General features: G+C 41.4%; 3 protein-coding genes, 1 non-coding gene and 2 pseudogenes across 11 annotated transcripts; 4 read left to right on the forward strand and 2 right to left on the reverse strand.

Moving 5' to 3' along the window:
* Window positions 1–19,040: 19,040 nt before the first annotated feature.
* P2RY2 (purinergic receptor P2Y2) lies at window positions 19,041–37,248 on the reverse strand. 3 transcript variants are annotated; one of them, XM_047691594.1, is made up of 4 exons: window positions 36,933–37,248; window positions 27,641–27,806; window positions 23,910–23,978; window positions 19,041–23,613 (listed from the first exon to the last, which is right to left on the reverse strand). In XM_047691594.1, exon 4 carries the CDS (start codon window positions 23,607–23,609, stop codon window positions 22,476–22,478), a length of 1,134 nt encoding a protein of 377 aa, XP_047547550.1. In that variant the 5' UTR covers window positions 23,610–23,613; window positions 23,910–23,978; window positions 27,641–27,806; window positions 36,933–37,248; the 3' UTR covers window positions 19,041–22,475. The 3 variants fall into 3 exon arrangements, with proteins under 3 accessions (XP_047547550.1, XP_047547549.1, XP_047547551.1); XM_047691593.1 differs by having other exon boundaries at window positions 27,630–27,806; XM_047691595.1 differs by lacking the exon at window positions 27,641–27,806.
* A 33,089-nt stretch (window positions 37,249–70,337) lies between these two features.
* On the forward strand, window positions 70,338–76,452 carry LOC125079712 (uncharacterized; annotated as a pseudogene).
* A 33,912-nt stretch (window positions 76,453–110,364) lies between these two features.
* FCHSD2 (FCH and double SH3 domains 2) lies at window positions 110,365–407,820 on the forward strand. The gene is made up of 20 exons (XM_047690735.1): window positions 110,365–110,519; window positions 112,235–112,332; window positions 156,321–156,366; window positions 253,256–253,332; window positions 265,658–265,802; window positions 275,557–275,690; window positions 279,217–279,271; window positions 280,543–280,671; window positions 339,940–340,062; window positions 349,927–350,022; window positions 360,992–361,108; window positions 369,949–370,053; window positions 382,635–382,796; window positions 395,511–395,645; window positions 401,528–401,611; window positions 401,732–401,909; window positions 402,210–402,430; window positions 403,456–403,585; window positions 403,726–403,808; window positions 406,430–407,820. The coding sequence occupies exons 1-20, from the start codon at window positions 110,499–110,501 to the stop codon at window positions 406,511–406,513; spliced, it is 2,223 nt and encodes a 740-aa protein (XP_047546691.1). The 5' UTR covers window positions 110,365–110,498; the 3' UTR covers window positions 406,514–407,820.
* LOC125078547 (FAU ubiquitin-like and ribosomal protein S30) lies at window positions 299,375–301,598 on the forward strand (annotated as a pseudogene).
* On the forward strand, window positions 354,997–355,103 carry LOC125080211 (U6 spliceosomal RNA). Its single transcript, XR_007121247.1, has one exon. It is a non-coding gene; the product is annotated as a U6 spliceosomal RNA (small nuclear RNA).
* A 5,774-nt stretch (window positions 407,821–413,594) lies between the features above and the next one.
* ATG16L2 (autophagy related 16 like 2) lies at window positions 413,595–428,785 on the reverse strand. Of its 6 annotated transcripts, XM_047690870.1 has the most exons (19): window positions 428,156–428,233; window positions 427,862–427,959; window positions 426,167–426,266; window positions 425,236–425,338; window positions 421,696–421,769; window positions 421,214–421,465; window positions 421,018–421,083; window positions 420,605–420,718; window positions 419,490–419,552; window positions 418,792–418,900; window positions 418,400–418,505; window positions 417,599–417,732; window positions 417,300–417,482; window positions 417,061–417,181; window positions 416,626–416,731; window positions 415,835–415,984; window positions 415,554–415,601; window positions 415,309–415,410; window positions 413,595–414,970 (listed from the first exon to the last, which is right to left on the reverse strand). In XM_047690870.1, the coding sequence occupies exons 5-19, from the start codon at window positions 421,767–421,769 to the stop codon at window positions 414,883–414,885; spliced, it is 1,716 nt and encodes a 571-aa protein (XP_047546826.1). In that variant the 5' UTR covers window positions 425,236–425,338; window positions 426,167–426,266; window positions 427,862–427,959; window positions 428,156–428,233; the 3' UTR covers window positions 413,595–414,882. The 6 variants fall into 6 exon arrangements, with proteins under 6 accessions (XP_047546826.1, XP_047546821.1, XP_047546825.1 ...); XM_047690865.1 differs by lacking the exon at window positions 427,862–427,959 and having other exon boundaries at window positions 428,156–428,785; XM_047690869.1 differs by lacking the exon at window positions 427,862–427,959 and having other exon boundaries at window positions 426,167–426,288; window positions 428,156–428,278.
* Between the last annotated feature and the right edge of the window lie 19,961 nt (window positions 428,786–448,746).

Consider the following 448,746-nt stretch of genomic DNA (forward strand, 5'->3'; position numbering starts at 1 on the left):
TTTAAATGTTTTAGAACTTTCCTCAATGGGGGAAACGTCCCATATCTGCCATTCACTGGGTAACCTCTAGTCCCATGTGGCTATTGAGCTCTTGAGATGTGTCTAGTGCAACAGAGAACCTGAATTTGTATCTTTCAATTAATTTACATTTAAATTTAAATAGCCTTGTGGGGCTAGCAGATACTGTACTGGACAGCATGGCTTTATACTGGGCCAAAGTCTTTGCTGATTATTAATACCTTTAAAGAATTTTAGTGCTATTGGGGGGAAAACAGTTGAAGTTTTTAGGTGAGCTGGGAACCTATTGTTTTTCCCAGCTAAAATTCTGCACTATGAGCTTTCACTATTCATGAATTTGCTGTTAGGAATGGACTATGTCTTGATAATAAGGGATGGCCGTAGAGTCATATAATGGAGTTCTCTACAGCAGAGAAACTTAGGGAACCAGAGCAACACATAGCAACAAAGCTATGTCTCACAAGCATAACATGACTGAGAAACATACACAGGAGGGAGCACATGGAATGACACCGTAAACACCAAGTTTAATAACGTGAGATAATGTCAAAGTCATGTAAAAGTGCATGAAGATATGAGTGGGAATGACCAACAGGGTAGAGGTCACCTTGGAGGGGAAGGAGGAGGTGGAACTATAAGGGACACACTGATGGGCTCTGTTTCTTTCCTGACTCCCTGCACGGTCTGCCAAGACCAAGGGTGAGCAAGGCCCCATGGAGAAGAGGCACCTCTTGTCAGTAGCTTTCTCTGCCTTCCTCCCCACCGGACAGGGCCCAGTGCTGCTCTCGGCTGCCAGGCCCCAGGATTGGCCTCTGATATACCCAATCATTTCTGCCTAATGTTGTCTCTCTCCACGTCTCTCCCCTCCCGGCAGAGAAGTCTCTCAGGGCAGGACCATGTCTGGTGTTCACCAGCCCCATGTTCCCCCACACTTGGCACTGGGCTTTGCAACTATCTAAATGAGGGAATGAATATAGATTTTTTTTTTTTTTTGAGGATTTAGAGTCATCCTTATCATGTGTTTATTCTCTGAACCTTCCTATGTTCCCAGGCATGTGCAGGACCATGGATCCAAAGATGAATTGTTTGTGGCTAGTGCCTTCGAGAAGTGTTCAGTGTGGCGAGAGGATAAAGCAGGACGTGGTGGGCATTGGGACACGGAGACTTGCACTGAGGCAGGGGCACAGGGTGGTAGAGTGCAAGCGTGTCCTAGGCTGAGTGTTCGAGAACAAGTTGAATTGTCTGGGTAAAATGTGGGGAGGTGGCAGCATGCAGATGAGGATGAGAATATTGTGAATTCTGGGGACCTTGTGAATCGCAGTCCTACTGTAGCGAGGAGGAGTAGACAGGACAAGGCTGAAGAAGGGGCGGGGACCAAGTCTTGCAGGGACTCAAATGCCATGCTGGGAATCTTGGTTTATCCTGAGGGCGATGGGAGCCATGGAAGGGCTTAAGCAGGGAAGGAATATAATGAGAGAGCTGTCTTAGAATGATTGCTTGTCCTGGCTGCTGTACCGGGCAGAAGAGGAGGCAGGGGACCAGTGGGAAAGCTGGACCAGTTGTCCAGGCAGTGGCGATGGAGGAGGGATGATAAGTGAGGAGCTGATTAGAAGATGGGTTGGGGTGCCTGGGTGGCTTAGTTGGTTAAGTGACTGCCTTCAGCTCAGGTCATGATCCTGGAGTCCCAGGATCGATTCCCACTTCGGGTTCCCTGCTCAGATGGGATTCAGCTTCTCCCTCTGACCCTCTCCCCTCTCCTGCTCTCTCTCTCACTCTCTTTCTCTCAAATAAACAAAATCTTAAAAGAAGAAGAAAAAGAAGATGGTAAGTTGTGGGGCTTTTAGGAGGTAGAATCAGCAGGACCTAGGCAGATTGGATATGAATATGAGGGAGACTGGGGGGTATCTTGGTTTGGGTTCCCCTGGAACTGATCCTGAGTTGAGGATTTAAGTGCAAGTACTTAATTTCTGAGGTGATCCGGGGAAGCGTGAGTAGGGTCTGGGGAAGTGTGACAAAGAGAAGGAAACGAATTCAGGGTGGTCAGTGAGCAGGTCATCAATGGGGGTCAATCTCATTGGGAACCACTAGGAGGCAGCACAGAACAGGTCTTGGAGAGGTCTCACCTGAGGGAGGGACTCTGGAGCAAATTTACCTACCAACTCCAGCTGTCGTTGGTTAAAGGCTGGTCTCCAAACTGTCTGGCACTTGTGGCCAAGGGTTTTCCAAACAACCAGAGAAAGCCCCTGGGTAGAGTCCCAGGCACCTTCAATGAGAAGCGGCAGGGGTGTGAGGAATAGTGGGTACTGAGGGTCATGGGCTGGGCGAGAGGAATCCCATTTACTCCCAATAGGTTGAGCCCTGGTTCTCCAAGGTGGGCAGAGGAGGGAAATCCGTGTCAGAGTTGGGAGAGTGGGGGCTGGGTTGGTGGCCCTGACTGTTCCCCAGCATCCTTCCCTCAGGCCTCAGCCTCCCTTGCCTTGTCCACCCACTGTCCCTAGGGCCTCCTGAGTATGCAAAGCCTTGCCCGATTTCAGTGGAGACTGCTCCAGTTGCTGGAAATGCCTCTTCTGATTAACTTAGCTAAGTGATTTGATCCCTGCCCCCATATCAAGGCAGAGAAACTTGGTGACTCTTTAATAAAATCAAGTCCTGTCACCCAAGGTTAGCAGTGGATGGGAGACACCAATTTGGGGCTTAACATATGTTCTCTAGGCCAGAGGGTGGGTGAGATTGCTTAAGGGGAGAGAGAAGAACAGAAAAAAACGTTTAGGATAGAGCCATCGGTTAAAGGAGGATGAGGAGACACCCAGGGATGAGACTGAGACTGAGGAGGAGCAGCCAGAGCAGTGAGTTGAGCAGGAGACCAATGTGGTTTCACCGAGGCCAAGGGAAGACAGGCTTGGGAGAAGGCGGAAGAGGGCTGCAGGCTCAGAGTTGGCCCAGGAGCCAGACACCATCCCCTGCTGGCCCCAGGAGAGGTTAAGAACCTTTCATTAAACTGCGTCTGGCAGCAAACTTACCTCCTCCTTTTCCTCTCCCTTCTCCTCCCCCTCTTAGCCTTGGCCCATGACCTCAAAAGCTGACAGCTGGCAGGCGTCCAGTGAGAATTGGAGCTGGAGGAGCTAGGTCTGGCATTTCCAGTGACTCCCGAGACTACCCTGCACTAGTCAGCCCCCAGACTTGATGTGCCTGCAGCCTCCTCTTGAGGCCAGCTCCGCTCTTTCAGCCCTAGCCATGGCCCAGGTCTCCCCAATCCCTTTCCTGAGGTCCAGGAGCCATTTGTTGCTCCTATTTGCTTTGTCAGTCCGGAAGCCATGACCAGCCCACGGTGGTACCCTGTTTCCTATCCCCACACTATTCCAGCTGCCAGTCTGAGTGACCCAGGAATTTCTGCCATGGAAGCTTTTTCTCGGGACTCTGGATCCCTCTCCTGCCTCCCCATGTAGGGCGATGGTGGATGCGAGTGAATCATTGCCCTTTTCTGGGTCTCGGTCTCCCCAGTGATGCAAAATTGGGTTAGCAGTCCCTGCCCTGCCTCCCTCCCACAGCTGGCTCGGAGGGTTCATACTTTGTAAATTCTGCTATTTATACATGCTTCTCCCCCTCTTGGAATGTTATTCCTTTCCTTATCTTCTCAGTGGGTCTTATTTATCCCGCCAAGCTCTACTAATAAAACATGCTACTATTTATTTTGTGTGTGCCCTGAGCCAGTATTACGCCAAATGTTTTACATTCATCATCATGCTTCATTTGTAAGTGGAGTCTGAGTAGCCACTCTGATCATTCCCATTTTACAGTTGAGGAAACTGAGGCTCAGAGGAACTACTTATATGACTTGTGTTAGGTTACACATCTAGGAAGTATTGCTCAGAACTGGAACTCAAGACTTCAGAGGTGAGACTTAGGTGTTTCTCCATTCAGCTCAGCTCCTTCCCACCAGCTTCATGCCCATCAAAGCTGCTCCTGATTCAGAAGTTAACATGCTCTGAAAGCAGAGGTGCCCTTTCAGTCTCAGGGTTGTAAGTTCGAACCCCACGCTGGGTGTGGAGGTTACTTAAAAATTAAATCTTAAAAAAGTAATAATGTAATAGTAATAATAATGAATAAAAGGAATATAATACCTTTGACAAAAGAGGTGACATTCCGGAGAGGTCTGCAGCTCAACTGCCCCTACGGCCTCACTGAGCTCCATAACACTGATGCTGCTGCGGGGCACAGGGGTGACGAAATCAACACATGGAGCCAGGAGTCAAATAACATGAGAGTTGAACCTTGAGATCAGGAGGCAAATCTCTCACTTGGTGCCAAAAGATTTCCGTCCCTCTTAAATCAGACTTGTTGAATCTGAGATACGCCCAGACGTGATTGTTTGATTCCATAATTTAAACGTCACCATGAAGAAAGAATTGATATTTGCATTCATTTCAGGTCCTGAAGAAATCAACAAATCGATATCCAAAGCCTGGAAATGACCTAAATATCTATTCACAGGGAACTGGTTAGATAAATCATGGTGGGACTCGATCCCGGGACCCTGGGATCAGGACCTGAGCAGAAGGCAGACCCTTAACCAACTCAGCCACCCAGGTGTCCCAGGGATTTACCATTTTCTAATTAGTTTGCATAAATGCACACATTAATTTTCTTAGGCCTTATATAGAACACATGATTACTCCCATTTTTTCAGAGGAAGAAAGGGAGAGACCCATGGTGTTGTCCAAGGTCACCCAATCTCTAAGGAAAGGAACTGGAGCCGGGGGTCCTGCTAACAGGAACAACAAAAAAGGCAGAACAAAACCTTCACCTGCACCTCTCAGAGAGCCAGTCCCTCATAAAAAGGGGGATAATAATTCTGTCCTCCTGTGTGGTTTGAAGCAATGTAAGTAAAACTCTTAGCACTGTGCCTAACCTGGAGTAAATAATCAAATCCTCTCTTTAACTATTGGAGTGCTTTATTTAAGTAATAGAACAAGATATTCCAATTAAACTGATACTTCTTGATATTTCAAATTGATATTCAATTTGATATTTCTTGGCATATAAATTAAGAAAGGGAGAAGCAAGCACTGAGGAAATGAAGGAAGTATAGGAAACCACTTTAGTCCTAATGATGACTGTGTTTTTTTTTTTTTTAAGATTTTATTTATCTATTTGACAGAGATCACAAGTAGGCAGAGAGGCAGGCAGAGAGAGAGGAGGAAGCAGGCTCCCCGCTGAGCAGAGAGCCAGATGCAGGGCTTGATCCCAGGATGCTGGGCTTTAACCCACTGAGCCACCCAGGTGCTCTGATGACTGTGGTTTTATCAGTGAGACAAAGTTAGGTAGACCCACATACCTAAACTTATAGGCTGACAGTTTGTTATTGTCGGTGTTCAGCTGATTTTTCCATGCTGAACCTCATTGTAAAATTAAGAAGCAGATGAATTATTTATATGATTTTTTAAAAAGATTTTTTTTTGTTATTTATTTGAGAGAGAGAGAGAGCATGAACAGGGGGAGAGGCAGAGGGAGAAGCAGACTCCCTGCTGTGTAGGGAGCCTGACCTGGGGCTTGATCCCAGAACCCTGGGATCACAGCCTGAGCTGAAGGCAGACGCTTAACTGACTGAGGCGCCCAAGTGCCCCTACAATTATTTTTAAGTATTATTTAAGTAATCTCTACACCCAGCATGGGGCTCAAACTCACAACCCTGATCAAGAGTCCATGCTCTGCCAGCTGAGCCAGCCAGGCATCCCTGTTTACACAAATTTACGTTCAGTGGTTTTAAATGACAAAACTCGCCGCAAGAGCTACATTTTTTTAAGAATATTTGATGCCATTTTAGATAATATTGTGCAACTTTCATACCACCAACCACCCTCCCCCCTGAGTTCTTGGATACGTAACTAGTCCTTTAATCACCCTGGATTAGGGCTGTTTGGGGCATTAATGGTGTCAAAATGTGGCGTGGTCATAGGTTCTCTTTATCATGTAATGTTTTATTGTATCGACATACATGATGCTCACTTTGTTTTCTGGCAACTTGCAGATCAGAAAAATACTAACAGAGTATTGCTGTCTTGCAGTGAAAATCATCAGATAAGAAATCGAGGTGCCTGGGTGGCTCAGTAGGGTTGAGGGCCCAACTCTTGCTTTCTGCTCAGGTCATGATCTCATGGGTCGTGAGATGGAGCCCTGTGTTGGGCTCTGTACTCAGCGGGGAGGCTGCTTGAAGATTCTCTCCCTCTGCCCCTTACTTTAAAAATTAAGAAAAAAATTTTTTTTATGAATTTTGTTTATTTGAGATGGAGAGACAGAGTGAGAGCAAGAGAGAGAGAGGATGAGCCAGGAGGAGCGGCAGAGGGAGAAGCAGACTCCCCACTGAGCAGGGAGACTGATGTGGAGCTTGATTCCAGGACCCAGAGATCATGACCTGAGCCAAAGGCAGATGCTTAAGTGAATGAGGCACCCAGGTGCCCCACCTCTGCCCCTCTCCCCTGCACGCATGCATTCTCTCTCAAGTCTTTTTTTTTTTTTTAAGATTTTATTTATTTACTTGACAGAGCGAGACACAGCGAGAGAAGGAACACAAGCAGGGGGAGTGGGAGAGGGAGAAGCAGGCCTCCCGCTGAGCAGGGAGCCCAATGCGGGCAGATGCTTAACTACTGAGCCACCCAGGCGCCCCCAAATAAGCCTTAAAAACAAGAAAATAGGGGCGCCTGGGTGGCTCAGTGGGTTAGGCCGCTGCCTTGGGCTCAGGTCATGATCCCAGGTCCTGGGTTCGAGCCCCGCATCGGGCTCTCTGCTCAGCAGGGAGCCTGCTTCCTCCTCTCTCTCTGCCTGCCTCTCTGCCTACTTGTGATTTCTCTCTGTCAAATAAATAAATAAAATCTTTAAAAAAAAAAAAAGAAAAAAAAAAACCAAGAAAATTATCAGATAAGAAGCAACATAATTGTTCTTTACAGTTTATTTTTTGTCTCCAAAGTTTGAGAATAAGGGGATGTGATTCACATCTCAAAGGAAAAAGCCCTGACTTCCTTCTCTTTTGTGGAGGGGGGGTCCCAAAGGTCCTTACTCACCAGGGAGCATGGTTTTATGTGGAAATAACCTCCACCTGCGACCTCTTGAAGATATGGCTGGCAGAAGCTCCTAGATGTCGCCACTCTTACAAGTAGACAAGAAAGGCTGGAATAACAAAGCAAGGGTGGCTAGGAATAATAAACCAAGATCTAGACAGTTTGGGTCCACTCTGAGCTGTTTACACAGGTTGAAAGAGAAGCATTTCTTTGGAATCCTGCTGCCTCTTCCAGTAACAGAACTGACAAGAAAGAGAGCCCTTTCCAGAATATTTGGCACTTCTGGGTTTAGGTAAGCCAGTTGCAGTGTTCAACTTTTCTCCAGGTCACTATGGACTCATAGTATATGTGCAGAATAGGGGAAAGAGCAGGAGACAAAGGGGTGCCAAAGAGAAGGGACAAGTGTGTAATGTATAAGCAGCCACACTTGGTCAAACCTGTCTACACAGTGTGTAGATGAGAACGCAAAGAACAAGTCAAGATTACCTATGACGGAAGTGATGAAGAGTCTATTTTAAGAAAGAACCAAACATTTCTCCATATGTAGAATGAACTTAGGAACAAAAGCCACCATGAGAAAATACCAATGAAATAAAAATTTAGATCCCCTTACATTATCACTCCTTTCCTGGATTTTTAACCAGGATTTTCCATTTTTCCCCTTGGGCTTTACAGAGGGGCTTCAGCATGGGCCCACATTGGAATAGAAACTACACCAGTTCGTAGACCCTGATTCATAGACCCCGGAGAAGAGTGTGTAAGACACACAAATGTCGCTCACCCAAAGAAAAGAGAAGGGGCACTGGTGTGAGAACAGTAGGTGCCGAAGAGTTTTGATTTGCCTTGAGCAGATTAAGTGAAAACGAAAGCAGCGAAGACTGGGTCCTGGATATCAGTGCCCACCGCAGCGAAAACAATCTCATTGACACAGGCGCTGGTGCAAGCTGTTTGGAGGACCAGGAAGTTATCATCTAGATAATGGTTGGTGCCATTCCCATTACCTAAGGTTGGCCTAAGCATATGCCCTATGTGCAGTGGCTTCAACAAATCCCATACCTCCCTCCCCGCCCCCTCGCGCATACACACGTACACACCTAATAAGATGGGCTGGCCTTATAACAATGATGGATTACAGACAGCCACAGAGCAATTAAAGGCCATTAAGGTCACCGCATGGTATTTGGAAATAACAATAAAGAGTAGGAAAATCAGCTGAGTCACGCAACTGGTAGAAGAGGTGATGTTCTTTGCTACAAAGATCATCAACATTTTGGGGGTGAAAACAGAAGTCCATGAAGCCCTGGTTGAAGTGGGAGGTGAACAGGAGAATTTGGGCTGAATAGAGTGCTTTGGACCAGGGCTCTCACCATGGTGACAACTTGTCAACACAGAAAGGCGAAACTCAGGCCCTGGAAAATAGTTTCCACCAGGTGTTCCCCTCTGGGGAGATATGGGCAAAGAAAACCAGCCCCCCCCCGCCCCATAACAGATGGGAAGATTCTCATGAGCGCCGGCCCCACTGACAGTGGGATGGGTTCGTCTGCTGGGGCTGCCATAACAAGGACTCCAGTCTGGGGGCTTAAACAACAGAAATTTTTTTTCCCCCCTCACAGTTTTAGAGGCCAGAAGTCCAAAATCACAGTGACGGCAGGATCAGTTCCTTCTGGGGGCTGTGAGAGATAGATCTTGGATTTCCTCGGCCTGTAGATGGCTGTTTTCTCCATGTCTTCCCATCCTCACATTCTGAGGTACAGGGTGTCAGGACTTTCCCATATGAATTTGAGGGGGAAACACAGTGCAGCTTATAACAGGGGAGAAAACCCAAATGTTGTACAGCCTTTGCGCTCTTTCAGATTTCCTCCCCGTTTCCCTTCAGGATAAATGGCTTCTGAACATTTAGGAAGTTGGGGACTTCTACTTTGTAGCCGTGAGGAGAGAAGGGACACTGGCTTTGACTTCCATGTCTGTGTCTACTCCTCCGCCATTTTCCTCCCTATATTTCTGAGAAACTGGATCATTTTTCCTGTAAAAGTGTTCAGATTGTGAATCTAGCCAATTGTCCACATTGTCATTTAGCACATTCGTATGTACCCTGCATCTCCTGAAAAGTGGTAGTTAAATCCAGACATCTGATCTGACTCAGGCTCCATTTTTTTGTCAAAAATTCACAGGTGGGGGGCGCCTGGGTGGCTCAGTGGTTAAAGCCTCTGCCTTCAGCTCAGGTCATGATCTCAGGGTCCTGGGATCGAGTCCCGCATCGAGCTCTCTGCTCAGCAGGGAGCCTGCCTCCTTCTCCTGTCTCTCTCTGCCTGCCTCTCTGCCTACTCATGATATGTCTGTCAAATAAATTAAAAAAAAAAATCTTAAAAAAAAAATTCACAGGTGGGGGACGCCTGAGTGACTCAGTGGGTTAAGCCTCTGCCTTCAGCTCAGGTCATGATCCTAGGGTCCTGGGATGGAGTCCCGCATCGGACTCCTGGCTCGGCGGGGAGCCTGCTTCTCTCTCTGCCTCTGCCTGCCTCTCTGCCTCCTTGTGCACTATCTCTCTGACAAATAAATAAAATCTTAAAAAAAAAAAAGAAAGAAATGCAGAATCTTGGCTCAGTCGTTAAGTGTATCCTATGGTTCAGGTCGTGATCTCAGGATGGCTTGGGTTGTGATCCCAGGGTCTTGGGATCGAGCCCCGCATCGGGCTCCCTGCTCAGTGAGGGGTCTCCTTCTCCCTCTGCCCCTTTCCCCACTTGTTCTCTCTCTCTCATTCTCACATCGCATGCACACAAATAAATAAATAAAAATCTTAAAAAAAAATTCACAGGTGTGGTGTGTACTTCTTTTTGCACCACATCTAGTTCTCTTTTTTGTGATGTTCTATTGGTCAGTGCGTCCAGGTCCTAGGGACTGCTCCATCCGTTGGCAGTCATTGACAATCACTGCCTAGATTTAGACAGAAATACAATGCAAGCTATAGGTGTAATTTCAAATATAGGTGTAATTTCAAATATGTAATTTCAAATTTCAAATAGATTTAGACAGAAATACAATGCAAGCTATAGGTGTAATTTCAAATATGCATTAGAAAATAATCAGAAATGAAATTATTTTAGTAATATATTTTATTTAAGTCATTATATCCAAAATGTTACATTTCAATATGCAAGCAATATAAAAAATTAGTCTTTTACCATCCCTTTTTTTTGGACCCAAGTCTTTGAAACCCATTGTGTACTTTATACCTGCAGCACTACTCAATTCAGAAGGATCATATTTCTAGCGCTCAATGGCCACTTATGATTATAAATACTGTTTAAGGTTTCCTTGTAATTGTCTTTGTCCTTAGCATATGTCCCTCCTAAGGGTATACAGTGAGACAATTATTAATTCTAGGAAAAACAAAAAAAGTTCCGCAAGAAAGAAAATGTAATCATAGAATGCTATGTTACTGCAAACAATACTTGCAAGGTCATAAAAATGTTAAGCACTGAATATTGTTTTACCCAGAAATTGCAGTGGGAGGATGAGGGAAGAAAACTATAACTTCATCTTTCACATGACAAATCAGTGGACAATGTCTAACATGGAAGGAACCAGTGTTTTTTTTTAATTTGTTTATTTTTGTTTGTTTTTAACAGTCTGAATGAGTTACTGGCAGGAAATGGTTTTCTTTTTCTCCAGGCAAGTGTACGTTTCCATCTCATTCCCACGACATGAATTTTGAAATGGCGAATTGCACACTTAATTTTTTAAAGTTTTTATTCAAATTCCAGTTAGTTACAGTGTACTATGAGTTTCAGTTGTATAGTGATTCAACACTTCCACACCCGGTGCTCATTATGACAAGTGCCCTCCTTAATCCCCATCACCTGTTTCACCAGTTCCTCCTCCTCTGGGAACCATCAGTTTGTTCTCTAGAGTTAACAGTCTGTTTCTTTGGTTTGTCTTTCTTTTGTAAAAGAAATTGCTTCTTGGGGCGCCTGGGTGGCTCAGTGGGTTAAGCCTCTGCCTTCGGCTCAGGTCATGATCTCAGGGTCCTGGGATGGAGTCCCGCATCGGCCTCTCTGCTTGGCAGGGAGCCTGCTTTCTCCTCTCTCTCTCTGCCTGCCTGTCTGCCTACTTGTGCTCTCTCTCTGTCAAATAAATAAATAAAATCTTAAAAAAAAAAAAGAAATTGCTTCTTAAATGCCACAGATGAGTGAAATCTTTCTCGGACTGACTTATTTAGCATGATACTCTCTAGCTCCATCCATGTTGTTTCAAATAGCAAGATTTCTTTTTACGGTTGAGTAATATTCCATTGTATGTATATACTACATCTTTATCCACTCATCAGCTGATGGACATTGGGGCTCTTTCCATAATTTGGCTATTGTAGATAATTATGCTGCTGTAAACATCAGGATGCACGTATCCCTTTCAATTAGTGTTGTATTCTTTGGGTAAATATCCAGCAGTGTGATTGCTGGATCGTAGGGTAGTGCTATTTTTAACTTTTTGAGGAACCTCCATACTGTCTTCCAGAGTGGCTGCACCAACAGTGCAAGAGAGCTCTCCTTTCCTCACACATGATACGAATTTGACACTTAACTTCTCTCCTCCCCTCCCTGCCTGCACCACCCCTCACCCCTTCTTCGGAGTCCAGCTGCTCTGTGGGGGGAAATTGGGGGAAATGGAAAAGTGGTTTTTACTGACTTTTGTGATATAAATGCTTTTTGGGTGTCCTTCTTCCCTAAAAACCCCCACTTAGACCATGTCCTCTGTTATGAGGTAGGCTCTTGGTTGAGGGATTTTTCATCCTACCTGTGAGAGTTCTCTGCCCAGGGAGGTGAGGCCAGGGGCAGGGACGGTGATCAGCAAGCCTTCCTGAGGAGGGGATTTTGAAGGGAGTCTTGGAGGAGGAGGAGACCCTTAGCCGGTAAGCCAGGCAGGGACAAGGACAAAGACAAGATGCCTGGTGTGGGCTCTGCCCTGAACCAGAAGCCTGTGATTACTTCTCAGGGAAGCCACACATCTGCTCTGAATTTTCCAGAACCCAAAACATGGCATCATTTTCTAATCTATTTAATAATAGGCAAATACCCTGGCATCTGCTCAGCTTATCGTCTTGGAACAAAGGGACCCAATTAAAAGGCCATCATTGGGGAATTCACAGGAACAGGAAAAAGCCATTGATCAAATCAATGCCCTGGTGCCCTGGGCTGGTCTGTGACCTCCTGCAACAGAAGAACCCTTCCTCCCATCCTGCCCGTTCCTCCCCCCAGACACTGCCCCACACCTGGGGACTTTCCTGCTATCCCGAGCGCCATTCTCTACCCACTCAGGGACCTCTGGGTGTGTCCCAGCCCACCAGACCTCCTCTGGACCACAGTTTCACTGGTGGCCAAACCTTGCAGGAAAAACTATCAGGAATCCTACTGGTTGCTCCTTCCAAATACATCTGGCATTGGTCCATTTCTCACCACCTCCATTGCTACCACCTGGTCCCAATCCCAGATCTCTCTCCCGGCTTCCTGCATTAGCTCCTTCCTGCTCTTGCTGCTTGATTCCTACCCCACTCTGGTTTATGCACAACATGGCAGCCAGATCCTTCTTTTTCTTCTTCTTTTATTTTTCTTAAAAGATTTTTATTTATTTATTTGACAGACAGAGATCACAAGTAGGCAGAGAGGCAGGCAGAGAGGGACGGAGGCGGCAGGCTCCCTGCCGAGCAGAGAGCCCGATGCGGGGCTCGATCCCAGGACCCTGACATCACGACCTGAGCCAAAGGCAGAGGCTTCAACCCACTGAGCCACTCAGGCATCCTTCTTCTTTTTAAAAAATTTTTTAGAGAGAGAAAGAGGGAGCAAGTGGGAGCAGGGATGGGGCAGAGGGACAGGGAGAATCTCAAGCAGGCTCCATGTTGAGTGTTGGAGCCCAACATGGGGCTCCGTCCCACAACCCTGAGATCATGACCTGAGCCAAAATCAAGAGTCGGCTGCTTAACTAATTGAGCCAGCCTGGTGCCCCTAGCCAGATCCTTCTAAAATGCAAGCTGGATTGTCGTGATTTTCTGCCTCTTTCCAAGTCCTACGAGATTTCCCCCCATCTCTGGCCTCCACTCCTCCTGCCTGCACCCCAGTCACTGCCTCCTTACCCAGGCAGTGGGAGCCCCTTGGTTAACTCCCACTCCTCCTTCAAGTCTGCTCAAATGCCCTCTTTTGGGCACCGCCTGAGGCTTCACCTGACCATTCTCTTTAAAATCCAACCCCCACCCCTTACCCTCTACCTGCCCACCCTCCCAATCCCTCTTTCTGCTCCGCTATTCACCTTCTAGCATACCATGGAATTTACATTTAATTAAGACTGGTGCTTTTTGTCTCTCTCATCCCCCAAGAACGTGAACTCCACAAGGGAAAGCTCTTTGTTCTTTTAATCACTAATGGTTTCCAACAATCTACAACAATACTTGGGATATAGGAGTAGGCTCTGTGTAAATATTTGTTGAACAAGTGGATGAATGAATTGGTAATGTTTTTGCCTCAAAGAGCCATTGTGAAACTTACATGAAATAATTAATTTGACCTGTTTTGCAAAGGAAAGGCATTAATGTCTAATGAGTATTCACTGGTACTAGATAGTCTACAAAACAGTTTATAGAGGTTATCTCATTCTTCCTCACTAGGAATCGCTCTGTATTCATTCATTCATTCATTCATTCATTCATTCAACAAGTAATTGTTGTGTACCTACCATCTGCCAGGCAACTGTTCTGGGCACTGGGGATAAATTAGTGACCAACATAGACAACAACCCCTGTCCTCTGGGAGCTTCCACCCTAGTAGAAAAAGATAGTACCAACAAAATGTAAATTTTATGATGAGGAAACTGAAATGCCCATTAATCATCTGATTAATTAGTGGCAGAGTCAAGATTTAATTGGAAACAGCCCAAGGTTTCTGCGCTTTCTAAGTGTCGTGAATGAAGGCACCTGGATTCAGGTGGAGGAAAAGCTTGTGGGTGAGGGCTGCAGGTGTAGAGCGAAGATGTGAGGGTGGGGCTTGGAGGGCTGGCTCACCTTTGTACTTCCCACTCCCCGCTTCCACATGCCTGGGAGTCGGATACATTTTACGTACTGATGTACTGTTGGGATCCAAATTACATACAACACTTTTGCAGTGGCTGGACCCTGACTTCTGATGGCGCTAGGAGGACCAGCAGAGCTTGGTCACATCTCCCAGAAGGTGGAGTCCAGTCTTAGAGGCTACCCTGTGAGGAGGCAAGGACTTCTAGGGGCATCCAGAAGTCAGGGGCTCTGGTGGGGGTGGAGGCACTGGAATGGGGCAGGGCTGGGGGCAGAGGCCTGAGAAAGCCCCTTAGGAGGGCCTCTCACCCCTCTCCCAAACACTCAGCTGTGTTCTCCAAACCAGAGCTTGGGTGCCTTCCTGACAGCCAGTGAAGGTGGGGAACCCCGTCTGGGGCACTGAAGGTAAGCAGAAGGTCAAAGCGACACACATGGCCAGAGGACATCATGGCACCATCCTCAGGGACACCCCTGCCCCTGCTCCTGGAAGAACCAGAGAGGGTCAAGGGAGCACCTTTGAAACCTCAGACTGGGGAGGCTGGTGGGGGCAATGCTGGGAGGATGGAGCAGTGGGGTCTGCCCCTCAGTCTTGTCTTGACAAAGCCAACATCTGGAAATGGTGTGCTTCCTCTGAAGGAAGAAAACAACCAGTGTCGCACTTTGTCCTGGCGCCAGAGTGTACTGCGATGGGTCAGCTAGGGGCTGGAGGGCTCTACATGGGGCAGTCCCTGAGAGCCCCTGGGGGTGGGTAGGCTGGAATAGAGAGCTGAAATATCACCTGCTCTCACTCCTTCTGCAGGAACCTCTTGTCATTGTGGGCAGCTCCACCATGAACACACCTGCAGCCAACAAATCTGGGCTTCTTATTTGATGGAGCAAATATTTTCACAGTGGATCCCTGGGGTGTCTCCAAAGTGGGGAGTCAGAAGGGTGCTGATAGGATCATGGGGAGTTGGAGTTAGTCAAAGGATGATCTTTGTCAGAGATTGGTCAGAATTTGAGGAGCAGGGAGTTGCTGTAACTCCTATGTTGAGAACATGGGAGTCCTCCAGGAGTCTTACTATTAGATCCGCTTGTTTGCAGTCTTCTCTTGGAATCTGCGAGTCTAAGTACATTACGTGTGCACTTAGATAGTCTGAGATGGACAGCATGGCTTGATCAAGTATTATTACCTGTTTTGCAAGTCAGTGTATGTTTTGCAAACTGTGTTCCCTGTTTCAATTTTCAGTCCCACCCTCACCTCGCTCTCTCCAACAACTTGGCTGCCAGCAGGATCCTTTTCCTCTCATCACTCCACAGGGGAAGGTCTGGACCGCAGCCCTGGGGCCTTCATCTGCAGCCACTTTGGCCACCAGGGGGCAGCAGGGCAGCGTCCGCGAACTGGGGACCTACAGTGGCTCAAGCAGAGGCCATGGAGGGAGGAAAGCCAGCGCTCAAGAATGAATAGGTCTGATGCTCTGAAGTGGCCCGTTTGCTTCCCTTTGTTACAGGGAGCCAAAAAGAGGAGGAAAATGGGGAGTGTGGAGGGATGGGAGCTGGGGAAAAGGAGGAAGAGTGGGGAATGAGGGGGAGCAGAAAGGGATCCCCAGAGCTGGCAGCTGGGGATTTAGTGGTAAATTAAGAATAGAGACCTTAAGAGGGCCATGAAGCACACACAAACACGAGGTCCTCTCCAGACTCCCCAAATCCTCCTGCCACCTCCAAGCCCATCTCCTTCCAATAGTTTGACCTCCTGGCAGACCCCCTTCCCTCTGCTTTCTCCAGGGTGGCCACCCACCCGAAGCCCTTCTGTCTCCAAGTATCTACTTGGTGTCTGTGGGGGCTGCCCTTCCCCCCAGCACTCTCCCTAGAACACAGATATGACAACTCAACACAGGCATAAACACACACAAGCACTAGCACAGGCTACGTGGTGACCCACGCAGTAGGCTTTGAATTTCCTCCTCCGCATTTTGCAGTTGCTTTGGTCACAAAGGCTGGTCTAACAGTTTAATCCCACAATGAGGTGGGACTTTTCATGTGGCTGCTGATTTGGCATTTGGCTCCAGGACATAAATCTGAAGATACATAGTGGGTAAAATACCCTACTTTCAACAGAAACCCGAAAACAAACAAATGGGGTCAGACACCTTCTCTGAGTTTATTACCCCAGCCCTCTACCACCCTCCATGCTGATTCCACAGGCTGAACACTGGGCTCAGTGACCTTGAAAACATCCCTGCTGTTGTGAGCTGTCAACCAAGCCAGGTGAGGGGAGCGCTAGAAAAGTCACTCAGGAGACTGGGGCGTAGAAGCCAAGAGTCTCAGCAAGATGGGGCACACTCAGACTACGTAAATGAAGAGATTCTTTACAATGGTGTGGGCTGGCTTTTGGAGGGCTCCACGCAGAGAGGCACTGATGGTCATGTGGTCATAGCCAGAGAAGCAAGGACAGCAAGAAAGGGCTGTGGCAGTCCTGGGGAAGACACACTGGTCCCCCTCCTCCTCCCCACCTTGCCCAACACCCAGAGGAGAGAGGGACCCAAAGGAGGGGTGAGGAGGCACCCCCTAGCACTGGGGAAGAGGAGGGGTGGGCATTAAATTAAGTAGGGATTGGAACCTTCAGCTGGAGTGAACTTTGTTACAAGTGACTAAACTATTTGGAGTTTACCATATAAACAGTGTATGGATGGGAAAGGGAAATTAGACATTGGGTAGGCAGGACTGATAGGAAAATAAAATAGCTGTGTTTGTGCCTGCCTGCATTCTCACTGTTCAGCAAACTGGAAAAAGAAGTATTAACAGTTCCATTTTACAGACAAAGAAATCGAATTTGTGCTCAAAGAGCTGGTGATAGCCGAGCTGGGACAGAACACTGCTCCTCCTACCTTGACTTCCCTGGGTCCAACTCCTCCTTTCCCCAGAGCCACACTTGGTAAGCCTGGATTCAGTGCAAGCTAAAGCCACACTTGGTAAAAACAGGACTGAATCAGGGGCTCCAGGTTCTCAAGATACACCCCCTTCCACCCACGTCCCCCAGGCCTCTTTTCAGTGAGCCCACCTGTGCTCCTCCAAGGTAAGCTCTCAGAAGGCACAGCCCGGGGCTGATGAGGGCAGCATCTAGTCTCCATGCTGACTGCTGTGTGGTCTTGGGCAAAGAACAGCTCTCTCTGGGCCTCTTGTCCCTCTAAGCAGCCAAACCATCCCTGGGGTCCCTGCCAGGAGGGAAAACGGATTCCAACCAGTCCTGTCTTCCAGGGGCCTCATGTGCCGCTTCACAACAGCCTTTGGGAGCTAACAGGGAAGCCATGTTGAGGTGGGGACACCCAGGGAGTAGGGGCAGGGAAGATATTTTGGGGCAGGCGGATCTCTTGGTCACTGCTGGACAATGGTCCAGGGCAGCCATTGTGCTGGGAGTGGAAAATCCTTTTCTGACTCCATCTCCAACAGCTGAAAATAGTCCAGGGTAAGCCCTTGGGGACTGAGTCTGGGGCCATGACTGACTGGCTCAGCCCTGCCCATTGTTCCTGGCTGGGACAGGGCTGAGACTGGACACCTGGCTGAACGGGAGCCAAGATGGAGGTAAGCTCAGGAAGCCTGTACTAGAGGAAGAGCAGCTGGGCAGAGCCAAGCTGCATGGCAGATGGGGAAACTGAGGCCCAGAGAGAAGGGATTCCCTAAGACATCTGGTGCACAGGGGAGAGGAGAGCCCACTTGCACATACCACTTGGCAAGGCAAACACCTCTCTCACCCTCCATCTGCAAGGGGCAGGGCCATTAAACAGTGGACCAGCTCTGCTCCAAGTTCCCATGGGCTGCCCATGGAGTTGATTTTCCTGTCACTTGATGCCAGGGGAGAATTGCTGCTGACTCTAGTCCTCAGAACTGAGAGCCCAGGGGGTTGGGAGAATGCCTGGGAGAGCAACTGTTAGTTGTGCCTTTGATGAAGAGCAAGGTGGCTGATGCCCTGAGGCAGGAGAACTGGGACTTGGGAGGCATGGGATCCAAGCTCCAGAGAGTGGCCCAGAGAGGGCAGGCAGCTAGCCTCCGGCCACACAGCAAAGTTGCCCATTTGTTGCTTGCTCTGGCCCAGCTCCCAGCTGGTCTGGGTCTCCGGGGTCTTGGTTGAACCAAGTAGTTGTTACAGCACCCCATAATGGCAACCATCACTTAGGAAGAAATGGCTAAGCCTGTTGCCATGGCGAGTGGGACCACTCTGGACCACAGAGACCAGAATTTGGTATCAACGCCCTCCCTCCCCCTCCCCCCTTGCCTCTGCATGCTGCCCTCTCACAGCCTGGCAACAAGGTTCTACACACACACACACAGGCCCATGGACCTGAGGGCCACCTAGTGCCAAGCAGGACAGAGGGAGTTCCCACACCTTACCCCAGGGTAAACCTGCTTTCCTCCTGCTCCATCCTGGGAAGCCTTGGTCACGGGAGGCCCACTGTGGCTCACTGGCTGGACATTCCTCTCCTCCAATAATACATCCTAGCATGGTTATACACTGTTATGTCAACTCCACAAGGGCAAGGTCCAGCCGCTTTGCCTGGCCTCACCTTGACACTGTGCCAGCCGTGGAAATGCTTACCCAGTGCCTGGGACTGTTCGAAATGTTTCATGCATTATCAATCCAATGTCCAGCATGAGAGGGAGTATGTCCTTTCAGAAATGAGAAAACGGAGGCCCAGCAAGATTCAGTAACTTGCCTGAGGCGCCACAGCCGCAAGACGCAGAGACCCCACTCAGGCAGCAGTGGTAAGGGCTCCCCACCCCCACTACAACGCCCCTTCCAGCTCGAATCCCAGGGAGGGCTGCGTGCACATCCTCCTGCCCAGCAGGGGCTGCAAGCAGCCTGGGATGCCCGAAAGGGAACTAATCTATCTGATGGACCCGGATTCCATCCTGACTCACCCCTGGCTGCCTGTATAACCTGGAGCAAGTCCTCACATCTCACGGCCTGTCTCCTCCTCCGCTAAATGGGGAGGATAATGTCTATTTCACACAGTCATGGGGAAGAATAAATTAGAGCGACGAGAGGTGCCTGGGTCGTGAGTTAATACAGGAGTATCCTTCCTCATGAGCTTGACTCGGAATAGAAGAGCTCAAGTCTGCTGTGACAGAGTGGTGACAGAGGGGTAGCTCTGGGGGCCTGACCTCACTCCTGAGCCCTGGGATAGCTGCCCAACCCCCGCCTGGGGCAGAGACCCCTCACGTGCCAGGGCCCCTGTCTTGGATGCACCAAGCTCACCGAGACTAGCCGCTGCAGGGAGGACAGCAGACCTTTACCTCCCCACCCAGTGCTCCCCTTCTCTTCTATGACCCAGGCTTCAGAGCTCAGTGCCACAGCTCCACCCACCAGCTCCATGTGGTGGGGGGAGGGGAGGATGCTAAGGCAGCAGGGGTGATGACAGGAATCCCACTAAGGCATGGACCTGAACTAAAGGCTGCAGAGCAGCAACGGCAGCCTGAGCTGCTGGCACATATCCAGGCTCCATGCTGACCGACTGAGTGACCTTGGGCCAGGCCCCACCCGTCTCAAGTCTACAGCTGGGCTGGACAATCCCCAGGGTCCCCATCAGGTGACTATGCCCTTTCACAGTGGCCTTCAAGAGTCAACAGCCCCAGGAAGTGATGTCAGGGCAAGGAGGTGAGGTGGTTGGGAGGGAGCAGGGAGGCCCAGTGAGTAAGAGGAGATATTTTAAGAGCAGGCAGGTCCTCCCACGTCACTACTGGACAATGGTCAGGGGCTGGGAGTGGAAAATCCTGCTCTCACTCCAGCTGAAAATAACACAAGGCAGGGGTCAGAACCTCACCCACTAGGTGGATGGTCTAGGCCCTGAGCAGCAAGGACAGACGTCCACATCGAGGGGTCAGAGAGTCTTACTGGTGTCTAGGAGTGGAACCTTGAGCCTAACCCTGGCTCCCTTAGAGTCTCTCTGCCCCCCGCCCCACCCCTCCAGTGTCTGACACTGGATTAGATGGTGAGTAAGGCCCTCCTTTCCCAGGTCCTTTGTGCTGAGAATGTGCTGGTTCAAGGAAGACCTCCTGGGGCTAGGTCATAGTGTTGGCTCCATGTGCTGTAGGGCCCTGGGTTCTCAGGGTCTCCAGGACAGCCACTTGAGGAGTAGATAGGCAGAACATGAAAGGAATGGGGACTAAGGGTACTTGGGCCTGTGGTGACCACAGCCCTACCCCCAACCACAGATGCACACTCAGGAGCCCCCAGAATCATAGTGTACAACCTCCTGCCTCTGGGTCTAAGCAGGACTGAGGGAATCAGAGCCCAGCATTTACACTCTTAGGTGTAATCTTACCTGGGTATGGGGTTCCTATAACTAGGATGGGGTTCAGCCTGAGCAGCAGCTAGTAGGAAAGAGACAGGCTTGGGCCTGCAGGAAAGGCTCAAGGACAGTCTGCAAAAAATAGTCACAAAAAAGCTCACAGGGACTCCGGTCACATTAACAGAAGTATAGGACCTAGAATGTGGTAGGTGAGCATTTCACACTACTTTGAGCACATCACCACCATTGCAATCCAGAATAATTTTTTCTGGATCCTGGCTTTTGATGGGTCCCTGCTGCATCAGGGAGCTGTGGAACTAGACTCAAACTCTTGAGGAAAGGGTGCTCTGTTCTGACAAAGTAGAGTGGGAAGGGTGAAGAAGTCATAAGAGGGAGGCAGAATTTGGGTGAGAAAAGAATCTTCTCTCAGGCAGAGTGGGCTGATAGGGCAAGGGGTGTCCCCGAGGGAGGGAGTGAGTCTTTACATTTGAGATTAAGAGTGAGGCCTATCAGCTTTGCCCTACCCCCGTCCTAAAGCTGAGCTGGGCCCTGTTCATCTGAGTTCTACAAATCTCCACAGTCATGCCGGGTGGACCCAGAATCTGTCACAGGTGAGAAAGATCTCCTTCAACCTAAGCCCTGACCCAGGCTAAGCACGAACTATTATGCCACATAGCTGGATTTTCCCAAGAGACAGAGGAATGGACAGGAAGAGAAATGAATCTCTCCCAAACTTAGCGCCTGTGTGAAGGAAACCTCGGGGAAAGGCAAGGAGGGAGCCCTGTCTTGCTATCCTCGTGATCCAACCCCAGCCTCATTCCTGCCGTGAGCCTGGGCACCGGCTGCCTGGCCTGCTTCCAGTTCCTGCATACCCTGGTTTCCTGTCCCCATGTCTTTGCCCAAGATGCACCCTGCACCTGGATGTTCTTCTCTGATGAACTGCTTTTCTCAGAAGCTACAGCCCAGGAGTGTCCCCCACTCCAGGCAGCCTCTCTGACCCAGTGGTCCACAGCCCCAACCACGCAGCGTTATTGGTGGCGTGCTGGAGCCTCTTGGCTCTGCTTGCAAGAGCCAAGTGTTACATTCTCAGGAACTGTGAAAGGAGGTTGATGTCACATTAGTAGTCTGAAACTGGCCAAGGCAGGAGTATCTGCACCACTGCTGTTGGCAAGGCTACAAATAAGGGGTTCCCCTCACCCCCTGGAGAACCAGTTAGATGGTTTAGCATTTACCAGCACATGACTGGTCATAGCCATTGAGCCCTAAAGTGGGGGGATCCCAAGGACAGGACCCCACCTGACTCCTGCCTGCTGAGGCAGCTAATGGGAGGACAGGTGGCAGAGGAGTACAGGCTGGAGAAAGGACCCCAATGTGGCTGGTGAGAGCTTCTTAGGCTGTACCGTCGTCCTCAAACCACACAACAGGGCACAGCACAGTAGGTAACAACCACATCAGTACAAGTTACAGCCTCAAACTGGCTCCCAGCCCAGGGGAGCCTCCAGCTGTGTTTCTGACATCAGTTCCCTGATGTTTCGTTCATCACTCAGGATGGGGCTCCTCCTCAGAGGAAAGAACCATCCAGACCTGCCCTAGACCCCTCTGCAGGAAGCTCCGGCTCAGTGCTGGCGCCTTACCAGGGTCCTTTGGTCAGCCTGTAACCCCGCCCCTCCCAGGGGCTCAGGCCCAGACTGTGACCTTGGTAAGTCGCTTTCCCTTCTGGGCCCGGTTCTCCATTTGACTTGATCAGGCTTTGATCAAGCCTTGACCTGACCTGGCAGGCGTGGCTGGCTATCGTGTGCGAGCCAGGCCAGGGGCCTTACCCTTGCCTCTCTTGAAGCCTTATTCCCCAACTCACACACACAAATTGTGACAGGCGTCCTAGGGACTGTTGAGATCTCTGGGCCACAGACAGCATGCTGAGCCCCTGCCAAATGACAGAGCACTGAGGTCATGGTTCCCTTGACCATCAGGCATGAGTCACTAATGGGGCCCTATCTAGGGAGAATATCCCATCTGCAGAAGTCCTAGTCCCTATAGCCCCAGCCCCCATATGAACTTGCACAGGCCTGAGGGGCTCAGGTCCTACAGCCGGATGTCCTTAGTGTTCTCACCACCAGCTGGTGTCGACTCTGTCCGCCTAGAGTCCTCACTGCTGGTCGATACCTCTCTGGTCCTCTTGATGTCAGTCCTGTCCGACCTGCGCAGGCCCACTCTGCGGCGAGCCGGGGCCACTGGAGTGGGGTCGGTGGGCGGCTTGGCATCTCGGGCAAAGCGCACGAGCCTCTGCCCGGCCAGGAAGTAGAGCACAGGGTCCAGGCAGCTGTTGGCACTGGCAAGCGGCCGCGTGATCTTGTAGGCCATGTTGACCGCATTGAGGGTGTGGCAGCTGAGGTCCAGCGAGCGGAAGGAGTAGTAGAGAGTGCGCGTGACGTGGAAGGGCAGGAAGCAGAGCGCGAAGACGGCCAGCACCACCGCGATGGTGCGCACCGACTTGCGCTTGGCCCGCGGCAGGCCTCCCGACGTCCCGTAGGCCGGCTTCAGCAGCCGCCGAGCCATGAGCACGTAGCACACCAGGATGGTGGCGAAGGGCACGGCGAAGAGCAGCCCCAGCATCACGGAGCTGTAGGCCACGAACTGGCCGAAGAGCTCTGGCGCGGACGTGTCGTGGCAGGTGATGCGGCCACCGCGCGCGCTGGTGGTGACGAAGTAGAGCACGGGGGACTGGCAGGCCAGCACTAGCACCCACACGGCGGCCGCCACCCGGCGGGCGTAGCGCGCGTGGCCCCAGCGCAGCGAGCGCAGCGGCCGCAGGACCCCCAGGCAGCGGTGCAGGCTGATGCACGTGAGGAAGAGGATGCTGCAGTACAGGTTGGTGTAGAAGAGGAAGCGCACGAGCTTGCAGAGCACCGTGCTGAAGGGCCAGTGGTCGCCGCGCGCGTAGTAGTAGACCAGCAGCGGCAGGGAGGCGGCGTAGAGCGCATCGCACACGGCCAGGTGGAACATGTACGTGGTGGACGCGTTCCAGGTCTTGAGGCGGCACAGGAAGATGTAGAGCGCCGCGGCGTTCAGACACAGCCCCAGCACGCACACCACGCCATAGGACACGGGCAGCAGCACGTACTTGAAGTCCTCATTGAAACGGCACTTGTAGCCCAGCTTGTCCCCTTCCCAGGAGTTATTGGCCGTGCCGTTCCAGCGTCCCAGGGCTGTGGCCATCGCCCTGAGAGGGAGGGGGATGGCAGGGGTTGGGGGGTGGGGGGAGAAAAGCCGTCAGTGTCACGACTGGGGCTGGGGGGGGGGAGCCTGACACACCCACTGGATGGGGGTCATGAAGGACCCCGCGCACCCACAGAGCCCTTTGGTTCACATCTGCCCAACCAGGTTCCAGGCCTTTGTAGCCATCTGACCTGACTCTCTCCCCGACCCAGAGGGCCCAGAACCGTGGAACCCTAGAACTTCGAGAATGCGTGAGCACTTCGAGAATGCGTGAGCTCCATGAGTATCAGGGCCACATACCTCTAAAACTTCAGGACAGGGATAGGCAAACTACATCCAGAGGGCCAGAGGCAGCTTACCAGTCTGTTTCTGAAAACAAAACAAAACAAAACAACTTGACTGGAACACAGTCATACCCATCTATTTATGAAGAGTTGAATGGTTGTGACAAAGATTGTATATTTCTGAAAGCCTAAAATAACTACCACCTGGCCTTAAAAAAAAAAAAAAAGTTTGGCCACCCCACTCTAGAACCTCAGGAGCACAGAGTTCTAAATCGAGGACCCTGAGCTCTAGAATCTGAGAAGCTGGGGAGTCCCACTGCAGTGTCATCTCAGATTCACAGAAAGGGGTCTCTAAGGATGGCTGGCTCGGCCCACACCCAGCGCCCACTGCCTGCTGAGGCGTTTCTGGCCAGTGGGCAGTCCCTACTTTCCTGGAAGCATTAGAAAGTTCTTTCCTTTAGGGGGGGCGCCTGGGTGGCTTAGTCAGTTAAGCCTCTGCCTTCGACTCAGGTCATGATCCCAGGGTCCTGGGATCAAGCTCCACATCAAGCAGCTCCCTGCTCATCAGGGAGTCTGCTTCTCCCTCTAACCCTCCCCCCTGCTTATGAACTCTAATACATAAAATCTTAAAAAAAAGAATCCACAGACAGTTTCTTACTATAAAATAAAAGAGTCTAAAATACAGATCAGGGGCGCCTGGGTGGCTCAGTGGGTTAAGCCGCTGCCTTCGGCTCAGGTCATGATCTCAGGGTCCTGGGATGGAGTCCCGCATCGGGCTCTCTGCTCAGCAGGGAGCCTGCTTCCCTCTCTCTCTCTCTGCCTGCCTCTCTGTCTACTTGTGATCTCTCTCTGTTAAAATAATAAATAAAATCTTAAAAAAAAATACAGATCATTAAAATAAATTGGCCAAGGTCACATAGCTAGGGATGCCTGCATTTCCTATCCAGGTCCACCCCACAATGGAAGGGGTCATAGGAAGGAGGCAGTGAACTCCCTGTTTGGGGGTAAGAGGCTCTTCTAGCAGAGTCTGCGGAAAGGCTTGTGTCCTGTGTGTGGGTGTGTCTGGGAGGACAGAGAGGGGAGAGGACATGTGAGTTCTCCCTATCTTAGGAATCTGGGGCTGTATAATTCCCTTCTTTTTGGAACCTGAGGTCCTGAGAGGCTGGGACTTGAGGATTCTGTAGGGCCGGTAACACCCACTCTCTTAGGCCATGAGCTTCCTGCCCAGCCTAGAAACAATAGTTCAGGCCCCCTGAGGTTGAGATTAGGGGGCTGAAAGACACATAGGTCCCTCAGTTTCCCTTCTCTGCCCATGCCCCATACCCCCCATCCCAGAATCTTATGTGTCTCCTGTTGTCAGCAAATGTGCAAACAGGAAGAAGGGAGTGTGTACCTCCCAGAGACGCAGGTTCCTTCTTGAGGAGGCAGGGATGACCCAGGGTGAAGGAGACGGGGAGGTTATGTGGTGCCAAACTGAGTGGGGGCAGCACCCCCCCCAGCCCTGGCTAGGGCTGGCCTGCTGGGACCCCTCTGGCCCAGAGCCAGGACTCAGGACCTGGCATCAAAGCATTTCCTGTATCCCACCCCTGCTCCACACTGCCCATGCTGCCTTCACCCTCCCTGCCTCTCTAGCCTCAGTTCCCCCCAATCCAGAGGAGTCTTTGTAAAGACAAAGTCATTCCTTTGCTTGAAACCCTCTGTGGCTCCTGCCTATTCTCAGGAGAGAACCCTGCTCCTCGCTCTGGTACAGTGGCCTTCTCCTCAATCTTCAGGAAGCTCTCTCAGGTCACCAGCAGAGGAGAGACAGGTCTTCACTGAAGGCTGTGCAACAGGGGGGTGTGGTCGGCGAGGGGAGTGATGTTAAGCCCAGGCTGGGGGCAGGCCTGGGGACGCTGAGAGGGGAGAAACTATCCCAGAGGGAGTTTGGGGAGGGTAGGGGCGGGAGAGGGAGGCTGGTGGGATGCCTGGCTCAGGGGTGGGGAGGAGGAGCAGGTATGGGGAGAGAGGCACTCCTTGTCAGATATGACCATGCTGAGGTTTGGTCAGTCTCTCCTCTGGGTCAGGGCCCTCTACCCCACCCACCCCAAGCTACAGTATCTCTACACAAAAGTTTTCTGGCTAATCACTAAAGGTGGAATTTCTGATGCTAGTGAGATGGGTGGGGACTTCCCCAAGTCTCTCATGAACCAAGGAAACTGCCCTTTCCACCTGTTTTAAGATATCCTGGCCTCCACCCACTCAGGCCAGCTGGGGACTCCATTGCCATGGCCTTCATCCAGAATGAACCTGCCTGCCCTGTCCCTCCACTGGCTGGCCCCCCAGCTCCTGCTTATGAAGATAACCAAATCCCCAGCCCTCTCCCTTGGCCCTCCGCTCTGCCTCTCCTTACCCTCAATGCCCTCAGGGTCTCACCCCCAGCTCCCACCTAACTTTGTCCAACACCACTTGCCAGCCCCTCTGTGCCCGGTTCTGGCTGGTCCTGCCTTGTCAGTGCCCTGCCAGGCTTCCCTACCTTTGCTTACGCTGTTCTTTCTGCCTGGAAAGCCCTCCCAGAACCCACTTGCACTGTACCCCATCCTGCTTACCCCTCCAGGCTCTTCTCAAATGTCACCTCGTCTCTGAAGCTCTGCCCCTCCACCACCCCGACGTTCCTCACACCCTGTTGGCAATCTGTCCTTCCACCCTCTACCCCCCAACACATTCCAGGTGCTCCTAGAGGGCTGCGTCCATCTGATTCTTTTCTCTGTCCCAATCACCCAGGAAGAGGCCTGATCCAGAGCAGGTATGACACGAATGAGAGAACGAGAGAATGAATGAATGAAGCAAGCACAAAAGGATACAGGGGTCCAGGGGATGCTGAGCTTTATTTTTTTTTTTTTAAGATTTTATTTATTTATTTGACAGACAGAAATCACAAGTAGGCAGAGAGGCAGGCAGAGAGAGAGGAGGAAGCAGGCCCCCCGCTGAGCAGAGAGCCTGATGTGGGGCTCAATCCCAGGACCCTAGGATCATGACCTGAGCTGAAGGCAGAGGCTTTAACCCACTGAGCCACCCAGGCACCCCGAGGCTTAGCTTTATGACAGTGGCTCTTCTTTCCCTTATCCCTCTGAGGGCCTCCCAGAGTGGCCCTGACACAGATTTCTCAGTTGCCTACCCTAGCTGGCCTCCTGGGGAACACTCCTGGGGACTGGTCCACCCGAGGCCTATTCCTCCTCCTGCCCTAGGCAGGCACCTGGACTGCCTCTCAATTTCAAGAGGCCTGCCATTCTCCGGCCAGGCCAGGGAAATGCCAGGGGGAGGGGAATTGGACCCAGGCATCCTGGAAGTGCGTCAGCTGTCTGAGCCAAACACATTCTTTCATCTTGCTCATCCCTGGTTCAGGTCATGGGGTCAGCCTGGATCAGGAGTTCCCGGTCCTGGTGCCCCCTTACCCGCAACCCCTCATTTTATAGGGGCCGAGCCTGGGCTGAACAGCTTCCATGCAGCATCGTCATTTCACCCCCCCCCCCCACTTACTCCTCAGCAGATACTGCCACAGAGGTTGAGCTACTCGTTCAAGGTCACACTGCTAGGAATGGGAGAAAATGGGCTTCATACCAGGGCTCTCTGGCTCTGAAACCTGAACTCATCACAGCCTGGGATGAGGGAGCAGGGTAGGGATCCCCCTCAACTGAACCCTGCTCAGCATATACACACGCACGAGTGAAGCTGCACGGGCCTCCCAGCACGCCCATACCTGACCAGCACCTGCTCTCCATCGGGATGCTCAGTGCCTGCTCAGGTTCCTCACTCATGAATGCGCAAGCCTGGACCAGGACGCAGGGGATTCTTCGGGAAACAGGAAAAACAGGTCCCAAGGCCTGGGACTGCACCCAGCTTCTAGCATTTCTCAGGGCAGGCCATGCTGTGGGCTCTGTGGAAGTGGAGACAGCAGGTGTTCTTGGGTTGCTGGTTGCAGGAAGTCACCTGGGCAGAGCCCTCCCAGGCCCACTTCTGATGCTCTAACCTCAGTCCAGAAGAGACAGGCTCTGGTGTACTTGTCCCAGTAGGAGTGCCCGCTGCCCACCCACACCCCTAGCCATCTACCCTTGGCTCACGTGGTGCAGAGATGGTTGCTCCCAGCCTCGCCCCCCCCCGCCCCACCCCGCAGCCCCTTTCACAGGAGTATGGCTCTGCTGGGGAAAGTCTTCCTTTCACAACCTGCAGGGCTGAGCACCATCTCCAATGCACTGCCCCCCCCCCATCCTGGTCTGTGTTTCAGTCCCTACAGTTGCCTGGTATACACTCGACAGTACTCATGCCAACACAGATTTGTTCAAGCTAGGCCTCTTCTGGAATCCTCCTCCTCCCTGCCCCACCTGTAATCATTCCTCCATAGGTGTTATAAACACACATGAACACACATGGACATAGCCAGATACCCAGAGACTTACACAGTCACATTCAGATGTCTACACAGCACGAGCACACATATGCATGCGTGCCCACATGGTGTCCTAGACAGGGCCTGGAAGAGCCTTTAGAAATCACCTGCACCAGGGTCGCCTGGGGGCTCAGTGGGTTAAGCCTCTGCCTTCAGCTCAGCTCATGATCTCAGGGTCGTGGGATCGAGCCCCGTGCCTGCTTCCCCCTCTCCCTCTCTCTTCCTGTCTCTCTGCCTACTTGTGATCTCTCTGTCAAATAAACAAATAAAATCTTAAAAAAAAAAAAAAAAAAGAAATCACCTGCACCAAACTCCCATTTGACAGAGGAGGAAACTGAGGCCCTGACACCAGACCTCACCATACTCCAGGGACAGAGCCAAGACTGGAGCACAGGCCTCCCAGATTCTGGCCCTCGTTCTTATCTCTTGTCTTGTCTGCAAGGCCCTCGCACACAACAGGCACAAGGTTTCATTGATGGGGTGGCTGGTTCCCTGGGGGAGGGACCCCTCTGGATGTGCAAGTCCCAGCATCCGCCAGAACCTCAGGCTCATCAGCGGAGAGAAGGACATCTCCTTCATTCTTCCATCTGCTCCATTTCCCTACAATGGGGGGCAGGGTGTGCTGGTCTGAGACAGCTAAAGCCAGGTCTCCAGGCTGGAAGCAAAGTGCAAGGGGGGCGGGTGGCGCCACCGTGGGAAGAAGAGAGGAGGAGACAGCCGGTGCAGGAACAGGGCAGGAGGGGTGGTGCGGAGAAACGTCCTAGTGATCTGCCAACCCGCTGAGGAGTCCGGTGACCAAGGAAAGAGCTTCATCTTTCCCCCCACTCCCCCCACCCTACTCATCTCCTCAGGAGATGCCTTCACTTAACAGACAAGATGGAGCAGAGCACTTTCTCGAAGCCTTTCCTCCCATTTCAGAGAAGGATCTCTCCCACCCGTCCTTCCACGCTGTAAAACTCTAATATATCCTCCACACTGTAGCTCTTTCCCACCCGCGTGTCACCCCCACTCACCAGGCCCTGTCAGTTCAACCAGTGCAACGGCTCAGACAGACCCCTCTTGTCTAGCCCACGGCCTCAGGCTTGTGTTTCTTCTCCAGGCCACTGCATCAGCCCACACGCTTGCTCTCGTCCTCGCCCCCACCCTGCCCCCTACAGTCCCTCTTTTACACCGCAGTCACTGGCTCTTCCAAAAACACAAATCTGACCCTATACTGTTGAACTCAAAACCCTTCCATGGCTCCCTATTGCCCTCAGGCTAATGACCAAGTTCCTGAGACTGGCATTCAAGGTTCTCTGGCTGAGCAGACCCGGGTCACCCCGCTGGACAACTCTGTCTCTCTGCCTTCAGCCTCATCTTCCCATCAAAAGCACAGCAGTCCCACGGTCCTATCTTCTAACATTTATGTCATAACAAGAGTGGAGTGCTTTCTCTGTAACCAATTCATATTAGGTAGACCGCCTCTCATTTAATCCAGAGAAGCTCAGAGAGGCTAACAAAGCTAGCCAATTGCAGCCTTGATCTGACTTTAGGAACTGTGCCCCTGATCACTACCTCCTACCCTCTACAACCCAGATCCTCTGCTCCAGGAAGCTCCCCGACCAGCCCTCTTTGAGCCCCATGACTGCCTCTCAGGTCAGTTCTCTGCCAGAGGGAACACCCTAGTGTTCTAGAACTCCAGGTACTAGAATCTACTACTCTTCCTGGTATTTCCTCAGAGTGAAACACCTCTGATGGTTACCATACCCATTTCGCAATTCCAAACACCACCACTAACAACAAACCAAGGCCAGAAAGGGTAGCCCACGATCTCATCCAAAGTCACCAATGAGTGAGGGGCAGACTAACTGCCCCCTTCTACCTGCCTCCACCTCTATCCCACATGGGCTTCTCCTTATAGCCCCAGGCTACTTAACTCAAAGCCATAAGGAGGGGCTGAGGCAGTTTCCAGACTGGCTACAGAATTTCCAAAGTGGTTGAACAACATTCCCACTTCTCCACTAGGGCAGCTGCAGAATGAATGGACCGCCCACTCACCCGCCTACCTGGCTGGCCCTGTCCAGCCTGGCAGGGAAGTGTGACATCACCATTCTGGAAACCCCTGCACCCTGCCCCTGCTGGGCGTGAGGTGCTATGCGGGCAAACAGAGGACCTGGACCCAGACTACCACTGAGGGGCAGGGGTGGAAAATGGGCAGGCGGGAAATCCCAGTTCTGCCCCAGCTCGGGTACCTGGACAAGTGTCAGCTCCACGACCAGAGTCCCAATCTTACAATCTAAGAAGAGCACCCATGGCATAAGGTTATTGAGATAGTTAAAGGAGATGATTTAGATTCATTTTATGAAATAATTTAAAAAGATACAACTTCAGCAGGTGGGGAAGGCAGGGAGGATGGGAACATCCCAGGAAGACAAGACGGGCAGGAAACCCAGAGAAATCAGGGCAGAGTAGCAAGGTCACAGCCATACTGGCTATAGATCAAGTTTCCCACCTGAAGGCCATCCTCAGAAGGGAGGGCAGTTCAGGGGACCCCCCACCCTGGCAGGAAGTAGACCCCATAATTACTCCTTAATTCACTCACCCTTTACAAAGATTGCCATATCTATGCCTGTCCCCATGCAGGACACTTGGGGAATCCAAGGTGGGTCAGACCCTTCTGTGATCTCAAGGAGCTCACTGTCAAGGTGGAAAGTGGAGGGAGGGTGGCAGGAGACCCAGAAACACTAACTGACAACCCAGGGTGATCAGGGCTGAAGGAAGCAGAGGCACTAGGGCTGAAGTTGCCAAGAGGGCCTCTAATGGGAAGTGGGGGAGGGGTGGTCACAGAAGGCTTTCTAGAAGAGAGGACATCTGACCCGCATTTCAGAAGATGGAGAGCAGTCAGGTGAGTGGAAAGAGAAGAGGAGCAGAATGAGCAAAAATCAGAGCAAGAGATCACACAGCGTGTCTCCGGAACTGACAGTCATCCCTGTGGCTTGAGGGACTCCGAGAAGGCAAGGCTGGCCAGGAGGACATGAAGGATCTTGGAAGTTATTCTGCACCCCTTCCCAAGTGTCCGCCACATGGTGGAGGACCAATAAGCTCCCAGCTTTGCTTGGTGTGCTCCCTGCAACACAAGCACTGGGGCTGGTCTGGGGCAATGGCTGGGTGGGTGAGCTCAGATGTTATCTGCAGGTGCTGTTGCAGTGTGAAGCCTGTGCAGCCTCCTCCAGGAGACCCTGGGGTTTGGCAGCCCCTTTTGGAGGGCTCTCTCCTTCTTGGAAGCCCCTAGAATTCTGGCCATGGGAACCACACACTGAGAGAACATCTGAGTGTGGGTGTCAGACCAACCAGGCTGGCCTCCCATGTTTCAGATCAGGAGACTGAGAATCCTTAAGAAGAAGGGCCGTCCTCAAGGTCTGGTATTCTAATTATATTCAGGGTGGGTTGAGCACCCTCTGCCCCAGCCCTGAGCAGGGCTCCAAACTACCTGTCCTTCCTCTGACTCAGCTTGGCCTGGCCCAGCCCAGCGTGCTAGAGACACACAGCTGAACCTAAGCCCGTCCAGAACCACACCCTGGACCCCACCCTGACTTTTCACACTCAGATGCCTTCAGCCAGGGTCAAGGAGAGCGAGCCCTGGACTCCACCCTGGCCTCTCACACTGAAATGCCTTCAGCCAGGGTCAAGAGGAAAGAACCATGGGTTCAGGCTCCAGTTTAGAACCACCCATGCTGTGCAATCTTGGTCAAGTCAATTCCCCTCTCTGAGCCTCCAGTTTTTCATTGATCAGGTGGGGAGAATCCCCACTCTACCAGATGGCTCCGGGGGAATGAATAAGACAAGGGAGCCAGTGATGTTCCATGCAGGTAGCAAATCATGCTCTGTCCTGATGTGGGTGGGGGCTGTGTCTATCTAGCAAAGAGACACAGGAACCCTTCTCAGCAGGGGCCCCTCCTGGGTAACCAACCACTCAGAGGGGCAGAAGTCACAGTCGAAGTAGGCAGGGAAGGCTCTGGTAAGGGTCATCAGGTCTGGAGAGAAGCAGGAAGAATCCAGCTTGGGAGGAAAAGGGAGAACTGGAAAAGCCAACATAGAAAAAAAGGACACAAGTACAGAGCAGGGTACAAGTAAGCCTGTGATTCTGGGAGTGTCTCACTCTGGGTGCTTTCAGAATTCTTTCATTGGTTCTGACGGTCCAATTCCAAGAGTCTCTGGCTCTAAGTGTTTCTTCAAGTCTGTTACTCAGTGCTTCTGATAGCTTTCCACAGGAGGCTGGGCTCTCAGAGCAATGTAATCACAGATCACTGTCCCTGGAGCCACAGAGTCTCAGCAAACACTTGCCAGTGTCCCCATGTGCCCAACCACAGAGAGACCCTGCAGACTCAGACTCAGATCAGACTTGGTGAGGAGCTCCAGTCTGGATGGGGAGAAAGACACAGATGTGGACTAAGTCTACTTGGGTGACTAAGCCATGACCGAGGGAAGCCCAGGAGCCATGAAGCTAACCAGCCTGTGGGGGCTGCCCAGCGGAGGGGTCATTTGAGCGGGGACCCAACAGAAGATGAGTTTGACAAGTGTACAACAAAAGGAAGAGGACACTGAAGGCCAAAGGAAGAGCCTGCGTGTAGACTCAGGGGTGTGCTAGCGCGGACAAGAGGTCGTGTGAGGCCGGAATGGTGGGGTGGATGGCACAGCATGTGCGTGGGCCCGGGGGACTCACATGAAAAGGCTTGAATACCAGGTTGAGGAGCTGGGCCTTGATCCTGAGAACAATGGAGAGCCATGGCAGGGCTTAAGTAGGGAAGGACACAGAGTGACCTTGAGAGGAGAGGAGTAGGAGGGGCCTACACATGTAACAGTCTAGTGAGAGACACAGGTTTCTTGGCCCTGGATTCTCTGAGAGATGGGGGGCATCCTTGGTGGCCCACAGCACAGCCAGAGCAAGACTCTTCCTCCCACAGCTGGGGCTGGGGAAACTGGGCACTCACCAGGAAACCAGAGCAACACCAGGAGCCTTCCTCCAAGGGAGGGAGAGTATAGAGGGTCATGTGGGCCCCAAGAAGCTTGAAAGAGGTCCTTCTCCCATGCTCCAGGGCCCAAGCAGTATCGCTGTCACTGTCAACACAGTGCCAGGGTGACACGGTAGAGGGCCAAGGAGGAAGCAGCAGCCCAGGAGGGCCCAGGCTGCCCACCCTCCCATCAGGGACTCTAGCTACTCACCCCGGACTGGAAATACTCAGGCCTAGGAGATGCCATAACAGGGGAGTAGAGGAAGTCCTCTGCTCAAGCGCCCACTGTAGCTCTCCATGGAGCAAGGTCCTCGTCTCCCCTCCGTACTCTCACTTCCACATGGCCCTTCATCTCCCAAGCACTCCTCGGCATCTGCTCTGTGCCCAGCCTGTGCTGCGTGATGCGGACAGAGAGACATCAGGCTGGCCTCGTCCTGCAGCTGATCTCGGGGGTTAGCAGATGTCAGGGAAGGCCCCACAGCCAGCCTCGCCCCACCAGGACCTGATGGCTGGGAAAGGCCAGGACTGAGGACCCAAAGGCAGCCAAGAGGTAGGTGCGGACAAAAGAGTACAGCAGCCGGGCCCACAGAAGACAGTTCAGGGAGAGGATTTCACCAGGAGAGCCTCCACCTTTTCTCACCAGATCAGCTGGGCTTCCCTAGTCCTGTGACCGGCATGGTCCATGAGGCTACAAGCAAGACCTCAAGTCATGTGTTCAGGGCAAGATTCAAACTTCCTTCAGACTGAAACCCAGAGGAGCAGGCCTTCCTGCTCCAGGAGCTCCAGAACCTTTTGTCTTGAACGGGGAGAGTAAGTTAGGTCAGGGAGCCAGAAGCCCTAGCTTCACCTTGGCTCTGTGATCTTGGGGAGGAAACTCTGAATCTCTCTTTGCTCGTCTGCAAAATGGGGGTAATAATTCCTCCCTCATAGGGTTGGTAGAGGGTAAAACGAGGAACTTTTATAAATATTTCCTAGTAAGCTGTTTCTGCAGAGGGGGGCACAGGGGGAGGAAGGCAGTCAGTAGTTGAAATTCTGGTAATGGGGCGCCCGGGTGGCTCAGTGGGTTAAAGCCTCTGCCTTCAGCTTGGGTCATGGTCTCAGGGTCCTGGGATTGAGCCTGGCATTGGGCTCTCTGCTCAGCAGGGAGCCTGCTTCCTCCTCTCTCTCTGCCTGCCTCTCTGCCGACTTGTGATCTCTCTCTGTCAAATAAACAAATAAAATCTTAAAAAAAATAATAAAAATGTAAAAAAATTCTGATAACTAGCACAATCCCTTGTTACTGTACCCACGTTCTAGTAACTTCAAAATGCACTTAAGTCTCTGAGTATCACACTTCTCCCTGTGCACTGCCTTCCACCGCTTACAACACCCTTTCCTGACCACTGTCTGAAGAACGGTCATAGCAACCTTGCATTTGAGGCAAGGATTTACAGATGGCAAAACTGACACCTAGAGGGGCACCATGGCCTAAGGGCCACAGCCAGGAAAGAAGCCAAATCAAAGCACTCACCCGTGACACCTTGGTGATTTCTTGTATTCTTTTAAATGGTCCTTAGAGGCTCCAGGAGCCTCAGAGCCCTGTGCATCCCCGAGAAGAAGAGCAGAGGGAGGGAGGAATCGTACCCTCACTCTGCAGCCCAAGCCCGCCAAACATTTATGAGGGTCGCCCACTGTGATCTTCCAACTTCTCTGGCCGGACCCCAGGACAGCCCAAGGCCGGAAGAAGAGGAAGCTTACAATTCTGGCCCCTGGTCTTCCTGAGCACATGCTCTTGATAGGACCTTACCCGTGCTGGCCCCCTTTAAAAGGCTGGCAGGGAAGGAACTACCCAAGGTCAGCCAGCAAGTTGGGGGAAGAGCTGGAATGGGATCAGTTGCAGGTCCCACTGGGGGAGGGAGAGTCCTAAGTATCCCCAAATTCCTCAGCAGGAGCATCTAAGGCCTGAGGGAAGTGTTTGGCTGAGGGGTCAAGGGCTCAGAGCATAAATAATGCCTGGGTGGTTCTGATGTTTCCATCTGACCTCCTTGTATAGCACTACTCAATCCTTTCTTCACCCTGCAGCTGGAAAGATCTCTCTGAAATCCTGCTTTGACCATGAATCTTCCCTGTCCACAAACTTTTTATGGCTCCCTATGGCCTTCAAGATGAAATTGAAGTTTTCAGCTTGCACACTCTGGGTCCTGTAGTGTCCCAGAACACACTGTTCTGACAACCCACGCCACCTACCTCCATGAATGGATTCTAGGTCCCTCTTCTTTGTGATGACCCGGAGCTCCACTGCAGGCATGCCTTCACTGGGAAAGCTGCAGGCAGGGGGGGGGAGATGGGGGGTGGGGGGGTGGCAGGGGTGGCAGGGGGGTGGCAGGGGACAGGGGACAGGGGCGGAGACTGCTCTGGCAGTTCAGCCCAGCACTGTGCAGGGCGCTGGCAGAAAAGAAATGCCTTCCAGGGGGCCCCAGACCTCTGGGGAGGAAAGGAGGAGCCAGAGACTGTAACAGCCCAAGGTGGAACCAGGGCTGTCAGCACCGGGACTGGCAATAGTCAGAAAAGGCTCCAACCCAACTGTGGGATCAAGGAAAGAAAGCTTTCCCAGTGAGGGGACATCTGAGCTGGGTCCCAAGGCTGGGTAATTCTCCAACCTAGGAAGATGAGGTTAGGAGGGCATTTCAGGCAGTGCTACACGCAATCACTAGAGCATGATGGGTCAGGCAGGAGAAGAGGCTGGAGAGGTTGGCAAGGAGCAGTTCTTGGAGGCCTTGAGTCCCAGCTTAAGGGGTTCAGGCTGGGTCTTGTTAGCCCAGGAAAGAGAATAGTGGAGATAAGGGTTTCAGGAAGTTCACTCCAGGGACTGACCCCACTTAGATCCCCAAGCAGTGAGCCTACCCAGGATGACACCGCTACCTCAACATGACCCACACACCAGCAACTCAATGGCCCTCAAGTTCCATAGTATTATTAATCCCCTTTCACAGATGAGGCCACTGAGGCTCAGAAAAGGTCACAGGGCGGCCAAGCAGGACTGGAATATAGGTCTGAATCTCCAGAGAGCTTTTGTGGGCCCTGTCTGCTTCCCACACACTGATAACAGACTTCACCAGGGCCTCACCCTAGCCCTCAAAAGCTCCCCATTATTCCAGCCTAGAGCCCCAAACAAACCAGGCACCTCAGGCTGCAGGCCCTGGGTAGCCGAGGACGCCATGCATAAAGGAACAGTAGCCCCCACCCCCACGGACCCCTAACTGGCAGTTTTAATCCACAGCTGGGCCTGGCCCTTGGGTCTGGCTCCTGGGGAAAGGGGGGCGGGCGGCAACCTGCCACCGACAATTGGGGAGAGAAGCTAGGGCACTGCCTTTCTTCAATCTGACCCTTCCGGATTAGAAGTCCCCTGAGAGCGGCTTAACTGTCCTTCCAGGCCACTGTCCCAGCCCCCATGCCCACCCCCACCCCCAGTTTTACAAGGCCCCAGCGGGATGGGGTCCCACAGTGGCCCCGGGGTTGAGGGGGCGCAACGGGCCTCCAGGGGCTCGCGGGTGTCGCCCGCGCCTCGGGGCGCTCACACCAGAACACACACACAAACAAGTCCCACAGGTTCAGCTACTCGACCCGCCGGGGCGCACGCACTCACCCGCTGATACTCAGACGTTCCCAAAGACGCCGATACACTCTCGCCGGGGATTCGGATCATACTCCGGGAGGTGCACGCGCGGGTGGAGACAGAGTCCGACTGCGGCCCCACCGGAGCCCTCGCACCGTGCGGAGCCCAGCGCCCCTCGGACCGCCATGCGCAGCGCCCAGGGGCGCAGCCGCCGCGTCCCGGGCGCGCCTGCCGGCCTCTCCCTGCCTCCGATCCCTCCAGGAGGCCCGGCCGGCAGCTCCGCGGGGGCGCTCGGCAGCCCGCAGCGCTCCGGACGCAGCTCCCGTGCCCGCGCTCGGGTCCCGCCGCAGCCACCGGGCCCCACGTGCCTCGAGCCCCGCGGGCCCCGCCCAGCTCCCTGCCCAGGCCCGCTCAGGCCGGGGCGGGGCAGACTCTGGACGGACCCTGGCACCGCCCCTCCCGCCGGGACCCACACCAAGGCGCCAACGCTCGCGGGGACGCCGGGCTGATAGGCGTGCAGCGGGCAGGGGTCTGTGGCGACCGACCTAGAGCCCGGCGGGACGGAGGCCCCCCGCCTTCCTCACGCAAGATGTGGGCAGGTGTTCAGAGACATGAAATTTGCGAAGTTTGTCGGGCACCTGTGTGGCTCCTGTCCCGCTGTCCACCGGGAGACCTTTCAGCGAACCCGCGCCCTCTCCAGCCAGGTACCTGCTCCCAGCACCACGCTGAGAACCCGCCTCCCTTGCTTGTGACTCGGAGGCGGGGGAGGGTGTCCTCATTGCCTAGAGAGGACATACGTTCGGGGTCTTGGGTCTCTCCAGTTCCAGAGAGAAAGGGGCTACTGGGACAGTCTCACCTATGCTCCCTTTACTGAGCCTGATAGACACTAGAAATTTCCTGAACATCTGGCTTTTTCATCTCTCCTCTTGAGCTGCTTCCTTTGAGCTGCCTTCTTAGACTCCACACAGCACTCCCTTCTCTGCTTTCAACCCCACTCTGATGGCCTTCTTTGGTCAGGGACCCTATGTCTGTGCCTTTTCTAGACTGTGAGTGCCAGGAGGAGGAAGGCTTACAGCTGGAGCCAGCATTCCCAGGAGTGGCTTAATACTTGTCTAACATTGAATAGATGAATGAATGAGTGAATGCCCCCTTCTCTCATTCTGGTCTAGATGTCAGGAGTATTGGTTTAGCACTGAACTCAGGGAGATCTTGACCCCTAGTTCCAGTCCCTCCCCAGGCCTCTTTTCTTGTGACATAGAGGCAATCACAACGTTCATCCATTTGGGGCTTTGGATAGTGGGTGTCTGAAAAGTGCAGAATGGAGGAGGCCTCTTTCTGTGGCCAAGAAGCTTGCCCAGGGCCTCCTTGGGTCCTTCTGGGCTCCACATCATCTGATTGAGGCCTGGCTGCTGGCCCCAGGAGGGGCCCTGAATGGGTCCAAGAAGGATACTGGCTGCAGTCTTGCCAGGAGCGGGAGCAGAGCAGACACACAGCCCTGTGTAGCGGAGCCGCCTCTTCAGTCCCCCGGGGACCTCCGCCTGGAAGACACAAAGGCCTCTTGTCTAGCTTCCTCTACCTATTGTCCAAGTTGGTCCATGCAGCTTCTAGGGGCTGGGAATCCTATGCCTCCCACTTACGGAGTCCAGGCCTTGGGGTCCCAATGTGGGTTAGTTCCCTGGTCACTGGAGGCTCCAGTCAACACGCTCCTCCTCTCTCTCCCAAGCCTTCAGACCTCTACTACTACTAAGCTCAAGAGAAAAAATTCCTTTGATACCAAGAAGAGGACCCAGAGCTTTGCCTCAGTCTCCAGAGTGGGCAGCCCAGAGTCCTGCTCCTGCTCTAGTCCAACTCCCTCACTTGACAAAGAAATTGCATTCCTGAGACACTCAGAGGCAGAGCTCCCACAAGTGACTTAGAAACGCCTGAGAAACAGAAGAAAGGGACATGTCCTTGAACCCTACACCCTTGGAGTCTTGCCTCACCTCTCCTATGACTCTGAGCTTCACTTTCTTCTTCTGCAAAATGGTAATAGTCACTTTCTCACTGGCCTGAAGGGTTTTTTTTTGTTTTGTTTTTGTTTTTTTAGGGTTTTGCCCATCCTCCTGAGCTGCCCCTATTTGAGGGGTTAGTATCCCCTCTAAGGAGGGGCTGGAAATCTGGGTCTCTTAACATGTTCCCCTCCCATTCTCATCACTGGGCTTGAGAGATCAAGTCCAGCAGGTTCCAGATCCCTCAGCTGAGTCCTCCCTCTGCTTGGTTTGGCTTAGGAACACCCCCCCCCCCCGCCCCATCCACTGCCACCTAAGTGCCTTTATTTTTATCTTCGTACTTATTTACATTTCCTGGCAATCATTTGTCGAGAAAATATGGAAGTTTCTGTGGCTGAAAGATTTTAGACCCTTTGACCGAGCCAGGAAATTGAGGCTCAATGAGTCCCACAACAAGCCCCACACAAGGCCCTCTCTGGATGGTCGGAGGGGCCTCCACGGAGCCTCCCTAGAACCAAGCAGCCCAGGCAGACTGGTGGTGAAGACCCAGGCATGTAATGGTCCCCAAGAGGATGGTTAATGGAGCCTAGGGAGGGAGACGGTTGCGGGGTTCCATTAGCAGCAGCAGGTCAGGATGGGGAAGGGTGAGCCCGAGAGCATTTCTCCCCGTGCAATAGGAGTCTTCCTGTCTCTCCGACCCTGAGGAGGCTCTTGGCGTTCTGATGCCTTCTCATCTTTCGTCTAGTTCTCTCGTCTCCCCCGAGAAAACTTTCTGCTCTGAGAATGGGTGCTGGGAATGAAGGCCCCCGGCCTTGCACAGCGGGGATACGTCTTCCAAGCCCTCTTTCCCAGGCCCAGGCGGGGCATCTGTCGCCCCTCCCAGCCGTCTGTGGCTCCACCACCTTCTGGAGAAAGCCCGCCTCTGCACCCTGCCAGCAAGGCCCTCCTGGTACCTCCCTTTGTCACACCGGTTACCACTCCGTCATGTCCCCCCACCAGTGGGCATCTCTTTGAAGGCAGAGCCGGGGTCTTCCTGTTCATGGTTAAATGCCCAACACCTAGCACTGTCTCTGTCACTGGCCACTCTTCGTGAATATTTGTTATATGAGGGAGTAGGCACTTGATGTAGTGATCACCTTTGTGCTGGTCCTCATATTCAAGATTCTCCTTTAATCTTCCCCAGAGGGGCACCTGGGTGGCTCAGTGGGTTCACGCCTCTGCCTTTGGCTCGGGTTGTGATCCCAGGGTTCTGGGATCGAGCCCCGCGTCAGGCTCTCTGCTCTGCGGGGAGTCTGCTTCCTCCTCTCTCTCTCTCTCTCTGCGTGCCTCTCTGCCTACTTGTGATCTCTGTCTGTCAAATAAATAAATAAAATCTTAAAAAAAAAATCTTCCCCAGAGCCCTGTGAGGTAGGTGTTATCATGGCTATTTTACAAACAGGGAAACTGAGAATCAGAAAGGGGAAGTGAATGTCCAAAGTCACAGTGAGTCCGAGGTGGGTCCCCCGACCCTGTAACTACCAGGGAAGGAAGGTCCTGCTGAATTGCTGGAGTGATGGTTGAGCTGTGGGGTTAGTACCCACACGGTGGCTCTGGTTACATAGGGCTGGGGCTGAACCGCTGCATCAGCCCGACCATCCCTGCCTCCCTCCCCCCTTCCCTCGCCAGCGGGCTGGGAACCTTGCTCCTCAGGTTTCCCAGGCAGGGCTCAGATCCCTGACGCCAAATGCAAACTAGAAGCTCTGGCTCTTGGCATGCCAGGATGCAGGCACCCAGGGGAGGCAGCCCAGGAGGCAGGAAGCCTCGTCCAGACCTGGGCAAGCCTCCCCATAGTCTCCCCGCAAGTAGGACCAGCTACATAATTTGTGGGACCCAGGAAAAAAGAAGATGCCCTTGTACAAAAACTAGGTAAGAATTTCAAGATGGGACAGCAAAGCGGTAAATCAGTGCGGGGTCCTTCAAAGCACAGGGCCCTGTGTAACCATCCAGGTCACAAACTTCTGAAGTCAGCCCTGTCCTCAGGCCTTGGTGTCTTTGTTTGTCAAGTGGGAGGATGACAGCCACCTGCCCAGGCAGTAGACAGGGTGAGGTTGGAGGTATAAGTAGGAGGTTCAGAGAAGAGCATGGACATTGGGCAGGGTCCCCATGGCCATCATTTGTGGCTTAGGTCTCGGCATTGGGGAGCAGATCAGTTCTTGCCAGGAGTTTGATTCCTCACACAGCGTCTTTTCAGGGAATCAAAAGTAAGGCTCAGAGGAAGAAGACACTTGCTCAAGGTCATATAGAGGTTCAATGGCAGAAGCTAAGATTAGAGCCCTCTCGATCTTTCTGCAAAACTGGTGCTTTCTGTGACACAGGAGAGAGAGAGGGGGAAAGAGAAGGGCAGGAGGGAGGTGGTGGTGGGGGCCACCCAGGACAAAGAGGGCCACTGTGCAGACACAAAGGCCTGACCACAGAGGCCCCTGTGTGGGCTGGGCCAAAGGGGTGGGTAGAAAAGCCCCACAGTGACTGAGGGAGGTGCCAGGAGCTGTCTCCTAGACCCTCCCTGGTTGTGATGGGGGTGGGGGTGGCACACAGGAGCCAGGAAATGGATGGAGGAAGAGAAACAAATAGGGCTGAGCCCTTCTCCCCAGCCCCTGCCTCCAGGGCTAGAACTGCACACCCTACCTCTCCCTGGCTCCCCTCTAGGCGAGCCTAGAGTCCCCTCTCATCTACCCACTGCCCCATTTTCCCCCACCTCAATGAGGGTGGGGCTCAGGCAGCTAGACACCTGACAGTCCCAACTTCACAGTCTTGCTCAGAAACTACTGGCTAATTTCCATCACCCACAGGAGGTCCAGGCATAACCTCCTCGCTGTATCATTCAAGGCCCTTTGTGACCTGTCCCAATGACCTTTTCACACTCCCCAGTCCCTACTCCCCATTAGGCCTCCACAGCCCAGTCATGTGGCAAGTCCCAGATTTCTTCAAAGCACTTGGTGCTTTCACACTGCTTTCTCACACACACACACACACACACACACACACACACACCTCTCTGCGTTTGTTCATGCTTTTCCTTCTTCCTGGAGTGTTTTTTTCCCTAACCTTTGCTGGCTGATCCCTTTCTTCCTCATGAACCAGCTCAAATACCCCCTCAACTAGGCAGCTTTCCTCACCCCCCACAGAGGAACTTAACCTTCAATCTGCCAAGAATGTTGGATTTACCCATTCCCTTGCTTATCCCTCTCTGGCTTGAGCCATAGTTTAATCCCACAAAGCCTGGAAGAGGGAGCCTTTGAGCTGGGCCTTGAAGGGCCCGTGGACATTGCTAGCGGATGGCAGTAGTGGGCAAGGAACGAGAGCTCAGGGAACCAGGGATACCAGCCCTCTCTCAAAGATTTTAGCGGTATCAATCTATTTGGTTCCTGAGTTCAGATAGCAAGGGGTCCATAGTTCAGAATCAGAGGAATCAAGTGCCCAAGACTGAGGGAGGAGAGATTGTCAAGGGGCTGATAGATGATGGCAAATACCAATCAGTGCAGGTCCTATATTTTTTAAATGCACTTGAATTTATTTCTTAGTTTATAGTAGTTTACTAAGTAATTCGTTTCTGTCTTTATTATTTTCTTTCTCTTAATAAAAAGTAGCTTTTCCATTGGGGTAGTTTTTCTGTTCTTTTTCTACAATTTTATTAAAACAAATACTTATTTTGGGTATTGTCATTCTTTCCAAATAACATAAGCATCGAAGGCTATGATTTCCCACTGACCTCTGCTTTAGCTCTATTACTTGTGTTTTTAAATGTAAAGTTTTCTTTTTCACTATTTAAAAAATAATGGTATTTTTAATTTTTCTTTGACTTCAATCGTCTTTTCAGGGGACTATTTAGGTTTTGTTGTTGTTTCTTGTAATTATTTAAACTTCTGTTATGAATTTCTAGTTTTATTTGCCCGTGTATGGGGGACATTGAAGGCAAAGCGTAAAGACCCCCTGCAACCCTCCCACCCCCACTCCCAGGTGGAACCTGTGTGACATTCTTCCAAAAATCTCCCAACTATCTTAATGTTAATACCTTGCTAGAGGGGAAAACAACCTCAGCTTGACAATGGCCAGACGTCTGGTATCTTGTAGGTGTGTGTCCGTGCTATTTAGTATATGAACGGTTTTTTGAAACTTCCCTTTTCTTACTTCCTCAACTGTGGAGTATAATCACCACTCCTCAAGCCCCAAGCCCCAAGCCCCAAGGCCACCACCACCCACACCCCCCCCACCAGCTCTTTCTGCCAATGGGTCCTGTCCACTTGTGCCTTACTAAACCACCATTTTGCACCAAAACTTCTCAAGAATTCTTTCTTGGTTGTCGGCTCCAGACCTCACCCCACCCAACCTCATATTCCAAGACCCCATCAGTTGGTTTAATGAAGTGTGGAGTTTGTGTATATTTTATTTTTTGGAATTTCATTTTATGAGTTCTGTGGATTTTTAAAAAGGAGATATGTGTTCTCTTTTTATAGGATCCATCTTTCGATGTTTTATTAGTCTACTTGTACTATATACACACACATATATTTTCAAATAAAGTATATCCATACTTATTTTTAACCTATATAACCTATTAGGCTGATGATGATCTCTCTCTTACTCCTTTTTTGTTTGTTTACATCAACCTGTCCTTCTTTTGTATTTTATCTGTTTCGATGCCCTGTTAGTCAATAATGTATAGAAAGTTTCTGGGGCACCTGGTTGGCTCAGTCATTGGAGTGTGCAACTCTTGATCTCGGAGTTGTAGGTTCAAGACCCACATTGGGTGCAGAGATTACTTTAAAAGTAAGAAATCCTGGGGTGCCTGTATGGCTCAGTCAGTTAAGCATCTAACTCTTGATCTCAGCTTGGGTCTTGATCTCAGGGTCGTGAGTTCAAGCCCATGTTGGGTGTAGACATTATTCAAAAATAAATTTTAAAATTTAAAAAAAGGGGTGCCTGGTTGGCTCAGTTGGTTAAGTGTCTGCCTTCAGCTCAGGTCATGGTCCTGGGGTCCTGAGATCGAGCCCCATGTCAGGCTCCCTGCTTCTCCCTCTCCCTCTGCTGCTCCCCCTGCTTCTGCTCTCTCTGTCAAATAAATAAATAAAATCTTTAAAAAATATATGAGAATGTGAGAAAATATACCTTCAAAAGCATAGCTTTATTTATTTATATCTATTTCATAAATGATGTAGTCTCATATTATTTCTTTATTTTTGTGCTTCCTTATTGTTTTGCTATACCTTCTAGGCTTTTTTTTTTTAAGATTTTTATTTATTTATTTGACAGAGAGAGAGAGAGATCACAAGTAGACAGAGAGGCAGGCAGAGAGAGAGAGGAGAAGCAGGCTCCCTGCGGAGCAGAGAGCCCGAAGTGAAGCGGGATGCGGGTCTCCTTCCCAGGACCCTGAGATCATGATATGAGCGGAAGCCAGAGGCTTAACCCACTGAGCCCCCCAGGCACCCCCTTCTAGGCTGTTCTTGTTTTTATCTTCAATAATGCTTTAGAAAGTAAAACTCTAATTTGTTAATTGTATAAACCTTTAGCTTAGTCAAGCACAGATATTGAAATTCATATGTATCTGATTACCAAGTCCATAAATATCTTACTGAGCATGTGCTAGCCACTGTCCTGGCTGTTTTCCACGTCTGTGCTATTGTCTGCGTTTTACAGATGAGGAAACAAAGCTCATGGTACCAAGTAGCTTGCCCACGGTCACCCAATATTATTCCACGATCTTTTCTTGAGGACGAGAACTTTAGCAAGCTTCAGCCAGCCAGGGTCATCCCCGGAGCTGGAGAGGAGGAAATCTCAGTTAAATAACTGAAATATTCAGCTAAATAGCTGAAAGGGAGGGAGGCATTGACTTCTTTGAAGTAAAATCCCCACAAGGATTTAAAATGGATTTCACAAGGGCCTCACAATCCTGCAATATTAAAGTCTTGGACTTGGGGGCGCCTGGGTGGCTCAGTCAATTGGGTGATTGGGCGTCTGACTCTTGGTATTGGCTCAGGTCAAGATCTCAGGGTCCTGGGATCCAGCCCCAAGTTGGGCTCCAGGCTCAGCGCAGAGGCTGCCTTTCCCTCTCCCTCTGTTCCTGCCCCTGCTTCTCTCCCCTGGCTCCTCCCCTTGGTCACAGTCGTGCATGCTCTCACTCTCTCCTTCTCTAAAATATAAATAAATAAAGACACATAAATAAATAAATAAAATCTTGGGGGGGGTACAAAAACAAAGTCTTGGATTTCCCCCAATTTGATAGGTGAAAACTCATGTCTTGTTATAATTTTGGTTTGCATTTCTCTTAGGAGTGAGAGAAGCATCTTTTCCTTCTTGAGAGCCATTTGCTTTGCCATTTCTATGAACTGCCTATTCACATCCTTTGCCCACTTGGGAGGCACCCAGCAAATAACCACTATCTCAAAGCCTCCTGGGGTGGGTGTTTGTTTTGAGACTACCAAACAGATGACTTTCAGAGCTTTATTCTGTTTCTTATAGAAAATCATTTCAAAGATAATAAGTTCGGGGCACCTGTGTGGCTCAGTGGGTTAAAGCTTCTGCCTTCGGCTCAGGTCATGATCCCAGCGTCCTGGGATCAAGCCCCACATGGGGCTCTCCAATCTGCAGGGAGCCTGCTTCCTCCTCTCTCTCTGCCTGCCTCTCTGCTTACTTGTGATCTCTGTCTGTCAAGTAAATAAATAAAATCTTTAAAAAAAAAAAAAAAGATAATAAGTTCTTCATGTGAATCTTCAGAACAGTTTTCTGCCTCCTTGTGTGTAAGAACTTTTCATAGGTTCCTTACTGATTGTTTTTGTTCCCTCTCTTGACCAGGCAGAAATAAAGCCAGGCCAGGGACCACCTCCTCACCCTCTCAACTTTATGTGGCATTGTGTCATAACGATTGAAGTCTCAGTACCACTATAAGGCAGACAGTGTAGACACAGGAAGAGAAAAGCTGATGGGGTGGATTAAGGATATGTCATCACCTCATCATTAATATTCACTGGCATTTAAGCAGCAATGCCAAATACATATGTATATAGCATTATATAGATATTTATATATAGAAAATATACAATATATCTAATAGATACAGTATATACAGGATAGTATATAGGATACATGTAAATTTACATATAAGTATGTGTGCATATATATGCTGAATATATATAGATATACACTAAATTTACACACAGACGTAAATTTAGTTTTGACAACAACCCTCTAAGATTGGTACTATTACTATACTCGTTTTATAGATGATAAAGGTGAGGCACAGAGAGGTTATATTACTTGCCTAAGCTCACAAAGCTGATAACTGGTGGAGTCAGGACTCTAACTAGGTTTTCTGGTCCCAGAATCTGGGTCCTCAACCACTCTGACTGGCTTAGAACATATCCTGTGTTGTCGGAGTATGACCAAAAGTCCATCTGGTCAGTGGGTCCCTGACAGAAGAGGAGACAGTGGGTTGGGGCGCCTGGGGGGCCCAGTCAGTTAAGCATTCTACTCAATTTTGGCTCAGGTCGTAATCTCAGGGTCATGAGATCAAGCCCCACATCGGGCTCTGTGCTGGGCATGGAGCCTGCTTAAGATTCTTTCTCTCCCTCTTCCTCTGCCCCTCCTCCCCCACTTAAAAAAAAATACACAGTGAGGGTTGGTTTGTTTTATTGACTTTGGAAGCCATTGGTTCTTCATTCACTAATTCATTAATCCTCTGATTCATTCATTCAACAAATATTTACTGAGTGCCTACTATGGGCCAACTGCTGAGCTAGGTGCCAGAGACACCAGGATAAATTAGATATGGTCCTTGTCTTTAAGGAGCTTGCAGTAAAGAAAGGAGAGGGACATGGTCAGTTAATGACACCATGTGACACAGACTGTGGTGTTTCAGAGGGAGGAGCAGGTGATGTTGTCATCCAAGAATGTGTTTCTCAATCTGTCCCCATTTGTCATCTAGTTAATATAATTTCTCCTTTGTACTTTGCCTTGTGATCTTCTCTTATCTTTAATGTGTAAAGTAATCACTGCAAGTTTTGTATTTTTGCTTATCTTCCTGATCATTTTCACAGGGAGTAGAGAAAGGGCTGATTGGTGACATCTGCTATCCCTTTTTCATCCCCGAAATGTGGCCTTGTTCCTGTGAGGAATGGGGAGCCAGGAAGCGTTCTGAGTAGAGCAGATGGGCAATTTATGAGCACTCTGGCTGTATAGTGTGGCAAATAAATTAGATGGGAGAGGTGATGAGGTAGAGAGGGCAATGAGCAGGCTGTTCAGTAGTTTGGTGAAGGATGAGATCTGGGAAAAGGCTGTGGCTGGGGGAGAGGAGGAGAGTATGGATCCAAGGAATATGAAGGAAATGGGATTAAAGGGATTTACTGAGGGGCGCCTGGGTGGCTCAGTGGGTTAAAGCCTCTGCCTTCGGCTCAGGTCGTGATCTCAGGGTCCTGGGATCGAGCCCCGCGTTGGGCTCTCTGCTCAGCGGGAAGCCTGCTTCCCTTCCTCTCTCTCTGCCTGCCTCTCTGCCTACTTGTGATCTCTGTCTGTCAAATGAATAAATAAAGTCTTAAAAAAAAAAAAGGATTTACTGATTCATTCAGCACTGTTTAATGAACATCTGTTAAGTGCCAGGCACTGTGCCAGGTGCCAGGAATATGGCAGGAAACAAGATAAACACAGTCACTGCCTTCACTGAGTCTAGAAGGGAAAGATGGACTCTGGGAGCTTTTTCAAGATGATAAATAATGTGACAGGAGAAGTACAGGGCACTACAGGGAAATAGAAGGGGCATGTGAAGGGGTATGAGCGAGGAGTCCAGGCTGATGCCCAGATTTCTGCCATGGCTTTAGGGATAGATGCTGTTAGCTGAGCTGGGGAACCCAGAAGGGCAGAGCCCCATGGATATCTCATTGAGTCTTGCAAGCCTGAGACAGGCAGGAGCAGGGGAGGTGGTGAGCAGCTGATGGCTGAATGGAAAAATACACGAATGTGGGCCTGTGGCTACTTCCCAGCCCCCAGCTTGACCCTGAAAGAGGAAGTGGGGAGTGAAAGAAACGAAGTTTCAGGAAGCCCAGCACTTACTCAACGCCCGTAAACCACTAGCCTCTCCTCATTTGCCCAATGGGCTTCATGAGACAGCCATGACTCTCTCCTAATGTCCAGGGACCAGAGCTGGGCTGCCAGGATGAAGTGTATTTGAGGCTCGGGCCCCAGGCCAACTCAGCATCATCCTGGTCATTCTGAGGTCACCAGCATGGGTCCCACAGGTTTTTGGAGGCCTTCCTGGAGCTGGAGGGAGAAAAGCACCAGCCCTCAGTACATGTCCCCAGAGGTAAGGGTCCTTCCTCTGCATCCTCTGTGTGCCCTTCTGCCTTAACATTGAGCCCCCAGCTCTGGGTCTGTCGGCCTCCATCCAAGCACGGGAACTGGGTGATCACCGTCTGTGTCCCCAGCACTCAGCCCAGATAACCCTTCTCCCTAGCACATGATAGAAAATGTTTGTCAAGTTAGTTCAGAGACAAATGTACCTTGACCTCCAGGGGCTGGTCTTTCTCACCTTCAGGAGAAGTCCTACCAACAGCCATACCAACTCCAGTGCCGTTCTTGGCATGTGCCAGTGGTGCCCGTGGTTTTAATCCTGGGTAGAAGGCACCAACCACTGCCTGGCCACAGCCCCCTCCCCCCTAAATATTTCAGAGTCTTGGAAGTGTAGAACCTTGGAATGTGAAGAGATAGAAAGGCCTTCTGCCCTCATGTCTTCCAACTCCCCTATTAAGGAGTCCCACTGTCCAGTGCAGGCTCTGATCACAGTGCCCTTAGCTGTAGGAACATCCCAACTTGGGACCTGAGACCTGAGACCTGAGACCTGCCTTATGTGACTTCAACAGGATTCCCCCATGCCCCCAGGGTCCAGAACAGCCCGCCAGAGCCAAGGTGGGGGTGAGGGTCTCTGCACCTGTCACTCGCAGTACTCTGCCATCCTTGAGAGAGGAGGAAGTGAGCCGGCGGTCTTTCCTCCAAGACCACAGTTAAAGCGTCCTCACGTGCAGTAACCAAACCATCAGTGGAGCCCCATCAAGGCCAAGAAGGACAAGACACAAGCCACCAAGCAGTAAGCTGAAGGCTTATAGAGTCTCTTGGGGCAGTGTGCAACCATAGTTTCCCACGTGCCTGCTTGGGAACGGGGCCCTGTGGAGGCGATCCCACGGGACCAGGAGAGCCACCGAGAGTGGGGACAGGGAGGTGAAGGGTCGCCCAGCCAGCACAGGGCAGAGCAGGAAGAGGCCAGGTGAGAACTGTGGGCGCCATTCCACCCACATGTACCCCAGTTAAATTCATTCTCAAGCATTAAATTGTTTTATTTTCCCTGACTATAGAAATTATTACAGAACATACAAAAAGTATAGAAAAGTGCAAAACACAAAATAAACAATTCTGACAGTCCTGATCCAGATAACGGATGTTAAGATTTTGGTGTGTTTTGGGGCTGAGAAAGTACTACGTGGGGAATATAGTCGATAATATTGCAATAACATTACAGGGTGCTGGGTGGTGAGTACACTATGGTGAACATTGCATAATGTGTAGAATTATCAAATCACTGTGTTATACACCTGAAACTAATGTAACAGTGTATGTCAGCTACAGTTCAATAATTAAAAAAAAAAAAAAGATTTTGGTGTGTTTTATACCAGAATTTTTAATGCATTTTAACCTCGTCATAATGTATCCATAATTGTAACCTCTGGTGGTGTTTTTTTTTTTTTTTTCAGTCACCATAACAACAGAAGCTTTTTTCTGGGTTTTTATCACCTAACCGGTTAAATCCTGCCCTGTGGATTTCAGCCCCTCATTTGAACAAAGCCCTTAATTTGTGTGGGATTTAGCTGCTTCTCCCCAGGATAGAATGGCTGGGGATACCGGCCTGAAGGAAAAGGGGGAGGGAGGAGGAGGAGGGGAAGAGAGGTAGAAGGGAAGGAGGAGAGAAAAGAGAAGGAGGAGACAAAACCCAAGGCCTCAAGATATATTCTCCCTGCTCCTCTCTCTGGCTGAGTCCGTTTCTTAGAATTGAAAAACCCCAGGGCAATTGCCTGAGCTCACCTGATGCCCTTCTCAATCTGTCCCCTGCTCATTCTACACACCCAACCCTAGAAGGAAGGGAGCTCACTAGCTGGTAGGAAAGAAACCTTCCTCCTTGACAGCCTTGACAGCCAGCCCTGCAGACCCCAGGCCACAAAGACCCTGTTCCAGCTATCCTGCCTACACTTGAGACCTCTGGCCACCAGTTGCATGACCTGGTTCCCGGGTCTCTGTAGTCTGGTCACTTTCTTCTGATCTAGAGCATACCCGAGCACGTCAGAATGGCTTCAGAGCCCAAGTGGGTCCGGCAGACTGTGGAGTGGAGCAGGGCAGTCTTCTGAGTTCCAGACCCTTTGCCCCTGTTAGTGCAGCCCATGCCTTGGCTCCTTTGAGCTTCTGGTCAGCTCAAACTCTGAGCTCCTGTTTTCTTTTTTTAGAGGGAAAGAGAGAACGAGAGAGAGAGTTGGGGTGGGGGGGGGATGGGCAGAGGGAGAGAAAAAGATTTTAAGCAGGCTCCATGCCCTGTGCAGAGTCTGACACAGGGCTCGATCTCACAACCCTGAGGTCATGACCTGAGCTGAAATCAGGAGTCAGACACTTAACCAACAGAGCCACACAGGCACCTTCCAAGCCCCCTTTTGCATCACTATTCTCCCACATTCTGTGCTTGGATGATCACTTGAAGAAACCTAATGTAGGCTTTGCATTGTGAATGCATTGTGAATTTTAGCTCTCCCTCTTGGCTCCTTGTTGGGGGTGAGTTTGACACATGTGTGCTGTGTTTATGCAACTTACTGATAAGATGATAACCTGAACCAGGCCCAAGACAGAAATCTCCACCTCACAGGCCCTGGTCCTTAACCAGAGCCTCTGTATGAGTTTGCTTAGCATCCTAAAAACCTGTGAAGAAGTATTACCTTCTTTACAAATCTAGTCATGCATAGGTATACACCCAAATGAATCGAAAAACAGGTACTAAAAACAAATACTTACACATGAATGCTCCTAGCAGCCCTTTTCACAATAGCTAAAGGGTAGAAACACTTCAGATGTCCATCAATGGATGAATGGATAAACAGAATGTGGTCTAGCCCTACAAAGGAATATTACCCAGCCATAAAAAGGAATGAAGTTCTGATACATGCTCCAATGCAGATGAACCTTGAAAACGTTATTCTACATGAAAGGAACCAGACACAGAACGTCACATGTTCCATGATTCCATTTGTACAAAATAACCAAAAGAGAGGCAGGGGCTGAGGGGAGAGGGGAATGGGGGTGATGACAACATTTCAGAACGAGATAGAGGGGCTGGTTGCACAACACTGTAAAAGCCATTGAACTGTATGCTTTTAAAATGGTTACTTTTATGTTAAGTGAATTACAGCTCAAATTTCAAAAAATGCATCCACAAAAGAAAAAGATACCCAGTGCATTCAGCAGAGAGCCTTCTGCCAAGTATGGGAACATAGGGGCGCCTGGGTGGCTCAGTGGGTTAAAGTCTCTGCCTTTGGCTCTGGTCATGATTCCGGGGTCCTGGGATCGAGTCCCGCGTCGGGCTCTCTGCTTAGCAAGGAGCCTGCTTCCTCCTCTCTCTCTCTGCCTGCCTCTCCACCTACTTGTGATATCTCTCTCTGTCAAATAAATAAATAAAATCTTAAAAAAAAAAAGTATGGGAACATAGAGATGAATGAGACCTGCCCCCTCCTAGAGCTGGTAGAACCCAAAGCCTTTGAAGCTGAAGGAGGGGAGGGACCCTCTGAAATTCACCTTTCGCACTGCAGATTCTCCAACTGGTTCTTATTATCACCACCATGCAGAATTTCAGGGGTGTTGCCCCTCCCACCTTAGTGATTGGGGTTGGCTTGACACAGAAGGCCTCTGAGAAACTTCGCAGCAGAGAAACCTGACAGATAGAACCCTAACCATAGCCACGTCATCAAGGTTAACAACCATGGTGCTAAGTCATGTTGGTAATAGATACCCTTGACCTGATGTGATGAGACTGGTGCTCTACCCGCGTGATCTTTCTCCCAAGAACTTGTAACTCCAGTTTAACCATGAGAAGATCATCAGAAACACTCAAACGGAGCAGCGCCCCGCTGACTCAGTGGGAAGAGCGTGCTACTCTTGAGAGCATCAATTCAGGGTTGTAAGTTTGAGCCGACATTGGGTATAGACATTCCTAACACAAATAAATAAACTTTACCCCAAAAAAGGAAAGAAACTCAAATCGGAAGTCCACAAGATATCTGGCCAGTACTCTGTGAAACTGTCAAGATCATCAAAAACAAGCTAAGCCCGAGCAACAGTCCCAGACCAGAAAGAGGGCAGAAGCAAAGAGGCACCGTGATGTGGTATTCTGGACATGAAAAGGACATTAGGTAAGAGCTAAGGAAATTCTAAGAAAATATGGACTTCCTTTAGTTAATAATAATGAATCCATGTCCGTTCATTCGTTGTCATGAATACAGACAGTCCCCAACTTACGATGGTTCCATTCAAGATTTTTTGACTGGAGGATGGCAAAAAAGTGATACGCATTCAGTAGTAAATTGTACTTCAGGTTTTGGGGTTTGATCTTTTCCTGGCTCTCTGGTGATGCTGGGCGCTGGCAGACGGTGCAGCTCCTGGACAGCTGGGCAATCTTGGGGGTAAACAACCAATATGCTTATAACTGCTCTCTACTATACAAGCATTCTGCTTGTCACGTTCAGTACAGTATTCAGTAAATTCCACGAGATAGTCAACAATTTGTTATAAAATAGGATAGCCTTCGGTTAGGTGATTTTGTAGGGTCGTAAGCTATTGAAGAGAGACTAAGCTGTGATGCTCAGTAGGTTAGGTATATTCATGCATTTTTTACTTAATGCTATTTTCAATTTATGATGGATTTCTTGGGACATAAGCCCATTGTAAGCCGAGGAAGATCTGTATCTTACAATAGAGGAAACCGGGTGGGGGTTAAAATCCTTTCAAGGACTGGAACAGAGATGACAATGGGGAAATGAAGGGAGTAGAGCGTGAAGTACTCCCCGGTCTGTAGGTGTCACTACTGAACAATTGTAGCAGGTGTCACTTGTTCTCCAGGTGCTAACTGACCCCAGAGAGAGAGCTAAGTTCTTGCCTAATTGTGACCCTGCTTTCCAAGTCCCTGACTGCCTCTTCCTGACTTGGCAGAATGTTTGTAGACACTAATACCTTTAAAAATACAAACTAAGAGGGCGCCTGGGTGGCTCAGTGGGTTAAGCCGCTGCCTTCGGCTCAGGTCATGATCTCAGGGTCCTGGGATCGAGTCCCACATCGGGCTCTCTGCTCAGCAGGGAGCCTGCTTCCCTCTCTCTCTCTGCCTGCCTCTCTGTCTACTTGTGATCTCTGTCTGTCAAATAAATAAATAAAATATTAAAAAAAAATACAAACTAAGAGAGCCATGGTCTCTCTTCAATAGCCTAGGACCGTATTCTTCCCAGGCACTGGACACACCTTCTCCAGGGGACTTAAACACACCAGGAAGAACTTTAGATGAGACATCTCACTGTCTTCCCATGAGGTGTGGTCTTAGGGCTAATGGTTATGTTCTGAGTCAACAGTAGGCCAATATCTTAATCCAGCACAATATTCACAAACACTCCTGCCCATTAACCAGGCATCATCTTCTTCTCTATTGAGCAAACATTCCTCCATTTGGTACATGAAGATATCACGGAGGCCTTAGACCAAGGCGTTTCTTAACTACACGTGCAGGGCAGGGAGGTAGAGAATGGTTTGGTGGGGGGTGCCTGGGCGGCTCAGTGGTTTAAAGCTTCTGCCTTCAGCTCGGGTCATGATCTCAGGGTCCTGGGATTGAGCCCCGAATCAGGCTCTCTGCTCAGCAGGGAGCCTGCTTCCCCGCCCCCCCCGCCCCCACCTGCCTCTCTGCCTCCTTGTGATCTCTCTCTTTGTCAAATAAATAAATAAAATCTTAAAAAAAAAAAAAAAAGAGGAATGGTTTGGAATACATAGCCCTAGATTTAAATCCTGATTCCATCACTTATTAAATTCCTTAAACCCCATGACCCCAGTTTCCACAACTATAAACTGAGGATAATGATAATATCTGTTCTACAGAATTATTGGAGAATGAGATGAAATTATTCATATAATGGGCTTAACACAGCACCTGGTATACAAGGTCTCAGACTCCTGTCGAGGTTCTTGGATAAAGCAGATGAGTAGCCCAGAGTTTCCAGGGGATTCACACCTGCCACGAAGGCCACAAGGCCATTAGTGAGAAGCCAGAACAGAAAGAGGGCCGGCTGGATCCTGGAGCCAGTGGGTACAGAGGAAGGAATAGCAAAGGATGAACCCATAGACAAACTTGACTGTGGGTCGCTGGGGAGGGTAAGTGGGGAGGAGACCATTGCAGAATGGCTCTCAAGTTCTCGTGCATGTCTGTATCCAATAGTACTCTATATTCTCCAGGCCTTCATCAGATGAATCATCGTGAACACTGCCCCTTTTCCACTCCAGTGAGAACTTGTGCTGCCAGTCACACACCTGGAGAGGCGAGGGAAGTCCAGGAGATCCAAGACGTGGGTTGGTATGGTCTGAGCCCCTGGAGGAGCCCTGGTATGCCGAACATGGGCCCTTTAGTGAAAGGACTGTAAGGAGGCCCAGGCTGTACACTCAGGGGCAGACATGGAGTCTCAGCGCATATCAGTCCCCCGTTTTACCCTGGTGCCCAGCACTGTGCGTGGCACATAGTAGCTGCTTATTGAGCATGCAGATGGGGGAATGAAAGGCCTCTGTCCTCAAGGCCTCCATGGTCTAGCAGGGAAGACTTGGCACACAGCAAACTCACAAAGAATCTTGCCCAGCAGTAAGCCTGGATCGAGGCGAATGAACACTTAGGGCAGTGTTTGGGGTGTGTGTGAAGCACTTGTCGGGTAATGGGTGGGAGGACGTTGGAGCCCGTGTGGCAGAGGAGGAATGCTGTGTGCGTGCACAGGACCCAGCTGTCCCAAGAGTGCCAGGGAGCCGCATGACTCAGGGGAGGGCAGGGCTGCAGGCTGGAGGAAGGGTGCGGTACCCCGGGGAAAGGGCCAAATGAACCCCAGGAGGAGCTCATCCCTTCCTGCTTTCTTCCATCCTTCCATAGTTTACTGCTTCTGGGCAAAAGACACTGCAGAAGTCCACAGACAAGCAACAGCATTGTCCGCATCTGCGGCAGAAATAGCAAAGATAAAAAATGGGATAAACCACCAAAATAAAGTACCACCTCGAAGAGGACTTAAAAAATAAGGGCAGCTTCATGTCACAGGAGTCTGAGCCTCCATGTTGGACAAGCCAGGTTAAAATCCCCGCTTACCCTGTCTTCAGCTCAGGTTCCGGAATTGAGCCCTGCATCGGGCTCTCTGCTCGGTGGGGAGCCTGCTTCCCCCTCTCTCTGTCTCTGCCTGCCTCTCTGCCTGCTTGTGATCTCTCTCTCTCTCTCTCTCTCTGTGTCAAGTAAATAAATAAAATCTTTAAAAAAAATTTTAAAAAAGAAATCCCCGCTTAGCCTAAACTCCTAAACTCCCGGCACCTCAACTCCCTGAGCCTCAGCGTCTCCTTTAATCTGGGTGCAGGAGATGGTGTCTGTAGGGAGCCTGGCTCATTCATCCTGTCGTGGACTTGGCGACAAGTAGGAAGACTTCACCAGTCGCTGTCCTGGACCCTGGTGGTAAAGTGTCCCGGGGGGCAAACAGATACTAAAAGCCGCAGGGGCCTTCATGTAAGGCCAGAAACCCAGTCACCTTCCTGATACTGTTGAGTGACTGTGATCACTGACTAAAATTGTCCCAGCACCATCCAGTGTCCAAGGGGAAAGAATGGGGCTGGGTGACTGGTCCTCTCGGCCAGCCCTCGGCTTTCTAGCAACCTATCTTCCAAGCTGGCTTCTGGGCCCAATCCTGGAGGACACAGAAGAGGAAGGCCCCGCCCCTGCCCTTTGGAAATGTAGAACGTGGGAGGACGAGCCACTGTCTGATCAATGGCACGGAGTGTCAGGCGTCCCCAGGTCACTTGTCCTGTGCACTAGCAGGACCCTCCCGGCTCACCGACTGGCATGGGGACCTCCCTTCCCTGCTGGCCCTCCTCGTCCTCCCTCTACGCCAGCCACACCTGCACCCTGCGCCTTCACTGCTCACACCAGGCCCTCGCTGTGCTCTTCCCTCCACCCGGAAAGCCCTTCTTCCAACAATGTTGGGGAAGGTTCCCAGAGGCCCTCCCTTTTCTCTCCTCCCTCAGAACTTGTATTTCTTCCACTAATACTGACGGAAGCCTGCTCCGGGGTAGGGCCTCCGTGAAGCAGAACGTGGGCCCCACCTGCACAAAACCTCATCAGGTCCCATGAAAGGGCAATTATCTCTCCCTTCTGAGGTGGCTGGTGTGTCTGTCTCCCCGCTTGGACTGTGCGCCCCATGGGGGCAGGGGCTGGGTTTGTCCCGCAGGACTCTGAGGAGTCAGTCCTGAGGCTAAGGAACCACCAGGGGAGGGTCCCTGCAGTGGGTAGAGTGTGTAGAGGCCTGAAGGGGGGCAGGCATAGAGCAGGGGTGTGGAGGAAGGCAGGAGTCGGGCGGTGCAGGAACCCGTGGAGAGACCAGCCTGCCTTGTTGGGGGGTGGGGCAGTGAGGTGAGATGGTGCACGGGGCACAAGGAGTTCAGGTGCCGCCTCCTGGGGCCCTGAGCCTCTCTCCACAGCTCTCAGTTTCCCCAACGACTGGTTCTCCCTTCCTCACCCACTACTGTCCAGCAAGGTATCCTAGAAGTCCATGGATAAGGGACTCGGGGAGCAACTAGGTAGGGGGCCAGAACTCTGGTTATCTGAGAGGCTAGGACCCTCCTGCGGTTAAGTCCTGGCTCCAACCACCTTTTCTACCTGGAACTGCCAGATAAAATACAAGAGACCCCCTGAAATTTGCATATCAGAAACACAACAAAGAATTCTTCAGCACAAATAATATTTGAGTGACGCTTATGCTAACAAAAGTATTCCTTGCTTTTCTGAAATTCAAATTTTTAGTTGCCAAACCTGGCAAACCTTTGCCCACTCCCTATTCCAGAATCTGCCACTCACCCCTACAAGGAGGCTCCGGGAAACCATCAGAGAGGTCCTGGGCCTCTTGCAACACACTCAACAAAACAGGAATTTGGAGCTGGAAGGAACGTGGAAGGTTATTTCGCTCCATCCTTTCCCCTATATGTGGACAAGGAGACCGAGGCCCTGGCAAGCCCTTGGGCCCCTCACACCCCCTTGGCAGCAATTTGGGCCTACAGGAGAGCAGAAGGACCCCAGAGGCCAGGCCCTTTCCAGGTAAGGCAAGGCAAGAGTCTTCAGTTCCTGCTCTGCCCCCCACCCCCATGCCTACCCCCCAGGCAGTTTCCCGGATCCTGACACCCCCAGGTGAGTCACCTCCACCTGTCAGAACAGATCAGGAACAATGCCAAGGCCCTGGGCTCCTCAGCTCCTGCTGGGCTCCTTGCCCAGACGAGTGAAGTTGGCCCTTGGCCCGGAGAAGGGGTCTTAGTCGGTGCAGGAATGGGTGGGTGGGGCTCCACTTTGTGGGAGAGGCTGGTCTACCAGAAGGCTCACTGCCTAGCCATCCGACTCAGGCCCTTCTAACAGCCAGCCAAAAGGGCCCTCAGAGATGACTCAGCTCAATTCCCAGTGCAGTGGGGTGCGGGGGCAGGGTCTTGACCAAAGTCACCCAGCCAGTCGGGTCCACAATCAGCTTCTTTCTCTCAAATGAGTACTCCATGCTCCCTGCTAAAACTGGCCACCCCCCAATCCTGTTCTGTTTCTTCATCTCGCTTTGTCCTTCTTGACATTATATCATGTATTCATTTGGTTTTTGTCAGTCTCCAGTTAAAACATAAATCGTGCTCAATGTCTCAAGATCCTAGGACAGTGCCTGGCACTAAGTAGGGGCTGGATAAGCATTTGTTGCCCCTCTTCCCTCTCGCCTTGTGTGGGACATGCTCCATGATGGTGTAGTTGCCGCATCCCCCAACACGCAGTTTCTACCAGGAGCACGGCTCTGTGCGGGGCTGTGAGTCTCCAGGTCCCAGAATGTGGTTCCCGTCTGTCTTGGCCCAGCCTCAGTCCAGGAATGAGACAGCAGTAGCACAGTGCTGAGATGTATTGACAGTAGGTTTTGGGGTGTCACCTGTCTGCCCCCACACACCCTGCTAAGCCAGACAAGACTACAACACTGGGACATGGCCAGGAAGCTCAATCCCAGAGTCCCACCTAGAGGACCACTTCCACACAGTGTGGCCCAGGGGACAGCATGGAGCCAGGAGCTGCCAGCCCGTCTGCCTCACTGTGTTACCTGGCCCATTCCCACCCCTCACCAGGCCTCTTTCTGCCTGTTTCTACAAGGATAGCTTCAGGCTGGCTGGTCTGTAAGGCCTGCCAGCTCATCCCACCTTTGGCCTCTTTCTCCTTTCTCTCCATCCCAGACCCTGCATCAGTCACTCCTACCCTACCTCCAGGGGTGTCCCACACTCTCCCCTCCATTCTGTCAGACCTTTTGCCAATCCTGTCCTCATCCTTCGCGGCAGCCCAAGTCCAAGTCCTGTGGGTCATAGACACTGTAGGTGGTTGGGGCTCCTAGGACTACCCTGGGGCAACGTGGGACACTTCCAAGTCATTCAGAGGTTGTTACTCAGATTGCCTCACCCAAGCCCTCTGACCAGTCTAGATATTCCCATTTCTAGTCAGACCATCTCTCTGATGTGTCCAAAGCTGATCTTTGCATCTTTCCCCAGACCTGCTCAGCTCTCAACCACACCAAGGGCACTTCTAGCCAGCTGGTCACCTGGGCCTGGAATCACAGAGCCTGTTCTCCCTCCCTCCTTGCCCTCATCTGATCTGTCACTTGGTCTTGGCCATCCTTCTGTGATATCCTCTGGTATCGTCCCCTTCTCAACTTCTTCAGCCTCACCTATGTTCGTATTCCATCTTCTCTCACCTGACTCTGAAAGCCGAGGGTTCCTCAGCTCCCCTCCCTCTGCCTTTAATCCACACTGGGTGCTCAGTTGATTGGGCACTGCCTTCGGCTCAGGTCATGATCTCAGAGTCCTGGGCCCACATGGGGCTCTCTGCTCAGCAGGGAGCCTGCTTCCCCCGCCCCGCCCCCTGCCTCTCTGTCTACATGTGATCTCTCTCTCTCTGTCAAATAAATAAATAAAATATTTTTAGAAAAATCTATTTGACAGAGAGAGAGAGAGAGAGAGAGATAATGCACAAGCAGGGGGAGCAGCAGGCAGAGGGAGAGAGAGAAACGGGCTCCTGGCTGAGCAAGGAGCCTGATACGGGACTCAATCCCAGGACTCTGGGATCATGACCTGAGCCAAAGGCAGCTGCCTAACCAACTGAGCCACCCAGGCGTCCCTATAAATAAATAAAATCTTAAAAAAAAAATCCACACTCCATGCAGGAGCCAGAGAAGAAATACCAGTGGTAGCAAATCCAATTTTGTCATTCTCCCACTCAAAACCCTCCCATGACTCCCCACTTCCCTCAGGAGAAAGTCTGCTCCTTGGCCTGGCATTCTGGGCTGTTCATGATTTGCCAGTCTCACCAGCTCCTCTCACACTGCTGTTCTGCAGACTACTGAGCATTCAGCTCCCAGCTTTGGCTCAAGACATCCCTTCCACCTGGAAGGACTCCCTCCTTCCTAACCCAGAGAATCCTCCACCTTCAATCATCTGGAGAGTCCACAGTGGGAATCAACTTGTTATCCAGGGAGGATGGATAAACAAGACTTTTCTCAGGGTGCATGTGTGTGTTTTAGAGTCAGTCAACGTTTATCTATTTATTCATGTGCACACAACCTTGTTTCAGAAAGGATTGGAGGTGGGCCATTAAATATTTGTTGAGTGCCAGCCCTGTGCAACGGAGTTCCATACGAACACGCAATCATCCATACTCCCACTTGCCAACCCAACCAGGGAACCCTGAGGGTCGGGGCAGAGGGCTCCAGGGTGAGAGATCTTAGGAAGAGACAGGAGAGTTAGGGAGGTGGGAGGGTGGTTGGAATGAATGAACAGGACAAGGGCATGAGAAAAGGCTGGAACAGAGGGAACAGAAGGAGCAAAGGCTGCGGGTAGAGGAAGAGAGAACCACAGCTTCCTTCTGTGACCCCGGCTTGCATTTCCTTTCCCTCTTGCCCAGGTCAGCTTCAAGACTTGTTTCCTGTTCCTCTTGCAACATCACTGGGTGAGAGATGATGTGGATGGAGACAACGGGGGTGAAGACTGTGGAAACTACTCGGGTTCTGGTTCCCCATGGGAAGGAGCCTGTGTCCCCAGCCAGCTGGCAGCCCAGTGGGCACCTCACACTCCTGAGTTCCCAGTGCTCTTCCCATCCTCCATTCATCGCCCTCTGTCCCAACCAGTCTGTGAATATGTATAAACATATACCATGTCAACAGGGAGGAAACAAAGGACCAAAATGTTGGTGAGAGAGAAGGACTCCAACCCTGTGGGGCTAAAACCCTTCCTCTACTAACTGTTCCAGGTGCCATCAATTCCTGAATCCTAGAGAGCTGGGCATGGCAAGGGGGCTTAAGAAGTATGTGTTGGGTTGGCATCAGAGGTGTCCCCTCTCTGCATCTTCCAGGAAGGGAGGTACCAAGGCCCAGGATTGACCTTCATGGGCTACTTCAAATGCTGGACCCATCTATACCCGCACCCGGCCTTGGGGCTTCAGCCCCAGCTTTGCCCTCACTTGTAGTGTGACTCTGGTCCAGGCCTCAGCCCCTTGCCCTTTCCCTTCTGCAGGCAAGGTACTGAGCTAGAGGGTCTTCAAGTCCTGAGTTCTCTGATCTCTGTGGCTTCAGGATTTGGTTTGTTTGCCTAGGAAGTGTTGTTAGACTGAGAGTAGGACCAGCTCCTGTCCCACCGTGCTGGTCAGTACTGAGGGGAGCTCTCCAGGCCACGGGGATGGTGGCCCAGGGGTCAGGAGTCTAATTTTATGTGTTGTAGTCAAAGCTGGGGCTGGCCTGGCCCACTCCCCATCTGACCCCAAGTGACCCTAATGCTGAGCAGGGAACTGACCCAGGTTGAGCTGAGGCAGCTGTCAAGACAGCCCTAAAATTAGCCGCAACAGGGATAGGGAGGGGCACTGGCCCAGGCCTCAGGCTCCAACAGCCCCAAGGGACCCAGCCCTCACCTTACTCAAGGAGGGAGAGGTCGGCCAGAGTTCTGGCCATGACCCCACCGTGATGCTGGGTGGGAGAGTCACAAACAAATATGGACACATTTCAGGAGAGGGACTGAAGAGCAGCCATCCTCTGCCAGTTGCTGGGGCCCTGACGCGCTTCCCAGCCCCCAGCCTGTCAGAGCCCTAGGAAGGACCAGGCGACGGACCTGGCTATTTACACTCTTTTCAAACAGGGTGGAGGGACCCAAACTACCTTCCCAAGGCTGAGTTGGATAACCTCCCACAGTAGCACCAACTGCCAAAGACAGGAGAGGAGGCGGGAGGTTTCAGCCTGCTGATGGGGCACAGGTTGGAGACACCAGGGTCAGACCCAAAGCCAGCCCACTCTCGCTCAGGGATAATTGCTCACTTCCCTCCTCTCTGCCCTGATATTCCAAGGATCTTGTTAAATTGCAGATTCTGATTTAGAAACTCTGAAGTGGGTTATGAGAAAGGTCCCGGCTTGGTCTGCAGACCACACTTGGATCATGAAATTTTACTTTGCAGCCAGACCCCAAGGCCAGGCTCCCTGCCTTCTGTTTCACAGGTATCCCTACCCATACCTCAGTAGTCTGGCTCATGTGGTCTATCAGTGCACCCCCACCCCCACTTGGCGTATGGGATTTGGGGAGCATGGGAGCCCCTGGTTGGGCAGGGGTGTGTGCAGGAGTGAAGTAGCGGTCGGTGAGGTAGGTGTCTTGCACAGCAGTTCAGAGTGTGTGTAGAAAGCAGGTGGGGAGAAGGAAAGAGACACAGGCGTGAGTCAGACCAGCCTGGTCTTGAGTGAGCCTCGTGCTGCTGGGCTGACTTTGACTTCCTCCTCTGTGAAATGAGTGTGTAATGGTTGCCTTATGAGGCTGCTGCTGTGAGAAAGAAATGTGATAACAGATACAAAGTGACAGGCACAGGGAAAGGCTCACACGCACAGTGGGTGCTTGGTGTACGTGAGCGGGCCCTTCCTCCCCCTGGTGACTGGGATGCCTGGCCATTTGGGGAGTGGTTTCTGGCCACCAGCTCACTGGATTATGAGGGGGCATTGGGGGAAGGACAAGGACAGGGAGAGGCAAGGCCAGGAGGGGTGTGTTGGGATCCCAGCTGGGAGACTTCCCCAGGGAGATACAGACATCCAGTCAGAGTTCAGAGCCTGGCCCAGGGTCCCCTTTGTTGCCTGAGGCAGGAGGGGCTAGAGGGCTGGAGACACTCCAACTTTGGAGAAGCCCTCTTAGGAAAACAAACACCTTGTCCCTTGACTCAGCCCTCAGCTATGCCAGGCACATCACGGTCCTCCACAGACCATGCCCTTCCCCTGAGGCCTGCATATCCTCTGGGCTGGGCCAGAGGGACTTTAGAAGTCCCTGGTGACTCATTTTTCCTTCCACCAACCACGGCCCTAATGTTGCTTCAGGACGTGGAGTGTCTCAGCAAATCTGCGGCCTCTTGTGGGCCTCTAAAAAGCGGGAAGTTGCCCTGGTAGGCATTAGTCTCTCCTGGGACCCAGAGTGGAGCGGCATGCACAAGGATCCCCTGGACCACCCAGAAGCAGGTGCTGGGGAACGGACCCCAAGGACACATTGCTGCTGAGAGTTGGCTAAAGCTGGGTCCAGATGGCTCATTGAATTCACCTCCTTCGTTTCCTGTGTGAGAATCCTAAGAACAAGAGATGGCCATCACCAGGCCAGGGTCACCAGGAGAAGGCGCACAGAGTTCACTCACCCAAGCCACCCACCCACGTTGCTGATGGACGATTTCAGAGGTTGTGAAAGACTCTGGCGCCCCTGTGTGGCAAAAGGGAAGAAAGACAGGGCTTGCAGAGGTTTGGGAAATTGGCTCCTTAGTAGGAAGGACCGTGGTGTGTGGAGGGGCTCCTCCTGGGTAATAGGCTGAGGGCTCCCTCCAGTTACACAGCCCCTGCCCCTACTGGTCACTTCAATCCAGTATCTGCCTCCATCATCAGACTGGGAGCCCCCCAGGAGTCGGGCGGTGTCTGATTCGTCAAATCACATGGGTATGCTGGAAGGGCATTATGAGGGAGTGGTGGGGACTGAATTGAATTCAGTATAAATGGAAGGAAACAGTGTGGACTCTGAACAAAGATTTATGCACAAGAATGTTCATAAATCCATGTCTGTAAAAACAGCACTTGTGTGACAATTGTTGAAGTGGGTGATGGGTACGGGGGTTCATTATACTATTCAATTCATTTTTGTGTTTGAAATGTTGTGAAACAAAGGAATTAATAGAAAACATAAAGTTCCAACAATAGGAATCTAAATAAATTATGATGCAGCTGTACAAAGGAATAACATCTAAACACATTAAAAGTGCTGCCATAGAGTTCTTTTGTTTTTAATTATAACAGATTTATTGAGGGGCGCCTGGCTGGCTCAGTCTGTAGAGCATGCAACCGTTGATCTCAGGATCATGAGTTCGAGCCCCACATTGGTGTAGAGATTATTTTAAAATAAATTTAAAAAATAAAATAAAAATAACAGACTTATTGATATAGATCACATAACATAAAATGTGCCCACTTAAACTGTACAGTTCAATGATTTTCAGTATATTCACAAAGTTTGGCAACCATCACCACAATCAATTTCAGAACATTTTCATTACTCCATAACAAATCCCCATACCCATTAGTAGTCACTGCTCATTTGCTCCCAAACCTCCCCTCCCCCAAACCAGCCCACAGGTAACACTTTCTGTCTCTATGGATTTGCCTTTCCTGGACATTTAATGGAAATGGAATCATATAATATGTGGTCTTCTGTGTCTGACTTTTTACACATCGCAGAATGTTTTCAAGATTTATCCATGTTTTAGCATATATCAGTACTTCATTCATTTTAAAACTTTTTTTAAAGTTTTATTAGTTTGAGTAATCTCTCAAACTCATGACCCCGAGATCAAGAGTTGCAAGCTCCTTCAACTGAGTCAGCCAGGTGCCCCGTCCCTCCATTCTTTTTTATGGCTGAAAAATATTCCATTGTATGGATATACCATATTGTATTTATCTACTCATTAGTTGGGGGATACTTGGGTTGTTTCAATTTTTCAGCTATTATGAAAAATGACAGTAACACTCATGTACAATTTTTTGCTTCTAAATATTTATTTATTTATTTGGTGGCATAGCCGAGGGAGAAGGAGAGAAAGTCTTAAGCGGACGCCTGAGTGTGGAACCCCATGCGGGGCTCAGTCTCACCATCCTGAGATCATGATTGGAGCCAAAACCAAGAGTTAGATGCTTAATCGACTGCTCCACCCAGATGCCTCTCATGTACAATTTTTGTACAGATACATGTTTTCATTTCTCTTTTTTAAAAAGATTTTATTTATTTATTTGGCAGACAGCGATCACAAGTAGGCAGAAAGAGAGAGAGGAGGAAGTAGGCTCCCCACTGAGCAGAGAGCCCGAGGTGGGGCTCGATCCCAGGACCCTGGCATCATGACCTGAGCTGAAGGCAGAGGCTTTAACCCACTGAGCCACCCAGGCGCCCCTCATTTCTCTTGAATATATACCTATGAGTGAAGTTGTTGGATCATCTGCTAACTCAATGCTTAACTATTTGAGGAACCATCAAGCTATTTTCCAAAGGGACTGCACCATTTTGCATTCCCACTGGCAGTGTATGAGGGCTCAAATTGGTTCACATCCGTGCTCCCTCTTTTATTATCTTTTTTATATTCTAGCCATCTTAATGGGTATGACCCATGTAACTTTTAGTGACATGGAAAATATTCCTTGGTATAATGTCAATATTTTTATTAAATGTTTTAATTTATTTGACCGAGAGAGCGAGAGAGGGAACACAAGCAGGGGGAGCGAGAGAGGAGCAACAAGCAGAGCAGGCAGGGGGAGAAGCAGGCTCCCCACTGAGCAATAGCCCTATGTGGGACTCGATCCCAGGAGGCTGGGATCATGACCTGAGCCAAAGGCAGCCACCTATGACTGAGCCACCCATGCATCCCTCAGTTTTTGCTGCTGTTGTTGTTTTTTTTAAAGCAGGCTTTGGAACTGTTTATACAGTGTGGTCTTAACTCCTAAAATATATGTGACCACAGAAATCAGACCAAAAAATAATCTATGAAAATGTTAATATGGTAATCTATGGAACATTTGGAATGATTTTTCTTCTTTCTTAAATTTTTGATAGTGTGAGCATGTATTTTTTTTTAAAGATTTTTATTTATTTGAGAGAGAGAGCACACATATGAGTGGTGGGGGGCAGAGGGAGAGAAACAGACTCCCTACTGAGCAGGGAGCCTGATCCTGACAATCCCAGGACCCTGAGGTCATGACCTGAGCTGAAAGCACCCCGTGAACATGTATTGATAAGAGAAAATATATTATACAAGAAGGTAAAAGAAAATCAATAAGGGGCACCTGGGTGACTCAGTCGGTTAAGTGTCTGCTTTTGGCTCAGGTCATGATCTCAGGCCCCTGGGATTGAGCCCCACATCAGGTTCCCTGCTCAGGAGGAGCCTGCTTCTTCTCCCCCCTGCTCGTGCTCTCTCTCTGAAATAAACAAACAAACAAACAAACAAATAAACAATTTTTTAAAAAGAGAAAATCAATAAATATTAGAGATAATGCAAACAAATTTAAATAAAATTTAAAATGTATTGAATGAAGCTGATTACATGCCCAGCGTATAGGCTCTTGCACAGTTGGAAGGAGGATCTGAGTGGGGATGGGAGAGACAGAAGAATCAGGCCACTGATTCTAGAGTGTGAGAGTGTCCAGAAAAGGAAGATCACTCTCAGTGAGAATCAGGGAGAGCTTCGTGGAGGAGGCAACCCTGAAGCTGTCTGGACTCTAAAGCAAGAAGCAGATTTAGATTCACAGACACAGGGGGATAGGGTGCGGATCTCAGATAGGTCAGCATAGACCTGACCTCTCTGCACATAGGGCACTGAGGTTGCAGATAAGGGCTCCGATGTCTTGACAGGCAGAGATAGTGGCCTGCACATGCCTGGCTTTGCCCTAACTTGGAGTGACTGACCTTGCCCAGTGTGCTCAGGGTGAGTTTCCTAGTCTGAAATGGCTATGATAACCTCCCTTAAGGGTAATTGTTAGCACGAAGTGAGATAAGAGTGTGGAGTAGCCTCCAGCACAAGCCTGGCCCAGGACAGGTGAATGAATGATTGGTTGCAAGTAAAGAGGGAAAGGCAAGGTGATTCTAAGAATAGGATGTGATGGTTGGAGGGGGGGAGGGGAATGTTCCAGGCAAAAGCAGCACGGATCCTGAGGCCAGTCTGGGGTGGGGTGTTGGAGGGAGGGGCCTCAAGCCCTTTCACGGTCGAGGAGTTACCCTAGTAAAGACACAAATAGCCTCCTGGGAGGGCGGCTAAGCCGCGTGTCCTCTAAGTTTACCGAAATCACACGCCCACAGAGGGCAGAACCGGCTCAGGGTCTCATTGGGAAATCCTGGCCTCCCAGCTGAGAGCTCTTCAGCAGGAAGTGGCCCCAGGAAGGGGGTGCTACAGTGGGAATCAGGGATTTGCACCTGAGCCCTGTCCATCCTCACCAGTGACCTCTCAGGCAAGTGGCCCCCTGTGATCTTGGAGTTGGAATAAAGCCAGAGGGCAGTTTTCTTCTTTTACTCCTCTATTTCTTCCCAGCTCTCCACACTGGGTATGTGCTACCTTTGTCACTGTAGTCAGTGACACATGTTACTGTTGCTGCTTTTTAAAGCACATTTCCAGGACAGCTTGCTTAGACTTTGGGAAAAGTCAGTGTTACAAAATTCTGCAACTTATTGTCAAATGTCTCTGGAAGGAAGAAAGTATCCAGGGAAATAAAGCAAATGTGGCAAATTATTAACAACGGATGCACTGTCAGCAAAGAGTATGTGGGCGTTCGTGGTCCTACTCCTTTAACTTTTCCATAGACTTGAAATTTTTAAGAAAGGTTTTGGGAAAAAAAGGCAAAATATAAAATAATACACACAAGGTAACCCAAAACTTAGAAGGAATACCAAGCAGAGAAACAAAATCTTTGTGACCTTGATTTAGACAAAGAGTTCATAGATACAATACCAGAAACATGATTCAGAAATAAAAAATATTGATACATTGGACTTGATCAAAATAAGGAACACCTGCTATTTGAAAGACACTGTTAAAAAAATGAAAAGACAAGCCACTGACTGCTAGCAACTGCTGCAAATCAGACATCCAGGAAAGGGGTTGTACCCAGCACAGTTGTGAATGAAACTAGAGATCAGAAACAGAAAAGTAATTGGAAAATTCCAAAATAAGTGGAGATTAAATAACACACTTCCAAATAACACATGGGTCAAGAATCTCAAGAGAAATTTAAAAATATTTTGAACTAAAAAAAAAAAAAGAAAAAACAACTTATCGAAATCTGTGGAATGCAGTGAAAGCAGTGCAGAGAGGGAAATTTATAGCATTGATATGTTGGAAAGGAAGTGAGATCTAAAGTCTTTATTCTAAGTTTCATTTTAGGAAACCAGAAAAAGAAGAGCAAATTAAATCCTAAGGACATGGAAGAAAAGAAATTGGAAGATCTGGAGCAAAGGGGCACGTGGCTGGTTCAGTCAGGAGAGCATGAGACTCCGGATCTCAGGGTTGTGAGTCTGAGTGCCACACTGGGTGTAGAGATTACTTAAAAATAGAAATCTTGGGGCACCTGAGTGGCTCAGTGGATTAAAGCCTCCACCTTCGGCTCAGGTCATGATCTCAGGGTCCTGGGATAGAGCCCCGCATCGGGCTCTCTGCTCAGAGGGGAGCCTGCTTCCTCTTCTCTCTCTGTCTGCTTCTCTGCCTACTTGTGATCTCTGTCAAATAAATAAATAAAATCTTTAAAAAAATAGAAATCTTAAAGAATTAGAGCAAAAATCAGTTAAAAGGAAAACAGAAAATCAATAGAGAAAAGTCAATGAAATCAAAACCTGGTTTGTTGAAAAAAATCAATAGAGTGATACACCTGTAGCTAGGCTAACAAGAAGGAAAGAGAGAGGCCATAAATTACTAATATCAGAAATGAAAAGGAAGGGGTGCCCAGGTGGCTCAGTGGATTAAAGTCTCTGCCTTCGGCTCAGGTCATTATCCCAGAGTCCTGGGATCGAGTCCCACATTGGGCTCTCTGCTCAGCTGGGAGCCTGCTTCCTCTTCTCCCTCTCTCTGCCTGCCTCTCTGACTACTTGTGATCTCTGTCTGTCAAATAAATAAATAAAATCTTAAAAAAAAAAAAGAAAGAAAGGGAAGAATTCACTAAGGACAGCAGGAGAATACTAAAGGAATATCTTGAACAACTCTGCCCACAAATTTGATAACCTAGATGAAATGGACCAATTCCTTCAAAGACACCATCTGCAGAAACACACAAGAAGAAATGGACAATCTGAATTAGACTATATCTATTCAAGAAATTGAATCGATAACTAATAATCTTCCTAAACACAAAACACCAGGTCCAGATGTGTTCACTGGTGAATTCTACCCAAGATTTAAGGAAAGAATTATACCAATATTTTACAATGTCTTTCAGAGGATAGAAGCAGAGAGAATACTTCCTAACTCATTCTAAGAGGCTAACATCACCCTAATGCCAAAACCAGACAAAGACATCACAAGAAAAGAAAACTACAGACCAATTGCATGAACACAGATCCAAGATTGCTCAAACACATCCATCATTAGTCATTACAATGAGATGCCACTAACATCTGTTAGAATGGCTAAAGTTTTTTTTTTACAGTGATCATACTGAGTATTGATGAAGATATGGAGCAACTAGAACTCTCAGACACCGTTGGCAGGAAGGTAATATGGTACAACCACTTGGGAAAACCTACCATATAAGCCAGCCATTCCACTTCCAGGCCTTAACTCAAGAGAAATGAAAGCCTATGTCCACACAAAGACTTTTATGCAAATATTCACAGCAACTTTATTTGTAATATCTCAAATGAGAAACAACCCACTGTTCATCAACAGGTAAATGGATAAATGAAGTGTGGCACATACAAACAATGGATATTACTTGGCAATAAAAAGTAAAGAGCTGGTGGCCAACTTCTGGATGGTGGTATGTGGAGCCCTGCAGACCCTCTTCCGAGTGGAACAACCATAACTGTTAAAAATGTTATGTATAGGGGTGCCTGGGTGGCTCAGTGGGTTGGGCCTCTGCCTTCGGCTCAGGACATGGTCTCAGGGTCCTAGGGTAAGAGCCCCGCATTGGGCTCTCTGCTCAGCAGGGAGCCTGCTTCCTCCTCTCTCTCTACCTGCCTCTCGGCCTGCTTGTGATCTCTCTGTCAAATAAATAAATAAAATCTTTAAAAAAAATGTTATGTATATATTCTCTAGAAATCATCCTAGGAGCATACAGCAAATGAAGGAATGTTCACTCAGGAAAATCTACTAAATCTTGGTAAGAACAGTGACTTTGTGGCATTTGAGCCATGATTCACTCTCTCCCTGCCCCACCCGCTCAACCTGATGGAAACTCTGTTATACACTGTTGAAACTAAGAATACCAGGTTCCTTCCCCTTCCAGCTCCCTGCAGCAGGCTCTGTTATCTTCCTGAGACAGGAAGGTGGCCAGCATTCCTCATCCTCTCAGCTCCATGCTGCTGGGACAGTTGGTGTCTCATCCAAAAGAAGGCAGCTGAATGCTTCCTTTATACCATGTAACAAAAGTTAATTCAAAATAGATTAAACACTGAAATGTCAGAGCTAAAAGTATAAACCTTTTAGAAGAAAACACAGGAGTAAATCTTAGGACCTTGGATCTGGCAACAGATTCTTAGATAGGACACCAAAAGCACATTGACAACAACAAGAATATACAAATTGAACTTCATCAAAATGAAACACATTAGTGCTTCAAGGAATATCATCAAGAACATGGAAAGACAACCCCCAGAAGAGGGGGAAATAGTTGCAAATCATATATGAGATCAGGGCTTAGATCCAGAATATATATATGTATATATATATATATAAAGATTACAATTCAATAATAATAAAAAAGAAAACAAACCCAGAACAACCCAGGAGGTGCAGGTCTGAGAGGCCAGGCTCTGCTATACCCTTTGTGCGAGCAGCAGTGTCTGCTGATCAAGCCCATTGCTTTACTGTTCAGCTGCTGCTGTAACAAACATAGGTTTCATGCCCTAAACAAAGTCTCTAGAGAATACAGAGGGCGAGAATGGATCCAAAGCAACGAAGTAGGAGACCACCAGACTGTCTGCCAGGTTGTCTGCAAAACCCACTCCACCAAAACCTGAACCTAAACCAGTAAGAATATCTGTGCACAAAGAACCTGGAACAAAGACTGACAAAGGTACTTAAAGGAAAGTGGGAGGGTGTGAAGCTGGAAAGGAAGGTACTGCACCATCTGGAAATGGTGAAACGAAAGCAGAAGGTGCACAGAAAACAACCTGTAGATCACAAGGTAGAATGAATTGTGAAACATTGAAGTTGGATTATGTCCCACTTGGGACAACTTTAAAAAAACTAGTTTTATGGGATGCCTGGGTGTCTCAGTCAGTTAAGCAGCTGCCTTCGGCTCAGGTCATAATCCCAGGGTCCTGGGATCGAACCCCACATCGGGTTTCCTGCTTAGCAGAGAGCCTGTTTCTCCCTCACCCTCTGCCGGCCTCTCTGCCTACTTGGGTTCTGTCTGTCAAATATATAAATAAAATCTTTTAAAAAGAAAAACAAACTAGTTTTACTAAGGATTTTGTAAATGTTAATTTTAAGGATACTACTAGTTGGCATACAAAGATATATAAGGATGGACATTTTGTCTTTTTATAATCATGCCTTTTGGAAATTTCTATCATCCTCAAGTAAAATAAATGTCAATTTGATATTGGGAGCTGTGTGCAAAATTCATGCAACATTCCATGCACTGGCTCTAAAAACTGAGTCTCGTGCATACTGTGGTATTTCTATTGTACATATTTGAATTTCTCACAGAGTTTTTCTTTTCTTTTTTTTTTTTTAAAGATTTTATTTATTTATTTGACAGAGAGAGATCACAAGAAGGCAGAGAGGCAGGCAGAGAGAGAGGAAGGGAAGCAGGCTCCCTGCTGAGCAGAGAGCCCGACGTGGGACTCGATCCCAGGACCCTGAGATCATGACCTGAGCTGAAGGCAGCGGCTTAACCCACTGAGCCACCCAGGTGCCTCTCACAGAGTTTTTCTAGAGCAGTAATAGGTGATGCTTTTAAATCTAGATTTTATGTGATTTTAATAAAATGGGTAGTTGTGGCCATCTGCTGACTATCTGTGATTTAAAATAAAAGGTTTTCTTGCCTGAAAAAACAAATAAATAACCCAAATTTTTAAAAAATGGGCAAAGGATTTAACTAAACATTTCCCCAGAGAGGATGGAAAATAAATGAATAGATAAATAAACAATAAACGCAAGAAAAGATTCTTTTTTATCCCCCCCCAAGATTTTATTTATTTGTCAGAGAGAGAGAGAGAGAGAGCACAAGCAGGGGGAGCAGCAGGCAGAGGGAAAGGCAGACTCCGCTGAGCCCTGATGTGGGACTTGATCTTAGGACCCTGGGATCATGACCTGAGCCAAAGGCAGATGCTTAACCTACTAAGGCACCCAGACATCCCCCAAGAAAAGATTCTTGATATCATTAGACATCAAGGAGATGAAAAACAAAACCGCAATGAGATACGTCTTAACCACAAGGATGGTCATAATAAAAAAGTCAGACATCCAGATGGCTAACAGACGCTCGACCTCACTGGATATCAGGGAAATAGAAATCAAAACTATGATGAGATACTACCTCACACATGTCAGATGGTGAAAATTAACAACACAGTAAACAACAGATATTGGCGAGGATGTGGAGAAAGAGGAACCCTCTTACACTGTTGGTGGGAATGCAAACTGGTGCAGCCACTCTGGAGAAAAGCATGGAGGTTCCTCAAAAAGCTAAAAATAGAACTGCCCTAGGATCCAGCAGTTGAACTACTACATATTTATCCAAAGGATACAAAAATACAGATTTGAAGAGGTATGTTTATGGCAGCATTATCAACAATAGCCAAACTATGGAAAAAGCCCAGATGTCCATTGTGAATGGATAAACCATATGCAGTAAGCATGAATATATATATATAATGGAATATTACCCAGCCATCAAAAAGAATGAAATATTACTATTTGTAGTGACATGGATGGAGTTGGAGTGTATTATGCTAAGCGAAGTCAGTCAGAGAAATACAAATACCATGTGATTTCACTTATATGTGGAATTTAAGAAATAAAACATATGAATATATGGGAAGGGGAACAACAACAACAAAAAGGATGGGAGAGGGAAAAAACCATAAGAGACTTAACAATAGAGTACAAACAGAGTTGATGGAGGGAAGTGGGTGGGGGATGGGCTAGATGGGGGATGGGCTAGATATGTGATGGGCATTAAGGAAGGCACTGGTCGTGATGAGCACTGGGTGTCTGTAAGTGATGAATCAATGAATTCTATTCCTGAAACCAATAGTACCCTATATATTAACTAACTAGAATTTAAATTCCATTTTGGAAGAAAAAAAGAGTCAGATACTAACATATGCTGGGGAGGATGTGTAGAAATCACAATCCTGGGGCACCGGCGTGGCTTGGTTGGTTGTGTGTCAGCCTTCAGTTCAGGTCATGATCCCAGGGTCCTGGGATCGAGTCCCGTATCAGGCTTTCTGCCCTGTGGGGAGCCTGCTTCTCCCTGTGCTGCTCCCCCTGCTTGTGCTCTCTTGCTCTTTCTCTGTCAAATAAATAAATAGAATCTTAAAAAAAAAGAAAAAGAAAAAGAAAAAAGAAATCAGAATCCTAACAGATTGTTGGTTGGAATGCGAAATGTTACACTTATTTTGCAAAACAGCTTAGCAGCTCCTCACGGTTAAACAAAGTTATCATGTGATTTAGCAATTCCTCTCCTAGATATCTACCCAGGAGAAACTAAAACGTATGTTCATGCAAAAACTTGAACACAAATGTTCGCGGCAACATATTCATAATATCTAAAAGATAGAAGCAAACCAAATGTCCATTAACTAATGGATGGATAAACAAAATGTGGTAGACCCATACAATGCAGCATCATTTTGGCCATAACAAGGAAAGAAGTACTGATGCATGCTACAACACAGATGAACCTTGAAAATATTATGCTACATGGAAAAAGGCACAAAAGACCATATACTACATAATTGCATTTTTTCAAGATTAAAAAACATTTATATAAGTAATCTCTACACCCAACATGGGACTTGAACTCATGACGATGAGATCAAGAGTCTCATGCTTTTCTGACTCAGCCAGCCAGGTACTCCATATATTCCACTTATATAAAATGTTCATAATAGGTAGAAATAATCTATAGAAATCTATAAAAATCGATTTTTATATATATTCTTATTTTTTATTTATTTTATTTATTTTTATATATATTCTATAGATTTCTATAGAAATCTATAAAAATAGAAAAAAAATCTATAGAAATAGGAAGTAGATTTGTGGTTGCTCAGGGCTACAGGGTGATAGCTAAAAGGTGCAGGATTTTTTTCTTTTGAGGTGATATAAATATTCTAAAATGGATTGTAATGATGGGTTGTGTATGTCTGTGAATATTCTAAAAACCATTGGATTGTATATTCTAAGTGAGTGAATTAAATAATATGTGAATTATATCTCAATGGAGATGTCTTTTTTAAAATGCCATATATATTAGGAATCTTTAAAAATTTTTTTTAAAGATTTTATTTGTTCATTTCACAGAAAGAGAGAGCATAAGCAGGGGGAGTGGCAGGCAGAGGGAGAGGGAGAAGCAGGCTCCCCACCAAGCAGGGAGCCCAATGTGAGGTTTAATCCCAGGATTCTGCGTTCATGACTGAGCCAAAGGGAGGCACTTAACTGACTGAGCCACCCAGGTGCCCCAGGAATCATTTAATTGAAAGAAAAAAAATGCCCAAATGCCAACAGTGGGTAGCGCAATGTGGTCAGATTACAGATCATTTTCTTCTGTAATATTTCCTATTTGGGGGAGAAAAGAAGTCTTTTCCAGAGAATCAAGAGAGCAACAATCAAATACAATGAGTGAACATTGATTAGATCCTGGATCTATCTCCATTCCTCCCCAAAAGCAGGTGTAAAATACAGTTGGGGAAAATTGGGAGAAATACGAATATGGGCTGGACATTAGATGATAGTATGGAATGATTCATCCTTTTCTCAGGATTGTGAGGATGACTATGTAGGCCACTGTTCTTAGGAGCTGCGTGCTCAGGTCTTAAGTGTCATCTAGTGTTACGGTATCTGCAACTTATTTTCAAATGATTCAGATTTTTTTTTTAAGTAGGCTCCAGGCCCAATGGGGGGCTTAAACTCATGACCCTGAATTAAGAGTCATATGCTTTACCAACTTAGCCAGCCAGGGGCCCCCAAATGGTTCAGATTTTTAAAAATCTCTTTTTAAAGACTGATTTATTTATTTTAGAGTATGGGGAAGGGCAGCGGGAGAAAGAGAGAGAAAATCCCAAGCTGACTCTTCACTGAGTGTGGAGTCTGACTTGGGGCTCCATCTCATGACCCAGAGATCACAACCTGAGCCAAAACCTAGAGCTGGATGCTTCACTGACTGTGCCACCCAGGTGCCCCGGATCAGGTTTTTTAAAAAAGAGAAAGCCTGGGGCTCCTGGGTGGCTCAGTGGGTTAAGCCTCTGCCTTCCGCTTGGGTCATGATCCCAGGGTCTTGGGATTGAGCCCCGTATCGGGCTCTCTGCTCAGCGGAGACCCTGCTCCCCTCCCCCAACTCTCTGCCTGCCTCTCTGCCTACTTGTGATCTCTCTCTCTCTGTGTCAAATAAATAAATAAAATATTTAAAAAAAAGAAAGCGATAAGGTGAATAAAGCAAATCATTAATTATTGAATCCAGGGGAGCATATGGATGTTTGTTTATAATTTTCTTTTTTCCTTTGTAGTTTACATTTTCTTTAAAAAAAAGTAGAAAAACATAATAAACAAATCTCCCTGTGCCTCTCTGGACTCAGGAAAGTAGAAGACCTGAGGCCTTGGGGAGGGTAGCGGCGGCGGGGAGTCGGGGGAATGATCTGGATCCTAGAGCTTTCCCTTCTGGAAGGGATGTGCCCAGAGGGGAAGTGGGAAGAAGCCTCCATAGCCGGCATCAACCCATGTTAGTAATGTGGCTTTATGCACATTTTCTCCTTTAATCCTCACCACATCTCCATGGGGTAGGCACTGTTATTATGCCCAGGTTGAGGAACTTGAACTTGAGACCAGAGTTCAGTAAGTATTTGGAGATTCTTCCCTTGGTCCCAGAGCTATGCCTGGGTTCCCTGGAGGCCAGAGGGATCACAGGATGGTGTCAGCCTGTGGAAAGCCTGTGGACAGTCTGACCCAGCTCCTGGCTTGGGGAGGAAGGGAATGCCAGAAATCAGGATCTTAGCTGGGTAGCTTGACTTAGAGGAGATGGGGTTAGAGTCTGAGGCAGGGGCTCTATTCCCGCCAGCACTGGGGACAAAGCAGGAGGTGGGTGGGGGGAATTGTGAGGAAGCTGTGTTGGCCACAGGTACCCAGGGCTGTGACCTTTCTGACCTCATATTCTGGCACTTCCTCTCTTCTCAGCTGTTGCCCTCAAGCTTACACACATGAACTCTCTCCTTGCCTTGGCCCTAGGCTCTTCCCTGAGCCTGCAACGCCCTCAGTACAGAAGGTAAATTACTACTATTCTCCAAGACCCAGCTCCATGTGTCTGGCCCTGGGCTCCCACCTCTACTTCCCTCCATCTCCATTAGACCATAGTCAACTTCTTGAGGGTCCTCAGGATCTGGCCCAGGACTGGCCCAGAGGATAGTCAGTGAGAATCGCCATAATGGTAATTCCTCTCCTCCATAGCCCTGTGGTGCTCAGAGCCCCTCCTTGTCCAGGACTGTCTGCTGTCACTTCATGCCAAGTGGTCACCGTGGGCTATTGCCATTGCGTCAGGGACCGGAGTCCCTTCTTTATCCCAGCACCTACCACTGGGCGGCACCGAGGGCCTTCACTGAAGGAAGGCTCATCGTGCCAGCCTCAGTGGGACGCCCCCGACCGATTAGGCTCCAGGTGGCGCTGTCAGCCCAGGCAAGGGCTGGGGGCCCTCAGGACCCCCAGAGCCTCAGCCCTGGTGCAAGCTGCCAAACCCCCAAATTCCAGAGCTTCTTTTCCTCATCCCATCCCCGTGCATCCATACGTGATTTGAAAACTCAGGACATCAGGGCTAGATTGCCAGTTGAAATCCCCCTAACCTCCAGACACAGAGGAACAGCCAACCTCTCAAGGCCACACAGCAGAACCAAGAAGTACCAGATCTCTCCAGAAGTCTCGGGTGGCCCAGCAGCCACCTAGGAACCAGTCATTTCATCCAGACTCTGCCACAGTTGGCTGTATGACGGGACAGCCCCTTCCTTTCTCTGAGTTCAAATGCTACTGTGTCTTGTGGGTAGTAAGAACTGAAAAAATGGCCAGAGTGCTGGTTCCTTTTTTAAATTTTTTAAAATAATCTCTACACCCCATGTAGAACTCGAACTCATGACTCTGAGGTCAAGATTTACATGCTTTTCCAACTGAGCCAGCCAGGTACCCCAGAGGGCTAGGTTCTGATCCTGATTCTGGTCCTGGTGTGCTGCTCTGACCTGTGCCCACTGCCCTGAGCCTCAGGGATTCTGGCTGTGAAGTGGGGGCTGGACCCCAGAGCTCTGAAGCTGCAAGAGTCCAGGATCCCCACTGGGTTAGAGAGGCCGGGTATGGGGCTGGTGCCTTGGCCAAGGACAGACCGCTCCAGGAGCTGCCAGGGAAGCATTTTCCGGGAGCCGGAAGAGCTGGCGGAGCCCAGGGCCTGCCCATGCAACCACAATGGACCCTTGTGTGCAAGTTTAGCTAGGACCCACCCATAGGCCTGGCCCCTGGACTGGGGTGGGTCCTCTCTGATCCAGTCAGACCCAGCTCCCAAACAACCCCTCCTAGGCCCAGAAACAGGAGCATGAGTTGGGATGCTGGTCCACCTCCAGAGTGATGTCTACAGGCTTGTCACCCGTGCCCAATTTCCACCATCAGCCTTCCTGGAATCCTTTTGCCTAAATAACCTCACTCAAAATGCAAAAGCCTGTCTTCCCAACCAGTCGCGCGCCCAAGAGGGCAGGGGAAAATTTTCTCCTCCTCAAGCCAACTAAGGGAGCGCCGGACTGACTGTTGGGCTGGCCTGGTTCAGGGTTGATGAAGATCCCTGGCTGGGGAGCCATCTAGGACACCTTGGCTCTAGTCCTGGCTGAGCTTTTGTTTCCTCCTCAGCCAATGAGAGGGAAGGAAGATTGGTAATACTTATTTGAGGGGACCCAAACACTGGCTGGGAACTTTCCAGAACATCTGGCCCATCCTCTGCCTTGAGAAGGACTCCACCCAAACCAGGAGGACTCCTCATTCTCTCCTCATCCTGCAGTCTTCCAATCACACTTGTTGCTGGAGCCCTGCCGCAGGCTCTGGGCTGCCTCTGAGCCATCCCTCAAGAAAGCCTTTTTGGATATCCTTACAGCTGCACATGGTTTTCCCTGCTCTGGGCTCCTCAGAACATGGGATCGTGACCACTAAATGCTCATGGTCATCTCAGCAGCTGTTGCTGGAACTCCTGCTGGGACCAGCCTCCCCAAGGGACACTTCACATCAGTCATCTTTCTGGGGTCCAGTTAACTGTCTGAAGCATGGAAGGGGATGACGCCCCCAAGGGGAATTTATGGAAACTGTAAAGCACCATATCACTATGAATTGCTATATTTACAAGATGGAAATTAGAAAGGAAATGCAAGATCCTATTCTTGGACCAATTTTAAAAGGCTTGGGATCTGAGATGATAAGAACACAGTGGGATATGATCACCACAAAGGTGGGTTTAATGTCTGGCTGTATCAGCAGACGCATAAAGCCTAAAAAGTGGGAGGAAAACAATCAGCTCTTCTCTTTAGGTTTGTGCCCATTTCTCAGGAATGACTTCAGCCCTGATGCCCCTGGCCAGGTAGTTTTAGACCCAGAGCAGAGAATATGGAGTCACTGTCCTCCTAGCTTAATAGGGTCACTCAGGGCCATAGAACAGCTAACTCTGGGTCCCCAGAGGAGACTATGGGGATGTCCCAGAATGCTGGTCTCAGCTCAGAGTGAGAAAGGCAAAAGGTGCAGCTTCTAGAGATAGTCAGTGAGGTAGGAACAGGGTTGGATGGGCCTAGTTGGGAAGTCTACCCCTACTTGGGGTAGATTGACAGCTTGGGAGGCCCTTCAATGTTAGAGCTTCTAGAAGTCCAAGCTTCTGAAGCCAGTGGTGTCCTGGCCCCAAGCCACGTGGTAATGAGTATCTTAGCAACACCAGAAACTATGCCATCAGCTGTTTGTTTTGTGTGGTTTTGTTGCAGGGTGTGGATCGATACACTCTTAAAAAAAAAAAAAAATCCTGTCAGCGGGAGGCAAGATCCTGCTGTCCCAAGGTCATTTCTGTTGATCTTTATCACTGGTACAACCAGGCAGCCTGGGAGCCTGGGCAGTGCCTGGAGTTTGCCCGGCTTCCCCAGCCACTTCCTTGCATTGTCAGCCCTGAGTCCCAAACCCAGCTTAGCCTGATTATGAATGAGAGCACGGGCTTTGGAAGTAGCAGACTTAAGCTTCAGTTTTGTGGGGCCAACCACCAGCTGTGTGGCTTTGGGCAAGTTGCTTCACCTTTCTGAACCCCTGCTCTCTGATTTGTTAAACATGGACAAGTATCTGTCTCCCAGGTTTCAGGGATTGGAAAGAATATGTATCTGGGACCTGATACATAACACATGTTCAGTGAATGTGAGCTCCTTTCTCCTCTCCTTGGGAGACACTGTGCAATAAGAAGCCTTAGGCTGGGGGTCAGGACACCTGAGTCTAATGAGTGGGTTTTGCTGCTCTCTGGCTGCCTGACCTCAGGCAAGTCCCTGCCCATCTCTGACACTTCATTATCTGAGAAATAAGGTGGAGACACCAGTCTCCCCAGAGGCCCTTTCCCCAGTCCCAGAGAGAACATTGACTGCTGGGTTGGACTTGCCTGAGCAGGGAAAGGAGATGCTCTGATCTGGGAGGCAGGACCCTGGTTTGAGGCTGGACCTCGCCTTGACACACTAGATGATCTAAGCCATGCCATCTTTCCCTCTGGACTTTGGTCTTCCCTTCAATGTCATGGATTGGATGCAAGGGGCTCTGTAGCTCCTTCGTCTCTGATGATCCAGGATCCTGTGATCCTGAGATCCTGACAGAGTCAGGGATAGGCCCATGCAGGACCCCTGTCCATGGGGGCCCACTCTGTCCCCCCACCTATAGCAATCATCTCAGGTCCATGTTGTTTGTGGCAGGATCCACCTGTGTCCAGCCTCATGGTCTTTCTTTCCACATCTCATCTAAGACCCCGAGAACAACGGAGAGCCCTGCTGTTCCTGTTCCCTTCTTCGTGCTCAGCGTCCCATACACCTCCGGTCTCTCTAGGCTCTTTTTCCCTGAAATCATGGAGTTTCCTCCAAGAGGGAATCGTCTTGGCTCCTTCCTACTCATCTAGCAACAATAGAAAGAATGGTGCATGGAGAAAGATCCCAAAGTAAAGGACAACACTTTTGAGTTGGATCAGGGTTGCATCTATGATGGTGAGAGCACACTGCCTGTATTCTCACCATCATAGATGCAACCCTTTTCCAGAGGCTCTGCAGCAAAATGCAAGTTTTAAGTTGGGCTCTAGGCCCAGGGGACTTCAGCACTGTGCACACCCTCAGAGAAGTGGCCAGAGCACTTGAGAGAGTACTGGCACCATGTACCTTAGCAGGAGAGGGGAGAATAGGTCTCTGGGTTGGTCTGGTGCCAGACAACTGGCAAATGGCAAGTTCAGAGCATCATACCCACTGTATGAGCTATAGAGGTCATGTAGAACAGTGAGAGACCATCACACCTTCCGGAAGCCAAGCCCCTGTTCAATAGGCCCTGCTCACAGGGCCATGCCCAGATCCCACCCCCCTGTGGGAAGGTGGTTGTTCACATGGGGAGGCCTGGTTTACCCTGCTGGGCCTCTGGAGGGGCCCCACTTCTTCCTGGATCTGATTCTCCTCCTGGAGAGGCAGCCAAAGAACTTGGGGTTCTCCTTCCCACTAGGACTGCTGATTCTGTTGGTTACCCAGCTACCAGGTTGGCCCAGTCTGGCCAGGGAGAACCTCCACCCCCAGAAGCTGGGGGCTTTCTCTGAGCACCCACAGTCCTGGGCCCTGTTTCTCATGGACTAGTTCATCACCTGTTTGTGGCAGTCAGTATGCTCCCCAGCCCGAGTGCTCCTAGGACAAGGCGACTGAGTCACTTTGATCCCCACAGCCCATTTTAGGGCTTTGCACAAAATAGATACTAAATTGTTTCTCCCATCTATGCCCTATTTTGGGACCTCCCAGCAGTGACCCATAAAGGCCCTAGCAGGGATCTCCTTCCAACAGAAACAAAGAGGGCCTGGAGTAGGCAATCTTTAGCTACAGAAGAGGGAATGTGGATGTTAGCCTCAGGCAGGATCCAGCCCAGAGACAGGGATGTAAAGAGCCCTATGGGGTCCCACCAATCCCTCTGCTTATGGTCCCAACCCACTGTCTGCTTGGATCCTGGGCTTTAGGCCACGCAGAACGACTGCCTGAGAACTGCTAGACTTCAAGGAATCCCATCTCAGTGCCCACCCTCTCACTATTTCTACCTCTTGGATGCTCTCTTCATCCTCTTCTCCCTGAAAACCTTCTGGCTCAAAAGTCCCCTGAGTAAGGGAAGCAAAAGTGAGCTTTCCTCTCCAAGTTCTCCAGCACTCCCCATTTTTTTCTGCTTACTCAGAGTTATTGGCCCTGTTTGTCTTATCTGTCTCAGAAAGCTGTTCTGAGAGCAAACACCAGCCTCTCCAAGCCTCAGCTTCCCCCTCTGTAAAATGGGGACAGTGATCCCTATCCTCCCAGACCGATGTAAGGATTCAATAACATTAATCGGGTCAGAGTCCAGCACAGAGTCATCTCAGGCTGTCCACACACGTGGCAGGAGGTGAGGTATAGCCCGCTCGGACCAAAGATGCAAAGAACTCAGGGCTGGGGTTCTCAGCCCTGTGGAAAGACTCGATTAAGCGGCTGAACAACTCACTCCACCTTCAAGACGGGGGCTGTGGGAGGCCACCAGGAGAAGGCAGGCACATTCCAACATATCCAGGTATGGGAAGGGGTAAGACTACTTACCCCCCCTGGGCGCTAGTTACGGGCTTGGCCCTGTGCTGAGTGCCTCATGGGCTCTACCTCCTCCACACGAGGCCAGTTCATGGGATCTTAGAGGGGTTATGGCTGGTCTTTGGCTCTTTCCACAGTTGTACCGGAGATGCCTTGATGACCTAAAGACAGACGTGTGTTCATTTATATGTAAAATTCCCGATGTGGGGCTTTTACCACATGGTAAAAGTGAATCTATAGCATGAGAAACTGACTTTATAAAAAATAATTTTTATATAAAAATAAATTTTATTTTGGAGTCATTTTATTTTTTTATTTTTTGAAGATTTTATTTATTTATTTGACAGAGAGAGACAGCAAGAGAGGGATTACAAGCAAGGGGAGTGGGAGAGGGAGAAGCAGACTTTCCTGCTGAGCAGGAACCCAATGCAGAGCTCGATCCCAGGACCCTGAGATCATGACCTGAGCCAAAGGCAGACACTTAATGACTGAGCCACCCAGGTGCCCCAGGAGTCATTTTAGATTTATAGAAAATGCACAGAGATAGTGCAGAGGGGTCCATTTTTCCCCCCTTCCCCCCCTTCCCCCTTGTTCATATCTTACCTTCCTATGGTACCTTTACCCCAACTCAGAAACTGACATTGGTAGTTACTGTTAACTACACTGCAGACTTTCACTGGATTTTCCCAGTTTTTCCAGTAATGTCCCCTTTTGTTCCAGAATCCCATCCAGGGTACCACATTGCATTTGGTCACCTTGTCTCCCCACTCTGGTCCATAACAGGAAAATCGACTTTTTAACAGGTTTCTTTCAGGCAATAAAGGAGGGGGCTCTTTTTGTGGCTTCTTTCACTTTCTCTTTCACAGTCTGACTTCAGAAAACTCCCCCTCAGACATGACTTTTCTCCCTGTAGCAGCCGGGTCCTGTTCCCCCTCCCTCGTGGTGTCTACCTGGGAAGGCAGGTGCCTGGACTCCCCGCATGCCTGCTTGTGCTCCCTTTTTCTTCCTGCAGGGGTACTGAATTCTGCTCTGCCCCTCCCGTGTACCTGTTGGCATTGTCTTCAAGCGTGCCACCGGCTCTTATTCTGGGAATTATAAAACACCTGGAATTTTAAGTTTTATTTCCACACCCTTCCTAGGGCAGAAACTCAAGGCTCTCGGAGGAGTGAATGGGGAAAATCTGTAATGCAACCCTTCCCCAAATTCATCCTCCCCTCCCTCTTCCCTGTAACACCCACATCCTCTTGGGGAACGCTGTGGTTTCAGGGAAGCCAGCTCCCGGGGTGCAAAGATGATCTAAGCTTGACTATAATCAGCAAACGCGGTCTCTCGGCCACAGTGATTGTTTCAGGAGTGGCCTCGTCACCCAGGATGGCCTGGTCGGGATGAATCTCAGGCCTTTTGCAGGCGTTCTGGTTCACAGGCCATCTCTTTGGCTCAGGTCGGTGCAATGGCCAGTGGCCATGTTGTGATGGCAACCAGTCATGGAGGAATTTTAACCTGTTACGGCAGACACGTGAAGCAATCCTAGTCACTCCCATGACTTTTTTTAAAAATTTTATTTACTTATTTGACAGATAGAAATCACAAGTAGGCAGAGAGGCAGGCAGAGAGAGAGGGGGAGGCAGTCTCCCCGCTGAGCAGAGAGCCCGATGTGGGGCTCGATCCCAGGACCCTGAGATCATGACCCGAGCCGAAGGCAGAGGCTTAACCCACTGAGCGACCCAGGCGCCCCCATGACTCTTTTTTTTAAATAACAAAGGTAGAATTTTTACAACTTTCTGGTCTCATTTGGGTATTAAAACTCAGACCAGTCCAATTTAAAACTTTAATCTGCTATCTATCCTATCCCACCCAGGTCCGAATTGTGACTGTGGGGGTTTGGTGAGGGGATGGACAACTCCTAGGGACGGGGAGGAAGCTTCGTGAGACCTCCTGTCACCCTGACTTTGCCCTGCAGTGAAAAGGGTTTCCCGAGCTTATTCTGGGAATTTCTGCCCTTGGTGGCTTCTATGATGTAGTGGTCTCCCCAGAAGAGATATGTGTAGTTTCTTCAGTGCTGTTCAGCTCTATGGCCCTCTCATTGCCAAGGAGTTCTGCAGATCAGGGTGACCTGGCCTCTTTATTGACTGTCTGTCCTCAGCTCCTCCTTCAAGTCAGGGCCCCATTGCTTGGCCTAGTGGTTGCTATCTAGCTCCCTGGTTCCTGACCCTCCTCTAACTCTTGTGCTCTGTCTCATGGAGCCACAGGGACTATGAGGAACTGGGCAGGGTAGACCCATTTTTTCCTCCAAGGCCCACCACATCCTCGTCATGACAAGCTTGCTCACATAGGCCCTCTGATGAACCTTCGACCTTCAGAACTCTCTGGTTCACTGTCTATGTTCACAAAGGCCCTCACTCTCAGGGGAGCATGGCCCAGGTTGTCCCTGCTTTCTCACCATAGTTTATTCCAGCAGTAGTCTTGGGATGAACCTGTGGGGTTCTAGTTCAGTGAGCGTCCAGGGGCAGAAGTTCCTCCCTTCTCATGCTGGAAACCCCCGCCCCCGCCTCTTCAAGGGAGACTCTCTCCCTCCCCCAGGCCTCATGCACACACATACTGAGCTTTGATGGGGAAGAGAAACAAGGGAGATTTGGAGCCACTCTTGGTTGAAATGTGGAAGCAGTAGCATCAAAAGGGGCCTGGAGAGTTGGTGGAATTTTCAGCCTGGATCCTCTCTCTCACTTCCTCTGCTCTCAGAGACAAGCCCCATGCCCACCCCTTCAACTCTCCTTTAGCCTAGCCACAGCACGAGGAAGCCCCCTGCTTGCCCCAGCTCCCAGCACCTCATCTCTTGGAGAGGGGAAAAATGATGCATTTAGTGAGCTCCTTCGGAGGCACCTTACCCCAAGATGGCCTTCTTGGTCATGGTGGGTGTTTGAAACTTGTATGAGTCCTTGGAATTCCTTAGTCTGCCTTTCAGTGTGACCAGTGGCTACAGGGACCTGTTTAGTGCCAACAACTGCCCATCCCCCTGGGTACGAGACTCTCCCTAGTGACGGGGGTGGGGGGGGTGCCCAGGACTTCCGCCTGCGTTCAGAAGCAGGAGGCTGAGCGTATCTACCTCCTTTCTGCCTCCCCAGGGGCTCCTCGGCCAAAACTCTGCTGCTCTTTCTTGTTCTCTGAGGACTGTCCCCTCACTGCCCCCTCTTCCTCCTCCTGCTTTGTTAAAAGGGAGAATTTCAGGGACAGTATCATTCAGGTCCTGACAACAAACAGATGGCCCACTCGACTGAAAATGGAAGGAGGTTTTCTTTATATAGGGACTATTTACAAAGTGCAGGGGAGCCTCAAGTGCAAGAATGTAAAACTGTCATCCCCTCTAGGCCTGAATGACCAAGGGGAGGAGGGGAGCAGTGACAAGAAGGTAGAATGAGAGTCCTGTGGAGTAGGCCTCCTTAAGAAGAGGAGTGACCTTTAGTTGAGGGCAGAGCCAGCCCAAGTCTCTGCCATAAGAAGGGAGCCAAGGGAAGAAATACCTTGACCTCACTCTGCTTCCATCTTTGTGTCTCCAGCTGGGACTCTCTGCTGGCCAAACCCAACCTGAAGCCAGAAGTATAGGACTCCTGTTGATTAAGTCTACACAGGTCAGCTTCCTGGGCCAGAGAGCAGATAGAGAGAGGTAGAGAATAAAAGCTATTCCTCATAGGAAATCCAGGGAATTATAATTTTCCTGTAAGGTCTCCCTCTCCCTTGCAGCTGTCCTGGCAGGGCCAGATTCTCCAAGCTGCTGTCAAGCACATCTTGTCCCCTCTTGTCCCCTGACTCATAAAACAGGTCTCATCAGTCTTAACACACGTGGGGAGCACCTGTCTCTTTCTTGCTGTCTCTAAACCATATGAATCCCCCTTTCACTGTACATCCCAGTAAGTGGCACCGATCATTCCTGCCTAGAAATGGAGGCGTTGATTTGTGGCTTGGAATTTGATTTCTACTGCCAGAGCTTAAAACCTCTTAATTTTTGCCACTTCTCTCTCTATCCCCCCCCACCACCCTGTACCATTTCAGAGGGCAGCTCTGCCCACAGCCAATATCCTCCTCTCTTGTCCCCAGGGCGGCACTCTCTGCAAACATCTCTCTTTCTGGTATCATGTGTCCTTGACCAGAGGTTTCTGCTTGTCTGAGAGCCAGGTCCACAGCAGCAGCTCCAGCTCCAGGAAATCCTGTCTCTGAAGCGAAGGCTAAAAGGGGAGGGAGTGAGGGCCTGAATCAGCCAAGGGTATCTATCTGCCCCAGTCCACCTCGCCCCTTCCTGGAGACACTGAAGTTTCCTAATAAATCACGCGTCCTTCATGGCTGGATTAAACATCAATTTCCAGCCTGGGGTCATACAAGGAAGTTTAGTGTTGTTTTGTTTTTTGTTTTTCGTTTCTAACATCAGTCTCCTGAGCTCACTTCATAGGGTGTATATCTCAGTTTTTCACTGATGGCTGTTTTGCCATTCCCATTTCTGCTATCAGCACCTTCATTTCCTTTGGGAGACTTTCCTGCCTGCACTCTCAGCTCAAAGAGTTCCTGTGTGGCTGACCCTACCCTCCCAACTCCAGGGCTGGGGAGGTAATCCAATCAGTCTCCCATGAGAGTCAGTTATGGTCACTTCCTCAGAACGAATGGGAAAGTAAGCTCTTTCCAATAGGGCTGAAGATGTCAGGATCGAGCTCTTGGGGGGTCATCTTTCCACTAGATGGGGAGCATATTCTGAGAGAGAAGCCAACACAGAGAAAGGCAAAGTAGCGAGACGGAGACAAATTTCTGATGACTTGACTTTCATGCCTAGATCTAGCTATTCCTGAAGCTAGCCCTATTCTTGGATTTCACATTCAAGTGAGCCAATAATTCCACCCTCCCTTTTATGTTTTTTGGGTTTTGTTTGTTTGACTTGCTTAACACATTAGAGATGAATTTCTATGATTTACAAACAAAGGATCCTGATTAGTATACTTTCTGAAAAATCCATTCTTGCTCATGCCAGAATGCTGACTTTACAACCACAGATCCCCTCTGGTGTTGAGATAATATTCCAAGACCATTTCTGCCTGGGCTGGATTAGCCTACACTGGCACTTGGGTAGTGATTGGGGGGGGGGCATGTTTGGCTTTCTATTTTCTATAGAGGCAAGAACATTTAACCGGAGCTTTAACTTCTTCGCAAAAATTAAAGTGCATAATACAGTATTGTTAACTCTAGGTACAATGGAATATGTCTGGCTCTTTATTTTGGGTAAAGATTGAAACCCAAATTCAGCTGAGAATTGAATTTACCATCAAAAACCCTGGGCAGGGGGCTCCTGGGTGGCTCAGTGGGTTAAAGCCTCTGCCTTCGGCTCAGGTCATGATCCCAGGGTTCTGGGATCGAGCCCCGCATCAGGCTCTCTGCTCTGCAGGGAGCCTGCTTCCTTCTATCTCTCTCTGCCTGCCTCTCTGCCTACTTGTGATCTCTATCTGTCAAATAAATAAATAAAATATTTAAAAAAAATAATATCCCCGGCCATTTATTAAAAAAAAAAAAAAAAAAGCCCTGGGCAGGGTCTCAAAATGCAGTGCAGGTGTGACTGCCCATGACCTCCACTCACACCCCTTCCCAAGGAGCAAGCCTCAGCACTGAATTACCCCAGAGTCAAACTTCACCACAGGCTTTAGTAAGAAATGGACAATGTAGCAAAGATTTTGATCTAGAGACAGAGTTGGGTTTTGCTCCAATAGTCCCCAGCAGTTCTTGGTCCCTTCAAGTGACCCCAGGCCTCTTTCTTCTCCAGGTTCTCCTCTATACCCACCTCTCCTACCCACCTCTCCTTCTTTGTGGTGCAGTTAGCTCTGGGCTTCTCTTCCTTACACACAATGTGAGGCTGTGATCTTGTATAGGAGCATCATTCTGAATAAGACCGTGTTCTCAGCAAACCAAAAACCCTCCAGCTGCCTGGATGTATCTTCTTGGAAGGTTCGGAGGAAGGGAAGTTTTAACTTTTCTTTTCTTTTTTTTTTTTTAAGATTTTATTTATTTGACACAGAGAGAGAGTAGGCAGAGAGGCAGGCAGAGAGAGAAGAGGAAGCAGGCTTCCTGCTGAGCAGAGAGCACGATGCGATGTGGGGCTCGATGTGGGGCTCGATGCGGGGCTCTATCCCAGGACCCTGGAACCATGACCTGAGCTGAAGGCAGAGGCTTTAACCCACTGAGCTACGCAGGCACCCCAAATATGGGAAAGCTCTTTCCAATAGGGAAGCATATTCTGAGCCACACAGGCACCCCAAGTTTTAACTTTTCTGAAACAAATACATCTTTTCCTGCCGTATGCTGTAATTCTTTAGAATCAAATATATACCTCACCACTAAATCACCCTGTAACTGGAAACCAGTTTCTGCAAGTTACCCACAGTCCCTTGTAAGAAATTATTTTTCTGCTGAAATTGGTCAGTTTGTTTCTGCTGCTTGCTCCCAGAACCTAACTGGTGCGGTGGATCATTTCTTCCCTCAGCCTCTGCTTTCTTGCAACGTGTACTGACTCAAGAATCTACCTACCGGGGCGCCTGGGTGGCGCAGTGGGTTAAAGCCTCTGCCTTTGGCTCGGGTCGTGATCTCAGGGTTCTGGGATGGAGCCCCGCGTAGGGCTCTCTGCTCAGCGGAGAGCCTGCTTCCCTTCCTTTCTCTCTGCCTGCCTCTCTGCCTACTTGTGATCTCTGTCTGTCAAATAAATAAATAAAATCTTAAAAAAAAAGAAAAAGAATCTACCTATGTCCTTCAGAATCTACCTACCTCCTTCTTTCTGTCTTCCTGCCTCATCTCCTGCTTCCCATGGTTTAGCTCTCTCTGCAGATGTCAGAGGAGGACTTGCTGGCCCACAGAATCCCTGTTGCCACTGTTTGGGGTTCTCAGCTATAGTGGAGGTGGGGGTGGGGTGTGGAGCAGGGTGAGGTGAGACCCTTTCAGCAAAATAGCAGGCAAGAGAAACACTACAGGGGCGGGGGGGTGGTGGTGACGCCTGGGTGGCTCAGTCCTTAAGCATCTGCGTGTTTGGCTGGGGGGTGGGGTGTTGTGATCTCAGGGTCCTGGGATCAAGCCCAGCTCTTCGTGAGGCCTGTTTCTCCCTCTCCCACTCCCCCTGCTGTGTTCCCTCTCTCGCTGTCTCTCTCTCTGTCAATTAAATAAATAAAATCTGAAAAAAGAAAGAAAGAAAGAAACACTCTGGGGCTAAGTCTGTTCAGAACCGGAGGTGATTGTCCCCTTACTTCAGAGCTTGTCACATCACACCTGGAATGTGACCTCCCATGTCAAGCCTCAAACCAGGAGAGAGCCCTGGACTAAGTGAGCCGCATCTGACCCCAAGAGAGAGACAGACTGGAACAAAGAGGGAACAGTTCCCACAAGGGTCAGGTGAGGGAAGGAGGGAGCCCAGAGGTCATAATCTTCATCTATACCTGCTGATGCACTGTCTTAGCAGTGACAGGAGCTGAGTTGTTCTGGGTGGCTTGAAAAGCAAATAAACCAGAAACAGATATAAATATTACAAGGGAGCTCGAGACAGTCCAGGCAGCCTTTGAAGATAGTGAGTGCTCTGTTACTAGAGGTATTCAATAGAGCCTGGGTGGGTACCTGGCAAGATTGCAATGGAAAGGATTCCTACAAGATTGAATTGGCTGAACCGGGTGGACTTTGAGGTCTCTTTCAGCCCTGAGTTTTGATATTTGGAATACACAGTTGAGTAAATGAAGACCGAATGACTACTTACTACTTTTTTGGTTGGATGATGGTTGATTTGTTAAAGAAAGTGATTGAATGAATGAATGAATGAATGAAATTGACTACTCCAATAAATAAAAGATATATGCTTGCGTGAAGACTTGTTCATTCTTTGATTAGCTGAATGAAGATTCGTTGGTTGAAATAATGAATTAGCAAATAGAAAGTGTGGCTGAGCAGGCTGGTTGAATGAAGGTTTGATGGCTGGTGGGATTCAGTTCCTTGATTCCTACTCTATTCTCTTATCTTGCGCTTTATCCTGCTTGTCTTTCTTTTCCTTCTAAGTGAAGTCAAGAAGAAATGTTTCCATTTGTATGCTTAGGGTGGAAAATATTGAATGCCAAAGAGCCCTTTTCATAATCAGGATTTCATCTTAGGCAAATTTGATCGGCAGGCACATGCCCACGGTGACTGGCATAACCTGCTTCAGGACTCATGGGAGGTATGAATTTAGCATGTTGGCCAGAGAAGAGCAACTGAAGGTCACACCTGGGGCTTGGCCTGTTTGGCCCCTCACCTGGAAGCAACCCATTATTCAGATTGCTGTGTTTTGGAGTATGATCCCTGGTGTAAAATGAGACTGGAATCAGGAAAGGGTTGTATTGGAAGTTCTGTGGGCTGTACTAACCAATTGCTATCGCCATCAGCTTCTCAGGTCGATTTTGTCTGTCAGCTGAGTTCAGTGTCCCTGCCAGATTCAGAGGGATTGGGACACAGGCTGGGTACACTTTGATAGAGGGTGTGAACGGAAACTAACCTGAGCACTTGAATACTATGCTGGGACACAGACCTAGGCAGAGCGCCTGGTGGAATGATGAGTATGGGGAACAGCCAGGGAACTCTTGGAGGGCATCTGAGAAGGACTTGCCAGGAACCAAAGTACAGAAAGAGGCTCAGAGACGTTCCCTCCTGCTTCCCAGGGTTGTCTTGAGCTGAGTTCAGAAAGGGATAATACGCTTTTCTGGTGCCCCTCACCCGGCCCCACTTTGGGGAGCTGGTGAAGCCAAGAACTTGAGAACTACATGTGACTGGTCTGGTCACTCCCCCAGCTTAGGGCACAAATTATGCTCACATTTTTTCCCCCCATTAGTTACTTGAGTTCTCTCAAGATCTTATCAAGAGGAAGTGCGATCAGCCCCTCTGGAGGCCTTTTCTCCTGCTTCATAGGACTGCTCAAAACCCTCCGGGCTAGCTCAGTTCAACCCAGGTTCCTGCTAAGCACCAGCCTTGCTCCACCTCAATGCTCACAGCCAGAGCAGCCATGAATGCAGGGCTCCAAAGCCCCAGCTCTCATTCACATTCCTGAGCTCAGGCAATTTTCCCTGGGAGCAAAGTTCAAAGGAGCAAAGTCCAAAGGGGCTTCAGCAGCAAAGTTGAGTCTCGTTACCAGTACGAGACTTCTTTCCCACACCACGGAGTTCCCCTTGGGGACCCAACCATCCTTTCTCACTGACCAGTGACGCTTATTGGGGGTGCTTATCTGGGGAGAGAATTGGCCAACTTTGAACCTCTCAAGGGCAGAGGCTGGGCCTGCTTCCATCTGTACCCTGGAAGCTCCTTTCTCCCGGGCTCTGCGTCCCCGTTGGTTCTTGGGAGAGGCAGCCTTTGTCAGGCCACACAGGGTCCTGTCTTGTTCTGCCAGGGGCTCATCTGATCACCTCAAGTGACCACCAGAACAGAGAGGGCCTCCTTGGCAAAGTCCTGGCCCAAGGACAAAAAAGGAGACGCTTCCTGCCCCTGTCACACTTGGCCCTCTCCAGTTAGCACCCCAGGAGGGAAGTGACCTCAATAACTATGAGTCAGGGACATTTTACTGTGCCCCCGGGTTCCTCATAAAGACCTTAAGGACTTTTGGGTGGGGCAGGGCAGGGAAGGAAGGACTGAGAAAAAGGGCTCTCACCCGTGAGCACCCTTCATACACACAGGTCTCACCAGCCCCTTTCGATGCCAGTTAACTACCTCCAACTCCTCTACCAGACCTCACTTGGCCTTTGGGTAACTTCTCCTTGGACAAAAGGGCTCTATAAGCTAACATTGTTAAAAAAAAAAAAAAAAATCCAGGCCAACCACAGTGAGATACCACCAGACTCATCAGGGGGGCTATTATTCTATAAAATAATAAAAAGGAAAATAACAAGTATCTCCAGCCTGCGTCCCCGGGAAGAACTGGAACCCTCAGGCATTGCTGGCAGGAGTGGGAAATGGTACGGCCACTGTGAAAAACAGTTTGGTGGTTTCTCAAAGAGTTAAACATAGAATTACCATAAAGGCCAGCAATTTTACTTCTAGGTACATACCCAAAAGTATTGAAAAATGGAGACTCATACTTGTTTTTTTTTTTTTTTTAAGTTTTTATTTATTTATTTGAGAGAGAGAGAGACAGAGATAGCAAAGAGAGCACAAAAAGGGAAGAGAGGGAGAAGCAGGCTCCCCGCTGAGCAGGGAGTCCCACACGGGACTCAATTCCAGGACCCTGGGATGATGATCTGAGCTGAAGGCAGACACTCAACCAACAGAGCTACCCAGGCACCCCTCAAACAGATATTTGTTCACCCATGTTCATAGCAGCAATATTCATAAAAGCCAAAAGATGGAAACAACTCAAGTGTCTATCGACAGATGAATGGATAAACAAATTGTCATCTAGCCATACAATGGGATACTATTCAGCCTTAAAAAGGAATGAAGTTCTGACACCTACTACAACATGGTTGAACCTTGATGACATTATGCTAAGTGAAATAAACCAGATAAAAAGGGGCAAAAATATAGGATGATTCCACTCACATGAAATACAAGAATAGGCAAATTCATGGAGACAGAAAGTAGAATAACAAGGTACCAGGGACTGAGAGGGGAGGGAGAATGGGGAGTTATTGTTAGTTTGATGGGTACAGAGTTTCCATTTCGGATGATGGAAAATTTCTGGAAATATATAGTTTTGATTGTTGTACAACATCATGAATGTACTTAATGCCACCAAATTGTACACCTGACAATGGTTAAAACGGTACATTTTTTTTCTATATTTTACTAAAAAACAAACCACATCCAAGCTACTCTTCTTTGCCTAGAGCAAAAATTTGGTAGCCTCACTTCAATTCAAAGGCCCTCCCTGCCCAAAGGTGTGATTTTTGGAAGGGGTCAGAGCAGCCTGTGCCCTCGGTTCCATTAACTGTACTTGGGCGCAGATACTCTTTTCTTACTCTGTGGCTAGGAGATGAGATGGGATAAGATATGTGGGAGCACCAAGCTAGCACCCTGCACAAAGGGACAATTCCTTCTCTTCATCCTGCCTATATACTATCTTAACTGGAGGGCTTCTAGGGGTTACAGAGTCCATTTTTTATCGTATAGATGCGAAAACTGAAGCTCACAGAGGAGGCAGGACCTGCCCAAAGTCATACACTTTCCTGACTCTAAACCAGTGTTCACCAGAGACTTGGCAGGCTCAGTGCTCTTTCCCTTGGGCTGGGGTGCTGAGAATAGACCACCTTAGAATTGGAAGTGCTTCCCATTACTCTGGGAGGTAATGACTTATGACCGCTGGGCTCTGAAGCCTCTTCGGCGGGGCCTGAATGGAGATCAAGCTACTGAAGGTTAGGATGGCCCCATGGCTAGGTGAAGAGACAGCCACTCCCACCCATGTCTGGTGGCGATGGTCCACCTACTCCCAAGCATTTCCCTACCTGTATTTCCTCCCTTGGCCTTCCCTACCCTCCCATCTGACAGTGCTCCACCCACTTCACTAGCTTGTGTCCCCAGAAGACCCCTCAGGTAAATGGTGACAAGACAGAATAAATCCATGGCTCAGGATTGCAGGGTGCCCGATTCATTGACCTAGTCCTCAGATTTCAAGAGCCTGCCAAGTCTCTGGTGAACACTGGTTTAGAGGGCACGCCTACCTGGGATCCAGGTCAGGGGGCCTACAGTCATGTCCTCCTACTTCAGCTGTTCTAAGAGGCCTAAAATTTTCTTGCCAAGGGACAGAGCTTCAGGCCTTTCCCCAGCAAGGCAGAGAGATTTAATAGATCCCCACTCCCAGCCCTGGGGGGGCAAATAGCAAGTTTATACCACAACTACTCTGATGAAAAAGGCCTGAGGGCCAGAGTTAACCTGTAGCACAGCTCCTGACAGAGCAGAGCCCAGTATTAGAGCTGATTTCCAAAAAGTTCTGTTCAATGAAAAAGCTCTTAGCTATAAGAGAATGTCATCTCCATGATGTCTGAATTAGTACAGGAAGAAGAGAGTCTGGAAGGAGAGATGGACAGAAAATATTTACAGTGGATCAGCAACAGCGACAGAGGTTAATATAGAGCATGGGGTGAGGGATGAAGAGCCTGACCCTGCCTGGGGTGAGGGGGCTGGGAGGGCTTCCTGACAGAGCGGACTCCTAATTTGAAATCTAGGCAATCTATGGGACTTGGGCAGGTCCAAGGGGTAGGAGATAGAGAAGGGTGGTCAGGTCAGAGTAAGTCCAACACTGCCTGGGGACCCCTGTGCCTTGAGGCCCCGGGGTGAGCCAGTTAAGGGGGTGGGTAGACCAGAGGGAGGCTCAGGTCCCTCAGTGGAAGGATGGGTGGGGTAGGATGGAATATGGCCTGTTGGGAAGCCTCAAGGAGAACCCTGCCCTAGTGAGGGCTATGCTCCATGACCTTGTAGGAGTCCAGGATGTGGATCTCACCACTCTGGGAGGAGCCTCCAGGCTTTTAGGTTGTGTCTTAGCTGACAGTATGACTGGTTTTCAGAGCTCTCTTTGGCCTGGTGGCCTTTTTCCTGATGACCTCCAAACCCCCTTGGGTGGCATCCTTTATTTTTGCCTGATAACCTGCCTTCCTGGAGGCTCCACTTCTGGGCCTGTGTCTCTTCCTAGCAGACCAGGGCTGCACTGGGCAGGGTTCGGTATGTGGTTGGGTGGGGAGTAGGGGCTGGGGGATGGGTGGGGATAAGAAGGTAGCTCATCACAATTTGGAATCTTGTCTCTTGAGAGCAGATGAGGTCACCTAGATCGTCTAACCCAATTAACCATTTTACAAGTGAAGAAACCTAGACCCACACTTTGACCCAGGTAAGGAGTTGTCCAAGGCTGTTCAGTGAGCTGGATAAAGAGACAAAATTAGAACCCAGGACTTCTGACCCCAACTGAGAGCGTTCTTTCTCTGTCCAGGATCTTGCAGGAAAGAAATAAGCACTTTAGGGGTGCCTGGGTGGCCTCAGTTGGTTGAGCGTCTGCTTTTGGCTCAGGTCATGATCCCAGGGTCCTGGGATCTAGTTCTGCCCTCTCTCTCTGTCTCTCTGTCTCTTATGGATAAATAAATAAAATCTTAAAAAAAAAAAAAAAGAAGCATTTTTGTAGAGTAGTGAGTCTCTGACTTGATAGGTTAGCTTGACACACTGCACTGAAATTAAATGCGGAAAGCCAGACACCAGCCCTGACACTTAGAGCTGCTTCTTTTATTAGATGCTCTGCATTTCCACTAAGCTAGAATAATCCCATATTAATTTGTTTAGATTATCATTAAAGTGAAGGCACTGCATTTAAAAGTTTAGGTGGAATATTTGTAGCCACTTGTGACTAAGGCTGGAAACCCTCAAGAAACTGAGGAGCCTGGTTTGAGGAACTGCTGGGCTGGAAGGACAGATGGTCTTACGGAGGGGGTGGGAACAGGCCAGGTCTAAGTTGTGGAGTCAGTTGTGACGGGGCACACTGTGGGGCTGGACTCCTGTCCTCTGTCACCCCACACCTTGGCCCTTGGCCTGTGACGGGGCTTGGGAGTGTCTTTCCTGTGGTTTTGACCATGTGGAAATCTGCAGGTTCCAGACAGAGGTCAGAGTCCTTCCTGAGGTCTTCCTGAGGGATCCTGAGTTGGACATACCCCTTTCTGGGCCTTGGATCTTCATCTATAATACAATGGAGTGGACTTGCTATGAAGAACTGATGGGGATGGGATGGGGGAGAGGGGGCGGGAGCATCCATTTGTTAGAGCTGCCCCTGTAAACTGGACAGATTTTCTGGGAGTTGATAGGTCCAGAGCTGAAAAGAGCATCTACTACTTACTCTAATTCTGAGACATCATTTTCCAGAAATAATGCAAGAGGAAATGTACGGCTCTAGAAAAGACTGATAATCATCCTTTAGCTACAACCCAGAGCTTGTCCCCTAGCTTGCAGGTTACATTTTTGTCCATAGATAATCATCTGGTCCCTGTGGCAGCCCTGGGAAACCAACAGGCCTCCGCTAAGCTCCCCCAGGCCCATGTGTCCCCCTCTGCCAAAGTGATCTCATGCTGTTATTACTATCTGTGCCCTGTTCTCCCCCACCCCCGCCCTGCCAAGGAATCTGGGCACAGAGCTTCCAGGTTGCTTGTTTTCTTTCCATACCCTTTGGGCCCAGCAGCTCACCTGGACTAGAGACAGCACTCAAAGCGCTGGCTGAAGGAATTGAAGTAGACTTAATGCTGCAGACAGACATCCTTCCCCTGAGGCTCTGTAACCGTCCTGCCCCTGACTACCCATCAGGAAGTAGATCAGTGATCAATGGCAAGTCAGGGACACCAAAGCTTGAACAGTAGGCCTGAGCACTGGCCTCCAGGGACAGGGAAAGCCGGTGGACCTTGATGAAGTAAGAATCAGCACAGAGGCCACCTTTTTTGGTTCACCCTCTACTGGCCTCCCAGCTTCTTTGGCTCAGCAACACCCAGGATTCCGGGCATGTCTGCCTCTGGCCTTCTAAAAATACTCCGGTGTCTAAAAAAGACACCTCCCAGATGTCTGAGAGCTGAGTCTGTGATTTCTCTGCTGGTAATGGGTCAAGCAGCTCAAGCCACTTCCTCTGCTCCCACCACCCAGTCTACCTCCCAACCCCTGCAAGGCAGGCACCAGGAGAGGCCTGACTGCCTGAATGGAGAGATCTCAGGCACTGTTGACGACAGTCTCTTCTTGGAACAGACGGGAGAACTGAGGTCCAAGGACTTTCCCGGGACACTTGGACACGAATGTCCTCTCCACCTCACTCCCCAGCACTCTCTTTATGCCTGCTGTCAGCCCACTTCTCATATGCTTCCTGCAGTCTGTAAACCAGAGCTGACTTCCCCACTCCAGTTAAACTCCTGTAGGCCCCCGACAGCAGTGGTGGGGAGGAGCCTGTCATCTCTATGGTCTCTAGAAGAGTGTCTAATCCAGAGCATACATAAGTCGATGTAGATTGGATTAATGATGCAGCCAGGGCCGTGCACGGAGACTTGGGCCAAGGGACAGAGTTGAGGTTCTTGTCCAGGGCCAGCCACTGTGATACTGTGTCCTCATCAATTGCTTCAGTTGGTCCTCAGTTTCATGGTGGCCAAATGAGATCAGGTCCAGGGACTGAGCCAGCTCTGCTGTTCTGAAGCCATGACCTGATGGCCTGTTGGGAATTCCTATCCCCTCCTCTGCTCCACTGTGTGTGGGGAAGATGGCATGTCCTGCTGCTTCCACCAAGCTCCGGGCTCTCAGCTTCTGCTTCTCCCTCCATGTCTCTGAATATCCCACCTCTGGTCCCATTCTCCTAGGCCCAGCCCTTCCAGCAGAGCCACCCTCTGACTCTGCTGCCAGGTGTCCAGGGGTGAACATACCCAACAACTCCCCCTCCCCTGCCACCTACTAACCATATGATCTTGGGCAAGACATTGACATTTTCAGGGCCTCATTTTTATCACCTTTACACTGGAGAAAATAAGACCTACCTTAGAAAAATGTCAGGAGGGTCAAAGGAGATTCCCTATCTCAGATTTCGGGTCATAAATCTCTTTCCACAGAAAGTCTTCCCTGACCTCCCAGAATAGGTCGGGTGACTTTGCTAGCTCTCCAGTTCTGTCCTCACCCCAACACCACCTGTTTCACACTGTGTGGTCATTGTCTCTCTCTGCTGGGGGCTCCTTGAGGACAGGAGTACCAGGGCCCAGCAGAGCATCTTCACAGATGAAGTGCAGGATAAGTTGGTTGAGCAACAAAGTGAGTAAATAAGGGGAAAAGGCAAAAGGTTGTGCAGAAGGCAGGGAGTCTGATCTAGGAGGTGCCTGCTCAGTGGCAGGCTCTGGCGGTAGGACTAGAGAGAGCTCCTTGGAGCCCTTCCCTTCCTTCTCTGGTGAGTTCATCCTTCAAGATCCTGGGAAAGCTTCTCCTTCCTGGAGAAACCTGGTCACTGTCTCGCCTGGGCACATGACCCACTCTTTACGTGTCTGTCTCCAGCCTCAGGTGGTGAGTTCCCTGAAGATGAGACCCTGTTGGATCCTTATATAGCAAATCCTGGAGCCCAGTAAAGATCGTGGAGAAAGAAAAATAGCTGGAGAAATGATTTCTGAGTTGGACTTCAGGTTGAACTGCCTTATCTTTTATGCCCCTCCTAGCCTTTGGGATGATATAAGTTACCAAAATGAGAGAAGCAGAGGGACAAGCTATTGTCCTCCTTCTAATAGCACCCTCCAAGCACATGGGATTAAGTGTGAGCTAGGGAGAAGGACTGATAAAGAGCAGTGAAAATATATTCCCAAGCCCCGTCTTTGTCCGTGGGCTTCTCTCTCTGTTGAGGAAAGGCCACAGAAACCAGACTTTAAGTATAAAAGGCGCCTGGGTCTCCCAGAGATGTTCCTCAGGCACTTGGTCTGAGCCCATCTACTCATATTTTACACATTAGAGTTACGCCTTTGATGATCTTGTTGTAAGCAATTTAGTGGTTAATTAATGGCGGCCTTGTTGGGTGGGGGGGTGAGAAGCTGCCATTACAGGCAGGCACCGGGGGAGAAGCACCTGAAGGGCCAGTAGAAGGGAGAGAGAAAAACAAAGCCATGTTACACCGACCAAAGCACTTAAGAGCAACACAGATGGGGATCATTTAGTTCAGGGTCAAATAGATGCTCCTGGCATTTAGATCACTGGCTTTCTGCTCTGGGAAAATCCCTTTCTGGGCCTCAGTCTCCCTATCTGCATAAACAAACAGCTTCTGTCAAGGGTTCTGAGAGTTTATGATTCTGCAGAAGTTTCCTCACGTGAGGCCTTTCGCTCCCTAACTATGCAGGTCATAGGAGGTTTCATCAAGGTCCAGGCTCCAGTCTTCTGGAGTTTGGGGGAATGAGGCTTTTCTGCCACAAACTCCCAAGGGTAGAGACTGTCCTTAGGGGAAGTCTGCCACAAAGCTGTTTGGGCTGTGCCCTAAGGAGAAACAGAACTCCCCAGACACTGGCATGGAGGCAGCGGCCCTTGGTGTGCTTGCTGCCTACGAAGGGGTGAAAAGGAAGCCTGGCTGCGGTACAGCGGAAGTGCCTGAGGTCTGACAGTTGCTCTCAACTCTCTGCAGCCAGGAGGGAAGTAAAACTGAGCATCTGGCAGCTTCTCCCTTGAAAGCCCATGGGACAGCAACAGGTGAGGCCTCATGCAAGCCCGTTCTCTGGTCCAGAGTTTTGCCACAGGCCAGGGGAGGTCCCTGGAGAGTAGGCTGGCCAAGGGACTTGGGGAGGGCAGAGGAAAAAGCCCTGAAGCTGGTTCACGTCCTTGGGCAAATCTCTGTGCCTCTTTGGGCTCAGTTTCCCTACTGGCAAACATGGATTTGAGATTACATTTGCCTGTGCCCTAAGTATTTCTGGGATGGTGGGCATTAGGAATAAAGAGACAATTTGGTTGGAAGGAAATCTGGCCTATTACCTTGTCAGCAAGGGACTCAGTCTTGTGGGGGATAGTTACAGAATCATGATTATCAACATACATACGGATATTGAAAAACTCTCAACAGAGAGCACCTAACCCAGCCTGGGGGCTTGGGAGAACTCTAGAGAAGGTTAAGTGACTTGCCCAAGGTCCCCTAGCAAAAAAGCAGTCCAGCTGGGCCAGACTTGAAAGGAAGGGGAGTTCAGAAAAAAACATGACTAAATAGAAGTCTGGTCAGCTGGAGCTTAACGTTGTCATCAAGATCTGAACAAGGCTGTCCAGAACAGGAGCATTAATTTTGATCTGATGGCAGGAGGAAGCAGAGTTTTTTAGCGGGGTTGGGGGAGGGGTAGGGAGGGTGGCAGCAGCTTGGAGAGTAAATTTGAGTTTATCAGGCAGAGAAAAGGCTGAAAGCAGAGGGAACAGCATATTCAGAAATACGAAGTTGCTTAAAGAATTTGATGAGTTCTGGAAAAATGTGTATATATATGTTGTGCTGGGAACAAAGCATGTCTAAAATGGTGAAGTTAAGGAGGTCAGGTAGGCTGGCAGGAGTCCTGCGGTGAGGGCTGGAATGTCATGTTAAGAATATGGGGCTGGGACGCCTGGGTGGCTCAGTTGGTTAAGCAGCTGCCTTCGGCTCGGGTCATGATCCCAGCTTCCTGGGATCGAGTCCCACATCGGGCTCCTTGCTTGGCGGGGAGCCTGCTTCTCCCTCTGCCTCTGCCTGCCATTCTGTCTGCCTGTGCTCGCTCTCTCTCTGACAAATAAATAAAATCTTAAAAAAAAAAAAGAATATGGGGCTTAATTTGTAGGACAGGGGGAGCTATAGAAGGGTCTGGAGCAGAGGTGTGCATGGTCAAACAGCGTATCAGAGGCCATGCTCTTGTTGCTAGGAGGGTAGAGAAGCTGGGTTGGGAGAGAGAGAGTGACAAAAGACTGAGGATAACTATGTCAGTGTCAGGCCCAACCCCTGTTGAGGAATTGAAACTTTTTAGGAGCCTGCAGAGGTGTAGAGGAAATGAGAGCTGAAACCTGGGCTCTACTATGGCTGTGGTCTGGGCAGGTGCCGTTCGTTAACAAGGGAAGTGAAACCGCTGGGCGGACAGGCAGCCCAACCTGGGGGAAGGTGGGATTCCTTGTGAGGGAAAGTGGGACCCTGATCCTGGCTAGGGTAAGAGCCCTGATCCTGGTAGGGTGAGAGGCTATGTTCTGAAGGAAGCCAAGGGACAGTCTTCCACAGACCACTGTGTACCCCACCAAGTCCCTGCCCCTCACTCCTGCACTCAGGAAGCCCACTTCCTCCTGCCAAGCCTTTGTTCAACTGCCTCCCTAGCTAAACTTTTCCTCCCTCTTTTCCCTGCCTTTCCGGCACCCTGTGGTTCCCGACTAAGCCCTGCCCAGCCTTCCAGGAAGCCTGCTCTGAGCTGTGCAGGTTCCTGGCTTCCCACCGCCCCACCACCCATCTTGCCGAAGCTGGGGTGCAACCATGCTCTGTCTTGAGGCGTGTTTAGTTCAGTGGTCTTTGTTCTCCATGCCAGTCAATGCTACCTTGATGCAGGTGCCTCTGTCTCATCAGACTCTGCCTACAAGAGTTCTTAAGGAGTGACAGGAAGTCAGAATCAGACTCTGGGGCCCCAAAGAAGCCAGGTTTCTCTGTCTTCTCTAGAGCGGGTACATGGGAGGACTGTTCATGGGCTAGGATGGTTGTTCTTTGTTCTGGGAAATGTGCTGAACTAATTGAGCCAAATAGGCAGATTCAGCTGGAGAGTCCTATATTAATCAGAATGCCCGAGTGAAGCATTTCACCTCTCAGGTACAAGTGAAGAGACTTACTGAAGGATCGGCTGTACCGAGACATGGGCAGGAGAAGGGAACAAACAGAAGAATGGCAGGGCGCCCACCCAGGGACCAGGGCTGAAGGTGGGACAGGAATCATGTTACTGGAGCCCAGTGAGAAGTAGGGCTGCCTGGCAGGAATCGGATCAAGGAGGGAGTAGGGAAGGCACCAAAGCAGGGTGGGAGCAGAGGGAGAAATCGCCCAATCTCCCTCTTCTCTCATGCTCAGGTGTCCTGTTGCTTCTCATTGTCCAAACCCAAGTGGAAGCCAGGTGGCAAGAGGGCCTGGTGATGTGGCCCAACGTTCCTAGCCTGCTAGGGTACAGTGTAGGGCCAAGGGTCTGGGTGAGGGGAGGTTAGTGAAAATAGAGATTAACTATCTCCAGATATGCCTGAAAAATTGTCGCCCAGATGCAATATGTGGATGATGACTGTGGTCTTGATCCAGTCATTTCTTTGTGATTAGTGCTGGGCTGGAGAAGGTTTCTCTGGCTGCCGCAAGCTTCACCTTTACGTTCATTTTGTTACCATTTAGAAAGCACCATTTGGTCTTGATTGTTACAGAATTGGAGAATGATAGAGCCATGGGGGCCTCAAGGGTAACCATTCCAACTTCCAGAGTGACTGAGGCCCAGAGAGGGTGAGAGCAGGGCCCAGGGCCACAGGACCTATGTGAAATAACGTAGGGGAGGTGTGTGCAGTCACCACATGGTGCTCTTAAGGCCACATAGCTAGAAAGTAGCAGAGCCAGGAGTCAAAGGGGTCAGTCTGACTTAAAACTTGACCAAGCTCTTAATCACGCCCCCAAGCTGAGTGCCCAACAAGCAGGGAAGAAAGGCAATGGAGTTAGTGTGACCCAGCCCAAGGTGACTTGTCTTTCAGACCTGCCCATCCTGTCGTTCATGGTCAACACACTCACAAACCTCCACCTGGGAGGAGTAGCAGTGAGGTCACAGGCCCTGTCCAGTGTGTGAGGTCAGAGGGCTGAATATGAACAGAAGACAGCCCCATGTGGCCCTCAGGCACACCCTTCCTTAGGTTGCTGTCCTGAGGCTTCTACTGACCTGGCTGCCCACACTTAATGTTCCATGGCTGGTAAACTTTTGGGACTTCAGGCTTTCAAATCCAGCCATCCAGTGTGCCTTGTCCTAGGTGCTGGGGATACAGTGACAAAGAAGATCTCCTCCAGAGATCTGTGGGGATGGAAGCATTGGTAGGATAGATGAGATGATCAATACACATGCCTATTATAGAACGTGATAAACATCCTAAAGGAAGACAGCTTTTCAAAATTTAGAGCAAATATCCAAGCGGGACACCCAAGACTGTAGTCCACCTTTGTAGGCTCATTTTTTGGGATACTCAGACTGTCCCCAGACATGGCTCAGCCCATTCAGCCTGTGATGTTTGCTCTCCTGGGAGTGTCTACCTCCCATGCCTCAAGGCCCACTTCCAGAGCAGCCTCCTGGGGTCCCCTGGTTCAGACAGAGCCAGCCTTACCCATGTGGAACAACTATAAAACCTTGATTCCACGCTTTGGAATTTCTTATTCAGACTCAAACAATAGTGAGGGGATTCTAAATCTTGTCTCTGTTAGTTGAATTTTCCGTTCCTCCCTTCCTGAACATGACAGGTGCAGTAACCATTTGCTCTACTGTGCGGGCTGGGGGAGTCCAGAAACTATGAGAGAATAGTTAGCCTCTGGACACTGGAGTAGGAACACCTGGGTTCAAATCCTGCTTCTTACTAATTGTGTGATGATGGGCAAGTTATTCATCCTCTCTGAGCCTCAGTTTATCCATTCTTAAAGTCAAGATAGTGGGGTATTGTGAGAATCAATGGGTTAATACAGTCAAAGCCATCAGAGCTGTGCCTGGTACCTCATAAGCATGCGAGAAATGTTAGCTATTGTTATTACAGCTATTATTAGGAGCTAGTGGGTGTGCTTGTAAACAGCTCCTCAGACCCAAGCAAAGCTGGTACAGATACACAGGCTCAACACGCAGCAGCGCTTAGACATGGGCAGGGTGGGGAACTGAAACCCCATTTTAAAGATGAACGGAGACTCAGAGAAGGCAGAGCATTCATTCATCTAACAACACCCCCCCCCTTTTTGGGGGGCAATTTCCACATGTCAGGCACTGCTTCTCTTCCCACGTCAAAACCTACAGAATCCTCAGAGGAGGGCCCTGTGTTTTAAACAAGCAGCCCTAGGTGATTCCCCAGCTTCGGGAGAGTCTGGGTAAATGCTAGGATTGTAGGATACTAGCACAAACATTTTGCCCCATTCTGAGTTTGGACTTGAGTTTTAGGGGGGCTACCATCTTCTGGTGACTGATTGGCATAGTAGTTAACAGCGGAGACCATGGACCTGATTAACTGCGTAGAAATCTCAGGTTGCCACTTATTGGCTGTATGACCTTAGGGTAAAATGGGGCTAATAATAGTACCTACTTCAAAGTTGTTGCGAGAATTAAATAATTTATGTGAATGCTGATACGTAGTAGCTATTATAAAGTATAAGCTATTATTATTACTGTGCCCAGTGTAGACAAGCATCAGAGAGAAGGCGGGGGTGGTGGATGTGATGATTTTTACCCCAGGATTGGCTCTGCCTACAGCGTTGGCGGTGTCTGTCTCTTTGGGGAGACGTACCACCTGCTCTCTTCCTCTGGAAGAGCTTTCCTGAGCCAGGGAATTCCCTCCCGTAGCGACTGACAGCAGCTCCCAGCTTCTGATGCCACGTCCTCTGCCCACAGCAGCATGGTGAGAATTAGATCACATCTCAGGGCCAAAGCTGGACTGGAAAGACAGGCAGGTTTAGGTGTTGGCATGTCCATTTAGGAGCCTTGAAAATGAGACGGGGGAGGACAGGTCCTGGGGAAGCTCCTCTCTGCAGCCTGGGCCAGTTTTGGCTGAGGGCGGAACTCAGCTCCCACAGGCCACAGGCCACAGGCCACGGGTGTGTGGATATGTTGCAGACAGGGGAAGGGTGGGTGCCCAGGGAGGAGAGGCAGGATGCCAGGGCATCTGCCAGGCCTCCAGGACACTCATTTTGGCCCACTGCCCTCCAGCAGGGAGCAGACAAGTGTGTTTTGTTTTGGCATTAACTGGGCAGGCTGTGGGAAAATAGGTGGCAGGCTTCCCAAGCTGAGTGGGGCCTGCCCGTTTCATGGGCCAGGGCAATGGGGTTGAAGAGCTGTTGCCTCCTCGTGCTAATGTCCCTCCCCTACAACTCCCATCTCCTTCCCCTGGTCACTGCCCGACCTCCATCTCCACTCCTCCCACCCCCACCGGCCACCTTTCCTCCACTCAGCCTGGGGGGTTCTCAACACAGAAGGGACTCTCGAAGGGGTAGCCTCTCAAGCCTTCAGGTTGGGCTTTGAAGATACTCCCTGGTGAAAGTCCCTGTGTTCCAGATGAGGAAACGAAGGTGGAAGGAGGTCTGGGACTTCCCAGGTCTTTGAGATGAGTCAGGGGTAAAACTGGGACTAGAGTTGGGCTCAGCACCCTCCCATGGGAATTCCTCTTTTTGTGTTTTGTTTTTTACATTTACAAATAAAATGAGAACAAAATGAAGGGAAACTGAAGGAAAACACATGCACATACAAAGGAAGCTCACATTGGTGGGCCAGCACGGTTGCAGGCATTTTATGTAAACATTCCCATTTAATTCCCACCACAACCCTGCAAAAAGTCATCATTTGCCTTTTAAGGACAAGGGAACTCAGTTGAAAAGAGATTTCAGAACTTGGTCAGGAACCCAAAGCCAGGTGGAAGAGGAACCAAACACCTAACCCAGGTTTACCTGACCCCAAGTCCCTGTGATGACAATCCTCCTCCTCCCAAACCTGACTATTTTACCTATCAGTCCAAGTTTCCCAGAGTTGTGATCACCGTGCAGCTCTCAATGGGAAGGCCCTTGTTGGTGTCCCACATAGACAGTCATTCAACCTTCCCTGATGTGTCCCAGGATGGGCAGTCACTAGCTCACATAGCTCCTCAGTTCTTTATAGATTACATAGCTGTGCCAAAAAGGTCACATTCAGCCAGTGCCTGGCAAAGACCTTGGTTTCCTGCTTCCTGATATCAAATCCATGTGACCGTCAGCTCCTACTATAGCCCTGGGACTGGCTGTCCCTCTCCCCCACCCAAGCTCTAACACTCCCTGGCACTAGCTGCCCAGATAATTCCCTGTCCCAGTGCCTGCCTCTCAGGAACCTACCTCTGGCCTTAGGCCCCTGCTACCACCTGGTGGAATCTGGGTCCCTATGACTCTCCTGACCCTGCATGTTCTGGACTCACGGCTATTACCTTTAGTCCATGTGTTGAGATTGGGAGTTCCTGGAGTGCAGGGCCTGGGTCTTATCCCAGAGACCTGCCCATGACTGAGCTCAGAAGAGGGGACTTGAGTGTTGCTGGATGGAATCCAAGGTCTAGTTCTGCCATAAACTCATTTCGTTGCTTAGCGAAATAAGTCAATCGGAGAAAGACAACTATCATATGATCTCCCTGATATGAGGGAGAGGAGATGCAACATGGGGGGTTAAGGGGGTAGGAGAAGAATAAATGTAACAAGATGGGATTGGGAGGGAGACAAACCATAAGTGACTCTTAATCTCACAAAACAAACTGAGGGTTGATGGGGGGAGGGGGGTTGGGAGAGGGGGGGTGGGGTTATGGATATTGGGGAGGGTGTGTGCTATGGTGAGTGCTGTGAAGTGTGTAAACCTGGCGATTCACAGACCTGTACCCCTGGGGATAAAAATATATGTTTATAAAAAATAAAATTAAAAAAAAAACAAAAACTCACTTCGTGTTCTAGGGAGAGCTGCTGCGCTCTTCTGCTGGTCACTAACCTTGAAGCTTCATTTGAGTGGGCTGTGATGCTCTGTCTTGAGAGCTGCTCCCATACCAGGTTTCTTAGAGGACTGTGTTGAGGGGATTAGCTCCCAAAGGAGCAAAAGCTGTGTGTGAGGAGGGGGGTGGTGAGTGGAAGTACAGGGAGAAAGGTGACTAGGGTAGTAGGGAGGTGAATGGGAGTGAGGTCCACAGACTGCATTATTTACAGCAGCACAGCCTGGTAGTCTCACTGGGGCTCCAACAGGGAATAGCTAGCCTCTGGGTGGGCTAACAGGTATTCCTGAGCAGTCTGAGCCAATGTGAGTGGGGGATAATGACAGAGCCAGAAAGGGAGCAGAGAGGGCTGTGAACCTTAGCAACAGCGATGGTGAGAGGCGACCTGGTACAGTATGGGCATATGGGATGGTGGCCACCTTCTCTAGAGCCTTGGATGGAGTGCCAGTCTGTCCCAGGTGGCCACTCTGAATGGTGGTGGGGTGCTGTTCACATTCTAGTCATGTTCAAGGGCTGCTGTACACTTCATATCCCCGGAGTTTCTCCTGGGAGCCCTGTGGAATACTGGAATAGTTCATCTTCCAGTGCCTACTCATATGCCTGTTCTAGGCCAGCTTTTAATCACTTAAATTTAGAATCACTTTCCTTCTGGAAGATTGTATAGCAGAATGCACCCTGGAAGAAAGAGCATAGCTTCAGAGCCGGGAGGAGCCAGGGGCCAGGGGCCAGGCCTGGCTCTCCTGTCCTAGCTGTGTGACCTTGGGCTGGTCATTTAGCTTCTGATTCTCAGTGTGTGAAATCCATGAAATGGGGTGTTATGTATCATGAGAAGTTGTAAAGCTTAGAAATAATGTAAATAACATGCCAGCTTCAATACCTGACACATAGAAGAGGCAAAATAAATGATAGCTGTTATTAATTCCTTCCCAGGGTAAGAATCGCATCTGTGGCCTCCTTGGTGGAAAGGAGCCAACAGCTACTTGCACTGCCCCAGGGATCGGGGAGCTCACCTCCTCTAGGGGCAGATCTGCCTGGAAAACCTTCCTTTGATGCAACTGAGACCTATCCCCAGTCTGTCTCTGGGGCCATAATGCATGCTGCTATGTGGCCAAAGGACAGCTCTGGGCATTACCACAAAGAATTTCAAGAGATTTTATGTCTGGTAACACAGTGCTTATCTGCACTACAGGAGCAAGGCTCTGGAAGTTCCCAGCCTGGTTCAAAGGAGTACGTTTTAAGGCAGGCTTACATAAATCATAGAAATCCCTTTCCCCCTTCCTATAGAGTTTGGAATATAGGGATTGTATCCTCCTGAGTCTGCTTTTTTTTTTTTTTAAGATTTTATTTATTTATTTATTTATTTATTTATTTATTTATTTATTTGACAGACAGAGCCAGCCAGACAGAGATCACAAGTAGGCAGAGAGGCAGGCAGAGAGGGAGAGAGGAGGAAGTAGGCTCGCTGCCAAGCAGAGAGCCTGATGCGGGGCTCGATCCCAGGATCCTGAGATTGTGACCTGAGCCAAAGGCAGAGGCTTTAACCTACTGAGCCACCCAGGTGCCCCCACCTTTTTTTAAAAGATTTTATTTATTTATTTGACAGAGAAAGAGATCACAAGTAGGCAGAGCAGCAGACAGAGAGAGAGAGGGAGAAGCAGGCTCCCTGATGAGCAGAAAACCCAACTCGGGGCTCGATCCCAGGACCCTGAGATCATGACTTGAGCCGAAGGCAGAGGTTTAACCCACTGAGCCACACAGGCACCCCTGAGTCTGCTTTTTTTCTGGGTGAACTCTCTCAATTCCTTTGAGCAAGAGGCAAATGGGAGAACTGGATTCTGGTCCCAAATTCATCACTTCAGGGCAAGTTACTTATCTTTCACTGAGCCTCCAGTTCCTCATATGTAAAATGAATAAAATAACAGTTTCTCAGGATTATAGTGAAGATTAGCTCAGAGAAGTAATACGAAAGTTTGAAGTTTGGGAAAGGCACTTAGTAAATGTTAAACACATTTACAACAAACCAACAAACATTTTTGAAAAAGCAGTTAGCAGGTCATTTCATGTTGCCCTTTAGCTTTTTATCATATCCCCAAAGGAAGTCATCCCATAAAGTTTATGCCATTCCTGCTTTTAGAATAAGGGCAAATCAGGTGGAAGATGACCTCCACAAAATTGGGCCCCAGGGTTGTACTTCATCTGTGAAGAGCCTACTAAGTTCCAGGCTCATTCACTTACTTTATTCCATAGCTGGGGACCAAGACCCAGAGAAGGCCCAGCTTATCAATAGTAGAGGCTGGATCCCAAATCTCCCCACATCTAGCAATTTTATACCTAGTCCTCCCCTCTAGGAAAAGAGAGGTGATGGGAAGCTAATCTCTGAGTCAGACTAGTTGCACCAGGACTAAGATCCAGCAAATCTTTGTTGAGCACCTTCTGTGGCATAACACTGCATCTGGGCAAGCACTGTTACCCCTCCTCCACGAACCTAGTGTCACTCATGGAATGGCTGGTCTGGAACTCAGCATTGCTGAAGCCTGAGGCAGATTCTGTCTTGCTAACTTTTGTATCCCCAGTGTCTGCCACAAGGCTTGGCACAAAGCAGGATCTTAGCAAATATTTTTTGAATGAATGATGAATCCATATGCATTTATTGAGCACCGACTATGTACCAGGCCTTGTGTTAGAAGAAATTCCATTTAATTCAACAAGCCTGAAGGGCTGGTATTATATCCCCAATTTACAAGTTAGAAAATAAACACTGGAAGCAGTGAAACTGATCAGCTCAAGGCCTCACCATGGACTGGTGCTGAAGCTGAGATTGGAGCCCAGTCTGGCTACCTTGGGCTTCAGCTCTGCTGTCCCACAGCTGTCAGGGAGCTAGGCTGCTGCCCACCTGCTCCATTGCCCCAGGCCTTCCCTGATAGTGACTGCGGGCTCTGGTGAAGGGTTGACTTTTGAATAGCCTCAAGGAAACTAGAAAAAACAAGCCTGATCTCCTAGTTCCTACACCTGACTCATGCATAGCTCTGATTCTATCACCTTCCTGTACAAGAATCTAAATAATCTGAGGTGAACAACCTGGATTCGAGTCCCATCTTCCCAATTTTTGGCCACTTGTGGCCTCAGGCAAGATACTTGGGTCTCTCCAGACCTCAGTGACTTTCTTCTTTTGCCTGACTACGCTTCTGAGAACAGTTGTCTGGGACCCCAGCTTCTGATAAAACTGAGGCGATCTAGTTCATCCTCCGCACATCCACGTGGCTCTGGAAGAGTTATTTTCATTTTTCTAAGGACCCCCAAGGGAGGCTGAAACCCCTGTCTGGACAGGGCGGGAACGTAGGTGGAGGGGGCTGCCCGGATGAACGGCCCCAGTGACAGAGGAAGGCAGATCTCACTCAGTCAGAGGCACAGAGTGGACTGACACCCAGAAGACAAGAGCTTCCTCTGTTGCCCTTGCTGCCTCCTCTACTTTTCTTCATGGTTATCATCTGCACGGTTTTTTGTTTGAAGACCCACAGAGCCCTTCGTGACGCAGAGTCTAGTCTTGCTGTGTGAAAAGTCTCTCCTATGGGCACTAGCCTCTCCATCTGTGAATTGGGGATTCTGATCTTAACGACCTCACGGTTCCCCTCCAGCACAGAGTCCGTGCTCTTTGACGAGAATGCCCTGTAGCAGAGAGCCGTTTTCTTCTCTGCGAGGCCACGAGATGCCCCCCTGCCCGGCACCGCAGCAGTGGGCACCTGTGGCCCGCTGAGGAAGAACTTGTCGATGCTCGCCCCCTCACGCTTGGCTATCTGGCCAGCGCATTCGCTCGCCAGAGACGGGTGTTGGAAAGAAGTGGAACTCTCCTGCTGTCACAGGCATGCTACCCTTCGCGTACAGTAAAAACTTCACTCTGAGTGTCGTCCCCCCACCCCAACACACAGACACACACAAAAGCACTGCAGCCCAAAAGCCGGCCGGAGGCGGGGGCGGCTTGTGCGCGTGCGTCGGCGCAGAGTCCTCTCCCGCCCACGTGCGCGGCCCCGATCGGAGGCGCGCGCCCGGTCGGCTGGCGGGAAGGCGCGCGTGAAGCCCCCGTCTGGCTCTCGGTGTGGGGGAGGGAGGACAGGAGGCGTTTGGAACGTGCCACTCTCGGAGACAACGGGGGAATTTTCGCGCTCCTCTAGCGTTTCTACCCCTCCTATTCGCCGACGGATCCGTTAGTTCCCCCACGTCCCCCGCCGAGATCCGAAGCCCCGCGCCGCGGCCACGCTCCCTCCCTCCAGCGTGGCCCAGCCCCTGGAACCCCGCTTTGGACTGTGTTGTCCCCTCTGCCGCCGGAGCGGGGCGCTGCGCCACACGGTGGGGCCGGAAATTCCCGCGGCCGGAGTGGAGGAGCTGAAGCGGAGAGCGCGGCACCGCCTTCCACCTTCCCGGGCCGGGCGGGGGCGTTGGGCCCAGCGAGGGCTGGGCTGCTCGAGTGGGGGCGGGAGGCCGCGTCTGCGAGGAGCTGCGGCGCCGGCGGGCGGGGAACGGGACAACGCTGCTGCTCGAGAGCCCTTCGGCGAGCTCGGAGACCCTGCACCCCAGCTCCCGGGCCCCCGCCCCCTCTCGGTCTCCGCCTCCTTCCCTCACACACCCCCCGGGCCGACGGAGCCCCAGGCCTTCCCGGCGCTCCTCCTCCTTCTCTTCACACTCGCGGTCCGACCCGGGTCCTCCAGCTGCCTGCCGGCCTTGCCTTGCTCCCTGCCGGGCGAGTCCTCGTTCTCAGGTTCTCCTTGCACACGCACACACACAAACACACGCTTGCCGGGCCTCCCCTCCTCACGGCCCCCTATCTCCTCGTCCGAGCTGACGCCGCCGTCGGGGGGAGGATTGATGTCCCTTCAGCATCATGCAGCCGCCGCCGAGGAAGGTGAGGGTGCAGTTGGGGGGCTTTGCGGTTTGGGAGGGATGTGTACAAGGGACGCGGCGCCCCCTCCCCCTTTCCGCAAGGGGCCGTGACCGCCGTCGTCTCGGGCTTGTCACCGAGTTGCCGCTGGCTTCAGTAGGGGGCCACGCGGATGAGGTGCCTTTCTGATGAAGGGGCTGCCGGGGCTCGTCCCTTCCACCGCACGGGAGACCCCCATACATTTCACAGGAGTTTCGGGTGTGCATTTGTATGTGTGCGCGCGCATGGCAGTGCTGCTCGCTGCAAAGTGCATTCTCGGGGCTGCACCGAGGGGAGGCGGGGAGCCCCTGCAGCTTTTCAGAGCCTGTGCTTGTGTGATTGTTTAGTCTTCGCCAGGTTTGAGCCCTCCGTCTGCTTGTTGCCACCCTTGCCCATTTGATCATTTTCAGGGAATTTGTTTCCAGCCTAGCGGTAAGGTTCGGCCTGCCTTTCCCACGGGGCGGCCGAAAAGAAGTTGGACTAGTCACCGCCCCCCACCCCAGGGGAAAACAAGAAATTAAGCCTTCCCCCCACCCACCCCTGGTCCAGCCCCGCCCCTCCAGCTAGGGGGCCAGGAGGCTGGTGCTGTCCCCGGAGAGCGAGAACCGGGCGGTGCGTGGCGTGTGCACTGCGATCTGGGCTTGGGGTGGGAGTGACGGGTGCTCTCGGCGTGTCAGCGGCTCCCCCCGCTGCGCCCTTCGAGAACTGTTTCGCTGCCCTCTTCCCCAGCGTTCTCAAGGGCTGAGGCTGTGTCCTTGTCTTTTTAATTCTGCAGATGGTTACTGAGTGTCTACCCTGGGCATTGGGTGGAGAATGCTGTTCTGTCCTCCCCTCGTGGGCAAACATTTGCTGAATGCCTAACTCGCTCGCGTCTGCTTCTTCTTTTTCTCTTTCTTAACCCGTGTTTCTCCAGTTAAGTGACTCTTTTTTCTTTCACCCCTCCCGGTTAGCCCGGCTCCACGGCGGCGGCAGGGATTCCAGGCCCACTGAAACCTGGAACCCTGGGGTCCGGGCCTGGCTGGCGAGGCACTGGACAGCTTGCATTTGCTGTTCTGTTTGAAGTGGAGCCGCCACGGGGACCGGCTTGCTGGGGTCGCTTAAAAGCACTGCATATGCTGGAAGGTCACTTTTGCTTTCTCCTTTGTGAGAAAGAGATTGTGATTTGATGCGCTGTCAGCGAGCTGGCATCCTGAGACTGTGCTTTCTCGCAGCCATTATGGGATGATTTATGTAGTCAATTTATGCATATAATTTCATGATTGTGTAAATTTTGGCCATTGTATATTAGACATTCCTATACTCACGTCTGCCATCTATACTCAGCTCACCTCTCCTGGTGGTTGAGATCTTTGAATCTTTTTTGGAAGAAATAGAAGACAGGCTCTTAAAACTCTAAGAAGACTGCTACCTATGTATTAAGCTTGTGCATGAAAAGGAATAACTGGCAGTTTATTTTGCATTTCTTTAATCTGTAATTTTTATACTCTTTTACTTTCATTTACCCTCTCTCAGGATATTTGGCTAGATTTCTCATTGTGTCCTCAGGAAACAAAATTAGGTAACTAGTAATGGATTTATGGCCTTTAGGGGAGAAATGAGCAAGAGGTATATATTCTGACAGCTGTTAAGTATTTTGCTTAAGTAATGACTTTGTTTTTAAAGTTGCAGTTAAGGCCTTCATAATATATGGTATATTTTAGGTGAAAGTTACACAAGAACTGAAAAACACTCAAGTTGAGCAGATGACAAAACTTCAAGCCAAACATCAAGCAGAATGTGATTTACTTGAAGATATGAGGTAAGGTTATAGTAAATAGTATAAGAACTTTTATATCTTTGTTTCAAAGAACCATTGAGTTACCAAGCCCCAGGAACTGATGATGGAATTTCCTTTTGGATTTCCTGCTTTAATGCTGTTAGAGCTTTGACTCAGCTAGGAATTATAACTGGAACTAACGCAATACAAACTTTTTTTTTTCCCTTTAGTGGTGGAACCTATAATCTACACATACTATCATGAAAAAACAAGGCTCTTAAGAATTATTAAATTATAATTATTAAAGTAAAAATTCTTATTTAAATAATCTTTCCACTGAATTGTAACATTTACTGACCTTAATGATTTCACAGAGATTTTTTTAAACTGACACCTCTGGTTAATAGTTAATATCTGGGGGTGAGCCTGTCAACCTCAGACTATTGTACACTGGCACTATTTGTTAGAACATGACAAATACAATTTTGTCTTTGAACATTAAATTTAGTGGGAAATATGTTTATCATATTTTGTCATTAAAGTTACCTGTATTCGTAATCAAGACAATTCTAAATAAATAAGCCATCTTGCCAGCGTTGTGAAAATCAGTATCTTTATAGAGGGAAGCATGACTCATTTTACTGAAAGAAATACCACTCTTTTAACAATCCTGTAATACAAATTGACAGCTCAACAAATATATTTTTATAAAGGATAGAAGATAAGTTGCATGTTGAAACAGAGTGGCTACAATTCTTATTTCCCTTTAGTAACACATTTATCAAATTGGCATTGGGTCTATAAGCTTTATCTGTTGCCTGTTTCTCCTGTGGTGCATAACCTCATGTTGACTTCATGAAAACTATGATCTGTGTGTTGTTATAATAAAATTATGTGTTTGGATAGTTGAATTGTTTGGAGCCCAAACATTTTAATTTAAAGAGCTCCCTTTTTCCTGCCCCATATTTAATTTAGGTACTACTTGTGACTATTTCTCCTGTCTGTTCAGGGTTTCTAACTAGGGCATATAAATTTAGTCTTATCCAAACTTGAATATACTAAGATCATTGTTTTCTCACTGGGAAGTATTCTATTTTAATTCTGCATTAGTTTCTTTTTGTTTTTCATGTGGCCACAGGGGAATTTTTAGACTTAAATAATTCCTGTGCAAAATACCTGAAGCTCTTCGTAAGGTTAAAAATTAAGTTTTGGGGCACCTGGCTGGCTCAGTGGGTTAAGCCTCTGCCTTTGGCGCAGGTCATGATCTCAGGGTTCTGGGATTGAGCCCCGCATCTAGCTCTCTGCTCAGCGGGGAGCCCCCCAATCTGCCTGCCTCTCTGCCTACTTGTGACCCCTGTCAAATAAATAAATAAAATCTTTAAAAAAAAATAAAAATAAATAAGTTTTAAACATCTATTAAGTGAAATATGGTATTGTAGTAGCAATCTCCAGATGAAGAAAGTAATAAATTTTTGGAAGCAGTTTTATAAGGCCAAATTAGTAAGTGAGGCTTCTCTGGGGTATGGAAGGTCAGTGGTCATTAAACCCTGTGATTATATCTTCTAAGACTTCTTGTTTACATTCTTTTCTTTTTTTCCCTTCCTGCCTATACCTTAGTACCAGAGCTTATGGTCAAGTATGGGGACACACAATCACTGCTAAATTGATATAGGTTGTTCTGCTCCTGTTATTTATTTGTTTGTAGTATTGCTGATGCCATCACATTTCACTTGCCTTATTGCAATAATATCCCAACTATTGCAGTAGTGTTCTCATATCTTCTACGCCTCAATCTCTTCTTTAAAGTCTGTCTTCCACATTGTCACCAGCTAGCTTTCTTTCCTTTCCTTTTCTTTTTTTAAGATTTTATTTATTTGAGAGAGAGTGTGCACATGCAGGTGCAGGGGGAAGGAGCAGAGGGAGAGGGATAAGCAGACTCCCTGCTGAGCAGGGAGCCTGACATGGGGCTCAATCTCAGGACCCTGAGATCATGACCTGAGCTGAAGGCAGAAGCTTAACCGATGGAGCCACCCAGGTGACCCACCAGTTAGGTTTCTAAAAACATTGTTTATTATATCCTCTGTTCTCTATGGCCTCCCAGATAAAGACTACACACCTTGTTGTAGCATATATAACACTCTGCAACCTAGCCACGAGCTTCCTTTCCTGATGTAATTACTGCCATTTCATGCTTATTCATCCTTCCTTCTTATTCCCCTTGCCTTGGCCACTCAGGACTTCTGGTTATCTAATTGTGCTCTGTACATTCATTCCTTTAAATACACCATTCTCTTTGCCCGTTAATACCCTTCCTCCCACTTTTTCACCTGGCAAATTCTGGTTGCCACTAAGTTTGCAAGTTTGTTGATCTCTGTGATCTCAGAGGATTTTGATTTTGCACACGCTTTTGGCTTCCCCCCTCAGGTGAATTCCTTGAAGTCAGGGGGTAAGTCTTAATTCAGTTTTGTGTCTTTGTACTCTTTGTTTAGGCTGGCAGAATTGTTTAGTGAATGTAACTGGCTATCTTTAAGTGTACCTTACTTGTTTTTAGGTGAAATGTTTTATTGTTCTGTTTGTAGGGTGCTAGAGTGTTGTCTGTTGGGCTTGTGTTGTACTTTGATTCATGTGGGCACTTTAAAACATTGTACTATTTGATGTTGAGTATATCTATATTTACATATAATATATAAATACATAGATTGTTAGTGTTCCACGAATTAGTAGATTCTTTATTCAAATGATATACGTTCTTTTATATTAAATTCTTTCTTTCTTTCTTTTTTTTTTTTAAAGATTTTATTTATTTCTTTGACAGAGATCACAAGTAGGCAGAGAGGCAGGCAGAGAGAGAGAGGAGGAAGCAGGTTCCCGGCCGAGCAGAGAGCCCGATGTGGCGCTCGATCCCAGGACTCCAGGACCATGACCAGAGCGGAAGGCAGAGGCTGTAACCCACTGAGCCATTCAGGCGCCCCTATATTAAGTTATTTCAGTGAATTCCTTCACTCCTATGTAGTTGTGATCAGAATACTGTATTACCTCCTAATAGGTGAATTTATGTTTCTGATTTTTTTTTCAATGATAATATTGAATTGGAAGTTGAAAATTGCATACCCTTGATGTTCATAATAACTTTAGTTGCTTGAGAAAGGGGGTAGTTTGGCTTTTTTGGTCTGTCCTAGCAAGTAGAATGACATTTAAAAATTCATTAGCAAAGGCCGCCTGGGTGGCTTAGTGGGTTGAAGCCTCTGCCTTTAGCTCAGGTCATGATCTCAGGGTCCTGGGATCGAGCCCCATGTCTGGCTCTTTGCTCAGCGGGGAGCCTGCTTCTTCCTCTCTCTCTGCCTGCCTCTCTGCCTACATGTGATCTCTATCTGTCAAATAAATAAAATCTTTAAAAAAAATTCATTAGCAATCTCTGAACTTAAAGTTTTTATATGTATTATCTTGTAAAAGATCTTGCTTGTTGTCCCCACCCCCCCACCTTTTTTAAAAGTACTTTTTACCCCCAGTGTGGTACTTGAACTCAAAACCTGGAAATCAGGAGTTGCATGCTATACGGACTGAACCAGCCAGGTGCCTTTGTTTTTCTTTTTTTGAGGGTCCCATCCCCTTCCTCCCCCAAACCCCACAAATAGTAGTCCTTCTCACCAATGCCTTAACCAGTATTATGCTCAATTTAGGTTAGTGTGAATTCACTCAAAAAAAGTGCAAATAGCTTTTCTTAATATAAAGAAATTACTAGTAGGCAGAGAAAAATTTTTATTACTTTAAAAAGAGCGAAAAATTAAAAGACCACAATAATTATTAAGCTGTAAGTAGGAGATGTAATAGGAGATGTAGTGTATTAAACTGTAAATAGACAATTTCATGCTGGGTTATGGCTGGTTTCCACTTCCTTCTCCCCCTTCTCATCTTCTGGAATTTTGAAGGGAGGAAACCAGTTATGATACAGTATTTTTCCTTTGCTCTCCTCCCCTGCTTCAGTTCATTTGTTCCAGAGATGTATTTGGAAGCTGGTGTGTTGGGAGTAAAATTTGAGAATGAAAGATAACTCATTTGTTGTTAATCAGGGACATTCCATGCTTTGGGGAGATTTTATACTGAAGTGTTTCCTGTTGACTTTTGCTGTCAGCAATAGACAAGGAAACTTTACTTTCTTTTTAGTTTATTATTATTATTTTTTCTCTCTTTGCTTTCTAAAACCATGTATAAGTTTCTAAATACTACAGCCTATATATTATTTATTAATATTATATATTTCATATTGTTTATTCTTATGATGTACTAACTAGAGTCAATAAAGAAAGTTCTTTGCAGGGATCCTGAATATAAAGAACTACCTTCTTAGCAGACATTTTTAGGTCATTATATAATTTGGAAAAACCATAGAATTTTAGAGTCAGTTAAACACTGTCATGTTTGTCAATGAAAATGGAAACTGAGGCACAGAGAGATGAAGTGAATCATAGTGAGAAAAAAAATGCTATTTCTCTAACTTCTAGTCTAGTGCACTATCCCATCTCTCTGTATTATCCAAGCTTTTAATCAAGGAAATCATCATAAGTCCCATTTCTTGAAACATTTTGCCTATCAAATAGTACATTTTAACTAATAATTTTTTTTCTTTTAACTTTTCATACATCAGGCTGTCAATCAGCTTTGAATCAGTATTTTAAAACTACTAACATGAATCCAGACAAAGGCAAAGATACTTGAAACTTTACCTCAGAGAAGGCTGAGTGTATGATTTCTCACAGATGTTCTGAAAAATGGAAACTATCTTAAAAAGCACCTGTCTTTTCTTTGTAGAAACCTGGAGGTCTAGTGACCTCAAGTGAGGAATTACTATACTATGTTACCTTCTATAAACTGTAAGTTTGTGGGACTCACTGGGGATTCGATTCTTGACTATTTATGGATGCTCTGAGAATTTTTTTCATTGTCTCAGAGACTGTTATGTCTAGAAGGGAGCCTTAGAAGTAATCTGGTCTAGACTGTTTTTTAAAAAAGTTATATTGTATTGATATATAATTTATATACCATGCAACTAACCTATTTAAAGTTTTTAGTATATTCATGGGATTGTATGACCATCAACACTTAAACTTGAGAACATTTTGCTTCCCCAAAAAGAAACTCTGTACTGATTAGCAGTCACTTCCATAATTTTCTCTACCCTTAAGCAATTACTTTCTTTTTCTATAGAAATGGAATCTGTAAAAATGAAATAATACAGTGTGTGGTCTTCTGTGACTGGCTTTTACTTAGCATAATATTTTGAAGGTTCATCCATGTTATAGCATCAGTACTTCATTCCTCTTTATTGCTGAATAATACTTTGTTGGATGGATGTACCACCACATTTAATAACCTACTTATCAGTTGATAATTTTTTGGCTGTTATGAATAATATTCCCTTGAACATTCATATACAAATTTTTGTGTGGACTTATGTTTTCATTTATCTTGAGTATGAATCTGGTAGTGGAATTGCTGGGTCATATGGTAACTCTGTTTAACTTTTTGAGGAACTTTTAAACTGATTTCCAAAGTGGCTCCACCATTTTATATTCCCACTAGCCGTCATGTTATGGAGGTTCCAGTTTCTCTACATCATTGCCGATGCTTATTATTGTCTGTCTTTTGGTTATAGCCATCCTAATGGGTGCGAAGTGGTATTGTTGTGGCTTTTATTTGCAATTCTCTAATAGTCTGTGTTATTGAGCATTTTTTCATGTGTTTATTTTAGCCATTTGTATATCTTTGGAGAAATGTCTATTCAGATCTTTTGCCCATTTTAAAATTGGGTTATTTGTCTTATTGCATTATAAGAGTTCTTTATGTACATGTATATGTATGTCTATATATGTAAGTTATTTGATTTGCAAATATATACAGTATTTACTATATTTTTCCCACTCTGGAAGAATCACCTGAAGTGATTCAGACATGCATTAAATTTTGAGTTACTGAAGCAGTGGAAAGGATAAGGACTTTGAAGGTAGACCAGAGATCGAAACCCAACTCTGCCACTTATTAGTTGGGTAATCTTGGACAAGTTACTAAGGTTCTGTGAGCCTCATATTTCATATATGTAAAATAAGGTTAGTACCTACCTTTTTTGCTTTTCTATAAAAGTTAAATGAGATACATGAAATGCTTAGCATGGTAGATCTTCAGCATTGGTAGCTGCTATTGTTAGTGGAAATTAGAGCCTGGGAAGAGGGATGTTGTCTTATTCAAGGTAACAGTAGAGGTTTTTGTGTTTCATTAATTCTAAGAAGCACAGTTTTTTTTGTTTTTGTTTTTACATTCTTCTGAAATCCAGATACATCTTAGAGTTGGTTTTGGCTTTGATGTAGTTGTCAGTGTCTCTTCATGTATAGAATTTGAATACCTGGGGCGCCAGGGTGGCTCAGTGGGTTAAGCCGCTGCCTTTGGCTCGGGTCCTGATCTCACGGTCCTGGGATCGAGCCCGGCGTCGGGCTCTCTGCTCAGCAGGGAGCCTGCTTCCTCCTCTCTCTCTGCCTGCTTGTGATCTCTCTCTCTCTGTCAAATAAATAAATAAAATCTTTAAAAAAAAAAAAGAATTTGAGTACCTATTGGCAGGCTTGAAAGAAAATCCCACAGTTAATGGTTGGAATACAAATGTTGGGTCAGCTGGGCTTTTGATGGTGCAGAGGATGATATTGTGTGGAAAAATATAGGTATCAATGATTCAGAACAGTGGTTCAGAAGAGCTTGACTCCTGAGTGTGACCAGTTTATGCATCAGTTTATCTTTTTAAAATCATGCACAAGAGTATATATCCTAAAAAATCTGACTAAATAAGTTTAAAAGCACTCTTTCAATAAGTATAAATAAAAATTATAAGTGGTAGGGTATTGTATCAATTTAGTTGGCAGCATTTTTTCTTAGTGGAATATAATGTGTCTTAGAATCAATGTTTTTGATATGATGAAAACTGGAAGTATCTAATCAGATACTGGACCTGGGTCTATTTTCATTCATGCAAAAATTGTAAATTGCTTCTCAATTCAGTGTTCTTCCTTTCTTTAAAAATTTTAAAATTTACTTTTTAGAAGGAGGGAGGGGGAGAGGGAGAAAGAGAACCTTTTTTAAGTTACAGAGGTAGAATTCAGTGATTAATCAGTCTTTTTTTTTTTTTTTTTTTTTTTTTTTTTTAAAGATTTTATTTATTTATTTGACAGAGAGAGATCACAAGTAGATGGAGAGGCAGGCAGAGAGAGAGAGAGGGAAGCAGGCTTCTTGCTGAGCAGAGAGCCCGATGCGGGACTCGATCCCAGGACCCTGAGATCATGACCTGAGCCGAAGGCAGCGGCTTAACCCACTGAGCCACCCAGGCGCCCCAGTCTTTTTTTTTTTTTTAAAGATTTTATTTATTTATTTGACAGAGAGAGATCACAAGTAGGCAGAGAGGCAGGCAGAGAGAGAGGAACGGAAGCAGGCCTCCTGCTGAGCAGAGAGCCCGATGCGGGGCTCGATCCCAGGACCCTGAGATCATGACCTGAGCCGAAGGCAGTGGCTTAACCCACTGAGCCACCCAGGCGTCCCAATCAGTTTATATAATACCCAGTGCTCATTACATTACGTGCCCTCACCCAGTACTCACATCCCCCTACCCCTCTCCCCTCCAGCAACCCTCAGTTTATTTCCTATGATAAAGAGTCTCATATGTTTCGGGGAGAGGGTGAATCTTAAGCTGGGCATGGAGCCTGATTCAGGGCTTGATCTCACAACCCTGAGATCATGATCTGAGCCAAAATCAAGAGTTGGACGCTTAGCTGACTGAGTCACCCCGGTGCCCCAGTATTCTTTCAGATGAGAACTTATAATGATATAAATCATGAGGGGAGAACTTTTAAAAATAGGACTGCATGGAAAAAGATAAAATAGGACTGCACTTAACATTTCTTTGAATGAGAGGGAAAAAAAAGATTACCTGATTTTAAAATGAAAGGATAACATGGAATTTTAACTGACTAAATGAATTTATATTTTAAATATATACTTCTACATTATGGTCAGTTCTGGAGGGGGGAGACTAAGACTAAGAGTAGGAGGTACAAACTAGGCAGAGGAGGAAATAGGGAAATACAGTTTGAAAGAATCTGTTTACTAAAACTTTTTGTCACAGACCAATGCCTACTTGAAAGAGTCAGGGTTTTAACAATACCTTTTCCTATTGCTCTTTAATGGTTTATGAACTCATAAGCCATTGTTCATAGATCCTTATGTGCTCCTAAAATATGAAGACTTGGTTCTGGTTGGGATGGCTATTGCAAACCACTGCAGGAGAATTTGTTTAATGATTTATAGATTTATAGATTTGAACAGAGAACTAGCTTAAGAGGCATGCAACTGGGGGATGAATCCTAGTCTTAATCTCTTATTAACTGTGTGACTTTGACCCTAAATCACCACAAGTCATTTAAACTTCTCTGAGCCTCATGTCTCTTATCTGTAAAATGGTAATAATTATAATATCTTATGGGGTTATTTTGGTAATTGAAACAAAGTAATGCATATAAAAGCTCTCTTGTATAGTGACATAATAGATGCTCAGTGAATGCATGCGGATTGTGATTATTATTTTTTTATACATTTTTATTTTTTTATTAACATATAATCTATTAGCCCCAGGGGTACAGGTCTGTGAATAGTCAGGTTTACACACTTCACAGCACTCACCATAGCACATACCTTCCCCAATGTCTATAACTGCTCCCCCCTCTCCAACCCTCTGTTTTGAGATTAAGAGTCTCTTAAGGTTTGTCTGCCTCCGATCCCATCTTGTTTCATTTATTCTTTTCCTACCCCCCAAATCCCCAACATTGCATCTCAACTTCCTCATATCAGAGAGATCATATGATAATTGTCTTTCGTGGATTGTGATTATGTTAAGTAATTCAGAACACCAATTCAGAATTATGGTCTGTGACTGACTTATCCCCTAAAGAGTTAACTGGTGAGTTAAAAATGCAATGAGCCTTGGGCGCCTGGGTGGCTCAGTGGGTTAAGCCGCTGCCTTCGGCTCAGGTCATGATCTCAGGGTCCTGGGATCGAGTCCCGCATCGGGTTCTCTGCTCAGCAGGGAGCCTGCTTCTCTCTCTCTCTCTCTCTCTCTCTCTGCCTGCCTCTCTGTCTACTTGTGATCTCTCTCTGTCAAATAAACAAAATCTTAAAAAAAAAATGCAATGAGCCTTAAAGATAAATTATTCAAGTAATATTAAGAATTTCCTTCACGGGGCACCTGGGTGGCTCAGTGGGTTAAAGCCTCTGCCTTCGGCTCAGGTCATGATCTCAGGGTCCTGGGATTGAGCCCCGCAACGGGCTCTCTGCTCAGTGGGGAGCCTGCTTCCTCCTCTCTCTCTCTCTGCCTGCCTCTCTGCCTACTTGTGATCTGTCTGTCAAATAAATAAATAAAAATCTTAAAAAAAAAAAAAAGAATTTCCTTCACTAAGTTCATTAGTCCTTGGTACCTTCTATTTTTCTGTGTGTTGGTTATGATTCTTCTCATAATTGCTGTATGACTTATGCAATTCCAAGCATGATGATCTTATACAACAGTGTTTAGCAGAGGAAGAGGAGGGAAGGGCAGTTTATCTTTAATGCAAATTTTCCCTCTCTTCTTCTCCTCTTTCCTCTGAGAAGATAATTTCTACCAGAAATTATCTCAATAGACTTGACTTCGTATCTTATTGGCTGAGTTTGGCTCATCTGCCTCTGCGTGGCTAGTTGCAAAGGAGGCTGGGAATATGATTATATTCTTGGAGAGGTGGTCTTTGCCAGCAAGAAATAAGTTTTTGGTGGCAGTGATATGGCTTTTTCCACATTACTGTTTTGCCCTTTTTGCCATAGGGACCAATTTCTAAGTTACTTCTAGTGTTTCCCATAAAAGTGTAAAAAATGTGTTGGGGTTTAATTGTGAAAGATAAAGCTGGAGTAAGGAATTCCTTAGAAAACACTTGTATGCCCTCCTACCAACTTCTTTTGAATTCAGAGGCATAGGTCAGGAGTAGGTTTTTATATTTGCCGTAGGTAATGGCCCAATAGGCCAGTGGCCTCTTAGTATTCTCCTCTTAGCAACGCAGGAGTGGTTAAAAATCTAACCATTTATGGTCTTCTGATAATTTAGAGAAATGGTGGCCCAAGGGCCTCCAGGCAGTTGTGGTTTTGCTGAACTTCTTTTACTTCTCAGGTGAAAGCATTAATAAGTAGTGAAGTGGCTAAACTGAAATTAGAGAAGGAGAAATAAGAGCTAGAATTACTCCTAGCTGAATAATTTGCCCCTTAATAATTGAAGATTGGCAATTCAGTCTTGAAAATATAAAGTACTTGAGGAAGCCTGTGGTGGTAAGTTTATGTTTTTCTTTGTAAATTTTTTGAATGTTCATTTGAATTTCACAAATCCCATTCTGTTTCATTGGTGTCAGCCTTCAGGAATGATGTGATGCATAAGCAGGAGTTAGTTTCTAAGTATGGTTTGTGCTGTCCATTCTTCAGTGACTAATCTGGGAACTAGGCACAGAAACTTGTAACCTCGTCTTTTGTTCCATTGCTGCAGATTTCCTGTCATGTGTTGGTCAGGACTGAATAGAACCTTAGCTGATAGTTTTATTTCATCTTATTTTGTCTTCACAGTATTTCTTGGTATGCTTTATTTTAAAATTCCATTTGAGGGACACCTGGGTGGCTCAGTTGGTTAAGCAACTGCCTTCGGCTCAGGTCATGATCCCAGCGTCCTGGGATCGAGTCCCACATCGGGCTCCTTGCTCATCAGGGAGCCTGCTTCTCCCTCTGCCTCTGCCTGCCATTCTGTCTGCCTGTGCTTGCTCTCTCTCCCTCTCTCTCTGACAAATAAATAAAAAATCTTAAAAAAAAAATAAAATTCCATTTGATTTCTTTTTCTTTTTTTTTTTTTTGCATTCACATCTCTTGTTATCCAGATGTTTTCTGTTTTGTGAAATTTGACATAATCCCAGTTCAAAAAGAAAATGTTATTTCTGGTGTTAGGGAAAGTGTTACCATGTCTGTGGTTCCACAGGAAACAACTGGGAGAGTTATACTTCTTGATTATATTTTAGTGGTACTTGTTTTTCCCTCTTTGGTGGTTGGAGAATGGGGGCAAGAGGCAGAGACTTTTTATTACATACCATTTTTTTATGTTTTGAATTTTGAGTCACGTGAATTTTACCTACTCTGAAGACTAAAATTAGGTGATTCAGAATTGCTAAACATTTGGCTTTTAATTAATTTTTAGTGAAGTTAGTTTTATGTATTTTTATATTAACAGGCTTTGCAGTTTATTTCTAGTATGTACAAATTTAAGAATACTCGATTTATAAACTTCTTTTCTTAGAATGACAGATCTTCAGCTGATTATAGTTCAGAGTTGGGGAAACAGGCTCTGTGTATTACTGTGTTTCTTTCTGCGTTGTGGATTTTTTTTTTAATTCTGAAACAAGTACACGTATTAAGTGGTTAGATTTCTGTCCAGCCTCAAATTTTATTTTAGCTCACTTTATCCAAAGGTTTTACATTATAGTCATATTTTCAAATATTTTAAATAAAAATTTTTAAATATAGTCCTATTTTGAAATGTTTCTGTGGTAAAATGTATTTTGCATTATAAGCCAACTTCTTTCATGGGGGAATTGTTTTCTGTTTTGCTGTAGAGGTATTTTATGTAATAGTTTCCTTAGCTGTATTGAGCAAATTGAATATTTTTTAGTACTGCCTTTTCTTCTCTTGCATTTTCAGCTGTACCTCTTTCTGTTTTTCAAGTGGTTGTTCTAGGTGTTACACCATGCATCTTTAATTTATCACTGTATACTTAGATATATTATACCTCTCCATCTAAGGCACTTGCAAGAAGTCCAATTCTAATTACTTCATCCCAGACTTTGTGCTGCATACTTTATAAACTTCATAATATGATATTAGTTTTGCTTTAAACACAGTTATCTTTTGAAGAGATTAAGCATAGAAAAAAGTCTTTTATATTTATTTACCAATTTTGACTTTTCTTTCTTTCCCCAGACCAGTAACATAGTTTTGAGTTTCTGTCTGTATCATTTCCTTTTTTTCTTAAAATTTTAAATTTTTTTGTAGTAGTTTTATTTATATAAACTGTTTTTGTTTTAATATTTCAACTGGATATATTTAATGTGCAGTATACATTATTAATTCTTCTCCACTAATATTAGCTTGCCTATAGTGCTGTACAAGATATAATACAAATATTCTAATTACAATGTATTAATATACTAATACACTAATTTTGAGTTTTATAAGCAAATGTTTGTTGCATGATAGAGAACACTTTTTTCCTTGCTTTCACAAAATACCCAATAGGTTTCTTAATTTTAAAAATTTTATGATAATGTTATGGGATTCTCCAAAGAAGACATACAAATGGATAACAGACATATGAAAAAATGTTCATCATCATTAGCCGTCAGGGAGATTCAAATCAAAACCACATTGAGATACCACCTTACACCAGTTAGAATAGCCAAAATCAATAAGACAGTAAACAACAAGTGTTGGAGAGGATATGGAGAAAGGGGAACCCTCTTACACTGTTGGTGGGAATGCAAGTTGGCACAGCCACTTTGGAAAACAGTATGGAGGTTCCTTAAGAAATTAAAAATAGAGCTATCCTATGAATCTGCGATTGCACCACTGGGTATTTACCCTAAAGATACAGATGTAGTGAAAAGAAGGGCCATCTGTACCCCAATGCTCATAGCAGCAATGGCCACAGTCGCCAAACTGTGGAAAGAACCAAGATGCCCGGGGTGCCTGGGTGGCTCAGTGGTTAAAGCCTCTGCCTTCGGCTCGGGTCATGATCCCAGGGTCCTGGGATCAAGTCCCGCATTGGGCTCTCTGCTCAGCGGGGAGCCTGCCTCTTCCTCCTCTCTCTCTCTGCCTGCCTCTCTGCCTACTTGTGATCTGTCTGTCAAAAAAAAAAAAAAAAAAAATCTTAAAAAAAAAAAAAAAGAACCAAGATGCCCTTCAACAGATGAATGGATAAAGAAGATATGGTCCATATATACAGTGGAGTATTATGCCTCCATCAGAAAGTATGGTATCATTTCCTTTTGGGCTGAAGAACTTCTTCAGCGATTCTAGTGAGTTTTGGTGACAATTCTCTTAGCTTTCACTTCTCTGAAAATGTCTTTATTTTACACTAATTTTTGGAAGGTAATTTTTGCAGGATATTGAATTCTGGGAAGTGTGATGTGACTAATGTGGTATCTTTGTAATTATCATGCTGGTGGTTCACTAAACTTTTTGGATCCATAGGTGATGTTTTTCAACAAACCTGAGAAATTTTGGGCCATTATTTATTTCTTCAAAAAATTTTTTTTTTTTGTTCCATTTCTCTTCTTTCCTTTTTGGGTTCCAAGGATTTGCATATGTTATACTGTTTGATAATAATCTGTGTTCTTCAGAGTGGATAGTTTCTGTTGATTTGTTTTCTGGATCATTGGCCCTTCTGTAATTAAAAAAAATTTTTTTTAAAAGATTTATTTATTTATTAGAGAACATGAGCAGGGGGAGGGGCAGAGGGAAAGAGGGAAAGTGAGAGGGAATCCTCAAGGAGATTCCCCACCGAGCACAGTGGCAATGTGGGGCTCAATCCCAGGACCCAGAGACCGTGACCTAAGCTAAAATCAAGAGTTGGATGCCTAACTGACTGAGCCACTCAGGTGCCCCTGTAATTTTTTTTTTAAAGAATTTTATTTTTGTGTAATCTCTGTATCAAGTGTGAGGCTTGAACTCAAAACCCCTAGATCAAGAGTCACATGCTGTACTGACTGAGCCAGTCAGGCACCCCTCTTCTATAATTTTCAGTCTGTTTCTAAGCCTATCCAGTGTAATTTTCATTTTTGATACTGTACCTTTAAGTGCTTGAACATATTTATAATTGCTATTTTAAAGCTCTTGGCTGTTGTTTCCAACTTTGGAGTCTTCTTGTGATCTGTTTCTATTGGCTGCTTCCAGCCCTCCCTCCCGATTATGGGTCACACTTTCCTGCTTATCTTCATACCTAGTAAGTTTTGATTATTTGGACTTTGTGGATGGCACATTATAGGAAGTCTTAGTTATGTTGTCTTTCTTTAAAGAGTGTTGAATTTTGGCGTTTCCACTGAAAGCCTGAGTGCCCAGGGTGTGCAGAAATGTCTCCACTCTGGCTGAACTGGAATTCTGATGTCTCCTAGCAGTGTGCAGCTTCTGGTATATGTTCAGATCTCAGGCCTGCAGCAGTGATTGTTCTAGGTCTCATGGAGTCTCACCCTGCTTATGTGTAGCCTGGTTCTCTCAGCTAACATTGCCTAAGGAGACCCCATGCAGATTTCTGGGGCCACCTTTTCTGCATTATTGCCTGCTCTCCAGTATCCTGTCATATAAACTCTAGCCACTCTGCTAGCCCAGAACTCTGATTTCTCCATTCATAAGACCTTCATGCTTGGCCTACGCTTCACTTCCCCGTGATGCATTTGGGAAAGTGTCCCAGGCAGAAAGCTGGAGCAGATGTGGTATGCCAGTACTGCCGTTGGTTTCACTCCTGAAAATAGTAGTCGTAGATTTTGTCTAGTTTCATAGATGTTACCCAAGGAGGGCTGGTCTGGTATCAGTTTAATTCATCATGGCTAGAAAAAGTCCATTTCTTAGATGTATTGGAGGAAGATATTTAGCTACCTTTAAATACATGAGTAACATTATGTATTTACACATATGTAATATCTATATACTCCTAATTTATCCTCTGCTTTTAGATGTGTGAGTTTGGATATTCAATATTTAAGTGTATTCTGTACCACAGGAATTTTTTAACAGCTTTATTAAGATATCATTCTTGGGGCGCCTGGGTGGCTCAGTGGGTTGAAGCCTCTGCCTTTGGCTCAGGTCATGATCCCAGGGTCCTGGGATCGAGTCCCACATCGGGCTCTCTGCTTGGCAGGAAGCCTGCTTCCTCCTCTCTCTCTGCCTGCCTCTCTGCCTGCCTCTCTGCCTACTTGTGATCTCTCTCTGTCAAATAAATAAATAAAATCTTTAAAAAAAAAAGATATCATTCTTAACCCACTGAGCCACCCAGGCGCCCAAGATATCATTCTTAAACCATGTAATTCACTCATGTAAAGTGTATAATTCAGTGTCTTTTAGTATATTCAAAGTTGTACATCCATTGCCACAACCCATTTCAGGACATTTTCATTACCATAAAAAAAAAAACCTCACACTCCTTAGCCATTACCCTCCATCTTACCCCCATTTGCCCAGCTCTAGGCAATCACTAATCTGCTTTCCATAGATTTACTTGTTTTGGACATTTTATATAAATGAAATCATACAATATATGGTCTTTTGCAACTGACGTCTTTTACTTAGTGTAATGTTTTCAAGGTTCATCAATGTTGTAACATCTATCAGTACTCCATTCCTTTTTATTGCTAAATAATATTCCATTGTTTGGATATGCCACATTTTATTAACACATTCATCAGTTGATGGACATTTGAGTTGTTCCACTATGGCTATTACAAGTAACACTTTTATGAACATTCATGTACAGGTTTTTTCATGTACATGTGTTCTCATTTCTCTTGACTCTATGCCTAGGAGTGGAACTGCTGACTAATACATTAACTCTTTGTTTTTTCAAGGAACTGCCAGATTGCTTTCCAAAGGGACTATACCATTTTACATTCTGACTAGCAATCTGAGGGTTCTGATTTCTCCACATCCTTGTCAACACTTGTTGCTAAGCATTAATTATATCTAAAAGCCTCCCAGCAGCTATGCATTCTGTAATTATTATTATTATTCCCATTTTATAGATGAGAGTGAGGCATAGAGTGGTTAAGTGACTTGCCAAGGATCAGAACTAAGAAATAGAAGAACTGGGTTTGAACCTGGATGTATGCCTGACTTTAAAATTTAAGTTCTTTCTCTCATTGAAAACTGTCTCTAAAGGAATTTGATAATAGCAGTTGAAATCAAGGGAATATTTCCTAGTATTTCCAAGCATATTTTTTCAGCCTTTATTAGATCTTGGTAGGAATTCCATGGAACATAGGACCATCATTTCCCTGGTTTTATAGCTTGACTCAGTTTTCTTGAAAGTAGAAAACAGATGTCTTTCACTTGGGATTATTTTAAATATTTGGTGGCACACTATTTTCAGTGCCTACCATGTCCAGACATTGTGGATGGAATGTGGTATCTTGTTTCAAGAACTACTACTTAGAATAGATACCAAAGAAGAGGTGTAAGGTTCAGTGACTTGCACAGCTTTTAGTCTGGCTGATTAGTATAGGAGTGGAAGAAGATACATGGTCTGGAGTTATATGTTTTTCAGATCCAGGCTTGTTGAAGGATTGTGTGAAACACTGAACTTCTAGAGAACTCTTGGCTCTTCTGATAATTGTATTTGGGGTTTAGGTTATATTTCAAAATATTTCCATAGTCAAAAATGCCTTGTCTGTCTTTTTTTGCTGTAAGTTAAGATCAGGCAGTTTTATAGTGATTGAGTGAAGGATACAAAGTTTTTGAATAGCTGAAGTCTTGCTATCCAGCAAAGTTTTTTTCCTGGCCATGTAATTTATGTTTATTTTTAACTTTTTAGCAGTGTACCTAAAATAAAGTATACTCCACAAAAAGCTTAGAATCAGCTTATTCTGGGTGAATGTAAATGCTTTAATTAGTAAACTTTAGTAAAAAAATTTAGTAAAATTTAGTAAAAAAATTTTTCTTTACGTATTTGAAACCAGTAAGTTACAAAAGTTACTGAAATGCTTCTACTTAGAAAATAAATTGCTTTTAGCCAATTACATTGGCTAATATTTTGTATAGCTACACAGAGGAGGACAGGTATTCTTCTCAAGAGACATAATAATCCTAAATTTACTTTCAGGAACATATCAGATTTTCAGAGTTCTATTAGTTTATAAAAAATATAAAAGAATAATAGTAACAAATTATAGTAATTTGTTAAAATTTTAAAAATGGCTTTGATAATGCATGTTTTGTTAATGTGGTATCTTTTGTCATTGATCTAGTGTTGATATATTAGTACACATGTATTAAAATTAAGTCTTCAAACCTCCTGTATATTATGTATCAGTAACATTTTAAGGAAGGAGAAAGCAAGAAAAAAGGCCTCAGTGTTTATTTTTATGTAACTCTGCCAGGCAGAGGCTTTGTAAGTTTTATGATGTATCTTTTAAATGTACAGTGTAATTCAAGGATAAGCAATAAGATGTCTCTTGGAGTAAAATGTTGAAAGATAGATAATGTAGTAAAAAATTATTTGTTAACCTATGTGCATTCTATAGAAATAGCAACAATTTTCATTTGATTAAAATGTTTTGATATATTTTCTGCTAGGATCTTAAAGGAATGTGTGTTCCACTTTTTTTTTTTTTTTAAAGATTTTATTTATTTATTTGACAGAGAGAGATCACAAGTGGACAGAGAGGAAGGCAGAGAGAGAGAGAGAGAGAGAGGGAAGCAGGCTTCCTGCTGAGCAGAGAGTCCGATGTGGGACTCGATCCCAGCACCCTGAGATCATGACCTGAGCCGAAGGCAGCGGCTTAACCCACTGAGCCACCCAGGTGCCCTGTGTGTTCCACTTTAATAAAAGATTGTCTGACTAATAAATGTCTCCCAACTCTTTTCCTGGCAAAGAAAACTTGGCATCTTAAAATGGGTCTTTTTTTTTTTTTAATTTTATTTTTTATAAACATATAATATATTTTTATCCCCAGTGGTACAGGTCTGTGAATCGCCAGGTTTACACACTTCACAGCACTCACCATAGCACATACCCTCCCCAATGTCCATAATCCCACCCCCCCTCTCCTAACCCCCCTCCCCCCATCAACCTTAAAATGGGTCTTAAATGTGATATATCAGAGATGAAAACATATAAAGTCATGGTGTTCAGAGGTGAACTTAATTACAGATCTCCTGATAAGATTTTGGCAATTTGATGAGTATTGACTAATCTTAATGGAAAGTAATTTTTTTACTTGAAAATACAGTGTTAGTTGAGGGTTTTAATGTCTTCTTCCCCAGGTCTTTGTGTGTGTGTGTGTGTGTGTGTGCGCACACACGCCATGATATAAATACTTTTGAAAAATGAGAGGATAGCCATTTTCTATCATCATGCAATATTTACTGAGTTGACTTAAATACTGCTTAAAGGATGTTATGATAAAAAGCTTTGGAAGATGTCTTGTGACTCTCTTCATCTTAGGACCTATTCATGACAAACTTGACTTCAATTTCTTTTTTGATAAAATTATCTCTTTTCAGGTAATTCAGTTTGAGGACATTATTTCTCTTTATAGTGTATCAAGAGTTGAAAGGCAAAAAGTTCAAAGATGCCCAATTAAAATAAGTCAGTTGGTCAGCACATGTAACTAGAGAAGAAAAGAGCTCTATTTAGACTACATTTGATCAGTGTGAGGGGAGATGCTCCCCAACCTCTGTGATGTTGGGAAGTGGGGCGTGAGGGGGAAGAATGGTTATGAGGAAGATCATAGAGCTTTTTCAGATTCCTAAATATTGTCATCACAATGTGATAACATTATCTTCTTTGAAATATTTTGAATTCCCAGAATTAAACATAGCTTAATTGAAAGGACGGTGCCAAGAATGCATTGTATAAGGAAGAGTCACCTGGGCACTTTATAACATTGCAGATGCTTAGGTCCTACTCTTAAGACTCAGAGTTGGTAGATTTGGGGAGAGGCCTGCACATATGCATCTTTAAAAGTGTAGCTGGTGGGGCGCCTGGGTGGCTCAGTGGGTTGGGCCGCTGCCTTCGGCTCGGGTCATGATCTCGGGGTCCTGGGATCGAGTCCCACATCGGGCTCTCTGCTCAGCAGGGAGCCTGCTTCCCTCTCTCTCTCTGCCTGCCTCTCTGTCTGCTTGTGATCTCTGTCTGTCAGATAAATAAATAAAATCTTTAAAAAAAAAATAAAAGTGTAGCTGGTATTCTCATTTGTAAGTAAGGATGAGAACTGCTGTTCTAGGGTAGGAGTTACCACTCTTATTTGATATGCATTTCAGATTTTTTTTTCTCCCCCCGAACTGAGACATCACATAAAATATTTCCTTGGCTAACAGATACTGCAGGAGAAGTGGATTTCCAAGATGTATAAAATTATTGACTGGATAATCAACCTTGAATAACTGAGAGTGGATTCTTTGTGGGTTGAAAATGTCAGTGAAATAATTTTTTCAAGTTTATATTACTTTTAATGCAGTTGTATTGGATGACTAAGAGGGTGGTGGTTTGGCTTGTTATTAGGTGTTTTTCCCCCTTCTTTTATGTGTATGTAATTTAAAAAACTATATATAAGTTGATTTACTTATTTGTTTGTATTTGGTGGGGTAAGGAAGGATGAGTAGTTTTATAATTCTCTGATTCTCAAACTGTTTTCTGGACTAGTAGTATCAGTACCAACTGGGAATTTGTTGGAAGTACAATTTCTCAGGCTTTATCCCAAGCCTACTGAATCACAAATTCTGGGAGTGGGACCTACCAATCTGTGATTCAACAAGTCCTTTTAGGTGATTCTTATGTATGTTGAAGTTTGAGGACCACTGTTAAAATTATAACTATTATTTACAGAGGTTTTTTTTTTTTTTTAACTTCCCCCATGCTTAACTAATCCATTGTTCAATATTAGTTTCCAGAATTTTAATCCTCTGTGTATGTATATCTTTTCTTCCAGACTGTGCAGTTTTTGAGAGCAAGACTATCTTTTATCTTTGTGTATTTCATAGCCTGGTACATAGATGCTGAAGGAGTGTTTGTTACTGAATAAGGTTTTGTTAACCAAATTAGTTTTTAATTTTAAAATATAGACTTCATAGTTGTTAAACTCAAGTTCTGTTTTCCTTTGTTCACCTAAGGAGCTTATACTGCACTATAGTTCCTAATTTTTAGTGTAGCATGGTGGTTGATGTTCTTACTCACATCTTTGTGTAGTTATGTAACTATCTTTTTAGGGTAGATTTCTAGTAGAGTTGATGGGTCAAACATTATATACTGTTTAAATGGTTGTTTATGGATGCCTGAGTGGCTCAGCCCGTTAAGCGGCTGTCTTTGGCTCAAGTCATGATCCCAGGTTACTGATACTAAGCCCTGCATCAGGCTCCCTGCTCAGCCCCCTGCTCAGGCCCCCTCTCCCTCTGCCCGTGCTCTTGTGCTCGCTCTCTCTCACTCTCTCTCTTTCAAATAAATAAAATCTTAAAAAAAAAATGGTTGTTCATACCTGCTGCCATATTGCATACCCTGCCCTACGTAGGTGCTTATTTTCAGACGTGGCCACAGCATGTGATATCATTATTCTAATATTCTAATATTGGGCATTCTAATAGGCAAAACAGTCTTATTGTTTGAATCTGGATTTCTTTGGTAATTAGCAAGGTTGGATTTTTTTCATGGTTGATATTTTACATTATTTTATGTATTTTGTTAATTACCTATCCATTTGGGCTGCTATAGCAAATTTCGATGGGCTGGGTAGCTATAAACAATAGAAATTTCTTGCTCATAGTTCTGGAGGCTGAGAAATCCCAAGATCAAGGTGGTGCCAGCATGGTTGTGTTCTCTGTTGAGGGCCCTTTTCCTGGTCATTGCTGGTACCTTCTTGCTGTGTTCTACATGGCTGAAGGGTTAAGGATTTCCCTGGATCCTTTTTTATATGGACACTAATTTCACTTATAAGGTTTCTACTCTCATTCATGACTTTAGCACCTTCCAAAAGCCCCACCTACTAATACCATCACATTGGACATTTAAGATTCCAACGTATGAATTTGGAAGGACACAAACATTCAGCCGATAACATGTCCTTAGTTGAATTTTCTATTTGAGTGTTGAGAGTTTCTTATATTTTAGGATGTTTGCTCTGTTTATTTCAAATACTATCCCCCCCCAGCTTGTTTTTTAATTTTGCTCTTTTTAACCCAAAAATTTAATGTCTAGCTTGGTATATGATTATAAGACATATGTAAAAAAATCTAATGATACTGAAAATTGAAAATAGAACAGTAAAATATTCTAGGAAAAAAAATTTTTTTAAGTAGGCTCTGTGCCCAGTGTGGAGCCCAAAGTGAGGCTTGAACTCACAATCCTGAGATCAAGACCTGAGCTGAGATCAAGAGGTGGACACTTAAGCGACTGAGCCACCCAGTTTCTCCTAGAAAATACTTTTAGGAAGAGAAATGATACTCCATTATTTGAATGGAGAGAATTTATGTCTAATTACTAATAGGGATAAAGATAGTTAAAGATAAATACAGTAATCTACCTGGAAGGTCACATAAGCATGAAGATTTATTCACCTGGTAACATAAAAAGAGTACAAATTATAAAATTGTAAGGAAAAAATTGATAAATTTGTAATTATAGTTGGAGATTTTCACATCAAGAAATAAAAATTTAAAATATATACAGGATCTGAATTCCATAATGAATAAGCTTACTTATATACACATAGAATTCTATATCTACTATAGAGACTGTACATTCTTTTCAGTTACAAAACTGGATTGCATAACTATTTATAGAGGAAGTCTCAATATATTCCACAGAAATGATACGATACCTTTTATGCAGTAAATACATGATTAAGAGAAGGCTCACGAGCCAGATTCTGGTTCTGCCCTACCTCTGTGACCTAGATGGTCATCTGACTCCTGTGCTTTAGATTTCTCGTCTGTAAAATGAAAGTGATAATAGCATGCTCCTCAGAGTCATTGTGAGGGTTAGAGTTCAGATCAGTACCTTACCACATGGTCAGGGCACAGTAAAAGTATTAGTCATCATTATTATATTCTCTGATGACAATGCAGTGAAAATATAAATCAGTATTAAAGAGATAAACACTGACCCCCAAATAAAAGATGAAACCTTTACATATACTATTCAGTAATAAAAAGAAATGAATTATGGATACACATGACAATGTGGATGAGGGAAACATTCTGAATAAAAGAAACCACATAAAAAAGAGTATATACTATATGATTTTATTTACATTATGTATTAAAATAGGCAAAACTAATGTATGGTAGAAAAGAAATCAATACAGTGGTTTCTTCTGCTGGTTAGGGGAGGGAATTGGCCAAGAAATTGACCAAGATGCCCAAGAAAGGGTATCAAGGAACTTTCTGGGATGGTGCTGTCATTCAATATCTTGATAGGCATTTGGATTACACAGATGTATATGCTTGTTAAAACTCACATAATGTATATATAAAATTTATGCATTTTATTATATATATTTTATATAAAAATAATAAGCAAGTTGTTATTGCAAAAACTTGGTAAAAACTTAAAGTGCTTTTTAGGGGATAGATGGATAAATGAATAGTGGTATAAATATGAAATACAATGTAGCAATTGAAAGAAATACATCTCTTGGGTAGATCTCACAGTCTTAATGTTATGGGAAAAACCAAGTTGCAGAATGACAAAATACTGTGTACTGTTAATAGAAAGCTATATATTTAGAGTATAAAAATTTGAGTAAGAAGTACATAGTATTGGTTGCCTCTGAAAAGAGAGGGGAGATACAGCAGTAGAACCAGTGGACCTTAGTGTATTGTGCAGGTACATTTCTCTGAAATACATCTGAAGCAAATAAGATATGAGTTTAACATTTGTGGTAACTACATGGATGTTTGTTTATATTTTTAGTTGTACTTTTATCTTAAAATATGTTCACAGGAAGTTAAAATCATTCTGTAGTCCTGCCATCCAGAGATGATCACTGTTAAATGTATGTTGCTTTCTTACTGTATTTTAAAAAAGTAGTATTTGTAGATACCAGAGGAGTAAGCTTCACTCTGTTTTCATTTTTGCTTTATCAGTTTTATAACATTTGTAAAACAAATACTTAGAAAGTAAACTTCTTTGACTTAAATCAGATGTGTACTTGAATATAAAAAGTTTTAATTTTAGAGAAATATTACAAAGCACTTAAAAAATATTTATTTGAGAGAAAGAAAGAGTGAGAGAGAGAGGGGAGAAGGTCAGAGGGAGAATCAAACTCCCCACAGAGCTGGGAGCCTGATGCAGGACTCCATCTCAGGACTCTGGGATCATGACCTGAGCTGAAGGCTTAACCAACTGAGCCACCCAGGCACCCAACAAAGCACTTTTTAAAAAAGATTTTATTTATCTGAGAGAGAGAGTGAGCACGAGCAGGGGGAATGGCAGAGGCAGAGGGAGAAGCAGACTCCCCTTTGAGCAGGGAGCCCAATGTGGGGCTCATTCCCAGGATCCTAGGATCATGACTTGAGCTGAAGGCAGACGCTTAACCAACTGGAGCCACCCAGGTGCCCCTACAAGCACTTTAAAGAATACAGATTTTCCAGTAAATAGTAATAGAGATATGAACTAGGCTGTAAGGAGTTCAGGGTTCTGGATATCCAATGGTAATTTTTAAATTTTCTACAGTATTTATTTATAAATAAATATGTTTAGTAGTCCTGTAGGATGTAACTCTTCTATCTCTGTGAGAATGTTCAATTCTTAGGCAATGTTGTGATTGGAATTGTAGTGTTCTAGCCACCAGTTTTATAATTCTGCAGACATTCTGTAACTTCCTATAGCTACTTTGGTCATTGTACTTAAGGATTCTTTAACAAGGGGAGTGAGGACTTAAGAGCCTAACTGGAGGAAATTCTTGCTTCATTTTATTTTTGATGCCCTCCCCTCCCCTCACCACCACCACCAGTCCTGTAAGGAAAATTTCAAAATTCTGTAAAATTCTTTCTTTTTGGCCTCAGTTACTTTTTCTGTGTATCAGAGGTGTTCTCTACATGATTTCCAGAGTTTATCTCAGTTCTCTGGTTTTATGATTTCTAAGTAATTACAGAAATCTTTGGAGGCAAAGACTAGCTTTTAGAGAGTCCTGTGAAGATTGAGGCTTTACTTTTACCAGCTGACTTTACCGGTACTTGTTTTACCAGATTCCTTATCAGATTTATTAGAGTCTTGTAATATAATGCATTTTCTTAATTCAGACTTAACAGATTTAAAAATTATTGTTAATTCTGTAATAGGCTATTCATTCAACAGCTTTTTTTAAATTTTTTATTTTTTATAAACATAGAATATATTTTTATCCCCAGAGGTACAGGTCTGTGAATCGCCAGGTTTACACACTTCACAGCACTCACCATAGCACATACCCTCCGCAGTGTCCATAACCCCACCCCCTTCTCCCAACACCCCTGTCCTCCCAGCAACCCTCAGTTTGTTTTGTGAGATTAAGAGTCACTTACGGTTTGTCTCCCTCCCAATCCCATCTTGTTTCATTTATTCTTCTACCCCCTTAAACATTCAACAACTTTTTAAAAGTAATTATATGCTTGTGAAAAAGTTATAAATAAGTAGAATAGTTTGGATTTATTAGTACAGTTATGTGAGACACCTATTATGAATTTTCCATTACATATTTGTAGCCTAATAATAAACATTTATTGAGTTCTTTCCATTTCCCAAAGTGGTTTTATATCTGTTTATTTCACTTAATCTTCAGAACAACCTAGTAAGATATATGTGAGTATATAGATGTAAAAATTGTTGCTCGAAGAGATGAAGGTACTTATCCAAAGCCAGGATTAGAAAAATTCAGGACTTCTGCCTTTTAGCCTGTTCTCTTTCCACTTCCCTAGTGTATTTTTGTTTCTGAGGTCTTCCCTAGGAGAGTTAGGTTAGTGAGGGGTGGTGATGTCTTATACACAGGGTGCACTGTAGACAGTGGAAGGGAAGCAATAAAGTATGGAGATAATGTAAAATTGATTATTTGTTTCATTGCCATTATTCTCTTTATCTTTGGCTTCATTTTTAAAAAAGATTTTATTTATATATTTGAGAGACAGAGCACGCAGAGCAAGAGAGAGAGTATGAGTGGAAGGAGGGAGAGGCAGAGGGAGAAAGAAAATAGACTCCCCATGGAGCAGGGAGCCTGATACGGGGTTTGATCCCAGAACCTTGGGATCATGACCTGAGCCTAAGGCAGACCTTAACTGACTGAATCACCCAGGCACCTTTTCTGGCTTCATTTTTATCACTGATTTTACAGCACATTATTTATCATGGAAAAAGTCTTAAATAAAATTGGTTATAGGTTCATTTCCCAGTTCCTCCCCCTACCTAACCTGAGTAACTTATTAGCAATTTTGTGTGTTTTTTAGTTGCTCTGATCTGTAACTTTCCCCATTTATGGAATGGAAATAACTTTTTCTGGTTTCTTCACACAGATAGAATAAAATGGGAAAGGACTTTGAAAATTTTGAAATGCTTTATTTACTAATGAGGATTATTGTTAATGCATGTCAGTCTTGGTGACTCAGTACATTGCTGGCCTGCTTTTAAATAAATGTATTCTATTGAAATGTAATGAAGCTATACTCTATAATTTAGAATTCCACCATTTAGTATTCCAGCTCTCTTGCTTTACATTAGTAAGTATGTACTGTCTTTTCTGATTAGAAGTAGAATGAAATAGTAATACCTTGTGTGTTATTTAATTATATATAAGATGTGCAGTGTTTCTCACTGATGCCAAATGGCCAGCCAAGTGACCTAGACTGGAACTGTAGTGCAGCTACCAATGCCTATACTATAGCCTGCATTTATTTTTATTTATTTATTTTTTATATATTTTTTTATTTTTAAGTAATCTCTAGACCCAACATGGGGCTCGAACTCACAACCTTGAGATCAACAGTCATGGACTGAGCCAGCTTGTTTACGATAAGCTCTGTGCATAGTTGGGTCCTCTGGAGCTATGTAAAGAGTTTAATAAAGAAAACATTTCTTTTTTTTTTTTTTCAAAGATTTTATTTATTTATTTGACTGACAGAGATAAAGTAGGCAGAGAGACGGAGAGGGGGAAGCAGGCTCCCTACTGAGCAGAGAGCCTGATGCAGGGGTTGATCCCAGGACCCTGGGATCATGACCTGAGCCAAAGGCAGAGGCTTTAACCCATTGAGCCACTCAGGCTCCCCCAGAAAACATTTCTTGATGTTTTTGCCTTATCATTTGCACTGGTGGTAGTTAACTGGGATATTAAGCACCTTGCTTGAGATACTGCAAAAATAAAGGATACAGGAGTGGTTTTTAAAAATTTAAAGACTTTTACAAACCTCCGGAGGAGGATTTGCTTGATTCTTGGGATTCTCAGAGGAACAGAATGTCCAGTTAATGTGGCTTGTTAAATTAGATTTATGAATACCTAAAATAAACTTGCATACATTTAAAAATGATATAAAGAACACTGTTATTAACCTGCCCCTTTTCCTTTTTGGCATTTCTTATTTTCTTTAAAAGTATATGTATCTATATTTTGTGTGTAGGTTTTATATAGATTCATTTCAATTTAATTGAGCATCTCTCTTCCGAGCATCAAACTTAATGCTTGGGGATACAAAGCTACGTAAGAGAGATAGACAGAAATGCAGATATTTTCTTTTTTTTTTCTGTACATATATTTCCAATTTTATTTTAATTCCAGTAAAATTAACATACAGTTTTACATTAGTTCAGGTGTACAGTATAGTGTAATAGTATATAGTATAGAGTAGTAGATGACATATATTATTATATATATAACATATACTATATGGTATAGTGTAATATAGATTCAGCAATTCCATACATTACCCAGTGCTTACCATGATAAGTGTACTCCTTAATCCCCATCACCTGTTTCAGCATCTCCCTACCCACTTCCCCCTGGTAACCATCAGATTGTCCTCCATAGTTAAGAGTCTGTTTCTTGGTTTGTCTTTGTCTCTCTCTCTCTCTCTTTTTTTGCTCATTTGTTTCATTTCTTAAATTCTACATATGAGCAAAATCATATGATGTTTGTCTTTCTGTGCCTTATTTCACTTAGCATTATACACGGGTATTTTCACTATAATGTAGTTAGCAATGAGACAGATACATGCTTTGGGACTGTAACAGGTACTTGGGCCAGCATAGAGATTCAGGCAATGATTTTGGAAGAGATGATACCCAAACTAGCTCTAATCAAATCTTATAAAAATGGAAGCACATTAAGTTTTCAGAAATGATAAACCAAAAAATTTTTAAATAAAAGCTTTTATTTATTAGAGGGAGAAAGAGAGAGAGGGCACAAACAGGGGGATTAGGAGAGGGAGAAGCAGGCTCCCCGCTGAGCGGGGAGCCAGATGCAGGGCTCCATCCCAGGATTCTGGGATCACAACCTGAGCCAAAGGCAGAGGCCAAGTGATGGGGCTGCTCAGGTGCCCCATAAACCAGCATTTTATAATGTCAGTTTTCTGCAGATTTTGAATTAGTGTTACTTAAAAGGACAATGGTTGTTATTTTTTTTTTATTTACTACTTTTATCATGTTTAATTTATTTTCAACTTTATTGAGGTATAATTTATATACAGTAAAAACCATCCACTTTAAAGTGCGTATTGACTTGGTACATTTTAGTAATCGTGTGTAATTGAATTATAACCACTACACTCCGGATATAGAACATTTCCATCATCCTAAAATGTTTCCTTGTGCCCTTTAATGTCCAAGCCTCAAACAGCTACTTACCTACTTTCTGTCATTATAGTTGTGTCTTTCCTAGAATTTCATATAAATGGAATCACAGAATAGGTACATTTTGTGTTCTTGAGATTCATACGTGTTGTTGCATATATTGATGTTTCATTCCGTTTTTATTGCTAAGGAGTTTTCCATAGTAAGGGTATACTACAGTTTATTTATCTTTCACCAGTGGAGAGGCATTTCATTGTTTCCAATTTTTGTCTGTTACAAATTGTTTACATTCTTGGCTGCTGTGATATTTGCTTATAGGTCTTCTGGACATGTTTTCATTTCTCTTTAGTAAATACCTAATAGTGCCATTGATGTGTTCTTTAATAAATGTGTGTCAACTTTGTAAGAAATAACGAAAATGTTTTCAAAGTAGCTCTACCATTTGATATTCCCATCAGTAGTGTATGAGCGTTCCAGTTTTGCCATATCCTCATAAACACTTGATATTGTTAGCTTTCTTAATTTCAGTAATTCTAGTGGGTATTTGATGGTATCTTATTTTAATTTGCATTTCCTTAAAGACTAGTGATTTTATTTATTTTTATTTTTAAAAAAGATTTTATTCATTTATTTGACAGAGAGACAGAGATCACAAGCAGGCAGAGAGGCAGGCAGAGAGGGGGAAGCAGGCTCCCTGTCGAGCAGAGAGCCCAATGTGGGGCTCTATCCCAGGACCCTGAGATCATGACCAGAGCCAAAGGCAGAGGCTTAACCCACTGAGCCACCCAGGCGCCCCTGACTAGTGGTTTTAAAACATCTTTTCATTATTGCTGACCATTTAGATGGTTTCTTTTGTGAAATGTCAATTCAGGTCTTTTTCCCATATTTTAAAATTGAATTGTTTGACCTTTTTTTTTTTTTTTAGTTTTTTGAGTTACTTCCATACTGTATCCCATAATGGCTATACCAGTTTAAATTCCCATCAGAATTCACAAGGGGTTTACCTTTTCTCCACCTTAGCCAACACTATTTCTTCTCTTTTTGGTAATAGCCATTCTAACAGATGTGAAGTGGTATCTCATTGTGGTTTTGATTTACATTTCCTTGATGACTAGTGATGCTGAGCATCTTTTCACGTACCTGTTGGCCATCTGTATGTCTTTAGAAAACTGCCTTTTCAGGTTCTCTTCCGATATTTAGTTGGGTTATTATTATTTTTTTGCTGTTTAGTTATATTAGTTCCTTACAAATTTTGGATATTAACACCTTATCAAATATTTGGCTTGCAAATATTTATATGAATTTATAGGTTTTCTCTTCATTTTGTTGATTATTTCTTTTGCTATGTAGTTTTTCAGTTTGATTTAGTCCACTTGTTTATTTTTGCTCTTGTTGCTTGTGCATTTGTGTCATATCCAGAAAATTATTGCCAAGATCAGTGTCAAGCTTTTTTACTGTATGTTTTCTTCTAGGAGTTATATGACTTCAAATCTACATTTTAGTCTTTAATCTATTCCAAGTTAATTTTTGTGAGTGGTGTAAAATAGGGGTCCAACCTCATTCTTTTATATGTAAATACTTGGTTTTCTCAGTATCATTTGTTGAAGACACTCTCCTTTTCCTATTAAGTATTCTTGGCTCCCTTGTCAAATAGTAGTTGACCATATATGCATGGGTTTATTTCTGGGCTCTTCTGATTCACTGGTCTGTATGTCTTTCTTTGATGCCAGTACCCTGTTGTTTTGACTACTTTAACTTTGTAAAGCTTTGTACTTTAGCTTTGTAATATAGTTTGAAATCAGTAAGTGTGATACCTCCAGCTCTGTTTTTCTTTCTCAGAGTTGCTTTGGCTCTTCAGTGTAATTTTAGTTTTTGTTTTTTTTTTTTAATTTTTGTGAAAAATGCCTTTGGAAATTTAGTATTGCATCAAATCTATAGGCTCTTGTTAGTATGGATATTTTAACAATATTAATTCTTCTGATCCATGAACACAAGATATTTTTCCATTTATTTGTGTCATCTTCAGTTTCTTTCATAAATGTCTTAGAATTTTCAGTGTTTACATCTTTTACCTCCTTAGTTAATTTCCTGATGTTGGATTTTGTTAAATATTTTTTCTGCATCTATGGAAATGATCATGTAGCTTTTCTCCTTTATTTTGTGTTGAGTTAAACTGATGATTTTTTGGTTCTGGAACCATGCTTGCATTCCTCAGATAAACCCGATATGGTCTTTCTGTTATTATTATGTCATATTATCCTTTTTATATGAAAATATAAAATGGATTTAATTTGCTAATATATAGTTAAGAGCTTTTACATCTATATGTATAAGGGATATTAACTGTAGAATTTTTGTTGTTTTTCGATGCTATCTTTTTACGTTTTCCTGTACGGGTAATACTGGCCTCATAAAATGATTTGGGAAGTGTTCTCATTCTTTTTCTACTTTCTGGAAGAGTTTATATATGATGCTGTTATTTTTTAAATGTTTGCTATCAAACTGTTAATTCTATATTAACAGTGAAGCCATGTAGGCCTGGGGTTTTTGCTTTTGACAGACGAACTATTTTTAAACATTTTTTATTTAAATTCAATTTAGTTAACATATACTGTATTATTAGTTTCAGAGGTAGAATTTAGTGATTAATCAGTTGCATGTAACATCCTGTGCTCATTACTTCATATGCTCTCCTAATGCCCATCACCCAGTTAACCCATCCCACCCCTCCAGGAACCCTGCTTGTATCCTGCAGTTAAGAGTCTCTAATGGTTTGCTTCCCTCTCTCTTTTCATCTTACTTTATCTTCCTTCCCTTCCCCTATGTTCATCTGTTTTATTTCTTAAATTCCACATATGAATAAAATCATAGTTATTTGTCTTTCTCTGACTGACTTATCTCGCTTTGCATAATACCCTCTGGTTCCATTCCACATCTTTGCAAATGGCAAGATTTCATTTTTTTTGATGGTTGATTAATATTCCATTATCTATATCTATGTCTATATATCTCACATCTTTATCCAGCATCTGTTGATGGACATTTAGAGACTTTCTATATTTTGGCTCTTATGGACATTGCTGCTGTAAACATTGGGGTGCATGTGCCTCTTTGAATCACTATGTTTTTATCCTTTGGATAAATACCTAGTAGTGCAATTGCTGGGTCATAGGGTAGCTCTGTTTTAAACTTTTTGAGGAACCCATCAAAATCCTTGAAAACATAGGCGGCAACCTCTTTGACCTCAGCCACAGCATCTTCTTCCTAGAAACATCGCCAAAGGCAAGGGAAGCAAGAGCTAATTAAAAAAAAAGTTTTTAAAAGATGTTATTCATTTATTTGAGAAAAAGAGAGAGCACAAGCAGAGGGAGAGGCAGAAGGAGAGGGAAGAGCAGACTCCCCGCTCTGCTAGGAGCCTGATGTGGGACTCAGTCCCAGAACCTGGAGATCATGACCTGAGCTGAAGGCAGACACTTAATCATCTGAGCCACCGGGCACCCTAAAAACATCTTTAATTTTGATAAAGTTCATTTTAGTTACTTTTTTTCTTTTGTTGATATGCTTTTGGTGTTCCATTTAAGAAACTGTTGCCAAGAGATGCCTGGGTGGTTCAGTCAGTTGAGTGTCCAGCTTTTGGCTTCGGCTTGGGTCATGATTTCAGGGTGCTGGGTTTGAGTCCCACTTTGGGCTCCATGCTCAGTGGGGAGTCTGCTTGAGGAGTCTCTCCTTCCCCCTCTCTCTGCCCCTCCCTCTGCTCTCTTTTGAAAATCTGTTGCCAAATTGGAGACCTTGAAGTCTTAATTCTGTGCTTGCTTTTAAGAATTTTGTAGTTCCGGGGCACCTGGGTGGCTCAGTGGGTTAAAGCTCTGTCTTCGGCTCAGGTCATGATCCCAGGGTCCTGGGATTAAGCCCCACCTTGGGCTCTCTGCTCAGCAGGGAATCCTGCTTCCCTTCCACTCTCTCTGCCTGTCTCTATGCCTACTTGTGATCTCTGTCAAATAAATAAATAAAATCTTAAAAAAAAAAGAATTTTATAGTTAAAAAAAAAGAATTTTACAGTTTCATCTATTACATTTAGTTTTCAATCTGTTTTGAGTTAAGTTTTATATTTGGAATGGGATAGAGGTCCAGCTTCATTCCTTTGTATGTGGAAATTCACTTTCCTAGCACCATTTGTTGAAAAGACTACTCTTTCTCCTTTGAATGGACTTGGTGTCCTTGTTGAAAATCAGTTGGTTACAAATATTTGGGTTTGTTTCTGGATCATCAATTCCATTTCATTGAAAAATAATATAAACCAAGTAGGCCTCACAAACATAATACAGAACACTCCACCCAACAAAGCAAGATACACATTCTTTTCAAGTACACATGAAATATTCTCCAGAATAGACCATAAGTTGGGCCACGAACACTTATCAGTAAAAGATCGCAATCATAGAAACTATCTTCTCTGACCCAATGGAATGAAGCTACAGAAATCAACAGAAGGGAAACTGAAAAATTTGCAAATATATGGAAATTTAACAACATATTCTTGACTAGTAGGTCAAAGAAATCCCTGGGAAAATTCGAAAATACTTTAACAGGAATGAAAACAAAACACAGTATACTGAAACTTAGTGTATGCAGTGACAGTACTCTGGGAAATTGATAGCTCTAAACACCTACATTAAAAATAAAGATCTCAAATCAATCTAAATTTATACCCAAAAAACTAGAAAAAGAGCAAACCAAATCCAAAGCCAGCAAAAGGAGGAAAACAATGAAGACTAGATCAGAGATGAAATAGAGAATAGAAAGACAGTAGAGAACTAATGAAACCAAAGTCGTTTCTTAAGAGACAAACCTTTAACTAGTCTAAGAAAAGGAGACAAGCTGCAAATAACTAAAATCAGAAATGAAACTAGGGACATTATGGGTCCTGGGTAGCTCAGTGGGTTAAGCATCTGCCTTTGGCTCAGGTCATAATCTCAGGGTCCTGGGATAGAGCCATCATCAGGCTCCCTGCTCAGCCAGAAGCCTGCTTCTCTCTCTCCCACTCCCCCTGCTTGTGTTCCCTCTCTTGCTCTGTCTCTCTCTGTCAAATACATAAAATATTTTTTAAAAAGGGACATTACTCTCCATTCCACCATTGAAATAAAAATATTGTAAAAGAGAACTATGAGCAATTGTATGCCCACAAATTGGGTAACTTAGAAAGAACAAATTCCTAGAAAAATACAAATTACCAAAACTGATTCAAGAAAAAAATAGAATTCTCAACAGACCTTTCAAAGTAAAGAAATTTTATCAGTTATCAAAAGCCTTCCAACAAAAAGTCCTTGACAACACAGCTTTTCATGGGTGGATTTTTAACAAACTGTTAAAGAGTTAATACCAATTCTTCTCAAACACTTCCAAAAAATAGAAGAGGAGGGAACACTCATATTCTATGAAGTCCTCATTACTCTGATATGAGAGTCAGACAAAGACAACACAAGAAAACCAAAGATCAATATCCCTTATGAGCACTGATGCAGAGATTCTCGACAAAACACTGACAAACCAAATCTGACAACACATTTATAGAATTATACAGTATGATGAAGTGAGATTCATTCCAGGAATGCGGAAGTTCAACATAAGAAAATCAGTGAGTGAAATACACCATATGAATAGAACAAAGGAGAAAAACCACATAATCATCTCAATAGAGGCAAAGAAAGCATTTGACAAAATTTAACACCTTTTTGTGAAAAAAATTGCTCAGTAAACTAAAGGCATAGCATAGAAAATACAGTCAATGATATTGTAATAGCATTGTGTGGTAACAGATGGTCGCTACATTTGTGATGGTCCTGGTGTAACTTATAGAGAAGGTGAAATCACTGTGTTGTATACCTGAAACATTGTAACATGTATAAACACATGTAGCATTAAGCGTCAACTACTCAAAAAATTTTAAATAAATAATTTAAAAAAACACTCAGGAAACTAGGAATAAAAGGAAACTTCCTTAATATGATAAAGGGCACATACAAAAATCCACAGTAACATACAGTTGACCCTTGGACAACATGTGTTTGAACCATGTGGGTCCAATTTTTTTTGGATAAATATAGTCCAGTACTATAAATTTATTTTCTTTATGGTTTTCTTTTTTTTTTTTAAAGATTTTATTTATTTGACAGACAGAGATCACAAGTAGGCAGAGAGGCAGGCAGAGAGAGAGAGAGAAGATGAAGCAGGCTCCCTGCGGAGCAGACAGCCCGATGTGGGGCTTGATCCCAGGACCCTGGGATCATGACCTGGGCCGAAGGCAGAGGCTTTAACCCACTGAGCCACCGAGGCGCCCCTCTTTATGGTTTTCTTAACATTTTCTTTTATCCAGCTTAGATTATTGTAAGAAAATGGTATGCAATATGTATAACATACAAAATATGTGTTAATTGGCTGTTATTGATAAGCCTTCCTGTCAGCAATAGGCTATGAATAGTTAAGGTTTTTGAGGAGTCAACGAGACTGCTATTCTCTTGGCACTTAAACATTATAATTCGATATGTAAGTGGTATTTGTTTCATTTTTTTTTTTTTTAATCTGCTCCATGGAAGGGTTTTTCTCATGGATGCCCTTTGGCTCCTGTTTTCCTTCAAGTTTTGCATTTATATTTTCTATTCCTGCTTCTTTTTTGTTTTTTTTTTTTTTTTTTTTTGAATGAAGAGAGTTCTTCCTGTACTACTTTTTAGGATATTGGAAGTAGGTGTCTCAGGGTAGCTACTGTCTTCCAAATTTATAGGAATTTTCCTTATAACCAGGCTCGTATGTAGGAACTTACTTCATTCTCCTCGGCTAGAGAAGATTTGCTGCTTTAGGACTGCTCATAGTATAGGCTGTCTCATTACCTTTTTGCCATACCAGCAGCCTAATTTCTGCTAGTGTAGCTTGTTTGTGTGATTCCTTATTTAGTACTGTCTCCTCTATTACTTCAGACTGTGAGGAGCAAAGTTCCTTCCCCTAGCTCAGGTCCCCTTTTTTTTGTTGTTGCAAACGTGGTTTCCATTTTATACCTCAGGAAGTACGCTTGAAGAGATGTCTGCACAACCCCCTTCAGTTTTGGAGCCTCATGCCTTATATTCACCCTCTTTCTCCAGTTTTGTCTCTCTTTTGGCCTTTCACTTATATTTTCATATGTTTCCTAGATTTATTGGAGATCACGTTTGCTTTTTTATTTATTTATTGCTTTTGGGTAATTTCTTAGAGGAGTAAGGAGATTCTCACTTTGCTCTGTCATCAACACCAGAGTCACGTAAAGTATATATTTTTGTTAGTGCTTCATATATTCATTTAATCAAAATATTTTAAACTGGATTAAATTTCATAATTATAATAAATGTGGAATGTATTTGCACTTATTTAATAAAGACTCTAGCATTTAGTATGTGCCAAGTCTGTTCTAAGTGCTTTACAAATATGTACATTTCATCCTCATAATAATCCTATGAGGTAGGTGTTCTTTTTATAGGAAACTGAAGCACAGGCAGGAAAATTAACTTGCCCAATGTTGCCTAATTAATAAGAAATAAGAACACTTTCTACCTTTCATTTTATGACGATAGCATTTTGAATCTTGGCATCATCCATTTATGCCTGTACTAATGAATCCCTTGAGAGCAGAGTCCATGTCTCATTCGTTTATATTTCCTGTGCCTGTTTAGCAGAATACCTGAAATTCAGAAGATACTTGGTGAATGTTGTTGGTGAATATTTTTATTAGGAGCCAAATAATTTCCTCTCTGCAAGACTTGTATAGTTTCAGTTCTTTATTCTACTTGTTTTGTATAAAAAATTTTTTTTTTAGTGCATCACACAAGCAGCGGAGAGGGGCAGAGGGAGAGGGAGAAGCAGGCTCCCTGCTGAGCAGAGAGCCCAATGTGGGACTCAGTCCCAGAACCCTGGGATCATGACCTGAGCCGAAGGCAGACACTTAACTGACCGAGTCACCCAGGCACTCCATAAAGGGGTTTTGATGAAAGAGTTGTCGACATGCTGATAATACAAGTATACTAGTTCCCTTATACCACTTTGCTGTCCATGCTAAAAGATTCTTTTTATATCCTAATACTAGTTGTATTTATACAGTGTTATTTGTAAAATAACAGGGTGAACTAACTCAGAATAATAAAAATGTGGTAGTCATCTTATAGTCCATTTGCTTTTATTGCTGAGTTTTATTCCATTTTAAGAATATACCACTTTTGTTTTGGTATTCTTTTCTTAAAAATTATTTTTATTAATATAATGTATTATTTTTATTAATATAATATATTATTTGCTCAAGGGGTACACGTCTGTGAATCATCAGGCTTACCCATTTCACAAGAATATATCACTTTAAAAAATTTTTATTTAAATTCCAGTTAGTTAACATGTAGTGTAATATTAGTTTCAAGTGTACAATATAGTGATTCAGCACTTCCATACAACACCTGGTGTTTATTACAAGTGCACTCCTTAATCCCCATCACCTATTTAACCTATCCCCCCATCCATCTCCCCTCTGGTAACCATCAGTTTGCTCTCTATAGTTAAGAGTCTGTTTCTTGGTTTACCCCTCCCTCCCTCCCTTTCTCTAACCTTTGTTCATTTGTTTTTGTTTCTTAAATTCCACCTGTGAGTGAAGTCATATGGTATTTGTCTTCCTCTGGTTAATTTATTTCACTTAGCATAATACTTCTTGCTCCATCCATGTCATTGCAAATTGGCAAGCTTTTATTCTTTCTTTCTTTTCTTTGGCTGAGTAATATTCCATTATCTATACCTGTATCTATCTCTCTATCTATATACACATACATACCACATCTTTATCCATCATCAGTTGATGGGCACTTGGCTGCTTTCACAGTCTGAGTATTGTAGATAATGCTGCTACAAACATTGGGGTACATGTATCTCTTTGAATTAGTATTTTTGTGTTATTTGGGTAAAATAGTAGTGCTGTTGCTGGATCATAGGGTTGTTCTATTTTTGACTTTTTAAGGAACCTCCATATTGTTTTCTAGAGTAGCCATACCAGCATTCCTACCAACAGTGCAGGAGGGTTCCCCTTTCTCCACATCCTTGTCAATACCTGTTGTTTCTTGTGTTGTTGATTTTAGCTCTTTTGACGGGTGTGAGGTGATCTCTCATTGTAGTTTTGATTTGTATTTCCCTGATGATGAGTGATGTTGAGCATTTTTTCGTGTGTCTCTGTTGGCCATCTGTATGTTGCTTTGAAAGGTTGTCTATTTGTGGCATCTGCCCATTTTTTAATTGGATTTTTTTTTTTTTTTTGGGTGGTGAGTTTTAGAAGTTCTTGATGTATTTTGGATATATTGCTGTTTGTTGATCTATTATCCCACTGATGAATACCTGGACTGTTTCCTGTTTTTGTCTGTTCATGAATAAAGGTGCTATAAATATTTTCATGAAGTGTTTTCAGGGACTTGTGTTTTCATTTCTCTTGGTAAATGCCTACTTCTAAATTGCTATGTCAGAATAGATATGTGCTTAATTATATAAGAAATACCATATTTTCCCCAAAGCATTGTATTATTTTATATTCCCACCAATAACAAAGTTTCATTTCTCTGTAGGCTCACTGATATTTATAGTTACCAGTGTTTTAAATTTTAGCCATTTAGTACATGCGTTTATCTTTATTTTTAACATTCATCATTATGGTTGTTGATATCCTATTTCCATTATCACCATTAATAATTTGAACATTTTTGGGGCATCTAGGTGGCTCAGTTGGTGAAGCCTCTGCCTTCAGCTCAGGTCATGATCTCAGAGTCCTGGGATCAAGCCCCATGTTGGGCTCCCTGCTGAGCGGGGAGCCTGGTTCTCCCTCTCCCTCTGCCTCTCCCCCTGCTTGGGTGCGTTCTCTCTCTCTGTCAAGTAAGTAAACTCTTAAAAAATAATAATAATAATTTGAACATTTTTAGGTTTTCTTCTGATCCTGGCAATGAATTACGGAGTTAGGGAGTTCCCAAGACAACTCGTACTTTTTTTTTTTTTTTAAAGATTTTATTTATTTATTTGACAGAGATCACAAGTAGGCAGAGAGGCAGGCAGAGAGATAGAGAGAGAGAGAGGAGGAAGCAGGCTCCCTGCTGAGCAGAGAGCCCGATGTGGGGCTCAATCCCAAGACCCTGGGATCATGACCCGAGCGAAAGGCAGAGGCTTTAACCCACTGAGCCACCCAGGCGTCCCGACAACTCGCACTTTTGACAGCAACTGCAAGTTTGGAGGTCCCTAGGATTACCCTCACTTCTGAAATGACTTGCAAGATCAGGGGTCCCCCGGACCATCCTTAGATTTGATAATTTATAGAAGGACTCACACAACTCACTGAAAGTTTACTGAAGGTTGTGGTTTTTTAATAGTGAAGGGATGTAATTTAAAATCAACAAAGGGGAAGAGGTATGTTTGGTTACTTGGATGTGATTGACTGCCATGGGCTAACTTTAGTTTCCAGCTCCTTCAGAGGTTGAGTTCATACCATGTGCCCCCGCCCCCCTCTTCTCCACACCACTCTCAATAAATCACATTGTTAGTATAGGCTATTTGCCACGACTGAAGTCCCCAGGTAAATAAAAACACTGTTATCAGTCATAGCATTCCAAAGGTTTAGAGATTACTCCCCAGAAGCCAAGGGCAAAGGCCAGATCTCAGTCATAGCAGTGAGATCAGTCAGCACTCCCTGATCTCTGGGTCCCAGCTATGCTGGTAACCAGTTAAGCCCACCTGTGGATCCCTGCCTCTTGCTCCTCTGCATTTTCAAATAATTTTGTAAGCACCTAATTTCTTGCATTGATTCACTTTAGACTGGAATGTCCAGAGTAAAGAATTTGTTTCTAGTGCTGGAAAGAAAGGAAGAAAGAAAGTGAGAGAGAGAAAGAGAGAGAAAGGAAAAAAGAAAAGGGAGAAAAGAAAAGGAGAAAGGAAAGGAAAGGAGAAAGGAAAGGGAGAGGGAAGGAGGGAGGAAAAGACACCGCCAAGCACAAAAATTTAGTAACTGGAAAAGAAAACATTTTGATTCAAAGAGGAAAAGACCCCATCCCCCCCACCTCCCCTCCAGCAACCCTCAGTTTGTTGCCTATAGTTAAGTCTCTAATGGTTTGCCTTCCTCTCTGTTTTCATCTTATTTTATTTTTCCTTCTCTTCCCCTTTGTTCATCTGTTTTGTTTCTTAAATTCCACATATGAGTGACATTATATGATATTTGTCTTTCTGTGACTGACTTATTTCACTTAGCATAATACCCTTTAGTTCTATCCATATTGTTGCAAATGGCAAGATTTAATTTTTTGATGGCTGAGTAATATTCCATTTTATACACACACACACACACACACACACACACACAGACACACACACACCCATACCATACCTTTATCCATTCATCTGTCAATGGACATTTGTGGGCTTTCCATATCTTAGCTATTGTAGACATTGCTGCTATAAACATTGGGGTACAGGTGCCCCTTTGGATCACTGTGTTTGTATCCATTGGATAAATACCTAGTAGTGGAATTGCTGGATTGTAGGGTAGCTCTATTTTATGTATATTTCTGACTTATGTTTCATTGTCTGTTTACTCATGTTCCATTACCAAGCTATCTTAAGTATTGTCACTTTTTTTTTTTAAGATTTTATTTATCTATTTGACAGAGAGAGAAATCACATGTAGGCAGAGAGCAGGCAGAGAGAGAGGGAAGCAGACTTCCCACTGAGCGGAGAACCCGATGTGGGCCTCGATCCCAGGACCCTGAAATCATGATCTGAGCCCAAAGCAGAGGCCTAACCGACTGAGCCACCCAGGAGCCCAAGTATTGTCACTTTTTAAATTAATTTTTATTATCTGGTGAGAGTAGGTCTTTTAAAAAATATTATTCTTTTTCAGAACGTTTATAAGTATTCTTAAATGTTCATTTTTCTTTATGAACTTTATAATCAACCTATCTAGTTAAAAGAAAAATATTTTTGAAATAATGGCCAACTTAACTCTCCAACCCTTAGCAACCACTGATCTATCTACTTTCTGTCTCTGTAGGCTTGCCTATTCTGGGACATTCTATATGAATGGAATGATATAATATGTGGCCTTTTATGTGACTTCTTAGCATAGTACTTTCCAAGTTCATTCATATGGCATCATGTATCAGTATTTCATTCCTTTTTTGAATAATATTCCGTCATATGAATATACCACATCTTGTTTATCTGATCATCAGTTGATGGACATTTAGGATGTTTCCACTTTTTGGCGATCATAAATAATGCTGCTATGAACATTCATTTACAAGTTTTTGTATAAACATATGTTTTAAGTTTTCTTGGGTTTATACCTAGGAATAAAACTGCTGTGTCGTATGGTAACTCTTTGTTTAACCTTTTGAGGAACTCCCAGACTATGATTTTCTGAAGCAGCTGCATCTTTTTACATTCCTGCCAACTTCGTTTCTCCATGTCCTTGCTATCACTTGTTCTTGTCCATCTGTTTAATTATAGCATCCATTATATTTCTAAAGACGTTTATGAGAAACTGATGTTGAATTTTAACAAATGCTTTTTCATCTTATATGGAGATTATGAGAAGTTTTTTTTTTTTTTGTTCTGCTCTCTTGACTGTGAATTATAATAAATAGATTTCTAATATTAATGATGTTGATTTTGAATAGTTGTCAACTTGGGTTTGTTTTCTTTCGTTAGAACAGAAAATTACTTAGTAGACATGTAATTGTGTCATAACAACTAAAAATTCCACTGAGAGCTTTAAAATTAGTTGATATGCATGTTCAGAGTAAGAGAGTTCCTATTTTCTTGGTGACTTCACTTGAATATCCTTATTTCAAGATGATTTACATCTAAGCTTTCAAGCTAAATAAATAAACACTAAACACTAAATAAGTACTACTACTAAATAGCTTAAATATTTGCTTTCATGTTTTGTAAAATATTAAAAAATTCTACCTCCTTCCAAATATGGGTAAGTTTTCAGATTTTTTAATGGGGAAAGTATAAGCTAGTTCATTTTATTTTATTTTATTTTTTAAAGATTTTATTTATTTATTTGACAGACAGAGATCACAAGTAGGCAGAGAAGCAGGCAGAGAGAGGGAGCAGGAAGCAGGCTCCCTGCTGAGCAGAGAGCCTGATGTGGGGCTTGATCCCAGGACCCTGGGATCATGACCTGAGCCGAAGGTAGAGGTTTTAAACCACTGAGCCACCCAGGCGCCCCAAGCTAATTCATTTTTGCCTGGGTATTTATGGTAGGTGGGAAGATCACATATTTGGTAGTACTAATCATAATAATTTCTGGTACAATTTTAGTAAAACAACATGAGTACATAAAGGTGTATGCATGTATTTATGTGTGTGCATTTATTTAAAAATGAGGACATTTCAATGGAGAAAAACAATTATCATATGATCTCCCTGATATGAGGAAGTGGAGATGCAACATGGGTGGCTTGGGGGGGTAGGAAAAGAATAAATGAAACGGGATGGGATCGGGAGGGAGACAAACCATAAGTGACTCTTAATCTCACAAAACAAACTGAAGGTTGCTGGGGGGAGGGGGGTCGGGAGAGGGGGGGTGGGGTTATGGACATTGGGGAGGGTATGTGCTATGGTGAGTGTTGTGAAGTGTATAAACCTGGCGATTCACAGACCTGTACCCCTGGGGATAAAAATACATTATATGTTTATTAAAAAATAAATAAATTAAATAAAAATGAGGACATTTTTTCAAACACAATAGATATTCTTACTAAAACATCAGAAAATAGTGGAAGCAAAAGCAAAAGAAGGAAGTTGAAAACCTGTAATCCCGCTACCCAGAGAAAACTTAATGACTGTTTTGATGTGTGTGTTATATAAAACATTATATAAATGCATACAGTGTATTTATATATGTGTATATAATATATAGTTTGTATGCTTTAAGGAGAATAGACTCATTGTATTGTATTTTATTTATTTATTTACTTATTTATTTAAAAGATTTTATTTATTTCTTTGAGAGAGTGAGAGCATGAGAGGGGAGAGGGTCAGAAGGAGAAGCAGACTCCCTGTTGAGCAGGGAGCCTGATGTGGGACTTGACCTGAGCTGAAGGCAGTGGCTTAACCAATTGAGTCACCCAGGCATCTGACTTATATTTTAAAGGACTGTGTTAAATGCTTTAAAAAGTACAGTACCCCTTAAGGAAAAGATGTGCTATACTTTTTTCCACCTTTTTACTATAGTAAAATATGTATGGCATAAAATGTACTATCTTAGCCATTTTTAAGTGTACAGTTTAGTGGTATTAAGTACTTCATATTGTTCTTCAACTATCACTATCATCCATCTCTAGAACTCCTCAACTTGTAAAACTGAAACTATACTGGTTAAGTAATGACTCCTCTGATGCTCTCCTTCCAGCCCCTCGAAACCTCCATTCTTTCTGTCTATATGATTTTTTTTTTTTAGGTCTTATTTATTTATTTGACAGACAGAGATCACAAGTAGGCAGAGAGGCAGGTGGAGAGAGAGGGGGAAGGAGGCTCCTCACTGAGCAGAGAGCCTGATGTGGGGCTCGATCCCAGAACCCTGGGATCACGATTTGAGCCGAACGCAGAGGCTTTAACCCACTGAGCTACCCAGGCACCCCTGTCTATATGATTTTGACTACTCTAAGTACCTCATATAAATGGAATCCTAGAGTATTTGCCTTTTTGTGACTGACTTCATTAAGTGTAATGTCGTTAAGGTTCATCCTTGTTATAGCATATATGTCAGTATTTCCTTCCTTTTTAAGGCTATGTAACAGTTACTCACTAAAGGGGCGCCTGGGTGGCGCAGTGGGTTAAAGCCTCTGCCTTTGGCTCAGGTCATGATCTCAGGGTTCTGGGATGGAGCCCCACATCAGGCTCTTTGCTTGGCAGGGAGCCTGCTTCCCCCTCTCTCTCTGCCTGCCTCTCTGCCTACTTGTGATTTCTGTCTGTCAAATAAATAGATAAAATCTTAAAAAAAAAACAGTTATTCTCTAAAAACAAATGTAGTAAGATCTTAAATAGTTGTTTTTCTTATATAAGAAATGAATAGTCATGTTGGTAAATTTAAATAACTGTTAAAGTGGAAGTTTTGGCTTAAATTGTCTCCCCCCCCCCCCCCCCGCAAATCCCACCCTTTTCTTTCTATTTTTTCACTTTTTACTCTGATATTTCTGCCTTGATGAAGTGCTTTTAAGAGTACAGGTATCTGGCCCCTAACAGAAAAGTCTTAAGCTCAAACTATTCAAGGTAAATTGTCAGTATTAACATATTTCATTGACTACTTGCCTATGGTTTATAAGGTGTACTGTTATTTCATGTACTATTGAAGTAAAAGAAAATACTGCTAATCATTACTAAGAGGTGAATTCCAATATCATAAATGTTAAAATGTGAAAAGTGTTACCATAGAATCTGTCAAATATAATACATGTATGGAAAGGGTACATCCATTATATCACATTTAGTGTCCTTGTACTTTGTTTTGTAACTCTTACTGCAAAGGACTGGAATGAAGGAATTGATTTGACTGTTCTTCATATTGCTAAGCTGATCAAAATTTGATTTTCTTCTTTTTGAAAAGTTTTATTCATTTTAGAGAGAGAGAGCGAGAGAAAGAGAACACATGGTGGGGGAGGGGCAGTGCGAGAGACAGTCTTAAGCAGACTGTGCACTGAGCATGGAGTCCGATGGAGGGGCTCGATCTCATGACCCTGAGATTACCACTTTAGCCAAAACGAATAATCAGGTGTGTAACTGACTGTGCCACTCAGGCACCCCTGATTTTTTTTTTTTTTTTAAGATTTTATTTTTTTAAGTTATCTGCACCCAGCATGGGGCTTGAACTTAAAACCCTGGGATCAAGAGTTACATGCTTTACTAACCGAGGCAGCCCTCCAAATTTGTGGTGCCCCCCCAAATTCAATTTTTACTTTGTTTTCTGTAGTTCCCTCTACACTGATTAAGTTCAGTAAACATTTTTAGTGCCTACTATGCATTAGTCCTTGTCATAAAAGTACATATATAGCTTTTACTGTGTGTTAGACATGGTTTGAGCACTTAATGTATTTTAATTAAGTAAATTTTACACTATCCCTGTGATGTGGATACTGTTACTATTCCCCTTCTGAGGCACAGAGCAGTCAAGTGACTTGACCAAGGTCATACAACTAGTACATGGTGGAGGCAGGATTTGAATGTTTGATTTGATTTTCTGACTCCAGAGTCTTTTGTCAGCAGTACTCCTAGGAACATAAATGAATAATATGTTGTACTTTCCCTGAACACAGTTTACCAGGTAGTATCTGAGGGTGGGTTGATAAGTTTACACAAAATTTTTGTTATACTTCTGGTAATGAATTTTTATTTGTGTTTTTAGGACATTCAGTCAGAAGAAAGCTGCCATTGAAAGAGAGTATGCACAGGTAAGCTTGGAAATTGAGGTGACCATTCTAGGTATACCTCTTCTTTGGCTTAAAGGCAGATGTGGTTGTTGGAGAAAATCTTTGTTATCCCTGCATCCTTTTTTTTTTTTTTTTTTAAATTTCTGGCTATCTCACTTTGATCCTCCTTTTTACTTCATTTGAATCTCTAGATGAGGAGGTAAGTGGCTCCTTATGAAGGTTATGAGCCTTTGGAGAGAAGATAATATTTATAGAATTTTTAAGTATTTGCAAGTGTAAGTAATCATACATTTTATGAGTATATATACTTGACTCTTGAACAAAATGGATTTGAACTGCACGGTTCTGCCTATACATGGGATTTTTTTCCCCCAATAAATTTATGTACCATTTTGTGAATGTATTTCTTCTTCCTCAGTTTTGTTACTAACATTTTTTTAGGTTAGTTTTTTGTAAAAATACTGTATATAATATATATACAAAATATATGTTAATTGGCTGCTTATGTTATCAGTAAGTCTTCTGGTCAACAGTAGGGTTTTAGTAGTTACATTTTTGTGAATCAAAGTTGTATGTAGATTGCTGACTACATTGGGGTTGGCACCCCTAATCCCCTTATATTTTATCTGTATATTCATTCTCTAATATATCCTATTCTTTACAGTCTTATGGAAGGTTAATTTTATCCAGTTAGGCATTTATTTCTATTTAGGTCCCTGTTGATAGAGAATGATGTACTTTCAATGGATGGCATAGTGCTATTTCTAGGGAAATTTAAGCATTTCCTTCTTTTATTTTCTTTTATTATTTTATTTTTTAATTTTTTTTTAAAGATTTTATTTATTTATTTGACAGACAGAGATCACAAGCAGGCAGAGAAGCAGGCGGAGAGAGAGAGGAGGAAGCAGGCTTCCCTCAGAGCAGAGACCCGATGCGGGGCTCAATCCCAGGACCCTGGGATCATGACCTGAGCCGAAGGCAGAGGCTTTAACCCACTGAGCCACCCAGGCACCCCTATTTTATTTTATTTTTTTAAAAGATTTTATTTATTTGACAGACAGAGATCACAAGTAGGCAGAGAGGCAGGCAGAGAGGAGAGAGGAGGACGCAGTCTTCTGCTGAGCAGAGAGCCTGATGTGGGGCTTGATCCCAGGACCCTGGGATCATGACCTGAGCCGAAGGCAGAGACTTTAACCCACGTAACTAAATGTGCCAAGAAAAAATTATGTTGGTATATCATTTTGTAGATCTGTAAAGAATTAATAGCTACCTTTCCTTGTATAAAAACAGTTTGACATGATTTGGAAATTTTGGCCCTTGTAAGCAGTTACTTTCTATGTGGAACAAAATTCTAAAATTGATGTCTTTCCACTCCCAAAATTATAAATGTCAGGTTTTGATTTTAGTTTTATTCTGATTTCACTGTGGTTAACAAGGTAGCTGTATTTTATTTGGTAATCTTAGAAGATAATTATTTCTTGAAAGATAGACACATTAATTCATTAATTCGGCCATTAGTTATTGAGTGCTTGTAAATCAGGTACTTTACATAATGAATTAGTGTCAGTTTTAATAATTAGTGCTGAACCTTATTCTATGCAAATTTAATAAGTACTAGTAATGATAGCTAAAATTTATTGAATCCTTGTACTAGGCATTTTGCTGATTTTTTTTCATACAATCTCTTTAATGTTCTGCTGATTATTTTATATACATTATCTGGTGTAATCCTCTCAACAGACCTGTAAAATAGGGCAGTTATTATGCCTTTAATAGATGTTTCCACTGAGACCAAAGTATGTGATCTGCCCTTAAAATTTATATGAAATGAAAATTTTTGTATATTTGTCTGGAACATGATTTAAAGTTTTAATAATCAAATAAATAAGACAGGCCATTTATTAAAAATATAAGACAGTACATTAAATTGCATGAAAATTAGCAGTCCTTTGTCCCAATCACAATCACCATCCTCAGAGAAAAGATTAAAAGTAGATGACTATTTTGGTTCTCCTGGTGATCATTTCCCTATCTTTAAATAATGTGCTTATAACTGATTCATGATTTATCAATTCTAGACATTATTGCTAGATTATTTCGTATAACAAATAAAAAATTAGTTTCCTAAGCCATTCCTTTTGGCCTACTCTTTCCATTGTAATTCGGCACTATTTTGGCGCCTTTGTTATTTTTCTAACTCTAAATGATATATTTAGACTTCTGTTTCTTGTTCTGTTAAGTGCATATATGTATGTTTTTATGTGTGTTTGTATATTTATAGCATATATTTATGTTATTTCTGTGTAGACATATGTATTTTTGTGTATACATAGGTATATAGTATAGTGGAATTGCATTTTACAGAGCAGTCTAATTTATTCTTGAAAAACTTCTTTAAATGTCTTTTAAGTAAATTATACCTGGTTTTGTTTATACAATTCTATATAATAATGTATAAACTGATAAGATACCTAATGTATATTTTAAAATTTCATAGAATAATAATATTCAGAAATTAAAGTGTTCCAGTGTCTCTCTGCCTGGGAGAAGTCATTTGGAGAGTCAGCATGCTGATTCTTCTTCTTCTTCTTTTTTTTTTTTTTTTTTTTTGGTCATATTTACTTCTTAGGTGATTTTTCTCAGTTCTTCTTACTCTTCAATATTTTTTCCAATTAATTTTTCAATTTATTTCTTGATGATATAGACAAAGCTATCTCTATACTCTTCTTTAACTGCCTCACCAGTGTTTTTACTTCTTATTGGTAGTAGAGAAACCCCTCAAATGACTGACATTCTATCTGTGGATTTTGTGGATGACGTCAGACTTATTTGCATTTGCTATTTGAGGACCTACCCTCATTGGTGATGGGATGTGGTCAGAGAGGACAGCTGGATTATTTAAATTATTTTTTTTTTCTTTTCTTCTCTGGCTCAGTATAGGGTTGAAATTTTGGGGGGTAGATTTTAAAAATTGAAATGGGGTGCCCGGCTGGCTTAGTTAGTAGAGCATGCAACTTGATCTTGAGGTTGTGAGTATAGGTGCAGAGGTTAAAAGAAAAAGATTTAGAAATTGAAATACAGCATATATACAGTAAGATGGACAAATCTTGAGTATACTGTTTGATAAATTTTTATGAAGTGAACATAGTCCCGTAGCTACTATTCAGATTAAGATGTAAAACATTAATTACCAGGGTCTGAGAAGCAGTCATTACTCCTACCTTTCAGTGGTAAACAGTGCACTGATTCTTTTTTTTTTTTTTAAGATTTTATTTATTTATTTATTTGACAGAGAGAGAGAGAGAGAGAGAGAGAGATAGATCACAAGTAGGCAGAGAGGCAGGCAGAGAGAGAGGAGGAAGCAGGCTCCCTGAGGAGCAGAGAGCCTGATGCAGGGCTCGGTCTCAGGATCCTGGGATCATGACCTGAGCCGAAGGCAGAGGCTTTAACCCATTGAGCCACCCAGGCGCCCCAGTGCACTGATTCTTATCACAATAGTTACCACAAACAGTTTACTGTTTTTGAATTTAAATTAAATGATATCCTGTACTGTGTATTCTTCTGTGTCTGATTTCTTTCATTCACCATTCAGTTTTGAGCTTCATATACGTTGTGTGTAGGAGTAGCTTATTCCTTTTCATTACTATATATAATATCCACCGAATGAATATGTCACAATTTGTTTTCCAGTTTACTGATGATTAAAATTTGAATTGCTTCCAGTTTTGGATGATTTTGACTAGTGCTTCTAAGGAAAACTGTTGTACATGTTTTTTGGTGGCCGTATGGATGCATTGCGGTTAGGTAAACACCTGGGAGTAGAACTGCTGGGTCACCGGGTGTGTGTGTGTGTGTGTATGTATGTATATATATATATGCACTTTATTAGTTACAACTGGTTTTCCAAAGTGATTATACCAGTTCACATGCTCAGCAGCAAAGTATGAGAGTTCTAGTTGCTCCACATCTTTGCCAACACTTGGTATTGTCTACAATTAAAAGTGACATTCTGATGAATGTATAGTAATAGCCCATTTTCTTTTTAATAAGCTGTTTAGAAATTGATGTATAACGTGTACAGAAAAGTGTATGAATCCCACGTACAGCTCCATGAATTTTCTAAGTGAACACACCCATATAACTAGTACCCAGGTCAAGAAACAGAACATTAATACCACCCCAAAAATCTCTCTTTTGCCCCTCCCTCTTTACTGTTCTCACTCTTATGTAGGTATTCAACTGACTCTTTTCTTTTCTTTTTTAAGATTTTATTTACTTATTTGTCAGAGAGAGAGCACAAGCAGGCAGAGTGGCAGGTAGAGGCGGAGGGAGAAGCAGGCTCCCCAGCAAGCAAAGAGCCCAATGAGGGACTCGATCCCAGGATCCTGGGATAATGACCTGAGCCGAAAGTAGCCACTTAACCAACTGAGCCACCCAGGTGTACCTGATTTTTTTCTTAAACAGCCTTCAGAGTGCCTGGCTGGCTCAGACAATAGAACATGCAATTCTAGATCTCGGGGTTGTGAGTTTAAGCCCCACATTGGGTGTAAAGATTACTTAAAAATAAATCTTAAAAAACAAACAAACCAACCCAGCCTTATTTAGTTATATACCTGTGGAACTATCATCACAATCAAGATAAGAACATGTCTGTAGCCATCAAGAGTTTCCTTATGTCTCATTATAATCCCTCCCTTTTACTCATCCCTCAGTGATTATCTTTTCCCTATTATCACTCAGGTAATCACTAATCTACTTTTTATCAGTATAGATTAGTCTGCATTTTTTAGAATTTTAATTCTATATAAATGAAATTATATGGTATGTACTCTTGTCTGGCTTCTTTTATCATCATAATTATTTTATAATTTATGTTGTGTGTATCAATAGTTCATTTCTTCTTTTGTTTTCATGCTGAGTGGTATTCTATTATATGGATATACCACAATTTGTTTATCCATTCACCTCTTGATCGACATTATGTTTTATATTTAGATATTTTAAATAAAGATGCTATGAATATTTTTGTATGGACAGATGGTTTCATTTCTCTTGGGTGAATACATTAGAGTAGAATAGCTGGGTCTTCTTAAGTAATTGCCAGATAATTTTCTAAAGAAGTTGTACCATTTTATATTCCCACCAGCAGTATATGAAAGTGTCAGTTGTTCTATATTCTCCCCAACACTGGATATGGTCTTTTCAATTCCAGATATTGTAATAGGTTCACAGTGATATTCACTGTGGTTTTAATTTGCATTTACCTAATAGTTAATGATGTTAAGCATTATTTTCATGTGTTTATTTGCTGTTGGTACATATTCTTTGATAAAGTGTTCAAATCTCTTGCAAATTAAAAAAAGTGATTTTTTTTCTTGTTTAAAAAATTTTATTATGGAAAATTTTCAAGCATATATGAAAGTAGGGATTAGAACAGTGAATTCTTACTAGCTGTTACCTGGCCTCAGCTATTACCAGTGCATTACCAAATATTTCATTTATAGCTTCCTGCTTGCTTTCCCTTGCTAAATACATTTGAGAGGCATAACTTATACATCATTAAATATCATCCATTTGTAATGTATAATTACATGTTTTTTTTGCAGATTTATAGGTTTATGCAACTGTCAGCACAGTTTAGTTTTAGAATATTTCTGTTAATCCACTGAGTCTTCTGTGCTTGTTTGCAGTCAATTTCTGTTTCCTCAGGCGGCCATCAGCTTTATGTCTCTGTAAATTTGCCTTTTTGGACATGTCATAAAAATGTACTCTTACAACAAGATGTACTCTTGCCTGGCTTTCACTTAGCAAATGTTTTTGAAGTTCGTACATGTTTTATCATGTATCAGTAATCCATTTCTTTTATTGGTGAGTAATATTCCATGGTATGGATACACACACACACACACACACACTACATTTTGTTTAGCTCTTCACTAATGGATAGATACTTGGATTGTTTCTGGGTTAGGCTATTATGTATAATGCTACTATAGACATTCACATAGTAGTCATTATTTGGACCTGTGTTTTCATATTCTTGGATGTATATCTAGGACTAGAATTGCCAGGTCATTTGGTAAGTTTATTTTTAACTTTTTAAGAAATGGTCAAACTGTTTTCCATATTGGCTGTATAATTTTGCATTCTCATCAGCAGCATATGTAGGTAGCTGTTTGTGTGTAAGTCAATTTCTGGACTTATATTCTGTTCCACTAGTGTATTTTTTTTTAACTTTTTGGCCATATTACAGTTTTAATTACTGTAACTTTATAATAAACCTTGATAGCTGGTAGTATTAGAGTCTTCACTATTCTTGGCTCTTTGTATTTCCATATACCATTTAGAATCAGTTTGTTCATTTCCCTGGGGTTTTGGGGTTTTGAGGTTTTGACAGTGATTGCTTTGAATCCTTAGGTGAATTTGGGAAGAATTAACATCTAAACAATGTTAACTCTTCTCAACGATCTCTATTTATTTAGTTCCTTTTTAATTTTTCTCAGTTTTTCCAGCGTTTTAAATATATCATCTAGTTCATCAAAACCTCCATTTTCTTAGAGGCCTCTTTTCTTGAGTCTACAGCCTCTTGTTTCAACCTGTTTTTTCTCTGTAATTGCTGCATAGCTCTTATTTGAGTTAGGGTCATTGATTCTTGGTCCTGTTTTCTAATTAAATTAATAAATAATTAAATTAATTTACCTCCCCAGCTCTGAGCATACCAAATACTATAATAAAATCCCCGATATGATTTTAAAGAGCTGCACAATTTCTTTCATATGAATATAACATAAATTAAATATATTTTCTGTAAAAGATTGTGGAAATCAAATAGAAGGAGAAAAAAATTTGTCCCCCCATCTTGTAGAGATTGCCTTAATTAATACATTAATTAATGTGCTGTCATGTAACCTTATAGTTTTTTTAATGAACATATATGCAACTTACATATATTGAAAGAGTTTATTTAAAATTTATAAATGCACTGTTTTTTTCAGGGTATTCTCTCTTTAGTTACCAATAGCAGTGAACATCTTTCTATATCATTATTGAAGTAATTGCTGATTACAATTTGGAATAATTATATTTCATTTTATTTGGTATAACATTTATTTAACATTTTATTTAACTAATATTTATTAGTTTTTTTTCTTTCTAGTTTTACTTTTTTTTTTGATATAAACACTGTTAGGTTGAACTGCTTTACATTCATCTCTGATTATTTCCTTCCACCAGTTCTTATAAGTGAAATTTCTGGGTCAGAAGTTATGTATAATTTTAAGGCGTTAGTAGTCTTAATGTACTGTAAAAAAAATAGTTATTTATGTTTCTAGTGGCAGTATATGAGAGTGTCTATTTTGTGTTATTGCTACTATTAGATGATATAATTATACATATTTTGGGGCCTATTTTTTAGGAGAAATTTGGTATTTTTGTTCTAAGAACAAAAATTCCAGTTAAGGGGCGCCTGGGTGGCTCAGTGGGTTAAGCCTCTGCCTTCGGCTCAGGTCATGATCCCAGGGTCTTGGGATCCAGCCCCTCTGTTCAGCAGGGAGTCTGCCCCCCCCAACCCCCCCACCGTCCCTGGCTGCCTGCCTCTCTGCCTGCTTGTGATCTTTGTCTGTCAAAGAAATAAATAAAATCTTAAAAAAAAATTGCAGTTAAACTCTATGTGACACTGTGCTTTCTTTATCATCTGCTTACAGTTTTTGAAAGAACTCTTTCAGCATTAATTAGAAGTGATATTTTAAAATATCTATTTCTTGGCCATACCTTAAAAGGGAAATATAAGTATAATAAATTGATAAAGGTATTTCTAAAGTGTCTTCCTACTTAAAGTCTGACTGTTCTGAATAACTTTTAGATCCAGAGCCATTAATTTACTTACTTTTCCATACTAGATTACCTCTGTACATCTTAGTATATTAGTAGTGTAGTATTTCTTTCTCTTTTTTTGTTTTTAAGATTTTATTTATTTATTTGACAGAGATCACAAGTCGGGAGAGAGGCAGGCAGAGAGAGAGAGAGGAGGAAGCAGGCTCCATGCTGGGCAGAGAGCCTGATGTGGGACTCGATCCCAGGACCCTAAGATCATGACCTGGGCCGAAGGCGGAGGCTTAACCCACTGAGCCACTCAGGCACCCGTAGCATAGCATTTCTTTTTTCTTTCTTTTTTTTTTTTTTAAAGATTTTATTTATTTATTTGACAGACAGAGATCACAAGTAGACAGAGAGGCAGGCAGAGAGAGAGGAGGAAGCAGGCTCCCTGCTGAGCAGAGAGCCCGATGCGGGGCTCGATCCCAGGATCCTGAGATCATGACCTGAGCCGAAGGCAGCGGCTTAACCCACTGAGCCACCCAGGCGCCCCAGCATAGCATTTCTTAACAGAATATTCCAGCATTGTCTCCAGGAATTTTTCCCCTTTCCTGATACCATTCTCTAGGTTTTCATACAGGAAGTGTCTTGATCTTAGCAGACAGTGTCAGTGAAGGTTTTTAGACAACACCTGGGATTTTTACATGTTTGTTGTTAGAAATATATAAGAGTTGTAGTTGTCTTCTCAAGGGAACAGAACAACCATCAGCTTCTCTTATATGCTGATCTCACAACTGTAGTTGTGAGATGTTGTCAGTGGTTAGATATGCCCTGATTTCAGAGATTTTAAAATGTTTTTAAAAATATGTATCTTAATAGAATTGATTAGCTATGCTTTCCTCCCCCGCCCCAGGCTATGTAGAGGTTTCATTCTTTAAAGAAAAGTTGAATTGTGGGGAGGGGACATTAAGAAAGGATATTCCTAATGGCTTTTTTTTTCTTTCATAGACTGAGGAATATGTTGCAAAATAAATTATTCCTAATATTACTTATATATAATATATTCATAGTGGGCTGTTGTCTTTTGGTACTTTGGGGGTATGTGGGAGTAGATATCTAATTGCTTTATTTGTATTTATTACTATAGCCACTGACTACATATTTTTCATTTTATGGACAAGAAATGGGACACTAATTCAAAGGCAGGAATGTTCTGTCTGAAATACATCAAACTGATGATACTAGGAAAATTACTTGACTCTCTGGCCTTCATTTTTACATCATTTTTGAGAGGAGAATGATGACCATTCTCCCCTCTCTTCTTTCCAGGCTTGTCAGATACACTAATGAATATGAAATTGTTTTTCAATGTATGTGTACCTGTATATGATGGTCTTTGTTGTATTCAGTGTCTTAGTTTTACTTATTTCTGTAAATTGTTGGAACCTAGCTTTGTTAGATAATGGATTTCCCTAGTAGAAAGAGAGTGATTAATTAAATTTGTGGACCTTTGTATAGTCTTATGTGTCTGGGAAATAGTATGAGGTAAAGTAGTGGGAGGATTTTCTTGCCTTTGGGGAACCATTATAAAAATCCTCTCACTATGAGAACATCTTCTGTTTCATTAGGATAACTACCTAACTGTTTTTATTATGCCAGAATTTTTTTAAAAACTATCACTTAAAGTCTTTAAAAAAATTTTTTTAAGCCTTCAAAAATGCAACAGAAACCCATGCAGTAGGATCAGCTTTATCGAAATTTGCTTTATAATCCAAGTTATCTAAAATGTATCCACAACAAGAATCAATTAAGTTATTACTTTAAGCTATAAGAAATGAAATTTTCATTGTGTTAACCAACTTTAGAATTTGGAATTTTTTAATGAATTGAATTGAAATACAGAGAGGGGCACCTGGGAGGCTCAGCCAGTTAAGCCTCTGACTTTAGCTTGGGTCCTGATCTCAGGATCCTGGAATTGTCTGGCTCCTGGCTGGGTGGGGAGTCTGCTGCTTCTCCCACTGTCTTCCCCCGACTTGTGTGTGTGTGCGTGTGTGCATTCTCTCTCTCTCAAATAAATAAAGTCTTTTAAAAATACGAAGAAACTTACTGACCTACTGACATTTTTTCCTTTAATCCTTTATTTGGAAAAATTGCAAATCTGCAGATATGTTGGAAGAATAATACACTGAAGAATAGTACTTTAAAAAAAGGAATACTATTAATTGCCTCTGTCTTAACCAGTTATTAACATTTTGTTATATTAATATTGTGTCGATATACATTTTTTTCTAAGCTATACTGTTTGAAAGTAAGCTGCAGTCATCATACTTCTCTTCTACATACTTCACTTTGATTCTAAGAAAAAGAACATTTCCCCAAATAATTATGTCATTATCACACCCAAGATAATGAGTAATGATTCCGTAATATCTAATATGTAGTTTACATTCAGATTTCCTCATTTATTCCTGAAATCTCTATAAGTTTGTTTCCCAAGATCCAATTAAGGTTTGCACGTTGCATTTGGTGGATAATGTCCCTTGATTTTATTTAGAATGTTTCCTCCACCTTTTTTGTTTTTCATGGCATTGATTTTTTTGATAGGTCTGGTCATTTGTATTGCAGAATGCATTTTGTATTTGGAATTTTTCATTTTTTCCCTTCCTGATTAGATTTCTGTTAAATATGAGCAAAAATACTATGTAGTTGATATTGGGCCTAATAAGATTTTATGGTTTGTTCTGATGACTTGGATGGATTAGAACACAACATCAGTGATATTGCCAATTTTCCGGCCTGATTAAATCTATAATAATGATAGTAAATTTTAAAAATCATTTATCTACTTGTCTCAAACCATGTCTGTATTTTTTTGCTATATCATGTATTGCTGGTGCTCTAAAAAAGTGTTAAATTTTATTATGTTAGAATTTTGACAAGGCAGAACTGGAGAAAGCAAAATCTGAGAATTTTAACTTGAACATTTGAGATTAAGCACTATTATAAAAGCCAATATATATTCTTAACTGTTACATTTCAGTACATTTAAAAATCAACTGAAAATTAGAGCATTTGGTCTTATGGTGGGAATTTCCTTTAGAGAGTGCTAGTTGTTAAATTGAAAGAATGTGAAACATCTTTGTACCAACTGTCTAATAGTAATGTTTGGTAATGACACTATTATAAGCTTCCTTTTCAGGAAGTTCTGTAGCTTTTGCTATTATTTGTCATTGGTACATCATCTAAGTAGCCAAGAGTATCTAAATATCTCAGAAAGAAGTGGTATTGAAGTTTATATGAACACTTAATCTCCTCTATCAGTTTTGCAGTGTTAAAACAACTTTTAAAAATATGGTGGTTGTGTTTTGGTTCCTTTTTAATATTTTAGCCTGGTGGTTCACCTCTGTCAGGAGCTCAATCTTGTGAATGTTGGTGTTTCCTTAGTTAGACCATAAGATGAGTGAGAATTTGTGCTCTAGAAGGATTGATTACTACATTTAATTATTTAAAAAAATACAATACTGTTTTTAAGTTAGAAGTTTATTTTGAGATATACCAGTTTCCATGTGTTGAGAAATATTTATTGAGCGCTCTTCTAGGTATTATGGCACTGCCCAAAAGAGAAGGAAAAGTTCTAGCATTTAGAGGGTTTACACTCTATGGTTGTGTGTTATCTTCCAATTAAATATATTAACTTCTTTTCCTTCAAAGACACTGATATGATCTTTATAGAATTATTATTAATGGTGTAATGTTGTCATCCTCTATGCAAAGGATTGATTGGCCAAAAAAATTGAGTATTATTTGTGAAATTTAGAGAGGGTACAGAGGAGCCATCCCAATAGAGAAATATCATAAAGGAAAATAGTTCAAATGGATTGATCATATGACAGCAATCTGAAGAACAGTACCTGAAACACATGAAAAGTAGATTTGTAATATAGTTTTAGGGGAATGTTGGAAGAAAGAAAAAATAATATTGCATAACCTTATTTATACTTGAAGGGATTTGAGCCCTGTGCTTTTTCAAGATGCTTGTTACTTTCAATTTCCTACAAGAGTATTAATGTTTTATTTTTAAGCATGGTTTCTAAAATTCACTTTGTAATTCTCCAGAAATAACAGATGTGTTACATATCTATTTATACAAACAGAATAAATGAATCTCTGAAAACACAGAAGCCATGTAAGAGTCACTAAACAACCTTAAATATTAGGGTAAAATCAAATCTGGCTTTTGACTCCAGTTAGCTAACCACTTGAGGTGTTGGTAAAATCATTTGCAGTACTCAAACTGAAATTGCTAAGGGCAAGTTCTGTGTATTAATTTACTTCCTGTAGTCTTTGGCAGAATGCTGCCAGTGAAAGAAGGATACAAAAGGTTACTGTGGTTAGAGAGAAAGAGCAGGAAAAGATTGTGGACTTTAAGGGCGGCTCCTTGCTTGAGGACAAACATGGAGCAAATATGGACACTCTGTCAAATAGCCTGTTGTGACACACTGTTGCCCCTAAAGTTTTTGCTATTTTTACTGTTTTAAGAAACAAACTAATGAAGAAGAGTTGGGATACTACCCAAGAAGTTAGTGTATGTGATGGGGTTCTTTTTTGGTAAATTTCACCAGCATAGAGGTTTAAAATGTAACTTAATTTAGCTGTGTGCAGTTAGCTTTCTGGCCATTGCTATTACAGAAGCATTGGCAAGGTTCTTTGAAATGGCAGACTACACACTTGGAGCTTTTCATTCTGCCAAGCTCTTCCTGTAGAACAATGAGGATAACTATCTTGAGAGAAGATTGAGGGTTCTTTTCTGTGTTTATGGTGATTCTTATTTTTAAATTTTTATTTTATTTTTAACTTTTTGAGTTTCTTAGCTTGCAACTATGGGTAAGAAATACATTTGGGGAGAAGAGCAGACTGATTTTTTTCTCAAATTTGATACAGCTTGATTTTCAATGTTTTATTTTATTTTATTTTATTTTATTTTTCAGAGAGAGGGAGAAGGGGGATTGTGAAGGGACAGAGGGAGAAGGAGAGGGAGAATCCTAAGCAGGCTCCACACCCAGAGCAGAGCTACAGGGCTTGATCTCATGACCCTGACTGACTGAGCCACCCAGGTGCCCTTGACTTGAAATGTTTTAAAAACAAAATTCTGTTTGCTACTATTTTTCTGAAGCTTTTGCATTGGTGTTCATAAAGGATATTGGTCTTTAGGTTTCTTTCTTGTAGTGTCTTTGGCTTTGGTATCAGGGTATTGGGCCTCAGAGAATGGCTTAGGAAGTGTTCCCTCCCCTTCATGTTTTTGGAAAAGTTTGAGAAGGATTGGTATTAGTTCTTTGTTAAAGGCTTGGTAAAATTCACCAGTGAAGCCATCAAGTCCAGGATTTTGCTTTTTCTTCCTCCCTCCCTTCCTTCCTCTTTTCTTCCTTCCTTCCTCTTCCTGATTCAGTTTTCTTACTAGTTACACTTCTATTCAGATTTTCTATTCGTGATTTAGTCTTGGCAGGTTTTATATTTCTAGGAATTTGTCCATTTCATTTGGTTATCTAATTGGTTGACATACAGTTGTCCATAGCACTCTCATAAAATTCTTTTTATTTCTGTAGAATCCCCAGTTATACTTACGATTTTGGTAATTAGAATTTTCTCTCTTTTTTCTTTAGTCCATCTAGTTTAAGTTTTGTCAATTTTGTTGATCTTTTTGAAGAACTAACGTTTAGTTTCATTGATGTCCTCTATTTTTCTGTTCTCTATTTCACATATCTCTCTGCTTAATCTTTATTTCCTTCCTTCTGCTAGCTTTGGGTTAGTTTGTTCTTCTTTTTCTAGTTTCTTATGTTCTGAAGTTAGGTTGTTGATTTGAGATCTTTCTTGTTTTATTTATTTATTTATTTATTTTTTAAAGATTTTATTTATTTATTTGACAGAGATCACAAGTAGGCATAGAAGCAGGCAGAGAGAGAGAGAGGAGGAAGCAGGTTCCCTGCTAAGCAGAGAGCCTGATGCGGGGCTCTATCCCAGGACTCTGGGATCATGGCCCAAGCTGAAGGCAGAGGCTTTAACCCACTGAGCCACCCAGGCGCCCCTCTTTCTTGTTTTTTTTAATACAAGCATTTATAGCTATGAATTTTCCCTTTGGCACTGCTTTTGCTCTGTCCTCTAATGTTTGGGATGTTGTGTTTTCATTTTCATTGATCTCTAGGTAGTTTCTGGTTTCCCTTGTGATTTCTTCTTTGAGCTAGGGTTGTTTAAAAGTGTGTTGTTTCACTTACACGATTTTCCACTTTTCCTTCTTTATTGATTTCTAACTTTTCCTGTTCTTGACAAAGAAGATACTCTGTATGATATCTATCTTTTAAAATCTATTGAGACTTAATTAATGGCCCTAATGTATGGTTTATCTTGGAAAATGTCCAGTGTGCACTTGAGAATAATGTGTATTCTGTTATTGTTGGGCATAGTGTTAGGTTTATGTCTGTTAGATCTAGTTAGTTTTGTTGTTTAAGCCTTCTCTATTTCCTTACAACTATCTGGTTGTTTTGTTTACTATTGTGAGTGGGTTACTGAGGTCTTTATTATCGTAGAAGTGTCTTGTTTTCCCTTCAATTCTGTCAGTTATTGCTTCATATATTTTGATGGTCTGTCATAAGGTACATAAACATTTATAATTACTCCATATTCTCACTGTTGAAACTTTTTATTAATGTGTGATGTCCTCTTTGTTTCATGACCTTTTTTTTTTTTTTTTTTAAGATTTTATTTATTTGACAGAGATCACAAATAGGCCGAGAGGCAGGCAGAGAGAGAGTAGGAAGCAGGCTCCCTGCGGAGCAGAGAGCCCAACGAGGGGCTCCATCCCAGCACCCTGGGATCATGACCTGAGCCGAAGGCATAGGCTTTAACCCACTGAGCCACCCAGGCACCCCTCATGACCTTTCTTGATTTGAAGTGTATTTTGTGTGATATTAGTGTGGCAACCTCTACTCTCTTTTGGTTGTTCCATGCATGGGATATCGTCTTTCATCTTCTGACTTTCAGCCTATTTATGTTTTTGGATTCCAAGTAAGTCTTGCATAGACATCATATAGTTGGATCATGTATTTTTTACCCATTCTGCCAATCTCTGTTTTTTTTTATTGGACTGTTTAATCCATTCACTAATTACTGACAAGGAGGGACTTATTTCTGTCATTGGGCTCTTTGTATTCTATGTGCCTTATATAGCCTTTTCCTCCCTTATTTCCTATATTGCTCTCTTCTCTTCAGTTCATTTTTTTTGGTAGTGAAATGTTTAAATTCCTTTCTTATTTCCTTTTATGTATATTCTGTAGCTATTGTGTTTGTGCTTACCTACCTATTGTGTTTGTGCTTGGCATCCTAAAGTTACAACACTCTTATTTGAATTTATACCAGCTTAACTTTAGCAGCAGAAAAACTGCTCTTTTAAGGCTCCATTCCCCCACTTTTGACTTGTTGATAACCCAAAATGACATCTTTATACATTGTGTACCCAAAAATATAAATTGGTAATTTTAAAAAATGTATTAGTCTCTTAAATTATGTAGAAACAAGAGTTGGAGTTACAAACAAAAGTTACACTAACACTTCATTTTACGCTGATAGTTTTTTTCTTTAAATGTATAAGTGTTTTTAAATCATGGAGAAAACAAAAAGTATAGTTACCAATAGTTACAATAATATTGTCTTTTGTTATTGCCCACATAAATACCTTTAGTGAGCTCTTTATTTCTTCATATAGCTTCAGACTGCTATCTAGTGTCCTTTCCTCAATAAAATTTTGTTTACACATTGTTTTCTTAATTTCTCCACATTTTCCTTTAGTTCTTTGAGCATCTTTAGGACAGTTGTTTTAAAGTCTTTGTCTAGTTTATGTGCTATAAGTGCTTTTTTAGGGATAGCTTCTGTTGATTTAGTTTTTCCTTTGAATGAGCCATACTATCTTTGTATGCCCTGTGATTTTTTTGTTGAACATGAGACATTTTAGGCTAATAATGTGTTAACTCTGGACCTCAAATTCTCCCCCTTACCCAGGGTTTGATGGGTTTTTGATATTGTTTTCATTTTTTGATTGTTGTAGGCACTCTTTGTGCTGAGGGATCAGCCTCAGGTTTTAAACTTAAGGTCTTATCCAGTTTGTTTGTTTGTTTGTTTTCCTGAACCTTTCCCTGTGCATGCACGATCACTTTCTTATTTTTCCGATAGATGCATGTTCTAGTCATGGTAGAAAGGGAAAAAAGCCAAAAAATGAAGGTGAGGAAAAGGGTACTAGTTCCTTAAATTTCCCAGAAGTCATTTCAGCTAGAGTTAGAGGGGCTTGCAACAGTTGGGGGAGGTACAACAAAATGGTTGCCTGCCTCTTTGTACCTCTGTGATCAGGAGCAGCAATAGCAATCATAACAGATATTTCCCGTATTTGGAGGCCAGGGTCCTTTTGCCCACCTTGGTTTCCACAAGCCCTGTGCAAGCTGCTCCAGGAATTTATACACAGCTGCCTGTCCTGTGTCTGGAGAATGAATTAACTGCTAATCTGCTAAGAGCTGAAATTGACAGAAATTAACCACAATTTACTCTATCAAGTCTTCTTCTGGAAGTTGAAATCATTCTACAGTCTCCAAAGTTACAAAATAGTTACAGCAGACAGATTCTGGGATAACAGTTATCCTATAGATGGGAAGACAGATTCCTGGGACTTTCAGCTCTACCATCTTCCCAGAATCCTCTTCCTGTTTCCTTCTTTTTAACCTAGAGTCTAGTATGTTTCTGACTTTAACTCTGATCATGGGTTTGCTTTTCTGGTCTAGGGAGATAGTTACTTCATTTCATGTCTATTCTTGTCTTATTTGTTTTCTCTTTTTATTTTTTTTAAATCTCATTTATGTGTGTTTTGAGTGGGATGGGTAGACAATACATGAAAGCATGAATTTATTTTATGATCTTCACTCAGAGTCAGATAATCCTTGTGGCTCCCTTTGGCTCTGGTGTTGTATGGCATGTTGCTGATCATTTCTCCTGGGAAACTGACTAGAATGTATTCCTTCATTGCCCCTGAGAGGGAGCATAGAAAACCAAAACTCTTTTATCCTGTGGAGTTAGGGCTAGGCTTTTAGTGGTCATCTTTGAAGAGGGTATATTCTCTCTAGTTTATAAAATGAACCCTTTAGTAAGGATTGTGAGGATAATAGGATAAAATATAATTTGCTGTGTCAAAATAAGAATACCTAAACATGTACTGATAACTGTGTAAATGAGGTGCTGCTGATGTTAGGGTAGGATTTCTGTGGATATAAACAAAGTTTTGGTACAAGTGGCTAGTTTATTAAAACATTTCTTTATGTTAAACAAAGATTACTTGAGGATATGGTAAACCTGATGTCATTTCTTTAACTGTAATTTTTCATTGTCTTGGATAAAGAATCAATGCTAATCTGAGTTCCAGAATTGTGAAAGTGTTGGTAGCTAAAAAAAACTCAGAGGAAAATTTTAATAAAATTTGTAATTTGTTTCTTAGGACTCCATTTTGTAGGATGTATAATACTTCAATTTTCATAGACTAAAAGTTAGTTTTGCTTCTCTTGTTTTCCTGGAAAGGAGAGGAGAAGTATTGTTTGACCTGTAGCAACCAGTAAAAGGCAGAACGGGAGTAAGTAGTGGTGGGCATGCCTCATTTTTAGGGATGGTAGTATCTGGCAGTGATATGTAGTTCATGAACCCATCGAAGTGCAGTGTTGATAGCTTGCTGTTCTCTGACAGAATGTTTTCTGTAGCCTCCCCTGTAACTTTTTAATTTTAGAAGAGGACTACAGAAATTCATTTTTAAAAAGAAGGAAATAACTTTGTAGTATAAAATATTCTTTTCTGTTATGGGGTTTATTATTCTAAAAAATGACATTGTGTGTATTAAGGTGTGAACATGATGCTTTGATATACATAGTGAAATTATTTGAGTGAAACTAATTAACATAGGCATGTCCTCAAATAGTTTCCTTCCTTCCCCCTCTCTTCCTTCTTTCCTTCCTTCCTCTCTCTTTTTTTAAAAAATTTTTAAGGATTTTATTTATTTATTTGACAGACAGAGATCACAAGTAGGCAGATAGGTAGGCAGGGAGAGAGAGAGGAAGAGAAGCAGGCTCCCTGCTGAGCAGAGAGCCCAATGCGGGGCTCAGTTCCATGACCCCAGCCAAAGGCAGAGGCTTTAACCCACTGAGCCACCCAGGCGCTCCTTCTTCCTCTCTTTTCTTTTCTCTCTCCCTGCCTACCTTCTTCCTCCCTCCCTCCTTCCTTCCTCCTTACTTCCCTCCCTTTTCCTTTTTTCCTTTCTTCCTCCCTCCCTCCTTCCCTCCCTCTCTTTCTTGTGGTGTTTTAGCAACTGTCCAATATACAGTACAGTGTCATTAACTAGAGTCATGCTCTGTATTAGATCTTTAGACTTACTCATCCTATATAGCTGCAACTTTATATCCTTTGACCAACATCTGTCCATTTCTTACACCTCTTTACTCCCATAACCTCCATTCTGTTCTCTCTTCCATATGTTACATGTTTCTAGATTTTACATAAAAGTCAGATCATGAATTATTTTTTTCTGCATCTGGCTTATTTTCCTTAGTATGATATCTTCTAGGTTCATCCATGTTGTTGCAAATAGCAAGATCCTCTTCTTTTTTAAGAATGACTAATATAGGGGCGCCTGGGTGGCTCAGTGGGTTAAGCCTCTGCCTTCAGCTCAGGTCATGATCTCAGGGTCCTGGGGTCGAGCCCTGCGTCAGGCTCTCTGCTGAACGGGGAGTCTGCTTCTCTCTCTCTCTCTGCCTGCCTCTCTGCCTACTTGTGATCTCTCTTTCTCTCTGTCAAATAAATAAATAAAATCTTAAAAAAAAAAAAAGAATGACTAATATATATTATAGACAGATGAGCCTGGATCAGTGAGGGGTTTAGGGGCTTCCATCCCTGCACAGTCAGAAGTCTTCACATAACTTTTGACTCCATAAACTCAATTACTAATTGTCTCCTTTTGACTGGAAGCCTTACTAATAATATAAGTAGTTGATTAACACATATTGTATTAAAATGTTATTAAGAAAACTGTAATATGTTTATAGTACTGTACTATATTTATAGAAAAAAATCCACATAGAAGTTCAAACCCATGTTCCTTGAGGGTCAACTGTGTACACGTACCAAAGTTTCTTTATTCATTAATCCATCAACGGATCCTCAGGTTGTTTCCATATGTAGGCTATTGTCAGTGATGCTGCAATGAACATGAGGCGGCAGGTATCCTTGAAAGTACTGATTTCATTTCCTTGGATTGCTGGATTATATGACCTTTTGGTTTTAAATTTTTGAGGAATCTGCATACTGTCTTCTGTAATGACTGTACCAATTTATGCTCCTACCATTAGTTTATGAATGTTTCTTTCTCTTTCATCCTCACCAACACTGTTTTCTTGTATCTTTTAAATAATAGCCATCTTAAGAGGCATGCGGTCATATCTCATTGTGGTTTTGATGTGTATTTCCATGATGATTAGTGATGTTGAGCACCTTTTCATGTACCGTTTCTTTGGGAAAAAATGTCTATTAAGGTCCCTCACTCATATTTTCAATCAGGTTGGTTGATATTTTGTTATTGAGTTATATGAGTTCATTGTATATTTTGGACATTAACCCCTTGTCACATCTGTGGTTTACAAATATTTTCTCCCAATCTATAGGTTGCCTTTTCATTTTGTTGATTGTTTTCTTTACTGTGAAGAAGCTTTTTCCCCCACTTGTTTGTTTTTGCTTTTGTTGCTTGAGCTTTTGTGTCGTATTTGAAAAATCATTGCCAAAGCCAGTCTCAAGGAGCTTCTCCCCTGTATTTTCTTCTGGGAGTTTTATGGTTTCAGGTCTTATATTTATGTCTTCAGTTTGAGTTGACTTATATGTATAGTGTAAGATAAGGGTCCAATTTCGTTCTTTTCTGTGTGGATATTTAGTTTTCCTAAGCCCATTTGTTGAAGAGACTGTCCTTTTCACATTGTGTGTTCTTGGCACCGTTGTCAAAAGTTACTTGACTATATGTGTGTGAGTTTATTTCTGGGCTCTTTATGCTCTTCCATTGGTCTGTGTATCTTTTTCATATGGTAGTATTACACTGTTTCAATTACTATAGCTTTGTAATATAGTTTAAAGTCCGGGAGCATGATGCTTCCAGCTTTGTTCTTTCTGAAGATTGCTTTGGCTTTTTGGGATCTTTTGTGTTTCATTGTAAATTTTAGATTTTTTTTTTCCTATTTTTGTGAAGAAAGCTATTGGAACTTTGATAGAAGTTGTGTTGAATCTGAATATCACTTTGGGTATTATGGACATTTTAACAGTATTAATTCTTCTAATCTATGAATGTGTAATATCTATCCATTAATTTGTATATTCAGTTTCTTTCATCAGTGTTTTACAGTTTTCACTGGACAGATCTTTCACCTTCTTGGTTAAATTTATTCATATATATATGCTATTATAAATGTGATTATTTTCTTTTATATAGATCATTGTTGGTATAAAGAAACACAACTGGGTTTCTTCTGGTATTTTGATTTTTTGTATCCTGCAACTTTATTGAATTTATTTATTCTATCAGGTTTTTTGGGGGGGGGCATTTTTAGGATTTTCTGCATTTAGGATCATATCATCTCTAAACTGAGATCATTTTACTTCTCTCTCTTTTTTTTTTTATTTTTATTTTTTTAAATTTTTTTATTTTTTCAGCATAACAGTATTCATTATTTTTGCACCACACCCAGTGCTCCATGCAATCCGTGCCCTCTACAATACCCACCACCTGGTGCCCCCAACCTCCCACCCCCCACCCCTTCAAAATTCTCAGATCGTTTTTCAGAGTCCATAGTCTCTCATGGTTCACCTCCCCTTCCAATTTCCCTCAACTCCCTTCTCCTCTCCATCTCCCCTTACTTCTCTTTTGATTTGGATGCTTTTCATTTCTTTTGTTTGTCTGATTGCTTTTGCTAGTACTTCGAGCACTATGTTGGATAAAACTGCTGAGTGGACATCCTTATGTATGTAAGTTATGTATATAACTTTATCAGGTGTTGTAGTGGTAATATTAAAAATCAGAAATCTAGTCAGTTTGATTTTTAGGTAATTGATGGTGACATCAATTCATGGTAACATCCAGTCATATTAATGTTATACTGAGCATGTTACATCTGAGACTGTCCATTTTTGTCTGAATATTGTTATAAGTAATATGCTGTATTTATACCTGATGATCAAAGATCTTAATGCCAAATTGTTATGGCTTAAGCCTGACTGATTTTATGACATTAGAAAAAAGTTACAGAACTTCCAATGCAGCATTGGCAGTCCTGAGTGCCCCAGTGCCTCAAGCCTCTCTTAGCTTTCTCAAGGGCTGAGGAATACCCATTCCAGGTATATTCCTGGGTATGCAATACATTATTTGGGAACCTCTGATTTAAAGGGTCAAAGGCTGAGCTTGATTTAGATTAGGAGGTATACAGAACCCTTTGAAAATAAGTTTTGTTGATGATAGGTATACTGGCCATCTTAGATATCTTGTAGTGACTGAAGTTAAACGTGAAACCAGGGGGGCGCCTGGGTGGCTCAATGGGTTTAAGCCTCTGCCTTCGGCTCAGGTCATGATCCCAGGGTCCTGGGATCGAGCCCTGCATCGGTCTCTCTGCTCGGCGGGGAGCCTGCTTCCTCCCCCCTCTCTCTCTGCCTGCCTCTCTGCCTGCTTGTGATTTCTCTGTCAAATAAATAAAATCTTAAAAAAAAAAAAAAAGTGAAACGAGGTAAACTGGAATAGTCATGACGGCCATGTAGAAGAGGTGAATATTTAGTTATATAGGTGTCTTTTCCTTTCTCCCTACTTACCTACCTACACATATTCTCTATAATATAGTTTTGCATATCCTCTGTAATATAGTGTTGTGAAGGCAGATGCAGGGAGGTAGCTTGGAACCTCCACGATTCCTACAGTAAGGAAATGCTGGTGGGATGTTTGAGCTTTCTCTTTGGAAAGGAACCACTTGGTCTTGATTCTACTTGTGGTCTCAATGTCTATGCCTGGAACCCATATATTGTGTCCTAGGTACTTTGCCAGTCACAAAGACAGTATTTTACCCTTCATTAAAAACAAAAACAAAAATGACAAGGCTCCTTCTGCCTGTCTCTAGATAGTTTCAGTATGTCCTTCAATTTGCAGATCAGGTGTCAGCCGGTCCTATTTTATTACCTCCTGTGTTGCTCAGTCTGGATTTGACAGCCCTTCAGTGGGCTCCACTAGTAACTTTTTGCTTCTGTCACTTTTTGTCCTGTTATACCCCTCCTCTTCACCCATTTTGCAGAGTCTCTGGTATGTTTTAAATACTTGGTGAATGTTTATTTAAGGAATGAATGAATGAATGAAGAAACACAGTTTCAGGTTTTGAAAATGATAGTAATCTTTAGTTGAAATTTGCCCCATTCAAAGTGTTCAAAATGATTCATTTTTGCAAAGTTGAAGACACAGATGTACCAAAGAAGTAGTTTTTTGCTGTGAACATGGATGATTTTTAGGATGTGGGAAAACAAAAAATAATTTTTTAAAAGATTACATTTCTTGAAGGTAAACAATATTCTGCACTGATGCCTATATTCCCTAGTAGATAGACATAACTGGTGTAAACCAAATAGTAATTTGTTTCCACCTAAGAGATTTTATTTATTTATTTGATTTTTAAAATTTTTATAAAAATTTTATTTATTTATTTGTCAGAGAGGGCACAAGTAGGGGGAGCTGCAGGCAGGGGGAGAAGCAGGCTCCCTGCTGAGCAAGGAGCCAGATGTGGGACTCAATTCCAGGACCCTGGGATCATGACCTGAGCTGAAGGCAGCCACTTAACTGACTGAGCCACACAGGTGCCCCTCCATCTAAGAGATTTTAAAGATGGAGACCATCTGTTTACTTTAGGCAGAGTTTTACAAGGTGTTTATACCTTGGCTCTTAAGTTTAGAAAATTGATTTTATTGCTTTATCTAGAAGAAATCTCCCAATAAAACTAAAAACCTGTTAATTAATCTGTTCACAATAGGAGCCTTATCTAGCAGGTTAATTAGCTTTTTTTTGGTTAATTAGCTTTTAAGGCACTCAGGAAACAAACTCATGGGTCAATAGATTATTTAATAAACATTGAATTTAAATTGAGGGAATGAGTTCAGTGTTCTTTTTGGGGGGAACTTGTGATCAGGTTTTTAAATATATATAACATAAAATTTATATAACATATAACAAAATTTTGGTAAAATATACATAACATAAAATTTATCTTTTTAAAGTGTACAAGTAAAAATAAAATAAGTGTACAAGTTACTGTCATCAAGTACATTTGCAGTGTTGTGGAACTGTCATCAGTATTTCCAGAACATTTTTATCACCCTAGACAGAAATTCTATGTCCATTAAGCAGTAACTCCTCATTCCCTACTCCTGATGTTGTCTGATCTACTTTTTGTCTCTATGAATTCGCTTCTGTATATTTCGTATAAGTTGAATCATGTTATCACATAATAATTGCCCTGTTCGAGTTACGTGTTCCAAAAGGATATTGTCCTTCTCTATTCTAGTGTCTATTTTGTAGTTTTCAAACATATTTTGATTGTATATTACACATTAGATAAAAAAATCTAAGTTATATATGTGCATGTTTATTTTTAAATTATATACATGTGCTCTGTAGTAATATATTGTATATATTATAAAATATGCATAAAAAGCTAAAGTATTTAAAATATATTGTTAAAATTTTAAAAATATAAAATGTATTGTTAATATTTCTGATAGCTTTCTGCTATCATTAGCTTATATCTCGAGGCGTAAAATTCTAGTGGTGTAATTTCTTATGAGATTTTATTGGATAGTCATTGTATCTACATTATATTGTTCTTGATAAAGAACTCTTTGGATTGGTAGAAAATGTCATTTGCATGTATGTGAATCATTAGTATTTAGTTCAGTCTGTTTCTTAATTGGAACCTTTTAAAGCTAGTTATCTATTTTTGTGAGGGCCAGTCAATTAAAATGTGAAATCCAGAAATGGACTTAGCCAGGTGCATGTAACTGACAGTGTATTCAAGTACTCTGAAAGTAAATACATAAACCAGGATGTTACTAAACCTCTCTGTGTGGTATAATACCCTTTCTTCCCCAGAATACCTTGTGTGTTGTACATGGCACGTATTCATCTGGTAGACTGTCCAAGTCAGGAGTAGGGATGGGATGCTCCAAAAGCATACCTATGCTTAAATGTTAGTGTAATTTAGCTTCTTTATTTTTTGATAAAATTAAATACAGATAGTATGAATATTTACTTTATATGTCCATGTGGATTTATTTGTTTATTCACATGGAGTATATTCACCTCAGTTTTACTACTCTAAAGCTGTGTGATCTGGTCATCTAATACCCTACCCCTGAAGTGACTTGGTTAATCATTGTTAATTATAGTTTTATCACAGGAGTAGAAACATTGTGATATCAGGCCAAATAATAATAATATTCTTCTGTAGATTCCACTTTTTTTCCTCTCATGATACCTTGTTGGATTTGGTAAGCACCAGTCTCATCAAGAATAAGTTTACAAAGTATACACTGAGATAAATAAAATCTTTGCTTCAAAGAGCTTCTAACAGTTTTTAAAAGCTTTAGTTTAAGTTGGTGACCTTTTCTTTATGAACCAAAATATTTATCTCCTCTAAGATTTTTCTTTATTCACAGTATCATAGCATCTAAAGCAATTACTGTAGTAATTATTCAATTTTTAAATTAAATTTTAAGTTAAATTAAAATTTTAAATTATTAAATTTCCCCAAGCTTTGGGAAGTTTCTACAAACTACTGATCTGTAAAAAGAACCTACTGGGGCACCTGGGTGGCTCAGTGGGTAAAAGCCTCTGCCTTTGGCACAGGTCATGATCTCAGGGTCCTGGGATCGAGCCCCGTGTTGGGCTCTCTGCTCACTAGGGAGCCTGCTTCCCCCTTTCTCTCTGTCTGCCTCTCTGCCTACTTGTGATCTCTCGCTCTCTGTCAAATAAATAAATAAAATCTTAAAAAAAATAAAAAGAACCTACTTCTAGAGAAGGTTATGGTATAATTATCTCATGTGTTATTATTATACAGTAATACGACTTTTCTTCCAATTCATATGATACCCATATAGTTCTGCACATTCTTGAAAAATGTGGTAAAAAAAAAACTATAATTCATGGAGTGAAAAACAGCTCGAGCAACTTGTTTTTGTTTTTTAACACATTTTTGAAATTTAGGTTCAATTAATTAACATATAATGTATTACTGGTTTCAGAGGTACAGGTCTGTGTGATTCATCAGTCTTTTTTTTTTTTTTTTTTTTTTTTTAAGATTTTGTTTTATTGGGACCCCTGGGTGGCTCAGTGGGTTAAAGCCCCTGCCTTTGGCTCAGGTCATGGTCCCAGAGTCCTGGGATCGAGCCCCACGTCGGGCTCTCTGCTCGGCAGGGAGCCTGCTTCCTCCTCTCTGCCTGCCTCTCTGCCTACTTGTGATCTCTGTCAAATAAATAAATGGAATCTTTAAAAAAAAAAGATTTTGTTTTATTTATTTGTCAGAGAGAGAGAGAGCACACAAACAGGCAGAGGCAGAGAGAGAAGCGGGCTCCCTGCTGAGCAAGGAGCCTGACATGGGACTTGATCCCAGGACCCTGGGATCATGACCTGAGCTGAAGGTTGTGGCTTAACTGACTGAGCCACCCAGGCGTCCCATGATTCATCAGTCTTATATAATACCCAGTGCTCATTACATCATGTGCCCTCCTTAATGTCCCATCACCCAGGTAAGTTGGTGACTTTTAATTCCCTTATTCTCTCTCTCTCTCTTTTTTTTTTTTTTATTTGACAGAAATCACAACTAGGCAGAGAGGCAGGCAGAGAGAGAGGAGGAAGCAGGCTCCCCGCAGAGCAGAGAGCCCGATGCGGGGCTTGATCCCAGGACACTGGGATCATGACCTGAGCCCAAGGCAGAGGCCTTAACCCACTGAGCCACCCAGGCGCCCCTATTCCCTTATTCTCTTAAAGTAAGGTTTTGTAACTCTACTGAGTTGAATATCTCCTCTACCCCCAAATTCATGTCAAAGACAATCAAGTTTATATGTGATCATAGTGGATTAGAAGATCAATCACTAATTCAGTGATTGATGTCCTTATAAGAAGAGAGTCGTTTGTACAAAGAGGTAGAAAGGAGACTGCCATGTGAAGATGGATGCAAAGATTGGAGTGAAGAATCTACAAACCAGAGGTTTGTTGGCAACCCTCCGAAGCTAGTAGAGACACATAGGATGTATTGTCCTTTAGAGCCTCGGAAATTCTCCTTCAGTTTCTCTGAAACGGAACCAGCCCTGCTGGCATGTTAATTTTAGACTTCTAGCCACTAGAACTGTGAAAGAATGAATTTTGGTTGTTTTATGCCACTAAGTTTGTAGTACTTTGTTATAGCAGCTTTGGGAAACTAGTATCCAAGCATAATTTTCCTATTCAAATATAAATTTAGGCCCCTTGATGTGGCTATGTATAAATGTGATTGAAAAGGTGGATCTTGGGTACCTGGGTGGCTCAGTCATTAAGTGGCTGCTTTTGGCTCAGGTTATGATCCCAGAGTCCTGGGATCGAGTCCAGCTTTGGGTTCCCTGCTCAGCAGGGAACCTGCTTCTCCCTTTCCCTCTACCTGCCACTCTACCTACTTGTGATCTGTCTCTCTCTGTCAAATAAATAAATAAAATCTAAAAAAGAAAAAAAAGATTAAAAAGAAAAGTAAAGATGGGTCTTCTCCCTCCTAAATTATAATGAAAGCTCTAAGTTTTGGGAGCACTAAATATATGCTAGACATCATTGTTTCATTTAAATTCTTACACCAATAAGATATTGGCTATTATTTCTACAGTTAAAGATACCAAGGCTCAGAAAGGGCAACCCTCACACAGTATGAACGTTAGTATCTGTTAAAAAAAAGCCGTGTTTTCTTTCCTCTATCACTGACTCTTTACACTTATAGAGGTCAGTTTCTCTTGGTGGCAGTAGCTGGAATTTGTAGATTTTCTTCTTTAACTTACAATTTACTTTTGTATAATCTAGAAAAATAAAAAAATGATGGCTCCTTAAATGTGCCAACCTTTTCCAAAAGCTCTGAGTTTTATATGACTTTAGTGTTTGTTTGCATATCTCATTTTCAACCAGAGGCTGGAATCTAAAATCATATTGTGTCATTCTGTTCCGCTGGAATTGCTGAAAAGCTGAAACCAGGTAGCACCAGAAATTTCTCATGGAAATTCCACGAACTTTAGAATTATGTCTAGAGAACCAGAATGATTAGAATATTCATTTTTGTTAATTAGTAGCTTTAAATAGACCATTCAGACAAATGATCAAAATCTACAAACCAGAGGTTTGTTGGCAACCCTCAGAAGCTAGTAGAGACGCAATATTTTTATTTAAGAGAGCCCATAAGATGGAGTGATTGCTGATAAAGACTAGTGTTAATTGGTAGGGTATCATCTATCCTTTTTATGAAACTGGTCATAGATAAAATCAAACCTGTTACCTATCTTTAGTGGAAGGAGATGACAATCCTGAATGTGGTGATTTTCTGATTATGTTTGATTATAGGTGTTTTGGGGAATTTACAATGTTTCAGAATAAATACTGAAATATTGTGGGGATCAAAAGCATAAGGGTGAAGCTTCTCCATCCAGCCTCTTATCTAAGTATTTATTAGCAGTGGAATTCAGCTGACATGTGGCAGGCACTGTTAGGAGTTGAGGATATCATCACCTCACACCAGTCAGAATGGCTAAAATTAACAAGTCAGGAAATGACAGATGCTGGCGAGGATGCGGAGAAAGGGGAACCCTCCTACACTGTTGGTGGGAATGCAAGCTGGTGCAACCACTCTGGAAAACAGCATGGAGGTTCCTCAAAATGTTGAAAATAGAACTACCCTATGACCCAGCAATTGCACTGCTAGGTATTTACCCTAAAGATACAAACGTAGTGATCCGAAGGGGCACGTGCACCCGAATGTTTATAGCAGCAATGTCTACAATAGCCAAACTATGGAAAGAACCTAGATGTCCATCTACAGACGAATGGATAAAGAAGATGTGGTATATATACACAATGGAATACTATGCAGCCATCAAAAGAAATGAAATCTTGCCATTTGCGACAACGTGGATGGAACTAGAGGGTATCATGCTTAGCGAAATAAGTCAATCGGAGAAAGACAACTATCATATGATCTCCCTGATATGAGGAAGTGGAGATGCAACATGGGGGGTTAAGGGGGTTGGAGAAGAATAAATGAAACAAGATGGGATTGGGAGGGAGACAAACCATAAGTGACTCTTAATCTCACAAAACAAACTGAGGGTTGATGGGGGGAGGGGGTTGGGAGAGGGGGGTGGAGTTATGGATATTGGGGAGGGTATGTGCTATGGTGAGTGCTGTGAAGTGTGTAAACCTGGCGATTCGCAGACCTGTACCCCTGGGGATAAAAATATATGTTTATAAAGCTGTAAAAAAAAAAAAAAAAAAAAAAGGGGGGAGGAGTCAAGATGGCGGAGAAGTAGCAGGCTGAGACTACTTCGGGTAGCGGGAGATCAGCTAAATAGCTTATCTAAAGATTGCAAACACCTACAAATCCAACGGGAGATTGAAGAGAAGAAGAACAGCAATTCCAGAAACAGAAAATCAACCACTTTCTGCAAGGTAGGACTGGCGGAGAAGTGAATCCAAAGCGACGGGAAGATAGACCGCGGGGGGAGGGGCCGGCTCCCGGCGAGCGGCGGAGCAACGGAGCAAAATCAGGACTTTTAAAAGTCTGTTCCGCTGAGGGACATCGCTCCAGAGGCTTAACTGGGGTGAAGCCCAGGCGGGGTAAGCGCGGCCTCAGGTCCCGCAGGGTCGCAGAAGGATCGGGGGTGTCTCAGTGTCGCAGAGCTTACCGGTATTAGAACGGGGAAGCCGGCTGCAGAGACAGAGCCGAGGAGTCACTCTCAGCTCAGGGTTGCCTTGAACCGGTCGCAGGCTCGGTCAGCTCGGAGCGCGGCCGGAGGCCAAAGTGACGGGAGTCATTTGGCGCTGTTCTCTGGGGGCGCACTGAGGAGTGGGGCCCCGGGCTCTCGGCTCCTCCGGGCCGGAGACCGGGAGGCCGCCATCTTTATTCCCGTCCTCCGGACTCTACGGAAAGCGCTCAGGGAACAAAAGCTCCCGAAAGCGAACCCGAGCGGATGACTCAGCGCGGCCCCGGGTAGGGGCGGTGCAACTCCGCCTGGGGCAAAGACGCTTGGAATCACTACAACAGGCCCCTCCCCCAGAAGATCAACGGGAAACCCAGCCAGGACCAAGTTCACCTACCAAGGAGAACGGCGGAATTCCAGAGGAGAAGAAAGCAAAGCACAGAACTCATGGCTTTCCCCCCATGATTTTTTAGCCTTGCAGTTAATTTAAATTTTTTTTTCTTTTTCAATTTTTTTTTCTTTTTCTCTTCTTCTGCTAAATTTTTTTTTAACTTTTACCGTTTTCTTTTTTTTAACGTTTTTTAAATAGTTTATCTAATATATATATATTTTTTCCTCTTTTTATATTTTTTCTTTATCGGCTTTCTTTTTTTTAATAGTTTTTTTTTCTTTCTTTCTTTCTGAACCCCTTTTTATCCCCTTTCTCCCCCCTCACAATTCAGGATCTCTTCTGATTTGGCTAAAGCATATTTTCCTGGGGTTGTTGCCACCCTTTTAGTATTTTACTTGCTCCTTCATAAACTCTTATCTGGACAAAATGACAAGGCGGAAAAATTCACAACAAAAAAAAGAACAAGAGGCAATACCAAAGGCTAGGGACCTAATCAATACAGACATTGGTAATATGTCAGATATAGAGTTCAGAATGACGATTCTCAAGGTTCTAGCCGGGCTTGAAAAAGGCATGGAAGATATTAAAGCAACCCTCTCGGGAGATATAAAAGCCCTTTCTGGAGAAATAAAAGAACTAAAATCTAACCAAGTTGAAATCAAAAAAGCTATTAATGAGGTGCAATCAAAAATGGAGGCTCTCACTGCTAGGATAAATGAGGCAGAAGAAAGAATTAGCGATATAGAAGACCAAATGACAGAGAATAAAGAAGCTGAGCAAAAGAGGGACAAACAGCTACTGGACCACGAGGGGAGAATTCGAGAGATAAGTGACACCCTAAGACGAAACAACATTAGAATAATTGGGATTCCAGAAGAAGAGGAAACAGAGAGGGGAGCAGAAGGTATATTGGAGAGAATTATTGGAGAGAATTTCCCCAATATGGCAAAGGGAACAAGCATCAAAATCCAGGAGGTTCAGAGAACCCCCCTCAAAATCAATAAGAATAGGTCTACACCCCGTCACCTAATAGTAAAATTGACAAGTCTTAGTGACAAAGAAAAGATCCTGAAAGCAGCCCGGGAAAAGAAGTCTGTAACGTACAATGGTAAAAATATTAGATTGGCAGCAGACTTATCCACAGAGACCTGGCAGGCCAGAAAGAGCTGGCATGATATATTCAGAGCACTAAACGAGAAAAACATGCAGCCAAGAATACTATATCCAGCTAGGCTATCATTGAAAATAGACGGAGAGATTAAAAGCTTCCAGGACAAACAAAAACTGAAAGAATTTGCAAATACCAAACCAGCTCTACAGGAAATATTGAAAGGGGTCCTCTAAGCAAAGAGAGACCCTCAAAGTAGTAGATCAGAAAGAAACAGAGACAATATACAATAACAGTCACCTTACAGGCAATACAATGGCACTAAATTCATATCTCTCAATACTTACCCTGAATGTTAATGGGCTAAATGCCCCAATCAAAAGACACAGGGTATCAGAATGGATAAAAAAACAAAAACCATCTATATGTTGCCTACAAGAAACTCATCTTACACCCGAAGACACCTCCAGGTTTAAAGTGAGGGGGTGGAAAAGAATTTACCATGCTAATGGACATCAGAAGAAAGCAGGAGTGGCAATCCTTATATCAGATCAATTAGATTTTAAGCCAAAGATTATAATAAGAGATGAGGAAGGACACTATATCATACTCAAAGGAACTGTCCAACAAGAAGATCTAACAATTTTCAATATCTATGCCCCTAACGTGGGAGCAGCCAACTATATAAACCAATTAATAACAAAATCAAAGAAACACATCGTCAAGAATACAATAATAGTAGGGGATTTTAACACTCCCCTCACTGAAATGGACAGATCATCCAAGCAAAAGATCAACAAGGAAATCAAGGCCTTAAATGACACACTGGACCAGATGGACATCACAGATATATTCAGAACATTTCATCCCAAAGCAACAGAATACACATTCTTCTCTAGTGCACATGGAACGTTCTCCAGAATAGATCACATTCTTGGTCCTAAATCAAGTCTCAACCGGTATCAAAAGATTGGGATCATTCCCTGCATATTTTCAGACCACAATGCTCTAAAGCTAGAACTCAATAACAAGAGGAAATTGGGAAAGAACCCAAATACATGGAGACTCAACAGCATCCTTCTAAAGAATGAATGGGTCAACCAGGAAATCAAAGAAGAATTGAAAAAATTTATGGAAACAAATGATAATGAAAACACAACGGTTCAGAATCTGTGGGACACAACAAAGGCAGTCCTGAGAGGAAAATACATAGCGGTACAAGCCTTTCTCAAGAAACAAGAAAGGTCTCAGGTACACAACCTAACCCTACACCTAAAGGAGCTGGAGAAAGAACAAGAAAGAAACCCTAAACCCAGCAGGAGAAGAGAAATCATAAAGATCAGAGCAGAAATCAATGAAATAGAAACCAAAAAAACAATAGAACAAATCAACGAAACTAGGAGCTGGTTCTTTGAAAGAATTAATAAGATTGATAAACCCCTGGCCAGACTTATCAAAAAGAAAAGAGAGAGGACCCAAATAAATAAAATCATGAATGAAAGAGGAGAGATCACAACGAACACCAAAGAAATACAGACAATTATAAGAACATACTATGAGCAACTCTACGCCAACAAATTTGACAATCTGGAAGAAATGGATGCATTCCTAGAGACATATAAACTACCACAACTGAACCAGGAAGAAATAGAAAGCCTGAACAGACCCATAACCAGTAAGGAGATTGAAACAGTCATCAAAAATCTCCAAACAAACAAAAGCCCAGGGCCAGACGGCTTCCCGGGGGAATTCTACCAAACATTTAAAGAAGAACTAATTCCTATTCTCCTGAAACTGTTCCAAAAAATAGCAATAGAAGGAAAACTTCCAAACTCATTTTATGAGGCCAGCATCACCTTGATCCCAAAACCAGACAAGGATCCCAACAAAAAAGAGAACTACAGACCAATATCCTTGATGAACACAGATGCAAAAATTCTCGCCAAAATACTAGCCAATAGGATTCAACAGTACGTTAAAAGGATTATTCACCACGACCAAGTGGGATTTATTCCAGGGCTGCAAGGCTGGTTCAACATCCGCAAATCAATCAATGTGATACAACACATTAATAAAAGAAAGAACAAGAACCATATGATACTCGCCATAGATGCTAAAAAAGCATTTGACAAAGTACAGCATCCCTTCCTGATCAAAACTCTTCAAAGTGTAGGGATAGACGGCACATACCTCAATATTATCAAAGCCATCTATGAAAAACCCACCGCAAATATCATTCTCAATGGAGAAAAACTGAAAGCTTTTCCGCTAAGGTCAGGAACACGGCAGGGATGTCCGTTATCACCACTGCTATTCAACATAGTACTAGAAGTCCTAGCCTCAGCAATCAGACAACAAAAGGAAATTAAAGGCATCCAAATCGGCAAAGAAGAAGTCAAACTATCACTCTTCGCAGATGATATGATACTCTATGTGGAAAACCCAAAAGACTCCACTCCAAAACTGCTAGAACTTGTACAGGAATTCAGTAAAGTGTCAGGATATAAAATCAATGCACAGAAATCAGTTGCATTTCTCTACACCAACAACAAGACAGAAGAAAGAGAAATTAAGGAGTCCATCCCATTTACAATAGCACCCAAAACTATAAGATACCTAGGAATAAACCTAACCAAAGAGACTAAGAATCTATATTCAGAAAACTATAAAGTACTCATGAAAGAAATTGAGGAAGACACAAAGAAATGGAAAAATGTTCCATGCTCCTGGATTGGAAGAATAAATATTGTGAAGATGTCTATGCTACCTAAAGCAATCTACACATTTAATGCAATTCCTATCAAAGTACCATCCATTTTTTTCAAAGAAATGGAACAAATAATCCTAAAATTTATATGGAACCAGAAAAGACCTCGAATAGCCAAAGGAATATTGAAAAAGAAAGCCAAAGTTGGTGGCATCACAATTCCGGACTTCAAGCTCTATTACAAAGCTGTCATCATCAAGACAGCATGGTACTGGCACAAAAACAGACACATAGATCAATGGAACAGAATAGAGAGCCCAGAAATGGACCCTCAACTCTATGGTCAACTCATCTTCGACAAAGCAGGAAAGAATGTCCAATGGAACAAAGACAGCCTCTTCAATAAATGGTGTTGGGAAAATTGGACAGCCACATGCAGAAAAATGAAATTGGATCATTTCCTTACACCACACACGAAAATAGACTCAAAATGGATGAAGGATCTCAATGTGAGAAAGGAATCCATCAAAATCCTCGAGGAGAACACAGGCAGCAACCTCTTCGACGTCAGCCGCAGCAACATCTTCCTAGGAACATCACCAAAGGCAAGGGAAGCAAGGGCAAAAATGAACTTTTGGGATTTTATCAAGATCAAAAGCTTTTGCACAGCAAAGGAAACAGTGAACAAAACCAAAAGACAACTGACAGAATGGGAGAAGATATTTGCAAATGACATATCAGATAAAGGGCTAGTGTCCAAAATCTATAAAGAACTTAGCAAACTCAACACCCAAAGAACAAATAATCCAATCAAGAAATGGGCAGAGGACATGAACAGACATTTCTGCAAAGAAGACATCCAGATGGCCAACAGACACATGAAAAAGTGCTCCATATCACTCGGCATCAGGGAAATACAAATCAAAACCACCATGAGATATCACCTCACACCAGTCAGAATGGCTAAAATTAACAAGTCAGGAAATGACAGATGCTGGCGAGGATGCGGAGAAAGGGGAACCCTCCTACACTGTTGGTGGGAATGCAAGCTGGTGCAACCACTCTGGAAAACAGCATGGAGGTTCCTCAAAATGTTGAAAATAGAACTACCCTATGACCCTGCAATTGCACTGCTGGGTATTTACCCTAAAGATACAAACATAGTGATCCGAAGGGGCACATGCACCCGAATGTTTATAGCAGCAATGTCTACAATAGCCAAACTATGGAAAGAACCTAGATGTCCATCTACAGACGAATGGATAAAGAAGATGTGGTATATATACACAATGGAATACTATGCAGCCATCAAAAGAAATGAAATCTTGCCATTTGCGACGACGTGGATGGAACTAGAGGGTATCATGCTTAGCGAAATAAGTCAATCGGAGAAAGACAACTATCATATGATCTCCCTGATATGAGGGAGAGGAGATGCAACATGGGGGGTCGAGGGGGTAGGAGAAGAGTAAATGAAACAAGATGGGATTGGGAGGGAGACAAACCATAAGTGACTCTTAATCTCACAAAACAAACTGAGGGTTGATGGGGGGAGGGGGTTGGGAGAGGGGGTGGGGTTATGGATATCGGGGAGGGTATGTGCTATGGTGAGTGTTGTGAAGTGTGTAAACCTGGCGATTCGCAGACCTGTACCCCTGGGGATAAAAATATATGTTTATAAAGCTGTAAAAAAAAAAAAAAAAAAAAGAAAGAAAGGATGAATCCCCAAGTTTTGTAGCAACATGGACGGGACTGGAAGAGATTATGCTGAGTGAAATAAGTCAAGCAGAGAGAGTCAATTATCATATGGTTTCACTTATTTGTGGAGCATAACAAATAGCATGGAGGACAAGGGGAGATGGAGAGGAGAAGGGAGTTGAGGGAAATTGGAAGGGGAGGTGAACCATGAGAGACTATGGGCTCTGAAAAACGATCTGAGAATTTTGAAGGGGTGGGGGGTGGGAGGTTGGGGGCACCAGGTGGTGGGTATTGTAGAGGGCACGGATTGCATGGAGCACTGGGTGTGGTGCAAAAATAATGAATACTGTTATGCTGAAAAAAATTAAAAAATTAAAAAAAAAAAAAGAATATACTTCAACCCATATAACCGTAAAAAAAAAAAAAAAGGAGTTGAGGATATCATTAATAAAAATTAGATTATTTCTTCTTCAGATATAAATGTTTTTTATGGTGATGAGAAGTACCATTTTAATTGGGCTGGGGAAAGAAAATAAAAACTATTTGCAAATGTGTAAATGAAGAGTTTTGATGATACACTTACTTGATGATACACATAGTTTTAGCTTTAGAACTATAAAGAGGGATATGTATTCTAGGATATTATGTGATCTGAAAGAAGAGAAACAGTCTCTGCAAAATGAAATATTTTTATTTTTATTCATTTGTGGTCATTTAAAGGAAAAAATACAGCACTGGATACTTGATTATAGAATTTTTTTTTTTACTTTTTTTGAAAAATTTTACTTTTTCAGTGTTCCAAGATTCATTGTTTATGCAGCATACCCAGTGTTCCGTGGAGTACATGCCTTCCTTAATACCCACCACTAGGCTCACCTAAAATTGCTGTGTTAAATTGCATTCACTGTCTTTGAATAAGTCTTATTCTTATGAAGAAATAGAAAGAAATTGGAGTGCCTGGGTGGCTCAGTGGGTTAAAGCCTCTGCCTTCGGCTCAGGTCATGATCCTAGGGTCCTGGGATTGAGCCCCGCATCGGGCTCTCTGCTCAGTGAGGAGCCTGCTTCCTCCTCTCTCTGTGCCTGCTTCTCTGCCTACTTGTGATCTCTGTCAAATAAATAAATAAAATCTTAAAAAAAAAAAGAAATAGAAAGAAATAAAGCTAGCCTACCTGGGTTTGCCTAAGAGAATCATCCTTAATGAATATTTAATGGTCCTTATTAGAGTACTGCTTCATAGCGTTACCTACATGAGAGAAGCTTCTGTATTTTATTTTATTTTTTTAAAAAGATTTTATTTATTTATTTGACAGATAGAGATCTCAGGTAGGCAGAGAGAGAGAGAGAGGAGGAAGCAGGCTCCCTGCTGAGCAGAGAGCCCGATGTGGGGCTCTATCCTAGGACCCTGAGATCATGACCTGAGCCGAAGGCAGAGGCTTTAACCCACTGAGCCACCCAGGCGCCCCAAGAAGCTTCTGTATTTTTTTTTCTTTCTTTCTTTCTTTTTTTTTTTATTTGACAGACAGATCACAAGTAGGCAGAGAGGCAGGCAGAGAGAGAGGAGGAGGAGGCAGGCTTCCTGCTGAGCAGAGAGCCCGAATGTGGGACTCGATCCCAGGACCCTGGGACCATGACCTGAGCCAAAGGCAGAGGCCTTAACCACTGAGCCACCCAGGTGCCCCGCTTCTGTATTTTAGATCATAAGTTTGGGAGAGTTTGAATTTGCGATTTATATATGAAGACACTTTTGATCTTTCCTCTTAATATATGTTAATGTTGTTTACAGTCAACAATTACATCCATCTCTTGTTTTTTGGTACTGAGAATCAGTTCTGTAATGCGACTGCCTGTCTCTGATGCACTCCCTGCAACTTGTCAAAGTCAAAATTTTTTAAAGATTTTATTTATTTATTTGAGAGAGAGCAGCAAATAAGGGGGCAGAGGGAGAGGGAGAAGCAGGCTTCCTGCTGAGCAGGGAGCCTGTTGCAAGGCTCAATCCCTAGACTCTGAGGTCATGACCTGAGCTGAAAGCAGACACTTAACTGACTGTGCCACCCAGGTGCCCCCCTAATGCTTTTATTTTAAAAGAGCAAACCATAGTACTATCCAGGAAACATTCCATGATAGCACCCACACCTTACTTCTTCATCTGTGAAGTCCTTGAATACAGGATATTTCCCTCATGATTTATTTCTAACACTTAGTACAATAAGTGCTTAAATAACATTTGAAGCAAGACACAAGAATGCTCTTTTCATGTCTATTGTGTTGGAAATTACAATTCTGGGTAGGAATCAAAATGGTATTTTCTTTAAAGAATTTATGTATTTATTTATCTATCTATTTATTTATTTATTTGTCAGATTGAGAGAGAGCACCTGTGTATAAGTAGGGGGAGCAGCAGGCAGAGGGAGGAAGCAGGCTCCCCTCTGCACAAGGAACCAGGTGTGGGACTCAATCCCAGGACTCTTGGATCACAACCTGAACTGAAAGCAGATGCTTAACCAACTGAGCCACCCAGGTGTCTCTCCAATTGATATTCCTAGGCCAAGAAAGTGGTCTTGCTAGAAGGAAATCTAAGCATGTTTTTTGACTAGTAGTTGAAAACCAGAAGTCACTTATGTAGTCATGTAGTATAAATTAATTCCTTTATGTTCTCAGAAATTAATTATTTAATGAAGTTTACACTTAGTTTGCAAAAAGTTGGTAACACTTTTTGTAGTAGGATTAAATCCTTATGTCCATTTCATGACATTTGCCTTTCTCTAGTCTTAAAAACATGTATCATTTAGCAGAATTATACCCTTATTCTCTATAGATTAATAAATGTAGACCAAGCATCACTGATTCAAAGGAATATTCTAATGAACTGTTATTAATGTTATTAACTTATTTTAGTGAGCAGCTATTCAATTTTTTTTTTTTAGTGACTTAAATGTTGAATTATTGAGTAATATGAACCAAATGGTTTCTTAAGTCAGTTTTTCAGGGTAGATGCAAGATAAAACTTGATTTTTAGCCTCAAATGGTTCATAATCAAGTAGGATAAAAAATTGTGTAAATGAGTTAGTATAGCATAAGGCAGAATGAGGTAGTTTCCAAATCACAATTATATGCAGCAAGATTATAAGTAGAGAAGCAATCCATACTAGTAATGAACGATCAGGGAAGACTTCTGTGTTTAAGGCATTCACTATCAGTTACTGTTGGAATAAAATATGCCAGTTCTTAAACACAGAGGCCCCCATTGCCCTTTGGCTCAGTTCTTAAGAACCTAAGGTCCATTTTCAAAATCTTTAGATCTTCATGAGTTAGAAATCTTGAGTATTTACTAAAAGTGGGTCTCTGGAGGATAGGATTTTTTTTTTTCTTTTTTCTTTTTTCAAAGATTTTATTTATTTATTTGACAGACAGAAATCACAAGTAGGCAGAGAGTCAGACAGAGAGAGAGGGGGAAGCAGGCTCCATGCTGAGCAGAGAGCCCGATACGGGGCTCGATCCCAGGACCCTGAGATCATGACCTGAGCTGAAGGCAGAGGCTTTAACCCACTGAGCCACCCAGACGCCCCTAGGATAGGAATTTTCTAAATGGAGAGTATAGTCTGATGGTTAAAAATATGGTTTGAATCCCAGCTCTGCCATTTACTTGCTGTGGGACTTTGGATCCATTTGCCAATCTGTAAAATAGAATAGAATAAATAAATAAATAAAATAGAATAATGATAATGATAATAATGTATAGTTACTGTTTGCTTAGTTTTTTTTTTTTAATTAGAGTATGCTTTCTTATGGATAAACACTTCATAGCAGAATAAATAGCTGAATTATCTAAGATAAACAAGATTGTGTGTGTTTGTGTGTGTGTGTGTGTGTAGACTAAAAATCCAGTAGTACAGTGGATTAGAAATTAGAACTATCCTGAAAACAAGAGCAGGGGAAATGAGTGTTCTAGCACAGATTTTTACTCTATGTCCTAGGATTCAAAGAGAGAGAGCAGCTGCTTCTTTGCTACCAAAGATGTTTTAGACATTGTTGACTTTTAGGTTTGGAACAGTTCTGGAATTGTGAGGATTCTAAAAGCCTTCATGCCAGTTTAGTTATCTAAGTATCTTCTTTGGTTTTTAAAATGTTTCCCCCTACTCCTTAAAAATGGTTAGTGAACAATTAATGAGACCCCTCCCCATTCTTCTATTTAATTTTCCATTATTCTTTGTGTGCTGTTAACTAGTTCTTTGTATCTTTGTGTTGGTAATTCAAATCAGTTAATCTGTTCTTGTGAATAAAATTGAGAGCATTCCAAATTCTTTTTTTGGAGACAAGTATATTGTACTCACTAAATTCTTCAACTGATGTCATGCTGAAAGGATGTTAAAATGTTAATATGCTTTATTTCATTCCCTTTTATTATGAATATTTTCAAACATAGAGCAAAGTTGAAAGAATATGACAGTTAACACTCATATACCACTTATATTCTACCGTTAACATTTTGGTATACTTGTTTTATCACATATCCATTTATTGATCATTCTGCCATTCATGAATTCATTTTATTTTTGGTACATTTCAAAGTAAATTGTAGACATAAGGACATTTCCATTGAAATACCTCAGATACGCTTTGTTTTTGAAAGGTTCATTTTCTCTTTTTCATTGAGTTGATGTTTTAGTCTTTTTCTTCTTTATTTATATTCTTTATTTAAATTTTGGACTGAATCCACTGTGGTTACCATATGATCTCTTTGATATGAGGAATTTGAGAGAGTGGGGGGTTGTGGGGGGTAGGGAGGGAAAAAAATGAAACAAGATGGGATCAGGAGCGGGACAAACCATAAGAGACTCTTAATCTGATGATACAAACTGAGGGTTGCTGGGGGGTGGGGGGTAGGGGTAGGGTGGCTGGGTTATGGACACTGGAGGAGGGTATGTGCTGTGGTGAGTGCTGTGAAATATGGAAGCCTTATGATTCACAGACCCGTACCCCCGGGGCAAATAATGCATTATATGTTAATTAAAAAAAAAAGACTTCTGATTGTCAATGCTCAAAATTAGATTTACTTTTTTTGGAGGTTTGAACTCTAAAAAAAAGATACTAGAAAGTCATCTTAGCCAATTTTTAAAAGTATATTATGGCTTATACAATTGTAGCATTTTCTTGTAATTTGCAATATTTTAGGATACAAGTGCTGATAAGAGCTTTTTGTTTTGTTTTGTTTTTAGATTTTATTTGTTTATTTGACAGAGAGTGAGAGAGCACAGCAGGGGGAGCAGCAGAGGGAGAAGGCAAAGCCGGCTCTCCGCTGAGCAGGGAGCCTGATGCAGGGCTCCATCCCAGGCCTCTGAGCTGAAAGGCAGACGCCCAGCCATCTGAGCCACCAAGGAACCCCGCTAATAAGGGTTTTGAAGGCAGACAAATTCTTTCATACTTTTAACCATTAGAAGCATTTCTTGCTTTTAAATTTTGTAGAGGACCTCAACAAGGTTATAAACTGTTTAAAGCTGAGAATGGCATGTCACTCCTGTGGCTTTTGATCTTTTTGAAAGGAAAAACCCAATATTTATTGATGTATTGACTCTTTGATATTATGCTCAAAACATTCTTAGCACTAATATTCTAAAGTTGAGTTTTTAAACTAATCCTAATGTATAATTTTCAGCAACTTTCTAGAATTTGTGTTCATTATTTGATGCATATTATATATTATATGATGTGTATTATCATGGAATTCAAAAAATCATGATAGAAAAAAAATCATCATAGGAAGCTATTTGAGCTATTTGAGTGTAATAGTGAGGTATTAAAATAATAGGATATCCTTCCATTTTATAGACTTTGCATTTCCAGCCCATAATAAAATATAATGACCTAATCTGGCATAGGTTTTCATAAAAATAATTTTATTCTTTTAAAATACTTGAACCATGGACATTGAATTAGATAACTATTATAAATGTAACATCTCATTTTAAGATTAGATTCCAGATAAAATCTAAAGCACATCAAACTAAAATGACCTTTTCTACTGTTTTCATTGTTTCTTGAAATCTACATAGGATACTGTTTTTTGATAGTGTTGAAAGTGCAGTTAGATAAAAATTACAGTGGGAGAAGGTCCTTTTTCTCTAGCTCCTCATATGTGTACATATGATACACATACACACACATACACATATGGTCCTATAGTTGGAACCCTCATTATGTGTCTGGTTAGAAGATTCTTTAGGGTCTTCCAAATTTAGTGCTGTTTCTCCTATCTGGATCAGATTGTGATTCTTTTTTTTTTTTTTTTTTTAATTTTACTTATTTATTTGCCAGAGAGTGAGAGAGAGAGAGAGAATGAGAGTATAAGCAGGGGGAGCGGCAAACAGAGGGAGAGAAGCAGGATCTCCCCATTGAGCAGGAAGCCTGATGCCAGACTCGATCCCAGGACCCTGTGATCATGACCTGAACAGAAGGCAGACGCTTAACTGAGTCACCCAGATGGCCTGGATTGTGATTCTTTTTTAAAATCAGAATTAGACGCACAAATGAGAATTTTAGTATACCAGGAGACAGAGACCATGTTGATGGGTTTATGTGCCCTTTATTCCCTCTCAATGAGAGTACCTAAATAGTATTTAAATTTCAATTCTTCTAGAGCTCTGCAGTTAGGAGTGTTTAATCATCTGAGGAGTCCTGAGCTCTAACAATGTCTTCGCCTACTGAATGATTGAGAGAGGAAAATAGGCTCAGTGTTTTGCTCAGCCATCTAGAACAAGGGTTAGCAAACACGTTTTGCGTAGAACCAGATATAAATATTTTAGGCTTTGAGGGTCATATGATCTCTGCCAAAATTACTCAACTTTGCTGAGTGAAAGTAGCCATAGACAACTGGTAAACAAGTAGATGTGATTTTGTTACAGGCAAACTTTAGAGAAATAGACTGCAGGCTGTAATTTGGCAGCCTGTGCTCTAGAATTGTGCTTCTTAAACTATCTGTTGTGAGGACTTTTTTTTTTTCTTCCTAGTAATTCATTGATGGACACTTCTGTAAAGCATAATAAAAACTACTGGAAAATGATATGGAAAAGGACATAAGATAGAAGCTTAAAAATTTTTAATTAAGTAGATAATAAAATACATTTTGATAGAGTAGTCATACATAAGGAAAAAGAAAAGAATTAGAAAAACTGTAAATGTTGTTACCTGAAAGTTTCATGTAGCCTATTAATATAGAGTTGCTATTATAGTCATAACTTTTTTGTCATTCTACAATACTAACTAGACAAGTTGAGTGAAATTGCAACTCCCCATTTATTAAATGCCTATATGCACACTAAACAAATGCTGTATACATTAGTAAAAATTTTAAAGTGACAAATTTGCTGCTTGCTGTTAATTTATCTAAACTAGGTTGGGTTGACAGCAGTGCGACTCACAAAAGGTAATGTATATATATGTCAACTGTTCTTAGGTTTTGTTTTAACAATATTCAGTGTAGAGAAACCAGACTCTCAGAAGAATGTTGATGAGAACTGAATTGGAGAAGAGACTTAAGAAATTTCAGCAAACTCAGGATATACATTTCTAACTTTTCCCCCAAGATGAAGTGATTTTTTACTTCCAGAATTCATTTTTTATCTTTGCTTTGGTAATCTGTTCCAGCAGTTTATCCTATTGAGTTATAGTTAAATTTAAATTATCTCTCAAAGAAATGGATTCTAGATTCATAGATTTCTTATATTTAGATTTTTTTTGGGTGGAAAAAAGATAGGAAATTTGTATGTATATAATGTATGAAGTGAAAATCCTTAAATAAATGTACAGTATCTGATCATAACTATTTCATTAAAAATTATTGTTAAATTATGGAACATGTCTTAAGTATCTGTTGAAACCCGGATCTTTTCTTTGCAGTTTTAAGTTTCTATTTAAATTTGTTAACATATAGTGTAATATTAGTTTCAGGAGTAGAATTTAGTGATTCATCACTTAAAACAGCCAGTGCTAATCACAAGTGCCCTCCTTAATACCCATTACCCGTTTAATCCATCCCCCACCCATCTGTCCTCCAGCAGCCCTCAGTTTGTTCTCTGAATTGAAGAGTCTGTTTTATGGTTTGCCTCTTTCTCTCTTTCTTCCTTCCTCCGATGTTCATCAGTTTTGTTTCTTAAATTCCACATGAGTGAAATTATATGGTATTTGTCTTTTCTGACTTATTTCACTTAGCATAATACTCTAGCTCCATCCACGTGTTGCGAATGGTAGATTTTTGTTCTTTTTCATGGCTGAGTAATATTCCGTTGTGTATAAATACCACATCCTCTTTATCCATTCATCAATCAATGGACATTTGGTCTTTTTCTGTAATTTGGCTATTGTTAATAAATGTTGCTATAAACATGGAGGTGCATATATCCTTTTGAATCAGTATTTTTGTAGCCTTTGGTTAAATTCTTAGTAGTGATTTGTTGAGTCTTATGGTAGTTCTATTTTTAAGTTTTTGAGGAACCTCTGTACTGTTTTCCAGAGTGGCTGCACCAGTTTGCCTTCCTACCAATAGTGTTAGAGGGTTCCCTTTTCTCTGCATCCTTGCCAACATCTTTTGTTTCTTGTGTTGTTAATTGTAGCATTTTAATTTGTATTTCCCTGATGATAAGTGGTGTTGAGCATCTTCTCATGTGTCTGATAGCCATCTGTATGTCTTCTTTGAAACAATGTCAACTCCTGTCTTCTGCCCACTTTTTAATTGGGTTATTTGTTTTCTGGGTGTTGAGTTTGATAAGTTCTTTATAAAGTTTGGATATGAGCCCTTTATCAGATATGTCTTTTGCATATATCTTCTCCCATTCTGAAAGTTGTTTTGTTGGTTGTTTCCTTCACTGTGCAAGAAGCTTTTTATCTTGACGAAATCCCAATATTTGCTTTTGTTTCCCTTGCCCCAGGGGACATTTATCTAGTATGAAGCTGCTACAGCTGTTGTCAAAGAGGTTACTGCCTATGTTCTCCTCTAGGATTTTCATGGATTCCTATCTTACATTGAGGTCTTTCGTCCATTTTGAGTTTATTTTTGAGTATGGTATAAGAAAGTGGTCCAGTTTCATTCTTTTGCATGTCACTGTACAGTTTCCCCAACATCATTTGTTGAAAAGACTGTCTTTTTTCCATTGGATATTCTTTCCTTCTTTGTCAAAGATTAGTTGACCATAGAGTTGTGGGTTCATCTCTGGGTTTTCTGTTCTGTTTCATTGATCTGTGTGTCTGTTTTTGTGCCAGTACCATACTGTCTTGTTCACTACAGCTTTGTAATATAACTTGAAGTCTGGAACTGTGATACTTCCACCTTTGCTTTTCTATTTTGAGATTGCTTTGGCTAATCGGGGTCTTTTCTGGGTCCATACAAATTTTAGGATTGTTTGTTCTAGTTCTGTGAAAAATGCTGTTATTTTGTTAGGGGTTGCATTAAATGTGTAGATTGCTTTGGGTAGTAAACACATTTGAACAAATTTTGTTCTTCCAATATATGAGCGTGTAATGTTTCTCCATTTCTTTGTGTCCTCTTTAATTTCTTTCATATGCGTTTTATAGTTTCCAGAGTACAAGTCTTTTACCTCTTTGGTTAGGTTTATTCCTAGGTATCTTATGGTTTCAGGGGCAATTGTAAATGGGGTCAATTCCTTGATTTCTCCTTCTGCTGCTTCATTGTTGGTATATAGAGTTGTAACAGATTTCTGTATGTTGATTTTGTATTCTGTGACTTCACTGAATTCCTGTATCAGTTCTGGCAATTTTTTGAATGATGATCTTTCATACTACTTTTTGCTTTGATCTTATTGTCACTGCGAAACACTCATGTGCCTTCCTTACATGGAGGTATGAAGTAATTAAAAAAATGCCAAATATATAGGACAAACATGTCTGGCTATCCAGTTCACATTTAAAGCATTGGGATCAAACCTTTTTTTTTTTTTTTTTAAATCTTGCAGAAACACTGAGAATTCATTTCATTGTTCATTTTTGACAGAACATTTTCTCTTTGATAACTGTCAAAGCTTAGCATGTAGTAACTGTTTTATATGATCAGTTTCTGTATTATCACTTAGTGAGAGAATAATATATTACATTAGCCTTTAAATAATCCACAATTATACTCTATTACTAAGCATACTGTTTATACAGGTGATTTTTTTTTAAATCATAGCAAGAGTTTCTTGATCACGGAAGCAGTGTATTGATTTACATTCTGGATAACTGTCCAGAGTATTTTCCTGTCATTATAGTTGTGCCATCAGAATATATGCTCATACAAAATTTAAACTCCAAATCACATTTGTTAACTACATAATGCTTTATTGATTTAAATCATTCTGAGTTAGTTATGTTTGATAGTGAAACTGAATAAAATCTTTCTTAATACCATCCTGTTCAAATCACACAGTATACTAAAGGAATTGCCATGTTATTTTTGCAGTTATTAAAAAACATGGCTAGGTTTGTGTGTGCTGTGAATTATTTTTCCATATCATTAGTCAGTTCTTGAATGCGTGGAACCATGTGTGGTATAGTTAGAAATGGTTTTTTTGTTGCAGATTCGTTGGGTATTTCTAAGCAAATATTTTTGATGGAGTTTTCCCCTAATGTGTGTGTGTGTGTGTGTGTGTGTGTGTGTGTGTCTTTCTCCCTTCCTCTCTCTCTCTCTCTCTCTGTTAGTTTTAGTTTCTTGAAGAGCTACTATATAAGAAGCCTAGAAAGTACTAAGTTTATATGTGAAAGAAGGAACATTTGCTTCTCTTGGCTTTGTAATTCAATACACACTTTGAAATTATTTTTGCTTTGAACTTAATTCTTTATATTTTCTATATAAATGTCACTTAGGCTTTGATGGTTTTATTGTTTCATAGCCAGCGTATCTATACAAATAACACATTGTGGTTTTAGCCCTTCACTTTCAATTATACTTATAAGTAAAATTAGTATGAACTCTTGGGTCTTACTTGTTTTGAAATTCTCTTACTTCATTTCCCACTCAAACCTCATTCAGAGAATGTGTATCTTCCCTTTATAGCAAATTCCTTTCTTTATGTGATTATAAATATACACATATATGCATGGGATATATCAAAGTATAAAAAATGACCTTTTCCCCTATCTATTTCTGTTTATTATTGAATTGCCTTAATGACTTTTTATGGAGCCTCGGAGCTGGAAGTGATGTAAAGGTTGTATATATTCCAACCCTCTTTACCTTCTTTCTCTCTTTTTAATATAGAGAGGGGGTTGGCAAACTGTAGCCATCTGACTTGACACCTGTTTTTGTAAGTAAAATTCTATTGGACCATCATGTTCATTTGTTTACATGTTGTCTATGGCTCTTTTCTTGCCACACTGACAGAGTCGAGTAGTTGACACAGGGATTGTACAGCTGCAAAGCCAACAATATATACCCTTTGGCACTTTAGAGAAAAAAAAATTGCCAACCTCTGGTACAGAGGCCTTGCAGCTTCTTTCTGAATTTAGTGATAGTAATTTCCCTGTCCCTTAGGCATTCATCTTCTAGTAGGAAAGTTCCTATTTATGTTGAGCAAAAATATTCCCTTCTAAGTAAACTTGTTGGGTATATGATAGTTTTTAAGGAATCTGGAAACAACTTTTATGCTTTTTCTTTCTCTTTCTGCAGGTCTGCATCCCACTTCTGCATTTCCAGCCCTAAATTTCTGTAGTTTATTCAGTTCACATTTGAATGACCTATGCAATTCAGTTTTAAACCTTTTACCTATCTTGTTGGTTTTTTTTGTTGTCATTATTCCCCAGACTTTGATACTCAGATCAAAACTGAATTTAATAAACCTATGGGTGTAATTGTCTCAGAGAGAGCAGACTGTTTCTTTCTGTGTTTTTATTTTCATTTTTTAAAGTTTTACTGTGTACTTTATATGTACTAGTTGCTCAGTGATGTATATTGGTTACTGTTGACATGGACAAAGTTACATTATCCTATTAGGGATCTATATAATTTTAGTGGCTCTTACTGAGCTTAAACTCAAAACCAGTGAGTCTTACATACTTTGCTATTAATAATCAGATCTTCTCCATCCTATACTGAGCTGTAGCGGGATTTTTACTCCTATGAGAGTCTTTCGTATTGAGTTTAGCCCATTGTGCCTGTATATTGAGAAGTTTTTGCATTTTGATTCTGTCATTCACATGTTTTCTGTTCATCTTAGCTCTTCATCATGTGAGAATTTGATAGTAGTGAATTGATCAGTGGTGATCAACTTTTTCTGGGACTTTCTCTTAGAGTTTATTGAATACTGAATTATTGCTCAGAAATAATCCTTCTGCGCCCTTTCCCTTGGGGTGGAACATATATCCCTGACTTTGGACTTAGCTGTATGGCTTACTTGGGCCAACAGAATGGAGATAGAAGTGACAGTAGGTCATTTTGGAAGATAACATTTTAAGAGGACTTGTACAATTCCTCCAGCTCTCCTGTACTTCTGCCATTTACTAGAAGTGTTTGCCCCAGGTAACTACTGCCCCTGCAGACTGAGTCCCGGAATGAAAGATAACGTGAAGAAGAATTGAACTTGACCCACAACCTGAAGCTGGAGTAGCTCTAGCCAACATGCATTAATGAATAAGGAATTAGCATTTAATATTTAAGCCACTGGCATTTTTTTTAAAGATTTTATTTATTTATTTGACAGAGAGATCACAAGCAGGCAGAGAGGCAGGCAGAGAGAGAGGAGGAAGCAGGCTCCCTGCTGAGCAGAGAGCCCGATGCGGGGCTCGATCCCAGGACTCCGAGATCACGACCTGAGCCGAAGGCAGCGGCTTAACCCACTGAGCCACCCAGGCGCCCCGCCACTAGCATTTTTATTTTTATTTTTTTAAGATTTATTTATTTATTTGATAGATTACAAGTAGGCAGAGAGGCAGGCAGGGAGAGAGGAGGAAGCAGGCTCCCCACTGAGCAGAGAGCCCAACGCGGGGCTCGATCCCAGGACCCCGGGATCATGACCTGAGCCGAAGGCAGAGGCTTTAACCCACTGAGCCACCCAGGTGCCCTGCCACTGGCATTTTTAAAGATGTTTGTTACATAGCATTGATTCAGCACTGGCTGACCCATACAGAGTTAACCGAGCCATTCTGTTTGTGGGGAGTCATCTCTGAAATGCCTATTTCCCTAAGACCAACACTAGACCATCGTGAACCCTGGGTAAAGGGAGATCAGAGGTAAATTTTGGGTCTCATAGGTGCTGAGGTAGCTGGCGTGGAATGAAGTGAGAGATCCTCTCTGAGGAAATTAAAGTTCCTTTCTGAGGAAATGAACTACACCAACTAAACAGCATATACACAGATACATCCTGCTGCTCTAGCTATGCCTCATATGCTTTGGGTAAATTTTTCTTGCAGTTTGACTTGCTACCATTGTCATGTTTTTGTATCTCTTTCTATTCTATTTTCCCTTTCCTTCTGATCTTCTATGATTTTGTTCTCTTCCTAAAGTCTTGAAAATAGCTCATATTTTCATAGGTTATATATACTATGTAAAGACTGAATAAGATAGCCGGAGTTCTAATTGTGGCTGTACTGTTTGTTAACACAGTTACTGTAAATAACTTATATATACCATTTCTTCCTCAACTCACAGTTGTTGATAAGTTGAATGAGATGACAAGGTTATTGGTTTAGTGTCATTTGCATATATAGTCTTCTAACAAATACTGAGTGAATTTCGAGGGATACAGTAGTTTGTACATTGTAGAAGAATTCAGTACATTTCGTGGCATTTTGGTAATCACAGTTCTGGGAAATACTTGGTATCACATTGATGTCAGGTGAAAAGAAAAGAAAGTTCCATTTCTGTTTGTGGAGGAAGGAACATAAATATTTACCACTAGAAATTGTGGGAGAATTTTATAGAAGTGTTTTATGTTACATCATGGCTTAATACTTTATTTTAGGACTTCTTCTTACAACATCCTTGGAAGTGAATAGGTACTCTCAGTGGTTGATATTTTTAAATATTTTTTTCTTCTATCTAAAGATACAAATCCAAGACAGAGTATAAGAAAATTGCCTGTGCTCTGTCTCCTCTTTAGTTAATTTATTCTGAATATAAATTCAAGTATATATCATGCCACTTAGTATTAGAGATAATTATATTCTTATAACCTTGGGTAAGATACAATAAAAATAATGAAATTGACAACTTTTTTTATTATTTTAGGCACATACGAGACATCTTGAGTATTTCATAAGAATCTTTTTTTAAGTTTATTTTTTACTAATTTATTTTTTTAAGACTTTTTTTTTTTAATTGAGAGAGAGAGAACTTGAGCTTGGGGGTTAGGCAGAGGGAGAGGGACAAGCAGACACCCGCCCCCCACCCCCAATCAGGGAGCCTAACACAGGGTTCGATCCCAGGACCCTGAAATCATGACCTGAGCTGAAGTTAGATGTTTAACTGACTGAGCCACCAGGCGCCCCAGTCTTTTTTTTTTAATTTAAAAGGTAATTGTGGTTTTAATAATTTAAATAATACAGAGGTACATTAAGTAAAAATTGTCTTATTTCTTTTCGAATTCATTCTCTTACGTTTGGCATGAATCTTTTCCTGTTATGTATGCTCACTTAAAATGTAGTTTTTTATCCTCTGTAGGAAACTAGGCTCATACTTAAATTTATTTCTTGTCCTTCATATTAATAGTATATTTATCATTGATATTTTCTTCAGGTGAATACTTAAAAATACTTAAAAGAAACTTAAAAATCTCAAAATTTTTGGCAACATCATAGCTTATGTTACAGATGTTAATTATTTAACATCCACACTGATTGATCCACATCACGTTCAAGTTGAAAGCAATACTGCAGTGAACATCCATGTTTATCTTGTTACACTTGTGCTTTTATCTTAATAATTTTGAAAAATAGCATCCCTCCAGCAAAGCATATTTGCATTAAAAATTTTATTAGAGGGCGCCTGGGTGGCTCAGTTGGTTAAGCGACTGCCTTCGGCTCAGGTCATGATCCTGGAGTCCTGGGATCGAGTTCCGCATCGGACTCCCTGCTTGGCAGGGAGTCTGCTTCTCCCTCTGACCCTCCCCCTTCTCATACTCTCTCTCTCAAATAAATAAATAATATCTTTAAAAAAAATTTTATTAGATAGATTCATTTAATAAAATTAATTTAATAAAATTAAAAATTTTATTAGATAGATTTGGTAAGTTAAGCATCTAGCTCTTGATTTTGGCTCAGGTCATGATCTCAGGATTGTGAGATGGAGCTCTGCACTGGGTGTGGAGCCTACTTTAGAGTCTCTCTCCCTCTTCCTCTGTCTCTCCCCCCTCAACTTGCATGCGCACTCTCTCACTCTAATAAAAAAAAAAATTAATAGATCCTAGTAGGTAAAACAATGAGAAACTGTAGAGAATTTTAATTAGAAATTTTTTTCCTAATAGGTGAAAAATTTTAAATGGTACAGCAATTTATATTTCTACTAATGATTTAAAAGAGAATCTGTTGCATCTCACCCTTACAGGAATGAGTGCTGCCAGTCATTAATTTTTTTGACAAGCTGTACCAAAAATAGTATTTAATTTATAAGTTTTGTTTCTTTCAGTACTGGTGTTTATGTGCATTCCCATGTTAGTAGATATTGCAGTGCCTTTTTGCTTTATTGGCTTTCACATACTTTTTTTTATTGGTTGTTTTTCCTTTTAAAATCAATTCATCAGGGCTTTTTGAAAGTTCTTACAGGAATTCAGGCAAGAGGTCTTTTTACTTTTCTTCCCATCTTTTGTTTCAGAATATTTTAATTTAACATATGAGAAAATTAATACATTATATTTATATATAATATGTATATTATTTTAAATACAGTATTTCTCTGCTATTTGCCCAATTTTAGTATGTATTCTAATATATGTGCTTAATCTCTAAAAGACAAAAGTTTGAATTTTCATTGTAGGTTGGTAGAATCTTTGAATTAAGATTTGGAAGTGCCTTAAGAAATATTTTTTAAAGTTTTTTTTTTTTTCAGCTAATGAATTCAACAGTAAGAATAGAGGCAATAGTCATAGAATTTTACAGTTGAGCTTAAGAATGAGGTGATATTTATTTAGTTTCTGCTGGATCCCAGTCACTGTGTTAGGCATTTCATAAGCTCATTATAATTCTCACACCAATTATCTCCCTTTGGTTGAGTTTCTATGGGTCAGATTTTGAAGAAATTTTTTAACAGGGTGTGCATTGGAGATATCAGATGAGCAACCTGAACTCTTCAGGAGTTAACTGATTTTTTTTTTTCAACTGAAGTTCAAATGTTCACAATTTATTTGGTCTCTGAGGCTGCGCAGTGTGTTAGAAGGAAAGAGTTCTTTGGGGGCTGCTTTGCATTTTGGTACTTATTTATTTCATTTCATTTCATTTCATTTCTTTCGTTTCCTTTCATTTCATTCCTTTCCTTTCCTCTCTTCTCTTCTCTTCTCTTCTCTTCTCTTCTCTTTTCTTTTCTTTTCTTTTCTTTTCTTTTCTTTTCTTTTCTTTTCTTTTCTTTTCTTTGTTCCAGCATTAATTAACTGATTTTCTGTAGCCAGTAGTGCTGTAGCTTAAATATCGGCCTGGCTGGGATTCCTTCCACTCTCCTCTATAGTAGTTCCCCTACCCTTAATTCTAGAAAGTGTCAGAAAAACTGGAACTTAAATTGATAACAGTGAAAATTATGTATGTACTTTGCTTACAATGGATTTAATGTAATAGGAGAAGAAATTCAGTAATTGCTTTTTAATTTTGAAAAACAATCTTCTTTTTGAAATTTATTAGGTTGAACGAATAATTTGACCACCTAAATTTAAATAGGAATTTTATCTTAAATCTTTTAAGAATTATATTTTACAGTTTTTTACCTAAAAAATTACCTTGCCTATATGCAGACAAATTTGTATGTGTCTGTTTTACTGAAATATAGCTGATATGTGAAGGATCATAGGAGCACCATTTGCTGTGGTAGGAAAAAGAATGGTAGAGAAGTATAGCTAGGGCCTTTGAGAATGATTGTATGGTTTGTGCCTCTGCTAAGCTATAGCTAACATGGAAACTTGAAATCCAGTCCTGGTTTACCTTGCCCAACTGAAACCTTGTCCTAGACCCTTACAGAAAGAGACCCCTTTCCTTCACAAAGTTTCCTTGCCGAGCTGTTTCTGTGGAGTTGTGTCCTCCCAGAGGGGGCGCCTTTTCCTAATTTATCTACTAAAATGGTCTCTGTCTAAATCACACAAAGTTGACATACAGGAGGACAGTGGCAGGCCCTGAATGTATCAGTAGTAACATTTGGGAACAGAACGAATAACACATATAGAGTCTCACTGGTAAATGTTCTGTGTTCGTCAGGATGATTACTTTAATTGACAACCTGAAAATCTTTGAGGCTTTAGCAAATCAAATAAAATGATTTCTTATTCATGTAACACTTTATTGCAGGAATTTGGTAAATGGCCTCGATGTGATCGTTTAGTTAGTGATCCAGGGTCCATTAATCTTGAGGCTCTGAAATTCTTCAGGGTCAAGTCCTCTGCTGGATCCTTTGCATCTAGCTAGTAGAAAGAGGAAGGAAGAATAGGATTGCACATAGGAGGTCTTGATGGGCCAGACCTGAATGTGGCACACTTTACCTCTCCTTATTTCCCATTAACCAGAACTCAGTCAAATGGTCACATCTGATTTAATAGGAGGCTGAGAAAATATCATCAATGTGTATGCCTTGAAAAAGAGGAGAACATGGATACCAGTAAAGCTAGTAGTCTGACATAATGTGTGTTTTTAAAATACAGAAATCATTTTTTAAATCTGAAAATATTTATCTATAGTGTGTATCTTGGGCCAGTGTTTTAAGAGAACAATAAAAGTAGTATGTAATTTAACTGATTAGTTCCTTCAATTACACAAATGGTTATAGTAGGTCTGGTAACCAAGATAGGAAGTAAAAATTAAACAGAAAACTTAAATTATGTATTACTTGGTGGGTTGCCCAGAAAAGTGGCTAGAGTGATGAATACTTGCTTATGAAAACCAGTAATATTTGCATTCACTACTGAATAGTGCCTGTTAGTCATTTAATAGATGATGCAAAGAAGTAAAATATTATATAAATATTAAATATTAATCTGTTATACATTTTTAAAAGTTTATAGTGCTAGCCTCCATTGTTAAATTTCTCTAGTGTTATTATAGATCCTTTTAAATGATTCATGTGATCGTGTGATTTGGTACTATTACGCTAGTTATCTTCTGAGCTCTCCTCTCTCCTGGTTAATTATGCTTTTACTGAGTACCTGTTGTGTATAAACCAATGGAATAAAGAAATTGGGAAAGTAGCATAATTAGGAAATAAGATTCTTTCCATTTAGCATGTTAGTATAAATTTATATACTCCAAGTTCTAATGATGTGATGGTCTAATCATTTAAGATTAGATATTTTTAAATTGTGAAAAACAATAGTAAATAAAAATGCAAGGAATAGAAATGTACACTAAATATCTAACTATGAAGCAAGTGCCCATTTAACTCGTGTCTAAGTAAAGAAACAGAAAATTTCCAGCACTCTGGAAACTTTTTTTAAAAGTTTCATTTAAATTCCAGGTAGTTAATGTATAGTGTGATAACTAGTTTCAGGTGTACAGTATAGTGATTCAACAATTCGATACAACACCCAGTGCCCATCACAGCAAGTGCCCTCCTTAGTCCCCATAACCTATTTCACCCATACAGAGAGATCTATTTCTGTCCTTCAATGCTGTTTGATATACAGATGTCCTTGAAGAAGTAGTTTGAAATAGTCTTTACAGAGTCACTTTTATTATATCTTGTCCATATATCTGTGCATCAGTTTCTGGGATCTTTCTTCTCTTTTACTGTTCTTTCCTCCTTATACAAATATACTGTCTTAATTCATACAGCTTTCCAATAAATTTTTATATCTGGTATAGCAGGTCCTTTCATATTGTTCATCTCTGTTTTTTACTATTCTTAGCCCTTTGTCCTTTCATACAAATTTTAGAATCACTTGTCAAGTTTTGCCAAAAGATCAGTTGGGATTTACAAAAAGACCAAAGGAGATTACATTTATTTATAAATCAGTTGGGAAGGAATTGACAACTTAAAAAATGAGATATACAATCAATTACCTTGGCATATCTCTCCATTTCAAAGGTATTCTTTAATGTCTTTCAATAAAAGTTTTATAATTTTCTCAATAGAGGGTTTTAACACTTGTGTTAAACTTAATCCTACATACTTAGTCTGTATACCATTTATTATATCCCCATATTTTCTGGCACATAAAACCTGTAAATAACATCATCTCAGTTTGGGGCTTGTTTTGCCACCGAAGGAGTTACAGATAAACTTTGTTTTCAGATGATTTTACATTTTGGAATTGTGGACCTTTATTAAAGTTGACATCTTTCAAGAAACTAATTTTTTACCTTTTGATCATGTATAGAGTTTTAAATTTTGATTTTTGTGTTTAGCATTCTGCTGAACACTTTAAATTCTAATTGTTTATTTTTAAATTTTCTCTCTATGTAAATATCATGTTATTTGAGAATAATAGCAGTTTTGTTTCTTTCTCCAATCCTTATACCAACAGTCTTCACTTTCCTTCATTCACGTGCAGGATTGTGTCAAATGATGGTGCAAGCTGAAACTGCGAAGTGATCTTAATGGAAAAATTATAGTTCTGTGACTTTAAAACATTTTTTGTCAAAAATTTTACTGTCATCTGTAAAGGTATAAGGAAATAGAAAATAGTAGAACTATTTTCTGTACTAGTAAAACTATTGTACTATACTAGTAAAACTAATATTTAGTATACTTAATTTAAAACATTGGAATTATGAGAATTAAATGTTTTATTTCTTTCTAAACTATTAAGAATAGTTTGAGCAGTGCTTTATTTTATTTTAGACAGTATCTTTGAGAACAGTTTTAGGTTCACAGCAAAGTTAGGATAAAGATACAGTGATTTCATATATACCACCTACCCCCACATAAGTGTAGCCTCCACCATTGCCAGTGTCCCCCACCAGAGTGATGTGTGTATTCCAGTTGATGAACCTACATTGACAAATCAAAATCACCCAAATCCATAATTTATATTAGGGTTCACTCTTGGTGTTGTACATTCAGTGAGTTTGGACAAATATGCAGGTATATAAATCCATCATTATAATATGCAGAGTAGTTTCATTGTACTAAATATCCTCTGTTCTCTGTCTACATTCCATTGCCCCTGACCCTGGCAATCATTGATTTTTTTTTTAAACTATCCTTCGTTTTGCCTTTTCCAAGTGTCAAAAAAATCAAGTCATACACTATGTACCCTTTTCATATTGGCTCTTTTCACTTAGTAATACATATTTAAGCTTTATCCATGTCTTTTCATGGCTTGATAGCTTATTACTTTTTAGCACTGAATAACCCTTTATTGTCTGGATGTACCACCATATCCATTTGCCCACTGAAGTCTTGGTTGCTTCTGAGTATTAGAAGTTATGAATAAATCTGCTATAAACATTCTTGTGCAGATTTCTGTGTGACCATACGTTTTCAACTCCCTTGGGTAAAAACCAAGGAGTGTGACTACTGGATCATATGGTAAGAGCATATCCATAAGTAGCTATACCATTTTGCATTTCTAGCAGCAATGTATGAAAATTCTTCTTGCTCCACATCCTTGTCAGCACTTGGTATTGTCAGCGATCCACAGTTTGGCCCTTCTTAAAGGCATGTAGTGTTCTTATCTTATTGTTTTATTTTGCATTTCTCTTATGACATGTCATGTGGAGCATCTTTTCATATGCTTCTTTGTTGTATATTAATCTTCTTTGGTGACATGTCTGCTAAGGAGTTTGACTCATTGTTAATTGGGTTGTTTCCTTATTGTTGAGTCTTAAGAGTTCTTGGTATATTTTAGAAAACAGTTCTTTATCAGATGTGTCTTTTGCAAATATCTTCCACAGAGCTTAAGTTTTTAATTCTAATGAAGTCCAGCTTGCCAATTATTTCTTTCATGGATTTCATGTAGTACCTAAAAAACATATGGTGATGACCATACTCAAGGTCATCTAGATTTTCCCTGTGTTATCTTCAAGGAGTTTTATAGTTTTGTATTTTACATGTAGGTATATGATCCATTTTTTAAAAAGATTTTATTTATTTGAGAGACAGACAGAGGAAAAGAGAGAGAGAGAGAGAGAGAGAAAGAGAGCAGGGGGAGGGGCAGAGGGAGAGGGAGAAGCAGACTCCTTGCTGAGCAGGGAGCCCAACTTGGGGCTTGATCCCAGGACTCCGGGATCATGACCTGAGCTGAAGACAGACACTTAACCAACTGAGCCACCCAGATGTCCCGGTATGTAATCTGTTTTGAGTTAATTTTTGTGAATGGTGTTAAGGTCTATGTCTAGAATCGTTTTTTTTTTTTTTTTTTTAACATGTTGATGTCTAGTTGTTCCAGTACCATTTGTTAAAGAGACTTTCTTTGCTCCATTATATTGCCTTTGCTCTTTCATCAAAGATCAGATGACTATTTATGTGGCTCTATTTCTGGGCTCTCTTCTTTTCTATTCATCTGTCTGTGCTTTTACCAGTACTACACTGTCTTTTTTTTTTTTTTTAAAGATTTTATTTATTTATTTGACAGAGAGATCACAAGCAGGCAGAGAGGCAGGCAGAGAGAGAGGAGGGGAAGCAGGCTTCCTGCTGAGCAGAGAGCCCGATGCGGGGCTCGATCCCAGGACCCTGGGATCATGACCTGAGCCGAAGGCAGAGGCTTAACCCACTGAGCCACCCAGGCGCCCCTACACTGTCTTGATTGGTGTAGCTTAATACTAAATCTTGAAGTGAAATGGTGTCAGTTTCCCAACTTTGTTCTCCTCTTTCAATATTGTATTGGCTATTTGGTCTTTTGCCCCTCTATATAAATTTTAGAATCAGTTTATTGATATCCACAGAATAACTTGCTGGGATTTTGATCAGGGTTGTATTGAATCTACAGATCAAGTTGGCAAGGACTGACATCCTGACAATATTGAGTTTTCCTATCCATGAACATGGAATATCTCTATGTTTATTTAGTTCTTTGATTTTTGTTTATCAGGGTTTTGTAGTTTACCTCATAGAGAGCTTGTATGTATTTTGTTAGATATATATGTAAGTATTTCATTTTTCTGAGTGCTAGTGTAAATGGCATTGTGATTTTAATCTCAAATTCCACATTTTCACTGATGCGTAGAAAAGGAACTACCTTTTTTTTTTTTTAAAGATTTTATTTTTAAGTTATCTCTACACCCAGTGTGGGACTTGAACTGATGACTCTGAGATCAGAAGTGACATGCTTCACCAATAGAGCCAGCCAGGCATCCCAGAAAATGACTTTTTTATATTAAGCTTGTATCCTGCAAACTTACTGTAAATGTTTATTAATTTCATGAGGGTTTTTTGTTGTTGATTCTTTTTTTTTTTTTTTTTTTTTTTTTTTTTTTTTTTTTTTTTTTTTTTTTTTTTTTTTTTTTAAGATTTTATTTATTTATTTGACAGAGAGAAATCACAAGTAGGCAGAGAGGCAGGCAGAGAGAGAGGAGGGAAGCAGGCTCCCTGCTGAGCAGAAAGCCCGATGCGGGGCTCGAACCCAGGACCTGGGATCATGACCTGAGCCGAAGGCAGCGGCTTAACCCACTGAGCCACCCAGGCGCCCCTACACTGTCTTGATTGGTGTAGCTTAATACTAAATCTTGAAGTGAAATGGTGTCAGTTTCCCAACTTTGTTCTCCTCTTTCAATATTGTATTGGCTATTTGGTCTTTTGCCCCTCTATATAAATTTTAGAATCAGTTTATTGATATCCACAGAATAACTTGCTGGGATTTTGATCAGGGTTGTATTGAATCTACAGATCAAGTTGGCAAGGACTGACATCCTGACAATATTGAGTTTTCCTATCCATGAACATGGAATATCTCTATGTTTATTTAGTTCTTTGATTTTTGTTTATCAGGGTTTTGTAGTTTACCTCATAGAGAGCTTGTATGTATTTTGTTAGATATATATGTAAGTATTTCATTTTTCTGAGTGCTAGTGTAAATGGCATTGTGATTTTAATCTCAAATTCCACATTTTCACTGATGCGTAGAAAAGGAACTACCTTTTTTTTTTTTTAAAGATTTTATTTTTAAGTTATCTCTACACCCAGTGTGGGACTTGAACTGATGACTCTGAGATCAGAAGTGACATGCTTCACCAATAGAGCCAGCCAGGCATCCCAGAAAATGACTTTTTTATATTAAGCTTGTATCCTGCAAACTTACTGTAAATGTTTATTAATTTCATGAGGGTTTTTTGTTGTTGATTCTTTTGTGTTTTCTATAGAGACAATCATGCCATCTGCAAACAAGAAGAGTTTTTTTCCCCCAATCTGTATACCTTGTATTTCTTTTCCTTGTCGTACTGTGTTAGCTAGTACTTCCAGTATGATGTTAAAAAGGAGTGGGGAAGGGGACATCCTTGCCTGTAACTGATCTTAGCAGGAAAGCTATGAGTCTCTTACCGTTGAGTGCGATGTAGCTGTAAGGTTTTTGTAGATATTCTTTATGATGGTGAGAAAGTACCCCACTATACCTAATTTACTGAGAATTTTTTATCATAAAAGGGTGTTGGGTTTTGTCAGATTCTTTTTTGTACCTATTGATATGATTGTGTCATTTTTTTTTTTTTGGCCATTTGATATGATGGATTGCATTAATTGATTTTTATTTACTTTTTTTAAATTTTATTTTTTATAAACATATATTTTTATCCCCAGGGGTACAGGTCTGTGAATCGCCAGGTTTACACGCATTAATTGATTTTTAACTGTTGAACCAGTCTTGCCTACCGGAGATAAATCCCACTAGGTTATGATGTATTTTATACATTGTTGGGTTCAATTTGCCAATACTTTGTTAAGGAGTTTTGCATCTATGCTCATGATTTTTTTGGTCTGTAGTTTTCTTATAGTGTCTTTGCCTAGTTTTGGATTTAAGGTAATGCTAGCTTCATAGATTGAGTTAGGAAGTATTCCCTCTATCTTCTGAAAGAGGTTGTAGAGAATTAGTGTAATTTTTTCCTTAAGTTCTTGGTAAAACTCACCAGTGATATCTGGATCTGGTGCTTTCTGTTTTGGAAGATTATTAATTATTGATTCACTATCTTTAATCACTTGAACATCAGGGTTTAAATGCATCAATTAAAAGAGACTGTTCACATCCTCACTTTGATAAGCAAAAGGGACTGTCAGAGTAGATCAGTAAACAAAACATAACGTATGTTGTTGATAACACACATTATAGGCATAGCTATATTTATATATAAATCTATTCTGGTTATGTTTCTTCTTGTGTGAGTTTATGGCAGATTGTGTCTTTGAAAGAATTACTCCATTCTGTCTAGGTTATCAAATGTATGGTCTTTGAATTATTCATAGTATTCCTTTATTATCTTTTTTATATCCATACGATCTGTAGTGATACCTCCTCTTTGATTTCTGATATTAGTTTTGTTTCTTTTCTCTCTTTTTTCTTTTTCTTAGTTATCCTGGCTAGAGCTTATCAATTTTATTGATCTTTTCAAAGAACCACCTTTTATTTCACTGATATTCTCTAATGGTTTTCTGTTTTCAGTGTCATTGATTTTTTTTCTCGAATTCTTTTTATTTCTTTCCTTCTGCTTACTTTGGATTGAATTTATTCTTCTTTTCCTAGTTTCCTAAGGTAAAGCTTAGATTACTGATTTTAGATCTTCTAATATGTACATTTAGTGCTGCAAATTTCCCTCTAGGCATTGCTTTTGCTGCATCCCACAAATTTTGAAAAGTTGTGTTTTCATTTTTATTTAGTTTAACATATTTAAAAATTTCTTTTGAGGTTTCTTTGACTCACAAGTTATTTAGGATTGTGTTTTTTAATCTCCACAAATTTGGGATTTTTCAGTGATCTTGCAGTTATTGATACCTAGTTTAATTTCACTGTGGTCTGAGAACAGATATTATATATATTTTTTCTTTTAAATCTGTTGTGTTTTGGGCACTTGTGTGACTCAGTCAGTTAAGCATCTGCCTTTGGCTCAGGTCATGATCCCAGAGTCCTGGGATCAAGCCCCACATGGGGCTCCTTGCTCAGTGTGGAGCCTGCTTCTCTGTCTGCCCCTCCCCCTGCCTGTGCTCACTCGCTGTCTCTCAAACAGTAAATAAAATCTGTTGTGTTCTATGGCCCACAGTGTAGTCTGTCTTTGTGCGTGTTCCAAGTGAACATGAGAAGGTATAGTCTGCTGTTCTTGGATGAAGTAGTTTATGGATGTTTGTTATATCCCATTGACTCTTAGTGTTCTTGAGTTCTACTATGTCCTTACTGATTTTCTGCCTGTTGGATCCATCTGTTTCTGATAGAGGTTGTTGAAGTCTCCAAGCATGATAGTGGATTCATCTGTTGCTCCTTGAAATGCTACTAGTTTTCATTTCTTGTAGTTTGATACACATTAAGAATTATGTCGAATTGAAGAATTGACTCTTACATTATTTATAATACCTTTCTTATTTATGGAAACTTCTTGCTTTGAAGTCTGCTCTGTCTGAAATTAATATAGCTATTACTGCTTTCTTTTGATTAGTGTTAGCATGGTAGGTTATTCTCCATCCATTTACTGTTAACCTATGAGTGTCTTTATATGGAAAATGGGTTTCTTACAGACAGCATATATTTAGGTCTTTTTTTTTTTTTAAGATTTTATTTATTTGTCAGAGAGAGACACAGCGAGAGAGGGAACACAAGCAGGGGGAGTGGGAGAGGGAGAAGTAGGCTTCCCACTGAGCAGGGAGCCCAATGAGGGACTCAATCCCAGGACCCTGGGATCATGAGCTAAGCCAGAGGCAGATGCTTAACCAACTGAACCACCCAGGTACCCCTTTTTTGATCTTTTTTATTGACCATTCTGATAGTCTGTGTCTTTTCATTGGTACATTTAAACCATTGTTGCAAAAAAATGCTTATTGATGTAATTGAACTTATATCTACCACATTGGTTACTATTTTATATTTCTTGCTATTGTTCTTTGTTCCTATTTTGTCTTCCATTTTCTTTTTGCCTTTTGTGGTTTTAGCTGAGCATTTTATATGATTCTAATTTCTGTCCTTTCTTAGAATGTTATCTATTAGATGTATCTGTTAGATACATATGTGTCATATGTATATATTTAACTATTTTTAGTGGTTGCCCTAGAGCCTGCATTATGTAATCCAAATCTACCTTCAAATAACACCATATCACTTCTTGGGTAGTGTGAGTATCTTATAATAACAAAATAACCCTAATTCCTCCTTTCCATCTCTTGTACCATTGCTGTCATTTATATCGTCTATATATAAGCATATATAATGTATATGCATTATATATACAGTTGACCCTTGACCAACATGGGGTTTAGGGGTATGCAGTCAAAAATCTGGTTATAATTTTTGACTTCCCCAAAAACAATAATATAAAGAGTTGATGAATACTTATTTTGTACATTATGTACTATAGTCTTAATAATAAAGCTAGAGAATAGAAAATGTTACTAAGAAAATCATAAGGAAGAGGAAATAAATTTACAGTACTGTAGTGTATTTATAAAAAAAAATCCACTTATAAGTAGACCTGTGCAGTTTAAATCTGTGTTAAGGATCAACTGTATATACGTAAGCTATATACATAACTATACATAATACAATAATACATGATTGCTATTATTATTTTGAACAAACTGTTACCTGTTAGATCAATTAATAATAAGAAAAGTAAAGAACTTTATTTTACCTTCACTTATTCCTGCTTGATGGTCTTTCTTTATGTAGATTCAAGTTTTCCCTCTCTCTAAAAAACTATAACATTTTTTGCACCTCAGGTCTTCTGGTAACAAAATCCCTCCCCTTTTGTTTGTTTGATAAAGTCTTTATTTCTCCTCCACTGTTGAAGGGTAATTTAGCACATTATAAAATTAGATAGTAAAATCTAAAAAATGAATATGAAATAAATAATTTACTTCTTGCTTATGTGGTTTCTGAAGAGAGTTTGGTTGTTGGAGTACTACTCAGACATTTAAAAAAAATGAAATCTTGCCATTTGCAGTGATGTGGATAGAACTAGAGGGTTTTATGCTAATAAGGCAATAAGTCAGTTAGAGAAAGACAATTATGAAATGATCTCACTCATATGTGGAATTTAAGAAACAAAGCAGAGGATCATAGAGGAAGAGAGGAAAAAATAAAACAGACAAAATCAGAGAGGGAGACAAACCTTAATCATAGGAACAGAGGGTTGCTGGAGGGGAGGAAGGTAAGGGGGATGCGGTAACCAGACGATGGGCATTAAAGAGAACACATGATATAATGAGCACTGGGTGTTATTTAAGACTGATTTAATATCACTTAATCACTGACCTCTACCTCTGAAACCAATAACATATGTTAATTAATTGAATTTAAATTTAAAAGTAGAAAAAAAGAAATGAATAGCCAAGACATAAGAATTTTTACTGCAGTGAATTTCTATATTCATAGCAAAAAGAAAAAAAACAACAATCATTGATGTTGTTTAATAATTATATAAATCTGAATTTACTGAGAAAAATAACTATTGTATGTTTAACTTCAAGTTATATAAATTATGAAAATGTATGCATAATGTGTATAAGAAACTTTATCGCAAATAAGTATAATAATAAGCCATGTCTATAAGTTTTTTAAAAATGCCTATACAAACAGATGTGCTATAAGTGTAAAATAGAAAGTTTTTGAAAGCTTAGTATGAAAGAATGGAAAATGTCTCCTATTTTATTTATTTATTTCTTAAAGATTTTATTTATTTATTTGACAGAGATCACAATTAGGCATAGAAGCAGGCAGAGAGAGAGAGAGAGGAGGAGGCAGGCTCCCTGCTGAGCAGAGAGCCCGACCCGGGGCTCCATCCCAGGACTCTGAGATCATGACCTGAGCCAAAGGCAGAGGCTTAGCCCACTGAGCCACCCAGGTGCCCCAGTATCTCCTATTTTAAAAATATCGGTTACATGCTGAAATTTTGGATATACTACACGAAGTAATGTAAGTTACTAAATTTGAGGGTCGCCTGGGTCGCTCAGTTGTTAAGCATCTGCCTTCAGCTCAGGTCATGATCCCAGGGTCCTGGGTTTGAGTCCTACATCGGGCTCTCTGCTCAGGGGGGATTCTGCTTCTCCTTCTCACAGTCCCTCTCCCTCTGCCTGCTGTTCACCTGCTCATGCTCTCTCTTTCTCTGTCAAATAAATAAATGAAATCTTTTAAAAAATAGTTACTAAATTTGAAATTACATATGCAGAGGTGCCTGTGCCAGGGGTGGCTCGGTTGGTTAAGTGTCCAGCTCAAGTCATGATCTTAGGGTACTGGGATGGAGCCCTGGGTCAGGCTGCACACTCAGTAGGGAGTCTGCTTGAGATTCTCTCTCCCTCTGTCTCTGCATGCCCCATCCCCCCTGCCCCCCATGCCTCTCTCTTTCTCTCTCTCAAATAAATATTTAAAAAAAAGAGAGAGAAGTTGGTTGTAACTCTTATCTTTGTTCCTCTATAGGTTAGGTGTTTTTTTCCCCCCCTTCTGGTTTCTTTGAAGATTTTTTCTTTTTTCTTTTTGATTTTCTGCAGTTGGAAAATGATCTGCATAGGTGTAGGTTTTTTGTCATTTATCTGGTATTCTCTGAGTCTTTTGGATCTGTGATTTGGTTCTGACATTCATTTGGAGGAAATTCTCAGTTATTATTGTTTCAGATATTTCTTCTTTTCTTTTCTCACTTTATTGTCCTTCTGGTATTCCTCTTATGCATATGTTATACTTTTTATAGTTGTCCCACAGTCCTTGGAGAGTCTTTTTTTTTTTTTTTCTTTCATCTTTATTCTCTTTGCTTTTCAGTATTCAGAGTTACTAATGATATATCCTAAGCTCAGAGATTTCTTTTCTTAGCCATGTCCAGTCTAATAGTAAGCCCATCAAAGCATTCTTCATTTCTGTTAGGTTTTTTTTTCTTCTAATCTCTAGCATCTTTTTGTTTCTTAGGATTTCAAACTCTCTGCTTGCAGTGCCCATCTTCCTTGTATGCTATCTACTTTATCCATTAGAGCCCATTGCATGTTTTAGCTTTTCTATATATTGTTGGATTCGATTTGCTAATGTATTTTCACGAGTGAAATTGGACCGTAATTTTCCTTCTCATACTTTTTCTTCTCGAATTTTGATATCAGGGCTTCATATAATTAGTAGAAGAATTTTGCCTTCTTGGAGAACTTTTCTGAGATTGGCACTATTTCTTTTTCCATTCTTAGGAAGTTCTTTTTGGTGAATCTTACTGGGATCTAGCTTTTCTTTGTTGGAAGATTTAAAATTACTTTTTATTTTCTTTAATGTACATAATGTATAAAATTTAATGAGTGTCTCTATTTTTTTCTCATATAAATTTTGGTAATACAGTGTTTTTTCCTAGGAATTTGTTTGTTTTGTTTGATATTCAAATTTATTGGCATAGGTGCCCATAATAACTTCACATTTTTCTTTTATATTATGCAGTTTCTTTAGTAATTTCTTCTTTTTCATTCCAATGTTGATTATTTATGCTTCATTTTTCTTTTTCTTGAACAGTCTAGTCTCACCAGAGGTATGTCATTTTTATTTGTCTCTTCAGGGAATTAACTTTTGTTGATCTTTTCCTTTGTATGTTATATTTATGTTGATTCATTTATGATTTTATCTTTTATTTCCTTCCTTCTGTTTTCTTAGGGTTTAGTCAGCTGTTCTTTTTCTAACTTCTTGGAGGAGGGAAGGAATGCTTAAATAGATTTTTAGATTTTTCTTTTTATAAATATAAGGGTATATTTTTTTCTCTAAATATTACAGTGACATTCCATAAGTCTTATTATGTAGTGTTTAGTTGTTCAGTTGAAGATATTTTCTGACTTCCATTGTGATTTCTCCTTGGACCAACGGTTTATTTAGAGGTGTGTTTATTTTTTTAGCATTATTCTTTGTTGAAATATATATATATATATATTTATAAATATATTATATATATATATATATATATATATATATATATATATATAAATACAGACACGTGCAGTATGAAGCTGACATACCCTTTGTCAACCTCTTCAACGCAGATTAAGAACTAGAACAGTTTAGCATTCAGAAGCCTCCTTTGGTCCATTTTGTCACAAACCACACCCCAAAAAATCAGTGATTAACTTCTGACAGTTACGTTTGTTTTGCCTGCTTTTGAATTAATCTAAATGGAATCTTAAAGCAAATACTTTTTGGTCTGACTTCTCTTGGTCAACATTGTATTTGTGAGTTGTCCAATTTACACTCTCACCAGCAGTATATGGGAGTTCCAGTTCCATATCTTTGCCAAGTCTTGATATTTTTAGTTTTTTAAAATTTAACTCTTAGGTCATTAACCAATCTTTGTGCAAATTGGAGAGGGAAACTATATTGTTTTCCTTTGTGTAGACATCTGCCTAAGCCTGGTTGCTGCTTAGCCTCTTGGTTTATTTAATGCTGTACCTCTAACTAGCCTATGAGTTTGAATTTTTATGTTTCTGACCTAATCTATTGTATTGTTATTGACATCTGAAAGGGTATTCATTCATTTGAAGCGTATTTGTTAGACCCTTACTTTACTCTGCGATGCCATTGTCGGAAACAGAAAAACACTGCCCTTTAAACCAGAGTCTGACAGAATAGAGTAGATAGAGGTCCTCAGTAATATATTTATATTTATCTTTGTATTTATATTTAGTAAAAAGGTCATGGAACACTACATCAAAAAGTAATGATGTATTGTATGGTGACTAACATGACATAAAAAAACAGATACCAGTTTAATGAGATATAAATCACATACCATATAATTTACCCTTTTAAAGTATGCACCTCAGTGGGTTTGGTATATTCAGAGTACTGAAACCATTACCACAATCGATTTTATAACATTTTTAGCACACCAAAGAGAAATCCTGTACTTATGCTGTATACCTGAAGCTAATATAACATTGTATGTCAACTGTACTTCAGTAATACACATTTTTTTTTTAAAGATTTTATTTATTTATTTGTCAGAGAGAGAGAGAGAGCGCACGAGTGAGCACAGGCAGACAGAGTGGCAGGCAGAGGCAGAGGGAGAAGCAGGCTCCCCACAGAACAAGGAGCCCGATGCGGGACTCGATCCCAGGACGCTGGGATCATGACCTGAGCCGAAGGCAGCGGCTTAACCAACTGAGCCACCCAGGCGTCCCAGTAATACACATTTTTAAAAAAGAAAGAAATCCTATACTAATTAGCAGTCACCTCATATTTTCCCATCAATTTCCACATCCCTGGGCAGCCACCAGTTTACTTTCTGTCTCTATGGATTTGTCTAATCCAGACATTTCATATAAATGAGATCATGTTGTATGTGGTCTTCTGGCTTCTTTTACATAGCATACTGTTTTCAAGGTTCATCCATATTATAACATGTATCAGTACTTCAATCCTTTTTATTACTAAGTATTTCATTGAATGGATATACCTATGGACAGATTACATTTTATTTATCCATTCATCAGTGGAGGACATTTGGTATGTTTTCACTATTATGAATAATGCTGCTATGAACAGTCATGTACAAGTGTTTAAGTGGATATGTATTTTCTCAAGTGTACAATTAAGAGTGGGATTGCCAGGTCATTAGATAACTGTATGTTTAGCATTTTCAGGAGCTGCCAAACTGTTCCTAGAGGCTGCACCATTTTACATTTTCATCAACAACCATGTGAGGGTTCTAGTTTCTTCATATTCTCTTAACACTTAGGATTACCCTTTTTTTTTTTTTAAATTTAGCCATCCTGGTGAAGTGGTAGGGAATCTTCAGTAAATATAGTGTACCATACTCAACTTGTGTGTTTGTCTACTCTGTACTTATATCAGAATATATTAAAAACATTTTTTTAAAAAGTTCTGATCTTTCTCTCACTAGCTAGTGTTAGTTCCTTGAGGGTAGAGACTGTGACCTACTAATCTATTTGAATTAGGACCAAGGAATGAGTGCTTGAGTGATTGAATGTGTTTAAGTAAGTACTTCAAGAGACATAAGCAAAGTGCTTTTTGAGGGTTTATTAGAAAAAACAATCATTTCAAAGCTAAATCATTTTAACAAAGGATTTTGAGGGGCGCCTGGCTGGCTCAACAGTAGAACATGTGACTCTTAATCTCAGAGTCTTGAGTTAAAGCCCCACTTGGGCATAGAGCCTACTAAAAATAAATAAATAAATAAATAAAATAGAAAAAAGAGTTTTTAATGTTATTTTGTTTTATGGACAGTGGAGTTTATATTAAGGAAATCTTAGGTGAGTAATACTATTGAGGTTAAAGAGTGTTATTGTCTACTTATGGTTGGTTTAATTTTAATGATACATGTATTCTTGACTAAACATTTAAAAATTTGTAATATCCTATTCTAAAATAACATATTTGACATTCGTGAAGAATATCATAATCTCTATTTCTAAGCATTTGAGGAAAAGTCTCCCTTAAACGAATTTAGGGCAGAGGGACTTGGTCATATTTTATGGTATAACATGAGTTCTGGACACTGTCAAGTTCCATGTAAGTAGAGAAAGTAGTAATATCTTATGCTTTTTACTAAATAAAGTAGATAATGTACATCTTATCTTACAAAGGAAGGAATTTGAGGGGGTGAGTAGGTCAAGGGAGGTGAGAAAAAGGAAAAAATACTATTTTTAAATCATGTAGGAGAAAAAATCTAACAGCAATAATATTGAAACAAACTCTAATTCTAGAAAGAATTGTAAAATCAGGTGTTAGAGCAAATAACTTGAAAACTGCCATTTAGAAACTAAGGAATTTGATGACATAGAATCAAAAACAAAACCTAACTTTGATAACAGCATTAATTAGTAAAGGTTAGATAACAGTGTTCCTTGTCAGTGTTATACTTCAAATCTGATGGGTTTCTGTCTTCAGTCTGTTTCATTTTGCCCCTCAATGAAAAAAGATGCTCTATATATGGAGTAGGAATGGTTCTCTCTCTCTTTTTTAAGATTTTATTTATTTATTTGACTGAGAGAGAGATCACAAGTAGGCAGAGAGGCAGGCAGAGAGAGGGGGAAGCAGGCTCCCTGCTCAGCAGGGAGCCCGATGCTCGATCCCAGGACCCTGAGATCATGACCTGAGCCAAAGGCAGAGGCTTAACCCACTGAGCCACCCAGGTGCCCCGGTTCTCTCTTTTTTAAAAAATTTTATTTACCTGAGAGAGAGAGTGAGAGAGAGAGCATGACAGGGGAGAGGGTCAGAGGGAGAAGCAGATTCCCTGCTGATCAGGGAGCCCAATGTGGGACTCTATCCCAGGACTCCAGGATCATGACCTGGGCTGAAGGCAGACGCTTAACCAACTGAGCCACCCTGGCTCCCATAGAAATGGTTCTTATCTGAGGGTTGCCAGAGAATATTTATCTCCTGCTTATGAGATGCAGTGGTCAAAAGTTAATACATTTCTGTAAATGTAACTGTATTTTTTATTGGCAAGGGAAGGTGTAAGCAACAGAAGAGACTTGGTATTGATAACCCATGTAGAGCTGGTTAGCAAGGGGGAGCTTGGGGAAGAGATGGAATAGGCTGTGTCTGGTGTTTGAGTGATATGTGCACCTCAGACATATACCCCACAGCCCTCTCATATCACACATACAGCATGTAGCCTTTTAAGATCAGCTTCTTTCACATAGTAATATGCATTTAGGGTCCTTCTGTGTCTTTTCATGACATGTGTTTGTGTGTGTGTGTGTGTGTGTGTTTGTATATCTCACACATATTGTAGTAGTGCCCTTAATGAAAACACTCTGCCTCCAGCAAGAAAAAACTGCTTGTTTTTCCACATGACTGCAGAACAATTATAGCTTCTACTAGGAGCCCTTCTCCTGTTCCTGGGAAAATAGCTGGGTTGGCTGGCATTTGCATAATCGTCTTTAGGGCTATTGTGGGTGGGTTTGGGCTGCTGACACAGAGCTGCAGACTGGCCACCTGTCCAGAACAACAAATGAACTCAGCCTTTGTGCAGCATTATTATCTGTTTCTCCATAGTGTTATTTCTGAGTAATGAATAATTTGATTAAAATATTATGGAACTATTATTTAGGAAATGTTTGTTTTGAACTTAAATCTTCAATTTTGAGAGAAATTTCTTGCCTCTTCCACTGGCACAACTATATATTTCTTTTCCCTCTCTGGCATAGTTTTTAACTGCTTTTGTGAAATTATCCTCATGAATATTAATTAGGAATGTGAGAATTTAAAAAGAAACTTCAAAATGATTTGTATTCATCCTTCTATAAATTATAAATTAAGTGTTGCCTAATGTTTTCTAGGAGTTCATTGCATTTATGTAGAATAATTAATTAAACATTTTGGTCCTCCAAGGAAGAAGAGATATCTAAGGTCTTGAAATACTAATTGATCCTACTTCATTCATTTTCCTTGATAATTAACCCCATATAGGATATTTTTGTCCTAACAATGAGCACATTGCTGTGCTGACTAATTTTATTAATCATCTATAATCAGTCTGTGATGGGAAATATCCCAGTTTTTTTGAAAATTACATGTGTCATAGTGTTGATATTTCTTGTACATTAATGACCAACTCAATTGAATTTTCATGTTAGAATTAAGTTGTCATTGATAGGCCCAATAATCATACAAGAAAAGTCTCAGTATCAAATAAGTGGTCAGTGAATTAATAAACATTAAAAAGTTTACTTGCCAGAGTTATTTTTGGCCAAAATCTGCATAGTTGTGACAATAATGACTCTCTGAGTTCCAATTAAATATCATTGAATGGAAGATTGAATACTATTGGAGACATTATCAAATACCTGGGGTATATACATCAAGTACTTCACATATGCCATTTCATTTGAGTAATTCAACAATCTATCTTTTGAGGTAAATATTATTATTTTTAATAGACTTTAATTTTTAGCAGTTTTAGGTTCATAGTATTTTGAGCAGTAAGTACAGAGTTCCCATATACCCTCTGGCCCCCCTCCCCCATGCATGACCTCTCCCACTAACAACATTCCCCACCAGTGTGGTACATTTGTTACAGCCCATAAACCTACAATTAACACATCATTATCACCCAAAGTCCATAGTTTACATTAGGGTTAACTTTTGATGTTTTGGTAAATGTATAATGACATGTATCCAGCATTATGGTATCATACAGAATGGTTCCACTGCCCTGAAAATCTTACGTGCTCCACTTGTTTGTCCCCCCACCCCCCAAAACCACTGGTCTTTTACTGTCTCCATAGTTTTGCCTTTTCTAGAATGTCATATAGTTGAAATTAGTATGTAGCCTTTCAGATTGGCTTCTCTCATACAGTAATATGCATTCAGGTTTTCTCTGTCTTTTCATGACTTGATAATTCATTTCTTTTAGTGCTGAATAATACTCCAGTGTCTGGATATGCTGCAGTTTACTTATCCATTCATCCACTGAAGTATTACCTTTATTTACAGATGATGAGACTGAAGCTGAGATCAAGTAATTTGCCTAAATCTACATATGTAATACATATACCACCTGAGAACAAAGCCCATGATCTAAAACAGTAATGTCTAGAGTAGGTTGTTCATGCTTTTGGGGGTGTACAAGATGATTACATACACTTTGAGGGTTTTTTATAGTACACTCACTGTTTGCCTTCATGTGTTGCTATAACAGTTTTCACCTGATTAATGGATTTACAGATGATGTTTTCTAATTTAAATTAAGCTATCTGACAGGCTGGACAAATAGCTTTAAAATAACACTGGGAAAAACAGAACTCATTGAGGATAATTTTAATAATGCGAACATTAGATAAGAGCAGAGATGACATTTCTCTTAAAGGTGTTCATCAGCTTAATAATAAGGTGAAAACTATGATAGCTCAAACAGACCTGAAGAAAGTAAGCCAAAAATAACTTATAATTACATAGAAGACCATTTAATAATGGATATATTACCACTTTTATAATGAGGAACTTTACCCTAAACTTCTGTCTTGAAATAGTAGTCATTGATACCTATGAACCAATCACATTGGAAGAACACTAGAAAAATTAATTATTGTTCATTTATGTCATTCTTTTAAAGTTGTGTTTTTGTTATGTTTTATAATCTATATAATATATAAATGCAAAATATCTCAGTATGATTTATAACTAAATATACATATTTTAGGGGCATGTTCTCAATTTCTTTTAAACTGATGTGTTACATATTTTAAAAAATTGGGGATCCCTATTCTAAACTGTATTAGTACATTTTCAAAGCTCTCATGCCAATTAAAAAAGTAAATTATCTCAGTTTTGTACCCTTCCTCCTTTACAATTTATCTAGATACTCATTATCTTCTCTTCCTTGTTTGAAAGGGGTTCATCTTTCTAATCAAACTTTCATCTGTATAATCATAGCCCTAACTATTTCCAGTTATGTCAGCCTTATTTTTATAACTCTTACCCATTTTCTCCTGATTTTTTAAAAAAGATTTTATTTATTTATTTGACAGAGAGAGATACAGTGAGAAAGGGAATACAAGCAGGGGCAGAGGGAGAGGAAGAAGCCGACTTTTCTGCTGAACAGGGAGGCTGATGTGGGACTCCATCCCAGGACTCTGGGTTATGACCTGAGCCAAAGGCAGAAGCTTAATGACTGAGCCACCCAGGTGCACCCCCCATTTTTAAAGCATTTCTCCTGATTTTCAATCCCTCTTTTCTCCACTGGGTTCTTCTTTCAGCCTGTAAGTTTTTCTCCCATTTGTAAATTAACAAAGAAAACCTTCCTTTTAACATACCTCTTATCAGACTTCTATATTCCTTTTATGTATTTTTCTATTGAAGATTTATACCCACTGAGCTTTTTTGAAAGCTGAGACCATATGAGAATCATCTCTATTCTTTCCAGTACCCAGTATTAATATGGCCTGGGGTGAATCTTTTCTAAATAAGTATTTATTGAATGATTAACACTTATTTCATAGGTATAGCACAAGTTGGGCACGAAGGCATAGCCTTTACTCTGTAGGTAGTTAAGCTCTGTTAAGAAGGTAAGACCTATTCATGAGGAATCTGAAGATCACCAGGTTAAACAGATTGCTTCTTCCTAGAGCTCGTTTTCTTTTTTTCAAAAATCTTACCCTAAAATAACATTTTCTCATGGAAAGAGTGAAATTCTAGATTTTTAAAAGATTTTATTTATTTGAGAGGGAGAGGGAGAGAGAATGAGTAATGGGGGAGGGACACAGGGGGAAGGGGAAGCTGGCTCCCCAGTGAGCAGAGAACCAGATGCGAGGTTTAATCCCAGAACCCTGAGATCAACCTTGATCATGACCTGAGATGGAGGCAGCCACTTAACTGACTGAGCCACCCAGGTGGCCCAAAATTGTGCATTTTTAAAAAGCAAAGTATTAATTTCTTCATGTACTATGAATCTCAGTTCTTGAGCAGAAAAATGGTTTCATTTCAAAATAAGATAGAATAGGAACACCTCACTGGCTCTGTTGGAGTAGCAGGTGACTCTTGGTGTTGGGGTTATGAGTTCGAGCCCCATGTTGGGTATAGAGATGACATACATACATACACTTAAAAAAATAAGGTTGAATAATAGTTGAATATTTATTCTTATTTAATGAACTAAGCTAAATCAAATGAGCTAGTCTTTGAGGAAAAGATAGGATTTGTAGTAGGGGGTATTATTACACTTGAAAGTGATTGTAGATAAAAATAAGCAGTGTTTCTGGAATTACTATGGAGATTTACATGATACTGGAAAGAAATAGGAAGATAAACTAAGTTGATACCATTTGATAGAAGGTTGTAAACACTAGGCCAGGGTCTTTAAAGAAGCCAAGCCAAAACAAAACAATGTTCTAGAAAACAGTGTTCTAGAAAAGAACATTGAAATGAGAGTCATATAATTATTTATATTGGATTATTGGCCCTGTTACTTAGTGAGAAATTTTGAATAACTTCCCAGTATTCTTCATCTGAATTCAGCTAGATAAATTTAAGTTCCCTTTTAGAATCAGTCATCAAAATTTCTTAGTGAAAGATGGTATTGTATTTAATATTTCAGCTGGAAAACTATTTTTACATCTACCAGAAGACATGTGTGGAAAAGCTCAACTTGATGAATCTTTTTGTTACAATAATCCCCCTTTTTGGCAAGGCTGTTTCATATAAAAATAACATATTTTCCTACTCTTCAATGTAGAGTTGGTTAGGGATTTGGATACAAAAGTATGTATTCTGAATATCCTAGAGAATTGTCCTCTTCTTTTCCTAAAGTCATCTACTATGTTCTGTGTATATCAAGTTTGTTAGCTTTTGTAGAGTTACAAGGAAATTAGGACTTACATATTCCAAAACTGAATATCTAACTGACAAAATAAGATACACTTAAAAAGTTACAAAATACATACTATTAGTAGGGCTCTATGTGATTTGTATGATTAACTGTCACATATATGACATGATCATTAAGGGCCCTAAGTTTGTAGAAAGACATGAGAAGTGGGATTGGTATATCTAGAGAAAGCAGGAATATTGAGTGGATATAGAGAAGGGGACATTCTTTATTAGTGGAAGGCTGGTATCCAAAATGTAAAGGTGAAAAATAATTGTGAATGAACACCATATGCCTGGAGGAAGACTTCGTGTGTGGTAGAAATCATGATTACCATTTTTCATGTACTTACTATATGTCAGACATTGGTCTGATCATTAGGTTTCTAATCATCATGGGTCTCATAATTTGTAAATTAGACAGATTTAGGTAGATAGGGGCTTTGGAACCAGATTTGTTTGACTCCAAAGACCATGTGTAACACTGTGTAATATTGTACTAGAATAATGACTATGAAGCCTGCTTGCTTCTTGTGGCTTTATGTTTCTATGCTTTCTTTATTGTGTCCTTCCTTGAACACATTTCAAAATTATCTTGGCTCTAATACTTTATGATTTGGATTGTGTTACTTTCTATCTTTTTAAACCTGCCCAATAGTCAGCTCTACTAAGAAGCTACTTCCTGTAATGAGCACTGGGTATTATATGCAACTGATGAATCACTAAAATCTACCCCTAAAACTAATAATACAGTGTATGTTAACTAAATTGAATTTAAATACAGATTTTTTTTTAAAAGGTGCATTAAAAAAAAAAAAAAAAGAAGAAGAAGAAGAAGAAAGAGGAAAATAAAAGAAGCCTGGAAATAAGAAGTTCCTTGTTTTGATCCCATTTCTGCTACTGGCTCTCTTTAAGTACTGGCCAGCCTGATCTACTCTTAGTCTTTAGTTTCTTCACCTAAAAGTAAAAAGTTTGTTTAAATATTTTACCATTCTCATTTTAACAACAACATTAATAAGATAAGTGAACATTTCAGCAGTGTTCAGTATGTAAAATAGCATCTGGCAGGTACGTAGTAAATGCTCAGTAAATATTTGCTGAATGAATATAGCATTGAGCACTTAACGTATGTCGGGCATTGGGCCCAGTGCTTTATAAGCACTGACTCATTTAATTATGTCAACATCACTTTGAAGTAGTTACCATTACTACCTTTAGTTTTGAGATAAGGAAATGCAAAATAAAGACAAGTAACTTGCCAGGGAAGGTCCATGAGTTAAACCCAAGGTTGTATGTCTGTGCTCTTAACCAGTGTACTGACTCAGTACTGGTTGCACATCAGATTCAACTGTGACGTTTGTTATGGTAAACTATCAATATCTTAGCCCCACTTCTAGAGTCTCTAATTCTACAGGTCATGCTTACTCTGTAGTACCCTGTCTGGTCTGTGGAGTGACTGACTGGCTGGCTGTCACTTTTCTTTGGCATATGTTCAGTTTTGGGTTTGTTTGTTTGTTTGTTTTAACTGGGGAGAGAAACAGTTCTATATGAAAAATCTACTTATATAGCCCTAAGCTATGTAATACACTCAATTACAAATTTTCAGTAATACACTCAATTACGATTTTTCAGTTTCCTCAGTGAATTGATCATGAACCAATATTAGATATTAAAGGTAAATATTAATTACATAGTAGATGAATTTTTAATTTTGGTCTATATGATCTTAAAAAAAAATCCAGAGAAGTTAATATACCAAATACCAAAAATGTCGATCCAATATTTTAAAAATATTTGTAGTCTTTTTTTTTTTAGTAGAGTCGACACACAATGTTACATTAGTTTCAGGTGTACAATATAGTGATTGAACAATTCTGTGCATTGTGCTATGCTCCCCATGAGTGTAGTAACTGTCTCTTTACAATACAGTACTATTACATATACCATTGACTATGTTTCCTATGCTGTATATTTCATTCCTGTGTCTTATTCATTCTATAACTGGAAGTGTGTATCTGCCACTCCCCTTCACCTTTTTTGCCCATCCCCCAATCCACATCCTCTCTGGGAACCAGCAGTTTGTTCTCTATATTTATAGGTCTGATTCTTTTTGTTTGTTCATTTGTATTTTTTTTTTAAGATTTTATTTATTTGACAGAGAGAGATCACAAGTAGGCAGAGAGGCAGGCGGGCAGTGGGGGACAAGCAGGCTCCCTGCTGAGCAGAGAACCTGATGCGGGGCTTTATCCCAGGACCCTGAGATCATGACTTGAGCTGAAGGCAGAGGCTTAACCCACTGAGCCACCCAGGTGCCCCTCATTTGTGTTTTAGATTAAACATATAAATGGAATCATATGATGTTTGTCTTTCTCTAACTTGATTTCGCTTAGTATAATACCCTCTAGGTCCACTCCTGTTGCCACAAATGGCAAAAAAATATATAAAAAATAAAAATCGCATCGTTTCTTCTGGCTGCATAATATTCCATTGGGTATATACACAGCACATTTTCATTCATCTATTGATGGACCCTTAGGCTGCTTCTGTACCTTGGCTATTTTAAATAATGCTGCAGTAAAAATAGGGGTACATATATCTTTTCAAGTTAGTGTTTTGTTTTCTTTGGGTAAATACTCAGTGGTGGAATTATTGGATCATATGGTATTTCTATTTTTAATTTTTTGAGGAACTGCCACACTTTTCTGGAGTGGCTATACCTTTTATATTCCCACCAACATTGCACAACATCCTTGCCAACACTTGTTATTTCTTGTCGTTTTGATTTTAGCCATTCTGACAGGTATAAGGTGATATCTCATTGCGTGTGTGTTGTGATTTACGTTTCCAGACGATTAGGGATGCTGAACATCTTTTCTTGCATTCGTTGTCTATCTATATGTCTTTGGAAAAATGTCTGTTTAGGTAGAGTGACCTATTTAATTTGCTTTAACAGTTGTCGTGGTGCTTAGTACCCAGAGGGCTTTCAGTTAAGTTATTGATTTACATATTGACTATTTTTGTTGTTTTGATTTTTAATTCTTTTATGATTTATTCTCTTTTGCTATCTAGAAGTTCTCTGTCACAGCTTACCTGATACTCAATAAATGAAATAGCCTATAAGAAGTTCTTGAGTACAGCCTTTGCCATGTCTTAGTTGTGAGTACCCTCAGAGAAGTCACCAAACTAACAAGGTGTGGTAGGTTTCGCCTTCCAATTAAAAACTAGCATGTTTTAATGGTATGGCTATGAGGTTAAATATGATGAACAATGTGTATGATAAAGAATCATTCAGTAATGTTGTTTCAGGAGGTTTTATTTATCGTGTAACCATTGCACATAGAAATATTGGAAATTCAAGAGACAATTTAAATACTATTACCAAGTAGATAGACTTAAAAAAACAAAGTTGTTTTGGGTGCACCGGGCTAGCTTAGTCGGTGAGGCATATGACTCTTCATCTTTAGGTTGTAAGTTCAAGCCCCAAGTTGGGTGTAGAGATTACTTAAAAGTAAAATCTTAAAAAAGAAAAGAGTTGCTTTTTTTCTAATAAGTTTTCTTGAATTTGAGCAATGTAAGTGTATGTAGTATCAAAAGAGTTGATACTTTTTTTTTTCCTACTGAGTAGTTAAATTTGCAGAGGACTGGTATATTATGTTTTATTGATGTGGTTCCTCACTTGAGATATTTTCAGGAGAATGGAACTTTGATCTTTATTTTATTATTACAAGCTCAGCCTCTGGTAACTGATTTTAACATTAGTAACAGTTTCTGGTGAGTAATCATTTATGTTGTACTTTTTGACAGCTAGAAATTGCTTCTGTGGGAAGTAGTAATGTTTACATCTTTGCATGTTACCACAGTTGAATTAGACAACCTACTTGAGAGTTTCTAGGTTCATGTTTTGAAATAGTTATAAGCACTTATCTTAAAAAGCTTTTTTAAAAAATTCAGTTTTAACATATCTGTAAATGTAGTTAAGGAAAACAACTCTTTTTTAAAAAAATTTTTTTGCTAATATCAAAACTATTTCTTAAATTTCCATCATTTCTATGTGTAATGGACACATGATAAATTTCTTTAACACCAGTATTGTTTGTTTCATAATTTTAGAATTGTTTCCACTAAAACCTGCCTCCTAAACATCTCTCGAGGCTTTACCTCCTGTGTCTATCATCTTTGTTTTAAATCTGATCATGTCACCACTGCTTAAAATGGTGGCTTCCTATAGTACAGACTTCTAACTTCCTGTGTAACTTGGCCCTTGCTTACTGCTTTATTCAGCCTTGCCTTAAAGCCATTCTCTCTTTTGAAGTCTCATTACTATCCATACTTCTACTTCCATACTGAAGTTCTACTTCCTTGAAAGTGCTATGTTTCTGTTTGACTACCACTTCTCTTTACAAGCTCTTTTTAGACTTCAAGTTTCATATGTATGATCTCTCTGCTTTATGTTCCCAGTTTCCTTTTGAAACACCTGTACCAAAGGGTGATTTCTTGAGTTTTTCCTTCTTTATTTTGTTTTATTTTTTTCCAGTTATAAAAGTAACGAACATTTGCTCTAAAAATACTGAACAATTCAGTGGTACAAGGAATGGAAGCTAAAAGCTGATACTTTTCAATCCCATTTCCAACTTCATATTGTATTCTAGACCATATGTGCTTACATATATTGTTTTTTCAACAAAAAATAGGATGACATTATTCATAGTTCTCTGCCACTTGCATTTTCATTAAACTTTCACTAAGTATTTGAGATCATCCATATAGAACTTTTTTTTAAAAAAAGATTTTATTTTATTTATTTGGCAGAGATCACAGGTAGGCAGAGAGGCAGGCAGAGAGAGAGAGGGGGAAGCAGGCTCTCTGCTGAGCAGAGAGCCGGATGCAGGGCTCCATCCTAGGACTCTGAGATCATGACCTGAGCTGGAGGCAGAGGCTTTAACCTTTTTAAAAAATATTTTATTTATTTGACAGAGAGATACACAGTGAGGAAGGGAACACAAGCAGGGGGAGTGGGAAATGGAGAAGCAGGCTTCCCACTGAACAGGCAGCCTGTTGCAGGGCTCGATCCCAGGACCCTGGGATCATGACCTGAGCCGAAGGCAGGGACTTAATGACTGAGCCACCTAGGTGCCCCAGAACATTTTTAATAATTGCATAACAGTGCAGGGTATTGATTACTATAATTTAATTAACCAGTTTCTTCTTGATGAATATTAACTCATTTAATTCATCCCTGGCAGAATATTAGCACTACAAGGGCATTGGTGTTATCTGTAATGTTTGCTCTTATCTCCCTAGCATCTAACACAGTGCCTGCTAAATAATGAATATGCTTGCAGAAAATGCTGTTGTGCCAGCTCTTGCCTGATATGTGTTGGTTACCTATGCTACATAAGTTCCTAAAATTGTACAAAATAGAATAAAGTGAGGGCTAGTCTTAGAAGACATGGGTAGGAGTTCTGGGTGTAGGCAGTATTGCTTTCTAGGTGTCTAAGTCATTTAACTTTTTTGTGAAATCCGTTATTGGTCAGGCTCTAATAAAATACATACTACATTCAGTTTTAGTAAAGATCAAATAACATAGAGATAAAAATACTTTGTAAAAGTAACACCTCATATGAATGTTAATACTATTTTTTTTCTTTCTTCATTATGTGGATTGATTTGTATCTCTGGTAAGATTTCTAAATAGATTAAAGGATTTACCACTGACTTTAAAAGATTAAGGTCATCAGGATGCTGCTTAGCCAATGGAGCACTTTATGAAAGAGACAAAAATAAGATTAGTCCATGATTATTTTTCAGAAATGTTTTTCCCCCCTACTAAGACAAAGTAGAACACTAGTACCTTAACACTTAGTAACATCTTCCAGTTGTCCTGCTTCATGTTACTTCTAATTGAGAGATGTGTAAGAGACTTTATAAAGCCAGGAAACTGTGACATTCTTAAATGTTACTTTATGTTTAGGGCTCTGGAGACATGTATAACCCTTCCTTTTGCTTTTCCTGTTTGGTGTAAAAACCATACATTCATTTGTTTGGATATATTTATGTATGCTAAATTGAGTTTAGTAAGTTGTATTTACAAGTGTTACTTGTTTCATTGACAGTAATCTCTATTGAATCAACTCTTAGAGGACAGGACAGGACCTTTTCTTATACCTACCCTTAGAATCTGTTGCAGTACTTTGCAAAAGTGCAAATTGTCCAACAATTATCTTGTCTTTTGCCAAGATATTCATTGTGATCACACACACACCCATGACATTATAAATCCTAAAACCAAGCTACCAAAATGACAGCTTAATGTGTGTGTGTGTGTGGTGTGTGTGTGTTAAATTATGTGTTGCTATCCTTGATTGGAGGAGGCAACTACGTTGTGAGAGATTTTAGTGAGTGCCATACATGAAATTGGGTGAAAAACTAAACTGATTCTTTATAGGAAGAAAATCTCAGACTCTTTCCTTAGTTTGTGTGCAGTATTACTAGATTAAAAAAAAATTTTACAATTACTTTTAATTGTGTTAAAATACATGTAACAGAAAACTTACCATCTCAACTGTTTTTAAATGTACAGTGTAGTAGTGTTAAGTATATTCACATTGTTGCACAATCAGTCTCCAGAACTTTTTTATCTTGTGAATAAGCACCATGAAACAAGTACCCATTCCCCCTTCTTACCAGCCCCTGGAACCCATCATTACACTTTCTTTCATTATGAATTTGGTCTCATGCTAGTCGAATCTCACAAGATATGTCTTTTGGTGACTGGGTTATTTCACTTATCACAGTGTCCTCAAGGTTTATTCAAGTAGTAGCTTGTGGCAGAATTTCCTTCCTTTTTAAGGCTGAAGAATATTCCATTGTATCTGTGTGCCGCATTTTGTTTATCCTTTGATGGACATTTGCATTGCTTGTACCCTTTGGCTATTGTAAATAATGCTGCTACGAATATAGGTATCTAAATATCTATTTGAGCCCTGCCTTCAATTCTTTTGAGTATATACACAGAATTAGAATTGCTGGATCGTATGGTAATTCTGGGTTTAATTTCTTTTTTTTTTAAAGATTTATTTTAAGAGAGAGAGAGTGCAAATGAGTGTGTGTGGTGAGGGGCAGAGGGAGAAAGAGAATCTCCAACAGACTCCTGCTGAGTGGAGAGCCTGATGCGGGGCTTGATCTCACAACCCTGAGATCATGACCTGAGCTGACATTGAGCGTTGGACGCTTGACAGACTGAGCCGCCCAGGCACCCCCTCTATGTTTAATTTCTTAAGGAATCTCTGTTTTCCGTAGTGGCTATACCATTTTACATTCTCACTAACAGTGCACAAGAGTTCTAATTTCTCTACATCCTTGCAAACACTTATTTTCTGCTTTGTTATTTTGATAGTAGCCAAGTAACTTTTAGATTTTTAATGTATGATCAACATTAAGCAAGAAATTCGTAAATGTACTTAGTAATCTTGATTACAGTTTCTTCCCCCTTCCCATATCTGATTAGTTCCAGGTTGTCACTTCTGTTTTGGAGCACCTATTACTAGTTAGTTCTTTTCTCTTTCTACTGCTGAGACCAAATAGAATAACTTCCTAATTAGATCACTCTCATCTCTTTCCCTTTATAATGAATCTTCCACATTAGCACCATGGTGATCCTTCTGAAATAAAGATCAAATTATGGCTCTCTCCTTTAAATGTCAATGGGTAATTTAATATTTATTGAATGCTTATTAAAAGTAACTATACCAGGGGTGCTTGGGTGGCACACACAGTCCTGGGATCGAGTTCCGCATCCAGCTTCCTACTTTGCCGCAAGCCTGCTTCTCTCTTCTCCCTCTGCTTGCTTCTCTCTTTCCCTCTGTATGCCGCTCCCCCGCTTGTGCTTTCCATCTCTGTGTCAAATAAATAAATAAAATCTTTTAAAAAACGTAACTTTACCTAAATGTTACATGTCCTATAAGGTATGAATTTACTTCTATTTTAAAGATAAGGAAAATAGGGGTGACTGGGTTAAGTGGGTTAAGCCTCTGCCTTCGGCTCAGGTCATGATCTCAGGGTTCTGGGATTGAGCCCCACATCGGGCTTTCTGCTCGGTAGGTAGCCTGCTTCCCCCCTCTTTCTCTGCCTGCCTCTCTGCCTATTTGTGATCTCTCTCTCACTCTATCAAATAAAGAAATGAAATCTTAAAAAAAAATAGGAAAATAACTGTTAGAGAAGAGATATAACTTGTTAAGCATTGACTACTAGAAAGTAATGGGACCAGGATTTGAACCTAGCATTATCTGACTCCCTGTTCCTTCCTTCTTTTATGCTTGACATATTTGTTCATGCATATCCTTTCCTCTCTCTTTGGTCACTGGGAAATCCTTTATACTTATTCCTTCAAAGCCCAGCTGAAATGATCATTTTTACTGTGAAACTTATCCTAGTTGTCCTTGTCTGCTCTCTCAGATCTGTTCAGCACTTTTTGCTGTTATCCCATAGTACTTCATATATAACTACAATATACCCTTTTCTTGATAAAGGACATTCTAAAACAAGAAAACATGTTACTTTGGACAAAGATTTATTGAATTGAATTTGCAAAAATTTTTTTCTTTGCATTAAGAATAAGAAATTATATGTAGAATAGGATGTCATACATTATCCATATTTTAAGGAAACACTGTAGTTGACTGAAACTTTCAAAACCGCTAAATTACAAAACAATGATTTGCATTAAAATTTTTCATTTTTGAAGAGTTTAGTCAGAGGTCTATGTTTATTCGCAAAATTTAGATGTTATATAATTTTCACCATCAGTATTAAACACACCTAGGCATAATTTCATAGTTAATCCATTATTTGAATTAACCTTCAAAGTTTAGATTTTTTTCACTGATCTGATTCCTAAAACCTAAAGACCTCAACCTTAGTTAATGAGAACTTGATGTTAAAAATAAAAGATGTTAAATTAAGAACTTCTCTATGAAAGGCTCTGTTAAGAAAATGAAATGATAAACCAGGGCCTGGGAGACAGTATTTGCAAAACATGTATCTGATTTGAATCCAGATTATACAAAGAAATCTGAAAACTCAATAATAAGTAAACAAATGATCCAATTAAAAGGTAGGCAAAAGACCTACACAGACACCTCCACAAGATAGGCAGATAGCAAATAAGCATATGAAAGTTGCTAAACATCATTTGTCGTTAGGGAATTGCCAGTGAGATACCACTGCACACACTTTTTGAATGACTAGAATCCAAACACTGAAAACACCCAAGGTTGGCTAGGATGTGTAGCAACAGGAACTTTGAAAATTCATGCTCGTAGAAATGCAAAATGGTGCAGCCACTTTTGGAAGTTAAATATAGTCTATAATACAGTGAAGCAATTGGACACCTTGGTATTTGACCAAATGTGTTCAAAACTTAAGATCACACAAAAACCTGTACATGAATGTCTGTAGCAGCTTTGTTCATAATTGGTCAAACCTAGAAGCAATCAAGATGTTCTTCAATAGGTGAGTGGATTAATGAACAGTGGTGTATCCATAAAATGGAATATTATTCAGTGATAAAAGAAACTGAACCATTAAGCCACTAAAAGAGTTGGAACCTTAAATGAATATTGTCAGGTAAACAAAGCCAACCATAAAGGAGCTGCAGTACTGTATGATTCCAAATATATGACATTCTTGAAAAGGTAAAACTATAGAGACAGCAGAATGATTACTGTTTGCCAGGGGTTGGGAGGGAGGGGAATGAAGGGGGGATGAACAGGTAGAGCACAAGGGTGATTCAGTGTTTATTATGAGAATGCAGTGATGGGTATGTGACATTGTGGATTTGGCAAAACCTATAAAACTATGCAACACAAATAGTGAATCCTAATGTAAACTATGAATTTTAATGTGTCAGTGTTTTTTTATCACTTGTAATAAATATATCTCACTAATGCAAGATGTTAATATTTGGGACATCTATGCAGTTGGAGTATATGGGAACCTCTTACTTTCTGCTCAGTTTCTCAGTAACCTAAAAGTGCTCTAAAAAATAAACTCTGTTAATTTAAAAATGTATATATATAATTGTTCACCAAAATGGGAAATGATTCAGTTCAGCAGTTATTTACTGAGCAAAGACTGACCTGTGTTAGTTTTTATAGCCCTGTTTTTAAAGAACTTTTAGACAACCCTTATCCAAAATGTATAGTGTATGTTTATAACAGAATGGACTGAATAGTCAGAAAGTGTTTTAAGTTTTGAAATAAGGCCTGCATTTGATCCCAGGCTTAACTAGTTGGGTGATTTTATAAAAATTACTTAGGCTTTTAAGATTTCTGTTGTGTCTACTGCATAAGGCAGTGGTTTTAAATGTTAATTAATAAATGTTGAGCATCTGGCACACAGTAAGCACTCAAATATTAGTCCTGATAGTTATGTGTTCTCCATCTCACAAGGCAAATGAAGAATAGCTTTTACTAGCATTTATGTTCAGTCACATTTGGGCCATTTCTTCTAGATTTTCCCCCTCTAATTTGAGATCACTAAGGGTCAAGTACATGAAGTTATTATTTGCTTGCTGGTTTGATATGTTCCAGTTTCTGGTCTGAAGGAGGAACTGCTTTTACAGCTGTCTTTGAGATCAAAGTAGGCTGTTCAATTGTGTTGACTAATAGAACACTTTTCTTATTGTTTAAAAACAGTAGCAACCAATTTGTTCCCCAGCCCAGTAAAAACCTTCATGTCAGATAGGCATACAAATAGGTATCTGCTAATCCAAGCCTTAAAATAAGCTTTCATAAAAATTGAAAAACTTATATCTTAACAATGTTTAGTGACTCTGATGATGTCAGTAAACCAAAATTACGTATGTTTTGCTCTAAAAATCTATAAGCTATAATTTATGTTTTTCCAATTGATAATGTTTTAAATATTGCAAAATAAACTCCTTCAGATTTGTTTTTTGCCAACATATATTCATCTTTATTGGAAGATGACTGTAATATACAGTGAAAAATATTACTTTTTTACTAATAGCTTCCAGAAATTTGGAAAGAAAAATTTACAAAATGTGAGGGAAAGAAAAAACATTCATAAAAGTATAGCCATCGGGGCGCCTGGGTGGCTCAGTTGGTTAAGCAGCTGCCTTCGGCTCAGGTCATGATCCCAGCGTCCTGGGATCGAGTCCCACATCGGGCTCCTTGCTCATCAGGGAGCCTGCTTCTCCCTCTGCCTCTGCCTGCCATTCTGTCTGCCTGTGCTTGCTCTCTCTCCCTCTCTCTCTCTGACAAATAAATAAATAAAATCTTAAAAAAAAAAAAAAGTATAGCCATCATTTCTTAGTTAAGCAGTCTACTGAAAATGGTAAGTGAGGGGCGCCTGGGTGGCTCAGTGGGTTAAGCCTCTGCCTTTGGCTCAGGTCATGGTCTCAGGGTCCTGGGATCAAGCCCCACATGGGGCTCTCTGCTCAGCAGGGAGCCTCCTTCCCCCTCTGCCTCTGCCTGCCTCTCTGCCTATTTGTGATCTGTCAAATAAATAAAATCTTTTAAAAAATGGTAAGTGAAATAAAAACTATTGAAATATTAGAGGTAAGCTAAGTTAGTGCCTTTTAGTCTATAGGATTTTCTCTTGATTAAAGTTTGTATATAAATTGCTTTGGAAATAAATAGAGGAACTCTATAGAAAAAACAAGACTGGAGGGAAGAAAATGGTTGAAGTGAACATGAAAATGATTAAATAACTGGCATTTAATATTTAACATTGGGTAGATTTGGGCTTGTGCCTCTTAAAGGGAAGATACCTTTTATTAAGCATACTTTCAAGTTATCTGCTTTTATTGGCAATAGCATTATATGAACTTGACATTTAATATGTCCACTCTGTTTAAGTTGAACAGGATTTATGCATATACTTTCTCTTATGAAATTGTCATGACAGCAACATTCAGTGGAGAACTAAGTATACTTCAGGTATATGACTTTTATATCTCTTATAGATACTAAAGGCAACATTATGAGTTTTGTTTAAACACAGTAAATTAACTTATGGTGATAAATCCCATTGTTATTAGAACTGTAGCTTTCCAAGGAAACATCTTTTTAAGTGTGTTTTTATGATTCTATTTTAAGTGCTGTGATAGTAATGATGCTTTTAGTCTAAATTGAGTGAAAGAAGGACATTGGAGGATCTTTTTTTTTTTTTTTTTTTTTTTTTTTGAGAGAGAGAGATAGAGTGCTTCTTTAAGCACAGGGGAGAGCAGAGGGAGAGAGAAAATCTCAAGCAGGCTCCATGCCCAGTGTGGAGCCCTATTCAGGGCTTGATCTCATGACCCTGAGATATGACCTGAGCTGAAATCAAGAGTTGGACACTTAACCAACTGAGCCACCCAGGCACCCTCCCTCACCCCACATCTCTGTCTTCTGATTGAAGAGTTTAATCTGCCTACATTTGAAGTAATTACTGATAAGTAGGTACTTACTTTTGTGGTTACATTGAACATTCTAAAGTTATAACACTCTAATTTGAATTTATGCCAGCTTAACTTCAGAAACATACAAAAACATTGCTCCTTTACAGCTCTGTCCCCACTTTTTTCATTTATCGGTATCATAAAATTATATCTTTTTGCATCGTGTCTAAAAACATAAACCAAAAAATTTTTGAATGTTAGTCTCTTAAATTACGTAAAATCAAAATTATAGTAATACTAGCTTTTAAAGACTAACCGTTTTTTGTTTTTTAAGATTTTTATTTTTTAAAGATTTTTTAAACTTGAGAGATCCTGTGAGAGAGAGCAAGAGAGAGCACAAGCGGAGGGAGAGAGAAAAGCAGGCTCCCCACTGAGCAGGGAACCCAACACACAGCTTGATCCAAGCACCCCGGAATCATGACCTGAGCTGAAGGCAGAAGCTTAAGCATCTCAGCCACCTATGTTTCCCAAGACTAGTAATTCTTTATTTTTATTTTTTTTCCAAAACTAGTAATTTTTTAAAAGATATTAGTCTCTAGAAAGTCTATAGAAAACAAAAAGATTTATAAAACACTGTTACGCTAATACTAGCTTTTATAATTGCCCATAAACTTACCTTTAGTGAGATCTTTATTTCTTCTTATAGCTTCAAGCTATTGTCTAGTGTCCTTTTTCTCTTGCCCTGCAGGATTCTTCGAACATTACTTGCAGAGTAGGTCTAATGTTCACATCTACCTCAGCTTTTGTTTACGTGGTAATGTCTTGACTTCTTCCTCACTTTTAAAGACAGCTTTACTGGATATAATTGTCTTGGTTGACAGGTTTTTTCCCCATTTAACACTTTGAAAATATGAATCTCCTATCTTCTGCCCTTCCAAATTTCCCTTGAGAAAGCTGTTGAAAATCTTATTGAAGATTCTTTTGTATGTAGTGATTTGCTTCTTGCTGCTTTTGAGATTCTCTCTTTGCTTTTAGCTGTTGGCAGTTTGATTACAGTGTCTGAGTGTGGGTCTCTGAGTTCGTCCTATTTGGAATTTGTTTCATCCTATTTGGAATTTGAGTTTCTTGACTGTTTGTATTCATGTCTGTTGTCAAATCTGGGAAGCTTTTGGCCATTATTTCTTCATATAATCTCTCTGTCCCTTTTTCTCTCTTTTCTTCTTCTAGGACTCCCACAGTATTTATGTTGGTCCACTTGAATGGTGTCCTAAAAGTTTCTTAGGCTCTGACTTTTCTTCAGTAGGGGATAGGTATGCAACAATGGCTGCCCACCTCTGTATCAGTGCCTCTGTGTCTCCACCTCCATGATCAGAAGCAACAATCAGTAATCAGAGTACAGATTCCTGACATTTGGAGGACAGAGCCCTTTTTGTCCATCTATCTCCTGTAGCCTATTTCAGGAATAAGTATATGGCTGCCTGCCCACTGGGCTGGGAGGTAAGAGGTAATTACTACTGAACTAAGTACAGAAATTGGCTGAAATTTATCTAGTTTAATGTTCAAGCTATCCCCTGGAAGTTGTAACCCTTGAAAAGACTTCTTAGTTCCAGACATACAAATGGCCAATAGACACATGAAAAAATGCTCGATGTCACTCAGCATCAGGGAGATACAAATCAAAACTACAGTGAGATACCATCTCCGTGAGATACCACCTCACACCCATCAGAATAGCTAAAATTAACAAGTCAGGAAAAGACAGATGTTGGTGAGAGTGTGGAGAAAGGGGAGCCCCCCTGCACTGGTGGTGGGAATGCAAACAGTACATCCACTCTGAAAAACAGTATGGGGGTTCCTCAAAATAGAGAATAGAGCTACCCTATGACCCAGCAATCGCACTACTGGGTATTTACCCCAAAGATACAAATGTAGTAGTCTGAAGGGGCACCTGCACCCCAGTGTTTATAGCAGCAATGTCCACAATAGCCAGACTATGGAAAGAGGCCAGATGTCCCATCGACAGATGAATGGATAAAGAAGATGTGGTTTATATATAAAATGGGATATTATGCAGCCATCAAAAAGAAAGTAATCTTGCCATTTGCAATAGCATGGATGGAACTAGAGGGTATTGTGCTAAGCGAAATAATTTAATCAGAGAAAGCCAGTTAATATGATTTCACTTGTGGAATTTAAGAAACAAAACAGTGTAGAGAAAGGGAGGGAAAAATAACACAAGATGAAATCAGAGAGGGAGACAAACCAAAAGAGACTCTAACCATAGGAAACAAACTGAGGGCTGCTGGAGGGAAGGAGGTGGGGGATGGGGTAGCTGGGTGATGGGCATTAAGGAGGACACATGATGTAACAAGCACTGGGTGTTATATACAACTGATGAATTACTGAACCCTACCTCTGAAACTAATAATACACTGTATGTTAATTAATAGAATGCAAATGAAATGAAATTTAATTTAAAAAAAGAAAAGACTTCGGAGTTCCAGAATAGTTATATGAGACAGATTCTGCTATTGAGTCTGTTGTCTGGGTTGGAAGACAGATTTCTGCTGTATTCCACCATCTCCCAGAATCCTATCTTGCAATAGTCTTCTAAGTGGGAATATAACTCAGAAACCACAAGCTGGAAGACATGCATAGGATGAAGTATATGGGAAGGAGTGTGGGGCTTCTTTGCCCTCTCTGGGTACATCAGTTTCCTAATACCTTCATACCAGAAGCTCTCCAAACCCTGTACTGTTGGAATTTTTATGGAGGCTTTATCGCATAGGCATTATTGATTATTTACTCCATTTCCAGCCCCTTTCTCCTCTCTGGGGAATGGGAACTGAGCCAGAAAATTCCAAGAACATGGCTTGGTTTTTCTGGTAACCAGCCCCCATCCAGGAGGCCACCTAGAGTCACCTGACTGTAACAAAAGACACTGCTATCACTCCAGAAATTCCGAGTTTTATGAGCTTGGTGTCAGGAGGCAGGACCAGAGACTAACCTATATGTGTGTGTGTGTGTGTGTGTGTGTGTGTATTAAATTTTTTAAAAATTAAAAATTTTTTTTTAAATTTTGCTAATGTGTAACTCCTTGATTTGGCTTTTAAAAGAAGCTTTTTTTATCCTTAAGCTTTTTTTTTTTTAAAGGTTTTTTTTTTTTTTTAAGATTTTATTTATTTATTTGAGAGAGAGACAGTGAGAGAGAGCATGAGCGAGAAGGTCAGAGGGAGAAGCAGACTCCCCATGGAGCTGGGAGCCCGATGCGGGACTCGATCCCGGGACTCCAGGATCATGACCTGAGCCGAAGGCAGTCGTCCAACCAACTGAGCCATCCAGGCATCCCTTTTTTTTTTTTTTTTAAAGAAGCTTCTTTTAAAAGCCAAATCAAAGAGTTACACACTAGTAAAATATGCATTTAAGATTTATCTAAATTAATAGTTTGTGTAATTGTATGAATGAATAGTCTTTTTTTTTTTAAAGATTTTATTTATTTATTTGACAGAGAGAGATCACAAGTAGACGGAGAGGCAGGCAGAGAGAGAGAGAGAGGGAAGCAGGCTTCCTGCTGAGCAGAGAGCCTGATGCGGGACTCGATCCCAGGACCCTGAGATCATGACCTGAGCCGAAGGCAGCTGCTTAACCCACTGAGCCACCCAGGCGCCCTGAATAGTCTTTATTACTGAATGGTATTGCATAGTAAGATGTACCATAGTTTGTTTAACCATTCATCTATTGAAGGATATCTTTGTTGCTTCCACTTTCATGAATAAAGCTGCTAGAAACATTTGTGTGCAGGGTTTCATGTGAACATGCATTTTCTTATTGGTTGGCTAAATATCTAGGAGTCAGATGGGAAGTCTGTGTTTAACCTTTTAAGAAATTTCCACACTGTCTTTCAAAGAGGATGTACCATTTTGCATTCTTATCAGCAGTGAAGGAGTATCCTGTTATTCTGCATCCTTATTAACATTTGATACTGCAGTTTTAAAAATTTTAGCTATTCTAATAGGTATGTAGTGTATCTTGTAGTTTTAATCTGCATTTCCATAATGACAAGAGATATTAACATTTTTCATACACTTCTTTACCATTCTTATATCTTACTGATGAAGTGTCTGTTCAGATCTTTTGTTCATTTTAAAAATTCACTTGGTTTCTTTTTCTTATTGTTGAGTTTTAAATGCTCTTTACATCTTCTGGATACAAGTCATTTACCAGATATATGATTTGCAGATTTTTTTTTTTTTAGTCTGCAGCTCATTTATTATTCTCTTAACAGTATCATTTAAAGACTTCAGATGAAATCCAGTTTATCATTTTTTTTCTTTAATATGTCTTGCTTTAGGTGTTATATGTTAAAACTCTTTGCCAAAGATCAAAGAGATTTTCTTTGTGTTCTACATGTTTTATACTTTTGTACTTTATATTTAGGTCTGTGAACCATTTGAGTTAATTTTTTGTAAGTTGTGAGGTATGTGCTAATGTTCAGGTTTTTGCACATGGTCATCTAGTTATTCAGCACCATTTGTTCATATGGTTCTTTCTCCATCTGATTTTCCTTGTACCTTTGGGAAAAATCTATTTATTTGTGTAGGTCTATTTCTGGGTTCTTTTCTGTTCCATTAATCTATGTGTCTATTCTTTGGCCAGTACCACGCTGTCCTGATTACTGTAACATTATACTTGAGTAGCTTTGAATGTAGGTGATAGGGGTCTTCTGACTTTGTTCTTACTTCTCAGAATTTACTTTACTTTACTTCTCAGAACTTACTTCTCAGTTTTGGTGACTCTAGTACCTTTACGTTTCCATATATATTTTAAAGTCAGGCTGTTTATATCTACGAAAAAGCCCTCTGGAATTTTCATTTGGATTTCATTTGTATAGATCATATTGGGAACAATTGACATCTTAACAATATGAAGTCTTCCAACCCATTAACATCAGATATCTATACATTAATTTAGATTTTCTTTGATTTCTTTCATCAGTATTTTGGAATTTTCCATATACAGTTCCTGCACACATTTTGTTAGATTTATACCTAAGCACATCATGTTTTACCCAATGTTACTATACAGATTTTTTTTTAAATTTCAAACTTTAAATGTTTGTTACAGGTATGTAGGAAAACAGTCCCGTTCTCTATGTTGTCCTTGTCACTTACAGCCTTGATAAACTCAATTATTAGTTCCAGAAGGGGCTTTTTGTGTTTGTTTTGATAGATTCTTTATAGTTTTCTATATACATAGTCACATCATCTGTGAATAAAAATGATTTTATTTCTTTCCTATCTGTATCCCTTTTCTTTTTTTCTTTACTGTACTAGGTGGAACCTTCTTTGAAAAGGACTGGTGAGAGAGGACATTCTTTCCTTCTTCCCAATCTTAGGAGGAAAACATTCACTCTCCATTAGAAGTATGTTAGCTGTAGGTTTTTCATGTACACCTATTTAGGTTAAAGAATGGTCCTTCTGCTTCTAGTTTCTAGAGAGTTTTCAATCATGAATGAATATTAAATTTCATGGGCTTTTTTTTTTTTATTGTTTGGTTCTCAAATGAGATAGAATAAGTCATTTAAAATCATTAGATCTTGTTTTTTCTTGGGGCACCTGGGTGGCTCAGTTGGTTGAGCGTCTGCCTTCAGCTCAGGTCATGATCCCAGGGTCCTAGGATCAAGCCCTGCATTGGGCTTCCTATTCAGTGGGTATTCTGCTTCTCCCTCTCACTCTGCCCTTCTCCTCTGCTCGTGCTCTCTCTCTGTCTCAGATAAATAAATATAATCTTTAAAAAAAGATCTTGTTTTTTCTTTTTTTTTTTTTTAAGATTTTATTTATTTATTTGATACAGAGAGAGATCACAAGTAGACAGAGAGGCAGGCAGAGAGAGAAAAGGAAGCAGGTTCCCTGCGGAGCAGAGAGCCCAATGCCAGGCTCGATCCCAGGACCCTGAGATCATGACCTGAGCCAAAGGCAGAGGCTTAACCCACTGAGCCACCCAGGTGCCCCAGATCTTGTTTTCTCTTATGTAATTAATTTAAACAAAATTAATCTTTATTTGTGATAAGAGGAAAAAGCTAGAAATATGTATTTAATGTTTAATATATTACATGAGGTTAATATTAATGTTTATTACGTACTTTAAAATAATATACTGATTAATTTAATGCTAACTGCAGTTATGTACCGTGGAAAACAATGAAAAATATTTCAAAACTTTCCTTAAGGGTAAAAGTGAAGTTCTCCATTACTATTAAAGTAATTTAAGAATAATAAAGACAATTATTATATAATTTATGTCAGTTTGAGAACTGTCCAGCTTGTGCAATGGACTTGTTAATTTTTAAAAGTCATTTCCATAATCTTGGGAATTTCACAACAAAAAGGTTTATAGTATATAAATAACATGGTGTGTGGGGCACCTGGGTGGCTCAGTTGGTTATTAAACGTCTGACTTCGGGGTCCTGAGATCCAGCCCCACGCAGGACAGCCTGTTTTGGCAGGGGATTAAGGGGTGTGGGCAGTGTGGAGTCTGCTTATCCCTCCCCCTCTACCCCTCCTCCCATTCATGCACTCTCTCTCCCAAATGAATAAATAAAAACCTTTAAAAAAATAAATAACATGGTGTCCTGTAACTTTGAAGAGCCACTTAATGGCAAACCCTTAGTAAAATTTAAATATTATTTTCTCTGTATGTTAAGGGGATGGGACAGGTACGGAATAATCTGTATGAGCCGTGGAGCACACTCTTGCTCAACTTGCTGTGGTAAATGGGCAAAAGGTTAAGCCATCAGTTTATTTCCCAGTGTCTACTGAACAGTGGCTTTCTTTGTGTTGCTTCACTTGTTAGAGCAATATAGCAAGTGTTATTGAGAGGTAAAACAAAGCAAGTCTTAGATCAGATACTGATAGCTTTTTAAAAAGTTGGAATGGGATGTTATTGGATGTTCCAAAGAGTATATTGATAGTACATTTTTATGGAAACCACTGCTGCAGAGTAAACTATATTGGAAATCAAATCTACGTGATCCGTCAGTGATGCTCAGATGAATATAAGTAAGGATTATATGTCTAGTGCACCAGTGTTAGGGAGTAATGTTGTGGCATAGGGTGGGGGAGAGGTGATTAAAAGAAAAAAAAAACTTTCCAGAAAATTTCTAGCTGTAGATTTTCCTTAGCCACTTAATTAGGTTAGATTTTATTTTCTGTATATACAGACTTTTTATTCATAAGGCACAGCTTTAATAGCTTTAAATATAACATAAAAGGGAAACCAATTAATTTAAGTATAGAATGCTTTCAGAGACATGAAATGTTACTTAAGACCTTTCCTATAATGGCCTTGGAGTATTTCTTGAGCATCCATACAGAATAGATCTTGAACAGCTGCATGGAGCACACAGAAGTCATGATTCCTGCCTCTGTGAACTAACTTGAATAAAGTCTTTCATCTAAAGATCTCACTGTTTATCTATTTCATGAATCCCTCATCTCATCTCTGAAGGGCTCATTCAGTTTAATACAGTTCAACTTTGTGGTTCAGGGCTCTAGAAATTGCTGTTGTAACTTACAATGCACAAAAAAGGGTAAAGTAATTTCAGAAATTTTTAAAAGAATTAGATAAAATCCACTCTAAAATGATGGTTTTTTGAGCAAAGATTTAGAATGATAGGGATTCTATTTCAAACCTAACTAGTTATATGATCTTAAGTAAATTATGTAGCCTCTTAAATGTCCAGTTTCTCTGTGGTTATAACAAGGCCTAACAGAGTTAAGAGAAATAAGTGTGTTGAAATGCTTGTCAAGTTCATTTGTTTTATATAAATGTTGAGTGGTGTCATTCTGCCTTCTTAGTCCTATTCATAATCTGAGGTTCATATTATATACCTCATGATCTGTATGAAATATTCTACAACCACTTTAGCAGTCATTAAACTGAATAAGTCAGCTATCGTATCATTTAGATGTAATTTGTTAAGAAAATATCAGGTGATCTTTTCCTCACCTGGGAATTACATCACATATTGCCACTTATTTGGTAGTGACCATGTGTTGCCTCCCATTTTATGTTACATACTTCTTATTCCTGTCCATGTATTATGAGTTCCTTTCATTTATTTGAACCTGCACAAAAATTAATATGCAGTGCCTTCTAGGTATGGAATAAATTTCTGGTACTTTTGGTTTTCATCGCTTTGGAGTATCCACACATATGTGTTCTTCCAATAGTGGAAATGCTCAAATTTCACTGTAATTTTACAAAGGAACTTATTTATTATATTTAAACCACCTGGTTATAATCTTAGACATCTAGTACTTTTTTTTTTCCCCTCTCCTGAGGCGTGAGGAACCAGAGAAATTTTGATTTAGAGATTTCTAACTCAGAATGGCAAAAACACAAAAGGAGTTTGGGTATTATACATTTGAAATGGAATAAGGTATGTGGCATTTATTTGTGCAGTCAGTGAACATTATTAGGATCAACAAAATGCTAGCTTCTTTGCTATAGCCTGGAGACATTGTGATTTAAAAAAAAAAAAAAGGATAAGATGCCTACTTGATGGAGTTTATAATCAGTAAACACATGAAATATATTTAAACCAGACAGTAACAACATAATAAGGATTATGAATAAGTTGGGGTAGTATGAAAGAGTAACTGGGGGGAGGGTGAGCTACTTTGTATACAATGATTAGAAAAAGCCTCTTTCAGAAAGACATAAAGACCAGAAGGATAAGGTAGTGCCTAGTTGGATCACTAAATCTTGTTTCTCTCTGAAAGGAATCAGAATTCATTAGAAAACTGGCTTATTGCATATTTGGAATAGAAACTGTAGAAGAAAACAGAGAAACTATTAAGGTCTGTTGGGGTCATGATGTGGTAGCCAACTGGGAGGGACGCCTTACCACAGAATCGAAAGAATAGTGACTGCAATAAATTGAAACACACCCATTATTTAAAAGATATGAGTTCATAATGTTACATTAAAAGTCCATTGTTCACCTTTGGACAAAACTGGACAACCAAATATTTATCTTGCCTTTCTTTTAAGAACTGTACCTTAGGATAACCAAATAATTCAGGAAAGGTAGCTCTTTATTTATTTATTTATTTATTTATTTATTTTAAAGATTTTATTTATTTATTTGACAGAGATCACAAGTAGGCAGAAGGCAGAGAGGCAGGCAGGCAGAGGAGGAAGCAGGCCCTCCGCCGAGCAGAGAGCCCAATGTGGGGCTCAATCCCAGGACCCTGAGATCATGACCTGAGCCGAAGGCAGAGGATTTAACCCACTGAGCCACCCAGATGCCCCAAGGTAGCTCTTTAAAAAACGATTACCGCTAATAAATGCAGAAAGAAGAATAAACTATTCTATTTTGATGAAATTTTTTAGGAAGTAATTTTTTTCACATTTTCCTATATATGATTTTGAATATTTTGTGTTACGAAATTTAAAAATCAGCTTAAAGACAGGGTGGTTAGAGTTCAGCAGGTAGGAATGGGCATGATGGGAAGATATTTCACGCAAACAGCAGTATGAGGAATGTACAAAGATGATAAAGTGCTGTACATTTTCAGGAAAATCTTAGTGATAGGGCTTCCCAAAGTACAAGGTGTGTAAATGGAACTATTGTGCATATGCAGTTGCATGTGAGTCCTCAGAATACACAGTGCCTTGCAATAGTGAAACCAAACTATTGTGAAGTTCGGGAGGAACTGGAGATCCAAAGGAGCTTCTCTATAGTTCCTGCTACCCTTTGGGTTCATTGAAATAATGATAAATAGAAGCATTCAACAATGGTTTTAATTCTCCATCAATAAGGATGAATACCCAACTTTTGTATCAACATGGATGGGTCTGGAGGAGATTATGCTGAGTGAAATAAGTCAAGCAGAGAAAGTCAGTTATCATATGGTTTCACTTACTTGTGGAGCTTAAGGAATAACATGGAGGACATTAGGAGAAGGAAAGGAAAAGTGAATTGGGGGAAATTGGAGGAGGAGACGAACCATGAAAGGCTGTGGATTCTGAGAAACAAACTGAGGGTTTTGGAGGGGAGGGCGGTGGGGGAGATGGGTGAGCCTGGTGGTGGGTATTAAGGAGGGCACATACTGCATGGAGCACTGGGTGTGGGGCATAAACAATGAATCTTGGAACACTGAAAAAAATTAAAAAAAATAAAAAGTGGTTTTGATTCAACAGTGGATTTAATGCCAGATTGATTTGGCAGTAGACCTTAGTAGAAGGGTGCCATGTGTAGAATGCAGCATTGATTTTACTTGGGCAGTCTCTGCTTAAAGTAGGCAGTCTGTTAATGTGACTGTTCTTCATTTCAGCATTTTATTTATTCAGTTTGAAGTTGCATGTAGAGATGAGGGTCCTAAAGTATATGATTTCTAATCCAGTATATTGGACCCTGTTAGGGTATTAGGGGACCACATATGTTTCCATCTAAAAGTACATTCTATGTTCAGAGTGAATAGTTTAACCTCACTTGCCAATACAGTAGTCTTTTCTGTCCAAATCCTGATCTCTACTATACTTATTATAGATAAATATTGGTTTTTTTGCACATTCATTTTGTATGGATAACAAGTGTATATTTCTTTGTAGAATTTCTTTGTAAAACTGATTTCTTTATTTGAAGTGATTTGTGCCATGGTATTATTTAAAAAGAAAAAAAATCCTTAAAATCTGTCTTGAATTAAAATGACTAATATAGAATAGCTAGCACCAAGGTATGTTCATTAATTTTACATGTAAACATGTATCTGCTCCAAACTGAAAGCATCGTTACCTTTCATGATATGTGAGAGTTTGGATTTAGAAATGTGGTACACGCCACAGCAGAAGAATGATGGGAAATTGAGATGTTAAGCTGTGTAATCAGAGCTCTGGGGAGGTGGACAGATGTGTTCCCTGTGATATTCCAGAAGTAGTTTGTTTTTATGGCGGTCAGGTAGTTTGGTAAAGTGAAAAGCATAGAAACTAAGTTTCAGGTTTTTCAGCCTTATACTCACCCTTTCCTAAAAATGGAGATAAGAGAGGACTGTGACAATATTGAGCCAGGTTTCAATGTTCTACCATTTATCATTGGTCCTTCTGAATTAAATTTACGTTTGAAAAGATGAGATTTGCCAGGTAATGTATTTTAAGGAAAAGAGCTTCTTTTATGGCAAAGTTACTTATTTTATAAAATATGTATATATATGTATTTTAACAGGGTATCCAGAAGTTGGCTAGTCAGTATCTGAAGAGAGATTGGCCTGGAATAAAAGCTGATGATCGGAATGATTACAGGTAACCTATTAAATAGATCTTGCTCATTTTCTCTAAAAATGATTTCATGCAGAGCCATGTCACTTATAGATAATATAGACTTCAGTGTTTTAAACAATTGCTTTTCTTTGCTATGTTTTTAGACAGAATTTCAAAATTATCAGAAAATGTTAATTTCTATAACATATGTAAATAATATGTATAAAATAGTTTTCTTATGTATTAAGCCAAGTTGTGTTTTGTTTAATTGATTAATAACCACATATGGAATTTAAAGAAGGTAGTTGACAACGGAACACAAATTGTTTCTTCAGTGACCTACAGACTGAACACATTAATGCAACAATAATGAAACAAAATTGTAGCATTCTGTCATGTTTTTTAATTCTGAAATTCTAAATTTGGAGAGTTGGAATTTTATGAGCCTAGGGAAAAGAGATTCTAATTTTTACACACATAAACATACACACAGAACAGGGTATCCAGAAATTGGCTAGTCAATATTCTACATACAAATTTTAAAGAAGGTAGATGACAATGGAATATAAATTGTGTGTCCTCAATGACCTACAGATAGGTCTAAAATATTTATAATTTTGTTTAGGATTTTATGTCTTTTTTTTTTTGAAGTTAATTTGAAAGTATTTATTAGCTTTTATCCTCAAGACTGTCCTTAGTATTAAGAGAACCAGAACTCAAAGACAAGATTTCAGAGCTTGCAGTTAAAACTAATGCCCATGATACAAAAGCAGAGACAAACCAGGATAATTAAGAATTCAGTATTCAAGTGTATGGCTTGGAATCTGAATATGAAATCATGTTGCTGGATTGTCAGTGAAGACTGACATCATCAGGTAAATTCTAACAGAGTTATATAACTGAAAGATGAAGAAGAAACTATAATAGTTCCTCACAGTTATCAGGACTGACTGAACACGTGGAAGGCGGCATGATGAGCTTTAAGGAATAGATTTGTATAATTGCAATATAGACTAATAGAGCAAAACAGGAAACTAAACAAAACTAGAGATTTTCTTGTGGACTTTGCAGTATCTTTGAAATTAAGCTAAGAGGGAAAGAGGGAAGAGTTAAAAATTGTAGCCAAGGGACGCCTGGGTGGCTCAGTCGGTTAAGCGGCTGCCTTCAGCTCGGGTCACGATCCCAGCATCCTGGGATCGAGTCCCGCATTGGGCTCCTTGCTCCGCGGGGAGCCTGCTTCTCCCTCTGACTCTGCCTGCCACTCTGCCTGCCTGTACTCTATCTCTCTGACAAATAAATAAAATTAAAAAAAAAAAAATTGTAGCCAAAAGAGACAAGTAGAGCAAAAACCTTGAATGAGAGAAAGAATGTTAAAAGTTCAGTATTGCTAGCACAAAGAAAGCCAGACCAAGGAAGAAGATTGCTAGCTTGAGAATAAAGAAGGAATCTAGTTTGTAGTTAGGCTATATTCTAAGTTTGTTTGAAATTCAGGATTAAGGTTACCAAAGAAGTAAGGATAGAAAGGCTCTGCTCCCTCAATAGCTTGTACAGCCTTATTTCTAAAAGTATGTTAAGCCAACTTTTAGTAAATATTTACTAAATACCAGACATCATGTTAGGAATTTCAAGTTATCTTGTGATTATCAAAACAACCCTGTGAGGTACATATATATATAGTCATCGTCCTTTTATACATTAGGAAACTAAGTCTTGAGTTATACACCTTATTACTGAAGGTCACACTGCTGTTTAAACAGTCATTGATTCATTCTTTATTCATGAGATGGATGTAAAATATCTACTACATGCTAGCTGTTAAGTACATTTTAGGATCAGAGAGACTGTGAGGTGTGTGCCTGTCCTTATGGAACTTAACAGGAGATAGCTACTATAAATAGTTGTGGTATTGGGTTAGGAGTGGAGCAGTGCATTAGGACTGTAGAGGAAAGGCTTAAAGGCTTCTGAGTCTTAAAGAATGTATAGGAGTGTGCTAGGGTTGGGCTAAAGGAATTCTGAGAGAAGTAACTCCTTAAAGGCATGGATGCCTGAGAAAATATGGATATTAGATAACCTAGGAGTTTGCCTGGCTGGTGTGAAGTATAGGGTGACAGGAGAGGTGGACCAAGAGGATACATAGGCATCGGGAAGGACTTCGCATATCAGAGTTTTTCTTATTCAAAAGATAATGGAAGCACTGAAAAATTTCCACAAGAGGAAAACATGTTCAGCTTCACTTTTCGTAGTATGAAGGTAGATTACAGAGATGTGAAGAGGGGCCCTGGGTGGCTCAGTGGGTTAAGCCTCTGCTTTCAGCTCAGTTCATGATCTCAAGGTCCTGGGATTGAGCCTAGCCCCACATTGGGCTCTCTGCTCAGTGGGGAACCTGCTTCTCCCAGCCCCCCACCACCTGCCTCTGTGCCTACTTGTGATCTCTGTCTGTCAAATAAATAAAATCTTTAAAAAAAAGAGAGAGAGATGTGAAGCATTTGGAAAGGATAAAATTGCAGGAATTTAATTTCTCATCGTCTCTTATTCGAACAATGAAAATTAGCAGTAGAAATTAGGTTGTGGGGGAGATTTCAGTCGTATTTAGGAAATGGAAGTTAGAAGACTTAGAGTTAATTTGGCACAATTTTGTTTTTTGTGTCAAATTTGTTCTGAGACAAACTATAAACAGTTTTCTATGACTATCAGACTAGAATGTAGTTTTCTCAGTATGTAAAATAGTTCTTGGAACATGGAACGCGCTTGGTAAATATTTACTGAATGAAGAATGAAGTAGAGGGAGGGAGAGAAAGGACTGTAGAATGACCCCGAGGTTTGGTTTTTGTTGTTGTCGTCGTTTTTAATTTTAACTTAATTTTATTTAAATTCAGTTAATTAATGTACAGTATATTATTAGTTTCAGAAGTAGAGTTCAGGGATTCATCAGCTGCAGGTAACACCCAGTGCTCATTACATCATGTGCCCTCCTTAATGCCTATCAACCAGTTACCCTATCCCCCCCAACCTTCCCTCAGCAACCTTCAGTTTGTTTCCTATAGTTAAGAGTCTCCTATGATTTGTCTGTCTCCCTGGTTATTTTGTCTTACCTTATTTTTCCTGCCCTTCTCCTGTGATCCTGTTTTATTTCTTAAATTCCACACATAAGTGAAATCATATAATTGGCTTTCTCTGATTGACATATTTTGCTTAGCATAATACCCCTTCGTTCCTTCCATGTCATCGCAAATGGTAAGATTTTTTTTTTTTTTTTTTTTTGATGACTGAGTCCCCCATCCCTAGCGACCCCTAGGTTTTTAAATTTAGGTAACTGAGAGGATGATGGTGGCCTTGTGGAAAAAGGTAATAGAACGATCAGGATCAAGGGTAAGAATGGCGATTGCCAATTTTTTTGTTTATTAGGAGTTTATTTTAGTTCTAGTCATTTTAAACTTCTCTTTTAACTTTTTTTGTTTTTATATTTGTATTTGTATTTTAAAAATTCTTATCAAACTAATACATGTGCCACAGAGTATAAAGAATATTAAGGGCAGCCTCATCCTCTTTCCCAGGCCTCTCATTCACACTGCTATTCCCTTAGGGTAAGTGCTGGTAAAAGCATATGGTCTTTTCTTCCTTATCTCTCCTGTGTGACACATACGTGAACATAAACAGTTTTGTTCTTCTAAACAGAATGGAATTTTTGTATACATAAGTTTCTATAATTCACCCACCCCCCACCCCTCCCTTACACACACACTTAGGAAGTCTGTTTAGACATCCTTTCATGTCAGTATGTTCAGATCCCCGGTTCTTTTAAATGTTTGTGTTAGTGTTATAGTATGGGTAGACTGTAGTGTTGTTACCCATTTTTTTGGTTGGTAGTTATTCAGTTTATTACTATTACAAATAATGCTGCAGTAGATAACTCATGTATGCATGTATTTATATTTTTGTGCACTATGAAAGTATATCTATGGGGTAAAATTCTTTTTTTTTTTTGATAAATTCTTAAAGGGGGGATTACTGGGTTCAAGGATTTATGCATTTAAAATGTTGACATTGTGAATTATACTTCACAAACTCTATATCAATGTATTTTACATTTCTTTTACTGGATTAGAATTTTTATTTTTTACTAAAAGAGCATGTGATTAGTCTTTTAAAATACTTGTCAGTCTGATGAAACATGAACTGTTTAATGACATTAAACCAACCCCATTTGCCTTAAAACTAGACAACTGTGACCTTACTTTCTCTTGAACTTTTTTTTTTTTTTTTCTAATTGTTCTGGAGGCTGGAAGTCCGAGACCAGGATGCCAGCATGGGTTCTGGGGAAGTCTCTCTTCTGAGTTACAGGATTCTCAGTTTCTAGCGTGTTCTTAAATGGTGAAAGGGGTTTGGGAGCTCTATGGGGTCTCTTTTTAAAAGGGCACTAATCTGCTGTATGACCTAATCACCTCCCTAAAGCCTCACCTCCTGATACCATATTATCTGTGGAGGTTTTCACAGATGATGAATTTTGGGAGAATACAGACATTTGGACCGTAGCAAGTCCTTTCTTATACAAGTGTTTCTCAAAGTTCCCTCAGCTCTCCAGTGACTGTTCTAAGTAATCTTATCTGTCTTATTCCTGTCTTTAAATATTGCCTATAAACTAGTAATGATTGTATGTTTTTATTAACTCTTCAGCTTGGGTACCACAAAGTCAACTGCCTCCAAGTTTGGCTTCTTTCTAGATCTCATCCTGTCTTAGGAATGTTAAACGGCAGCTTCTCCGCCTGTGATCTCTCCCTTTCATAATTTCATTAACTACAATACCACCAACTACCATGTTTCTTTGGAAAATGGGCCTAGTGTCACTCCCCTGCTTGAAAATCACCTGTGTTTCTTCTTGCCAATGGATGAAATTTAAAAGTTTGCTTCTTTGTTTGTTTACTTATTAAATTTTATTAGAGAGCATGAGTTGGGGTGGGGGTAGAGGGAAAGGGAGAGAGAGAATCTTAAGCAGGCTCCACACCGTGCTCGCTTTCAGTCTCATGACCCTGAGATCAGGACCTGAGCTGAAATCAAGAGTTGGACACTTAACTGACTGAGCCACCCAAGTACCCCCCCAAAAATATTTTTAAATAGTATTCAAAGCCATGAAGAAAGCTCGCCCCAAATACCTTTCTCTCCTCATCTGTGGCCATTTCTCCTTTTCTTATCCTCAGTTCCCTAACCTTTGGACAGCTCAAGCTGTGGTTGTATTGCAGTTCTTACCACACCTTGACTAGACTGAGAATCAGTCATCCTGCCTGCTGTCCTGTTACCTACACTTAGGATATTCTCCGTTCTCATTAGCAAGAACAGGACTACATGAACACTTACTTATTTTTTTTTTAAAGATTTTATTTATTTATTTGACAGAGAGAGATCACAAGTAGATGGAGAGGCAGGCAGAGAGAGAGAGAGAGGGAAGCAGGCACCCTGCTGAGCAGAGAGTCCGATGCGGGACTCGATCCCAGGACCCTGAGATCATGACCTGAGCCGAAGGCAGCGGCTTAATCCACTGAGCCACCCAGGCGCCCGAACACTTACTTATTAGACACTATATTTTCTTCTTGTTATCAGTTACTGTATAAATTAATCTTAAATTTTGAGCTCATATACCACATTTTCTAGAATCTTCCTGATGTACAGTTTTACATTTTTAGGCTTTGGGAAGATGTATGGTTTTGTTAATTTTTTTTTTTTTTACTTTTTATTTTGAAATAGTTGTAGATTCATATGCAATTATAAAAACTAATACCGAGAGCCCTCTTACACTCTTCACTTAGTTCTCCCAGTGGTAATATCTTACATAATTGTAATACAGTATCATAACCAGGAAACTTACATTGATAGAATCCACCAATCTAATTCAGAATTCACTCATTTGGGTGTGTGCACTCATTTGGGTGTGTGCATATTAAATTCTGTGGGGTTTTATCACATTTGTAGATTTGTGTGACTACCACCACAGTCAAAGTAAATTGTTTGGTTCGTTTCTTAATTACGATTCTTCCTAGTAAAGTGTTCTCTGTTTTCCACTGTGACATCTATATGGGAGACATACCAGAATGATTTTAGGTGGTATATGGATGAACATTTTTTTAATTTTACTAGTTGCAACTTAATTATTATGGCACATGTCCTTTGTTTTTCAGTTAGCATATGAAATTATAAAGTGCCATTTTAATTTAAAAGGTGAGTCATCTTGGGGTGCCTGGGTGGCTCAGTGGGTTAAGCCTCTGCCTTCGGCTCAGGTCATGATCTCAGGATCCTGGGATTGAGCCCCATATCAGGCCCCCTGCTCAGCAGGGAGCCTGCTTACCCTTCCCCGCTGCTTGCCTCTCTGCCTACTTGTGATCTCTCTGTCAAATAAATAAATAAAATCTTTAAAAAAAAAAAAAAGGTGAGTCATCTTCATAAAAAAAGATAAGAAAATAATAGCACAGGAGATATTGAGGCAAAAATCATGTTAGACATACACAAAGGACTTAAGATACACAAAGCTTGGTACCTTTATTAGAGTGAAGAGACCCTTCTTTTTTGTTAGCATTATTACTGGGACCAAGAGCAATCTTAAGTCAGCAGCAGAGCAGAAGTTTGGGAGTCTTGGTTCACATCTAGGCCATGTCATTCCCACCTCTCTTTCCACCACTAACTATGTATTGAATGCCTGCTATGCCAGACCCTTTTTAGGTGCCGAAGATGCAAGAGTGAATAAAATAAAGCTTCTGCTGTATGGAGCCTACATTCTAGTGAGAGGAGACAAGACAATAAATATACGAATAATTAAACATTATGTATCGGTGATAAGGAAAGTGAGCATAGTAAGGAGAACACAGTGTCATGGGAAGTGGTGGCATTGCATTGGTTGTATTTTTTTTTTAAGATTTAATTTATTTATTTGACAGAGATCACAAGTAGGCAGAGAGGCAGGCAGAGAGAGAGAGAGGGAAGCAGGCTCCCTGCTGAGCAGAGAGCTCAATGCGGGGCTCAATGCGAGGCTCGATCCCAGGACCCTGGGATTATGACCCGAGCTGAAGGCAGAGGCTTTAACCCACTGAGCCACCCCGGCATCCCTGCATTGGCTGTATTGTGTAGAGCATAGACTTTAGGGAAACAGGAGCAAAAGCAGAGAGGTTGTTTAGGAGGCTGTTTCCATAATCCAAGCACAAGATACTGTTTCCCAAACCAGAAGACAATGCCTGTGTGGTCCCAGTTCCCAATCTCCCGACTTCTGCAGACAGTACCCAGATTCCATTATATTTTTAAAGTCTACTGAACAGGATTTTTGAGGGGATCAAATGTGGGATATGAGAGAAAAAGGAAAAATTAATGATGACTCCAGGGCTTCTGGCTTACGCATCTAGAAGGTCTGAATAGCTATCAATGAGATGGAATCAATTAACAACAAATTTTAGGGAGATTAGAAAATTGGTTTTGGGTATAATAGTTTTAAGATGCCTACTAAATGTCCAAGTTGGATATGTTCAATAGGCAATTGGAGGTTAGTAAAGATGTTTGGGATGGAAATAAAAATTCAGGACCAGTTAGTATATTGATATTATTTAAAGCCATGAGCCTTAATGAGCATATCTGAAGTGCGAGTGTAGTTAGAGAAGAGAGGCCTGGGGACTAACTTCAGGGACACTCTAGCATTTACAGTACAGTGAGATAAAGAGGAATCAGCAAACGAGACTAAAGAGTGACTGTGAGATAGGAGTAGACCAAGAAAGAGTGATGTCTTAGAAGCTGAGGAAAGAAAGCATTTCAAGGATAATCTAGGTCAGTTCTGCTGATAAATTGAATAATGGGACCAAAGCTTGAACTGACTATTGGGTTAGGCATAAGGAGATATTTTATGACCTAGAGGCTATGGCTTTATTTAAATTAAATCCAGAGAAACCAGGAGTGGGGCCCCTGGGTGGCACATTTGGTTAAATGTCCAACTCTTGATTTCAGCTCAGGCCCTTATCTCAGGGTTATGAGATCAAGCCCCTCATGGGCTTGGTATTGGGCTCCATGCACTATGGAGCCTGTTTAAGATTCTCTTTCTCTCCCCCCGCCGCATCTGGCCAAGCCACCATTCCACCCCCACCCCCACTCCTGCCCCTGTGCATGCGCTCTCTCTCTCTCTCTCAAAAATAAAAAAAAATAAGAGAGAGAGAGAGGCCAGGAGCAGAGGAATTAAAACAGTAATTTCAGATAGTGCTTTCAAGGAGTTTTGCTGTGAAAGGGAGCAGGCATTGGAATGGTAGCTGGAGAGAAATGGAAGGTTGATGGAGGGTTTTTTGGTTTTGTTTTTGTTTTTTTAGAATGGAGACATATAGCATATTTAGAGATCCATCCAGTGGAGCGGGAACAGTAGATGTTGTAGGAGAGAGCACAATTCCTGGATTGCTATTCTTGGGTGCGTTATAGAATGTAGCCTAAATGTGAAGGGCTGCCTTCAGAGTACAGGTAGCTTGGCCAAGTAAAAGGAGAGATGACAGAGTGCATGGATGCAGAAGTAGGAAGATTGGTAGCTCTGGTGGGACCATATGGGCATTGTCTTCTGGTAGCTTCATTATCAGCTGAAAGTATAGTCATGTTAGAGATTTGAGATGAGAGGAAAAGGTGGGAAGTAATTGTGTAGAAGACTGAGAGAGTAAGAGGATTTAGGGGAATATAGTAGAATTGCTGGGTAGCACTAAGCAGTTACTAGAATTTTATTAGACATCAATTTAAATTGAGACCAAGGCCACATGATTATAGTTTTCTTCAGTAGTGTTCTGCTGCACAGAGTTTGGTATAAGCAGAATTTCTGATTTAACCAAGGTTGAAATTTGTAGATTAGAATGATGAAAAGAGAAGGGCCAGGGTCATAAGGGTATACCTAGGGAGTCACTATAATGGTGGATCACGAAACTTAGGCTGGATAAGGAGCTCAGAAGGGAAATTATAAGGGGGGTAAGAGACAGCGGGGAAGGGGAATAGAATTGAATGGATGTGGCTTCTGATAAAGCTTGAATATTGTTGGAGTAGAATCCTAAAGGGAATGAGTGAAAACAAAGTGTTGGTCAGGGATTAGATGGTTAATTTGGGATTATAGGAGAGGAGTGGTTACTGGTAATGGCAAAGTTTAGGTTTTGACCATAAGCTATTTCCTAATGAATAGCCTTAGGAAAATTCTACAACCTCTCCAAGTCTTATTTTTCTCCTCTGAAAAATGAGGATAATGCCTATTTTACAAAGTTGACAGGAGGATTAATGCAAAGACACATGGCATAGTGTCTAGCATATGATAGATTCTTAAAATTTTTCATATTTCGTAATTTTGAACCTCATTTTGCCTGACCTGAGCAGAATAGCAAAATACCATATATGCTTAGTACCTTATGCTTCAAAATCATATATGAAGCCTAGTGAAATTTAAAAAGATTTATAAATCACTCTATACCCATTATTATTTTTCTTTACTTGGAATGAAAAACACTACCGTTGCAGCTATCACTATTATGTTAAGAAGCACCTATATTTCTATTATAATTCTGCTTCTGTTACTATTTATGCATTTAAAAGAATCTGTGCAAAGGGTTTTCACATCATTTGCATTTACTGTCAAAATAGCCCTGTGAGGTATGTGGTGCTGGTATTTTTGTTATTTTCTTCATTTCCCATTAGAGGAAATGAAAGTATAGCGAAGTATCCTACATATGATTATATTGGTTGAACTAGAACTTGAGCCCAGGTCTTCTGATTAACTGGTAACTGAATTCTGTTCTTTTTATGGTATGTCATTACTGGGGATATGTTTGCCTGCTATAGATCTGCTAATCCCTGAAGATTTCTTTTTAAACTCTGTAAGGAAAGGATTTTTCTTTTTACTGCATGATCCTCATACTTTTTTTTTTTTTAAGATTTTATTTATTTATTTGACAGAGACCACAAATATGCAGAGAGTCAGGCAGAGACAGAGAGGAGGAAGCAGGCTCCCTGCCGAGCAGAGAGCCTGATGTGGGGCTCAATCCCAGAACCCTGAGATCATGACCTGAGCCGAAGGCAGAGGCTTGACCCACTGAGCCACCCAGGCGCCCCCGATCCTCATACTTTCATATGCATTCATTTTTTCATGCAACATATACTTATTATAATCTTTCTAAATGTTAGGTCGTGTGTTTAGGCCCTAGGAATATGGTAGTGAGAAAGACATGTACCCATACTTTCAGGAAATTTTCACTATGGTGAAAAGGACAGACATTAATAATTACACAAAAATATATATAATTGAAAAATGCTGGAGCCGTGTGAATGAAGAACAGAGAAGAACTTTATTGAGCCTGTGGGTTGGGTTCATGGTGATCATGAAAGACTTCTCTAAGGAAGTTATAATTAACCTGAGATTTGAAGGATGAACAGCAGTCAACTAGGCAAAGGAGTAATGGGAAGAGGGTGCTACCTAAGGGGAGAGCCTAGATGAAGGGATTTTTCCTTCTTTCTGTCCTTCTTACCCTCCTTCCTTCCTATCACAATTCAGACTGGTTCTTTCTCATTTTCATTATGATTTTAAAATATATTTTAAGCGTAAATTAATAGTTACAAAGCATAGTACTGAACTTCTTGCGTTTTCTGAGAAAATCCATTATTTGGACTGCTTAGGAGGGCCTGTGGTGAGTTTACATCCTAGGTTCCATCAGTTGTCATGCAGTAAGGCCATTGAAAACATTTATTTTGCTGTTCTTTTTTTTTTTCCAGCTTTATTGAAAAATAATGGATATACATCACTCTATAAGTTTGAGGTGTACAGCGTGATAATTTTATTTACATATATTGTGAAATGGTTACCACAGTAGGTTTAGTTAACATCCATCATCTCAGATTGATTTTGCTTTTATGCTGGCACAACACACTGAATCTTTTTTCCAAAGGGAATGTCATATACGTCTGCTTAAATAAATGAATATTTCCATCTAAACTGATTCATTTGGTGTATTACAAAAACCAGTTCATTACATAAACTAATCATTTCCTTGGTTGAAAAATACAGTTATAAGGGTTTTTCTTAGTTCTAAATAGGATGGGGACTCCGGAAATTTTTCTTTTTCTTATTTTTACACTGTCATCCATTTCATCCATTGACCCACTGCTAGTAGCACTTATGTAACACAAGGTATCTTCTATAGCAGTCTGTAGTAGAAAATCCACGTGGCACAAGAAAATCCCAGGAGATGAATGTTATAATCCACCAGTATTGCATTTTTTTTTTACCAGTATTTCATTTTTAAAAACAAAATACCATCCATTCTTATGATAAGTTACGAAATATCTTTAACTAGTCTAGGTGCATATTAGAACAGACTAAGGTGTTTAGCAAAGTAGAAGAGAAGCTTTGAAAAGGATATTGGCTACAAAAAGCAAAGGATGCATAATTCTTTGACTTTATAAAGAGATTGCTCAGCACATTTATCAAGCAAAGGTGATGGGACTTGCTTGGAATGATTCCAAGCCACAATGTGATGCTGGCTAAGCATTATTAAAACACAGAAACAGATGTAGAGCAATGATACCATAGACTTCTCAAGCACGTAAGAAATTGTTGATGATTTTTTTCCACCCCGTCAGTTTATGGAAGAAAGTAATATGTTGTGGTTGAAAGAGAATGTACTTAAAATGTACCTAGCCTTCATCTATATCTCAGTACGACCACACTCTTCTTTGATCTAGAGTGATTCTCGACATCTCTCTGAGCCTTGGTTACCCATCTCTAAAATTACGAAAGCGTCTTTTAGAAAATTTTTTTAAGATTGTATTTATTTATTTGTGAGAGAGTTTGGGGCAGGGGCTGGGCAAAGGGAGAGGGAGAGAGACTCTCAAGCAGACTCTGTGCTGAGTGCAGAGCCTAACTCGAGGCTTGATCCCATGACCCTGAGATCACGACCTGAACCAAAACCAAGAGTTGAACACTTAACTGACTGTGCTACCCAGGCACCCCAGGAAAATATCTTAATGAAATAATGAAACTTGATATTCACAGTGATGACCCTGAGACAGTGAACTGTCTGGACAGTCTGAATTATTCACTAATTTTAACAGTGTCAGCTTTGTCTGGAATTGTAATCCTTGTTTCACTTTACTTCAGTATCAAGAATAGCTGATGAATCAAGACAGCCCATTGCAGAGCCCTTGAGGAATAAAGTATATGTCGTATTTCTCCCGGTATATGTTAATATTCCTGCCTATAAAGCAGTATAAATACACTTTCAGATATAAAGAAAACATCCATTCTGTTTCACAGTGCTAGCCAGTGAGCATAAGGTTAGCCAACTTTTTTTTCCTTTTCCCTGCCTAATACTTTTCTGTCCCTCTTTGAATTTAGGAGCATGTATCCTGTTTGGAAGTCTTTTCTTGAGGGAACAATGCAGGTAGCCCAGTCTCGGATCAATATATGTGAAAACTATAAAAACTTCATTTCTGAGCCTGCAAGGACAGTGAGAAGCTTAAAAGAACAGCAACTAAAAAGGGTATTGTTTCTATTCTTTTCTTATATGCATTATTAATATCTCAGTGCTCCATTTGTGATCTGCAAGATTATATTAAATTGCACTTTAACACCTTGAGCTTTTCTATATGGTCACAAATATTTTTGATTTCAATATGTTACAAGGATTTTGTTGATTTCATCATATTCTAACTACTGTATTTTATTAACTGACAAAAGTGAATGTAATTTGGATCAACATTCTGAAAGCTCAGTGAATGCTTGTTACAAATACCACTTTTCACCTTAAGTAAATAGATTTACTTAGTTTCACAATATTGGTATAGTTTGGTGTATGTTAAAGTAGTTACAATGTTATTAATCCTACTTTGTCTTAGTTTTCGCTTGAGCCATTTTGTATGCTAATTTAAAAGAAATTGACACATTTTGACCAAATATAGAAAACTTATTACCAAAAGCATTGTGCTCTAAAGTTTAATTATATAGGTTACAAAGAAGTAAAGTTTTCAAATAGATGTATTTCTTTGTTTATACAGAAGTTTAAAAATTCAAAGAAAAAAGTCACTATTTATTAAATGTGATTTTTATGAAAAGCTTGCTACTAAAAATAGTTGACTGAATTGTGTCCTCTTTTGGAAATGGAGTTACAAAAACAGATTATCATGATGCCTAATAAGTAATTAATTTTTTTATGGGACCATTAAATAGTTTAGAAAATATTAAAGTAACCATTTACGGAAATAGTATTTCAGAAACCATCCAGTTTTTAAATTCTAATTGTTATCTGGATTTTCAGAATTGTTTTACAAACAAAATCTAAAAAAACTAATTTTGCTTATTTGTCAAAGATGATTTTAGCAGCATAAAATCAGTATGTTAAATGTATATTGTATATATATATAATTTTCATCTCTTTCAAGCATTCGTGTAATATCACTTGGTTTTAACATTTGCATAAGAATGCCCTTGTTTTACCTTTGCTCAAAATTACCTCTTTCTAAACAAATATGGTACATAAACTACATGACCACTGACCAAACAGTGCTTTTGAGTTGGAAGAAAATATGCTGTATGTCTAGGTATGTAAATATCTATCCCTGTGTGCAGAGAGAGGGTAGGAGATAGAGGCAGAGAATTAATGCTAGCATAATTCCTAACTGGGAGGAAATACTATGTGTCAGATAGCTAGTGCAGTCACCAAATTTAACTGAATTACTAGAAAGTTCTACTTTTCTTAATATAAGAATATTTGGGGGGCACCTGGGTGGCTCAGTGGGTTAAAGCCTCTGCTTTTGGCTCAGGTCATGATCCCAGGGTCCTGGGATCGAGCCCCGCATGGGGCTGTCTGCTCAGCAGGGAGCCTGCTTCCTTCCTCTCTCTCTGCCGCTTCTCTGCCTACTTGTGATCTCTGTCAATAAATAAATAAAATCTTTAAAAAAAAGTTGTAGAGACTCTGGAAGACATTTTTTATTTCCAAAGAGTTAAGTTTTCTGGCAGGCAGATAGAATACTGTCAGATCACCTTGATCCTGTGAGCGTCTGGTTTTAGCTTTTCATGGGGCTGGTCTATTTCACCTTTGTTCTTATTGCCAGGATTTTAACTGTGAAAAAGTGTGGGGTGCCTACCAAAACCCTTCTACTTTGACAAGACATGGTTCCAGCCTTTGTCTTCTCAACATCATGTAGCTGCTCTGATCCTCTGGTAACTGCTCAGCTCATTGGCCTTTTAGCTACTGTTTTTTACTGGATTTCTTGGCGTTACACCCGTACATGCCATTTAGAAGTCAACCGAACCAATGACTCGGGGAAATTGCATACAGATCTTTGGGCTTGCTTTTCTCTGTAGCACCCTTCTTTCCAGATCTTAGCCTCTCAAGTTTCTACTCTTTCAGCATCCTTAAACTTCAACCTCTGATTCGCCAGTCTAGTAAGAATGCCTGTTTCTTTGTAACCTGATTCAACAAATAACCTTAGGAAAAAAGTCACCTTAAACATAGAGCTTACCTAGCTGTGCTTCCCTTCTTCCAGACATCACAGTTCCCGTAAGTCCAGTGTGTATCATTGTTCCTTAGTGCTGGTCGTTTTAAACAGTGTCCAAGTTTTCCATCCTAGAGGAAGGTAGTCTGAAACAACTTGTTCTGTCATTATCACAACCAAGTTTGACTTAAAGTTTTCCCTCTATAACATTTTGATATTCATGTTCTTTTAAAAACTTTCTCTATTTTGACAGTTTTCTAATACTGGGGGTAAATCCAGGCATATTATAATTATAAAGCATCTGACCATTGTGTAGATTATAATGAGAATTATATCATGGCTTTTTCTAAATCATTTTCTGTATGCTGACATTTGCTTATAGAACAAAATGAGCCACTATAATCTAAGGCATTTTTCATTTTTTAAATTGAGATATAATTAACATAACATTGTATTAATTAAGGTGTATAATGCAGTGAGTCAATATTTGTATATATGCAAAAGATCACAATAAGTCCAGTTAACATCTATCAGTCTCATAATTAATAACACTTCAGTTCATATTTTTTACATGTATACTAGAGTTCACATTCCTTTGAAATAGTTGGGATTTACATTGGATAACACTTTAGAGTTTGTAAACTATTACTGTATCCATTAGAGTCTCATTTGTTTTTCATATGTACTTGATAGATATGTAAATATTACTATTTTACAAATGACAAAACCAAGGCTAAAAAATATTAAGGAGACTTAGTAGTAAATAACAGAGCAGGAACTTGAATACACTACTTCCTAATTCCAAATCCCATGTAATCTTTTAAAAATGCTTGAAGTTTAAGTTTAAATAGGTTTACAGAAAAATACATACAACCTCTTTACCTTAGTAGACTACTTAATTCCTTTACTTCTTTTATCTTCTTAGTTTTTGTAATAGTTGTAATTAATACATTGATCATTTTTTATGATATCCTATATTTGTCATTCTCTCCCATTTCCTAATTAATTGTTTATGTTTCTGTACAACCATTATGTTGTTGTTGTAATTTTTATTATTATTTTAAGTAGGCTTCATGCCCAGCTTGGAGCCCAGTGTGGACCAGGAACTCAAAACCCTAAGATCAAGACCTGAGCTGAGATTGAGAGTTGGATGGTTGCCCAACTGAATACCTAGGCACCTCTATTATTTTTTATTTCTGAATGAACTTTTAATTTATTCTGCTTTTTAAAATCATACCTCTGTTTTTGGACATTACCACTAAGTCTACAATAAAAATTTAACTTTTTTTCCTTGAAGTTATTATCTTAGGATGAGTTTCCAGGACACAACTACTGTTCAGAGAACCTACTGGTTTGTAGGACTTTAATGTATTGGCTAAAGTTACTTTTACTTTTATTCCTGTCTTTAAATTACTGGCAAGTATATCTATCTATACATGATCTGTGTCATACTCAGGGATCATACTTTTAATTTCTTCACTGGAATTCTATTATCCAAGTTTGTCACCATTTCATATGATCCCTTAGCCTTAGTGTAAACTTGTACATTAATTTCTGTGTTTATCAGTGGTCAGTGCTTATAACTCATGGGAAAGAGCTGGGCTTATACCACAACACGTCTTTTTTTTTTTTAAATATATAATGTATTATGTGTTTCAAGGGTACAGGTCTGTGATTTATCAGTCTTACACAATACAAATTGCTCCCCGCAACACATACACTCCCCAATGTCCATTGCTCAACCCACCATCCCTCCTACCCAGTTCCCCTCCAGCAACCCTCAGTTTGTTTCCTGAGATTAAGAGTCTCTATGGTTTGTTTCCCTCTCTGGTTTTGGCTTCTTTCATTTATCCCTCCTTTCCCCTATGATCCTCTGCCTTGTTTCTCAAATTCCACATATCAGTGAGATCATATGATAATTGTCTTTCTCTGATTGACTTACTTTACTTAGTGTAATACCCTGTAGTTCCATCTACGTCATTGCAAATGGCAAAACTTCGTTTTTTTTTTTTAAGATTTTATTTATTTATTTATTTGTCAGAGAGAGAGAGAGAGACCGAGCACAGGCAGACAGAATAGCAGGCAGAGGCAGAGGGAGAAGCAGGCTCCCTGCTGAGCAAGGAGCCCAATGTGGGACTCGATCCCAGGATGCTGGGATCATGACCCGAGCCGAAGGCAGCCACTTAACCAACTGAGCCACCCAGGCATCCCAAAACTTCATTTTTGATGGCTGTATAATATTCCATTGTGTATCTATGGACCACATCTTCTTTATCCATTAATCTGCCAATGGACATCTGGGCTCTTTCTATAGATACTGGAGTGCACCAAGTCTTTTCTTAAGCATTATTAAGCTTCTTTGTAAGTATATAACTTAGTCTACCCCAGAAAACTGGATTCCTGCAGAAGAAATTTATTTTAAAATTGGAAAGGAAATTCTAGGTAATCTTTTTATTTCCAAATTAAGTTTGATGACTTTTATTTAGTAAATATTTTTGGTTCAGGCATACCTCAAAAATACTGTGGGTTTGGTTCTAGACCACTACAATAAAGCAAATATTGGAATAAACTGAGTCAAATGAATTTTTTAGCTTCCCAGTGTAAATAAAAGTTAGTTCACACTGTACTATAGACTGTTTAGTACAGTAGCTATGTCTAAAAAATGTGCATGCCTTAATTTAAATATAGTTCATTGCTAAAAAAAAATGCTAACCATTATCTGAGTTTTCATGAGTCATAGTCTTATTGCTGATAGAGGGTCTTGCCTTGATGTTGATAGCTGCTTATTGAACAGGGTCGTGGTTGCTGAAGGTTGGGATGGCTGTGGCAGTTTCTTAAAATAAGACAACAATGAAGTTTGCTGAATCCATTGACTCTTCCTTTCACAGATGATTTCTCTGTATTATGTGATGTAACATGTGATGTAACATGTGATGCTATTTGATAGTATTTTACCCACAGAACTTCTTTCAAAATTGGAGTCAATCCTCTCAGACCCTGCCACTGTTTTATCAACTAAATATACTTAATATTCTAAATTCTTTGTTGTCATTTTAACAGTCTTCACCAGGAGTAGAGTCTGTCTCAAGAAACAACTTTCTTTGTTCATCCATAAGAAGCGATCCCCCATCCATTCAAGTTTTATTATGAGGTTGCAGCAATTCAGGCACATCTTCAGGCCCCACTTCTAATTCTACTTCTTTTGCTATTTCCACCACATCTGCAGTTACTTCTTTCACTGAAGTCTTGAACCTTCAATTTGTAAAAAATAAAAAAATTTAAAAATGCAGTATCTGTAAAGCACAATAAAGCAAAGTGCAATAAAATGAGGTATGCCTGTATTTTGCTATGTGCAGACTACTTTTCTTTGACAAAAACCCAGATACTCTTACTTGAAGTAGTTCATTTGGGAAAACATGTGGTTATGGATGTACTGAAGGGTAGGGAAGGATGGATCACAAGAGATCTCTTCATTGCACACATAGGCTATCTAATATTATTTGATGAATAGTATCTTAGAAACTTATATAAAGGGAAAGAAAAAAAAAAAAAACCAAGAAAAGAATCACCCTAAGTTTTCTGATGAGATTTTTTGAGAAATCTTTTTAAAGATCTAAACTATCATAAGATCCACTTTGACATTGTCACACGTGCAAAAAATAATTTAATTAATAGCATTTTATAGATGAAAATGAATTAAGTAATTCCGTAAGATGTTTGGTTACCCAGTACTAAGAAAGACATCTTATTCTTCAAAGGGTAGGCAGTGAGTGGCTATGTGTGGGTCTGTGCACACATGTGCCCATGGCATTCACTTTGTATGAATATACTGCGATCCTAGCCACATGGTTTGCATCCCCAGGAAAAGTTTTGACCTTCTGTGCTTAGTTTCCTCTCAAAACACTCATTATCAGACCCATTCAGTGCAAGTAAATCGCCATTGGACTCTTGAGTTTCTCTTCACTGTTTAAGTTTTTCTGAGGCCACGCTCATTTTAGGTGAACATTTTGGTTATAGAAACCTTACATCTGACTCCTCTTTTAAATAATCCATCTCTGAAACTAATATATTATATGTTAACTAATTGAATTTAAATAAAATAAAATTAAAACAAAACAAATAATCCATCTCACTTCCCCATTAAACATAGTTGCATTTTTCAGACCGTGCCCCAGTTTTTGGTTCTTAATATCTCATTGAAGTCATGGAACACTTTCTAAGCTCTCCACACCCACAAATACGGCATTACTGGGATGTTTCAGTTTTCTGTGGGAGTGTCAGGTTGTCATGGTATTATTTTTTAATTTTTATTTATTTTTATTTTTTTGGTTCTAAAATTTAACTTCTCCTTTTTTTTTATTTTATTTTTTCAGTGTTCCAAGATTCATTGTTTATGCACCACACCCAGTGCTTCATGCAGTATGTGCCCTCCTGAATACCCACTACCAGGCTCACCCAACCCCCCCACCCTCCCTCCCTTCCAAAACCCTCAATTTATTTCTCAGAGCCCACAGTCTCTCATGCTTCATCTCCCCCTCCGATTTCCCCCAATTCACTTTTCCTTTCCCTCTCCTAATGTCTTCCGTGTTATTCCTTATGCTCCACAAGTGACAACATATGATAATTGACACTCTCTGCTTGATTTATTTCACTCAGCATAATCTCCTCCAGACCCATCCATGTTGATACAAAAGTTGTGTCCTCCTTTCTGATGGAGGCATAATATTTTTTATTTTTATTCTTTTAAGTATTAAGGGGGGCACCTATTGCATGGAGCACTGGGTGTGGTGCATGAGCAATGAATCCTGGAACACTGAAAAAATAAAATTAAATTTAAAAAAAAGTAATCTCTGTGTTCAGCTTGGGGCCTGAGCTCATGACCCCAAGATCAAGAGCTACATGCTCTACTGACTGAGGCAGCCAGACACCCCTCATGGTATTATTTTTTAAATAAGCGGTTTGTTTATGATAAGGACTATTAAAACTAAAGAGAAAGGAAGATTTTTCTGCAAGATAAAAGATTATTATTTTAGTATATCTACACAGCAAAATCTTATTCAGCCACAAAAAAGAAATGAATTAATACATAATATAGATAAACCCTGAATACATTATAGTAAGTGAAAGTCTTGGGACATATATGGCCAGATATTATATAATTCCACTGATATGAAATGCAAGAAATTCATTGAGACAAAAAGTAGATTAGTGGTTTCTAGGGACTAGGAGTAGGGGGAAATGGAGAGTGACTGGTAATTGGTATGGGGGTTTTTTTGGGGGTGATGATAGTATTCTGAAGTTAAATAGTGGTAATAGTTGTACAACCTTAAGAATATACTGAAAACCATTGAATTGTATACTTTTAAAGGGTGAATTTTCTGCTATGTGAGTTACATGTCACTTTTTAAAAGCTTACTATTTTAAGGTATGTTTTCTCTACATAAGGATATTAAAAACGTGGTTGTCACAAAACTGGGGCACGTACTATAGTGGGTTACATGGTAAAAGATATCATCACTTTCTTACTGTATGACTTGGGATAAATTATTTAACCTTTGTAAGTCTATTTCCTCATTTTTTTTAAAGATTTTATTTATTTGAGAGAGAGCGAGCGAGAGAGCAGGTGCATGCACAAGCTGGGGGAGGGACATGAGAGAGAGAGAATCCCAAGCAGACTCTGTGCTGAGAGTGGAGCCTGATGCAGGGCTCAATCCTATGACCCCAAGATCATAACCCAAGCTAAAATTAAGAGTCGGACACTGAACTGACTGAGCCACCCAGGCACCCTATATTTCCTCATCTTAAAATGGTACTAATATGGGGCGCCTGGGTGGCTCGGTGGGTTAAGCCGCTGCCTTCGGCTCAGGTCATGATCTCAGAGTCCTGGGATCGAGCCCCGCATCGGGCTCTCTGCTCAGCAGGGAGCCTGCTTCCTCCTCTCTCTCTCTGCCTGCCTCTCTGCCTGCTTGTGATCTCTCTGTCAAATAAATAAATAAAATCTTTAAAAAAAAATGGTACTAATATGAATACTTTTATCAGAGTCGTTTGGAGGAGTAAATGTGATAATATTTATAAAGTACTATACTTACACATTTTGCCTGTGTGTGCGCCCATAAATCTTCTTAAATGTAGCAAAACACTGAGACTGTCATGATTATCCTAGGCCATACATGGCATGAGGTTTATTTAGAAGGACATTAGAATAGCAAACACAGTTAACAAGCAGGACGGCATCCAGCACTAGTATAATTAGTTCTTCCACCAGTGTATGCCTCAGTCTGCATAACCAACCAGTTATTCTGCTTGGTTCCTCAGGTGAAAGGTCTAGGGTAAGAGAATGAGATTCATATGTACAGGGATAGCCACTGACCCTAAAGAGACTAAAAGCTTTTATTACAACTTTATTTGTTTATTTATTACACCAGAACTTCCAAAGTCTCTGCAAAGGACTTGTCCATATACAGGCATTATCATACTCACAGAAGCCCGAACCCAGGACTTTTCCATCAGATATTTATTGTGCATTTGTACTTTCTTCCACACTGATGCAGTTTACCTATCAATGTTCATAAGTGGTGTTGCCACATTGTGTCTTTATCAGGTTTCTGTTGAAACACAGACCTAGAAAGTTAAGTAAGGGTCCAGTTTTCATGCCGAGGAGAAAGAGGTGAGGCTTTTTTTGACCCTTTATTTATAGCCTGGCACTTGTTAAGTCCTCAGTAAATATGCTCTTAGGGAATCTTCCAGGTTTTTTGCTTACTGTAAAGTAGTCCTTTTCTTACCACCTAACAATTTTTGGGAAACTCTAGCCTGTATGTCACATGTGTAAGTTTATTTGTGCTTTATCCTTGCTGCTCCAGTGTCTTTCCTCTACTCCGTGCTGTTCATCCTGTCAATATAGTTCCTCACCAGTGTCTCTTCCTGCTTTGCTGAGCTCTTGTTAGTCTCCACCAGACTCTGTTTCTGGCTCAGAAGTGTTTCAGTTGAGGCTTCCCTGAGTTGGCCTCAGGCTGGCAAAACTTTGCATTGGTCTGTTGCAAACTGGGAAAAGTGTTTTCCCTTTAGATATCCAGAAGAGTCCCAAAGCAATGTTACTTTGGCCCCAATGTGTTATAAGAATTTATTAATTAAACATTTCTTTGAGTTAATCATGCCTGTTTCCATTCCCAGATGTGTATATGTATTCAAAGAACTGAGTTGTCAGTAATTTTGAGTAGTAATTGTTACATGGTACCGAGGTTTCTTGCTTCTCTCCATCTTGGATTTATGCTAGACTTGTCAGATTACACTCCTCCTTTCCCAGAGCAGAATTCTTCAGTATCCTTTGCATCATCAGTTCCCCAAACATGTAAAGATTTTATTAAGATTTTATAGCACATTAAGACTTTTGCAGCACATATACTAAAATTGGCATGCTATAGAGAAGATCAGCATGACCCCACCCAAAAATTATGAAGAAATATAAGATTGCTTTGTTCTTTTGCCTTTAGTGTCATGGTATCTCCAACAATAAAAGCATTTTCATTGTTGCTCTTCTCCTGCCTTACCTTAACGTCAGTCTTCAGCAGCACTGAGGTTATTAAGAGTTGTTAAGCAAACTGGGACACTGTTCGATACATTTCTTGAGATGGGAGTACCAGCTGTTCGCTGGATTTTAATTTGCAGTTTGAAGGAGACTAAAAGTGTTGATTTTTCTCCTGGGTTTCCATCCTGAGGGCATAGTGCATAGTCCTTAGGACAAATTCATTTTTGGTAAGCCTGAAAACTAATATCATCATAATTGCACTTTGTATTTTACAGTGTGTGGACCAGTTGACAAAGATCCAAACTGAATTACAAGAGACAGTGAAAGATTTAGCTAAAGGCAAAAAGAAGTACTTTGAGACTGAACAGATGGCTCATGCAGTACGAGAGAAAGCTGACATCGAAGCAAAGTATGTGCTTTAGTATTTCTCAAAAAGTAATTATGCAAATAAGTGTTATTTTTGCCAATACTTTGTTTTCTGTTAATATAGGGCATAGTCTCATTCTTAGGTTTTGTTGGTTTAATCTGACCTATAAATGTTACATACATTCAAATTTTTCTTTTATATTGGATGATCTCATTTAAATTAGTATAGCAAAATGAGAATATTTGATCGTTAGTTTTCACGTTAAAAGTTGAATTTTGAAAAGGAAAAAGGACAAATGAACATTGTATTGAACGCTTAGCAAAGCTGGTTGAAATTGCTGTGGTGACAGAATATCTGGGTTTAGGAGCCTCATTTTTTTCATGTTAGACTCTAAATGAGTTGTCGTTGGAAATCCCTGACCCTCAGCATGCCATTGAAGGCACCTTGGACATCTCAAATAAATAGCACTGACCTCAGTATAGAAATCCTGCCTCAGACACAGTTTCTCTCTTGTGTGAAATTCTAATATATATATTTTTTAAATGTATGCTTTAGCAAATGTGTGAATTTTACTTTTAGTATATGTGAATCATAAGCCCTTTATTTTGAGAATAATTAGGAAAAGAAGGAACTGGCAATTGATAATAAAAGGATATATAAAGTGAGCAGTACGAATTTTTGCTATGACAAGCTGAGGAAAGATAAAGTTTTTGAGAAAAAAAAAAAACCTGTGCCATTGAATGGGACTCTAAAGAGGTCTATTAAGAAAGCTGACTCTTAACTCCTAGGCATGAAATCAGAAAGGTCATGAACATTTGTACAGACCAGTGAGGGGGGAATTCTTTCTAATATGTTTTTATCTATAGGAAGTTAAGCAATCTCATAAGCATCTTGTGAAAATTTATGGTTTCCTCCAAAGTTAATTCCGTACCAAGGACTGGTTGACGAATATTCCTAAAGTATTTAACATTACTGGAAAACATATTTAATATTTTGCTATTTTAGTTTATTGTCTTTATTATTTTTCTGAGCATGCAGATATTTCCCATGTGATAGAGTCAGTGAACCCATCTTTCCAAAAAGATCTGAAGATTTTAGATTAGATGATCTCCTTATAGGAATTTCCTGTCATGGTGGTTTTGGGGAATTTGTTTTTTTAAAACTTTCAGGGAATTCTAGAACAGAGAGTTGAGAGATCTGTTAGAGCATATATAAATACCTACTTTAGCCAAGGTCCACAGAGCAAAAATGAGGACAATTCCAAGGCAGTTCCTAAGAAGTATGGATTTGACAGGATCTAATTCACAGATGCTCATCGCAAAACACAGCCTTCTAATATGGCCCAAATTCAAAGCAGTTACATCAAATTAGACATTTTATTTCAGTGTGTAACTTTCCTGGAAAATTCATTCAACTACAGAGTAAGAAATGCCTCTTTATCTTCATTGGCTCTCTAAATGTTTATTGAATAATTATTTTGGGTACTTTGAGTACAGAGATGAGTAAGATAAGCTTTGCATCTTTAAGAAATTTAAAGCCTGTAATTAAAGGCAGATGTGTTTAAAAGTAACTTTATGATTTGTTTATTCACAGTAGACTCAAATTAAGTACCTACAGTCACTTACGTAGTAACTAATAATATGTTCGCTGTAGTTGTATGAAAACACTGCTTTGTAAGCAGAGAAAATAAATTAATTTTGCCTAATGAGAAAGGAAACCTTTATAGAAGAAGTGATGTTTGGATAGAGTCTTGAAAGAGATGAGAAGGAAGCTCAGGAAGGGGAAATAAAGACGGGACTATGTGTACTTTTGATATGATGATTTGATAGATGGTAAGCTGTGCACATTAAGAGAGAGTATAAAAAGGAAGAGGGATGCCATTTGAAAGGAAGGGTGGGTTCCATTTTGGATATGTAGGTTCTGAAGAGCCTGCGGGACACTGAAGTGAATAAATTTGGTAGGGAGTCATGTATCTAACTCTCAGGTGAGAATCTGGGCCTGAAGATCTCGCTTTGGGGTTGGTTGCCTATCAGATGATAGTTATAGGGATGAAATCATAAATAAAATGAGAAATTGAGGTTGGGACCCTAAGGAGCATTAACATTTGGAAGTAGATGGTGAGGAGTGTGCAATACAATTCAATATTTATGTGTATCTTATTTGTTATAGATCAGAATCTTTGAGCATTGAAACTATATCATTTTATCTATTACTAATATCTTCTTAAGTACCACACGAGAGTTGATATGAGGATTAGCAAATGAAACAGAAAGCAGAAACTTAGAACCTTATATTGGAAAATCTAGGTGCAACTCAGATCATTTGGATAATGACTGCAAGAAAAGGAACTGAGAATACCCCAGTCTTTTTTAATCTTGAACAGGCTCTTTCAAATTTTGAAGTGTGTGGCTTTTTCTAACCAAAACAAATAGGAATCTGATTAATAAAAGCAGACAGAACCCCAGGAAATACGAATATGGCAAGGTAGAAAATAACAGGAGTATCTTGGATGCAATTTTTTTTTTTTAAACAGTGGAGAAGTAGTTACGATTCATATGTGTGCATCCCTGAATGTTTCTGTTTTGTTAGAAAGATCATAGGCTGCGTTTGCTATCCTCCAAACATTTGCTATGCAGAGACTGGTTTGCTCCACCTTCCATTCCCATGGGGTCTGCAACTTTCCTTGGTATTATGGCATAGCTTCCAGCACATGTACTGAATTCTCCCATGGCAATCACCATGACACTGCAGTCAAGACAAACATTGCAGCTTCAAAAATCACTGGTCGGTCGTGGGAGTGTTGTTACTCCTTACTGTTTGTCTGTTGACTTTCTCCTTCTGTTTATCTCTAGCTGTTTGGGTAAAACCAGCATATTTTTACTACTGATTGTTAATTATGTTTCCTTCCCAAACTGAAAGGAATTGAGGAAAATAAGGATATCAGAATGGGAGAAGATTAAATAAAACAAAATCATATAGGGCAGAGCCCAAGGACTTTCTCACTGTGTTCCAAATACTATGGTTAAGAGTGGAGGGAGCTCACAGGCTGGGAGCCAAACAAGAAAGACTTTTCATGGGAGAAATAATGGAATTAAGGACTTTGAAGACCCTGGGAATATCCTACTGTAGGTTGCATTGCAGGTGTTGTCACAGCCTATTGCACATGACCCTGAAAGCCTGCTAATTTTTGCCTCCCCAGATTGGTTATCCCTGAGTTTCTAAACTAAGTGTGAATTTAAATGTGTGTAATTGCATGACACTGGGAATCACCTATAGTTTGATGACTCTTGTTTATTAGGAGATACTGATATATTGTATTTGTCAAATTGTATTCTTGTCATTCAGGATATCTTAATTAAATATCCCAATTTTCTTGTTGCACTACAATATTCTTCCTATAGTAAAGGAAAATAATCATTGCTCCTGGCTTTCTATTTTTTTAGTTCTCTTTTGGAATAGCATTGTGGAAAAGCATCACTGTTTTAAAAATTTGGAATTATAATACTAAAGATGTCATATGTAATTTCATAATTTTATTAAACATACTGTATTTTCTGTTTTATTATAGATCTAAACTTAGTCTTTTTCAATCAAGAATCAGTTTACAGAAAGCAAGTGTAAAGGTGAGTTTTTAAAAACTATTTCACAATTGAAAAACCTTAGCTTACTAAAAAAGAACTGGGTTTTTTGAGGGTTGAAGTCAGTTATTTCCACCTAATTTAGAAGCATTTTAAAGTCATTAACTCAGGGAATAAGTTTCCTTCCCAGTTCGTGGGAGTTTTCTGCCTAGGTGTCAGCACTTTGGACACTGCTTGCTTCTCAAGATTGCTTTAGAGATAGGTTCTATACCTTACCTGCTTAGGTAGCCTGTTATCTATAAACTCTTAGTCCAAGAGACTTAGTCCTCGGGATTTAGAAAATCTACAGAATTCATTTCATTCAGATTTGAGCAGATGCTCTGGGCCAGATCCAAGTGAGATTTTCCTGTGGGACCATCAAGCTGTCGAATACCTGATAAGTAAGTTTAGTGACCCGCCTTTGGCTGCCAGGATCCCAGCCAGCATACTATTCTTTTGGCACATGAGGAATGCTGATTTTTTTTTTTAAATTTTTATTTTTGAAAGATTTTATTTATTTATTTGAGAGAAAGAGAACACAAACAGAGGGGGAGAGGCAGAGGGGGAAGCAGAATCCCGAGAAGCAGGGAGCCTAATGTGGGACTCGATCCCAGGACCCTGCAATCATGACCCAAGCCGAAGGTAGACACTTAACCAACTGAGCCACCCAGGTACCTAGAATGCTGATTTTTTAAAAAAAGATTTTCTAACTCATAGCAGATTTACCCATGTCTTTGAGAAGTAGGTACTTACTTAATTTGGGAACCTTTATTTTCCCATCTGAATAAAATGAGCAAAATACTTTGAAGTATTTTGAAAAGCTTTGGAAGTATGTTAAGTGTAAATAACATGTGAAAACACTCTTGGGGTGACTGGGTGGCTCAGTTGGTTAAGCAACTGCCTTCGGCTCATGTCATGATCCCAGGATCCTGGGATCGAGCCCTGCATCAGGCTCCCTGCTCAGTGGGGAGCCTGCTTCTTCCTCTCCCTCTGCTGTTCTGTTTGCTTTTGCTCGGTTTCTCTGTCAAATAAATAAATAAAATCTTAAAAAAAAAGGAAACACTCTCACCATGTGTAACGGTTGTAATCATTATTTAATTCCTCAATAGTGTTGAATATTTTTATATGCAAATAAATATTTCTCCACATGGTTACCTTTACTCTTGTTGGGGAGCCATTAATTGCCATTAATTGCCAGCTAAGAATGGTATCCTCATTTATCTTACAGTGCAATATCAGTTTGTGTTGATTTTTTTTTCTCTTTCACTATGTTTTAGTTAAAAGCCCGGCGATCTGAATGTAATTCTAAAGCTACCCATGCAAGGAATGATTATCTTCTTACACTAGCAGCAGCAAATGCACACCAGGATCGCTACTATCAAACAGATTTAGTTAACATTATGAAGGTAATACAGCCTTAATATCTGTGCTCATTTGTTTCGTTAGAGACAAAACAACTCGTGAGTTGACTATTCAGTAGATAGCATTGGGTCAGTAGAATAGCAGCCAGGTTTCTTTGCATTTCTTTGAACTATACTTGATATTGTTTGGGTACTCTATCTTTCAGGTAATTCTGAATTAATTTTTAATATAAGAAAGTATTTAAAGCCAAATCACAGTAAAAAGACTAACTGTAGTCTCTAGTAGTGGCAGATATTTACTGTATGATGGTTATTAATATATAAGATACAGAATAAGATTTTTTTAAGGCTTAGATTTTTAAAATTTTATAATTTTACCTTTAATTAATAGGTAAACGTGTATGTTGATGTTTTATGATTTTGAGGTACCCATGAGAAGAAGAGAAAATGTCTGGTAATTATATGAAAATGTCTCTACCCTAGGTAGCGCTCTGAAATGTAGATAGATTGTATTATACTTTCTTGTGTACTCAAACTCAATTTGGTCTTTCCCTGTTTATACATGTATTTGTTTCTTTCACTTCCAATGAAGTAAAAGAAAAGGGGTAGAGAAGAAAATCTTTTTTAAACTTCTGCCAGATTTCACCTGTCGCTGCATAGAGTGTATCTCATTTTCTCCTGTCTTCTTAAGGACCCAAACATTTGATTATTCTGTCTTTCTCTTACATTTTCAACCCATCCTTTTCAAATATTGTTCTTAATGACTGTCAAAACACATTAATTGAATTGCTTGCTTTACAGATCAGAATCTTTGAGAAAGGGGATGCAACAGGAGTGGGTGCTCTTTTCTTCTACAGGGCCTCTGGGAAAGAGATAAACTCTGTCTAGAAACTGTAAGTTCTTTCCTTGAAAGTAGACAGGACATTTCCGGATACTCCATTTTTCAAGGAAAAATGGGAGTCATAGAGTCAAACTGGGCTAAGAAGTATCCAGTTGCAAAATGTTTTCTTCCCTTTCTGTTCATTGCCTGAACTCCCCTTTTCCTAGCTTCTGTTCTGTTTTGAATTCCACTGGTTAGAACATGGGTGGTAAGAGAGACAAGGGATTGTTTTGACATCCCAGATGAGAGCTCTGTTTACGTTCCCCAATAAAATGTTAGACCTAGAGGTTTAGGCATCTTAGTATTTTATTGGGTGTACATAGCCCTTCAGATTTACAAGAACCAACTAGAGACTTGACCTCCCGTTTTACCATGCTTTCTCTAGGGAAATATATATGTCTACTCAGTCTTAGACAACCCATTTATTAAAGAAGATACTCAATACAGTTTACACTTAAAGTTGTGATTTCCTGTATACTTCCCACTCTTAAAGCTGTTAACTATATATTTCCCCTTTGAATACTTTAAAATGAACATACTAGTTAAGCAGCAGCAAAAATAAAATCTTTATGTTTTTTAAATTGAATCTTCAGGCTAAAAGACCTCTTTCTTGAAACCCTGTGGCCTTTGATGAACTGGGAAAGGTACAGTATTATTTTGGGGGTGTATCTTCTGCCCAATACAAAGAGGAAGTTAATGGGCCTGGCCAGCTCTCAGATTATCTATCTTTGAACTTGCTTTGAATTCCTAATGCAGATATTTGATCGGCATTGGTTAGGTTATGCTTCAGATAACTCATTTCAGTCGACATTGTAAGGTACTGGAATGATAAAAATAGAGGCTGGAGTCCTCTTTTGTCCCTTAAAAATAGACAGATATATTCTCAGTTTTCATGTTGTGTATGTGTGAATTCATTTTCTTCCTCATGTTAATGCTGTAGTCTGCAGCGTGGAAAACTGTCATCAGTCATATTGTTAGCTGCTGAGTGAGTTTCTATCATTGAATTGACAGTGGCCTTTCGTACCTTTCTTAGAAAAGTCTTGTTTTCTGAATTGTTGTTAAGGTTATGATGCCCTAGCTAGGATCTTTTTAAACAAATTCTATGGATAATTTTGAGGCAGGAGGTTTGATTCTTTGGTTTAATCATAAGCATTTAATAGTCACTTACAATGTGGTAGATAGTGGACTACGCTTTGGGAAGAAGCAGAGATGAGTAAGACACTATCTTCAAAGAGCTCAGTCTGGTGGAAGAGAGAGAAATATATAGAAATGATTACAAATTAGAGTAATGAAGCCCCACATCGGGCTCTCTGCTCAATAGGGAGCCTGCTTCCTCCGCTCTTTCTGCCTGCCTCTCTGCCTACTTGTGAGTTCTGTCTGTCAAATAAATAAATAAAATCTTAAAAGAATAACGAAATTACTTATTGGTGGAGGACCGTAATTAGTAATATTAACAACTATTCCTTTTTCTCTTTGATTGCTCAATATTACTCTGGCATTATCCTAATCATTTTAGGCATATTATCCTTTATCATTTTTTTCTTTATCTTAGTTAGAATTCATAGTTCATTATTTAAATACCATTCTAGCCTATAAATGGAATGAAATGAAATTCCAACCCAGGAGGAACCCAGATAACCTCTTTCTTTGTACCTGAATCCAAGTAGCCAAGTACTACTGAAAACAGTCTTTAAACAGAACACATTTATGTTCATAAACTAATGTGGAACCCGTCTCAAATGGACCCTGAACATTTGGGTCCATTTGGTCATTTCCTTGGTTGACTCCCTAATATTTTTAACATTTCTTTCAACTTTTTTCCATCTCAAACCTCGAATTTACCTCTTCTCTTTCACACTTAGCAAGTGGTCTTCTAATTTACAGAGAAAATACAAGCCATTAAAAGGGAACTCCATTATTTTCCCATTACCTGCCTTCATGTGTGTTCAAGATTCCTCCAAGGAACCTCAACAACAGAGTTGTTTTTCCTGTCTAAAGATGATCCTTTCACCTCGGTTTTGGATAATGCCTTTTCAGGATCAAAACAACTATTCTATTTTCTTACATATCTTGGACATTGTATTCTTAGGTTAAAAGTGTAGAAGAAAAAAAAAATGCTGGAGAGTGAGAGCGAAGTAACTGTTTGGTGTCCAGCATGGCCAGGTGCTGTCTAGGTACTTTAAATACCTTCTTTCATTTAGTTTTCATAATATCTTTCGAGCTAAATATCATTATCCCTGTTCTGCAAATCATATAGCAGAGCGTCAGTGAGGTTCAGGGAATGTGTGTATATTCAGGACTTAAAGTCTCTGTGACTTCAGAGCCTGTGTTCTTTACTAGATACCACACTGTTTTCTACATTGCATTCCAATCTTCTTCTTCTTCTTTTTTTTTAGCTTTATACATTATTTTATTTTATTTTTTGTGTGTTTATCTTTTTATTTTCTTTAACTTTTTAAAAAGTTTTATTTTTTTTTCAGTGTTCCAAAATTCATTGTTTATGCACCACATCCAGTGCTCCATGCAATATGTGCCCTCCGTAATACCAGGCTCACCCAACCTTCCACCCTCCTCCCCTCCAAAACCCTCAGTTTGTTTCTCAGAGTCCACAGTCTCTCATGTTTGTTTTCCCCTCCAATTTCCCCCATCTCACTTCTCCTCTCCATCTGCCCATGTCCTCTGTGTTTTTCCTTATGCTTCACAAGTAAGTGAAACCATATGATACTTGACACTCTCTGCTTGACTTATTTCACTCAGCATAATCTCTTCCAGTCCCATCCATTTTGATAAAAAAGTTGGTATTCATTCTTCCTCATGGAGGCATAATACTCCATTGTATATATGGACCATATCTTCTTTATCCATTCATCTGTTGAAGGGCATCTTGACTCTTTCCACAGTTTGGCAACTGTGGCCATTGCTGCTATGAACATTGGGGTACAGATGGCCCTTCTTTTCACTACATCTGTATCTTTGGGGTAAATACCCAGTGGTGCAATTGCAGGGTCATAGGGAAGCCCTATTTTTAGTTTCTTAAGGAATCTCCACACTGTTTTCCAAAGTGGCTGCACCAACTTGCATTCCCACCAACAGTGTAAGAGGGTTCCCCTTTCTCCACATCCTCTCCAACACATATTGTTTACTGTCTTGTTGATTTTGGCCATTCTAACTGGTATCAGGTGGTATCTCAATGTGGTTTTGATTTGAGTCTCCCTGATAGCTACTGATGATGAACATTTTTTCATGTGTCTGATAGCCATTTGCATGTCTTCTTTGGAGAAGTGTTTGTTCATGTGTTCTCCCCATTTTTTGACGTGATTATCTGTTTTGTGTGTGTTGAGTTTGAAGAGTTATTTGTAGATCTTGGATATCAGCCCTTTGTAGTGTCATTTGTGAATATATCTTCTCCCATTCCGTGGGTTGCCTCTTTGTTTTGTTGACTGTTTCCTTTGCTGTGCAGAAGCTTTTGATTTTGATGAAGTCCCAAAAGTTCATTTTTGCTTTTGTTTCCTTTGCCTTTGGAGACATGGCTTGAAAGAAGTTGCTGTGGCTGATGTCGAAGAGGTTCTCCTATATTCTTCCTATGTTCTTCTTCTATTTCCATAGGTTCTCCTATGTCCTATGTTCTCCTCTAGAATTTTGATAGATTTCTGCCTCATGTTGAGGTCTGTTATCCATTTCAAGTTTATCTTTGTGTATGGTGTAAGAGAATGGTCGAGTTTCATTCTTCTACACATAGCTGTTCAATCTTCCCAGCACCTTTTATTGAAGAGACTTTATCTTTTTTCCACTGTATATTTTTTCCTGCTTTGTTGAAGATTATTTGACCATAGAGTTGAGGGTCCGTATCTGGGCTCTCTACTCTGTTCCACTGGTCTATGTGTCCGTTTTTGTGCCAGTGCCATGCTGTCTTGGTGATCACAGCTTTGTAGTAAAGCTTGATCTTGGGCAAATATTTATGCCCCCAATACGGGCACAGCCAACTACATAGGACAACTGTTAATCAAGATAAAGAGTCATATTGATAGGAATACATTAATAGTAGGGGATCTTAACATGCCATTCTCAGTAATAGACAGATCATCCAAGCAGAAAGTCGATAAAGAAACAAGAGCATCGAATGACACATTGGATCAGATGGACCTCATAGATATATACAGAACATTCCACCCTAAAACAACAGAATACTCATTCTTCTCGTGTGCACATGGAACTTTCTCCAGAATAGACCACATACTGGGTCACAAATCAGTGAGAGTGAGATTATTCCCTGCATATTCTTAGACCACAATGCTTTGAAACTGGAACTCAACTACAAGAAACAGTTTGGAAGGAATTCAAACACTTGGAAGCTTAAGACCACCCTGCTTAAGAATGTTTGGATCAACCAAGAAATCAAAGAAGAACTTAAACAATTAATGGAAACCAATGAGAATGAAGACAGTTCGGTCCAAAACCTATGGAATACAACAAAGGCGGTCCTAAGGGGGAAATACATAGCCATCCAAGCCTCACTCAAAAAAATTGAAAAAATCCAGAATACACCAGCTCTCTTTACACCTTAAAGAACTGGAAAATCAAAAATTAAGCCAACCCCACACACAAGAAGGGAAATAATCAAGATTAGAGCAGAGATCAATGAAATAGAAACTAGAGATACAGTAGAACACATCAACGAAACTAGAAGCTGATTTTTTGAAAGAATCAATAAGATCAATAAACCACTGGCCAAACTAATCCAAAAGAAAAGAGAGAGGACCCAAATTAATAAATTATGAATGAAAAGGGAAAGAGCATGACTAACACCAAAGAAATAGAAAACAATCATCAGAAATTATTATCAACAGTTACATGCCAGTAAGTTAAGCAGCCTAGATGAAATGAATGCATTACTGGAAACCTATAAACTTCCAAAACTGAATCAGGAAGAAATTGACAACCTGAGTAGACCAATATCTAGTAACGACATTGAAGCAGTGACCAAAAATCTCCAAAAAACAAGAGCCTAGGACTTGATGGATTCCCTGGAGAATTCTACCAGACATTCAGAGAAATAATACCTATTCTCCTGAAGCTGTTTCAAGAAGTAGAAACAGAAGGAAAACTTCCAGACTCTTTTTATGAAGCCAGCGTTACTCTGATCCCCAAACCAGGCAAAGACTCCACCAAAAAGGAAAATTTCAGACCAATATCCCTGATGAATATGGATGCCAAAGATTCTCAACAAGATCCTAGCTAATAGGATCCAACAGTACTTTAAAAAGATTATCCACCGTGACCAGGTGGGATTTATTTATGGGATACAAGGGTGGTTCAACATTCACAAATCAGTGTGATAAAACAAATCAATAAGAGAAGAGAGAAGAACCATACGGTCCTCTCAATTGATGCAGAAAAAACATTTGACAAGCTACAGCATCCATTCCTGATTAAAACACTTCAAAGTATAGGGATAGAGGGAACATTCCTCAACTTCATAAAATCTATCTATGAGAAACCCACAGTGAATATCACCCTCAATGGAGAAAAGCTGACAGCCTTCCCTTCTGGCTACTGGGAAGTAAGGTAGTTTGTTTCTCAAAATTCCTTTTTTTGTAGCATATTTTTGTATCATAAATATCAAAAATATCATAAGCTAATATTTTATAAGCTTGGGTAGTATATTAGTAGTTTGGATAGGGAAGGATGAAACACAGTGCATCAAAGTAGAAAAGGGAAGGAATGTCCAGCTAATGAGAATTTGGAAAGTTTAAAATAACACTAGGACTAGATGATAATTGGGCAAAGTAATAAAAATTAAACATCATCTTTCTATGTGAAATAAATCTAGAAAATATAATATGGCATATCTTTTGCAGATACTTGTTTTGGTTAAGTGAGGAGAAAGTCATTATTGGTAACCAAGTCCCTTACTCATACGGCTTTTTTAGCTAACCACTAAATATTCTGAGAGTTTTCCTCATTCACATGTGGAATTATGGAACTCATTTTTTTTTAAAAGTCAAGACTCTTTTGGTTTCCCTGCCGAATAATTCTCTGCTGTTGTACTTCTCTTTCACCCAGTGTTTGTTCACTTTATAAATTATCATGAAAGCTTCAAATCTCTGCTTCTATTACTTTGCATCCTCTTTCTTTATGTCCTCTTTCTTAGAGTAATCGTTTGGCCCAATTTTTATGAATATTCTATCAGTCCCAATTCTGTGTGTTAACCTTACCCTTACTATTATCCATGGTTTGCCTTTCCATCAGTGGCTGCAATTTTCTAAACGGGAGGCAGCTCTTTGTTCCCTTGAGTAAGTGCCCCGTCCTAGGTTTCAGATGACAACTGCTATCAATCTGTCCTCCAAAGCGCTAAAGCTGCACTGTGCAGTACGGTAGTCCTTAGGTACATGCGACTGTTTTAAATAATTAAAAATAAGTAAAATCTTAAATTCTGTTCTGTAGTCATAATATCCACATTTCAAGTGCTCCAGAGCCTCATGTGGCTAGTGGTCACATACTGTATAGTACAGATCTAGCATATTTCCATCATCACGGAAAGTTCTGTTGGACAGCAGTGCTCTGAAGGCTATTTAGTTTTTACTTGTTTTCCTTCCATCCTTGTTTCTCTGGCTAGCATCAAATCTGCTGATCATTTTTCTCAGTAATTATGACCATGATTATATATGTGTTATTTCAGAATTAATTGCTCCTTCGTTTGCACTCTATACTTGGAAATAAAATAGGAGTTGGCAAACATTTTCTGTAAAGTGCCTAACAGTAAATATTTTAGGTTTCTCTGTCACAACCATTCAGCCCTGACCTTGTCATTGACAACATGTAAACAAATGAATGGTTGAGTTCCAGTAAAACTTTATTTACAAAGATGGGTGTTGAGCTGGATTTGACTCATAGGCCTTAGTTGCTGATCCTTGGCATAGGACTTGAAACTGAATATGAAATTTTCAAATGTAAGTACATTCAAAGGTTGATAAATACCCATTAACTCACCACTCAACCTTAGAAATGAAACAGTAACTAGTAAAATGGAAGCCTCCTATGTGACTCTTCCTAAAATACATCTCTCTCATCCACCATGTTGTAACTGCTTTTCTGACGATATATAGTGTATCATACTCTGCATCTTGCTTTTTGCCCACTAAATACTATATTTGTGGATTAATACCATTTTTTTACCTTATTCATTATCATTTTGCTATATAGTATTTCATTGTGTATGTTTTATAAATTACTTACTGATGTTCTCAACTGAAATGTTTGTTGGTTTTGTTTTACTTATAAATGAAACAGTGCTGCTATTAAATGTTCTTGTATATATCTCCTGGTGTTCTTCTGCAAGAAGTCCTTAAAGAATTATACCTAGGAGTGGTGTGTTCCAGCCACTTTACTGAAGAGTGTCAGATTGTGTTACAGCTCCTTTTATTATATCTTTTAACATTGTTTTCTTGTCCTGCTAAACTTAGCAAGTATTTCAATGTGTACTGGTGATAGGCATCTGGGGATTCAGAGGTGAATTAGACATGATCCATACAGTCACTGAGCCAGCAATAAGGCTATAATTCTCTGGAGCAGCCCCAAAGGGCTTAAGACCTATGAGGTGGTAGATCCTTTCCCTTGCTTTATTGGTTATGTTATACCTGGCTTCCTGTGACACAGAAGGAGAAAATCAGAATGCTTCTTGCCCATTTTTTAAAGCAAAAATTGCCCAAAATTATAAAGCAGTAATTTTAAAATATTTTTAGCATTTGAACAACTGCTACAAACTCCTGCATGGAATCCTTGTATACAAAGCAGATAAAAGGAGGCTGTTTGGTTAAAACTTGTGAGGCTGTTTCCCCTTTGTATGTTTTCCCCATTCCCTCTACCTGTGTATGTCGTCTTCTACTTACTTTGGGTTTGTGAGAGATATTATACTGAATACCAGGGCTCCTTGAAATAAAATTTGGAAACTGTTCTAAGATAGGATTTTCCAACTAGTAAATTTCTTATAGAATTCTAAGCTTTACCTAGGTGATTTCCTTGCTAGACGTTTTCAAAGTAATGTTTTAAAAATGTAAATCACGGGTGCCTGAGTGGCTCAGTTGGTTAAGCGACTGCCTTCAGCTCAGGTCATGATCCTGGAGTCCCGAGATCAAGTTCCATATTCGGCTCCCTGCTCGGCAGGGAGTCTGTTTCTGCTGACCTGTCTCGTCTCATGTTCTCTTTCATTCTCTCTCTCAAATAAATGAATAAAATCTTTTAAAAAATGTAAATCAGATCATGATAATCTACTGTTCACATCCTCTAGTGACAACTGAATATTCTGGCTTAAGGACTTATCCTGGGGGCGCCTGGGTGGCTCAGGGGGATAAGCCTCTGCCTTCAGCTCAGGTCATGATCTCCGGGACCTGGAATCGAGCCCCACATCGGGCTCTCTGCTCGGTGAGGAGCCTGCTTCTCCTCTCTCTCTCTGCCTGCCTCTCTGCCTACCTGTGATCTCTGTCTGTCAAATAAATAAATAAAATCTTTGGAACAACAACAAGAAAAAACCCCAAAAACTTTAAGGACTTATCCTGGGCTGGAGAATCAATAATAAATGAGGAGTTCTAAAGCAGAGAATACATAAAACTACTTATGGGAGTAGTGTATAAGGTGACAAGAGGCAAAAGGAGAAAACTTAAACTGGCTCTTTAGAGTCAACTTTATTAAGGTATAATTAATATAAAATAAAATGCATCTATTTTAAGTATAGTGTTGGTCGAGTGTTGACACACATATATATATATATATATATATATATCCATGTAATTGCTGTCAGAATCATAATATATAGACTATTTCTGTCCCCAAAACTTCACTCTTGTTCCTTTTGCAGTTATATTTAGTTTGTATCACTATGTAGTAAATCAACCCAAACTTAGAGACTTTAAATTATCTCCATCTACTATTTCATAGTTTTTTAGTTTAAAAACCCAGGTGGGCTGAGCTGGGTCCTCTGCTTAGGATCTTACAAAGGCAGAACCTTGATTTTGATTTTGCCTGGACTGAGTTCTTCTCTGGAGACTCTTGAGAGATTCTATTCCCAGGGTCATTCAGGTTGTTGACTTAAGTCCTTTTTTGCTTGATGGCTATAGACTGAAAGTCACTCAGATTGCTTTCAAGGCCATTCCATATGACTCCCTTTATCTCCCAACCAGTGCGTAGACTCTTGTTCATGTTTTCAATCTCTGACTTTCTCTTTTGCTACTAACCAGAGAAAATTTGGGGCTTTTAAAGGGCTCCTGTGATGAAATTAGGTCTACCAGATAATCTCTCTTTTGCCATATAATATAACATTATCATAGGAATAATATTGCATCGTTCATGAATTTTCTCCACACTCAGATTATGTAATGACAAGTGTTGTTGGGATCATTTTATAATTCTGCTTCCCTCCATAGTCCTGTATTTATTTTGTTAAATTTATTCCTAAGTATGTCAATGTTACTTATAACCATTGTGTTTTCATTTCATCTTTCAATTCTTTTTATTAATATCTAGAAATACAGTTGATTTTCATATATTGACTTATGGCAGTTACTATGTTACTCTGCATAACAGATTACTGTAAAGCTTAGTGGCTTTAAACAACATAGGTATTTATTTTTCCCTTGAATCTATACTTTGGACAGAGCTCAGTGGGGATAACTTATCTCTGTACCATTCCACATCAGCTAGAGCAGCTTAAAGGCTAGCCACTGAATTCTTCTGAGAGTGTACTTTCTCCCATGTTTAGTGCTTGGTGCTCCATGTTGCCTGAGACTCTGGGGGGCTGTCAGCTGGAGTTTCTGCACATGGCTTCTCTGTGTTGCCTGGGCTTCTTCTCAGTATTGGGTTCCAAAGACAAATTATGTGAGGAGGGGAAGGAGGCTGGCCAGGCAGTATTGCCTTTTATGAAATAGTCTCAAAGGTCATACAATTTCTTTTCTGCATTCCATTCGTCAAAGCAGTTACAAGGTTCAACCCAAGATCAAGAGGGGTTGATGGGATAGATTTTGCTTCTTCGTGCAGTATGGCAAAGTTATGGAAGAAGAGGTAGCACCAGAAATATTGCTGTGACTGTTTTTTGGCAAATACAATCTGCTACATGACTTTTATCCTGCAGTCTTCCTAAATTCACTTATTCTGGTAGCTTTTTTTGTGGATTCTTTACAGTTTTAAATAACCATGATCATGTCATAGTTTAATTTCTGTCTTTTTTCTTAAAGATTTTATTTATTATGAGAGAGAGAGAGAGAATGCACGCACACAGGCAAGGAAGGGACAGAGGGAGAGGGAAAAGCAGACTCCCCACTGAGCAGAGAGCCCAATGCAGGGCTCGATCTCAACACCCTGGGACCATGACCTGAGCCATGGGCAAATGCTTATCCACCTGAGCCACCCAGGCACACCTATTTCTGTATTTCTAATCTAGAAGTCTTTTTATTTCTTGCCTTATTCTATTGGCTAGGATCTTTAGTACAGTGGTGAATAGAAGTGGTTAGAGTTGATATCCTTGTCTTATTCTGAGATCTTTTGGGGAAAGTAAAAAACCAACTTTTGAAGAATTATTTTGGTAAAATACACAAAACATTAAATTCTCCATTTTATTTTTTTATTTTTTTAAAGATTTTATTTCTTTATTTGACAGATAGAGATCACAAGTAGGCAGAGAGGCAGGCAGAGAGAGAGAGAGAGGAGGAAGTAGGCTCCCAGCCGAGCAGAGAACTGGACTCGGGGCTCGATGCGGGGCTTGATCCCAGGACTCTGGGATCATGACCTGAGCCAAAGGCAGAGGCTTTAACCCACTGAGCCACCCAGGCGCCCCTAAATTCTCCATTTTAACCATTTCCTTTTTTTTCTTTTCAATTCCAGTATCATTAGCATATCATGTTATATTAGTTTCAGGTGTACAATATAATGATTCAACAGTTCTATACATTAGTCAGTGTTCATCATGATAAGTGCACTCTTAATTTTCTTTATCTCCTCTCTGGTAACCATCAGTTTGTTCTCTATAGTTAAAAGTTTGTTTTTTGGTTAGTCTCTTTTTTTCTTTGTTTTGTTTCTTAAATTCCCCATATGAATGAAATTGTATGGTATTTGTCTTTCTCTGACTTACTTCACATTATCCATGTAGTTGCAAATGGCAGTATATCATTCTTTTTGTGGCTGAATAATATTCCATTGTGTATGTTTACCACATCAATCAGTAGATACGTGGCTGCTTCCATAATTCAACTATTGTAAATAACGCTGCAGTAAACATAGGGGTGCATATATCTCTTCAAATTAGTGTTTTCGTATTCTTTGGATAAATACCCAGTAGTGGAATTAATGAATCATATGGTAATTCTGTTTTTAATTTTTTGAGGAACCTTCACACTGTTTTCTACAGTGGCTACACTGGTTTGCATTCCAACCATCAGTAAATGAGGATTATTATTATTATTTTTTTAAGATTTTATTTATTTATTTGACAGAGAGAAATCACAAGCAGGCAGAGAGGCAGGCAGAGAGAGAGGAGGAAGCAGGCTCCCCGCTGAGCAGAAAGCCCGACTCGGGGCTCGAACCCAGGACCTGGGATCATGACCTGAGCCGAAGGCAGCGGCTTAACCCACTGAGCCACCCAGGCGCCCCAATAAGGATTATTTTTACTCCACATCCTCACCAACACTTGTTTTTTCTTATGTTTTTGATGTTAGCCATTCTGACAGGTATGAAGTGATACCTCATTGTGGTTTTGATTTGCATTTCCCTGATGATCAGTGATACTGAGCATCTTTTCATGTGTCTGTTGGCCATCTCTGTGTATTCTTTGGAAAAATGCCTGTTCATGTCTTTGCCCATTTTTAAATTGGATTTTTTTTTTTTATGTTGAATTGTGGAAGTTCTTTATATATTCTGGATGCTGACCCTTTGTCAGATAGGTCATTTGCAAATATCTCCTCCTATTCAGTAGGTTTTCTTTTAGTTTTTTTGACTGTTTCTTTGCTGTTCAAAAGCTTTTTATTTTGATGTACTCTCAGTAGTTTATTTTTGCTTTTGTTTCCTTGCCTCGGTAGACATATCTAGAAAAATGTTGCTACTACTAATATCAGAGAAGTTACCACCTGTGCTCTTCTAGGATTTTTATGGTTTTCTGCCTCACATTTAGGTCTTTAATGCATTTTGAAGTTATTTTTGTGTATGGTGTAAGAAAGTGGTCCAATTTCATTCTTTTGCAAGGGGCTGTCCATTTTTCCCTGTGCCATTTGTTAAAGAAACTTTTTCCCATTGCATATTCTTGCCTTCTTTGTCAAAGATTAATTAATTAATCATGGGTTTATTTCTAGATTTTCCATTTTGTTCCATTGATCTATGTGTCTCTTTTTGTGCCAATGCCATATTGTTTTGGTTACTACACCTTTGAAGTGTATCTTGAAATCTGAGATTCTAATACTTCCAGTTTTGTTCTTTTTCAAGACTACTTGGGCTATTGTGACCTTTTGTGTTTCCATAAAAATTTTAGGATTGTTTGTTCTAGTTCTGTGAAAAATGCTATTAGTATTTTGAAAGGGATTATTTTTAAGATTTTATTTATTTGAGAGAGAGAGAGAGAGAGCATGAGCAGGGGGAGGGGCAGAAAGAGAGGGAGAAGGATACTCCCCACTGAGCAAGAGCCCTACATGGGGCTCAATGCCAGGACCTTGAGATCATGACCTGAGCCAAAATCAGACGCTTAACTGACTGAGCCACCCAGGTGCCCCATGATAGGGATTGCATTAGATCTGTAGATTGCTTAGTATGGACAATCAATCTGTAGATTAATAGTATGGACATTTAACAATGTTTGTTCTTCCAATCCATGAGCATATAATATCTTTCCATTTGTTTGTGTCATCTTCAGTTTCTTTCATTGTTGTTTTATAGTTTCTGAAGTACAGGTCTTTTTACATCTGTGGTTAAGTTTATTCGTAGGTATTTTATTATGTTTGGTGCAGTTATAAATGGGATTATTTTCTTAATTTTCTCTTTCTGCTTCTTCATTTAGTGTATAGAAATGCAGTGGTTTTCTATATTTTGATTTTGTATCTTGTGACCTTACTGAATTCATTTATCAGTCTAGTAGTCTTTTGGTGGAGTCTTTAGGGTATTTTATATATAGTATCATGTCATCTACAAATAGTGAAAGTTTTACTTCTTCCTTACCAATTTGGATGCCTTTTATTCCTTTTTCTTGTTTGATTTCTGTGGCTAGGACTTCCAGTACTTAGTTGAATAAAAGTGGTGAGAAGAGACATCCTTGTCTTATTTCTGATCTTCAGGAAAAAGCTTTCAGTTTTTCATCATTGAGTATGATATTAGCTGTGGGTTTTTCATATATAACCCTTACTATATTAGAGGTTTGTTACCTCTAAACCTACTTTGTTGGCAGTTTTTAATCACAAATGGAAATTCCACTTTGTCAGATGCTTTTTCTGCATCTGTTGAAATGATCATATGGTTTTTATTCTTCCTCTTGTTGATGTATCATGTTGATTGATTTGTGAATGTTGAACCACCTTTGCCCCTCAGGAATAAATCTCACCTGATCATGGCAAATGATTTTTTTTAATGTATTGTTGGATTTGGCTTGCTAATATTTTGTTGAGGATTTTTGCATCTATGTTCTTCACAGATATTGACCTATAGTTCTCTTTTTTTGTGGTGTCTTTATCTGGTCTTAGTATCAGGGTAATGTTGGTCTCATAGACTGAATCTGAAAGCTTTTCTTCCTCTTCTATTTTTTGGACTATTTTGAAAAGGATAGGTATTAACTTGTCTTAAATGTTTGGCAGAATTCACCTGTGAAGCTGTTTGTTCCTGGAGTTTTGTTCGTTGGGAGTTTTTTTGATTCCTGATTCAATTTTGTTGATGGTAATCAGTCTGTTCAAGTTTTCTATTTCTTCCTGATTCCATTTTGGGAAATTATATGTTTCTAGGAACTTACCCATTTCTTCTAGGTTGTCCAATATGTTGGCATATAAGTTTTCATAATATTCTTATGTACTCCTTTGTATTTCTGTGGTGTTGGTTGTTATTTCTCATGTTTCATTTCTCATTTTGTTTATTTGAGTCTCCTCTCTCTCTCTCTCTCTCTCTCTCTCTCTTTTTGATGAGTCTAGCTAAAGGTTATCAATTTTTTTTACCTTTTCAAAGAACCGGCTCCTGGTTTCATTGATCTGTTTTCTTCTTTTTTACTTCTATTTTGTTTATTTCTGCTCTCTTCTGTATTATTATCTTCCTTCTACCAGTTATGTGTTTTGTTCTTTTTTAGCTCTTAAATGTGTAAAATTAGGTTGTTTATTTGAGATTTTTCTTGCTTCTTGGGATAGGCCTGTATTGCTATAAACTTCCCTCATAGAATAGCCATTACTGCATCCCAAAGGTTTGGACTATTGTGCTTTCATTTTCATTTTTCTCTGTGTATTTTTTTATTTCCTCTTTGATTTCTTGATTGACCCATTCATCATTTAGCAGCATATTATTTAACGTCCATGTATTTTTGTTCTTTCCAGATTTTTTTCTTGTAGTTGACTTCTTATTTCATAGTGTTGTGGTCAGAAAAGGTGAATGATAAGACTTTGATCTCTTTGAATTTCTTGAGACTTATTTTGTGCGCTAAAATGTGATCTGTTGTGGAGAATGTGCCATGTGCACTTGAATGTATATTCTGCTGTTTTAGATGGAATGTTCTGTGTCTGTCTGTTAGATCCATCTAGTCCAATGTGTCATTCAGAGCCACTGTTTGCTTACTGATTTTCTGTCTGGATGGTCTATCCATTGATGTAAGTGGGGTGTTAAAGTCCCCTACTGTTACTGTATTACTATCATTTACTTCCTTTATATTTGTTATTAACTGCTTTATATATTTTATATATATTGAGTGCTCCCACATTAGGCGCATAAATATTTACAATTGTTATATCTTCTTGTTGGGTTGTTCTGCTTATGACTATATAGTGTCCTTCTTTTTCTATTTTTATAGTCTTTGTTTTAAAGTCTATTTTGTGGGGTGCCTGGGTGGCTCAGTTGGTTAAAGCCTCTGCTTTCGGCTCAGATCATGATCTCAGGGTCCTGGGATCGAGCCCCACATTGGGCTCTCTGCTCAGCAAGGATCCTGCTTCCCCCTCTCTATCTGCCTGTCTCTCTGCCTGGTTGTGATCTCTGCCTGTCAAAATAAATAAATAAAATATTTTTTAAAAATAAAGTCTATTTTGTCCAGTATAAGTATTGCTACTCTGGCTTTCTTTTTCCTTCCATTTGCATGATAAATGCTTTTCCATCCCCTCACTTTCAATTTGCATGTGTCTTTAAGTCTGAAAGGAGTCTCTTGTAGACAGCATATTGTTGGGTCTTGTTTTTTATCCATTTCATCACCCTATGTCTTTTGATTGGAGCATTTAGCCTATTTACAATCAAAGTAATTATTGGTAAGTGTGTACTTAATGCCTTTTTGTTATTTGTTTTATGTTTGTTTTGTAGTTCTTGTTTGTCCCTTTCATCTCTTGTTCTCTTTTCTCATGGCTTGCTGGCTTTATGTAGTGGTATAATTGGATTCCTCTCTATTTTTTGTGTGTCTATTAGTGGTTTTTGATTTGTAGTTATCATTAAGTTTGCATATAAAAACTTCTGCATAGAGTAGTCAATATATTAAGTTAATGGTCCTTTAAGTGTGAACTCTTTTCTTCTTCTTCAAGTTTTTATTTAAATTCCAGTTAGTTAATATACAGTGTAATATTGGTTTCAGATGTAGAATTAGTGATTCAACACTTCCATACAATATCCAGTGACTATCACAACCAGTGCACTCCTTAATCCCCGTCACCATTTAACCTATCCCCCGACCTTCTTCCCCTCTCATAACTATCAGTTTATTCTCTATAATTAGGAGTCTGTTTCTTGGTTACCTCTCTCTTTTCTCTCCCTGTGTTCTTTTGTTTCTTAAAATTCCACATATGAGTGAGATTATGTGGTATTTGTCTTCCTCTGACTGACTAGATAGCAACATGCAAAAGAATGAAATTGGACCACTTTCTTACACCATACACAAAAATAAATTCAAAGTGGATTAAAAACCTAAATGTGAACAGGAAATCATTAAAATCCTAGAGGAAACACAGGCTATAACCTCTTTGACATTTGCTATAGCAACTTCTTACTAGGTATGTCTCCTGAGGCAAAGGAAACAAAAGCAAAAGTAGACTATTGGGAACTTCATCAGAATAAGAAGCTTCTGCACAGCAAAGGAAACAATCAATAAGACTAAAAGTCAGCCTACAGAATGGGAGAAGATATTTGCAAATGATATATCTGATAACACCCAGAAACAAATAATTCAGTTAAAAAATAAGCAGAGGATATGAATAGACATTTTTCCAAAGAAGACATACAGATGGCCAGTAGACACATGGCCTTCACATTTTAGATATATGGTGTTATAATTTACATCTTTTTGTTTTGTGAATCCCCTGATGGATCTTTATAGATACACTTAATTTTATTGCTTTCCTCCTTCCTATTTTTCCTCCTTTAATTTATGTTGTCTGCTTTGCACTCAGAGTCCCTTTTAACATATCTTGTAGGGCTGGTTTACTGGTTATGAATTCCTTTTAACTTTTGTTTGTCTGGGAAACTCTTTATCTCTCCTTTTATTCTGAATGATAGCCTTGCTGGATAGAGTGTTCTTGGCTGCAGATTTTTTTTCTTTTATCACTTTAACTATATCATGCCACTCTCTTCTGGCCTACAGAGTTCCTGCTAAAAAATCATCTCATAGCCTTGTGGGATTTCCCTGATATGTAACTGTTTTGTTTTCTCTTGCTGCTTTTAAAATTCTCTTCTTATCACTACTTTCTGCTGCTTTTGTAACTATGTGTTTTGGTGTGGACCTTCTTCGGTTGATTTTGTTGGGGGCTCTCTTTGTCTCTTGGATCTGGATTTCTGTTTCCTTCCCCTGATTTGGGAAGTTTTCAGCTATTATTTCTTCAAATAAATTTTCTCTTTCCTTTTTTCTCTCTTCTCCTTCTGGGATCCCTATAATGTGAATGTTATTATGCTTGATGGTGTCCCTTGTTCAGTTCGATTGTTTTCCATCACTTACTCCTCCTCCAATTCCATGATCCATTCTTCTGCTTCCTCTGGTCTACTATTTATTCTGTTTAGTGTATTTTACATTTCAGTTATGAGTTCTTGATTTCTGACTGATTCTTTTTTATGTTTTCTGTCTCTTTGCTAAGGATTTCACCAAGGTCCTCCACTCTTTTTCAAATCCAGTGAGTGTCTTTATGATCATTACTGTAAATTATCTATCAGTCATATTACTTATCTCCATTTTGTTTAGGTCTCTCCTTATGATTCTGTCCTGTTCTTCCATTTCGGACATACTTCTCCATCTTCTCAATTTGTCTAACTCTCTGTATCTGTTTCTTTGTGTTAGGAAAGTTAGCTATATCTCCTGCTGTTGAAAGTAGTGGCCTTATAAAGAAGAGATCCAGTAGTGCCCTGTAATGCAATGTCACCTGCTCACCAGCACCTGGTACTTTAGGGGTATCTGTGTATATTGCATATGCCATACCCTTGTGGCTAAACTGCTTTTACCTTCAGTCAAGTCATCTACAATGGCTCTCTTTGCCTATAGTGGGCAGGATTTGGTCTCTGTGTAGTGGGCCAGTCTTGGGTCACTTTGGGCTTCAGTTGAGTTGGATCAGCCATTTGCTAGAGATAAATAGCACTGAAGTGCAGGGCACTTTCCCTGTACTGTCCCCTGAGAAGCTTTTGTTGGTGGGTGGGGTCTGCAGTCAGACTAGCTGCCCCAGCCCACTGTTGGGGCCACAGCCCGACTAGTGTATGTGGTTTTCTTCTACCATCACTGGAACAGCAGTCACTTTGGACTGGTACTGGCCCTTGTCGGCAATTCTTGGTCACTGCCAGGCTTGCAGCAACACGTTGAATGGGATTCAACCTAAGGTGTACTGGAAGGAGGCAGGTTTGCAAGGGAATATAGGGGAGAGGTGTTAGCAAAGTTTGCACAGGTCTGTGAGGGAGCTACAGCTATCCAGAACTCTTGCCAAGACCGGCCTGGTTTGAGGGGGCAGATCTACAGAAGCAAGGGGGAAAGCATTCTGGTAGCAAGCTAGGTGGAGAATGTTGGCACTGAAATGGTTCTGCAGGTGTCCATGCATCTAGGCTAGGGGAGGCACATGGCATCCACCAGCTCTTTCATTCTTGTAGAGATACTCCAACAATCCCTGCCCCTCCAGTGCATGCTCAGATTAGTAATAACCGTTCCCATGTATCCCCAGATATTTATCAAATTGCTGTTTCTATGCTGTATCTCAGGGCTTCGTGCTATTTCTTTAGAGGTGGGGATTCAGTATTTTCTTGCCCTCAGGCTTTCCCAGAGCTGAGCCCACTGATTTTTTTTAAAGTTCCAGGTGTTAATTTAAGCCTTGCTGATTATAAGAACTCAGAAATTAGGCCCCTTTGGTTTTCAAAGCCAAAGATGTTATGGGGATTTGTCTTCCCCACTCGAGTGCCCTGTGCCTGGGGTGTCTGGTGTGAGGGTTTGTCTCTCTACCCTCTCCAGCCTGCAGCATCCCTCCCATGGATAGCTCCATGGATCTGTTTAGCTCCCAACTGTGTCTTCACTCTCCCTGCCCTCTTTGATGTGTCCCTTACATTTAGCTGTAGAGAGTTCTGCTAGTCTTCATGTTGTTTTCTGGATTGTTTACACTGATGTGGGATCTTACCTAGTTTTATCTGCGGGATATGGTGAGCTGAGGATCCTCCTACTTGGCTGTCTTCCGCAGAAGTCTGATATGGACCTAACCATTTCTATATATACAGTTCATTGGCATTAGGTACATGTACAGTATTATGCAACTCTAACCACCATCCATCTCCAGAACTTTTTCATCTTCCCAAACTGAAACTCCATGCCTGCCCAATGATAACTCCCCATTCCTTTCTCCTTCTGACCCCTGAAAACCACTATTCTACTTCCTATATATGAATCTGACTAATATTAAGTATCTCATATAAGTGGAGTCATACAGTATTTGTCCTTTTATGTCTGCTTTATTCCACTTAGTGTAATGTCTTCAGGATTCATCTGTATTATAGAATGTGTCAGAATTCCACTCATTTTTTTAAAAGATTTTATTTATTTATTTGACACACACACAGAGAGAGAGAGAGAGAGAGAGCACAAGTAGGCAGAGAGGCAGGTAGAGAGAGAGAGGGAGAAAGAGAGGAAGGGAAGCAGGCTCCCTGCTGAGCAGAGATCCTGATGCGGGGCTCCATCCCAGGACCCTGGGATCATGACCTGAGCCGAGGGCAGAGGCTTTAACCCACTGAGCCACCCAGGAACCCCAGAATTCCACTCATTTTTAAGGCTGCACTTTTATTATCTATCATCCATTGCAATTAATTTTAAATGCCTCTTTACCAACAAAGTGAACTGAGCACTTTGTGAATCCTTGCTGTGAGGGACCTTACAAATTAAAAGTAGAACTAAGACATCTACGTAAGAAGACATCCAGCTACAATTGGATGTGACAATTGCAGTGACATGGCACACAGCAGGTGGTGATGATGTCCACGCCCTTGCTTCTTCCTCTTTCTCAACTCCATCTTCACGGGAGCGGCTGTGGTACCCGTAGTTCAGTAGTGGACATGTAGCTTTGTCCTTCCCCAGGAGCTGCACATCCTCAAGGTGACCAGCCAGGAGATGCTTATCCAGATCAAGGCTCATGTAGCCTTGCTGGAGGGTATCACTCAAGAAGATCAAGTCGTGCTCCTGGCAGGCACACCCTAGAGGGTGAGGCTACTGTAGGTCAGTGTGGAGTGGAGGCTCTGACCACCCTGGAAGCAGCCAGCCACAGCCTGGAGACAAAGTTCCTGGTTCCCTGGCTTTTTCTAGGAAAGTAAGGGAGCAGACTCCCAAGGTAGCCAAACAGAAAAAGGAGAAGACAGGCCAAGCCAGGTGGTGGATGCAGTACAACCAGCACTTTGTCAGTGTCGTGCCCACCTTCACAAGAAGAGCCCCAGTGCCAACTCAAGTCTGTTGTAATCCTGCCTCTCCCCAATAAAACCACTTAGTTCAGTCAAAAAACAAACAAAAAACCCACCACAATTTAAGAGCATGTAATAGTAATAGCTGTTATCTATGCAGCTTTTATTTGTTAGAGGGTTTACATTCATATTATCTTATTTAATCCTCAAGACAATCCTACATATGCATGAATAGCTTCCAGTTGAGTGTTTCTATGAATATAAGTGGTACAAATAGCTTCAGACCATTAAATCTCCCATGAATGTAAGATTCCTGACAGCAGATAACTTTGTTTTGTTCCCTGTTTTATACCTACCACTCAAAATTGGTGTTGAATAAATAAAGAGATCACTGTGTCTTTCATCATGGAGGACTTTTCTCCATGGGAGAATTAACATCTTAGATAGCCCTTATATGGTGAGTAGGATGTCAGTAAGCTATGGTGGCTGAAGATGGGATTTCACAGGGATGGACTTGTATGAGCACTTACGGAAGTGATGTATAGCGGAAACCACTGGTTCCATTGGTCCTGGGGAGAAGCACAGAAGTATTTGCTAAGGCTACTAGCAATAGAGTTGTTGTTGGTTGTATTTTTAAGATTTTTATTTATTTGAGAGAGAGCAAAAGAAAGAGCACAAGCGGCAGGGAGGAGCAGAGGGAGAGGGACAAGCAAACTGAGGACCTGAGCTGAAATCAAGAGTCAGATCTTGACCAACCAAGCCACCCAGGTGCCCCTAGCAGTAGAGTTTTTAATGAAGCTTTAAAATATTTAACTTTGAAGAAAGAATTCTAAAATGCCATTAAAGTAGCTCTTTTTTTTAAAATAGGTTAGAATGTGGATATTTGACTATTTATTATCTTAGCTTTTTTATGCAGTTTTCTGTGAAGTATATTTTTCCATTAAATTTAATTATTTTTATTTTTTGCATATAAGTCCCATTTTCATATATTAGAAATATTGAATTGTTTTTACTCATTGGAATTGTGGACTATTAGGCATCCAGTAATTTTCCTAGATTCTGTGATATATTTATTGTTGTTATTAAAAATTTGAAGTAATGGACATTGATGGCATTAGCTTTGGGGCTAAGAAAGGAAGTCATATGTGAACATACAGAATCTTTAACTTTCTTAGCCATTTCTGGCCTTAGCAATTTTTCTTTGTTTATAAATCACTTACCAAGACCTCTCCCGCTCTCCTTTTCCAACCATTTTGAAAAGGCAAATAATATTCATTTTACTGGTATCTGGTGGCCTTTGATTAGATTCTCAGACTGATATAATGATGTCATAAAATATAATAGAGATTCTTTTCTATCACTGAGGTGCTTAGCTATGGCTTAAATTAGTCCCTGGCCAGAGACAGGTGTTTTTCTGAGCGTAGTGCCCTATTCCCATGGTGAAGGTCAGGTCTCACTTGTATGTATTTGGTGATTATCTGGTATGACCAATGTGTAGGTTTTAAATTTTGTTCAGTAAAGCATTTAAACCTAAGAATTGTATTTCTTTATCACAAATAACATGCTGTGGAGTTTACCAAGCTCCATTTTCATGGCTTTATAATTTCTGACTTACATGAATGTTAGGTCATTCTAATTGTTTTCTTATTAAATCAATCAACACAACCATATTTCCTTGATTCTAAGATTTAGAGTTTTGGAATTTTTAAAAGATTTTATTTATTTAGAGAGTGTGGTAGGGGGGAGTGGAGAGAGGGGCAGAGGAAGAGAGAAAATCTAAAGCAGACTCCACACTGAGTGTGGCGCCCAACCTGGGGCTCAATTCCACAACTGTGAGATCATGGCCTGAGATGAAACCAAGAGTTGGATGCTCAACCAACTGAGTCACCCGGCTGCCCCTAAGATTCAGTTTTTTAAAAAAAACTTGTAATGTTTTTTATCAGCAGTGCATCTAACATTTTGCGATGTCTAAAGAAAAAGAGTTTTTCCCAAATTTCCAGCTTGTACAAGGCACAGACGAAGATGGCAAAAAGGTTTTTGATAAAAAATCTACCTTCAAGGGGTACCTGGGTGGTTCAGTCAGTTAAGCATCCAACTCTTAGTTTTGACACAAGATGTGATCTCAGGGTCATGAGATTGAGCCCTGCAGTGGGGTCTTCATTCTGGACATGGAACCTGCTTGGGATTTTCTCCCTCTCTCTCTGCCCCCACAAACTGAAAAACAAAAACAAAAACAAACTCTACCCTTAAAAAATTAAGAAGATTGGTCTTTATACATTTCTGTCTGTCTTTCTGTTTCTGTCAGACAAACTCTTAAAATTAAGTTGCAGTTCAGTTAGTAAACCTAAATGCCACTCATCTTTTCTGCACAGTTCATTAATCTTATTTTTATTCTAAATGTAAATACCTCTAAGCCAAATGAAATAAAATTATTCTAGTATCCCAGAAGGAGTAGGTCTATAGATGAAAAAAATAAGTGTTGGGATGTACCTCATTCTCTATTCATAAAATTTTTAAAGGAAATAAGTAGATTATTACCATTGAATTTAATATTCTGCACTGGAGAGTTCTTCAAGTATTCACTTAGCCTTAACAAGTGATTATGAGGCTAAGTGATAATACCAGGTGTGCTCTTTCAAAGCAAATCTGTTTAAAAGGTAATAGTGTATATATACATGTATATATATGTGTGTATATAATAAAAACCATGTTTTTCATGTAAGATGAATCCTTACATGAGACTTTAATGTTATTACCCAATAATTTTTGAAAGGATGACTAGTGGTCTTGTTCTTTGTTTTGTTATATGTCAATTTGTGGTACATCTTTTAACATTACTATTTAAAACCATTAAAGCACCAAGGAGAGGGGCACCTGCGTGGCTCAGTGGGTTAAGCCTCTACCTTCGGCTCGGGTCATGGTCTGAGTCCTGGGATCGAGCCCCGTGTTGGGCTCTCTGCTCAAGAGGGAGCCTGCTTCCCCCTCTCTGTTTGCCTGCCTCTCTGCCTCTCACTCTCTCTCTCTGTCAAATAAATAAATAAATCTTAAAAAAAAAAGAAGCACCAAGGAGAAGTGTTGGTCAGAGAATGAAGCTCAGGTACACAGAAGCACAGCCGGATCACTGGAATGGACATGATTGGTCAGAAGCATCTTGACTTCTGTAAGCGAGCCTTATGCTCATGGAGTAGTTCATGGCCTTTAATACTGCCAAGAATGTTTGTGGGGCTTTCTAGAATTCCATCTCAGCACTGTTATTTTGGAAATGGGAATAAAACTTTATTGAGGAAACTAAGATTTCTCTTTCATTAATATAGTTAGAGATAAAATATTATTTGGCAAGAAGAGCTGCCATTCAAGGCTCCTCACTGAGACACGTGTGCCACAGTTATCCTAATCCTACTTGTTATTTGGCCCCTGGTTATCCTCAAGTATTATCTTTCCGTGAAAGACCCATCAAGACATAGTTACAGGGGCACCTGGGTGGCTCAGTGGGTTAAGCTGCTGCCTTCGGCTCAGGTCATGATCTCAGGGTCCTCAGCAGGGAGCCTGCTTCCCTTCCTCTCTCTCTGCCTGCCTCTCTGCCTTCTTGTGATCTCTCTCTGTCAAATAAATAAATAAAATCTTTAAAAAAAAAAAGACATAGTTACAAATAAGATAGCACATTGAACAGATGTCTCTCTGGAAAGGAGTAACTCAGTAAAAGTTTCAGGTCCACCCAAAGATATTTTCTAGGAAGCAGAATTATAAATAACAGTTTCAAATAAAATGACAGAGATCTATTACAGACTATTGGGTCACATATTAAGAAGTCTTTTTATTTGTTCAAAAAGTAATTTTTAGAGCATCTGCACTGTACCCTTATTACTCTGAGGATAAAATGGAAAACCTCAAGATAATTTAAAGGGTGTATGTTCTCTGCTAACTTTATCTTTTAAAATTCAGATATAATTTACATAACATAAAGTTCACCGTTTTATTTATTTATTTTTTACTTCTAAAAAAATTTTTATTTAAATTCCAGTTAACATACAGTGTAATCTTAGTTTCAGTATACAATATAGTGATTTAATACTTCCATAGAACCACCCAGTGCTCATCACAACAAGTGCACTCCATAATTCCTCTCACCACTTTTATTCAACATAGTACTGGATGTCCTAGCCACAGCAAGCAGACAAGAAAAAGAAATAAAAGGCATCCGAGGGGCGCCTGGGTGGATCACACGGTTAAGCGTCTGCCTTAAGCTCAGGTAATGATCTTAGGGTCCTGGGGCCCCGTGTCGGGCTCCCTGCTCAGCAGAGAGTCTGCTTCTCCCTCTCCCCCTGCTTGTGCTTTCTCTCTCTCTCTCAGATGAATAAATAAAATCTTAAAAAGAAAAAGGCATCCAAATTGGTAAGGAGGAAGTAAAACTTCCAGTATTTGCAGATGACATGATATTATATGATATTATATGTAGAAAACTAAAGACTCCACCAGAAAACTACTAGAACTGATAAATGAATTCAATAATGTTGTGAGATACAAATCAGTGTACAGAAATTTGTTGCATTTCTTTTTTTTTTTACAGCACATCATTAGTTTTTGATGTAGTGTTCCATGATTCATTGTTTGTGTATTTACAGTATACATTTCAGTGTTTTTTCTTTAGTGTATTTGTAAGGTTTTACAACTACCACCATGATCTAATTCTAGAAAATTTTCATAACCCCGAAAAGAAACCCTGTACCCCATTAGCAGTCATTCCCTGTTTTCCCACCACCTCCTGATAACCACTAATCTGCTCTCTATGGTTTTTCTTCTTCTAGACATTTCATAAATGGAATCACGCAGTATGTAGGGTGTGTGGCTCCTTTCAGTTAGCCTGTTTTCGAGGTTCATCCTTGTAATAGCATGTATCAACACTTCATTCCTTATTATGCCTAAGTAATACTCCATTGTATGGATATGCCACATTTTGTTTATCCATTCATCAGTTATGGACATTTGAGTTATTTCTACTTTTTGCTTCATTTTGTATCTCTCCCCCATCACTCTGCACTTCAGTGAGTGACTGTCTTTCAGTTCTTCTCTAATACCAAGCTCTCCTCCAGGGGTTTTGTACTTGTTCATCCCTTGGTCTACAATCACCCCTTTCCTCATTCTCTCCATTTACTTTCTTAACTTTCAAACATGGTTCACATCCTGGTTCAAATCTGTTTCTTTAGGCATGCCTTCCCCAAACTATACCAGAGTCCCTTGTTTTATGTTCTCATAGCATTAGCCTTCTTTCCTTCATAATATTCCTCTTAATTTATAACTATATACTTGAGTGTACTGTCTCTCTGCCTTCCTCTCCTAACTCTAGTATATTTTAAATTTCATGAAAACAAAGTTGCACCTGTTTTTTACTTGTAATTGTATCCGTGGAGCATAGCATGGTACCCAGCGTATATAGTTATTGAATGTATTAATGCATGAATATATTTACAGTGCTAAGTACTAGGGATACAAAAATGAAAAACAGTCTCTGTTCACATGGAACTTGGAATGCAGAGTTAAGAAGACAAGTAAACAATTATTTTGCAATAAGAAGTGCTGTAATGGCAGTGTCTACACATGTTGTAAGACCAGGAGGAAACAGGAGGAAGACAAGGAAAAGCTTCATGGAAGTAGCTTTTGAACTAGGGCTTACTCTGCCTCACTTGGTAGAATGGTAGGTCTTGAAAGGAGGAACTTGAATGGCTTACTACTGTGTTTTACTTCATAGAAGAGTACTCAGTAAATATTTATAGAATTGAATCAAATTCAGTTTTCCTGGCAGACAGGCAAATTGAGAACACTTCAAATATAGAGATAACAATAATTCTGGACTACAGAGATAAGTAGTTCAGTATCTTTATAGTGTGCAGTGGGAGTGTAGCAAGAGATAGGGCTGGGTTATAGGAAGAGCATATGACTAGATATAGTTCATATTATCGTGGTTATGGATTTCTGTTTTATTCAGTGGATTGAAATTTGTTGGGCTTATTGTTTCTTATTAGGCTCAGATTGCTCCATACTTAACCAGTAGAAGTTCCTTTGTAATGACAACCGTCCTTCACATATGTCCACCCTCATTCACTGAGCATTTCCTTTCTGGTGAAAGATGTTCCAGTTTATCATTTACTTTCCTTACCCTGATTCTGGAATTAGCTGTTTCCTCCGTCTCCCCTATTTCATTTTAGTGCAAAATTATTGACGTGGAAGAAACTATGCTCTGGGTACTTGGTGTACTTATTGCTTCTAACCCCTCTCAGTGAACAGAACTAGGATATATATGCTTATACACACACATGAACAGCTGTATTTATTTCTCTATCAGTATGTGTGTGTGTATTATGTTTGTGTAAACAGTCTTTCTAGCCTCCCTCTCTTCTATATTTTATGTAAATGCCTTCTTTGACAATGAGAAACTTCGCTCCCCTTATCCTCATTTTATTTACTTATGCTCAGTCTTCTTGTGTATTACTCATCTCCTGACCATTCTGGTCACCTGCTTACTCAGCCTTTGATTTTCCCCTCCCAAGCTTGCTACTATTGGGAAGCTACCCAATCTCAATAGTGTCAACTATATTCTTACAGGTGCTCATGCCAGCAGCATCAGTGTTGTTCTTTTTAAGATTTATTTATTTATTTGAGAGAGAGGGAGAGAATGAGAGACAGTGCATGAGAGGGGAGAGGTCAGAGGGAGAAACAGACTCCCCGCCGAGCAGGGAGCCCAATGTGGGACTCGATCCCGGAACTCCAGGATCATGACCTGAGCCAAAGGCAGTTGCTTAACCAACTGAGCCACCCAGGTGCCCCTTTCAGTGTCGTTCTTCTTACCTCTCTCCAAACCCCAAATCCATCCTAGTAGTAAATTCTTTCAGCTCTACCTTTAAATAGAACCAGTTCACCTCACCTCTACTGCTACTATTCTAAATCAAGCTACCAGTATTTTTTCTTGCATGTATTTTAGGATTCTTGTCATTGGCTCTCTGCTTCTTTCCACCTTTCCCTCTGATGTCTATTCTTTAGCGGTAGCCAATGTGATCTTTCTAAAACCTAAATCAGATTATGTTATCTTTGCCCAAAACCTACTGGTAGTTTCTCTTCTCATTCAGTTTAAAAGCCAGAATTCTTACCAAGGTTTGATGTCCTCTATCCCTCTTTCCCTCACTGTAATTCAGCTGTTCTGGCCTTTTTGGATTCCACAGTGATCATACTCGAACTTCAGGGCCTTTGCCCTTTCTGTTTCCTCAGAAAGCTCTTCCCTTAGACATCCACACATACTACTCCCTCACTTCATTCAGTTCTCTGTTTAAATGTGACTTTATCAGTAAAGCTTTCCCTGCCTACCCAATGTAAGATAGCATCCTTTTCTTCATTCTCTATGACTTTATTTATGCTTATATGTTTATTGTATTTGTTATGACCAGACATAATATTTAAGAGCAGAGATTTTGGTTTAATTTTTCTTTCTTTCTTTCTTTCTTTTTTTTTTTTTTGGTCTAATTTTTCTTCAACACAGTGTCCCTGCCACCCAGAATAATGTCTGACAGATAGACTCGTGATAAATATTTGTTGAACAACTTTTTGTGCCCTTATGTTTAATACATTCATTTGGGTGAAATCAGTTTTGTTGATATATTAATAATATCTGTTTTTATAGCTATTAATTAGACATTTAAACTGTTTTCTTTTTTTTAAAGATTTTATTTATTTATTTGACAGACAGAGATCACAAGTAGGCAGAGAGAGAGAGGGGAAGAAGCAAGCTCCCCACTGAGCAGAGAGCCCGATGCGGGGCTCAATCCCAGGACCCTGGGATCATGACCCGAGCCGAAGGCAGAGGCTTTAACCCACTGAGCCACCCAGGTGCCCCAACCTGTTTTATGAAGAGATTTAGTGTCAAATGAGATATGACCTGACCTTAAGAGAGAGAGTTCACTTCCAGAATGTATGTTAAAGGGTTCAGAAAGCAGAATTAAGAGATTAGAGATACTTTGAAAAAGAACTTGTTAATGGAATTGATAAGAGGTATGCTCATCACCAGCTGTACATTTGTAAGATCCAGATTTTACCTTGCTGCCTTAGTTTGGCAGACCCTCTCAAGGCCATTTCTCAAAGACTGTCCTTATTGCCTAATTGTAAGCTTGCTTTCTGCACTAAGAGTGTTAGGCATCTCATGTTTTCTGGCATCTCTTGCTTTTCTTAATATACAGTACATATTTCATTTTCTATCAGAGTATAGTAACTTGGTAAGTTTCTTTTATTCTTTCTACTTCTAGTACAAAATTTTTGGAAGCTGAAACATATCTGAAGTAGTGGAGTAGTTCTAGTTCCTTCAGCAAGGCCTGGGGCTCTAGAGAGTGTGAACTGTTCACCTTAAGAAAAAGCAGGTAATTCCATCAAGAAAGCCTTCCTTCAGGGCTAGGTTTCATTGCCTTATATTTCTTAACCTGTGAGATTTTGTTTCTTCATCTATGGAATTATCTCTAACAGTATCCTTGCAAGAGTTGTAAATACAGGGGCACCTAGGTGGCTCAGTGTGTGAAGGCCTCTGCCTCCAGCTCAGGTCATGATCTCAGGGTCCTGGGATCAAGCCCTGCATTGGGCTCTCTGCTCATCAGGGAGCCTGCTTCCCCCGCTCTCTCTGCCTGCCTCTCTGCCTACTTGTGATCTCTGTCTATCAAATGAATAAATAAAATCTTAAAAAAAAAAAGAGTTGTAAATACATGTAAGTGGTTGGCACATATTAGAGGTTCTTTGAGTACTCATTTCTCTTCCCACCTTCCCTGACCTTCCACTAATCAATAAAACTTAATGTTTTATCTATATTAATTCTTATGGATCTTAACTAAATTTTCCTATCAAAATAGTTAAAGTTGTGAATATAAGTAAACAAAAAGTATATGGGATTGTTTTCACTCCAAAATTGCTGAAGGCTAATTTTAGATTTAGTGTTTCCCCTTTATCTTTCTGGCATAGAAATAGAGAAGAGAGAGTTAACTTCACCTGAGTGACCAAGCAAAACCAATCTAGACGAAAGTACAAAGGGAGTTTCCAAGCATTTAACTCATGGGTACTCTTCCTTTGTAAGTTTATCTTAATTTGGTAAGACATGTACAGACATATCATGAAGATGTAGGGATATTTTTGGTTTTTTCCAAAAATAAAATGCTTTAAAGTATGTCTTTTGGGAGTGCCAGCAACATGTGAATTCAGAAAATTGTCTTTTAAGTAAAAGAAAGAGTATGTCTTTTTATAGTATTCTTGTCAACAAGAATGTACCCTAAGCTTTATGGGGTAAGAACTTTATCTGGTATACTGAACTCCAACCTCATTTCCTAGCAAGCACCATTGATTTTAGTTAGATATTAAGGATGTGTAAACAAACTCTGAAAAGGTGGACTTCAAATTGGTGGGAAAATCATAGATTATAAAGGTAATGATCTTGAAGTTCTCTAGAAAAGGAAAACTTATGACCCTACATCATACCAGGCCAAAGTATAAATTCATGAAAGAGAAATGTAATAGACAAAAACATGGGTGAATATTTATTTGACCTAAGTGTGAGGAGGAGATTTTAAGTATTTTAAGTATTCTAGCAAAGGTAGACACTTCATGGGAATATGGTGGTAGATTTGACAATTCCAGGTTTTTTAAAATGTGTAATACAATATGTAGTAGCTGCTTTACTAAAGTAAAAGTGTAGGATTGGGAAACACTGCCCTAGAACTCTACCATCTATAACCCTCATCTGTTTTCCATGTCATGCAGGCAATGATATCACCTGATGTTTTGCCACAGTATAACCAGTATTACCAGCTTCCCAATTTGCAGCATTTGCTTTCTTATTGCTTGCTGCTCTGCTGCTTAGCGGATGCCATCTATATTAATTTTTTGTTACATCAGTATCCTCCTACAAGGTACTTAGTCTGTATTAATTAGGACAAAGGCTAAACAACTAAAATAGACTCAAAATGTAAAAGCTCAAATAAGATAGATGTTAATTATTTCTCATGCAGTATTTCAGGGTAGATAGGTAGGTTCTACCTCATAAAATTATTTAAGGACCTGAGCAACAAGGTGACTCAGCCAATTTCTCTCATCATCAGCTTGGCCAAACCTGGATCATTGATTTATTTGAATTCTATCCAGCGGATGGAGGAAAGAGAGCATGAGAAGTCATACCATTCTCTTAAAATCTAGCCCTGGGGCACCTGGGTGGTTCAGCTGGTTAAGTGTCTGCCTTCGGCTCAGGTCATGGTCCCAGGGTCCTGGGATCGAGTCCCACATTGGGCTCCCTACTCAGTGGGGAGCCCGCTTCTCCCTCTCCCTCTGATGCTCCCCCTGCTTGAGCTCTTGCACGTGCTCTGTCTCTCTCTCTCTCTCTCTTGCTATAATAAATAAATAAAATCATTAAAAAATCTAGTCCTGGGGCGCCTGGGTGGCTCAGTGGGTTAAGCCGCTGCCTTCGGCTCAGGTCATGATCCCAGGTCCTGGGTTCGAGCCCCACATCGGGCTTTCTGCTCAGCGGGGAGCCTGCTTCCTCCTCTCTCTCTGCCTGCCTCTCTGCCTACTTGTGATTTCTCTCTGTCAAATAAATAAAATCTTAAAAAAAAAAAAAATCTAGTCCTAAAAGTGGCATATATTGCTTCTGCTCATACTGTATTAGAAAGAGCTTAGCCACATGGCCAGTCCTAACAGTAGAGGAAACTAGAAAGTGCAGTCCCACCATGTGCCCAGGAAGGAAAGGAGAACAGATTTGGTGGACAACAGTTTCTACCACAACCCCTATCTGTGCTGCCTCTAAATATCTGATAAGGCCGATGACAATGTGGGAGTTAAACTCAATAAGAAATAACTCATAAGAAAAATAGACACATCCTTAAAGAAACAAGGAGAAGGTACAAATTCAGTTTAAAAAAGAAAAATATACCCTTGTATATATGTCAATTAATATTTGACAAGGGAACCAAAAATACTCAGTGAGGAAAGGGTAGTCTCTTCAATAAATAGTGTTGGGAAAATTGGGTAACCATATGTAAAAGAATGAAATTGGACCCCTGTCTTGTACCACTCACAAAAATTATATCAAAATGGATTAAAGACTTAAGGCATGAAACCAGAAAACCCCTGTAAGAAGACACAGGAGAAAAGCTCCTTCACATTGGTCTTGGCACTGATTTTTTTTATTATTACTATGTTATGTTACTCACCATACAATATATCATTAGTTTTTGATGTCATGATTTTTTGGATATGATAAAATCACAACCAACAAAAAAGCAAAGTAAGTGGGACTATATCAAACTGAACTTCTACACAGCAAAAGAATCACTCAGAATGAGAAGGCAACCAATGGGATGATAGAAAATATTTCCAAATCATATATCTGATAAGGGATTAGTAGCCAAAATGTGTAAAGAACTCTTATAATTCAATAGCAAGAATACAAACAACCCAATTTAAAAATGGCCAGATCAACTAAATAGACTTTTTTCCAAAGAAGAGTTACAAATGGCCAACAGATACATGAGAAGGTGCTAGACATGATTAATTGGGAAATGCAAATCAAAATCACTATGAGATATCACCCCACAACCAAAAGAATGGCTACGATCAAAAAAGGCAAGAGATAAGTGCTCTTGAGGATGTGGAAAAAAGGGAGCCCTCGTGAACTATTGTTAGAAATGTAAATTGGGAGGTGCCTGGGTGGCTCAGTCATTAAGTGTCTGCCTTTGGCTTGGGTCATGACCCCAGGGTCCTGGGATTGAGCCCCACATAAGGCTCCCTGCTCAGCAGGAAGCCTGCTTCTCCCTCTCCCACTCCCCTTGGTTGTGTTCCCTCTCTTGCTATCTCTGTCTTTCTCTGTCAAGTAAATAAATAAAATATTTTTTAAAAATGTAAATTTGTACAGCCACTATAGAAAACACAGTAAAAAGGTTCCTTAGAAAATTAGCAGAAATACTGTGTGATCCAGTAATACCACTTCTGGGTATATTATCCAAAGGAAATGAAAACAGAGTCTCAAAGAACTGTCTGCACCCCCATGTTCAGCACAGCTTTATTCGCAGTAGCCAAGATATGGAAACAAACTAAGTATCTGTCAGTAGATGAATGGATAAAGAAGATGTGGTATATACATAAAATGGAATATTCAGCCATGAGAAAGAAAGGAAATCCTACCATTTGTAACAACTTGGGTGAACCTTGAGGGCATTATGTTAAGTGAAATAAGTCATGTACTGTATGATGTTACATGTGGAATCTAAAAAAGCCAAAATCATCAAAACAGAGTATAGTGGTGGTTACCATGGCCTGGGGGACAGGAGGAAAGGGAGGATACTAGTCAAAAGATACAAACTTCCAGTTATAAGTTCTGAGGATCTAACATACAACTTGGTGATTATAGCTCATAATACTGTATTACATACTTGAAAGTTGCTAAGAGAATAGATCCTAAATGTTCTCACCACAAAAAAGAATGGTGGGATGCCTGGGTGGCTCAGTCGTTAAGCGTATGCCTTCAGCTTAGGTCATGATTCCAGAGTCCTGGAATTGAGTCTCACATCAGGCTCCCTGTTCCTTTGGGAAGCCTGCTTCTCCCTCTCCAACTCCCCTTGCTTGTGTTCCCTCTCTCACTGTCTGTCTCTCTGTCAAATAGATAAATCTTTTTAAAAAATGGTAATTATGTGATGGGATGGAAGTGTTAGCTAACGCTAGAGTGGTGATTATTTTACAGCATATAAATGTGTCAAACCAGCAGATTGTACATCTTAAACTTACACAGTGTTATATATGTGGCGGTTATATTTCAAAGGGGCTGGAAAAAAAGAGAAATATGAAAGACTAGTGACAGTACATCTACGGTCATTTGAGTTTTGACAAGGGTTATCAAGACCATTCCATGAAGGAAAGAATAGTCTTTTCAACAAATGGTGCTGGGACAACTGAATATCCACATACAAAAGAGTATAAAAATGAATTCAAAGTGAATCAAAACCCTAAATGTAAGAGCTAAAACTACAAAACTCTTAGAATTTTCCTTCTTTAGCCTTAGCACTTATATCCTAGGAATTTATTATATGTATATAAATAGATATCTATGAAAATATTTGTCTACATGTATGGTGAGTACAAAAGATTAAAAAAAGTTAAAAGCAACTGAAATGTTTAAAAATAAAACATTTAATAATTTGAAGTAATTTAAATATTTTATAATAAACTGTAGATAATTTATGGTATACCCAAATGATTCATATATTCATTTTTAAATTGTTAAAGAAAATTATTTAATGTCATGGAAAATGTTAACACTGTATTAACATTAAAGTAGATCATAAATAATATATTCAATATAGTCCTAAATTTGTTTTTAAGTCTATTTTATAAATAAAATTTAAATATTTTATAAATACGTGTTCACATATTTAGATACTCATCAAAGTACTTAGAAGTGATTATCTCTAGTGAGATTACCTGTGATTTTTATACAAAAATTTCTTCCATATATTCCTCCAACACCATAAAACTGCTCCCTCTGTTTCAACTGAGGTTACTGTGTCAACGCTCTGAGTACACAGCATACAGTTCAAAATCCATGTTCATTTCTGGTGCTGTCTCTTGAATAACCTGACATTTTTGTCACATATGAACAATCTACTGCACAGGAGTGACTCAGCTATTGACTTAGACTCACTGTAGCTACTTCTGCTCGCTTGGTTTGAACTTAACTGTATATTACTTATATTTTAAAATTTTATTATGTGTGGTATTATAGATGATATTATAATGTATTTTTATATTACATATTATAATGTAATTTATATTATTCATATGTTTTTAACTGTATAAAGCTAAGCATAGTTATAATAGTATTCTACAGCACTTAACCTTTTTTTCATTGATGTGCATGCCAAAGTATCTTCAGATTTTGTAAATGGGTGTTATCAGTGTATATTTTAAATGATGGGAGTAAAGCTGACCAGAAAACAGCTGCCCAGAATTACAAGTCAAAACCAATTATTATTGTAAATGAAAAAGGAGAATTAGTTAACATATTCTGTGGTTCGTCTATAAACTTCATCAATAATCCTCTTCAGTTTCCTTCCCTTTCATTAAAATTATTAATAACTAACAAAGGTGTGTGAATTTCACATCAACTGCTTTCCCATAATCAAAAGTAGGAAACTTAATGATTAGTGAAATTAAGGAAAACCAAGAAGCAGAAAAAAATTTTAAAGGCCTCTAAATTAACCATAAACTAAATTTATTTCCTGATGAATTGCAAGTCCCTACCCAAGATTTGAGCCTTCCTGGGCATCTATGCTGCTCCCATACCCTAATATACCACTACTGTTCTGTGCTGCCTTGTACTAATTCAACAGTCTCTCTCTAATGCTGGCCTTCTCAAACCTTTTCATCAGGCATTCAGTAGTAAACAAATCCCTTATTTCTTCAACATTAAAAAATTCAAATATGTAGAAAAATACAAAAATATTATAAATACCCACATATCCATTACTTAAAATTAGCAAATAGTTACCACATTTTATTAGATTCACATAAATTTTTTAAAGAAATCAAGACACAGATAAAGTTTAAATCTTATTATACCCCTCAGCTGTTCCTTTCCATTTCTCATTCCCTTCCACACTAAAGACAACTACTGTTCTGAAGATTGTATCTTTCCTTTCTTACCAGAGGTTTACAACACTTTTTTTAAAATCTGCATGAATATTCATAAACAATATATAATACTGTTGTGTGCTTTTAAATTATGTACAGTGGCATTGTCTTTGCCTTTTCTGCAACTTAATACTTTTAACAAACATATTATATTTGTGAACTTGATCAAGTTCTACAACCGATTCATACATTTTAACTTCTCTGTTGTATGCCATTTTATAAACTGCAGTTGTTTTACTTACTTTCCTTTTGAGAGACATTTCCATGGTTTCTAATATTTTACTATTTAAAAAATGCTCCTGTGAACATATTTTTGATATTTTCATACACAGATAGGCCTATACCTGGAACTGAAATTACTGAGTCATTGAGTATGTACATCTTCTAGCATCACGAAGGACCTACCAAGTATACTCTATCTAGCAGTATATAAGTGTTCCCATTTTCCCTCATCCACGTCAGTACGTAATATTAGCAGTCATTTTAGTTTTTGCCAATGGATGAGTATTAAATGGTATTTTCTATTTGCATTTCCCTAATCACTAGTGAAGTTGAGTCCTTTTCATCATTCCTGTTTCCTCTGTTGTGAATTGCCTATTCATATCCTTTACCCATTTTTCTATTCAGTTATGTTTTTCTTCCTGATTTATAGGAATTCTTTTCTGGATACTAATTCTTTGTTATATGCTACAAATATGCTTTTTTATTTATATTGTCTTTAATCGACAGAAGTTTTGAATTTTTATGTACTCAAAAATTATCATTCTTTTATTATTTGCATTTTTTGTTCCCCCTACCTAGAGATACAGATATTAATCTTTGTTTTCCTTTAAGCGTTCTAAAATTTTGTTTTATAAATTTAAGTTTATAATCTTTTTGTAATTTACTTCTATATACTATAGTTTAAGGTAAAGTTTCCATTTTTTTAATTTTAGATAAGCACTTGTCCAAGTACCATTTATTGAACAGTCTCATTTAGACTGAGCTCCATTATAAACCAGTTTCCATATATATGCAGATCTGTTTCTGGGTTTTGTATTGTTTCATTGGTCTCTTGTATATCCCTGTCTAAAATCACCTTGTCCCTTCTTCAAAATTGTATTGGTTCATAGGGGTCCTTCACTCTTCAGACTCAGCCTGTTATCATATGTATATCTTGGTTGGGATAACATTGGATTTATAGATTACTTGGATATATTTTAATATCAAGTCTTCTCGTGTGTATGAACATGATTTTCAACTCAATGTATTTAGCCTTTTTCTTACATCCTCCAGTTAATGTTTATAATTTTCCCTAATGATGCAGAATACTTTTTCCTATTTTATAGGATTATTTTTTTCCCTTTTGAGTATTTTTTCTTTACATTCTTTACACATTCTCAATGCATACGAATATTACTGATGTTGTATACTGACCTGTTTTTTAAAAAAATACAGCTTTAGGGGAGCCTGGGTGGCTCAGTGGGTTAGGCCGCTGCCTTCGGCTCAGGTCATGATCCCAGGTCCTGGGTTTGAGCCCCACATCGGGCTTTCTGCTCAGCAGGGAGCCTGCTTCCTCCTCTCTCTCTGCCTGCCTCTCTGCTTACTTGTGATTTCTCTCTGTCAAATAAATAAATAAAAATCTTTAAAAAAAAAATACAGCTTTATTGGGGCGCCTGGGTGGCTCAGTTGGTTAAGTGTCTGACTTTTGATTTTGGCTCAGGTCATGATTTCACAGTTGTGAGATTGAGTCCTGTGTAGAGCTTCATGCTCAGCATGGGGTCTGCTTGGGATTCTCTCTCCCTCTGCCGCTCCTCCCACTTGTGCATGCACTCTCTCTCTCTCTCAAAATAAATAAATAAAATATTTATTAAAAATACAGCTTGGGACGCCTGGGTGGCTCAGTTGGTTAAGCAGCTGCCTTCGGCTCAGGTCATGATCCCAGCGTCCTGGGATCGAGTCCCGCATCGGGCTCCTTGCTCATCAGGGAACCTGCTTCTCCCTCTGCCTCTGCCTGCCATTCTGTCTGCCTGTGCTTGCTCTCTCTCCCTCGCTCTCTCTGACAAATAAATAAATAAAATCTTTTAAAAAAAATACAGCTTTATTAAGATACTTTTTATACCATAAAATTCGCCCATTATAAATACACAATTCATTTTCAGAAAATATATAGTTATGTAACCATCACCACAATTCAGTTTTAGAATATTTTCCTCATCCCTGAAAGTTCCCATATACTTGTTTGCAGCTAATGCCTGCTCCCACTCTCAGCCCCAGACAACCTCTAGTCTGCTTTCTGTCTCTATAGATTTGCCTTTTCTGAACATTTTACGTAAATGGAATCATAATACATGATATTTTGTGTCTGACTCCTTTCACTTAGCATGATATTTGTGAAATTCATCCACATTATATTATGTATCAGTAGTTCATTCCTTTTTACTTCTGAGTAATACTGCATTGTGGAGATACTACATTTTTGTGGGGTTTTTAAAATTTAAAATCAAGTTACTTAACATAAAGTGTAGTATTGGTTTCCGGGAGTAGAATTTAGTGATTCATCACTTACTTATAACACCCAAGGGCCCTTCCCAACAAGTGCCCTCCTTAATATCTACAACCCATTGAGTGTATCCCCCAACCAACCTCCCTCCAACAACCCTGTTTGTTTCCTATAGTTAAGGGTCTCTTATGGTTTGCCCCCCTATTTTTATCTTATTTTATTTTCCATCCCTTCCCCTGTGTTCATCTGTTTTCTTTCTTAAATTCCACATATGAATGAAATCATGTATTTGTCCTTCTCTGACTGTTTCGCTTAGCATAATACACTCTAGTTCCATTCATGTCATTGCAAATGGTAAGATTTCATTCTTTTTGATGGCTGAATAATATTCCATCGTGTTTGTGTGTACACACCACATCTTTGTTTATTCACCAGTCAGTGGACATTTGGACCCGTTCCGTAATTTGGCTGTTGAGAGTGCTGCTATAAACATTGGGGTGCATAAGCCCCTTCGAATCACCATTTTTGTATCCTTTGAGCAAATACCTAGTAGTGCAATTGCTGTGTTATAGGGTAGCTTCATTTTTAACTTTTTGAGGAAGCTTCATACTGTTCTCCAAGGTGGCTGCACCAATTTGCATACCCACCAATTGTGCAAAAGGGTTGCCCTTTCTCCACATCCTATCACATTTTCATCAGTTCACCAGTTGATAGACATTTGAATTTTTTCTGGGTTTTGGATAGTATGAATAATTTTGTTGTGAATATTCATGTATAAGTCTTTGTGTGGACAGATGCTTTTATTTCTTGTGCATAAATACCAAGAAGTGGAATTGCTGGGTCATATGGTAATTTTACATTTAACTTTTTGAGAAACTGACAGACTATTTTCAAATTGGCTGTTTTCATTTTATATTCTCATCAATGACATATGAGGGTTTCGGTTTTACCATAAGCTTACCAACACTTGCTATTTGTCCTTTTAATAATGGCCATTCATGCAGTGGTATCTCATTGTAGTTTTAATTTACATTCTCCTAATGACTAATGATGTTAAAGTTCCCTACATGTACTTTCTGGTCATTCATATATCTTTTTTGGCAAAATGTCTCTTTAGATCTTTTGTCTATTTGTTAAGTTAGGTTGAGTTAATAATAGTTATTATTGAATTGTAAGAGTTTATATATTCTGGACAAAGTTCCTTATGGGATACATGATTTGCAAATATTCTCTCCTAGTCTGTAGCTTTTCATTTTTATAATGGTGCTTTTTAAAGTGAAGAAGTTTTATGGGGCAACTCAGTGACGTAGTTGGTTAAGCGTTCAACTTGGTTTCAGCTCAGGTCCTGATCTCTGGGTTGTTAGATTGACCACTGAATTGGGCTGCACTCAGCATGGAGTCGGCTTGAGACTCTTGTCTCTCTCTGCCCCGCCCCTCCCCTCCTCTCTCTCTCTCTGTAAAATATATAAAAATAAATCTTAAAAAATTATAAAATGAAAAAGTTTTAAATTTTGATGTAATATGATCTTTTTTTTTTTAATTTGGGGGATTATGCTTTTTGTATCATAGCTAAGAAGACTACCTTTCGTGACATCACAAAATTTTTCTTCTGTGTTTTCTTCTAGAAGTTTTATAGTTTAGCCCTGTTTCTCCCTACTGAATTTCCTTGTCTCCTTTGTCAAAAATCAACATAAATGTAAGAGTTGTTTTTTTTTAAGATTTTATTTATTTGACAGAGAGAGAGAGAGACAGTGAGAGAGGGATCACAAGCAGGGAGAGGGAGAGGGAGGGCGCAGGCTTCCCACTGAGCAGGGAGCCCAATGTGGGCCTCAATCCCAGGACCCCAGGATCATGCCGTGAGCCAAAGGCAGAAGGTTAACAACTAAGCCACCCAGGCATCCCAAGAGTTTATTTTTAAACTCTCAATTATATTCCATTGACTAGCATGCCTATCTTTACCTCATGATTCTACCATTTTGATTGCTATAGTTTTGCAGTGACTTTTGAAATTAGATGTTGTACATCCTTCAGTTTTATTTTTCAAAATTGTTTTGGCTATTTTGGGTCCCTTGCATTTCCATGTAAAGTTTAGAACTATCTTGTAAACCTCTATTAAAAAAAAAAAAAAAAAGGCCAAGTGAGCTTTTTTTTGGAATTGTATTGAATCCCCAGGTCAATTTGGAGAGAATTAACCATCTTCACACTATCTTCCATTCCACGAACATGGACTATCTTTCCATTCATTTAGGTCTTCTTTAATTTCTCTTGGCATCATTTGTAGTTTTCAGTGCATAAATCTTGGCAATTCTTTTACTAAATTTATTTCTTTGTAAATTTTTTTATTCTATTTTTATTCTATTTCTTGATCTTCATTCTCAGTGCTTTGCGTAATATATAAAAATACAACTTTTTTTTTATATTGATCATGTGTTCTGCAGTTCGTTTATTAATAGGTTCTTTTATGTGTGTATATGTGTGGATTCCCTAAAATTTTCTTACATATATGAGATCAGTCATCTGTGAATAAAGATAGTTTTAGTTCTTACATTCCAATCTAAATGTCTTTAATTTCTTTTTCTTGCCTTATTGTAGGGTTCTTTCTTTATTATTTCTATTTGTCTATTGAGATTCCTTACTTGTTGAGTTGTTATATTTTCCTTTTAATTCTTTGAACATAATCTTCTTTACACATATTGATAAAACTTACCTTAAGTCTGTGTCTGCTAAATCTAACATATTGGCCCACTCAGGCAATTTTTATTGACTGCTTTTCTCTCTGAGTTTAGGTAACATATTCATGTTTCTTTGCATATCTCGTAATTTTTGTTGAAAACTGGACATTTGAGATAACGTATTGTAGAAGATCTGGATTCTCTCCTTCTCCCCAAGGGCTGTTTTTGTTTCCATTTTTGCTGAGGTAGATGGTTTGTTGTTTCATTGCTTGCCCAGACCAATTATGTAGAATCTGTTTTACAATATGCAGGCACAGTATCTCTGTTCAGTTCCTTATTTTATTCTTATTTTTATTTTTAAGCTTAAATTCCTCTCTGTCTTCATAACTTGGCAATCAGTCAGTGACTGGTCAGAAGTTGTGCCAATACTTCAGACCAGTAAGGCTTTTTTACCCTTTGCTGGTTGGGGAGAATATTCAGAGTTCAGGCAATCTTACCTTTTATTTTTCCTTGTGCCTTCTGAAGTCTTATCTTGCATGTCCATAGAGGCTCCCTGTCATTTAGAGGGGTATGGGGAGAGTTTATAGCTCTTTTTTTTTTTTCATTTTATTTTATTTTACTTCTTTTCAGTGTTCCAGAATTCATTGTTTATGCACCACACCCAGTGCTCCATGCAATACGTGCCCTCCATAATACCCACCACCATTCTCACCCAACCTTCCACCCTTCTCCCCTCCAAAGACCTCAGTTTGTTTTGCAGAGTCCCCAGTCTCTCATGTTTGTCTCCCGCTCCAGTTTCCCCCAACTCACTTCTCCTCTCCAGCTCCCCATGTCCTCTTTGTCATTCCTTATGCTCCACAAGTAAGTGAAACCATATGATACTTGACTCTCTCTGCTTGACTTATTTCACTCAGCATAATCTCTTCCAATTCCATCCATGCTGATAAAAAGTTGGGTATTCATCCTTTCTGATGGAGGCATAATACTCCACTGTATATATGGACCATATCTTCTTTATCCATTCATCTGTTGAAGGACATCTTGGTTCTTTCCATAGTTTGGCAACTGTGGCCATTGCTGCTTTGAACATTGGGGTACAGATGGCCCTTCTTTTCACTACATCTGTATCTTTGGGGTAAATACCCAGTGGTGCAATTGCAGGGTCACAGGGAAGCTCTATTTTTAGTTTCTTAAGGAATCTCCACACTGTTTTCCAAAGTGGCTGCAACAACTTGCATTCCCACCAACAATGTAGGAGGGTTCCCCTTTCTCCACATCCTCTCCAACACATATTGTTTACGGTCTTGTTGATTTTGGCCATTCTAACTGGTATCAGGTGGTATCTCAATGTGGTTTTGATTTGAATCTCCCTGATGGCTAATGATGACAAACATTTTTTCATGTGTCTGTTAGCCATTTGCATGTCATCTTTGGAGAATTGTCTGTTCTTGTCTTCTGTCCATTTTTTGACATGATTATCTGTTTTGTGTGTGTTGAGTTTGAAGAGTTATTTATAGATCTTGGATATCAGCCCTTTGTCTGTAGTGTCATTTGCGAATATCTTCTCACATTCCGTGGGTTGCCTCTTTGTTTTGTTGACTGTTTCCTTTGCTGTGCAGAAGCTTTTGATTTTGATGAAGTCCCAAAAGTTCATTTTTGCTTTTGTTTCCTTTGCCTTTGGAGACATGGCTTGAAAGAAGTTGCTGAGGCCGATGTCGAAGAGGTTACTGCCTATGTTCTCCTTTAGGATTTTGAAAGATTCCTCCCTCATGTTGAGGTCTTTTATCCATTTCAAGTTTATCTTTGTGTATGGTGTAAGAGAATGGTCGAGTTTCATTCTTCTACACATAGCTGTCCAATTTTCCCAGCACCATTTATTGAAGAGACTGTCTTTTTTCCTGCTTTGTCGAAGATTATTTGACCATAGAGTTGAGGGTCCATATCTGGGCTCTCCACTCTGTTCCACTGGTCTATGCGTCTTTGTGCCAGTCCCATGCTGTCTTGGTGATCACAGCTTTGTAGTAATGCTTGAAATCAGGCAACGTGATGGTCCTAGTTTTGTTTTTCTTTTTCAACATTTCCTTAGCAATTCTGGGTCTCTTCTGGTTCCATACAAAATAGGATCTTTCTGTTGAATTTCTAGCTACTGTGCTAGTCAGATGGTTATCCCAGCTGGGACAACAGCCTCAAGCTAGCAGACCTGGGAGATTTCCTGTCTGAGATCCTACCAGGATCACTACTTCTGGTAGTAATACCACGGGACAGGAGTTTTTTTGCCTTCCGTTCCAGATCAAATTACCCTCTCTGGCACTGAACCACTGGTTTTCACTGCCAGCCTATCTTAGTAGAACTGGTAACTGAATTGAATGAAGAGAAAGAAAGAACAGCTTCAGGCAAGAATGCCACAGATTGACGCTATTCTTACCCAAAGGTTAGCAGTTTTTTTTAACTCATTGTTTGCTTTTGATTGATTTCTAGAGCCTATAATGGATGATTTTGACAATTAGTTTTACAGTGTTTTGGGAGATTTGTCAGCCTATTCACTTAGCTGTACTAGAAATCCTATTCTAATAGATTGATTTTAAAATCCAGCCTTTGTTGAGTTGATTTAGTTCTAATAGTTTTATAGATTCTTTTCAATTTTTCTATGTTATATAGTCATCAGATGATAATAATAACTTATTAGTTTTTATAGCTCATTTCGTTTTTCCTACATACTATATTTATTCAGTCTCTAATATAAAGATGCCTGATTTAATGGAGAAGGTGGAAATTCTTGAAAGTATATTTGGTTTAGGGGATTACCCTATATCAGGATTGGAAAGTTATATTTTACTACTAATTTCTGAAAAAATTTTATAATCAATAATTGAAGTTAAATTTTATTGTTGCTGCTGGTTTTTAGGTTTTGGGTTTTTTTTACATTTTGAGGACGAGCATATGATTTTTTTTTTTTAATATGGTGAAATACAGGGGTGCCTGGGTGGCTCAGTTGGTTAAGCGACTGCCTTCAGCTTGGGTCATGATCCCAGAGTCCTGCGATCAAGTCCCACGTCGGGCTCCCAGCTCCATGGGGAGTATGCCTCTCCTTCTGTCCTCCCCTCTCATGCTCTCTCACTGTGTGTCTCTCTCTCTCAAATAAATAAAATAAAATAAATATGGTGAAATACAGGGGCACCTGGGTGGCATAGTCAGTTAAGAATCTGCCTTTGCCTCAGGTCATGATCCCAGGGGTCCTAGGATTGAGCCCCACTTGGGGCTCCCTGCTCAGCAGGGAGCCTTCTCTCCCTCTTCTCCTTGCTCATGCTCTGTCTTGCCATCTCTGTCACTATCTCTCTGTCTCTCAAATAAATAAAATCTTTTTTAAAAGTGTGGTGGAATACATCAATATATTTTCTAGTGTTTAGTTTCCTTTAATTTTAGGGATGAACCCTACTTAATCATGGTGTACTTTAATGATACCCATTGACAGGGCACCTAGGTTGCTCAGTCAGTTAAGCATGTGCCTGTGGCTCAGGTTATGATCCCAGCGACCTGGGAAGGAGCCCTGCAGCTGGCTCCCTGCTCAGCAGGGAATCTGCTTCTCCCGCTACAGTCCCCCTTGGCTTGTGCTCTCTCATTTTCTCTCATTCAAATAAATAAATCTTTTTAAAAAAAAAATGCCTATTGCCACATTATACATGTATATAAGTAAAATTGATCTTTAATTCCTTTTTCTAGTTTGGTACCAAGGTTATATCCCTAAAATGAGATTGGAGATTGTCTCTTTTTTGCCGAATCCTTTTTCTGTAAGCTAAGGATGAACTCTTTCTTAAAATTCCGGTTATATACCCCTCGGTCTGAGCTTATTGTCTTTGGAGTTTTGAACACACACATACACACACACACGGAACGACTTTTTGAAATTTATGTGATCTCACTTGCCACTCACTATTAAGGCTGTTACAGTCTAGCTTCCACTGCCATTATGGCATTAAAACTGTTCTTACCAAGGTCAGTAATAACTCCTTTGTTGCCTTAGTCTTTATTATTCTTTATGTCCCAGCAGTGTTTGATGTTTAGCCACTCCCCTTTTCTTGGGTTTGGTAGAACCATACTTCTACTGGTTTCTTCCATTTCTGGCTGCTCTTTCTTCTCAGCTTTTGTTGTCTCATAATTATTCTTTCCTTGGCACTCTTATTTTTCCCTGAAAGCACTCTTTAGTCATAGTTATTCCTAGTTATTTCAGCTCCCATCTTTAAATAAGTGATTCTCAAAAAACAAGACTATAAAGACCATTAGTTTGTTCATTACCATATGACCCACATCTACTATGTATTCTGTATCTTGCACATAGTAGGCTTTCAGTTTTATTAGATAAGTGTTTGCAGTCTTCATTTCTAGCCTAAACTCTTCTTTTTGATTTCCAGACCCAGATATTCAGGTTTTTAAGTTACTCTTCATCTCAGTAATAATATCACTGTTTATCAATTCCTTTGACCAGACACCAGGTGTCATCATTTCTTCTTTTTTTTTTTTTTTTTTTAAGATTTTATTCATTTATTTGTGAGAGGGGGAGAGCACAAGCGAGGGGAAGGGCAAAGGGAGAGAGAGAAGTAGACTCTTTGCTGAGTGAAGTTGGGGCTCCATCCCAGACCCTGAGATCATGACCGGCAAGAGACAGTGCTTAACTGACTGGGGCCCCCACATCTTTTTTCTTATATTCCTTCTGTATCCTAGTCATCAAACCCTGAGATATCTAGAATTTATCTCTTTACCTTCATCCCCTCTGCCACTGTTTTTTGGTTAAAAGTACAGCCTTTGTAGTATGCTGAAAAAAATACTGATTCAAGGAGGTAGGTATTGGAGTGGACAAGATGGAGGCAGAGAGAACAAAAAGACTTGTTCAGTAATACTAGTGAAAAGGTTAGTAATAATCAAGAATCCTGGTAAGGTAAATGATATTTAAAGAAACAGAAGGATTATAGGACTGAAGGAGATGCCATGGAAATCAAAAGAATATAAAGCTCTGTTGTTTAATGGGGCAGTAAGTGCAAAGAATGGCACAATGAGAAACAGTTGTCACTGTTAGAAGATTGTAGTCATACTTACATAACCTACTAATTGCCTTACTTTGGTATTCCCATTGTGCATTTATAAAATAAGGCCCTACCTAAATTATATATTATAGCTCTTCTTCTTTAACTTAATGACTTATGATTAAACATAATTTTGGAAGTGAAATATTTCTATTAACTTTCTACATGTATACTCTTTTAAAAATACTTTTGGTGAAATCCGAGTAACAGATATTTTAGTGATTGATTTATTAAAAATGTAACCAAGAATATATCAGGATTTATAAACTTTATCTGTAACTTTGTATTTTTTAGCCATGAGGTTTAAGGAGGTTTATAGTGTTTTTTGGATTCCTACTGACAAAGTGTTCAAAGTTACATTAAAAGCTGGCAGACTTTTTTTTTTTAAGATTTTTTAAAATTTGAGAATGAGAGAGAGAGGGAGAGAAAGAGCACAAGTAGGGGGAGAGGGAAAGGAAGAAACAGGCTCCCCACTGAGCAGGGAGCCTGTGAGCTTGATCCCAGGACCCTGGGATCATGACCTGAGCCGAAGGCAGAGACTTCACTCACTGAACCACCAGGCACCCCAACTATTCCTGTCTTTAAATATTAATATTTAATATTAATAATATAATATTAATATTAATTATTATATTGATATATTATAATAATAATATAATATTATTTAATATTAATATTAATATTAAATATTAACTTAAGGGTCACCTGGGTACCTCAGTCAGTTAAGCACCCAACTCTTGGTTTCAGCTCAGGTCATTATCTTGGAGTCTGGGATCAGAAGGGCCTCCCTCAGGCTCCCAACTTTTAATGGGGAGTTTGCTTCCTGCCTCCCCTTCTTCTCTTCTGCCACTCGCCCTGCTCGTGCTCTCTCTCTCAAATAAATAAATAAATCTAAATAAATAATTAAATAATACTCAAAGATGTGGTTTTAATGACCACATAATATCTTATTAATATGCCATAAATTTTCCTGTCCTGTTTTGTCTGCTTTCATAAATCTGTAGTAAGGATTCTTTTATACACATTTTGTACACCTCTTTGATAACTTCCTTAAGATACCTTCTTATAACTTAATTCCCTGATCAAGAACAAAAATTTGTTAATACTTTGCATATAGACTGATTACCTTCCAGAAAGATTGTATCATTTTTATATTCCTAAAAACAGTGTATGAAAGTACCTATTTCCTTGTACCCTTATCAAAACTGTATTTTATAGATAATTAAATATAACTATATAAGCAACAATTTGGATGAATCTGTATATTCTTAAATATTTTCATTTTTTCCTGCTAGTAAGTTGAACATTTAAATTTTGTACTATTTAAACCACTCTTCTGACCAATCACAAACTAAAGAAAAAGGATAGCTCATTAAAGGAACAAGATAGTGAATGCTGAAGATAGTAATGATACATTAACAGTGTTGGAGCTTATATTTTATACCAAGCAAACTGACATCCAGTGTAATTTATTATATACTTATATCCTATTAGTTGCTATTTTAGACATGAGAGATACAGTACTGGTAGGAGACATTTTTATTTCAGACCATTCATTCATTTATATTTTAACATATTTACTAGGTGCTTTCTATGTGCCATTTCCTGGAGAAACAATAGAGAACAAGATCCACATGGCCTCTGTTCCCTTGAAGGAGAATAAAAATATAAAACTAACCTCATTTATTAACTATTTATTACTTGTCACACATCATGCTAACACTATTACATGTATTATTTCCTTTAATATTAAAATGATATTTGGAAAGTGCATTTTGGAAACATGCATATATCTGGTCAGATTTGTTCATATAAACTGAAATACTAACATGCTTTATAAAAGGCCGTTCAGTGTCAGAAATGTGGTGCTTTTGTGATAGAATGCATACACATCACAAAGTTTCATTTTGCTTAAATATTGTTGTGAGATCTTCAGATCTTATAATGTTAGTAAAGAGAAGTTTAAAAGAGTAAGGATGATGGAAAAGCTAATTCCCACTTAGGGCTAAAATTTATTTGTCCTGCTTCTGTAAAATTAGAGCCAAGAATCAGCTGTGTTAGGCTATAAATGCCTTTTCAATTTGGCTTTGTTTGCACTTTCTACATAGAGGCTGTAGCACTGTCACACAAAACACTGGGGGCTCTTGCCAGAGGAGACAGTCTGAGCAATCCACAGATGTCGAAGAAGCGCCTTGGGACTTTACTGCTTGTTTACAGAAAGAGTCACTCACCATTCTCGTAGATTTCCTGTAAACCAGGGAGTTTTCTCTAAAAGACCAAAATCTAACAGAGAAACTGGAATGTTTTCACCAAATATGCAGCTTTTAAAATCTGAATAAACCTCCACGACTCTTTAAAGAAAATTCAAGTTTGGGGTTCCTGGGTGACTCAGTTAGGTGGCTGACTCCTGATTTGGGCTCAGGTCATGATCTTAAGGTCCTGAGATTGAGCCCCATGTCATCAGGCTCCACACTCAGCAGGTAGTCTGCCTGAGATTTCCTCCCTCTCCTTTCCCCTTACCCCTCCTTCACCTCATGTGTATGCATGCTCTCTCTAAAATAAGTCATTTTAAAAAAGAAAATTAAGTTATAACTGTAGGTATTAAACTTTGGAATAAGGAAGTAGAAACTTAATTTTTCTCTTATAATCTTAAATCCATTACTTAGAAAGTGTTTGAGGCACAATCTGTTATAACTACAATCTTACTAAATGGGGAGAAATATGTTTAGTTGTAACTTTTTAAGAAGGGGAATTTTTGTCATTGCTGCTAAGAAATGAATCCTGTCTTTCTTGACCTTCCTTCCTTCCTGAATGTCCTCAGCTAATGTTTTTTCTGTGATGCAAATACTGCTGAGCACAGCAGAGGTTCTTGCTGGAATTGAATTCAGTATGGACTTGTGAGTGTTTATAAAAAGAAAAGCCAAATTCTTTCTTCATAGACTCTGTACTTGAAAGCTTTGATGTTCTGAATAACTGTATGCCCCCAAAAGTACAATTTTGCTACTGTATTAAAATTTGAAAATATCCTGCTTTGCATGTTTAGCTCAAAGGCCACTTTTATTACATGTAAAGATCTAATTTGTGTGGCTCTTACCCTTTTATTTTTAGAAAACATTTGGAATCTTAAATCTGCTTTAAGTGTAACTCAAAGATCATTTTAAAACCTGAATTGTTTAATTAGGAAAACACATAATCAAAATAATAAATTAGTCTTAGGCAAACTTTGATAAGTATTGATTTTAATAGTTAAGAACTGAACTGTTCTCTTAATAAAAATTGTAATTCTTAAGGACTTTCAAATACATTCAGGCATCATTTTCTCCAGAAAATCTTCCTTAAACCTCTCCACCTGTCAAGATGGCTCTCTTCTAAGAAGCACCTTGTATAATTAAAATTACCAATTACGTGCTCGTCCCTAACACTTGGCCACGTTCTTCATGGTTATGTGTTCAAATACACCACATATGAACAGACTCAACCCTTGGCATAATTCTTGGCACACAATAGGTTCTCAATAAATATTTTATTGAATTGAACTGTTGAATGATCACTTATTATGCTTATCACAGATTCCTTTTTGTCATAATATTCCATACTGCATAGAAAAGTCAGGTGCAAAGAAATTTAGCTGTCTCATGTGTGTATACCATATATCTAAGATTCTTCAGCCAGAGGCTGTCTTGGGGCTGTAAAGATCAGACTGTGTTTGCTATAGTCACTAAGTGTGGTTTGGAGGGGAGCAATGGAAACATCTAAGGCCATCACACTGTTTCCTTTCCATTAATGGTCCCATATATCCAAAAAATATGTATTAACTCTTCCCCAAAATTTCGAAGTGAGGAGCGTTTGTATTGCCTGCATCAGGGATATTGCCTCCTGAACTAAAACTAAAGCTTTATGTTCTTCATGCTAAATAGTTTTTGGCATTTCAATACTACTTTCATATCAAAAGTATACACAAAAAATGCCACTTAAAATAACATAGCCAAAAGATCAACATGAGGAAATTCTAGATCTAAATTGGGATGCCAAAAATTCTTATGTTTGTAGCAGTCATATTTAGTCTCTGATATCTATATTTTTCTGGTTTATATACCTAAAGAGCTGAACTTCTGTAGTATTTTCTTCCAGAAGTCTTTTGATTTCCTCCATCAGGCCTTTTGACCCTCCAGTTCTCCTTGCTTCTAGCTAAAAACTTCTGCTTATAGTTTTTGCATAAATATAAAACAAAAACAGTTACCATTTAAATGCAAACAAATCTATAAATCAATAAAACTCAAACTGACAAAATAATTAAATTTGATAACTGATTAAGATTAGTAGAACCTAAATTGCCACTTGAAACATAAATTATGATACTATCTTCCAAGTTGTTTGGAATTCTCAGTGCCTATTCTACCATATGCCTATAATGACTCTTTTTCTCACATCACACCTTTTTGCTTTGTTAGTATAGCATTCACTGATGTCATTTGACCTCCATGTGTTGCAACTATATCATTTACATTTTAAGTTCAAGGTCATTTTAAGATTTGTTGTCATTAACCTAGGACCATTGGAGTAAAACTGCTTGGCATATTGATCATAAGCATAAGCACAGAAACCCCATGGCAATTGCCTAGTAAAAGGTAATCTTTCATGTTACTGGATTAAATTATATCATTTAAAAATTATTTATTAAAATGAAAACAAAAATGTAAATTCCCACAAAGAATCTGTGAACTGCAAGGATTGTGTGATTAAATCCTCTGCTTTCACTTTAAGGAAAACTCTAGTTTTGTCTATAGTATATGTGAGGAACAAAAGAGATTTGGAGCTACTGGGATAAGAACAGGGGCAAGAGATTCCCTAAAGCAGTATACTCAAGACAGTAGATCTTGACTCAAATCTCTTGACATGCTGCTTTAAGTTTGCCCAGGTATTTCACTCACCTTTATCACATTTTACTTGATTGTTGATTTTAGTGGGTTTGTTAGAAATGAAGATTAATGGTTAACAGTAGGGTAACATGGAAATTACTGGATGGCTGATGGACTTAAATATCTGTTCATGTATATTAAAACATGGTCAAAATGATGTATATTAAAACTTCCAAATCAAGTATTTGTGGAGTCTATGAAGCTTTTTGCAAAATTCTGGATTCCCTGAAACACTGAGATAGAAACATAGCCACTAAACAAACAGACAGCAGGAGAACCTGGGTGGTTCAGTCAGTTAAGTGTCCAACTCTTGATTTCAGCTCCCATGATGATCTCCAGGCCCTGGGATTGAGCCCTGTTTCAGACTCCATACTCATAGGGAGTCTGCTTGTCCCTCTGTCCATCCCCCCACTTGTGCTTGCTCTCTTTCTCTGTCTCTCTCTCAAATAAATAAAATCTTTAAAAATAAACCGCAGCAACAATAAATCCTGGGGATTTCCAGAATTGCCATACTACATTACGTTAAATGTCCAGTTCTTTAAAAATTATGAAATGTGCAAAGAAACAGTATAGTTTAGTATAGCAGTATACAATATAGAAGTATACAGTATACAGTATAGAAAAGTATAGCCCTTACAGAGGACTAAAAGGAGTCAATAGAAACTAACCCCAAAGAAGCAATACATTGGACTTTCTAGAAAAAGATTTTAAATCACCTCTTTTTAATATGTATAAAGAGCGAAAGGAAACCATAAAGCTGAAGAACTAAAGGAAATTATGAGAACAATGTCCCAACAAAGAGAATATCAACAAAGATAAATTATAACAAGAAACGAAATAGAAATTCTGGTGTTAAAAAGTACAATAACTGAGGGGCCCCTGGGTGGCTCAGTGGTTAAAGCCTCTGCCTTCGGCTCAGGTCATGATCTCAGGGTCCTGGGATCGAGTCCCACATCGGGCTCTCTGTTCAGCAGGGAGCCTGCCTCCTCCTCCTGTCTCTCTCTCTGCCTGCCTCTCTGCCTACTTGTGATCTGTCTGTCAAATAAATTAAAAAAAAAAAAGCAAAAAAAAAGTACAATAACTGAAATAAAAATACACTAGAAGGGTTCAGCAGCAAAGGCAAGCTGCAGAAGGAAAAATCCATGAATTTAAGGTCAGACAATTGAGATTAGCCAGTCTGAAAAAGGAATTCTGATTTAAAAGATAACACATAGGGGCGCCTCGGTGGCTCAGTGGGTTAAAGCCTCTGCCTTCGGCTCAGGTCATCATCTCAGGGTCCTGGGATCGAGCCCCCACAATGGGCTCTCTGCTCAGCAGGGAGCCTGCTTCCTCCTCTCTCTGCCTGCTTCTCTGCCTACTTGTGATCTCTGTCTGTCAAATAAATAAATAAAATCTTTAAAAAAAAACATGTAAAGATATACTTGTAGGACAGTAATGGCACAGAGGAGGGAGAGAGTAGAGCTATGTAGGACCAGCGTTTGTATGCTGTTGGAATTAAGTTTACATTAATCCAGTTTGCTTTAAATTAAGATGTTAATTGTAGTTTCCAAGTAGCCACTATGAAATAACTCCAAAAAATACATAATAAAAGAAACATCAAGGGAATTAGAATGTTATGCTTGAAAATGCCTATTTTACAGATCTCATGAGGAGATACTGTTATCATCTCTTTATTTTTGAAATGGGGAGACTGAGGCCCAGAGAGGTTATACTGTTTATATAATAGAATCAAAACTGAAAACCAAGTCTGTCACAAAAATCCCTACTATAGGTCCTATAAAGGAAATAAATGAAAATCTTGGGCAGAACATAGAAATGGTTAAGCTTTATTATTTTAATATCCATGTTTTACAGGTACTATATTCTTTTGACTCCAGGTCAGGAATTTAAAGCTCGGGAAGTTTCAGTGTTTTCCTAGAGTAGCATTTTAGTAAGCGGTAAAGCTGGATTTGAATGCAAGTGTATATGGCTCAAAGCTTTCTGTCGGACCATGCTGCTTTCACATTGCAACCTAAATATCGTGATGGTTTTAGCACACTTACCACCAGTTATGCATGCTAGTAAATAACTCAACAGGACAACACAAATATTAGAGAAAAGCAGTACTGAATTTTTCTTTCCTGAAGTTTTGTAATTCACAGATGGGAACTTTCTTATTTGTTTCCTCTTTCACAGAACCTGGAATAACTCAGTGCTTTTAAACAAAACAATCTGGGTGATCTGTTTCTAGTTTTACTTTACTCAGTTTTACACCTGAGTACTACTTTACTTTACATCAATTGTTGTATTCATCCATGTGTTAAAATATTTACAAGGATACAGATGCAGCCCAGCACTTGTTTTTATCTTAATTAAGAAAAATTTTTTTTATTGAAGTATAGTTGACACACAGTGTTTTCATTGTTTCCAGGTGTACAACACAGTGATCGGCCAACTGCCGTGCTCACCACAAGTGTCCCTGCTATATGTCATCATGCAACATTATTATAAGACCATTGACTATATTCCCTGTGCTGCACCTTTCATTCCCATGACTTCTTCAATCTCTCTAAATTTGTAAAAATCTACTTGCTCTGATTCTGGTTATGTGTAGCTGGGGTCTTCTCAGAAATACAAACAAATGCAGGCAGGCAGTCATTGTTCTCTTCCATCAGCAAAAGAGGACTATAAAATTTCATGATTTAATTCTAAGAGAGTTCATATTTATCATCATCTTGGTATTTATATCCTTGACTATTATCAGAGACTATTTCAGAATGCCCATTCTCTTCGAAGAATTTGCCTTTCTAGGCTGCATTAAGGAAATTCAGGAGATTTCAACATAACTGTATGACTAGAGAATCTGTGCCCTTCCTGGATCTAAATAAGGAGGCTACTGTTTAAAGTTCTCACTGTGAGGGAACATTGCATCAAATGCTTAGAAAAATGACACATTTTCTTTCTCCTAACTCCTAATTCAGCATAATTTTCCTTTCAGGTTCCAGGAAATTTACTTCCTTGTTTAAAAAAAAAAAAAAGTTCAGCAAAACATCCTTGTATTTTAAATTTCTGATTTTTTCTTTCAAGATATCCCAACTATTTATTTATTTATTTATTTATTTATTTATTTACTATTTTGAAATGTACCTACTATTATGAGTTTGGAACCCAAACTCAACTGATTTTAGAGATCAAGTTGGTCAAATGAGTAAAGAGGACAGGGATAATAATGTATAAGGAACATGTCCTTTGGTAACAGAAAGGAACATGGCTGCTTAAAGGCATTCAAATTCAGTTTTTTAAGTTAAAAGCTGCTAGACCATTAAAACATGTTGCTGATCAAAGGCCTGTGGTTTCTCAAGTGAGACATTACAGACTTCTTCCCTTAGCAATTTGTATCAAATAGTTTTTTTGAACTTTGACTAGATTTAAAACACATATTTGGTTGGGTTACCTACCAAGTTTTTGCATAGTGGAGACCACTAAGGAGCTCATTCTGCCAGGTTAACTCATATTTGTATAAACCCCAAAAGAATGCCTCTCCTGCCATTTCTGAGGAAATACGTGAATTCCACTTTATCATTGTAATTACCATTACAAAATTTGTGACTCTTCACACGGCTCTCTGTAGTAATCGAAGATTGTGCATGTGTGCTCATTTGAAAATGACCAAACAAGCGTACTTAGAACATTCTTGTGCCTTGCTCATTAAATGCTGGACAGGGTTCGGATGCATCTTCACCATGCATGCCCTCGTTGTGACACATTTGCCATTTATTGAAAGTTTTGAGTAGTTCTTAACTTTGAGTTTTCAAGAAATACATGTATAGCTGGGCACTTGGGTGGCTCAGTCCATGTTAAGCCTCTGACTTTGGCTCAGGGCATGATCTCAGGGTCCTGGGATGGAGCCCTGCGTCAGCCCAGCAGGAAGTCTGCTTCTCCCTTTCCCTCTCTTTTGCCCCTGCTCATGCTTGTGTTGCACTCTTTCTCAAATACATAAATAAAATCTTAAAAAAAAAGAAATACATGTTCCTTTTGGAATGTATTTGTGATTCGGTAATAAAAATTATCTACTTCAAACTTCTATTTTTGTTTAATTGAAGAGAACTAGGAATATAGGACAAGCTATTTAGTTATTACTTGTAGTTAATTGCCTAGATGAATCAAAGTTTTTGTTACGACTTTCAAAAGAAATAATTTAGATAGTATGGCCAATACAAGCTACAGTTATTATTCATTACCCTTTAATGAGGAGTCTCTTAATTGCAAATAACAGAGACAACTCAAAGTAGCTTGACCAAAGTGGGAATTTGTTGGCTCCGGTAGCCAATCATAGAAGGGGTAAGGGGATGCTTACTCAGAAACTACCCAATCCAAGGACACTCCCTGTCCCTCCCTTCTGCCCCCTATTCCCAGCTTCTCTCTGCCAAATTTCTCATCACTGCTTTTCCTTGTGAGTTGGTATAAATCTCTTCTACTGAAGATAGACTTTCTCTATTTGGTAGGAAGAATAGCCATTTGGTGGTAAAGAATAGGCTATCTTGGACTCAGTTTCCATCCCAAGGATCACCTACTTTAGGTCAAATGTCATTAGTAAATGTTAGATGCCTGTGTCAGCCATCATTATCACTATTTGAATGGAGAGAAGTTGGGGGGTGGGAGGAGAACATTCTAAGCCAAGAGAATAACTTAATTTGAAATGTGAAAGTAAATATCATTTTCTAATGTGGCTCAGTGTGGTTGGGATGTAGAGTACAATGCAGACAACAGTGATGAGAGATGGTGCTTACAGAGGTAGTTTGGACTAGATTGTAAAGGGCCATAGATAACAGTTAAGAATTTTGACTTTTCAAAAAATACAGTGGGAGCCATTGAATATAAAATTATGACATCACTTTTTTTCCACATCTGATATTTAATCTTTCTTTTTATTTTTTAATGGAAAATAGCCAATGCATACTGCAATAAAAAGAGTTACATAATAACTCCAGTGTACACATTACCTAGCTTTAACAGTTACCAATATATGACCAATCCACTGAAGACTTTTAAGGAAGGCAAGAAAGGAGATTAACATTGTGCCACTTCCTTTTGTTTAATCTTCACAATGTGCCTTTGGAGTATATAGTATTCCCACTTCTCTAATTACAAATGAGAAAACCATCCAAATGAGGAATGAAGTAGCAGTGCTGGCCTTCTAACCCACATCCAACTTACTTCTGAACTCAGGTTCTTCCCCACGCTACAGCATGCTGCCTCTAATTCTGATGTTGGCATGATTTTGTTGAAGAGACAGCTGCTGATCTGCCCTCCTGCTGTGTTGGGGCTGTTCACCCTATTCAGGATGGTAGACTTCTCTGCTCTAGCCACTCTTCCTCCTCCAGGGTCACCAGGATCTAAGTCTACATAATTGCTCAACCTAATCAGCTGAAGTAACTATTTAGTCCGGCGATTCTCACAGTATGGTCCCCAGACTGGCAACAGTTGTTAGAAAATAAAAATTCTCAGCCCCCCATCCCCACCCCCATCCAGCCTACTGAATCAGAAATTCAGAGGCTAGGAGCTCATGATGCCTGTATTGCCATTTGCTGTGTGGGGTTTTTGTTTTTGTTTTTTTCCTATTTGCTGTGTTTAAATAAAATGCCTCATTTGTTTCCTGCAAATATGAAGTTAAGACAACCTACCAAGAGCATTTCTAAGACAAAACCATATTAGAAGAATTTATATGTTTCTTTTTTAGCAGGTTCATGAAAAGCATGTCCTAAGTTAGGAATTCTTATTCAGACAACACCAGCAGTCTCACTGGGGTTGTTACATAACTTCATGGAAAGGAATTTTAAGGAATTTATACAGCCTATATTTAAAGTGCTTGATGGTGCCATCTGGTGGTGTAAGCACTATAGAACATGCAGCTCTGTTACTCTGCTTTGGGGATAGAATGTGAGTATTTTTTTTAAATCAGTTTTATAGGGCACCTGAGTGGCTCAGTTGATTAAGCAACTGCTTTTGGCTCAGGTCATGATCCTGGAGTCCTGGGATAGAGTCCCACATCAGGCTCCCTGCTTGGTGGCAAGTCTGTTTCTCCCTCTGACCTGTCCCTTCTCATGCTCTCTCTCTCATTCTCTCTCTCTCTCAAATAAACAATCTTTTAAAAAATTAGTTTTATAGGGGCGCCTGGGTGGCTCAGTCAGTTAAGCATCCAACTTTAGGTTTCGGCTCAGGTCACAATCTCAGGGTCGTGAGATCAAGCCCCGCATAGGGCCCCATGCTCAGCATAGGGCTCCATGCCCAAGCCGTCTGTTTGGATATTCTCTCCCTCTGACCCTTCCCCCACTCGCATGGATGCACGCTTGCACTCTCTCTCTAATAAATAAATCTTTTAAAAAATCTGTTTTATAGTAAAAGTTTAATAGAATAGCCAAACATAAGATGTACAAAGAATTTATCTACTATAAAACCTCCATTGAGGATTCTTAGATATGATACCAAAATATAAGCAGCAAAAGAAAAATAGCTAAATTAGGCTTCATCAGAATAAGAACTTTTGTGCATCAGAGGACACTATCGAGAAAGTGAAAAAGCCCACAAAATAGGAGAACATATTTGGAAGTCATACATCTCATAAATATACGTATCCAAATATATGAAGTACAATTACAATTCCACAACAAAAAGACAAACAACCCAATTAGAAATGAGTGAAAGACTTGAATAGACATTTCTCCAAGGACAATAAACATATGGCCAATAAGCACATGAAAAGATACTTAACATTATTAGTCATTAGATAAATGCAAGTCAAAACCACAATGAGATACTGCTAAGATGGCTTGAATAATTTTTTAAAAAGAAACAGAAAATAAAAAGTGTTGAAGAAGATTTAGAGAAATTAGAACCTTCATACATTGCTAATGGGGGTGTAAAATGGTGCAGCTACTGTAAAAAAGTTTGGCAATTCCTCAAATAGTTAGACGTGGAATTACCATAGGACCCAACAATTCCACAAGTAGGCATATACCCCAGAAAATTGGAAACAGATGTTCAAATAAAAACTTCTACATAAATGTTCATAGCACCATTATCCATAATGGCCGAAAAGTGGAAACAACCCAAATGGCCATAAGCCAATGAATGAATAAACAGAATGTGGTATATCCGTACAACGGAATATTATTTGGCCATAAAAGAAATGAACTATTAATACAATGATGAACTTTGAAAACATTATGCTACATGACAGAGGCAAGCACAAAATGACATATGTTCTATGATTCTATTTATATTAAATGTCTAGAATAGGTGAATCCATAGAAATAGAAAGATTAGTGGTTGCCCTAAGTGGGGATATGGGGGGACATGGCAGTCACCACCCAATGGATATTGGGAGATTTCTTTTGGGGCAATGCAAATGTGCTGGAATTAGGTAATAGTGATGGTTGTACAATATTGTGAATGTACTAAAAGCAAAGGAATAGTATACTTTAAAATAGCTGAGATGGTGGATTTTATATTGTACAAATTTTACCTTAATTTTTAAGAAGACCTCCATTGATCGGCAAGAGTCCAGAACCTTTTTAGATGATGATGGTGATGATTATGATGATGATGATAGATATATTTTGCCCATAGTTGTTGCTAATATGTATGCTACTGGTTCTACTTTTTTTAACATTAAATTATTTATTTATGCTTTTGTAACTATAGTTAACACAGTTTTTTGTTGCCATGTATATTTTAGTCATTATACATGATGGTGGGTTTTCTTTTTTTTTTTTTTTCTTTTAATTTCAGTGAGTCCTACTCTAAATGCTTAAAGAGTATTTAAAACTCCTCAGAGACATTTCATTGGTATTTCTTCCCCAAGACTGTACCTGCAATTCACTTTTTTAAAACTATTTCTATTGTTTTTTTTCTCTGACTGCCCTACAGTAAGAATATACTAATTTTTAATCCTACCAACAATGGAAGAGGAAAAATGGAGGAGATTAGGGGCGCCTGGGTGGCTCAGTTGGTTAAGCATCTTCCTTCAGCTCAGGTCATGATCCTGCGGTCCTGGGATGGAGCCCCATGTCAGGGTCCCTGCTTCCCTTTCTCTCATTCAGCCACTCCCCCTGCTTGCACTCTCTTGCTTTCTCTCTGTCAAATAAATAAATGAAATCTTAAAAATGGAGGAGATTAATGTTTGCATTGTCTACTCTCTTTCAGGCACTCTGCCTGGATCCTTTCACATCCATTGTTTCATTCAACTCCCACACATACTGTGTTATAAAGTGACAACAGTTGTTGACAGAGTTAATAAACAAAGATCAGAACCTAGCCACTTTGTCTCCAAGTTTTGTTCTGTTCCCACAGCCTTACCAATATTGAATTTTCTCTTTTTTAGTTCCTATTCATTAGATAGATTCAACATTCTCCCAGGTGATTGTTTACTGTTTACATGTTCACATTCATAATAATCTTTATCTTTTGTCCACTCATTATTAATGGATTTTAAACTGAATCTATCTTGTGAACACTAGGTATTACATATCAGAGCTTTGTCATAATTTTTTGGCTTTTGTTTACTGTTTTACAGGCTCTTGATGGAAATGTGTATGATCACCTGAAGGATTATTTAATAGCCTTCAGTCGAACTGAACTAGAGACATGCCAAGCTGTGCAGAACACATTCCAATTTTTATTAGAAACCTCCAGCAAGGTAAGCTACCTTTAATGTAATATGTGGTATTATCCATTTTAGAACCTAAAATGTTTCGTATATAAATAAAATGAAGGTACCAGTACATTAAAAGAATGCTTTTAAAGGGCAAATTTCTTAGAAACAGTATTCCTTCTAACAAAGTTGGAAGGTGTTCTCTTCTCCTTGACGAGTTGGCACAATGTGGCAAAAAGGGAGGTAATGATACAAGTTAGATCAGGACATGAGTCTGCTGCCATGTATGTTGCTTTTGAGAAGAAATGATTTAAAGAGTTTTACCTTCCACTCAAAATAATTTTTGAATGCACTCAACTCATGGGGGGACAACAAGATCATGTCTCAATGCAAAGAATAATAAAAGGGCACAAAAGGAAAAGTAACATTTTGTAATCATTAAAGAAGTGAATAATCTTGTTTTTTTTTTTAAATTAACCTTCCTTTTATATGCTGTCATTCTCTGATAGTAATCTTTTTATTCGAAAGTATTGAGATCTAGCAGGTTTGCTGGCATGTTCACACTGTGTGCAGAGAAAACAAACAAAATTGTTTGAATTCCTTGGGATCTGACAGATTAAGATTTTTTGCAACAGAAAAACTATCCTTTTGAAGATAAATTGTTCTTGTGATTAATAATGTTATCTTTATTCCGATAAATGCATAGCAAATATCTCCTGACTGAATGCATGCATTTGTAAAAATATATTCATTTTATAATGACTATTTTTGAAGATCAGTTCGGTCCTCTTTTTTGGGAGGGGAAGCAGGAACTGGCTAATACCTTAAGATATTGTTTGGAAAAGAATCAAGGTTTCTTAAGAAGAGTCATAGACTCTTCTTAAACACTTCATTATGTATGTATTCTTGTTTTCAGTGTACCATAGCTCTAATTCTATTTTTTAAAAACATTCAAAATATAAAGTTAATATGGAAATATAAAGATCACTAGTCTGGTGCTTTGAAATCCTGTCATACTTCTATTTTCCTTTATTTTTACTCTCCAGAACCTAATACAAGATATAAAGGGATTGATGCATGGAAAGAAGGCTGGGCAGAAAGATGGATAGTTATGTGAAAGCAGATGTAGAAAAATGTTACTTAGGGGTACCGGTGCAGCTCAAAGTTAAGTGTCTGCCTTCAGCTCAAGTGTTGGTCCCAGACTCCTGGGATCAAGTACCACATCGGGCTCTCTGCTCAGCAGGGAGTCGGCTTCTCCCTCACCCTCTGCCCCTCCTTCTGCTGTTCCCCCTGCTTGTTTGTGCGAACGGGCTTTCTCTCTCTCTCTCTCTCTCAAGTAAATAAAATCTTTAAAGAAAAGAGAGAGAGTAAAGAAAACTATCAATTGAAGAATCTAGGCAGTGGGTATATAGGTGTTTCCATACAGTTCTTTTTATTTTAATGTTATGTACATTTGACATTTATTTTCCATAAGATAATGTTAGAGGAAAGAGTCTATAAAAACATCTTGGCTTTGTTCCATTTATGGAGTGGTTGGTTTTTGACTAGTGACCAAATGGTTTATATTTATTGGTCCATTCAGAGTTTCTTTTCCTTTTTTAGCACGTTTTAGTAACTTATACTTTCCTCGACGATCATCCATTTCATTTATCAAATTTGATGGTGTATATTTGTGTATAAACTTGTGTGCCTCTACAGTTGTTTCCTTTTTCATTTCTAATATTGTTTGTACTTTCTCTCATGTTGATCAGATTTACCAGTCTATTTTGTTAATCTCTTTTAAGAGTCAGCTTTTGTTCTGTTTCTCCATGTTGTTTATTTCTTTAATTTCTGCCTATTTATTATTTCCTTCTACTTTATTGCAGCTTATGTGCTTATTTTTTTCAGGCATGTTTTGTATTAGATCCTGTTTTAGTCTTTCTTGTTTTCAGGTAATTTAAAACTATTTAGGGCTGATTGTTGTTTCTACATGTTTTTCCACCTTGTTAACCCATGAATTATTTAAGAAATGAGTTTTCCCAGTTTTCATTCAGTGGGAGTATGTAGTGGGGTAACGTTTTTCATTTCTAATTTTATTAGAAATTATTTTTGTTTTTATTTTATTACATTCTAATTTTATCAGAGAGATTGTCCTCTGACAAAACTGTCTAAGATCTCTTTTTCTGAGAATAAGTTAGATTGGATATAGTTTATAAAGCTGGTAAGTGTATAGTCTTAAAAAAATAACTAATATTTTACATGGCACTTAATTTTCTGGGAGTTTTTAGCACATCCTTTGAGGTTGGTACTCTGATGCCCATTACATAGCATGGAAAATGGACTCAGGACACTTATGTGGCTGCCTGAGGTTGCACACTCACATGTAGCATTTTTCTGTGCTCTACTACTCTACTATGTTATCTCTCTAACTTGTATTATTTACACAGAAAATGAATTTAAAATGTATAAACTGATTTGGACACATAAAGAGATAAGCTTTCATTTTCCTCTGCAGTGACTTGTATGAACATTTTGCTCCCCAGGGATAAGGAATAAATGAGATACTCTTCTGTTTAGATTGCAAGTAAGAATGATGTAACTAGGGGAGATGAGCCCTTTTGTTCCAAATACCAGAAGGGCTCATAACTTTGTTTTATTCCATGTGCTTTTCTGTTACAAAGAATTTGTTACGCTATTCTTATTATACTGCTAAAAGAAACACAGTGATCTGATAACCCAGAGAGAAGTTTGAAACTCTAGGTTTTAACCTCTACCATTATTACTTTGTCTTCTTGAGGAAGGAGTTTATTCCCCCCCTCCCCCACCATATCTAAATTGTAACTGTATGTATTCTCAAAAATACTTTGGGGGTAATCCATACTGACACACTGTAGCTGTTACAGTGTTCTCTGTATCTTTCATCCCCTGAAGGGAAACACCTGGCCCTAGGAGCTTTTTTTAATTTTAATTATTTATGAAGCTTGCTTTTCTCCTTAATATTTTATGAAATGCTTTGTATATGTAACTGAAGCAGATGTTGTCATAAATATTTTCTCTAGGATAGTAACTCCAAGATAGTTCTGCTGGTCTTTAGAGTTCATTCATGTGTGCTTGCTTTCTGTCTGCATAAGAAAACTCCTACTAATTAGTAACATAGCTCTTTAAACAATTCAGAAAACGGAAGTGTTTTTCTATATTTCTTTGGAAATGAAATTGTCTATTATTGCCGTTCTTAACACTTTGAAGGCTAAAAGCAAAAAAGTAAGCTTAATAAAATGAAGGGGGAAACTACATGATCCTCTCAAAAAAACACAGTGGGGGAAAAAAAAGACACGGAAAAGCATTTGACAAAATTAAACATTCTTTTATGATAAAAACACAAATTAGGAATGGAAGGGAACTTCCTTAACAGATAGAAGGGATTTATGAAAAACCTTTGGTTAATATCAGGCTCAGTGGTAAAAATCTGAAAGCTTTCCCTCCTGAGATAAGAAACAAGACAAAGATGCCCATTTTCCCCACTGTACTGGAAGTCCTAGTCAGATCATTTAGTCAAGGGAAAAAAAAAAAAAATGGGGCACCTGGATGGCTTGTTGGTTGATCATCTAACTAGCTCAGATCATGATAGGGGGTCTGGGATTGAGCCCTGTGTCTGGCTCCATGCCCAGCAGGGAGTCTGTTTCTCCTTCTCCCTCTGCCCCTCTCCTTTTCTCTGCTTGTGCTTGCTTGAGCATGCGCTCCCTCTCTCTCAAATAAATGAGTAAAATCTTAAAAAAAAAAAAAAAAGAAGGCATCCAAATTAAAAGGGAAGAAGTAAAATTATCTGTATTTGCAGATGACATAAATAGAAAATACTATAGAAACCACACAAAAAAAATACTAGAGCTGATAAATGAATTCAGCAAAAGTTACAGGTATAAGATCAAAACACAAAAATCAGTTGTGTTTTGGGGCACCTGGTGGCTCAGTGGGTTAAGGCCTCTGGTGGCTCAGTGGGTTAAGGCCTCTGCTTTTAGCTCAGGTCATGATCCCAGCATCATGGGATCGAGTCCCACATCGGGCTCTCTGCTCATCGGGGAGCCTGCTTCCTCCTCCTCTCTCTCTCTGCCTGCCTCTCTGCCTACCTGTGATCTCTGTCAAATAAATAAATAAAATCTTAAAAAAATAATAAAAATAAATCAGTTGTGTTTTTATACTCCCATCAATGAATAAACCAAAAGAAAATTAAGAAAACAATTCCAACTGTGATAGTATCTGAAGAATAAAATACCACAAATAAATTTAAATAATGGATTGAAAGACTTGTACATTTAGAAACTAAAAAACATTGCTGAAAGAAATGAAAAAGGACCTAAATAAATGGAAATAATAAATATTTATGAATTGAAAGATTTCATATTACTAATATTGCAGTATTCCCTAAAGCATTCTATAGATTCAGTCATTCCCTATCAAATTTTCAATAGCCTTTTTTGCAGAAATGGAAAAGCCAGTCCTGAGACTCATGTGGAACTCTAAGGGGCCCTCAATAGCCAAAAACAACATTGAAAACAAAACAAAGTTGAAGGTCTCACACTTCCCAGTTTCAAAGCTTACTGCAAAATTAATCAAAATAGTGTGGTACTAGCAAAAGGATAGACACAGAGACCAATGAAATAGAATCAAGAGCCCAAAATAAGCCCAAACATCTGTTGGCCAGTTGATGTTCATCAGGGTTTCCAAGGCCATTTAGTGAAGAAAGTCTTTTCAACAAAAGGTGCTGAGACAACAGGATAACCACATGCAGAGAGTGAAGTTGACCCCCTGCCTCACTCCAAATACAAAAATTAATTCAAAGGGTACCTGGGTGGCTCAATCAGTTAAACATCTGCCTTCGGCTCAGGTCATGATCCCAGGGTCCTGGGATGGAGCCCTGCCTCAGGTTCCCTGCTCTGCTTCTCCCTCTCCCTCTGCCACTCCCCCTGCCTGTGCGCTCGCTTGCTCGCTCTCTCTCTCTCTCTCTCTCTGTCAAATAAATAATCAAAATCTTAAAGAAAGGAAAAAAATTAACTTAAAATGAATCAATGACCTAAAACTATAGAAGAAAGCATAGAGGTAATATCTTTATGACCTTGGATTGGGAATAAGTTTTTAGTTTTAATATTATAACACAAGCAACCAAAGAAAAAAAGAGATAAGTGGACTTCTTCAAAGGAAAAACTTTTGTGTATCAAAGAACATTATCAAGAATATGGAATGGACAGCCCATGGGAGGGCAAAATTATTTATAATAATTACTATTTACTGTTTAGTATTTAAAATTATTTACAATCATTTGTCTAATAAGGTTTTAAAATCTAGAATATATAAGGAACTGTTACAACTCAACAAAAAGACAAATGACCCAACTTAAAAATGAGCAAAGGACCTGAATAGACATTTGTCTAAAGAAGATATACAGGGGCACCTGAGTAGTTCAGTGCATTAAGCGTCCAGCTCTTGGTTTCAGCTCAGGTCTTGATCTTACAGGTCATGAGACTGAGCCCTGTCTTTGGCTCCACATGAAGTGGGGAGTCTGCTTGTGATTCTCTCCCTCTTGCTCTGCCCTTCCCCCTGCTTGCTTGCTCACTCTCCCTCAAATAATCTTTAAAAAGAAAAAAAAAAAGATATACAAATGGCCAATAAGCACATAAAAAGATGTTTAACATAATTAGTCATTAGAGAAATGGAAATAAAAACCACAGTGAAATATCATTTTTTACCGACTGGGGTAGCTTTTTTTTTTTTTTTTTTTAAGATTTTATTTATTTATTTGACAGACAGAGATCACAAGTAGGCAGAGAGGCAGGCAGAGAGAGAGGGGAGGAAGCAGGCTCCCTGCAGAGCAGAGAGCCCGACGCGGGGCTCGATCCCAGGACCCTGGGATCATGACCTGAGCCGAAGGCAGAGGCTTTAACCCACTGAGCCACCCAGGTGCCCCATAAAAAGGAAATCTTAAAAAGACAGGTGCCCGGGTGCCTGGATGGCTCAGTCAGTTAAGCCGCTGACTCATGATTTTGGTTCATGTCATGATCTCAGGGTCATGAGATCAAGCCCTTGCTGAGCTCTGTGCTCAGCAGGGAGTCTGCTTGAGATCCCCTCTCTCCCTCTAGCTCTCCCCCTGCTTGTGCACTCTCTCTCTCTCTCTCTAATAAATAATATTTTTTTTAAAGCTGTGCTGCCTGAGTCCATCATATAATATTTGTGAAATAACATGTTAAAGAGCTGCACAACAGGTTCGTGGTTGCCAGAAATCAGGGATGAGAAGAGTGGATATAGCTACGACAGAGCAGCATAAGGGAGTCTGGGGGGTGGTTCAGTTAACCATCTGATTCAGGTGCTGGTTACAGGAAGCTACACATGTGATAAAATTGTATAGACCTCTACACACATACACCCAAATCAGTTAATATAAACGGTGAAATCTAAATAAGCTCTATCCTTTGTACCAAAGTTGATTTCCTGATTCTCATATTTGCTATAGTTATGCAAGATGCCAGCATTGGGAGGTACATAGGATCTCCTTGTGACTTCCTTTCAAAATAAAGTCTATGAGAAAAAGACCAGTGACTAACCTAGTACTTCTAGTGTCCAGATTTTGTTTTCTAAATACTCTCTCTTCTCATTTAGGGATGGGGGGAAAGAGACAAGGCTTTTAGGGAAAATAGGTGCAATTCTCCAGGTCTGGGGCATGAAATAGATCAACCTTAAATAATTTGTCATAATAGAAACCAAAGAAACCAGCAAAATTATCAGAAACTACTGGGTCATGTCAAAAGGACTCAGGATGCGCTCTTACTGGCCAAAGATGAGGTAATTTTAGCATCACTGATGGTAACTGCAGTGAACTAAAACACATTGAATATTTTTGAAGCAACATCTTCATAATAATAATTTATTAAAGTTATAATTAAGTATTCTTTGAAGGTTTCTAGGGAAACAACTCAGTTGGGAAACTAGATAATAAAAGGAAAGAATTAACTGTTTATTTTGCCTTCCTTATACAAACTATACCTCTAGGTAATTAAATAGTCACCTTGCAAAGTTCCTTTCATAAATTATTCCAGCTAAAATGAAAAGGGAATGATTGAATTCCTTGTTTAGAATAAGAAGACAAAGGAGAAAAAAAACTCTAGTTCTTGCATCCTCCAACAGATTTAGGCATTTATCATGATAGGCCTGTTACAGTAGTTTCGTAGGGCTACTATACAAATTACCATAAATTAGGTGGCTTAAAACAACAGAAATTTATTCCCTCTGAGTTCAGGAGTCCTGAAGTCGAAATCAAAGGATTGGCATAGCTACATGCCCTCAAACCATTGTAGGGAAGAATCAGTCCTTGGCTCTCCCAGCTTCTGGCGGCTTCAGGCATTCTTTCCCTTGTGGCCACATGACTCTGATCTCTGCTACCATGGTCACACTGGCTTTTCTTCTGTGTTATCTTCTGTGTGTCTTTTATACAGATTCTTATCATTGGATTTAGGGCCCATCAAGGGAATCTGGAATGATTTCAAAATCTTTAATCTAGTTACATCTGCAAAGATCCTTTTGCAAATGAGGTAACATAAACAGGTTCCGGGGCTTAGGACATGGACATACATTTTTAGGGGCCACTATTCAGGCCACTCTAGTGTTTAATATCATAAAAAAAGGGGTAAATCAGAGGCAAGCCTTCTCATGGAAGTAAACACCACCTTGCAAGAAACAAAGCAAAAAAAACCCTGAATGCAATCAAGCATCAACTTATAGGACATACAGAAAACAGAAAACTACAAGGATGCAGTCAACAAAATTCAGACTGTGGGAAATGCTACAGGACAAACACAGTTTTCTTCAGCAAACTGAAAGAGAGGAAAAAAGAGGTGGAAGAAAGAAGGAGCCTCTATATGAAAAGAAACCTAAGCAACATCATCCACCTGCACTGTGGGTGCCTTATTTTGATCCTGATCCGAAAAACTTAAAAATAATCAAACAATCAGGGAAACTTGAACACTTACTGGTTGTTTTATAAGCATTTATTGTGAATTTTAATATGGGTAGGGTTTTTAAAACAGTCCTTGTCTTTTAGATATCATACTGAAATATTTATGGATGAAAAGATATGTCTGAGACTTGCTTCAGTATAGTTGGGGGTGGAAGAGGCAGGTGGGTTTGTTGTCTCTACTTTTATATATGTTATAATGAAGTTAAAAATCTAAAAAGGTTGTAACTAGAGGGGTGATCCTCTTAGCTTTTTCTGCATGGTGATTAATGAGGCTCTTAGAGGTGTATCAAGAGTTTTCACAGCTTAAAACTGGAATCCAAGGAAAATAAAATGCACTTCCCTTTGAGAATACGTTTATTCAGCCAGCCTTGCCTGACAGAATTCTGCCAAGCTCTCCTCACCGTCTTTTGTTTCTCCTAGTACCCTCTACATACTTCCACAGTGTATTTAATTGTGTACTGTCTGGTTCTCCCACTTTCCAGATTATAAATTCCTTGAAGATGCTAACCTTGTTTCATCTTTATTCATCTATATATTACCCTCACCTCTGCATTTAACACTGGGCTTGGTAAGCTCTCTCAGTAAATGGTTGTTGAATGGGCAGTAGGGAACTGGGTTTGTGCTGATAAATAAAATGTAAAATATAACCCCTCCTTTCTCTATCTCTTCAATAAACTCTTTTTCCCAGAACTACTAAGGTATAGCTACAGAGCTACTTTAAACTTTTATTCTTCTGCCCATCCTCTGGCAGAGGTGCTAATGGAAAATAAGTGAAGGGTAAGCCCTGTAGCAAAATGGAAAATCAAATGTTGTTGATTTCCACTCTTTCCCAGTATATAGTGCAGTGAAGTCTCTTCAGATGTCTGTCTTTCTGCACTATTTGTTTTGCTGCCTTCTGTGTATTGGAGTTCCCCTTCTATTTGAATTCCTTGGTATGCTTTACGATGGTAGTTAGAATGTAACCTCCTAGGGGTACCTGGCTGGCTCTGTGGAGTGCACAACTGCTTGATCTTAGGGTTGTAGGTTCCAGCCCCCGTTGGGTATAGAGATTAGTTTAAAATGGAAAAAAAAAATCTTAAAAAAAATGTAATTTCCTGGGACGCCTGGGTGGCTCAGCTGTTAAGCAGCTGCCTTTGGCTCAGGTCAAGATCCCAGCGTCCTGGGATCGAGTCCCACATCGGGCTCCTTGCTCGTCAGGGATCCTGCTTCTCCCTCTGCCTCTGCCTGCCATTCTGTCTGCCTGTGCTCGCTCTCTCTCCCTCTCTCTCTCTGACAAATAAATAAATAAAATCTTTTAAAAAAAAATGTAATTTCCTAGAAATGATGTCAAGAAGTACTATAAAAATACTATTTTGTAGAGTGTCTGCTGGCACAGTCAGTAGAGCATGTGGCTTTTGATCTCGGGGTCATGAGTTCAACCCCCCACTTTGAGCATGGTGCCTACTTTTAAAAAATTGTTTTAATACTATTTTATGCTATGGATGGGGTTATCTGGAAGTTTCCTAGTAGGTGACAGTCTCCATATAGCAGACTTTAAGAGGTCTACAAAACTTTATAGCTGGGAGAGACCTAAGGGACTAATGTGCTTCCCTGCTTTCATCCCACTGCCCTCATTAAAAAGAGCAACTTTTTGCATAATTGCTATCTTTTTGCTGTCTTAAAATATTGCCTATTATCTAGTCCTACAATCTGGGCTAGTTTCTAAACTAGTACTTTCCATATTTAGACTATTGAGAAAATAGGACACATAAGTAACAACTGTTATCTAAAATGAAAAAAAATGTGTACTTACCATTTTCTTTTGATCACATAGTGTTGGATGATTTCTCATTTTTGGAAAGCAGCAGAATAAATCTTAAACTTTAAAATATAATTACTCGACATCATAACTTTATTAAAGACTTAAAGATACTTTATTTTCTCTTTAGGTGGTACGGGACTATAATCTTCAGCTGTTTTTACAAGAGAATGCTGTATTTCACAAACCCCAGCCTTTCCAGTTCCAGCCCTGTGACAGCGATACTGTAAGGGAATTCCAGAATTTCATTCCATTTGTTTTTAAGCTATGTTTGTGCTCAGATAACTATTATCCTTGAACTAGACAGAAAAAGCTGAGTGTGTCTCCTTAATTTCATAACAAAATTGTAAGTATGCAGAGAAACAGCCATTTCTCCTTTCTAAAATGTGACTAAAACCCAGTATCTTTATGTTAGCAACTTAAATGAGGTTAAGTTCTAAGACATGTAACTAAAAACCTGCAAACTGAACAGAGAGAAGAAGAAAAAATACTCATTAAAATTTTTTTTTCAATTCAAACATAATTTATACTTTCTATCCATGAAATTCTTCACATGGACACCCTTCCAAAGAAACCAGTGGTTAAATTTTAACCAGAATAGAATCAATAAACAGAACAGTGAATGTGTGCCTGCACATATTTTGGTTGGCTTTATAAAAAATTACAGACCCTTTTTCATTCCTTTCAGATTTCCTAGAATGTCAGAGCATTAACATAAATGCTCAAATTGGCAATATTTTAAAAAGCAGATATTAATCATGCATTTTATCTTTCAGTTTATGAAAAATGTTTGCCATTATTTGAATTAAAAACAACAGAACCAAAATGCTAATTTGATAACATAAAAAAAAAGACAATCAACTTCTGCAAGTTAGGAAGGCACATGTTGGCATATCTAGCACATTCTTTCAATGTGGGCAAGTCAAGAGGGATGTCAAATTATATTCGTAAGGTCTTTTAGTAAACATGGAATCAGAACCAGGGAATTTATGATATCACAGTTTCATGGTATCAGTTTAATAGACCTTTACTAGAGTTATCTTTATTACTTTTCTTACATTTTAAGGAGCCCTGTTCATGGCTATATAAAGAAATATAGAAAATCAGCATTTGGGGCGCCTGGGTGGCTCAGTGGGTTAAGCCACTGCCTTCGGCTCGGGTCGTGATCTCAGGATCCTGGGATCGAGCCCCGCATTGGGCCCTCTGCTCAGCAGGGAGCCTGCTTCCTCCTCTCTCTCTGTCTGCCTCTCTGCCTGCTTGTGATCTCTCTCTGTCAGATAAATAAATAAAATCTTAAAAAAAAAAAAAAAGAAAATCAGCATTTACCTCTAGATTATCACCCTTGCCCTTTATGTTAGTTCCTTTTTCAATCAATCAACTTTTGCTTAATGACTCAGTGACATCCTATAATTTGACTTCTTTACCTGAAAGGAATGAAGCAGAGCATTAGAAGATACAGGGTGTGGACAGGTTCACCAAGCTTGACTTAAAATTGCAACTAATTCAAGATTATTTTATCTTTGCCCAGAGTAACAGTAGACTCTCATTTCACTTGTTCAAGTCCCAGCTAAAATCCTAAATCCCTTTCTGTTTCTAGACACTGTGCTAAATGTTCTTAGCTGCATGTCCCTGTTTGCCTTAAAGTTCTAACTATGCTGTTTTCTGTCCTTGTGCAATCTTTACTGGGCAGAGTTTAAAAGCTGCCCAACTGGTGGATATTGAGCTCTCCCCTGTCAGTGCTCTGAGAATGACCATAGCTGAGGTATATGGGGGTGTGGGTCAAGGGTGGGGGAGATGGGATGTGTGGGTTTGCATGTTAATGAAGGGTGGAACCTGGTATTGGGATTAAAAATGTGTTCAGGTGTGTAATGGGCCACTGATTGTGTAAACTGGGGCTTTCCATTTTCCTATATAAATTAAGCATTTCCTTCCCTATTTATAGTGAAAGGATTGAACTTCTCATTTTTCATCTTGTCTGAAGCACCTTTTTTTCCTGGAGAGGCATGTTGGAAAGAATTGTAGAGCTAATCTTGCCTTTATCAAGGGGAAGCTGAAGCCTTTTTTAATATAACCCATTTCAAATTGTAATATTTTTCCTGCAGAAGTTGAAAACCAGATAAGAGCATACAGTCACAATATTACTGTCAAAGTTAACTAAGGCTTGAAATGATTGTACCCTTTTTGTTTTTTGACTTATCTTTACTTGCTGATAAATTGAAATTTGTTATCATTTTATTTCAATATATGATTATTTTGATTCATGCTTTAGAGTGATATACCAGAAGAAACCAGCCAAAATGGCTTTATAATACACAATTATTTCTATTTTGTATAGTCATAGAATTAGATTGGGGATCTTAGTGTTAACTATAATATCATTACAAGTGACAATGATCAGTGGCAAGTTTCATCTAATGTAGTAACTTAGTAGCTGTCTCATGGTTAACACTGATTTTCTTGCCTTTATTTCCATATAGTTATTGATTTCTACAGTGTCCTTTCTTTATATCCTCAAATACCATTTTTCAGATGATACCAGAAAGTTGAAAAGAGTAATGTTCACCTTTCTTTGCTGAAAGGAATTTGTGTTTTTTTAAATTTTGCATACCATATTTCATTTAATTTATATTTGTATGATTATTAATTTTGAGTATACATATATATTTATTGGCCATTTTGTATCTTATTTTGTGAAATGCTTTTTTTTTTTTTTCTTTTCAGTGTAACAGAATTCATTGTTTATGCTGAAAGGAGTTTTTAATGCAGGATTATTCTAAGAATATGAGATGTACCCTAAAATTTCCCTAACCCCCAAAAGAGAGGATTTTCTATATGACAACTACATATATATACTAGGATCCCAATTTTGGAGAGTCATTCAGCTGTCACATGGGTCATACTTGTTTTAGAAATTAATCCAGGTGTCATACAATGAGAAATCATGAGCTTTGGAGTTAGATCCTGGCTGTGCCATTTGCTGGCAGTGTTTATTTTATTTATATGTTTATATATATTTAACCTCTCTGATTCAGCCTTCTCCTATGTAAATGTTGAAGACTTTAATCTATTTGAAAATTAAATGAGATACTTAAGCATTTGACTCAGTACCTGGCACATAGTAGATACAGAATAAATGTTGACTGTCTTTTTTTCCCCTCTCTTCCCACAAAACAAGCATATTTGATTTTTTTAGGTATTGCCCCTAATTGCTATAGGAAACAGCAAAATATCAAATATAGGAGACATTATAAAGATTATGAAGTCTTGTAACACTTTTATATTCATGGTACCCCCCATTTAACTCTCTTATTGAGTTGACTGAAAGTCCCTTGGGACTTCTGTTCTTTTTCATTCCACAGTGTGGATCTCATCAACATATTTCTTAACAGTTTGTAAGCCTAAAAAGCAATCTGTGTGGAATAAACAGCAGCCAGTAGCTAACAATTAGTGTCCGTTCCCACCCCTCTTAACTTTTCGGCACCTCTGCCCTACATACACCTCAGTGTTTGTCCCTTCCATTACCAGAAATAGTGATGTGTGCCCTTAAGGACATTTCCTCATGTCCAATGAAAAGGATCTCCTATCCTATTTAACCTGGGTGGGGAATAATACAGGAAACACACATGTTTGCATTTAAGGCAGGAAAAACTTATGGAAACTTTCCCCCCATATTTCCTGGTGGGGATGTGAAGACTTTTTCCTTTTTACCTTTCCTGAACTGCAAATAACAAGATCTTCACAGATAGCATAAGCTGACATTTTTATCATAGTATCACAAATATAAAAAATAGTTGACAGGGGTCCCTGGGTGGCTTAGTCAGTTAAGTGGCTGACTTTGGCTCAGGTCATGATCTCAGGGTTCTGGTATCAAGCCCTGCATGGGTCTTTCTGCTCAGTGGGGATCCTGCTTCCGTCTCCCTCTGCAGCTCTTCCCACTTGTGTGCATGTTCTCTCTCTCTCTGTCTCTAATAAATAAAGTCTTTAAAAAAAAATAGCTGACAAATTTCTGATGTATGATCTTTTCCTGTTATTTATTGTTGTAATATTTATTTCTACCATCTAAAGATTAAATATTAAGTAAAATGGCCACTTGCTGTAATTCAGGACTTTTGCACATTAAATTTTTGCTAAGCAGGGCATTTTATGCATTTATTAAAAATATGTACAATACATTTAAATCAAACTAACATGCTATATGCCTTAAACTTATATAGTGATGTATGTCAATTATTTCTCAATAAAACTAAGAAAAAAAATATTTACCAAAAGTTAACCTTGTCTGTAAAGACTATATGGGAACAGTATACTATACAGGGAAACTACTTCAAATTTCTCATTGTTAGTGAGTGGCTTTATCTGCTGATGGAAGTCTTGTATTGCCTATAGCATTGGCATATGAACGTGAAAGCACTGTGATAGAGAATTTGTGGAAAATCCTCCTTGTGAGTAAGTAGGTACCATCCTTCTATACATATATCGACCACGGTATCCAAAAATGAAAGGCTCTGATTATAGACTAAAGTGTTGCTCTCCAGAAACAGCAGTGCTGGCAGTCAAGTGTTCAGAGGGGCTTGTCCTAAGTTCTTCAGTCTTTCAAAAAGTACTTACTTGCTTTTCATAGAAAACCTACCATCTATATAATGAGTCTTTGTGCTTTCTCTGGATTTGATGCATTCTCTAACTATCTATAAGTATCTAGAGCTTCCCACAGATGCCTTGGTAAGGTTACCGACACAAAAGAGCCTGGGAGTTCACTTTTTTATTTAGCCTGTGATTATAGTACTTAAAGCAGAATCTCTGTGAGAGCTGCCAGAGTAAAGGCGTACTCCTCCTGTGGCTGTTCCAACCAGTCAGGCTCTAGATATATCTAGAGAGCATCAGAACAGTGGTTTTGTTGTTGTTTTTGTTGTTGTTTTTTTGTCTTGTTTTCATGGCATGACTGAAGGACAGGTTTTTCTCTTAAATTTACCTTTGGTATCTAATAGCTCCCGTTTGCTTCCCAGAGGGACTACGCACTCTCAACCCAGTTGTGAGCTCCTGCTACTCTCCGAGTATAGTCAGAATAAGTTATGATTCATGAAGAGCACTGCTTCACTCCTTTCCAAGTTGTATGATATATTTAAAATATGTGACTTAGAGGTTCACAGTCTCCCAACAAAAGCCTTCAGGTCAGATGTGTTTTAAAACTTGAAATTTTTCAGTGCTCACTTCAGCACCATATATATTAAAATTGGAACAATACAGAGAAGTTTAGCATGACCCCTGTGCAAGGATGACACGCAGATTCATGAAGCATCCCATATTTTTTAAAAATAAAATCTTGAAAATGAATAAATAAAATAACATAGATATTTCCTGGTTTTTTAGGGGCACCTGACTGGCTCAGTTGGTAGAGCATGGGACTCTTGATCTTGGGGTTTTGAGTTTAAGCCCCATGTTTGGTGTAGAGATTACTTAAAAATAAAACATTTAAAAAAACAAAGTAACAGACTTTTTCAGGTTTTAGAAGGGTGATCCATATACCATATATTGTATAACACCCTAAACAAGGGGAAGGACCTCATGATCAAGCATAGTATTTTTGCAGTAAAACATTTGAGTAGTTATACCAAGTGAAATAAATAAAAACTATAAATAACGTCTCTTTGGTTCAAGTCAAATTTTGCCACACCTGAACTGTGGGTCCAAACTTACCTAAAACGCCTGTGATTTTTCAGAGCATTGTGAATTTCAAAATTATAGGACCATGAACTGGTATAAACATGAGTACTAGAGATATAATAACCTATGCAGATCCAGATGCTTTTTACTTGAAGAGTAAAACAAGTAAAAATAATTTTCTTGAAATAATTAACAATATATTATTAAATTTCATAAAAACTGAAGTGGATTAAATATTTAACACAATAAATATATACCAATAAGCTGAAAAATACTAGTACAAATCCCTTGAATAAGGGTTAATAACTGGATTGTTTTTGGCATATGACATTGGCTTGACAACCCTAACATTATCTTTTGAAATTAGGTTGAAATGCTAGTATTTTGCTATGTAAATGCTAGTTTTCATTCATTATGTATGACCATGTCTTTTTCTGTCTTTCACATGGTTATATTTTGGTAACAGACTTGAAAAATTATGACAGTGTTTCTTGTATGAAATCATCTTTTCTATCCCTACTCAATTTGCCCTCTGAGCATATGCTCAGATGCTTGTCTTAACTTCTATGCCCTTATGTTAATCCTAAAGTGAACTGAAATCATATTTTAAGGACAAATAATTAAGATGACTTAAAAACTGATATATCTTGAATAGTAGAATATTAATTTCTGTCATGTAGTTCTTTAAAGTTATTTAATAACTTTATAAAATTGAAAAGACTAGTATTTATATTCTGTAAAAAATTGGGAACTTTCAAAAAAAATTAACATTGCTAAGGCTCTGAAGGCCTTTTTAAACTCATATGAAACATGGCTTTTGTTTTTCTAAAAACGAAGTGAAAGCAAAAGCTGTCTTGCCTCTGAGTAAGTGGCCTAGCCAAAGCTTCATTCAAAGAAAATTTGTATTTTAACAATATCTTCTTCAATATTACTGCCTTTATTTGATCAATATTGGTATTAACTATATAGAACAATTAGTGAGACAATACAGTTGTAAGGTAGCAAGGAATCTAAAGTCAAAGAGAACTCAATACAAGCTCTATATTCACCACATACTGGCTTTTAAAAAAAGACACATACCCTTTCTAAGCCTAAGAGTTCCATACCTATAAATTGAGAATCATTGTTAGGATTATTTTGAGAGCTAAATAATGTTTGTAAAGCAGTTAGCACAGAGCTTAAATATGCAATAAATAAACCCTTTTAGAAAAAATTAACATAGCTGTATAGTTTTCTAATTATAAAAAAAGAATGCTGTACAAAGTTTACACCTAAACTGTCACTGTTTAAAGGTAACCGCTGAGGTGCTTGGGTGGCTCAGTCAGTCGTCTGGCTTGGTTTTAGCTCAAGTCATGATGAGCTCTCAGGTTGTGGGATTCAGCAGTGTTGGGCTCTGTGCTCTACTTGAAGTGGAGGAGTCTACTTGAAGATTCTCTCCCTCTGCCCCTCCCCCTATACCTGTGACCTGAGATTTGAAGGACAGTACAAAAAACAATAAGGAAGCTATTTGACTCAGAGGGAACTGAAAAAGACCCATCTGCTTCTGTATTTTTTTTTTTACTAAAATGTGTATGATTTCTAAAATCTGATGTTTCCAAAGATCTCAAGAATCACATTTAGTTGACCTAACTTGTCAAATACCCAAGTTGACAAATGACAAATGAAAAATTACCAGTCCTATACTTAAAAGTTGATTGGAGAGGGGCGCCTGGGTGGCTCAGTGGGTTAAAACCTCTGCCTTCAGCTCAGGTCATAATCTCAGGGTCCTGGGATCAAGCTCCGCATCAGGCTCTCTGCTCGGCAAGGGGCCTGCTTCCTCCTCTCTCTCTCTCTGCCTGCCTCTCTGTCTACTTGTGATCTCTCTGTGTCAAATAAATAAATAAAATCTTTGAAAAAAAAAAAAAAGTTGATAGGAGGGGCGCCCGGGTGGCTCAGTGCGTTAAGCCTCTGCCTTCAGCTCAAGTCATGATCTCAGGATCCTGGGATCAAGCCCCGCATCGGGTTCTCAGCTCAGCGGGGAGCCTACTTCCCCCTCTATCTCTGCCTGATGCTCTGCCTGCTTGTAATCTCTCTCTCTCTATGTCAAATTTTTTTTTAAAAAGCTGCTAGGAAAGTACTTATATCATTTCTCTTCAGTTTTTAATTTATTTGAGTTATTTTTGTGCCACCATTTTTCTGAGAATTGTGGTATTATTACATATGTCTCTTTTAAAAATAATCAAGTTCAATAAGTGAACTTTTTCAGAGCTAGGGTATAGTGCTTTTTGATACATAATTTTTAAATTCTCATATTTTGCTTTAGGCAGATAGCAATGTGCTTTAAAATGTGCTTAATAGCTTATATATGTTATTATTCTCTTATGTTTCAAATGCATTTTTTTTTTAAGATTTTGCTTATTTATTTGACAGAGAGAGACGCAGTGAGAGAGGGGAACCCAGGCGGGGGAGTGGGAGAGGGAGAAGCAGGCTTCCTGCTTAGCAGGGAGCCCGATGCGGGGCTCGATCCCAGGACCCAGGGATCAGGACCTGAGCTGAAGGCAGACGCTTAACGACTGAGCCACCCAGGTGCCCCTCAAATGCATTTTTAAGAAGTAAAGGAAAAATGGTAAGAGTTTGAACTAGGGATCAAATTAGCTAACATGTCAAAAAGAAGCAGTCACTAGCAGTTCCTTTGGTAGAATCAGCCACCACTAACACCACTATCTGGTCTACACTAGATCTTGATTTACAGCAATCTTGGATGGTAGAGGTGGCATTAGAACATTTCTCTGTGTGTTGTTTAACATCTGGATTGTGTTTGCCTTGTATGAAATTTTCATTTGTCTAGACCCTGAGTTACAGGTAGCTTCCACATTTCTTTCCATGGCTTGATTTTAGAATTCACGAAAAAAAAATTAATTTGAATTTGAATCACAGAATCACTTCTCCCAGTCAATGGCATTTGTTGTCTGTCCTAATCGTTGGACACTCCCATCTGAGGAATAACAACCCCAAAGAGAAAGGGGAAAAGGCCCTATCTATACTTCCCCAGCTCTTAAGCACAGGAAATACTCAGTGAAAAGGTAGAGTTGATGTGTGAGCAACTAGGGCTGTGACCTGTCTGTAGCCAGTACACATTTAACACACTTACCTATTCCTAAAATGTTGCTCAGTGATAAAAATATAATTTCTCCATCAGTTGTCTTCTTTCTCCTCAATTCTGTTCCGTATAAGTTCATTCTGTTTGAGATCTGCCTTGATCTTTCAATATACCTTCAGTCTTGTTTCTAATTCATTCTTTGGGCTAGCAAGAACCTAGGAATTATGTGGAATTTTTTACTAATATTAACAATATTTTGTTTCAAGTTATTTTCAACTGGGTGTTTAGCATTAACAATTACCACTTATTGGATACTTAATTATATAATTAGTATAAGAGAATGTTTATAATATGAGCTACTTTTATCTTAACAGCCCCTATGAGATTGGCATTTTCACCAATTTTCAAATGTGACTTAAGACTCAGGTTAAAAACATGTCCAAGATCATAAAGATAATAAAGGACATAGAATGAAAACTAAGTCTGTCTGACTTAAAAACCTATGCCTGGGCTCTTCAGAATACACATTTCTTGCATTCCATTTATACATTAGATTCCTCTGGTTAATGTAGATTGCATTTGCAATTTGCATCCACCTTTTAACATTATAAACCTTGACTTCTGAGAATGGATTAAAATGTAAATGCCTAGATCCTACAAAATATTATATTTTACAAAGCAAAATACAATCATAAAGATGGGTCCCAGATTTCTAATAGCCCAAAGAATGAATCAGTTGTGAAATTGGTTAGATTTTTATTTTGATTCTTTTGCTCTGTTTCAGTGCATTTATCATTGTATAATCTAGCTTTAGTTGAAATGTCTGCATAGAGTAAAAGTTTCTGAACCTTGCTTAGAATCCCTCCAGCAGAAATAATAAGTTTTTAATACAGCCAAATTCTACTTACTCTTCCAATTTTGAGCTGTGTGGCCTTGGAAAAGTCAGTTTTCCAAGATCTTCCCACTGTAAAATTTTGCTTCTTTTTTGTATTAAAATCCTCTTGGGTTAATTCATATTTAAGAGATTGTTTTCCCAATTATTTGATGTTTTTTTTCCATGGGTTCTTAAGAGTTTAGAAAAAATTAAAATAGTTTAGTGGTTAAGAGCTCTAATTCTGAAATCAGACTTGTATAAATCAGAGTTGTAACATGTAATATCTGGTAGACACTAGACATTTTAACATCTGAGCCTCAGTTTCCTTTTCTATAAGATGGCTATATGAATCACCTCATGAGGTTGTTATAAAAGTTATGTGAAGCACTTTTCACGATACTTTGTATAGTAGGGGCTAACTATTAATACTGCTATTTTAAATTTTGCAGTTTGTCCTTTGTGAAACAGAATAGTAGTATTTTAGGGCTAGAAGAAACCCTTACTGATCATTTAATGAAGCACCCCTCTCGTATGATATTAAAGTCCAGAGGAAGGGCAAAACCTAGTTGGAGGGTTTTTAGTGAATTGGTGATGGACCTGAAACTAATAATTTAAACCTAGTATCTTGGGTGCCTGGGTGGCTAAGTGGGTTAAAGCCTCTGCCTTCGGCTCAGGTCATGATCTCAGGTTTCTGGGATTGAGCCCCACATTGGGCTCTCAGCTCAGCAGGGAGCCTACTTCCCCCTCTCTCTCTGCCTGCCTCTCTGCCTACTTGTGATCTCTTTCTCTCTGTCAAATAAATAAATAAAATCTTTAAAAAAAAATAAGCCCAGTATTTTTGTGGACAAAGAGGTTGTGTTATTGTATTGTTTTGTTCTCTTCACTTTTATCCATTGATTTTTTTTAATTAATTTTTTATTTTTTCAGCATAACAGTATTCATTATTTTTGCACCACACCCAGTGCTCCATGCAATCCGTGCCCTCTACCATACCCACCACCTGGTGCCCCCAACCTCCCACCCCCCACCCCTTCAAAATTCTCAGATCGTTTTTCAGAGTCCATAGTCTCTCATGGTTCACCTCCCCTTCCAATTTCCCTTAACTCCCTTCTCCTCTCCATCTCCCCTTGTCCTCCATGCTATTTGTTATGCTCCACAAATAAGTGAAACCATATGATAATTGACTCTCTCTGCTTGACTTCATTGATTCTTTTTTTAAATCCCATTAAAACAATTGAGTTGTTTCCATTTTACCTATGTAACCATTTTAGTGTCATGGTAAGTTGGCATAAATACTTTTTTTTCTTTGTTTAGCTAGCTTTTTTCACATCCAAAATGGATCAGTCCGCAGTATTAGAGGTGAAGCTCCAATATTAAACAGTGCAAACTGAAAAATCCGGTGTTCATTTATGGTTTCATACCGTCCTGCTAATGTTCTGATATGAGACATTGCTTCCCACAGTAGTGGAGCAGGGCTTGTTTTGAGTGCTGATTAAATGAAGGCTCTCTGGTCCACCTACAAACAGTAGTGATTTCAATAGGCATAATGACATTTGGTCTTTGTTCTCTCTTATGTTGTAGAGCCGACAATTAGAATCAGAAACTGGGACCACAGAGGAGCACAGTCTAAACAAGGAGGCTCGAAAATGGGCCACACGTGTGGCACGTGAGCACAAAAACATTGTTCACCAACAGCGGGTAAGTATAATAGAGTCTTAGGTGACACTTAGCTAATGTCAAACCAATTTAAGGAGTTGAGTTTTATTAATGTGAAAAATATCTTTATGTTTTTTTCTGTAATTTCAGCCACTCAGCAGTATGCTCTCAGCTATCTACTTAGCTTGGAAATTCCTTAAGCCTTTCAAGCAGCAACATAGTAATTTATTTTGCCATAAAATTTTCTAAGAAAAGCTAGTGATAGTGTATTACCGTCTTTCAGGTAGTAGAAGAGACATGCCTGTGTTGAATTAAGCTTTTAATGACCGAGATAAAATTTTTGAAGACTTAACTGTAGAGTCCATGAAAGTGTATCTTTAAGGGGCAGCTGGCTGGCTCAGTCGGTAGAGCATGCAACCCTTAATCACAGGATCGTGAGTTCAAGATCCATGTTGAGCACAGAGTTTACTTAACAAAAAGAGCTAAATAAAATTAAATTAAAAATTTAAAAACTAAAATTAAACACCAAAAAAATGTATATTCAAGGCTAAACTCTAAGCACAAGGTATAGTAAACTTTTTATAATTTCCATTTATTTATAACTTTTTCTTTACCTTCACATCCAACTTATTAAAAGAATTATTCATGTCTAGGTTTCCTAACCTCACACTTATTTTTTAGCCCATAATATTTGGACTTTTCCTACTTTCCCTTCCTTCACACTTCATACAGACTTCACTTGCCAAAATCACCAGTGGTCTATGTTGCTAAATCCAAAATGGACACTTTTTTTTTTCTGGTCATTTCATTTATTTTAATTATTAGAAATAAGCTGAGGCAGGCATCTATCAGGATTCTGAGATATGGGAGAACAATCTGCATGATGTAAAATCTTAGCTTTATAAATGGGCTTTGCTAATAAAAAATACATTTTCATTTTTTCCAGTTATCCTGTTTATTTCGGGTACACATCTTTAAGTGTTCTTCAGACCCATTAGCACATGAATATATATATCCCTTTGTCTGTGTACACTTCAGATTCTCATCTTCAGACGCCCTTTCCTCCAAAGGTTTGAGCTCACACTTCCCTTGTTGCCTTCTTACTGCAGATATTAAGTTCCTTTAAGATTTTACATAGGCCCATGATAAAGAGCACTGAATTGCACTAATTGCTTTTTCTTTTTTTTCCTATCATATACTTTTTTCATTGCTGGCCCTTAATTTTGCTCCCTTCATGGCTCTGTCAGGTCACTACCCTTTGGCTTTTTTTTTTTTTTTTTTAATTTCTTTTCAGCATAACAATTCATTGTTTATGCACCACACCCAGTGCTCCATGCAATACGTGACCTCCTTAATACCCACCACCTGGCTCCCCCAACCTCCCACCCTCCGCCCCTTCAAAATCCTCAGATTGTTTTTCAGAGTCCACAGTCTCTCATGGTTCACCTCCCCTTCCAATTTCTCTCAACTCCCCAACTTTTGTAGCAACATGGACGGGACTGGAAGAGATTATGCTGAGTGAAATAAGTCAAGCAGAGAGAGTCAATTATCATATGGTTTCACTTATTTGTGGAGCATAACAAATAGCATGGAGGACAAGGGGAGATGGAGAGGAGAAGGGAGTTGAGGGAAATTGGAAGGGGAGGTGAACCAAAATGGACACTTTTATTTCTTAAAACCTGTTGGCAGTTTCATCATAATCGACAACTCCCTTTGTCTTGAAACACCCTCTTCTCTAGTTAGCCATGACTTAACATTGTCCTGGTTTTCCTTCTGCCTCTCTAGCCATTCTTATATTCTTTGATGGGTTTTTTCTCCACTTCATATTTAAATATTTAAATTCCTTAGAGTTCTGTATCAGGCTTTCTTATTCTTTATTCTCATTTAGGCACTCTCAACCAATGCCATGTTTTCACTTACCACAAATCATAAATTAATATCTCCAACATTAGACCTTTCTTCTGTGTATACATATATTCTCTTGCCTGCTTTGACTTCTTTTTACTGTCTCACAGGGATCCTGAGTTCAATGTTCCACTAATCTAATGCTGCAAAACAAAACACCTCAAACTTAATGCCACAAAAAAGAGCATTTTTAATTGTCTCTTAGCACTCTGGAGATTGGATGGACTTAGCTTGCCACTTATCACTTGGGAGTCTCCCATGTGGTTATAGTCAGATAGTGACTGGTGCTCAAGTCACCTCACAGGCCTCCCCACTGAAATATCTGGTGCTTGGAACAGGAGGACTTCACAGCTGGCAACTAGAACAGCTGGAGCTCCTCATGCATCTTGGTCTCTCTGTGGTCTCTCCAGCACAGTGGCTTCAGCCTAGCTCTTACATGGTGGCACAGGGCCCCAAAGGTTTGAGTCCCAAGAATGAGCCAAGTAGGAGCTATGTTATCTTTTCTGGTCTAGTCTCAGAAATAACATGTTATTACTGTGTCATTTTTTTGTTAACTGGCAGTCACAAAGGCCTTGTGTTGAGGTCAGGGTGAAGGAACATAAACTCCACTTCTTGGTAGGGAAATAGCAAGGTTCTAGAAGAATATGTGGAATGGGAAATACTGTAGTAATTTTTTTTTTTTTTTCAAAAACACAGTCTTGGGGAGCCTGGGTGGCTCAGTGGATTGAGCCTCTGCCTTCAGCTCAGGTCCTGATCCCAGGGTCCTGGGATCAAGCCCCACATCGGGCTCTCTGCTCGGCAGGGAGCCTGCTTCCTCATCTCTCTCTGCCTGCCTTTCTACCTGCTTGTGATCTCTGTCAAATAAATAAAATCTTAAAAAAAAAAAAAACCCACAGTCTTCCAGTCTACCTTCTGGTTATAACAGTTTACATCCCTCTTGCATGCAAAATAAAACTCCCCTCTTTACCCCAAATCCTCCCAAACCTGGTGTCAGACTACAGTATAAATTTCAGAATCTGGTCATGTAAATGAGATTCATAGAGAGATGAGGCTTCTTGAGTGCAGTTTCTCTAACACAGTTTATCTCAAAGAATTTGTGAACTAGAGAGACAAGTTCTCTGTCTACCATATAGCCAATAAATAGTAATTAGATGAATTACTGCAGCTTTATACTTCAAAATGTTAAACACATAAGAGACTTTTTTCATTAAAATGCTCTATATGTGATCTCTGTCTGTCAAATAAATAAAATCTTAAAAAAAAATAAATGCTCTACTATATTTGAAAATAAATGTTCAAATATTAAAAATATGTCTGCTTTTTCACCCTGTTGTCAAGGCATATTGTATCTTTCCACTAGGAGATAAATACAGGCAGATTTCAACAACTTTTCCATTTCTTAATAACATGAGCTATGATAAGCTTTAATCTAGTAAGGTATAATTTAAGCAACAAAATAAAGGGGTTTTTTATTTTATTTATTTATTTAAGATTTTATTTATTTATTTGACAGACAGAGAGAGATCACAAGTAGGCAGAGAGGCAGGCAGAGAGAGTGGGGGGAAGCAGGCTCCCTGCTGAGCAGAGAGCCTGACATGGGACTCGATCCCAGGACCCTGAGATCATGACCTGAGCCAAAGGCAGAGGCTTAACCCACTGAGCCACCCAGGCGCCCAAGGGGTTTTTTGATACTGAAACCAGTTCTGCTTTTGGCCATGTTAAAGCACCATAATAAATTACCATGGGATCACACTTAAAAAAAAAAAAAAAAAAAAACAATGAAATTAGTAGCCATATGACCTCTTGGGTTTTCTGCCTAAAGGCACTTTCTATATTGCAGGGCGGGAAGGGAGAACTTAAGCAGGGCACCACAGACTCAGAGTTGAGATGACAGAGATCAGAGTTCAGAGTGGCTGAAGTGGCATGAATTTCAGGGCAAAGTACCAGACAATATGGAGATGCAGAGAAAGAATCCAAAAATCGACATAGGTCCCCCCTTCATTCTGTTGGTGAATACTAAACCACACGTGCATATGATGAAGTTCCACAATACGGTAGGGACTGACAGAGATAACCTGAAGGATTCCCAGAGGTCACACAGGTCTAGGATACATTCAAGTTGTGATTACCAAAGGTTGAGACGTCCCATGGATCACCTGGGGCATTCAGGAGACTACAAAAAGATCATACAGTGGTTCCAGGGCTAACTTGTCTTACAGTGGGGCTACTTTAGAACTAACCTAACAGAGCTTTAAAACAGGCTTCAAAAAGGTCAAACTAATCCACAAGTAACTTATTTGCCTGCCAGGAAAAATTTTAAAAATCTACTCTTCACAGGAAGGAAATAAAATCCAGTATTCAGTAACATAGTATTCATGGGGCACCTAGGGACTCAGTTGGTTAAGCATCCCACTTTTTCTTTAAGATTTTATTTATTTATTTATCAGAGAGAGAGAGAGCACAATCTCAAATGCACAAGTGACAGGCAGAGGGAGAAGCAGACTCCCCACTGAGCAAGGAGCCTGATGCCGAACTCAATCCCAGGACCCTGGGATTATGACCTGAGCTGACCTGAAGGCAGATGATTAACTGACTGAGCCACCCAGGTATTCCCAAATGTCCCACTCTTGATTTTGGCTCAGGTCATGATCTCAGGGTTGTGAGATCAAGCCCCACATTGGGCTGTGTGCTGGGCATGGAGCCCACTTAAGATCTCTTTTTCTCTTTTCTCTCTCCCTGCCCCTTGGCCCTTCCCCGCCTCTCAAAAAAAAAAAAAAAAAGCATAGTATTCACAATGTCAAATTTGCTAAACATTAAAAGGAGCAAGAGAATATAACCCATGACCAAAGGAAGAAAATCAATTGAAGCAGACCCATAAATGTCAAAGATGATGGAATTAGCAAATAAGGACTTTAGAACAGTAAAAAAATCAAGGATTTGAAAGGAAACAAACATGAACATATCAAAGACACAAAAGGAAAATGTATAGAAGAACCAAATGAAACTTTGAGAGCTGAAAATACAGTATTTGAAATGAAAAATTCAATAGATTGGATGGCACACACAAAAAAAATACAAGGAGCTTAAAAGTATATATAGCAATAGAAACTGTCCAAACTGAAACAAGGCAAGGATGCCCCCTTTTGCCACTTATATTCATTATAATACTAGAAGTTCTAGCCACAGCAGTTAGGCAAGAAAAAGAATTAAAAAGCATCCAAATTGAAAAGAAAGTAGTGAAATTATCTCTGTTCACAAATGAAATGATGTTACTCGCACACACACACACACACACACACACACCCCTATTAGAGCTAGTAAGCAAATTCAGCCTAGTTGCAGAATATAAAACTAATGCACAAAAATTAGTTGCATTTTTTAAAAAGATTATTTATTTGAGGGAGAGAGAGAGCAACAGAAATAGCACAGGAACAGGGAGGAGCAGACTCCCCATTGAGCAGGGAGCCCAATAGGGGGCTCAATCATGGGGTCCTGGGATCATGATTGAGCCAAAGGCAGACACTTAATCAACTGAGCCACCCAGGCTCCCTAATCAGTTGCATTTTATACACTAAGAATGTACAATCCAAAAAAGAAATTAAGAAAACAGTTTCATTTACAATACCATCAAAGAGAATAAAATACTTAGGAATAAACTTAACCAAGGAGGCAAATGACTTATACACTAAAAACTATAAGACACTGATGAAAGGAATTAAATAAGATATAAATAAATGGAAAGACATTGTGTGTTTATGGAATGGAAGATAATATTAAGATGACAATACAAAAAAAAAAAAAAAGACAATACCACCCAAAATGATCTACAAATTCAGCGCAATTCCTGTCAAAATCCCAACAGTATTTTTTGCAGAAATAGAAAAACCCATCCCAAAATTCATATGGAATCTCAAGGAACCCTGGCTAGCCAAACAGTCTTGAAAAAGAACAAAGTTGAAGGACTCATATGTCTTGACTTTAAAACTTATTACAAACCTATAGTATTCAAAACATTGTAGTATTGTCATGACTGACATATAGACCAATGGAACAGAAGTTTCAATGTTTTTATTTTTATTTTTTTAACATGGAGAACTGAAGGGTTTTTTGTTGTTGTTGTTGTTGTTTTTATTTTAATTCCAGTATAGCTAACATACAATGTTGCATTAGTTTCAGGTGTACAACACAGCGACTTAGCAACTCTCTACATTACTTATTGCTTATCATGATTAAGTGTACTCTTCATCCCCACAGTCTATTTCACCCATCTCCCACCTACTTTCCCTCAAGTAACCATCAGTTCTCTATATTTAGAGTCTGTTTTTTGGTTTATCTCTTTTTTAATTTGTTTTTTTAAATACCTGTTATCTCCAAACTAATCCATTCAGTGCGATCCAAGTCAAACATCCAGCAGGAGTTTTTACAGAAATTGACAAATTGAGACACCTGGGTGGCTCATTTGGTCAAGCAGCTGCCTTCAGTTCAGGTCATGATCCCAGGGCCCTGGGATCGAGTCCCACATGAGTTCTTTGCTCAGCGGGAAGCCTCCTTCTCCCTCTTCCCTGCTCAGCGGGAAGCCTGCTTCTCCATCTGCCTGACCCACTGTCCTTGCTCTCTCACTGACAAACCAATAAAATCTTTAAAAAAACCAAACAAACACAAGAAATTGACAAAATGTCTCTAAAACATACATGGAAATGCAAATGATCTAAAATAGCTAAAGCATTTTTGAAAAATAAGAATAAAATTGGAGGGCTGGGATGCCTGGATGGCTGAGTCAGTTAAGCATTGGGCTCTGTGCTGAGCATGGAGTCTTCTTGGGATTCTCTCTCTCTCACCCTTTGCACACCACCCCCTATGTGCATGTGCTTGCACACACTCTCTCTCAAAATAATAAATAAGTAAATCTTAAAAAAAAAAAGTCTGGAGGGCTGGGGCACCTGGGTAGCTCAGTTAGTTATGTGTCTGCCTTCAGCTCAGTTCATGATCTCAGGGACCTGGCTTCCTTCTCAGCAGGGAGTCTGCTTGTCCCTCTCTCCTCCCTCTCCGGTTGTGCTTTCTCTCTCTCAAATAAGTAAAACCTTTAAAAAAAAATGGAAGGATTACTCTACCTCATTTCAAGACATAAAACTACAGAAATCAAGATGTAGTATTGGTGTAAGAATGGACTTACAGATAAATGGAACAAAAAAGAGAGTCTAGAAGTAGGCACACACATACATAGTCTATTGATTTCTAACAAAGATATAACTTATAAAAATGCTAAATAAATTTTAATAAATATGAATCTAGTTATATTTTAAGCACATGACTAATTAGAGTGCCATGACGATTCAACACTAGAAAATTTATCAGCATAATAAACTGCATTTACCAAATAAAGATGAAAAATTCTATGATTATTTTTATAATTACCAAAAAATCAAATGATAAAATTATCTCTTAGTGATTAAAAAATAAAACAAAAGTCATAGCCAGCAAGATAAAGAATTTTTCATCCTAACAAGGATATCTTCCTGAAACCTAGAGGAAACATTGTATTTGATAGTTGTGTCCATTTTCTATATGTGCCATAACAAATTACCATGAATTTAGTAGCTTAAAACAGTGCAAATATTTTATCTCATAGTTCTGTAGGTCAGACATCTGGATGGGCTTGGCTGATTTTACTGCTCAGGCTCTAACAAGGCCAAAATCACGTTGTTTTAGCTAGCTAGGCCGGCCTCTAAGGGTAGAACCCACTTATAAGTTCATTCAGGTTGTTGTGAGAATCTAGTTCCTAATAACTGTAGGACCTAGGTCCTTACATCTTTCCTGTCATCTGGGAGCTCCCCTTAGCTCCTGGAGGCTACTCTCTCTGATCCTTGCACATGGGCTTCTACATTTCAGAGCCAGCAATGATGCACTGAATCCTTCCCGTGCTTGGAATCAACTCCCTGACTTCCTTTTTGGCTGGTCTCTCATCTGATTCCAGCCAGAGGAAGTTCTCTGCTTATAAGGGGTCATAATGATTAGATTGAACTACTAATCTCCCTATCTTAAATTCCATAACTCTAATATATCTAAGTTATATTTTACATATAAATAGTTCTAGGATCAGATACATAAGAAATAGTTCAGAAAAATACATGTAAATTGATGGGACAGTAATTATCTGGGGTGGGGGGCATATAGTGGGATGTGCAAATATGAGACTTCCTGCCATTTTTTTTATTGTTTTACAACAGTACTTTGTATGCATATAATTTTTTAAAAGATTTTTATTTATGTATTAGAGAGAGCAGGAACAGGGGAGGGGCAGAAGGAGAGGGAGAAGCAGGCTCCCCACTGAACAGGGAGTCCCAATGCAGGTTGGATCCCAGGATGCTGGAGCAGGACCTGAGCCCAATGGGGCCACCCAGGCAGCCCTATATTCATTTAATTTTTAGAAATTGAAGGTGTGCATATCAAAACATGCAATCCAAGTAAGGTTTGTAGATTGTGCCAATGTCAGTTTCCTGGTTTTTATATTGTAGTATTGTTCTATAAATTGTTGCCTTGGGTGAAGGGGTGGGGGGACTTTCTGTACTACTTTTGCAACTTTGTATAATTATATCAAGAAGTTTTTTTTGGGGCGCCTGGGTGGCTCAGTGGGTTGGGCCGCTGCCTTCGGCTCAGGTCATGATCTCAGGGTCCTGGGATCGAGTCCCGCATCGGGCTCTCTGCTCAGCAAGAAGCCTGCTTCCCTCTCTCTCTCTCTCTGCCTGCCTCTCCGTCTACTTGTGATCTCTCTCTGTCAAATAAATAAATAAAAATCTTTAAAAAAAAAAAAAGAAGTTTTTTTTAAATTAACAAATAAGTGAAAAAAATTAAACGTTAAAAGAGGAATTGTGACCACTTGTCACTGAAGCCTGTTAAATTACCTGAATACTGTAATCACTTAAGCAAAAAAAGACAAAAAGAAAAAACAATCATTATTTTCCTGTTTTCTTTAATAGGTTTTAGATGATCTGGAATGTCATGGAGTTGCAGTGTCAGAACAAAGCCGAGCAGAGCTGGAACAGAAAATAGATGAAGCCAGAGAAAATATTCGTAAAGCAGAGGTGAGGTGGCAGCTCACTGGGGCATTTCCCCAGCTCCAACAATATCACAGCTGTGGTGTATACCTGTAGAATTCAGCTGCTATCCACTACTTAAATTGAAGATGACTCAGCATCTTTATCTGCGTCTGGAGTTTTATTTTTGATACCTGCTTCCTGCAAGGCAGTACGTGTAACAAAAAGACACTGAACCTGTTATCTGGAGAGTTTATAATCAAGAAAAATTAGCAGAAGAATTATACCACGATAAAGATACTAATTTTAAAGTTTTCACAAGGAACATAATAAATCAGTCAAATTAATGGCATAAAATTGATATATAGATATTCAGAGCCTTGAAAAGTCCTTCCCAATAATGGGAGGTTCACTGGTTCAGGGGCAAAATCTGATCTTTTAAAAGGAGAGACTTGGTTAAGTGTCTGCTTAAGGCAAAAAATCCTAACAATAGATTTTCATCTTTTGGTGAGGGGTCATGGAACCCTTTTGAGGATTGTGTATGAAAGTGTGAAACCTTCTCTACCACAAAAAACAAAAAGCACATTTTTGTGTACAGTGTCCAGAAGTTCATGTACCCTAGAGTAATATTCCCTGACCTGGTGGTAGAGAGGTTGAGATGGAAAGAAAGATATTATTTGCAAAGGCAGAATACATAGGATACAATTTGGCAGTTGGATTTGTTTAGAGTGGAGGTTTTTTGAAGAAATAATGGTAGGAAGTAAGCAAAAATTATTGTGGTTAGGACCAGTTCATGGATGACCTGTGCACACTGTGTATAGTTATCTACCCAGTGCAACATGTTGAAGGGATGTTAGAAAGTAGACATCTTAGAAAGACAGACTGTCCAGACCTCAAGGAGAATATTTTCCTGTTAGGAAGGCATAAAGAGTGCCAAAGATAGCTGAGACTGTAAAACATAAATGCCGAGGCGTGGTCCACACAAGTATACTTAATACTTAAGGAACCCAGAGGACACAGAGACCACTGTGGGAGAAGTTGTCAGGGCAGGTAACACAGAAGAGGTAGAATTTGAGATGGGTGTTGACAGATGAGCAGTATTTAATTAGAGAAACAGGGATAGCACAAGATTTATGCCATGTAATGTCAAGAGGCGTAACTTGAACCAAAAGAAGAAGGAGGAAGATTTGAGCCTGGCATTGGGAAATACTCTCTAAGAGTCATTTGCCCAATGAGAGAAGAAGTTCCCCTGGGACACAGTGTGGCACTGTAAGTGTACAAGATACCGCCAGGGTCTCTCTACAAGAGATTGGTTGAGGGTTAATCTAAACTAGTGATTTTCATATATCCCCTCAGGACTCTAGAGGTTTTGAGGAAGTGTTTCAGTGGTTGGTTGAGGGGGAAGGGGAGGGTGAGGGAGAGGCAGCTTAGGCAAACAGAGGGAATGTGAGCATGTTTTTGGCACAACCCCACCAAAGTGATCTGAACCAGGAAGGCTTGCCATCTGCCTGGTATAGAGAAACCCCAGTAAACCCAACTTGCCTTTGTCCCTGACACATGATCCACTGCTTCTACAGTGAAGAGGGCAGGGTGTACAATAAATAGCCATTTTCCACTCTGAACTCAGGGTCAGGCTAAGCCACTACCCTAGGGTACCGGCCAAGTACTGCTGGCAGGCCTTCGCCTGGTCTGAGAGACACTGGCCTGTGTATGAGTTTCTCCTGCTGTTTGTTTCTCCATACTCTGAGTGAAGCCAGTTTCGGAGCCCTGGTGGAACAGGACAAGTCTCAGAAGTTTTCTGAAGGGTGTGTTCTGTCTTGTATTTTATATTTCCAAACTCCCTCCATGGTGTTACTGTCTGGTACCGTCCCTCCACCAAACCCCCAGGAGTAGCAGGAGTAGGTATTGGTCACACAAGTCTGCATTTAGGCTCAATGACCTGTTATTTCCGTGAGTGTGCTGAACAGCCCTGTGTTTGTTAGCTTAAAGCTAAAAATATGAAGTGAGATTCCCACAACAGATTGTCTCATTTTTCCTAATACCAGTATTTGAGTCTGCATTCTCAGAGATAATTTTCTTACCAAAAATACGGAATATGCTAAAAACCATGATGCTGGATCTATTATCTCAGCTTTAAATATCTATGAAATATAGTTAATCCTACTATGATCTTAAAATGATGTCTCATTTGATTTTCACATATCAGATATAAAGAATAACCCAGCTAAAATTAGATGGCAAATATGTGAGTGTAGTATTGGAGTAGTACTTACCAGACAGTCATAATGAGGTTTTTGGATAGACTTGACCACAAGAACCTTCAGAAGAATTGACATTAGTAGTTTGTGTAGACTCCTTTCTTCCCTTTGCCTGTATATCACTTGCATTGGATTTTCTCTTTCCATTTAGTAGTTATTTACTTTATTATAAATACCTAATCAAAAGGGGAAAAGCTGGTTAAAATTCCATTATATCCTTCATGTTTGGTTTATAATTCCTACCAACATGACTGTTACTCTTCCTTGTTGGCTAATCTACGTTATCCAGTCTTTTCTATATTGTGTTTCCATTCAGTGTTGCCAATTAGAATAAAAGCCTTCATGGCACTCAGTAATAAACTTCCTCCAAACATAAGAAATCAAAATATAAATGGTCTGCACTTTTCCAAAGAATAGGTTTTATATAGTGATTAATTAATTATTGGCTGGTTAATGTGTCACAAATTTGCTAGTTGATTAGCTTAACAGATACTTAATGAATACCTGCCATGTGCTAGATACCGATGAGTATACTGTACACACAGTGATAAACACACTATTGTTCTATTGTTATGATCTCTATGATAGTTACAAAGATCTTTATATTAGATGTGGTACTGTTTGCAGCTGCTGACAAATTCAAGAATTGAAACAAAGTAATAGCTGCTTAAGTTAAACTTTAGTAACAGTCTTCTTAACCTGGTATTTAGGTATTTGAATTTTTTGAAATGCCTTTTGTCATGCAGACACACACATTCTTCATCTGACTTAGCATTCCTATTTTAAACGTAGCTTGCCAAGAGACCAAGAATTTTACATACCATCTTTTTGGAAGCTGTACATGACTTATGTTGTTCCAGAACACAGTTCTTTTTTGCATGTTTAGATTTTTCCTTTTATTTGGGTTGAGGGCAGTTCTCTTTTTTTTTTTTTTGACAGTGAGGAGACACAAAGAGGAGGAATTTAATGTAAGAAGTCAAAGATACCCAGAAATTTTTAGTAACTCACATTTGGGGTGAGGCCTCCTGAAGGAACTATAGACAATATGATTCTTTCTTGAAGATATTAACTATATTGGGGCACCTGGGTGGCTCAGTGGGTTAACCCTCTTTCTTCAGCTCAGGTCATGATCCCAGGATCCTGAGATCCAGCCCCGCATCGGGCTCTCTGCTCCGTGGGGAGCCTGCTTCCTCCTCTCTCTCTGCCTGCTTCTCTGCCTACTTGTGATCTCTGTCAAATAAATAAATAAAATCTTAAAAAAAAGATATTAACAATATTTTTATTTATTTATCATTTATTTATTCGTCAGAGAGAGAAAGAGTGAGAGAGAGAGAGAGCACAAACAGGCAGAGCTGCAGGCAGAGGCAGAGAGAGAAGCAGGCTCCCCGCTGAGCAAGGAGCCCAATGCGGGACTCCATCCCAGGACCCTCAGAACATGACCGGAGCTGAAGGCAGTGGCTTAACTGACTGAGCCACCCAGGCGTCCCAAGATATTAACTATATTTTCAAAATCTGAATTGAATGTACATTCGAAAGTCAAAGTACATTAACAAAGTGAATTAACAAAACCAAGAAATATCGCTTATTATCTATATAAACACATTTTCGTAGATAACATTTTCTCTTAAATTGTCATCCTATAAGGTTCTGTTGGGAATTCAGAATTATGTCATCCTTGTACCTTGGTGACTCAAAAAATGATAATTAATACCCTTGCCAGCATGCGATAGGAGAAACCTAAAAATTTCAGTTGCATAAAATGTGAAGCCTCATCCACCTCAAGATTAAGGAAATGCTAAGGATGAGCCTGCTATAAAAACAGAATTTCCAGTCGTGTTATATCCAGATTTACGTCACCTCTGGGCCTGTTATTGCAGGTTTTCACTGTGCTCATGTAACATAATATGTCAGCAGACCTTTTGACTAATCACTTTCTTTCATTTTTATTGTGAAAATTTTCAACAACATATAAAAGATGAAGAGTAAATACATATTTCTCATATGCTAAATTCAACCATTGATATTTTGCAATATTGGCTTTGTATGTTTGTTTCTGTTCTATATAATAGAAGTTAAAGCGAGAGGCCTGACTAGGTGCTCTATGCAAACAATGAGTCATGGAACACTACATCAAAAACTGATGATGTACTGTGTGGTAACTAACATAACATAATAAGATTTTTTAAAAATCTCGGGACGCCTGGGTGGCTCAGTTGGTTAAGCGGCTGCCTTCGGCTCAGGTCATGATCCCGGGGTCCTGGGATCGAGTCCCACATCAGGCTCCTTGCTCGGCAGGAAGCCTGCTTCTCCCTCTGCCTACCACTCTGTCTACCTGTGCTTGCTTTCTCCCTCTCTCTCTCTCTGACCAAAAAAAAAAAAAAAAAAAAAAAAAATCTCAAGGCCATGGGGCACCTGGGTGGCTCAGTTGGTTGGGCGACTGCTTTCAACTCAGGTCATGATCCTGGAGTCTCAGGATCGAGTTCCACATCGGGCTCCCAGCTCCACGGGGAGTCCGCTTCTTCCTCTGACCTTCTCCTTGTTCATATTCTCTCTCACTGTCTCTCTCTCAAATAAATAAATAAAATGTTTTTAAAAATAAAATAAAAATCTCAAGGCCTGATTTGAATGAGTGCTTTAGGCAAGAATACTTCATAGATGATGCTGTTTTTCATCACACGGCTGTTTTTATCAAGTTAATCAACTCTATTAATGATGCTAGTAGTAGTCACCTAATTAGGTGGTGCTACCAGGCCTTCTAGCTGTTAAAGTTCCTTTTTTGTACTTGCAGCTAGCAAGTACTAGTCATCTCCAGTAGTGGCAAATGGGTATTTTTCACTCTTACTTACTTTACTCACTATGATTTTATGGAATTTTAAAAATCAGCTATATCAAGGTATAATATACAAACAATAAAATGAAACCATTTCAAGTGAAGGGTTTGGTGAGCTTGGACAAATGCATCTCCCTTAATATTCACCACCACAATCAAGGTGTCAAATATTTCTGTCATCCCCCCAAAGTTCTTTTGTGATCAGGCAACAACTGACCTGCTTTCTATCATATAGGTTAGTTCAGCTTCAACTACATGAATATTAGATTACTTGATATCATCCTACACATCACATGCAAAGATCACCCTTCATATTTTCATCCAGCCTTACTTTTTGTCTTAAGCTCAGTTTGATGAGCTAGTATATACTCAAGGCCACACTGATCCTTTCTTCTGTAGTATGTAATCTACTGCTAAGGCCATCCTGTCAATGTTTATTTCAGATATTACAGTTTCAGCTCTATAAATTCTGTTTGGTTCTTTATATTCTCTTTATATTCCCAGTTCATGCCTGTTTACCTTCATGTTTTCCTTTAAATCCTTAAGTGTATTTATAATAATGACTTTAAGTCCTTGTCTGCTCTTTCCATCATATCTGTTATTTCTTTATCTCTTTCTTATTGATTAATTTTTTTCCTTTAGTTATGGCTCATGTTTTTCTGCTTTTCAAATACCTAGTAGAAATTGTGTTTGGTTATTGGATCTGAATTCTCCTTTCTTTTTTAAAGGCTATTGAGTTTTGTTCTGACAGCCATGTCAGCTCCAGATCAGTTTAATCCTTTGGAGTTTGATTTTTAAGTTTTGTTTGGGTTGGTTTAGAATAGCCTTTCCAGTAGGGCAAATGTAGCCCTATTGCCAGTGCATTTCCTTTCTGTAGTTTCTTGTTATGCCATAAGTACACAATAAGATTTCTCAGTCTGGCTGGATAGAACTGTAATATCTTTCAGCCCTGGGAATTTTTCAGTTCACAGCTCTGTGGTAGATATTTTTTCCTCACGTCATTATCCTTTACTTCTCCTCATAGGGTCAGTCCCACCTTATATATTCTCAATTTATTATAGATTTTTATTAATTTCATCTACTTTCCATTATAGATGGCCTCTTTGAAGCCCCATAGTGTCTAAATTCAGCCAGTGAGAGTCCATTTAGGCTTCCTTGTCCTTTTATTGTTATTCCCATTAGTCTTTGAACAGTTTGCTGCTTTCTCACACAGGCTTGCTATCATAGACTCAGCTTGTATTCTCCCTGATCAGACTTAGAATTAAGTCTGATTCTCCACGGAGCTCTGATTTCTATTAATAGAGGATTGTAGTTATACACCCAGGTCTAGGATGTGAAAGTGCCTATTGTAATGAGTGTCATTTATGTCTTGGCCCTTTCTTTGTTTTCGGAGCTAGAAATTTATTGTTATTTTTTTTAATCATGAGTTCATGTTGTTATTTCCAATTAAAATTTAAAATTAGAAGGATTTTGTTGAATTTCTTTGATTTTATATGTCTTTTTTTGCTTATGGTCGAAATTTTGTAACAATATTTTGTTTTATCCTGCAATATACTGAAGTTTCAGAATTGCAATGGAAATATTATTAATGGTAAACTTGAGCAAAATTTAAGATTTCTTTGCAGTTTGTTTTGAATGTAGACTGTCTCCACAAGATTTCTGCTTCTGGTGATAAGAAACTAGCTCATATTAGACTAATCCTCCTTTAGATAACAGTCATTAACCTGGGGCAAAAATACTTAATCGAACTGGAAGATCTAAGCCATGTAAAAACTAGAAAGTCCTTTAAAAGAATGGGACTGTACTTGGAGATATGTACAGTAAGCAGCTCTTTGCGACAAGGGGCTGCATGACTAGAATTCAAGTCAGAGCCTTGGTCTTATTGGCTTGAGGATGAATGTTGGGGAGCTCTCAAGTTTGCATATATGTAAATAACTTGCAAATCCTCAGCCAAACTTGGATACATTTATGGAGCAGAAACTCCCAGAAGCTTGACAGGAGATAGTAGTTGGAAGGCAAAATAACTGAGCCAAAATTTTAGCTGTTGCTCACCACAGGGAGTAACATTAACCAGCAAAATATTGGTGTGGCTATAATATCAGACAACATAGACTACAGGACAAGATATATTAAAAGGGATAATTTATAATGATTAAAAGTAAGGTCGTCATGATCTTTTCCATCAAGAAGGCACAACAATTCTGAATGTGTTGTAGCTAATAATGGAGCAACTAAATACTGAAGCAAAAAACTGACAGAACTGAAAGAAGAAATAGAATATCTACAATGGTAGTCAAAGATGTCAACATTCCTTTTAGTAATTAGAACGAGGGGCTAGAAAATCAGCAAGGATCAAGACTTGAACAACCCTGTCAACCAACTTTTTACCTAATTGGCATGTATAGAACACCCCATAAGGATAGAGTACTTATTCTTTTAAAGTACACACAGAACGTTCAGCAAGACCAGATACTAGACCAAAAACCAGTGTCAGTTAGTTTAAAAGTATTGCTGTCACTCAGAGTATGTTCTCAGACCCATCAGAATTAAATTAAAAATCAATAATAGATACTGAAAAATCTCCAGATATTTGGAAATTAAATTATTTAGACACAGTGATCTGTGGCTGCCTTAAAACACACACACACACACACCCAGCTTTATGGCAAAAACGACTTACTGTCTCTCACCATTCTGGGTTTTGACTGTGCATTTGTTTTGCAGGTTTTTCCAGAGATTACTCAAGGAGCTACATTCATCCAGAGGGTTTGCTAGAGTGCTGAGCCTTTTTTCTAAATGGTCTTTCATCCTCAAATATGCTAAACTAGGCTTCCGTACATGGTGGAGACCACATTCCCAGAAATCAGTCTTAATTGCACTTAATCAGATCTCTGCTAGAATCAGATTTGCATATGGCCCATCAAAGATCACATGAATAAGCCAAGAATCAATGTGGGAGGGAACAACATGGATAGCAAGAGGCATGATTCATTGGCAGTAACATTTTACCAAAATTGTTAGGACCTTATTAAATCACTTTTCTCATCTGTAAAATGGAGTTTATGATATCCATCCCTAGAATTGTTGTGTGGATTAAATGAAATAATTATATAGTTCCTAGTACATGTGATAAAAGTTGTTTGGAGTGTTTTTTTTTTAAGACACCAAAGGTAATTTAGAGTGGCAAAGACTATCATTTTATTCATTTATTTATTTTCATTCATTTCCTATTATACCAAGATTTTGTATTTTAAAAGAACTGGCTTTTAAAACATCATTTTAAAAAGCTCTATCTCTTCACAAATTCTAAAATGATTTGGTCAAGTAGTATCTGGGATGCAATCAAGTTACAGAGACTTGTGCTCTACAAATTTTAATCAACTGGTAAATCATCAAAATTCATTTGAAAACCCTGGAAAATTCTTCTTTTAAATAGTTGATAAAATATAAACAGTTGGAACTCTGGAGGAAAGATAGCTATGATTAGTCTGGAGCTATAATCTAAAAATCTAACTTTGCAAATGCCATGCTCATCAGCTGTTTGGTAAAGTACTGACAAAAATATGTCTTATGAAAATGAAATTACTTGGTATTGAAAAAACAGAATATATTGATATATCTCTCCCTCCCTCTCACTCTTGCTCTCACTCTTTCTCCTTTTTTGTTGTGTATCTCTGCTTCTGCAGTTAAATGACTTAGATTTATGATTTCCAAGGAGTTTGTTAGTTCACTCTTCTTTCCTAGAACATTTTATTGCCTGTATTAGTTAAAATGCATACTAGAATGGTGCAAAGACAACTGGATATTTACTTGCAGAAGAATGGAGTTGGGCCCCTACCTCATACCATATACAAAAATAAACTTGAAATGATCAAACACCTAAATATAACAGCAGAAGCTATAAAGCACTCATAAGAAACCATAGGAGTAAATGTTTGTGACCTTGGATTAATTTCTTAGATATGAAACCAAAAGCCCAAGCAACAAAAGAAAAAAATAAATTGGATTTTATCAAAATTAAAAACTTTCTTCTTCAAAAGATACAGTCAAGAAAGTGAGGGTGGCTGGGTGACAGACATTGGGAAGGGTGAGTATGTTCTGTGGTGAGCGCTGTGAATTGTGTAAGACTGAAGAATCACAGACCTATCCCCCTGAAACAAAGACTACATTATATGTTAATTTTTTTAAAAAGTAAAAAAAAAAAAAAAAAAAAAAAAAAAATCAGATCGAGTAGACATAAAAATAAAAGATAAAATTTAAAAAGAAAAGTGAAAGACAGGGGCACCTGGGAGGCTCAGCCAGTTAAGCATCTGCTTTTGGCTCAGGTCACGATCCTGGGGGGTCCTTGGATTGAGCCCCATGTTGAGCTCCATGCTCAGTGGGGAGCCTGCTTCTTCCTCTCTCTCAGCAGCTCCCCCTCCTTGTACGCACGCTCTCTCTCACTCTCTCTCTCTGTCAAATAAATAAAAAGTCTTTAAAAAAATGAAAGACAACCCACAGGATGGGAAAAAATATCTGTAAATCATGTATCTGATGAGAGACTTTTATTTAGAATACAGAAAAACTCTTAGAATAAAGACAAAGACAAAATAAAAAGACAACCCATTTTAAAAATGAGCGAAGTATATGAATAGACAGACATTTCTCTGAGAAGATAGACAGATGACTAATAAGTCCATGAAAAGATGCTTCACATCATTAGTCATCAAGGAAATACAAATCAATACTATAAAATCAATACTTCACACCCACTAGGATGGCTATGATCAAAAAGGCAGACATTAACAAGTATGTTTCAGGATGTGGAGAAACGCTAACCCTCTTACCCTGCTGGTGGGACTGTCAAATGAGGCAGCTGCTTTGGAAAACAATCTGGCATTTTCCCAAGTGGTTAAACATCGCATGATTTTATGACCAACCAATTTCAGTCCAAAGTATATGCACATATACAGAGAAATGAAAGCATGTTTACACAAAAACTTGTACACTAATGTTTAAGGACACATTATTCATATTAGGCAAAAAAATTGAAATAACCCAAGTGTCTATCAGCTGACAAATAGATAAAGTTGTTGGTAATTTGATTCTGCTAGAATCAGGATGTTATTTGGCCATAAAAAGGAATGAAATAACTGACACACGCTACACCATACATGCTACATCATGAAAACACGATGCTGAGTGAAAGAAGCCAGACACAGAAGGCCACATATTATATGGTTCTATTTATATTAAATGTTCAGAATAGGCAAATCTGTAGAGAGAGAAAGTAGAATAGTAACTGGGATAAGGGAGCAATGGTTAAAGGATTATGGTGTTTCTTTTGGAGATAATTAAAATGTTTTAAAATTGATTGTGGTGATAGTGGCATATATCTGTGAATATACCCTTAGTCATTGAACTGTACACTTTATTTTATTTTTTAAGATTTTATTTATTTGTCAGAGAGCAAGAGAGAGAGAGCTCAAGCAGGCACAGAGGCAGGCAGAGGGAGAAGCAGGCTCCCCTCCGAGCAGGGAGCCCGATGCGGGACTCGATCCCAGGACCCTAGATCATGACCTGAGCCGAAGGCAGACGCTTAACCGACTAACCCACCCAGGTGTCCCTGAACTGTACACTGTAAATGGGTGAATTTTATAGTATATGTAAGCTTTAGCTCAGTAAAGCTATTACCAAAATAATTATTAGAAGAATAAATATATACATATATATACATATTTTTTTAAGACTTTATTTATTTGACAGAGATCACAAGTAGGCAGAGAGGCAGGCAGAGAGAGAGGAGGAAGCAGGCTCTCCACGGAGCAGAGGGCCCTATGCGGGGCTCGATCCCAGGATCCTGGGATCATGACCTGAGCCGAAGGCAGAGGCTTTAACCCACTGAGCCACCCAGGTGCAAGAATAAATATATTTTTGCAAGGCTGTTTACCAAATTGTGTACCTCCAAGCTAAAAACTTGAATTACTCTATATAAGGATCTGTATGATATTCAAAACCACTGAATTGTACACTTTAAAATTATTAAGATGGCAGTTTATGTAACATGAATTTTTTTTATAAAGATTTTTATTTATTTGACAGAGACCACAAGTAGGCAGAGAGGCAGGCAGAGAGAGAGGAAGGGAAGCAGGCTCCCTGCCGAGCAGAGACCCCAAAGCGGGGCTCAATCCCAGGACCCTGAGACCATGACCCGAGCCAAAGGCAGAGGCTTTAACCCACTGAGCCACCCAGGCACCCCTGTAACATGAATTTTATCTCATTTTTTAAAGTATTTAGAGAGAGAGAGAGTAGGGGGAGGGGCAGAAGGAAAGGGAGGGAGTTTCAAGCAGACTCCCCACTGAGTGCAAAGCCTAATGTGGAGCTCAGTCTCACAACCCTGAGATCATGATCAGAACTGAAATCCAAAGTCAGATGCTTAACCGACTAAACCACCCAGATGCCCCAATTTCATCTCAATTTTTAAAAATCGGTGCCTGTAGAGCTCAGATCAATTTGATACCAGCTTCCGCAGCTGAGAATCCAGAGAGTGGTCAGAATTGCATACCAGCAGGGTTCAGTGAGCACACTCGTTTGTCCAAAAGTCCCATAGAAAGGCCATGAAGTGAAGGTTGAAATTTATCAAACAATCCAAATCTTCTCACTGGAATCTTCAAATGTTGAAGGAAGAGACCATCTCTCTATTAAGCAGAACAATGAAGCTGAATTTACTACTTGCTAAGCAAAAGAGAATGATACTTAAAAATACAGTCTCTCTGAAGAAACAGAACTAATATCTAGGGTTTTGAGAAGTGTGGATTTCAGGGATTGGCAGATTTTCAAAACTTACGGATTGGTTCACTTGGAGCTGTTCTATCTAGAGATGGGTGGGCTGTGGGAAGCAGGAGTGGGAACCTGACTACTGGTGGTGGCTGGTGTGAGGCTGTCCCTGCTTGGCTTCCAGGCTCAGCTGCTGGATCCAGACAGGTTCAAACTGGTTCTGTGGTTACTTGCTTATGGCTTGGAACACGAGTCAGAGAACAAGCAGTCTTTCAATTCCTTGAATTTGGAGACTAGGAACGTTTTGTTTTCTATCTCTTACTGTTTCTGACAACTACACCGTAATTTAATTCAGATCTTTACGCAGTAGTTCAGTCAGGAGTCACTGAAGTTTTTAACCAGGGGAGTGACATGATGAGATCATTTGAAAACTTGTTAAGTCTAGGAGATGGGTTAGAAGGCTGTGGAACATGCTAGATTTTAGGATGTCTGAGGCGTAGCCTTATTAAAAGGAAAAGAATGCAGACTTTATGGTTTATCTTCCTGTACATAAGTTCTGTTGATGTATCTTGTCAAAATGAAGGTGTGCCATTTACCCTCATTTCTGTTCTGGGTTTCCTCCCTTCTCTCCAAATGAAAAATTAACATTTATCCCAAGGTAGCATTGCTAGTAAATATCAAGATTATTCTAATTAGTAAATCAGAAATAACTTTAAAAAAACACACACATTGATTTGAGGGGAAAAAAATGCCTTGATTTCTGACCATTTTCTTGGTTTTCTTAGATAATTAAGTTGAAAGCTGAAGCCCGGCTGGACCTGCTAAAGCAGATCGGTGTTTCTGTGGACACGTGGCTGAAGAGTGCAATGAATCAAGTAATGGAAGAACTGGAAAATGAACGATGGGCTCGCCTTCCTGCAGTGACAAACAACGGCACTTTACACTCGGTAGGGTTTCTCTTCTTGGCTGTGATGGCTGTGACATTTGAAGGATGCCTTTCTCTGACTGTGTAACCAAACCTGAAAATAGCCAAAATTTAAAAGAAAAAATAATGGTCTTGCTAGCAGTTTGGTGTCTTTGCCTTACCCTATCACTAACTGAGTTAAACTTGGTACAGCAGGAGGAAAAAAGTCATGCTTTTTTTTTTTTTTTTTTTACCGTGCAGTGAAGAACATATTATCTCTTGTTGGTTTACCCGTACCACTTTACCAAACTCCTTATCCCATTCATGAAGAGAGATGCTTCTTGTCCAGGAGTAGCAGAGTAAAAACTTTAATCTAGAGTTTCTGAAGTGCTCAGAGGTCTTCTCTAGTACAAATGAAAACTAAGATGCAGAGTCATAAACAGTCTCAAAGAAGGGAAGGGAACACTTCTGGTCTAATCTGTTTGATTCGCAAGGGCTTTCACGCTCTGCTCACTGTATCATCATCAGAGACACAGGGCAGGGATGGTGTGACAAAGAAGGCCACAGCTCAAGCTGGTGTTTTCTTGCTTCAAGTCCAGGGCTGTTTCTACTCTGATGTCATCCAGTTCAATCTCAGTTTTTCATGTTGGAGATCTGAGTGCCAGAAAAGTTCTGTGATTTCCATGTTACTACATTAAGTGGATATATGACTTCTAGCTGGTCAGCCAAAGTAGTTCCCGCTGCTGCCTCCCCCTCATTACTCTCTCTCTCATCCTGTTTATTTCCTTATGGCATTTATTACAGTCTGTCCTTGCCTTCTTTATTTGTCTTCTTTGTCTGTCTTCCTCCCTGGAATGTAATTTCCATGTCTACCTGATTCACTGCTCTGCACAGCAAAGTGCCTGGCACATAGTAGGTACTCAGTAAATATCTGCTGAAGGAAGAAATGAAAGGTCAGATGGACGAATAGATGGAGTAGTGCAAACTAAAAGCTAAAACTTTACTCTCTCAACTTCTGACTATATTCATAGTGCTTCTTCAGTGCTTATGCCCTTCAGATAAAAGGGATCCTTGCTAGAGAAATTGGCTAAAGTTTAAGAACATTCCTGAAAGTTTTGTCAATTTTTTTACATAACATTCTGATTTTCTAATGGGAATACACTTGCACACTTAAAGAAGATTGTATGGGTGTGCATTTTAAGGAAAAGCAGTCTATTGAAAGCTCATTTTTGTTTTATTATTAATGGTAATCCAGCTAAGGAAAGTAGGCACACATCACCCACTTGACTTTGGGGTTAGAAGAACTTGCTCTGTTTTCAATACGACAGAGTTGCTCCACATCATGGAATATCTCTTTCTAACACAATTCCCATCTGCTTCAGGTTATTTTGTTGTACAGAACTTAAGATGATAGCAAATTCCAGATACAAACTTTCTTACGGCATCTTCAGTGGCACTGTTGGAAACCAATCAAACACGTGATTTCCCTTGGACTAGTACCTTTTCTAACTAAGCTGAGCAGGCATTTATCCCCTCAGTTCTTGCCTACTTCCTGGGTATGTTGGAAATGAACTAAACTTGGTCTTTCTCTTCAAAGAGCGTAGCTGGTAGAGCAGATAGATCTTATAGATTTTAGTGATACACGGCAGTGTATGACTGGGCTACTCTGTGCCAAAGTTGAAATTGCTTGCTCCTAACTCATCAACACCTTGGGGGAAAAGCCACTTCTCTCTGGGTTTCAGAGAGAAAATTATGTTAAATGATTCTAAGATCCTCTCCAATTCCAAAATTTTATGATTTTGTGAAATGCTATCAAAAAAGCTCAGTACCAGATAGAAAAATAGGAAAGATGTTTGCCCCATGAAGGAAATGTGAGTTGAGATAGTCCTTGAAGAATTTCAACAGGAGATAAAGAAGGGCTTCTGAGTGTGAAGGAAGGAAATGAAAGAGATATGCCTAGTACAGTCTGTCAATGAGTAGTACATTCTGATAGTAAGTGTTGAGAGCTGTCCAAAGATATCAGCTCATGTAGGAACATCATATCCTCTGTGAAGGGAGCATTTTGCAATCCCTTCCCCCTCTTTTCTTCCCTCTAGTCAGTATTACAGAGCCTGTGTCATCCTGCTTTCAGCTGAAGGTTATATTTGGTGGAAATTCTATTAATAATACATTAGTGCCCCTCTCATTGATGGTGTCACTTCTCCTGGTTTCAGTTACTGTGGTCAACCATGGAAGCAACTATCTGGAAGCAGATGATCCTCCTTCTGACTTTGTCAGAAGGTCAGTAGTGGCTTCACGCTCCATTATAATACCTATGTCATTCACCTCGCTTCATCTCATTACGTAGGCATTTTATCATCACACATCATCACAAGAAGGGTGAATATAGTACAATAAGATATTCTGAGAGAGAGGCCCACATTCACATAACATTTATTACAGTATATTGTTATAATTGTTATAATTTATTATTAGTTGTTATTTATCTCTTACTAGGCCTGGTTTATAAATTAAACTGTAGCATAAGTATGTGGTGTAGGAAAAAACATTCTATAGAGTTTGTTACTATCTCTCGCTTCAAACATCCATAGGGGGTCTCAGAACCTATTCCCCATGGATAAGGAGGAGAGGCTACTGTATAAATGAAGGAGAGATCAGACATAGGCACAGATTTGCTAAATGAAGTCCCAGTATTTATTTAACCTGCTTTTAAATGACAACACTGAAATAATTTAGAGGGATTTGTATCTCTTCACACTGGCAGCTAGCTGGCTAGGAGCATGAAGCAGAAATACACATCTGGGGACCAAATTATTTCTTCCATTATAAGATGCCAACAAAAGCATTAGTCATCAAGTTTAGAGTTCTCTTCCATCTGGAAAATGTGTTTAATTCTAGTGTTAGACATTAACAGTGTAAAGGGCCTTATTAGAAGATAAATGTTTTTAAAACATACAGTCTATTTACCTTATAGAACAAGGAAGAAACTAAACTTCCTTGGGTATTAACTCTTTGCCTTCTGTATTTTGCTCTAGTACAGAATACAGGATTTGGAAGAAAAAGAGAAAAAGAACCACAGTATATGGCAACGTTTTTTAAAAGGAGAGCAGTCTGCTAATAGAGTTATTCAACTGACAGTTAACTAGAGCTCATACATAACAGCCTGTGGTTAGATTGCTACCAGTAGCCCAGTCAGCCTTTCTGTCCATCGTTCCTCCCTACTCTTATTTTCCTTTCTTCTCTTACTAAAAGACCATACCCAGTTTACAACCTAATTTTGAAATTATATGAATTTTAGAATAGAAACAGTTTTATAACTAGGTTACAAAAAAGTTAGAAAGTTCAGTAGAGATGAAGATGACCAAAGACTCCATTCTTACTAATGCTACTATTAACAACTTGATATAATTCCATCCTCTTTCTACTCTTCTTCTTTTTTTTAAGATTTTATTTTTCACTTATTTGAGAGAGAGAGAGAGCGCGACCGGGCTGGAGGTAGGGAGCTGAGGGAGCAGGAAAAGCAGGCTCTCCACTGAGCAGGGAGCCCGAAAAAGGCTGATTCCAGGGCCCCGAGATCATGACCTGAGGTGAAGGCAGATACTTAACCAACTGAGCCACCCAGATACCCCTACCATCCTTTTTTTTTTCCTAAACATATTTCATAATAAAGTTAATTTGTGTATTTTTCCATCTAGCATTCCAATTTGTTGGATGATCTCCATAATCTTTCTTTTAATGTCTGCATAGTATTTGATCAAGAAAGCATACCATAATTCACTTAACTATTCTCTTCTGGTTCAATATTTAGATTTCTTCAAGATATTCTAAATAAATAATACTCTAAAAATATTTTTGTATATATTTCTTTTTTCCATACAGGGGATTTTTTTCTGTAACATAGATTCTTAGAAATAGAATTAATAGGTCAGGGTTACCTGGCTGACTCAGTCAGTGGAGTGTGCGACTCTTGATCTCGGGGTTGTAAGTTCAAGCCTCACATTGGATATAGAGATTACTTAAAAGTAAAAAATAATTAGGTCAGAGATTTATAGTTCTTTGTTTAAGATTGGTTTCTGTTCTTTCGATTATTTTCCCCTAGGTTCTCAAACTATATCTGATAGTGTTTACACAACTTCCTTGTCTCCAGCCATTTCCCCCAACTATTATACACAGACATCCTGACATCCGCTCTGTTGTGCAGCCTCCCTAAGAGTGTGAGCATTTTTCAGAGTTGCATAGAAATAAATTCTGGCTTCCATTATTGGGAAGACCATGCTGAATAATGTGTTTGAAAAGGCAAGGAAATTAAATATTTTTAACCATCAGGATAGTGGTTTAGTTTCCATCTGCCTCATTAATGCGTAATAGTCCTTGCAATATAATGGGCTTTGTTTTTGACATATGAAAATCTGCTTTGGGCTTACACTAATCCCAAAGAAAGGAAACAATGAATTTTTGTAATAAAATAAATGTAAACTATAGAAAATAATAGAATACACCTGCAAAAATCTTCAGGCACTTCTGTGTTTACAGTTTTTCCAAATGGGCACTGGTCTTTTTATTGAATTAAACTCTATAACCCAAATAGCCCACACTACTAATGAAACTGACATTTCATATTTTCAGTAGGATCAATTTAATTCAATTCAGCAAGCATATATTGAACCTGCACTGCCTTGAGAACCTTTGCTAGGTGCTGGGAGTTACCAAACTGAGTATAATGTCTGCTGAGTTTGTAGCCACAGATTGAGAGAACCAGTCTCACTGACAGCAAGGACCAAAAGATGGGCATTGAGAAGCTGTGGAGAATTTCACTTCTAAGAGAAATTCTTTGACTTTCTGCATAGCCATAATAACAAGTAAAGTGCCTAACATAAATCCCTATACATAGTACATGTTCAAAAATATTAATCCAAACCTCAAGATAAGTAGTTTAATTTTACCAACTAAGCTTAAAATACTAATGAAAGGAGGGAGTTCACAGATAAAGCATCTGTTCTGTACCAGGTACTATGTCAGGCACATTCATACATTATTTCAATTAACGATCACAACAGTTCTGAAAGTATTTACAGATGAGAAGATAGACTTACAAGAATTAGGTATCTTGCCCAACAGCACACAGCTAGTGTTGAGATAGCTAGGATTTGAACCCAGATACACCTGCCTCTAAAGCCTTGCTCTTTACCATACTTTCTTACTATGTGGATGACCCTTAATTCCTCTAACCTTTCTCATGATTCGTATGATTGCTGTGTATTCCTTTTTTTCTTTTTTTTTTTGTTTTATTTTTCAGCTTCTGTTGAATCATCACTGAGTGTCCTATTTTCAATGTAATTAAAGCATCTTATAGTACTTGTAGCATCTTCAAGTACTGTGTGACCCATTGTCATTAAAATCCCCAAGCTTTGGGACATCTGGGTGGCTCATTCAGTTAAGCATTTGTCTTCAGCTCAGGTCATGATCCCAGGGCCCTCGGATGGAGTCCGGCATCAGGCTCTCTGCTCAGCAGGGAGCCTGCTTCTCCCTCTGCCTGCTGCTCTTCCTGCTTGTGCTCGCTCTCTCTCTCTCTGACCAATAAAAAAATAAAATATTTTTTGAAAATAAAAAATAAATAAAATTCCCTAACTTTACTGATATTTTTTAACAATTTTACTGAGGTATAATTAATATATAATAGGCTGTACATATTTAAAGTGTACAATTGATACATTTTGACATATGTACACACCAGTGAAAACCTTGCCACAGTTAAGATAATGAATATAACCACCACCTTCAGAAGTTTCCTAAAATTCATTTATTAGTTATCATAGCTTTTGCGTAGATTTTCTATGTAATCATATTTCCTCACCTCCTTCCAGCCCTTCAATCAACTACTGATCTACTCTCATTATGGATTAGCTTGCATTTCCTAGAATTTTATATCAACAGAATCATACAATATGTACCTTTTTTTAATCTGTCTTCTTTCACTTAGCATGATTATTTTGAGGATCATGCATCTTGTTGTGTGTATCGATAGTTCATTGCATTTTTTTAATTGCTGAGTAGTGTTCCATTGTATGAGTATATCACAGTTTATCAGTTCACCCAGTGATGGGCATTTAGGTTTCGGGGAAACTATTACAAGTAAAATTGCTATGAACTTATGTTTCGAGCCAACCAGACAGTGGCTATATGTTTAATATTTTAAGAAACTGCCAAACTGTTTTCCAAAGTAGCTGTACCATTTTACATTCCCACTGGTAGGTGTTCTTGCCCACACTTAATATAGTCAGTCTTTTTAATTTTAGACATTCTGATGGGTGTGCAGTAGTGTAGCATTGTAGTTTTAATTTGCATTTCACTGATAATGTTGAATATCTTTTCATATGCTTATTTGCTATCTCTAGATCTTTTTTGATGAAGTGTCTGTTCAGCTCTTTTGCCCATATTTTACTGGGTTGTTTGTTTCCTTTTTACTAAGTTTTGAGAGTTCTTTTTATATTCTATGTACAAACCCTTTATCAGATATATGATTAACATAATTTTCTCCCAAACCAAGTCTATGGCTTATCTTTTCATTTGAACAGTATTTTTCAAGGAGCATACATTTTTAATTTTAGTGAGGTCCAGCTTACTGTTTTTTTTCCTCTTATGGACTATGCTATGGTGTGGTGTGGCAGCTTTGACTAAAAGTTATGATTTCTTTGACAAATCTCTGCCAAACCCTAGGTCATAAAGGTTTTCTCTTTTATTTTCTCCTAGAATTTTTATAGTTTTAGGTTATACATTTAAATCTATGATCCAGTATCTTTGTATATGGTAAGAAGAATGAGTATAAGTTCCTTTTCATTGTTGTTGAAAAGACTGTGCTTTCTCCGCTGAATTACCTTCACATCTTTGTCAAAAATCAACCATGTATGTGTGGGTTTATTTTCGGATTTTTTCCTCTGTTCCATTGATCTATTTATATAGCTTGATGCTAGAATCTCCAGTACAATGCTGAATCAAAGTGGTGAGAGCTGACCGATGTCCTTGCCTTGTTTCTGCACTTAGGGAGAAAGCATTCAGTCTTTCATCATTAAGTATGATGTTAACAGTAGGGTTTTTGTAGATGCCCTTTACCATGTTGAGAAGTTTCCTCTATTCCTATTCAGTTTGCTGATATCAATGAATGTTGGATCTTGTCGAATGATTTTTCTTTTCAGTTTGTTTATATGACAGATTGCCTTGATAATTTTTCAGCTATTAAACCAACTTTGGATTACTAGTAAACTCCACTTGAATCATGATATATTACCCTTTATGTATTTAGAAGAATTGGTTTGTTAAAATTTCCATAAGCATTTTTGTATTTCTATTCATGGCAGATACTAGTCTATAATTTTCTTTTCTTTCTCTTGTAATGTTTGTCTTACAATGATTTGAAAAGTATTCCTTCCCCTTCTATTTTCTGGAAGTTTAATGTAAAATCGTGTAGTATTTTTTTCTTCCTTAAATGTTTGCTATAATTCATCCGAGTAGTTATCTGAGCCTAGTTTTCTTTGTGGAAGGTTTTTTGTTTTTAACAAAAAACTCAATTTCTTTAGTAGATATAGGGTTATTCAGCTTATTCTTGAGTGGACTTTGATCATTTGTGTCTTTCTAGGAGTCTGTCCATTCTAAGTTGCCAACTTTATTGAAATAAAATGTTTATAATATTCCTTTAATATTTGGTTATCTAGAGAATCTGTAGTGCGGCATCACTTCTCATTCTTGATATTTGTGTCTCTACTTCTTTCCTGATCATTCTGCTAGAGGTTTATCCATTTGATGGATCTCCATAAAGAAACAGCTTTTAATTTCATTTATTTTTTCTTTCACTGTTGTTTTTCTGTTTTCTGTTGTATTGATTCCTGCTCTGGTTTTTAACCTTTATTCCAATTCATTTGGATTTAAATAGTTGTTTCCTAAGTTGAGGAAATTATTTCACATCCCCCAGGGATCCTTGTCCTTCAGTGCATGAGGTCCAGGGTTCATATATTTTGAGCAGTTCTTTAGTTGTTTCTGAAAGGAGTTTACATCTGGTCCTTGATACTCCATCTTATCTGGAAGCAGAAATCTATGTTGCTGATATTTTCAACATCACCCTTTACAGCCTCCTTGTGTTGTATTTGGAATGATGTTCAATGTGATCACTTCTCTGTCCAAATGAAATTCAGAGGTTCTTCTAGTCAGTTATAAGGAGCTGCCTTCCTCTATATTGAATATCACCAGATTCTTTATGTAATTTCTTCTTTCCTCGTAAAAAAAAAAAAAAGAATAATGATTTATTAAGTACATTCTATATATCCAGCATGTGTTATGGGTTTAAATATGTTACCTCATTTAATCCTTATGATAACCCTATGAAGGAGTACTTTTCTTCATTATGAGATAAGGTAATTGAAGTTGAGAAGTTAAATAATTTGCCTGAGGTCACACAACAGTAGATGGTATAGTCAGCATTCAGACTCAAGTCTGTCAGAGCCAAGAACCCAGTATTGCTTTCTAGTTCATTATAGTTCCAAAAAGTTGAGGAAACCCTTCAGAGGTTATTTTGCTGAGTCCAAACAGAGGGCTACTAATACCAACTCAGAAAGCTTTTTCTTATCTGCGCTTGCAAAGAAAGTAAGCATTTTACAACATCTAAGAAAGGAAAAACATTAGTACAACTAGAAGGAATAGTTTAAATTGAAGTTCTGTCAGGTGACAGGAAGGAAAGGGGCTAAGAGAACTATTGTTAAGAAACAGAGGAAGAATGTGATTTTAGAAATGCTGGGTCAAGAAAACTAACAGTGAAGTTACAGAGGGTGAAAGAGGGGAAAAGCAGAAGTTATTCATCAGTGACATACTTTGGAAAGCTGCTGGAGTGATGAAAAAGCACATGGCCCTGACCCCTGTTGCTGTCACTGCAACTTTTCATTCCCTTCCATGAGACTCAAACAATTAACTCAGAAGAAAGGGGAAAGAAAGGAATGTTTAGTATCAGTGTTGCCAAGAGAAAATATTTTGGATTGATTCCCAGTGCCACAGCACAGTGCATATTAACATTCCTTATATATTTTTGGAAACATGTTCTACCCACATTGGCTTTAATTTTAGTTTTTATAGATGTATGGATGTTTTGTGTTGTTTTGTTGCAGTGCCCAGTTACAGGTTTTTTGTTTTTGTTATTTTTTTAAATGTCTGTAACCTTTACTAGAGTACAAAAGCAGTGTTTTCTAAGTATATGTAAATATGTTTATCTTTTATGGCAATTTCTAGCATGTGATCCTCATCTCTTTTATTTAAAGATTTTATTTATTTATTTGAGAGAGAGACAGTGAGAGAGAGCATGAGAGAAGAGAAGGTCAGAGGGAGAAGCAGACTCCCTGAGGAGCTGGGAGCCCGATGCGGGATTCAATCCCAGCACTCCAGGATCATGACCTGAGCCAAAGGCAGTCGCCCAACCAACTGAGTCATCCAGGTGCCCGATCCTCCTCTTTTATATGACACAATGCCCTTTTGGAAAATGATGGTATCATAGCCTGAAATGATTTGAAAGGTCAAGATTTGAGTCTTCGTCATTGACCTGACTGACCATAGATGAGTGATTTATGATTTTATTTATTTATTTGACAGAGATCACAAGTAGGCAGAGAGGCAGGCAGAAAGAGAGGGGGGAGCAGGCCCCCCCACTGAGCAGAGAGCCCAATGCGGGGCTCGATCCCAGGACCCTGGGATCATGACCTGAGCCAAAGGCAGAGGCTTTAACCCACTGAGCCACCCAGGCGCCCTAGGTGAGTTATTTATAAGATGAGATGCACATGATTATCTCACTCAACTGTGAAGAATTTCCAGGAATAGTTATAAATGAGAATATTACAAGGGCTCTGAAATGTAGGCAATACATTTGACAGGAAATAGGTGCCATTTATTCTTTTAGATAGCTCTATGGAATTGTATTAGGGAACTAGCAGTTAAGAATAGAGTCAGTTTTAAACGTTAATAATTACTCAAGAGAAATCACTTTAATTCATTAGAAAGTATAATTGGACAATATAGGCAGCCTCTACCTTGCAACTCACTGAAAGCCAGCTAGTCTTCCCTGACCTTCTCCAAAGGCCCCCCTGCACACTCAGCGTTTGGTGGTGGTGGTTTCTCCACTCTCGAGTATGAGCTCATGCAAAGCAAAGTGTGTCCTTTGTTTCATGTCTGCAAGCCTCGCACAATGTTCAGCTTATTGTAGGGATTTGATATTTCAGTTATTCTGTTGTGAGGCCTAGTTCCGACTCTCCAGTCCTTACATCTTTAATGTTGTAAACATGCATGCCTTTGCATGTTTGAACATGGGGAAAAGTAGCTAAGTAAATGCTTATGTGTACCTAGAGACAAAGGAACTTTGCCTGTTTTCTTTCCTGTTGGATTTTTAGTTTAAAAAGTAAGACATGCTTATTCTAATAGTTCGGATAGTATAGAGTTACATAAAAAACAAGTCATCCATCTCTATTCTCCAGTCTTTGTTTTTCTTATTCTGCCTCCCCCTGTCAGATATTGATGTTCACATAAATACTGTTTGTACTTTAACATCATGAATAGTACTCTAGGTAAATACATTTTTACAAACAGTTATTGAATACTGTGCTGGACATGAACAATGGAATCATCATATGGGTACAGAACGGTTGCGAGGGTCCCTTGTTTACCCTCATGGCCTTGTGGCTGGAAACATGTGGCCATGTTTCCCAGCATCACAAGAGAATATTGTACCACATATCGCTAGTCTGGAAAGAGATCAAAATTTCAAGTATGTTTTCTACTGAATGTGTATTGCTTTCACACTATCACAAAATTGTAAGTCAAACCATTGTAATTTGGGGACTGTAAATTACATGAGATGTTCAGCACTTTATTTTTACAAAATAGTCTTTGTATTAGGTGGTTTTGCCCAACTGTAGGCTAATGTAAGTGTTCTGAGCACATTTAAGATAGGCTAGGCTAAGCTATGATGTTTACTAGGTTAAATGTATTGAATGCATTTTCAAACTCAGATATTTTTTGACTTATGATGGGTTTATTTGGCCATAACCCCATTGTAAATTGAATAAGATCTACAGTCTTACCTCCTGTTGCTTTTACTTCTCCATAAGAGATTCACAAAAGTGAAGTTGCTAGAAGTTGGTATGGTAGTTTTTAATTTCAGTAGGCTGATTTTTTTTAAGGACGTATCAGCTTACATTTCTACCAACAATAGAGGAGAGCCTGTTTTTCCAAATCCTTGGTAGCATGAACATTTCCCCATATGATCAGTTTAAAATGGTAAGAGGCCTTTATTAGTATTTAACAGTGAAAAGAAAAAGGACACTGATAAACATTTCTTATATATTTGAAAGACATTTTACTCTTGTTTGTTTGTGTTTTTTTTTAATATTTTATTTTATTTGACAGACAGAGATTACAAGTAGAGAGGCAGGCAGAGAGAGGAAGGGAAGCAGGCTCCCTGCCGAGCAGAGAGCCCAATGCGGGGCTCAATCCCAAGACCCTGGGATCATGACCTGAGCCGAACGCAGAGGCTTTAACCCACTGAGCCACCCAGGCACCCTGTTAGTGGTTTTTTTGTTTTTTGTTTTTTGTGTTTTTTTTATTTATTTGACAGAGAGAGAGAGATCACAAGTAGGCAGAGGGGCAGGCAGTGAGAGAGGGAAGCAGGCGCCCTGCTGAGCAGAGAGCCCGATGTGGGGCTCGATCCCAGGACCCTGAGATCATGACCCGAGCCAAAGGCAGAGGCTTTAACCTAAACACTGAGCCACCCAGGTGCCCCTGTTTGTGTTTTTTTATGCAACTCTTTATATCGGGGTTGTGAGTTTGAGCCCCACATTGCATGTAGAGAATAGTTGAAAATAAAATCTGCTTTCTGCCAACTTTCCATGCTGCCATAATTGTGCGCAGGACTATCATGGCACATGCTCTCAAGAGCAGTAACAATGCTGAAAAGAGGCAAAATGTCAGGTTCTTAGTAGGCCACGTTCCAAAGTCATCATCCAGTTTCTCACTGTGATGGTGAAGCCTCATTACATTGGTGAATTTGAAATCACTGATAATCACAGAGCTTGAAAATTTGTTGTGAACCTCATGGGCAGTTAAACAAGTGTGCAGTGATCAGCCCCAGATTTGATATACAACTGAAAGATCTAGAAAAATGGCCGAAGAACCTGCTCCCAACCTGCCAGTTTGGTTTCATTGTACTGACAACCTCAGCTGCCATCATGATCCATGAAGAAGCAAGACAGAAACACAAGAGGGAAAATCCTAGGATCCTCTTTCTAGGGATGTAATATATTCATGCAAATAAAGTGCCTCAATGGAAAAAGAAATGAAAGAAAACCTTAGGGGCGCCTGGGTGACTCAGCCGGTTAAGCTTCCAACTCTTGGTTTCAGCTCAGGTCATGATCTCAGGGTTGTGAGATCAAGCCCCGTGTTGGACTCCATGATGGGTGTGGAACCTGCTTAAGATTCTCTCTCTCCCTCTGCCACCCCCACACCCTGCTGTCACATGTGCACGTGGATGCTCGCTTGCTCTCTCAAAATCTTGAAAAAAAAAATCTTGTCTTTTCATAACAGGAGAAATGCAAGTGAGAATAGATACTTTTTTCTGTGTATAGTTGAATAAGTAAATTATATTTTGAAATAATCAGGTTTTAAGTGTTTTTTCCTGCTTTCAACCATTTTTTTGAAGTAAAGAAGCTAGCCATTGACGTCTAATTTTCTCTAGCTTAATGCAGATCCTGAAAGAGAGGAAGGAGAAGAGTTTGAAGACAATATGGATGTTTTTGATGACAGCAGTTCCAGCCCTTCTGGCACCTTAAGAAATTATCCACTCACCTGCAAAGTTGTTTATTCCTACAAGGTATGTATTTCTCTAACCTATTGCTCATATTAAATTGTGGCAACTCTGAAGACACACGTGACTAAGTCTGCCCAGCCTCTTGTACTGTGCTTACTATAAAATTGGTGTTCAGTTAACATTACAGATAATATAACATAATGATGAACAGTCTAGGCTCTGACATCAGCCTGCCAGGATTGAAATCCTGTCTCTGCCACTTACAAGCTATATGACCAAACTAGTCCCTTGGTCTCTGTGAGTCTCGGTTTTCTTACCTATATTATGGGGATAATAGGGCTAGTTCGAAGATTAAGTGAGATAATACTTTTTTTTTTTTTTAAGATTTTATTTATTTATTTGACAGAGATCACAAGTAGACGGAGAGGAAGGCAGAGAGAGAGAGAGAGAGAGAGGGAAGCAGGCTTCTTGCTGAGCAGAGAGCCCGATGTGGGACTCAATCCCAGGACCCTGAGATCATGACCTGAGCCGAAGGCAGCGGCTTAACCCACTGAGCCACCCAGGCGCCCAAAGTGAGATAATACTTATATAGCAAATATATATAAGCAAAAGTACTTATATAAGTACTAAGCAAAGTACTTAATACTGTGCCTGACATCTAGTAAATTTTCAGTAAGGTAGTCTTACCCTTATTATCAGTTGCCTGCTTTGGCACAAGACCCTCCGTTAGGATGACTCTCCAAACTGATACTAAAAGAAAATTGATTTACAGAACAGTTTTGTTAAATGTTACTAACCACCTCTTGTTTCCATGGTAAGCAGGGACCTAGATAAATAGATGCCAGAATTTCAAGACTCGGTTTGGTGTAATAGTTTTTTTTTTTTAACATATAATGTATTATTTAATGTACATATAAGTACAGGTCTGTGAATCTTCAGTCTTACATAATTCACAGCACTCACCATAGCATATACCCTCCCCAATGTCCATCACCCAACCACCCATCCCTCCCCTCCCACCCCCCAGCAACCCTCAGGTGGTGTGATAGTTCTTCACCTCTCTCACCCCTGTTCTACTTTCACATAAACTTTTTTACTCATAAAAAGTAAATTGAGTTTCCCTCCCCTCATCCAGTCCATCTGCCAGCCTTGTTGACTCTACCTGCAAAACATATACTGAATCCATTAACTTTTCACCATCTTGGTTTAGGCCATTACTTCAGTTACTGTATACAAAAAAAAAAAAAAAAAAACGTAATTAGCATCCCTTCTACATACTTACCTCCCTCCCAACAGTCCATTGTCCACTTTGCAACCAGAATTATCTTTAACACATAAAGGAGATTATTTTATTCCCTTGCCTAAAAAACTTTTGTAAGCTTTCTGTCATACACAGAAAAACAAACTCTTCCTAGAGTCTATAATGTTCAGATTGATCTGAGCCCTGACAGTCTCCCAGCTTCATGCCAGACCGTTCCCCTAACCAGAACACTCACCACACTTAGCCACTATGGCACCGTGCTCCTTCCTAACTTGACAACTCTGCACTTGCTGCTTCCTCTACCTAGAACCATCTTTCCCCAAAATTTTGGTTGGCTGCATACTGTCTTCATTGAGGCTTAGCTCAAATAGTGCCTCCTCGGGTCTCCCCTGAGAACCTAAATACAAGCCAACTTCTCATTTATTACTCTCTTCCCATTGCCCTTTTCCCTCTTTTATTTACTATATAGCACTTATCACCAGCCAAACTTAATCTTACTTGTTTTCATATTTCTTTGTTCTGACTCTCCACTAAAGGGCCATAAAATCAGAAACTTTGTCTGTATCTGTGTACCCTGTCGTGTGTCTTCAGCAAGCAGGATGGTACCTAGCACACAGCAGGTCCTCAGTAAATAATTGTGGACGAATAAATGAATGATGTAAGGAAGGCATAAACAAATGAATTGTCCTCTAGCTCCCATGCTGATGGACACCCAGGGCTTAAGGAACAACAATAGAGGAAGCGTCTGGAAAGAATCTTCAACAGTCATTCATGGGAGACAGTCTCACTCCCACTGTCCCTGAAAGGCCAAAACTTGGCAGAATATACTCTTCAACATCAGACCTTTTAGTTTGACATCCTTTCATTATATATTTAAATCACGAACACTTACCTCTTTTCTAAAAGGGTTGGGTTTTTTTCTCAAAGTAAACCATTTTGATAATCTTTTGAAAATTGCAAGGCATCTTCTGAGATCGTTGGAAAGGTGTTATAGAGTATGATAATACTAGGATTGGGAATGTTTTCCCAGCTCACCTCCCAACATTATATTTACTTTGAAGTTCCAGAATTAAAATTTAAGGTCCTTAAATGGAGAGGAACCCAAGAGTCTGACTGTAAATAGCTCACATCCATCCAACATTCCCTCTATCGGCATATGCCAGGCATGTCCCTATCATAAAGCAGACTATAAAAATCTATTTAACTAGTTAATCACTGAACAAACATTTAGTGCCCCAAGTTTCAGGGATGCAAGAATTATTGTGACAAAATTTCTGCCCCCCCCCCCCCCCCCCCCCCGCCGCAGAATGGATAGTCTGGAGGTAAACATTTAGCTGAAAAACATTAAGTAAACATTAAGCTGAAAAATAGAGTATGTATTAAAATATTTATAGTAGAGGTTGAAACTGCAAATTTTTCCTGTTATAGGAGAAATTTCATAGATGAGATGGCACTTAAATTAGGCCATGAATAAGATCTTACTAAATAAAGTGAGAAGGGAAAGAGCCTTTCTAAGCAAAAAGAACAGCAGATACAGGGACCTAGTTTAATGGGAGTCTGGGGTGCTCGGGAAATGTTGCATTCAATAATGGGGGGGCATCAGCTGGAAATGTTTATGGGCATCAGATGTTTACTGTCAGATAGTAAAGGGCCTTGTAGACCAGACTGAAGTATGGTTTTTATCCTGACTGGTAGGAACCTTTGGATGTCCTAAAATCAGATTGGCTTTTAAGAAGGTAACCCGGGCCATGGTATTAGATACTATACAGGACAGATTAGAGAGAAATGAACTGTAAGTCTAATGGTGGTTCCAATAGTCCAGACCTGGAAAGGAGGCCTGGATTAATCTGGTGCAAACAAAGAAAAGTTTTATTTAAGGATTAGATTCAGAAGCCTTAAAAATGCTCGTAACCTTTGGCCCTACTAGCACATATCTTAAGGAAATGATCCACAATATAGAAAACAGGTTTTGGATAAAAAATGTTCCTTCATCATAGAATCATTTTATAATAGCTCAGAGTTGGCTATCTAATAATGGAATAGCTAAATAAATTAACCATTCATATAATATAGTAATATGCATAAAATATTATGAAGATAATTAAAAATTGCATTAATAAGAGGTTTTTTTGGTTTTTTTAATAAGAGGTTTTTTTATGCAAAAAGAAATATGTTGTGCCAGAAGAGTAAGATGCCAGATTACATGTACCTTAAGATTTCAATTATACATATTTCTAACTTTTCTACAAGGAAGATGTATTATTTTAATCAGGAAAAAGTACATTGTTTTAAAAGACGATGGGAGATTTAGAGAGCGAGTGGTGTGAATGGAGCACGGGGCTGCTTCTAGAGTTGTGGTTTTCACAGGGTATTAGGACTTCAGGAGGCAGTGTGAGAGCGTGTGTTTCTTTAATAAGCATTTCCTGACCACTTGCTCTCTTTAGTTGGGATACATGAAAAAAATTACATTCCCTGCAGTAACCCTACAAGGGCAAACAACTAAGCAGAGTGCCATGGTAGTTCATGGTAGTTAAGTACACAACAAAAGGAGGAAGAAGCCACCAACTCATTGTGGGTGGTCTGGGAAAACATAATAGCTGGGTCTAAAATCATGAGTAATAGTAATAGCTACCATCTGTGAGGTATTGTGTGCCTGGTACCGTATGTATGTTATTCTAAGCTCTTCAATGATGCAATATGGAAGGTACTATCAACCAACACATTAATTCAACAAATATTATTTGAGCACCTTCCATGTAACATCCTGTGCTTTTTTCTATGCTTGGGGATATGGCATGGATAAATACAGATGAAAATCTCTGCCTTCACGGAGCTTACATTCTAATAGAAATAAAAAGAAAACTGAGGCTCAGAGAAGTCTTATGGTCACTTGCCCTTGGAAACAGACTGAAGCTGGACTTGAATCCACAATCATCTAAATCTATTCACCAGATGGGAAACAGGGAGTGGGGCCTGCTGGAAAGAAGAAACAGCCTTGGAAAAGCATAAAGACAAAGAATAACGTGTGTTCCAGAGAACAGGGAATGGTGTGTGGGTCCAAAGCATTGAGAACCCGCGGTGACCAAGTTCTGTAGAATCTTGAGATCCTTGCAGAGGACTTGACCTTGTCAAGTGGAAGACTTAGTCACTGTTTGGGGATGATATGATCAACCTAGCATCCACTGATATTATATAATAGCACTGAACAACGTGCATGGCCCTTCATGATGTTTTTACAAGGGCAACAGTATATTTAAAGGTATTATTATCCTTCCTGCTTTGAAGGATACACACACACAAAAGTCCCATTGTATTGATAACTTTTTTAAGTCTTGCCACAGAATTAGGGAAAATGTCTGTTATACTGTTGCCTTTTGCTGGTGTAGTCAAAGCATAGTGCAGTTTCACCTTAGCAAAGAAATTCCGTTGGAAAAGCGGTCATGAATTCAATGAACTTTTTTCCCCCTCAGTTTTGAAATCAGGTAATTTACTTAAAATTCTGGTCCTGGAGGATTTCTGTGACTGGTCAGCCATGTTCAATACTATTTAAACATCTCAAGAAGCCGTGGCAACAGCCAGAATCTGGGTTTGATGAAATATTATAATGCACGTGAAATGGGAAATGAGTCTTAATAAAATGACCCATTATCTTGCCTTATTTTTGCTTGTGTAACTTGGAGATAATATACACTTGGAGATTGTGATATTTGAAAAGCTATGTGGTCTTATAGTTTGGTTATATAGTTGTAACTAATCTTGGGACTTGGGGAATGCTTTTAAGCCCGTTGACCAGAGAGCCAGATGATGCCAGCAGGCCTCTCCCTGTTACATGTGACAGCAAGTCTCTTTAGGAAGCACAGCCACACAGTTTCTCTCCAGCCCCTCTGCAGAGCCCCTGAGTGTCTGCTCTTGATTCTGCAGTCTCAGGAACAGTATCGGGGTCGCCGGTGCTGGTGGGTCCTGCGGTCAGAGATAATAAAACTATCCCAATTAGCAGCTTGTACAGAAGCATCTCAGTGGACCAGCCCAGTCTCCACAGTTAAGCTAGAGCATAAGAAATCCAAATTGTGACCAGTCTCAGTCATTTCCTTCCCAGCTTTCTTCTCTTGGCCATTGTTTATCAGACAGTGATTCCAGATCAGTTCTCGGCACTGCTCAAGCTGTCATCCGGTCCATGTACATAGCTGTTTGCATTTTCACAGTCCGCACCTCCATGCAGTGTCTGCGCGCTTCTAATACCGTGCTTGCTGCCCTGCCTGTGCTTCCCAGATCCTCGTGGTTCTCAGCTTATTCATCCCATACTGACCCTCCCATCCTCCCCAGAATGGCAGGATTATCATTTTGAAGAAATGGAGGCATCAAGAAGTTGAATAACCTAACCACTAGATACGTAAGCTGGAGCCGGGGCCCCGGTCCCCTGCTTCCAGCAGAGTGCTGTGTTCATGGCACTTCATGGCCTCTTGAGGATTCCGTTTCTCCAGTTTTTGTTGTGGCTTTATTTTGTTTAGTTTTTTAAAGCAAAACTTCACCTCATTGCGATAGTTTTACAACCCTTAAATTTTTATGTTCAGTATGTTTTCCAAAATCATTTCAGTATTTTGATCCCCAGTTTTTGTTATGACCAGCACACATCTGCTCTTTATCTAACCTTTTTAATTTTGTCCATGACCATCCTACATTGCAGGCTTCTCAACCAGATGAGTTGACCATTGAGGAACATGAGGTGTTAGAAGTGATTGAAGATGGAGATATGGAAGACTGGGTAAAGGTATATTCCTTTGCTCATATCGCCCCTTCTCATGACATTTTTAGGAGTTTGTTTTGGTTCCTGTTTTGCCCTGTCCAGATTGTGTGTGCAAACCTATTTTGTCACATGTCTTTTACTCAGGCTCGAAATAAAGTTGGCCAAGTGGGTTATGTGCCAGAAAAGTACCTACAGTTTCCCACCTCGAACAGTCTACTGAGTATGCTGCAGTCCTTGGCTGCCTTGGACAGTCGGTCACACACATCCAGCAATTCCACGGAGGCCGAGCTCGTTTCAGGCAGCCTCAACGGAGATGCCAGTGGTAAAGACTGAAACAAGGCACTCTTTATTTGGTCACATTTGGCCTAAGCAGTATTGCCCCGGAGTCAGCCTTCAGTGGGTTAAAAAGCAAAACTTTATTCCTGTTCTATGTTTTCTGTTATTTGGTCACATTTATCCTCTACAGTAGAACCCTGAAGTTGATCTTCAGTGAGTAAAAAAATGACCACTGTACTGTCACCCTGTATGATGGTCTTTTAGTTGTCATGTGAGCATAGGGGTGGTTGCAGAAGGAACCTGGCTGTCCATGTCCTTATGCATTTTTCTCCCTCTTGCTACCTAGTCTGTTTCGTGAAAGCACTTTATGACTATGAGGGCCAGACAGATGATGAATTATCCTTTCCTGAGGGAGCAATCATCCGAATCTTGAACAAAGAAAACCAGGATGACGATGGCTTCTGGGAAGGGGAATTCAGTGGGCGGATTGGCGTTTTCCCATCGGTGCTAGTGGAAGAACTTTCAGCCTCAGAAAATGGTGACACTCCGCGGATGAGAGAGATTCAGGTACGTGAGAGGAGAGAAAACTGAATTTAAAGGTGTTTAAAGAAAATTGTCCCCAAGTGGTGGTTGACCCATGCAGACTGGGGCTACAGTCTCAGCCCCACCTTCCCACTCCAGCCCTCTGTTGCCAGGTTTCTGCAAAACTGAATTTGGAAAAGCAGAGACTCACCAACCCGGTTCCTGGGTAATGGCCGTATTACACCTCCATTTGTCCACTTTCTGTGCTCTGAATCAGTTAACCGAAAGGATAAATTGTATGTGACATACAAAAGAATGGTTTGGTAGAAAGACAGAAACCAGAGAGGGATGTATTGTCTCTGTAGTTAGTTAGTTTAGAAAGACAGAAACCAGAGAGGGATGTATTGTCTCTGTAGTTAGTTTAGGGAGTGAAAAATACTGCTCTTTCCATCGCTGTCAGAGCCTGCCTGCCAGTCCTTTTTAGAGGACTAATGAGCCTGCCGGAGCCCCCTTACACTGATGTGGCTCTGTGCTCAGCTCATCATAGCAAAACTTGACTTCACAGGAAAACCCTAAATCGGGTGGGTCACTGCAGGCCTGGCAGATCCAGGACCAGAAGGAACATGTCTCTCCACCTTGTTTGTGTGACATTGTGACCACTTAGTCTGACATTTACAAAACCTGAGGAAGTCAGACACAGCCAGTTATTTTATTTTCACAAAAAAAATAGAACTTGTCCCCTTTCTTTGTTCTTCGCTTGATTTATTGAATTGACCAAGTTAGTAGATTTTCAGTAGAACTCTAGAGAATGGTTTGACCTGATGACTATTTACGATAAACTATAATCAGTAGTGTAATGAGATCTCTGAGGAAAAAGTTATATGCATCACAAAATCAGTTTTGGGGTTGTTATCCTAAGCTCACGTGCTTCTAATGAGGCCGACAAAAATTGTGTATAGTTCTATCTGAGCTGCAGAGAAAAGTAGTATGTTTGAGTTAGTCAGAGAAGCCAGCTGGCCTCTCCTTCCTGAGGTGTGAGCACTTGGTAGTTTCTCTTTCCTCTGTGGCAGATCTCTCCTTCCCCCAAGCTGCCGGGCTCCCTGCCTCCACTGCCGCTGTATGACCAGCCTCCCAGCAGCCCTTACCCCAGCCCAGATAAGAGGAGCTCCCAGTACTTCCCACGCTCTCCCTCAGCAAATGGTAAGGGTTCTCCTGGCATGGATCTAAATTCATTTTCATTCAGAAATCCACATGTTCACCTGAAGAGCAGACAGATCTGCATTAGCATTCTTACTGCTCAACAACACAAATAAAATGAGCTGCTTGGTTCCTCCCCTTAGAAAACAGCTTCCTTGCCGAATCGCCGGGATTTTCACAGGCATCAAGGCATACTCCTGAGACCTCATATGGCAAACTGCGACCTGTAAGTCTCTTATCTGGCAGGGTTACAGAATACACAGTTTTTCTAAGTTGAAAGTTAAAAACTAATGTCCCCCTGTGGCCACTGTGCTACGCTCATTCCCCCATGCAAGGGTCAGGTGGGTTGGGGACAGTAAAAAGAGCTCTTAAAAATGAAGGCTATGGGGGCGCCTGGGTGGCTCAGTGGGTTAAGCCTCTGCCTTCAGCTCAGGTCATGATCCCAGGGTCCTGGGATCAAGCCCCATATGGGGCTCTCTGCTCCGCGGGGAGCCTGCTTCCTCCTCTCTCTCTGCCTGCCTCTCTGCCTACTTGTGATCTCTCTCTCTGTCAAATAAATAAATCTTAAAAAAAAAAAAAAAAATGAAGGCTATGGGGCGCCTGGGTGGCTCAGTGGGTTGAGCCGCTGCCTTCGGCTCAGGTCATGATCTTAGGGTCCTGGGATCGAGTCCCGCATCGGGCTCTCTGCTCAGCAGGGAGCCTGCTTCCCTCTCTCTCTCTGCCTGCCTCTCTGTCTACTTGTGATCTCTCTCTGTCAAATAAAAAAAAAAAAAAATGAAGGCTATAAGGGGTACCTGGGGGGCTCGGTCGGTTAAGCTTAGACCTTCCACTTTGGCTCGGGTCTTGATCTCATGGGTCAAGGGATTGAGCCCCGTGTCCTTGGACTTCTCGCTCAGTAGGGAGTCTGCTTGAGGATTCTGTTCCTCCCCCAACTTGTGAATGCAAGTGCTCTTTTTTTCTCTCTCTCTCCAATAAATAAATCTTTAAAAAAAAAAAAAAAGTGAGGGCTATAAAAATCAGCACAACTTGGAAGGTCTAGTCTACACTGGCACTTTTCTCACTGAGCCCTGGTGAGATAGCCATGGAAGTGTATTTAACTACAAGCTCTGTGAGTGTCAGAGTGGTCTGTGAAACAAGAGCACTTTTTCTTAGTGAGCATTTATTGAGAACCTATTTTCCAGGCTTATATTTGGCCTCTTTTGAGGAACAGAGATGAAATGAGATATACTTCATGCTTTTTGATATTTAAGAGCTTCTATTCTCAAGGAGAATCTACTCTTACAAATGATCACCTCTACTCACCCTTCACTCCGTGCCATCAACTCCTTCCCCCCAACTCCCTGTGAAATGGCTCCAAGGTCCTAACTTTCCCACACGCACCCAGTGCATTTATTTTCCTTGAACTGCTTATCAGCATTTGACACCATTCCTTGAACCACTCACTTCCTTTGGCTTCGTTCATTCAGACATGTATTGAGTGCCTTGTTAAAGACTTTGGCTCTTTATCCTAAGTGTAATAGGAAGCCATTGCAAAGTTGTAAGCAGGACAGTGATGTGACCGATTTTGCATTTCTGAAACATTGCTATGGCAACTAAGTGAGAGTGAATGGAAGGTGGCAGAACAGACATGTGGAGCCATTAGGAGGCTGGAGCAGTGGTCCAAGCAAGAGGAGATGGCAGCATAGACTGCTGGGTATGGGTGGGAATGGGGAGAAGTGGGCCAGTTTGTTCCACAGCCCTTTGCTCATTTGCTTTCTGCTCTCTGGCCCTTTCTTTTTCACTGAACTATATAGGTTTCTCTGCTTCAGCCCATCTCTGCTGATGCTCCTTGGGGTTCTTCCATGGGCTGCTTGTCCTGAAGTCATTAAACTCGCTCTCCCTCTTCCAACTCATCTATTCCCACAGCTTTGATAACCATTCATTTACTGACAACTTCCAGACTTACAACTGTCAATCCAGTCTCTTCCCTGAGCTTCGGCCTTGTGGACATCTCAGTGTATACATACCAGAGCCCCAAACTCAGCAACAGTGGATTAGTTGTCCTCCCTCCCAGACATGCTCCTTCTCTCATATTGCCTGTCTTAGTGAGCGGAACCTCCTTTCTACCACTGCTCTGGCATCACTCCTGATAGCTCCCTGGCCCTGCCTCCCACAAATAGTCATCACCAAATCCTGCCACATTTACCTTGGAGACAACTGTCAAGTCTCTTTTTCTCTCCTCCCACCCCCACCAATGGCTAGGTCAGGCTAACATTAACTCTCACTTGACTACAAGAGCTTCCTAAGTTGTCTTCTTACCTATACTCTTGCCCACCACCCCCGTCTTCTCCAAACTATTATCCCAGTCATCCTTTCACACCTTTACTGCTACTGTTTAAAATCCACCAAAGCCTCCTTTTTGCCCACAGAGTAAAGCTCAAATTTCTTAACATGGCTTTATGAGGCCTCATGACTTCACCCCAGGCCACCTCTCTAGTCTTATCTCGTGCAGCTCTCCTTCCAAGACAGGCTGAAAGATGTTCAGTTCTCCAAGCATTGCTCTCTCTGGGTTCCACTTCCAGGCCTTTCCTTTGGATGAGGCTTTTAGGGCTATGGTGACTCTTAGGCCCATGAAGCTTTCAGCCGAGGCAAGAACCTGATTTGTGGGTTCCACATTTCAACAGAACAGTAACTCCTTCGTGTGAAAAATAGTGAGAATTACTTTGGAAGCACATGCTTTCATATTCAGAGCATTTGAGACCCCTGGGGTGGCCATGACTGTGGATAAACTGACCTGTTGGGATGTGGATGCTTCAGGCACTGAATCAGGAAGCTGACTGACGATCCATGTATTTGTTTCCTGCTCAGGTCCGGGCAGCTCCCCCTCCACCTACACAGAACCACCGAAGGCCAGCAGAGAAGATTGAGGATGTAGAAATCACACTGGTGTGATGATGGGTTTACCCAGCCATTACTGCTACAATCAAGGCCAGGCTTGGCGTTTGGCCATTCTTGTTCTTTAGGCACCTTTGCATGATGATGACTCTTGAACAGAGCAAAAACAAGAAGGAGCATGGGACTGGGTAGCCTGGTGCACTCCTCCCACGTTTTGAATATTTTGTGCCTTTTTTTGTTGTCATTTTCTATGTCATCTCTCCTATCATAGCACAAAGCCTAGTGGGCCCTAGAAGCAGAGGGGGACAGCCCTCAGGCCTATCAGTGGTCCATTTTTATATGAGACTGGAGACCAGGCCTCATTCGGGGCACGGTCACAGAGAAACTGATCATGGGCACTCGTACAGTATATTACTGTGGCCACAAGGATGTGGCAAAGATCCTCATCTTTCTTCAGGTGGCTTTTGCTCATCTGATTGAGTTTAATCAGATCATGTTGGCTACATAAGGAACTAGAAGGAGGGATTTCAGGAGAGGCTGGCTCCTCCCCACAGTTAGTCCCCAGACTGAGAAAGTGAAACCTTATTGGAAAAAAAGTGGGCTGCCCTGAGTTTATTGCCAGTTGCATTAATGCACATCTCTTCCACAGCTAACAGATTTAAAACAGTAACAGTGTCCTTTGTATTAATATTTACGCCATTCATTTAGTGTTAGTGGAGCTAATATGGAGGGGCTGCACTCATAGCCAATTCTGATCCATCACATAGACTAATAGAAAGGAGGCTGCGGCTGAAGCAGAAATGGAGCTTCCGGATCTGAAACGAGCTGATTTAATGTTCTTTTTGTATTTGGGTATTTTTTTCATCTTAATTTTTGCAGCATATATTCTCCTGATCAATACCTTTTGAGTCGGAACCTCTAGATAAATTGGGGACACATACTTCCCTTGTTGAGCTTCTCTACTGGGGAGGCCCCTCGCGCTGTTTTATTCCCAAGCCCAAGCCCAGCCGGCCAGCCTGTGGCTGCTCCAGACCAGCAGCCAAACCCCACAGAAAGTACAGCTTCCCAGCTCCCCCTGACTCAACGTTTCCTTGGGAGGAAGAACCTGTGGGTCATGGAGGAAACCAGCTGCCCATGCAGAAGGACTAAAGGATGGCACACCGCACACAAGTGCAGACTGACAAGTTCTCCCTATCACCGGGAGAGCCGGGAGGAGCGTTCTCCACAGGTTGGCGAGCTCGCAGTGGCAGGTGGCCCCGAGGAGGTCTCTGTGGGCGATAGGGAGAGCTGAACCCAGCGACGAGGGGGTTTTGCAGTTGCTTTTTTTTTTTTTTTTCTTAAGAAATCAAATTTGCAGAATTCAGTCTGAAAGTTGTATTATGCTTTGAAAACTCCATCCCTCCTAAGAATCTTTAAAAACTTGAAATGCTTGCCAAATGTCCCCATGGGATTTTGACCAAAAGTCAGGTTATAGCTGGAGAAATCTTCAGTTAGTCGTCTGATCACTTCAGTGACAGTACCCAGTGACGAGTCTTCTCTGTGATTTGGGGTTTTTATTTTGTTTTTTGCATTTCTTAACCTGTTGATCTATTTGAGGTCTTTTTGTGTTTATCAAACTTATTCTTAAGTTTAAAAAAGAAATGAAAAGGGTGGCTTTTTCAAGATTTTCAAGTTCTCTGACATGTTAAAAATCTTCAAAGCACTTGAAACAATCCTCCAAGTGCTTAAATCAGGCAGTTCTGGCTACCCGCTCTTGTCTTCTCTCTTTAGCTAGCCGAATTGTCCTTGAATCTGGATTTTCCACATTCCCAGAGAGTCATTTGAAATCTTTTGTTATATTTTAAAATATTTTTTGGAAGAGCTGCTAATTTTATTTAAAAAAAAAAAACAAAAACAAAAGTTGTAAAAATATGCCTCCTTTTTAAACAGAACCCCTCCCTCCAGGACATATAATCCAACATCACAGTGCACGGGGCCAGGCTCGGAGGGAGTGCCTCTGTGCAGATGTGCTTTCTTTACAGTGGCTGTAAAAAGTTTGTATTTATTATGTATAAAATGTTGAATAATAAAAAAAAAAAAATTCAGTTTTCGAAGTTTTCCATATAAAGATTTGGGTAAATAGACCTTTCCAAACAGACAATGCTTTTTATAAAGACATTCCTAGGCCTTCCTTTTTTAAACCATAAAACAAATACAGAGAAGAGGAAATAAATTCCCAGTTACCGGCCTAGTCCCTCTGGCTGCTCACAGCCACATTTGAGGGCCAGGGCTCAGTCTGTTTAGGGAGGGACCCCACGGTTCTCTTCTTCCCAGAGCTGGGTATGTGCAATATGCATTCTTCCAGATATTTTCTGTGCATAAAACTTATACACATACACATTGCCTTCCTATATACATGGGATTATATAATTAAGTTTCCCTCTTTCTGTTTGAAGGCTCTCTTCTATTCCATGGTTTGGATGTATCATAATTTAAGCCTGCTATAGTGATGGATGTTTAGGTTGTCTCCATCCATTTGCCATTAGCAAGTGAAAAACAACATCTTTGTACATCATTCTTTATAAATTTGTTCCAGTAAAAATATTGGGTAAATTCCTAAATATGTAATTTGAGACTTAGAAAGCTATATGAGCATTTGATTTTGTTAGATTTTACCAAATTGGCCTCCAAAATAATGGTATCTGTTGACACTCCTACCAGCAGCATGAGAGATGGCAGCATGGACTTTGGAGTCAGAAGGTCGAGTTAAATCCTCACTCCCAATTGATGGCTGTGGGAACCGAGGCTCCATGTCCTGGTGGAAACATGAGGATAATACTGTGGATCCAGGAAGGATGCACGGAGGCTGTGGCACCAGGTGGTCACCACCAACATTCCTCACTGTCACCTGCCCCCACCTTCTGTGACCTTCCCTTCACTGCTCGGGTCCTTGCTCTCTTCCAGCCTCATAGTCACACAGGGCTGTCAAGGGAAGGAATGTTCCACAGAAATAAGGGAGGGTGTACATTGCATACCACATTTGAGACTGCTGTTGGCATCAGAGGCTTAGTCTTAACTGGGTGACAGAGTTAAACTAACTGTCCCACCCCAGCACCCCAGCTAAATTTTGGCCTCCTTCAAAAGAATTAATGAGCGTTGGTGGTATAGTGGTGAGCATAGCTGCCTTCCAAAAGAATTAACGGTCAAACAGTGAAGCCAAATTCAGAGCACATCGCCTGGATCCCTTTCCTCTCTGACCTTTGACCCACCCCCGACCCACAAGCCAGCCAGAGAGGCAAGTAGGAGGATGTCATCTGGCTTTACCCCTGCCACCACTTGATGGGGACAAGCTTCCCCTCTGGGCTTCTGCATCCCCAGCTTTGAACGGAGTGGAAGGAGATGATTTCCAAGGGCTTATCCAGCTCTTATGTTAAGCTAGATCAGCTCAGTTCCTAGACAGAGTGAAAACACCACACAGAAATATCACAGACTAACACACAGACTTCTCAGGATGGTCAGAAATTGAAATTCAAGCCATTGGACTCTCTGGCCTCCACCACCACCCCCCATCCGACCCCGGAGAAAGCAAACCCTCCTCTGGATTATCATTTCCCAGGCAATTGTGTTCACTCCCTGCCCAAGACCAGCCACAGCTGTCAGTTAGGGGGCTACTGCCTAACCTGAGTGGCTTCCCAACAAAATCTAGCTGTTCTGAATTTTTGCATTTATTTTGTTCATTACAAAGAAGCTTTTCACGACAAAAACACAACCAAGTTACAGAAATCTTAGTTTAGAAAAAGAGAATTGTAATTTGTCCTGAAATCCTACAACTTGACGCAAGCAGTGTTAAGTTTCCTCCTAGACTGTTCTGTCACTGTTGATCTGCCAAGAACCCTGTGAATGCCAAAGAGCATCTTGTTCCTGGACCATTTTCCCCTGGTCCCACTGGCCAAAAAAACAAGTACTTCTGCCATGTCTGTTTCTAAGAGCTCTGGTCTGGGAATATTTTCCTGGAGTGTTCTCCTGAGACAACAGAAATGAAATCACAACTAGGGTTCACACGCTTTCCATGCTGCGTGCTAAACACCTAAGTGGCTTTCTTGTTCTCGTCACCCCCTTGCTCCTGTGAGGGGCAGGGAAGGAACCTGGTCAGAAGTCCTGTATTCAAGCCCCTGGCCACCCTGATCAGCCAAGGCCAGGCTCACCCCTTCGTCTTTCTGGGCCTTGCTTTCCTCATCTGTAAAGTGGGAATGAGAAGACAATACAAATGTCCTAAAATCCAGGAGGATTAACTGAAATAATGTGCAGAGAAGACGGAAATATGTTTGACCAGTAGATGTGTGTTCAGAGGAAGAAAACAACCTGTACACAGACATGGTATGCTGACTCTCCACAGGTGGGTCCACACCTGGTGCCACTAGGATTCTTCCAGAGAACTTCTTGAGGGCCATGACCACCTCTATTCAATCACTACTGGATATCAAATTCAAACTGCCCAGGTCTTGTTCTGGGCACTGGAGACATGAATGACTCAGATCTCATCCCCATCACCAAGGGTCTCACATCTGGTGGGGAAGACTCAGAAACAGCAGACTCCAGCTAAGGTGTGTCTTCCAGGGACATGACCAAGGGGCGGTGGGAGCCTAGAATGAGGGCTTCTGGTCGTTTCTCCCTGTCAAGTCTTAGGCTCACTCAAGTCGGATTGGCCGGGGCAGACAGAAAAGGCAGTACTCCTGCCTGCAGACCAGCCCCAGGGAAGAGCTGTGTCACCTCTGGTGAGGCCCAGAGCTCTGGGACTGCAAGTATCACAGGTGAGGAAAATCCTCCTCCCCAACCCCAGAAGACACTGTGATTTGCCCAAGGTCTCTCGGTAGAAGACCACTGGGAGCAGAGCCTGGAACAGACCAGGCCAGACCCTCTCTGCAGAACCTGAGGGCAGTTTTCAGAAAAGAGGGAGTCCTGGGTTTTTATCCCACCTCTGCTGTGTGACCCTGCACAGGACCCTGGCCCCTCTCTGGGCCTCAGCCCACGTGCACAGCAAGGGAAAGGCCATTTCAGTTTTGTCATTAGAGACCCAACTCAGGCAGGTAGCCCGAGTACCTGAGGACTGAAAACCTGGAAGGTATGCAGACCTATAAGGCAGAGGATACTGAAGGCCTAGAGAGGCTTTTAGCCCCAGGACTCTCTCCTCACCCTCTCTGCTACCAACTTCAAAGGCTAGGGGGAGGGGGCAGCCTTCCCAGCTGCCTCTCCTCTGAGCTCCCCCTGCTCATTCCTTGCCAGCCCCTCCTCCTCCACACCCACCCCTTCCCTGGAATGCCTTGGCCTTTCACTGGCCCTTCCAGACTTGCTCCTCCAGGAAGCATTCCTTCCAAGTAAGCTGAGCTATGCATGTGCTCCCTGAGGAGAAGCAACTGTGCCCCAAGGGTGTGCTGTCAGATTGACCAATGAAGAAGGGAACGCTTACAGGGAGCAGAGGGGTTGGGGTCCCCAGAGCTGAGTCCATCATTTCACAACACCTTTTTCTAGATTACCTAAGCAGCCTTCACAGCCGTCTTCACCTCCGTGAGGTCCCTGCCCCAAGTGGTGTAGACGGTAACAGCCTCCTAGGATTCAAATTCAGCTCACTCTTGTGGCTCTGCATGCCCCACACTTCAAGGGACACTGACCCTCCATAATCAGGCCTAGGTGACCAGAGCCCAGAATGGAAAAAAGAGGACACAGGGAGGGCTTTAGGGTTAGACACAAGGCTAGAATCCCCCAGTAATGGTGGCAGCAGGGCACACACAGCTTGGGTACAGAGGGTGGGGGAGGGTGCCCTGCATAACAGGGAGCCCAGATTCTCAAAATGTTATTTTGTTGTTTAAAAAAAAAAAAGTCATGATCCAGCTGCACCAGCTGTGTGATCTCACAATACTTCATCTGAGTGTCAATTTTATCACCTATGAAAGAAAGAAACTACCTCCCAAGGAGCTTGAGAGAAACAAATAAGACACTGCCTGAAAATTAGAGCGCTGTGCCTGACACATAAGCATGGAGTACTGGTGGCTACTGGAAACACTGGCTTTTCCAGCCATGAATCCCAGGAGACTGGAGAATGGCTCAGCAGACACTAAGCAGCTGGTGACTCCTGGTGGCCGCTGGGAGCCAGGACAAGGGGGTGGGCCTCAGGGGCTGAGGCTGGAAAATACTGGACTCCTAGCATCTTCAGCTGTTAGACTTGCTGAGTTAGCCATTTAATAGACATTTCCCAAGGCTCTCTCTGGCCTGACCTAATCCCAGAAATTACTCTGTTCCCATCCTGGCCTCTTCTAAGAGCTCCCTGACTGAAAATGGAGGGAAGGAGACACAAAGAGGAACATAAGGAGAGAGGAGGCCCCTAGCCAGCCTGGTGAGTGAGGAAAGTCTCTCAGTGAGATTATCCCAAAGGACACATTTGAATTGGGGGCTGGGAGGGAAGAACATTCTGGGCAGAGAGAAAAATCAATGTGCGAAGCACATTCAGAGTAGCAAGGAAATGAAAATGCAGCTGAGGTCAGCGGGCTCACTCCTAAGGGGTTTGGATTTAATGCCAAGCAGCTTCTCTGCAGGCAGCCTGGGAACTTGAAAGGGTTCTATCTGTGACCAGGATACCTTGGAAAGTCACTCTGGCCACGACAAGGGGCCTGGCTGGAGACACAGCAAGACTAGAGGGGAGCCTGCGTTGCAGCTAAAGTTAGACACTCCAGCCCCTGGTGCTGGGGGATGTGGGGCAGGAGAGGAAGAGACACTTAGGGGAGATGATGTCTGGGAGGCAGGTAGGTATGTCACCTAGAGCCCAGGGGACAGCTGGGCCAAGAGCAGTGACCGGAGAGTCACCAGAGTGTAGACTAGGTATTTAATCAACACGTCCTCTTTGGCCTGCGCCAAAAGCTTCACAGATGCTAACACCTGGAGTCCATACAGTACGTCCTGGAGTCCATACAGTACATTCTGAGGTGAGAACTTTTTTTTTTTTTTTTTTTGAGAGAGAGAAAGAGAGTGTGAACAGGAATGGGGGAGGGGTAGAGAGGGAGGGAGAATGAATCTCAGGCTGACTGCTGAGCGCAGAGCCTGCTGCAGGGCTTCATCTCACAGCACCGAGATCACAACCCGAGTGGAAACCAAGAGGCAGACACTTGGACTGCGCCACCCAGGCACCCTCTGAGGCGAGCACTACTATTTTCCCCTTTCACAGAGAAGGAAACTACGGCACAAAGGTGTTAAGGAACCGGCTTAAAATCACCCTGCTACTGAACGATGGGCTGTGACTCTGACACAGACAGCCTGGCTGTGGAGTTCAGGCTCTCGGTGGCCGACTGCTCATCCTGGGAATGGCTTCCAAACCCTGGAAAGGGCAATGACCCCTGGGAGACTTTGGAAGGTCATAAAGAAGGACACTGAGAATTGAAGAGTAAAGCCTTTGAATCTCAGATGAGCAGCACTCCACAGTAAGGTCCTAGCACTTGGGGACAGAAGTCCCTTCTGTTGTCTTGTGACTGGCAGTGGCTGTCCTACTGATGACTCCTCCAAGCCCGAGGCTGACAGAGGGATGCCCAGGCTCTGCCCTGCTGGGTCTGCCTTATACTCCAGAGGCTTATGGTGCCCCCATAAGTGAAGTCCCAACCCAGGCCCAGCCCACAGCTGTCCTCCCCAACATTCAGACCTGTACAGACTGTTCCCCACCCGTTCTGGGCTCTACCTCTGGAGCGAGAATGTGCCCCCATCTAAAGACAGGCTTGGGGTACTAAGTACTTGACATCACTCTCTGGTTTGTTAGGACCCTTTCCACCAGAGCCCCTCTGGGCTGCTTCCCGTGCTCCCTTCCTTGGAACTCCCAACCACCCCCTCCACAGCCTCAGCCTGCTCCGGGTGCCTAAAGTAGGAGGGCCCAAGGTGTTGGCTTAGTCTCTGGACCAGCTTGGCCCAAGGGTGAAATTCCCATGGCTCCAAGAGCCACTGCCCTTTGCTGCCTGTGAGCCTTTCTTCATGCTGTCTCCTCAGACATGAACAGCAGTGAGGCCAGACTGGCTCTGCCCCAGCTCTGTGCAGCAGGAGGAAGGGGGCCAAGCCCAGGTGTCCTTGAGCCACCAGCCCAAAAGCTTCTGCTACCTGAATGCTACAAAGAGGCAAGCAGACACCAGTTTAAATGCAATTTTTTTTTCACTTATGTCAAAGAAAGTAAGAAATCAGAGATTTAAAACAAACAAACAAAAAATACTGTAATTCCCCCACACACACACAAACTTTTTTGTTTATTAAACAGACAGGCCAGGTCCTGCCAGGCCTTATTCCCCATTAAATGCCCCAAGGTCACCACCCCCAACCCTCAGCCCCACTTGCTCTGGAGCCCTGTGAGCAGTGGGAAGCTGTCCTCTGGCTTTGGGCTTCAGACTCGAGCTCCAGCCCTGGCAGGAGGAGTCACGACACTAGCGCCAGAGCACGACCTTCCTGGCCTGGTCCACGCTCACCACATGGCTCCCCGAGGCACACCAGGCCACAGCGTTGATAGCAGTGCTGAGGAGAGGGAGGGACAGGCTTCAGGGAGACATCAGAAGCCGGACCTGCAGCCTGGGTTCTGCCCCTCATTATGGGAACCAGGAATTTTGAGGCTCTCTCTGAGCCTGCTGCCTCACCTATACAATGGGCTCACAGAGCTGTGCACACAGGAAAGAACCTTGTGAACTAAGAAGGGCTCAGGGGTGGGGGAGGATGTGGGGACAAGGGCTGGGGACTCCAGGGTCCCAAGCATGTCATTAACTCGGAACTGGCTGAGCAGCCCTGGGGCCGGGGGTCAAGGGGGAGGGGTGGGCACTGGCCCTGTGGCTGAGGGGGAGGGTGGGGGCCGTGCTCACCAGTGGGGTCCCCGCAGACTACCCTCCAGCTTGCCGGTGTCTACATCCCAGATGTAAAGGGCTCCATCCCAGGAACCTGCCAGCGCATAGCTTTTGTCCGGGCTGCAGTGGCCACAGCAGAGCAAGCAAGGGATGACCAGAGGTGAGGACACACACATGCAGACACAGACGTGTCCATGCAGACACGGACCTACGCGGTCATGTGGGGCACACTTAGGGACAGGCCCGCGCTCTCACAGACACACCTGAACACAGCTTTGGTCCAGTCAGAACCGCACCTGAAGCCATCAGCCCTGAGGACACAGAGAATCAGTGTCGGAATGAACATGGCCACCGGTCCCTGCCCTCAGGAGCTTCAAGAGCTTCCTCCCTCCATCAAGAGCATGGGGCACCTCGACAGGCCCTGGTCCGGAAGGGCCTCCAGGATGGGTCCCCCATTGACAGGTCCAGAAGGGCCCTTAACAAAGGATGAGAAACCCAGCAGCCCCATCCAAAGCCACAGTGTCAGGGAGCCCGGGGCAGGTACCTGAACACTTGGCGGATATTGCTGACACGAAGGTCAATGACCTTGAGTGTGTCATCTCGAGAACAGCTGAGCAGATGCAGCTGGTCATAGCTGAGGTTCAGGGAGGTGACCCGGCCCTGCACAGGGATGACCTGGGTGCAGCAGGGGACCCTGAGGATTGGGAACAGGTAGGGATGAGGAACAGCCCACCGAGGCCACTCCTGACAGGTTAACAAAGTCAAGGGGTGCCCCCAGGGCCACCGCTGACTAATCTCCCTTCTCCCACTGTGGCCAGCCCCTCCCAGAAGAACTTAGCCAGCCTCTGAGTGGAAGCTGGGGCCGCGAAACCCTTGGGTCACTAAAATAAGTGCTGGAGAGAAAACAATGAGAGCTTCCTTTCAGCGTGTGAGAGAGAGCAGAGGGTTTCCAACAGCAGTCACCGCAGACCCGGAAGGAGGACCCAGAGACAGGCTTGGCACTGGCTCCAACACTGGCTTTTATAAATCAACCAAGCCCAGTGCTGAGCTCTAAAGTGAAAGAACAACTAGAACTTTGTTTCCTTTGATTAAAAGGTAGTAACTACGTAGAAAAGGGGGCTCCTCCATTTTGGTTGGTGAGGCCCAGGCCGAGTCCAGCAGCTGTACCAAGAGCCACTAAAAATGTGCCATAGGTCCCCAGAGGCAGTGGAGCCTTCAAGGGGCCACACTTAGCACTTCCCTGAGGTGCCTCTGTGGCTGCATGGCCAGAGAAAGGAAAGAAAACACAGGAAGCCTGCCCCCATGCCTCAACCACCCACAGCCCATGCTTGTCACCTGCTGTCCCAGAACCGGATCTTCTGGTCATAGTGGCCACTAATGATGACATGGTCCCCACACACCACATCATTACAGTAGGAAAGGACATTGATGGTCCTGGAGCCTGGGGACCAAGGAGCAGAACCCTAGCCTCAGAAAAAGGTTGTTGGAAGCCATCCCACAGGACATCCAGAGAAGCTGAGGTCCAAAAGCCCCAGAGGAGTACCTGTCCTCCCCAAACTAGAAGCCAGGTCCCGTTTCCCCGCCCAAAGCCTGAGGTCACCAAGAAACCAGGCAGAAAGCACGTTGGGGGGCAGAGAAGAAGCCATGGGAGGTTTCACACCCAAATGCCTGTGAAGTTTAAAGCCATCCCCAGAGCACAGGCTGAGGTCTACTTGACCCGGTTTGGGGGTGCCAGCAGGTAGGGAGGGGGAGGTAGGGGCTGGGCCTCACAGTAGGCACGGCCGAGGTCCCACTCCTTCACCGTCCGGTCTCGGCTCCCAGTCACCGCCTGGTGCCTCGTTAGCTTGAATTTAGCAGCCGTCACCTTGTCTGTGTGTCCAGACAGTGTCTCCTGCCCACCCCCATCCCACGTATGGATCAAGGACATGGCCAAGACCCCCTTGGGCCCCCCCTCAGGGCCCAAGGCACGACCTCTGACCCCCAGGGCTGCCTCCTCAGTCAGGTCTTACCTTGGACTGTACCTCCCCCACCTTCCAGAGCTGGGCGGCCTGATTGTAAGTAGCTGCTAATACCTGTGAGCCCTGGAAAGATGGAAGGGGAAGGCGAAGGCCCTTAACCTGGACCTGGACAGAAGCAACATCCTTCAGGCCAGAGAGCTGGGGCAGGGGCTGCCTTAGAGCTTCCCAGATCATCCGGGCAGGGAGAGCAGCCTCCAGGCCCAGGGAAGAGTTGTGCAGCAGCCAGATGGACTGGTTCTAGGACACCCATGATGTTCCCTTATGTCCCAGAGCCCCCACCTGCCCAGTGTGGAGAGCGGGTTGGGGAGCCCACACAACAGGCATCCCATGTCATTGAGGCTAAGTCCCCTCACCGAAGGGTCGAAGTCCACACTGGTGATGCTGCCACCAGCTCCTTCAAGGGTTTGGTCGGCCTCCAGACGACCTGGGGGTACCAGGAAAAGGACAGGTGAAATGAAATCACTAACCACATGAAGAGGAGGAACTGGGAAGATTAGTCTCTCCCAAGTTAGAGGAAAGAATTCTGGGGGCCTGGGCTGGAGACTGCGCCTTCCCAAACTGCCGTTGGGGGCTCTGGGGGCAGCTGATCACCTCACAGAGTTGCAGAGGACCAGAGAGAAGGGACTGTCCCCAGGTCACACAACAAGCCAGGGCCAGACCTTTCTCTAGAAAGCCTCCAGGAAATGACTGTGACTCCCCACCACAACCGCCTCTACAAGCACAGGGTAGACCATTGACACTCATCTCCTGAGTTCTGAGAGCTCAAGTGATACCAGAAGAGGAAGTCACCTGCTGGACCCCAGGGACCTGCTTCTCAAGGGCCTATCCCTACAGAATCTAATGAGAAGGGACCCCCACTTCCCCTAACAGAGACCATCTGAGCTGGGCCCTCCCCATCCCACAGACATGGATCCCAGCAGCTAGAAGGCTCAGCCCAGAACTCTTGCCAAGTGGTCATCTGGCCACTGCCCACAGAAATGTTACATGTGAGGAAACACAAACAGATCTAAGACTTTCATCCACCAAGCAGCAAGCTGAGGGTGGGCTCTGGAGAGAAAGCACGAGTTGACCCATAGAGGAGAAACCCTCACCTCCCACAACATTCCAGAGCTGGATGAGGCGGTCAGCCCCTCCGGTGGCCAGGAGGCTGCTGCTGGGACCAAAACAAACAGCATTGACCTCGGAGAGGTGGGCATCCTATGGGGAAAAGGGACGCTGGTGCCTCTGGTCCCCACCACATGCACCTCTCTGCACACACTCACAGGCTCTCTCTCACACACACCCCTGCGGCTTCCCCATAGTTCCCTGCCTGGTCTCCTGACCCCCCTCTCCAGCCCATCCCCGGTTACTAAATGCTGAGAGGGTTCTGCCCCTAACTCTAGCTGAGGAGCCCAGCCTTGTCTCCCTGGCCTCCGTGGAGCACCCCTGGGGCCTACACTCCCCACACAGGTGCCTCGGGCATGTGGTGTAGCCCCTCCCTTACCAGCACATCCTGCACTTGGGTAGGAGGCCGGGCAGCCACACACACAGGGATGCTCTGGTATCGCTGCTCAGGAGCTCCCCCAACCGAGTGGCCTCTCCTCTTCTTGAAACTGGGTGGGGGGGGGGGGCAGGTGTGAGGAAGGCATCCGGCAAGGCCTTCTGACATGGGAGTCTCACACTCCCGAGGTAGCAACAATGGAAAGCAGACAAGACAGGTGGCAGAACATGGCCCAGGAGGGCAGCGAACTTGCTCCCAGCCCAGCCTCTGACCCCAGGGGTCCCGGTGAAGATGGGAAGGGCACAGAGGGCAAGGAGGAGTTGGTGGATGTGGGGCAACCCCTGGGCTGGGGTTTCAGTCCAAGCCTTGCTGCCACTTGGCTCTGGGACCCTGAGCAAGTCCTGATGCATCTCAGCCTATTTCCCAACTGAGTAGTAGTTCCTATCCAGGCTCGGGCTGGAGACCCTGGTTCCCCGGGAGGACCACGGCTGAGGGACAGATTGTGGAGGACAGCCAGGAAGGGCCTGGAAATGAGGGAAATGAGGTCTGGGAGAAGCAGCCGAGATTTACACAGACAGCTAGGCGACACATGCACGGACAGATCGGGATACACACAGACCAAGCCTGGACTCCAGAAGCCTGCCACGGGCCTCCGAGGGGCCCACACCCTTCACACACCTGTGGTGCACACATACACTTACTCCAGAAGCTCCTTCACCACATCCACACAGCGGGAGAGTGTCAGGGAGGTGGCGGAGGCAGATCTGGGGTGGAGTTAAGAGAGACTTGCTAAGGGACTGGCCAAGGAGTGTGCGGGCAGCAGCCATTCATCCCTACACCCTGCAGGGGACCCTGAGGCTCATAGGCCATTGAGCCTGGGACAAGAACTCAGCTCCTCCATGAGCAGGAGAGCGGGATGACCCACCAGCAGTCCCAGGAAGGTGGAGGCAAGGAGGGATTTGGCAATAAAGTCTCCTGAAGTTTCCACCATGATGGTAAGAACTGCCCCCTGACAAAAGCTCTGGGGAGGCTGAGCTGGGGCATATGGGGGAAAGGGTGAGGTGCCCTCAAGCTGGGATAGCACAAGGCTGAAGGATGGAGGGAGGTAAAACCTAGGCCCACTGAGTGACCTCAAAAATGTCCAGAAGATGTGTCCTGGGATGACTTGGCCCACCAGGGCTGCCAGGACTTTGGGGACCAGCATTCCATGCCCTCCCCAGAGTTCTTTCACTGCCCCCAGGCCCAGACATCAGTGACCTGCAAGGAAGGGCTGAAAGAGAAGGCTTCAAGTTGGTGAATGGAGCGGGCTGTGGGGAGGGCAGCTTCAATGACAGACAAATGGAGACAAATGGGGGAGACTGAGGGGAGGGGCCCTCAGGGATGGAAACCCCAATCCCTGGGCTTCAGAAGCCCATGAGAGCTCACATCTATACATGCTCACATGTTCACTCGCACTCTGATATGCTCCCCACATGTGCCCTCATGTCCCTGTGAGTTGCACACCTTTGCCGACACACATATGCCTGTGACAGCTGAGTCCTGGGCCTTGCCCACAGTTCCCTGCTGGTGACACCCATTCACCAGAGTGACACCCCACCCCCAGAGCTCTGGTCCTGAGAAGGAGAGAAAGAGGCGTTGGGGTCCCTAAGGTGGCAATGACCCCAAGCTCCAGGCACTGGAGATCAGACCAGTCCTGGGAGGTCTGAGCTGTACTACAGCTTCTCCCCAAACTCCTCTCAGCCCAAGAGCTCAGCCCAAGGCCCTGGAGGAAGACTCCAGAGGGGGGCCCAGCTCAGAGCCCTGGGACAGTCCTCACCTGAAGGGTCTCTTCCACTTGTCACTAGCCTCACTCTTCAGGGATAGGGGCTCAGCAGTCGGGGCCAGAGTCTCAGCCTCCTCTCTCATCCCCTGGCTTACAGTGTTTGGGCTCCTGGGAGAGGGAGTGAAACTCAGGAAGGTCAAGGGACCAGCACCCCCTGCCTCCAGCACACAACACAGCGAAGAGGGGTCGGTGTGGGTGCAAGTGCGATGGGCAGGCGTGCTGTTTGCTACGGCCAGAACACACGAGTCCGCACGTGTCCTGTGGATTCAGATTCACGTGGGGGCGGGCCTCGTGCGGACCGGGTTGTGGGTGGGGCAGAATTGCAGGCAAAGCCCTCAGAAAAAGGGTCCTTTAAAGCAGCGGGGTTGAGGCTGGGCGAGCAGGACCCGGCGCATCCCCACTCTTACTCGCTGATGCTGACTGTCCGCTTGGCAGCCTTTTTCAGCTCCAAGGACACCCGCGCCTGCTTGGCCCTGGAGGAGAGAAGCATCCAGAGAGCCCGACCCCGGCCCGACGCGACTCGGCAAGCAGAGGTGCCGCGGGACCGTGCTCACCCCCCCCCCCAGGGGCGCGCCTCCGAGGGGCGGGGCCAAGCGCGCTCACTTCTCGTGGCGCTCGAGGCGCAGGTTGCGCTCCGCGGCGGCGCGCGCCTTGCGCTGCACGAGCCGCTCGAGCAGGTCCCGCGCCTCCTCCTCCAGCCTGCGCAGGGCCGCCTCCTTGAGCCTGGCGTGCGCGCACAGCGCCTCGTAAGCTGCCCGCTGCGCTGCGTTCAGCTCCCGCTGTGCGTCCACTTGCCGCGCGTGCCGCGACCGCGCCTCCTGCAGCTCCACCACGTGCGCCTCCAGAGCCGCCAGCCTGCAGGAGGGGGGACCCTGCGTCACCGCGTGGTGGCGCCCGTCTCAGAGATGGGACACACTGTCCCTCCCATGCGGCCAGGCAGGTGACTAAGCCAAGCCTCCAACCAACTACTTGGGGAAAGTTCTCGGGCCGCACTCAGGAGCACCCCGTCCCCTCTTCCCCGGCAGAGATGGCCCCGAGCCACCCAGAGATGGGCACTATCCCCCCTCGCGCTGGTTCGCTCCTACCTGCTTTGCCGCTCCTCCAGCGTCGACTCCAGGGCGCCCAGAGCAGCGCTCTTCTCCACCACCTGGTAGGCCATCTAGGAGCCGTCGGGGGCGGGAGGGGGGGCGGGAGGTGGGCGGGAGCGCCTCGATGGGGCTCCCACGGCGCCTTCCCGGCCGGACACCAGTAAAACAGTCTGCTACTCCAGCCACCCGTCGTCTTACTGAACTGGAAGCAGAGGCTCAGACAGCTTTAGGATCGTGCAGGGCAACGCACTGTTGTTTTTGTGCAACAGTGAAAGGGCCTTAGGCTCTGGAGTCTAACAGCTAAATTTCGGTACTGGCAGTGCCACTTATTTTCTTTGTGACCCCAGGGTAGTCATTTAACCTCTCTGGACCTGCTGTTTCCTCACCTGTAAAGTGGGAATGATAGTACTTTCCCTCCTCGGGGAATGTAGAACTATTAGGAGGAGTAATATTTCAGATAATAGCCAACGTTTACAGAGCACATGTGTGTCATGCCCCTGTTCTGAGTACTACACACATACTAACTCTTTCAATCACCATAACAACAGCAGGAGAAAGATACTGCCATTTTCTCCATTTTACAGACGAGGACAATAGCACAGAGAGGTTATGTGTCTTGACAAAGTTACACAGCCAAGTGGCAGGCCACCTAACATGATGCTCCAAGTACAGGACAGGTCCACAGGAAAGGTTCAAGGGATGTGGGCTCTGTTCCCCAAACTCTAACCCTGGCCTACCCAAGCATAGATTCTAGAGAGCAACACGGGCGCTAAGCAGAGACACAGGGCAATAACAAGAATGGGCTGTGGGAGCATGGAGACCAGACTGAATACTGGAGCTGCCCCCAGCCCGAGAGTGGGGGTGAAGGTCAGCTCATCTATGCCCCTGCCTCATTCAGCCATCCTTCAACCAACAGCTGGGAAAGCCATAGATAGGAAAGTCGAGTCCCACTTTTTAGAGCTGAGGGGTCAGTGGAAGAGATAGACTTCAGGCGAAGAAGTTCCTACCAGTGTGACAAGAGGAACATGAGGAAATAACCAAGGCTGGGGCTCTGGTTGCTAACTTGTTCCTGTGTTCTTCTCATGTGGGCCTGGTGAGGGACAGATTGAGGAGCAAGGCCAGGGCTGCTCCCCTACACTGACGCACCTCCCTGTGTGAGTGCTCCCGCACCTGCCTACCTTCCTAGCTGGCCCAATCCATAACGTTTGTAATTCCTTTCACCACGGAGCAATCTGACCTCCACTTCTGCTTCCTGGCCTGTCATTTCCTTTCATTGCTATTTTGGTAGTATTTAGGGGGAGGTTTTTCAAAATCCAAATAATAGAGATGGAAAACAGATGAGTGGTTGGTTGTAAGGTTAGGAATGGTTGGGGGAGGGGTGAGCTGCGGCCAAAAAGGGTAGCAAGAGGGAGATCTTTGTGGTGATGAAATCGTGCTGTATATTGCTGGTCACACACATCTACATAGGGGACACCATGACAAAGAAATACATGTACATCTCATACCAATATCAGTTTCCTGATTGTGTGTACTATAGTTACATAAGAAGCAGCCAATCTTTGCAACTTCCTATGATCTATAACTATTCCCCCCAAGTAAGTTAATGATAATGATATATGCTTGATGCAATATCTGAAACAGTACTAAGAATTAAAGAAAAAGCCACTCCCCATTCCCTGCACATCCAATGGGAACTGACTGGGAGCCATTGGGCCAGGGAGGAAGTGCTAAGGAGGTTTGTTGAGGTGTCCCAGACAAAGGGGACTATGAGTTCAGAGACAGGGAGAGTGGCAGGAGGCTGGAGAACTCCACTGGGAAGGCTAAAGGGCTCTGGAAGTTATATACGAAGCTGACAATGGGAGAGACAGTGAAGGGGGTTCCACTTCTTTACTCGATGGGCTTCTGTTCTCTTGAAATGTTCACAACCTTGTATGTCTGTATTGTCTTTTTTAAGGGTGATCTTTTTATTAATAAAATATATCACTCTGGGGGCACCTGCCTGGCTCAGTTGGTAGAACATGGGACGCTAAATCTCAGGGTTGTGAGTTCAAGCCCCACACTGGGCATGGAGGCTACTTAAAAAATATGCGTGTGTGTGTGTGTATGTGTGTATACATACGTACATACATACACATATCTCTCTCTTTCTCGCTGTGAGTGCTGTATGGAGAATGGATGGGAGTGCCAAGGGAGGCATCGTCCAGGAAGAGATGAGGGTAACTTGGGCCATGCCAACAGAGTTGATGGGTTTGGAGGCAGGATCCATGATCTGATGACTACTAGCTCAGGATGAAGGGCCAGGATGGACCAGAGATGCCCCCCTCAGTTTCTGGCCAGTGACTACCAGTTGGGGTGGAGGGTCTACCTCGTCCATCATTTAGTCTACAAATATTCACTAGCATGGACTGTGGAGACAAACCCCAGAGTTAAGTGGAAGCAAACCAAAGGCATCCCAGGCCTTGAGGATCACACAGCCCAGAAAGTGCCTCAAATGTCAGGCTGCAACTACAGCGGGGGCTCTGAGGGAGAGGCTCTCACTGGGTTCGAGCCCCACTCCTACAGTTGTTGGGCAAGTAACGTAGCATGCTGTCACCAGACACAAGTTTATGGCCTATCAGTATCCTCCACTAGACTGGAAGCTCCCTGGGGCCGGGTCTTGTTCTTATCCTGTGCCTCGGATATGACAACTGCCAATAAATCTTTGTTGAAAGAATGAATGGAGATCACTGAAGGCGGGTTCATGTGGGAGGGAGTACAAACCCTGGCTCCACTTCTCTAAGCCTCCAATTCCTGCTCTAGAGTTGCAGAGGATTAGCTGAAACAAGGCTTAGCCCAGCACCTACAGGCGTCCCCTCTCCATGTGCGGCTGGCCACGTACTGTGGGGGAGATGGTGAATCTTATTTTTTGCTGACCAAAGAGTATGGTGCTCAAGAGAGAAGGCTGGGCCAGAAACAGGTCTTGGAGGCAGCAGTCTTTGAGGTGACAGGAGTCTGTGAAGCCACCCAAGCTCTAGGGAACACCCGCATTGAAAGGGAGGGAGAAAGGAACCAGAGAAGGAAGTGCAGAAGCAGCCGCTACAGAAAAGAGAAGAAAACCAGGACAATGTGGCAAAACCGAAGCCAAGACACCCCACAGGGTGGGGGCAGCGGTGTTGGGTGGAAGTAGCACCCCCTGCCGTGGTGGGGGGCCACCCTGCTCATCTAGTCTGCCCATATGCACGGTGCATCAGCTGGAGCCAGGCCCCGGGGTTGGGGGAGCAGGATGCGAATGGAGCAGCCGGGACCATCTGGAAGGGGGAACAGACGTCATCTGGCCTTGTGCACCTCCTACTCTTCTCTGAGCTCTCACCTCACATCCTCTAGCTGCTGCTGGAGACCACCTCTGCCTGGGTTGCCAGAACCAAGCTGGAGAGCACTGTGGCACTGAGCTTGGGGAATGTCCCTCACTTGCTGGACCCCTTGGACCACATCCCCTTGCCCCCAGAGTCCTGGATTCTGGCCCCAGGCCATTCTCTCTCAGACCTCTGCCCAGCCTACCTCACCACAGACCCGCCGGAGCCCCTCCTCCTCCTCTTGCCACTTCACCCTCAGAGTGGTTGGTGATGGGACTTCATCTGAGTCAGGGCCCGAGTCCTCCTCCCTGCCAACCAATAAGAGAATGGTGTTCATTGTCCCTCCGTTCACCCACAGGATGAACATGAAAAGCCTGAAACCAAAACCATGAACTTTCTCCCAAGGAAGGTGGAAGCCAGAAAGCCAGTAGAAGAAAGAGCAAGTCTCCCGAAACTGGAACTGCCCATGACTCCCCTGCTCTGGGATTTCCCCAGGCCTTGGGTTCCCTAGCTAGGACCCTCTTTCAGAAGCACTTCCCAGGGGCACCTGGGTGGCTCAGTCAGTTGAGTGTCTGCCTTCGGCTCAGGTCATGATCCCAGGGTCCTGGGACCCAACCCCACATCACGCTGCCTGCTGCTGCTCCATGGAACCCAGGTTCTCCCTCTCCCTTTGCATGTCACTCCCCCTGCTTGTGTGTGTGTGCACGCGAGTGAGTTCTCTCTGCCAAACTGATTAATCTTTATTTAAAAAAAAGAAAAGAAGAAGAAGCACCTCCCAGCTGTGAGGCCCAACCCACTCCTGGTTCTCATCTTCACTACCCCTTTGGAGTATATAGCAAGACCTTTCCTTTAGGCATCAAGTAAGGATCAGGGAGACAAAAAAAGAGGAGGGGAAAAGGCAGGAGTGTGGGGTGGGAAGGGAAGAGATGAGACAAATACAGAGATGGACTGAGAAATGTGGTGGAGAAAGGACCGTCTAAGCAGCTGGTGTGGAGGAAGGTTCAAAAGCCCATCTCCTCCCTCCCCTGGGTAGCACCTACGGACCAGTGAGATGCCCCAGAGAAAATGAACCCAGCATAGTGGGGGCAGGGCCCAGGCATAGGCAGCCCATTGTACCCAGGAACGCTCACACTCACCAGGGGCCCTGCAGGATAGTGGGAGTGACATCATTTGGCTCTGGCTGCAGCTTCTCTGAGATCCAGGTCAGCAACTCAGCCTTCTCTAGGAGACGGTTATCTAGGGGTACAAGAGGGTGAGCCTGGGGCAGAGAAAAACAATTTCCAGCAGACTCCAGGCCTACCTCTCTGGCTGGGAGGGCTATAGGAAGAGCCCAGGGATGCAGAATGGCATGGCTGCTGGCAGGCTGGACTCTGGCCTCTGCCTGAAGGTGTTTGTAGGCTCTCCCAAGACCTGCAGCCCTGGCACAGCCTCCTCCCAGTACCTGCCCACAGGTCCTCCCAGGGGAAGACAGAGAAAGACAACCACTGCAGGGGAAGGAGATGGCTGGCCTCACCGACCCCTGTGGATCCTGAGGGAAGGAAGGGGCCAGAAATTGATTCAACCTTGCCCCACAGCAAGTCTTTGCCCCAAAGAGTGATGAAATAAACCCAGCTCCACCTGCCTCTGGCCTTTGGCAAATTACTTCCCCAGGGGCTCTAACTTTCTACTCTGAAAAACAATCCTGTCTTCCCCAGGGTTGGGGTAAGGTTCCCCCAGGCCAGAAGAGAAAGTCCTTGAGCAACTGTCCAGCAGACCTCCTTGAATTTGGTAGTTTTTACTACAGACCCTAGAATATCTCCGTCCACACCCACCACCCTCACTTCCTCTTTTCTCACCAGTTCCGGGGGTGGGGGCAGTGTGTGGTAAGCCCAGGCCTAGCTCCTCAGCTCCTTTCCTTCACCCAGTGTCCTGCCTGTCACCTCAGCTGGGGTCACTGGCCTAGTTCTCACACAAAACCCCACCCCAACCCCCAGGGCACTACTGTCCCCTCCCCCAGCAAATCTAAAGAAGATGCCATTTTGCCCAATTTATGGGTGAAAAATCTGAAGCTTACAACCCACCCTAGACCACATAGAAAACTGGAACTTCATTATGTCTGATCCCAGCCCTCTGGGTCTCTCCAGTGTCACGGGCTGCAGTTCTTGGGGGACAGGGGTAACTTCTCCCTCAAACTGGATGGTTCCATTGTCCATCAGAGCAGTGGATAAGTGAGGCTGCCTGGAGGCAGGAGGCTGGCCTCACATCCCTGAGGGAGAGGACCAGCAGCCTAGAGGGTTGCAGGGAAATGGCCCAGAACGAGAGCTGCAAATTGAGTTTAGGGGATAAGGGGGGAGATAGTTAAGCAGCGGCCAAAATTAGGACCAGTGTTGGAGCTGGTGGGATAGTGGCTGTAATCCCCCCAACCATGACCCCGGACATACAACCTCGAATGAACAGAGGCACTTACACAGATGCACCTGTTCGCCCTGGCTTGAACTGCTGTACCCACTCCTGACCAGCCCCCCCACCCCGCCCCACCCCACAGAAACACCTAAATATGACTTCTTGGTCTCAGTCAGCAGCCTGGAGCCCCCTGTTTCTCCCTCAGGCTGGGGTTGCCCAAGCACAGAGATGCTCCAAAAACCTGAGCCAGGATCACTCACCAGTGGCAAAGCCTGAGACTCTGAGCTTTCTCCCTAGAGATTCAGAGTTTAGAAGTAGCTGCTCTCGGAGTTCTTTCACTGGGTGACAGGGACCAAGTGGATCCACTAGGTTGTACCTTGGGAACTGCCCCGGTATGGGGGAGCATAACAGACCCTTAAAAAAAACAACACTAGCTAACAAGCCTGTGCCCGGGAAACCCAGTCCGGGAGAGGCGGGCCCTGAGGGGCTAGGAGGGCAGGAGCACCGGAGGTAGCTCGGTCCTGGAAGGGGTTCTAAGCAGTCCGGACTGGAAAGGGAAGGAACGCAGGCTGGTCAGAGGTGGGGCGTAACAGATAGAGCGACCTCCAGGCCCACGGATCCCGAGGCGAGAAGGCTGTTCTGCACGCGGCTCTCAGCCCGAGGAGCGGGACAACCCCCTGTGTCCGTGCCCGGATCCCCGTTCCCTCCACTGCCATCTTCCACGGCCCCCGCGGCGCACTCACAGGCCGGCATCAGCTCCAGGAAGAGGGCCTTCTGCGCGCGGTCCCGCTGCCGAAGCTGCCGCACTATGTGGCGTTTCCAGCGGGCGGCCGGCACGCCGAGGGGCCCGGACCCCGCCATAGCCGCTGTCCCGCCCGCACGGCGCGCCGCTCCCGGGGAAGGAGGCGCGACCGGGGCGGGGCCTTTGGGGGACTCCGTGACGTCGGCGGGCGGCCGCGGCGGGGACTCCCCAGATCGCGCTAAGAGCGTCCGCCGGGGGTGGGGGTGGGGGTGTAAAGAAAGCCGTGCAGATGTGCTGGGAAGCCACCCCAGGGCCGCTCCAGAAGTTCTCACCTACGTCCGCCGCTGTGACCCGGGGCGGAGGTCGCGGCCTCCGGGGCGGCTTCCCCCAAGCCTGTGCGCGAGCTCTCGGCCGGCCGCCCGGTCCGGGTCCTTAACCCCTCGGCGCCGAGACCGCGTCCGGAAGTGACCGACGTCACGGACGGACCCTCCGGCCCGGGCGCGCCCTGAGCTAGGGACCTAGAGACCCCTCACACGCGGACCCTGCCCTGGAGGCGTTCCGGATCCGCGAGGAGAGGCGACGCAGACACGAGGCCTGCACAGCGTGACGGCGAGCTGAAGCGCCGAGGAGGAAAGGGCTGAGGCGAAGAGGCGCCTCTTTCAGCACCTCCTGCAGGTACACTTGGCGGTGAACCATGGGTTGCAGGGAACTGCGATAAAACCGTGTCAAGCAAGACCCCTGTTCAGAGCTGTGCGGACACGCCTGGTGTGAAGAATGAAAGGAGGGATTCACCAGACCCAGCCTCACCCTGCTCTTGGCGAGTGACTGCAGACCTGTCTATCGCGCGGAAACAGAGAGAAATCGGGATTTAGGGGAGCCGCACAGGCCCTGGAGGTGACGGGTCTTTGGAGATATTGCATGGTGGGATGGGTGGCAGGAGTTGGAAAGTAAATGCCAGTGACACACCAGGATAATTACCCCTGCTGTGCTTTGAAACCACCATGAACTGAGCTCAGTCCCCCACATTTCCCTTGCACAAGCTCCTGGAACACCTTCTCCTCTAGTCCTCCCGACTCCTATTCATGGGCCACCTCCTCTGGGAAAACTTTCCTGTCCCTTCACTGAGTGAAGGCCTTTCTGACCTGAGCCACATTCCAAGCCTAGCCTGTCTGTTGAAGGAGTGAGTGTAGGTGTAGGTAGTAACAGTTTCCAGAAGGCATGCCCAGGAGACTCCATGACTGTGGAGACCCAGAGCCCGTTGGTGACAGTGAAGAATTCCTTTTAGGACTGACTGACTCTCAGGTGCCTGGAGACACCGTCATGAGTCTGTATGCATTGAAGAATATATTAACAGGGCTCTGCTTGGCGGTGAGGAGCAGAGGTGGTATTTCTCTCAAGTGAGGAGTTGTTTTGGGGTGAGGGGTTCCTAACCCTCTTTTTTTTTTAAGATTTTATTTATTTGTCAGAGAGAGAGGGAGAGAGAGCGAGCACAGGCGGACAGAATGGCAGGCAGAGGCAGAGGGAGAAGCAGGCTCCCCGCCAAGCAAGGAGCCCGATGTGGGACTCGATCCCAGGACGCTGGGATCATGACCTGAGCCGAAGGCAGCTGCTTAACCAACTGAGCCACCCAGGCGTCCCTCCTAACCCTCTTTTGACTCACAAAATACTCCTAGGAAATTTGAAATCATTTGTCATTTTTCAATAATATGATAAAGAAGTGATTGAGTTTGACTAAAAACATTTATCTTCTATCTTTAGAATATAAGAGATTATGTTATAAAGTTCAGTTAAAATCTTAGATAACGTGTATGACAACACATTCCTATTTTTCACATTTAACATGCTGTTTCATTCATCATTATGGAAGAAAAACACGATTTGATGACAATATATGTAAAAAGTGACTAAATCATAATTTGGAGACCTAATGTGGTTTAGAATATGTAGTTGGCTCTTGAACAATGTGGGTTTGAACTGCGCAGATCCACTTCTCTATGGATTTTTTTCAATAAAGACGGTACTGTATGATGAGAGAAAAAGAAAGGCCAGGCTTTGTGGTGATTTGGCTACTGAGACCTCGGAGTCTCCAGGCAGAATTCCTGAGACACAGATTGTAACAATCCTACAGCTCCCTTCAAGGACTTTCTTTAATGTTTTGCCACCGTAGCTTGGCTCTTGTCAGTGTTACTTCCCTCTGACAGCCATAAACACCCCCCAAAGATATATGTTAGCAATTACCTTCCAAGCATATGGCCCACTAGTATACAACTGAAGGGTGTCAAGACTAATGTTTGCTAGACAGGGGTAACTAACCATATCTTAGCAACAGCTAGCCACCCAAGCCCCTAGAAGGCCTTGCTTCCAAATTCCTTACGCTTTTGCTCCACTAACTAAAAAGTGTTTAATCAGTCACTCCCTACAAACACAAGTGCAGCTCTTTCTGCCCACAGGTCCTGTTCCTATGCTATCATAAAAGCACCTTTTTACACCAAAAACATCTCAAAAATTCTTGACCATCTGCTCATGGCCCCACATCACTATAAATATATTTTCTTTTCCTCATGATTTTCTTAATAACATGTTCTTTTCTCTTACTCTATTATTAGAATATAGTATATAATACATATAATATACAAAATATGTGTTAATCAACTGTTTGTGTTATTGGTCAACAGTATACTATTAATTATTAAGTTTTAGGCGAGTGAAAAATTATATGTGGATTTTTTGCTGTGCAGGGGTCGGTGTACTTAAACCCCATGTTGTTCAGGGGTCAACTGTGGTTTATAACTTACACCTGGATTAGAGATCTCCCAGCAGCCAGAGTGATTGTTTAAAAACCTAAATCAGCTCATGGCACTCTTCTTTAAAACCCCCTAAAAGGGGGATGCCTGGGTGGCTCAGTTGGTTAAGCGGCTGCCTTCGGCTCAGGTCATGATCCCAGCGTCCTGGGATCGAGTCCCACATCGAGTCCCACATCGGGCTCCTTGCTCAGCGGGGAGCCTGCTTCTCCCTCTGCCTCTGCCTACCACTCTGTCTGCCTGTGCTCATGCTCGCTCTCTCTCTCTCTCTTTCTAACAAATAAATAAATAAAATCTTAAAAAAAAAATCTCTCTCCTATTTCCTAGGCTCAATAAAAAAGAAAAAAAAAAAAAACCCTCTAAAAGGTTTTCCAGCATATTCAAAACAAATCTCAGATCCTTTGTCATGGCCTACAAGGTCCCACTCACATCTCTGACCTTATCTCTTTCTATCCTGTGAACAAAGCCTTATTCACAACACTGAATGACTGCCTCACTCATTCCACATTGGCACCTTTGCCTGGGATATTCTCTATTCCTGGTGGGTGCTCTTCCTTCAGATCTTTTAAGAGCTGACACAGCCCCCTTTTTTCCCCTGTTCATCCACTCTGAAATAGGCCTTATTCCAATCAATGTCTACAACATCATCTAATTGTTCTTCCTTTCAGAGCACTTATCACTCCCAGAGAGGATCATTTTTCTGTGCTTGTTCAGCTGTTTTTGATCTGTCTTTCCAGCCTGTCTGGAAGATTCAGGAGAGCCAGGACCAAGTCCGCTTTGATCCCGGCACGATCTTCAGCCCTAGAACAGGACCTGGCACCAACTGAGAAGGCGATCCATAAATACTTATTGCTGTTGCTGTGGCATCAAAACTATACAAAACCAATTTTAATGGCCCAATGCTTAGAAGCTGTGAATTCAAAATTGTGGCTATATCGGGTGCCTAATGGCTCAGTCAGTTAAGCGTCTGACTCTTGATCTCAGCTCCAATCTTGATCTCAGATTAGTGGGTTCAAGCCCTGTATTGGGCTTCATGCTGGGCATGGAGCCCACTTAAAAAAATAATAGTAGGGAATATCTGGGTGGCTCAGTCGGTGAAGCATCTACCTTCGACTCAGGTAATGATCCCTGGGTCCTGGGATTGAGTTCTGCATCAAGCTCCTTGCTCTTCAGGGAGCCTGTTTCTCCCTCTGTCACTTCCCTGCTTGTGTTCTCTCTCTCTCTCTCTCTCTCTCTCTGACAAATAAATAAGTAAAATCTTTATAAAACAATAATTAATTAATTGAAAATAAAAAACCAAAATGGTAGCTATATCTAATTGAAAAATAAATCACATGCACACAGCCAAAAATTTAAATAGTACAAGCGTGAGACTTTTTGCCTCACACCATCATATCGGTCAGGATGGGACAGGCTGTTCTATGGTATTTTGTTTCTCTATTATTTAATACATCTATTTCTTAGTAACGCTCATGATCCTTTTACAAACTGCAGGGGCACTTGGGTGGCTCAGTCAGTTAAGTGTCCAACTCATGGTTTTGGCTTGGTCATGATCTCAGGGTCGTGATCTCAGGGTAATGGTATCGAGCCTCATGCTGGGCTCCACACTCAAAGGGGAGTCTGCTTCCCCTGTTCCTCTCCTTCTGCCCCTGCTCTCTCTCTCTCAAATAAAAATAAATCTTTAAAAAAAATTTACAAGCTGCAAGTGAACAACAAAATTTAATTTGAATGGTTTTTTTTTTAAGATTTTATTTATTTATTTGAGAGAGAGAGATCACAAGTAGGCAGAGAGGCAGGCAGAGAGAAAGGAGGAAGCAGGCTTCCTGCTAAGCAGAGAGCCTGATGCAGGGCTCGATCCCAGGATCCTGGGATCATGACCCAAGCCGAAGACAGAGGCTTTAACCCACTGAGCCACCCCAGTACCCCTAATTTGAATGTTTTTATCAGTTGTATACTTAATGTATCTTAATGTAACCAATTAAATTAACTGAAGGCCATAAAAGAATAACTGAACGAAAGAAAATACACAAAATGTTTCATGTTGGGAAGACTAAAAATAAAAATATAATTTACACAAATAATGAATTCATTATTTTCCAACTGAAATCCCAATTGCATACCTTTTTTATAGAACTTGACAAGTTGTCTCTGACACTCATCTCAAAAGAGAATACCTGAGAAAAAAATATTTTAAGAATAGGGAAAGCGGGGCGCCTGGGTGGCTCAGTGGTTGAGGCCTCTGCCTTCGGCTCAGGTCATGATCTCCGGGTCCTGGGATCGAGTCCCGCATCGGGCTCTCTGCTCAGCGGGGAGCCTGCCTCCTCCTGTCTCTCTCTGCCTGCCTCTCTGCCTACTTGTGATCTGTCAAATAAATTAAAAAAAAAATCTTTAAGAATAGGGAAAGCTATTATAATGAAAATGGTGTGCTGTTGGTTCAGAAATAGACAAAATTAATAACAGAACAGAGACCAGAAATAGATCCTCCCCTGTAGGGATTTAATATGTGATGAAGGTGGAATTTCAAATAAGTAGAAAGAGGGGTCTAGTCAATAATTTACTAAGGACAATTATTTATCCAGTTAGAGAAAAATACATAGTGAGATTCCTTATTTCACACCATATGCAAAAAGAGTAAATTCCAAATAGATACTACATTATGACTTATACAAATGATAAATATGTTAGAAACAATTAGGGTAATTTATCTATAACCTTGGGATAGGGAATACTTTCCTAAACAACACCAAAACCTAAAAATTATCACAAAAAAGTTAGATATTTTAAACATATCAAAATGTAAAATTTCTGAATAAAAGACACATGCCCTGGGATGCCTGGGTAGCTCAGTTGGTTAAGCATATACCTTTGGCTCAGGTTGTGATCCCAGGGTCCTGAGATCAAGTCCCATGTTGGGCTCCTTGCTTGGGAGGAGACTCCTTCTCCCTCTGCCTGCCACTCCCCCTGCTTGTGCTTGCTCTCCATTTCTCTCTCTCTGACAAATACATAAATAAAATCTTTAAAAAAACAAAAGACACCATACCCTATCAAAATTCCAAGAGACTTTCTTGCAGAAGTGTAAATGCCAGTCCTCAAATTTGTATAGAATCCTAAGACGTCCTGAATAGTCAAAGCAATCTTGAAAAAGGACAGGGTTGGAGGACTTCACACTTCAAAATGTACTACAAAGCTACAATAGTTAAAACAGTGTGGAATTGGCAAAGGATAGACATATTGACCATTAGATTAGAGTTGAGATCCAGAAATAAACCCATATACCTATGGCCAATTGATTTTTTTTAAATATTTTTAAAATTTATGTGAGAGGGAGAGAGCATGAGCCGGGGAAAGGGGCTGAGGCAGAAGGAGAAGCAGGCTCCAGGCTAAGCAGGGAGCCCGACATGGGGCTCAATCCCAGGACTCTGGGATCATGACCTGAGCTGAAGGCAGACTCTTAAATGACTGAGCCACCCAGACACCCCATGGCCAATTTCAATTCACCCCATGAATTTTTTTTAAAAGGTTTTATTTATTCATTTGAGAGAGTGAGACAGAGACAGAGAGAGCACAAGCAAGGGGAGAGGCAAAAGGAGCAGGAGAAGCAGATTCCCTGCTAAGCTGGGAGCCTGACATGGGGCTCGATCCCAGGATCTGGAGATCATGACCTGAGCCGAAGGCAGATGCTTAACAATCTGAGCCACCCAGGTGCCCTGGCCAATTGATTTTTGACAAGGATGCCAAGTACATTCAATGGGGAAAGAATTGTTTCTTGTACAAATGGTGTCAGAACAACTGGATTTCCATATGCAAAAGAATAAAGTTGGACCCTTACCTCACACCTTGTACAAAAATTAATTCAAAGTGGATCAAAGACCTAAGCTTAGGAGCTAAAACTACAAAACTCTTTGAAGAAGCATTGAAAGAAATCTTCATGACTATGATTTCATGGTTATGATATCAAAAGCACAGGCAACAAAGGAAAACATAGATTGGCCTTCATCACAATTAAGAACTTTTGTGCATCAAAGGATACTATCAAGAAAATGAGAAGACATCCGACAGAATATTTGCAAATATATATCTGATAAGGGTTTGGTATCCAGAATATATAAAGAACTAAAACTTGGGGCACCTGGTGGCTCGATGGGTTAAGTATCACACCCTCTTGGTTTTGGCTCAGGTCATGATCTCAGGGTCGTGAAATCAAGCCTGTGCTCCTCCCCTGACTCACTCTCTCTTTCTCAAATAAATAAATAAATAAATAAATAAATAAATCTTTTTTAAAAAAGAAGTTAATACTCAGAGTTGGTAAAGGCGTGGGAAATGGAACCATCATTTCTCTGGTGGGAGTGTAGATAGGTCTAACCTCTTGGGAGAGCACCCAGGCCGTATAACACACATGCATCCCCTTGGACCCAGCAGCTGCACTGCAGTGTATGTGAAATGGTCCAGACACTTAGGGTTTGAACAGAGTGAGTTCATCTATAGCTAATGGGGTTCTGGGGCCCCTGACCTTCCCTACACACCACATACACACACTGTTTATTGCTTCACAGGGAAGACAGAGTTTGGGATGACATGAACTGAAGCTACACTCACCAAACGTGTAGTGATTTGGGCTTTCTTTTTTTTTATTATTTAAAAACTTCACTTCTTGGGGTGCCTGGGTGGCTCAGTGGGTTAAAGCCACTGCCTTTGGCTCAGGTCATGATCCCAGGGTCCCGGGATCGAGCCCCAAATTGGGCTCTCTGCTCAGCAGAGAGCCTGGTTCCCTTCCTCTCTCTCTGCCTTCTTCTCTGCTTACTTGTGATCTCTGTCAAAAAAATAAATAAAATCTTTTAAGAAAAAAACTTCGCTTCTTTATTTCAAAGCAAAAATAAAAGACCCTCCCAACCCTTTCCAAAAAAACCCCAATAATAGTAACAATAAATCCTGCTAGAAACCATAAGGAAGCACTAAGAGTTTGAGTATTACATTCTACAAGTATGCTGTTTGGATTTTTGTTTATTTGTTTTTTAAGCTGGTGACGATACACGTATTATTTTTTTTTAAAGATTTTATTTATTTATTTGACAGAGAGATCACAAGTAGGCAGAGAGGCAGGCAGAGAAAGAGGGGGAAGCAGGCTCCCTGCTGAGCAGAGAGCCCAATGCGGGGCTCTTACCCTAGGACCCTGAGACCATGTCCTGAGCCGAAGGCAGAGGCCCAACCCACTGAGCCACCCAGGCGCCCCCTATACATGTATTCTTAAAAACCTTAAAAGTACAGCTAAAGGATTTTGCTTAAAGTTAGGGTTGTTTTTTTTTTTTAAGTTTTTATTTATTTGAGACAGAGAGAGAACACAAGCAGGGGGTTGCAGGCCGGCAGAGGGAGAAGGAGGCTCCCCACTGAGTAGAGACCCCCCCCGATGCAGGGCTCTATCCCAGGACCATGGGATCTTGACCTGAATTAAAGGCAAACGCATAACGGACTGAGCCACTCAGGCACCCCTGAAGTGAAGTATTAGAGGGCTACTTCAAAATACTGTGTAAGGGGCGCCTGGGTGGTGCAGTGGGTTAAAGCCTCTGCCTTTGGCTCAGGTCATGATTCCAGGGTCCTGGGATCAAGCCCCACATTGGGCTTTCTGCTCAGCAGGGAACCTGCTTCCTCCTCTCTCTTTCTCTCTCTGCCTGCCTCTTTGCCTACTTGTGATCTCTATCTGTCAAATAAATAAATAAAATCTTTTAAAAAAATACTGTGGTAGGACTGTGCAGCGATCCTTTGTAGCGTGATGCTGTCCCTTCTGTAGTCTAGCAAAAGTTAAGGGACCAGGTTCAAAAGTGATCATACTTCCAGGGTGGTAATTTGGGCATCATTCAGTGTGAGCTAGTGTGCACAATGCTTTGGAATGGGCAGGAAAGGAGAAGGTGACCACTTTGTTCTGCAAAGTCAGGTGAAAGTTATGCGAATGAGAGGAATTCAAACTTCTTTGGTAGATGAAATATGGCAGAAGTGGAGTGGGAAGAGGTGGCCAGAGGGTCTTTCACAAGGAAGTGCAATCCTCAAGATGTTAAGTATGTTTGATTTCAGATGTGGTCAAGGAAAAATCCAGGCACAGCCCTACAGAAGCTTCCACAGTACTCACCTTCCTTCCCAGCAGCAGGCAGGCCCCATCTTGCCCCTCAGTGAGTTGGCACAAGGAGAAGGCTGTCAGGCTCCAGGAAGGCAGGTGGCTGTGAAATTCCCAAGGCACTAAAGGGACTAGGTACTGCAAAGGGTGGAGACACCAACTGGAAAGGCTTCACGGGGAGGGGACCATAAGGAAGAGGAGAAGGAGGAGACAGTTGGGAAGACAGTTGAGATCTCCTCTGCAGCCTCCTCATTGAGGCCCCATCCTTCGTTGAAGGATGAGGGACAAGGGACAGAGTAATTCGGACCCAGTTTCTACCTGCCCTTCCCTCCATTCCTCCCAACTTTAAAAGGTTTTAGGATGCCGACCTATGTGAAATTCCGCTCATTCAGTGTGATGCGGTTTTGAGGTTAGTGGGTAAAGAGGTACCTGACCCAGGTGAGGAGGGTCCCCACCTATCTAACGGTCAGAGATATTCAAAACCTAGTTCTTACTTGAACACAGTAGTGAAGAGTGGTTTCAAAAAAACAAAACAAAACAGGGGCCCCTGGGTGGCTCAGTGGGTTAAGCTGCTGCCTTCTGCTCAGGTCATGATCTCAGAGTCCTGGGATCGAGCCCCGCATCGGGCTCTCTGCTCAGCAGGGAGCCTGCTTCCTCCTCTCTCTGCCTGCCTCTCTGCCTGCTTGTGATCTCTCTGTCAAATAAATAAATAAAATCTTAAAAAAAAAAAAAAACACAAAAAACAAAACAAAACAAACCACAACAACAACCAGAAGTCCTGAGCTGGAGATTGGTGGTAGGGTGGGGCTGGGGGTGGGGTCATCAGCTTTTGGGTGGAAGTGAATGAGGTCATCCAAAGAGTATGCAAGGTGAAGAGAGGGCTTGTTACAGAAACTGGAAGACCAGTCAGCCGAAGCCCAGTCAGCCAAAGACCAGCACCAGGGACAAATCCATAGTCCAGTGAAGCCAAGACAATACACCAGAGGAACCATGGGGTGTCCCACTGAACACAAAAGAGTCATCACAGGATTTAAGAGAGAGGAGCATCAGGTGAAACTTAAATGAAGCAATATTTTGAAGGCTCAAAGCAAAAGAGAGCTATGTGCAAAGGAGCCAACATCCACTGCTAGGTGGAGCCAGGGGCCTGTTACCTTAGAAACAAGCAAGTTTAAAAAGATGTGATATATTATGTTCAGAAATCCCTTATCTGAATCTCTGTATCTGGGCTGTAAATCTTGTCCATTTAGAGAGTTAGATACTCCAGGCAAAAGTTTCCCTCTTACTTATATAATTTTAAGCAGCAAAATTTTTTTTTTTAAGATTTTATTTATTTATTTGACAGAGAGAGATCACAAGCAGGCAGAGAGAGAGGCAGGCAGAGAGAGAGAGGAGGAAGCAGGCTCCCTGCCGAGCAGAGAGCCCGATGCGGGGCTCGATCCCAGGACCCTGAGATCATGACCCGAGCCGAAGGCAGCGGCTTAACCCACTGAGCCACCCAGGCGCCCCTAGCAGCAAAATTTTTGATAGTCTATGATTTTAGAAAATTAAGCTGCTCAGTGAGTAAGAAAGAGGTAGTTACTCAAAGGAGAGGGTTGTTATGATATTTTATAGCTGCTGTATGTCCTAGGGAAAATAGTATATCCTGTTAACTTTGCAGCTGGCTCATCCGTGTCTGTTATTCCGGCCTGATTAAATAGCAGGGCAGATTTTTACAGTCCGAACTAATGTTTAGGTTTTCAAGAGACAAACAATGGAAGAGGAATCTGTAAAGACAGAAGAGTGAGTAGGCAGGAAGAAAACCAAAGTTTAAGTCTGACAAAGCATGAGGGTGATTACTGGTGTTGAATGCTACTAAGGAGGTCTAGTTTATTGTGCTACTCTCCAATACACTGCAACTAGGTGATTTAGATTTTAATCTGAAGTGATAATTACAGGGGCGCCTGGGTGGTTGTTATGCATCTGCCTTCAGCTGAGGTCATGATCCCAGGGTCCTGAGATCTAGCCCCATGAGGTGCCCTGTTCTGTCGGGAACCTGCTTCTCCCTCTCTCTCTGCCTGCCTCTTCCCCTGCTTGTGTGAGCATGCTCTCTCTCTCTCTGTCAAGTAAAACCTTTTTTTAAAAATGAAACTAAAAAAATAATAAAGTGATAATTACAGGGATGCCTGGCTGGCTCAGTCTGTGGTGCATCCAACTCTTGATCTGGCCATGAATTTGAGCTCCACCTTAGATACAGAGATTACTTAACAACAACAAAAAAATTAGGGGAGCCTGGCTGGCTCAGTTGGTAGAACATGTGACTCTTGATCTCTGGGTTGTGAGTTGAGCCCTACCTTCAGTGTAGAAATTACTTAAAAATAAAATGTTTTAAAGATTTATTTATTTTAAAGGGTGGGGGAGGAGCAGGGGAAGAGGAAGAGAATCTCAAGCAGACTCCTGCTGAGATGGGCCAAGGGAGGGCCCTATCTCACCACCCTGAGATCATGACCTGAACCAAAAATCGAGAGTCCGAGGCTCAACCCACTGAGCCACCCAGGCTCCCCTAAAAATAAAATCTTTTTTTTTAAAGAAGTGATTAATTATATTAAACTTAAAATATTTTTTAAATTAAATTAAAATTTTTATTCCTCCATGGCACTTAGCCAAATGTCAAAGTGTTCGGTGGCCACAAACTAGTGGCTACCATATTGTTGCAGATACAAAACATTTCCATCACCACAAAAGGTTCACTGAACAGCAGTAAGAGAAATGGGAGTCCCAGCGAGGGTGATCCCTGTGAGGACAGTCTTCAAGGAGTGATGGGGGTGAGGTGCAAACATTAGCGAGCGGTGTTCTTTCTAAAACTCAGCCCTAACAGCACTATTTTCCTGTAACAGCTACTGCGTGACTCCTGCGTGCCTCCAGTCCACAATCCCCGGCTCAGAGCGCTGGGCTCCGCGGCTTCACTGCCTTTGCCTGCCCGGGCAAACTCACTATGGTCCCCAAACTCCATCTCCCAACGTGCCCCGGCGGGCTTCAACGTCTCTTATTCTTCGGCTTCTGGGAAATGTAGTTTTTAAAGCGTTCCAACTCCGGAGAGGTGCTAGGCTTGAACTAAGGCTCCCACAAGGCAGTGCGTGGGTCACTACGGTCCCGTCCGGTCTGCCATGAGGGGGTAACAGGATGGACACCCAGGGTTTAGTGGAGCGGGGGCTGAGATGCTGAGTCCTCAGGGAAGAAAGGATATCAGCTGTGCAGGGTCTCTTCCTGCCGCTCCTCAGATCGCCGCCGCTCTGCGGCTGCGACGTTGCTCAGCCAAAGTGGAGCCGATGGGGGCGCCAGGGCGCCGTGGTGACTGAGCCACCACAAGCACCAAGGGACTGGGAGGCAGCGTCCAACGCCGAGCAGCCTGAGGGCCATTGGGCGGCCCCTGGCGGCCAGCGCACGCGCACGCGCAAAAGCGGAACCTCGCGGCCTCAGTAAACACCGAAGAGCGCCTGCGCTAACGCAGCGTCTCGGGATCAACACTTGGGGGCGCCTTAGCGAAGATAACAGTAAAATAAATAGTATCGTTGAAGGTCTTGTGTTCTTTCTGTTGTCCTTTTTCTTATGGTTTGTAAAGCTCAGACCCCTTCATTGCCTGTCTTAATTTGATCGTCATAGCAGGATGATAGGTTTTGGGGTTTGGGTTTGTTTCGTTTTTGGTGTAATGTTTTTTAGTTTTCTATCACATATCCTTATTATTTCACAGCAGGTTTTTTACAAATGGGACAACCGGTCAGAGAAAGTCACACAGCCAGAGTCCTAGCATAATACAGTGTGACGGACCAGAGACGGTTCAGGATTCACAGGCCGTAGCCTAGGCTCTGCCTCTCACTTGCTGTGTGACCTTGGGCAATTCTGTACCCTTGGGAACCTAAGCCTTCTAGTTTGTAAATGTAAAGAGGTTGTTGGGAGGATTCAGTGAGATCCAGGAGTGAAACTAAATTCCCAAGCAGTCTATAAAGGCAAAATATTATATTCTATGGTAGCAGATTGAGGGGCCCATTTCCTCATTCTACAAATTGCAAAACTGAGAGACCCAAAAGGGGCAGGAGCTTGCTGCATGTATCAGCAGGCTGTGAGAAAGGGCTGAAGCCCAGCCCTACCGCCACTGAGCCGGCGGCCCTTCCCTGCACCCCAAAGATCAATGTCTTTGTTGGATACAGGCTCAGAGATAGACTTTACTCTGAGAGCCTGGGGGAAGTCCCTATTCCCAATCCTTCTCCTATCCAACTTGGCCCTAATGAAGGAGGGCCCTGCTCTCTTGAGATGGCTACCTGAGGCAGGAAGCTGAGGAAGATCTGGAGAATGCTGGAGAAAGAACAGTGTTGCTGGAACCGTACAGACTCTGCTTCTCAGGACCGTGGTCCAGGCAAGGGACCTGGGAAGGAGCCCAGGTGTGACAGAAGAGGGGGTAGTGCTAAGGGAATAGACCCTGAATGGGAAGGAGTGGAAGGACCTGAGGCATTGTTGCAGAGCCTGGGAGGAAATGGGCAGTCAGGTGGCCAGTTGTGGCCAGTGACAGCTGGAGGTAGTATATAGACTGGGCTGATGAGGAGGAGAGGAAGAGATGCTCATTTTGCTGAGGCTGTAGGAGCCATTCTCCTGGCCAGGTGAAGCAGCCAAGTGGTACCACAGGCACAGCATCCCACCCCCCAAGGGTCAGGCAGCTGCCCACCAGAGAAGTGAACTTTTCTCTGTCCCTTGTAGTGGTGAAGCTGAGTGGTACCCAGCTGGTTCTCTCTGGAAGGCTTGCCCTTAGAGGTTCTGGGGATAGGTGGTGGGGGGAGTCTGGGGGACCCTGAGTTCTGGTTGCAGATGGAGACTTCTCAGGCAAGTCATGCAAGGCAAATGTTTGTAGAACTGGAAATCTAAGATTCTTCTCACTTCCAATTATCTAGTTCCCTGGGCCTTTAACACTTATCTGTTTTCAGCAGGGAATACAGGCTACAGAGGAAAGGACTCCATTAAGGACACACAAGGAGTTGGGGTAGAACCAATTTAGGATAGGGATCTTTCCATTACATGGCAGTGATCAAACATCTTCATCAAACATTTATCGAGTGTCTGATGTATACTCTGAGAACAGCTACCTTGGGGTAGCAAATAGGAGCCAGGATTGCCATTGGACCTGGCTTTTAATCAGCCCTGTTTGTGACTTAATGCTGTTACCCTGGGTGAGTCACAACCTCTCTGAGCCTCAAGTCGTCTGTAAAGTGGCAGTAGGAAGACCTAGCTGGGGTGTGACTATGAATTAATTGAGTTAGGAGCTGTTAAACACCAAGAACAGCACAAGGCATGGGGTTCACACTCAGTAAACATTAGCCACTGTCGTTACTCATGAACACAGGTTGAAGCCGGGTTCTACTAGAGCCAGGCAGGGGGAGAGATGCTGCAGCCCCAGGTCTGCTGAGCTCCCAGATACTTTCCCTCTGTGCCCTGGGAGCCTGTATTTCTGGAAGTCAGGAGGTGGTGGGGGGTGATGGGGACCCACATCCCCATTTCCTCTTCTAGCCCTGGAGACCTGGCCAGGAACAAGTGCCTCAAAGTGTGTTTACACCTCCACGTGCAACACGATTCCCTTCCCTACAACCTGAGGTCCAGAATGAAGGTGATGCTCGCTCAAAGCCACGTGTTACAGCCCTGGGCAGTCAGACTCAGAACTGACTGGGGTCTTTAACCCCATCAGGGTTTGGTGTCATGCACAATCTTTCCTCCCTGCAAGGCAGAAGTCCAAAAATGCTAATAGCAGGGGCTTGACCTGCCCCCTCACCCCCTTCAAAGCAAGGACTGGAGGGTAGGGAGGGGCCCAGGTGGGCCTGGCATCAGGTACCCTGCCCCCAGCTCACCCTGTTAGACGGTTGAGGTCTGGCCCAGTGGTAATTTCAACCCTGGTCCAAGCCTCCATAATGGAGGTCTCCTTCAAACCCCCTATTTACAGAGGAGGAGAGAAAAACCCAGAGAGACCAAGAACTCACCAAGAGCTCCACAGTGAGGTAGGAATGAGTCTGGACGGAAATTCTGGTCTCCTGACATTAGGTCAGGGCTCTCTGCCTGGCAATCAATTTGGAGAAGGCAGGGCATAGCTCCATTTCTCCCTCCCAGCGCCCCCTCAGCCCTGCTTGGATCAGCCCCGGTGCTACCACCTGGGGGGACCCTGGTTGGGGAGTGGCAGCGGGGAGGTGGGTGCTTGGAGAGGTAAGGGGAGGCGGAGTAGAGGACCTAGTCAGAGACCGGCCCAGAGCTGACCTGGGACAGGTGCCCTGGGGAAGTTCTTCCTGGTGTGGTGGCTGCTGCAGGATTCCAGGGCCTTATTAATCAGTCTGAGGCAGCAGAGGATAAAAATACCGTGGGAGCACACTCCTGGAGGAGGGGAGCAAAGCAGATTCAGGAATGAGTCACAGAGCCCAGCCCTAAATTTAGAAGGTGCTGAAGGAGGCAACCTCCCCCAGGGGAGAGCACCGTGGAGATGCCCGCTGAGCAGGGGCACCAGGGCCTCAGAGCAGGGGGCAGGGGCTGGGGGAAGCTGCCCGTGCAGCCTTGCCTTGTAATGAGAAAACAGACATTTTGAGTTGCTGCTTAGGTGTTTTACAAGTATTCACAACCCTGCTCACACCCAGAATCTGGACATTTAGATGAGGACCTGAGCTCCGGATTCCCACCACAAATTCCTGTTCGGCTCTTCCATGGTCACTTCAAATGACCACTCAGAGCTGAGCCTGTGAAAATCTAGTGACCTCCACCCTGACTTCCTTAGAAGGAATAGGGGCTTGTGGCCCTGCTCTCTGTCCCCTGCTGGCTGAGGACCCAGCTGGAGGACTGCCCTTTCCCTGGCTCGTTGAGCCTGTTCTGGGATCTGAAAGTAATTCATCCCCTGACTTGACTTCCTTTGTGTGAGTGTACTGAAACTGCGCCTTCAATCAAACGGACCTAGGGTTTTCACTTTCCCAGAGTGGGACTCAGATCCCGAGAGAGCTACCAGCCAACCCCATGTGGGCGATCATGCCTCCTTGTTCAGCAGATCCTCACCTACATATTCCTTTTTTTTTTTTTAAGATTTTATTTATTTATTTAACAGACAGATCACAAGTAGGCAGAGAGGCAGGCAGAGAGAGGGGGGGAAGCAGGCTCCTTGCTGAACAGAGAGCCGGATTCGATGGGGGGGGGGGTCTCAATCCCAGGACCCTGGGATCATGACCTGAGCCAAAGGCAGAGACTTTAACCCACTGAGCCACCCAGGCGCCCCGTCACCTACATATTCCTGACAGACCAGCCCCGAGTTCTCTAACATGTGCCTCGTGAAAACTGAGCCTGTCCCGGGCCTGGACCACATATGGATTTGGACCCCAGAATGAACTCTGAGCCAGGGCAGAGCCTTTAGCCCCATCCTCAGACGGGGTCCCTAGTATGCCTTCCCCACACCAGCCCTTCCTCTGGTCCTGGGAACCAGCCCTGGCACGTGGACATCTCAATTCTGTCCTGCCCACTGACTGGTCACGGCCACGCTCCCCATGTATACAGCTGTCGGACGCTGGTGGCGGGGGAGGGGGGGCATCTGTGGGGACACGGAGCTAATGTCCTCCTGAGTGAAGGCCTCCAGAAGGGGACCCATCCAGGCCTTTGGCAGCTGTTTGGGAAAGGGGAATGAGGAAGGGGGACAGAATGTCCTAGGGATCACTTCTGCTTGATTCTCTAACTCCAGGCTCCAGATGAACCCAGGTGGCTTCTTTTCTCCACATCAGAAGAAAAAGGTCCTACCTCCAGGTCAGGGAACAAAGATGCAGGAGAGAGGCCATCCTTGGGGACAGATGTCAGACCTCAGGGGAAGGGGGCTCAGGAGCTGTGACCTTTATTGAACACTCATTGCTTGCCAGGCACTGGAAGAACTGAGACACAGAGAGCTTCAGTAACTTGTTCTCCATCACACAGTAAAGGGTTCTAAGCCAGACAGCCCAGCTCCCCGGCTCCCCGGCTTCTGCGCTTAGCCATCAGGTCAGAGGGCTGAGCAGGTGTATGTCATGGCGTCTGCCCGGCCTTCGCTCCCATCCTCCCTCCACACCCTCCAGTCCCTGCGTCCTGGAGCTCTGGGAGCTGTGCTCTGGGCCTGCAGGGTCTTCTTCCCAGGGTACCCCCAGGTTTGGGGGAGGGAGGAGCCTAGCAAGATCCCCACACCATGCAGGACCTCACAATGTACAGAGCCCCCAGCCCGCCTCAGCCTGGTCGGGGGCGGGGAGGGGGTGGGAATCTTGAACGCCACTGCTTGACAGGGTAACAGGCCTAGAAAGGTGCTCAGGGTAGGTAGAGTCTGAAGCAGAACCATGAGGACCCCCTCCATGGGAGGGCCCCAGACCTGGATGGCCTTGCCCCCCTGGGTCTCCCCTGCTGATGTTGTCAATCCAGCTCTGCCGCTCCAGGAATCCAGTTCGATTGCTGGGTGGATGCAGCCTTCCAAATGCCCAGGAATTTCCTGTCCGAGGCTCCTGATCCATCTGCCTGACCCTCGGCCCTTCCCCAGGCGCTGTGCTCAGGCCACTAGCAGTGCAGATAGAGGTGTCCTTGCATGTCTTCAAGAAGGACAAAGTTGTCTGGCTCTTCTACCCAGGCAAGAAACCCAGCACGGGCACGAGTGCCCCTTTTCTGGCAGCCCACACAATTTCCTTCTTTCGGATTCTTATTTTTTAATCTCAAAGCTGGGCCCACAGCACCCTGACTCAGGCAAGTTTCCACCCCCTGGGATGAGAGGGCCTCTAGGGAGCACTTCGGATCACCCTTTGGCTTGTGGGAGGGGCTATTGCTCTTCCTGAGGTAGAGGCTCCTCTGTCAGGCCTGCTTGGGGAACTGGGACCTGCCCAAGGACACAGCCTGGCCCACAAAACTTCCCCCACATCCCTCTTGCCCCACACCCAGGGGACTACCACAGGGACACCAAGGGTAGGTTCTGTTTCTTGCTGGGCCTTATTTTCCTCATCTGTCCAACGGGGCTAATGGTCCCTGACTGACCTTCCACCTCAAGTTGCTGTAGAAGTCAGACAACATGAGTATGAATGTTCTTACTCTGGCTCAGCACCTCCTCACAGAGGGGCTGTGCGGGGAGCCGTGTGTGTGTGTGTGTGTGTGTGTGTGTGCACAGGTGTGCACACGTAACGGCTGCGACTCCTGGGTGCTGTCTGGGGATTGAAGTCTGGAGAGGACTGACGTGCCAGCGGGCAGAGCTCCGAGGATTTGTGCTGTGGGTGACAGGTTGCCAGATGTAGCCAGTATCGAGAGCATAGTTATACGAAAAAGGATTCTTTGCCAACCTGGAAATCAAATTTCACTCGGTGTCCTGTGTTTTATCTGGCAACACTCCTTGGGAGCTCTGGGTGACCTGGTGTGCCCAAGCCCATGTAGCCGGGTGGGGCTGGCCATGCAGGAGACTGAGGGGGCATGTAGCTGTGTGGGACTGTGACAGGACACCAGTGTAAAGGTCTGTGGCTATGACACTGTCACCAAGAGAGGACAGGATGTGGGTAACTGTGGGCTCTCTGGGACTCCCTCAGGCTCTAGCTGCCCCCTCAGGGCAGGGTTTGGGCTGTTTGCTCAGTGAGGCCCAGAAAGGTAGGGACCCACCCTGGGCAAACACTTAGATCCGGCTCCACATGGGACTGGGTTGCAGAGCTATGGCCACCTGCCATCAGACTGTAAAGGGCACATGCCTCTCAAGGCCAAGCCAGCCCTGGGGGCCTCAGAGTGCTCTGTCCTGGGCCCTTCCAGAGGGGCCTCTGGAACTACCTCTCAACTCTGCTGTTTCCTGGTGACATCACACAGGTCACTGCCTGATCTTCTAGAACAGTGCCCCCAGGACATTGCCTCGTTGCCATAGGCAACCTGGGAATTTCTCCACCCAAACTGGCAGGCCGGGTTACCACTGAGGAGGGGGTGGGGGGAGAAGGGGTCAGGGGGGGCCCTTCTCCTAATCTCCCAGAGGGGAGATCGGGGCAGCCATCCGTCTGTCTGACTAGATGGTGAGTAGGAGGGAACACCCAGAAGCAAGTCAAGACTTGGTGGCCCTCACTGTCCAGGACACTGGGGAGGGTGGGGGCTCTGGGCAGAGGCCGAATCTTAAGACAGAGAATGGCTGGTGACTGTACCCACATCCCCAGCCCCAGGGGAGTGAAAGGGGTGGCATATAATGGGGAGCAGGGGTGGAGCCTTGGGTTAGGAGCTGGGAGACCTAGGTTCTTACCTCTATTTTGTCCGTGCTAGCTGGGCCTTTGTTTACCCATCTGTACAGTGCAAGTAGCATTAGTCTGAGGATCTCTGGTTCTGCTCTCTCTGTGAGGGGCATGTGGAAGGCCCAGCACTTGCCCAGTGCTCTAGGTAATGACTCCTCACATGCCCATAATGTCTCTCAGTTTGCTAAGCACCTTCTCCTTCTCATATAAGCTCCTGCCTTCCACACCCACTCTGACTCCAACTCTGTGATGCCCTGTTCTGGGGCTTGGGACTCAGACAGGAGCCAGACCTGGGCCGTGCCTTGGGGGCCCAAAGAAATACCTGGATCTACCTCCGGTGGAAGGGCCCTATGATTGGGGTAGGGGGCTGCAAGGGGCCGAGCAGGGGGCATACCTTGCCAACATTTCCACTGTTTAATCTTTCATGAGAATCTTAACCACCATCGTAATGAGTGGTTACCTTAACACTTTTGGTTGGAGACATCATTTTTGGACGGTATATTCTCTCTACCTCCCCTCCCAGTTATATTTCTGACTATTTGGGGGTGAAACTGCCACACGTACAACTCTTTTCATTGCAATAATTCTCAGAGAGTAGGTATTTTTATTTTAGAAGAAGAAACAGGCTTAGAGGGGACTTGTCACCTGCCCTCAGTCACACAGTTAGGAAATGGTGTAGCTTGGATTTGAACTCAGGTCCACAGGCCCTTTGCACTGCCAGGCTATGGGAAGCAGGGGTGGCCAAGTTCTAGAACTCCTCTCCAGACTCCTCTCCAAGGTCCTTGTCCCAACCTGCCTGGGCTCACTCTTCTGTCCTTGAGCAGACAGGGTCCTTCTCTCTTGCTCAGGGGTGTTTGGCGGTCATGTTTCAGAGGTTGTGATAAACCCCTGAGCTAGAGATACCTAAATTTGGGGGGACATGGGGGGCTTGCAAGGACAAATGAATGATGAATAGAATGGGGAGTGATTCTGCCCATCCACTGGCTAGCTAGCTTGGCCTGAACCCGGAACCCAGGGTTGAGCCCAAGTCATGGCCATTGAAGCAGGGGTACCAGGCCACTTACTTCTTCTGACCCAAGACCAGGAAGATTCATTCTTGGTTAATCGATGGTTTCTGCCATCTGTACCTCCCCAAGTTTATGGTCTCTCTCAGATTGGCAGCTCTCCATCAGTCTGCCCCTTACTGCTGTCACCCCACCTTACCTCTCTTACCCCAGACTGGGTGATGGGCATGAAAGGTTTACTGCTCTGGTACTTGCTGTCTGCTGAGATGTTGCTGGGGCCCTAAGAATGCAGGACCCACCAGGCCACTGTTCCCATCTCTTTTCCTTAGATCCCAGAGGCGACAGCTCACAAAGTAGGCTCTGTGGATTCCTTTTTTGAGTCTCCCAGCCGCTTGACTGTGAGGCTGTCAGATAAAACCACTAAGGCCAAGGGAGGGACAGTGACCTGT

This window comes from Lutra lutra, chromosome 10 (genome assembly GCF_902655055.1).
Source record: "Lutra lutra chromosome 10, mLutLut1.2, whole genome shotgun sequence".
NCBI classification, from domain to species: Eukaryota; Metazoa; Chordata; class Mammalia; order Carnivora; family Mustelidae; genus Lutra; species Lutra lutra.

Bases quoted from the DNA above. Each gene is read 5' to 3' on its own strand.
- P2RY2 (XM_047691595.1), bottom strand. From the start codon at position 23,609: ATGGCCACAGCCCTGGGACGCTGGAACGGCACGGCCAATAACTCCTGG.
- FCHSD2 (XM_047690735.1), top strand. From the start codon at position 110,499: ATGCAGCCGCCGCCGAGGAAG. The intron at 253,333-265,657 runs GTAACCTATTAA...CTTTGAATTTAG, and splicing joins GATGATCGGAATGATTACAG to GAGCATGTATCCTGTTTGGA. The intron at 361,109-369,948 runs GTAAGTATAATA...TTTCTTTAATAG, and splicing joins ACATTGTTCACCAACAGCGG to GTTTTAGATGATCTGGAATG.
- ATG16L2 (XM_047690865.1), bottom strand. From the start codon at position 428,273: ATGGCGGGGTCCGGGCCCCTCGGCGTGCCGGCCGCCCGCTGGAAACGC. The intron at 421,770-425,235 runs GTAGGCTGGGCA...GACGGCTCCTAG, and splicing joins TCCGGCGGGTCTGTGGTGAG to ATGGCCTACCAGGTGGTGGA. The intron at 417,182-417,299 runs GTAAGACCTGAC...GGGGGTGGGCAG, and splicing joins TGGGGGAGGTACAGTCCAAG to GAGACACTGTCTGGACACAC.